This window comes from Ctenopharyngodon idella, chromosome 24 (assembly GCF_019924925.1).
Source record: "Ctenopharyngodon idella isolate HZGC_01 chromosome 24, HZGC01, whole genome shotgun sequence".
In the NCBI taxonomy this organism is placed as follows: domain Eukaryota; kingdom Metazoa; phylum Chordata; class Actinopteri; order Cypriniformes; family Xenocyprididae; genus Ctenopharyngodon; species Ctenopharyngodon idella.
This window is the reverse complement of record NC_067243.1, coordinates 18,186,416-18,724,871: the sequence shown is the minus strand read 5'-3', so window position 1 is coordinate 18,724,871 and position 538,456 is coordinate 18,186,416. Positions and strand designations below refer to the sequence as shown.

The following is a 538,456-nucleotide window of genomic DNA, read 5'->3' as shown; positions in this document are numbered from 1 at the left end:
TAAATCTCCACCCAGAGCTGTCCTTGGCCATATTAGTTCAGCTGATGATTTACCGGGTCAACCGCTTACTGTCCTCCTAACAGCGTCCAACATTGATTCAAACGCATTTTACTGTTTTTGCAAGGAGATTGTTTCAGATGTAAATGTATATGTTGTGCTTTTGTTTTTGGGGATGACAGGGTGCGTGTTTGATCCTGCTGATCTTGTCATTTCATTCGTTGCGTGATGTTAATCTTGTTGCACTGAGGAGTCATACTTGTGCAATGGATTTTGTGTGGTTGCTAGGTCAAAGTAAAAAAAAAAAAAAAAAAAGGTTAAAAAGAGCCCCACCCCATCATATATATTATATATAGATGATATAATTTATCTAGTCTCTAGATATGGTTTATATGGAAGCTCATTTCTGTCACATAAAGGGAAAAAAAATCATGCTTTCGTAAATTACAATAAATAAAGTCATTATGACATACTTCATTGTCAGATAAAAATAAAAAAAAAATTGTCGTAATTGATTTTTTGGTCATATTTACAATTTTTCTCAAATTTTGAGAATATTTTTTATCATAATTGTTTTTATCTCAAACTTTTTATCTAATAATTGTGACAATGACAATTGACTATCTCAGTTTTTGACATTTTATGTCAATTGTTTTTATGTCAATTTCGACTTTGTCATCATTGCCTTTTTATGTCATAATAGTAACTTGTCATAATTATGGCTAGCTCATGTTTTTATGTAATAATTTCACAATTATCCCATAATAATGACTTTATAATTCATAATTATGACTTGTCGCATTTGTCATAATTGATTATCTCAGCTGTTTTTGTCATACATTTGTCTTTTTATATCATCATGAAGTTTTAAAAGTCATAATTGTCTTTTTATCTCATCATTTTGACTTAGTCAATGAGGACAAAGTTTGTCATTATTATGACTTTATCTCATAATTATATTTCATAAATTTGACTTTTTATGGCATCATTATAACCCATTTTATCATCCACTAGAGGGAAATCATAAGTCTGAATATTTATAAAAGTTATAGATCATCTGTCCTCAACAAGCCACACAATTTTGAGGTATTATTCATATAGCACAGACAAAGTTTAATATGAGCACTCATATAAAAGGATCTTGCAGGTTTGAAAACACAAGAGTGCAGAAATTATTTTCATTTTTGGGTGAATTATCCCTTTATGATGGAACACAAAAGAAGATTGTTTGAAAAAATGTCTCAGTGTTGTTGTTTTTTGTCCATACAATGAAAGTCAGTGGGGTCCAATGTTTTGGACATTGACTTTCATTGAATGTACAACAATTGAAACAATGACATGAGGGTGAATAAATGACAAAATTTTCATTTTAGGGTGAACAATCACTTTAAATTCTAATAAAGCACCCATTATCTGAAATGGTTATAGTTTCTCACATTGTTTTTATCGTTAGACAAGTTCTGTGAGATACACATACCAGAAACAACTAAAACGGACTTTAAAATAAATAAAAATGCACTTGGGCCTTTGTTAATTGCCAAAAAATCCCATTTGCAGGGCTTACGTAACCATGAAAATGGTTCTCAGACATAAAACAAGGCATGCCTGGATGGATTGGTGAGGAACCGTTTTAGTGATATCACGGCGGTGTGCAGTCATTAGGGATAAGGACGCCTGCGCTAATATGCAGTTAATTCCTCATCCCGTTACCTTCAGCTCCCTTTATGAGGACTGTATTAAAAACTCCAGTGGGATGTAAGTGCTGATGATGCGCCTTCGTTAATTACGGCTCTCACCCTGAGCATCTGCTGATTTAGATGTGCTTCTGTTCCAGTCTGATACAGCCACTCAGGCTGCTGACAGTAATGTAGGCATTAGAGCATTGATTCTTCTGGACGCAGAGCATAAAACAGGACGTCAGCGACTCACACATGCGCAGAGGTTTGTGCGCACACTCGGTTTGCTGGCCTTGGCTGCCCTCTAATCTTATTAGCTCAGTGATGTTTGCCAACATGGCATCCCAAGAGTTTCAAAACAATCCATTTTTGTGTTTTTTAGAAGCCAGTTCGATAACAAGGGCAGAATATATCAGTATTACTGGATGTGTTCAAGTAATGGCTTTTTTTGTCAGGAACGCTAATCTCCTGATCAATAACTGTAAACGAGGAAACGCAATACGTTTGTTTGAGTCCGCAAGCACAACATCCTAGGTTTTACACAATGCCTTTACATCCCATTTTTCACTTTTCATTAATCCATTAGCATTCCAGAAGTCTCTTTTGCCACAGCAGCAATATGTTAACGTGATTTAGCATAGTAGCATGTGTTTCTGGATCAGCGGTTGTATCCGAAATCACCCCTTATACCCTCATTAACTATTCCATACATTAGTCCATTAATATTGAAGGTGTGATTGAAAACAAATTAAGAAACTTGCTTGTATAAACCTTAATTAAACAATTAATAATCAATTTAACAGGTACTCGCTGTACATCTGTATGTTTCCACTATACATGGCATCTACTGCCGAGACGCAGGAATTCATTCAGCACAACCCTCATGGTGCATTATGGGTATTCTCTAGCCATTCACTGCGTCCGAAATCGAATTCTTCCTTATTACAGTATGCGAAAAACAGTACGCCAAAAGAGTAGTATGTCTGAATACATATTCAAAAAACAGTAAAGTACTCGGATGACCTGCTACATCCGGAGACATTCTGAAGTGCGCATACGATGGACACTTTACTATCCCATGAGGCCACTGGAGAGGATTTATGAATGGCAGTGACGCTGGTAGGTCACATGACAATAACAACATGGCGGATGTAGTACATCCGAATTTCATTCATACTACCCATATTCATACTATATAGAGCGTACTTTTTTAACGGTCGCGAAGTAAATTCAAATTCATCTTAAAATGTAGTACCTACTCAGTACTTGATTTCGGACACAGTGATCGAGTTTAAATTGGAAGTTGTTGCCGTGCATTGTGGGATTGAATGAGCGCACTTGATAATGTCCGCTGTTTTCGAACACCACTATAAATGGTAGTCCCCACAAACAGTGCACTATATAATATAGGTGATGATTTAGGACACAGCTCGTTTACTCGTTTAGATTTTAGGATTACGTTAATAGATATTACAGTGTTTCGAAATCGCGTACTGCCTGAGTAGTTACTACATTTGATAAGGAATGAACTTTTAAAACTTTTAAAAAGTATGTTCTATATTGTATGAATGTGTATAACATTAAAGCAGTTCGGACGCACTACATCTGTAATGTTGTAATTGTCATGTGACCTACCAGCGACAGTTGTGTCGCTTCACCGCCATTCTCCTCCTCTCCCATGGCCTCATGTGATAGTAAATGTCCACTGGATGCACACTTCAGAATCTTGGCAGAATCAGTAGGCAATTTGAATACTCTTTTATGAATTCAGACATACTACTCATCTAACATACTGTTTTTGCCTACTATATAATAGGGAAGTTTGCATATTTGGATGCAAGGTTTAACTGGTTAGCTTAGCCGCATTAGCCCCTGTTGGTATGCCATTCATCATACACACAGTGTAGCCTATGTGTCATACAGAGAAGGGCACATTTTGTAGACTGTCTCTCTTCTTTTCTTAAATCTGCCTGAAGTTATGCTCTCTGTGCAATGACTCTCTTATTTATGATTCCTGCTCCCCACAAAAACCAGATCCGTCACTGCTGGCAGCTTTATTGTCCTCTTTTACATGAAGATCTTGTCCGACACCATTTGGTCCCTTGAGTTTGTGCGTAAGCGTGCAAATCACAGTCTTGCTTCTCCAGGGAGTCAGAAAGGCCACTATAAATTTCTTTCAGACATAAATCACATGTGAGGATATCACCTCTACTTTGTCTATGGAGTTAGCCATTTTTTTTTTTTTTTTTTGTGATGTGTTTAGGTTTCTAGGAAACAATGGTTAATGCTGTATTGTTGTGCAGTACTATGATCAATAGTCCTATTTTAAATCCATATAATTGATTTCACATTTTAACTTTTCTAATAAACACTCTGAGCCAATTGAAGCAGAACATTAAAAGTTCTTTGGTTGTCCTTTAGACCAGTCACGGTTGTTTTACGTTGCCCAAGCTTATTCTTCTACAGGACGTACAACAGCTAGCAATGTCGTCAAGACCAGATCATTTGAGTCTGAAAACACAGTTTAAGATGGTAGCTGTATTTTGGATCTTGATAACTGGTTTCTAGCTGGTGTTAGCTGATCATAGCTGGTTGCTAACAACTTAGCAAGCATCACTGATGAATAAATAGAAATGGTGCGTTCAAGTCATGTCAGAAAGATCGTATTTACGAGCTGAACGCACATGAATGCCACCACAATGTCGTAAACACGAGTGGAAAGTTCGGGATTTTCTTTAAGCCCCGATCTGTACGAGTTGGGGGCATTTCAATGAGAAACATGGCAGAATACCACAATATTATAGGCATTTAGCAGTGACATTGTCCAGCTTTTATATTTACAACGAAGTAAGCTAATTTCTGCACAAAATGGTAGCATTATAATATAACAATATAATATGTAACGATAAACTTTACAGTGGCTTTATAAATTCACTAAAAACATTTTTTAAAAAAAGCAAAACACACCTGATGCGCATTCTTTCTTCATTTTCTATAAGTGCTGTATTTTTGTGTAATTAATTAAGAGAAGGTACGCCTCCATCTTACTCCGATGAAAGTGACTTGAACATACCTGCCGTCGTAAACACGTCTTCCCACCTCGTAAATACAAACTTCCCAGGAGAACTTGAACGCACCAAAAGCTAAAGCAGTTTACAGATAACGTGACTCACCTCTGTCATGTTATGAGTATTAGCTGATGGCTAATAGCTTAATAGCAGCATTGATATGAAGTTTAAGCAGTTACCTGGTTGCTAATAGCTTGGCATTAATGAATAAATAGAAAGCTAAAACAGTTTACAGATAATGTGACTCACCTCTGTCAAGTTATGAGTATTAGCTGATGGCTAATAGCTTAATAGCTGCATTAATGTATATATAGCAAGCTAAATCAGTTAGCTGGTTGCTAATAGCTTGGCAAGAACCATTAATGAATAAATAGAAAGCTAAAACAGTTTACAGATAATGTGACTCACCTCTGTCATGTTATAAGTATTAGCTGATGGCTAATAGCTTAATAGCTGCATTAATATATAGTAAGCTAAATCAGTTAGTTGGTTGCTAATAGCTTGGCAAGAACCATTAATGAATAAATAGAAAGCTAAAACAGTTTACAGATAATGTGACTCACCTCTGTCATGTTATGAGTATTAGCTGATGGCTAATAGCTTAATAGCTGCATTAATATATAGTAAGCTAAATCAGTTAGCTGGTTGCTAATAGCGTAATAAGCACTGATGAATACAAGCTAAATCAGTTAGCTGGTTGCTAATAAGCAGCATTAATGAATAGATATGAAGTTAAAGCAGTTATCTGGTTGCTAATAGCTTGGCAAGCACTATTGATGAATAAATGGAAAGCTATGCAGTTCACAGATAATGTGTCTCAATGTCATGTAGAATATTAGCTGATAAGCAGCATTAATGAATATTTATAAAGATAAATCAGTTAGCTGGTTGCTAATAACTTTATAAGCAGCTTTAATTAATAGATATAAAGTTACTTAGTACTCAGACATATAAATATGTTTGTTAGCTGCTATACACCTGATAGCATACTTCATTATACTGTAAATATGAACTTTCCAGAATGACTTGAATACACCATTTGTACTTCATGTATCTGATATCTGGTGCCCTATAATTGCCCAAATAGCTGTTTACACAGGCATAAATGCATGTAGCCTACACAAAAATCACAATAACTCTAAAATTGCTTATAGATTTTAAATTAGCTTGATTTTAATGTTCAATTCCTTGATTTAAATAGTACTTATTTACAAGTGTTTAGTGTTTCTACTGGAAATCTGTTATTTCCAAGGCCATGAAAGAGGGACAATGACATCATGTCTTTCTATGGTTCCAGCAGTTGTACTGAGTCTCGTAAAGGCAGATGTGCACCTTCACAGATGGTCTCTGTTATTGGCAAGTAAGGTAATTTAGAAGATTGTAAACTTTAACTGCTTCCAGTTCCCACTCTGTGTATTGATAGTTATATTCATGGCCAATAAAGTTGGGATGAGACAAGAATTGTTGTGCAGGCCTACTATTAGTGGTGCCCAACCCCCCCCCAAAAAAACAACCTAAAAGTGTGGCATCAAAGCTGACTTTTTAAAATATTTTTAACTTATTATCATATCACATACGTCAATGAAATGTTTCTCTTCTTTTCAAAAGAGACGTGCTCCCACACCCCTAACTGAATTGCAATAATATCAAATATGATTCAGCATCAAAATGAATTAGGACAGCTAATATTTCGGGTGAGACATGTAGGTGTAATGACATTTGTCTAGGCTACCCCATCCACACAGCTCACATCTGATGTTTTTTTTGTTTTGTTTTTTTCCTACTTAATACTCAGATAATTTCTCGTACTGGCCTCCGTACCCATTGTGAAAAAAAAGAAGTAGACCTACACTTTATATACAGAAAAAAAAAAAAAAAAAAAAAAAAAAAACTTTAAAAGAATATTCTTAAGTGCGCACGGCCCGTTCACACCAAGAACGGTATAAAGATAACGATAAAGATATAGTTCTAAAAATCATTCTAAATATAAAATATTAAGACTGTCTACACCACAGCTGTAACGATAACGATATAGAGAAACGATATCTTTGGGATAAAACACTGACAGCCAATCAGAATCCATTCTAATGTAAGGGCTCGCGCATTTAAAATGGCAGTCGACATTGCGGAGAAAAAGCCACCACTGTTTGACAAGTCAAACCCCCTTTTCAAGGATACTTTAAAGAAAATGGATATATGGAAAACAATCGGTCATACCCTCTGAATAAATGGTGAGATCATTATGCCAGACTAGCAAACAGTGTAAAATAAAATTACCTCAGGTATCCAGCGCTAGTTTCGACAACATTGTTCCACTGAAGTTGCAGTGAAAAAGTCTAGGCGTTGTTTTTATTGACTTATTCAGCTAAATTCACTGTTGGATTAAATTAACGTTACACTAAGCCCTGTAAATGCAACAAGAACAGCAAAAACATGTTGTACACACTTTGAAACCGCAGCGCGAGATCTTAAAATAAACAGACCGTTATCGCCTGTTGGTATGCTGTGAATGCAAATGTAGTTATCTTTATATTTATCTTTCTTGGTGTGAACGGGCCTTTAATTGCATGTTATTTACAATTGAATGAAAATGTATTATAATTTAAGTTTATATTATGTGCAGTTAGTGCTTATTATGTAGGACAATTATGAAGTACATCTTTATATGTAATTTCATAATTACATTTACTGCCTTTGAAATATGGTTAAATATTGTATGACTTGTATGTCTTATATTTACATTTGTAATGATAAAGTTGCAATTTAGTACATTTAGTATGTTACTAAACACATCAAAATAAGGGCACTTCTTTTTTCTTTTCTTTTTTTTTTAAAGAAAGATATAAAAGAATGATTTAAAATGTACTTTAAAGTAAAACTTTTAATTTGACATCATCACAAAGTGCACTTTTTTAAAAGTGTGTTAAGAAACAGAATGAAAGTGTACTCTTTACTGTAAGTACACTTAAGTGGCCTTTTATTTCATTATAGTATTTTCTGCAAGTAGTTTTTTTTTTAATACTTTTAATATTTGAAGTACACTACAAGTGCACATTCAGTACAATTAAACAAGTGCAGTACAGTCACATGACTAACAAGAATGAAACATCAAGAAACGGCATCAAGAATAAGACACTCAGATACGTTTATTAAGTTAATAAATATTCTTTTAACATGAAAAATTAAAATATTTCACAAATACACATACAAAAATCCCATAAATATAGTGAAAAATAAAGCTGTACTATTCTAGTATTCAATGATCAGAAATAGCTTGAGTGGATGGAAGTAGTTTTTGTTAACAACTGTTCTCTATTAGTGTAATTTTATGATGTTTGTCTGTAGATGAAGAAGTTATTTTTTCCAGTATTCCGGGGACAGCCATTTCCATTTATCTGCCTATGAGAAACAACAGGTACAATTATTATGAGATAATCTTCCATAATCATCTCTAAATATTACATTCAACTAAGAATCTTTATTAAAAGATTAAAACATTTTATACAAAAAACACACACCAACACTCACCTTAATGGCCCGGGCAGAAATAATCTGCTTCGGTTTTAAGTCTGTTAGCGTCTCGTAGGTATTAGTGTGTGAGTTCTCCTGTGCTCTCGCTGTAGGTTGTGAGTCGGGAATCTGCTCGTATGTGTTGTCAACCAGGAAGTGATTTGGAACGGGTTCAAGAGGCACCTCTGCATACGTAACTTCGCTTTCCTGCATGCTGACGTTTGAGATTCTCATCCCCGCCGTGTTTTGGTTGCCAGGTGTTCCGGCTAATTGATACAGCGATGAATTACATAGTATATCCAGGCTGTTGCTAAGACCTGGCACCAAGTGGGTGGCGGGATTGTTGAGCTGTTCCCTCTGTACGTGGGAAGAGAGTTGCAGTTGGCTTCTTCTATTTAAGTGTCCTTCATCTTCACAGTCATCATCCAGGAACGGCAGGGATTGACTTCTGCAGTTCGGCACTATGAGCTCGGAGTAAATGGTTCCTTGGTTTTCGGCAGGGCTTTTCTGTTGTCTCGGGGCTCTGAGTTCTCCTCTAGCTGTAACTGAAATGTCTTTGCCCTCTGTTGGCGTTCTGGCTCTTTCCCTGGGCTTCTGCAGGTCTAACGCCGTATACAGCACGTTTTCTGTGCTTAACTTTACATCCAAGGAGGCGGCTTTCATAGGAGGGCCTTTTCTTGGCCATGAAGGTACTGCCTGTGGAGGGAAATCATAATTATCCAGATGTGAAGCCAAATTCAGATGTTTAAGCACTTCAATTTACGGTGACACTTTAAATTAGGTGTCTTACTTTACTTATTGTTCATGTTGTATTGCAAAACATAGTTATACTTTATTTTAAGGTGTAATTGTTACAGTGTAATTAGACATTTAAGTACTGAGTAACAATAATTAACAACATGTACTTATTATAGGATTAAGGTTTGGTTTAGGGCAGGGCTCTTCAAGTAGTTTCATTCGAGGGCCGGATTATCAAATAAAAAAGTTGAGGTGGGCCAGGGGCGGGTGGGGGTTGGGGTCTTAGTGAAATGAAAATATTATGAAAATATTCTCACAGTGAGACTTGGTAACCACAGGTGAAACCACACATGGCTACTCTCTACCACTGTCAAATGATATTATATTATGATATGTTATATAGGCCTATAAAAAATGCCTAAACACAGGTAGAAACTACACCTCAACAAAGACATGAATTATATATTCCCCTACCCACCTAATAAATATATTGCAATATAAATGGCTATAACATAGTTTTCAATATAAATATTCGACCTTTCCACAAACCATGGTAATTTACTACAGTTCATTCATGGTTAATGTTTGTAAGGGTGGTGATTTAAAAGTCTACTGTCTTCATTCATGTTTCTCCTGTTTTCCTCATCAGTCTTGTTGGGAATGTTGAGGCTGTTTCATCCGATTTAAAACTAGTTTAATCATCGAGTGATTTGTAGTTTGTAAACGAGAGGTGTGTGTCGAATTGAAACGCTTCTCACTAGATGTCGTAACGCTGTTTAATAATGGTGACCGGGAATAAACGCAGCTCCTTTAAGCTTTCGTTCCGTTATCCACTGGGCCGTGCTGCGTAGTTCAAAGTAAACTAGTGAAACACATGAAAACAGCGCTATTTGTTGTTACTAACCAAGAAACAACTACAGATGATTCAGTGACAGAGCGGTCCGAACGAATCCAAATCGTTTCAGATCGTTATGCAAGCGCGTTTGGCCAATTCATGGAAAAGAAAGAATCAAGACAAAAGAATGATTAATTCACGAATGTTAGATATCGCTGGTTCAGTCAACAGAAATACGGGACACACATAATAACTGCTGAAATATTCGCACAGAAAACGTTTCTCAGGTCAGTCGGAGGAGCGTGCATGGTACGAACAGTATAACCGTACAGCTGCAGGCGCCACTGCGGCCATGTTTCTAACCAAAATTTAGCCGCACCGCCAGGAAAAGAGGAGGAGGAAGATTGGGGTGCCTAGGGCCGGATGAAGATGATTGGCGGGCCGGATTTGGCCCGCGGGCCACCAGTTGACGAGTCCTGGTTTATGGGTTAGGTTTAGTTGTGTGTTGTTACTATAGTAAGTATATGTAAGATGTTTAACAAGCACACTGTAAAATAAAGTGTTACCCAAAACACTTGTGCGGCTATTGAGGTGGGATATGGGAAAGATTAGGGACAGGTTTGGTGGTATAGGTAGGTTTAATCAGTGTTGGGGGTAATGCATTACAAGTAACGCAAGTTACTTGTAATTAGATTACTTTTTTCCAAGTAACTAGTAAAGTAACACAAATTTACAGGAAAATATCTGAGTTACTTTTTCAAATAAGTAACGCGAGTTACTTTGTTTTCCCATTTATTAACTGACACCTCTCCTGTCCATGTTGAGAGAGATGCAAACTCAGAATATTATGCAAACCTGCACTACTTAAATGTTAAATAACACAAATATACTTTGTTTTTAATCTCACTTTAACCAATGTCTTTGCTGCTGACCTTCAATGATCTAATTCAACCATACTAATAAGCAAAAATGACTTTAGATAAACATCACATTTGTGTTTCTTTTTTTGTTTTTGTTGTTGAAGAGTGCTGAACTTTCTTGCCTGAGCTGCACCCTGCGTGAATTTGCATTTCCTTCAGCCTGAGGCTTATTCATACAATGTAAAAAGTATTTTTTGTATCAAATTATTAATTTATATGGTATTACATAGTAGTTGAAGGCACTTGATATAAAGTGGGACCACATTTACCCACAATTATAATCAGTAATGAAGTATGGAATTTATTAAATGCAACAAAGTGATCAATCAAATAATTAATAAAAGTAAATAATAGTTATTAAAACGAATGACAAAAGACACAATTATTTCAAATTGAATTTAAATAATTAAATAGCAAATGTGACATACCGGTGTGTTTCTGTTGCCCTTGGGCGGCAAGGCAGGCGGTTGCATTGTGTCATGTTTTTTACGCGGATCGTCCCAAATATCCTTCGCAGCTTTAACACTCACTCCTGGCTTTTCCCTCATGTCAAAGTGAATTACATCATAGAGCTCGCTTGTGGAAGACTGCAACACAAAATAAAAAAATGTTTAGAAAAACAATAAAAAATAAATAAGTGTTTTATTAGAATATATATTATTACAAATGTGTAGGCCATATATACACAGCACAAACTCACCTCAAAACATGAGAGTGTCAGATATTCTCCAAATGGCTCAATGGGACTGGACTTGTAATATTCAATGAGGCTAGTGAGAGTGTCATGCATCTCTGTGTCGCCCGTCACAATAAAACGTCCATCTTTATTCTGATTGATGACAAAGTGCCGACATCGATCGCGACCTCTGAAAAACAATTATTAAAAAAAAATCAAAAATGTAGATTTATTAAAAACATTCTTGACATCACAAGCTAAAAATTAACCCCAGGAAATGCTGGAAACACAACCAAAATTTGCATTTTAAACGTTTCAAGGAAATGCAAACATCTGGTTATTCGCTGAGTCATTTGGGAGGGGAAAAAAAAAAAATGCTAAATGGTACATTAGAAAATTACCAGCACTTCATTTGTTTCTAAGTACACTTACTTGTATGAAAGAATGTATCCAGTGGCTTTATCACTGAGCCGAATGAGGAAACAGCCCAGTTCCTTGTCTTTCAGATGCTCCTCTGCATCCCTGTGAAACACGACACCATGAGAAATTATGATAGAGTCCCAACTTTGAATACTGCTTGCATAACATTATGAGATTATGAAACCGAAAATTCCAAATGTAATGGTTCCAAAACCCTAGTCCACCCTTAAAAATAAAGGTTCTAAAAGGGTTTTTCGCTGCAGTGCCATAGAAGAACCATTTTTGGACCAACCATTTCAGTGAACAGTTCTTAAAGGGATAGTTCACCCAAAAATAAAAATTCTGTCATCATTTAGTTACCCTTATGTTGTTCCAAACCTGTATGTTGTTCCAAACCTGTATGAATCTTTCTTCTGTTGAACACAAAAGAAGGTATTTTGAAGAATGTTGGTAACCAGACAGTTGATGGTAGGCATTGACTTCCATAGTAGGGAAAAAAATACCTTGGAAGTCAATGGCTACTGTCAACTGTTTGTTTAATAACATTCTTTAAAATATCTTATTTTGTGTTCAACAGAAGAAAGAAACTCATACATGTTTGGAACGACATGAGAGTGAGTAAATGATGACAGAATTTTCATTTTTGGGTGAACTATCTCTTTAAGAGAACCATTTTTTTTTCACTATAAAGAACATTTTGAGGAATGGAAAGATCCCACGAATGTTAAAAGTTCTTCATGGAACCATCAATGACAATAAAGATCCTTTCTTTTTAAGAATGCTTAATTCAGTAGCACTTCACAATAAGGTTTCATTTGTCAACATTAGTTTAATACATTCGTTAACATGAACTAACAAAGAAACATACTTCTAAAGCATTTATTAATCTTAGTTAATGTTAATCTCAACATTTACTATTACATTTTTAAGATCAAAAGTTGTATTTGTTAACATTAGTTAATGAATTAAGTATTTTAAGGTGACATAGTTACACGTTGCTATAGTAATAACATCAAATTATGCATAATTACAAGTAACTAACTCTAAACCAAGCCTTAACCCTATATAACCTTAACCCTACACTGTAAAAAATATATATTTTCATGATTTATCACAATTTTTTCTTATGTCAAATCAACTTAGATAATTAATGTGGTTCAGATAACATAATATTTTAAGTTTCTGTTGATTAAACCAATCGCCTTCAAATTTTTAATTTCAATGAACTCAAAATTTTACGCAACTTACTTTTTTAAGTTAAACCGACAATCCTTTTTTACAGTGTATAGTACATGTAGTTAAATAGTGTAATTACACTGTAACAATGTCACCTTAAAATAAAGTGTAACCAACATTTTTATCAACTATGCTATAAAAATATATTTCTCATTGTTAGTTAATGCATTAACTAATGTTAACAAATGAGACCTTATTGTAAAGTGTTACAATTACCCCATATTTTTAAACTACAAGACACCTTCTGAAATGAACAAGCTTTTTTCTTGGAAGAATTCGTATTTTATGCTAGAATAAAGCTTTCGTAACATCATTCATCAGATAGTATCACTTTGCCTGTACTAAATGCTTGTTTCTCAGAAACATTTCTTACTTTCTGCTGATAAATCCTTGGAACCATTCCGGAAAGTTGCCGTTGTGGAGAATTAAAGGCGCCTGGGTCTCTGTAAACCACTTCAGGGCCAGTTCCCTTAGTCTGCTCTCAGTGTTTTCCTGGACGTCTCCTCCAGGCTGGCAGTGGTCCATCCTCACACGGTCCTGTGTCAATATAGAAGGGCAGATGAGACGACGCACACTATTTGTCCACTGCCACCAGCTCTAAACGCTGCAGGTCCACACCAACAGTCTCATTTGCCTATTTTCCCGGCGACGTCATAAAACACATGCGGCTGTTTCAACAGAGCCATTGTTCTTGTTTATCATGCCAGAGCCGAGTCAGTTCGGCATGGTTACATTTTACCACACAAGGCCCCTTTCTCAGAGTAAGTGAAACAGCCGGAGGTCATGTATATTTCCTATGAATTTTGTGTTAATTTTAGATGATCTCGGAAGCCAAAATTAGATCACATTACAAGCGATACAGCAGCGTAAAACAGATGACCTGCGTGAACTTGAGAGAAAATGACTTCATACATTCATTCCATCGCAATGACATTCGGTGTGAAGTGTGATTCAAGTGTCCCATGTGGTGTCATGTACCTTTAAGCGAAACACCAGGCAGGAGTGGAACCTGTGAGGTTTGGGCCTCCTCTGCTCCATCGGATGTGTTCTTGTGAGGTAGTTAAGCTGCGATTTAGAGCTGTACTGTCTTTTGCAGTGTCCGCTGGTCCATAGAGATCCTATAAATATATACAAGTGTAAAACCATCAGTTCACTTCACTGTACTTTGTCGAAGACTTCCATAGAAAAACGTTTGTTATACTGTAGGTTATTATTTTTTTCTTTTTATTGATTGATTTATTGATTTTTTTCCTTCTTAAAAGTTTGGTTAAATAATAAAATGTTTGTAAGTTGCTTTGTTAATGACATAGAAAGTGATTACAGCAGGTTTGTTTGTTTGTTTGTTTATTTATTTATGTTACACTGTTGGTTTAACTTAAAAAAGTAAGTTACCTGTTTGCCTTCACATTTTGAGTTCAGTGAAATGGAAAATTTGAGTTAATACTCATTGTATTAACTTGAATTTTTAATTTCAGTGAACTCAAAATTTTAATTTCAATGAACTCAAAAAAGGCGATTGGTTTAATCAACAGAAACTCAAAATATTATGTTATCTGAACCACATTAATTATCTAAGTTGATTTGACAAAAGAAAATTGCTGTGATAAATCATGAAAATATTTTTTTACAGTGTAGTACAACTTCTGTGGAAGACTTCCATACAAAATCAATTGTTATGTTTCTCATTTATTTATTTAATTTTTATTGATTGGTTCGTCAAGTTATTGATTTTTACTTTTTATTTTTTTTAAATCATTGAATTAAATGCAATATTTTTTTGTTAAAATACTGTATAAATACTGATTCAGTGAACAAAATTCATTAAATACTGACTCTTTTTCTTTTTCTTAATTATTTTTTATTTATTTATTGTTGTTATTTATGTTATTTATTCAGTTAAATAATTAAAGTAATGTTTATATTTATTTAATATTATATAAAATAATTTTACAATATATATATATATATATATATATATGTATGTGTGTGTATATATATATATATATTTGTATATATATATATATAACCTTTTTTTAATGCTTTTAATTAAATATTTTTTTTCATCAATTTTAATGAAACATTTTTCAGTAATTCCTTAGTGACTACCACACAATTTATTACCATATTCATAAGCAAAAGTTGAACAAATATTACACATACCATACCTAAATAATTAACAATAATAATAAGGTAACACTTTATTTTACAGTGTCCTCCATGCTACACCTTACATGTAGTTACTTTAGTAATAACAAAATTAAATTAAACCAAACTCTAATCCTAACCTTAAAATTACATGTAGTTAATTATTATTACAGTACTTCAATATGTAATAATTATGCTGTGACACGAACACCTTAAAATAAAGTGTAACCAAAATAAAAATGATAAAATTCCTAAAAACCATCGCGATATCTACAATATTGAATGCCAGAGACGTACCTGTTGGTGCGCGTAGATGCGTGCAGTGTGATTTGAGTGTCATGTTGCTGAAGATTAAAACTGTCCTCAGTCTCTCACACGCCTGATACACTTCTGAAGAACATTATGAAGGTGTGTTGGCTGTTATACCTCGCTGACATTCACCTCACACGTTGTTCCACACTGGGTTTGGAAAAACATGTTATACAGAGGGTAAGACTCTCATCTCACGGGTGACTGACAGCGCGAGGGAGGGAAGGAAAAACACAAACATTCTTATAGATCACAGCTTACAGTTTCCTGAATAGAAATGGAACGCATAGAGGAAAGAATTGTGGTCTCACTGCACACACACACACTTTCTGTTTGTATCGGTGGGTTATGTAAGCTACTTGCAGGAAGTCATGTAAACTTTAAGAAACTGCATAGTGCCAAATTTGAAAACAGTTGTGATACTTTTATAATACAGTGGCCATAAAACATATGACCATACTTAATGTCTGAATGTCATTGCATTAGATACAACATATTAAACCAAGTGGCATTAAAAATATATTTTCAAACAAATCATTTCACATTCGGACACTTAAACCACATTTAAAAAGCTCAATTTAGTATTAATATAGCATAATATTTTTATTTATTATTTTATACATTCCATATTTATTTATATTTATATAAATATAAACAAATAAAATATTTAAAATATTAAGAATTACTTCAGCCACACTTTAAAATGTACAAAATTAATATAATATAATATAATATAATATTGAATCAATTTTAATAAACTTCAAATGAAATATAATTTGTTTACTTATTTATCTGTTTTATTTATTTTATACCTTTTTTTATAATATTTTATAATTCTTAATGTCAAATATTTTATTTTTTAATATAATATAATAATATAATGTAATATAATATTAAATCAATTTAAATAAACTTCAAATGAAATATAATTTATTTACTTATCTATATTTTATTTATTTTATACATTTTATACAATATTTTATAAATCTTAATATGTCAAATATTTTATTTTTTAATATAATATAATATAATACTACATTAAATCTTGAAAACGGTTTTTGAAATCAGTTTCGTGAAAATCAGTGTCCCCAAACACATCATGTCGGTAAAGTGGTCGTCACCGTGGCAGCCCTGCACAGAATCAATAACTGACTCATCGGGGTTAAAGTGTGAGTACTGTATTTTCGTGGTTTTTGCCCAGGGCTGGTCTGATCTGATCTGTGTTCTGATCTGTTCTCCCCACCCCTCACACGTGGGACAGCAGCCTCTTCAGAAACAGTGTGTGTCACGCTAGTGGTCAGGGTTTTCCTGAGACCTTCCATCCACTGTCTCTGTGGTGGCTTTATCATTACTGTACTCTATATCAGCTGTATGATCCTTGACTTGAGGGATAGTGTAAGGACTGTATATGTTCCTTATATGGTGTTGGTGAATCACTTGCACGTTATGGTACAACATAAAAAAAACAACACGGTATGAGTTGACCAAAAAGTTTTAATTGTGTCCTTTACTCACCCTTGTATCATTTCAACCCCAGTTTTATTTCTTCCATGAGGCACAAAAAGAGAAGGCTTTTCGTTTTCAACTTTAAGAAAGTTCTGTAAGACGGTAGACACCTACATTTTTCCTAACTTCCTGTAATGTTGAAAATGGAATTGTTCTTGTGACTAATGGGCCCTTTTAATCAAATGTTAATCATTTCTACATATAATTTTACTTCAATTGAATCACTTTAGTGAATCATCACTTCAGATAAATAACGGTATTGTTTAACAGTTCAATTTCCTGTGCTCAAGATCATGAAACTACAAAAGTTTAATGATGATACATTACCTTTCAAAAGTTTGCGGTCGGTAAGTTTTTTCGAAACATTTTGAAAGTCTCTTATGCTCACAAAGGCTATTATGGGAGCTTGTTTCCTCCACGGAATAAAAACTACAAACGGTAAATGCAACTTTTTATCTCACAACTCTGGCTATTTCCCTTCACAACTGCTAGATATAAACTCATAATTGCGAGTTGTAAAGTCAGAATTGCGAAATATAATCTTGCAATTGCAAGAAAAAAGTCAGAAAGTTGGGGAAACAGTCAGAATTGTGAGATTATATCACAATTATGACTTTATTTCTCAGAATTGCAAGTTTACATCTCACAATTTGGACTTTATAACTTGCAGTTACGAGTTTATTGGTATGTTTACACAACAACAATGTACTAAAAACAAAAGTTTTTCCTTTGTGTTTTTCGCGCAGACGAACGTTCCCCGTGACACGGATCCACGAAAACGTCTAAAAACACTGTATTATTCATGCCAGGCCAGTAGATGGCGATGTCACTTTGTAAAGAAACACTACGAGCCTATATACTGAACCTATATACTGAACACGTAATACACATACGCATGACATCACCGTTTTCACAAATTAATGTTTTTTTATTTACACTGGGACAATAACAGTATCGTTTTCAAAAACTTGCACTTTGAAAACCGTTTTCAAAAGTTTGCGTTTTCATGCCCCTAAAACGCTGTTGTCATGTAAATGAATGGTTAAAACGCATGAAAAGTTTTCAGTTTTTTTTTTATTTCAGGATTCTTTGATGAATAGAAAGTTCAAAACAACAGTATTTATTTGAAATAGAAATCTTTTGTAACAATTTAAATGTGATTACTGTCACTTTTGATCAATTAAATTCATCCTTGCTGAATAATAGCATATTATCATTGAAAGGATGATGATGCCATTACAACAAAAGTTTTTTTTTTTTTTTTTTTTTAATTTATGGAATAGTTCATTATTTTAAAGGCACAATATGTAATTTTTCACCATTTTTATTCAAAACAGAGGCATAGCTTGATGACGCCTTGATTTCGCGGAATCATGGGAGGTGTTGTCTTCACGTCTACAGGAAAGAATCCGACGGGACTCGGCAGAAATCATATTCATGGATGAGCTAATGTATTAAAGATTTATTAATATTACTGTATTATGAAGCAGGGTGTGGCTGAAAGCCGCTGGAATGATTGCTAATGAGAGACGAGTGCGACACAGCTCGAGAGCAGCGGGACTTTTATTATGTAGCAGACGAGCACTTACGCTTCTTCCGGTCAAGCGTATGTGGGGTAACGCAGCGCTGTTTTATCATATTAACTACAATAGCGTGTTGAAAGTTGTTATAATGCTACTCTGTGCGTTCACTCGGCGGCTCCTATGAGACACTTGTTGCACACCACAGTAAACTACATCGATATTAGGCGTGGTAAAACATGGTACTCGCGGTAAATCAAGAACAATAAGAAACAATAAGACTTACTCTGTTTAGCAATATAACATGATTAGTTTTCTGTCGATGAATGTGTCCAAACAGTTGCTCGCCTGTCTAATAAAACATATATTAAAGAGTCTTTGGTGTTTCCATGGTTTCTACAAAATAAAACCGGAAATCGAGGATAACACGGACAATGTCATTGATAGGTGACGCACGGACACGGTCCGTGTCCTGGTTAAAGTTGCTTATTTCTCTGGATTTAAACATTCTTGGAAACATTTGGGATAATGTAAGTACACAAGTCAACAAAATATATAACACTGTTCTAGTGGTTTTTGGATATTTTAGTCCAAAAATCTTACATATTGTGCCTTTAAATGGGGGCACATGATAGTAACAGGGATTATACATTATGTCAAATAAAATCAATCAAAATAATAAATGACTGAGTGAATGAATACATAAATACAGACAAGATGCTATAGGTTATATGTCCATATATTTTGTGTTCATCAAAATTTGCTAATATACAGTAGTAAGATGTAAACAAAAGAGAGCAGGCTAAATACAGCATCCTCATGACTAAAAAAAGCCATGTATTGTACGAGGGACACAAATGGCACACGTTTTGTCGAATGACCCACTTGAACCTTAAAGATTTGAGGCCAAAAGTTTAAACAGAAGGTGTAAGGAAACAAGACACTTGTCAGTGAGACACTGTGGAGGAATATTGTGACATTTCAGAAAGGTCAGATGTCTGTTTATCGCGGAGAATGTCAAAGTGACGGTTACGTCTGTTTGCTGCAGATTTGTGTGCCATCTTTAAAAATTTGAATTTTTAAGATAACCGCTGTAAGAACTAGCTAAAAGATAATTTGGCATCAGACAGAATTTAAATAATGGATTTTAACAAAAAAGAAAAGAAATACAAATGGCATTGCAAGTAAGAAATTGTGGTAAAATTTTACGTTAAGGTAAGGTTTCATTTGTTAGCATTAGCATTAGTTAACATGAACTAACAATGAAAAATACTTCTAAAGCATGTATTAATCTTAGTTAATGTTAATTTCAGCATTTACTAATACATTATTAAAGTCTAAAGTTGATTCTGTTAATATTATTGGCAACACTTACAATAAGACCCCATTAGTTAACTAGATATTGGATAACTGACAACTAACAGGCTCAAGACCCGTTCACTGTAATGATAACAATAAAGATATAGCGCTAAAAATCGTTCTAAATAAAGAACAGAAGAGTCCACAACACAAATATAACGATAACATACAGAGAAACATATAGCTGGAAACACTTGCAGAGCAATTTTTTTTTTTCCAGATGATGAACGATAGAAACGTTAACAGCCAATCAGAATCCACCTTGCTTCAAAGAGCTCGAGCATTTAAAGCGGCAGAGGACAAAACTGCAGCGCGCTTTAGCCACTAAGTAAACAATGTTTACATTTGTTGCTCTTTTTTTAAAAATTTGGTTTTCTATTACCGTTTGTAATGTGACTTGTGTCAGTGGTTTCAACAGATGTCACCATCAGGAAAGCTCACAGAGCGGCTTGTGGTGCAGGAAACCAAAGTGTTTCCCTCTCACTTTTCATCTCAAACAAACTGTTAGAGCAGCAGCCATGGCAACCACAGATAATTTGGGGCATGGAAACACACAGTTTAACAAGCAAAAGTTAATGTTTCATCATTCTAACAGGAACGTCGGATTCAGAGATATGGAGACCCGTAAGTATGTCAGACATTTTGCCGAAGGTCAAAACCATTAAATGGTTTCTGTCACATGAGATGAGAGCAGAATGACATAGTCCTCTCGTCTCATTTGTATGACTCTTCTCTTCCTGATGTGAGGATCACTTTCATTCTCTGGGTAGGATCAGTCTCTTCTAATGTAATTCATCTGTATTATTCATGTTTCCAGTAATCCCAGTAGATGGAATGATGTAAGTCACCTTTTACTGGAATTTGAGATTTATTGTGATGTAAGAAATTACAAAAACACAATTAAAAAAGGATTCAAGTCCTTTAATAACACAAATGCTTAAAAAGAAAAGTAGGCCTATGTAAAACAAGCTTGTAATGCAAACAAACTGCAGCACCTAATATTTTTGTCATTTTTTTATATTTTATTTTAGCCCCAGAGAGAATAGTAAAAATGAAGCAATGCCCAAATATGTTAAATAAATAGTGTTTATGTCATATATGTATCAAATGTATATATTTTGTGGTAATACTTCTGAAAACATGCATACTAAGTGCTGTTGCATATCTGGTTATGAAATTATTAGCCTATACATTTTGTTTTAATATAATATAGGCCGATTACATAACATAGGCTAAATGTTACACAGAGTTTGGACTTGACATAAATTACATTCAGCTCAGTCTAAATTAAACAGACATATCTAATATAATCAGCATAAGTAGGTTATGTAAATCAGGCATATCAGGTAAAACAGCAAACACTGCAGCACAAGTTGAATTAAGACCATATGATGAAATGTCACTCTTTTGCGCCCCCTAACAGTCATCCTGAGAGAACTTTTTTCTAGTTTTGTCTATTTTTGTTATTTTATTTTATCACCAGAGAGGATATTAAATATGAAGCAATGCCCAAATTTGTTAAATTAATAGTATTAATGTCACATATGTATGCCATATGTAAATACGCAAGCATACACTGTAAAAAAATATTTGTTATCACAACATCTTTTGTCAAATCAACTTAATGTTGTTCAGATAACATATATTTTGAGTTTATGTTAATTGAACCAATCGCCTTCATTGTATTAACTCAAATTTTTAATTTCAGTGAACTCAAAAAAGGCAACTTACTTTTTTAAATTAAACCAACAATTCTTTTTTACAGAGTATTTTGGGGTAATACTTTTTTTTTATTTATTTTTTTTTTTAAATGCATGCTGATGTATATTTACATGTATATGTACATTCTGGGTTTTTATTAAATTATTATAATTTAAAAAATAATTGTAATTAATTTATTGCACATTTATTTTCTTTTTATAGACTATTTTATTTTGTTATAATTAATGTTATTATTATTATTGTAATGATGGGTCAACAGAATGGGAATCCATTTGCAGCTTTTATTAAGAATAGTATACACAGGTAAGGGCAGAGGCAGAGACGTAAACGGGGACAGGCAATGGTCGAGGCAGGCGGCAGACAAACGATATCAGGAAGCAGGCAGAGATCAGGGCAGGCGGCAAACAAACACAGTCCAGTAAGCAGGCAAGGATCAAGGCAGGCAGCAGAGAATCACAAGAGGTAAACAGTCCAAACGGCAACAGTATAACAATCCACAGAAAACGCTTAGAAATGATCACTGGGGCAAATCAAGACTTCGCGGTGTGTGTGTGTGTGTGTGTGCTGCTTAAATAGTGTGAGTGTGATGTGGTGCAGGTGTGTGTGCAATCAGTCCCAGGAATGAGGGCCTATGGGAAATGTAGTCTGAATGAAGGTTATCAATATTCCGGTGAAGGCTCCCTCCGGTGGTGCGGGGGAGGAAGTGCGGGAGCCTCACTTGTGACAGAGCCCCCCCCCTGCGAGCGGCTCCAGACGCGAGGAGGCGGACGACGCCGGGGTCTACCACGTGGTCGAGGGGCCGGTCTCTCCGGATGCGTCCTGTGAAACTCTTCTGTGAGTGAGGGGTCCAGGATATCATCCACATCGACCCAGGATCGCTCCTCCGGGCCGTACCCCTCCCAGTCGACTAGGTACTGAAGTCTCCCACCCCGGCGCCTGGAATCGAGTAGTTCTCAAACTTGGTAAGCCTCCTCGCCTTCGATCAGCATGGGTGGGGGGTTGCGGGCCTCGACTCCCTCCGACTCCCCCCTCGGACCACCAGAGGGTTTCAGCAACGACACATGGAAAGTGGGAGAAACACGGTAGTTAGCGGGTAGGTCTAATCGGAATGACACGGGTGTAATTTGTTTAATAATTTGAAAAGGCCCTACAAACCTGGGACTGAGCTTTCTGCATGGAAGTTGGAGGCGAAGATCTCGTGTGGACAGCCAGACCCATTGGCCCACGGTGTACTCTGGACTGGGACGCCGGTGACGATTGGCCTGTACCTCCTGCCTTCTCACAGCGCGCTGCAGATGGTGATGGGCGAGGTCCCAGGTCTCCTCACTGCGTTGCAGCCACTCGGTCACGGATGGTAGGTTGGTCGGTTCACCGGACCAAGGGAACAGTGGTGGCTGGTAGCCAAGTACACATTTGAAGGGAGTCACGCCGGTGGCGGTTTTCTGGAGAGAGTTTTGTGCGTATTCCGCCCACATCAGGTAACGACTCCAGTCATTTTGATTTTGTTGGCAGTAAGTGCGTAGGAATCTGGTGAGCTCTTGGTTCATGCGCTCTGTTTGGCCATTGGATTCGGGGTGGTATCCTGATGTGAGACTGACATTGACATTCAGGTGTTTAAAGAAAGCTGCCCATACCCGGGATGTGAACTGTGGCCCTCTGGCCGTAGAAAGGGAATACATAGTTGCAGAGGGTCTCTGCTGTTTCAGAAGCAGATGGTAGTTTGGGTAGTGGAATGAGTCGACAGGCTTTGTAGAATCGGTCCACAACCGTAAGAATGGTGGTGTGGCCACGGGACACAGGGAGGTCGGTGACGAAGTCAATTGCTATGTGGGACCAGGGGCGTTGAGGAATGGGCAGTGGCTGTAACAAACCGGAGGGTACCTGACGGGATGGTTTTGAGGTTTGACAGGCTGTGCAGTTTTTTACGAACTGAGTGGTCTCTGCTAGCATAGTGTCCCACCAGAACCGGTTCTGTAACAGATGGAGTGTGGCAGTAATACCCGGGTGACCAGAACTGGGAAGAGCATGCACTTGATACAGTAATTTGCTGCGGAGGGCTTCTGGTACAAACGTGCGACCTGGTGGGCATTCCGGGGGTGGTACAGTCTGTGCGTTGAGTTCGGTGATTTCTGTCATGATGTCCCATTGTACGGGAGCGACCAGAAGTTTGTCGGGGATGATGTTTTCCTCGATCTTTGTTCCCTCTACCTCCTCCACTTGGCGGGACAGCGCGTCGGCTTTGAGGTTCCTTGGGCCTGGTCGATATGTCACGGTGAACTGAAATCTGGTGAAGAACATGGCCCACCTGGCTTGTCTGGGGTTTAAGCGTTTGGCTGAACGGAGATATTCAAGGTTCTTGTGGTCAGTGAGTATGGTGAATGGGTGTCGTGCTCCCTCCAGCCAGTGCCGCCACTCCTCCAGTGCTGCCTTCATAGCTAGTAGCTCCCGGTTGCCTACATCGTAGTTTCGTTCTGCTGCTGATAACTTCCTCGAGTAGAATGCACATGGAAACATTTTGGCTGGATTTCCTTGACGTTGTGAGAGTACGGCCCCGATGCCTGTGCTGGATGCGTCAACCTCTACGATGAAGGGGAGCTCTGGATCTGGGTGACGGAGAATGGGAGCAGTGGTGAAGCGTTCCTTTAATTCCTGGAAAGCCTTTATAGCCTCATTGGACCAGGTGAGACGTGTGGATTGTCGTTTGGTCATGGAGGTTAGAGGTGCTGCAATGCCACTGAAGTTCCTTATAAACCGCCTGTAGAAATTAGCGAACCCCAGGAATCGTTGCAGTTCTTTCAGCGTTCGCGGTCGTGGCCATTCTAGAACTGCTCTCACCTTGCCGTCGTCCATAGCCACTCCCTCGTGACTGATGACATACCCCAAGAAAGACGTGGATGTGCGGTGAAACTCACATTTCTCGGCCTTGGCATAGAGTTGGTGTTGAATGAGCCGTTGTAGAACAGCCCGGACGTGTTGGATGTGTTCCTCAAACGTGCTGGAATAGATGAGGATGTCATCTATGTAAACTACGACCCAGCGGTTGAGCATGTCCCGAAAGACATCGTTGATGAAGGACTGGAACACGGAGGGACTGTTGGCCAGCCCGAACGGCATCACAAGGGTCTCGTAGTGGCCAGTGGCGGTGGAAAAGGCAGTTTTCCATTCGTCCCCCTCTCTGATGCGTATTAGATTATAGGCACAGCGAAGATCCAGCTTGGTAAAGTATTTAGCCTGCCGTAACTGCTCTAGAGCTGCTGGAACCAGGGGCAAAGGGTAACGAAATTTGACGGTGATATCATTAAGTCCGCGGTAGTCAATGCAGGGTCTGAGACTACCGTCCTTCTTCTTGACAAAGAAGAAGCCTGATGCCGCTGGTGACGTTGAGGGTCGAATGAATCCTTTGGCTAGCTCCTCTTCAATGAATTTTTCCATAGCAGCAGATTCAGGTTGGGATAAAGGGAATATTCTGCCCTTGGGGGGCGTGGTACCTGGTAGTAAGTCAATGGCGCAGTCACTGGGTCGATGTGGGGGTAACTCTGTGGCTTTGCTCTTGCTGAAAGCGATTGCCAGGTCAGCATACTCGACGGGGATGTAGGACTCGTCGGAATTAACTTTGTGGACAGATACAGCTTGAACTGGTAATGGGGTGACTTGTTTCAAACAAAGTTCATGACAGGATGGATCCCATTGAATAATCTGTCCCTCCTTCCAGGAAATGTGTGGGTTGTGGGTCCTGAGTCACGGGAGACCAAGGATGACTGGGTTGTTGGGGGAGTGGATGACGTAAAATCTGATGGGTTCATGGTGTAATACTCCTACTTGCAGAACAACTTCAGCAGTGATATGGGCGACTTTCCCCTCTCCGATGGGCCGACCATCTAGCGCCTCCACTGTCAATTGAGAATCACAAGCAGTTAGAGTGATGTTGTGTTCCTGAATGAAAGTGTTTGACATGAAATTGCCTGCCGCCCCAGAGTCTATGAGCGCCTGAGTGGATATGCGCTGGTTGTTAACAGTCACATGTACTGGTATCTTGAAACTGTTAGCTGAATAGCTGGTGGATTGCAGGGGACTCACCGCTTTCGGGTTAGAGGGACTTGGCCGGATGGGACAATTGATTTTGATGTGACCAGCTTGGCCGCAGTACAGACACAGGTGGAGTTGTCGTCTTTCTCTTTCTTCTGGGTGTAGCGGAGCATAGCCGAGCTGCATGGGTTCTGGAGTGGGGTTGGTTAAGGTTTGGGAAGTGGGCCGTTGAGAGCGAAGTAAGTTGTCAATTTGGATGGCCAGTTCTATGAATTCGCTAAGCGTTCTTCCCTCGTCGCGGCAGGCTAGTTCGGCTTGAAGTTCTAGAGACAGACCTTTGCGAAACAGCAACTTCAACGTATCATTGACCCAGTTTGTTTGAGCTGCTAGAGTTCGGAACGTGAGAGCATACTCAGCAGCGGTGGTTTTGCCCTGGCACAGCGACAGCAGTTGATCTCCAGCGCTTTTACCTCCCGCGGGATGTTCGAAAACCTCTTTGAACTGTCGAAGAAATGCAGAGAATGTGGGAAACACGGAGCCGTCCTCTCTCCACACTGCCGTGGCCCAATCCAGCGCTTTACCAGACAGCAGCGAGCAAACGAAGGATATCCGACTGGAATCGGTGGGATACAGAGCAGGCTGTTGGTTAACAAAGAGTGAGCATTGAAGCAGAAATCCCTTACATTTAGCTGGATTGCCATCAAACTTCTCCGGGAAGGCGAGTCGCGGGTTCACCGCAGGAGCGGGAGTGAAGGCCTGGTTGTCGGGAGCCGCGGGCGGCGAGGCGGCGACCTCGGGGGGCCTGAACCGAAGGCTCTGTAGAGTCTTTACCAGCTCCTCGGTAAGGGAAGTTAGTCGGTTCAACTAATGTTGATGAACCGCGAGCTGGTTGGCCTGGGCGGATAGCTCAGTGGTGAGCTGCATGATAGCTGCTGGATCGCTAGTCGGCGAAGTCTTCTGTAATGATGGGTCAACAGAATGGGAATCCATTTGCAGCTTTTATTAAGAATAGTATACACACAGGTAAGGGCAGAGGCAGAGACGTAAACGGGGACAGGCAATGGTCGAGGCAGGCGGCAGACAAACGGTATCAGGAAGCAGGCAGAGATCAGGGCAGGCGGCAAACAAACACAGTCCAGTAAGCAGGCAAGGATCAAGGCAGGCAGCAGAGAATCACAAGAGGTAAACAGTCCAAACGGCAACAGTATAACAATCCACAGAAAACGCTTAGAAATGATCACCGGGGCAAATCAAGACTTCACGGTGTGTGTGTGTGTGTGCGTGCTGCTTAAATAGTGTGAGTGTGATGTGGTGCAGGTGTGTGTGCAATCAGTCCCAGGAATGAGGGCCTATGGGAAATGTAGTCTGAATGAAGGTTATCAATATTCCGGTGAAGGCTCCCTCCGGTGGTGCGGGGGAGGAAGTGCGGGAGCCTCACTTGTGACAATTATTATTATTATATTATTGTATATTTTTATTTAACCCAGAGAGGATATTAGATGTTAAACAATGCCCAAATGTGTTAAATAAATGTATATGATAATGTAAATTATATAAGTAATAATAAATATTGTTAGTGCTTTTTGCACAACAATATTATCCAGTAGTTTAATTCTCTTAAGGTTAAAGCCTTGGCTGACAGAAAGCATTATATTATGTTATATTATATTATATTATTGTTTTTACACCTTTATTATTATTATTATTATGCTATATTAATTATGTATTGTATTGTACTATATAATTTTTAATCTGTTTATTCGCTATATAATGTATTTTATGAACCAACAACTAAAATTATTATTATTATTATTATTTTGACAAATTACAAATGTCAAATAGATACTCACATTATAAAATAATATAATATTATTATTGATTTTACACCTTTATTATTATTATTATTATTATTATGCTATATTAATTATGTATTGTATTATACTATATTATTTTGATTCTGTTTATTCGCTATATAATGTATCTTATGAACCAACAACTAAAATTATTTTGACATTATAACATAATATCATATCATATCATATAATATCATATAATATAATGTTTTCTGTCACAATATTTCCCAATACTAACACCTTGTGCAGTAAAACTACACGTCCCATAATCCTCCGCGGCAGCAGCACGAGAATGGAAGTCATGTGACGTCATGCGGATGGAAACTTGTGTCCGCTGGCGCTGATTAGAGACCAAAATCCAGAGAAAGATGCACGAAGAGGATGACAGCGCTGCCAATCCCAGCAGGAATTCGCGGATCCTGGCGACCAAGTCTTTTGATGTGGCCGACTGCGATGGCACGAAGGAGCAAAATCCCAAATTATGCGGCTACCTGAATAAACTGACAGGGAAAGGGCCCCTGAGAGGCTTCAAAACGCGCTGGTTTGTGTTCGACCCCAGGAAATGTTATTTGTATTACTTTAAGACTCCTCAAGACGCCCTTCCACTGGGGCACATTGAGATTGCCGATGCTTGTTTCAACTATGATATGGAGGTTGAAGAGGGGCTTTTTGAGATCCACACCGAGGGGAAGGAGTTCCTCCTGAAGGTATGTAGATCTAATACATCTGCATGTGCTAATAAAAATCATTGTTCCATTATATAAAGATCAATAGCACTGAATTTATTGACTTAATTATGAAAGACTATTTTTTTTTTAATGCACTTTAACGGTGTGAAGTAACTGTGAGAAAGTTCCTATTGCAACAAGTGGTTACTGACCATCCTTATGGTCCCTTTAAAAATAACCTAAACCAAAATCCTTTTCCTTTTATAATATATTAAAGGGAAAAGACTGCATATCATGCATAATTTTACCTATACCTATACACAATATGTATATAAAATTATACATTCATGATTTTGCCTATGTTTATGTAAGGATACGTGTACACTAAAAGGGAATATTTTACACAAAGCACACTGGCTCTGTTGTCGGGATACAATATAACATGCTGGACTCATCAGTGTTATAAACATCTTTCCTCATGACTGGAGAATGCAGGACTATAACACAAGATTGTTCTCGTAAATGTGCAGTCTTTGCAAGCTCTGCTGCAACAGTTTGGTCTTCTCACTGGACATGGAAAGCAGTTTATGATCTGAATCTATTCAGTATTGCATCAGGATGCTGATTTCTTAACTTCAAGTTCTAGAAATTGAATTGCGCATAACGCGGTCTTGGTTTCACTGCGGTGTAACTGTTTGTTATCAGGATCTAGGTTGAAGGAAATGTCTTTAAAGTAACAAATCTGAGATGGCACAGGTCCCAGCATGCCTGGATACTGACTGAAGATAAGAATATGAATAGATGATGCTAATATTTTGTTGTTTATTCAAAACTATATTAAAAATGCAATGCATGTACATTTATTGACTTGAATACCTGTTTTATGATGAGCATGTTTTTAGTTTCTGAATTCAAATGTATTTTAGTGCTGCTAAACGATTAATCGCATCCAAAATAAGTTTGTTTACATAATATACACACACATTTCTTTACGAAATAGTTAATGTATATTTATATAATATATAAATGTAATATATTTTTGTTAAATATACATGCATGTGTTTGTATTATATATACATAATAAATATACACAGTACACACACATATTATGTAACAAACTTATTTTGGATGCGATTAATTGCAATTAATCGTTTGACGGCACTAATTTTAATATGTGCATAAATATACAGTATGTGGTAATACAGCTGTCACGATATTATAATGAAAAAAAATTTTATTAAAAGAATGAATTCCTGAAAAGACAACCTTAAGTAGTTTGTAATAATCTTTTATTATTATTTCTTAGAAAAAAAAGAGAGAAACTGCAAATATTTTATTTACTAATAATATTTGAAAAACTTCTTTCAATCAAACCAAAGTCATGCGGTGCAACCAACATACAAAAACTAAATAAATAAAAAATGAAATTATATAACAGAGAGCACCCTCATGACTGTCTCAAGGTCAGATTTTGACAAGGTAACGTTAATTAGAAAATGTCATGTGGTGCGACCAAAAACGTAATGGTATTTATGAATTAATAGTTCATAATATTTGTAAAAAATTCTTTTGAGAACATTTTTGAAAATATTAGGATACACTTGCATGTATTCAAGATTTAAGGAAAATGTTACACCATATTACATTTTTAGAGGCATTAAATTGAAACTTTTCGTGAAAATGTTATCAAAGACTTTCAAAAAGAACTTAAAATTATTTTCTTTATTGTAGACAATCATTTGCCTTTGACCATTTATTAGTGTTTTTCTGTTTTTAAGTGTATGTTGATTCTCAGAGTTAAAGAGCAACTTCATCACCAAACTGTAAACTGGAACTGAGAACGAAACAAGCATGATTATTCTCAAAGGGGACAGTCACATTCACACCTGACCCTGTTCCTCCCAAGACTGCTGTTATACCACAAAACAACAAGCAAAAATAGAGGCTAGGTTTCACACTGCTTTTTTTTCCCTTTCTGCGGGCAGGCGCCCAACAGGCAGATGATGCATTACTGGCTGCAGCAGTTACAGCAGAAACGATGGGAGTTCTGCAACATGTCAGGCCACAGAGACAGCTGGTGTTCCCCCACCCCGTTTCATCCACATACAGGCCTGGTGGCTAAAGATGCAGGTGAGATATATGGAGAAGTGAGAAGGCTGTGACAAATACACAATGCATTGAAAGAAAGAAAGATAAAAATCTGTTTGTGATCATGTCCTCTATTCATATGTGTAGTTAGTTTGCTCATGTGAGGTGAGTCAAAAGTCATAAAGGCACATGATTCTTCAGTCAGTGTGACACTGTTTTACATATTTTCCAGAAAGCATGTGTGTAAATATAGACATAGAAAGTTATTGTGTATCTGTGAGTACATACAGTACTAGGACTGGTTATTGACACACATTTCATGGTTCGATGCAATTTCAGTTCACAAGCTTACAATTAAATATTGATTAAATTCAGGTTCAGTACATGTCAGTTTTTCTCAAGGAAAAAAATCTTTAAAGTAATTCTGTAAACTATAACCCTGTCAGTTGGTGTATTACTAATATTAAAGGTTACAAATCAATTGTTAATTTCGTAGACAAATGTTTAAATTGCACATAACAAAGTTATAACTTTTTAATTCGTTGTTGAATTATAAACAAATGGTGGCTGTTATAAAAACTTTTCATGAAGGATTTATTCAAACATACATTATGATGAAGATAAGTAAGTAAGTAAAAATATAATGAAAATGTTCTCAAGGGACAATACTATAGAAAAGAAAATTAGATATACTTTAGAGTAGACAATGTGCAGCTTGTATAGCAGTTGTATAGCAATAACTCAACATACAGCCATTATCGTTTAAATAACTGGCAACAAAAGTGAGTACACCCTAAGTGAACGTGTCAAAACTGTGTCCAAAGTGTCAATATTTTGTGTGAGCACCATTGTTATTTAGCACTGGAATTGACCAGAGCTGCACAGGTTGTTGCTGGGATCCTCTTCCACTCCTCCATAATAACATCACGGAGCTGCTGGATGTTAGACACATGGTGCTTCTCCACCTTCCGCTTGAGGATGCCCCACAGGTGCTCAATAGGGTACAGGTCTGGAGACATACTTGGCCACTCCATCACCTTCACCTTCAGCTTCCTTAGCAAGGCAGTTCTCATCTTGGCGGTGTGTTTGGGGTCATTATCATGCCTTTCAGCCCAGTTTCTGAAGGGAGGGCATCATGTTCTTCTTCAGTATGTCACAGTACATGTTTCCCTCAATGAAGCAGCGCTCCCCAGTACCAGCAGCAATCATGCAGCCCCAGACCATGATGCTACCACCACCATGCTTGACTGTAGCCAAGACACAACTTTCTTGGTACTCCTCACCAGGGCGTCGCCACACATGCTGGACACCATCTGAGCCAAACAAGTTTATCTTAGTCTCATCAGACCACAGGACATGGTTCCAGTAATTCATGCTCTTGGAGAGGTTGTCTTCAGCAAACTGTTTGTGGGCTTTCTTGTTAGCCAGCTTCAGAAGAGGCTTCTTTCTGGGACGACAGCCATGCAAACCGACTTGTTGCAGTGTGCGGCATATGGTCTGAGCATTGACAAGCTGACCTTCCGCTTCTGCAACCTCTAAAGCATTGCTGGCAGCACTCATGCATCTGTTTTTTGAAGCCAGCTTCTGCACCTGACACACAGCACAAGGTCTCAACTTCTTTGATTCAACTTCTCTGGCCTGTTCCGAGTGGAACCCGTCTTGGAAAACCTCTCTCTGTGACCCTGGCCACTGTGCTGTAACTCAGTTTCATCCATCTTTGTGGAGAGCAACAATTCTAATTCTCAAATCCTCAGAGAGTTCTTTGCCATGAGGTGCCATGTTGAACATCCAGTGATCAGTATGAGAGGATTGTACTCCAAGCACCAAATTTTAACTGCTCTAATACAAGATCCACACATTTGTATGGTCCTGTCAAGCAGACAAAAACATGAACATGATGAAGGGATGCACCGATACCAGTATCGGTATCGGGCCCGATACCAAGCTCATGTACTTGTACTTGTACTCGTACTCGTAAAAATACCCCCGATACCAAAGACCGATACCTCACGTGACGTAACTGACAGAATTTTCCGTGCACAGACACCGGCGGCAGCAGCAGAAACAATGTCAGACTCATAGGTATGGAAATACTTCAGAATTGATGATGACAACACACACATTGCGAACTGCATGCAAATCACGCTGAATGATACAGACCAGAAGCGCTCTCTTGCACGTGCGCTCTCTCTCTTTCTTGTGCGCGATCAATTCTCATTGCACCTGAATGGTCAAATGCACAAATAGTTGTTAAAATGTCTATCGTGTGGAGTATTTCACGTAAATATAGTCGGTTATGGCTTAAGTGGACGTAAACAGGTGGGTGAAAACAGGATATGTGTCAGTATTACATCCATGGATTTGGTCTTAAAATGACAGTAGCCTAATTAAATATTTGTCTGTCATTAATGTTAATAAAACAACAAAAGATGTTAAACGAATGTGTGTGTGTATGTGTGTATATATATATATATATATATATATATATATATATATATATATAAAAATAACTCATATCATGGTCATATTGCCCACTCGTCCTGTGAGAAATTTGGTCACTAGGTTGTGTTTACATTGGTTCACAGTGTTACGTTATAAACATTTGTTCTATGAAAAACTATTAGTTTTTGCCGTGTGGTTGATACCCAATGTCGCTAGCTGAGCAGAAATACATAATCTTGTTTCGCTTGGTCCCCTCAGAGAAAGTCACGCTGGATTTTCTCCTAGCATAAGGTTGAGAAGTCCATCTATCACTGTTTTCCATGTTTGTAGAGTTAGTTCGTGGACTAAATATATAGGCTGTGTACACAGCTTTTTAAAAATGGCGAGTGCTTTTTAAGACAACAAACTACAATAGAACAATGAAATAAACCTACCTGAAAAACTTCAAGCACTAGAAATAAGAAATCCTAGCCTACATAAATTGTAATCAAATATATATAAAAAAAAAAACACTGCATCTTCACAGTGTAAATTAAATGTACATTTATTCTTATTAAAGTGAGACAAAAGTGATTCAGTCAAGAATATTGAGAGATTTTCTCTCTTTTGATTTATTAACATTAATGACACAGATGACAGCAGGTTTATTAGGCTGCTGTCACTTTAAGACCGGATGCACGGATCCAATATACTGATACACATGTGATTTCTTTCTCAACAGTTTATGTTCACTTAAGACATAAATGACTGTGTTAACGAGGACACTTGCAAAGGCTGGCATTTTGACACATAAGTACATGTATTTCAGATAGCGTGTGAATATAGCAAAATGAGTTCTCTTTGGCAGTTTATTGCGTTTCAACAGTTTAAAATAACTTGTTTTTAACCCACAATGCTTAAAGGGTTAGTTCACCCAAAAAATTTTGTCATTAATTACTCACCCTCACATTCAAAACCCGCAAGACCTTCGTTAGCCCTTCGGAAAACAAATTAAGATGTTCGGATGTGTGTACGTCTGAACGCCAACTCATTATTGGCCGGCTCCTGTGTTAAAAATACAAACAAATAAATAATTATCTAAAGTCTTATGCTCAAATTGCACAAAATTAGTTTTGTATACACATATTAACTGTACTTAGAAATGAATGTTGGTTTAGAACTAAAATTTTAGTTAAAATTACAATAAATAAATAAATGAATGAATAAATAAAGTCAGACAGAATTTAGTAGTTAAAGCAGCCAACAAAGAGATTTTAGTAAAGAAATAAATGAAGTTTTCTCTCGATTTCTCTTTCCTTTTAATGAGGGACTATAAATGGTTCTTTAAATCCCCAGACAGTTTTGTGGTTTCTGGTCTGAGAATGGCTGTAGCATTTAGCATTATTTCAGAAGTCGAAAAGGCAGAACCAAAACAAAAAGTCAGTGTGCTTCCTTCTTATTAGTGTGACTTTGCAAGTCATTAGCAATTAGTTTTTAATGAACAGAAAAAATACACCTGTGAATTTCTCTCTGCCTTATTCATTGAATTCAGTTGATCAGCATAGATGTAACTGTGACACATTATACCCAACAATTCTTCATACAGTGGACTACCAGTAAAATTGATAAAAATGTGCGACCAAAAATTATTCAGACACTTTGACCTGACCATGTTTTGCTTAAGTGTTATCTGACATAATTAAGATTAAGATTAATGTTTTCTGACACAGTTTAACTCTGAGATCTTGTCATATTTTTTTACCATTTTTTTTAAACTATAGCAAATAAACTGTGATAATGTGTGAAATGTTGAAGGTGTCTGAATAAATTTTGGCTTGACTGTATTTACATTACATAAATATTTGCTTAAATGCACATTCTGGCAATATATAGCTATATACATAAATATGTCATAAATATATATTGGAATATACTTAACAAAGGTAACAGGGTTGATATTTTAGAGTTTTAGACATTACTAACCTTGTGCATGGCACTACAAGATGCTTATTAGAAAGATAATTTATTGCTGATATTTCTATAAATATCTGCTGTACAATAATCAATTATTTACTATACAAAATCATAGTAACAGGGTTGATAATTTAAGATTGTGGACGAAAATGCGAAACAGTTAATATAGTTAACAACTATATTAAAAAAGACATTTTTGTGCTTGCAGAGTTCACTTTCTATAATAATGATGATGTAATTTTGACAAATATATACAACCGTAGATTAACTGTAGAGAAGGGAGATTTAATGGTAACAGGGTTGCATAATCTGGGGAAATAAATTTTCATTTATTTTTAAAAATGCATTATGTAAATACAATGTAATGCACAGAAAAAAATATGCATATTTGTGCAATGTGCATACAACAAATTGTCAACCCTGTTACCATTGTTAGTGTTGATTAAAAAAAATTAGAAATAGTTCCATCGAATGATGTGACTTGAAAAATCCCTGTACTGGCACATATTAAAAGTTGTACCATTTATGATAAAATAATTGTTAATAAGGGATACTAAATTCATTGTAGAATGACATAAACTACTTATTTCTCTGTAGTGCAAACTGACTAATGTGTGAAAACAAGGACACATGAATGACACTAAGAAAGGCGCTAGACTGTGACGGCTGATAAACGCAAATGAACACTGATGACTCAAACCGTGACTGTGTTGTTTTTAGAAGCAATGTTCAACGAAAAGCCCAACGAGACCATGGAAAGTGTTCGGAGTGACTTTGCTTTGGAGATGGACAATGATGGGCTGGTCGGGCTCCAGTCGGCACGTAACCCGGTGGCACAACCTACCGCAGCTCTCAACTCCCTCCGACACTGGGGCTCTGAGCTCAGGTAGGAACCTGGGAGACTTGCACTAGAATGGATGTTTATTGTTATTGGATGTCAAATTTAGGTTAAAATTGAAGTGTATTTAATTGAAACCCTGCATGTAGAGTAAGTATTACAAAAAAATAAATATATTTATAAAAACAACAACAAATGTGATTTTGTGGATAATATAAAATTTAAATTTTCACGTTTTTCTATTTTTGTGTTATATTTTTCTTCATTTACAGTTTAGTTATAAAACTGTCCTATTCCTTTAAATCTGTGGATAGACAGTTTGTGGTTGAAATGGAAGAATTTTCCAATTTTAATAGTCTTCATTTATGCATTTATATTATAAATTGGCAAGTTACATGTACATCTGTATCTTAATTTAGAATTGTTTATATTTAACTACTTTACAGACTGTTGCCATGTGTGAACTCTTCATCAAACTTTCCAAAAGATTTTGGATCTGTTTAGATGACGTAATACTGAAGCTAGCCAAAGGACTTAATCTGGATTTCAGCACAGATAAACAAACTAGCTGGAAATGCTTCAGCAGTTCTGTGTTAGATTTTAAGAGTCTGGGAAAAGAATACTTTGACCCCTTATGCAAATAAAAGAAGAGTTATAAATGTCATGTGAGATTGGTTTAAAAAAACGATGATCCCAAAACATGCTGACAGCCAGACAAATGTACCACATATGCCTATGAATACATGTTTGAGTGGAATTTCTTCTCAAGGTTTGGACATAACCTTTGCTATGTAACTAAAATTAACATTTGATATCAGCCATAGCAAGTTCAACCTTTGGCAATATGCTGTGGTTGAGTCATTACTTTTACAGATGACATGAATTTTGCTCCTCCTTATTACATTATATTAAAACAATGTGTTTTTTCATTCCTTGTACCGTCTATCAGAAATAGCATGTCTCATCTGCGGCCCAGCCGAGGAGGAGAGAACAGACGCAGTGTGTTTTACACAGCCAGCAGTGAGGACTGGGAGATGGTGGATCCTCCAGGAAAAGACACACCAGAGCACAAACCCCCACCAGACAGCCAGCGCCGGGAGAGCCCATCTCACTTTCAAAGATGTAAGATCATAATTCAGAGATTTAACTTAATAAAAAAAACACGAATTATTAAATTGAATGGTCAACGCCTTTAAAACTCTGTCTTGTCACTCCCGACTGTCCACAGACTCCATTGGCTCAGCGTTCACGTTTGATTTCCGCAACCCATCGAGAATGAAACGGCCCTTTCACGTGGGCTCTGGCAAAGCCAACCGCAGCGCAGAGAGCTCGCCGGTTGAGTGTAATGGGACCAAGACCTCCGAACTGCAGCTCCGCATTCAGAGCCAGCAGGAAGAAATCAACCGGTTGCAGGAGCAAGAGAACAACCTCAGAGAGGAACTCGCCAGTCAGAAGGTACGATAGGAATAAATCTGGTAGAGTTTTTTTTTTTTAAAGCAGTTAGGACACATCTTTGAAAATCAAAGATAAAAAATAAACCATATTTTACTTTTATTGTGTGTCCTCGGTGGGCAGCGTTAGTATGAAATGCTTGTTTGCAATACCATTCTAAATCTCAAAATTTTCCATAAATGTGATAATATAGTATTTGTTTGTGGAATTGTAAAATTGTAAAAAACCTGTAAAATGTGTGTCTATGATTATCTATGGTTAATTTTTTTTCAATGTTGTAGTTCCTCGTTCCTTGTAATGCTTATACATGGGGATTTCCCTTGTGCAAGTCAATGTTGACACAGTATCTGATGATTTGTAATTCAAAGCATTTTCTAATACCCACCAGAAAGCTTTGGTGCAGTAAATGCTTGCTTCTCCAGTTATAAATTTCTGTGTGCTTTTCTATAAAGGTGTTAGCGGATCTAAAACAAAGGCATTGAGAACCACAAAATGGGTACTGTTATGTTTTTCCCTTTAGAGTTCCCCTTTGGCCCATAGATGTGCTTTTAACACATTAACAATTCTAAACAATGATTCTGTGTAACACATATAAACAACAATATGTGGTTATTCATTATTACTGATAACATTTTATTAACATGTTTAGGATGCTCATACTCCCCAAAAATGTGTATAATTACTCACTGAATTAGGGGTAATGATACTGCTCCCTTAATGACTGGAAAAGTGTAGACTCTATTTTTAATAGAGTGTTATATCAGTGTTTTGGTGATAAATCACCAGTCCATGAACATAAATGACCTTTATTTGCTGAAGGTTATCAATACCTTTCTCCAAAATGTTGATCTAATTACAATACCAGACTGTTCTAGGGTCAGGATGTAGCATAAAGGACTTTCGATTTATACCGGGCAAGCCCCCAACTTATTTTGACTCAAGTTAAGAGTCCTAAGCTGCGTTTCACCGCAGGAACTTTTCCTAGGAACTAGGGACTTTGGAGTGGTACTCGGTGTGTTTTGACTGCAGGGACCAGGGTCTAAATGAAATTCTGGGTAAAAATTTTCCCCTCAGAAAGTCCCTGCTTACGAGGAAGAACTTTTTCAAAGTTAAGAAACTTTCAGGGGTGGGACTTGGGTGCTGAACATGCTGATTGGTTGAGTTCACACAGCATTTTGATTTTTTGACTCCATGCAGCAGGATTCTGGATTTCGTCCGCATATAAGCTTAATAAAGCCTAAACATTGTCGTCTGTCCATCGGTCGTATTTTTAAACTCCAATGTTGATTCGAATAGCAAAAAACTCTTATTGCATGCACTGCAACAGACTTTTAAAAATGGTGGTTGAAATAAAATGCTGCGTGGAGTCAACCAATCAGCATGTTCAGCACCTAAGCCCCAACCCCGAAAGTTCCTGAACTTTGGAAAAGTACTACCTCACAAGCAGGGACGTTTTGAGGGGAGAATTTTTACCCGGAACGTTATTTAGACCCTCGTTCCTGTGATCGAAACACACTGAGTACCATTCCAGAGTCCCTAGTTCCTGGGGAAAGTTCCTGCGGTGAAAACGCGGCTATTAATGGAGTTTAAAAAATACGACTAATGGGCCGACAACGAGTTTCAGGCTTTATTAAAGGGTTAGTTCACCCAAAAATGAAAATTCTGTCATTTATTACTCACCCTTGTGCCGTTCCACACCCGTAAGACCTTCGTTAATCTTTGGAATGCAAATTGAGATATTTTTGTTTAAATCCGATGGCTCCGTGAGGCCTACATAGGGAGCAATGACATTTCCTCTCTCAAGATCCATAAATGTACTAAAAACATATTTAAATCAGTTCATGTGAGTACAGTGGTTCAATATTAATATTATAAAGCAACGAGAATATTTTTGGTGTGCCAAAAAAAAACAAAATAAGGAATTATTTAGTGATGGCCAATTTCAAAACACTGCTTCAGGAAGCTTCAGAGCATAATGAATGAGCGTGTCGAATCCGCAGTGCGGAGCGCCAAAGTCACGTGATTTCAGCAGTTTGGCGGTTTGACATGCGATCCGAATCATGATTCGACACGCTGATTCATTACGCTCCGAATCTTCCTGAAGCAGTGTTTTGAAATCGGCCATCACTAAATAAGTCATTATTTTGTTTTTTTGGCGCACCAAAAATATTCTCGTCGCTTTATAATATTAATATTGAACCACTGTACTCACATGAACTGATTTAAATATGTTTTTAGTACCTTTATGGATCTTGAGAGAGGAAATGCCATTGCTCCCTATGTAGGCCTCACAGAGCCATCGGATTTAAACAAAAATATCTTAATTTGTGTTCCGAAGATCAACGAAGGTCTTTCGGGTGTAAAACGGCACGAGGGTGAATAATTAATGACAGAATTTTCATTTTTTGGTGAACTAACCCTTTAAGCTTATATGCGGAGGACAAAATCCAGCGGGAACTAGAAAGTCACGCGCAGTCCTACGTCACCAGACTAATTTGCCTAATCTCCACAGTACTTTAGACTGCGATGAAAACGTGGACAGCAACAGGTCTGGGGGAAAAGAAGTTCCTGGAAAAAAAAAGTTCCTGGGACAAATTGTCTCGGGTAATTTCAGTGAAAACGCGGCTCTAGTAAAGCAAGTGTTCTGAATTCCCTTGATATTTTTTTGTCCCAGACAAAAGTAAGAAGCTATGAATGAGTATTTAAGTCTGATGCGAAGACAAGAGCCCAATGACTCAAACGGAGGTGTACATTTTTGTAACTGGTTCAAATGCAGGGGTAGCCAACCCTGCTCCTGGAGGGCTACCTTCTTGGAGACTTTAGATCCAATTCTGCTTCAACAAATCTGCCTGTTATTTTCTAGTTCAGGTGTGTTTGATTAGAGTTGGAGCTAAACATCTGTAGGATGGTTGCCTTCCAGCAGCATGGTAGGCTTCCCCTGTTCTAATGGATTACAGTAAACTTTGACCTCAGGACTTTAAAGAGTGATCAGTGACTATAAAGGGTCCCCTTTTTGAATGATCATATCAGTTGGTGTGTGTTTGAGTAGTTTATCCAAGTAATTGATGGGTCACTGTGCTCTGTTGAACTGTATCAGAGGCTTATTCACACAGTATTCCCTTCTACCAGGAGTTGGTTCGTCTTCTCCAACAAACACTACGTAGTTCCCAATGCAACTGGCGTTCCACAGTGCCTCCTGGGAACATGGGAACTCAAAATCATAACCAAGATGAGACCGAGGTGGACAAAGCCCTGGCAGAGAGGGACACCCAGATCAAAGATCTCTGTGGTCATATGGAGAGGCTAGCATTGGAGAAGGAGAGTCTTCAACAGGAGTTGAAAGGTTTGAAGATCAAAATTGGCGAGATAAATGAACAGCTGGGCATGCTCATGGAGACCATTCAGGCCAAGGACGAAGTCATCATGAAACTTTCCCAGCAAAGTGATGAAGGAGAAACCCAGTCACCTGAATGCCACTCACCTAGTGCAACTAGGGAACAACAAGAGTTGGTCACCCTGAAGGTAGTACAAGAACACTTACGTGTACTTCCCAATCAGTAGATTTGAATGTGTTTGTGAGATTATTAATAGCTTAGGGTGAAATATATCTGACATTGGCAGCAGTTACATGCAAGATTAAGGCATGTTCAGAAGTCCTTGACTTAGAGGTCAAGTCAAGTCTTGAGTGTTTGATCATAAGACCAATTCAAGTCTCAGATCCTTTTTGGTATTAGTTGTCCGTGTAATGTAGGTTAGTTTCATGATAATCATGATGTTTGATGTCATGGTTAAGTATATTAATATAGTAGGGGTTGGAATTGTTGGGTGTTGGGTAACAAACGTTAAGCATTTTCTCCATTTTGAATCTACTACAGAAATGATAAATAATGTTCAGATTTAGTCCTTCAATACTTTCAGTTGCTTGTCCAAGCACAGTATGAGTACATACCTGTAGTTCTGTTTTAGTCACATTATTTTTAGTGTCTTACATACAACTTGTTGGGTTTTTACGCTTTACCAGGACAGTCTTCAGGGCTACAAATCTCAAAATAACTTCTTGAACAAAGAAATTCTCGAGTTGACAGTCTTACGAAGAAATGCTGAATCTAGAGAGAAAGCGCTAGAGGCAAAGGTATGTGACTTCAGCTACTCAAAATGCACACAAACCACCCTAAATGTTTTGTTTGCAGATCCTTTCTTATGTGCCATGTTAGCATTTCCTTTTCCTTTTCCCTAACATTCCATTATCCTTTGCAAGGTTGTCTGTGCATGATTTTGTTTGCTGAGGAATCAATTTATTTCCTCCTTTGTTGTGTGTTCTACAGTACACCAGTTTGGAGGCCAAGCTGTGTCAGGTGGAAAGTAAGTACCTGGTTCTACTACAGGAAGTGAAGACTCCTGTGTGCTCCTCCTCAGAGCGGACCCATAGTGGAGAGGTCATCACCCGCTTACTAGAAGATGCACTACAGGTGGAGAGCGCAGACCAGCAGGAGCACCCTATCCTCAAACCCAACGCTGTCAGGTATCATGACCCAACCACCCCCCCCAAACGTGTCAGCTAAGAATTTAAAGGGTCATGTCTTGAAAAATAGCATTCTCCTTGTTGTTATATGTACACATACTCAATGTTTACAATGCAAAGCTACCAAAGCATCTAAATAATTTATGCAAATTCACCTGCAAAAATTAGTTATTCAGAATTTGGCATGATAATGAAATCACAACCATGAAAAGGTTGACTGTACTTGTTTTATATATCAACATAAATTCAAAATATTCAGTAACTTGGCAGGGAATTGTTATTCATTTCATATGCAAAGAGTCCAGTCATAGCATAGGTTTATTTACATATTGCAGTCTTAAAGGTACAGTAGTAACAAAATGTCAGTTTAATTGAAAGGGGCCAAGAGAAGGTAGAGATGATCATGTAAGAAGTACCTTTTTTGGTACAAGAAACCTTGACTAACATTACAAGTGGACTTATGGGGAAATGATGATACAAATGTATAGAATATGCCCCCTTTTAACCTTTGTTACTAAAACAAACTGTACAACTAGCTTTGTCACCATAAAAAACAATCTTTCTTTTGTTTACTTTAATTTTTGTGCTGCCACATTTCTAAAGATCCTATCTTCAAACATGTTTGGTCATGTTAGTGTTCTTGAGTGGATCATCCTTACACAAATTTAAAACTAGTTTTTAGAAGTTTTGACAACTCACCAACTGTTAGATTGTTGTTTTGCTAATCTCTGCTAGCTTACTTTTGAAATTGGGCTTTGTTACTTTGAATATTGTTGCCTCCTGTGTTACAAATTGTACATATAACTAGTGATAATGTTATCTTTCTCATATAGCGAGTATGACATTTTTGGCTTCAAAACTGTCCCTGAGGAGGAGGATGAGGAGGAAAAACTTGAAGCAAAAAAGAGAGCGCTGGACCTGAAGTCCCTCTCCCTGACAGACCAGGAGACTTCAGTCAGAGTGAAGTGGGACAACTACCTGGCCATCACCATGAACAGAGAGATGGTTCGATCTCCAGAGCTGAAGGCACTGATGAGAAACGGGGTGCCCCACATCCACCGATCCAAGGTGTGGAGCTGGTGCGTGAGCTTCCATGTGAAGAAGTTTCGTGACTGCCAGCCAAAAGACTATTACCAAAACCTTCTGTGCATGGCAAACGATAAACCCAACCCTGCCTGCAAGCAAATAGAGCTTGATCTCCTGAGGACGCTCCCTAACAACAAGCACTATGCCTCTCCTGACTCAGATGGCATCCAGAAACTCAGGAACGTGCTACTGGCTTTCTCTTGGAGGAATCCAGATATCGGCTACTGCCAAGGCCTCAACAGGTAGCAGATACAAAGGATTTTATCAGCTCTTGACTTCTTTGCTGGGGTGTTTGTGTTCCTTTATGTCTAAAGGCCAATTCACACTGCACAGACAAATGCCAGCAAACACGTTTGTTAGGTTTTGTCTGATCAGTGTGTTACCCCTGTCGGCATCTGTTTTTTGGCTTTTAGTATGAATATGTTATCCTTAAGGTTATCTAAGCTAGTGTTCTCCAAAACAATGACAAAATGTGAATTTAGAAGATATAAGCATTCAAAACTCACTTCACCTCTCATTTCCGCCAATATGGATCAGTGATTTTGATGACATCACTCTGCATCTCACACTTTTTAACAGATTTTCTGTCCAATCAAATGCTCTCTAGAATCTGAAGCGTCCCGCCCCTACATTAAAAATAGATGCTGAAACTGCGGCTAAAATTGGTCACCTGGTTTCAGGTTAGTGTCATGAGAACCGCAGCGCACACAGCCTGCTCCAGTCTAGAGACACAATAGAATATTGAATTCTGCATAGAACGTTATATTTTAAAGCGATATGGAGGAGATTAGGAGGAGAAACGGTTAGAGATTAGAAGGAAACTGAGGCTTTACCAAGTTCAACAGCTCTGGCCAAGCTGTGATATAAATGAAACGCTATTGGCTATTTTAAAAAAAGGGGAGGAGCTGCTTTATGTCATGCCTTGTCTTCCTGTTTCAGTGGAAATTACATTAACACATTGAATAATGCTGCACATTTTAAGGCCCTTCAGTGGGCCTTTAAATGTCTGCATCTGAAAGAGATTTCTGATTTTTTTATTTTTATTTATTTATTTTTTCTCTCAGGCTGGCAGCTATTGCTCTTCTGTATTTGGACCAAGAAGATGCTTTCTGGTGTCTCGTGGCCATTGTGGAGGTTTTCATGCCACGTGACTATTACACCAAAACACTGCTAGGCTCACAGGTACCTTTTCAAGATTGTTCACTTACTCATAGTCATGAAAAATTCCCCAAAAACTCTGGCAAGGTTGTAAAATTGGAGCAGAGATGGGGCTTTAAGCATGTCTTAGTTTGCTGGATATGACTCATGAGCAGCAGGCTAACAGCACGTCTCTTTTATTTTTTTGTCATCTGTCACAGTGACAGCGGTAAAATATTAACATACTTGCTGAGCAAACTTTACCGCATTTTGGCCTTATACAACATGAATACTGTCAAGTTTTCGATTACTAGCCACACGATCAGATACGGAGTGACTTGCAAATTGCTTTTCAGTTGAAACCATGTTATTGGCATGCTTCTATTTACTAAATATACTATTTTGTATTCTTTTTATTAAAAATCTATACTTTTGTTTTTGACTGTACCTTGTTTATGATGTAGGTAGATCAGCGTGTGTTTAAGGACCTGATGTGTGAGAAGTTACCCAGGCTTCATGCTCATTTTGAGCACTATAAGGTAGACTTCTCTCTCATCACCTTCAACTGGTTCCTGGTTGTGTTTGTGGACAGCGTGGTCAGTGACATCCTCTTCAAGATCTGGGATGCTTTTCTCTATGAGGGACCCAAGGTATGAAGAACTAATGCGACATGTTCCTTCAACACAGAATACCACTACACTTGGAAATCAAACTGCTGTGCACTGACTATATATTAGGCCCTGTTTACACCTGATATTAAGATGCATTTTGGTTGATCGGATCACAAGTGGAGGAGGGAAACACATTCCCATTTACACCTGGTGTTTTGATTATTTGTTTTCTCTTTTGTCCACTTTCGACCACTTCTGTCCTGATTTCTTCAAGGGGAGGGTCTATGGGTGGGTAAATGTATGGGCTTTTTTCAGGGCTTTCGATCTAATGGATGAAATAAGCTTGCGCAATTTACATAAAAACACATGGAGAGCAGCAGCTTTTGTTTCTGCTCTGACAGCCGCAAGACTACAGCGTTCAGAGTGTGTGTTTGAAATCAGAAATGGTGAGAGAACATTGTGCTTGGTTCATTTTTCATCTTCAAACCAAACTTGGGTCTTCAGTCGACAAAGTTTAAATCCCATCTGAATGGCGTGCTTCCCATAATGTTTACGTGTTGGGTCAGTTGGCGGAGAGTAGGCGGTCTTTAGTGGCTGTTTGAATGCATTTGAAAAGCTATGAAAGCAATCCGGTCGAATGCGTTTTTGACTACCTCTGGAACTGGTCGAAGTGGACAAGCTCAAAATGTTTTACACCCCGTTTACACCTGTACTTATTTAGCGTCGTCCACTTGTGATCCGATTGACCAAAACGCATCCTAATACCAGGTATAAACAGGGCCCTAGAGATACCTCGAAGCCTGGTGGTAATCATTGCACAGTTTATATAACCACAAAACCAGATGACATGAAACATGTACTGACAAAACTAAAATGAGCATTGTAAATCCTTAACTTAATGTATGATACTTAATACAGATAATAATACTAATATACTCACCTTTTTTATTAATTTCCATAATGAGTCTGATTGTTTCAGGGTGACAGTTGTACTCCATGATTGCTGACATTTTTTGACGTTTCTTTTTACCCTGCCAGATAATGTTCCGATTTGCTCTTGCACTCTTCAAGTACAAAGAAGAGGAATTTCTAAAGCTCCAGGATCCCATGACCATTTTCAAGTACCTTCGGTACTTTACACGTACCATCTTGGATGCAAGGTGTGTATGATCATGAAAATACAATAATTGTGTGACTTTGTTTTTATTATTTAGATTTTTTTGTCAAAATAGTGATTTTACACTGTGTTCCAAATTATTATGCAAGTGACATATCAGTAGGATTTCAGTACAATAAACATTCAGATTTTAGTTTTTCTAAGAAAGTGTTTGTTTGTTTATTTATCCATGTCTTTTTAGATAACTGGTATCAATCTCAGACAAAATAATTTGCCAGGTCTACTTGGGTAAATGGAAACCCTACTTAGAGGTTGTTCTACATTATTAAGCAAGTCACAGTTCTCATGCAATATGGGGAGGAAGAAAGATCTTTCTGAAGATGAAAAGCATGAAATGGTGCAATGTTGTGCAAAAGGCATGAAAACAACTAATATTGTGTGAAAACTGAATGGAGATTATCGAATTATCATAAGATTTGTGAGTGATTTAGAGCACAGCAGAACTCATCAGATAAAGGCTTATTAATGAAAGTTCCTGTCAAAAAAATTAATTGTATTAAAAGGGCAGCTATGAAAAAGCCAGTGTTGAGCAGCAAACAGGTATTTGAAGCTTCTGGTGTCTCTGGAGTCTCAAGAACCTCTCCATGCAGGCTGGCAGTTGTGCGTAAAGTTGCATTTCAGCCACCTCTAACCAAACCTCACAAAGAGAAACATTTACAGTGGGTTTAGAAATACATAAAGACTCATTTTTAAATAGTTTTATTCACTGACGAATGCCATACTACAATGGATGGTCTAAATGGATGGATTTCTGGATGGTTGGTGAATGGCCACCACGTTCCAACAAGACTGCGACGTCAGCAGGGAGCTGGTGGGTGATGATTTGGGCTAGAATATTGGGAAGTAAGATGGAAGGTCCCTTTGGGGTCTCTGAGGGTGTCAAAACGACTTCTGCAGGATATGTGGAGTTTATAACTGGCCATTTTCAGTTATGGTATAAAAAGGAGGATAGTGCCTTCTGAAATACAATGCACTATGCACTATCCCATGCTGCAAAAAAACACCACAGCAATAAAACTGTTTGAAAATGTATTTCTGAACCCACTATAAATGTTTCTCTTTGTGAGCTTTGGTTTGGAGTGGCTGAAATGCATCTTTACGCACAACTGCCAGCCTGCATGGAGAGCTTCTTGAGACTCTAGAGACACCAGCAGCTTCAAATACCTGTTTGCTGCTCAACACTGGCTTTTTCATAGCTGCCCTTTTAATACAATTAACTTGTTTGACAGAAACTTTCCTTAATAAGCCTTTATCTGACCGAGTTCTGCTGTGCTCTAAATCACTCACAAATCTTATGCTACTTCAATAATCTGCATTCAGTTTTCATGCCTTTTGCACAACATTGCACCATTTCATGCTTTTCATCTTCAGAAAGATCTTTCTTCCTCCCCATATTGCATGAGAACTGTGACTTGCTTAATAATGTGGAACAACCTCTAAGTAGGGTTTCCATAGACCTAAGTAGACCTGGCAAATTATTTTGTCTGAGATTGGTACCAGTTATCTAAAAAGACATGGATAAATAAACAAACAAACACTTTCTTAGAAAAACTAAAATCTGAATGTTTATTGTACTGAAATCCTACTGATATGTTACTTGCATAATAATTTGGAACAGAGTGTATAATGACTTTGTTTATACATTTATTATTATATTGTTTTTAATAATAAGTAGATAAATAATATTTTAATTTGTGTTATTATTTATTATTATTATTATTTTTTATAATATTATTTATTTTATTTTTTTTAAAGAATGTTTAGAAATGTTTTGGAAACATTACAGTTGTAGTTTTGTGATTTGTTTATGGTGACATTTTGGATCGCACCTTGTGGTTTAATTAGTTTGTTGATTAATTGTTTATTACTCATATATATCATCAACAAGGTGCGCAGAACTGCCGCTCACTGGATATTTTCTCTTATTCAAACCATTCTCTGTAAATCCTAGAGATGGTTGTGTGTGAAAATCCCAGTAGATCAGCAGCAGTTTCTAAAATACTCAGACCAGCCCGTCTCACACTAACAATCATGCCACATTCAAAGTCACTTAAATCACCTTTCTTCCTCATTCTGATGCTCGGCTTGAGCTTCAACAGATCGTCTTGACCATGTCTACATGCCTAAATACATGCCATGTTATTGGCTGATTTTTGCGTTAACAAGCAGCTAAACAGGTGTACCGATAAAGTGGCCAGTATCATAATTGGTATCATAATTATTTGTTTCTTTTAGGAAGTTGATGAGCATGGCCTTTGTGGATATGAACCCATTCCCACTGAGGCAGATCCAGAACCGCCGCACATTCCACCTGGAGAAGGTCCGTCTGGAGCTCACCGAGCTGGAAGCCATCCGCCAGACTTTCCTGCGGGAGCGAGACACCACCCTGGATGGCCGCACACTCATCAGTGACGACGAGGAAGACAGCTGAACCACAGCTAATAAGGGAACAGACCTGAAAAGCATTAGCCAATCACAATGTGTCTTATTTTCAATGTATTTTATTCAACAAACTGTGACTTCAAGAGACCAAAGAACAGTATTCCTTTTGATTAATCAAAATTGGATGCCTTTTTCATTGTCTTTTAATTGCTTGACCAACATTTCTTCCATTTGTACATATTGACCAAAATCAGTATTAAAGTAACTATTTAGGTAGTAATGATTGTGCTGGTGCAAGTGTCAGAATTCTGATTCGCTTGCATTATGCTGGACATATTACCAAACACAAACATTTGTTTTTGTTTTTTTTCTCTTTCAGTCGCACTTATTAAACCGTATCATTTGTTTACATACTATTGGTAATCATGTCAACACATATTATACTGTATGATAATTTGATATAAATCAAATTCAGGTTTATAAGACTTGCCCTCTTTCTAAACATTCGGTACTGTTCATTCACATTTGAGTCATTTAAAGGGTTAGTTCACCCAAAAATAAAAATTCTGCACCCTCATGTCATTCCACACCCGTAAGACCTTCTTTCATCTTCGAAACACAAATTAAGATATTTTTGATCAAATCCGATGGCTCAGTGAGGCCTGCATTGACAGCAACACAATTAACACTTTCAGATGCCCAGAAAGCTTCTAAAGACATATTTAAAACAGTTCATGTGACTACAGTCGTTCAACCTTAATGTTATGAAGCAACGAGAATACTTTTTGTGTGCCAAAAAAACTAAATAATGACTTTATTCAACAATATCTGGTGATGGGCGATTTCAAAACACTGCTTCATGAAGCTTCGAAGCTTTACGAATCTTTTGTTTTGAATCAGTGGTTCGGAGCGTGTATCAAACTGCCAAAGTCACGCCCCCCAGTGGTGAACCATTGACATTTCCAAAAACTTATGACATAACAAAGCCTCATTTACTGAAATCATGTGATTTTCATGCTCCGAACCACTGATTCGAAACAAAAGATTCGTAAAGCTTTGAATGAAGCAGTGTTTTGAAATCACCCATTACTAGATATTGTTGAATAAAGTCATTATTTATTTTTTTTGGCGCACAAAAAGTATTCTCGTTGCTTCATAACATTAAGGTTAAACTACTGTAGTCACATGAACTGTTTTAAATATGTCTTTAGTAGCTTTCTGGGCATCTGGAAGTGTTAATTATCTTGCTGGCAATGGAGGCCTCACTGAGCCATCTGATTATATCAAAAATATCTTAATTTGTGTTCTGAAGATGAACGAAGGTCTTACAGGTGTAGAACGACATGAGGGTGAGTAATTAATGACATAATTTTTATTTTTGGGTGATCTAACCCTTTAATAACCTCCACTTAATTCACTGTCCAATCGAGGCATTGAAAAGTGCACATACGAGGCGAGCACAATAATGAACATTTCACAAGATAGATCTTCCTGTCTGCTCATTGCCAAACCAAATATCTCAGAATTACATGTTAAAGTGTTTCACAAGTATCAGCTCTTGTGTGTTTAGGTTCTAGAAGCACAATGCACATTTCCTGCAGTCTCGTTGGTACTTTAATTGTTTAGATACATTTGTTACATGTATGTTTCCTTTGTTTCTGTCCTCTTCTCTTCATGTTTAAGTATTCCAACAATAATTTAATGTTGTTATAGTTATCATTTTAGTCTAAAGTCCACAAAAAAGCTGCTTAAAATGAAGATAATATGGAAAATGTGAACTAGTATTTTTGTTTTTGTCAAAAGTTTCAAATATACGTGCTGAAATTCACTTAAAATCGAAAATGTAATAATAAGAATCCATAAGGGCCTGTATAATGAGGGAATGTTATTAGTATCACTTTTCTTGACTTCAAAGCCAAAATGTACATGGAAAGTTATCTTTTTTCACACACGTATGCTTCGAAAAACTTTTAAATATCAGTGCATGTTCGTCTACTTCACATTTAGTGTGGTTAATCTCTTTTCTATGCCATTGCATTATGATATAATACGCATATTATACATTTTAACACCTGCTGGTTTGACTGCAAATGACGAACAAAGATGTAAAACTGGTGGTCTGGTTTGGTTTACTTTGAGAGCTGGTCTCTCATAATAAACAAGGTTTTACATGTAGGACGTAGATTTTGTCATCCACACTGCCCTTATAAAGAAAATTAGTTCTTCTTTATGTTATTTTAAGACAGTCTAATCCCTCATTTACATATTTCTTCTTTATATACATTGTTGGGAGATTCATTGTTTCTGAATTTTTTTCATATTACCCATGTTATTTAGCCATCAAGTATGTTATGTGAGCTGTACGTGTTCAGTGAGTAAGCTATGATTTCAAACCGTCTTTGTTGCTGTTGCACAGGCCTTTATGAGTATACAAAATTATTGAATTCTTAAGAAATGTTACTGAAACTTGCGTCACTATAATCATCCAGTTCTGTTTTTTTTTTTGTTTTTTTTTACTTATGCATGATTATACAATAAATTTCTATTGCATACAATTGTTGTGTAGTTTTTATCTTTATCGCCAGTAACAGCAGCTGCACTCTCCGTGAACAATACCAAGTCTTCCTACATGAAAACAAACCGTTTCACAGGAAATACTGCATTAGCACAACAATAGAGTTCCTGTTTTTGTGATGGTCATTTTTAAAACATTAAATATTGCAGCATCTGAAAATATACTCTTCATTTTTTGGGTAATGACGCGACGGGTCTTAATAATAAGGCCTTAATAATAATAAAAACAAAGATATGACATCCAAAGTATGTAAGGTAGTACAGCTAGATCTCTTTTATTGAATCCAAAAGGTTTTAATATTTTGCTACATATAAAGGTATTTTAAAGATTTTGAAGTGTCAAAAGGTCATTTGGTTTAACCGTCCAAAGGCCAATACAGCCATTTTATTTGTGATTAAAATATCTTAAAATGTAATAAATGTATATATTTTTTTATTCTGGCATGATTTTATAACATCATATATCAACATAGTGCAAAATGGTATTAAAATTATGTGTAGAAGTCGTTGCTTTGTTATGAGAAAGAATGTCCAGAAAAATGAATTTCATTGATGTCATTCGGAGTAACCAATATAAAGGGACCATTTTGGATCAAGTCATGCGGTCAGTATCATGTGACAGGATGTGACATTATTCAGACACCTGCAAAGGACCACATGGTTGTGAAGCAAAGTAACTAACTCTCTTTTAACTATTTCAAAAATTCATGTTTTCACTTGCTCATACGCATGTCCCGAAACATCAGGTCATTCGGTACAACCGCTATAAAACATGGAAAATGTTGTAATATTTTAAAAACCTTGTACTAAATATAAAATGTTTGATTGTCCTTTTGCTAGATATCAGCCTGTTAGCATTGTTTGGAAATACCGTCATTCGGTATAACCAAAAGTGTCATTCGGTAAAACTGAAATTTTGGTTAAACCAAATGACTTTTTTGGTGACAAATTTTGTCCATCTTGTAAAAAAAGACAAAAGCAGTTTTAATTGATTATAAAAACCACATAATCTCATTGTTAACACTAAATGAAACTTAAAAATTAATTATATCTCCATTATGTTTTTTTTTTTTTTTTTTTTTTTTTACACTTTTAAAAACCTTATTCGTCAATGACCCATACATTATTTATCGACTATATATTAGTGTCTCATACAGATGCACCTCTGTTGTTGCTTATTATGTCCAGCAGATGGCGACAACAGTGCATACATAATACACTAAACACAAGCAATAAAGACGGTAGGCTAAATTATTTATATAGTATCCCTGACTCCAAAATTCACAGCATGCCCTAATAAATCATTCATAGTTGATACAAACTGATTCGCGAACCGGGTTCACTGAAAAGGAACCGAACCAAATGAATTGGCCGACTCGAATCAGACATTATAGGGTTTTAATAAAAAGCAAGATATGTAAATTATTTCGAGTATATTCTACGCTTCAGCAGTAGAATATACGAAATAGGGTTTTAATAAATAGCAAGATATGTAAATTATTTCGAGTATATTTTACGCTTCAGCAGTCATGTCTGCTGAAGCGTAGAATATACTCGAAATAATTTACATATCTTGCTATTTATTAAAACCCTATTTCGTATATTTATTAAACTGTCATTTATTTCCAGTAAATATTATTTGTAAGGTTTCCACTCTAGTCAAGTCATTGATTTACTCCAAATGTTCTGTGTATTTGTCGAGCTACAGTCTTCATGTCTATCCAATACATGGCACAAAGCTTAAAAACTGAATATTTGAAGGAATAAATCGCATGTCACTGTCGTTTGGAACAAGAGCACAAACATGCTGTGGAGAAAGCCGAAATATATCGAGTAATCTAAGTTTGAATGATTAAAATATCCATTAGATTAAAAAAAACGACTGAAATCAAGTTTAAAATAGCATTTTGATTAGAAAACGAACTATTCAAATCAATTTCTAAATGACGATGTGTTTGAAACGGTTCATCTGATTCACTAGAAAGATTTGCCAATCTGACATCACCGCTGCGCTCAACAGGTGGCGCGTGAGCGAGCTCGAGATTGACAACATAAGCGCGTGCGTTCGCTCATGCAGTCTCCAGTTGAACAGCGCGACTCGCGCATAAGACGAGCTCAGACACGGGAATATGCTACAAATGTCAGCGGAATACAGTAATATAAGAGTCATTTCTTAAAAAAAAGGTAAGACATCCCATTTTATTATTATATAGCCTATTATATGTTTTTACTCATTTACAATATCGAATAAAGTAAACGCTTCTTGTAGTTCGTGTCTTCTTGTAAAACTTGTGAACAATCAAATAGGAGGAGGATATTATTGTGTGAATGTTTCTCATGGTCATTACCAAGCAAAAAGCGAACGTTCTCAGAACTTTTCTAACGTTCTGGCAAAGTTGTGAACAAGCGTTCTTTTTACATTAATAGAACGTTTGTTCAGAGTTATCTGTTCTTTAATAACTTTATGGAACGTTTTTAAATTCCGTTTTTTTAAATGTCGCTAACTTTCTAAAAATGTCTGCAAAATTAACAAATGGAAGGTTCCCTCAAAGTTTGCAGAGCCAAAAATGTTTTAAAACGTTTATAAAACTGGTCATTTTGAAAATTCAGAGCACATTATGTAGGTATATAATGTTTTCATAATTTAATGGGAAGGATAGAAAACGTTCTTAGTACATATGTTTGTTAGCTGGGTATGCAGCTTATAGTAATAGAGTATAACAAACAACAGGAACAGTATATGAGGTAAATATTTATCATAATATTATCAATATATTCTACTTTTGTAACAATAAAACTGTAAGTGCAGTCAGCCTGTCAGAACACTAATGCTGTGTGTTGGCATTTAAACACCTAGAGATCAGTCTCAATTTCACCTGATAATTCTCATGACATTGAACCCTCATTTTTCCCTAAAGAAAGCCATTTGATCACTTTAAATGACTTGATATGTACGTCTGCTTTGACATTTTATTCTTCAGTAAGCTAAACTTGAAGTGCCAAGGGTTTTTTTTTACATTATCACATTGAATTATACGTCCTAATAAGGAAAATCCAATCTATTTTCTTACACCTTATTGCAAGTGAAGGAATGCAGTGCAGCATGCTGGAACATGTGCTTATGTGAGTGTCTTTGACTTTCAGAGTTGCACCCAACAATTCAACAGAACTTCTCTGAGCTTGTGTGCTTCTCGAGGGACATTTTAAGACAGATTTGGCCTGCTGTCCCTTGTTTACCGAGACATCATCATCAATGAGGACATTAGGAATGGCTGTGTTCAAGCAACAAAAAGTGGAGGATTTCTATGATATTGGTGAAGAACTTGGAAGGTGAGTCATATGATTGGTTGTCTGAGGATGTCTTATAATTGCTTCCAGCTTTTGTTTGTTGTTGACTAGCCGGTGAGCTGTATGAAGGATATTTACAGGACAGGTTAAAATCTGGTGAGCTAGAATTTGGGAAAAGAAAGGTTTTCCCTTATAACTTGACAAGCCACTGGACAGTGATCACTGGACAGTAACAAAGTATTATATAATCATTTACGTACCTTTATGTTGTTTTAAATTGACTTTTTTCTTCTGTGGAACACAAAAGAAGATATTTTGAAGAATGTTCCAACTGTTTTTGTTCATACAATGAAAGTCAATGGCAGGGTTGCCAGGTATTCACAGCAAAACCTGCCAATTGCTACTCAAAATTAGCCCAATCGGGTCCCCCGGTAAAAATTGCGCTCTGGGGGGTAAAATCCGCGTTATTGGCGGGGTTCCCCTGGTAAAATCCGCATTCCAGGGGCTAAATATCATGTTATTTGGGGTCGCTTCAATTATTATATTGTTGTCAATAATCTTAAAGTCGCCATGAAACAGAAGTTGCGATAGTCTTTTCTTCCCTATTGTGATGTATATCCGAGTAAAACGCTTCTCGAAAAAAAAAAAGTAGGGTGGGACTTGATTTTGTCCACTGGGATTCGATTGGATCATTGTCAATTGCTATTGCTGTGATGTCATGTGATTGACAGGTGCCCTGCCCTTGTTCCAGTAAACATATCATCAGATAAGAGATGTGGTTGCAAGAGGGGGGGGGAAGTTATTTTGATTAAAGATTATGAGGGCACATGAATTTTAAAAAGGTTTATCCATCCTTTTTACTGTTTAACTTTAACTGTTTTCTGTTTGTGTTTTTTGGACTTTCATTTTATGCACAAACAAAACACAAAGACATTTATCATTTCTGGAAGAACTATCATATTACATTTATTGATCTTAAAAATGAGATATTCATTGAAAAAATATAGGAAGGATCTACAGTCCACTGAACAAAAACGTGAGCCCCCCCACCCTCCATTCCCTTGGCACCTGTTCTCATTCTTGAGTCATGTTTTGTTCTCTCATACAAAGCACACTCCCCTTAAAAGCTGCCCCAACAGGCAAGCGGCAAGCCTAACACTTATTAATGCAAAAAAACCTGTTATAATAACAGCATTTCTACTATTTCAGCAGAAGGAAGTTGCAAATCCATCCAGACAGGACAGGAAGTGCTAAACAACATGAACATTCAGGAAAGGTGTAGTCTCACACCCAGGTGACTGTCGTGTCTTGCCCCTGGCTATAGGTTGCAGAAAGTCACCCTTTGGCACTTATCTGTCAATGGTTTTCCTTATCAAAACTTGAAAATGTGCAAGAAAGGCCATAAAACTACGTAAAAGGCATCCTCCCGTAATTCGGAAAGGTTGTTCCCTTTTGTCACAGAGACTTCCCAGTTGAGGTACTATGGGTAGAAAGACAGATGTTGGTTATTGTTTGCAATATGTAACAGCTCAGCCATCTGCCTGGATGGCTTTGTGTCCCACTCAATGGCACAGTTTCTATGACACACCCTGGATTAGATGAGATACCTGACCTCCCTTGCAGGACTGTAACTGAGAACGGGACTGATAGTGCTGTACCTTTACAGGGAGGGAGTTACTTTATATTAATGAAGGGCCAGGGCTACATTTTCTGAAGAACTCACATTTGATATCAAAGGGTTAGTTCACACAAAAATCAAAATTCTGTCATCATTTAATCACCCTCATGCCGTTCCAAACCTGTAAGACTTTCGTTCATCTTCAGAACGCAAATGAAGATCTTTTTGATGAAATCTGAGAGCTTTCTGTCCCTCCATTGACAGATATTGACACTTTGATGCTTCAAAAAGTTCATAAAGAGATAAAACTAATCCATATGAATTGAGCGGTTTATGAATTGAGACTCGATCGCTTTATATATGATGAACAGATTGAATTTAGGCTTTTATTCACATATAAACATTGATCAGCGAACATAAACAGAAGCTCAACCGAACCTGCTTAACAAGAGAATGAACCTCATTGGTTCTCGCACTTGTCAATCAAACGTGCTTGAGCTTCCGTTTACCACAACTGATGTGTGAGTTGATGAATGTTTCTATGTAAATAAAAGCCTAAATTCAATCTGTTCATCATATAAAGTGATTGTGTCTCTTCAGAAAATTTGGACTAAACCACTTGATTCATATGTAATAGTTTTACGATCTCTTTATGAACTTTTTGAAGCGTCAAAGTGTCAGTTGCGTAGCTGTTAATGAAGCTACAGAAATCTCTCAGATTTCATCAAAAAGCTCTTCATTTGTGTTCTGAAGTTGAACAAAAGTCTTACAGGTTTGGAATGACATGAGGGTGAGTAATTAATGACAGAAATTTCATTTTTTGGGTGAACTAACCCTTTAACAGTTTGCATGTTGCTTAGCTAACAGCATAATAGCATAGGCCTACATATTGGTATGCTTTACTGGCCTAAAGGCACGTTCACTCTAAGAACGATAACTATAAAAATAACTAACTATATTTGCATCCACACCAACAGACAATAGTGTTTTGTTTATTATAAGCTTGCTGTGGTTTTGTCCTCTGCTCCTTTAAGCTCAAGCTTGTTAAAGCAGGATGGATTCTGTTTATGTTCTTATGGTTCATCAGCTGGAAGTGAAAGTGATTCCAACAAAATTGTTCTTCTGTGTCATTATTGATATAGTTGTGGTGTGGACTTCCCTATTCTCATAGAGTTAGAATTGTTCCTTGGTGTGAATGGACCTTAAATTGAAAGAGCCCATCTCCAATTCTCTATGATATTCTGGTCTCTAGAAATGGCTTGGTTTCCTCTTTCAGTGTGAGCCTATGGGATTTTTTTTTCGACCATTTTATCATCTCCCAGGCCAAATTCACATGTTCTTTATGTGAATGCATTGCAATGAGCTCAGTTAGGTGGAAAAAATGGTGAAAAGATGGTGGAGAAAGTGGGAGAAGTGTTAAAAATATATTTGTTACATTGAGTATTTTTAGTATTTTTGTTGTATTATACCCAATATTCGTGTATGCTATGCTATGTATTTTATGCTTATTAGAGTATCGAGGTATGCACGTGATGTCACCGTCGGCCGGAATGACTGTGGTTGGTTACGCCCACTGAGTTGCAAAAGACTAATGTGGCAGCATTAGTTTTCAGTGTGAATGCAGTGAAAAACACACAAAGCACTTCTAAAACAGGAAAGAGTTTTGCGATTGACTGTACAAATAGATTTGACAAGAAATATGAGATATTTTTACAGACTGCCGAGAGCTAAAGAAAAGAGAATGGATCGCTGCAATTCACAGAAATAACTGGATTCCAGGCAGCGAAATGTGGATTTGCAGTTACCATTTTGTGTCAAAATGTTGAATTTCGGGGTAAAATCATACTCTATATATTGAATTGTTATATATTGTGTTGACAACTCATCAATTAAATATTTACCATCTTATATTCTGCATAATTGGATGTTTTTCGATAAAGACTGACAAAAACAATACAAGTTTTAGGACTGGATGATATATATAACATTGATATAAGTGACCACCCGGATTTACACCTACCTTAATAATAATAAAAAACAAAGATATGACATCCAAAATATGTAAGGTAGTACAACTAGATCTCTTTTATTGAATCCAAAAGGTTTTAAATATATTTTGCTACATATAAAGGTATTTTAAAGATTTTGAAGTGTCAAAAGGTCATTCGGTTTAACCGTCCAAAGGTCAATACCATTTTATTTGTGATTAAAATATCTTAAAATGTAATAAATGTATATATTTTTTATTCTGGCATGATTGGCATCATATATCAACATAGTGCAAAATGGTATTAAAATTTTGTGTAGAAGTCGTTGCTTTGTTATGAGAAATAATGAAAAATGAATTTCATTGGTGTCATTCGGAGTAACCAATATAAAGGGACCATTTTCAATCAAGTCATGCGTTCAGTATCATGTGACAGGATGTGACATCATTCAGACACCTGCACAGGACCACATGGTCGTGAAGCAAAGTAACTAACTCTCTTTTAACTATTTCAAAAATTCATGTTTTCACTTGCTCATACGCATGTCCCGAAACATCAGGTCATTCGGTACAACCGCTATAAAACATGGAAAATGTTGTAATATTTTAAAAACTTGTACTAAATATAAAATGTTTGATTGTCCTTTTGCCAGCTAGCTAACAAGCTAACAAGATAGCTAGCTAGATATCAGCCTGTTAGCATTGATTGAAAATATCATCATTCGGTATAACCAAGCGTGTCATTCGGTAAAACCGAAATTATGGTTAAATCGAATGACTTTTTTGGTGACAAATTTTGTCCATCTTGTAAAAAAATGACAAAGTCAGTGTTAATTGATTATAAAAACAACATAATCTCATTGTTAACACTTAATGAAACATCAAAATTAATTATGTCTCCATTATGTTTTTTTACACTTTTAAAAACCTTATTCGCGTTTCCAGGCAAATTTGCTTTATGTATTTCCCCGGCGTCGAAATCAGGCACATCTAAATGTCAGGAAATACGATTCCTGGCTGCATGTCAATATCCATGGATCTTTGGTAAGTTGTAAAGAACACTATATCGTGTCCAACCTTTAGTTTAAACCGATAATCGTTTTTTTTACTCACGTTTTGTCACTCAGTTCGGCTGAGGGGGCTTGTTCCGACAGGAAAGTGACGTCAATGCATACCCTCTATTGTGTTGTTAGCTTAGCAACATGCTAACTCTACTGATATCAAATGCTAACTGAGATCGCCTGTATGGAGCACTTTTAGGGTGTTGAGTTGATGTTTGTGTAGAGTGTTTCAAATTAGTCACTTATCTGGTTCTGTGATCGTTAGGATGCTGTATTAGAAGGCCGTTTCCTTTGTAAGCCATAGACACATGACAGCTTAGTACAGAGCTTAAGTGTTAGGTTTAACACCTATACTTAGTATTCATTTAATAGCCTAAATATGAGCCAATAGTGATTTTTACAGCAGAGAAGATACAATAAACCTCATTTTGTAGTGATGACTATCTAGTATCTAGTGATGACAAAACATACAAAAGCTAAAGGTTGTTAGCTTGTTAGCAATGTGTGTTAATAGCAATCAGGTCCTCTAGATACTCAAGCTTAGAAATTTGAAATTGTTGGTTCTCTTTGCAATGTTTTGGTTTCTTGTTTCGGAATGATACCTCAATCCCCACAGACATGTCATGGAGGGTCAGCTGCGTTTGAGGTGGAAATACTACTCACGCACACAGACACGTATCTTGCGTGTGAAAGAGGAAATAGCTCATATGTGGTTTCACAGAGCTGTGTGTGATGATCTGTAACACACTAGCAGCTGCAAACATGTCTGTAAGAAGAGGACAGCGAGAGAGATACTGAAGGGAAACATAAAGACACTTAAACGCAAAGAGTTGTTCACACTCACAAACTCCCACCCACCGTCGTGTTCCGTGTGGGTTGGAGGAGACTGGCTGTCACAGCACCGCATGAATCACCTGCTTCAAAGGTTGGCGATGTGGGACAAATGAGACCCTTTTACACAACCATTTCGTTCCTTGCAGGTGGGGGCTTGGTGCTGATAGGGGCTTTACTCATAGATGATAGGAATCTCCGTTATGGACTGATGATAGTGTACAAGTTGTCTCAGTCATTGTACATGTTTGTTATAGCAAATTTAATTTAAAAAGAGAAGACATTTAAGAAAGATGGTGATGTAAATCCAACATTGCATTACTAACCACCTTTGCTTATAAGGTATAGCTGTATTGAGAATATATTAACAATATGACACGGCCTAAAAGGGTTGGTTCACTCACCCTCATGTCGTTCCAAACCCATAAGATTTTCATTCATCTTTCGAAACACAAATGACGATATTTTAAATGAAATCTGAGAGATTTCACCCAAAAACTATAACACGTCACAACATTCATAAAGGGATCGTAAAATAAATCCATATGAAACGAATGATTTATTCCAAGTCTTCTTGAGAGAGACACAATCACTTTATATGATGAACAGATTTAATTTAGCCTTTTTTTAAACATTGATTAGCACTCAAATATTCGAATACTTCCCTACTATATAGTATGCGAAAAAGAGTAGTATGTCCGAATACATAGTATTCGAAAAAAAGTAGGCGAAAAGTACCTGAATGACCTACTACTTCCGCTGAGATTCTGAAGTGTGCATTCAATGGACACTTTACTATCCCATGAGGCCACTGGAGAGGATTTATGAATGGCAGTGAAGCGACGCAACTGACAATGGTAGGTCACATGACAGTAACAACATGGCGGATGTAGTACATCCGAATTTCATTCATACTACCCATATTCATACTATATAGAACACAAAGTGAGTTCAAATTCAAATGTAGTACCTACTCAGTATTTTATGAATGAAGCCCATTAACAAGATTGTACTTCTATCACACACAGCCTCACTTTCATCTTTTGAATCAAATTAAATAGCGTCTAAGGCTACATTCAGACTGCAGGCAAACGTAGCTCAAATCGGATTTTTTTTTTTTTTTTGCTCATATTTTCGCGTGACAGTGTGAACAGCACAAACCACATGGGATCTGATCTTTTCAATTCCAATTTAGGCCACTTCCAGGTCAGATGTTTTGTAATACGAGCTCAGTCTGAACAGTCAAATTTGAATTAATGCGACTTTTAAGTCACTCTAGATCGACATTCGTCACAATTCTGCGCTCATGGGAGTCACTCCAAAGATTTTAAATACCCGAAGTTATCAAGACAGTTGCGAAAGGTAGTCAGGAAGGACAGTGGATGTGTCAGAGCTCATAAGAGACATCAGTGACAGCTCTACAAGCAAAATATGAGGACTCGTAAATTGTTTAAAATCTTTGCTTTCCTTTTTCACATCCTCATCTTTGTTTTTAATACTGCCTGTGCATAAATTCGCTGGCTTCCACGGCAGATCACACTATAAATAAATGCGTAATCGCTTACTTTAATGTCCTCCGTGTTTACTTCTGTATGACAGCGTGCTGCGTGACGTCTTTTTATTATTCTTTTGTGCATCCGGGTCAGTCCAGGACCATGATATGTTCACACTGGAATCTGATATTGGCCATATTTAACGTAACAATGTGAACAGCTATACAAAAAAATCAGATCTGAGCAGTAAATCGGAATTTAGCACTAAGGCCTGCAGTGTGAATGTAGCCTAAATGTCTATAAGTCCAAATCCGATTTTTGTGCATATCCGATTGAAATCAGATCAGATTTAACGAGTGTGAACGGCAATAAATCACATTAAATGTGATTTTTACAAATCTGTTTCGAGCTACATTCATATGTGGTTTGAAATCCTATTCAAATCGCATTTTTGGATATCAGTTTCAGTCTGACTGCTCTGATTGGATTTCATGTGGTTTATGAGGTTTAAGTCGCTGCAGAAACAAGGTTGCGTGGTTGCAAAGTGCCGGACAGCAAAAAAAGACAATATATCGGAGAGATATTTTGAGACCGGCGAAGACAACAGCAGTAGTCCAGCGCGGCGGCTACAAAATATCATGTTGTAAATAAGACACCATCTGTATTGCAAACCCCTACATGTTGCGGTTGTTGTTGTTGTTGTTTTTGGCGTGTACCTAGCAACACAACGTCATTGCCATAGAAACCAATGCAGACATTCCGGAAAAACGAAAGAGCGGCATGGGACACACAAATTGGATCTGAACAATTGCGTTACACAATCAGATTCCAATCGGATACACAAAGAATCAGATTTGGACTGACAGTGTGAACTAGCTTAAGGTTTGGATTCATGTAATCCAGTTAGTATATAGTAGGGGAGAGTGGGGTAAGATGAGCCAGTGGGTAAATTGACCCACCCCCTGTATCTTGGTTGATCTAGAGTGACCTAAAAATATTTGTGATGAATATTGGTGATTTAGCAACGTATAAAACCATGCAAGTCATTTAGCTAAATATTATTCTGAATTGGTAAGCTAGCTAGCTTTTCCTAAAATGGCAGCTATGGGGCAAAGTGAGCCAAATGCTGTGGGGTAAATTGAGCCAGCGTTTTAACTTACCCCACCATAAGGCATTGAATTTAAGTTAAATCTGAAGTATAAACTGGTGTCATTTCAATGTAATTTTACGCAACTGGTTTAGTTTATCTTTATTTTCGAGTTTATTTGATAGGAACAGTGTACAAGTATACCAAATCCTTCTCTGATATGAACCAGAGGATGTTTAATCATATCTTTCCACCTGTAGTCTCTAATGGCCTGACATGGTCGACATTGCAGAAAAACTACCATGTCAAGAACCTTTTGACTAAAATGTTTATTAGTTTCAGTGACATTTATTCATTCTTATTTAGTTTTTATTTAATTTTACTCAACAAACTCTCTGTTTAGTCTGTTTATGGGAAGGTTACATCTTTGGTGTTCAACATATTGTTTCAGAAATGCAAACAATTAAACATACTGAAATTTCAACTTCATTTGGTTGGTTTTATGTTGTTTAAGTTAGCTTTAATAAAAGAAATATTTGTAAAATAATTTAACAAAGAATATTTGTAAAAGGAAATGTGATTATTAAATTAGTTTTTAAAATAGGTACATTATCTTTTAAATTTCACATGGGTTTGATTCAGATTCAGTTAGATGGTCAGTTTACACCCACCTTCTGACTCGGATCAACTTACCCCTTACCTGGGGTAAACTGAGCCAGAGGAACACTTTTTTTTTTATAAGAAGCCATCTTTTTAGAACCCTTTGATGTATTCTGATCATTTAAAATAATAGGAAACATCCTGAAATTACTTGAAATACTTTCATTGTACTTCTGCCTCATATCTTGAGGACCACATAAGTAAAAAAATGGCTCATCTTTTCCCACTCTCTCCTATGTAGTAGTGGCGCAGATACCAGTTCCAGCTAGTTTGTTAGTAGACAGGTAAGATGGAGGAAGAGCTCTTATGTAACCCACATACATAGTGGTCCTGCTACATTGCTTAACTGTTCTTTTGAGTCAGCAGGCTTTGGCAAATCTGTCTCTTTCATAAGCAAACCTATATTTGGATAAAGCATTCAGTTTATACATCCGACATGTGCTGCTGAGCTCAGTATAGACGGATGATGCTGGATGGCCCTCCATGAACAGCATTTAACAATTTTAAATTTAGCCAGACTTGTTTCACCAGAAAAAAAAAAACACTCATGCCCTCTTTTTCATGCCACAAAAAGACAACTCATGCCATCTTCCCCTTTACTGTCTTGAGGTTAAGCAATAGGAGGAAGTGATGAAAGCCATTGAAGAAAGACGAATTGGTGCATTTTTTAGAGTTGATCTGTTTGGTAATGTCCTGTATATTTTGACAGGTCTCTGCTGCAGTATGATAGATGACATTTTATAAATATTTTAAGAGATCATGCAAATCATTCCCATATATAGCAACAGACTATACGCACAACTTTTAGTTTGTGAGGGTTTTTTCCCCATAACCAGGTATCATATGTTTCTGTATTTTTACTGGCTGCGTACTTTATCTGTGAGTCATCTATACAGGGCTGTCGTCATGAGGACAACCAGGTGACGAGGGACTCACTAATGTCAATAATGTCCCCACTCAGGAATCTGTTGTTATTTATTATATTAATGGAGAATATTCTCAAACTTTTCTGCCCTGTCAGAGTGAAAGTATCTTTATGAGTCATAGAGTGAACACTGCAATGACTAATACTATAAGTAATCATGCCGCACACTTGATAATACACTAGTCAAGACATTTTTGACTCATATTTCATCAAGTCATGTAAGGAGGCAGCTGCCTGTAGACTTTATTCAGAGTGGATGTTATATATAATTTGAGATGAACAGAAACAAGGCTGTAATGGACAGAAGTATAGTCCGTTTAATATGTCAGAGGGTTGATTGTTCAGGTGAACTTATACAGTATATTACAGTAAAAACTTTTCATTTGCATCAAATATTGTCTACTAGTCTATTTCCATTGTAAAGCTTTGATTTAAAATGTTGAAGAATCCAGTTTTTTCTACGCTCAAGGCTGGACATGTAGGTGTCTGACTACTGAAGTGACTGACAGGTGCTATGGATCCCTATATTGAGCTGACATACAGTCCTGATTGGGGGTATCTGGGTAAAGTTAGCTATTTTAAGCAAGCTAAAACACAGGCTGTCGCAGTCACCACAAAGCTCCCAGTGTATATCAACAAAAAATTAGTAAAGGAGTTGGAGGAAAGGGGATCTGTCGTAACATCAACGCACATTCCTTGCATTCTTCCCCCCACTGCTGTTTTGCTTCATGCAGCACAAACAAGATGCTGTGATGAAGAATCTGTTAATGTTTTCTCCGCAAAAAAATCATCTGTCCACAGTGCTGAAAAGGAAGTATTCGGCAGCTGTGAAGCGAAGGAGTTGAAAAGCTGTTATGATAGATTGTGTGGGAGGGTTGACAGTCTGTGTTCAGTTAGAGAGGAACTGGCTGGCAGGATTTAAAAGAAATGACATCCATAATGCAATAATATTTTATTGTTTTTACATGAAATGAGTTCTTCCGGTCCTGTATGCTGATTTTTCAGTGAAATATGCACTTGTTCCCTTGTGATGGGATAAAAACACACTCTCTGTTGTTTTAAAGATCGATAAAGAATGCATTAACATCTGTTCCATCCTTTTGTCAAAGCAGAGGACACAGCTTTTCATATATACACACATGGTTACAATGAAACACAGTGTTATAATGTCCCCTCAGGCCATCATACTGGACCTGCATTTGAATATTGCACTGGCGCCGTTCGGTCAAGCGCACAGCCAGTGAGGCCCTCCGGCTAATAACCAGCAGCTGTTGGGAGTGGAAAGTCCACTGAGACCTCCAGCCGTCAAAAACACAAGCAGGCTTAGAACAGAGACTAGTGGCACGCCTGCTATGGGATGCCTCTCTCCTCCCTCAGCTTTTCTGCAAATTGCACCTCCGACAAAGCATTTAACACCACTGTCAAACAAACCAAGTCAAATTTTTTCCTGCACAAGGATTTTTGAATGTCAGGATCAGTTTGTGAAGTGTTTGTTTGGTTTGAAAGAATGCCTTTACAGGCAAAATCCAATCATTTTTACAGAGCCCCGCACATGACATGCAGGAAAAAAAGTAACGCTTTACTAAGTCATTTGCTCGATTTACTAAATCGTGCGCACAATTTAAACTGTTTCACTGCTGAAACAATACGTATTGTGAAAAGCGCTATACAAATAAATGTGAATTTATAAATCGAGGGAACGAATAAGTAAATCGTGCACACGATTTATAAATCAGGGGAACGACTTAGTAAAGCATGCGCACGATTTAGTAAATCGAGGGAGCGAATAAGTAAATCGTGCGCACAATTTATAAATTGAGGGGACGACTTAGTAAAGTGTTCGCACGATTTAGCAAATCGAGGGAACAAATTAGTAAATTGTGCATACGATTTATAAATCGGAGGAACGACTTAGTAAAGCGTGCCCACTATTTAGCAAATCTAGGGAATGAATAAGTAAATCGTGTGCACGATTTAGCAAATCAAGTGAACGAATTCGTAAAGTGTGCGCATGATTTAGCAAATCGAGGGAACGAATTAGTAAAGTGTGCGCACGATTTATAAATTGGGGGAACGACTTAGTAAAGCGTGCACACGATTTAGTAAATCGAGGGAGCGAATAAGTAAATCGTGCGCACGATTTATAAATTGAGGGGACGACTTAGTAAAGTGTTCGCACGATTTAGCAAATCGAGGGAACGAATTAGTAAAGTGTTCGCACGATTTATAAATTGAGGGGACGACTTAGTAAAGTGGTCACACGATTTAGTAAATCGAGGGAACGAATAAGTAAATTGTGCGCACGATTTATAAATCGGGGGAACAACTTAGTAAAGCGTGCCCACTATTTAGCAAATCTAGGGAACAAATAAGTAAATCGTGCGCACGATTTAGCAAATCTAGGGAACGAATAAGTAAATCGTGCACACGATTTAGCAAATCTAGGGAACGAATAAGTAAATCGTGCACACGATTTAGCAAATCAAGTGAACGAATTAGTAAAGTGTGCGCATGATTTAGCAAATCGAGGGAACGAATTAGTAAAGTGTGCGCACAATTTATAAATCGGGGGAACGACTTAGTAAAGCGTGCGCACGATTTAGTAAATCGAGGGAGCGAATAAGTAAATCGTGCACACGATTTTTATAAATTGAGGTTAGATTAATCAGAATATGGCCATTTTCCAATTATATAAGCTTTTTGTAAATATATTTACAACCAAAACCAGATTAAGCCAATATTCCAGTTTCTAGAAATCGACATAAAATGGCTGGAATATTCCTGTATTAATCAGATTTTTGGGTCTTAAACACCTTATTCAGAATATCCACCATAACTTAATATTCATTTACAACCGCATTTGTCCAAACCAAGGTAATTTTGGGTCATATTACATATGAACCACTCAAAATTCAAGATGTACAGTAATACTTAACCAGGAAATTAACCAGAAAATGATGTGCTTTGAGTAAATTCCTCTAAGATTTGCTTCACACATACGTTGCCTGCATCTTCATGTGCTGTGACTTGAAAGCTTACTGGCTATAAATTACATTATTGTGTCTTGTAGAGGTGAAATATTCCTCTAATGTGATAAATGGAAAGAAAACTTGAGACGCTGAGTTGTTTTGGTCTAGGTTTGCTTTCTCCCATGGCTCTGGGAGAGACCGGCTATCCCTCGGGATACACGTTCCTGTTCAGACTGTTTTGGTTTTCCATGCCTGTGCTGTGTGTATGAGGCAAACCTCTTATCTTATAGGCCCCTCTGAGCTCTCCGTGGACAGCCCGACCCTTTTTCCAGGCGGAGGCCTCGCAGTGTTTGGCGTCCTTGTATCTCAGTGGGTTATAGGTTGTTAAACAAACATAGTTATTGATGTGGCCAATAGTCCCTACTGATTTAGCAATCAAACTTATTCGGTTCTGTTTGCCAAAGGCACTGAACTGTAATCCAATTCTTCTCTTGATTTTATTACATGAACAGAAAACCGCATTAGACTCAGTGAGAAAAATGTCCTCTGAGTGAAATAAAAGTTGTTGTTTTTTTAAAATCAGCGTTTCTTTTCTCAGCGTACACATCTCTCTGTCTTTATTATATTTGCGATTTTGCAATAAAACAAAAATTCCCCTTGGCCTTGAGGCTGTGTGCCATCTGGGAACAAACAAACAAAAAAAAAGTCTACCATTACTGCGGTGAATATATATATATTTAAAAACATTCAAATGTTTTACATTTTGGAATTTTCATGACAATTTTCATGGCACATTTTTCTCTCTAATTCTAACCTTAATGCAGATTTTGTGAACATTAAATCTGAACATTTTTGATTAGTTTTGAAATTCCTATATTCTCAGTAATGATTTTTCATTTAATTCTCAATTAGTACTCTATTTTTATGCTGTTTTAACTTTTCTTTATTAAATCAGCATAATTTAATGTAGTACACAAAAAAGTACTGTAATGTATAAATATTTTACAATTTAATATTTTTTCTCAGACTAATGAGAATGACATTTTATTTATGGTAATGAGAATTATGGGAAAATCATGTCGACAAAAAAGTCGACTTGTCTGAGTCTTATACTACATTTTTTGCTTATTTTTGGAGCTATGGTGTGCCGACTTTTTTCTGCTTTTTAATGAGAATGTGCTTAATTGTCAAAAATAACATCACTCTGGGGGAATAAAGGGGGCAACACTTTATTTTAATGGTCCAATTTAGACATTGTACTAACTGTAAGTAACATTGCACCTACATTTCAACTAACTGTCATCAGAGTATTAGTAGAGTATTAGTAGACTGTCTGCTTAATATCTGCTAACACTTTATTTTGAGGGTGCCCTATTAGACATTCTACTGACTATTACGCTGCATTCACTCGGGGCGTCAGTGTCAAAGCTTGACGTAGGGCGTGTCTGAAGCTTGAGCTGACGCGACCGTCATAGTACAACAGCCAATCACATTACTTTTTGGTGTTGCCCTACCAGTCTTCTAAGACTCTAAAGAGAGTTAGTTGACATGTAGGTGCAAAGTTGCAAAATGTCTAAAGGGGATCATCAAAACAAAGTGTAACCAAAAAGAGCTTCTTCAGTCTTCATTTTATTTCAAATATTTTTGGATGAAATGTGATTCGGACATGTACTTGAGAGGTTTTATGAGATTCACAAGAATGTATGACCCTCTATGGGGATGACAAAAAATCTGTAGCTCCCCTATGTGTACCAGCAGGTAGAAGAGATATAGGGTGGGATCTAACATTAGCCCAGTATTGATATGATAACAGAGACACACACATATACTATATACACAGCCTATCGCAGCCTTTATGGAACCTCTCAGTGGGGCTTCATGTGAAACACAGGAAATAACTGGCTGCAATCATGGTCTAATCATCTGCTCACTGAGCATAATCTACACGGCCTATTCTCACAGCACATTTGAACTTGATGCATGAACAAAAACAGCAGGTGACAAACAGAACTTTAGTCTGCAGCATCATGTTTTTATACACTTCCCATGTGAGATCAGAGAAAAGGGAACAGGAACACAGAAGTACTTAAAAGATACACAAAGTTGTTTGCATGGTCTTATCTATAACTGAACTAATAGTCAAAATGTATGTTGTGACATTTTAAAGTGAAACATATTAAAAGAAAGATATATATATCAGACTTTAACAACTAAGAATGCTAAGACTCACTATTTACATAGTCTGCTGTGGTCTTCTGGAAGACATTCCTACAGATGACATTGTTTAGAAACCTTGCAAAACATCCCGCACATTTCAAAGAGAAGACATCATCCCTTGTTGTTCCCCCTCATCCTGTTGTTAATTTTCCCGTAATCCCTCCTCTCTGCTCTGTCCCTCTGTGATGGTACGGGCCGTCTGGCACGAGGACCAGAGGAGTTGGACAGTATTTCCCAGTCACAGCTGATAATGAGCCAGGCCAAATGTACATACAGACATGAGGCATGATGTCAAGAACGGCCAGCTTAGTCAGTTTAGATGCAGTCCGTCTAGATCTGTGGTCTGATAGACACATGCTAGATATAGTCGTGACTCAGAGACACTTCCTAAATCTGCCCATGTCCATGTGCATCAGGAATGAGTTTCTGTATTATTGGAGTACGTCTGCAGATTGTGATAAATCACTTTTATATCAAAAGAGAAAGAAAGATCCTGTTTTCTATTATACAACCCCCTTTAATGGGGACCTATTATGTCCCTTTTACAAGATAATATAAGTCTCTGGTGTCCCCAGAATGTGTTTTTTGAAGTTTCAGCTCAAAATACCCCACAGATCATTTATTATAACAGCTTTAACAGCTCGCGCTTCGGTTGCTCAACAACAACAAAGCTGGACAATCTCACGCAGCCAAAATGACGATTATCAGTAACGGTGTTCAGCCTTACATTGTTCAAACCGGAGTCGGACACTGATGGAGAGACTCAGGAAGAAGTTACAACTTTTAGAATGAAACTGGACGATTTTGAATGGTTAGTGGATAAATTTATGTAGTTGTTGTGAAGTTGATTCAACTCATCGACTAGCATGTGCTGTCATGTTAATCTTTTGTGCAAATCCAGCGTTGAACTGACCGTAAAATGACGGCATGTGAACAACACTCTACTACAACAACTCTTCCTCTTCTCTAAAGCAGCCCAACATGGCCTCACCCCCTTTGTTGTGTGTTCTCAGGGGCGGGGTTTATGTAAATTTTAGGGTTAGTGATGTCAATAAACCAGGAAGAAACTCGTTGTAGTCCCTACCAGCCATTTGTTGTAGTCCTTAAACAGAATTCTTTAAAAGAAAATATCTCCCTTTGCATTGAACTTTGAGCGTCGTAACTTTGCAGATCTTGTTTAAGCTCTAACAGCAACATTACACACTAACTAAAGTTTAAAAAAAGTGAAATCATGATCAACCACCCCTTTAAAACCCTTTATACATTCTTCCTGAACGTTGCTGAATCTGGAATCATTAATCAGTATTGGTGCATCCCTAATTTCTACTTTAATCTTTAATGCCCACAGTCTATACAAACCAATAGATAACATGAGCAGCAGATATATTTCATCTGTCGGGATTGACTGGGGAGATATTGTTTGAAATGTTCAAAGCATGCGTGAGGAAGCAAAAGCGTCTTTGACATAGAAGCGGTGGGTGGGTGGCATTCCTCTTCTCTGTCTCTCTCTTCTCTGAGAGCGTTTTCCTCCCACACCATGACCCCAGTTGGTGCGTGCGTCCCTGCGGCAGGATTTCCTCTTAGGCTTTCGCTATGCAAGAAATGCTCTTTTCCGAGCTTCTATAGGGAGCTCAAGTACAAAATATCCTTGCAGACATATTGCAGCATTAAAGATCCAACGCATAACTGATTGTTCAGTTCAACAGCGCAAACCCAATGGGTTTCACAGGCTAAGAGCAAAGCTATGCCAAGTTACTAAATACTGAACGTGGGCGGTCATATGTTAATATACTTGTGATGTCAGTATCCCTTGCATAAGAGTCTCTGTAATTAAACTGGAAAATGTGGTGCTATATGTTGAATTTGATGCACCTAAATAGAGATTATAGAGACTATTATTAGACTGACACTAATTTGGCTCCAGTTAAGTATTTTCTCTTGTTTCTAATGTTTCTGCCAGTTGGCGTTAAAGGATTTCAAGCATTTCTGTTTACATTTAAGGAAATTAAGCTTTTATTGAAACTATTCCCAGTAATGTCTCAGTGGCATGTTGTCGTCTTTTGCAGTGGAGGTAAAGTCTCCTCTCTGGGTTTGGATGTTTTAGTCCAGTGTCAATTCATGTTCAAGCAAAGACTATAGAATAACACAAGACGCGTCACTCGTATTGTTTTGAATCGAAGAAAGTGCAATGCGCAATATGGCGGAATAAGTCCCACCTTCTAAATAAGAGCCAATCGCCGATTGGTAAAGTCATCGCGTCACTGCAGCGGCCATTAGAAGCTCCGGTTCCTATAGAAACAGTCAGACGCACGCTTCCTAAAGAGACGCGCACTTAGGACTGCGCATGGGCATTAGCTTGATCCAGCCTGAAAAATACAGTTTTGTTTTGTCATGATTCGAGCTTTTAGAAACAAAATTTATGAGGTAGCTGTTGTCAGATTTCATTGGTGATTTCAAATATGAAATTTAATCGAAAGCTTGGCAAACAGCTTTGGAGAATTTGACAAGAAGGTGCGCATTTTAGTTTAACCAAACTGTGATGCTTAAAAAACACCTTACTCACAGATCAGATACAGATTTGTATTTCAATTTGATATAGATTCAGATTCAAAAGTCTCACATTAGTGCCAAAATTAGTCTGTTGATTTGCATTCAGTGTTGTCAATTTATCAACTTTGTAGCTAGATTAGCAACTTTTCACACCCCTTTAACAACTTTTATTTTTTCAAAAAATGGGACAATCGACAAATCTAGGGACTTTTTGGACTACTGGTTAGCATTTAGTCAGTCACTATATCATACTTGCTCTGTTGTCTGACAGAAAATTATGAAGGCTTAAATGAGACAGCTTTATTGGACATTCAACTATATATTAAAGTACAGTATGTGAGCATGGATTAGGAACGAAAACATGTAAAGTGCCGACAGTTGGCACATTTTGTCATCTAGCGACATTTATCGACTTTTTGAGCTACTTCCCATTGAAAATAGTTGGCAACACTAATTTCATGTATTTTGTCATTACAACCTACACATTTGCATCACACTTAAAGATCTAAGTGAATGCAAAGGTGGGGAAAAAAGTGCTGTCTTTTACTGAAACTAAAGTGTCACTAGATAAATGAGTGGGGTATATACATTGTTCCGAATGTTCATTTTATTCTTGTGCTGTTGATTATTTTCTTAAAATAAAGTAATGTTTGAAGAAAATGTTTTAATCCCCTGGAATGTTTAAATCCTGACAGATACGATGTGGCAGCTTCTTGTGCTATTGCGTTATTAACCATATCCTGGGGAGATGAATGTTTGAAGTGATTACTCAGATCATTCATCATCTGGCTTATTATGCAGAAGAACTGAATGTTTTTTCTCTCTCTCACTCTTTCTTTTACTCAGTGGGCAGTTTGCTATTGTGAAACGCTGTAAGGAGAAGAGTACGGGTGTGGAATATGCTGCAAAGTTCATAAAAAAGCGGCAAAGTCGGGCGAGCCGGAGAGGTGTTCGGCGAGAGGAGATCGAGAGAGAGGTGGACATCCTTCAGGACCTCCAGCACCCCAACATCATCATGCTGCATGACGTTTACGAGAACCGCACTGACGTGGTGCTCATCCTGGAGCTGTGAGTGAGAATACGTCCTCCCACGCCATTTGTGAAGAGCTACAATTACCCACTCGCACAGCTGTCCTCACTGTATAGCTCTTAAAGGGGCCATATCCTAAACCCTTTTATCGTTTCATTTTTTCCCTGTCCCTAGGCCAAATTCAACGTTTCAAAGATTAGGAAGCTGACTTGTTGTCTCGTTACCTATGACTTTTCAGGCAGCGTTTGCATAAATTATCTCACGAAACTGATTTCAGACTGACTTCTGAGGCAGCAGTTTAATGATCTTCAATACTAGTGTTTTACTAGAAAAGACATCAAAAGTGTAAAAAAAAAAACGGTCTTAAAACGTACATTTACGCACATCCTGATTTTGCAAAGTTAGATGCGTTGCTGGGTCAACATATTTTGTAGATCTAGGAATGACATTCCTGTCCTAACCATATCCCTACCCCTAAACCTAACCATTCCCGTAAGTTATCCCTGAAATCAGAGGGAAATGATAGGCGAATAACACTGATGTAGAACAAATAACACAGCCTGATTTTGCAGAGTTAGATGCGTTCTTGGGTCAGTATATTTTGTTGATCCTGGAACAACATTCCAGTCGAAACTTTTGTCCTAACCCTATCCCAACCCTAAACCTAACCCAACCCATAACTTATCCCTAAAATCAGAGGGAAATCATAGGTGAATACCCCGGTTGTAAGCCTAACTTATAACCAGGGTATTTACCATAAGCTGTAAACTTGTCCCTTAAATCTGATTGGCTGATTGTAATGTTGCTCCAGGATCAACACAAATGTTGATCGAGGAACATGTTGCACTTCATGAAATCAGGTTCTGCAGCGCCTTTCCCTTGTTCTAAGCCTAAACTTGATATAAATTGTAAACTTGCCCCTCAGATCTGACTGGTTGATTGGAATGTTGCTCCAGGATGAACAAAGATGTTGATCCAGGAACATGTTGCACTTCGTGAAATCAGGTTCTGCAGCGCCTTACCCTGGTTTTAAGCCTAAACTTGACATAAACTGTAAACTTGTCCCTCAGATCTGACTGGTTGATTGGAATGTTGCTCCAGGATCAACAAAGATGTTGATCCAGGAACATGTTGCACTTCGTGAAATCAGGTTCTGCTACATTTACACATAAACTGACCACCAACCTCAACTTTCAGATGCCATATTTATATTTTAGTTCAACTGTTACAGAATGGAACGCACAGGATTGTGAGATATCAAAGGACACATCTGTGCTGTCTTCAAAAATCGATTAGATGAAAGTATTTCAATAGACAGGATGTGGTACAATCATTGGATTCGGATGTGTCTTGAGCTTTCAGACACAGCCTTAGTTTTACATGAACTCATCTTTTCTCTGACCCTTAGAATTCAGAAGGCTATTTTTGTTCTTTCACACCTAAGATTGCTGAATATAAATGAAAAATCCAGCAAAAAATTTGAAGGCCATTTGTGGAAATGTGATAGGAAACCCATTACAACTATAACAAACAGGGTTGTATCTTCAAATGAATGAGCTACTGCTTGATTTCAAGTGCCTGTCCTCAAATGACATTTCTCTTTAGTTAGTTGACTAATGCCTGCCGCCCTCATCCAAGAGCTCATAATTTATCTGACTCACTGCTGTTTGAAAAAGTAGTTCTCAACTATAGTCTCTTAAAGCTTTCTCAAAAGAACTCTTACCATCTAGTCCTGAGCTATAACAGCTGCTTCAAGTACCATTTCAATCAACAAACATCTGATTCATTGGGTCGGATGCATTAGTGGGCAAAAACATTGGCTGCATGATGTAGTTCGCATCTTATTTTGCATATTCTCCATCCTACACAGTATGTGACATTAGGATTGGTGCATCCCAAATCATTGTGCGTTGTAAATATTATGCCAAAGGTGCAAAGATGGCACAGTACTTCTATATAGTATGTATTCCTATTGAATTTTCATCAGTGCATCAGTTTGGCTCATTTTTTAATCTAATATTACCCATGACTAAACTACCATGCTACCCATTTTTAAATGTATGAACATTACTGGCATATTGTTGTTTACATACTCAAATATTTTAACATTTCCAGTATGCATTGTTGACTTTTCCCTTACGTCATTTTAAAGGGAACAATTTGCAATTTGTTGTTGTTGTATCTCGTGGTCTGGAGGCCTGTGTGTGTCATTCTCTGAATGTGTAAGGGAAGCTGTAGTAAATGTCAGAGCTCTAGAGTTGCTGGGAGGCCCGGCACAGGTTTTCCCTGCCTGAAATGTGTGCATGGGAGCGTGGAAGCTCAATTAGGACTAATTGTGGCCTGAATCCAATCAGAACAGTAGTTGAATGGACTGTCTGTGACTGTCAGCTGTTCTGATATATTAATGTATTAAAATGTCTGTGAGTGTATGGGAAAGAGATTTCTGCAGAGCTATGATAAAGTGGCTTGATGTTGGTGATAAAAAGGACTGTGCTAAGCTGTTTAAGCTCTGCTGTGGTTAACTGTCACAGAGGAAGTTTACTAGTCTCATTTTGTTGAGATGAACATCTATGTGTGAGATAAACTGTACTTTCTATGCTCAGTTTATACTCAGTTAGGCGGGCCTTTTTTTCATTTAGACTAATAAATAGTTTTTAACAATGATTGTAGGATTGATTTATAAGATATTATTATTAGAAATATTTACATAATGAAATTAAATATACAGTACAAATGATGTGCAATTTTAGAAATAGCAAAAATGCATAAGGAATGGATGAATGGATAGATAGATAGATAGATAGATAGATAGATAGATAGATAGATAGATAGATAGATAGATAGATGATAGACAGACGGATGGATGGACGGACGGACAGATAGATAGATAGATAGATAGATAGATAGATAGATAGATAGACGGACGGATAAATGGATGATAGACAGATAGACAGATAGATAGATAGATAGACGGACGGACGGATAAATGGATGATAGACAGACAGACAGACAGACAGACAGATAGATAGATAGATAGATAGATAGATAGATAGATGGATGGATAAATGGATGATAGACAGACAGACGGATGGATGGACGGACGGACAGATAGATAGATAGATAGATAGATAGATAGATAGATAGATAGATAGATAGATAGATAGATAGACAGACAGATAGACGGACGGACGGACGGATAAATGGATGATAGACAGATAGACAGACAGACAGATAGATAGACAGACGGACGGATAAATGGATGATAGATAGATAGACTGATAGATAGATAGATAGATAGACAGACAGACAGACAGACAGACAGATATATAGATAGATAGATAGATAGATAGACTGATAGATAGATAGACGGACGGACGGATAAATGGATGATAGACAGATAGACAGACAGATATATAGATAGATAGATAGACTGATAGATAGATAGATAGATAGATAGATAGATAGATAGATAGATAGATGGATAGATAGATAAATGGATGGATGGATGGATGGATGGATGGATGGATGGATGGATGGATGGATGGACGGACGGACGGATGGATAACCAACTGCTTTTTTTTTTTTCAGTGTTTCAGGAGGTGAGCTCTTCGACTTCCTGGCTCAGAAGGAGTCACTGAGTGAAGAGGAAGCCACAGAATTCATCAAACAGATTCTCAACGGAGTTCAGTACCTGCACTCCAAGAAAATTGCACATTTTGACCTGAAGGTACAAAACAAGTTTTGTCCAAAGGCTGTCTCAGAGATCTTAAGTCAGTCGTATAGTTTCCTATAAATGGCTTGGTTCTGGAGGCGAGAAACAGCTATAACGGTTGCCATGGCAACAGTATAGCTCTTCCTCAAGCAGAGGTGAATTGGCCTTTACTGAAGAACAATCGGGTCTGTTGCATGGCAACACCTGAAACTTTGCATGACAAAATAGCTATTCACTTTTCTAAGACCTGCTATTGTACTGTTTCTTGGGAATGCATACATGACCCCATTTCTGTCAACCGTCTGGAAATTCCTTCCTTTCAGTCTTTTCAGCTTATAAACAACTTCCTCTGCTAATGACAGCTCTAACTAATCATTGTGACGAACACCGTCCCATCATGGGCTGAGAGCGTACGTGTGTTTGTGCCCCATTCACATGTGTTCCTCGTCCAGCCTGGCCCGGATCCAGACATTCTAACACAGCAAGGTTATCAGCGGCACATGATGAGACATGTCACCCACGCTGTTCTCAGCGATAATCTCCATCCTGTTTTCCTAAGTGCTACGTCTCCACAGTCGCCAGCACACGCTTGAGCTCTACAAGGGCAGCCAGAGACACTCAAAAGATATTACTTTGGCTAACTTCCTCTCTTGTTCCAGTCAACACATGCTAACTGCTATGTAAACAATTCATGCCATTCCAGCAAAATTTAGAGATTTAAGAAGTCGCTAGTGATTACAGTAGATCACAGGATATCACTTAGCCTGTTCAGATCAATGCGTAAAAACCAGCAGATGGGCTGAATGAAAATGCAGATTCCCTCTGCTGAAATATCCTGGTTACACAAAGTGCTACGTAACTTTACGCTTCTGACACCCTCTTGTCACTGAAGTCAAACAATATTTGTAGGCTTTCAAACAGCCGTTCAGATTTCGTATTCGTTATGGTGTTTATCAAACAATTAGCTTAGCATAACTCAGTTTCTTGTTCAAAACAAAACATGCTAACTGCTAAACAAAAAGTGTAGTGCGATGCTCACGAAAGAATTGTTCATAAAAATAGATATTTTAGCTAAAAGCTAAATTCAAAGATTTAGGAAGTAGCCAGTTACTATTTAGGTCACTGGATATTAGCTTACCTCAGCTTAGCATAACTCCCAAAGTCTCTCACTGGAAAAGATACTAGCTTAGCAGATCTTCTTTTCTTTCTCAAAACAACATGCTTATTGCTTTTTTTGACAAACACACCATGCCATGCTCAAATAAAAGAGTACAAGGAAAGACTGCCAGGTCTGGATTCTTCCTCTGCTATTCACTCTTGCTTAGTGAAATAGTTTATTGAGTGACACCAAGTTGTAGTTTTATTGTAACAGTAATGGCTTTGGACAGTTTTTTTGCAGTATGATAGAAAATTAGACATTAAAATAGCATGTGAATCAGCATTCATTCAAATTAAAATGTTTATCACACTAAATTTGTCACTGAATATTCATCTTGGTATGAACAGTTCTTTACTCCCAAAAACTTTCACTCAAAGATATGAGCTTTGCATAACTCTCTTGCTTACACCAATAAACATATGCTAACCGCTGACAAAACGTGCCATGCTCACAAAAGAATTGGCCTTTAAACATGTTAATTTAGCTAACAGCTAAATTCAGATATTTAAGAAGTAGCCAGATACTAATTAGGTCACTGTATATTAGCTTAGCTTAGCATAACTCCCAAAGAATCCAGTCAAAAAGATATTAGCTTAGAATAACTTCCATTCTTTCTCAAAACAACACATGCTAACTGCTATGTAAACAAAGTCTTGTGCCATGCTCACGAAAGAATTGTTCATAAGAAAAGGTTAATTTAGCTAACAGCTAAATTCAGATATTTAGGAAGTAGACACTAATTAGGTCACTGTATATTAGCTTAGCTTAGCATAACTCCCAATTTCCCAAAGAATCCAATCAAAAAGATATTCGCTTAGCATAACTTCCGTTCTTGCTCAAAACATGCCATGCTCACTGAAGAATTGTTCATAAAAATAGCTATTTTAGCTAACAGCTCAATTCAAAGATTTAAGAAGTAGCCAGTGACTAATTGACTATCTTTTTACATTGACAAGGAGGTAAATGTCCGTACTTGTACATCCTAAACATGGCACAATTCCTAAGGGAACATAGTGTGCGTCCTCCTCCACTCTTGATGTCAGCTGGATGCCTCTTTTCACCTCTTGGGTGAGTAGAGGCATTAATACGGGAACATAACAGGTGTTGAGTCCCACGCAACGTCCCTCAGAATTACATGAACCTTCAGCCACTTCATCAGCATGCAAACTGCTGAGGTGGAGGTTAACGCTGATTAGCCGTACACACACATAACAACCGTACCTTTTACTGAGATGGACTTGAAAATGGAAAGCTTGTTGTTTTCATTGTCATGAATGATACAAAAACATGGAGCACTAAAATAGCTTGTATTTTCTGTCAGGCTAAGAAAGGTTAGCAAGACACATCTTCAATATTAGCTATCAGGCTACAATGTGCTTTGTAAACTCAAGGTGTTTCAGTTCCACTTTTTTCAGTTAAATTTTTAGATATTTCTCTATATTTAGAACTGAAGTCAAGTGTATCCCACTAGATTGTAGAATTGAGATGATTTTTTTCTTAACTGCTTTATTAAGTATAGATCATGTAAAATTATAATATAGTAGAACAAACAATATCCAACTATAAAAACAGCATGCATGGGGATAAATTAAATTATTATTAAGCAGGTAAATGCATAAATATGAATTAGATAAGTAAATGAATAATTATGGAATTCGTTTCTCACATGCTCATACAGTCATTTAAAATAATAAAGGTCAAGAAATATAGCGATAAACTAGAACTGTAAATAATAATGATTGACAGGTTCAGTCTTGAACGGTCAGACAGTGACACCCATAATGTCAATGGAAACAGCTGTCAATTGATTGAAGTACTTAATTTCTTGTTATTGACATAGTTTGGATGACTGTTTATGGATTTAATGGGTAATTTAATTGTCTTCCAGCCTGAGAACATCATGCTCCTGGATAACAACATCCAACTGCCACGGATCAAGCTTATCGACTTCGGTTTGGCGCATAGGATCAAAGACGGAGTAGAGTTCAAAAACATTTTTGGGACTCCAGAATTTGTTGGTAAGTTCAAAAGTTCATGATGTAAAACGCTAAGTGAGTGTTCATATTACAACAACGCTGCTGAAATTCTCTCCCATCTTTGGACATCCTACATTGTTGTTTTGAATCGAATGTAGCTGATGCCTCTAACCTGGTTTATTTTCAGCTCCAGAGATAGTCAACTATGAGCAGCTGGGATTAGAGGCCGACATGTGGTGAGAACTTTTAAGCACATCACGCTTTGTACTTTACATACAGTAAGCGTCAAAGCTCGGCAATGGCTTAACCATGTGCTCTCTTCTGCCCCTCTGTTTCCTCCAGGAGCATCGGAGTCATCACATACATCCTGTGAGTGTGAATGAAGGAATGTGGATTCCTTCTTCTCGGACTAAACATCCAGACATTCATAGACATTCTGTTGAGTTCCATACACATGTAATTAACTGGTCACATGCTGAACAAATGTATTGATGAACCACACTGGTGAATAATGAATAAGTGGTTCTCACATATCAAACAATAACACCCATTATAATGTTACACCCATTGCCAACAGGAACATGATTAGGATTAGGACTTTTTTTATTATTGTGATGAATATCTGATCGCACCCAGTATACTCAGTTTATACAAGGGCGTTTTTGTTTAGATGAATAAATCTGACAATAATTTTATAGTATTTAAATGATTTTCTTCTATATTAGTAATATAATTCATGTCAAATATAGGTAATATAGTAGAACAAACAATATCCAATAATAAAAATAGCAAAATGGCATGGGGATAGATAAATACACGATTCAAATGTTCAAATTCAAATGTTTGGGGTTAGTAAGATTTTTTGAAAACAGTCTCTTCTGCTCACCAAGACTGTATTTATTTGATAAAATACTGTAAAAACAGTAATATTGTGAATTATTATTACAATTTAAAATGTGTTTTCTATTTTAATATACTGTATTTTCAATATAATTTATTCTTGTGAGGCAAAGCTGAAGCTTTCAGAATTTTTTGAAAGGCATTGCAAATAAATAAATATAATATTATGATTAATAAATAAAAATTAAAAAATATTAGTAAATAAATAGTAAGCAGATAAACTAACAAAAACTAATTCAGATAAAATAAATTAAATTAAATAAATAAATAAATAAATATGGAATTAGCAGTTCACAAGCTCATATGTTCATTGAGAATGATAAAGCTAAACAAATATACTAGCAGAGTGAATAATGAATGACAGGTTGAGCCTTGGGCCATCAGACAGTTGCACCCAAACTGTTCCACCCATCACCATTTTAAACATAATTATGGCTCTTAACAGCTGTCTGATGCATAAACTCCTGCACGTGTTTGGATTCCACTGTCGGATCAGTTACAGGAATATTAATTAGCAGGAATTTCCAATGTGCTTGTACATAGGTCAAGCATTTGTCCTTCTTTTTCAGATTGAGCGGCGCTTCGCCGTTCCTGGGTGACTCCAAGCAGGAAACACTTGCAAACATATCAGCAGTTAACTTTGAATTTGATGAGGAGTTCTTCGGCAGCACCAGTGAACTGGCCAAAAGCTTCATCAAACAGCTGCTGGTGAAAGATACAAGGTGAGAGGTCAATTCAGGATTCGGCCATAAATGCTTCAGTGTGACTTTGGGGCTTTTTTTGGAGATTTGTTTTAATTTAATTTAATTTAATTGATTTAATTTAATTTAAAAAAAATTGTTTAAAAATTTAATTAAATTTTTAATTATGATTAAATCTTATATTTTTGTAGAACTTCTTTTTGAATATTTATTTATACAACAGTGTTTTTACTAGTCACAAGTAATTTTTACAGCTTAATGGAATTTGTCATTATTAGCAATTAAAAATAATAATTTACACTGTTAGACAGGTGAGCTTTTAACTTTAATATCAACATTAATGTGTTAAATGATGCCTCATGTATGGAAGCTTGTTTCCGCCATGAAATAAAAAATAAAAAAGGTAATTGAGACTTTTTTTATCTCAGAATTCAGACATTTTTTCTCGCAATTGCGAGTTTATATCTCATAATTCTGACTTTTTTTCATAGAATTGCGAGATATAAACTCACAACTGCAAGTTGTAAAGTCAGGATTGCGTGACATAAAGTCAGAATTGTAAGATATAAAGTCAGAATTGTGAGATATAAAGTCAGAATTGTGTGATATAAAGTCAGAATTGTGAGATATAAAGTCAGAGTTGCAAGTAATAAAGTCAGAATTGTGAGATATAAAGTCAGAGTTGCAAGTTATAAAGTCAGAGTTGTGAGATATAAAGTCAAAATTGTGTGATATAAAGTCAGAATTGTGAGATATAAAGTCAGAATTGTGTGATATAAAGTCAGAATTGTGAGATATAAAGTCAGAGTTGCAAGTTATAAAGTCAGAATTGTGAGATATAAAGTCAGAATCGTGAGATATAAAGTCAGAATTGCGAATTATAGTCAGAATTGCTAGATATAAAGTCAGAATTGTGAGATATAAAGTCAGAATTGTGAGATAAAGTCAGATTTGTGTGATATAAAGTCAGAATTGTGAGATATAAAGTCAGAATTGTGAGATATAAAGTCAGAGTTGCAAGTAATAAAGTCAGAATTGTGAGATATAAAGTCAGAATTGTGAGATATAAAGTCAGAGTTGTGAGATATAAAGTCAGAGTTGTGAGATATAAAGTCAGAATTGTGAGATAAAGTCAGAATTGTGAGATATAAAGTCAGAGTTGCAAGTTATAGTCAGAATTGCTAGATATAAAGTCAGAATTGTGAGATATAAAGTCAGAATTGCAAGTTATAAAGTCAGAATTATGAGATATAAAGTCAGAATTGCGAATTATAGTCAGAATTGCTAGATATAAAGTCAGAATTGTGAGATATAAAGTCAGAATTGTGAGATATAAAGTCAGAGTTGCAAGTTATAATGTCCAAATGTGAGGAAAAAAAGACTGACGTTTTTTCTCAGAATTGCGAGTTTAAATCTCACAATTCTGAATTTATAACTCCCATTTCTGACTATAACTCGCAACTGCATGTTATAAAGTCAGAATTGTGAGATATAAAGTCAGAGTTGCAAGTTATAAAGTCAGAATTGTGAGATATAAAGTCAGAATCGTGAGATATAAAGTCAGAATTGCGAATTATAGTCAGAATTGCTAGATATAAAGTCAGAATTGTGAGATATAAAGTCAGAATTGTGAGATATAAAGTCAGAGTTACAAGTAATAAAGTCAGAATTGTGAGATATAAAGTCAGAATTGTGAGATATAAAGTCAGAATTGTGAGATATAAAGTCAGAGTTGCAAGTAATAAAGTCAGAATTGTGAGATATAAAGTCAGAATTGTGAGATATAAAGTCAGAGTTGTGAGATATAAAGTCAGAATTGTGAGATATAAAGTCAGAGTTGCAAGTTATAGTCAGAATTGTGAGATATAAAGTCAGAATTGTGTGATATAAAGTCAGAATTGTGAGATATAAAGTCAGAATTGTGAGATATAAAGTCAGAGTTGCAAGTTATAGTCAGAATTGTGAGATATAAAGTCAGAATTGCGAATTATAGTCAGAATTGCTAGATATAAAGTCAGAATTGTGAGATATAAAGTCAGAATTGCGTGATATAAAGTCAGAATTGTGAGATATAAAGTCAGAATTGCGAATTATAGTCAGAATTGCTAGATATAAAGTCAGAATTGCGTGATATAAAGTCAGAATTGTGAGATATAAAGTCAGAATTGCGAATTATAGTCAGAATTGCTAGATATAAAGTCAGAATTGCGTGATATAAAGTCAGAATTGTGAGATATAAAGTCAGAATTGCGAATTATAGTCAGAATTGCTAGATATAAAGTCAGAATTGTGAGATATAAAGTCAGAATTGCGAATTATAGTCAGAATTGCTAGATATAAAGTCAGAGTTGCAAGTTATAGTCAGAATTGCGAGTTATAAAGTCAGAATTGTGAGATATAAAGTCAGAATTGCGAATTATAGTCAGAATTGCTAGATATAAATTCAGAATTGTGAGATATAAAGTCAGAATTGCGAATTATAGTCAGAATTGCTAGATATAAAGTCAGAGTTGCAAGTTATAGTCAGAATTGCGAGTTATAAAGTCAGAATTGTGAGATATAAAGTCAGAATTGCGAATTATAGTCAGAATCGCTAGATATAAAGTCAGAATTGTGAGATATAAAGTCAGAATTGCGAGTTATAAAGTCAGAATTGCAAGTTATAAAGTCAGAATTGCGAGATATAAAGTCAGAATTGCGAATTATAGTCAGAATTGCGAATTATAGTCAGATTTGCGTGATATAAAGTCAGAATTGTGAGTTATAAAGTCAGAATTACGTGATATAAAGTCAGAATTGCGAGTTATAATGTCCAAATGTGAGGAAAAAAAGACTGACGTTTTTTCTCAGAATTGCGAGTTTATATCTCACAATTCTGAATTTATAACTCGCAATTCTGACTATAACTCGCAACTGCATGTTATAAAGTCAGAATTGCGAATTATAGTCAGAATCGCTAGATATAAAGTCAGAATTGTGAGATATAAAGTCAGAATTGCGAGTTATAAAGTCAGAATTGCAAGTTATAAAGTCAGAATTGCGAGATATAAAGTCAGAATTGCGAATTATAGTCAGAATTGCGAATTATAGTCAGAATTGCGAATTATAGTCAGATTTGCGTGATATAAAGTCAGAATTGTGAGTTATAAAGTCAGAATTACGTGATATAAAGTCAGAATTGCGAGTTATAATGTCCAAATGTGAGGAAAAAAAGACTGACGTTTTTTCTCAGAATTGCGAGTTTATATCTCACAATTCTGAATTTATAACTCGCAATTCTGACTATAACTCGCAACTGCATGTTATAAAGTCAGAATTGTGAGATATAAACACAATTCTGAGAAAAAAAGTTTTCTTTGTGACTTTATAAGACACAATTGCGAATTTATATCACACAATTCTGATATTATAAGACGCAAATGACTTTATATCTCGCAATTCTGAGAAAAAAAAGTAAAAATTGTGAGATATAAAGTCAGAATTGCATGGCATAAACTCGCAATTGCGAGAAAAAAGTCAGAATTGTGAGATAAAATGTCGCAATTACCTTTTTATTTTTTTATTTAGTGGTGGAAACAAGCTTCCATACTCATACCAGTATTACCAGTATCCTGTATTATGTTCTACGGTAGCATTCCACAGATCTAGTATGCCTCATATTTTTCTAAGTTTCTTTAATTTTTTTCTTTTCTTGCATTTACCTTTAGATTGCTTTGTCTGTTTTCTTTGCAGAAAGAGGCTTAAGATACAAGACGCACTCAACCACCCCTGGATTAAGGTAATTTACTCTTGGATTATGCCTGAAACATGCACAATTGAAAGCATGTATATCTATGCTTGTTCGACTTATTTGAAATCAGTGATTCTTACTGGCATTATAACATATATGAGTGTTGAACTTTGCTCTGCTGTTCAGAGTGAACTGACCTGGGTTTTACACACATCATTAACAACGAAACTTGACAGGCAAACTTACTGTAAACATGCTTTATGACATATGACACACTCCATATGAAATGTGCAATTAAAGTGAAAGTTCAACCACAAATGAACATTCTGTCATCATTTACTCAACCTCATGTCGTTCCAAACCTGTTTGAATTTCTCTAGTATTTGAACTCAAAAGAAGATATTTTGAATCTTTGTTTTGGATTCTTGCACAAGCAAAAACAGTTTAAAAATCCTTAAAAATATCTGGAATGATATGAGGGTGAGTAAATGATGCCTGAATTTTCATTTTTGGGTGAACTATCCAGTTATCCTGGTATTACCTTGTTGGCCAACTACTAGATGCACGTATGCATGTGTTCATCATGGAAGCCTTCGCATGTCGATGAATTCTTCTAATCGATGAATGGACTGTAGAGACGACTCAATCCAGTGTTTACCATGCTGTTCTCCTCATCCTAACACCACCGTCCCTTTGATCCGAGACCAGCATTAACTCCACTTCCTCCTGCCTGGGTCCGCTGTTTACCCTTGCGTGAGTTGAGTGCTTTGACTCCTTGGTGAAAAAGTGAACTGGCTTCTTAATCATTCTTCCTCCTAATTTCTCTATGCGAAGACCCACGAACAGCCGGAGGACAGCAGCGCCACCCTAGAGGCGCAAACGAAAGTGGAATCAGAGCAACTGAAGACCAAACGCCTGAAAGAGTACACCATTCAATCCCACTCCAGCATGCCCCCCAACAACACCTATGTCAACTTTGAGCGTTTCGCCAACGTTCTGGAGGACATCTCGTTGGTGGAAATGGGTCTCGAAAATGTGGCTCAGAAGCGCGAATCCCTTCAGGATGACGTCGAGGCTCTTCTTTCCATCTACAGCGAGAAGGAAACTTGGTATAAAGAGGAAAGCGAGAGCATCCGGCAGGAGATCTCGCAGGTGCGCTATGAGTTCCGCAAAGCGAAGGCGTTGAGGAAAGGCCTCCAGGAGGACTTGAGGACAACCGACGCCAACTTAGCCAGCATTGACAGACGCTACCTGACTAGAGAAGCCCACCTGAGCTCTCTCAGACAGGAGCTGAACGCAGAACTCCACTGGCTGCAGGAGGTTATGGGATCACTAAACGGAGAGGCTGGGAATAGGGGCTTGGGTTCCATCTCAGCACTGAACAATGAGGTGAACGAGGCCCTGAAGGAGCTGTTGAGCAGGGCTTGTGGGAGCGAACTATGTCCTCGAGCACAACCCAACATCTCTGAGTCTAGCTAATGGAGATTAGACTGCAGTGGTTATACACTGAGATTAGGAGCATTGCAGGATGTGAAGTCAGTGGCGTAGATAGTGGAGTCGCAACCGCTGTGAAAGAAATGTATAAGTTTGCCCCCCCACATTTTGGACAATAGTAATATTTTAAAGATTTAAAGATCTAATTTTGTCTTGATTTACTTACCCTCATGTCATTCCAAACCTGTATGACTTTCTTTCTTGGGTGGAACATAAAAGAAGATATTTTGAGAAATGTCTCAGGTTTTGTTTTTTGTTTTTTGTCTATTCAATGGTTACCAAAAATGTTTGATTACCAACATTCTTTAAAATATCTTTTTATTCCACAGAAGAAAGAAAGTCATACAGGTTTGAAGGTTAAAGATCATTATCTCAATTAAACTTTAGACTGAGACACTTTTGAGACATTTTTAAAATTAATTTTACAGTAGTACCTCAAAAATGTAGTACTGTAGTACCTTCTTTTAAAGTTAGTTTTGCATAAAATGTTGCTGTTTATTTGTAACTTGCTTGTTTTGTATATACTCGAGACTATAAAATATTTAAGTTATGCACATGTTGGTACCCTACTGCATTCAAGAGCATACTTTTGCATTTAACATATTCATCAATATGGTTGTTCTTGTCAGTATTATTTAAGTTTTTTGTTATTTATGGTCAAATACTGACCAAACATCTATAAAACATTTCTTTCCTTTTTTAACGGCAAGATTGAACAGTTGAGATGATGCCAGCCTTTCTGATTTCATTCCTTTTGTCATCTTTATGCATGGGTTGTTTTTCTTTTGTTTACAGGGGCCATAAATTTGATTTTGCCCCAAAAAAATGTTTTTTCTCTCTTATAAGCAGTTTTAAGTTCTCTAATTTATTTTTAATGCATCTATTTGAAGTACTTTTAGAGACATTACATTTTAATTTTACATTTAAACTGACTTTTCTTTCTTGCACATGTAATTTAATGTATATTCCTGTTACTTTCTACTTTAATTTCATTCAAAAGTCATATTTGTGATATGTGATGTGCATTGATTTGTGAACGACAGCACTTGGACGAAGTTTTCTTCAGCATGTCATGATGTAAACAGTGATATAATTTCTTTCTACACTGAATAAAGCACTGGAATGATGATTATATACCTCACACTGATCATTAGTCCTGCAGCTGGCCATGGTGCGTTGTGGGATAGAGGGAGATGAAGTGTATTCAGTCCCTCAGGGGTGTGTATTTCTTGGAACTTGTGCAGTCATGTGCTATTGGCTAAGGCATCACTTTTACTATTGCTTATACTTTGGGCTAGTGATTTGAACAAAGCCTTAACCCTAAATAGTGAACATCTGTAGCATTCTTTGTGCTACAGACACGAGTGATACCGCATATTGTAGAGGAGAAGCAGTCAGACTTAAGATTTTTCAGCTGGTAGTTGATAAAATGGGGAAATCCTAAGACTTACAGTTTATTGAATGGTAACAACAATCTGATTGTGTTTTTCCTTTAGCCCATAAACCCCCGACAAGCCCTGGTGCGACGACAATCTGTGGTGAACATTGAGAACTTCAGGAGACAGTATGCCCGAAGGAGGTGGCAGGTAGGAGTTATACATCGCTTTAGATCTTGAAATGGTGCTGTATGTGTCTCCAGTACATTTTTATTGATACTTATAAAATATATGTGTGTCTCTGCACTTTCTGTTCAACCCTGTTGGGACATCTCAACACCTTTAAGTAAAATAGGGATTGGGGGGAGTGGCCTGTTTGAGGTTCCTTTTACAGTATAAAAATACAAAGTTCTGTCATGAAACTCTAGATGGCACAGGCTGATTGGTCCTTAACTCACCTGCTTGCAATCATTCCATTCTCTATAAAGCACAGCTGATTGGTTCCTGCTGTATCAGTAGCCAATGAGCTCGCTGTTCAACCTTCAAATACTTGGTCAGCATTTGCTGTAGCAGTTGTATCTATTCTGCCAAGACCAAACATATCAACATCGTCATATCCATTACCATGCCAAACGCTCCAAGAGTTGTCATGACAGAAATATAATTTTTTGACAAAAAGAACAAGAATACTGACTGTAAATGTGACCTGATTTAATAACATTTTTAAGGCTGTTTTTAGACATTTTACCATTGATTTTTAATATTGTAAAGTTCAATGTGGTAACACTTTAGTAACAATTCTCACTTTTAACTAGTTGCTTATTAGCTTGCATATTGGCTGTTAATTAGTACTTATAAAGCACATATTAATGCCTTATTATGCAGTAGCATATTTTACATCCCTAAATCCTACCCAATGCCTAAACTTAAACGCTACACCAACTGCCTTACTAACCAATAATAAGCAGTAAATTAAGAGTTTATTGAGGCAAAAGTCATAGTTAATAGTGAATATGTGTTACATGAAAATGAATATGCTTCAGTGCTAAAACTTTTTAAATGTTAACAGGGTTGAGAGAAATTTTGATTGTTATTTGTGATTTTTCATTGTGTCCAACTTAATGTGTTATTTTATTTGTAAGGCACATGGAAACTCTGATACTACTAGAATTTACTTAGTTATTTGTTAAAATTATAAGCATATGCATTTCAAAATTACTATGAGGGGGTTGAAATAATGTGTGCTATTTGCAGCTGAAAACTACTTGAAGGTCTGTAAGATGTTTTTGAAAAAAGTCTCTTTTTTATTTGATCAAAAATACAGTACAAACAGTAATATTGTGAAATATGATTACAATTTTAAATATGTTTCCTATTTTAATATATTTTCAAATGTAATTTATTCCAGTCATGGTAAAGCTGAATCTTTTTAGCATCATTACTCCAGTCTTCAGTGTCACATGATTCTTCAGAAATCATTCTAATATGTGACCCGTGCTGGCAAAATGAGTCGGAATGCGAGCTACAGGCAAAACAAGTGAAAATGTAAATTTTTTTCGAAATTGAGGTTTTCACAAAAATTAGTTAATTAAGCCCTTGTCTAGCGATCCCAATGCTCCAAATAGCAATTAAACTTCTAAAAGTATCTTTATTTGTACATTTTCTGAGAGGAGTACCTTTTCATTTGACCATGAAAAATGCAGTTTTTCTCTGTTCGCTTCTAGATGACTGGCGCTTCCCTCAGCACAAGTTTGATGTTGTAAAGCACAGCATTCCAACTTTGTGAATATCCATAGCGAATTCTCGAGTCTGAACCAATGAAATGTGATTTCAAACACATGTGGATGTAAACAAAACGATCTTACTCGCGCTGACTGACACATCCAATGCGCGCGCACAAAGACGCCTCAGACAGCGCGCAATCCCGATATACACAGAATTACAGTTTTTCAAAAAATCTGCCTTGGCGAGTATTCACGCAAACATTATATGTTATGTCTTAAATGAATGTTTGGTTAACTGATGGGGAAAAACATCTAATGTGTAACATTATATTAGATCCATGTGATACAGTATATATATTCTGTCTGTTTCATTAATGTTAATCAAACAATTGACCCTTGACCCGCCCCCCTTAGTTACTGTTGCTTTGTCCGCCAAGCCATGGCACTGCAAAGAATCAAAGAAGACACTGACAACACGTCGACAGACAAGACAGAGCAGGTTACTTATGATATTAAACAAAGTCCCAGCTTTCAAGTTGTGTAATTTTTTAAGAAATTCGAACAATAAAAACCGTTTTGTGGCTCTTTAATGTGTTGTGACAGATTGCTGTAGCGCCTCAGCTGAAGCGGCTCGTGAGCCAATCATCTCTTTCTACTAGTTAATTCATAGCATCAAATAAACATGAATGAACATGAGAAGGAATGTTGTTTCAAACGCGGAAAGATGTAAATGACAAAATGGCAGATTCGGCGTTATGATTGGTTAGATCGCTTGTCAATCAAACTCCCGGCGAAGGGTCAATTGGGGAATCATGGAAAAATAAAGTTGAATATAGATATTTTTCCTATAGATATGGGTTTTGATTTGGTTTGTGCCAAATTTGGTGGTATTACCAGGGATTTTAAGGTATTGCTAGATGATTTTGTTTTGGAACCCTCAGAAAACTTTAACTAGATTTTTCTCAAAATTGACTTTGCTGAATCTATCGACTTCAAATCAAACATCATTTTGAAGTTTTTTTAATAGAGAATAACGATAACTCATTTTTGAAAATTTGCTCATTGCGACTCATTTTGCCAGCACGAGTCACATATGGTGATTTGCTCAAGAAACATTTCTTATTATTATCAGTGTTAAAAACAGTTGCTGCTTAATATCTTTGAAAACCGTTTTCCAGGATTCTTTGAATTGAAAGTTTGAAAGAACAGCATTTATTTGGATAAGAAATCTTTTGTAACATCATAAATGTCTTTACTGCCACTTTTGATCAAGATGTTTCTTAAAAATAAACTTTTTTCTTAAAAAAAAAAAAAAAAAAAAAAAAATCTTACTGACCCCAAACTTTTGAATGATAGTGTTTAGTCTAAAATAAAAGTTAATTAAATTTTCTCCCTGCTCTCCAATAGCTTTCTTTCAGAATCGTGGCCCTCTGCAATCACTTGACACGCATGATGAAGAAAGGTCACCCCAAACCACAGGTACTGCATGAGCCCTGCTCAATTATACTCTGTTAAACTTAATTGTCTGGTAGGTCCAGCATTCTCCAGATAATAATATGACCTGTTAAATCACAAGAGCGACCCTCTAATATCTTAGATCTCAAGATCATGTTGGTATCTGTTGAATACCATTTTACGAATGCATCTCACTATCTTTGTCGGGGTTTACAGGATAAACCCAAGATGGGCTATGTAGGGCGCACAGTGGCCATGTTCGAAAGAGAGTGTGAGAGCGATCAAGAGGAGGAGGTGATGCTGAGGAAACCTCGAACCAGGAAGAGAAGTAGCACCTCCTGAAATTCCTTGATGCTCCTCCAACCGGCCACAAAACAAGCGTCCCAGCCGCACGCTGGTTTCGAGGTGAACCAGCAGCGCGTGTGCCTTTTCCAAATGCACACAGGCTGAATTGTTTTTAGAAAGGGTCATTGAGGTCTGTATGTGGTTCGTTTGACTTCATAGAGATGCAATTATTATTTGTCACCACGTCTGTAAACATGATACAACAAGTGCAGTTGTGGCAGATATAGAATGCTCATGTTTTAAAGCCGTGTATAAATGTATTAATGTACATAATGGGATAGGGAAGATTTTACTGGATGTATTACAAGTTTATATGTAAAGTTTACTTGTACAATGTTAAAATACTTATTAGAGATGTTTAACGTCACACGCCACTTTGCCTCGAGCCCTGTCTGTCTTAATATGTGCCACATTTTTGCATTCCTTTATTGAAAGTCTTCAAATTATATTTGCATTTAAATGGTGCATGACTGATATAGCCAACTTCATTTATTCTGTATGAAATTTGTTGATGTTATATGTCATTTTTATCATTTTACTGTGCTGATTGTCTTCTCAAGGTGTGCGAAATTGCGAATATTTAAATCCTGAAAATCAGGAATTGCGCATATTTGCGAAAAATCTCCCCACACAGATTTCGCAGTTGGTCACGTGAATGTCCCACAAAAAACTTCTTGAAAGTGACTTCTGTGTGAGCTATGCTTCATATATCGCTACACTATTGATAGTTTTGCATGCAAAATTTCTTCTGCACTTTTAAATTTGGCATTTGACAAAGCAAGTCAGTGTCAAATGGACTGGGTTTGAAATCCAGTTTAAAACCGTGTAATACTCAATGTATTGGCTATTAAATGTTTTAAATTTAGGTTATCAAGCCTGGGTCGACAATGACGTGTAAAGCTCTTAAGACAATTATGATTTATTCATTTTGATTTCAAAAAACTGTTTATTGAAATCAGGGCAGATTTTTTGGTGCATGGGAAACTCCATCCCTCTGTCGGGAAAGGACAAGTAGGAACTGGCAATGCTGTTGGATTGTGAAATGAAACTTTGTATGTACTGTATCATTAGCTATGTTTCCATCCACTTATTTTTATGCGCATTTTGTGATTATAAAAAAAAATGCTGGATGGAAACGCCAAGATGTGCATAAATTCTAAAAACGACTTATGCGCTCAATTCAAGTGGATACATCCGATAAGAAGACATGCGCATAAACTACAATGGAAACACATTTACCGAATAAATCCCTTGATGCGCAGCAAAAAACTCAAAAGACTTTGCCTCAACAGTGGATGTGATTGGATAACTGGACTAACCAGCAAACTAATGTTGGTTTGATCATCAAAATGCCTGAGCCAAAGTCTGTCCTCCCAGAAACATCTCACATGACTGCGTTCCCAAACACCAGCATCCGAGCGCAAGACAACATGACAGCTTTATTGCGTTTCAGCTGCGCGGTCTAAGGTGCAAGTCTTTTAAGAAGGAGGAATTGCTTCCTCGATTGCAGCATTTTCAATTTTTATTACAGATATTTTGCGCCAATTTCCTAGGAAGTGACGATTTTGTTATCTTGAACACGTGATGGAAACTGTGCTTTATTCGCAAATGTTTTATGCGATATTCCAATTTTGCGCATAAGTAAAATTCGCAACTTTGGATGGAAACATAGCTACATGGTGCTTAAAGGGATAGTTCACCCAAAAATGAAAATTTTGTTATCATTTACTCACCCTCAAGTTGTTTCAAACCTGTATGCGTGTCAAGATATTTGGAAGAATGTTTGTAACCAAACAGATCTCGTCTCCATAGTAGCAAAAACGGTAGTCAATGGGGGGGCGAGAGCTGATTGGTTATAAACATTCTTCCAAATATCTTCCTTTGTGTTCAGCAGAAATTTATACAGGTTATACAGGTTTAAGAAATTTATATAGGTTTGGAACAACTTGAGGGTGAGTAAATGATGACAGAATTTTCATTTTTGGGTGAATTAACCCTTTAAGGCATTTCAGGACTGCGCCACTTATTGATCAGATGTTATCAAAATTATAAAAATGAGACATGTATTCATATCTTTTGAAACTAAAATTGCAGTTATGCCATTGTCTGGCTCTTTGGCTCCAGTATCCCCTTGACCCTAAATAGGACAAGGATTTTGGAAAATGTATGGATTTACTTTTTAATAGTACAGCACCTGGATTACAGTTACGCATATGTAAATGATTGTATTACAGTGCCTTGAGGCTGAATGTGATTGTAGGAGTGAAAGTGTGTCATAGGCTGCACACAGTGCCCTGTGCTCTACATACGTCACCAGCAGGAAGAGGTTGTAGAATCTTATTGTTCCCAGGAATGTGTTCTATACAATGGGCTTATAAATCTCAATGTAAGTGGGCTCAAAAGTTTTCATTCCATTTTATTTCTTTAATAAATTGTGAGAAATGTTCATTCTGTTAGAGTATTAAACCTTAATCGATTTTAAACCATTTTGCCGTGTGTATTTATACATTACATACTGTACATGTTTAAAAACCTTTTTGTTTGTGTATAAACATGGTCAATGCATGTTAATGTACACCTGTATTGCATCACTTCCTGTGCATCAGTCACATAATTGGTGGTGTTAGGGGACTAAACTATGGAAGCCCGTTTCCGCCACTAAATAAAAAAAATAAAAACAGTAATTGCAACTTTTTATCTTTTTTTCTCGCAATTCTGACTTTATAACTCGTAATTGTGAGAAAAAAGTAAGAATTCTGAGATATAAACTCGCAATTGCGTTATATATAAAGTCAATTCTTTTTTCTTGCAATTCTGACTTTTTTTCTCACAATTGCAAGTTTATATCTCAGAATTGTGACTTTATATCACACAATTGCGAGAAAAAAAGTCAGAAATGTGAGATATAAACTCGCAATTGCGAGATAAAGTCAGAATTGCGATATAAAAAGTCGCAATTACTGTTTTTACAAATACAAATTAAAATACTTGTTTTTTATTTAGTGGCGGAAAACGGGCTTCCATACTAAACAGTATTGTTTACAAGTATAAATGCCAGATTTTCCTCTAAGTGGAAAATATTCGTAAAATGTGCCTCAAGAAAAAAAAGATCTCCCTTATATCCATTTATTTTTACTCTTGATATGACTCTGTACTTGTGTTGTTCACAAACAATGTGAAATGAAAAAAGTTTACTAAGAATTGAAAAAATGCCCCTTTTGTACAAATAGTAGAAGTAATAAATGATTAATATATTTATTGAAGTGCTTGTTTGATTATTTTTGATTAGTAAGGTCAGGTCAGGTATTGAAAGAGTCTACACACAGTTTCAAACATTTCAGCATTTATATCAAAAGATTTTTAAGATCATGTAACACGTAAATTCAAAGTCAGGACACTGTGTTGGGCTTGTGTTATTCTGTAATCAAAACTTTTGTGTCACAGTCAGTCTGTTAGTGAGCAAATGTTGCCCTCGTGTCCAGTCAGTCAGGCAGTTTCACAACAGCAGTGTTGTTTGGGCTCAATTGAGCTGAACGCAGTTGAGGTGAAAACTTGACCTGAACAAAATAAACTGCCATTAGTGAAGTAGGCCAGTGGCAATGTGAAAGGTATCCGGCGGAGGAAGTGAACCAGTTTTTTTCTTTCTTTTTTTTCCCCTCACCTCTAAATCAGTCTGGCCAGAGCAAAATGTAAAGAGACTCAGAAAGTTTAACGTAGAAACTGAAAAGCTTTTCCTTATTCTTTGATGAATGTTTCTAAATGTTTCTTCACTCATTTCTTAATAACAATGAGCTGAATTTTATCAAGTGTGCCAATGTTTGTTCCATTCCAGACCATTGCCCTACATATTTCAGTAATCCTTCCTTATCCCATCCAATTTGTTCTGGTAATGTATTAATATGTACAGCCAATGTGTTATTCCATGAGATTAGAGGAGTTGTACATGTCATAATGTCATTAACTTCAACAATGTCTCACATTATTGGGTTGGTGTCTTTTGTTTCATTCAATCGAATGGTTGGGTTCTTGATTTAAGAATGGCCTGTAATTCAGTGCCTTTAGAAATGTTTCTGGCATGTTATCAATGAAAGAATTTACTATCCTATTTATGTGATAAGACCTTTGGGGTGGAGCATTTCTGCACTGTAAGTGTGTACTTTCATTTTTGGTTTATTCAACAGTGATTCTTGAGGCTAGTTTTAAGAACACCCGTACACACATACATTTTCCACATAAGTCTTTCTTCAACAAATATCCGCATAACTGGTGAAATCTGTTACTTTCCAACTAACTACAAGCTGCTTTTTGGCCTTCAACTTATCAGATTCCTGTTTATTTATGGGTGAACCGGATAGCTTAATGCTTCACATATCATCTGGCTTATCTTATCTGCTTCCAATGTATTTTAAACCATCATAGTATCATTGATGCAACGATTAACTGGCCAGTATAACTGATATCGGTCTGTTACTGCCTAAAAAACAAAAGATGAATTCCAGTTGCTGGAAATTAGCCGTAAGCTCAAACACAATTGATCACAATGAAGATATAATTGCTTCTGTGGAACTGTGAACATATGATCTTTTTTGCCCCAGGCCATTGTGTATCTTTAGCAAAATTATCGTCCTAAACCTACGTAGGAGTTATTGTTTACAGAAGAACTTGTAGGCCTACATATTTTCACCAATCATTTAGACTACATGTGACAGTAGATAGGCCTAACGTAAACACAGTTACCTAAAGGAGGCTTTTAATTTCGTCAAAACACCTTATTTTAAATCTAGCTATGAATACGATTAATTAACTAGGCTACAAATGGTTCTACAAATATTTTATGTAGATTTGGATGAACGTGTCAGTTATAGGAAATTCATGACATGACGTAAGTCACGATCATAGGCTACCCAAACATCAGCACACACCAGAAATTATGATAATTGTAATGACAGTGCCACCTACTGGTTAGACATTGTATCTCCCATATATATCTGAGCTGATGCCTGAGTAAGCCTACTAGGAACAAACTGAATAAGTTTATATATATATATATATATATATATATATATATATATATATATATATAATTATTATTATTATTATTATAATCATGTATCCATGTTGATACAGAAATGTATCTATGTTTATTATAACTATGGCAAATCTACCATTCATTAGCATGAATCTATGAATTTTGACAATTGATTTTAAGCTCCATCCCACAGTCAAACAGAAAATCTTATGGGTTTGACAAAATGTTTCTTTTCAAAATGTTTGTTTTATTTGTTTTCTTTTTATTATATGCTATTTAATTTATATAATGTTAGTTATGATCTGAAGACAGCCAGTAGTGTGGTAATGTAGGCTGTCATAATTTTGATCAAATAAGAAATCAAATTAAATGCTAGGCTACATTTGTGCTAAAAACATTAGTCACAGCTAAGCTGAAGATCACACAAGACGATCACACAGGCTATATTTCCTCATTTTGGAAAATTAAATTTCGTTCTTGGAAAAAAAAATCACTGTGCCAGAAGATCACTGAAACCGTTACAAATGTCTCCCTCTGTTGGCCAAAAGTGAACGCGCATGATTAAAGTCCTGAGGGGTTTCCCGCCGTTATCAAAATTCAGCGCGTGCCGGTCACGACTCAACGAGATAAGCGGTTTTCTACAGGGACATTCACGATGAGAGACGAGTTCAGCTTTTAAAATGTCATATCGTCGTGTGTACCAGCAGAATTAATACACAGGTAATTTAAAATTGGCAAATGATTTAACATCTCAAAAACAGCCATATCAATTTAGCTTTTTTTTCTTCAGCCTAAATGTGTTGCCGACGGAAAACAAATGCTAGGTGTTCAAAAAAAGATTTCACAGATGCCTTTACACTTTCTCCTTAACCAAAACCAATGTATTCAACCCAGACAATACTATTATTTTGATTATTTGATGTAGAAAAGGATGTAGAGTGCCTGACAAGTGTTCATTTCAAACCAGAAAGCAGCTAAAATGGAATAGAGGGTTATAAGAATGTGGAGAGCAGCTCATATGTACACGGGATCTCTGGGAAACACTTGTGTTATCCAGATCTTACTGGGCCGCACTGCAAACTCTTACCATCTGGACGTGGGCAGCATGCTAGTAAGCAAATGTTACATTTGGATAGCATGGAAAATCCCACTGATGTACTGAACAGACAGTTCCGACAAATGCTAAACAAATGACCCAGTTTCACGTTTGTTTGTAATTAGCGGTTTCATTAACATAGACCACATAGGCTTATGTATTGTGTGATATGTCATATAAGGTAACCAGATTTCTAAAAACAAGGCATATTTTTAATCTAGATGTGAATGCGATTTCCCCCTCAAATTCTTGTCGATTTATGACAAATAAATGATGGGAAAATCAGGTGTAAAGTGTGGCGGTAATTGTCTTGAAGTGTATCGTTAAAGGCAAATAATTTTCAATTTTAAAGCTTCACCAAAAATTAAAAATAGCCTAATAAAAAAATAAAAATACGACAAACTAGTCTACCTCAATAAGCAACTAATTGGCAGTTGAACGAGTACTTGACTGGCCCATTTCTATTACATATGAAATAATGGCTTTAACATCTTCATCTAGATATGACTCAGTAGATTGAAATTGATATCAGAATTGGATTTGTAGATGGTTGAGTGCTGCTGAATTATATGACGATAAGGAGCTGCTCATTATTAATCATGCATGACATCCTTTGGCTCTGTGTGTGTGATCATTAGGTCGGTTTCTGGTCAGATGATGACATTGAGGAGATGAGTTCCTAGAGGGCCCTCTCCATTATTCATTCAGGACTCGTATGTGTACCCTATTTTTAGAATAGATGCTTAATAGACATGTCCGCTCAGGTCGCTCTGTTCCCTACCTGTTAATGCGTCACATATTGGTGGGGGTAAATGTTCCTCTTTGTGACAAGTCTGGGATCAGTTTTGTTTGCCTTGTACGTGCCATGGAGGGATTTAGATTAGCCAAAAATAAATAAATGAGCCCAAAAACATGTACTGTAGCTACAGCCTAAAACAGCAAAGCCGGGTTTCATTGATAAGCAATCTCTGGATACTTGTCCAGAAGGTCAGTCTCAGGACACTGCTGTCTTCCTTTCCTAATAGTATTAGATTAAAATATTGATCCAGCTGGAAAGGTGATTCATTGGTTTCTCAATAGAATTGATTCAGGGTTCTTGGTCTGGCAGAAATGGGGCAGAAAGCATATCTAGGGCATTAGATCTCTGGGGGACCATTAGGCCTTTTGCCTGTATCTGGGTTAAAGGCATGACTGAAAATCTTGGGCCAGAGTGGGGAAGACACCAAAATACGACCTATAAAGTGGGTAATGTTTGCTTCCAATAGTGCACTCTCGTTCTGTAATGATACACACTGAGACAGAAGATAAAGATTAACCCAATTGTGGGAGTTTATTGCAGTGCAGAGGCAGAGTCTGGTATGTATAACAGGGTAAGTATACAGGTAAGGATGCTGGCTGATCACACAGTCTTTTAGAATAAACAGTATAATAGAATATGGAGCATTCACAGAATGTACTAGAGATACACGTGAGTAATACTGAAAATTACTTTTCCACTTCATAACAAAACTTCTTTCCTTCAACAGGACAAAATCACTGGCATGTGTTTGAGATCAACTTGCAGATCATAACAAAACTGAAGATTCAGGTAAGCAGCTCAATATATAACAAAACTGATAAACAAAGTCGTTTATCTTTCTTGGTAATAATGACAGGTAAATGCAGGATAAACAAAGCTTTCAGCTCAGAACAAACATGGAGAAACACAGGTAAGTCTTTCTTAAGCGAATATAATCTAAAGGTGAGTCCAGTCATCTTTTTCAACAACTGAAACATCCATATCAACATAAAGATCAGACAAAGACTGTAGCTGTTTTCGAAATCGCCCCCTATTCCCTCATTCACTATTCCCTACATTACTCCACTTGTCCACTTGAAGGAGTGAATGAAAACGAGTGTGCGAATTCACTCTAATTTTTAAAAATCATTTGAAACTTAGCAAACTGGCAGCTCCAGCAGTAATGAAAAGATTTATCTTGAACTCTGTCATAGAAACTAGCACGTATAAACCTTAATTAAACAATTTAATAATCAATGAAAAAGGAATTTATACCTCTATGATATTACACTATACCAACATTGGACCAGTGGTTTAGAAAATGGATGAATGGATTCAACTGCAGGCTCCATCTTCTGGCGAGACGCAGGAATTCATTCAGCACGGCCCTCACAGTGCATTATGGGTATTCTCTAGCTGTTGAGTGTACATCGGTTGTACACTCGTTATTGCGGTGCATTATGGAATTGAATGAGTGCACTTGATAATGTCCAGTATGGTTTTCAGACACTAGTACAACTGGCTGTCCACTCAAATCAGCCAGAAATTTAATATTTATGTATCCCGAAATATAATTATATTATTTAATGGCAGCTATATGATTTGTGACTTGTTTATCAGTGATGGCATAACTATAGGTAACCCCTTTATAATCAAATCTGTTGGGAAACAATAGCACAAACACACACAGTTGTTTTCCTCCAACCAGACTTAACCAGACTTTCAGACACACAACTTCAGTCCAATCAGGATATTCCCACGAGGGAGGAAGAGCTAAATTGTTATAAATAACTATGAGTCAGCCTTCTCGACCCAGTCCTGTCCTCGCTGAGGCTTCTTTGGGAGATGACTTTGTATCTTTGTGCTCTCTCTGAAGACCTGAGATGACCGACATGATGTAATTGGGCAGGATTTGTTAGTTGTTGGTTGTGTGCTCTGTTAATTGGTCTCTGGTGATGTTCGGTACTCTGAACACATTTAGCTTGCTTAAAATGCACCTTGACTTTACAATTAAAAAATCTAAATCTTAAAAGTCATACAAAGTACCTCAACTTCTTAATTTATCTACCTAGTGCCATGTTCTGTTCAGTTTAATTTCAGTTTTCATGGATCTTCTATTTGTTTTTGTCAGTCACATGTGTTACCTGTTCTCATTTGCCGCCACCATGGACACTAACTCATTCATCACAGCTGTGCATTGTTTGTCAATCATCACTGTGTATTTATGTTCCTGCCTGCGTTCTGTTCGGTGTCCAGTCATGTTAATGTGTTGTGTGCATTACATTAACACATAAGTGCATTACATTAATCCAACAGGTAGCGATTAAAATAGGCAAATTTGGATTGCTACCTGTTGGATTATACTTTGTAAAGCTTGTGTTGGAATCTTATTCTTCTGTGTCTTCGTCTTCCTGCCTGCACGCATCCGTGACAGATGACCGGACCTTCAATAATGGATGAACGTGCGCAATTTATTGCAGTGGCTCAGGAGAGCCTCAATTTTTTTCTTCTTCATTTCTGGGATTTTCCGTCTTGCCATCACCAGCCCGCTCGACGATGAGACCCTAAAGACCCTGTTCTGGATCGGGGCTAACTATCACAACCCCATAAACCTCCCAGACACCACCGGACTGAATTGGAGGGAAGCCATGCTGAAGTGTCTGTAGAGCTTGCGGCCCGGATCCAGGGCACAGCCAGACCCAGAGCCGAAGTTACCACCTTCGACCGCGGAAAATGCGCAAGAGCCACCCGCAGACGTTAAGGGACCATCCACCGTGACGAGTGAGCCAGAGCCTGAGGACCAAAGGACAGGGTTCACCATCACACCGGAAGTTGAGCCCCCGAGCGAGTCTGACCAGGGGTGTGTGCCCATGACATCAGCGGATGAGGGAACGGGAACCGAGGAATGGCTGCTGGACACCAGTGAGAAGGAATCGATCCCCACCCAAGCCTACCCTGTATCATCTCCTTCATCGCCGTTTAAAGATAGCATTATGAACGATATGGATTTATTCTTCTCTTTGATTTGTTTGGACTGTGCCCTACTCACCATCATCCTGCCCAGGCTGATATCACCTTCTTCACAGAGCTCTGCCAGTCCTCCAGCTCCGCCGCTGCTAGAAGCTTGCAGCCCTGCGCCATCTCTAGAGATGCCCTGCCGGGACGTCGAGCCACAGGCTGCGCAGCCATCTGCAGCGCCTGAGCCAGAGGATCCTGCAGCTCCACCTCCGGTCTCAGTTTCCCTCGTTCCATCTTGGCCCGTCGACCTGTCGGCTCCGTCCTGGCTTCTTCCCACTTTGGCTCCTCCAGGGACCCTCAGCCTAGTGACTCCACCAGGTTCCCTCGTTCCCCCAGCTCCCCCTTGGTCAGTCGACGCTCAGCTTAAGCCACAGACATATGGGCCATCCGCTATGCTCCGTCCCTCCTCCCCTTCGGCTGCAGCGGGCTCCTTCCTTCCTTCAGGATCGCCCCTGTCCTCGGTCTCATCGCCCCAGTCCTCGGGTACGCTGTCTCCACCTATGACACTTGTCGTCACAACATCGCCTGGGTCTCCAGCACCAGCGATGTTGCTCAGCATCATCGACCCTCCGTCTGCGCCATCGGATCCTGGGCTCTCGTCTCCGTTGGTCCTCCCCCAGATGTCAGCAGCCACACCTACTGCATCTTGGCTCTTCACGCCTTCGTGGGCTGTCGGCTCTGGGAAGCTCTGGGTCTGCGCTATTGGGACTCCTCCACCATCTACATCGGGGTCTCGTCGTCCCACCATCACCATCCCTTTATCTCATCGTCCTTCCATTACCATCACTTCGCCACACTCTATTCCCAGCCCTTCACCACATTCTCGTCCTCCTCCTAAACCTCCTCCATCTGCCATCACTCTGCTACGCCGTGAGGACGCCCCTTGCCAGGAGGGGGCGTTACGTCACGTTCTATTCAGTTTAATTTCAGTTTTCATGGACCTTCTGTTTGTTTTCGCCTGTTCTCATTTGCCACCACTCATCAGTCACCATGGACACACTAACTCATTCATCACAGCTGTGCATTGTTTGTCAATCATCACTGTGTATTTATGTTCCTGCCTGCGTTCTGTTCGGTGTCCGGACACATTAATGTGTTGTGTGCATTACCCTTGCCTATTTGGATTGCTACCTGTTGTATTATAATTAGTAAAGTTCATGTTGAAATCTTATTCTTCTGTCTTCTCTTGTGCCGATATTTTAATTCTCTTTCATTTTCTTTGCACTTCAATAGATCTTCTTTGGATCCGAGCCCATTATAAACACACTGACATACTGAAACTAAGGTCAGACTTTAAAAAGGTGTCATTTTTTTTTTAAAATTTTTATTACTGTTAAACTACTTTACAGAATCCCTGTTAAATATACAAAAACAACGAAGCCATTAGTAGGTTGATTTCCCCCAAAAGTGTAAATACTATGAATCTGTGTCTATATGGAAATATATATATGGAATCTATATGGAAAATTCCTTTATATTAACAAGCCCTTTTTTAACAGTCAGCCATGTAACTCGCTAATCCAGTAAAATAAATAATGTAATTGATTCTTTTCTTTTAAGGTTTAAAAGAACATCAGGTACTACTGTGCCGAGAACAGCAGCAGCAATCATATGAAAAGAAATAGGGAGCAGTTAAAGTGATTTTTATGGTGAGGTGTGATCATTACAATGGCAGTGGTTATTTTTGTAATCTGATGGTTCAGTTATTTAGGGCCCCTCTGTGACAAATGAGATCATTATCTCTGGTGGGGATGAATTACCTGTTGAATTACTTAACAAGTTAATGAGCAATTTTCTAAGTGCGTGGGCATGATGCATCTCGCCCTACAGATATGAGGACAAATAGACATTACGTGAAGAAAGGCTGACGTTCAGAAAGGACAAACTGGTTCACTGGGTTTTTTCTTTTATAAAATGACATTTGAAGCATGTTTTAATATAATTGGAACTGAAATTCGAAATTCATTTTTTTTTTTTTTTTATTGCTTTCAATTACCGGGTCACTTATACTGTTCAATACTCATTAAAGTTGGGCAAGATGACGAAAATCTATCCATCACAGATGGTATAAGTAATTTCATATCACGGTAATGGAATATGTTATGATTTTGCTGGAGATTAAATGAAAAAAATGTAAAAGCAGTGAGTTTCACAGTCCTTCCAACTAATAGTCGCCGAAATGCATCTACTGCAGCATAAGCAACACTATAGCAGTAAATCTTTACCAGCTTACATATGGTATAAACCATCATACTGCTTCTTTTTCATCATCTTTCTTTGATGTGGATTGATATACGAGCTTTGGGCTTGTCCTCCTGTGGCATGAAACCCAAAAGAGTCTTGACTTTAGGTCCTGTGGTCTTTCTGTAGTCAGAGTATCAATTTTAATGTTACTTTTGGCTCAGACTCAATGTTAAATGATGACTTCCACATATTCTTATGAATGAGTAGAGCTTTTCCCGTCTCCCCTGCTGAAATATAAATGCAACTGTAGTTACTTAAATGGATGAGTGGAAAAAGCCAATGAGCCGCGCTGTTGTTAAAAAGCTAAAGGAATCTATTTTAAGACCCTTAACAAATAAGGCACAAAAGACAAGTGAATTTGCCTCGTTTTGCTTTTGTATTTCTGTGGAGTTTTGAGAATGTGCATATCTTGATTTGTATCTTAAGGCCTGTTTGCACCAAGAATGATAACTATAAAGATAAGTATATCTATAGTAGCATTCACACCAACGCAAAATAATGTCGTCTGCTGCGTTAAATGTTTGAGCACTTTAAAGTTGGGTGGATTCTGATTGGCTGTCAATGTTTTTATCGTTCATCAGCTGGAGAAATTTGTTGTGGAAGTGATTCTGAGGATATTGTTCCTCTGTGTCGTTTTCATTAAAGTTGTGGTGTGGACTCTGCTGTTCTCATAGAATTAAGATGATTATTAAAACTTTATAGTTATGGTTTTGGTTATCCTTGGTGTGAAACTTTACTGAAGTTTCATCTATTTATTGTTGTTCCTATGGCAACATGAATATCAAATTAGCAACTACACTGACAGTCCTTCTGAGAATTCTGCCATCTCTTAGAATTGTGTTTTTCTTTCCGCCAACCATCAAGTCAACAATTAATTTACTGTTCTCAGTTTGTGCGAACCTCTGAACTGAATATCATTTGAGCATGTCATTCTTCCTCCTATTTAAAAAAAAAAAACTTCCTCTTTTTTGCTTAGTTTGGATAAAATGTAGATGAAAATCACATAAGATCCCTCATATGACAGAAACTGAATCCATTTGGGCTGGACCAAACCTCCCCACCTCCAACTGTTAATCTGGTCTTGACAGCTTGTGACCTCTGTGTGATACCACTGTGCCCAACAGTCAAACAGTAGTGGCCTTTTACAGTTTTGATCCATTTTAATTGCCAAGACCTTAGCTCTGTCAGTTATCATTTGATACAAGTCTACCAAAATCTCCTAGGAGTACAAATTGTAAATCCTTAAGAACAGGGCGAGTGTGCCAGTTTAATTAATTTCAGTGTTTCATTAAAATCCTTGAAATTAATCTTACCCTTGTGGAGTATCGTCTTTTCGTACTCAGCATGCACAAAACACCCCATAAAGATTACGAGCCAATATTTTTCCTCAGACGCACCATGCCTGTTCACACTGAGGCACCTGAGGCACATTGTACCGCTAGATTAACACAGTTTGCAATTATATGAAGAAGAACCACAAAGTAAAATCACATTTTTCCCTTCTTTGTTCATATATCATCTAAAGAACCATGTGACTCAGAACTTGCTACTTCCTTAAAAAAATACCCATTAGGGATTCACTGGTATTAAAATTCTGGTCCATGCTGATAAGCCATCAATTATTTTATCAGATATTACATTACGTTAAAATGTTATACTGTTTTATGTATTAAAAAATTAAAAATATAAATACTTTTAAGAGTGGATGTAGGTGTGACTACAATAGCAGTGAAAGTATGACTTTCACATATCATTAATTGCAGTGTTATTAAATTATTTGTGATATTAAACATTAACTTTATTAACAGATTAACAAATCTAAATCATGTAAAATGTAAAATTATGCAAAAGTAAGCATACCCTATTAAATATTGTAGATTATATATACAATATTGATGTCAGTAATGCCAGCTGGAATATTGTGCATTCCTATTACTCATGTTTATATTGACGACTAAGGTTTTTAAAAGTGTAAAAAAAAAACATAATGGAGATATAATTAATTTTGATGTTTTATTAAGTTTAGTAAAATTATGTGGTTTTTATAATCAATTAACACTGCTTTGTCATGTTTTACAAGATGGACAAAATTTGTCACCAAAAAAGTCAGTCGGTTTAACCAAAATTTCGGTTTTACAGAATGACACTTTTGGTTTTACCGAATGACGATATTTTCAAGCAATGTTAACAGGCTGATATCTAGCTAGCTAGCAGACAAAAGGACAATTAAACATTTTGTATTTAGTACAAGTTTTTAAATTATTACATTTTCTTTGCTTTATATGGAATATAACATAGAATATAAAATTCATGTTTGCGTATGAACAAGTGAAAACATGAAGAGTTAGTTACTTTGCTTCATGACCATGTGGTCCTTTGCAGGTGTCTGAATGATGTCAAATCCTGTTACATGATACTGACCGCATGACTTGATCCAAAATGGTCCCTTTATATTGGTTACACCGAATGACATCAATGAAATAAATTTTTCCGGACATTTTTTCTCATGACAAAGCAATGACTTCTACATATCGTTTCAATACCATTTTGCACTATGTTGATATATGATGTTATAAAATCATGCTAGAATAAAAAATATATACATTTGTTACATTTTAAGATATTTTAATTACAAATGAAGTGGCTGTATTGGCCTTTGGACGGTTAAACCGAATGACTTGACACTTCAAAATCTTTAAAATACCTTTATATGCAGCAAAATATAATTAAAACCTTTTGGATTCAATAAAAGTGATCTAGTTATATTACCTTACATACTTTGGATGTCATATCTTTGTTTTTTATTATAATGTAGGCCTTTGGACAAAAAAATGACCCGTCCCGCCATTGACCCACATACATTTGACTTCTTCTGTGAAGATGCTACGGTATAAACAGCTTATTCTAAAACTGAACAAGCAACACACTAATTTAGTCTCTAGAAGAAGTAATATTAGTTGTAATAGTATTAGTAATAAACAGTAGTAAAGAATATTAGAGATAAAGCAGCACACAGTTTCAGTCCATGCCAAGAGGAAGTGACTTTTTTTTGTGGTTGTACAGATGTATCCTCAAAAGATGTTATCCACATACACTATTGCAGGATAAGACCAGTTAATAAGACCATACACTTTTCTGAGAAGTACATCTGTGCTGATATTAGTGGAACTATTTGCTCTACGGACATAAATAATACCTCATCTTGCAGATTTTTGAGGAGTTACTGGCACTACGATCACAGCTTTGCAGTTAGAATGGTTATGGTAATGCTAGTTGGGTAATTTCCACTCAGTCTTCTTAGTAAAAGGGAAGTCTAATTTGCTAATCTGCTCAGAAAATATTTGTACTTCTCTTTATAAATGTTTAGTGGACTTGATACCAAATAGACCTCTTCCCAATACCTACAGTATAATGAGAAATGAGAGTGCCATTGCTCAGTGCAGCTGGTTGATTGGTTTGCGACTTTAATTTTCTGCACAGCAGGGAAATGGAAAGAAGGGGGATCAAGGAGGACATCTGAATTACTCACCGTCCAGAAAAACATTTGCTTTTCTGTTCTCCAGAGGATGTGGGTTTTATTCTGCATTTCTACATTCCCCGTTCAACCTTCTCTTTCCCAGAAACTGTAGAGCGGTTAATCACCAGAGACCAATCCTGTAATATTCAGGATTCTCTGACAGATAATAGATTCAGTTTTTAAGGTCAAGTTGTGACTTAGCAAAAGCTAGATTTCAGTTCTGCCTCGTAGGATGGCTTTGTTTGGGAGGGTTGTTTTAAAAATGACTTTGGTGGCTTTGATATTAGAATAGATGTGTTTATATGAGAATGTCGATGAGTATCGCAAACAACGTCTGTGATCAGCTGTCTCCTAGTGCAATATCAAAGCCATACTGAAAACAATGCACACATGGGCTGCCAAATTAGATGTGGTGTAATGTTGTTTTGACTGAACTAAAGAGAATTCTTGTGAAATATTTAGACGTGTTAGACTCGCATAGCATTGCGTTTTTTCATTTTTCCATTGATGGATTAATGAAATATAAATATCTACCACTGTACATTTCAATACAACCATTCAAGTATAGCAAATATTATTTTGTTAGGCTTATATAAAATCAATTAATTTATCTTTAAGCCACTCTGCTGTCAAGATATCAGCATTGTCCATTGAAAAACCTTTAACAGCCAACAATTTGTGTATGTGATCAGTTGAAACAAAATGCTTTAAGACAAATGGAATACAGCAAACAAATATAACCACATTTATTTCTGAAAGTATAAAATATTACACTATAAAGGCCACTTTGCAAGGGTAAATTAACAACTTTTCCAAATATGTACACAGTTAATACCTTTCCCTCTTAGATATTGTCCAGCTCTGTGGCAAACCGAAATGTCATTTTCTCACATGACCACAGGAAGTAGTTGGCAAGAGTTTCAAATAATTTACTTGATAGCAGAAAATGAATGGCAGGAGTTTTGAAGGTTCCTGATTTTCTTTTTGTACATCCTTCAGAGGCGTCAGGTATTCTGGATGATTCACGCTCTCCCTTCAAAACCAGTGAAGAGGCACAGTTTGACATCGAATTGACAGGCACTATATGCCCTTGAACTGGGAGGCTTAAAAAAAAAACAAACGAACAAAAAAAGCGAAATTTTGCAGTTCACATTCTTTACAATGGCACCAGTCAAGCCTCCGGAGCTTTCTCTCGTGAAGCGAGCCTCCTGTGTTAGTTCGGCATGACAGGCAAGTTTCACTCACTGTGTTTATGCGCTTTATGAACTTTCCTCGCTCTGAGTCTACTTGCGTGTATGTACGTTCTTACTGTATCCATACACTACCGGAGATGCGGTGTCAGATTGAGGTAGAACCGTTGTACCAAAAACATAGCTAGAAGTTTAAACCTATGAAGTAACAGTCACATCAAATCAACTCTATAGAGTGGATTTAAAGAGCAAACTAAAGCAATAAATTCACATTCAACCACACCTACAATAGAGATCACTAACACACTGGAATATCTGAAGTGTTCCCAGAATAAATTCCTCCCTCTTTTCCCTTCCCTTTCTGGAAAAAAGGCTGCTTTGTTTTGTCTAGAGATTCGCTTTTTCACAGATACCAATATGCTGCCGCCACAGGAGAATTTTCCTCTTTCTTTGTTTCAAGAGGAAACCATCTCAAAAGGTAAAGTACGAAGGTGAGCCAAGATCACAAAACCTTACTAAACCACCCCCCCCTCTCTCACACACACACACACACACACACACTGCTACAACGCACTCTGCAGTCCAACAGAAAGGGAATAGACACAGACGTACACATCAGACACGCACAAAGATCACACTCCGACACTTTTCAGTTTGTAACTGAATGTGTCATTCTTTTGCTGGGCTACGCTGAACTCCCTCTGCTGCATTCTGTGCCTCTTCCCAAGGCTAGAATGGAGGCAGGGATTGTGCTGGAGTCAGGTGACTCCAGACCAGCTGGGGGCAGTCATGCTCTAGCTAGGCTCTGATCTCCCAGAGCCCTTTCACAGGACTAGCACCATCCACCAGCTGCCATGCCACCCAAGCCCACTGGGCCTTTCTGGGTGATGATACTCTCTGTGGATTTAAGAAGTCTCTCAAGGCATGGCGCGTTAATCTTGGCCGGAGGTGGTCGACTGGGAGCAGACTCTGTCTTACACAGACGGTCCGTGCTGGAGGACACAGAGTTGTCCTGTGTCGCGTCCCTGTCCCTGTGAGCCGTTAGAAAGTTCCGAACTGTCCCCTGAGCCTGTTCAGCTGTTGGGGAGCAGATGGGTGATGTGTGGAGCCATTTTAGGTTGGTTGCAGAGTAGGGCCCTGGGGGTGTGAGGTCGCTGACTCTCATTGCCTTGTTACCCATGGAAAGGGCACTTGTGGTTGCAGGGTTTGCAATGCCAGTGAGCAGGGGAGATGTAGCTGGAGACAACTGTGAAGTATTGAAAGAGGGAGAATTACTTAAGATTTCAATGAAAACCGTGGCAAACATTTCTCAAAGGATCTCTTTGCAATTGGTATCCGAGAGATATTTTTATCTCCCATAGAAAGAAACGAAATTACCACATTCAAGGTCCAGAGAAATAGTAAAGACATCGTTAAAATAGTCAACGTGGCTACAGTGGCTCAACCTTAATGTTATGAAGCAACAAGAATACTCTTTGTGAGCAAAAACAAAACAAAAATAACGGACCTTGAATGTGATAATTTCGTTGCTTTCTATGGGAGATAAAAAAAAAACCTCTCGGATTTCATCAAAAATGTCTTAATTTGTGTTCTGAAGATGAACGAAGGTCTTGCGGGTTTGGAGCGACATGCGGGTGAGTAATTAATGACAGAAATTTCATTTCTGGGTGAACTAACCCTTTAAAGAAAATAGTTTTAAACAAGGTTAAAAGCTTTTATCCCATTTTTAGAAGTTTAAATTTATTGACTAAAAATGTCATGTGGTGTAACCATCAGGAACTAATAATACTAATTTCCTTACAAACTGAATTCATGTAAATGTATACATCTTAATTTTTTTTTTTTTTTTTTAAGTTTTTAAAATATACTTTAAAAGTGAAATGTTTTTTTTTTTTAAATATCATGAATTAATCATTTATAAATATCATGGTTTTGTGTGAGTTGCACCACATGGCATTTTCCAATTATTCATGAATGAATAATTAAGCAACTCATTGTTTGTATGAACTGCATTTGTAAATGTCTATTTGCATAAATTAACAGATCTAGGGAAAAAAAAAAAAACAGCATCAGGTCATTGACCCAGAAACTATTATAATAATAACTCGTGTAGGGGGTATGAAATCAACATGATAATATCCCTTTACTTTCCCAACTTTAATCTGTCCTGTGAAAGCTTTCCAAAATTACCTGTTCTTTTCCGTCATTGTTCTTAGTGAACATGAGATGTGTATTTTATACCTCTGTACTGTAAAAAATAGATTTTAATCCCTTCTTGTCTGTCCTGTTCCTCTCTGGTCCAGTGATTACAGTATAATAATAGGTATTTCGGTCTCTTCTTTTCAATCAGCCTGTCGTCTTAACTTACACATGTTCATGACAGCTCTCAGAGAGTCTTACCTTGGGTTTCTTAGATGGGGTCGTCTCCTCCATCAGCGCTGCAGTGTTGGCCTGGTCGCTTCGTTGAGGTTTTATGTGAGGGAACCAGTTCTTCAACATTTCCTCCATTTTCAAAATGATGTTGACATATCTTTCTCTGCATGGCACAGGAAGGACAATATTTAAGTCTAGTAACCCACAGATGCACTAAAAAACAGTTTGAGACTTAATCTGACTGACGTGACTGAAAATGAAAGTCTGCTGTTCTGTAACCTTGTTTGGTGTCAGGCGATTTGAAAGAACACTTAACCACAAGTACACTGCATCATGCGTACATGTACACACACAGACACACAAACGTGTTTCTCAAAATGAGAACAGATCCTGTGTTGATTCACACATGTTTGTACACACACGTGGCATGGAGTGCAACCGTTTCCCTCGCCTCTAAATATAGACATAAGCCTGCAGCGGGGCACTGACGTCCACGTCACGAGGAAAAGAAAAAAATTGTGCTAAGGAGCAGTGATGCAGACACATGCACATGGTGCCCATTGACTCGCACCAGCCCCCAACAGATGGTTAATGGGGATTAGTGCAAATCACATGACCAAAGTCTCTGCTATGGCCCCATTCTCAGCATTTCAAATGGCTACAGTCATAAAAGTTACTACATTCCTTATTCTGATGTGCCTTTGCATTGGGGGGCTCGCCAGCTGGCATGATGAAATGGGTGAATGATAACGGGGGTCAGGTGCTGAGGAGTCAGCCACGCCCCCACTTGTGTCGGCTTGGATATGTCTTGGCTCAGCGCCTCGTTCAGATGGCCTGAATTAGTACCACACCCAAAACCCTATCATCTATGTTTTTAGTGGCTGAATATTTTCTACCAGGCGTGTTTTCATGCCGCACAGGTTGCAACACTCCTGGACGTGGCCCAAAGTGCACCAACGATCTAGATGTTCTAGACTCTGCAATCACTCGTGAATACTGGACTTCGTGAAGTAGCACGATGCAATACAATGAGTGCAGATCTGGGCTGTGTGCCAGGTACTGTTGAGAGGAAAAGTAAATGACGCACCTAAGCCCAGCCTGACCCATCATGAGCTCATTCGATACAACAGACTCCCCCCAAAGACGACATCACAGACTTTACACAGTCTAGCCAGAGGAGGGCTAATCAATCGGATGACAGGCTACTCCCTCAAGGAGCTGGGACATTTTTAACGACCCGTGTTTGAGTTCTATTCTTGTCCAGCCATTTTTAGATTTGTGGTGGCAGGTCCGCACTGGCCCAGCGGCCCCCCCTTGCTGCTCTGGACCAAGCATCATGCTGCAAAGCCATGTGTTTTCACATTTCCTTGTCTCATTCACTTATACCCTCAGAGCCAAGACATTCACAAGACTTCCAGACAGAGCAGAGGGCATAGAAGTCATTCGCAAGTGACGTGGGATAATTTAACCTTGGCTGCGTAAACGCACAAGCACCGAAACAAGATTTCCTCACAACGTTGCAAGTAGTGGATTGAGGTAGATTAAGTAAATGGACACAACATCTATCAGATCGATCGGCGATGGAGTGCTGTGCGGACTAAAGCCCTCCCACCCTCAATCTTCCTATGAGCGAGGTGAAAGAAACAGTAGGAAACTCACCCCATGCAGGGATTCTGCAGGACCCCCATTATCCTCTGGATGCGATCCATGGCCACACTCTCTTGGAAACTGCTGAGGCCTGTGAAAGGAGAAGATACAGTTTAAACCTTTTCTTTTACGAGCAATGCCAGCTTATTGTCTCTGACAGGCTGCGCTACGTCTGTGAGGCAGATGGGTTCTTGTGAAGCACGTGGGAGGACAGACTTGCTGTCTCTGTGGCCAGGAAGTCCAGTGTCACCCAGAGCCCTTGAATTGACAGCAGTCCCAGACCGAGCACTCATGAGCATGTCCGCAACCTGTTTTCTAGTACATGTGGGGCTCTAGCCATTAAAACTTTTCTTTAAGTACCCAAAACACTAATACCATCTGTTGGTGTTTTACGGTAAGCTTAAACTTGAGAGTTTTCTGTGTTCCAACCAGCCGCGACGCAACATGATTCCAGTAACAAGTAATTTTCCTGTCTGCACTAAAAGCGAAAATGCTTTGCGACATAACAGTTAGTCAACCAGAATATTGTGTGGGCAGTTCTGTTTGTATGTGTAAAACAAAGAACGATAATACCACGCTTATCCAGATGGCATCAATTTAATGGTTCTAGATTTTATGATCCTTGAGATGTTTCTTACCTTTCACTGTTAGTATCTCCTTTTCCAATGTTTGATGTTTAATATATATGAGGAATGAGATTTTAATCCGGTGTGGGTGGAACTACATGAGAACCAAGCGACCTAATCTCACACTTTGCCACCTTGTTAGGACACAGTGTGACGGTGCAGATTTTCCTGTCATTACTTGTATCAACAGTTACAATAGCTACATTAAAAAAACTGAGTCAAATATTTACAATATTTCATCCCACAACCAAGGACACAAAGGAAACAGCTAACCCAAACCCTTGAGCTTATCTACATAGTGTCTTCGGTATTTCAATGGAGGCTGTAGGGTATTTTTGGAGCCGTGCGGTTTGCACTGCTTTAGACATGCGTCTTACCCATACATGTTTTATTATGACTAAGCTAGGCAGAATGTGCCACCAGGAAATGACTGTGGTTGATTTGGGTGCCTCATTTCATGTATTTCATGACACATCTCAGTTCCAAATCTCATGACACGCTTCTTGTACCATCGCCTGTTGTCTATAGTTAGGCTGTTCTCTCAAGTTTTTGGATCAAGGCAAACTATAAGACTAAAAAGAACGAATAAAGCATTACTCACGTTCTCTGTATCTGCCCGAGCGGAGGCCATTAAGGATTGAGGACAGTGGGTGAATGTAACACTGCAGCTCCAAGCACTGCAAAACAAAGAGCATCATTCAGTATTTCATTCATTTTTCGGTTATTATTTATTGTTTAGCATTCCTCTAACAATTTCTAGAATTTTGATGTTTTCATTTCAGGATGTTGACTGTACAATTTCCCAATTAACATAAACAAACAACATTAAGTTAGGACATTCCTTAGTTTGTACAGCTCATAATTTGCCAAGAACAATGACACCGATACAAAAAGTGACTCATCTACTCTCTCACATGTATGCAAATGTAATGGAACGAGTTATCACAGCATTTCTGCTAGGCAGAGGAAAACAGTTTTTTCACTCAGTGGCCTCGTGTGACTCATTCACTTTTCACCTAGAAGAACACATAGAGGAGGGGTCTTCCTGGAAGTGGTTCTGCTTCGAGTATTTTTTTGATTTATTCTGCTCGGGTGGAGATAGATCATGTAGAAGATAAGGGTGCTTTTCAGAACACCATGTCCCTTCCCTGGCATGCTGGCAAGTCAAAAGTGGCACGTCTCACCTTGCATGCGAACAGCCTGTCTTTCTCCATTTGTTCAGGTGTGAGCTGCCTCTCCCTTTGCTCCGGCACCATGGAGCTCCGTGTTCTCTTCAGCGCCTGCCTCTTTTTGCCTACAGGGCTCTCGGGGCACCGGCTGTAATTGTTCCGATCCCCTTGTCCCAGGTGAGAATGGCTGCCGTCTTCGCTGTAATCGGAACTATTGCAGCTAGAAGGAGAACTTCCCCGAGAGCTCACATTCTCTTTGTCCATTACCTCCCCTTTATCTCCATTCCTCTTTGGGAGCGACTGGCAAGTTTGGACCCCCGAGGTGGGGGATTTTGGCAAGGTGGTTTGTCCCTGCACTTTGGTACAGTCTGATTCTAACTCGCTATCGTTGTCCTCATCATCACTGGCCAGCCAGTCAATGGAATAGTCCGAATCTGAAGCTGACATCTTAGGAAGCAGGGTCTAACCAGCATGGACCATCACTGACCTGCGGCAGAAACAGGGAGTACTTTAATCTCCAGTTTCAACAAACATTAATAATGAACATCATTACACAATACAACATGAGTTGGCATAAAATAGAGAAGGAATGTTCTCTCTTTCATTGTATTGCTTTGGCAGGAATATAAAAGCAAAAATTCCACCTTCTTTTTCAGACCTATTTGTGAGATTAATAGTCTAGCAGATACCAGTGGTCCAAAATGACAACTTAAGCATGCTTCTACAAAAAAAATCTAGTGGGATACTGAATTTATGCCAGCTCAGACCAGCGTGTTTTCCAGACACACCACCTGAGTCTCACACACAGACTAAAGATAAACAGCAGCCATAAAAAAAAAGACTTACTGCTGTTTCACGAACAGTGCCGAGAACTCATGAAACTGACATTTACGGTTAATTCTTATGTTGTCGATAACAAAACTGATTCTTCTCTACATTTTCAGTACCAAAACAAACCCTAAAAGAGTAGTGCGCTTTTACGCATATACACGTTTTTGTAAATAATTAGTCTTATTCATGCATAATATTGTAACAACAAGAGGAGACAGTCTTTATTTGTTCAAAACTAAGATGTTTGAAATAAGATTTTATGCTGCAGCCTGTTAAGAACAAATTTGCACCCTGTGTAGCACATGCATTTGTTTGTTCTAATTGCACCTAATTGAAAAACACTTGAAAATGAAGCAATACAGAACTAGCAGACTGTGTTGAAGCAGGTGACACAAAAAAAACGCACACATTCAAAGCCCTGTTTGTTTATTCAATGAGACCAGAACGCTGCAGCCATGGTGACCACCATTTAATACAGAACAAAGGCCCTAGAAATAAGCCGTTCTTTCTGCACCCTTTTATTAATAAATTGCATTGAACGTGCGAGTAATGTATGCTGGTTACATTTAAAAGTTAATTTGTTTGTGGGCTTGCTTTTAAAAGGAGGGCGATTTGAAAATAGTCCAGGAACACACAGATGGGACCAGATCTGCGGCCTTGAGCATTAGCAGTAATTTTTCTGCTTGTATTATCAATTCCATCAGTTCTTGGTAATTTATAATAGACATGCCTTGAGGAATACACATAAAAGGAGTGTTTACAACGTTATGTTTAATGAGCCAGGCCAAGAATCTTTGCTAAAAGCATATGCTGCACAGAAGCAACTGCTTTGTGCTTTCTCTAAGGGTGCCGAGCACTCATCTTTTTATTGAGGCCGAGGGCTTCTTATGAATTAAAATGCATGTACGTGACACAAAAATAATTATGCCTAAATGAATAGTAATTAAAAAAAAAAAAAAAAAAAAAAAAAAAAAAACAGGAAACTGCCCACTCTGCATTGTCAGATGACCTAAAACGTGCTTCATTCTAAATGATTTAATTTATTTATTACCGAAAATAGGTTATTTAATACAAAAACGGTTACATTTTAAGCTACATCTGTCATTTTTAAGGGATTAAGTAAATATATTGTGCCTTAAGCACTGCACATTTTCACTTTTTACAGTATAACATTCACTTTCAGTTATTACAAAAGTATTTTTTTTTTCAAAAAAAAAAAAAACGCATTCTAAATGTAACTTTTACATAAATGAAAATGACTTATACAATAGAAGTACTTAAACTTTATTAAGTAAGTTCTCGTCATTGTTCTCGTGCAGCACGAGATGTTTTGTATAAGCTTGTTGCGTTTAACTTATATAGCCTAGTTATTGAGAAATGTACAATATAACTTATATAGTATGTAACACTATATACATCAACGTGTTTTCAGATTGCCTAAGCACATTCACATCTCTTGGGCATTTAATCCGTCCATCAGCTGGTCGTTTTCATTTCAAACAAATGGACTGCTGAGCCAGAGTTCTGCCCTGCCAATAAAGCCACATTATGTAATAGCTCTACCTCAAGCACGCGACTAATTGGCTTTATAAGTCACAAAAGCTCAGCCTTTCCAAATGGATGTAATTGCTGACCAGCTTTTTCCTGTCAATACTGGTTTCACCAAAAGTTGAATCAAACAAATCGCAGCGTTTAACGGTTAGCACGACTGCAGTCAGCGAACAAACTGCTCATTCATTTCGAAAAACTGCCTACATCGGATACTTTACAAGTTTTGTCGACAGCTGGGGACGGGGATGAAAAGGCCCTTTATTAGTTTGTGGTAACAGGTAATTTGACAAAACAAAGAAAATCATTGAAAGGTTTATTTTCACAGTGTTTACGTTTGGTTGCCAGTTTAAAGACAAAGCGGGCACGTGACAATTATTTAATAGCGACATTTAGCGCAACGGCAAATGTAGGAAGTCATGTAACCGAGACCTATTTCTTGTACTCCTGTCAGTAATATCGGTTGTTATTGGCAACACGTATATTAATATTAAAACGACTATGGAATAAAACCCGTACAGAATTAATGTACCTGGCTGATAACTGAGGGTGGGGCCCTGAAGATGACTAACACCTTAATACACCCTTCCAAGACAAGACCACCGCAATTTTTGGCCTTTTTTAAACATATTACAGAATGTTTTTTTTTTTTTTTTTTTTTTTTTTTTTTTAATATATATATATATATATATATATATATATATATATATATGTTTATATTAAAACGCATACTGTCGCATCAAACGGATACGAACAAAGCCAAAAACTAATTTAAAAGACCAAATCTATAATATAGGCTACATTTAATACGATAAATACACAGTGCGTGTAAAATATACATTAAGTACACATAGGCTATGTATAATTTTCTTCATTTTATAATAGGCGGATGCCTCTGTTCACGCAGCGGCATCTTCTAACATATCTTACATACATACATAAAGCCCTATATCTCACTGTTATTCCTATGTGTATGCAATTTTACCGCATAAAAACGTTTTCGGACGCGGTCGCTGTTATTTAAATCGCGAATCCTACCTTTAAGCCGGATGGGACGAATGGTCGCACTGTCCTTTGTTTCAGCGGTATATCCAAAGACAACTGGAGCGCCCTATCGAGCCTCTGTTGAGAAGCGTACGTGGTTTCAGTGATGTAGACCTGCAGTTGTGTGGCCCCGTGTTACTTCTCCCAAGGCAACGTGTCTGAGAGGGCGGGTACTAAAACGCAGAGCGTTCCGATTTGAGCGTCCAGACCCGAATCTGACAAATAGAGTTTGCGTTGGAAGCGAGCTTCGGCTGATAGGGGAGACGAGCTTACATATTAAGATGATATGCAAATTAACAAAACACGTGGACACGCGGATCGGTTTCATTCCAACAGGCGGACAGAATGTCAACTGCAAACGTTTTTTTTTTTTTTTTTTTTTTGTTGTTGTTGCTCACAGTTACTAACTTTTTTTTATATCTCATTAGCTCGGATGCGATGACGCAGGATATGGACCTCCCTCTCATATGTTAGGGTTAGGTTGCTTTTAAAGTCACCATGAAACCAAACGGGACCATTCTTATTATTTTGTAAGGAATATTGCAGTATTTATCATAAATGATTTATCCGTGTACATCATTATTTCTTTAATTCTGTCCCTCCCTAATCTTTAATCAAATACGTCCCCTCCCTCTTACAACTCTGATGATGTGTTTACTAGCATGAGGGCGGGGCAACCTGTCACTCACATGAGATCAACCAATAGCAAACCAGCAGTCATCTAATCAATTCCTGATGAACAAAATCAGGTCCCACCCTATATTTTTTCTTGTTTCACACAGATATATGTCACAGTAGGGAGGAAAAATCTTTAAAATGTAAGATGTTTGATAAAAGTACATATATTTTTTTACATGTTTAATTGTTTTAACAAGTTAGATTACAAGTTAAAGTGCATATTTTTCACCTGTCTACAAATAGACTCGCTTTCACAAAAAACAGATGTTGCATCTGTTTCAAGAGGTATGTATAGTTATGTCGTTATGTATCACTTTATTGTAAATTTGCATATCACAAGTACATCATAAAAACTTTAGTGTTTTGTTTAAAAAGCTTTGGATGATTGATGTTGAGCTCTGAAAGGTTTGTGCTAAAACTGGCGGCAAATTTAAATTTGCATACGTACAGTAATAAAAACAGCTTTACATAAAGATTTACGACCTTAAATGTTTTATATGTTCAGGAAACCTGTCAAGAAAATGTCTAGTTTATATTTTAGGCATCTTCTTATATATATATATATATATATATATATGTGTGTGTGTTTGTAGATGTTATATAAATTTTATGTTATATAAAATGTTATATAATTTGTAAATTTTAAAAATGGGAATTACAAAAAATCTAGTAATATATCATGACACATAACAGTAATGAGTATTTGGGGATGAAGATGAACAATAACTGTCACAAAAAAAATTTTGGTCCCTAAATAGGCTTCATTTTCATAGACATTGATATATTTATTAATTGGGTTTTTCTGTTTTTTCATGATATTGACCTATGGACTGGGCATTTACGACTCGTAGCACACTTTTAGATCTATCGATCATTTCGCAACTGTAAACAGACCATTGTGGAAACATTTGCATGCACCACGAGCCAGTGACACATGTGTCAAAGAAGCGATTCTGTTTGCACATTGCTACTGGATGCAGGAGCCCCGTTGCTGGGTTTATCCTTACTTGCCCTCACCTGACTGCAATGTGCACAGCTGGTTGTATGTGGAACAAGCCGAATGAATGAATGAGGCTGAACGTGATAGGCCACCACGTTCTGTTTCGTGTCAGGTTGCACACGTGATGCCTTTACGCTCGCACTGTTTTTACACAGCCTGTGGAGTTTCCATGGTGAGGGGGGCAGGGTGGAAAACATTCCAAAGTAATTCACTTGCTGTGTTAAGAATGTTGCACCTTCTCTAAAAGCCTCACAGCAGGTGAGGTTGTGTAGCTATATTCCGTCACATGTTATTCAGCACAGTTTTTTAAACAGCCCGAATGGGAGGAAAATGGCATGCCAGGTGGTCTGTGTCCACTGGTATTTTCACGCTCATGCTGTGGTCGTTGTTCAAGTTAGTGGCTGTGACGGTGAGAGAGCAAATAAGGACTCGCAGTTGCTGCGTCTCTCTTTGGGGGGTGGGATCTCTGGTTGGAGTCCAGACAAAGATACAACGGCTGGAGCCAATGAGTCATAGTCCTCCTCCCCGGAAAACGTGAGCACATGTGAAAAAAAACCCACCCATCTTCTGTCTCTCCTTTCGGCTTTGCACAATTGAAAATCATAATTGATGTGAACAGAATGTTTCTTCCATCTTTCTCCTCTCAGTTCCTGTCGGTATTTGACAACCACGAGAACATTAACAAAACATTGTGGGTTCTCAACTGAGCCAAAGACGCCACCCAGATGGATTAGCAAATGGGTACAAACCGGTCTGGTTTTAAATGCAGACTGTCTTCTGGGAACGGGCCCTACTGCAGCCAGTAATGGCATGTTTGGGACAATTTATAAGGTCTTGCTGTGACTTTTTCTCGATAAAGGCCCATTCGCAACAAAGACTATAACGATAACTATAATTATAAAGTTTGAATATTATTCTAATTCTATGAGAATTGAAAAATCCACACCACAACTATAACGATAATGGCACAGAACAATGATGGTTGGAAATGAAAAATGAAATATCTGTCATTAATTACTCACCCTTATTTCGTTCCAAACCCGTAAGACCTTCGTTCATCTTCGAAACACAAATAAAGAAATTTTAATGAAATCTGAGAGCTTTCTGCTCCTCCATAGACAGCAACGCAACTACCACTTTCAAGGCCCAGAAAGGTAGTAAAGACATCATTAAAATAGTTCACGTGACTCAAGTGGTTCAACCTTAATGTTATGAAGCAACGAAAATACTTTTTGTGCACAAAAAAGCAAAAATATCAACAATTTCTTCCCTTCCGTGTCAGTCTCCTACGCTGTGGTGAAAATCAAGTTTTTAATGTTGTTCATATGTCTATGTAGTGTTTTTAATATGCTTTAAGACAAACCATGTGTAAATTCATAGGTCAGCAGCATTGCTGAGTATTTTCTCCTTAAAACTGCAGTGATCTAAAGACAGTTGTAAAAACGCGGTTTGAAATCGCTGGTGTTTGTGATGTCACAAACTACCTTGTAACCAATCACGTCAATGTGCCGGCGGGCTTTAGCATATCATTAACTTTTACCGCTCTGAAGCAGGAGAGTCTCAAGAAGCCAGGTTATCCTGGTATATTTTTCTGATGATATAAAAAAGCGGGTAGATTTATCAAATTATTGGGTAGGTTTAACAATAATTATGTAAATTACAATGTTATGATGAACTATAGGCCTTTCTCCACCGACGTTGTTCAAAGCGTTTCTAAGACTGTGTCCTAACCAAATGCGATGTGATAAGATTCTAGCGACAAGTTTGTCTGTCCACACCAGACGTGACGCGACTACGAGACGTGACGAAATTAATCAAAAACCACAGCCAATCAGAAAAGCGTGAGGGCGGGCTCTTTTGGGAAGTGCACGGAAGTCACAATGAAATGGAGAAGTACATAATCAAATTAATAAATATTACACAATTTAAACATTATTTAAAGTACATCCTAGGTTTCTGAAACAATCTTTTTCATAATACAGTTTGAACGTTCTTGTGCCCATTTATTTATTTTCACGATCTGAGGTGAATTATCCATGGTTACTTTCCGTACGGCTACAAAGCTGAGAACACAAAATAATATGCAAATGGGAATTAGATGCTTTTAGCAATAAATAAAGCACATAAACATTACCTGAGATTATCATCGCCATATATTGTGTTGTTGTTTCAGCCGCGACGTCGCAGAAAAATAGAATCTAAAATAGAATCGTCGCATGTCGCCGTTGCGGCTAGTTAGAACAAAAACTCTGATTAACATGGAAAAGATACCTTTTATCGCGTGTTGCGGCATCGCATCGTGACTGGTTAGGACACGGTGTAAGGATACTGATTTTTAGAAGGAAGACTCAGATGGCAAACTGGAACATGGTTTGTGTAACATTAGCAAAGAGTGTAGAAGTTCTTCGACATTAGCAACACATTATTAGCAGCTGTTTGATAATGTAGTCAAGCAAAAGGCTAATCATATTAATTACTGTCATGTGTCCCATGATAACATTGTGCAGCGTTTACCTCAGTAAGTTGACCGAGTGGATCTCTGAGCTTGTGCGAGTGAGGCGGGGCTAATTAGCATATTCATAGATCCGCGTATAATAAATGAAGCAAGGGTGTAGAGTTACATTCAAGCTATTTTAAGGCATGAAGAATTTTTTTTTTCACAGGAAAAATGTTTAAATATATGATTTGGTGATCAAAGATGAGTTTTAAAGGGTAAAATTATTGACTAAAGGGGGACTTTAAGGCTCGGACATATTTACCATTGCTTGGTGAAATTTTGCAGAGAAAATAGTCATTTCAATAGGAATCTGTGTGCTCTGGAGTTTTGCTTGAGGACCAAAATTTCCAAAAGATTTCAAGTTTTTCAAGATTTCAAGGTGTTCAAGTATGGCAAATTTGCCATACTGTCCAACAGAAAGTTGCTTGGTTTTGAAAGTGTAAGCAGTGCTTCATACATACGCTATTGACAACAGATAATTAACCTTTTTTTGCCTGCAGTATTTTGTTGAAATATCACTTATGCGACTGTACTCTTAGAGTCTCTCATTTATTACTCGCCCTCATGTCGTTCCACACCCGTAAGACCTTTGTTCATCTTCGGAACACAAATTAAGATCTTTTTGATAAAATCCGATGGCTCAGTGAGGCCTGCATTGCCAGCTAGATAATTTCCTTTTTCAATGGCCAAAAAGGTACTAAAATCATATTTAAAACAGTTCATGTGACTACAGTGGTTCAACCTTAATGTTATGAAGCGACAAGAATACTTTTTGTGCACCAAAAAAGCAAAATAACGACTTTATTCAACAATATCTAGTGATGGGCGATTTCAAAACACTGCTTCATGAAGCTTCGAAGCTTTACAAATCTTTTTGTTTCGAATCAGTGGTTCGGCGCACTGCCAAAGTCACGTGAACCATTGAAATTTCGAAACACTTATGACGCAACAAAGCCTCGTTTACTGAAATCACATGACGTTGGCACTCCGAACCACTGATTTGAAACAAAAGATTCGTAAAGCTTCTTTAAAGCATTTAAAGTGGCAGGCAAACACACGCTTATAATAGACAGAATGTCTTTGTCCGTTGAGGCTAATAAGGTTATCATTATAGTTATCTTTATAATTCTTTAGAGGTTTTCTAAAAGGACATTATGGTGCACAGATCACAGGTGGTGACTTTTGTTTTATGTCTCACCATCATTGCGAGAGGGGAAGTGCAAGCGAGGCCATAGGTGTGGCTCAGCTGTGTTGATCCTATTTGAGCTTACAGCGAGAGGAAAGAAATGATAACTATATTTCTCAACATCATCCCCTTCAGTTGAGAAGACGGTGTGTTGCAAACACTAGACATGCTGCTAAAAACAGCAGCAGTGGCCCTCCCTTTTGGGCGGGAGGCAGCAACCCTGATAACCTGCACAATATGCTATTGGCCGGCGCAATCTTTACTCTCTTATTCTTCCCTTTGTTGGTACACAGTGCAGTCGCACATTCTCTACCCGTTTATGTGTCCAAAACACCCCACAGAACATCACTTGAAAGGATGGAGAGCAAACAACTGGATGCTATTTGCAAAGAGGGTTTTCTCAGAGTGCTCAGCTTGGACACTTTACAATGTGCAATACAATGAGAACATTGAGTACTACACTGAACCATCATCACAGGCTAAGCAAATGACACAGCACTTAAGTTTGCAACTTGTGGGAATAAAGTCCAAAAAAGGGAAGCCTTAACATCAGTGATGATGATTCCTATTCTCTCAGTCATTTCTCTACCACAGTTAGGTAATCAGCGATGATGAGTTTCTCTCAAATATTTATTGAAAACATGTTCTAGTTTCTATTTGACCTTATCAAAATATACATAGTCTGTAGAAACAAACTTGTGGTGAATACGAGATTACAGTGTAAATGGGAGATAATTATTGGTTTATTGCATTTAATCATAGACCATGAAGATCTGCAGTCACCTCAAGATAATAAAAGCTTCTATGAGAAACATATTACAGATGTTACATATTGAAGTAATTACAGAAAAATTGATCAGGCGAAACTTGTGAAGAACAGAAAAATTACTGCATTAAAGTATGAAAATATGGTGAGGAAAAAAAGAAGTCAATACCCTGATGTATTGTGGTAATGAGAGAAAATGTGCTTAATTATAATAAAAATAATATCACAATGAACAAAATGAATGAATGATCCTAAAGATAGTCTTCAGTTTCTTTATGCAATGTAAATATATTATTATTATTTAAATATAGGCTATTTTTTATTTTATTTCCTAATTCATATATTTTATTTCTTCTGTAATTTAGTTTCTCTTTTGATTTTAGGGTGAAATTCAATTTCAGTTTGATTTTTTGTGCAATTCACCTTTCTCACATTCTATATTCGTAAGCGTGAACAGCTATCCTTCACTTCCTTAATCATAATTTCTGTCATGAAGTGACTGCTTTCACACTCGGCAATTACAAGGACTTTTGCACATTTCAGCATGTTCTAGCACTTTTGTATCGTTCTCTCTGCCACACATATTCATACAAGGCATTGATGCTCAGCCCATCGTCCTTGTGTCTGGCCTGCGATGAGTCACAGGTGAAAATTGGCTTGGTGATTTAGAAGCGCTGTCTGACGGACCCTGATGATTCACTGGGATGGAGGGTTGCGGGGGAATGCTGGATTTCTCACTGGCTTTCTTTATCTCATTCATAAAAAAAAGAGAGAAAAAACACTTGGGTGCCCACATCGCCTCCGCCCTGAATGTCACCTCCACAGGAGGCTAGAAATGAATCTCTATGTTCACTCTGGAGGAAAAAAGTGATTTTGTGGATAAATACATGAGGTAGTCTCACAAAAACATGAATCTCCCATCAAAAACAGGTCTAGGTTACATTTCACCAAAGCATCTGGAAATATTACAGTACTGTGCAATAGTCTTAAGCACGTCAGTATTTTTACTCCCCCAAAAATGGTTTTAAGCCAGTTATTTATATCTTTTGCTGTAGTGTGTCAGTAGGAGATATCAGTTTACATTTCCAAACATTCATTTTGCCATTAATTGTAATAAGCCAGTGAGATTTTTGAATATGTCCAATTTGCCCCTATTTGGATGAGCAAAAATACACTGTTTTCGTGTGTGTCACTTTAAATGCAAATTAGGTGCTGCTCCCCACCCCCTTTCAAGAAGAGGGTGGAGACTTTACAGCTTGTGCTTTAGATACTCCAGCAACAAAAAAACTGGACAATCTCACGCAGCCAAAATGTCAGAAATTGTCAGTAGCGATGTTCAGCTTTAAGCCTAGAACACACGTCGGCAGCGTCTGGGTCCAAAGTTGGCCTGACACACCAAACCGACTCTCGACACCCGACGGCCAAGTAGCACGTCCGTTCTGCGCCTGCGTAAGATGAAATGCCTTTCTGTACCAGCAGGTGGCAGTAGCTGAACAGCCAATCAGAATGATCAGATGGCCCAACGGACCGACAAGCTCTGACGCCAAATCAACATGTCGAATCGTCCGAAAAAAAGCCGTCGAGGACCAACTTCAGCCAACGGTGCGGAACACACTGAGAAAACTTATTTGGCCGACAAACAAAAACTGCCCGACGGCCGACCGTCAGCTTGGTGTGTTCCTGCCTTAATATGTTCGAACCGGAGTCGGACACTGATGGAGAAACTCAGGAAGAAGTTACAACTTTTAGAATGCAACATGATGTTTCTGAATGGTTAATTGATGAATTTATGTAGTTGTTGTGGAGTTAAATTTATTAAGTGCGATACTTACTTGTTCTAGATATGAAGTTTGAGCATGAACAGTTGGTATCAACCCATCAACTTTTGTGCAAATCCAGCATTTTGCGAAGCTGTCCAGCGGGGCTTGTCCCTACTGTGACATCACATTAAGGCAGGAACACACTAAGCCGACGGTCGGCTGTCAGGCAGTTTTTGTTCATCGGCCAACCAAGTTTTCTCAATGTGTTCCGCACCGTCGGCTGAAGTTGGTCCTCGTCTGCTTTTTTCCGGCCGATTCGACACGTTGAATTGGCGTCGGAGCTCGTCAGTCCGTCGGACCATCTGATCATTCTGATTGGCTGTTCAGCTACTGCCACCTGCTGGTACATTTCTTCTTACGCAGGCGCAGAACGGACATGCTACTTAGCTGTCAGCTGTCAAGCGTCGGTTTGGTGTGTCGGGCCAACTTTGGACTCAGACGCTGCCGACATGAGCCAAACCCACGTCTGCTTTCGTCGCCACTAGTTCGTCGGCATCGACTTGGTGTTTTCCTGCCTTCAGGGGGAAATCTGGAATGGCATATTTTCAGACACTGCTTCTGATTTATAATAAGGAGTGGGTGGATTTTTACCATTATAAGCTGGTTGTTTACACACACTGTGGACACACATCAGTGTTCAAACGTCATGTAAAAGTGAATTTTGCATAATAGGTCCTCTTTAACTCTTTCCTCACCATTGGTGGAATTTTCTGTCATTTATGACACAATGTTTCCTCGCCATTGACGGAATTTTCCAGCAATCCATGTTTTCACTGATATACAGTACTAGGGGGCACTATTATGCATCTTCTGAAAGAGTACAGAATCACTGGATCAAAACACAGGCGAAGAAGAAGCAGAAGCAAGCGATAGAAGCATTGAAAAACGCAGCAAAAAAACGCTGGCGAGGAAGGAGTTAAAGTACAGTTAAAGGTATTTTTCATGTTTAAAAAAGAAAACCTAAGTAGGAACATAGTATACTTAAAGTGCAAAACTAATATATAAATAGTAAACTATAAGTATGATGTTAAGTTCTATTAAAGAAATCTTACAAGTATTCATGCAGTATACAAACTAGTAGTTTACTGGGAGTATGCTTCAAAGTGTACTTTCATGAACTAAAAAATGTGCTACAATTATTTGACTAGTAAACTATCAGTATAGCTATAAGTTCACTTGTAGTATAGTTGTAGTACAAACTGAAAACACAGTTGTAAAGTAGTTGTGTACTCAAAGTTTACTACTGTTACACGTAAAGTATACTTTTGATCAGTAAAAAGTAGTATTGAAGTAATACACTTACAAGTATACTACTAGTACATTGGTATTAGTGTACTTACTAAGTATACTTAAAAATATACTTGAACTTTACTTCAGGATACTTATTTTTGTAAGGGTAAATTATGCGTGACTCGGTAAAGCTCCTTTGAGTGTGGCCATCAGAGATGACTAATCTTTAATGGCCATATCTGCTTTGTGTTACACACTGAACCAGAGTTCTGTGTAAACGTGAGTGATAGCAGATGAGTACACAGCCTGTGCCCCACATTATAAGCAATCATAAAACACATTCAGCCCACACCTTCATAGAAATAATGCGTGAGAAAGTGAAATCATGTTGATGGTTGAAAGAACATGACACTCTGAACAGAGTTTTGTGGTCAGCAACAGGCCGATTCTAAATCTAACAGGATTATTCCAGACAGAGACATTGTTCGGGGTGGAAATCCATGTGCGGTGTTTATTGATTATGTAACTAAGTCAGCTGTACATAACAGGCTTTGAGATGTTCTGCTCTTCTGCTTTTACTCCTCCTATATGTTATATGTTCTTCAACTTTGGGCACTTTTCTGTTCCAGGAATTTATTTTTTTTATTTTTTATGTGAAGGTCACATTACAACTTGAAACTTCGAAATGCCTCCATCATTTATTTTTGATACTTTTCGAATGCCTTTTATATATAGATTTTATTGTTTTATCCTTGACTTTATTTACATCAATAAATGTAAATAAAGCAGGATGGATTCTGATTAGCTGCCAATGTTTTTATCGTTTATCAGCTGGAAAAAATAGTTCTGAAAGTGACTTTATTGTATCATTATTGTTACAGTTGTGGTGTAAACACTTAAGGCCCTTTCACACCAAAAACGATAACTATAAAGATAACGATAAAGATATAGTTTTAAAAATCGTTCTAAATATAAAAGAATAGCACTGTCCACACCACAGCTATAATGATATAGAGAAACTATATCATTGGGATCGCTTTCAGAACGATTTTTTTCCAGCTGTTGAACGATAATAATACTGACAGCCAATCAGAATCCAATCTAATTTAAAATGGCAGACGATATTGCGGAGAAGTCAACAGCCAAGGTCCAGAAAAAGCCACCACTGTTTGACAAGTCAAGCCCTCTTTTCAAGGATACTTTAAAGAAAATGGATATATGGAAAACATACCCTCGGAATAAATGGTGAGAAGTATTAACGATGAGATCATTATGCCAGGCTAGCAAACAATGTAACATAAAATTACCTCAGCTATCCAGCGCTAGTTTCGACAACATTGTCTTGCTTCCTTTGATGTTACAGAGTAAAAGACTAGCCGTTGTTTTTATTCCACTATATTGACTTCGTCAGCTAAATTCACTGTTGAAGTTGCAGTGAAAAAGACGAGGTGTTGTTTTTTTTCCACCATATTGACTTCATCAGCTAATGTCACTGTTAGATTAGATCGATTACACTAGCTATTCACTCAAAACATAGCATGCTGAAGACATCTGCTGGTTAAAACTGTGTAAATGCAACAAGAACAGCAAAAACATGTTGTACACACTTGTACACACAAAACCGCAGCGTGTGAGCTTAGAATAAACAGACTGATTATCGTTCGTTGGTGTGGACGCAAATATAGTTATCCTTATAGTTATTTTTATAGTTATCGTTCTTGGTGTGAACAGGCCTTTAGAATGATTTTTAATGCTATATCTTTATCGTTATCATTACAGTTATCGACCTTGGTGTGAACAAGCCTTTACAGTTAATCAATTAACAAGTTTTTACTGTTGCATTTTGCTTTTATTTTCTGCTCGCAAAACGTAAAATAGTTACGTGTTTGTTTTGCCTGTAATAAAGTTTTATATTTAAGATACATAGATGCTAGCTATGAAATTAGCTTTAGCAAAACAAAAGTCTTTCCACCACAGAATACTATTAAACGCAATAAATTGTGGAAAGGAAATGATTGTGGAAAAAGTGTTGTGGAAATGATCACGACCTTCAGTTTTCTTCTGTGATGCATTCATCACTTTTACACAGAAATTCCAATAAATTACCGTAAAATTAGCAGAACGACTTTTCCGGTAAATACTTAAATGTGCTGATCACACAAGCAGCGTTCCGGTAAAATACCGTTCACACATCAGTACCAAAATGCCAGTAAACTCTGTGATATCAGTCATCAGAAATGACCTTTAAACGATGAGCCGTTTTCTTATCCACCTGGATGGGAAGCACTTAAGTTTTATTTTAGTTAGACCTAATTTTTTTTTTTTTTTTTTACTTCTGAGTGACAAGCATAAGGAGATGATCACACAAAATGCGGTTTTGCTCTTAAAAACACGAGACGCATAATAGTTCCCAGTGTTGGGGGTAACTCGTTACAAGTAACTTGAGTTACGTAATCAGATTACTTTTTCTAGTAACTAGTAAAGTAACACATTACTTTTTCAATTTACAACAAAATATCGAAGTTACTTTTTCAAATAAGTATTTTGCATTACTTATTTGAAAAAGTAACCAATATTTTGTTGTAAATTGAAAAAGTAATGCGCAATTAGTTACTTTTTTAGGGAGTAATGCAATAATGTAATGCATTACTTTTAAAAAGTAACTTTCCCCAACACTGATAGTTTCTATAGTAGCCTACTGCAGTTACTATAGTACGCAATAGTACATGCAGAGCCGTAGCGCTGTTAAATAATAAAGAAGGCAGGGTCTTGAGCGCGAGACATGGCTGAAAGGACCAACAGGACCCATAAACGACCCTTATTTATTCAATGGTTATTAATATTAAAGACACTTGCATAACTAATAGATCTGACCATAGAATGACCAGGTGGTAATGCTGCTGAATTGGTGATCAGGCTCATATTGTGCGATGGTTTGTGTGCCGCCCCAGATGGTGAGATTGCATCTTTTCAGACAGCGCTGGCCAGATGTACCCGAGTGATTATGTGGTTTTTCACGTCAGCTCGGCTCAGTCAAGAGATCAATCATAGTTGACTTTTTCCGATCTGTTAAAGTTATGTTGAAATTGTGTATGACATGCCCGTCACCCATTAGCCAAACACTCACAGCCGAAATAAAAAAGCGGTGTTTTAGAGTTGCATGTGATCAGCAAGAAGTGAAACCCAGCATGCTTTCAGGAAGCCTGCACTGTGACTTTAAAGGGCTGGACGTCCTGCCCATTTTGTTCTGTCTTTAAGTGTGTGTGTGTTTGTGTGTGTGTGTTTTCTCGTAAGACTCCACACAGTCACATGTGCTCGGAGAGAGAGCTCTTGGCTCATTTTTCCACAGACAGTTCACATGCAGGCAGGGCACTGAAACTCTGGCAACGAATCACAGTTGAATCTTTAATGGCTTTGTGTGTGTGCGCATGTGTGTGTGTGTGTGTGTGTGTGAATGTCTGAACAGCTGCCAGCACAGCCCTAGCGGCAGTAGGCTCTCTCTCCACAGGGCTGAATGCTACATGTGACTGGGGGTGTATTTTAACTGGATTATGTAAGCGCTCTGGCCGAGTCTATGCACAGTGCACGGATAAAGATGGCTGTACATGATTCAGAGGCGTGCATGCTCTCTTACCGGTGTTCATTTCCAAACAGATTAAGTGATTCCTGCACAGAGCCGTCGGTTACGACAGACTTCGGCCCTTGTGTTTGTACACCTGTCCCTGTGCATGTGCACGGTATATTTATGGCTCTGTATTTTGAGACTTCTTGAGGAAATCAACTTAGAAATGGCTTACCTATAGTTGACTCACTTCTGGTTAGACATTAAATAGGGATAGAGGGAAAGAAAATTAATATCCAAAAAAGTCCACTTCACCTTTATTGTCAGGTTATTGTTATATCTATACTGATAAATGAATAATTGTAAATGTAAATGTTTGGTTTTATCTTTTATCTGGGATCTAGAATATTGAAACCCATAAGCTAAATAAATTAATAAAACTGAGGCCTGACCTTTAGCGATTGATTATAATATGGTAGCTTGATCTCAAAGACAAAAACTAGCATTTCATAACTGTACATAAACATTCATTTAAAAATTATAAAAATGTAATGTATTACTGATAGTTGCAAACTAATAATACTTACATTTAAAAGATGTATTATGTAATATTAATGTATTATTAAAAAATATATTAGTTCATTTTTTATTAGTGCTAACAAATCGATTAATCGCATAAAAGTTTGTAAATGTATAATGTATAATATATAGAGAGAGAGAGAGAGAAAGTTTTATGTTAGATGTGATTAATCGCGATTAATCGATTTGACAGCACAAATTTTTACGTATGCACAAATTATGGCTTTTTTATACCTAAATTTTTGTTTGTTTTAGTTTTTAATTTTTTTTTTAAAGTTTTGTAATATATAAAAAATATATTACTATTGGGCTTTAATTTATTATTATTTCAGTTTTAGTTTTAGTAATTTTATTATTTCATTCAAACTTATTTGTTTCAGTTAGATGCCAAGCCAACATTTCACTTAAGTTTACACACACACACACACACACACACACACACACACAAACACACAGTGCTGTCAAACGATTAATCGCGATTAATCGCATCCAAAATAAAAGTTTGTTTTCATAATATATTTTTTGTTAAATATATACATGCATGTGTGTGTGTATATTTATATATACATAATAAATATACACAGTACACACATATATTATGTAAACACAAACTTTTATTTTGGATGCAATTAATCGCGATTAATTGTTTAACAGCACAAATATATATGTATTTATAAAACGGTTAGTTCCTGTCCTTGATTCTGATTGGTCAATAGCTGTGTTTTATTCACAAATTTAAAACACGGCTTCACCCAACGGTTCTGTGAATCACTACACACCCTTATCAACCACTCTTAGCAACGTAAACCGTATGTTCTCAGTTGATATTGTTCATTGAAGCTTACTGTATTATGTAGAAGAGTATTATGAGAAAGAGATCGAGTGACCGAGAGTATTACCTGCATTCAGATTTAGCATTTTCCTTCAGGTCACTCCTATGTTCATAATAAAAAATGCTGTTTAAATGTATTATCTTGTCCTTTTAACAGTGAAGGGGCTTTCCCGTGACTGGCAGCGCTAGTCAAAGCATTTGTCCGGTGTGTCTTGTTCCGTGTTCACAACAATTCAGTCTTTTTAATGTAAAAGTCTTCGCTACTGACTGACACACTAATAAAGACAGTCTTTGCCTCTATCTAATGGTGTAAAAATGTAACTTCTGTTGCTGTTCACGATCAGGGACAATTTTTTTCCGGCGGAAGGAAGGCTTTTAGAAAAAGTTTACTTCATGAAAGTTGCATTGATACATATTTCTGGCTTTAATATTTGTATTGTGTGGTAACCGTTTATAAAAGCAATAAGGTACTTGAGGCTAGTGCTGTATCGTGAATAAGTCACGGCTGAAGATACAGCACAGCCTCTCGTACCTTATTTCTTACATTTATTAATGCTGTCAAACGATTAATCACATCCAAAATAAAAGTATGGGTATGACATTTTTAAACATAACTTCTACAACAGGTTATCTTTTAATTTAATAAGCGTTTTGCCCACATAATTATAATGCAGTGCAGGGCCTGTCCTGTGGTGAAATGGTCAACTCTTGTGTGAAAACTGCAGAGTCAAGTGAAATGAGCCCAGATCAATTAGACGTGTTTATGGTTGACTGCACCCTGATTCGCTCTGTCTCGCCATGCAGAATGAATGACTTAATGCTATCAGTGCACAGCACCAAGCTGATCACCCACAATCCTTCTGCCCCCTGTAATTCAATCACAATGACACCAGCCTGGACCGAAGGCTTCATTCAAAGGTCTGGTGGAGTGATATTAGGGGCTATTGTGGAGACCAACATAGGAATGACTAGACAAGCATTAAGAACTGTAATAATACTAGCATAATTTATTCTGCGAAAAGGACAGAATCTTTTTTTCCCACTTAAATTCTGACATTTAATGATAGATTATGATTGGCAGAGGGAAATTATTCATTATTTGTATAAAATAGAATATATCACTGTCAAACATCCAGTTATTCTGTATTACTCATATTGACAGCAAGTCTTCTGGTTCCATCTAAGGATGAAAAAACAAACGTTTGTGTTCAGAATGGGATACTAGTTTACTAAATACTAAACTAGTATACACTGAATAGAAATACTACTTAACTGCTGTCACATCACATTATTATTTTGCATGACAGTTTAGTGTTAGTGTTAAAATGGCATCCAAACATAAATTTAAACTAAATTAAATTTAAAAAAGTTATTTTGCATTAAATTTGTGTAAATTAAATTAAAATAAATTAGATTAAATAATTAAAAAAAAAATGTATTTTGTATTTTATTTGCATAACGTCTTGCCAGTCCAAGATATATATGTTAAAAATTGTGGATGAAATCAAACTGGAAATGAAAGTTGAGCACATTGCATTGTGGGATATATTATTTTATACAGCGTGCTTTGATGCATACTGCAGATTTTGGCAAATGTAGTCGGTCATGTTCCATGTGTACTAAAAATTCACAGCATATACACTGCATACTGCAGAAATACAGTAAATACAGTATGCTATTCTGAACATATGCATTAGCATTTAGCATTATCTTCACTGTCAAATAGGGCTGTCCCCTAATAGTCGACTAATCGCTAGTCAACTAAAAGAGGCTTAGTCGACCAAAAATGTTATAAGTCGGTTAGCCTCAGAAAGAAAGAAAAAAACCTTAAAATATTCTGTCATTTTTGGTCATACAGATAAGAGTAATGCATCATTCGAAACTGTACAATTTTATTTGTGTAAACTCACAATAACAAGAAAACGTGCTTTTGTAAAATAACGAAAACACATATAGGATGCGCATTCTGCTGTCTCCATGAACTGAAGCGTGACAAAAAAATGAACCAAAACTCAGCGTATAGGCTACTTGCCTCACAGACATGAGAAATCTATCTATAGAAAGCTTGAAATGTGTTTTTAAACGAACTGATTTAAATACTATCTGCTTATGTAATCCATATGAAATTTTTCTCTATAGAAATGTTGACTATTCTCAGGGGGCAGCCCTACTGTCAACACAGACTGCCATTACTATATCAGTATTCTCACATGACATCCATTCATGCAAAAATGTTTCATATTATATAACAGTTTCATTCCATCCATATCTTTCTCAGTTCCCATAGTTATTCTGTTCTCAATCAGGTCATCTGATCTGAACATCACAGAGTTGTTTATAATGCCATTATGAAACTAGATCTGTCAGCAGCAGAGTGAAGAAGTACACAGAGAGACGATATCACACTGGTTCTTCCTCTACTCAGATCATAGCCAAGCTGCATCGGTTTATCTGACATGACCAGCAGGCAGACGTGACCATGTGGATTGGCATAAGGTGGCACCCTGCGTTCCCACAACCCTGAGCTTCCAGCAGTCTCCACAGGATGCAGAGTAGGCATTAAAGGCTCATGCTCACGATGCTTACTTGGGTTTACAGGCGGAGAGAAAGAGAGAGCGCCTGCAGTCTTTGCAAAACTTTCCATATTGCTCCTTAATAAGCATGTTCTCAAAAGAAATATGGCTTCAGCCATAATGTGCCATCCTGTTTTAACTTGTGCGTAACTTGTCCTTTTCCATTTTAGAAAGATAATTTTTAAAGAAAATTTCTGTTAGAATTTAAAAAAGCCATTTCAACATTTCAAGTCTGCTCTCCCTATAATGAAGCGTATAGCCCTCAATCATTACCTTTCAAGAGTCACCAATTAACAGTTGACTTCTCTATACATCTTTTTTTTTTTAAAAATGAAATGAACCCCGTCCCTTTCTTAGATCTGCCTCCATCCAATCAACACTTGGGTGTATTTCATAATACAGAAGACCTGTTACTACACTGTAAAAAATTATTTTCCTGATTTGTTATCACAACATTTTTTCTTTTGTCAAATCAACTTAGATAATTAATGTGGTTTAGTTGTGTTGGATCTCTATGGAGGGACAGAAAGCTCTCAGATTTCAATTGAAATTAAAAATAATATAATGTGGTTCAGATAATATAATATTTTGAGTTTCTGTTGATCAATTGCCTTCATTGTATTAACTCAAATTTTTAATTTCAATGAACTCAAAATTTTAAGGCAACCAGGTAACTTACTTTTTAAAGTTAAACCAATAATTCTTTTTTTTTTTTTTTTTTTTTTTTTTTTACTGTGTACTGATATTACATTGTGACTTTAAAGGGTTAGTTCAGCCAAAAATGAAAATTCAGTCATTAATTACTCACTCTCGTGACGTAACAAACCCGTAAGACCTTCATTCATCTTCGGAACACAAATGAAGATAATTTTAATGAAATCTGAGAGCTTTCTGTCCCTCCATAGAGATCCAACACAACTACCACTGTCAAGGTCCAGAAAGGTAGTAAAGACATCATTAAAGTATTTCATGTGACTCCAGTGGTTTAACCTCAATTTTATAAAGGTACAAGAGTGCTTTGTTTGCGCAAAAAAACCCCATAATTTACCACTTTATTTATGAAAATATTGATCTGCAGCGTGCGTTCACAAGAGCATCACGACACGTGCGTTGTGTTCAGACTCGCGTCAACAACGCACATGTTCACGAGAGAATCATGACGCATGCTTTTTGTGTTCACGCGAGAGCTGATAATAGCTTTGGATAATATTATTTTGTAAATAAAGTGGTAAATTATGGGGTTTTTTTTGTTTTTTTTTGCGCAAACAAAGCACTAGCGTTAAACCTTTCTGGACCTTGAAAGTGGTAGTTGCGTACACTGTAAAAAAATATCCTGATTTTTAACGGTAAAACACTGTAAAATGCTACGGTGAAAAACTGTTAATTGGTTAACAAAGTTTTCACACTATATACGAAGAATAATAAAAAGAACAAGTCATTGTATAATTTACAGTAAAAAAATGTAAATTGACATTCCCAAAATTCCCTGCGTGACACTTCACATTTGATGTATTTTTGTTGAAATAACTCTGTTTCTTCTTAGTTTTTTCTAATCAGTTATGTACCTCAGGGTTTTATGTTACATCTAATGCTGTTAAATGAATGTTTATTGCATTTTTTATTGTCATGTGTGTTACCATGATGGTGTTTAGTGTTTGTGTGAATGACACTGTGCACCTTCTATATATTAGTATTGTCTCTTTCAGCAGGTGGAAAAGCTGCTTGTGATGAACTTTGATTCATCATGTGACTCTCATCACCACTGTGTTTGGTGGTTGTCAGTGTATTACAAAGGTCCAAATCAGATATCCAGTTATTCTTCAATAGGATGGTAAATTAACATTATATCAGTTAATGAAATATGGTATTTTACTGTAAATTTAAGTTAAATCCGTATAAATCAAAATGTTTCTATCGTATTTTTAACAGTAAATTTCTGGCAACCACAGCTGCCGTTTTTTTACCGTAAATTTAACAACAAATTTTACAGTGTAGGATCTCTATGGAGGGACAGAAAGCTCTTAGATTTCATTAAAAATATCTTAATTTGTGTTCCGAAGATGAACGAAAGTCTTATGGGTTTGGAAAGACACAAGGGTGAGTAATTAATGACAGAATTTTCATTTTTGGATGAACTAACCCTTAAATCTGGTAAAATACGTGCATATTTTTGTGTTTTGTGCAATGTTGTGGACACAAATGGCACTCATTTCATGGAATGCCTCACAGCCCTAGTTGAACAGCTCCACGTCCCCTCCTCACTGGGCACGGCAACAGTAATGAGAGCTTTACATAAGTTTCTACTGTTTTTTTTTTTTTTTTTTTTATTGGACTGTTACTCTCATAGACTTGCATAACTTTAAGAGGCCTATACCAGGGCTGTATTTCTTTTGTTTGGATTCCATCCCAAATTTCAAACATTAAAAATCGCCTGGCTCATTTCCAGTCCTGAGTTCTGTGGGATAGCCTTGAGACTTGGTGGCGGATAAACCAAACCGGAGTTTTCTTTCAAACGTGCGTCCTGCTGAGTGAGAAAAAAACACATTTCTTTAAGGGATGTGAACCAGCTTTGTTTACGAAACCCTCAAGACTGTCTCAACCTTTGCTATCCCTGCTTCACACACAGTGTTTTAGATCTTCAGATCCTGTTTTACACATTTCTGAATAGCTAGTTGTATTTAAATAGTTGTGAAGTTTCCTGCAGGAAAAAAGATCTCTTTGATTTCACATAGACAGCAATGAGAACAAATGCGCAAATGGAGACTCCTGCTTACTCTAGGTCTCCTGAGATGTTTCCCATATAAGAAAAAAACCCAAGTAGTCTTGCAGTGTCTCAAACTGTGTCTGCCACAGCATTCAAATTTCATTCATGTCATGTGAATATGTGCTTATGTGCTTATTTATTGGCGTGAATGAAGTCAGTAATGGTCTGACACATTTTGACTTAAAGTCGGCATGAAATAGAAGTTGCGATAGTCTTTTCTTCCCTATTGTGATGTATATCTGAGTGAAACGGCTTTTCGAGCAAGAAAAAATATAGGGCGGAACTTGATTTTGTCCATGGGGAATTGATTGGATGTTGTGGTTTGCTATTGGTTGATCTCATGTAATTGACAGATTGTCCCACCCTTGTGCCAGTAGAGAAGAGCTGTAGCTGCAAGAGGGAGTTATTTTAATTGAGCTGGGTTTTGACTATGTGTATGCTAGTATACGTGTAAAAAACAGTATACTTTGGGCTTTATGTATTTGAATATGCGCAGATGTGAGATGTTTATTAGTGAATAATGATTTAAATTTTGGTCTGCTCCTCATTCAAACTTGTTGTACGGCTTCAGCAGACTTGAAATTATTCACACAAGTCAAATCAACTACAGTTATAGAGCTTTTTGTCCTTTTTGGAGCCCCTAGTCACCATTCACAGTTCAGTTTCATTTGGAAAAGAGCATAATTTTAGGAGAAACATTTGAGACAAAGTCTTATTCCACAGTTATTTTCTTCAAGGAAGTGAGCTAAATAAGACGAAACGAGACAGAGGGAGGTGTTAGGGCAGCATGAGACTGAAACGCACGCGGAGAGACGTGACAGACGTGTCTGCGAGGTTCTGGCTCCGCTCATGCGATTGCTGTGTCTAGGGACTGCCCTGTGAGGGGTTATGCACTTTCTCCAGCATACACGTGACGTGTTGTCCCTGTCTCAGTCATTCCCCCTGTCTTCCTCCCCCTGCTCTCTCCTTCTTCGTACCCTGGCTTTCTCTCACAGTGTCTTATCTGTTCTCACTGTCTTTCTCTAGACAAATATGAGTGCACACATTCATACAAAAATATACACGCTACGCTAGCACCAAAACACTAGCGTCACTGGTGTAACTACACAAGAGGCTTGAGTTAAGCCAGGGAATGTTAAACTTTTACAGCATGGAAGAAATTAGTTCACTTAATGTATACCACATGTGCTTTACCTACCTGAGATGCTAGGCTTTGTTTCACCAGTCTTGTACATAGTGTAGATTATTATTATATTTGTGAGTGTGTGTGTGTGTGTATATATATATATATATATATATATAATATACATATATATATATATGTATATACATTAGGGGTGTGACGAGACAGGTAGCTCACGAGACGAGACAAGATTGAGGTCACAAGAACGAGACAAGATTTTTACACAGTATTTTTAAGAAATCCTCAGTGACGAAATACATGACTAGAAAAATAGTCTGCAGGTGCATTTGAAATGTTTCAACTAATCATTTTGTAATAAATGTCATTTCCGTTTTACTTTCTGAGTATGAATTATCATATGCAGTAAAAGACAACAATACTCCAGCACTGTAAAAGGTTTTGCCACAAACTCAACTGACTGGCTTCTCTCCTGTAAGATTTCATGTGAGTCTCTTTAGACCTTAGAACAGTACATGATTTATGAGCTTTTACAACTTTTGACCTCCTAACTGAACTCCTTTCCTCAAATTGATCATGGAAATAAAAACAGTATAAATAAATGAATAACACATTTTTCTCTTAGTCTTACTAAGTGCAAACAATAAGTGCAACCAAAATCAAAGTACTCTCTCAATATTCAAAGTGCATGAAGAGACCAAATTTTTCTTCAAGCATGATACAGAGCTAAGGTAAGATTACAACAACACAGCCCAGCTTAAGATAGCTTTCATATTGGGAAATATTTGCATGCATCAGGGAGCCGCTTTCAAAATGTGGGGTATTGAAATTGCGTTTGAATGTGCGCTTGCGTTTTACTTTCGCTTTCTATTTCGCCATCACGCGTACTCTGTGAAAAGGGAGCGGTGGTGTTGAGCGCACATTCTGTAAGATCAGTCATTTGTGAGACACTTTTAGGCTCTATTACACAATGAATCCTCCACCATGGTCTCCTCAGTCACTTACTCTCATCACATGATCAGTGAACTCTGATTCCTGCTGAACTACGTACGACTCTGCTGCTCATGTTGGATGAGCTGGATGGATTTGAAGCGACCGTTATCCAACTGAATTAAATGGTTTTTATTTCTATAAAAATCAAAACGACAGTGGAGGCGTAATGTAAAAACATAATATATAGAACATATACCAAGTTCTATCATGAAACTCTAAATGGCACAGGCTGATGGGTCCTTAATGCAAACCTGCTGACAATCACACTGTTAACTACACGGCTCAAGCTGATTGGTTCCTGTTGCATCTTTAGCCAATGAGCTTGCTGATCAACATTTAAATATTTGGGCAATATTTGCGTAGCAGTTTGCAGTACGCTTTAAAAACCTCCACCTTCCCCAACTCCACTTGTATAGATCTGCTACGGGTAATTTCATATATGCTATTTGTGCAGCAGCAGCAGCAGCATGTCTTACATGCTCACAGCAGAGTGTCTATGTATTGGCTGTAGCAAGTCTCTGTATTTGCTGTGCAGCAGCAATAATCAACAGCAGCAGCATATTCGCAACAAAATCTTTTTGTTTAGTTAACGTTTTGCTTTGAATTACTCACTCGCATCAGCAAAAGTTAGACTACCATTCTTACAATTGATGTAAAGCTGTTCCTAATACAGTTGCTTGTCAACTGGAGTGTTTATTTTGAACCCAGCTCTTCCCAAAACACTACCCAACTAGGTCAAGCTGACCTAGGAATTGCAGACAGAGCATAAAAGAAAACCGAAGGTCATGGGGGAAGGGATGCCTCTGCTGATGGGGTCTGGTCTTGCTGCCCAAGGTGAGGACAAGCTCCCTTTTCCGTCCCTAATTTTATCCACACCCTGCACCCTCCGGCACATTAACCCTTCCATTAAGTCAGCATTCCTGAGCCGTCTGCCGAAACTTGCCATGCACATGGTTTTACGCTACCAATTAGGCATCCGCAAACCAAGCAAGAATGCTTGAGCCAACAGTTAATCATAGAGGACTTGAGCCGTTAACGAAGCTTTGGTTTTCCATCCATATAAAGTTCAATATCTGCTTAAGTTTGTTGTGCATGAGTTTGTGTATCCTATTGAGGTTTGGTGTAGGGAGGATGATGACTGGGTTGGTTTTTGATGGACTGTGGTTCAGTTTGGCCCTAGTCATTTCTGCATAAGCCTCATTTCTGGAGAAGTGTTGCATAAGGAGAATTCAAGAATCAGTCATTTGGGATTAGGAAGCATCTGTCTTCAGATTGAGAAAGACTTATTTGAGCCAGTTAAAGCTCTGGTGGGATTAATCAAGACTGCACCACAAAAATGTAAAAGAGTTTTGAAAATAAATTTTAAAAAATGATACTCTTACATAATGTTTGAACATTTGGAAGCCATTGTGACTATATCTCACAATGTGACTTTAAATCTGGCAAATTATGACTGTTTCTTGTAAATTTTGTCTTTATATCTTGCATTGTGTCTTCTTATAATGGCAAATTTTTCAGGAATGGTGAGAGAACATTGTGCTTGGTATGTTTTTCATCTTCAACCCAAACTTGGGTCTTCAGCAAACAAAGTTTAAATCCCGTCTGGCTAGCGTGCTTCCCATAATTTTTATGCATTAGGTCAGTAGGCAGAGAGTATGCGGTCTTTGGTGGCCGTTCGAACCCATTCGACCCCGTGAGCGTCTACACTACAAAAGCAATCATGTCAAATGCGTTTTCGACTACCTCTGGAAGTGGTCGAAAGTGGACAAGCTCAAAACGCTTTAGACCCCTGTATTTAGTGTCATCCGCTTTTAATCCAATTGACGAAAACACTTCTTAATACCAGGTGTAAATGTTACAAGTGACTTCAAATTTCACAACAAGAGTTTCTCGTAAATTGCCACTGTATATCTTTAAATGTGTCTCTTTATATTTCATAATGGCAACTTTTTCTCTTGTAAATTGTGACTATTTATTTATTTCTGTGTCTTTAAATCTCATAGTTGCAACTTTCTCTCATAAATTGTGTGTGTCTTTATGTCTCATTATGGCAACTTTATTCTCGTAATTGCAGTTTTATGTCTCACAGTGTGACTTCAAATTTCACATTTGGAAGTTTCTCATAAATTGCAACTGTATATCTTACAATGTGTCTTTATATCTCACTGTAGCAACTTTTTTTCTTGTAATTGTGACTTTATATCTCACAATGTGACGTTATATGTCACAATTAACTTCACATCTCCCATCTGTGACTTACGCCAGTGCAAATTTATTTCTTATATTAAGCAATATCTTACACTGACCTTTTTATTTCGGAGAAAGAAAAACACTTCCATAGAATCATTTATATTTACAAAGTAAATCATTTGTATTAATAAAGTGGACTGATATGATTCCAGTTTATAAAGGTGCGGTGTGTAATGTCAGCACAAGAAGCGTCACCAAACAGAATTTTCAAAATTGTTTCAGGGATGAAAGAGAGTCATACGGGTTCATACAAAGACATGAGGTGAGTAAATGATGTTAGATTATCAGTTCGGCCACTTTTATGATTGAAAGACGTTAGGGTGAATTAGGGCTGAGTACTTTGTATCTTGTCTCTTCCACTTATCTTGAAGTGGCAGAGGGCTGAGCTGAAATCATAAATCGCGTGCAGTAAAATTCCACGCTTCAGTTCACTAAATGTAAGAAATGAAGTGTGAGAGAGAGGCTGAACTTTAACTTTGTAATCTGATACTTTTAGCCTAATTATGGGGGGCAGTTCAGCTGGGTCAGGGTCACTATTCAAACCAGCACCCAAAGCTGTAGATGACCCAAATAGCCAGCATTGCTTTGTAAAGAATGGCAAATACTGGAGGAGTGATGGGGGATGGGGTTTCTTGACGTCAATGAGCCCGTGCCAGAAATGTGCTTGTGCATGTGTGTGTACGTGGGTGTGTGTAGGCATAAAAGTGAGTGTGTGTACTGTTTCCATGTGAGTGTCTGGGAGAGATAACACACAAATGAACCATTCTGTGTATGTGTGTGAGAGAGGGAGTGTGTGAGTGTGTGTTTGCTCTAGAAGCTGCAGTCTCAGCAGGGAACATGGTCAAATTTTAAGTACACCCTACTGGAATTTGAGCAGACAAAGCCCATTTTTCCTGTTCTAAACAAAACCTGCGTGACGCAGGATTATACGAGACACCATTGGAAAATTCAGTTGTTCAGAGGGATTGTTGTTACACTAGATGTGCTAACACTTCATCATAAGCTTAACTGTAACTGTACACCACTGTACACTAACCTGTATAACTGTGTGATACAATCCATCTGATAACAAAAACACACAACATTTCTTCTGTAAACATCCCTTCAAAAATGAAACATTTAAAAACATTTTTAATATTTTTCATTTATATAAAATTAAAATATTATATTTAAAATATACTGTATGTGGAGTAATATTATATATTTTAATTATAAATTATATATAAATATATATGTAAAAAAATGTATATATGTAAAAAAAAATAAAAGTAAAAATATTGTATATAATCATTATATTATACAATTTTTAAGGGAGAATTTTTGCCTTATTTTTTCAAATATTGTTAAACATTTGTTTTCAATTGTATGACATTGAAACATTTAAATATACAAATATGTGATATAATATTATAAATATTCATGTTTATATAATATTTTAAATAAATTATATAAATGATGTAAAATCTTTGTTGTTATTTACAGAACCACAGATTAGTGTGGGAAAAAGCACAGGAAGCGACGACGGCTAATTACACGGAGATAAGGAGTATCTCATTTCCAGAGGAAATGTGTGGAGGCTGTTTGTGAAGGGATCTGTGCATTCACACAAAGACAAAAGAAAAAAGTATTAAACCAATATGACTGCTGTGTCTTTCATGCATTGTAACAGTGCTTTTTGTTTGTTAACTCTGCCATATACATAAATATACAAAAGCATAGTAAACTAAGTCTCCACTAAAACCGAGTTAATGATGAGAAAGATGACTATTTGCCCTCTTAAATGGTAGTTCATGGGAGTTAGGATCTGGAGGTCAAAGGTTGAGGGCCTGCAAATCTTGACACCATCAAGACAAATGATGCCTCCATTCAGCCATCCAACTACATGAAAGAGGCACTTGTATGAGAGGAAAGCAGTTGTGGATCAGGACTCACCTACGGCTTCCGCGTCATAATACTTGGAATACAGGATTGTTAAATCACAATAGAAGGAAAAGTTACCTTTTTTTTTTTTTTACCATGATTTTTTTTTTAATCATTTAGAAAACTAAAACAGTTTCTGGGATCAAATGCCTTGTTTAAGTGACTTTGACTCTGTTTCAGATCTTAGCGTGCTGCCTGTATAGGAAGCATTGCAGACACACTATCAAATTATGCCTTCTAAGATGCCTTATTTTGTCTAAATTATACGGCAGCATTACATATATCTTTCCTAGACACGGTAATCCCAGAATGCATAATAAATATTCCATATATTTCATTTAGTGCTAAAAAAGTATCAACAAAAATGGTTCAGTCTTTTTAAAACTTTAGATGCTATTATTTTGATGTTAATTAGACTATTGTGTTGTTAGCATAGCAACATGCTAATGTCAAACTCTGTTGGAATAAGTGGTAATTCGAGTCTCCTGTGCGAGTCAGAGATGCTCCCTATGAAGTGTTACTAACAAGGTTTAATGATAATTAGGATGCTTTATAAAGGCACGTTCACAACAAGAACGATAAATATAATGCTGACTATATGCTATACTAACTAATGTATGATAAATGTTTATAATAAGCACACTGCAGTTTTTTCATCTGCCTTTTACAAAATGTAATATAAGTCTCTGGTGTCCCCAGAATGTGTCTGTGAAGTTTCAGCTCAAAATACCCCACAGATCATTTATTATAGCTTGTCAAATTTGCCCCTATTTGGGTGTGAGCAAAAACACACCGTTTTTGTGTGTGTCCCTTTAAATGCAAATGAGCTGCTGCTCCTGGCCTGCTTTCCAGAAGAGGGCGGAGCTTCAACAGCTTGCACTTCGGCTGCTCAACAACAACAAAGCCGGAGAATCTCATGCAGCCAAAATAACGATTGTCAGTAACGGTGTTCATCCTTGCACTGTTCAAACCGGAGTCGGACACTGATGGAGAGACTCAGGAAGTAGTTACAACTTTTAGAATGCATCTGGACGTTTCTGAATGGTTAGAGGATAAATTTATGTAGCTGCTGTGTAGTTGATTCAACTCATTGACTAGCATGTGCTGTCATGTTAATCTTTTGTGCAAATCCAGCATTGAGTTGACTCGTTTGTAAAGCAGTCCGGCGTAAAATGAAGCAGCTCTTCTCTAAAGCAGCCCAACATGGCCTCACTCCCTTTGTTGCATGTTCTCGGGGGCGGGGTTTATGTAAATTTTAGGGTTATTGATGTCACTAACCTGGGAAGAAGCTTGTTGTAGTCCCTACCAGCCCTTTGTTGTAGTCCTTAAACAGCGAATTCTTTAAAAGAAAATATCTCCCTTTGCATTGAACTTTGAGCGTTGTAACTTTGTAGATGCTGTTTATGCTCAAACAGCAACATTACACACTAACTAAAGTTAAAAAAGTGAAATCATAATCAACCACCCCTTTAAAATTGTGTGGATTTTGAATGGCTGTAAATGTTTTATCATTCATCAGCTGGAAAAAAAATCATTCTGAAAGTGATTAAAATGATATTGTTCCTCTGTGTCATTATCGTTATGGTGTGGACTTCCCTATTCTCATAGAATCAGAACGATTATTAAAACTTGATGTGAATGTACCTTAATAAGTGTATATCCTATGTAGACAGTCACATTTTAGAGCAGAGTTAACAATAGGACACCTTTTATAGACTGATACTTAAACTGTGAAACAGGAACTTCTTAATGTCATTAGCTTAGCAGCACGCTAACATCAAACTCTATTGTAATCAATGGAAAGTAAGATCTGTGTAGGACATATGAAGAGTAATATTTGCATGGTGCATGTTTTTTTGCCACATATAAGGTTCCATGATGGTTGGGATGCTGCCTCATAAGTGCTAGCAGTAGGGTTAAAGTTAAAGACTTTAAACAGCCTTAAAGCAACACCAAACCTGACAGTTTGCATGTCCAAGCAATATCTATTTTAGTGTTCCCTGACCTTTGACACAATCCCTGACATGTTTGACAGTAACTGGATACAGTTTGAACTCACTTGAACTGTAGCAGCTTTTTGAGGTTACTTCTGTGCAGAACATGTTCAGTACATATAAAGAATCAGGGTAATGTTTCACTGAACATCTAAATCTGTTTCCCGTAAAACAACTTAACCACCGTAGTATGCATCATTGAAGAAATTGTTTTCCAAAACCATAGTGACATGGCACATGCGCACTCTTCAAAAACGGTGCTGTTTTTTAACACGCTAAAATATATGTATTTAAATGGGAAAAAGTTATAGAATGTACTGCATGTTACCTTGCTTATTTTGCCCAAGAGCAAGTCCACACCATTTTAACACAAAACTATGCTTCTGTTGCTCCAACCACACAAGTTTGCGATGCTGTTTGCGAATGTTCGTTGTAACTATGGTTTCAGGAAATCGTTGAACTATGTTGGTAATGACGAAACTTGCATATTTGGTTAACAATGCCCCTTTACCCCAGAACGGTTCCAATGGATTGCACCAGTTTAGTTTGCATGGCCTCGCTAAAATGACATTGACTTAGCTGGTGCCCCACTTCCTCTGCCCGGCCACTTCCTTTCCTGTCAGCCACAAGCTTACGGGAACAGCGTGACGTAAGACCAAACAGAGCAGTGCTAAATGTTTTAGCAACTCATTGCTTGAATATCAGTCAGTCAGCTGTATATCACATACAGATTCCTACCTCTGCTGTCTCACTCCTAACAGAAACAATCATCCATCATGTTCAGCCTCAGGCTGCTCAGAGACAAATGCAGAATCCACCCCTGCAAACCACATTAGCACATAGCAGCTTTACATTGGAATACGTTCACGATCGTGTCTGAAGAGCGGCACTTGATTTTAGTAATTGGGGATTGATTGGGTCATGAGTCATTTGCTTGGGTTCAAGGGGTTGTTGACATGAAAGGAAAATAATTTAAGAGGCAGAACAAGTTATTAGATTTTAATGAATAATAAGGCCAGGAACATGTATTTAAAAAAAAAAAAAAAAAAAGTCAATTGGCCAAAATGATTTCATTTTGACTTTTTACTACACCGGTATTCTAAAAGAGATTGTTCACACATGTACTCACCCTCACGTCACTCCAAACCTGTATGACTTTCTTTCTTCTGCGTAATACAAAGAAGATATTTTGACAAACTGTTTTTTGTCCACACAATGAAAGTCAATGGGGTCCAAAACAAAACATTGGACCCCATTCACTTTGACTGTATGGAGAGAAAAACAAAACAAAACATAAGCTGCGTCTGAAATTGAATACTTCCTTACTACATAGTATGCCAAAAACAGTACGCAAACAGCATAGTATGTCCGAACGCATAGCATTCGAAAAACAGTAGGCGAAAAGTACCTGAATGACATACTAGTTCCGCCGATATTCCCCATTAGGCCACTGGAGAGGATTTATGAATGGAAGTGAAGCAACGCAACTGACGCTGGTTGGTCACGTGACAGTAACAACATGGCGGATGTAGTACTTCCGAATTTCATTCATACTACACAAATTCATACTATATAGAACATACTTTTTTAATGGTCATGAAGTAAGTTCAAATTCAAATGTAGTACCTACTCAGTATGCGATTTCAGATGCAGCGATAAGACATTTTTTCAAAAGTTTACCACACAAGTTTGCGATGCTGTTTACGAATGGTTATTGGAACTATGATTTTGGGAAACAGAATCGGTGAACTATGTTGGTAACAACAGAACTTGCGACCATAGTTTCTGCAAGGAAAAAATTACATTTATTTATTTATTTTATTTATTTTTTGTTTGTTTGTTTTTTTTGTATTTGGCACATGTAAGTATTGTCACATTCTAAACTTGCATAATGAATAAAAAAAATGTAATGAAAAGATATTTTGACTAACTGTTTTTGTCCACACAATCATTGAACCCCATTGACTTTCACTATATGGACAAAATAAAACAAAGATTTTTTTTAAATATCTTCTTTGTTTTTAGAAGAAAGAAAGTCATACACATTTCAAACAACATGAGGGTGAGTAAATGACAACAATTTTCAATTTAGGTCTATTTTTCTAAAACTGTTTTTCATTCATGAAAATGTGCAATAATATATAATGGGTTAAATGGATAGTACACCAAAAAGAAAAAAAAAAAGAAAATTATGTGATTTACTTACCCTCATGTTATTTCGGACCTGTATGATTTTCTTTCTTCAGTGGAACATAGAAGAAGATATTTTGAAGAATGTTGGTAACCAAACAGTTTAGACAAAAAAAAAAAAAAAAAAAAAGAAAAAGAAAGAAAGAAAGAAAGAAAGAAAGAAAAAGAAACATTTGTCAAAATATATGCAAAGTTCTCTCATGAAACTCTAGATGGCACAGGCTAATAGTAATCTCGTAATCTGCTCGTAATCACATTATTATAGGACCCAGCTGATTGGTTCCTGCTGTATCAGTAACCAATGAGCTTGTGTGCTCAAACTTCAAATACTTTGGCAGCATTTGCCTTAGCAGTGCAGCGCGCTTTCAGAAACCCTCCTCCTTCCCCAGCTCCACCTGTATAGATCTGCTATGGGTAACTCATGTATTGGCAGTAGCAAGTCGTGTACTTCCTCTGCAGCAGCATCAGCAATACAAGCAGCAGCAGCGTAGCAGATCTATTCCGCCAAGACCAAACATATCTACATTGTCATATCCATTATGCCAAACACTCAAAGAGTTGTCATGACAGAACTTCTTTTATGTTCAACAAAAGAAAGAAAGTCATACAGGTTTGGAAAATGATATGAAGGTGAGTAAATAATGACAAAATTTTCATTTTGGATGACTATTTTTCAACATAAAATTGTGCTATAATATATTTTACTCAGTAAACGTTTTTTTTTTAATGAAAAATAATTTCCTGTAAAAGGTTAAGTCTGAAGAATAATTGTGTTCAATCTCAGCATGGCTACCCTGACCCCATTGACGGTCACAGCCCACCCTACCCCCTCGCCTCTCACCCCGTGTCCCTCAGTAACGCAGTGTTTGTTGACGAAGCCCTTATCATCGCTTCTCATTACGTTCAGGATCCCGTGTGCTTGTGGCGTCTTGGCCATGTGCACTTTGTACTTATCCTCCCACTCTCTTTTTCACATGGCATCTGCTCTGTCCTCCTCCTGCACCGAACGCGTCAGCAGCGCTCAGTCATCCGACCGGCATGAAGCACTGGAGGCGGTCGCAGAGTACACTAAAACCCCCTTTCACCCTCCTCTTTCCTCCACAGCTCCTACAACAACCCGTTCCTGTGCTAAACGGCTCTCGGCACCTGTGTAAAATCTAATGATGAATAATGTTATTCATTCTTTCTATTGAAAATATGTCTTTTATTATGCTATTCTTGCCGTAGTTTTATAAAATCACTGTAACGCATGGCCTTGAGTGGGTTATTTTTTACTTCAAACCCCTCTTGTATATGTTTGAACTGCATCTGGGCAGAAATTATGTTAGATGCAATGACAGACGCTTTGAGAAACAGGTCCACAAATAGACCCGTTTTCTGGATCCACAGGAGAATTAGAGCCCCACTTTACCACAAGCGCCTCTCATTTTGCTTGTGCCCCAAGCCAAAAGAACCACTGGGAAATTAAAACAGGAATTATTAGATCACCTACTAACACACACAATGTAGAAAGACACATGAATAAACACATATTGTTTAAAAAAGTTACAAAAATAGGTTAATTTTAGGTAAGACGTTTGGGAACTTGTCCATAAACTTGAATAGCAAAACAGAGACAATAAAAGTTGTAAGACTTTCTTCTGTGAAACACAAAAGAAGATGTTTAACAGATTGTCCTGGCTGCTCTTTTCCATACAGTGAAAGTGAATGGGACAGATGTTATTGAGATCGAAAAATGCAATAATAATAATAATAATTAGTCTACACAACTTCTGCATCTTTAAGCCATACGATAGTTATTACCTGAAAATTTTCTCCTTTGCACTGTAAACCCGAATAAGTTGGCAAAACTCAAAAAAATTGAGGTAATCAGTTAAATTCAAAGTTTAAGTAAGCAGAACTGGCCCATACATTATTTTTGTACTCCTACATTTTAATTGCTCTTAACTTGAAATATATTAGTAAGCTAATTCATACATTTAACTTAAAATATCATGTATTCTCAACTTAAATATTTTTAGTAATAGAAACTTGGTTAGCTTAAACTAGCTAATTCAGTAAATGCTAACTTGCTAATTGGTAACAATTGGTAACAATTAACAATTGCTAATGAGTACAGCAATGTAAAAAAACGCTTAAAGGGTTAGTTCACCCAAAAATGAAAATTCTGTCATTAATTACTTACCCTCATGTCGTTCCACACCCGTAAGACCTTCATTCATCTTCGGAACACAAATTAATATATTTTTGATAAAATCCGATGGCTCAGCGAGGAACTTCATTGCCAGCAAGATAATTAACACTTTCAGATGCCCAGAAAGCTACTAAAGACGTATTTAAAACAGTTCATGTGACTACAGTGGTTCAACCTTAATATTATAAAGCTTCAAGAATACTTTTTGTGCGCCAAAAAACAAAATAATGACTTTATTCAACAATTTCTAGTGATGGGCAATTTCAAAACACTGCTTCATGAAGCTTCGAAGCTTTACAAGTCTTTTGTTTCGAATCAGTGGTTAAGAGCGCCAAAGTCACATGATTTCAGTAAACGAGGCTTCGTTACGTCACTGGGGGGCATGACTTTGCCAGTTTGATTCACGCTCCGAACCACTGATTCGAAACAAAAGATTCGTATCAAACTGCCAAAGTTACATGAACTATTGAAATTTTGAAACCCAATCACCCATCACTAGATATTGTTGAATAAAGTCGTTATTTTGGGGGGTTTTTTGCCGCACAAAAAGTATTCTCGTCGCTTCATTACATTAAGGTTGAACCACTGTAGTCACATGAACTGTTTTAAATACGTCTTCAGCTTTCTGGGCATTGAAAGTGTTAATTATCTTGCTGTCAATGGAGACCTCACTGAGCCATCGGATTTTATGACAAATATCTTAATTTGTGTTCCAAAGATGAACGAAGGTCTTACGGGTGTGGAACGACATGAGGGTGAGTAATTAATGACAGAATTTAAATTTTTTGGTGAACTAACCCTTTAAGTTCAAATTAAAAGAAACAAGTTCATAAAACAGTGAAACAATTCAGATTACTTAAAATGTGTCAGTTTTGTGAACTCAAAAGAAAAGGAAAGTTCTAAATACTCATAAAAGTTCATTTGATTGAACTAATTTGTTTAATTTAAGTTTACCCTACTCAAACCAATTCATTATTTTGAGCATTAGGGTTTACAGTGTGCCACGAAATATAGTGTACAAGATGTATGAATGTGTTTTTTGTTGTTGTTGTCAATTTTGGAGCTCAATAGCTCTAGTCCCCATTTACTTTTATTGAAAAGAGCAGCCAGGACACTCAAAATTTCTTCAAATTTTACCGTATTAATGACATAAGAGTGAGTCAATTTTAATTCTGAATAATCTACTTTTTAACCAGTTTTAATTTTTTTAGGTGCACTATCCCTTTAAATTTTGTCTTTGTATAACAAAAATACTACAGGTGAAAACATACAATTTAGTAATCCGTCTTTCGCTCTGGAATCAAAATTTAGTTTGGTACAGTATATCAGGTGCACAGTACAATATAAGTGCAACTTACAGCAAGAACAAAGTCATCATGTGTTTCAAAAGAGCAGAGATTGAGCTACAAACAAAGATGTGGCCCCTCACTCATCAGGCTTCAGATAACAGACAGCACTGAGATTACATTACCACCCTCAGTTTCTCACAGGAAGCATCATGCGTCACACCGATCTAGGCTAAACTTTTCCTAACCTACTGTATATCTGCAATCTCACAGAAAACGCGGCTCAGATCACCACAAGGAGGGATTAGTGCAGGTATATAGTTTCCAAGTTCTAAGTGTCCAACTGAAGCTTTCTTCATATGGATGTAGAAGCAGCTCAGACTGGTTGTGAATGATAGACCAAAAGAGATTGGATTTCAGTGTTGTGTACTGCTTTGAGCTCGAATCAAATTTGAGTTTGTGGCTTTGTACAAGAGAATAAAAACCTGAAATACCTTCACTTCCCCAGGGATAATATTTGCTGTGGGTAGACCTATTTCTTATTGCACAAGTATATAAGCATTTTTATTTTTTATTTAAAGGAATAGTGCACCCAAAGCCCAGTCTGTTGTGATTGGTCTACTCTACTCTGAACGGTCAGATGGCACAGTCTGGTGTGATTGGTCTACCGCTTACTGTGCATCTCAGATGATATTAACCATACACAGAACATAGACACAAAACAACTGAATTTGTACAAAATTATGCAAATCAATTGTGAACTTGAAGCTGGTCAGATATACATGCTTTCTGCAACAACACGCAATATAAACAATGAATAACTAAAGCACAAATAACATTATTTTAATAACAATAACAAATTTTCATTTTTTGAATGAACTGTCCCTTTAAGGTCCTCTGACGTTGCTCTGTTTGTGAGTTTTATGATAAATTATATTTGGTCTTGAAATGTAATGCTGGTTTTCAGAAAAATAATACGTGTGCGTTGTCTGTCGCTGTTATGTGCATATGTGGGTGTTTGTGAGTATGAATCACCGGGCCGTCTGTGTGTTTCTCCACTTGTTTTGTTTGGCAGGCGGATCACGTTTTGTGGCAGACGGGCTTTTCTGCCTAGACGACACAGCTGGCCTGTCCTTGAGACGACCTTGTCCTCACACACATACCTGTGTGTACTCTTTGTCCACTCCTCGCCCACCGTGTGACTGCGCTTGCTTAAGTGAGCAGGCTTTGTGTGAATGCGGCACCTAGTTAGTGTCTGACTTCCATAAAGCAGAATCTGTTGTACAGGGGAGGACAAAGCCTGTTGAGGGTCGCGTCTCAGATTACCACGAGTAGATTAAAAAATAAACACTGGATGAACTTGAGACAAGCCTCTCTTTCAGCGGATACACACTTTGGCAAAGCTAACAATGCATCCTTAAGAAACTCTGCAATGATACTGCGAAACAGTGGCTGACTTAATCCAGCACTAATACTTTTAGATATTATTATTTTAAGGCTGTGACTCTGCCTAGGTTTTTTTTTTTTTCTTTTTAAATACACAAAAAGCTATAATGACATCTTATTAAAAACATAGTTCACCTGAAAATGTGAATTTTGTTTTCATTTACTCATCCTGATGTCATTCCACCATATACGTTTTTTCTTTCGTGAAACACAAAAGGAGATGTTTAGCAAAATGTCCTGGCTGCTCTTTCCATACAGTGAAAGACAATGGGAACAGACGTTGTCAAAAATGACAAAAACTATATATATTAGGGCTGTCAAACTATTACAATTTTTTATCTAATTAATTACACAATGTGCCGATTAATTAATCGAATTAATCACAAATTAATCGCACATTAAATTTGGCTGAGAAATTACACTCAAACGATAATTTAAAGTAATTATTGTGTTAAATGAGAAAAGCATCAAATATACATTACAAAAAGTAGCTTTAGAATTTTTTTTTTTTTTGATTCAACATAGAGTTTATTACAAACAACTTTTAGGCTTCAGTGGCCATTAGGGTGAGTAAATGATGACAGAATTTTCATTTTTGGGTGAACTATACCTTCAATGTTTTTTTTGTTTTGTTTTTGTTATTATTATGGAAATTATACTCTAAATAAGAAACTAAAACTGCCATTAGGTGGCGGTAAATGTCTTAAAGGGATAGTTCACCCAAAAATGAAATTTCTGTCATTAATTACGTTGTTGTAATTATGTCGTCCCAAACCCGTAAGACCTTCGTTCATCTTCGGAACACAAATTAAGATATATTTTTGATGAAATCCGAGAAGTTTCTGAACCACACATAGGCAGCAATGTCATTGCACCTTTCAAGGTCCAGAAAAGTAGTAAAAACATAATTAAAATAGTCCATGTGACTACAGTAGTTCAACCTTAATTTTATGAAGTGACAAGAATACTTTTTGTGCGCAAAAACAAAACAAAAATAATGACTTTATTCAACAATTTCTTCTCTTCATTGTCAGTCTCCTACGCAGTTGACGTAGTGAACGCAGTGCAGAGCTTCCGTGTTTACATCTGAACGCCAGTTCAGTATTGGCTGACGCTGTTCACGTGAGCAGCACGATGCATGCGTGTGATGCTGGCGCAGTAGCCGACCAATAATGAGCCAGCGTTCTGACATAGAACCTGGAAGCACTGCACTGTGTTTACTACGTCAAATGCATAGGAGAATGACAGGGAAGAGAAGAAATTGTTGAATTTCATTTTTGGGTGAACTAACCTTTTAATGAGTAAGTCATTGAGTCATTCATTCGATTTGTTCAAACAGCCGATTCATTTAGGAATGAAGTAAATGGCTCTCTTTATGAATAGGCCATTGAATCACTGGTTCACCCGACTGATTCACTCAAAACATGGATTCATTCAGAAATGAAACACTGTGTTGCTTGGAGACATACAACAGTTCTGCTCTGGCATTACAGGTAATATTTTTGTTGGCAGAATTGAGCAAAAACAGACAATATTGTTTCTAAAATATAACATAATATTAACATATTTATTGAACTGTTGTATAAAATCAATATCACATTTGCACTCGTGCTATTAGGGACAAAAACAGCACTCTTGTGATATTGCTTAACTATATCACATGATGTAAATATGAGACAAAAACTAATCGCGATTAATCGCATCTAACATAAAAGTTTGGTAAGAGACTAGAGACTGCGGACTTTAGCCTCCTTGTTAGAACGCCCGACTCCCATGCCAGCGGACCCGGGTTTGCGTCCCACTGAGAGTGGGCGGTTTGAGCAGGAGGGGTTACATTGGTGCCGTGACCCGGATGGGAGTGAGGTTTAGGGGGGTGAGTGTAATGGACGTAGGCCGGTAAGAGCTGTCCATGTAAACCTCACTCCCCTGATCTCAAGAGTTGCTCTAGCGACAGATGCTAGAGATTGTGGTCTTTAGCCTCCTTTTTAGAGTGCCCGACTCCCATGCCGGCGGACCCGGGTTCGAGTCCCGCTGAGAGTGGGTGGTTTGAACAGGAGGGGTTACATATAAATATATATATCTATTACCAAAATAGATTTTTTTTAAATATTATTCATTGATAATCTCTCTCTTTCTGCGTAGCTGAGTACATGTTTTCTTATTATTTGAAAAGTTTTTTCATTTAGTTTATTTTTAAGTGGTACCTTTAGTTTGGAAGAACACAAGGGTGAACTACCAATTAGCATCAAAACACTTAAGTTGCAGAATATCTATTGCAAATAAAAGTTTTATAAACCAAATCTCATGCGTGGCCATGCAGGTTTTGTGCACCTATGTATACTGAATGCCCTGCTCCTTAATTCACACCCTGTGGTGTCTGCGTATTGCTTCATCAGGAGAGTGATTGACAGGAGAGCTGATGGCTGAGGCAACACGGCCCCAGGCAGAGAAACTGGCAGGGAGATCCACGGGGAATGAAGGAATATTGTGCACAGGAGCAGTCAGCTTCAAAGCAGGCTTACTGTGCATTATTAAAAGCCTCCTCGACACCTGCACAGTCGGCAGGAGACACAACAGATGCGCAGCGAGGGCAGAAACACACTCTGGGGGCGAATGCATGAATGTATACGTCTACAGCAGGCCGAGCACACACACTGTGCAGGTGCAAGATAAAGATCAAGCCAAGATAGAGGCACAGATGGAGCTGCAGATAGACAGAGATGGTTATTTATATGCACCTATGACACTGGCCAGTTTATAATGACTATATCATATAATTACTATATTTTTCAGTAGTCTTCTAACGGAAGCACATGTTTATACTGCAATGAATTATGGGGAATTATGTTACGTTGGGATTTTGTAGTCTAGACATGAAGGTTTCCTCACTCAGCCTGATGTAGTCTACTGAAAATAAAGAACAGAGGTAAATTTAAGTTCACTCTTGTGTTCAGTGTCCAGCTACATTTTTTGTATGTTTGTACATGAAAAACTCACTACTACTGTATGTTGATAGGGTGGTTTCTAAAGTGTTGTTATATGGTTGCTAGGGTGTTCTGGTTGGTTGCCAGAGTGTTGCTATGTGGTTGCTAGGGTATTCTGATTGGTTTCCAAAGTGTTGCTATATGGTTGCTATGGTGTTCTGTTTTTTTGTTTTTTGCCAGAATGTTGCTATGTCGTTGCTAGGGTGCTCTGATTGGTTTCCAAAGTGTTGCTATATGGCTGCTGGGATGTTCTGTTTTTTTGCCAGACTGTTGCTGTGTGGTTGCTAAGGTGTTGTAGTTAGTTGCCAGAGTGTTGCTATGCAGTTGCTATGGTGTTCTGTGTGTTTTTTTTTTTTTTTTTGTTTGTTTTTTTGCCAGAATGTTGCTATGTGGTTGCTAGGGTGTCCTGATTGGTTTCCAAAGTGTTGTTATATGGTTGCTAGGGTGTTCTGTGTTTTTTGCCAGAATGTTTCTATGTGGTTGCTAGGGTGTTGTGTTTGGTTGCCAGACTTTTGCTATGCGGTTTCTAGGGTGTTCTGATTGGTTTCCACAATGTTGCTATGTGGTTGCTAGGGTGTTCTGTGTTTTTGTCAGAATGTTGTTATGTGGTTGCTAGGGTATTGTGGTTGTTTGGCAGAACACTACTTTGTATTTCCTAGGGTGTTCTGGTTATGGTTGGTTGCCAGAGTGTTGCTATATTGTTGCTAGGGTGTTCTGATTGGTTTCCAAAGTGTTGCTTTATGGTTGCTAAGTTGTTGTTTTTTTTTTCATGCCAGAATGTTGCTATGTGGTTGCTAGGGTGTTGTGGTTGGTTGCCAGACTGTTGCTATGTGGTTGCTATGGTACTCTGGTTGGTAGCCAGACTGATGCTGTGTGGTTGCTAGGGTGTTTTGGTTGCTTACCAGACTGATGCTGTGTAGTTGCTAGGGTGTTCTGGTTGCTTGCCAGACTGATGCTGTGTGGTTGCTAGGGTGTTCTGGTTGGTTTCCAAAGTGTTGCTTTATGGTTGCTATGTTGTTCTGTTTTTTTCTGCCAGAATGTTGCTGTGTGGTTGCTAGGGTGTTGTGGTTGGTTGCCAGACTGTTGCTATGTGGTTGCTATGGTATTCTGGTTGGTAGCCAGACTGTTGCTATGTGGTTGCTATGGTATTCTGGTTGGTAGCCAGACTGATGCTGTGTGGTTGCTAGGGTGGTTTGGTTGTTTGCCAGACTGATGTTGTGTGGTTGCTAGGGTGTTCTGGTTGCTTGCCAGACTGATGCTGTGTGGTTGCTAGGGTGTTCTGGTTGGTTTCCAAAGTGTTGCTTAATGGTTGCTATGTTGTTCTGTTTTTTTCTGCCAGAATGTTGCTGTGTGGTTGCTAGGGTGTTGTGGTTGGTTGCCAGACTGTTGCTATGTGGTTGCTATGGTATTCTGGTTGGTAGCCAGACTGTTGCTATGTGGTTGCTATGGTATTCTGGTTGGTAGCCAGACTGATGCTGTGTGGTTGCTAGGGTGGTTTGGTTGTTTGCCAGACTGATGTTGTGTGGTTGCTAGGGTGTTTTGGTTGTTTGCCAGACTGATGTTGTGTGGTTGCTAGGGTGTTCTGGTTGGTTTCCAGACTGATGCTGTGTGGTTGCTAGGGTGTTCTGGTTGGTTGGTAGCCAGACTGGTGCTGTGTGGTTGCTAGGGTGTTCTGGTTGGTTGGTTTCCAGACTGATGCTGTGTGGTTGCTAGGGTGTTCTGGTTGGTTGGTTGCCAGACTGGTGCTGTGTGGTTGCTAGGGTGTTTTGGTTGCTTACCAGACTGATGCTTTGTGGTTGCTAGGGTGTTTTGGTTGCTTACCAGACTGATGCTGTGTGGTTGCTAGGGTGTTTTGGATGTTTGCCAGACTGATGCTGTGTGGTTGCTAGGGTGTTCTGGTTGGTAGCATAATTTTAAAATTCACATTCTGTATTCAGAATCTGTAACCTTCAGCTAAATAAAAATACTAAAAAAGAATATCCATTATAATTATTGATCTGAACAAGACCAAGTATTTTATACAACTCCCAGATCTGGCCATTGAGAAAATACAGAGGGCCTGAGGTCTAGACAACATTACATTATGCATTCCAGTGAGCTCTCAGATGATATGTGGACCATCCTATTCAGACACAGAAAAAAAGTATTCAAAACACCAGGCTTGGTATTGATGCTCCCCCTCTGTGGACATATGAGATTACAGAAAGGATCAGATAACTCACCCTCGGTCCGTCCTCGATTCTGGGCCGAGGATATAAAAAGACTGTCCGACCTCCACCCATCTCCATCCACTCACTCTGTATTTTTCTCATATTGCTACACAAATGTGCACAATGAAACCCAGCACTTCAGGAACTGTAGCAGACCAAAAAAAAAAAAAAAAAAGAGGGTAGCTCACATTCGAACCCACTCCCCCATTAAGAAAATCTATAGCGGATGCTTGTGTACTTTGACGATGAGACCTTATAAATAAAGCAGGAGGTGGCTCATCTTAATGGCTTACTTTCTCAGACACTGTCACACAAACACACAACTACACATATACACACTTAATCTCTCTATTACCATCAAGTTCCTGCTCTTTATCATTATCCACTGAAGGAAAGAATCTGTTATCGCACAGCCATCATAAAACACACACATATTCACTACTGTAGGCTCATTATGGGCTGGTCGTAATGTATGGAAATGCATTTAAACCTGCACAATGCTCTCAGACAGTCATATTGAAACATATCTATCTAAAAGACACTAAACCATTCAAAGCAAAAGAAAAAAAAAAGCTCTCTCATATTGTGGCAGGCAAGTGAGATAATTGGAAACCAGATATTGTAAGACTGGCAGCTCTTTGTGTTGTGAACGTATAGAATTAACCACTATAGAGGAAAGCACAACTGCGGACCTAGATACCTGACCTAGCTCAACAATGTCTAATTGAAGTGGTGTTTTTAAATATTTAGTACTAATTTTAACTGAATTAATTGCATAATATGCAGATTCATTAATCAATCAAATTTTTTAAAAACATTTTTAAACCCAGTTGTTGGGTTTGTCCATATTTGACCCAAACATGGGATGAAACAACCCAGCATTTTTTAGAGTGTAGCAAATATATCTATTTTCCAAGAAAACCCCCAAATTAAAAAAGATAATTACAAACAGTTTTGGTCCTGAACAGTCATTAAATAATTGATATTTAGCAAACTGCGCTAGTTGTACCAAATTTGTATCGCACAATACAAACCTTAATTCATTTTTGAAATATAATCATTTACACAGTTACTTTCATGACAAATTTATTTAAACATATATTATAAGACATTACTAACAGGTAAAGTAAATATAATGAATATATATAAGCTAATATATTGCATATATTTAGTGAAATGCTCCCCTCTAGAGTTCATTTCTCTAGTGAACTAACATGTGGACACTAAATGACTTGCCTAAGGTAAATGTAATGCTATGTGAGATATTATTCTCAACCTGTTTTATTGATGTCTTTCCGCGGTTGAAACACTGGTTGAGAGATTACACATAAACATCTATGCATCAGGCTATGAATAGATCTTTTCAAAGCAGTTAGCAAACAGAATTGCATTACTGCACACGCCCCCTTCTGGTTTGGAGTGTGAATCGCCTGTGGCTGACTGTTTTCTTCGTATGACTGCATGCGCCGTGATATACATATATATATGTGTATATATATATATATATATATATATACTGATCAGGCATAACATGACCACCTTCCTAATATTGTGTACTGGCAAAACAGCCCTGAACCGTCGAGGCATGGACTCCTCTAGACCCCTGAAGGTGTGCTGTGGTATCTGGCACCAAGATGTTAGCAGCAGATTTTTTAAGTCCTGTAAGTTGCGAGGTGGGGCCTCCATGGATCGGACTTGTTTGTTCAGCACATCCCACAGATGCTTGATTGAATTGAGATCTGGAGAATTTGGAGGCCAAGTCAGCACCTCAAACTCGTTGTTGTGCTCCTCAAACCATTCCTGAACCATTTTTGCTTTGTGGCAGGGCGCATTATCCTGCTGAAAGAGGCCACAGCCACCAGGGAATACCGTTTCCATGAAAGGGAGTACATGGTCTGCAACAATGCTTAGGCAGGTGGTACGTGTCAAGGTAACATCCACATGGATGGCAGGACCCAAAGTTTCCCAGCAGAACATTGCCCAAAGCATCACACTGCCTCCGCCAGCTTGCCTTCTTCCCATAGTGCATCCTGGTGCCATGTGTTCCCCAGGTAAGCGCACCCAGCCATCCACGTGATGTAAAAGAAAACGTGATTCATCAGACCAGGCTACTTTCTTCCATTGCTCCATGGTCTAGTTCAGATGCTCACATGCCCACTATATTGTTACACTATATTCACAAGCTCGTCTGTTGGATCGGACCACACGGGCCAGTCTTCGCTCCCCACATGCATTAGTGAGCCTTGGTCACCCATGACCCTGTCGCCGGTTCACCACTGTTCCTTCCTTGGACAGCTTTTGATAGATACTGACCACTGCAGACCGGGAACACCCCACAAGAGCTGCAGTTTTGGAGATGCTCTGACCCAGTCGTCTAGCCATCACAGTTTGGCCCTTGTCAAACTCGCTCAAATCCTTACACTTGCCCATTTTTCCTGCTTCCAACACATCAACTTTGAGATTAATCGCATCTGACGTTAAAGTGTGTAAACAGTATATACATACAGTATGTGTGTGTATATGTTTGACAGCACTAATGAAAACATATATATATACACAACATATATATTTTAGCAGCAGACCAATGTTTCTAGACCAACTTACTTGCCTTGAAACCCAGCCAAAGCCTCAGCAACCAACGTTTAAACTCAAATGCACCAGAGTCATAATCATTATGCAGTCTTTTTTGCATACTGTATAACAACCGATTTAGAGTGATTAGCCTGTTCATAATTTCCTAGTGCCTGGAGGCTTGTTCCCGCTCAATTTGATTTTCAAATGAAGAGCCCGTTGCTGGAAATAAGTTCTGTAAAATGAGCAGCCATGAACACGGCCAGGAGGCTTGAACTGCCATTTCGCACAGAGGAAATCCAAGGGGGAAATGTTCTTTGTGAAAAATGTGGCTGCCGTGGTAAAATGACCTCCAAGTAAATCTGAGTAAATTGGATAACGACTGGCTGTTGTCAAAACTTGTTTGCTTCAATTCATTTGCGAATAACAAGAGGTAACCGTTTCAGCCGTCTGTTGAAGTGCATTAGTTTTGTTTGTCTTCTTACAGCTCGCTGCCCTTATAACTGACAAGTCGATATACATGTATAAACTCCAATAAGGTAAAATCATTTACCTCGTTTTACAATGCTGTGGATATGACTACTGTTCCTTTATTGAGTTTTACTGATCTGTGCCTGATCTTAAAGTCAACATGACAGCGAAATTGACTTTACTTTGATTTATTTTCTTAATACACATTCCTGGTATTATTGTGAACGATTCATCATTGCATGCAATTTGAAAGAAAAGTATGTTTGTCTTCGTACCTTTCGTCAAAATTTATTAACTTGCTCCGTCTCTGAAACGACTTCAATTGACATCACCAATCTGTCATATTTTTCAACCCCTCCTCACTAACCACCTGGCTCTATGCTGGTCAAAGAGTCAGAGTTTGGCTGGTTAGCATAGCACCATTAGCGCCTGCTGGCACATGGCGTAATTATACAATCTGGGACCAAAAAAAGCATTAAATCATTTTTTCTTGCAAGCAACATATAAATCCCAATTATTTCATTATATTACGTACTTATTTCATTATATTCTCATGTTGTGGAACTGCCTTTGAAATGAATGGGAATTAGAGATGCACGGATCAGCTCTAACATCACCTGAACCCACCCGAACCTATGATTTTCTCTGATTTAGATATCTGCACCCGACCCACACCCGATTGTCAAATTACAATTATTTAAATTCTCAGTGTTAAAGTCCCTATAAAAATCAAAATTGAAGTTTTTTGGCTTTTAGTATGAAAATGTTAGCCTTACTGTTATCGATAAGCTAGTGTGCTCCAAAACAATGACAAAATTCACATTTAGAAGATATAAGCGTTCAAAACTTAGTCACTCACTTCCGCCAATATGATGACATCACTCTGCACTTCAGCTTCTCATCAGATTTTCTGTCCAATCAAATGCTATCTAGAATCTAAAGTGTCCCGCCCCCTACATTAAATATAGATGCTGAAGCTGCGGCTAAAATCGATCACTTGTTCACACATTTACTATTATCTACATGGTGAATGGCACATAGTGCACTATATAGGGGACAGGGAATGCCATTGGGGCGAATGAAGTCTGGTTTCACGTTAGTGTCACGCGAAATGCCGCATTGCGCACTCAGTCTTCTCCAGTCTAGAGACACGATAGCACAGAGCGGATCATATGCGCGAGTCGGTGCAGACTAGAAAACGTATCGAACCCATTTGAATTCTGAATAGAATGCTATTTTAAAGAGATATGGAGGAGATTAGGAGGAGAAACTGTTCGAGATTAGGAAGAAACTGAGGCTTTACCAAGCTCAATGGCTCTGGCCGAGCTGTGATATATAAACGAAACGCTATTGGCTATTTTAAAAAAGGGAGGAGCTGTTCGATATGTCCCGCATTGTCTTCCTGTTTCAGTGGAAATTACGTCAACACATTGAAAATGCTGCGCGTTTCAAGGCACTTCAGTGACCCTTTAAGCGTGTTGATATGGTAACATATTACACTGAAGTAGGCTGCTTTTAAATAAACATTAAGTTCTTCTTTGGCAAAATTACATTTCCTCAAAGGGTTAGTTCACCCAAAAATGACAATTCTGTCATTAAGTACTCACCTTCATGTCGTTCCAAACCCATAAGACCTTCGTTTATCTTCGGAACACAAATTAAGATATTTTTGATGAAATCCGAGAGCTCTCTGACCCCTCCATAGATGGCAATTTAATTACCACTTTCAATGCCCAGAAAGGTAGTAAAGACATCGTTAAAATAGTCCATGTGACTACAGTGGTTCAACCTTAATTTTATGAAGCGACAAGAATATTTTTTGTGTGCAAAAACAAAACAAAATCATACAGTTTTGGAACTACTTGAGGGTAAGTAAATGATGACAAGTTTTTATTTTTGGGTGAACTATCCCTTTAAGAGAAGTGCCTGAGTAGGAAAACTAAGTAAAGTCTCAGTGTCTGAAGTGGCAGTAAAAAGTGTTTATGGAAGTATATTGGGTTGCGCATGCTGTTTCATGTAGACTTTTATTGGTAAGAACTGATCCCTCATTAGTTTTGTAAAGTTGCTTTATCAAAATGTGCACAGAGAGAGAAAAATATCTATGTAAATATCTTAATCCATATAGATTACTCTGTAGCATATAAATTTCCTCAGAAGTTCCAACGGACAAAGGAGAAGTGTCTGTGGAGCTCTTGTTATGTTTATATTGGCCAATGAAAAAACCTGCATAGAGCTATCGTGGAATACGTCTTTAAGGACGGATAGACGCCTGTTTGATTTACATCAGTTTTCCTCAACTAAAATGGAAAAGAAGCTAGGCACTACTGGAGAAAAAAACAGGCACTCTGATCCTCCTTGATGTTTTCAAATAAATGAGATTCCTTGAAACCTGAATGTTGCACATTAAACACCTTCTTCAACTCTGTAGCTTTCCGAGAAGGCCATCTCAGTTCATGTGGTACTAAAACGCTCAACACCAACCCACAGCCTCCAGACTGCAGACATAACGCGTGAAATAAGCCACAGTCTGCCACTTAAGAGTCACACTTACCAACAAAAAAAAGTCCTAACTAAACAACTAAAAGACATTTGAAGGCTAACACTACATAGCAAAGCTGCTGAGTACTGTGTTGGGCAGTGTATAATATTGTGGAGTAAACTTAAGCAAGCATTTGCTCCACTTGAATATTATGTGAAATTATAAAGCTCTGTTTGTTATACGGGTATCTCCGCACATATTTCACAAGCATCCTTATGTAATACCCTCTCACTAGGTCTACTGCCCGATCTCAACCTATCACAAAGACAAACCATGTTGCGAACACGTGCACTGAAAGAGAGCACTGCATACATTCTCACTATATATGCTCAATTCATGTACGAATGAATGACAGGAATCAAAATTGGTTTGATCTTTTGAGATAAAAAGAGTTGATTATACTATAAAAACATAATGTAAGTTTTAAGTAAAAACTTTGAAAAAAAAAAATTTAAACCAAGCTGCAAAAACAGCTCATTCTAAAATCCTTGGGGGAAAACAATAAGTTAAAAGTATTAAAGGCAGGGTAGGTGTTTTGTTCCAGAAACATTTTTGTTGTTATGCTGGTTGAAAGTCTCTTCACATCCTGATAGCAGTTAAGTTAAGTGGTCTAAATGTATTTATATGTATATACAGTAGTCAACATTTGAAGTGGATCAAAAAAGTTCATCAAAGTTGTCCCAAGAAGAAGGTTTTAGGACAACTTTGATGAAAGGTTTTGATCCACTTCAAATGTTGACTAGTGCAAATACAGTATATCATCTGTGGAAGACGTAGGACCATAAAATAAGCATTCGGTCCAAATGCAATGATACGGTATCCTACCTGCCTGTCACCGTATGTATTTTCATACCTCCGCACACCCTGCTCACAGACATCACAGGTCATCAGTACGTTTCATGCTTTGCAGAGTTAGACAGATGTCAGTCGCCGAGCAGCACAAACAAACAGTAGCTACCTTTACAGTTCCTCCTGAACCAAAACAATGAGCTTATGCTGCTTTCATGACATAACTACCGTAATTTGGAAGAGATGGAAACTCGTGACTCGAATTTATGCATTTCAATGGTAACGCCATCAGCACCGAAATGAATCTACAGCAGTCAGGTGGTACAGGTCAGAGCTCTTTAAGTTGTTCACATTCATTATTTTTGTAATGTTATGTGCTTTGAGACATGAGGTAGTTTAACGCCATCTCTCGTGACATTTTTGTTTGCTCCCTTCTCTGCGCGTTCATGTGTTTTGGAGGAGGCGTGGCTTTGGAGACGCTCCGAAGGGATGGTGGGATCTCATGCTTTCAAAGCTAGCTTGCTATTGCTAGCCTCTGAAAATTGCCTACCCTACCTTTAACATATAACCACACAAACTGTTGAGTCCATCGAGGTAAGATCTCCGCGGGTGAAAACATGAACACAGTGGATAGCCACTTTATAGTAGGAAATGAAGTTGTGCTCCTGATAAAATGAGGCCCTGACACTGTTTTACGTGTAATACTGTAAAGCTGCTTGCTTTTAAGCATCTATTGAATAAAATGCACAAGTGAACCACAGAGAATTAATAAATAAAATAAAATAAAATACAAATGTACAATATGACCCCTTTAATGAAGATCCTTCAGGCACAGCAGCTTAAAATGCATCTCACATTTTACAAATCCCAACAGACCTGCTAAATCCCTAGTAATGTGCATTGCAGGACATGAGAGATGCCGTAGGAGTGGCTATGGATGAGTGCTGGGGTCTAAAAGAGAAGCCAGCGCACCAGCAACCATTCCTGGATGACATAAATCAACTCCCCCTCCCCTTCTTTTCCACTCAGCCTGTGAATTTCACTACAACGTGACTTCCCTCCCACAGTTTTTACGAAACAGCTCGTGGCCTGAGCTGCCTTTGCATTCCTCCACCCAGAGGGAGAGAAAGAGAAGGAAAGAGGCTGTATGTTGTACATGTATGTGCATATCTTATGTCACAACTGGCCCATGTGTTTCAGACTATCCAATAAACATCCTTAGTAGAATTTATCACCCTCCGCAGCTTGTTTTATTGCTTTCCTCATAACCTTACGTTCAGTTTATATGGCATATGAGGACTAGCAAGCGAGGACAGGCATATGTACAACATGTGATGTTCTCCTCCAGAAATGCGGAGATGTCTGGGTGGTGCTGTGGGTCTAAACGCAAACATACATTACAGGCCAAAAACGTGAGGGAATGGAATTCACCCGAGACATTTCATACTGTATATACTTCAATGTCACTACTTAAAGCGACCAGTCTTTCTGGTTTCCTGTCAAATGCATACATTTCTGGCTTACATATACACAGCTGTTGGTCAAGAACCAGATTAGACATTAAGAACTGACACGTGGAGACACTTACAGATTGATGCAGGCTAATAATTCATTTCTATAGGCAGCCTGGAGGACACTAGCTCTTATATGGTTTTATAAGGATCTGGCCCAACCTCATAATCCCACATGAACGACTGCACCTGGAAAAAATGGTTGTGGTGCATTTTAAGCAATTTGCTTTGAAGTTTATCTAAATTGCTGTAAGGAATTGAAGTTCTTGATCTAGGAACAAATTGCGGTTTGGGCTTTTGTTTGACTAAAGTCCTTGATCTTTTGACAAAAAAAGGTGCATCTGATGCCACAACAGAAAACAAAGTCAATTCTTTAACTTTTAAAGTAACTTCTAAGCTCATAATTGTACAGAGAAACAAGAAAAAGTCCTGCATACTGCTGTAGCTTGCAAAAATTCATTTCCTAAGAGTTTGTTAGAGATGGCAGCGTATTGAGATGGCAACATTTCGGTCTTGCATTCGTAAAAAGGTTGTAAAAGGCGACAATGGATTGAGACAACCTCCTTATGAATGCTTGACAAAGACTGAAACGTTAATGTCTCAATATCTTATTTTCTCTTACAACCTTACAGCTGCCCGACGAAGGCCATAAAATAAAGAAATGTACTGAGACAATGTTAAGGTCTTTTTAACTTCATCACACATTTTAAACTCATTAAAAATGGCAACTTATTGAAACATCAGTCTTTCAGCCTTGCGAACTTTGTCAGGCATTCAAACAAAGGAATTGGAAGCATCGTTGTCAGGTATTTACTAGAAGGTCGTTAAAAGTAAACGTATAAGGGCAATGCAAACTTGGGAACTTCAGGTATTTGTTAGAATGTTGTTAAAGTTGGCAGCGTATTAAAGGATTTGTTCACTTCAGAATTAAAATTTCCTGATAATTTACTCACCCCCATGTCATCCAAGATGTTCATGTCTTTCTTTCTTTAGTCGAAATGTCGAATGGTTTTTGAGGAAAACATTCCAGGATTTTTCTCCATATAGTGGACTTCAAAGGCTACCAACGGGTTGAAGGTCCAAATTGCAGTTTCAGTGCAGCTTCAAAGGGCTCTACAAGATCCCAGCCGAGGAATAAGGGTCTTGTCTAGCGAAACAATTGGTCATTTTATTAAAAAAATAAAAATGTATATACCTTTTAATTATAAATGCTCGTCTTGCAGTGCTCTGCGATCCACCATGCATTATGTAATCACGTTGGAAAGGTCAAGCATGACGTAGGTGGAATTACCGAGCAAGTGTTTAAAAAGCGAACGTGCAAAGACTAAGTCAAACGGCTTGTAAAAAAAAAAAAACAATTTCGGACGATTTTGAAGTTGGAGGAGAAAATGAGATTTTTTTCGCCCTACCGTGGTACGTCACACGTGACCTTTCCAACGTGATTACGTAATGCGTGGCACATCGCAGAGTAGAGCATTTGTGGTTAAAAAGTATATAAGCTTTACATTTTTTTTTTTTTTTAGAAAATGGCTGATCGTTTTGCAACATTAGATATTTTTTCCTCGGCTGGGATTGTGTAGAGCCCTTTGAAGCTGCACTGATTTGGACCTTCAACTTGTTGGTAACCATTGAAGTCCACTATATGGAGAAAAATCTTGGAATGTTTTCCTCAAAAACCATAATTTCTTTTCGTCTGAAGAAAGAAAGACATAAACATCTTGGATGACATGGGGGTGAGTAAATTATCAGGAAATTTTAATTCTGAAGTGAACTAATCCTTTAAGACAAACTATTTGGTCTTATACAAACTTGATCAGGCAACATATTGAGGAAATAAGATTTCATTTTTTTGAACTTCAGGCATTTGTACAGTAAGCATGGTGTAAGAAACCGCTACATATTGAGACAGCAACTTTCAAACTCGCAATCTTCATCAGGCATTTGTAAGAATGTCGCAAAAGACAGCAACATATTGAGACCGCAAAATGTTGAAGGTCCTAAAACGTTACCCTAATGTCTCAATAAATACACAAATATTTTTCAAGAATTGTCTGTGTGTAACTTTTTGTCTGCCATTACCAATGTCTAACTACAACATTTCAGGTGTGTGAATACCTTTCCATACTGAAACAATAAAACTGGAGCATGTGGAGCATGCTTTATGACCTCCTCAGAGATTGTATTTGCCTATAGTAGACTTCACAGATCATATGCTTCACAACTGTAACCTCAGCAACACAAACCCGTGTAGCTTCAGGCAAATCACACACATTAGAGGCCCATTCTTGTCTACAGCCATTCAACACCAACCTTAAAGTTGCCCCTGGGTGTTAACTAGTTCTCAGTTTTGAGAAAAAGAAGGTCTACTCTCTTTTTTCTCTGAAAGGCTACTACAGTTTCTTGGCTTCACTTGCTAACTGCTTACACGTGATTGTGCACATAAATAGTGCCTAATGTTTTCAGCCTTTCAAAATCTGTTTGCTGGACCCTTGATGTTATCAAACGCTAACTGGATTGCATAACCACTTGGAGTGGATTGGCATCCACATCAAAGAAATACCTGATTTAGGCAATCACAGCATGCAGATCGTGTTTTGCGGCTCATTTGACCTCTCAAAGTCTTACGAAATATCACAGCCAGTACCAATGCTTGATTTCACGAGGCCAGGGACAAGAGATTTATGGGTGGACCATGAGTCACAGGCCCTCCTCATCGACCTCCGCCGATGATGGTCCTGGGAATTATTTCAAAGTATTGATTAGATGTTATCTAACCATGTCCATTACTAATTACACAATAACAGACATTTTTTACAACGATAACTGATTTTTTTCCAGACATTTACTTATGTAACTGGACAAGTACAAAACCTAGAGCAAAAGAAGGAGAGCAAGAGTTGGAAAGAGATACAAGAAAAATTATCCCAATATTATTTCACCCTCCAGCCTTCAATCCATTGCGGGGAACATCCTGTGGAGAACATTGGCTGTAAAACAAGGGCCTTTCTGTTAAGACTCATTACATATTATTTTGTTTTTCTAAATATATCTCCAACAATATTACGGACTATTTAGGGACAGAATGTGCGATTGTTCTTCAAACAGTCTTGATGATGCCCTGAGGGTTTGTGGAACTTGCTGGATTACATGCACTTGAAAAAGGTCAAACAGGCACAAGAGAGGAAGAACAAATTCTGTAACCCCAAGCAGCAAGAACGACTATTTTTGCTGCAATTACGATGCAAAATAGCATGGTCACGTGGACAACACAGACACTGGCCAACCTACTTCCACACTCCACAGCTCTTACATAATACGTTTCTAATCACAACGCTGGAAGACGTCCAACGTGGCCTCAAATGACTCCGTGCAGGCTTTAGGTCATAACTCACTGTTGAGGCAGACAAGATAGCAACAGCTTTTCTCCTTGCTTCCTCTAAAAAATATATATAAATAAAATAAAAAAACATATATATCAGCTCCTTAAACTATATTCAATCCTGTGCCCTAACATTGCAAATATAAAACAGATAGTTCCGGGTCTTGGTACAGTGTTCAAGCTGCAATAAAATATAACTATAATAGTTTATTGCTGTTATATGATAAAAGGCACCAATGTTCAATAAATGTATTAATTAACCTGTAAGCAATTACCAAATCAATTTAGCAACTTGGTAAAGAAAAATTCCTTGTGTCCAAATATACATACATATTTCCTTGCAACCCAGTAAGTATTTCAAATGAGTAAGATGTGTAAAAAACTCATGATAGGAAAACAATACCCAAACTGCCTTCTGCATCCACTGAGTTGAATATACGGGTCAAAGAAATGCTCCAGAAATGAATTTATGACACACCTGCATACCTAAAGAACATATTTCTTCAACAGTCAATGTGTAAGTTTGTAAATAGTCTAAATGTACAGAAATGATACAGTACATAATAAAAAAATTCAAAAAGAAATAATAAATTCAAACATATTATTAAGCAAATTCATTGTTACATCATTCTGCTAGAAAATATAATAAATTGAAGTTTGGTCTCTGTAGCTCTGTATACTTTTTTTACGCATATGCTAGTGTACGACTGTGAATCGACGCCACCTAATTACTGCCAAAAAAATTATATGCGCATGTGTGACCTGCGTGTACAAGTACGCACATTTACAAAAATTTACTCTTCTGATGACGAAATTTGCGTCACGCGCACTGTACTCTGACCCTCGCGTATGCGTAAAAAGTGAACTATACTTTGGGCTTATGGGTGGCTAGGTTTTGTTTATACTGTGTGCTTTAAGCCCTGAGTGTACTTCGTTTTTTTACACTTACGCTAGTGTACAGTCACAGTCGAACGCACAACCTTGCAAAGTATAGTTCATTTGACTCGTACGCGTACACAGGCATTTGACACATGCGCAGTTTTGAGCAATCTCTCGCCACGAGTTACAACCCATGTAAAAAATTTTGTATTCTTTCATGCTAGAGTTGTACAAATGAGGGTACTTTCTAACCTCTTCGCACAATCTCTCGTCTATGTAGACCTCCATTGTCGCTGTAGCTTGCATGCGTTCTGGTCTGTTCAGTTTATGCTGTTTTTCTTCGACTACAGGGTTGCCAGGTTTTTACAACAAAACCCAGCCAATTGCTACTCAAAACTAGCCCAAAACACAAAACTAGCCCAAAACGCATTGGTCCCACAGTAAAAATCCGCATTCGGGGGGTAAAATCCGCGTTTTTGGCGGGGTCCCCCTGGTAAAATTCGTATTCCACGGGCTAAATATCATGTTACTTGGGGTCGCCTCAACCCGCGGACATGAAAAACAACCCGTGGCAACTGTGTAAAAGTAGCCCAATTCCGCGGGAAAACCGCAGACTTGGCAACACTGTTTGACTACCTTGTAAATTGACGCCCCCCCGGGCACGGTTGCCACCGTGTGGATAAACTAATTACTGCAAAAAAATTAAATGTTCATGTGTGACCTCCACGTACAAAGTACGCGTGGTTACAAAAATCTGGCGGTGCGAGTACAGTACGTGCATACTCTTCTGATGACGAAATTCTGACCCTCGCATACGCGTAAAAAGTGAAGTATACTTTGGGATTTAGTATGGCTGAAACGCTGTTGACTAATCAGCAACCAGGTCTGGAACTGTTTTTTAATACAAGATTAATGAATGAATTTGCTTAACATTAAGGTTTTTTAGGAGAAATAAGCCACTCAAGGCCATGCTGTATTGTGAAAATAGTCCCTCAGGCATGTTGTGACTAACATGACATGATTCACAATATGACTATATTCACAAGTACAGCCTCTCACACCTTATTGCTTAATAAAAGTCATGCAGCAAGGCTGTAAACCTGTGCTTGGTCAAATATTGTTCTTGCATAACTAGGAGGAAGTCCAAAACCCACAATGAGAATAACCAACTATGACTTGTTCCAGAAAAAACCTTGATTATGCAACCAAAACAAGCTGTGTTTTTAAAAAATACTGCCCTTCACAGAGTTCACAATTGTTTTATAATCAAAACCTAAGATTTGGTTGAAATGTGTGGATTGGGCCACTGCCCTGCATATTGAATACTTAGTCTTTGTACTGTTTACTTGACCGGTGAGTCATTTCATGGAGCCAAATAGACAAACAAACAAAAGAAAAACAACCCATGACAGCAAAGGTACAAAAAATGAGTTTGAAATGAGAATGCTGAACAAATAAAATATTAGAAAGGTTGTAAGACTGAATGTAAACACAACAAATTTAAATGAAATAGGAATGAAAACTTCATAGATGAAGACTGACTGTCACGGTAACTTGTGAAATGACAAAATAAGGAATTACAGAATTACAAAGAAGTGTAATATCAATAGTGAAATAAAAAATAAAACATCTGTAATAGTACTGGACAGTTTTGTGAACCTCAACTTGACATGAAGTCTCTAGGTAGCTTCTAGCTGTCAGGAGAAGATCAAGAACTTCTGCAGAGCTCTCCTGATCTGTGTTTTCTCCTCAGGCTTGCTGTCTGGAATCATATCTGCACTGTGTAATGCGCTCAGGTGCACTTCTGGTCTCTTGTCTCTGACCTCCTGCAGCCCTGCCTGGGTCACGTTGCGGCAGAAGTCCACCCTCACCTCTGTGAGACTGTTTCCGTGGTTCACCACAGCCTGGAGGACGGAGTCAGTCATCCGAGCGCAGTTTTCTAGACTAAGGCTACGTAGCCTCCTGCAACTTTGTAGTACGTTGATGACGTTGTGATCCATAATGTGTCCGCATCCAGACAGAGTCAGCGAGACTAGATTTGGACACCTAAAAAAAAACAAGAAGCAGAATTTTTCATGCTATATGTCAGAAATAAGCAATATTTATAATTTGATAACATGCAGTGCATACATAGGGGCTTTCGCACCGAATAGTTCTAGGAATTCAGCTATAGGAACTAACCACTAGGATAGTTCCCCTGAGAACTAATTTCTCCCCCGGGCCATGTTCCTGGTTGCATTCGCACCGGGAATAGGAACTCTGAAGCGGCCGACAGCGGTGTCTTTAAGCGCGGCATTTACAAACGCTAAAAAGCGGTGGATGGAGGATGCCGTGATCGGAGCTGTGTTTGTTGTGTGTCGTGGGTTTCATGATAACAGAGATGGAATGTAAACGCATAATTTACGTGACTAAAAGAGCAAAAAGTGGGGCTAAGAGACTAAATCTCCTATGACAACTTTTAGTATTACATATCATCGAGGCGGACAAAAAAACACAACACTGCAGACAACAGGTAAATGCCGTTACCACTGTTTTTCATGTTCGTGAAGTAAATATGTTTACACGGCTTTTTTAAAATGCCAGGTGCCGGTGTTTGACATGCGTTTAACAAATCAATGTACACTCACGTCACTGATAGTTCCTATAGTGTTGGTTTAGACCCTACTCTGAAGTAGGAGCTAATTTAGTTCCCCCAAAAGGAGTTCCTAGAACTAAAATCGCTCCTAGTTCCTGCGGTGCGAACACTGCAAAATCTGGGTACTTCAGCCAATAGTTCTAGAAACTATGAAAAGGTTCCTCTGGTGCGAAAGCCCCACGTTTGGAAAAAAACAGATTGGATAGTGAATTATAACAAAGAGGTGTCTGTTAAAGCTGAAGTGTGTCATTTCTGTGCTGCTGTTTTTCAAACAGGTTTCCCTGAACACTCCACCTGTATGTGGCTGGCCAATTAAACTAATAGCCCCACCCCCAGACTCATGTTATTGGTTGGTCCTGTGTTGCTATGCAGGCTGGTCGGGATTTTCAAACAATGAGCAATGCTTTGAAAGCACAACAAAGACTATGGGATTGAACATACAACTGACTAAATTTCAGTGATCTCTGCATATTATACTTGGATAGAAGAAAGTAATTAAAGAAAAAATGTACACTTACAAAACGCTGCATTGTGTGACATAGAACTTAAGTAAATTAATAATTTGCTAAACTCATATTAGAAGTGCTAATAAAATCAAAACAATTCAAACAGGTTTCTGAATGCTCCCCTGTCATGCCATTGGTAAAACAAACACTTAGCTCCGCCCCAAAATCACCCCATTGGTTGAATCAGTGTTGCCACACTGTAAAAAGTAATTTGCTATATCTACTCCAAAAATTTTTAGCAACAGATTACAAGCAATATTATTAATTAAATTCAACAAATAGAACTGAGTTAGAATTAATCAAATTAATTCCTTAAATGTCAACCATTTAAAACGAGTAAAACTTAAGTAAAATTTAAACACAAATATCTGAATAACAGACAGACATCAAAGATGAATTAAGAACTCTTTATTTTTTATTGCCAACATTGAAGACACCTGATGATAACAAGTAGAATCACTGAAGGAAAGAGAAACACAAGAATTAACAGATGTTTAGATGTTGATGTTGATTTTATTGAAAATGTTTGGTCATCATTATGGTGATCAGTGTTTCATTTAGTTGGGCAGTTTGACTCTTTGCTTTTTATGTCAGTTTGTGGTTTTGGTAATGGTGTTTGCTAATTTTACACATTTTAAATGGTTGCCTTTTAAGGAATTAATTTGATTAATTCTAACTCAATTCATATATGTTGAATTAAATTAATAATATTGCTTGTAATCTGTTGACACAATTTTATGGAGTAGATAGAGCGTATTACTTTTTACAGTGCATGTCACGCTCAAAAGCAATGATTTAAAAATGACAGAGATCTTTCGGGGATTCAACAACTTCATCAACTTACACTGTACAATACATATACTTGTATAGAAGAAAGTAATTTAACAAAAAATAAATAAATAAATAAATAAAAATAAACACGAAAAGCTGCATTTTGTGGCATAGAATTTAAGAAAATGTTTAATATAATTTGTTATGATCTTATTAAATGCACCAATAAAATCAACAGCATTCAAACAGGTTTCCTGAATGCTCCCCCATCTGCCATTGGTCCAACAAACAGATAGCTCCACCCCAAAACTCACCTATCTATTGGTTGAGCCAGTGTTGCCATGTCAGGCTGGTCGGAATTCTCAAACAACAAAGAGATGTTTTGAAAGTGACAGAAAACTTTTTTTGGAACTTTTTTTTGTTAGTTAACAAAACAGCTTAGCTAGTATTGGCATATTAAAGGGTTAGTTCACCCAAAAATGAAAATTATGTCATTTATTACTCACTCTCATGTCATTCTACACCCGTAAGACCTTCGTTCATCTTCGGAACACAAATTAAGATATTTTTGATGAAATCCGATGGCTCTCAAGATCCAGAAAGGTACTCTAAACATATTTAAAACAGTTCATGTGAGTACAGTGGTTCTACCTTAATGTTATGAATCAACGAGAATACTTTTTGTGCGCCAAAAAAACAAAATAATGACTTTTCAACAATATCTAGTGATGACCGATTTCAAAACACTGCTTCATGAAGCTTCGAAGCTTTACGAATCTTTTGTTTCGAATCAGTGGTTCGGAGCGCCAAAGTCACGTGATTTCAGCAGTTTGGCAGTTTGATACGCGTTCGGAAAAGTATTCTCGTCGATTTATAATATTAAGGTAGAACCACTGTTCTCACAAGAACTGTTTTAAATACGTTTTGAGTACCTTTCTGGATCTTGAGAGGTTCAGTGACATTGCTGGCAATGCAGGCCTCACTGAGCCATCGGATTTCATCAAAAAATATCTTAACTTGTGTTCTGAAAATGAACGAAGGTCTTACGGGTGTGGAACGACATGAAGGTGAGTAATAAATTACATAATTTTCATTTTTGGGTGAACTAACCCTTTAATCTGGAATAAAAAAGAAAGTATTATCATCAAAAAAAGACAGCTTTAAGTGACTAGACAGTGAGACATAGGATATGAATTGCACAAATGTAATCATTGCTTGTAAGAAAAGCAGCCGCCAGTGATTAACTGGCTAGAAAACACACTAGTTTACTGCATTACGAATGCTTTTTATTCCTCAGGGGACACATGAAGTGGTAAACTGTATAATAAATGTGCCATGCTGTCAAAAACCATAACCCAAGACTGTTTAGGCAGTAATTTATGTGGCCCCACCAGGCATTTGCATGGTATTATACTAAGCATACCTGTAGCATAACAAAAACCATTCCCTAAGTCAGTGTTTGCTGTATCAGCTGTTTTTGCCACATAAACACAGCTGGTGCTCTTGCTAAATCACACCAGCTGAAAGCCGAGCCGTTTCCCATGCCCACACCAGTGAGCTCGGGCAACAGGAACCTTCTGTACTGGCTTCTGGAGAGTCGCCCTTCTGTGTGTCCATGTTTCTCCTCTGCTGCAGCCTGCTGGTGGACTCACACTGGGTCAACACTCACACACGCTCACATGGAGCGAGCTAATGGCTGTAGCTTTGAGATGTCATTCACGTTTACTGATGCAGATTATATAAACTCTTACATAATCTTACCACTTAACCACATGTGAGACCGGCACATTCCAGCCGCCTGTAAGTGTTATGAGCCCTGTCCCAATAACCCTGGCCATGGGGCAGATCTCACGCTACACGTGCCATTGCTTTCATTATCACAGACGGCCATCTGTGACACAGACAGTCTGATAAAGGGATCAACAGGAGAGGAAGGATGAGAGAGGCTCACAAGAATTCAAAGCCTCGGGGATCGGTTGGTTAGATAGTTTCTGCTGGAGCAGCTTTCAGCCATTGTGTTTGAGCGGGAGGAGCTTTCAGAGCTGGCCAGATGAAGTAAACACGCCAGATATATGCGTCGCATCATCTCCGGTTACATAAGCAAGCCTTCCTCTCGTAGCTCCGCCTTTCTCTTGTGCAGATGTTTTGTTTGGTTTGGCACAAGCAATTCCACCAAACAGGCTATTTTTTAAAGACTTAGTTAAGTCTTATTTTACTTTGGCTTACATTGAGGCTGGGTGTGAGGGTGCAAGCCCTAATAATATAATCCGTAACACAAACCGTGAAGGTTTCCCCATGTGGATGTGGCCTCTATAGACATCCCACACGTGGCAGGACGTACGTCATACGGTAATTTAACAGAAATTCAATTTAATGCTTTTTCTTTGAACTCAAAGGGTCATCGCAGTGACGGTAGTCTTTATAGTCTCTTAGGACACTGTGGAGGGTGTGTCTAGGGCCGTAGGATTGAGTCTAGAGACTTATTTTCCCTGAAGCGGCCATAATGATCTGTCTGCGCCAAGAACGTCAACAGAAAAGTCTCACACAGCAGATGGATGTGGTCAGATGTAGTTGCGTTCTTTATTTTCTTTCTCTTTTCATTTCTAATAGCCTGTTTGGAGAAATGGTGATATTCATCATGTGCAATATCCGTAACAAACTCATACAATTCTTTGTAGTGGAGCCAAAAGTCTACAGAAGATTAAAGCTGTCAAATCGTTGACCATTTTAAAGTGATGGAATATTGTAATCGTCAGGATATCTTAATCTATAATTCATGATTTTAATGTAAATATTAGTTACATTTGTTAAAGGATTAGTTCACTTCAGAATTAAAATTTCCTGATAATTTACTCACCCCCATGTCATGTAAGATGTTTATGTCTTTCTTTCTTCAGTCGAAAAGAAATGAGGAAAATTTTTGAGGAAAACATTCCGAGATTTTTCTCCATATAGTGGACTTCACCAGGGTTCAACGGGTTGAAGGTCCAAATTGCAGTTTCAGGGCAGCTTCAAAGGGCTCTACATGATCCCAGACGAGGAATAAGGGTCTTGTCTAGCGAAACGATCGGTCATTTTCTAAAAAAAATAAAAAATTACTTACTTTTTAACCACAAATGCTCGTCTTGCACTGCCCTGCGATGCGCCACGCATTACGTAATCACGTTAACAAGGTCACGCGTGACGTAGGCGGAAGTACCGAGCAAGTGTTTACAAAGCGAATGTGCAAAGATTAAGTCAAACGGCCAAAATGGCCCAGCGGTAAAACAACGATGTCGGACGATTTTGAAGTTGGAAGAGAAAATGAGATGGAGTTTTTCGCCCTGCCGTGGTACTTGCCTACGTGTGACCTTTCCAACGTGATTACGTAATGCGTGGCACATCGCAGAGCTAGTGCAAGACGAGAAATTGTGGTTAAAAAGTATATAATTTTTTTATTGTTTTTTTAGAAAATGACAGATCGTTTCGCTAGACAAGACCCTTATTCCTCGTCTGTGACCATGTAGAGCTCTTTGAAGCTGCACTGAAACTGCAATTTGGACCTTCAACCCGTTGGTAACTGTTGAAGTCCATTATATGGAGAAAAATCCTGGAATGTTTTCCTCAAAAACCTTAATTTCTTTTCGACTGACGAAAGAAAGACATGAACATCTCGGATGACATGGGAGTGAGTAAATTATCAGGAAATTTTTTTATTAACCCTTCGCAAAGACCCGCCCCCCTTAGTTACTGTTGCTTTGTCCGAGAAGCCATGGCTCTGTCACGCCACACGTGAAAAATACATCGCGGAGCAAAGAGGACACTGACAACACGTCGACAGACAAGACAGAGCAGGTTACTTATGATATTAAACAAAGTCCCAGCTTTCAAATTGTGTAATTTTTTAAGAAATTCTAACAATAAAAACCATTTTGTGGCTCTTTAATGTGTCGTGACAGATTGCTGTAGCGCCTCAGCTCAAACGGCTCGTGAAACGATCATCTCTTCTTACTAGTTAATTTATAGCATAAAATAAACATGAATGAACGAAAAGGAATGTTGTTTCAAATGCGGAAAGACGTCAGTACACACCATTTTTCAAGTTAAAGTCCACCGAGGTTAATCTTCTAACTCCTGACTGCTTGTTGGACAAAATGGCGGATTCGGCGTTATGACTGGTTAGATCGCTTGTCAATCAAACTCCCGGCGAAGGGTCAATTCTGAAGTGAACTAATCCTTTAAGCTATATGATGGTTTAAGCATCAATACTATTCCATTAAAAATATCAGAATATATAAAAATATCTAAACATCCTTAAACATTTTGTTCTATTCTTCCTTTTTCTGTCTTAATATCTTTTACTATCGTAACATAATTCTTGAGTAAATTTATCTTGTTTTAAGTATTTTTCATTAGAAAACCTGACAACCTGGACGGCAACAGTAAGTTGCACTAGGTGTTCAAGAAAGAGAAAGAAAACAATGTTTTATTTGAAGAATAAAACTAGATCCCTATACTTGAACTTAATGACACCATCTGAGACCATCTCTTCCCTATATACTCAGTGTTTTGTAAAATTTCCTGAAGCTGAAATATATTGCCACAATGGCATCAGTCAGTGTGTGTGCCTTTGTAGGAAAGTCAGCGACACACACACACACACACACACACACACACAGTGCGCAGTGACTGTGACGCACATGTGCAGTCCGCCCTCATCAACAAAGAACCGATTGTAGGCTCCACCTGCCAATGCAAATCATGAGAGGGAGCTCATAAGGGAGGGACTTCTTTCTGCTTCTCTCCAGTTTCATCATGTGTTGCTCCAATTTTCTCTGGTCAAGGAACAACCATCATTATGCTGATGGACCTATAATATAACATCTTTTTTACCCCTAAAGAATCCTCTCAAGAACCCTCAACAACCATCTTGAGTTGACAATGGATCTTTGGAGAATTTTGCACCCTGATGCCATAAGAGGACCTTAGAATGATCCAATTCTTATGTTCTGATTCCTTAGACAGACCAGAAACTAACAGGCTGATGTGAAGAACCTATAATGAACATCAAGAACTTAATCATCAAAAAGTAACCATACAGAAGAACCCTACTGATTTCATTGTCATTCCAGATATCTCTATGCCTTTTATTCTTAAAAATAAAGGTTTCAATTGGTACCATAAATGCTACAAACATTTTATATTTTAGTTATTGATGAAACCATCTATACTGGTACCTTAAATAACCTAGAAACCAATACACTGACCTGAGAAACCTATAATCTAACACCTCCAAAAAAAAAACCTTCTACAACCACCTTGAGTTCTTGATGTTTCATAACACATTCTTCAGATCAGTAAATATAAAGTTCGGCTCTTATGAAAGTGATGTAGAGAATTACTCAAGAACCTTTTTTAAAGAGTGTTCTGCCCAATCACAGTGTTTCTTTTTTTTTCTCGTAAGTGAGTTTACAGTGCAAAACAGCAGCGGGAGAAACCGCAGAGCTCCATCATGTCTCCCGTTATTATTGGCTGCCTGGAAGAGGCTGTACAGATCTTCTCTTAAAACCCCAGAGGGTAATTCAGCTGTGCACTGCATGCTACACCGCAGACCTTGTGTCATTCAAAACTTGAGGCAAACTATGTTCCCAGCCTCAGCACGCTTCGAACGCAAGCCGCATCTATCGATGGAAGACTGTGATGACGTGCATGCTTGAAGCTAAAATGTGTTTCTGATGAACTTTTTAAAGAATAAAGGTCATTAAGGAGCATAATTGCCATTAGTCAGACACTGGTGGAGTTAAATGGCTATGTGAGGAACATTCATGCTGAAGTACTTTTAAGCTTTCTACCATTGACGTCTGTTCTTTAAAATAATATCACGCTACGTCCTAATGTATCTGTGTTACTCAAAAACGAGTTACTGAATGTTCTGTACTCATGTAAATCTTTTCAACCCATAACAGAACCTGGTAAATGAGTAATTTGCTGCAACACACAAGAAAGTGGGTGAATGGCCAGTGCGTTCTATTCTTCCATACATTAGGTGACAGTCCCACAGCTCTCTGTTGATTCAGAGGGTCTGCGGTGTGCCTGTAGTTGTGGAGTGATGGGCTAGTTGTTGCAGGCAATGCGTGAAATTTACCAGTTGGTGTCTTTGCTTCTATTTATTTCTATTTCAAAAATGTATTTGCACTTTCCTAAACCAGAGCAATTCATAAACATTGAGTTGTGATTTGTTTCAGTTTAAAATATTTTCATGATTTTGTGACTTGACAGAATTTTCATTTTTGTGAGAACTAACTCTTCATTATTTACTTCCTTATTTTGTTCCAAACCTGTATGACTTGCGAAACACAAAAGTTGATATTTTAAGGAATGTTTAAAATATCTCTTTCCTATCTAACAAAAGCAGTTACCAGAGGTTGTCAAATTACAATACATATATAAGCAATAAGGTACTCGAGGCTGTGCTGTATCGTGAATAAGTCACGGCTGAAGGGCGTTGTTACCCCCGCAACCCCTTCCGCTGTGACTTACTCACGATACAGCCCTAGCCTCGAGTACCTTATTGCTTTTATAAAATAGTTACCACACAGTACAAATATTAAAGCCAAAAATATGTATCAATGCAACTTTCATGAAGTAAACTTTCACCCAAAGCCTTCCTTCCACCATAAAAAATAGTCCCTGACCGTAAACAGCAACAGAAGTTACATTATTACGCCATTAGATGGCAGCAAAGACTGTCTTTATGAGTGTGTCAGTCAGTAGCAAAGACTTTTACATTGAAAAGTCTGAATTGTTGTGAACACGGAACAAGGCACAACTGACAAATGCTTTGACTAGTGCTGTCAGTCACGGAAAACCCCTTAACTGTTAAAAGGACAAGATAATACATCGGACATTTAAACAGATGTTTTATTATGAACATAGGAATGACCTGAAGGAAAATGCTAAATCTAAATGCAGGTAATAAACTCGCTCACCCGATCTCTTTCTCACAATACTCTTCTACATAATACAGTAAGCTTCAATGAGAACTAACATATGTTTACGTTGCTAAGAGTGGTTGCTAAGGATGTTGTGTAGTGATACACAGAACCGTTGGGTGAAGCGGTCATAGCCGTGTTTTATCGTGAATAAAACCCAGCTATTGACCAATCAGAATCAAGGACAGGAACTAACCGTTTATATTTATATATAAACATCATAGAAGTAGTCAGTATTAAGTCTGTAGGAACAGAACAAAATGAAACTGAAATTGCGATTGTCTTTTCTTTTCAATTGTGACATCCTGAGCGAAACGGCTTTTCAAATGAGAAAGAAAATGTAGGGCATGACTTGATTTTTTTCATCTGGAAATGATTGGATCGTTGGATTTTTGTAATTTTGCTAATTTCCGCAATCTCATGTGATATGACAGAAGAAATGTTGCTGTGAGAGGGAGAGAATGATTTTGTATTTAAAATACTGTTGCAATTAGTTACCACAACTTAAAATTCAACATTAGAATAACTAATAATATGTTCTTTCAACTTAAAACAGTTTGTGTTCGTGTTGCCTTACAATTTTGAGTTTAATCAACTTGGATTTTTGAGTTATCGCATCAAAAAAAACTTGTTGTGATAACTAATTGCAACAGTAATTTTTTACAGTGTATTAAAAAAATAATGATTTGCACAGATAAATCATTTATAATAAACACTGCAACATTCCATTAAATAATAAGAATTGTCAGTTTTGATTTTATGGTGACTAAGTCATTGCTCACCAACAATTTTCCCTCCACCATAGCTTTCATATCTCAAATCTTGACACGTCATGAAAGGTTATGAAACAGAAATCAAATGTGATTTATTGTCATTGATGTAAAACCTAGGTCAACACATCTTCATGCACCAAGTTTGAATATATGCAAGCGCAAATGAGATTCAAGCACTATGGCAAAATTACTAAAATGCTTGTCTGTTCAATACACAAATCTATCATATTGCTTTTGTATGGACAACATTAATGTTAATAATATTGTGGTTTTTGTACTATTTGGAGCTTGACAGCCACGGGATGCTGTTGTTTGCAATGGCACAGAGCTGTGTAAACATTCTTCTTCCAAGGTTTGAACAACACGAGGGTGAGTAAACAATCACGGAAACTTAATTTTGGAGTCATTACTTTTCTTTTACCAATGAAAGTGGATGTGGGATTCATTAAGGTTACTTCATCTGTCTAAATATATCAGAACATCTGCCAGTCCAAGATCAAACCAGTGACAAAACGAATGTTGATGCCAAGACAAACAGAAACACTCACATGTGGCAAACACGCTCCAGGAAGTCACTGACGAGGCTCTCGTGCTTTCTGCAGAGGTCCCTCTGGAATGTAGTCTTCATCCAGTCCTCAATGTTGCACACTTTGACCCTGCTCGAGTGCCAGCATACAGCCAGGTACCTCAGCGAAGAGCCCAGAACAAAGTTGTCCCTCCTTAGCTCGCATGGAGAACTGAAGTGAAGTAGCGTCCACAGTTGCGGGTCCAGGAAGACTTGTCTTAGTCGTACGCAAGTCAGGGACAAGTTGCGGCGACTGTCCTTGTCTAGATATGAAAATAGGTGTAGCAAACACTCCTGATCTAGTTCTGTGAGATGCATAGCAAGACTGGAGATGCTAACAGGCCTGCTAACAACCACAAAGCAACGAGACAACGGCGAGTCTCGTGTGGCCTGGATTCGTGATTCTCCCCCAGACTGTAATCTCACTGAGGCCTTGCACATATAAGGTCGTAAGGAATGGGGGTTATTTTGGGAGGACCGCTGCAGGCACGGTCAAAAATGGAAATGTGTGAGGCACATGGACTCTCCCGGTCCATCTGTCTCCGACGCTTGGACAGGAGGCAGTGTGAGGGACGTTTAGAGTGTGGCAGCTTCTGTTTATCACTTGCAAGTGTCTTCACTCAATGCCTTGCGTCTTGGGGGATGGGGAATGGCGAGACACTCTTCCACACAGAGACCCTGTTTACACCTGGGTCTGCTTGTGTTTTGGTTGATCCAATCACGTGGTCAAAGGCGACACATTCGCCATTCACACCTGGTAGTAACTGCATCTCAAATGCGTCTCCTCTGACCACTTATGATTGGATTTTGAGGGGAGGGTCTCTGATTACATGAATTTACGTCACTGTTACTGTGTGTTGAATAAGCACACAAATAAACTAAAATGTAGGGAAAAATCCAGTTCCATGAAATGGACACTTATTTAAACTGCACATAATGGGCAAAGGCTTGTTTTAGTGCCGTGGTTGATCGCTGTTCGAATGTATTCCACCACATGAGCGTTTATACTACAAATGCAATGTGGTCACATGCTTTTTCCAAATGTGTTTGAAAGTGGACGAGCGCAAGCCAATTTGGACCGTGTTTACAGCTGTATTTTATGAAATAATAAATAAAAAAATAAAAAGGTAATTGCGACTTTTTATCCCACAATTCTGACTTTTTTCTTGCAGTTGCGAGTTTGCATATCACAATCCTGACTTTTTTTCTCAGAATTGCGCGATTTAAACTCGCAATTGTGAGTTATAAAGTAAGAATTGTGTGATATAAAGTCAGAAATGCATGTTATAAAGTTTTGCGACGCAATTCTAACTTTTTTTCTCAGAATTGCGAGATATAAACTCACATTTGCAAGTTACAAAGTCAGAAGTTACAAAGTCAGAATATAAACTTGCAATTCTGACTTTTTTCACAGAATTGCAAGTTTATATCTCGCAATCCTGACTATAACATGCAATTGCAAGTAATAAAGTCAGAATTTTGAGATAGAGATATAAACTCGCAATTCTGAGAAAAAACTTCAGTCTGTTTTCCCTCACAACTGGACATTATAAACACACAATTCCGACACAATTCAGACTTTATAACTCGCAATTCTGACTTTATATCATGCAATTCTGACTTTATATCATGCAATTTTGACTTTACAACTCACAATTCTGACTTTATAACTCACAATTGTGAGTTTATATCTCGCAATTCTGAGAAAAAAAGTCAGAATTGTGAGATAAAAAGTCGCAATTACCTTTATTTTTTATTTCATGGCGTAAACAAGCTTCTATAGTATTTAGCAAGTTACTCACTTCAACCAAAATCCTAATATCAGGTATAAACGGGCCAGAGATTTTGAAAAAGTTTGGTTGCACTTTATTTTACAGTATGTGCACTTACTTACAGTGTACTTACCCACAAAAGTACAGAGTAGTGTAAGTTAACTACATGGGTTAAGGTTTAGGGGAAGGTTTATTAGTGTCATTACTACAATAAGTACATAGTATTTTCATGTGAAACAGGACTGTAAAATAATATGCTACCAATTTTTTGGCAACTAAAACTCTGATATTGTGGGATTTTGTTCATTCGCATTGCCATATCTTTCCTGTATTCCCAGACACAAACGTGACAAGGTCATAACTAGTAAAAAGAAGAAAGTTTGTATACAGACAAAGATGCAAAAGAAAAAAAATATATATTTATGACTGCTAACTGGAGTGATATCAAGACTAAGGTGCTACTCGCTGACATTATCTGTCAGTTTAGTGGTATCATGCAAATGATTATAAGAAGATAAAAATGAAAGAGCAGGGCTTCTCGAGAGGAACTTGTTTTGCTACAACATCAGATCTTCTAGTATCGATCCTGGTAATGTTACTAGGGTCTGATGCTAGGATCATTTTTTTAACATATTTTTGGGCAATTTTTGCCTTTATTGTAAGGATAGTTAATTAGAGACAGGAAGTGATATGAGAGAAGTGAGGGGAATAAGATCAGGAAGGACTTCGAATAGGGACTCCTCTCTAGGAACTTGAAGTTGCCACAAGGCTCCGATCGGAATGCATTCCGTTTTTATCTTGCATTTACATAAAAGGCTCTCCGGCAATTTGCCCAAAAATTTCTGGAATTTGAGTATGAAAATAAGTTGCCTTGCTTAAAATTCTTCCAGTTGAAAGTTTGAACATATGTAACCTCTCATGTCCTACCCACAAGCCTCGAACCTGGGTCTCCAGCGTGAGGGGCGGGCGCGCTAACAAGGAGGCAGAGACTGCAACCTCTAGCGTTGTCGCTAGTGCGCCTCTTGAGACAAAGGGAGAGAGGTTTATCTGCGCAGCTGTTACTAGCTGGCCTCTTACACTCACTCCCCTAAACCTCATTCCCATCCGGGCCACGACACCAATGTAACCCCTCAGGTCCTACTCGCCCCACTCTGTGCGGGTCTCAAACCCAGGTCTCCGGCATGGGAGACGGGCACGCTAACAAGGAGGCAAAATACTTGCAGCCTCTAGCGTCAGCCGTTAGTGCACCTCTTGAGTCAAGGGGAGTGAAGTTTATCCACACAGCTTTTACAAGCTGGCCTCCATTACACATACCTGACTGAATTTGAATATATTTCTTACAATACTGCAGGTGAAGTAATTTTGCGGCACCAAATGAAATTACAAAAATTATGACACACCTTGTCATCTGCCATTGGTCAGCCAAATAGATAGCCATGCCCCAAACTCACACCACTGGTTGAGCCAGTGCTGTGTCAGGCTAGTCAGAACCCTCAAACCAACAGAGCAGTGTTTTGGGAAAAAAACTAAGGCATTAGTTTTTGGCAACAGATCAAAGTGAAGAGAAAGTCCAGAGTGAGCTGCAGTTCTGCACGTTTTGTGCGCACCGAACAAAGTGTACTTCTAAATTAGCAAGGCTAGCATTCCTGCCCCCTTACTGGAATTATTCTAAACAGTATCTACTCTTGATATGTCATTTGCCAATACCACCTGATATCATTAGGTGACTCACAGTGGACCTAGCAAATCTGTTCCGGAGTAAAGTGCGATTTCAGCCTATAACATTTGAGTCACTCTCAATGAGTCATGACATGCTGCGACTGACGCAGTGGCACTTGATAACACAAGCAACGTGATCTTATTGGCAGCTGTGACCTAACAGGAGAGAGAGAGAGAGAGAGAGAGAGAGAGAGAGAGAGAGAGAGAGAGAGAGAGAGAGAGAGAGAGAGAGAGAGAGAGAGAATTAACTTGGTTGCCCTTTCTAATGTATGACAGCTTCAGACAGACACCTGTGAGCAGCTGTTCCTCCGCGCCTGTTCTTCCTGCCTGTCAGGAGCGCTCCCTCACTGACACGTGGCGTGTGGGGAGTCCCAGTGTTTGCTCTGCCCCCCGGGACCTCGTGCGAGAGTGTGCGTGTGGGTGGCAGTAATTGATAGAAGGAGTGAAGGGGAAGGAAAAGAAATACTCACAATGGGAACAATGCACACCCTCATACGCTGTTTTGGAGCGCTTTACGTCATTAAAAACCATTCAGCATTTACATTTCACAGTGGGTGACACTGTAAGCAGTCTTTTGAAAGATTAGAGAACTAGTGTACTTGCCACTATATTTCAAGTGAGATTGAAGAGAAAGCTACTCCACCTGAAGCAATTACATGGGCAGAACAGAGGAAATACAAGCAATCGTGTATGTTGTGACACACACTGCCTGAACCCACACCCGTATTTGAGAACAGTGCGTACCAGAATCATTCAACCCAATGCGAGCACATTGAGTAAGAGCATGTCCTTTTGTATACAAAATACACCCAAGTTAACTAAACTAGAAAAGTCTCAAATGTTTTTCATTCCTAGTCACATCCTGGTCTACATTCCAGGTTAACATTGAGATCACTGGATAGTGTATATATAATATATAAAAATATCATTCAATCATTCAAGTGCTATTAAACCATTCAAGTGCAATAATGCAAAAAAAAAAAAAAAAAAAAGAACTTAAATCTGTACTGGTGCGCTGTCTGTGAATCCAGTAGCGCATTTACTCACCACACAAAGCACGCAATTGCGTGGGGCCCACACCAATTCCACCAGACCGCCTTCCGTATTCAACTTACGAAAAAAGTTTGTTTTGTAAGTTGAATACAGAAGGCGTAGGACGTAGTGTAAGTGTTTTGAACCGCGAGAGGCGTTACACTTTCTTCGTAAGTTGAATACGGAAGGCGGTCTGGCAGAAGCTAGTTATTTTACTTTATAACTTGTTATAATGGATATTTTTCTTACACAAATGCATCGCTTCGCTTCAGAAGGCCTTTATTAACCCCCCCGGAGCTGTGTGGAGTATGTTTATGATGGATGGATGCACTTTCTTGAGCTTCAAACTCATTGACCCCGTTCACTGCCATTATAAAGCTTGGACGCGTCAGGATATTTATTAATATAACTCTGATTGTGTTCATCAGAAAGAAGAAAGTCATATACACCTAGGATGGCTTGAGGGTGAGTAAATCATAGGGTAATTTTCATTTTAAAGTGAACTAATCCTTTAAATGATTTAAATAAAGTCTTAAATGACTGTAAAGAGTCAGATCTTAAAGTGACAGCAGCCTAATAAACCTGCTGCTGTGATGTCTGTCATTATTAACCAAAGAACAAAAAACAAAGAGAAAATCACTCATTGATACAGCAGGAATCAATCAGCTGTGCCCTATAGATAATGATGTGATTACGAGCAGACTGAGATAACGGACCTATTAGCCTGCGCCATCTAGAGTTTCATGACAGAACTTTGTGTGTATATATATATATATATATAATCTTTTATTATATATTTAAATATTAAATATTGATATAATTTTATACACACAATGTTGTAGAATTGATTACACTGGAAAGGCATAACATTGGCAATGTGTTTTGACAACATATATTTAAATATGGCACATTTTTAGTTTTACTTCCTCTAGGATTTTTTTTTTTTTTTTTTTTTTTTTTTTTGGATTAACAGATACAATTATTAATTTTTACCCTATTTGCAATGACTTATATGGAAGTGGGGCATAGCTAGTCCCAGCATAAGTCGGCACACCCACGGGCCATCTGATGCGTATTTGCAAAAAATGGCAAGCACTTCCTCTATTTGGCAAGCTATTCTGATTGGCTCATTTTGCACAACTTGTGGAAACAAAATCATGTTAACAAGGTACAAGGTTGCGAGGAAGAACGAATCACTGGATTTCAGCTTTACCCAGCCCTAAATATGACCTAAAAACGTTGGTCCCTTCAAAATGGACCATTAAATACAACAATTCCTTGTATGCGTTTTAATTATGAGAATATAATGAAAGCACAAATCAACTTTTGCACAATCTGCATCCCTTTAATTCTTAAAAGGACAGAAACTGTACACTGGTCAGACATTTTCAAGCGTAAAAGGAAACGAAACACGTGAGCTACTGGACCCTTCAAAAGTCATTTTCACATTAGTGAGGTGATAGCTGTGTTTGAGTCAACTGCTGCTTTGTGATACAAATGACATCTCGTTTTGTTACGTAAAATCATACATTTCAAGTTTTGGTTCGGAAATACCTCCAGCGCCAACCTAGATCAATGAACAGCAGGCTCAGAGGACAAGAATGAATTTCCGAGCTGAACAGAAAGAATTTTTCCTGGAGCAGCGAGCAGAACGTTGGTGTGAGTAGGAGACGTCAGTGTCTGACACAGAAATGTGACAGCTGTCATCATTTCAGCCGACGGAAAAACAAATCAATTGTAAAGCATTTCGATTCTAAAGTCAATTTTTTCGGCAGACAAAAATCCCCCCTGAAGAATTGCCTTTGGAATCTCATTTCACACTGGTGGCGTATGAAACAAAAAAAACTGGGACAGTCTATTAAACGCAAGTCATCAAGTCAAAACGTAAGCAGCAATTCGGTTTATACTGAGGTTCTGTGACGGAGAAAACATAACTGGATAGCATAAGACATGAGACGGATGACGGCACACATATGAAGGTCCAATATCTGATCTGGAGGAAGTCTTAAAGCTTGGGTTGGCTCTCTTGATCGCTGTGCTCTGTGTAGAACAGAATGTAGGCCTTGGCTTTCAGCACAGCCTCCTCACTGACCAGAGTGACGGTGCTGTCGTTGAAGTGGTACCATCGGCCCTCGTGACGCCCGTATGCCGTGTAATGTCCTGAGCCGATGCTGTGGGAGAGGATGGAGATGGAATATCTTATCTGTGATCTGATTATCTGTACAGAGTGTGAATTGATATAACAGGAAATAATAGGAAACAGCTACTGATATAATATCCCCCCCTAGTGGATGACAACGAAACAGAAGTTCAAGCCAGTAAATGAGTTGTACTGTATACTACAAGCCTTTACTTACCCAGATCCATGATGCACCACCACTGCAGCAAGATCATACAGGCATGTCTCAGGCAAGCTGTTTTCAGGCTGGGCATAATTACATAATTGTTATAACATTAATATTTTATATAACAACATAGTCATATAATAAAAAGTATATTTAATTATATAATATTATTGTAATAATTGTAATCATATCCATTAAAGTTATAATTACTTATTTACATTAAAATTATGATTTATTATAAAATGTTTTAATTAATAATTTATATATATATATATATATATATATATATATATATATATATATATATATATAGAGTAATATGAATATTACTTTATTATATATAAATAAATAATAGCAATTGTATTTATTATTATCTACTTATGTTTGTTTAAACATTAAATATAACAAAACAGTCTAATTATTATAATTAATATTTAACAGTAATATAATATGAATATTTTATTATTTTACTACTTTATATACAAATAAATATGAATAATAATAACTGTATTTATTATTATATACTTAATGTTTATTTAAATATGAAATACATAAAATAACAAAGCCTAATTATTATAATTTATATTTAACAGTAATATGACTATATTATTTTACTACTTTATATACAAATAAATAATAGTAATTGTGTTTATTATTATATACTTGTTTATTTACATATTAAATATAAGAAATAAAGTCTAATTATTATAATTTATATTTAACAGTAATATGATTATTTTACTACTTTATATACAAATAAATAATAGTAATTGTGTTTATTATTATATACTTGTTTATTTAAATATTAAATATAAGAAATAAAGTCTAATTATTATAATTAATAGTAATATTTGATGTCGTTCATTGTTAATATTTTGTATTATACATGACTGCAATTATATTTCATTTAAAATTACATATATAAATATTATTTATAGTAATTATTTATTGTTATCTAATTATAAATATTTACATATTATATAAATATTATATTAATAATACAATTGTAATTTATATAATTATTTGATTATATGATATGATAATGAGAAATATATTAAAATGTTAATTTATTTTAAGAGTTTAAGAGTACTATTACACACACATTCATTATATATATATATATATATATATATATATATATATATATATATATATATATATATATATATATATATATATATTACACTTTATACTATTAGAATTATAAATAATAATTTTAATTTAATTAAATATAATGACATATATTAAAAAAGTGCATAAATTGCAAACACCTTCAGTTACAAGTAAAATTATTACAGAATTAACAGAATTAAATGGTTTGCTCTCACCTCTAACAAGTAGCTTTTCATGTCAAGGCCACGCATGGGAAACTCTACATAGGTGTCAATCTTATTCCTCAGAAACGCTGTCCAGTGGAACCTCTTCAGATGCAAACAAAGCACCTGCACAGGGACAAGACATCATATAACCATTACAAACTACATGAAATATGGTATTTAAAAATCATATATTTCTACACTTCCGTCACCTTGGGCAGTTTCTGGATCCAGAATTTCTTGGTGGACTTTTGTCGCTTTTTGCACTTGTGACACATGTAGAGCTCAGTTTCATCGAGTTCCTCAAGGTCTGTGAAACTATAAAGGCAATCTGTAGCCGGCAGAGAGACGCCACACATCCTCTTAGTATCGCCGTTGAACAAAATGAACTGAATTTAATAGTTTCTAATAACATCTCTTACCTCTCAAAGTGCACGTTGGCCCTGGCTCTTGGTCTTTTGTGGTCTTGATTCTAAACTGACTGGGAATGTCCAATGAGAGATCTGGAGGAGAGCGAGATTTAGCGTAACCATGGCAACAAAGGCCGACGAAGCTTTTAGAGCTGATGGACCAGATTGACGACTCACCTAGGAATGGATCAAATTTTCGAGACTCCGTGCCACATATCAAGCAGTACACCTCATTCTGTAGGACGCCACCAAAGACAGATGTAACGATAGTGGAGGTCCCATTTCTAGAAGAAAAGCAAAACAGTTTTGCGTTACTAAAGGGGTCCTATTTTCGCTCCAAAGGGAGTTATTCTCTATATCAGTGCGCACTGTTTTTGAACTCCCTGAAACGCCTCGATTGTAGTCTTGAGTTTTCTTCAGGGAATGAAAACGTCACAATATTCCTCATTTAAATAAGGCATATGCAAAAAACAGGGTTAGGCCTGGTTGAGTTGCCTTAGTAGTGTGTTGAAACTCGCAGTTATGGTAAGGGACGTGACATTTTCCAAACACACTCGAAGCGGTTGACCGATCACAACACACTGGTCCAGCCGACCAATCAGAGCACATTTGGAAGGAGGAGCTTCATAGAGACAGGAACTAAACAGAGCGTTACTGACAGACTGAAAAGAGAGGTGCTGCAACAATGTAAGATGTGTTAAAAATAATGTGTTTTTTGAACATGAAAACCAATTCTAGTAGACCCAAAAAACAAAATCATACTAGGTCCCGTTTAAATAAACCCACATGAGTAGCGTTTGAAGAGTGTTCAACAGAATCAGGCCCTTATGAAAGCACATCTAGTCCGTCTATTCGCAGCAGGATTAACCTGCCATTTTGTTCGGCACAAATCAGTGAGCACGACACAACACTGCACTTCCTTTTCAATAAACCCGGCAAATCCACTCAGGTCACCCTCACAGCCCGTGGCTGGGGGCTTCCTCACTCGTCAGCAGCTATTAATACAAACACAACAGGGTGGCTCTGCCTCTAGCAGCAGGCAAGTGTGGGAACAGCCGTCTCTGTATACGAAAGAGACTTCCCTCTGCGTGCCGTAAAGAGTTATCTTTATCACTGCTGCCCACAAACTCACTAAACTAGCAGGGGAGATAGGGAACGAGGGGCGGCCTGCTGAGATAGACCAACCTCGAATTAGAAATTTGCCCCGAACCATCTGTGTACCGGTTTGACTAGGAAAAAATGTAGTTTACTGAAGACAAGTTGAGCAATTTTTTTGTATATTAAGACTTTCTGCTACTGTGGCGCTTTCAAAAAACGCTGTTTGTTTGTTTGTTTGAGTGGTCCTAAATATCTACTTCATGCTCAACCTATCACGTAAAGCTGCCTTTCCACAATTTCCGACAAGCGACTGACTGGAAGTCATTCATTTTTGATGTCAAGTAGTATGGAAGCATTGTGGCATTCTAACCATATGTATGTGACTGTATTGTAACCATCACTATGAGTGCGAGGGAAGATTTACCTGTATTACTATTTTACCAGTATTAAAATGCCGGTTATGAGTAATTCTGCAACAAATAATTATTTAATCATTATTTATGTTGATTAGCCCTAGAAACCTACTTTGTTTTTCTTTCAGACATATTGGGCGTCATTTATTTTGTGTGGATATATTCATACATTCATTCAAATCCTTCATTCACATCATTCATTTTAACCCTCTGGTCGTCTTCATTTAGGGGTCACACTTGGCTCCTTCAAGGTCAAAAGTGACCGAAGCCTTAAAATGTAACTAGCTTAAAACATATTGGCCGTCATTTATTTTGTGTGGATATTTTGTGTGTTTTTTTGTTTTTCAGGAAAATCAATGTAATATATTTTTGTTCAATAATATTTTTTGATTGTTATTTAAAATTTGAGGGTATTTTATGATACTATGCAATATTATTACAATTTTTATTAGCCATTTTTCCCTATTGAAAATAATACACAATTTATTTCTAATATATTTTTAATTTTTCAATTAAAGCAGTATTCCATGTTAAAGTAGAGACAAGGCATTTAAAATCCAATTTTTTGAAGGTAGATTACTGCCATCTGGTGGGAGTAAAAAAAGAAAAACTTATGCAATGCCATGGTGTAACCACTAGATTCCTATAGAGCTCTATATAAAGTGGCTTATAAATTATCTAGTGGTTTTTAGACATAAATACTTATTTTTATCAAGTTGTGGATTTGGATTTATACTTAGACATTCTCAAAGACTACTTTTTGTCAAGGTTTAAATTTTTTTTGTTTGAAATGTTGATTTGAAGTGTCAGTTTTTACATTAATACTACTACAGTCAAACCTGAACACAGAGGAGGACATTTTGTTACACAAAAATCAAAATTCAATAAAAATGAACAGGTATGTTTTATTACAGCTTAATAAATCTGGTCTGATCTGATCTCAGCCTCTTTTTTGAGTCTTTTGGGTCAATTTGACCATTTGCGTTCGCTTGCAAAATGTTTAGTACATCATTTTTACTAGTGTGTTCGAGTTAATGTCTGTTTTGTACTCTCAAAGTTTAAGAGTGTAACCTCTTCCTTGCTGTTCAATTTTTTTACTGCTTTGTGGCTGAATTATTGATTTTGTTTCGCACATTTGCAAAAACTTGCTAGTTCATATCTATGTGTGTGGGGGGAGGAGATGGGGGGGTGGATGTGTCTATTTTGCACTCTTGAAATTTTAGAGTGTAACCCCTTCATTGCTGGTTTTCTGCACAGTGGCTGATTTATAGTTTGTACCACCAAAAGTTTGTTTTGAGTTTTGGTATTTTTCTGTATTTCCCATTCATTTCCTATGTCTGTCATTTTTGACCGCGAAGAAGCCACGTGTGAAAATTTTTTTTTTTCCCAACCCTTTAACATATCCGAATCATGTCCGTCGAGTCATCCCATTCTGCTGAAGCAAAAAAATGTAAATTTCCAAACAAAATTTCCATTTTTGACCAAAGAGGACCAGAGGGTTAAATAAGCAGTGGGTAACAGTTACTTTATGACGAGTTTAAAAGTTCCGTGCAACTGCCACTAGGAGACAAAATGTGACAATCATATGTAAATGTTGGAGATAGTGGAAAGGCGGCTTAAGTTTTGGGCAGGACTACCTGTTTGTCCAAACAAAGGCGGACATGGGAGTAGAAATTACAAATATATGTGTTCAAAGGGGTATCGTACATGCAGCATTTGCTCTCGGAAGCATGTTTGGGTCGGTCCGGGGTCAGGGCGGGACTGGGCGACCCGTTCTTGCTTCCCTGCATCTCTCGGTGGAGATGATCCAGCAGGTAACGCAGGAACTCATGAGCGTCCTGTTGCTGGTAACCCCTGCAAAAACATCAAATTAAAGTCAAAATGAATCCCATTTACTTAAAGATGTTCTTGGCATTTTTTTGAAGATTCATTAGCGCATGTTACTTCAAAGAAAAAAATGGTTTGACTTTGTCCTTTTTTCAAAATGTTATATATTTAAATATTTAGCGAAGTTAAATTTAAACATCTGACATTTAAAATGTAATATTTAATACATGTCATACATAAAATAGAAAGTAAAAATCAGTGACTGACATATTTTGGCCAATATTTGGCATTTTTTAATTTTTGGCACTGCTCGTTAAATTTTTCTCTTTTTTTGCAAAACGTGATTCCCAGTGTGCAAAAAATAACTGAGTGCACTCTCGGTTAGAGTGTTTACTTCCTTTTTGTTTGTGTTTTTGAAAATTACTATATGATTACAAAATCAAGAAGTTCCTATCTAAAGAATAAATCTGTTTACTTAATTTTTGTTATCAAGATCAAATTATTTAATATTAAATTATATAACTTCACATTAGTAAATATTATGTAAAAGAAATTTCATTGAAGAAACTATCTTTAAATTAAATAGTGTGAAATCATATATATTGGCTTTATAACAGCCATCGGCCATCCAGTTTTCTGAGATTTCGGCCATCAAAAAGTCCGTAAGGGTAGCAAAAATGGACAAAACTGACTAATAATTTTTCCAGGTTCTTGAATAATGAAAAATGTAATTGCATTATGGTGAAACTTGTAGTATATCTTATAAAAACTAAGGATGACAAATACAAGGAAAAACTGCAATAAACTGTATGATTTTATGATACCTGAAACTTGGCATTATTTTCCAGATGACATAAAAGAGGGCATCTGGGCTGAAGGCAGTCTGACTCCCCTGCCAAAGTGAACAGAGTGTTTTCCTGAACTCCTCGACCAGAGATCTGCACAACAGAGCAGAGAAACACAGGCATTTTAATGGACATTACAGGGACTGATACATCAGGCCTGTTCTGGGGTGGCAGATAGCAAAGAAAAACAATGATTAATGCAAATAATACAATGTAACTCATAATTGTGTGTTTAGGATGACAAAATAAATGGGCTGCTCTCATCCTAAAAAACCATAAACAAAATACACTAAGTAACAACAACAACAAAAATTACCCAGACTATATTAAATACTGGTTGTATTGAAGATAAACATGGATTGCATCAACCACATTGTGTTTTGTGAGCTGAATTAACTGAATAACTGAGCTGAATAACATATAATTAAAAAAAAAAATTAAATATCAGAATTTCACATTTTATATTTTATATAGTTTGATATATAAATATATATATTTAGTTAATTTATATTGTTAATTTATATATACATTCCCCTATAAGCCTTTATCATGTAAATAATATTCCATATTCTTGGGCAAAACCATTTGAGAAGCACTGTATTTGTACTTATTTTACACATAACTAAAATGAAAAATTAAAATAGCACACTTATCGTGAAATTAAGCAGACACCATTTATCTTGTTTAACAAGATTACATTTATGTACATCAAAGCACCCATAAAAAAATCATAGCAAAAAAAAAAGTTTCAGAATTCACAGAGTACATTATGTGCAACAGCAAAGAGCTTGTTTACATTTTAGACAAGTCAAGTTGTGATACTGAACTGGACCACATGAAGATTTACTTTGATTGCAATCCTCATCCATTAAAACTTTACTAGCGAGACGCTGGTTTGCTTTATCCAGCCGAGAAACATAGTTTTCATATCATCTGGCCATACAGCGGTGGGATGTTTCGACGTTCCATTCAGACAGGAACAGCGCGATGCGGGAGGGCTCGCGCTCTTCAGATACAATGACACAATATGACAGAGTTTGTGTTTTAAAGCGAAACAGACACTGGAATGAATAAGTCTATTCTCTCTGCAATCTCTGATGTAGCCTAATCAGCATGGACTTTAAGATCATCTAACTGTGTGACGTAAATTACATTAATGACGCAATTTCACATGCTTCAGTAATTTATTTGCGTTAAATTATTTGAACATGTTAAGGATTTTGAATTAATCACGTGTTAACGTGTTAACGTTGACTGCCCTAATTCAAATAAATGTAATGTTACACGCTACTTTATCTCTGTGTCTGATTCAAAGTGGGCAGAATGCTAACGAGCCACAACTGATGAAAATAACCGTCATTTTTACCCTTCTGGTCAAATATTGCACTGCAAACATTACTAACAGCTTTACGTTGCCGTTGCTGGCAAATGACCATGGTATAAGCGTGATAATCCACAGCTAGCTGTGCATTAAACTATTTGAATGCACTTCTTTTCATGTTGGGCGGTTCTTTGCCTCCATGTTGTGCATTCAAAATGTTTAATGCACAGCTAGCCATGGATTAACCCTTACGTATACGATATAAGAGCTTTCACTAGGAAAAGTGTGTTTTGACAATTTTCTTTAAAATAAACGACACCATTCGAACCCCCCCCCCTTTTGCCATGCAGTGGAGAGGACCTTACACACTGCTGTCCCCCTGACTTCTGGTGTGGTACATTCTCCTTCCTGCTGTTTTCCCGCTTCGTAAGGCCACCGAGGGCAACTCCTTGAAATAACAGCTGAACACCTGGATGTTACTGGAGACAGGAAACAAAAACCAGCGTTTAACTAAACAGATCTGTCTCTGACATGACTCAAAATCCTTACGACTGTTAGTATATCTTTCCAAAGACAAACTAAACAACAATATGCCAAAATACTATGGAAACCTTGCCAAAGCTTCCTTTTCCATGGATTATGACCAGCAAGAGTGCGCAAATGGAAAGGTTTTTTTTTTTTTTTTTTTTGGGAGATTTAGACATCATTCAAGCCTTAAAACCAATGACAGCTCGGCAATAAAAAGACCCATCGGTAAGGTCGGTAAGATTTTTTTGTTTTGTTTTGTTTTTATTCCTGTAAATAAAAGCTGTAAGTAAAGCTGATTTTTCAGCATCATTACTCCAGTCTTCAGTGTCACATGATCCTTCAGAAATCATTCTAAGGGTGTTTTCACACCTATGGATCGTTTGTTTTGTTCCAAAACAGGGACTAAATTTGTTACAATGTTGCATTTTCTTCTTGGTTTGGTTCGCTTTCACATGGCAACATTTCAAAGCGTACCAAAATGTGTTTATGCAAGTCACATGCGAGTACAACTGTCCTCTTATTGGTCAGAGTTTTCTCTGCGTCATCCATCAAAATAATGATTGACAAGTTCGCTCTCTGAGTTTATTGTGGCTTTATTTGTAACTGTCAAGATGCACGCAAACATTCCTGCTGTTAAATTATATACTACATTCATATTAATGCTGCGGCAAATTCAAACGCGCTCTCTCTCTCTCTGAATCGGATTGCTTTCACATCTCAAGTGAACCGCTCCAGAGTTTGTTTGAAAGCATACCGAAACCACCTCTTCAAGGAGGTCTTGGTACTCTTGTTTGGTCCGCTTTTGGTGCGCACCCAAGTGCGATTACAGCTTTCACACCTGCCCAAACAAACTGCACCAAAGGGGATAACGAACTCTAGTGCGATTCAACCGAACTAAACAAGGCAGGTGTGAAAGCACCCTAATATGCTGATTTGCTGCTCAGGAAACATTTATTATTATTATTATTATCAATGTTAAAATAATGTGTTGCTTGATAATTTTGTGGAAACATTTTTTTCCAAGATTATTTGATGAATAGAAAGTTCAAAAGAACAGCATTTATTTGAAATACTATTTTTTTTAATATAAATGTAAAATCTTAACTGTCACTTTTGATCAATTTAATGTGTCCTTTTAAAAAAAAGAAAAAATTCAAACTTTTGAACGGTATTGTAACTGCAGTGAAATGAATGCTTTCCCTCACTAGCTCATAATAACACAGGCCTAATGGTTTATATATTTGGCATGAGCTACTCGCTGCGGTTTAGCCATCGTAGCCAGTGTAAGGTTGGCTGCGGTGAGCAGGCAGACAGCCTAATCCATCACCTGGCTCCCCATCAAACTCTACTCCAGCCAGCTCACTGGCCACAGAGGCAGCGTTATCCGCCAGCAGAGAGCAGGAAGCCATTCAACCTCCTCCAGCCGGCCCACCCACACCCTGCCAGGATACACATCGCCGGCTGCCCTTGGCTGGGGGTCGTGAGGGTTGCTCTCACCTCAGGGACTGGAGAATGGCGTTCATGAAGCAGGTGTTGCCCAGGTTGCGGAGGCCCGTGGCACAATGTGCTAGAGTGCCATCCTGTGTGGGGACATTTCAGAAAAATTATGGAACCAGCACAATGATGACAAATGATGCATACATAAGTTTAATTAAAAGTGAATGTATACACGTCACTAATTAAATTTACGAAGCAAAAAGCCAAGTACTTTTTAACAGTGGCATCACCAGAGATTTCTATGAAGTGGACATTATTTATGTATTTTTATTTAATATTTTTAAGTTACATTAAATGTGTGTCAATGTTTTATACTTGGGGAACAAAATATGTATGATTATATATATATATATATATATATATATATATATATTTAAAATTGTTTTTACTATTTGTTGTATTTGTTGTATTTTTCACACATTTAATACATTTTTTAAATAAATATTTTTTCTCCAAAGCATTTTTAATATTTTAAATCTCTACGCTAGACCAACATGTAAAATAGTTGCTTCTTTTGGGCTTAAAATGTTTATAATAAAAAGAATGATTAATTAATAAAAATATATAAATAATACATTATATGTGTAATATAAAATAGAAATATATAAACATATAATATATAATATATGTAATATAAAAAAGTATTTTATATTTTATATATATATGTATTACTTATTTTTTTATTAATTATTAAAATATAATACATAATATATGTATTTATATATATATGTATATATTTTTTTTCTATTACATATATTATATATTATGTTTATATATTTCTATTTTATATTACACATATAAGGTATTATTTTTTTTATTAATTAATCATTATTTTTATATATATATTTTATATATATATATAAAATATTAATTTCATATTACATATATTATGTATTATTTATTTTTATTAATTAAAATATAATACATAATACATGTAATATATATATATATATATATATATATATATATATATATATATATATATATATATATATACACACAAACATATAATACCCAATATATGTAAATTTAAAAAATAATTTATATATACAATTTTATTTTCTATTACATATATTATGTATTACTTATTTTTTTATAAATTAATAAAATATAATATGTAATGTGTGTGTGTATACATATATAATATATATTTTGTATCATATTTTAATGAATTAATAACAAATAAGTAATACATAATATATGTAATAGAAAATAGAAATATATATATATAAAAAATTAAAATAAAATATATATAAAATTTTAAATAATTATTTTTGAAGCATTTCATGTTTATTATAAGTTAAGCCTAAAAGTATTGGTGTGGGGAATCATAAGAATTATGAAACCTGAGTCACATAAAGTACTCCTGCACTGCATGGGAAATCGCTCTGTGAGCAGAAATTTTCCCTTCCAGTAATTAACAATTAAATATTTGCTGAGATATGTAGATGGTCGTATGGTGTTTTTCCGAACCATATCTCAGCACACTGGGCCCTTTTACACACATATCTAGAATCCAATTCAACTTACGCTGTCTTTCTTCAGCTTGCTGTCAGGAGAAGAGCTGTCTGACAGCTTTCTCTTCCTCTGTCTGTCGGTATTAGACACAGAGCTGAACAAAGAGAATAAATCATTTCAAAAACAATATCAACAATGTATTCATGTGATGACAGTTGTTGAACAGATGTACTTTGACAAACATCAGTCTTACTTTTCCAAACTCTGAAGATGTTCTCTGACCCTCTGCACATGCCCTAGTTTTGTGTCATTCACCACAAATTCATCACATCTGTAACTACAGAAGAAAAAAACAAAAACAATGTGAAGGTCAAAAAGAATAACATGAACCACTGCTCACTGGATAATATTGTATGTACTGTCCCTTTAAGAACAATTGCTTGTTTTAAAGTATTTGTGGAAAGAAACCAACCAGAACGTGCTAAAACTGTTACAGTCCATACACACAGAGTGCTGCTGAGTCTTCTCGCTCAGCCTTTCTCGCTCTGGCTTCCTTTGACTGCCACCTGGAGCTTGAATATCCTCAAAATGCTTTTTGGCATGGCCATTAACATACCTGCCACAGCAAACAGATGCAAAGAAATTTCAATATGTGTGAAATTTAAAATGTCAATAATTCAAATTTGATTGATTTTATTCAAATTTACTTACTAAAATAATTGTAATGTTTTAATACAGCTTAAATATAATTCTTCACAATACTAAATCAAGGAACTATGGATTTACACCTGAATGTAAATCATATATAATGAAACCACACAGACTAAAAATATCAACTTAAGCACTCACCTTCCACAATGCACGTTCAAGCACGTCAGGCAAACCCACGGGCTTTTGTTTGACCGGCAAACTACAAAAAATAAGAAATAAATAAATACAAATGTGTTTTATTTTACAATATGTATAAAACCAGACAATGTTTTCTTATATATATATATATATATATATATTTTTTTTTTTTTTTTTTCCTCTAAATATTTTTTCTATTTGTATAATATTTTTATATTATATTTTATTTTCAATATTTATATTATTTTTTTTCCTCCCAAAATAATTTTCAAGCGTTATACTAGTCCTTTGGGCTAAAAATTACCAATAAATAAATAAATAAATAAATAAAAATTCTAAATCAAAATATATAGGAGTAACATCCATGATATAATATGGCATTTTATAAATGTATAAAATGATACATTTCTTCTTCTTTTTTTTTCTTTTTTTTTAATATTTGTAATATTTTTCAAGCTCTATACTAGACATACACATTCTTCTCTTAGGCTTAATATTACAAAATAAAAAATAAATACATAAATACACACACACACATACAACATTTTTGTATAATTTTTTTACTTAAAAAAAAGATATTAAAAAAAATTTATATATATATATATATATAAATTAAATATAAATATATATATATTTATATTTTAAAAAATTATTACATTTAAAAAAAAGGTATTAGACATACACATTCTTCTCTTTTACTTATTATTTGTCTGCAAAACATAATTTTACATATATAACTTGCCATTTAACAATTCATCACCTTGGATTTATAAGGTTCTCTCTGCATTCTGAGCCGTTTTTTAAATATTGATCTTAATTCCATACACCTTTCTAGGTATAACCATTTGGTTTTCTAAATAAAAAGTCCCAAAATGCACACAACTTAAAAAACATCACATAACGTAAATAAGTTGTCACAGAATAAGAATATTTTTGACAAAAATGTCAGATAGAACCTTATAATTGCAAGGTGACAAAATGTATGAATCCACATACAAAAACATGAACCCAGTGTATAAAGACTTTTGCGCTGTGAAGAGCTAAGGTGGCATGTTAACCTCCTGTGAAAGTAATCTCTAGCTGTGTCCTGCTGGGAGAGAGAGCTTTGTTCTAATTGCCTTGATCACCTTCCCTTCTGAGTGCACAACAAGCATCTGAATTAGCCGTTGCTAAGGAACGGTCGATTCTCGTGAATGCTGGTCTGTGCACGACCCAACAAATGTGGAAAAAGTCAATAGACCCCGTGCGTCTCCTTGTACCTGCTGTGCGCTGATTAAGAAAGAAATAATGCTGTGCTATTGTAACATGCTTTATATAATGCGCTTCACACAAAAGAAGAGATGTTCTAACAAAATCAGTTTTAATTTAGGAACAAAGTATGATTTTTCCAAAGAATCTGCCACAAAGTGGCAGATTCTGAAGCCATCTTCAATTATATGGGAAGCCATCTTCAATTATATGGGATTTAATGTAGTTCATAGCTCTGTCTCGATCATTTTAAATGAATATGAAAGTATTTTTAGTAGCATTAATGAGGGGGTCTCTGAAAAGACATGTTTCATAAGCGTGAAATGTGTTAAACATGAGATATGGGGCATTTCTCATGTCCCGTGGGTGTGCTGAAGGGCCACTGGGCGTCACGCCCAAAATGTTCATGTGTTTTCAGTGTAATCTAACATGACAATTCATCTCGACTCTGGTCTTGCCACCAAAAATACATCATACGCTGTAAAAACAGATTTTTCAAAGTTGTAAATAAAACAAAGATACTATTTCAGTCTTTCTACTTCAAAATTTCACGTTCAATTCAATAAGGGATGCATGATATATCGGTGATATATCGGTCATTTGAAATAAAGAAAATATATAAAAAAGCAGGCACAACAATAAATGTTTTTTTTTTTTTTAAATCAGTCACTTGATGCTTTTTTTTTTTAGTCTATGCCGACATCTACAAAGCAAGATGGCCGAAATGTATCTATGTATATAAATATTAAAATATATGTAAACAATATGGCTACATTTAAATTAACACATTTTACACAGCCTTTACTAGTTGTTTACATTCACTACAAAACATGTTAAACAAGGAAATGTTTCTGCATTGATATTTATCAGATTTATCCATGTTGAAAATCTGAAAATAGTCAAATTTTAGCCAAATACATTACCTTTTAAAAGTTTGGGGTTAAAAAGAAAGAAATTAACACTTTTATTCAATAAGGACACATTAAACTGATCAAAAGTGACAGTAAAGACATTCATAATGTTGCAAACGTTTTCTACTAATAAAAATAATAAGATTTTTTTTTTTCTTGAGCATTAAAACAGCCTATTAGAATGATTTCTGAAGGATCATGTGACACTGATGACTGGAGAAATGCTGAAAATTCAGCTTTTCCATCACAGGAATAAATTATATTTAAAATAATAATATTTTACACTGTTTTACTGCACTTTTTGATCAAATAAATGCAGCCTTGGTGAGCATAAGAGACTTCTTTCAAAAATATTTATAAAATCTGATATCATGAACCCCAGTAATCTCTCTAATAAACCTATTTTGTTTTAATTTGGTCTATATGAAATCTATGTGTTTCAAGGAGATTATGTTGAAAAACACAGATGATTGGACACTAGATCCTGCACTTATTTTCTTGCCACAAGTTCACTGCCATAAGACTTAATGGTTTACTTTAAAAGGTTTCTCCAAGGCCTTCTCGAATGTCCTCTGGAACATTTTTCCGCAAACTGGCCCTTATAAGACAAAAATAACCATTTACAATAACTTGCTTTATGGCCACTTTTAATACTTTCCTATCTACAGCAACTGACCAAATCCAAAACTAAGGTGAGAAGATAGTGTTTTGATCCTTTTACACATTTAAGCACTCGTTTAAGGCATTAACATTACACTAATGTTGTAAAAACGTTTGCAGACGTTATTTCCGGTTTATTTTGATATCAAGGTCTGCATATCTAGACTGCTTTATATTTTCTTCACAATACTGCATATGAAGATGAATATTAATAATTTACTGTAAATCAGCAGGTCTGTATATTAAATAATCAGCTCGATATAAAGCAAATAACAAACAAAGAGCCAATCGCAGATTAAAAAGCCAAAGCTGTCTCACTCAACTTTCTGAAACAAACAGGCGAAAGCGAAAGGAAAGGAAATGTGACGACTGTTTAATATTATTTTAAAACAAAACATTTCCCTGAAATGTGTTCATAGAACAATAAGCTTTGCGCTATCACACTCAAAATAGCAAGTTTGAGTGTTGTGTGAAACTAAACGACTTGGTTTGGGGTGTAATATGAGTAAAATTACTAAATATTATAACTTCACATCATATTATTATATTTTACGACTATGGTTTCTTCAGTTGTCAGTTACATTAGTTCAAAAAAACACAAAAGTCTCCTAGCGCGAGCTGCTGTGAGAGCAATGAAGCACTAGCCGGCTCGGCTAGCTCGAGCTATTTCACAGGAAACTGACTTAATTGTTACTGATTATTATTAGTGAATAGTCGTTCGTTTCAGCATTTAACTCACCAGAACAGCACCATGAGGAAGGGGAACCGTTGGGGAATCGGCTCGGATCCACCGTCATACAGACACTGGAGTTGAGGTGAGGGCACTCCATGAGCCTGTGTGCTAGTAGCTGCAGCACTAGCTAACCCAGTCTGTCCTCTTCTGGACGATTTCTGTGTTTTAACTCTGAAAGTGTATGTTTAAAATCCACAGAGTGTGTTTACGCTTAACAAGAGGTAGATTCCTTAACGTGTAACTGTGTTAGCAGTGATGATGCTCTGCTAAGTGTGTTATGGTTTAAAGAGCAGACATGCATGCACAGACTCGGGCTGTCTCAAAACCCACTGAGCTCCCTACCCAGAACGCAACAATACAGTCTAAATAGGGAGCGTACTTGACAATCTTCACTCAGCTCATTCTCTACCTTGAGTTTGCTTAAATTTTACTTTGATGGGAGGTACAAACAAGCATGTGTTAATCGAGAAAAGGCATGATTCAGTTCAGAACCAGGGTCATGTGACCTTCATAGGGAGGGAGAGCAGTGATACATACTGAGAGCGAGAGAGAATGAAGAGTTTACACTAATGTTATTGTACTTTACATTGCTCACATTTTGTACGCAGCCTAGCTGCCATTACTTTGGCAATACAAATGTACAGTTTTTGTCTCAAATTGAAAGTTGAGTGAGAGGGAGGAAGGAAGTGGATATATGAACAAGTGCTGATGTCTGTGGCTGATAAATGAGAGTGCACTATTTTACAAATCAATATTTTATTGCAAACTTTTTGATATATCATTATCCCGATTTGAACCCCCTCCTTGAAATAAAAAGGCACAAGCTGTAATTAATGTGAAGATCCATTTATACAGTGAAATATGTGTAAAAAAAAAAAAAAAAAAAAATCTGAAAGATATTTACTATGAAGTATGGCTTTTCTACCCACCATGAGAATAATGTTTTATTTTTATATATTTTATATTTATAGGCTATATATATAATCCTGAAGTGAAATGTAAAACTAGTATAATAAAACCTATTTTGTTTATTTTTATTTTTTGAAACAATGGCTAATGTGTAATAATATAAATACTGTAAATGTTAACTTATTCATTTATTTTATTGTTTCATTTTATTTATTTATTTATTTTTACATTTTTTTGAAAGTATGGCTAACAGTATAATAAAATAAATTCTGTAAATATTAATTTCATTTATTTTTTTATTTTACTTTATTTTTTATTAAATTTATTTATTTAATTTATTTAATTTTTATTAAAATAATATTATTTCTGAGGAGAAATGTATAAATATGGCTAACAATATAACAAATTCTGTCAAGTGTTTTTTTTTTATTCATTTATTTTCATTTTACATTCATTTTATTTTATTATTATATTTTTCCCCTTTTGTTTCTGATGAGAAACATAAAACTATGGCTTACAATATAATAAAATTAATTCTGTAAATGTTTATTTTTAATTTTATTTTATTGTTATTATCTCAATGTATTGATTTATTTCATATTTATTTTTATTTTATTTCTAAAGAGAAACAAAACTATATAATAATTTATTCTGTAAATATTCACTTATTTATTCATTTATTTATTTTTTGTTGTTGTTTTTTTTATTATCTCAATATATTTATTCATTTCATATTTATTTTATTTTATTTCTGAGGATAAACATGGCTAACTATATAATACAATTTATTCTGTAAATATTAACTTTATTTATTTTATTTATTTTATTTTCATTTTATTATTATTGCAATTTATTTATTTATTTATTTATTTTTTTTGTACATTTTATTTGATTTCTGCAGAGAAACAAACTATGGTTAACAGTATAATAAAATTAATTCTGTAAATGTTAACTTTTCAAATTTTTCAAACTTTTCAGCCCCCTGTACCCCAATATGAAAACCCCTTGCTTTATCACCATGCACTGATGTTCTCTCACAGACAGACAATGCCACAGTTTCAAGCCATTTAAGACCATAAAGACATTTCTACTTAAAATTTTTATTTTATTTAGCGATATGAGCAGTTTGACTGGCATATAAAACAATGTAAATTCAAAAGGAGCTTCCAAATATACTAGACACAAGTATAAAGTACAAGTAAATAAGCAACAGAAATATTATTTACCTTTTTCTTTTTTTTTACAGTCAAGCATATTTACCTGTCCTTCTTTTAAAAAAAAAAAAAAAAAAAAAATCACTTTATCCCAATTACTTTAAAAAGTAATTGGCCAAAAGTTTCAATGTACATTTGTGGTTTAAGTTCATATATTTCAATTTTGGGCTGTGGAGATTTCAAGAGTGGCTGGCTGTGCTTCCCCTCCTCCCATCTCAATGGCTTGCTCTTTCAGCGGCTGCTCTGCTGACTTCCCATCTTTTTTCTGACGTTTCTTCGAGCTAGGCCTAGAAAATGAAAATTGAATGATAGATATTCCAGTGTAATTACAGAAAAAGTGAAAGTAAAAAAGTATATAGCTTAACACAAACAAAAATGTACTGTAATGACATACTTCTTCTTGACAGCAAAGACAATCACCACAACGAGAATAATGGCACCAATAAGACCAAACACAACACCCAAGATAATTCCTGATGGGAAAATAATGAATTAATATCAGTGGACAAATGAGTTGAATGAGTTGAAAACATCATATTCGAGTTTCACTTACCGACTGGTACATCTGATTCACCTGAATAGTCCTCGAGCCCTAGATCTATTCAAATAAATGTACATTAATATATGTTTTTGCAAGTATATCTGTGGGTAAAATCACTATTAGCTATAAGTTTAATCTCATACCACACATACCTGCTGCATTGAAACACGTGGCATTGCACAGGTCAAATGAGAAAAATCGGTTTCCGTTTCCAACACATCCGGTCCAGTAGAAAGACTTGCATGTGTGATGTTCAGGACTGTAGTAATACCGGAGATAGAAACCAGTACATTGCCCTATTTCTTTTGGAAGCATGCAAGCTAGTTTTTCTGTAAATAAATAAAAAAAAATGCTGTTTTTACCACAGGGTGGCAGTATTTTCTTAAGCCAAAGATGTTTACGTATAAAGTATGGTTGGTACACAAATGAGTGAATCAATCACAATGCATTTCATACAAAAAGATTCATGTTGCATTATATTAGACAAATGTGCGTAAAAAGATTACCATCTGTAGGGTACATCTCTTCAGCTCTGTCTGAACAGTTTCTCATGCACTGCTTCTCGGTTATGAAACGGTTTGCATTTCCACCCTGCCCGCTGTACCGAAATGGAAGACAAGTGTCTTTTTCTTCATCATAGTGCATATAAATCACAACATTCTCTCCCGTCCCTACATCTGGTTTCAGACTGCAGGCCTCTAGATTTTGGAGAAAAAAAAAAAATAAATAAATAATAATAATATAGAAAGGAAGAGTGATTTGTACTACTATTAATAGTGAATTGTACATACTATTATAAGCAAATTAAAAAAAAAACAAAAAAAAAACCCCTCATTACACATGCTACATTCCAACCTGATCTCACAGGAAAATGTAACTGTTATGAGGTGGCGATTACGTATAAATTTGTACGATGTGAATTGTACAAAAATGTACGATTATTAAATAAAAAAGTAAGCATGAAGGTCCACCCCTAACCCCAACACTTATGGCCCGTTCACACCAAAAACGAAAACTATAAAGGTAACGATACCGATAATTATATTCGCGTCCACACTGACGGATGATACCGTTTTGTTTATTATAAGCGCACACTGCAGTTGTGTTGTCTGCCGCTTTAAATGCTTGAGCTCTGTAAAGCGGGATGGATTCTGATGTCAGGAGCTATTTTCCCATCCAAAGTTGCGACTTTAACTTATGCGCAAAACTGGAATATCACACAAAACATTTGCGAACAAAGCGCTGTTTACATCCCATGTGTTCAAGAGAACAAAATGGTCACTTCCTGGGAAATTGGCGCAGAATATCTGTGATAAAATTGGAAGTTGGCTCTTTTTTTTCTACATCATAAATTACTTGCACCTCAGAGCGTGCAGTTGAAACACTTTTTTTTTTTTTTTTTTTTTTTTTTTTGCGATCTTCCAAAATTAGCATAAATATAAGTCGATGGAAACATAGCTAGTGTTTTATTCGTTCATCAGCTGGAATAATTCCTTCTGAAAGTAGCTATGTTTTCGTCAACTTATTTTTAAGCACATTTTGGGAAATCACATAAAAAAATGAAACTGAAACGCATTTGGATATTCCAGTGTTGTGCGCAAGTTAAATTCGTAACTTTCGATGGAAACATAAGCCGCGTTTCCATTAACCTTTAAATTGCGCGAATTGAAATTGCGAATTGAAAATACGCTCAATGGAAATACGTAAATTTCGCAAAAAAGTTTTTACGCTTACATGTTTTCAAGCAATTCGAAAAAGGAATAATTCGCAAAACTGCAATGGAAATTTCGCATTTAGGTCACCTTCTGTATATGTAAAAGTCAATCATTCTTTAAAGAGGGCGTGGTATGTTTGGGCAGAAGTCTTCATTAAACTCATAAAAGACAAAAGTATTTCGGGACTACTGGATTCTAAACAACAAAGAAATGCCACAATTTGAATTTATCAAGACCTCGAAGCAGATAGGAGGGAGAAACACCCACAAACACCTCATACGTGGCCGCTCCCAAGTATAAGGGGCTTTCCTTACCATAAATGCTTGAGTAACATGCCTATATCTCCTTCGATTAAAAATGGCTAGTGCAGTGGCTGAGATATACGTAAACCTACCAACATCCGTTGTCGTGACTTTTAGAATGACTTATTGCGAGAGGAAAAAAACGTTTTAGTTTTTTTTTAGCCGTCATTTCGCAATAGTTTTTTTTTTATCGATATTTAGAAAATATCGCAAAAGTTTTGCGCAAATCTGTAATGGAAACGCAGATATAGCCAGTGATTCTAACAATAAATTCGCAAATAAATTCAATTCGCAAATTACGCCCAAAGAAAACACGTCAATTTTTCAAAAACTCCCATATATTGCAAAAAAGCTTTTACGCTCGCATGAGGTGGTTTTTCAGGCAATTCGAAAAAGGAATATTTCACGAAACTGCAATGTAAACAGTTTTTTCGCATTTACAGATCACCGTAAGTAAAAGTCACATGATCATTCTTTAAAAATGGCGCGGTATGTTTGAACAGAAGACGAGACAGTTCTTTAATAAACTCATAAAAAAGAAATGAATTACTGGAAAACTGAATTCTAAACAACAAAGAAATGCCACAATCCTCTGTGAAATCGCATACTATAACCAACCAAAAACAACTTATAAGCAGCCGCTCCCATGTATAAGGGGCTTTCTTTGCCCTTAATGCTTTGATAACACGCCTACGTCTCCTTCGATTAAAAAATAATAGCTAGTGTGGTGGTTGCGATATATGTAAACCTACCAACATCCGTCACCAGAATTTATGGAATTACTTATTACGAGAGGAAAAAATTACGTTTTTGTCGCATAACATTGGTTAATGGAAACGCCGTCATTTCGCAATAGTTTTTTTTTATTTTTTTTTTATCGTCATTTAGGAAATATCGCAAATGTTTTGTGCAAATCTGTAATTGAAACCAGGGCTGCGTTTCCCAAAAGCATCGTAAGCCTAAGTTGATCGTAAAACAATTGCCACCAATGGAGCTACGATCAACTTAGGCTTACGATGCTTTTGGGAAACGCTACCCAGGTTAGTATCACAGTTTCTCTGTGCCATTATGTCGTTTTTATATTTAGACCTATTTTTAGAACTATATCTTTATCATTATAGTTATCTTCCTTAGTCTTTAAACTGAACTGCAACTGAAAACATACGAATGAGATTGTAATCATATGAATTAGCCACCAATTCACCAAACGTAAAATAGCTATGAATTGCCATGAGATTGTGTTGTGCATTCTGCTAAATTGTTCGAAACAACCATGGAAATGGGAGTGATCTTTGTATCTTGAATGAGTAATGTGTAACTATCCTGGACACAGTCCACACCTAGTTTTTATGACAGTTGTAAATGTTGTAATTTCTTACAGATTACTTACATTTTAAACCTGGACAACCAGTGACTGACTGTGGCCTACAAAAACCTGAGGCGATGGTTTTATTTGTACAGTTAAATATATATTATCTTGAAACGATAATCGTTTCAGTCGTAAGTCTAAGTAAATTTGCAATAGTAAACAAACACAAACATCAATTGTCCTTCTTTTATTAATAAAATCAATTACAATGCCCAGTGTTGTAGTTTACACAGGTCTTTTATGAGTAAAGTCTTTTAAAACTTGTCCGTTCTAATCTGTTTGTTCATTTTCTGGTTGTCTTATGCTGTTGTAGCTCCATTAACCATTCATTCCCAATCTTCTTGTAAATATTATGCAAATTCAGTTTCATTAAAAAAAAAACTGTCTTAGGATCGGTTCACACAGACCACCTTTTTCTGTTCACTGCACTACTTTTCCATTGTTTTTCAGTTCATGAGTGTGAATTTGAATTGAATTGGCCATGCCCCCGGCCCCTACGGGAAGTTAAATTGTAATTACAGGAAGTGGGATTCAAACAATTCAAATGAAGTGTTCTTATCCATAAAATAAAAGTTAATTTATCAAATATGTAGATATTTAAAAATCATTTGAACTGTACTTCCTTAAATTTAAATTGCTCAGTTTGCTACCTTAAAATCTGAAACTGAATTGGACTTTAAAATGTTTTCTTAATTTAATTTAATTCTGAAAGGAACACAACCCTATTCGCCACCAATGGAACTGACATTCTAAGGTGTGACAGGGGTTCCATACACGGAACCTTTGATCATGCTTATATATCTCCACTTTCCCTCATTTTATCACACAGAATACAATATGACTGTGTTTTGCATAATTTACTCTTCTTTTTTTTTTAACCTTGAGAATTGTATTTTCAACATTTGCTTTTTAAGTAATGATTTAAAAACAAAGACCAACCCCATAAACCTTATTATAACTCACAACACAAATATCTTTACCTTTCTGTGTTTAAAAAAAAACAAAAAAACAAAAAACACTCTTACCTGGTTTCTGAGTTTGGGCCTGAATGTTGTGGTTCAGAGCAAAAATGAACAAAATGATTCCAAGTTCCCTCATAGTGAACCACATAGTCATGTGAACGTTGGTGAAGATGAACGTTTGCAAATAATAATCAGTGAGGGGAGGATGCTTTTGCTCTTTGTACTTTCTCGAGATAAGAACAATAAACTTTGAGGAGGGGACAACAGACTTGTTACTGTATTTTCTTTCAAATAACTTGATTACAGAGACTGTTACAACGCAAAGTCAAATGAAACTTTATTATTTTGCAGAATTTGAAATAAGTTTACTTACAGATAAAGCAGAAGATATAATTGATTGGACATTAATGGGTATTTTACATGCGTATATAATATAAATTATTCGTTTTGCACTTCTCATATGGCACCTGGCTGTAAGAAGACTTCTTCTTGACAGCAAAGACAATCACCACAGTGAAAATAATGACACCAATAAGACCAAACACAACGCCCAAGATAATTCCTGATGGGAAAATGATGAATTAATATCATTGTATAAATGAGTTGAATGAGTTGAAAACATCATATTCAAGTTTCACTTACCGACTTGTACATCTGATTCACCTGAATAGTCCTCCAGCCCTAGATCTATTCAAACAAATGTACAAATGTATATGTTTTTGCATATATATCTCTGGGTAAAATCACTATTAACTATAAGTTTAATCTCATACCACACATACCTGCTGCATTGAAACACGTGGCATTGCACAGGTCAAATGAGAAAAATCGGTTTCCGTTTCCCACACATCCGGTCCAGTAGAAAGACTTACATGTGTGATGTTCAGGACTGTAGTAATACCGGAGATAGAAACCAGTACATTGCCCTATTTCTTTTGGAAGCATGCAAGCTAGTTTTTCTGTAAATAAATAAAAATAAAAGAAATAACCACAGGGTGGCAGTATTTTCTTAAGTCAAATATGTTTCACTTGAGAATGAATCAGTCAATAAAAATGCGTTTCATACAAAAACTTTTCACGTTGTATTATTGCAGACAAATGAGTGTATGATTACCATCTTTAGGGTACAGCTGTTCAGCTCTGTCTGAACACTTTCTCATGCACTGCTTCTCAGTTATGAAACGGTTTGCATTTCCACCCTGCCCGCTGTACCGAAATGGAAAGACAAGTGTCTTTTTCTTCATCATAGTGCATATAAATCACAACATCCTCTCCCGTCCCTACATCTGGTTTCAGACTGCAGGCCTCTAGATTTGGAGAAAAAAATAAGTGAGAGTGATTTGTACTGTATTGCTTCTCTCCAAGGTGTTCAAATAAAATGTAAATAAAACCTTCTTAGGACAACTTTGAATTTTTTTTTTTGATCCACTTCAAATGTTGACTACTGTATATAAACCGATCAGGCATAATATGACCACTGACAGGTGAAGTGAATAACACTGACACTGTATTTCTTTATCGCGGCACCTGTTAGTGGGTGGGATATATTAGGCAGCAGGTGAACATTTTGTCCTCAAAGTTGATGTGTTAGAAGCAGGAAAAATGGGCAAGCGTAGGGATTTGAGCAAGTTTGACAAGGGCCAAATTGTGATGGGTAAACAACTGGGTCAGAGCATCTCCAAAACTGCAGCTCTTGTTGGGTGTTCCTGGTCTGCAGTGGTCAGTATCTATCAAAAGTGGTCCAACAAAGGCTGGCCCATGTGGTCCGATCCAACAGACGAGCTACTGTAGCTCATATTGCTCAAGAAGTTAATGCTGGTTCTGATAGAAAGGTGTCAGAATACACAGTGCATCACAGTTTGTTGCGTATGGGGCTGCATAGCCGCAGACCAGTCAGGGTGCCCATGCTGACCCCTGTCCACCACCAAAAGCACCAACAGTGGGCACGTGAGCATCAGAACTGGACCACGGAGCAATGGAAGAAGGTGGCCTGGTCTGATGAATCACGTTTTCATTTACATCACGTGGATGGTCGGGTGCGTCGCTTACCTGGGGAACACATGGCACCAGGATGCACTATGGGAAGAAGGCAAGCTGGCGGAGGCAGTGTGATGCTTTGGGCAATGTTCTGCTGGGAAACCTTGGGTCCTGCCATCCATGCGGATGCTACTTTGACACGTACCACCTACCTAAGCATTGTTGCAGACCATGTACACTCTTTCATGGAAACGGTATTCCCTGGTGGCTGTGGCCTCTTTCAGCAGGATAATGCACCCTGCCACAAAGCAAAAATGGTTCAGGAATGGTTTGAGAAGCACAACAGTGAGTTTGAGGTGTTGACTTGGCCTTCAAATTCCCCAGATCTCAATCCAATCGAGCATCTGTGGGATGTGCTGAACAAACAAGTCCGATCCATGGAGGCCCCACCTCGCAACTTACAGGACTTAAAGGATCTTCTGCTAACATCTTGGTGCCAGATACCACAGCACACCTTCAGGGGTCTAGAGGAGTCCATGTCGCGATGGGTCAGGGCTGTTTTGGCAGCAAAAGGAGGACCAACACAATATTAGGAAGATGGTCATAATGTTATGCCTGATCGGTGTATATCCTACATTATGCCAAAGTTATGATGTCAAGGGAATGAGTATTGTAACTTGAATGAGCTATTTGTAACTGTCTGGAAATTACACTGCAATCATCCCATATGGTTTTTTTTTTTTTGTTTGTTTTTTACATTTTGTCAATTTCTATTGGAAATTATTATTATTATTTTTTTTTTATTGTCTAAAATGTTTTTCAGGATGAAGCATAACACATTTGTACAGATTTGAACCATCAACAACTTCCAAAAGGGTTGGAATTTTTGCCATTTCTTAGCTTTGGTCTAATTGTTATTTTATATTTTCAAATGCTGCCATTTTGCTCAATTATGCAATTCACACTGTAAAAAATATTGTCATTTTAAATGTAAAAACTGTAAAAATGCTACCTGGTAATTGGTTAAACTTAACAGTATGTTCGCTTGCTATATAGTAAAAAATAGATCTGTCAGGGCATTTCATATAATTTTACAGTAAAATACTGTTAATAAATGTGCCATTATTATAAGTAAAAAGACAAATAATCTTACAGTGAAAAATGTAAATTGACATTCCCAGAATTCCCTGTTTCTTATTTTGTGAGAGTTACATACATTAGGGTTTTATGTTACATCTCATTGCTAAATAATATAGTGTCACCAGTGTTGCCATGATGGTGTTTTGTATTTGTGTATGTATGACACTGCTTGCACCTTCTATAGATTAGTATTTGCCTCAGCTTGTGGTGAACTTCATTGTGTGGCTTTCTCTTTACCACCTATGTTATTATGGTGGTTGTCATTATGTGTTAAATGATTTTAGTAGCAGCATGGCTATGCTAAGACCTGTTATATAGGACTTGATGTTGGTATCCCTTAATGCATGCTTGAGGCACCGATGAGACTCCGTGGGATGGTCCATTGAGTGATGGCACTGTCGTCAGGAATGCATCCCTTAATGCATACTTAAGGCTCCGATGAGACTCCGTGGGATGATCAGTTGAGTGAAGGCACCCTTTGGGTTGTCAAGTGGGCGCCCTCCTTCCTTGGTGTTTCGCTGATAGGCCCACGACACCTCCAGAGGGTTCAGCAGTGAATCCCAGCGTCCCAGGTTCACTCCCTAGGTGCCATCAACTCATTTGAAGACCCAAGCAGAGTCTTTTCTCTTCACCCATAGCCACTGGCTTCCCTTTTCCGCAGCCGCGGAGAGGTCTTTGACTGCCTGCCGATGGGCCTTTCCTCGCACTCCCATCTCCCTGAGTAGCCTGGACGTTGAGGTGGCTACAAACCCTCTGCATCCTACTTCCACTGGGCGTACCTTCACGTTCCAGCCTTGTTGTTGCGCATCGGTTGCAAGTTCAGCGTACCTCAACCTTTTCCGTTCCCAGGCCTCCTCCACTGCACCCTCCGAGGGCACAGGTGAGCTCGATGTAGACAAGCTTGAGCGAGGCTGACCACAGAACAAGGTCTGGTCGCAGGTTAGTGGCTGCGATTTCAGCTGGGAAGCAGAGTTTCTTGTTCAAGTCTGCCAGCAGCTTCCAGTCCCGTGCTCTGCCCAGCTGACCAGAATCTAATCTTATGGTGGTGAGGTTTAAACTGTAAAATGTACAGGTTGTTCTGTAAAGTTCTTTACATTTTAGTGTATTTTTACATCACAGCTAGTTGTATATCTGGAATGTTGTTGTTTTTTTGTTTTTTTTACACAGTTTTAAAATTTAATCATCTAATATCATGTTTGCAACTTGAACTTGATAAGTGTTTAAAGCTTTTATCAAGACAAATAGGAATTTGAAATAAAATATTTCCACTTTACCTTATTTCAACACAGAAAAGATCAAACCAGACATAAACCCCTTTATCACTCACAAAACAAATTTTTCTCTTAACCTTTGTTTTATCATCTACGTTTGAAAATAACAACACTTACCTGGTTTCTGAGTTTGGGCCTGAATGTCATGATTCAGAGCAAAAATGAACAAAATGATGCCAAGTTCCCTCATAGTGAACCACATAGTCCTGTGAATGTTGGTATACATGAATGTTTGATCAAGTTATTATCAGAGATCTTTGTAATGTCTCAAAAGCAATAAACTTAAGGCCAATTCACATCGCACCGACAAACGCCAACAAACACCAACTAACAAGTTGGCCGTTGGATTTAGAATTCTATGAGAAAAAACTCTGCCCAACAAACACCGACAAACGAGTAAAGTCTGACTGGGAAAATTCCACATCTACATAGCCTACGTGTAACCGTGTTAACAATATTGTCAGGCAAGTTTATTATAATAATAATATAGTATCATATATATTTTCATTGTATTGAAGTATTGAGGCAAAACAAAAATACTAACCTGAAATCCGAAGCGCTGTAGATATCGATCTGATCGCAACCCATTGCGTTGCGGTTGGTATACACCGGTTTTTAAACTTTTTTTAGCGCAGACCCTTTTATTTATGTGAACCATAGGCCTATACAACCATGTAGCTAAACAAGCCAAAACGAATTAATTTAAAACGAAACTGAAGGTAAACCTGCGTTGCTCTCATGGTGGTTATACCTCTCTCTTTCGGTGAAGTGGAGCAGTGCTATTGCTGAATGGCACGGATTGCACTACGGACTATTGTACCTTTTTATATGTTTTTTTTTTAAACGGTATTTTATTTTTTATAATGAACAAGCTGCGATGTCACGTTTAAAGTGCTTTGTTGTGTGTGCGTGAGGCGCGGGCGCGATCAAATAGCAGTCTTTGCAGGGGATTTGCCTCATCGTCATGGCAACGGCTCGTGGCCAGGTCAGTTTACGTTAGAGTTTGTTGCCGTTTGTTGGAAAACTGTTCACACTGCTCAGACATTCCACGACCCAACAAACGCCGATTAAACATGTTCAGTCGGGTGAAAACAGACTCCTACCAACGCCAACAGGGGTATTACACCGATCCAACAAACTCTAACAGACGAGTTTGTTGTTGGCGTTTGTCGGTGCGGTGTGAATTGGCCTTTAGAGGAGGAGATGATTTCCAGGAATTCGATTATACAGTGCAAAGGAAAATTAAACTATTGTGGCATTTATTTAAAAGTAGTAATCAATAAAATGACATTTAAAAACAATTAGCATTGGTCCAGCACAGAATTTAAAATAAATTAATTTCAAAATGTGTAGAAGACAATATAATATTTATTAAGTAAACAATAAGGTACGAGAGGCTGTGCTGTCCACTTCGCGTCGTGCCTAACAACGCCCTTCGGCCGTGACTTATTCACGATACAGCACTAGCCTCAAGTAATTTATTGCTTTTATAAAACAGTTACCACACAATACAAATATTAAAGCCAAAAATATGTATCAATGCAACTTTCATGAAGTAAACTTTCACTAAAAGACTTCCCTCTGCCGGAAAAAATAGTCCCTGACCCGTGAACAGAAACAGAACTTACATTTTTACACCATTAGATGGCGGCAAAGACTGTCTTTATGAGTGTGTCAGTCAGTAGTGAAGACTTTTATATTGAAAAGACTGAATTGTTGTGAACACGGAACAAGACGCAATTGACAAATGCTTTGACTAGCTCTGTCAGTCACGGGAAAACCCCTTAACTGTTAAAAGGACAAGATAATACATCTGACCTTTAAACAGATTTTTTATTATGAACATAGGACTGACCTGAAGGAAAATGCTAAATCTGAATGCAGGTAATAAACTAGCTCAATCGATCTTTCTCATAATACTCTTCTACATAATACAGTAAGCTTCATTGAACAGTATTAACTGAGAACTAAGTTACTAAGAGTGGTTGCTAAGGGTGTTGTGTAGTGATACACAGAACCGTTGGGAGAAACAGTCATAGCCGTGTTTTATCGTGAATAAAACACAGCTATTGACCAATCAGAATCAAGGACAGGAACTAACCTTTTTATAATATAATATAATATAATGTAATGACCATTATTTCACCTCGCCATGGGACAATTCTTCAGAGGTTACAAGTGAAAATAGTATCTAGCATGATGCCAGTAAGAGGCTCCACAAATGATGTGGCAGATTCAGGTTTCAGCATTGGCTGTTCCTTTTAGTGAAACATAAACACACAATTCAGCAAAATATATTTGTTGTGGAGTGGAGCTGGTATATCACGTCTCCCTCATTTGACCTTTGATTCACTAAAAGATCATCCATGTGTCTCCAGTGGGTGATTCATATAGTATGTGACATATGTATGTGACAGATTTAGCTTGTAGTAGCTGGAAGCTTTCCACTATGGAAAAAAAAATAAAAAGAGTAATTGCAAGTTGATAACTTACAAATTGTAGTCGGTTACTGATTCCAAATTACATTTACTACTAACTACAATAAAAAATTGTAAATTGTAGTTAGTAATGTAATCCATTACATTACACATTTAAGGTAATAAAATCAGACTACTATTTTATTACTTTTAGATTACTTTTGACCTAACTCGTTTATCAAGTTGATTTGAATATAATCTTGTACCATATTGATATAAAAATACAGAGAAAGAAAATATATTCATTTCCTTGTTATCATCAACATGAAGTGCATTAAATATTACATTACGACAGCATTTCCCATGGGGTTTGTGAAGGATCTGTAGGGGGTTTGTGAGTTTAATGAAAAGCTAATAATGAAATCATAAAAATGTTAAATTAAAATGAATACTTTTAAAATAAAAACAATCAAAATCAAAACACTTACTAAAAAATTAAACATTTTATTAGTTTACCTGCATGTGAACATTAACCGACATCAGAGAACTGTGAACTTAATTTTATTATTATTATTATTATTATTATTATTATTATTATTATTATCATAGACTTAATTGTATCATTGAACTTATTAACTTAAAATCTCAGGGGGTGCTTCAAGTAGATATATTAGGGCAAAGAGTTTAAGCTGACAAAAAAGTTGGGGAATCTCTTCATTGCATGTAAATATGATGTGAATTTGTACATTTTAATGTGTTTGAAAAAGAAAAGTAATACGGTTAAATGACTGAGTGATAATTCAAATAATAATTCATGTGTTCGTCAGGAGCTGATTAGATATGCAATGTTGAGAAAACACTTGTTAAAAGTGAATTGATTTCTGTAAATCCAGTGACCAACTGCTGTGTGGGTCTCAGTTTTCAGTGATAATACTGAGCCGGGGTTCAGATGTAAACACGGAAGTGCTGCACCGAAAATAGCGTATGAGAATGACGGGAGAGACAAATTTGCTGAATAAAGTCATTATTTTGTTTTGTTTTTGCATACAAAAAGTATTCTCGTCGCTTCATGACATTAAGGTTGAACCACTATAGTCATGTTGACTACTTTACTACTTTTCTGGACCTCGAGTGTGGTAATTTCGTTGCTTTTTATTGAGGATAAAAAAAAAAAATCTCTTGGATTTCATCAATAATATCTTAATTTGTGTTCCGAAGATGGAACAACATGAGGGTGAGTACTTAATTACAGAAATTTCTTCTTTTTTTTTTCTTTTTTTTTTCTTTTACTCAAGTGAATACTTCTTATTAAATAAATATACATTAACCCTTTGTGTCAACATGCCTATATAGGCATATAGTCAAACTATATATAGGGTAAGATATTGCATTAGGAACCTGCTGTTTATTGACAGTGATTTATATGTTATAATTTCTAAAGCAAAACACCATCATTCACAACATGTGTTTTTAAAATGCATTTAGGCTATAATGACTTTTTGTAACACTTTGGTATGGGGAACACATATTCACTATTAACTACAACTTTTGCCTTGATAAACTCTTAATTTACTGCTTATTAATAGTTAGTAAGGTAGTTGTTGTAGCATTAAAGTTTATGTATTGGGTAGGATTCAGGGACGTCATGCAGAATAAGGCATTAATGTTCTTTATAAGCACTAATAAACAGCCAATATGCAAGCTAATAAGCAACTAGTTAAAAGTTTGAATTGTTCCCCATACTAAAGTGTTAACTGACTTTTTAACAAAGTTAAAAACAACAAGAAAACAGGTTTTAAACGCAAACTGAGCCTGTGTCCGAATATGCCTACTTCCATAAATAGTAGATGAAAAACAGTATGTGAGCCGAGTCCGAATTCATAGTATTCATAAAACTGTAGGCGAAAAGTACATGGATTCTGAAGTGCACATTCGATGGACACTTTACTATCCCATGAGGCCATGAGACCAGGAAGAGTATTTATGGATGGAGGTGAAGCGACGCAACTGACACCATAGGTCACATTAAATGACATTCATCCTATATAGAACATAATTTTTTAATGCCCCCAAAGTAAGTTTCAAGCCAAATGTAGTGCCTACTATACAGTATGCGATTTCGGATCGCAGCATAATTGTTTAATTTTAGCTGTTTCTATTTCTATTTCCTTTACCCCCTATATTTCTATCATTTCATTTTTATTTTCTAGAATGTGGTAATAACTAACCAAAATCCAATGTCGAGCCAATGGATGACATTTTCGACCAAAATGCAACGTCTGTCCAACATTGGAGGTTGACGTTGGGTTCTGACGTCAACCCGATTTTCATTTCCAACCAAAATTCAACGTCTGTCCAACGTTGGAAGTTGACGTTGTGTTCTGACGTCAACCCGATTTTCATTTCCAACCAAAATTCAACGTCTGTCCAACGTTGGAGGTTGACGTTGGGTTCTGACGTCAACCTGATTTTCATTTCCAACCAAAATGCAACGTTTGTCCGACGTTGAAGGTTGACGTTGGGTTCTGACGTCAACCTGATTTTCATTTCCAACCAAAATGCAACGTTTGTCCGATGTTGGAGGTTGACGTTGGGTTCTGATGTCAACCCAATTTTTATTTCCAACCAAAATGCAACGTTTGTCCGATGTTGGAAGTTGACGTTGTGTTCTGACGTCAACTCGATTTTCATTTCCAACCAAATTTCAACGTCTGTCCAACGTTGGAGGTTGACATCAATCTGACGTTGTGTTCTGACGTCAACCTGATTTTCATTTCCAACCAAAATGCAACGTCTGTCCAACGTTGGAGGTTGATGTTGTGTTCTGACGTCAACCCAATTTTCATTTCCAACCAAAATGCAACGTCTGTCCAACGTTGGAGGTTGACGTTGTGTTCTGACGTCAACCCAATTTTCATTTCCAACCAAAATGCAACGTTTGTCCGACGTTGGAGGTTGACGTTGGGTTCTGACGTCAACCTGATTTTCATTTCCAACCAAAATTCAACGTTTGTCCAACGTTGGAGGTTGACATCCATCTGACGTTGTGTTCTGACGTCAACCCGATTTTCATTTCCAACCAAAATGCAACGTCTGTCCAACGTTGGAGGTTGACGTTGGGTTCTGACGTCAACCCGATTTTTTTATTTCCAACCAAAATGCAACGTTTGTCCGACGTTGAAGGTTGACGTTGGGTTCTGACGTCAACCCGATTTTCATTTTCAACCAAAATGCAACGTCTGTCCAAGGTTGGAGGTTGACGTTGGGTTTTGACGTCAACCCAATTTTTATTTCCAACCAAAATGCAACGTCTGTCCAACGTTGGAGGTTGATGTAATTCTAACGTTGGGTTCTGACGTTAACCCAATCTTTATTTCCAACCAAAATGCAATGTTTGTCCGACGTTGGGGTCCAACGTCAATCTGACATTATATTGAGGTCCGGTGCCTGCTGAGTTCTTAAAGCTACAATAGAGAGAGAAAAATGGAAAACCGAAACAAGGCCTTTTTGAAATTGTTTCATCAACAAAGGTCACCAAAAGGGGGAAAAGAGTGTTTTCCTATTGGGAAAATTCAACAGCACAGATTCATGTATTACATCGTTAGAGGGATAAAGCATTAGAAAATTAACCAAAACAAAGTTTTGATATTATGTTATTGTAAAGTTTGATAGTATTTCATAATTTACATTTTTGTTGTTTTTATGAATTTTTTTGCATTTTATAATAATGAAAAGTTATAATAGGATGTGTTTGTATGCTGTTTAACTATAGGCTTGTCATAAAAATAATAACCCAGATGACAGGGAATATTCCAAGACCGTTCCTGACTAACGTTCTGGAAAGGTTCTCTCAAGCTATGAAGAAATTCCAGTAATGTTAAAAGAACGTTTGTTCAAAGTTATCTGGTCTTTAATGATGTTCTTAAAACATTAACACAAAAACATTAGCCTACCTAAACATCGTTTATGAAATGTTTTTTTTCTTTTTCTGTGAAGTAGAATGGATGTTTGTCCAACATTTTTAAATGTTAAATGTTATTACTCGTTTCAGAAGAACATAAAAACATAAAAAATAAAAAACCTGGACATTTTTTGAATGTTCAGAGAACTTAATGGTAACGTTAGCAAAACGTTCTTAAAACATAGGCCTATTTTTGTTAACTGGGAATAATGGAATAATTCCGGTCCTCGAATTTGATTGGCTAGGCGGTGTTCCGTTAGTACAGACAATAAATTAGATATTAAATTACGCAGCAAAACCAGTCAAAGATAATGTATAGCCTATAGGCTACATTTACAAACAATACCTGCAATATACATAGACACCTATAATAACGCAGTGTGTCATTTGCGGGCACAGTAAACACCGAGCAAATGTTACAATATGGAGATATAATCACTGTCATAAGCTGTAATTTTTTTCTCATATCATATGACGCTCCATAGTACCTTGTTTGCGGAGTTTTAAAATTACCGGTCTGAGAACGTGTGGCTAATAGCTATTTAGAAAAAGTTGTGCGGTTCTGATGCCTAAAAAGCTGTCTGGGTAGCAGCACACTCGAGGCACAGCCACAGATTTGTATGAAGTCATTGCAAACAAGCGACAGATATTCTGAGGCGCTGTCATCGCCGTGACGTCGGTTTGTTTAACTCGCGAGCGCACCATGCTTGATATAAGAGACGGTTCCGACAGCTATGTCAAAATTTCTCTCTTCTGAGTCGACTTCTGAGGGTACATGAGAAGCCGGCACTTCTCTGCAATGACAATTACACTTCTATTCATCATCTTCATCGCGTGTCCCCTCGCGTCCACAGGTAAGTTAGTCTTGCGCACTATAGCCTACTAAGTCTTGCACAGCTCACTTTATAACAAGCCTAAACTTCCATTGATAGGTCAGAAACATGGTAAACTATTACTTAACAGACTAGTACTACATGTGTACTCATAACTGTTGCTTACATTTTGAGGAATAAAAATTAATGATCTATTAAGCATTATGCTACTTATATGATGTGGAAATGTGCTAATATGATTAATGAAAGTTATTAGTGCTACCTTATTTTATAGTTTCTGTTGACAAATAATGGATTAGCCTATATCTAGATATGATATATGGATAAAAATGCTGCAGAAATGTAACATTTACACTTATTTCTATTATGTTATTTTAAAACACTTATCCTACATTTCTGAAAATGTCTTTATTTGCATTGGCCTATAAAGAGTAAAATACTCATTAAAAACTAGTCAGTAAAAATATGACATCACAACATTTTGCATCACTTTAAGTGGACAATACGGTCTCATATTGGTGTAGAAGCAGTAATTTGGGAGAAAATTGAACATCAAATATAGATTCCTGGAAGTTCATTTGAGTTGTTAACATAATGAGTGGGTGAATGCTGTTTCCATAAATGAACAACCTTGGGAGTAAAGTAAGAACTTGTAAAATCATAATGTGTAATTATAAGCTTGCGGAACCCCTAAAATGCTCTGAATTAGCATGAAGATTTGTAAGTCTGTGTCTGCAGATCTGACAAATGACCCTCAATGACCTTAGTCATGGTGAAACATTTGTCACGCCAAATTAGCGTCCAGGTGCTGACTTGATATCTTGTCTGTAGATCTTCCCCAAAAGGGTCAGTTCAGGAAAAATCTGTGGTCCCACAATAGCAAGGAAGATTAACTTTTGTGAAAGAAAGTGATGACCAAATTGCTGAGGACATTTTTGCGCCTTCCTGTTTGGACTCTCAGTCTCATATTCGGAAAATATAATAATTTCCTGTGCCATTTAGAAAAATTTCCATCACTGTACAGTTAATGCATGGTGGATTTGCTGTAAAAAAAAAAAAATAGCTGCGCCATACAAAGAATGCTTTTGAGTTTCATCATAGACGGTATGTCTTTTAAATCTGTTATTGAGTTTAAATTAAGCTTATGAACTTTTAGTATTAGAGAAATGCCTTGATTTCCATTAAGTTGCTCTTCAGCATTTTAAGCAGTGACAGATTATACACGCTCCCGGGGTATCTTATTGTCAAGCAGAAATCTCTGGGAAAGACCAGCAAGAGTCTGGCTCAGTCTGTCCGTCAGATTGTCTGAGAATAGCCAGCAATGACCAGAGCAGCAGGTTGCAACCAGAATGGAGTCCAGCTGCAGTGGAATGCATTATCTGACTGATTTATGACTTCTAATAGAACTGCATGAAAACGGGTCAGGGACAATGAAGCTCATCGACATCCAGTTTAAAAGCATTTAATAATTGTGTCCATCTCTTTTTCAGGGGCAAAATGGACATATAATGGTAAGTAGGTTTTGTTTTGCCATTTCAATCATTGTTGCAATGTAGATTCAAATGTTTAATGTAAGATAGTCAGGTTTTCCACACTAAATGAACACCAGAAAGAATGATATTTATATCCACCAATATAACAATACATAGTCATAAACAGTAATATTTACCTGCATACCTATTAGTTTGGATCCGATTTTTTTTTTTTCTTTAAATGTTTTTGAGAGTCTCGTATTCTCACCAAGGCTGCATTTATTTGACCAAAAATTGAAAAATTTAAATATTATGAAATAACTGTTTTAATATATTTCAAAATGTAATTTATTCCTGTGATGCAAAGCTGAATGTTCAGCATCATTACTCCAGTCTTCAGTGTCACATGATCCTTCAGAAATCATTCTAATATGCTGATTTGATGCCCAGGTAACTTTCTTCTTCTTATCATCAATGTTGAAAACAGTTGTTCTGCTTAATATATTTATGTAAACTGTAATACATTTTGTTCAGGATTGATGAATAGAAGGTTCAAATGAACAGCATTTTTTCAACAATGCAAGAGTATTTACTGTCACAATTGATCAATTTATTGCATCCTTACTAAATAAAAGTATTCATTTCTATCAAAAAATGATTTTTTTCTTTTCTTTTAATTAAACATTTTAACATATGACAAATGCCATTCAGAGAGATCTACGCACAGTAATGAGGTGATGACACAAACTGTTTGGAAATTTGAATCAAACTTTAACACCATTTTCATTGCTGAAAGAGTCTAGTAGAAACTGCTTGAAATCAAAAAGTTGACAAAATGAAACCAAAATCATCCTGCTCTTGATTTTGTCCAGTCAACAGCAAGAAAGAGGGATAATAACTTAATGGTCAAATAAAAAGCACATACATTTTTTCTGATGTTGCTCATGATTTTTATATCGGCAGCAAAATCATTGAAAGTATTATGTGAACATTTACAACCCGAATTCCGGAAATGTTGGGACGTTTTTTAAATCTGAATAAAATGAAAACTAAAAGACTTTCAAATCACCTGAGCCAATATTTTATTCACAATAGAACATAGATGACATTACAAATGTTTAAACGGAGAAATTTTACACTTTTATCCACTAAATGAGCTCATTTCAAATTTGATGCCTGTTACAGGTCTCGAACAAAGTTGGCATGCGGGCAACAAATGGCTGAAAAAGCAAGACATTTTGAAAAGATTCAGCTGGGAGAACATCTAGCAACTAATTAAGTTAATTGATATCAGGTCTGTAACATGATTAGTTATAAAAGGGATGTCTTAGAGAGGCTCAGAAGTAAAGATGGGCAGAGCTGTGAAAGAGTGTGTAAAAAGATTGTGGAATACTTTAAAAACAATGTTCCTCAACATCAAATTGCAAAGGCTTTTTCATCTACAGTGCATTACATCATCAAAAGTTTCAGAGAAATTGGAGAAATCTCTGTGCGTAAGGGACTTTATTGGATGCCCGTGTTCTTCGGGCCCTCAGATGACATTGCATCACTCATCGGCATGATTGCATCAATGACATTGCTACATAGGCCCAGGAATACTTCCAGAAACCACTGTCGGTAAACACAATCCACCGTGCCATCTGCAGATGCCAACTAAAGCTCTATCATGCAAAAAGGAAGCCATATGTGAACATGGTCCAGAAGTGCTGTCGTGTCCTGTGGGCCAAGGCTCATTTAAAATAGACTGTTTCAAAGTGGAAAAGTGTTCTGTGGTCAGACGAGTCCAAATTTGACATTCTTGTTGGAAATCATGGACGTCGTGTCTTCCGGGCTAAAGAGGAGGGAGACCTTCCAGCATGTTATCAGTGTTCAGATCAAAAGCATCTCTGATGGTATAGGGGTGCATAAGTGCATACGGTATGGGCAGCTTGCATGTTTTAGAAGGCACTATGAATGCTGAAAGGTATATAAAGGTTTTAGAGCAACATATGTTCCCCTCCAGCAGTTATTACAACAGCATGGCTTCGTTGTAGAAGAGTCCGGGTGTTGAATTGGCCTGCCTGCAGTCCAGATCTTTCACCTATAGAGAAAAATACGTCAAAGACGACCATGAACTCTTCAGCAGCTGGAAACCTATATCATTCAACACCAAAACTCCAGAAACCCATAACCTCGATGCCCAGATGTCTTCACACTGTTTTGAAAAGAAGAGGAGATGCTACACCATGGTAAACATGCCCCCGTGCCAACTTTTTTGAGACCTGTAGCAGGCATCAAATTTGAAATGAGCTCAATTTGTGCATAAAATTGTAAAATTTCTCAGTTTAAACATTTGTTATGTTATCTATGTTTTATTATGAATAAAATATTGGCTCATGTGATTTGAAAGTCTTTTAGTTTTCATTTTATTCAAATTTAAAAAACGTCCCAACATTTCCGGAATTTGGGCTGTAATATATCTCCTAACTGTAAGTAATTGAGTTGTAATGCATTTCCTTCTAATGACCAGATGCAGTCGTTTTCACCTCAGTAGAAAAGGTCATTCGACCAGCAGAACGTGCTGTTTACACGTTGAAGAGCTTTAAAATAAACATGCTTAATCACGACTGCTGTCGCAGAGTTCTGCTCTATTGCTTGCACCTAGGGAACCAAGCAGGCTTCTGGTTACCATCCTCATGAGTCAAGCCTATTCCTGGACAGACTTTTTAACTGTTATCTTTAACAATCCCAGTATGCCATACCAGTGTGGATATGGAGACTCTCTGGCAGCCATGATGGAGGTATCAAAGAACATGTTGCTGCTGGAAAAAGGGAACTCGTGGTGCAAAGTTGACCTTGTTTGACCCCTTTTGGCTCTCATGGCTCTGAAATGATTCCCACCATGTCTCTCGTGTCATGACCCCCCCGGCTCTCTCCTCGTCCCGCTGTCACTCACGTCTTTGCTTTTCGAGGAGACCATGTAGGTTCATGATTGAATTACACATATTTACGTCATTACATTACGTATAGTTTTGATTCATTTTAAAGCTGGCCTGAACTAAGATATAAGGCCACTCAAGGGACCTCAACTGCAAAACAGAGCTGTTTTAATGGCTTTATTTTGGGAAGAGATTGTTCGTCTAATTGCTTAGCTGTGAAATTTCATAGCTCCCTATACTTAGGAAAGAACAATGCATAATATTATTCTGTCTTTGTGTGTGGCACATTGCAATTTACAAGCTGAATCTCTTCTGTCCCTTCAGTTATACTTGTAAAATAATTTTCACTTCTGTGAGCAAATTTACAGTGCCTGCAAAGTCAGACTACCTTGTAATGTGCTGTATTTTAGACTTGTAGACTAAGAATTTTAGACAATGTGATTATCAAACCAACCACCCTCATTAAGTAAACTGCTAAGTTTAGCTGCTACTAAAACTAGATTTTTGCGTTTTCTGAAGAAAATATGAGTGGTACTCATGCAGAAGTCCCCCAAGTGTCTTTAATTGTTACATCGTTGCTAGGGTGTTGCTATGTGGTTGTTTACTGGTCCAAGTCAGAAGACCCAAGAAATGTCTTTAATTGTTACATCGATGCTAGGGTGTTGCTATGTGATTGCTGGGTCGTTGCTATTTGGTTGTTTACTGGTCCAAGTCAGAAGAGCCACCAAATGTCTTTAATTGTTACATCATTGCTAGGGTGTTGCTATGTGGTTGCTGGGTCGTTGCTATGTGGTTGTTTTCTGGTCCAAGTCAGAAGAGCTCCCAAGTGTCTTTAATTGTTACATGGTTGCTAGGGTGTTGCTATATAGTTGCTGGGTCATTGCTATGTGGTTGTTTACTGGACCAAGTCAAACCCCACCCTCATGTCTCTACAATTCTTATGTGGTTGCTAAGGTGTTTCTAAGTGGATGCTTGGCCGTTTTTATGTGGTTGTTTACTGGCCCAAGGTAAAGACCCCTACCATCATGTCTCTATAATTGTTACGCGATTGCTGTGGTGTTGCTATTTGATTGCTAAGGTGTTCTAAGTGTTTTCTAGGCCAAGTTACTAGAGCCCACCCTCATGTCTTTATAATTGTTATCCTGTTGCTAGAGTGTTTCTATGTGGTTATTCTAAGTAGTTGCTAGGCCATTGCTAAATGGTTGTGTACAGGCTCAAGACAAGTGGCCCAAGATATAAGTCTATATGGGATTTTATTGCCCATTAAAATGTTAATACATAAAAATAACATCATAAAAATATATATTGAGATTCGGACAATGTGATAATGGAGTGAAGTGTCCAAAGCAACTGACCACTGTTTGAAATACCATGACGAATAGCTAAATGAGAAACACTGCAGTGCTTGTGCTGCCGTGTAGATGTTACCAAGCATATCAAACAGAGCTCAGATGAGTGTTATCCTTTGTGTCGGCTAACACTGAGAGCTCTTGACATTCTGAGTCTGAATTAATTCCGCTGAGTCAAAGCCTTTTAGAATCACTTAGAGGGACGTAATTACGTCAAACATCTCACTGCCTTAAGTCTAAGTTGAAAACACATATGCAACTGCTCAAAAAAGTTAGCTGAGATTATTATCTTAGCATAATTTATCCTGGTCAGACACAGACATGAACGATACCACAAATCATGCGTTTTGAGTAGAGAATACTGGTACTGGGCTCTTTCGATTTGGATAGTAAGCAAGAACCATGCATTTTCTTCATAAAATGTGAAATAATGTACAGTAGTCAACATTTGAAGTGGATCAAAAGCTTTCATCAAAGTTGTCCTAAAACCTTTTTCTTAGGACAACTTAGTTCTTAGGACAACTTTTATTAACTTTTTTTGATTCACTTCAAATGTTGACTACTATATTTTATATTATATGTATTTTATATTATATGCTAGTTGCAACAAACCCCATGTTAACTTTATTTTGTATGTATGCTATGTATATAATTTAATTATTTATATATATATATAATATTATTATTATTATTATTATTTAGAATTTATTTTAATTATTTTAACTTTTAGAGCTTCATGATTCTGGATAAATTGAGAATCACGATTTTTTTATTTAAAATAGAGATTCTACCACTATTCTGAACAGACAACTAAACAAAATAACATGCAATTTACTACAGATTCTGACAAAATGTTAATTGCTGAAGTTTAATTTAATTACTTTGAATTGAAAAAATCAGTTTGAATATATAATTCAATGACTCACTCATAAAGACTTCACTTGTTTCATTACTAGATGAATCAGCATTTTTGAACAAATCTCTTGAATGAATGAATTATTGACAAATACATTTTTTAACAGTAACTTGTCGCCACCTACTGGTTTAACTATGTAATTGATCAAATCGTTGAAGTTACGTGCAAAAGGTGATTTACTCTATTTTGATCGCTACTGTAGACATCAGTGTTTATATCCGAACTATAATCTTTTATCCCAGTACTTCTGTGATATTTTGAACTATTATAACACAAAAATAATGATACTGTGTAGTTGAAAAGAGTTTGTGAAGCTGTTTCATACCTATTCATGACAACTGCTCTCTCTGGCTCATCGGTAGCGTCATCGCAGATCTGAATTTTCGCAGTGATCGTACTTGCCAAAGGTTTAATAGACATAGCCGAATCGTTGTCATTTAGGAATAAGATCTTGTGGGTGTTTGAATCGAGATTGCGATCTTTTAACAATTAATCATGCAGCTTTATTTAAAGTGTATTTAATTTAATTATTTAAAATGAATTTCATTTAATTAATACTTTATTTTGATTTAAAGTTATTACCATTAACTTAAGGGATTTGTTGCAAACAGCTGCATGACCTCAGCTTCCAGCAGTTCAGTGTGTTAATGTCAAGCGCATCCAGACCAGAGAGCTTTAGATGTTTTACTGTAGAGGCATGCTCGTTACGACTACATAACAGGGTGACAGTTATGATTTAGGGTTATGATCCTCTACGGGCCGGCCACAGGCATCTGATGTGATTATGATGGAGAAGCTAGTCTAGATTAAAAATGAACTGGACGGTAAGTAATTACGACCACAAGGGAAAGTTAAGAGTGTTACGCTACTAAAAGAGACGATGTGTAGTTTCACAGTTACAGCTGTTCAGAAAACAAAAGCTGCCCACAAAACCATGATCATCATTGACGAAGAATACACAAGACCTTAATGTGATGTTTTAAGCCCACAGCAACAACAAACCACTTTTACTGCCTCTGTTTTCAGAAACAGAAACCATGACGATTGCATTTAAAAGGCTAGCAATTATTGTGTTAATAAGAAACTTATTAGCTATGTTATTTAAAAATGACCTTTTTCTATACCCTCTTCTCTAAAAGATCCACATTGCAGCAGAAATGTCTCTTAGACAAGCACACACTCTGTTGGAATGACTTCGAAGCCTCCCCCAAAGCAACAAAACATTATCTTTTATTGTTGGGTGTGGTATTCATGTAAGGCCATTCATTTTGTAAGGCAATGTTCTGTGATCGCTGACCTTAGCCTGTGTCTTAGCAAAACTTAAGGCTAATGCAGTCCAATTCTGGCCACATCAAATGTTTAAACACACCACCAGATAAGAATCAGTCAGGGAAAGATGCTTCGGTGACCTCAACTTTCTTTGACTTCTGGTTTCAGGACCTGATGGAGAACACGACTGGTCCAGCAACTACCCGTTCTGTGGAGGAGCATTCCAGTCGCCCATCGACTTCCAGACACGGCTGCTGAGATACGATCCAAACCTGCCGCCCATCCAGGTCCAGAACTACAACCTGTCAACCAATGAGCAGCTCACTCTCGGAAACAATGGACACTCTGGTTGGTGCAGTATGATTATAGAGCACGATTTTGTTTTTAAACACGACTAATAACTATTGTCACAATACTTGCATTTTAAACATACATTTTTAGATATTGCATTTTATATTGTAATGTCTGAGGGAAACCGCAGACTGTTCATTTGAAATAATAGATTAAAGGATTTGTGGTTGTTAAACTAATGAGACCATGCGTCACACATAAAGGTAAAATAGTCTTTCTTCTCTAACTTAATTTCTAGGTCAACGTGGAGAAAATGATAGAAGGATCTATTTTGCATCCCTGCCTTAGCAATTTTCCATAATCACCCACTTATTACGATAAAACAAAGCTGTTTGTATCTTAGTCTGGAAAATATAGCAAAGTTTTGATTCGAGGTAACGTCTTAAACAACATAACAAGTGATACTTTTCTGGGTAATGAGTATTTTCGACCATATTTTTGGTCTAAGGTGCTTTAAACAGACTGAAGTTGTTCCACCTACCATCTGTGATTGTTTACTTTCGAGACTTTTTTATTTCATGCTCTCACTCTCACTCCAAAGAGCCATGTCTGGTCAGAAAGAGAGGGAAATGTATAGTTAACGTAAGTGTGCATTGTTGCCACAGAGCTCCTGCCACGAGGATGAATACTGATGAAGTTTTCTGAGAGTGTGCCACTGTGTTTGGGGTTTTGGAGCCATTTCAGACTCGGTTTGGAAAAAGTTAGCCAGGATTATTATTCGAAAAGCTTGCAGATTTGTTAAATGTAAATGCAAGGCCTCAGCCATAATTATTAGTAGTGTATTTGTTCTTCAAGGAGTTGACATGGTGTGGTCACATTTACCTCTGCATGACAAAATTTAGTGAGTAAAATTCAGCAATTTCAATAGTAATTTGCATGTTTGAGAATTTTGTGTGGGGGGCGAAACATTTCACCATGCAGATTTTGGATCAAGTTATTGTTTTTCACACACATTTTGCGACACTGACTAACAAAATGCTGCTTGTTTGAAAGTGACTTCTGTGTGAGTGATTCTTTAAGCATCGACAATGGGCCGTTCTTGCCAGCGAAATTTTGCTGAAATCTTGCCTTAAAGGTGTTTTTTTTTTTTTTTGTACCCACAGTGCAGTTGTCTTTGCCGTCTCACATGCACATCTCCAGCCTCCCGCACAGATATTCAGCAGCTCAGCTCCATTTCCACTGGGGCTCCTCCAGTCTGCTGACAGGATCAGAACACACTGTTAATGGCAAGCGGTTTGCCGGAGAGGTAAAGTAAACATGTATACGCACACCCCAAAACGAGACCTTACCGTTACTGTGAACACCTTTATTGCATGATCAAAGTATTTTTGATTGCACAAGAATAAGATTTAAAAAGAAGTCTGGACTCAACAGTGCATGATGCAATGTTCTGTAATGTGTATTGAGGTGTCAGAAAGATCTCCATCTCTGTGTATGACTTCAGGACAAGGAAAATGTCTGCAGTTTGTGTTCCCAGAACACACCCAAACGTGTTCCCAAAGACAGGATTTATAGTCATTGTGGCTCTGTAGTACAGTCCTCTGCCCTTTAAATTGGTCTATTGCCTCTCCTTCCAGGGGCCAGAGGTTACATCCTGAAAAGACACATTGAGAATTTGCGGCTTTCTTGTAAAATTCTTTAGACAACCAAACAGCATGTCCAAACGAGTAAACAAATTCCTTTGCAATGTATAGATAGTCCACTGCAAAGGTCTGCTGTGTCAGATGCAGCTCTATGGCTATGTTCAGACTGCAGACAAATCAAATTTTTTCTTAAATCAGATCAGACTGTCCACACTATTGATGCAAGTGATCAAATAAGATTTGTGTGTTCAGACATAACCAACCTATCTGCATAGGTTGCTTTGGTAGCAATGTAGGCGTACCCATGTATGTGATGATGAGGCTTTCAGAACGGATGCAAGAAAAATGGAGGTGCATCATCTCACTCTGTCGAGTCATGGTGCAGGAGACTGGTATATGTTGTGATGTTTCGTGCTGTAGTCATGGCTGGCTTCATTGTCCAGCAAATACTTCTGGCATTTAAAGAGTTCACATCTACAAATAATCGGATAGAGTAAAAGAGTATTCGTATTTGGCATGCTGTCCAAGGGGAGGGCTCCAAGCTTGGAATTTGGCTCGGACCCAGAGTACTCCCACCGTATCCCTGGCTGGGATAGGAACCAGCCAAGAGTGAGGAGTCAGGGTGGTGAAGGGATGCAGAAAAATGTTGAGGAATCGGCTATGTATATATATATAGGAATCCTCTTGTGCCGATTTGAGCAGCCAGATCATCCAGAATGAGACACATCTGTAAAAACATAAACATAGCCTGAGTCATGAGCTAGAGTTTTGGTGATAGATAGATAGATAGATAGGTAGGTAGGTAGGTAGGTAGGTTGGTTGGGAGATTGATAGGTTGATAGATAGATAGATAGATAGATAGATAGATAGATAGATAGATAGATAGATAGTTAGGTTGATTGATAGGTTGATAGATTGATAGGTTGATTGATTGATTTGGTTGGTTGATAGATAGATAGATAGATAGTTAGGTTGATTGATAGGTTGATAGATTGATAGGTTGATTGATTGATTTGGTTGGTTGATAGATTGATAGGTTGATTGATTGATTGATTGATTGATTGATTGATTTACTTATGATTCCTCATTAAAGGCAGCCTATATTCTGTTTTATACAGATGCATGTAGTACACTTCAATTCTGACAAATACCCCAACATCTCAATGGCAGTGGACAAGAATGATGGACTGGCTGTGCTGGGAGTTTTCATTGAGGTGAGTCCAGACCTTAAAGCAACCACCGAGACTGATGTGGTGTAGTGGTTAAGACTCGGTCTGATGACCGGAAGGTTGCTGGTTTGATTCCCGCAACTGAGCAATGAGCCATCACCACAAGGCATTTAACTCCAGATGCTTTAGGGTGATTGTCCCTATAATAAGCTCATTGCTAGAAAGTCGCATAAACAATTCCCTCAGCATGAGTCTATTTTCTAATCAGTCAGTGTTTTATATTGTTTAGATTGGAGAGTTCAACCCTGCTTTTGACAAATTCTTCAAATACATAAATGGGATAAAGTACAGAGGTACGTTACTTTCATGTAGTTTCAAATATCTGTGATTATAATGTGCAGAACACAAGTATGCTAACCTGTCACTATCACTAACCTGTGATCTGACAGATCAGAAAATACAAGTCCCAGCGTTTAACATCCGTACGCTGCTACCAGTCCGTCTGGATGAGTATTACCGCTATGATGGTTCTCTTACCACACCGCCCTGCTATCCCAGCGTGCTATGGACCGTGTTCAGGAAACCGGTCACCATTTCACGAAAACAGGTATATTAACCATGCTTATTGTTCAAACCTGGTTCTTTCTCATTGTCAGATACTACTTAACTATGCTATACTTTCAAGAAAAGATGGTCTAGTAGAAATCAAATCAGACAATTATTATTAAATATGCATCAAGTCTGCAAAGAGGTCTATAATACCTGGAGCTAAGCTATTCATTAGCATTAAATATAAGTTGAAATCTGCTATGTTTGCAATTAATAACTAGCAAATATTGTGAGCTGTGATATGTTGTCATATGTTGCTTGGAAAAGTTTATTTACTCAGAATACAAAACTACTTTTGAATGATCATCAACAGATGTAGTACATCTATCTACCAGCAGGTGCCAACTAGCCAAACCTCATCACTTTGAGTATGGCATGCACCTCTGAAGCAATAGTTACAGCCGTCCATATTGTAGTAATGCTACAGTTGTGCCTTTACAGTTTTTGGCATTGGCCACAGCTCTGTATGCCTCTTATGCCCATGATTCTGCTACCGTGCCACTTCATGGAAATTACCGGAAGCCACAACACACAGACAACAGAGTGATACTGGTTTCTTTCAAGGACGGTAAGTACAGTTTAGATTGCAATTTCAATGTCTATGATATGACCAGGAAGGCTAATGAAGGGCTAAATCTGAAATGCTAAAATATCTGCTGCAGTGCTTTATGTGAGCATCATGGTTTCCTATCAAAGAATTGATAGGAATATGAGCTTCAAGATGGCTTTGTCTCTCTCTCAACATCTGCGTAAAGCCTCAGTTTATGCACTGTTACCTTGTTTCCTCAATGAAAGACCTTCGCTTCGCTGGGTTTTAAATTAGATGCTTCAACTGACATAAATCTTTCCCTCTAAACCTGGTTTTAGAGTTGGTGCGCAACAGAGTTTGCTTCTAAATGTCAGGCTTTTGTTGCTATGAGAGAAGTTTGGGATTGCTGTCATCACTGGAGCCTTGTGATCTTCTTTAGTCTTGCTGTTTTCTAACATCTTTGCATGAAGGCTCAATCCATCAATATCCCAGGCTACTGCTTGCTACGTTCTTTACTGCATGGCAATATTTCCTAAAAAGAGGAATTACCAAGAAGAAAGGTTGGTCTTTTGCTTTTTCCTTCCAGCCCCCATGCTAGTAAGGCTTTGCCCTGGCAGTCCTTCGTTGCAATGCTATACTTGAACACCTCTCTACATTGTGTCTGGTGCAGGACTGCACGGTATTCTTTCAGTGGCATCCCCCTTTAAGAGGAAGCAAGTCATCCATAAGCTTCTGGTGGGTGACCTTGCAGACTTGGCCGACGAGGGACTCTACCAGCTTCTGCCAAAATTGAGTCCCCAACCGGGAGTGGATAATGAGTGGAAGAAGTCCAAGAAGCAGGAACAGTTGAGCGAGGCAGCTCAGAAACAGCAGTGGTCGAAGAACAATGTGCCAAGCTCCTCTTCCTTTGGGAAGAAAACACCAACGCCGTGGTATATGGGAGCATTGGATACAGATAAAGGGATTTGCTTTGTATCCCTGGAGGAGAATGTCGTTCACCAGCTCGAGAGATACCATGCAAAGGGTCTGATGGTCGAAGCTCTGAGAGAGGTCGTCTTTCCTGAGTTGAACCTCAGGAGCTACTTGCACTGCCGCTCTAATCTGGACCTTCAGACCATAAAACACCTCATAAAAGGAAGATCTCAGGACGAGGCCACTGAGCTCGAGCAATCACTGACTAAAGCCATGCTGAGGCAGATAAGGAGGCAAATCAAACAACATAGAAACCCAAACATGAAAACCACCATAGGGCACCCTCAAGCTACATTCCCGAAGGACTACAACACAGCTTTGACTTACCACAGTCCTCAACATGTTGAATGGGAAGATTAGACCCAGTAAAGACCGCAAACCTCCCAGAGGGCCTAAATTTCCGCAGTACGCTGTCACGCACAATATTTAGTCAACTCTGCTCCTAAGGCTAGCACATCATTTCATTAATATTTATTTAGTTTGATAGTACCCCTCTAACACTGTCTCAGAGACTCTCAAACTAGTTGCTTTTGCAGTAGAAGAAATGAATTGGTGAACAAATAATGTTCATGATATGTTATGCCGCTGATTACGAAGAAGTTTGTAGTTACTTTCCAAAGAAATGGACAGTATGCTAGACAAAGATGGCTGATGACAGGACCAAGAAATGGACCTTTTTCCAACCTTCAGATTCCAGATTAACTATCTAATGATTAGTCTAGACTAAAAGCTGGTCTGTTTTAAGCATTAGTGAGATTTTTGTGGGAGAGTATGGCTCAAACCATCTTAATCATGATATGAAATGCACAAAAAGACAGAAGACCATAATGTTGAGGGCATATTTTTACATTTTATTGGGAAAAGTTGAGCTGTATATTGCCGAAATTGGATTCTGTGGTTGAAAAGAGTCAGGCGCAAATTAAAAGGGACCAAAGGACAAAATCAGCACTTTAAGTATTTTAACATTCTCACATTCTCGAACTCTTTCTTTAACTTTTTTGGGTGTGATCTGAGACCAGAGAGAAATCAGACAGTGTAAACGTTTTTTTTTGTACACTGACTCAGATTTTGGTCTGTATACTTTTTGTGAAATGTCTAGATCATAGATTGTAAACTAAAGCATAATGTCAATTAAAAATGTATCACTTCTTCCATTTGTAAAGGATAACCCTGTTTTTATTCTAAATGGTGTTCAGAAGAGATATGTGAATAAGATATTACTGTGGCCATATTTGCTTGTTTGTATTTGTATTGAGTTAAAAGTTCTACATTTATCAGAATGTAATCCAGAAGTCCAGTGTTGTTTTGGACCCTATTGACTTTCATTGTATGTACAATCGGGGTCTGAATAGCTCATTTGTACTTGCAATATGTTCACAAAACTTTCCTCCCAGTTCATAGTTTCTTTTCTTTCCTCTAAGGAGACTTTACTTGGATGAGCTGGGGTATGTTATAGTAACACAAACTGTTTGTGCATGTGTGTGTGTGTGTGTGTGTGTTTGTGATGTCAGACACTTCCTCACTTCTGGCTAACAGACGTGACGTCTTAAGTTATGACACTCGTATGCAAGGCGATGAGCTGGTGGCCATGCAGTGACGTGTAACTGCAGTGTTACGTCACCCGTCTTTGACCACAACATAATTGCTGTTGACATAAGATTGAACATATGGAGAGGGCATGTTTGTGCATTTAGCATGACTTTAGGGCCTTATCATTGACGTATCTTTGGTTTAGTTGTAATTGTAGTGCTGCAGTGCCTGACAGATATCTTTACTTTAAACCACTGCTCCCGTGTGCATGTTGTGTGTCTCATTTGACACTACTGGGTTTTGTCACCACATGTGTAATCATAGCCACATTTGTGTATTTTTGTGTATTATGTCAGTTGTGTAACATTAGTGTGTGATGACTGCTAATCATACTGAGAACAGCTAACCAAGAAGCTAATCTGGGTATATTTAAGGAGTTATGAGTTATTTTTAACTTCTGTCATGAAAATGAAGTCAACATGTAACCAAAATTTACTTTTTTAATACACATTCACATGCATGATTCAAAGGTGAACATTATTCTAAAGAAATTTTTTCACAATCCAATCAATTCCCTATGGATAAAATCAAATCCTGCCCTCTTTTTTTCTTGTTTAATATCTTGTTTCACTCAGAAATCCATTATTTTATGGATATAAAATGGGTTGCAAATGCCATTTCATGTTGAATTTAATGTCACTGGCTTTCATTTGATGCACAAAATGAATTTTAAACCAGGTTATGATCATATTCTTTGAATGTTCACAGTTAAAATGGCACTTTGTAAACTTATAATACAAAATAAATACAAGGCATGCTGCATTAAACCAACAGTTGAGGATAATCAAACATACTGTTAATTATGAGGTTAATTCTCCTTTCAGGTATACTAGCAACAATAATAGTGGCCTCCATGCTAGGACTGCTACTGATCATTACGCTAGTTTGGTGTCTTTTGAGAAAAAGGTGAGTGTTAAATTCATACCAAAATGAAATAAATGACATGAAGATGCAGTCACATTTACCTTCTGTGAATTTTCAGATGAAATTGTGTCGTTTCAATAATAATCTATGGGATCGGGAATTGATTCAAACCATTTCCCCACACAGATATACAGATATTGCAACTGGTTCAAATGGGTCACTCGAATTCACAGCTTTGACCAACAGAAAGCTGCTTGGTTTGAAAGTGACTTCTGTGTGAGCTGTCCCAAAGACAAAGAACTAAGTTTCCTTGTAAATTTTAACCCTTAAAGGGTTAGTTCCCCCTAAAATGAAAATTCTGTCATTAATTATTCACCCTCATGTCATTCCACACCCGTAAGACCTTTGTTCATCTTCAGAACACAAATTAAGATATTTTTGATGAAATCCGATGGCTCAGTGAGGCCTCCATTGGCAGCAAGATAATTAACGCTTTCAGATGCCCAGAAAGGTACTAAAGACGTATTTAAAACAGTTCATGTGACTACAGTGGTTCAACCTTAATGTTATGAAATGACGAAAATACTTTTTGTGCGCCAAAAAAACAAAATAACGACTTTATTCAACAATATCTAGTGATGGACGATTTCAAAACACTGCTTCATGAAGCGTTAAAGCTTTACGAATCTTTTGTTTCGAATTAGTGGTTCGGATCGCCAAAGTCACATGATTTCAGTAAACAACAAGGCTTCGTTATGTCGTAAATGTTTTGAAATTTCAATAGTTCACATGACTTTGGCAGTTTGATACACGCTCCGAACCACTGATTCGAAACAAAAGATTCATCGTTAAGGTCTTTTTTTTTGTTTGTTTTTTGGAGCACAAAAAGTATTCTCGTCGCTTCATAATATTACGGTTGAACCACTGTAGTCACATGAACTGTTTTAAATATGTCTTTAGTAGCTTTCTGGGCATTGAAAGTGTTAATTATCTTGCTGGCAATGCAGGCCTCACTGAGCCATCGGATTTTATGAAAAATATCTTAATTTGTGTTCTAAAGATGAACAAAGGTCTTATGGGTGTGGAACGACATGAGGGTGAGTAATAAATGACAGAATTTTTGGGTGGACTAACCCTTTAATCTTGTTAGATGTTTTGACATAAAATATACATCAAACTACAAAAGTATAAAGAGGTTTTTGAAAAAAAGGGAGGGAAACATTTTGGGAAAACAGTATCATATTGCAATTCTGGCACTAGAAAATGGTCAAAAAAATAGTTCTAATTTAATTCACGTTTCTAATATGAATTTATATTTACATATTTTGAAGTCATACAAATTGAGTGAATTATTATAATGTATTCACAATGTGTGCAAATCACATGCCACGTGGCATAAAAGAAACAATTCATTGTTTCCAAGTGAAGGGAAACATTCTGTGTACCACAGAGGCTTAAAGTTAAATGTAGTAATAATAAAGCATTTTTACAGTACAATGTAATGTGATGGCACTATAAAGATTAATTAATTTAGGGAGCCTCAGAGGCACAGACCACCAAATGGATAAGCTGCCTTCAATAGGAATGAGTTGATTAAGATCCATTGTTTTTCCAGCTTTTATCCAACTTACAAGGGCATTGTGTTTGTTTTAACGTAGTAAATGATCTGACATCACATGTATGTGCACATATATTGTACGTATGTATTCCCACATTCATTTATTAGTAGTTTCATAAGATTTAATATACCATTGCTCTGCGAAAGTGTGCATTGTGTGGGCAAAATCCAGTCATTTTAATAGGAATTTGCCGCACTGATGTGACTGCATCTTAAAGGATTAGTTCACTGTCAAATGAAAGTTAGCCCAAGCTTTACTTACCCTCAAGCCATCCTAGGTGTATATGACTTTCTTCTTTCTGATGAACACAATCTGAGTTATATTAATAAATATTCTGACGCATACAAGCTTTATAATGGCAGTGAACGGGACTTGTGATTATGAAGCTCAAGAAAGTGCATCCATCCATCATAAATGGATGGATGTGGATGGAGGCACTTTCTTCAGCTCATACTCATGACCCCTGTTCACTGCTATTATAAAGCTTGGATGCGTCAGGATATTTATTAATATAACTCCGATTGTGTTCATCAGAAAGAAGAAAGTCATATACACCTAGGATGGCTTGAGGGTGAGTAAATCATGGGGCAATTTTCATTTGAAAGTGAACTAATCCTTTAATGCAAGTTTACCAGTTTTATTGTTCCACAGATTTCCACAATAAACTGCCCATCTTATGTTCTTTTCACTAGATCTAACACTGAAGAGCAAAAAGACAAAACCAATGGGTACAAACTGGCTGAGAAAGAAGAAAACATCTCCAAAGTATAACCTCTCAACATCTAATGAAACCTGAGCAAATTACACTTTAAAAATCCACATGCAGTCAATCCGTTTTTCCATCATTTACGTTTCTGTCCTCGGCTCATGGACCTGGCTGCAAAGAAACCATCTGGTTGCATGCAATATTTAGATCATAAATGTTCAAGGAACATACCGAGTTCTTCTTCAACCACATTCTAATCCAACAGGACGCGAAAACCTAAGATGACACGAGAGGAGAGTAAAAATATGTCGTTTTCGTACAGTATGTAATTCACCACATGCGTAAAACCCACCAGTCAACATCAAACCCGGTGCTTCTAACAATAATCTGCCAGGGTGGCCATCCTTTGCTGTCCACCGGCATGTGACATCTCTCTATGCAGTGCCAAGCAGACGTGGTGGGAAAACACAGCTCTTGCCCGAGGCAATGAGGACTTTCTGGTTCAGCATGGATATGTGGCGGCCTGAGATGGGTAGTTATGATGTCCCCACCCTATATTTACTATTGTGCTGTTCGACCGATTAGAGTAATGAAAGGGTACGGGCAGAGCCGCGCTCTCGGTTCCCACTGAGCTTGCCACAGAACTGGCCTATTGTTCCCCAGCTTGCGTGTAGGTTGACCTTAGACCTCTTGTTGCCTGAGCAATCATGAGACTAAACGCCCATGCACACCCAGTAACCCGTACAAATATAATGTACCGGAATGCTCAGACTTTTGCAACTGTGAAGTTACTGCATAATGACTGGAGTGATTAGCTTGATGAACGCTACATCAGGGAGGCTCGTTTCTGATTTTGAACATTCACCTTCACCTGCTTGTCATTTTCAAGTAAACAAACATCTTGATTAGCTGCTTGATTTGACGCTTCATCTACATTTAATCCATGTACAGTACATTTGAATATGACGTTTGCGTTTCAAAATGCTCTCCATCCACTCTAGCATTTTCAAGTGTTTTACAAAAGTTACTCATCCACACTGAAACGTCGGAAAATGCTAAAATCATCTTACTGTACATGTGTAAAACGTAATAAAAGCTTACTGAGATGAGAGAGACCAGACATAATAAAGTTCTCTCAGTATTCTTCTGGCACGGTCACTTTATTAGCAAAATATCCCACCACTCAATGGTGCGTCTCGCACTCAATCGCCATTCCATGTCTGGTCTAAATCTCAGCTGCCTTCATGGTTTGCCGCAGGACAGTAATTGTGAGTAAATTTTCAGTCACCTTTGCAGGAATGGTAAATGAAGATTGTACAAAGTAACATTTATTGACATTTTTGCAGCACTGTGAAAGTGAATAATTCTTTGTAAAGAAACACTATGCACCTATAGACTGAACAAGCACTACATGACGTCAACATTTTCACAAATTCGCATTTTCGTGGTGTACATGGAGACAATAACTGTATCATTTTCAAAAAACTGAAACATACAGGTTTTTGAAAACCATTTTCAAAAGTTTTCAGGCCCCCAAAATGGCGTTGTTGTGTAAATGAACAGGCAAAATTGAATAAAAAGTTTTTCGTTTTTAGTTGAAAATCACAATTTATAAATTAAGGGAACAAAGTAGTAAATCATGCGCACGATTTAGCCTACTATTTTTTTTTTTTCTTGCATGTCGTGCAGGGCTCCGTAGAAAATGGTGTTGTGTAAACGGGCCCTTCGTTTTTTGGCCTTCCGTCCAAACTGAGATGGCATTTTTGTACTGTGAAAATTGAGCTTTTTGAAAACGCTCTCCCAAGTGGATACATTGTAGTGTGGACTGTAAAAACTGAGGTTTTTGAAAACGATGATGCATGTTTAGTTGCAAACTATACTGATTATATATATTGGTTTGTGCCTATTATGTGCCATTCACTTTCACAGTGTTGCTAAAAGTTTTAGTAGATGTTACTTTGTACAATCTTCATATTACATTCCTGCATAGGTGACCAAAATGTACTTGTCTTCCGATGTTTTAGTATGGACAAGAAAAAAGTACTAGAAATGAAAATGCTATTTTCAAATTGTATACGGATTAATGTAGCCTAAATATGCGTCATTGTTTTCAAATATCTCCGTTTTCACAGTCCACACTACAAGCACTGTCTCAATGTGGATGGAAGGCCGAAACGTAGGCTATGTTTACATAACAATAATTTTGAGAAGTTGAAAACGATCCCCGTTCACATCTGCGAAACTAAAAATGCTGTATTATTCATGCCAGGCCAGTAGTTGGCGATGTCACTTTGTAAAGAAACACTATACGCCTATTGAACATGTAATACACATGCGCATGGCGTCACCGTTTTCACAAATTTTCATTTTGTAGTTTACACGGAGACAGTAACGACATTGTTTTCAAAAACTTGCACCCTGAAACCCGTTTTCAAAAATTTGCTTTTTCAGCCCCCCAAAACACCATTTTCGTGTAAATGAATGGCCAAAACGCATAAAAGTTTTCTGTTTTTAGTTGAAAACAGTGTTGTGTAAATGCCCCCATAGAGAAAAATATGCATTTTCAACTGTATCTGGATTTGTGTAGAAGAGTCGACTGTGCCGGGAAGCTGATTTCCAGGGTTTTGAGTTCTAGCATTAGAGCTAATGACAAAATAATGAGAAAAAAAGTAAGTGTGCCAGAATCATATTGATTATGATTTGACTTTGGAGATCTTTAAAGCTGTGAATTCTGTATGACACTAAGCAAATAAAGTCCATATTTCCATAATCTAATGGGAGACCCTGCGTAAAAGCCCAGTTTCCATGCTGCTCCAGGCTGGTTATTCTGGTTATTCTGGTTAACCAGTAGTATGGTCTGTCTGGTGAAGTTGACTGACCAAAGAATCTTGGTGATTGAGCTAATTAAGAGAATCTTGAAATAGACTCTCCTCTGATGGAAAATGTAAAAAAGAGAGGCAAACAGAATGTGATTTTGATTTATTTCATGTGTGTTAGTTATGTGCACATATTTGTGATAAGCAATGTGAATTTTGAGGTGTTATTTTTCATTGTATTTTTCCTCATTTGGTGTTTTAAAGTGTTTTGGTATTGTGAACTACTTTGTTGTGATGTTTTGTGCTGGCAATAAATTGAAAAAGAAAAAGTTATAGTATTTTAGCATTTTTTTTATTATTATTTTATATAATATAATATAATATTTAGTATAGTATTTTTATTATGCAATCGTCGTGTGTAAATCTTTATATTACTACTATTATGTGAAATATAAAGTACTTAATTTTGAAATTCTAAATCTACTCCTCGGAAAACATAATCTTAGTTTTTAAAAGTTGTTACAGCTTACGTTCAACTCCAAAGCATTTAATGATCTTTTGTCAGAAATAAACTGACTGTAGCACAAAAAACTAAATCATTTTAATTATTTAGACTTATCTAAAGTCTAAAACAATAAGTCTGCACAAGCTGCTTGTTTGTCTAAAGTAGAAATCTAAGTAGTTTATTGTCATTTAAAGTAGCAAAAAAAAAAAAAAAAAAAACCTCCTATTAAATTTATAGTTATAGTAGATAAATACAGTATCTCTGGCATCCATCCGGTAGAACACATTTCTCTTTTTGCACAGGCCAAATGATACAAAAATATAAAAAAATAACAAAAAATGTAGACGGGCTATTAATTATAAATGAGCTTTATTGGTTTATAGTTGGTGTTGGACCCTCGCCTCCCTTTTAGATTTGTTGTTTATCTCTAATAACACCAGCTATAAACCTCAATCACAGAAGAGAATAAATATTATTAGTTAGCCTAATATATTATTATATATGTTTACTAATATATTAGTTAATATAGTTAACCGATATTACACTAGATAGATAGATGGATAGATGGATAGACAGACGGATACATTAACAGATAGATAGATAGATAGATAGATAGATAGACAGACGGATACAGTAACAGACAGACAGACAGACAGATAGATAGATAGATAGATGGACAGATGGATAGATGGATCTATCGGATAGATAGATGGATGGATAGATGGACAGACAGCAGACAGACGGATAGATAGATAGACAGACGGATAGATAGATAGATAGATAGATAGACGGACAGACAGATGGATAGATGGATCTATCAGATAGATAGATGGACAGACAGACGGATAGATGGATAGACGGACAGACAGATGGATAGATGGATACAGTAACAGACAGACGGATAGATGGATCTATCGGATAGACAGATGGATAGATAGATGGATAGGGTAACAGATAGATAGACGGACAGACAGATGGATAGATGGATACAGTAACAGACAGACAGACGGATAGACAGATGGATAGATGGACAGACAGACGGATAGACAGACAAACAGACAGACAGATAGATAGATAGATAGATAGATAGATAGATAGATAGATAGATAGATAGATAGATAGATAGATAGATAGATGGACAGATGGATAGACAGACAGACAGATGGATAGATGGATACAGTAACAGATAGATAGATAGATAGATAGACAGATGGATAGACAGACAGACAGATGGATAGATGGATACATTAACAGACAGATAGATAGATAGATAGACAGACAGACAGACAGACAGATAGATAGATAGACAGACAGACAGACAGACAGACAGACAGATAGATAGATGGATACAGTGACAGATGGATAGATGGATACAGTGACAGACAGATAGATAGATAGATAGATAGATAGATAGATAGATAGATAGATAGATAGATAGATAGATAGATAGATAGATAGATAGATGGATGGATAGATAGATAGATAGATGGATGGATAGATAGATAGATAGATAGATAGATAGATAGATGGATAGACAGACAGACAGATGGATAGATGGATACAGTAACAGACGGACAGATGGATAGATGGATACAGTGACAGATAGATAGATAGATAGATAGATAGATAGATAGATAGATAGATAGACAGACAGATGGATAGATGGATACAGTAACAGACAGATAGATAGATGGATACAGTAACAGACAGATAGATAGATGGATACAGTAACAGACAGATAGATAGATAGATAGATAGATAGATAGATAGATAGATAGATGGACAGATGGATAGACAGACAGATGGATAGATGGATACAGTAACAGATAGATAGATAGATAGATAGATAGACAGACAGACAGATGGATAGATGGATACAGTAACAGACAGACAGACAGACAGACAGATAGATAGATAGATAGATAGATAGATAGATAGATAGATAGATAGATAGATGGATACAGTGACAGATGGATAGATGGATACAGTGACAGATGGATAGATGGATACAGTGACAGACAGATAGATAGATAGATAGATAGATAGATAGATAGATAGATAGATAGATAGATAGACAGACAGACAGACAGACAGATGGATAGATGGATACAGTAACAGACGGACAGATGGATAGATGGATACAGTGACAGACAGATAGATAGATAGATAGATAGATAGATAGATAGATAGATAGATAGATAGATAGATGGATAGACAGACAGATGGATAGATGGATACAGTAACAGACAGATAGATAGATGGATACAGTAACAGACAGATAGATAGATAGATAGATAGATAGATAGATAGATAGATAGATAGACAGACAGATGGATAGATGGATACAGTAACAGACAGATAGATAGATGGATACAGTAATAGATAGATAGATAGATAGATAGATAGATAGATAGATAGATAGATAGATAGATAGATAGATAGATAGATAGATAGTGTCTTGTATTTTTGAGCATAAAAACTGAATAAAAACATAAAAGAAACAAGTGACGGAAGAGCATTGTGTTTTTTTGGAAACACATGGTGCAATGGCGTCCTCTAGTGTTCATTACGAAGCGCTCGGCATTTACAGCTGATTGTTATTGTCAAAGTACTTCCGGGTGGTAATGCAGAGACGCGTCTGCAGCTCAACTGTTCATTCATAACTACATTAGTTTATAATCATGTATCACCAACCCGTACTGAAAAACAGACGGACTCTTCTGGAGCGAGCGGAGAAGTTTATCTCCGATATATATTTCACAGACTGCAATCTCAGAGGAAGGTAAGCCAGTGCACTTGTGTACACTGTTTCTCTAATGTTTGGTATTTAATTATTTATGTTTATGCAAATTCACTTATAGGTTTTCATGTTAAACGAAGTATTTGTACTCAATATGTCTTTAAATAATTTATATTTGTATTTATTTCGGGTAAACAAGTGAAGGGTAGCCTAATAAAAGACCTTTGAGCTTGTTTACCCTAGTTGATGGATTGTTTTGAGCAGTGATTTAAGCACTCTCTTTCACTGCAGACTGTTTGGAGACACTCATCCACTTGAGTCCATCACTGTGTTCCTGTCGGAGAAGCGTATTCCTTATTCAGAGGCCGTCCAGCAAAACTTTCAGCTTTGTAAAGTTGGTGATGCATTTGGACCCACGTAAGTTGCGTATATTGTTTACTGTCCACAAACTGTACGTAGCGCTATAGCGTCATGACTGTAAATGTTTCACAGATGGTGGACGTGCTGGTTCAAAGTGGTCTTGAAGATCCCAGACGCCTGGAAAGGGAAGGAGGTCCATTTGCGATGGGAGAGCGATGGAGAGGGAATGGTGTGGCGGAATGACAAACCAGTTCAGGTGTGGAGACCCAGGACCGGATCATAATCTCATGAATGACTTGGCGAACATTTAAGCGTTCATGCATTGTGATTTATTTTTCAGGGTTTGACCAAAGAAGGTGAGAAGACCAGTTACATTCTGAGCGAGTGCTTGAAGGACAGCGATCCTCATGGGTTAGTGGAAATCTAATAGCATAGTCTGAACTGATATACATTTGCTTCCATTTTCATGTTTTAATCTCATATTTCAGCATTACCCTATATGTGGAACTTGCATGTAATGGACTTTTTGGAGCCGGACAAGGTTCCATGATTGCCGCCCCCGACCCAAACAGGAAGTTCACTCTTCAGAAGGCCGAGCTTGTTGTTTTCAATCGAGATGTGAGGGAGCTTCTCACCGACTTTGAGATGCTTGTGGACATTGTCAAGGTATTTTCACACTGAACTGTGATGTTAAAGTGAGCAATAAAACAAAAACAATTACACCCTTAAATGGATAGTTCACCCAAAAATGAAAAATTTGTCATCACTTACTCACCCTCATGTTGTTCCAAAGCAGTTTGAGTTTCTTTCTTCTGCTGAACATAAAAGAAGATATTTTGAACAATGTTGGTAACCAGACAGTTGACGGCACCCATTGACTTATATGGTATTTTTCCTACTATAGAAGTCAATGGGTGCTGTCAACTGTCTGGTTACCAACATTGTTCTTCTTTTGTGTTCAACAGAAGAAAGAAACTCATACAGGTTTGGAACAACTTCAGGGTGAGTAAATCATGACAACATTTTTGGGTGAACTCTCTCTTAAATACACATTCCTGGTCTTATTTATTGCATTTTTGCACAGTTACTAGGAGAAGGAGAGCAACGCGGATTTCAGGCGTTGTTTACTGCCAATGAGATGGTGAATTTGTGCGATCCAGCCAATCCCAGTTCCTTTGCTGCTGCTCGAAATCTAGCCCAGAAGTTTTTTGCCCAGAAAAATGGGGAAAGCCAACATGTGGTTCATGCCATGGGCCACTGCCATATTGACTCGGGTAATTTAATTATTATTATTATTTTTTTAATTATGCAGCTTTTGGCATGTGGAAATATACACTAACGTCCAAAAGTTTGGGGTCATATTTTTTTATTTTTTTAAAAAGGGTTAGTTCACCCTCATGTTGTTCCACACCCATAAGACCTTCGTTCATCTTCAGAACACAAATTAAGATATTTTTGATGAAATCTGATGGCTCAGTGATGCCTCCATTGCCAGCAATGTTACTGAACCTCTCAAGATCCAGAAAGGTACTAAAGAAATATTTAAATCAGTTCATGTGACTACAGTGGTTCAACCTTAATATTATAAAGCGACGAGAATACTTTTTGTGCGCCTTTTCAACAATATCTAGTAATGGGCGATTTCAAAATACTGCTTCATGAAGCTTCGAAGCTTTACGAATCTGTTGTTTCAAATCAGTGGTTCGGAGTGTCAAAGTCACATGATTTCAGTAAACGAGGCTTCGTTTACGCAATCCGAACCACTGATTCGAAACAAAAGATTCGTAAAGCTTCGAAGCTTCATGAAGCAGTGTTTTGATATCGCGCATCACTAGATATTGTTGAAAAGTCGTTATTTTGTTTTTTTGCCGCACAAAAAGTATTTTCGTCGCTTCATAACATTAAGGTTGAACCACTGTAGTCACATGAACTGTTTTAAATATGTCTTTAGTAGCTTTCTGGATCTTGAGAGGTTCGGTGACATTGCTGGCAATGGAGGCATCACTGAGCCATCGGATTTCATCAAAAATATATTAATTTGTGTTCTGAAGATGATCGAAGGTCTTACGGGTGTAGAACGACATTAGGGTGAGTAATAAATGACATAATTTTCATTTTTGGGTGAACTAACCCTTTAAAGAAATGAACACTTTATTCAACAGGTACACATTACATTGATCAAACTTAGATTAAAGACTTTATTTTAAATAAATGTTGTTGTTTTTTTCTATTTATCAAAGAATTCTGAAAAAAATGTATCACTGCATCCATAAAAATATTAACTGTTTTCAACATTGATGATAATAAGAAATGTTTTTTGAGCAGCAAATCAGCATATTAGAATTATTTCTGAAGGATCATGTGACACTAAAGACTGCAGTAATGATGCTGAAAATTCAGATTTACCATCACATTGCATTTTACTGTTTTTTGGTCAAATAAATGCAGACTTGGTGAGCATAAGAGATTTTTTTTCACAAACATTAAAAATCATACCGACCCCAAACTTTTGAACAGTATTGTACACACAGTAGGAAATGTTAGATCTTGTTGAATGTTTTCAATACCCTCCTCAGCTTGGTTGTGGCCATATGAAGAGACCATCAGGAAGTGCGCTCGCAGCTGGGTTACTGTCATCAGACTTATGGAGAAAAACCCAGAGTTTTTTTTTACATGCTCCCAAGTAAGTTATTGTTAGAGATTTTCTTCCTTTTTAGGCACTGTGAGAAGGAATTTCCTTCACTGTGACCATCAGCCAATGGCAAATGCTAAATAAACATAGTAAACGTTGGGATAATTAAGTTGTAATCATGCAAAAAAAAGTTAATTTTTTTATATAATTATATTAATTATACATAATTATATAATTAATATAATTAGCTCAATACAAAGCAATAGATGTCAATGAAATTCAGAAAAACAGATGTGTTTGTGCAGGCACAACAGTTCCAGTGGGTGAAGAGCTGGTACCCGGGCCTGTTCTCAGAGATCAAGCACTTTGTGCAGAAAGGACAATTTATTCCAGTCGGCGGCACGTGGGTAGAGATGGTAGGACACTCATTTCTGTGCATGTTTCTTCACTGCATTCTGCTTCGAACTAGTTAAAATGTTTAACAAGCTTATTTGGTCTGTTTCCTTATAACAGGATGGCAACTTGCCGTCTGGGGAGTCCATGGTCAGACAGTTTCTATATGGCCAGAACTTCTTCAAGGATGAATTTGGACATTACTGTAAAGAGGTACTTCTGTTTGTCTAAAAAAAAAAGAAAAAGAAAAAGTACATTCACTCCCCATGACACAATATAGTTCATTTAAAAAAAAAAAGAAAAACAGTGCATATCTTCTCTCCACCAAGGCTGAGGAGGCCATGAGAACACATGAAAGGAGGACACATGAGGCTGTACATCTGTCAGACACAATCCTGAGATGAGATAAAGAAACAGAGAAGTTTCATAGCTTAAAGGGTTAGTTCACCCAAAAATGAAAATTCTGTCATTTATTACTCACGCTCATGCCGTTCCAGACCCATAAGACCTTTGTTAATCTTCGGAACACAAATTGAGATATTTTTGATTAAATCCGATGGCTCCGTGAGGCCTGCATAGGGAGCAATGACATTTCCTCTCTCAAGATCCATTAATGTACTAAAAACATATTTAAATCAGTTCATGTGAATACAGTGGTTCAACATTAATATTATAAAGCGACGAGAATATTTTTGGTGCGCCAAAAAAAACAAAATAACGAATTATTTAGTGATGGCCGATTTCAAAACACTGCTTCAGGAAGCTTCGGAGCATAATGAATCAGCGTGTCGAGTTAAACAGTTGAGTTTTACCGTTTTCGAATCCATTCAGCCGCTCCCTGTGCAAGCAGGGGGTCACAGGCGCTGCGTAATATCATTGCGCCTGCTGCACCCATGGTACGGCAGCAAAGTTCCTTGATTATTACGCCGGAATGAGAGTATAGTTCCTAGTCATATCGGCCTAGAAAATCACAACTTTTAATTTTCTGTCGGTCTTAGTACACGATGTAGCTACAGAAGAGTTGAGTTTTAAATAGGAAAAATATTGAAACTCTTTGGTCATTTTTTTAACGAGATGCTAACGGTCTAATCAGATTCAATGAACTATGCTAAGCTATGCTAAAAGTGGTACCGCCAGACCCGGAGATCGGCTGAATGGATTCGAAAACGGTAAAACTCAACTGTTTAACTCTAGGGAAGTTGGAAAATGAGCCTATTTTTTAAAAAAAGTGGAGTGTTCCTTTAACACTTAGTATTTTAATGTGACATGTTATAACAAGAATATCTATGGCTAAAGCTCTTTTCAGTCGCTGCTTTCCTTTCCTCTCGATTATGTTCTCTCTCTCTCTCTTTTTTCTTTGCACTCCACTGTAACAGTATGAAAAAAGACAACAAAAAAAGCTTATTTATTCAGCTGTGGTCCAGGGTCACATGTATCACATTAATAATTCACTGGAATGCACCGAGAATCTCTTGTTTTCCTCCCCAAATCCCTGCTTCTCTTTCCAGGTTTGTTTTCACATGAATGCTTTAAACTAGGGCTGGGCGATTTTTTCGATTAATTCGAATTTAATATTTTGCCTCGATTTTATTTTTTTTTTTTTTTAAATCGAGAAATCGCGATTTTGAATAAAAATGTTAGCAAGCGTTACAATTAACGTTAGACATGTTGACAATACAGCAGGAGAAGAAAATGATCCGACCACATGATGGCGCTCTCATGTGACGCTCTTCAGAAATGCGTTATTGCGTTGTAAAAATGAGTCGCAGGCAGTGGAATGAGGAAAAAAGGCAAAGTTATTAAACGCGAGTTGAGGTTTTTTTTTTTTTTTTTTAACTTTCTTTGTTTTTAGAGTGCCGTTTCATGGGTGAGACGCTGCAAAAGACTCGAGACACCTAAGTGTAACACCTAAACATGTCCGCCAAACATAAAAACAATAGGACAAATATCGCAATGGAATGCAAAAACCTGTAAACCTGTTTGATATTTCATGTTTGCATGATGGTGACAGGCTGAAAGCTGCTGGTGTTTTCTGTTTTTACAAAGCATTTGCTGTTAATAATAGCCTATTAGTGGTGTTATTTATTGCTATTACTTTTTGGCTAAGAAATATTTAGCATTTTCTTATTTTATATTATTTCTGAGTATATAGGATGTTTAAGAAGTTTGTACAACATTTGCCTTCATATTTCAGGCATATTTTCTTCAAAGATATTTAACAAATTGTTTTACATTACACCGTTTTGATCACTTAATGTGTGGTGCGCTTTTTTTTTTTAACCAGATTGTTAATAAAGAGAATGTTACTTAAATCATATTGTAGTCACGTTTTTAAGTTGACTAGTTAAACAGTAAAAAAACAAAACAAACAAAAACCAAATCGAAATCGTGAATCGGTCAATCGTTCTGAAAAAATCGAGATTTTATTTTTTTGCCATATCGCCCAGCCCTACTTTAAAATGTAATTGTCTCCCCTTTTCACTTCTATTCCCTATTAGCAGTGTTTATTGGAATGTTTGTAAAGCTGTTAAAAACAATATTTATTGTCAAAATGATGGAATTCAATTTGAAATATTATCACTTTATGTACCAGTTAGTGACCATTTTTAATTAAGACAGCGTATGTTTCTTATATAGTAATATTTAACACATCTGTAATGTGCACAGACAATATAATAATTTACTGCCATCGTGTAAATTGGTAATCATGTAATCGGACTATTTTAAAACATAATATAATTACAAATTTTATTTTTAGAATCTGATTATGTATTATGTCTCCCATACACTTCATGTACTAATTCACTGTTTACTGTATCTCACGCAGTTCTGGCTGCCAGACACTTTTGGTTACTCTGCACAGCTGCCTCAGATCATGAAAGGATGTGAAATATCTCGTTTTCTTACTCAAAAGCTGAGCTGGAACCTTGTTAACAGATTTCCGGTATGTGTCTACCACATCTGTACATATGAAAACCCTTATTTATGGTTGTTTGTGATGTTCAAAATCACATGCTTCCTCTTTCCACCAGCATAACACGTTCTTTTGGGAAGGTATTGATGGGACACCGGTTCTCACTCATTTTCCTCCGGGTAACTCCTATGGGATGAAGGGTAAAGTGGAAGATGTAAGTTTTTCATCATGTGACGTTTCACTTGCGCTCTTTCTACTGAACAGTCTGCTCATTTCTCCTTCCTTTGACTCAACACAGCTGATTAATACGGTGAAGAACAACAAGGACAAGGGACGAGCCAATCACAGCGCGGTCCTGTTTGGTTTCGGAGATGGGGGTGGTGGCCCAACACAGCTAATGCTGGACCGCCTACAGCGTGTCTGGGACACAGATTGTCTGCCCAAGTCAGTTTCCTTTTAATCTGTCTGAGGGTGTAACATGAAAACACCCATTTCCTCTTATTTATACTGGAGTATATGAAAATATAGACATTGTAATGCATTTACTCTGTAATGTTCATGACGTTAATTAAAAATACTTACCAGAATGGGTTGGCTTTCAGTTATGATGCAAGATTTAATCATTGTGAATGTCATCCAGGGTTCATATGTCGAATCCTGATGTCCTGTTCTCTCAGCTGGAATCGGACTCATCCCTTCTGTGCACATGGGTTGGTGAGCTCTTCCTTGAGCTACATAATGGCACTTACACCACACAAGCAAAGGTATGTGTCCAAAACCCCAAAATAGTGCACTTTCTAACTGCATTCATTTTTATTGTGCAGTGTATGATTTGATAAAGAGGTATATAATATATATATTTTTTTTTGATAGTCAGAATTTTGCATTAAAACTCGTTTTCTGTACTCTCTGTCATAAGAAGAAAACTGGCTGTTTTTGGTTACTGTACCTTTAAGACTTTGAATTATTTCAGTTATGATTGGTGATTGGCTAACCTCCACTTACAGGCGTAGTTCACAACATTATTCATCAGGGCAGGTCTGCTAAATACGTCATTTAGTTAAAGGTTTGGTTCACCCAAAAAATGAAAATTATGTCATTAATTACTCACCCTCATGACCTTCGTTCATCTTCAGAACACGAATTAAGATATTTTTGATAAAATCTGATGGCTTAGTGAGGCTTCCATTGCCAGCAAGATAATTAACACTTTCAATGCCCAGAAAGCTACTAAAGACGTATTTAAACCAGTTCATGTGACTACAGTGGTTCAACCTTAATGTTACGAAGCGTCAAGAATACTTTTTGTCCGCAAAAAAAAAAAAAAACGACTTTAATCAACAGTATCTATTGATGGCCGATTTCAAAACACTGCTTCATGACGCTTCAAATCTTAACGAATCATTTGTTTCGAATCGGTGGTTCGGAGCATGTATCAAACTGCCAAAGTCACGTGATTTCAGTAAACGAGGCTTCGTTATGTCATAAGTGTTTCGAAATTTCAATGGTTCACCACTGGGGGGCGTGACTTTGGCAGTTTGATACACGATCCAAACCACTGATTCAAAACAAATGATTTGTTTAGATTCGAAGCTTCATGAAGCAGTGTTCGTCCATCACTAGATATTGTTGAATAAAGTCGTTATTTGTTTTTTTGGCGCACAAAAAGTATTCTCTTCGCTTCATAACATTAAGGTTGAACCACTGTAGTAACATGAACTGTTTTAAATATGTCTTTCTGGGCATTGAAAATGTTAATTATCTTGCTGGCAATAGAGGTCTCACTGAGCCATCGAATTTTATCAGAAATATCTTAATTTGTGTTATGGGTGTGGAATGACATGATGGTGAGTTTTGGGTGAACTAACCCTTTAATACTCCAATTGTACCTTCATCAATACTGTCAATTTCTGATTGACTAGCTTGGTTTTTATTTTTGTTCTGAGTCAACTTGGATGGTAAGCTTTTTGTTAGATTGTGTAAATTGAACTATTTTAATTTAGCGACAAGACCATGATTTGCCCCCTTTAATTTGTCTTTTTTTTCTGTAGATAAAATCGGGAAACCGCCAATGTGAAGTTCTGCTTCATGACGTTGAGGTGGCTAGCTGTCTAGCCTTGTGTAAAAAAGATAGATTTACATATCCAGCATGCAAACTTCAAGAACTGTGGAGGCGAGTACTCCGGCAATAAAGATCCTGATGATAAGAGCATATCTGAAATCTTAAGAGGCTCTCTACATGTCTTTGTTTTAGATTGCTTCTACTCAATCAATTCCATGATGTGATTCCTGGCAGCTGTATTGAAATGGTTGTTGAGGATGCTTTACAGTACTATGACGGTAAACCATCTGGCTTTATATCGTATATTTTGTTCTAAAGTGCAGTTTTAATATTAGAATTAGTAATGTTAAAGGAATACTTGATAATTCTTCCGTCATCAACACAACCTTGTGTTGTTCCAACTTCGTATTATTATCTTTCTTCAGTGGAACACAAAATAAGTTATTTTCCATACAATGAAAGTGAATTGGGCTTGTCTGTGTCTAGCTTTAACAAAGAAAACCTCATAAAAGTACCAAAAAAGTAGTCTTTACAATTCCTGCTCTGTGTTCCAAGTCTTCTCATGTTGAAATTTAGGTAATTATCTGAAATTTGTGACTTTCGGCATAGCTCTCATATCTTATTCAAAATTCCGCATGTTCAAACTTGAGGCAGCATGTGTGGTTACAAGACCTGTGAGAACCAGTGGCACTTGGCATCACTGACATCAAAACTAGTGCATGTCCTCACACAGCATATTTGAGGTGGAGGTGGAGGTAGAACTGAATTTACGAAAAAAATACGTATTCGCTCATTTGAGATAGATCATTTTTTTATCTGATAGGAAGATAATAAGAACACATTTACCTCGCAAAAAACAAACGAACAAAAAACCCTTGACTTTGCCTTAACAGATTTTGTGAATGGATAATTGGAATTGGACAATCCCATTGCACATCATCTCAAGTATTGTTTTATTCATCCTGAAATGCCTGAGCCAAAGCCTGTCATCAAAATGAGTTGCTATAATTACCTCCCAGGACGGTCTCACACGACTCGATTCCCATTTCCCAGACATGAGTTATCTGCCTCCAATCCAAACGAGAACAAGATGGCAAGACAACGTTTGTAATTGCGTTTCATCTTATAATTTATGATGTAGAAAAAAAGAAGTATTGGAATGTCATTATTCACTTTTATTGTATGGAAAACAGATGTGTAAACATTCTGCCTAACATCCAATCCTCTCATAGGTTTGGAACAACATGAGGATGAGTAAACAATGACAAAAACTTCCTGTGTCCGTGGTTTGCCTTATGGACTGCAGCATCTGATAACCCAATGAATTTCATGTTTTCAGAGATACGCACCACAGGGTCTAGACTACTACTTGCTGCTTGTGAATCACTGGGAACCTCTCCTTATAAGGGTGCAGGATCAAGCATGGCTGTGCTGAACACTTTACCTTGGGAGAGAACTGAAGTCGTATCACTGTCGGGGGAGGGCACTCAAACAAGATTAGGTACTTCCCACAAATAAAACATAACATTGTTCAGATGACCTTCTTTTGGGTAAACCGCAAAGATAACGCCTACTCATATCTAATAACAAGGTAAGATTTTATTACAGTACAATAAGGCTCATTAAACCACATTCCACCTGTTTCCACAGCCTTGGTGAGAGTACCTAGTGTGGGCGTAGCTCAAGTCACCGAGATGGCTGAGCATACGGATTCTGTCTCTGTCACAATGATGGTACTTGATTCCCTTGGAAATTTTCCATTATTCCATGATTTTCTTCATCCCACACATTTTCGTCATTCAGTGGGTGCTCTTTGTGATACAGGTCGATGGGACCTTTATTATGGAGAATGGCCTTTTGAAGGCCACAATTGATCAAACGGGTCGACTAATGTCCCTGCTTCTAGTCCAAACAAACAGGTGAGTCATAATGAAGGCCTTCAAGCAGAGTGCACAATTTTATAGGGTTGTTTATAGAACTTAATGCAAGCAACTATGTTATGACTTCAGGGAAACCATTTCTGAGGGTTGCTTTGGGAATCAGTTTGCTTTGTTTGACGATGTGCCTCTGTATTGGGACGCTTGGGATGTGATGGACTATCACCTTCAGACAAGGTGAGCAACATTCTTGTCATGTCAGTGGGTGGGATTGGATTCTGACCCAAGTATTATCCCATCTTTGAACTCAATGTGAACCCAAGTTAATGTCATACCTTGATGGCAATAAGTCTACTTTCCTAGGAAGCCTGTAATTGAGCTTGTCGAGCCTGCCAAGATAGTGAGATCTGGGGGGCTTCAGGCCAGCGTCTCCTTTTCGCTAAGGATCAGCGGAAACAGCACTATAAAACAGGAGATTATTCTGGATGCTTGCTGCCCCTATATCAAATTCAACACTCAGGTGAGGGAAGATGAATTACTACTAAGTTTGTCATCTTGTGCTTGATATTTAATCACCCAACTGCTCAAGAAACTCTGTGAAGTGTAATGGATATCTTGTTTCCAGGTGGACTGGGAAGAGGCACATAAGTTTCTGAAGGTGGAGTTCCCTGTGCAGGTGCGCAGCCCAAATGCTACCTACGAGATCCAATTTGGACACTTGCAGAGGCCCACTCATAGAAACACCTCCTGGGACTGGGCTCGCTTTGAGGTACTGCAAACTTGGTTTAATTTCAGGTCACAGAAGTATAGCTCCTATGTTTCTGAATGGATTAATACCTCAAAACCTGGTCCTATCTCAAATGCCGCCTTCAATCCTCCTCAAGAGTCCACATTCTGGTGACATTGCAGTAGTAGATTGTTGAGTAGTAATCTGCCGTGAAGTCCTTGGTTGGGGGCTTGGCGAAGGGGCACAACGAGGGAGCATTGTGGCTAATAAGAGGTGCTTGTGAGCACCCTTTAGAAACATAAAATTATAAATGGGACACGTTACAGTCTTGTTGGCCTCATGAACCTGTGTGAGCATAGGCTACAAGATACCTAAGTTCACACTGGCCCTGTTTACACCTGGTATTAAGATGCGTTTTGGTCGATCGGATCACAAGTGGATGAGGGAGACACATACCCGTTTACACCTGGTGTTTTAATCTGTCTCTTTTGTCCACTTTCAACTACTTCTATCCGGATTTCTTCGAGGGGAGGGTCTATGGACAGGTAAATGTATGGGCTTTTCAGATGTTTCGATGTAAGCTCATGAAATTGACATACGAATGCGATCAGAGACGACAAAAAAAACATACAGAAAGCATCAGCTTTCGTTTCTGCTCTGGCAGCCGCAAGACCACACCAAAGTAGACAAGCTCAAAATGTTTTAGACCCCTTTTACGTCCTGTATTTAGTAGGGCTGGGTATTGACACAATTTTCACGATTCGATTCAATTTCTATTTGCATGCTTGCGTTTCGATTAGATTATTTTGGATGTAGTATATCAGTATATCTCTCAACTAATGCTGTAAACTACACATGGGAGTCAGTTGGTACTACTTTACTATAATATTGAAGGTTAAAATGAACTTACTAGGTAAAAATATGCCTAAAGATACACTGTATATACGGCATCTAAACAGAAACACTTTGGTTTCCAGAACAAGGAAGCCAAATCTGAGAACTAATCCTTCCTGGTGTCTGTGAGCTCCACTCAGATAAATATACAAACACTTAAATTACACTCAATTATGTTTTTTTTAATAATAAATAAAGTTTAGAATTACATAATCATATTTCTACTCCAATTTGTTTTGTTTTTTTAAATATAAACATTTAAATCGTGGCTGTCAAAACTGATTTATTAAAACATGCATTAAATATTGAAAAACATTATAATGAATATGTAACGATGCATAGCTATATCAGAATGCTGCTTTCTAGAGTTCATTTGTCTAGCTGACTAATGAGTTTATGGTCACTGAATATGTTTTTCTGAGGTAAATGTGACGTTACGTGACATTGTTTACAAGCTGTTTTATTGACGTCTTTCCGCAGTTGAAACACTGATTGAGCTATCACACGAGACATAATACGGATTTCAGTAAGTTGTACTGTATATTTTAACATACCTTCAGATGTTTATTCATGTTTATTTCGCGCTGTAACTGGTATCAAAGCGGAGGAGAGGATGTTCACACGCGCTCCGTGCTGCCGCTTCTCTTTAACTGAGGCGCTACAGCGATCTGTCACGTCACATTAAACAGCGCCAAAACAGTATTTATTTTTTGAATCTCATAATAAGATGGACGTCATTTGAAATCTTAGACTTTGCTTCATATCAAAAATAACAAAGCACAAAGATTATTGCGATTTATTGGACGGGAGGCGCGCTACATATTCTGCTCATTCATCAACTGAAAACAGACTAGACTAATCGATTCTTGGGATTTAAGAATCGATATCGGTTCGTAAAAAAGAGAATCGATTAAAATCGAGAAATCGATATTTTGTACCCAGCCCTAGTATTTAGCGTCGTCCATTTGTAATCCGATCGACGAAAATGTTACTTAATACCAGATGTAAACAGAGCCGAAGTACTTTGGGACTCTATTTGTCAAGTGTACATTTCAGTAACCTGTTCAAGCACCAGTAAAATTGACCAAAAATGATGTTGTAAACCTTGAATCTTTAGCTCAAATCAGGCTAAAAATGGCCTTTTTCTAGTTGGTCCAATGAATGCACATGCATGTTCAAAAACAAAAGGACCATGTCTTTGCAAATGGGATGACTGGCTCTTTTAATTTGAAGATAGGACTTTGCTTCCTACAAACCCCCATGTTGAATGCTGCAGTTTCTCCCATGGGGTTCTCAGCAGCTGCCATGTCTGCCTCTTTATAATGTCTGTGGTTTCATGTTCTTTACAGGAACTTTACATAATGTATGAACTTATGGTTTATTTAATAGGTGTGGGGACACAAATGGGCTGATCTGTCTGAGCATGGCTTTGGCGTGGCTCTTCTTAATGACTCTAAATATGGCTACTCAATCCATGAAAACATCATGACCTTGTCCCTGTAAGCTACCCTTGCAAAATGAACACGGCAGTGTCTGTCCCACACAAGTACAGACAGGTCATTAAGATGTTTTGCTAACACCACAGATTTTTTTCACAGGTTGCGGGCTCCAAAAGCGCCAGATGCCAATGCAGATATGGGGTGTCATAATTTTACCTACGCATTGATGCCACATACAGGTTGGTACACATCAAATCTAAACTATTAAAAATAATTTCCAAACCACCATGAATAAAATCAGTGTGTCTGAAAAGGCCCCTTCCAGGAAGCTTCAGTTATCCAGTATGCCTACAACCTGAACTTCCCGCTCCGTGTCTATCATGGTGTCATTTCTGAACCGTGGAGTGCGTTCTCTGTAAATTCGCCTGCTGTCATCCTGGAGACCATAAAACAGGTGCCCATTCATGAAATATCCTTTCCTAACCGATTGTGCCCACTGTGTCAGCACAAACTCACTTTCCTTTTTTCTCACAGGCGGAAAGAAGAGAGAATGCCCTTCTTATTCGCCTTTATGAGTCTCACGGAAGCAGCGTGACTGCGACTTTGTCAGCTTCCCTTCCATTGAAAGAAGCCTGGCAGTGAGTACACAATGAATACTATTGTTCTGTTGTTGTATTGTCAAGAATTTTAACTCATAACTCTCTTTCTTTACAGTTGTGATCTCCTGGAGCGTCCTGATTCCAGTATTCCTCTGTCAAAGACCACCTCTGGAATATCCTTAACGTTCAAACCCTTTCAGATCAGATCTCTCCTATTAATTATACAGTGAATTAGAACCATTTAAATCTGTATCAGTTATGACGCAGGTACATAAATCTCTTTTTTAAGTCTCTGAGTAGTTAAAATTTGTGTTTGATACACATAAACATTTTCACCTTTTTAAATACTGGAATGAAGTTTTTTCACATGAGCTTAATTTTTTTGTAAAAATAAACTTCAGTGTAAGATTTATAATAAATTGCTTGTTACTGTTTTTATTTTGTAAGGCCCACCCATAGGGGGAAGGTTTCTTGCGCGTTCGGTCTTTTCAGCATGGCAAAGTAATTTAATTCCAATAAACTGTTATCTTACTCCATTTTATCAAGACCTCAATATAGGTTTTGTAAATTGGTTTAGAATGCCAATTTATTATTGGTCATTTGTATAATAGCTTAGCTACACATTGATTATTCTACTGAAATTACACCCGTTCATCTGGATTCCTATAACACTTTGAGTCTCGCACCGGCCGGGTATACGATCTCTTACTCACAAACTTCAGTATTGGCCATTAGACTGAGGCGATGACTAATATTCTAGAGGCTATACCCACTTTGCTCATTTTAGAATACATTATTTAGTCCCCATTGATCTGAACACATTGAATTAAGGTAAGACTATATCTAACTAGAGGTCATGACCATTACCATAGAAATAAGCTGACCAACTTAACTTTCTCTAAAGAGTAACTTTATATAACCATGCCGTGGTTTCCCACATACACTTAGTTAGGATAATATTACAATAATCAGAGGTTGAGGCTCACCCTATTCTAGCAACGCTCTGTTGCTTTAAATGAAAAACCCATTATTAGCCTACACAGTATAAGCATACATAAATAATGCCAATGTGTTAGTTGGAGCTCTAAAATATCAGTTGGTATGCCGCAATGCTCCACCTAATCTGAGTGTTAGTCCGTTACTAACCTGAGCGTAGATTTGTGGGGTATTGGACTTAACGTAATCTACTAGAGTCAATAATTTCAAGGTAAGTCAGAATAAAATCAAATGTAACAATTTATTAGTCAGGTAATTGTACCATGCCAATTACATAATCAATTCAAAGATGATCAATACAAAACATCAAATGCTCAGAAATAAAGAGTAAAAAAATGTATACCTGACATCAGAAAGATACATAATGTCTGAAGGACACACAGCATTATGGGCCATTCTGCCTACAGAATCGCGCCCTGAGCCCTTTGCAGTATCTCTAGCAGATACCAGACCAATACAGAAACCTCCTCCAAGGAAGACATGAGTTAACAATAGGAATTTTGCATTAATCAAGGTCCCAGACTTCATCTCCTTATAAAAAAGTATTCAGTATTCAGATTTGAATCACATCATCTGGAACGGCCTCGCCTTGTCCCACTACTTCTCTGCTGTGGCTTTGCTACAAAAGAATCCAGAGAAAAACCGAATCAGCTACACAAGAAACAACAACTCACTCAGCACAGTTAGCTTCTCTTTTTTTTTAAAGGTCAAGACTAAATTTATACCTTTTGTTGCACTTTTCCTGCAGGTAACGGAATTCCTTTTAGTTTTATTCACTTCCTTCACACGCTGCCCTTTGATTTTGTTAGTTCCAGTCCTTGGAGGAACTTTAAAAAGGACAACATTGCCGGAAAATCATGATCTGAATACTAATAATACTGAAAATAGACATACAAATGGTGAATGTAAGATTCTAACCTTTTGAGCTTCTCTTTCCTTGATTTTTTGATGTTTTGTTCTCATCTGCAGGTTCTGAACTGACCTTTTTTGTGACTTTTTTCTGCCTTTTTGAACCACTTTGTGCTTTGGAGGTTGCACTTTCTTTCTTTACCTTTATGTTGTCCTTTTTCTTGGCAGGCTTTTTTATTTCAATGCTGTCGGCGCATGTCTTTTTGGCTTTCTAGAGTGAAGCAGATGTTGTTTAAAGTTCTTGTATCTGTTCATGAACCCAATTGTCATAAAAAATAACTGCTTTTCACCTTTGAATCAGTATAATCGTGATCTTTCTGTGTTTTCCACTTCATTTTGCGAGATTTGGCATCTAACGGAAGAGAATTTTTAGTTATAAGTGACTAACATTCTTAGGAGTCAATCATTTGTTTACATTGCAGAGAAGTTTTACCTTTGGGCACCATAGGTCCAGGATCCCCCTGAAACAAAGCAAATATTGAAACAAAATTAAATTTAACTCTAAATATGTTACCTAATGGTTTCCAGGTTTAGAATTATAATTTTACAAAGATGTACATACTTTGAACCAAATTGTCCGTTTATTGTGGTCAATTATTGACTTCATTCCATCCTTACAGTAACACTGCATCCAGGCTTGTATCACAGAATATTCCCCTTTTGATGTTCCATAGCCAGTTTCACCTAAATATAAAAAAAACAAAGTAAAAAATCAGACGCAAGAATACCGATCTGAAGCTAAAAAGACAATTTGAGGTAACATGTTATTCAGCATGTGATGGGTATGCATGTACCATCATACACAGCTGTGTAAAATAGTAGTTGATAAATGAATATATCACAATTAGTTGCACTGTAAACCAACCCAATTTCACCACCTCGAAGGGAACCGTGTGACACAAAGAAAGGAGGTCTGGGGTCTCAACCTTCACCCCCTTCTTACCAGCTGTATCTATTGTCTGAATGAAACAGAACAAAACCATTATTTATGCCAAACAAAGTGCCTATTAATACACTAACAGTAGGGTCAGATTCACCTTTTTGATATTCTTTTTATCCTCGTCTTTCAGCTCAATTCCCTCTAGAATCGTCCGTGCCTTCGTAAATGGGGGGATTTGTAATCTGAAAAGGATGTGTGGGGAAAACAATTAGTTCCTTTTTCTCATAATCAGATTTAGATTGGCATTATAGTAGGCTGTCAAGGAGAGGAAGTTTTCAACTAGACAATGTGGTTTTATTCTCAAAGTTGAGATACACAGTTTATTTCGAACATATGAAACACTGGAAAGTGAGTTACCTGAACAAAATCTCTGCTCGAAGATAGTTCCCAATCCCGTTGAAATACTTCTGATTTAAGAGCGCCTCACAGATGGGTTTGTCAAATGCCTTGTCAGACAGATTTGAAAGAACATTCTCCCTGAAATATTTAAACACACATACTAAGTTACCAGAGCGTCATTAACTGGCACTTTCGTAGTAATCCCATCTCCACTGACAATAGCATCAAACTACTGAACCAGTGACACGTTGTTCCCAACATCAACCTTATACCTGCCAGTTTCCATGATGTAACTACATGAGTGCCCATTAACAGAGATTAACTGAGTTGTACACCATAATGTCAAAGACACATAATGAACTATGCTTGGCAGAAAATGTTATGTCTAGGGCTGGGCTGAAAATAACGATTTCTCGATTTTAATTGTTTCTTATCTTCATGGACCGATATCGATTCTTAAATCCCAATAATCGATCTTTTATGAACAAAACTTAACTAAACATTATTTGTAACGCACCTCCCATCCAAATCACAATAAGCTTTGTGCTTTGTTACTTTTGATATAAAACAACATCTCAGCTTTCAAATTCTATCAGTTTTATTATGAAAATCAAACAATAAATACCGCTCTTTAATGCGGTGCAACAGATTGCTGTAAGGAAGCAGTAGCACAGAGCAAGCGCATGTCCATTCCTCTTTACTACTAGTTTATAGCACAAAATAAAAATGAATGAACATCAGAAGGTATGTTGAAAGATACAGTACAACTTACTGAAATATATCATATCTCATGTAATCACTCAACCTGTGTTTCAATTACGGAAAGACAGCTTGTAAACAATGTCACATAACGTGACTCTAGAGAGGAGCATTTTGTTAATATATGCACTATATTACATATTATTTATATCTTTTCTTAAGCTGTTCTTCAGTATTTAATGTTTGAATAAATCCATCATGAAAACAATTTTTATGACAGCAACTGTTTAAATGTTAAATTGGAGTAGAAACAGAATTACGTCATTAAAAAGTTATTATTATAAAAAACTCCCTTATGTGCAATTTAAAAGTTTGTATACAGATCAGTTGTTCATTGTTGTTCATAGGACCTCGTCTGAGCCGTACCACGCCGCAGACGCGTGCAGTGTAAATAAGGCTTAACGGGTAATCAGCTTCAGCGACAGCGCCCCTGCTGTTTAAAATGTATATCGCGATTCATTTAACATAACTTGAATCGTCACATATTTTCATCGATTTTTAACGGACTCGCAGTGCATCGTTACATCCCACAGTCCTGTACCCAATATATATCCAAATAAATCAAATCAGTAATCAAAATTGAAATCAAATCTAAATTGAATTGCAAGCTTGTGAAACAAAATCTAATCATGCAGTTTGTGTCAATGCCCAGCCATGCCTTTCAATTGCTTTTGCTGTGTACACTTCTTGCTGTCTTACTAGCAACCTAGCTAAATATTTTATAGTCTACTAATTTCTGTTAAATATTTAATGTGTACAATAAGATTAATAGAGTTCAGTGCAATGGGAAACATTTTCCTCCCTCACCTGAAGCTCTCGTACTCAAACATGACGCAAGGCCCTCTCTTTTTTTGCCATGTCCCATTTGGGTGCCAGCCGCCGAATCTGAGTGTGTCCACAAAACTCAGAACCCTGCGTGGGTTCTTTTTAGTGTAGAACCGCAGGTGGCCATGTTTTGGAAGATCGTCTACTGAGGTGAAGTGGAACATCCCTGACATCCCAAATCGGAAAACCACATCCATCGGCTGCTGGGACTGATGTTTACCAACCTTGCGTTTACCACCGTCATCATTTTTAATGGGCGTGAGTGAGAGTATGAGCTCTTTTCCTCTGGACTGGGCTTTGATGCAGTAGGCATCACAGCAGAATGGGACCTCAGGATTTTTATTCACTTCAGACTTCTCTACGGCTCCAGAAAACACAAGCCCTTCATAGGTCCTGTTGACAAACAGGCTGGCCAAATGAATCTCAGGACCCTCCGGCATTCTTGAACATGAAAGGAAGATAGGCTTTGAAAAACCTAAACATAAGACAACAAGGGTTCAAATGTTGTTAGACTTTCCACAAATCAGGTACAAAATATGGCCTAAAACTCTGAATGGTCAAATGAAAATTGACCATTCTTATTTTTTATGGATATTGCAGTGCACATCTATTTTTTCCCATTCATGTGCCCTAATCTTCAGTCAAAATAACTTCAATTTCCTCTTGCAGCGACATCTCTTCTCTGATGATGACATTTTTAGTGGTGCGAGGGCGGGACAACCTGTCACTCACAATAGAGATCGACCAATAGCAAAGCACAACCATTCAATCAGTTCCCCATAGCCAAAATCAAGTCCCGCCCTACATTTTTCTTGTTCGAGAAGCCATTTCACTCAGATATACAACACAACAGGGAAGAAATGACTATTGCAACTTCCGTTTCATGCCAGATTTAAAAAACTAGGCTGAAATCACATACTCTCCTGACTAGGTACTTATTTTGAAGAAGTAAAAAAAAAAAAAAAAAGTATATTCTATACAGTGCGAGTGTGTGTAGTAGCCTAAGATTGTAATCCGGACATACTACATTCACCATGTTGTTATTGTCATGTGACCTACCAGCGCCAGTTGTGTCACTTCACTGCCATTCACAAATCCTCTCCCGTGGCCTCACGGGATAGTACCCACACTTGCGATCTTGGCCACTTGAGAGCTCGTGCACACGACAGGAAGTAAGTGCGCAAGACTGTCTCATGTCTTGAAAATGCCAAAGTGCAGTGCCCTTAATGCACACTAAACCCACGCTTCGAGGCTAAGCGTATCCCATCATGCATTATGTTTGGGAGCTCACATGCCGAAATCGCGAGATGTCGAGGAAAACATTCCACTGTAAGTTAAATTAATATTACATAGAATTTGGTAGTAAAACATAAAGTGTTGCACATTTTATTGGTGCAAATATGGGTAGAGTATGTGTATTTTGTACAACATTTGCAACTGCTTTTTATCACTTAAAGGTGCAATATGTAAGAATTTTGCAGTAAAATATCCAAAAACCACTAGTGTTATATATTTTGTTCACTTGAGTACTAACAATATCCCAAATGTTTCCAACTATTTGTAAATCGTGAGAAAATTGCAGTTTTAACCAAGGCTCCGGGACGTGTGAGGAGGCGCCGGTCAAAACCGGTTTTATTTTGTAGAAACCATGGAAACACCAAAGGCACTTTAATATTTACATGTTTTAATAGACAAGGGAACAACTGTTTTGAGATATTTATAGACAGAAAAATAATTATTGTTATATAGCTCAACACGTTTAGTCTTACTGTTTAAATCTAATTTTCTTGATTTTTTGCGAGTACCATGCTTTACCATGCCTCAGAGAAAAAACACTTTACTATTTTGCTAACATAATCAGATGCAGCTTTATTTTTAGTAACAGTAATACAGCATTTTCTCCATCATACAATACGTTTTAAAATTAATTCCATGGCATTTATCAACACACCCCATTCAGAATTTAATATGATATTCTAAAATCGATCTAGTTTACTGCAGTGTGCAACAAGTGTCTCACAGCAGCCACCGAGCGAACGCACAGAGTAACGTTATAACATCATTTTCAACACACTCAAATGTATCTAATATGATAAACAGAGCTGCGTTACCTCATACTCATGACTGGAAAAGCGGAAGCGGCGCCGGCGACTGTGGCATAATAAAAGTTCTGCTGCTCGTGGCGTGTTGCGTAATCGCTCCAGCGGCCTCGTTCAGCTCACACAACACTCGGTCCTGCTCTGCTTCATACTACAGTAACGTTAATAATCGCATCCATGAACATGATTTCTGCCGGAGTCCTATCCCGATTATTTTCCACCGGCTGTGAGGTGAAGACGACATGTCCCAAGATTCCGCGCTCAAACTTGGCGTCATCAAGCTACGCCTTTGTTTTGAATAGGCCTCTAGCGGACAGAAAATCTTACATATTGCACCTTTAATTAGAAGCACCACAATTTTAAAATTGTCTTTTGTCAGTTACATAGCGACCACTGAACAGACATTTAGAAGTGTATTTTAAAATGCAAAGTATTGAAAATAAAAAAAGCTCTCTAAACTTGCATTTTTTGCAAGACTATAAGTGTGTCCCATCGGGTAATCAAAAGTTTTATACACACTTGCAATCTTCACGCCTACTTAAACACTTGGGCCACATACAGGAAATACGTCATGCAAGTAGACAAGTGCTCAAGTGCAAAGACTGCAAGTGTGGGTATTTGTACAGGGCACAAAGTGCCCATCATATGCACACTTAAGAATCTAATTTTTGCCTACTCTTTTATAAGTACTGTAAATTCGGACATTCTTTTTTGTCACATAGTAGGGAAGTATGCGATTTCGGATGCATCTTTTCTCTCTCTCTCTCTCAACACGATCAGTGAAAGGAAGTGCTTAAACTTCAGAAAATGAAGATTCAGATTTTAAATCTCATAGTCAATCTGAATTGTTTTCAAAGTCAAAATAATCGTAGGTGGTTAGCTAGTTTGGGACTAAAATGTACTAATAAACTTATATTTCCCATAAATTAATGAATAAAAAATTATATTCTGTTTTTTAGAACTTGAGTAACAGGCCTGAACGTTGAGCTCGACAAATTCAGTTACCACTACAATCTATGTAAAATGTATAAAAAATTTAACGATTTACATCCTGCCATTTGGCACAGCTTTAAGAAATGTTTTTGCTAGTAGGTTCACGGCTCTGATGAATGGTTGATCCCGAAAACGTTTTGCACTCTCTGCGCTTTACTTGTGGCCTCTGGATAATAAATACTTTTGAGTTTTTTGGCCTATTTTTCGTGTTTTTCGCTTTTTTTTATTTATTTATTTATTTTTCTTTGTGCTAATAGGAGGAGAAATAATTTAGTAACAGGTATTTGTGCGTGTAATTCTTAAAATGTATTGTACACTAATGGAAAGCATCTGACAAGCGTTCTGTGCTAGTTTACAATTCTTTCCTGATGTTGAACGATGCTGTTGTTATGAAAGTCTGCTGTACATGCATATGTTTAGATGCTACATGCAAAGTTCATGAATTGACGCTTAGCAACGTGTCATCCAAAAAAGCAAGCAAGATCATGTTCAGTAAATCGTTTATTAAATTAAATAAATCATGCACCAACTCACCTTTGCTTCTGATATAAGTTTCTGATATAATTTCATGTTATGAAACGGGCACGGGAGGATCATGGGAGTTGTAGTTTATTTCCTGTTTTTTTTTTTTTTTTTTTTTTTTCCAACTATGAGAGCCTATGGACAGTCTGAGTACTTACCTTAAACGCCAACCTCTCAAATGAAATAGTTCATAAGTGTAATTTGCGGGTGGGACATTTTTGTCAGGGTCGCGATATTGTCCCCACCACTTTTTGAAACATCTCGCGGCACAGGGATGCATCTTATACAAAAGAAACATCTCTAGTTGATTATCAATTCGTTCGTTTGTGTTAAATAATAGGCGATCTGGAGCTGGGATGTGTTGTTTTTGAAATCAGGTTGAGTGCTCGTTGCCGCTGTTATCAGTGGCTCAACAGTATTCTCTTAATGGCGCTCGTGCACACTGCGAAGTCTTCACATGGACGAGCGTTTCAATCTATCGCTTCGTCTCGGTGAAATCACAAAACAAAATGCACGTGTCCCTAAGTCCCTGCAGCAGCTAGAGTTCTTACTAGAACTAGGAAGTATGACCATATTAGCCCAGTTCTGTCAACACTGCATTGGCTTCCTCTTAAACATCGTATAGATTTTAAAATCTTGCTAATTACTTTCAAAGTACTAAATGGTTTAGCTCCCCAGTACCTGAGCGAGCTCTTAATACATTTAGAGTACGATACGATCTCAGAATTCAGGCCAGCTGATAATACCTAGAATATCAAAATCAACCGCAGGCAGTAGATCATTCTCCTATTTGGCACCTAAACTCTGGAACAATCTTCCTAGCATTGTTCAGGAAGCAGACACGCATCTCTTTAACCTGGCATACACATAACACATTATCAATTTATATTTTCAAATCCATTAAAGGATTATTAGGTTGCATAAATTAGGTCAGCCGGAACTGGGAACACTTCCTATAACACCAGATGTACTCTTTACATCAGAAGAAGAATGGCATCTACGCTAATATTAGTCTTTCTGTCAATCCCGAGGTTTACCGTAGTCAACCGGATCCGGGCCGTATCCAGGTGAGATCGAGGACCTGCGCCTTGACACGACCACAACGCAGCCCTGAAGTGTCAGCAGAGATTGAATCAACTAGATCATCCATTGTAAAGGCCTCATCGACACGACAACCAGTGGCACAGCTCCTCAACAAACCGTCCATACCGGCGTGATGAATATGATCCTCAACTGGATGGAACTGGAATAAATACTTTGAATGTTGCGATCCCATCGGACTTATGATAGCTACCTGAATCGTAACAAAGCACTGTTCGCCAGAGGGGAACTGGCCCCCCGACTAAGCCTGGTTTCTCCCAAGGTTTTTTTCTCCATTTTAATACCTATTTGCCACATGATGTCACCTGTTGGAGTTTGGGTTCCTTGCCGCTGTCGCCTCTGGCTTGCTTAGTTGGGGACACTTGACATTTGATATTCAACAGTGCTTTGCATCTGCCTGCATTGACACCATTTTCTTTAAGAGCTGCTGTGCAGCCAAAATTATATACCAGTTATCACTGTAAAGCTGCTTTGATACAATCTGCATTGTAAAAAGCACTATATAAATAAAGGTGACTTGACTTGACTCAAGGCCAAGGGGTAATAAATAAAATATCTAAATAAACTCTAAATAGCATGTATTTGCATTTTAAAGATATAATTTCATTCCCCTTTAACAGCATTAGACTATTTATTACATTAGTAACAAAACATTCGACAAAAACGAATTTGTAAGTAACTTTATTGGTCCTGAAATATGCAGCGATATGATAGACACTTTCATTAATTTTTTAAAGAAAAAGAAACAATGCATTTAACAAAAATATATGATATTTAAGACAAATACATGAGGTGAGATAAGCTTTTGGTTCTCTGGATGACATTGGTCAACAAGTGACCAAATTAGCTTTCTAGTGGCATCTGATCCAAAAAGAAATCAATAAAAAAATATATAAATTTGATTGAGGAACATTGTTAAAAAAGTTGTCCAGTGTATCACCACCTTAACTCATAACTCACTTTCTTTACAGTTGTGATCTCCTGGAGCGTCCTGATTCCAGTATTCCTGTGTCAAAGACCACCTCTGGAATATCCTTAATGTTCAAACCCTTTCAAATCAGATCTCTCCTCTTAATTATACAGTGAACCATTTAAATCCATATCAGTTATGATGCAGGTACTTAAATCTCTTGTTTAAGTCCCTGAGTAGCTTCTATCATTTTCGGAAAATTTGTGTTTGATAAACATATTCACCTTCTTAAATGATTGAATACATTTTTTTTTTTTTCACATGAGCTTATATATATATTTTTTGTAAATAAATTGCAATGTAAGATTTGCAATATAATACTCTCAACTTCCTTTCTTTGTAAGTGACATTTTAGGAAAAGAAATTAGCAAGATGGTCATATAAACAACCAGCAATAAAGGAAATATATTTTTATATATATATTTTAAGTATTTATTTTTTTGTATACATACTTTATATATGTTAAAAATAGATTATGAAGTTTTTACTGAATATAAAAAGTCTGCGTGGTCCATTACAGTAGTTTGCTGATTCATCTCCTTTTGAAAAGTATTCAGATTTGAATCACATCATCTGGAACGGCCTCGCCTTGTCCCACTACTTCTCTGCTGTGGCTTTGCTACAAAAGAATCCAGAGAAAAACCGAATCAGCTACACAAGAAACAACAACTCACTCAGCACAGTTAGCTTCTGTTTTAAAAGGTCAAGACTGAATTCTTACCTTTTGTTGCACTTTTCCTGCAGGTAACGGAATTCCTTTTAGTTTTATTCACTTCCTTCACACGCTGCCCTTTGATTTTGTTAGTTCCAGTCCTTGGAGGAACTTTAAAAAGGACAACATTGCAGTGAAATCAAGATCTGAATGCCAATAATACTGAAAGTAGACATACAAATGGTGAATGTAAGATTCTAACCTTTTGAGCTTCTCTTTCCTTGATTTTTCGACTTTTTGTTCTCATCTGCAGGTTCTGTACTGACCCTTTTTGTGACTTTTTTCTGCCTTTTTGAACCACTTTGTGCTTTGGAGGTTGCACTTTCTTTCTTTACCTTTATGTTGTCCTTTTTCTTGGCAGGCTTTTTTATTTCAATGCTGTCGGTGCGTGTCTTTTTGGCTTTCTAGAGTGAAGCAGATGTTGTTTAAAGTTCTTGTATCTGTTTATGAACCCAACTGTCATAAAAAAAAAAACTGCATTTCACCTTTGAATCAGTATAATCATCATCTTTCTGTATTTTCCACTTCATTTTGCGAGATTTGGCATCTAATGAAAGAGAATTTTTAGTTATAAGTGACTAACATTCTTAGGAGTCAATCATTTGTTTACATTGCAGAGAGGTTTTACTTTTGGGCACCATAGGTCCAGGATCCCCCTGAAACAAAGCAAATATTGAAACAAAAATAAATTGAACTCTTAATATGTTACCTCATGGTTTCCAGGTTTAGAATTATAATTTTACAAAGATTTATTTACTTTGAACCAAATTGTCCGTCCATTGTGGTCACTTATTGAGTTCATTCCATCCACAGAGTAACACTGCATCCAGGCTTGTAGCACAGAATATTCCCCTTTTGCTGGTGCATAGCCATTTTCACCTTAATATATAACGAAGTAAAAAATCAGACACATGAATACCAATGTGATGGGTATGCACTACCATCATACACAGCTGTGCAAAATAGTAGTTGATAAATGAATATATCACAATTAGTTGCACTGTAAACCAACCCAGTTTCACAACCTCGAAGGGAACATCGTGACACAAAGAAAGGAGGTCTGGAGTCTCAACCTTCACCCCCTTCTTACCAGCTGTATCTGTTGTCTGAATGAAACAGAACAAAGCCATTATTTATGCCAAACAAAGTGCCTATTAATACACTAACAGTAGGGTCAGACTTTTCACTTCTAAAACTGTAATTTCCTTTTTGATCTCTTTTTTATCCTCGTCTTTCAGCTCAATACCCTCTAGAACCGTCCGTGCCTTCGTAAATGGGGGGATTTGTAATCTGAAAAGGATGTGTGGAGAAAACAATTGGTTCCTTTTTCTCATAATCAGATTTAGATTGGCATGACAGTAGGCCAAATTTCAATGGTTTTACGTACAATTAAGTAAAGTAATGGGGGATTGTTCAACTAGACAACATGGTTTTATTCTCAAAGTTGAGATACAGATTATTTCGAACATATGAAACACTGGAAAGTGAGTTACCTGAACAAAATCTCTGCTCGAAGATAGTTCCCAATCCCGTTGAAATACTTCTGATTTAAGAGCGCCTCACAGATGGGTTTGTCAAATGCCTTGTCAGACAGATTTGAAAGAACATTCTCCCTGAAATATTTAAACACACATACCAAGTTATCAACCTATAGCATCGTAAACTTATTAATCGCATCTCCACTGACAGTAGCATCAAACTACTGAACCAGTGACACGTTGTTCCCAACATCAACCTTATACCTGGCAGTTTCCAACTATGTGAATGCCCATTAACAGAGATTAATCATGAAAAATCACGAACTATGCTTGGCAGAAAATAATGTTACGTCTAGGGCTGGGTTGAAAATAATGATTTCTTGACACGTTTCTTATCTTGATAAACCAATATCGATTCTAACATCCCAATAATCTATTTTTTATGAACAAAACTTAACTAAACATTATTTGTAGCGCACCTCCCATCCAAATCACAATAAGCTTTGTGCGTTGTTACTTCTGATGTGAAACCAAGTCTCAGCTTTCAGATTTTATCAGTTTTATTATGAAATTCAAACAATAAACACCGCTCTTTAATGTGGCGCGACAGCACGGATCAAGCGCATGTCCATTTCTCTTTACTACTAGTTATAGCACAAAATAAAAATGAATGAACATCAGAAGGTATGTTGAAAGATACAGTACAACTTTCCGAAATATCTCATGTAATCACTTAATCTGTTTCAGTCACTGAAAGGGGCCAAAAACCAGCCTGCAAACAATGTCATGTAACGTTACTTTTAGGCTGGCATACCTCAGAAAAGCAGCTCAGTAACCATAACTCAATAGTTATCTAGAAAAAATGAATCATGTAATTTAAAAGACTTTATTGGTCATTATAATGTATTTTAAACAATATAAATCATAACGTTATTTTGCAGGAATTGTAATCAGGCGCTAAAAATACTACCCATTAAAAGTCAGTTGGGATCACTCAGTGTCCTAAAGGAGACCCGATTCCTGGGGGGATTCGATTTCTCACCACACCGGTCTGTTCTGTTTATGCAGTTTTTCTTCGACAACCTTGTGAATCGACACTCCCTAGGCATGGTTGTCACCTTGTAGATAAACTAATTACTGCAGAAAAATTAAATATGCATGTGCGACCTGCGCGTACAAAGTATGTGCAGTTATAAAAATTTGGCGGTGCGTGTTCGGTACACGCGTACTATTTTGATGACGAAATTCGTGTCACTCTCGCATACACATAAAAAGTGAAGTTTACATTGGTCTTTACTAGCAACCTAGCTAAATGTTGTTTTAGTCTACTAATTTCTGTTAAATATTTAATGTGTACAATAAGATTAATAGAGTTCAGTGCAATGGGAAACATTTTCCTCCCTCACCGGAAGCTCTTGTACTCAAACATGACGCAAGGCCCTCTGTCTTTTTGCCATGTCCCATTTGGGTGCCAGCTGCCAAATCTGCGTGTGTCCACAAAACTCAGAACCCTGCGTGGGTTCTCTTTAGTGTAGAACCGCAGGTGGGCGTGTTTTGGAAGGTCGTCTACTAAGGTGAAGTGGAAAAACCCTGACATCCCAAATCGGAAAACCACATCCATCGGCTGCTGGGACTGATGTTTACTGACTTTGCGTTTACCGTTGTCATCATTTTTAATGGGCGTGAGTGTGAGTCTGACCTCTTTTCCTCTGGACTGGGCTTTGATGCAATAGGCATCGCAGCAGAATGGGACCTCAGGATTTTTATTCACTTCAGACTTCTCTACGGCTCCAGAAAACACAAGCCCTTCACACATCCTGTTGACAAACAGGCTGGCCAAATGGAGCTCAGGACCCTCCGGCATTCTCAAACATGAAAGGAAAATAGGCTTTGAAAAACCTAAACATAAGACAACAAGGGTTCAGATGTTGTTACAATAGAGGCTTTCCACACATCAGGTTGAAAATAGGACCTAAAACTCTTAAAGTCGCAATGAAATCAAAATCGACAACTCTCCTTTTCATTAATTTTAACTGGAATATTGCAGTATTTATTATAAATGATTTATCCGTGCACATTATTATTTTTTTTATTCATGTGCCCTTGTAATCTTTAATCAACGACATATCTTTTCTGATTACGTGTATTCTGGCGGAAGGGCGGAATCAACCTGTCACTCACATGAGATCGACCAATAGCAAACCACAACATCCCTACATTTTTCTTGATTGAGAAGCTGTTTCACTCTGATATATGACAACAGGGAAGAAATGACTACTACAACAAGCCGACTTTAAAAACAAATCTTTTTTTTCTCTCAACAAATTATCAGTGAAATGAGGTGCTTAACCTTCAGAAAATAAAAACCTCAGGAAGTCAAACGTAATTGTCTTTAAAGTTGCTTTATTTATTAGTTGTTTTCTTTTCTTTTTTTTTTTTTTTTTTTTGCAGCCATAACCAGAATTTGTCTAAAAATGTCTAAATAATCTGATTTGTGTGCGGTTTTTTTTTTTTTTTTTTTTTGCAGTTTTCTAGGAATAAACTTTATATAAAAAGGAAAATAGCAATAAGTTTCGGACCAAATGGGTAACGGAGTTGAAGATTTAGCCTAAATTAAGCTGTCAATCATTAGTGGTTGGCTAGTTTGGGACGAAAATGTACTACTTAACTCATATTTCCCATAAATTACTGAATAAAAAATTATATTTATTTCTTTATAACTTTAAGAGACCTTCAGGTCTCTTAAATTCAGTTACAACTACCCTGATAGCACACGTACATCTCAGAGAAGTCTATTTGATCTGCGTGTTTACATCTGAAAGACTTTTTTAGTGTTTGCAACGTAGGACGTTTCCTGTCAGATGTCAAATATACGTTTAGAAGATGTTTATGATTTAGAATGTATGTAAAACTAACATCTTACAGACATCTATCAGATGTTTGTAAACGGCAGATGCTTTCCTGTTTCTAACGTGTGCTATCTGGGTACAATCTGTGTAAAAATGTAACGATTTTCTTCCTGCTATTTGTCACTTTTAACCCTTTCAAGCGTGAGTTTAAAATATTCTAACTGACCCCCCAGAGTGAGTTTTTTTTTTTTAAGGCGACCGTTATTTTAGAACGTTTGCCCTTACTGTTTCCATGGCGACGCGTCTTGCGTGTCACGAGCGCTGAACTCAGCCACAATAACACTGTATGACAGATGGATCGCCATTATTTTGTTTTTCCTTTTTTATTTAAAATATTCGCAAACTTGCTTACCATGTCATCAACCATATGATATTCCGATTCTCAAGTATGTGTAAGTGAGTGTGTTCTGTTGTTTAAAAACCTTTATAAACGATCTTTATCTATAATGCGAGATGGGCGCCGCCATCTTAGTTTGCGCTGCAGTTCAGAGTCCTGTCAGTCGGATTTACAGCATGTGAATTCATCAGTTTCTCCCGAAATATATGCAAGTAAGTGGCTGGTGAACTGGAAGAATAATAGAGTAAACTTTATAGTTACTTAGGCCCATTATTGTGTCTGATATGAATAAATGTCGGCAAATTATATTTGAATGGATTGTTATTACTGCTTCCACTGATGTCTGACATCAGTGTGTATTTTATAAACTATGTTTTAATGGTGCTTATGCGTATTTAAATGTCTGAAACCTTAAAAGAGGCATTATGTGGCTGAAAACACTTCATAGATTTGGTATATGACAAGAGCTGCGCGCGTCCGTTTCACAGCCAAAGCGCGAAAACACAGTTTGAATCTCGCAGTTATGTGACGTCGCTGAACGTTCGAAATCCCGTATGTGGGACTGTACCGCTCAAAGGGTTAAAAAATGTTTTGGTAATAGGTGGAGAAATAATTTAGTAACGGGTATTTGTGCCTTAAAAAAGCAAGGGACACCAAAGTGTAAATAATAGATACGCTGTTAGTTAAACTTTGCTGCTAGATAGAATATTATTGAACACTAATGGAGAGCATAACCGTTCTGTGGTAACGTTAGTTTACAATTCTTGCCAGATGTTGAACGATGCCTTTATGAAAGTCTGCTCTAAGTGCTAAGCAACTAGCATATGTTTAGATGCTACATGCAAAGTTCATGAATTGTAGCTTAGCAACGTGTGCTCCAAAATAGCAATAAGATCATGTTCAGTAAATCGCTGAATTCAATGAAGCGTGCACCAACTCACCTTTGCTCCTGATGTATGTTATATAATCATGGAAACTCGCGCGGTATATGCTATTGTTTATGAAACTGGCACGGGAGGATCATGGGAGTTGAAGTATTTCCATTTTTTTTTTTTTCAGTCTGAATACTTACCTTAACGCCAAACTCTCAAATAAAATAGTGTATACACCTTTTTTTATTATTTTTTTTTATTTTATTTTACCCTTTTTGCTGTACACAAAACTACTTTCTGACGAGGAATTCAACATATCAGATCTGAGGATTTCCAACTCAAGGCCAAAGGGTAAAAAATAAAATATCTGAATAAACTCTAAACAGTTGTAAAATTGCAGTTTTAAAGATATGCCATTCCCCTTTAACAACAGATGTTTATTATTTTTTACATTAGTGAAAAAAACAAAACAAATGAAATTGTAAGTAACTTTAAGGGTCCTGAAATATAGACAATTAACTGTTATTACATTTAATTTTTTTAAAGAAAAAAAAAACATTTAACAAAATATATTCGATATTAAGACAAATACATGAGTTGAGATGAATCACTAAGAGCATTTTGTTCTTCAACACGTGACAAAATTAAGTATCTAGTGGCATCTGGTCCAAAAAGAAATGAATAAATCTGATTGATGTGCTTTAAGGTCTGTGCTCAATTTGAGCAACGACATTTGACTAATAACGGTTTGAAGACCTATTCAAAATAGATAATGTTAGAAAAACATTCTTCTTTTCTTTCTGAGAAGCACATTTTATATACACGGACAGATTCTTTCATCAGTACTATTCAAGAAAGGATGACTGGTTCACTGTAGTGCATTCATCATAGTCTGCGCTTGTTTGAGTTCTGGAAAACAAAAACAAGGAAATTTACAATATGCGTAATACAATATCTAATTACTGATCCCAGAAGGAAAATTTCTCAGCCACCTGTTAGCAGGACTCTGAACTTGTCAGCAGTGATGGAGACAACGGTGGTCTCTGTGGAGTCGGTCTCGGGGTCCTGAGCCTGAAGTCTGAGCTGGACTGTGGGTTCATTCACTTGCTTTATTTCACTGGAGCTCAGGGTGTAATCCACACGCCAGTTCACCGCTTCCAGACGACCCACTGACACGTGACATAGATCAGGATATTATGTTTAAATGAATGATTTGGGCTGAATTTCCTTCTTTTTCATTTATTGGTAATACTCACAGCGTAGGCTGCTCTCCCTCAGCTTTTCCTGTAGAGCACTGTGCTTATCCTCATACGATTTACACAGTCCTGTGGTGTGCTCTGAAACAAACACATAAATGCATAAAGGGTTAGTTTACCCAATATTATCCCATGATTTACTCACCCTCAAGCCGTCATAAGTGTATGTAGCTATGTTTCCATCCACCTACTTTTATGCGCATTTTGGGATATCGCATAAAAAAAAAAAAATAAAACGCTGGATGGAAATGCCATAAATGCGCATAAATTCTAAAAATGCGCATAAAAAACATGCACATAATCTATGATGGAATAAATTCCTTGATGCGCATCAAAAAAGACATGTGACTTTGCAATGTGACAGCATAACTGGACCAACCAGCGGAGCGATCTCGTTGCACAGCATCTGAAATGCTGTTTTTGGTCATTCTAAAATGCCTGAGCAAAGTCTATCATTAAAGTGGTTTGGTATAATTCCCTCCCAGAAGCGCCTCACACGATTGCGTTCACAAACACCAGGCATCTGAATGCAAGATTACATGACAGCGTTTACTGCGTACTCGTCTGCGCGCTCTGAGGCGCAAATAATTTATAATATATGAAAATTATTATATACATTGGCTTCTACTGCAGAAACTTCCATTTTTTCTTAGTGATATTTAGCGCCAGTGTATCAGGAAGTGACGTTTTTGTTCTCTTTGACTCCCTGGATGGAAACGCTGCTTTGTTCGCAAATGTTTTATGTGATATTCAAAATTTGTGCATAAGTTAAATATGCAACTTTGGATGAAAACATAGCTTGTGACTGTCTTCTTTCAGACGAACACAATCTGAGATATTTTTAAGTATATCCTGGCTCTTCCAAGCTTTATAATGGTAGTGAATGGGGGGCGTGTTTTGAAGCCCCCCAAAAATGCATCCATCCAACATAAATATAATCCATATAATAAATATAATCCGGCTCCAGGGCGTTAATAAAGGCCTTCTCAAGTGAAGCGACGCGTTTTCAAGCTCTTCTTCTCTTATATCGAAATCCTCCAACATTTCGCTTTAAAATTTCTCATTTTAGACTTTTAATTCGTGACCGGTGTTTTGTTTTGCTCTATCCTCTGCACTTTAGCGTTCATCATGTCATGCATTGTTGCAAAATTTCAAAGATCAAAGTGCAGATAAATGGAGTTATTGTCTCCTAAATGAAAGAACCAATTCTGAACTGCCTGAAACGAATTCCAGTCTTCCTGCTCAAACCTACGTAGGTTTGAAACAAACTTGCATAATGCCAGTCTATGATCTTCATTGGCTGCTCACTAACAATGTCTACTTTGACCCTCAAATATTGTAGTTGTAGAGACTGGAAGAATTTTATTTGTGTTGTCGAAAGGTTGAGAAGATTGTTTTCTGCGCTGCACAAGCAAATCCACTTTGATGCGCTTCCAAAAGATGAGGACTCACATTTAAAGTTATACATTAAAACCGACTCCATTGTTACTGTTTGTATCACTGTGTATCAAGTGCTGAGGAAACCTCTGGAGCTGAAATTCAGATACAGTAATGGCCGTTTCGTTTCTGACATGCACTGTAAGCAGTAGACCAATCACAACAGACTGGGCCATCTGACCAATCAGAGCAGAGTAGGCTCTCGGAAAGGAGGGGTTTAGAGAGACTGAATCCTTTATAGAACTGTTTCAGACACTGTGAGAAAAGAGGTGATGGAAATCCTTACCTTTAGGCAACCCAAGCTGCTGTAGTTCACTGGAGAGAGATTCACTGTCTACATCATGTTTAGCAGCACTGGTTAGAATAAAACTCAGCACAGCTATACTGGCTTTGACGTCTCCAATTTCTGAAAAATAAATAAATAAATAAAATAAGACAAATTAGCAAGAGATAAAATACACACAGACAACAGACAAGACATATATGTAGAGTATACATTATATGTAGGGTATACATTATATTAGTTACATATCAGTTATCAGTCAATATTAAAGATTTTTAAATAATCATTGGTCAATTATTCATTCTTTTTATTTAAATTTAAAGCACTTTTTGAAAGGTGTAATGGATACTTAACTGTTGCTCATTTCTTTTTTCTTTTCTTTTGTTTATTTTTACAATTAGACCGTCATCTCATGCTCAATCTTTAAAAGCACTAATAATTTAAAAACAATGATAAATGTTATCTTTAGGAAATCTCAAAATCAATATCCATTTTTTTCCAAACTGTACATTATAATGTTGTGATGCCTAAATTCACTTGTAGCATTTAAAACTACTAATTTTAGTTTTTGTATTTGATTTAATATTAATATGAAACATTGTTTAATATATAAAACTGAATTTTAATATCAGCCATTTTTTGTTATCAGCCATAAAATGAAGAATAAACATGGAAAATTTGATTTATAATCATTTTAATATTTCACAAATCACTATTACTGAGAATTCATGACACAAAAACTGGGTTTTACTCACCAAATTTTGCATCTGCGGTTAGCTTTGAAACTTTGTCATACTGAAAACAGATAATTATATACTAGTTAGAGGAATGTTCATTTAAAATACATTATTAGCATGACTGCTGTAGCCAGAGCTCTCTTACATCGATGCCTTCATCAAGCAGATCTTTAATGACTTGCACACACAGAAGTTTCACCTTGACGCTCGACTGTGAAGAACAGCAATAAATAAAATTATTTATAATTGAGTTTTAAACAGAATGTGTCAAAAGGACACCAAAACACCTATTAAATTTAGACAAACTGCACTTACTATTCTAGCTAAGGTGCTTATTTCTGCAAGGACCCAGTCAGGACAGTCCAAATCTCCACAAAATCTGAACCTCTGAAATAAAAGATAGAAGCAAAATGAGTTGTTGACTGCTGTTGCTCAGCTTGTAAGACTACAATATATGATAGCGTGCGGTATCCACAAAAGTAAAATAAATTAATTATCCCCAAAATAAAGCGTTCACACATTATAACTTTAATGGTTTCAACTGTGAAACCAAAATAAACCCAACTATCGTTCAATAAGAAATAAGATAAATACCATTATGACAGTCAGTCAGCTGCTGCTCTTGTTCTTCTTCTGGTATGTAACGGCGAATGGCAAACCAGCTATACGGTGCCTCCTACTGGGCCGGAGTACGAGTCAAATAGACCCTACACTGTGATATCGCGTTTTAACGGTCATCAATATCGTAAATCCTGCAAAGTTTTTTATATTTTCATTTTTTTTATATAATTGTATGTACATTTATAACACTTAGCATTATATTACTGTTGCATCAAATTACAAAAAAACTATTTAACGCTGCTGTGAGGGTGTTTCTAACACAGCGGCTATGGAAGTGACGGTAAAAATTACATCTTTCTCTCTTCTGACTGCCGTTATCAATCGCTTTCTATTTTTTTCCTCTTTTTGAAAGTTATGAAAACACTATTGTTGAGTTTTTCTTTTGCTATTTGTACAAAGGAAAACACAAAAAAATATATTTAATGAAGTCTCTCATTCACCGCTATAAAAGTTTACCCAACTATGACGACTTCCGCTTCTGAGAAACCCGGAAATGTGAAAAGGGTCTATTGGTTAAAAAAACAAACAAACAAACAAACAAACAAAAAACACCACCAACAACAGATTTTATATTCTATTAGTCAGTCTAGTTCTTTTTAAAAAGGTAATAAGTTCGTGATACAGTCTTTGACTGATTTGGCCCCTTAGCTAAAAGAGGAGAATGCGCACAACACCAAGGTGACACATTTATAATAAGACAAAAACTGTTTTATTCAGACTGAAATTGAAAGAGTAATGATGGGAAGTTCGGTTCTTTACCGCAAACCGGTTCTTTTGGATAGTTCGTTTTAAAAAAAACGGTTCACCGGTTCTTTTACGCTCCAACGATAAGCCACGTTAAGCGTTTTTCACGTTAAGCGTTTTAGAATGTCCCATCCATATCATTCATCCCAGTATCAAGGTCAGTAGGCTACACTTCTTGTATTTTGGGCACACCAAAAGGTGTCACTGTGGCTTCAACGCTTCGCTCTCACCTACTCTGGGCTTAATTGCTATGTCTGAGGTAAACCACGCCCTCCTCATTACCCTACAGACAAAGAAATGTAAAAATAAAGAAATATAGAAATGAATAAATGTGGAAATGAACAAATGTATAAATAAATAAAAGAAAAAAAAAATATATATATACACATAAATAAGGAAATAAATGTATAAATAATTATTTATTTTAGTGTTTTTTGCTTTTCTATGTATATATATATATATATATATATATATATTTATTTGCTTTTTTACAATTCTTTGTATATTTTTTTTATGTATTTAATCATTTTTAATTTTGGCAGACTTGGGATTCCATACAGAGGAAGTATCAGGCACGTCAAAAAGTAAGTAACTTTAGTCATTTGTGGATTAGTTCTTACCTACTGGAGGTGCGAACGATTTCGAAAGTTTCAGTACGATTTGGTGAACTGGTTCGACCGATTCACTAAAAAGAACCGGTTCAAAAGAATGATTCGTTCTTAATGTGATCGTTCCGTGCCTAACAGAGTACGCACTCTTGACTGGACGGTGCAGACGAAATGTGTTCGTGTTATTCTGAGCGAATAGACCCTACAGGAAAATGTTCCTAAAACGGCGATATTTCTCTGTCGACATCAAAGCAATTGTGGCGTATCCTTGGTTTATTTATGGAGCGTTCTTTCAGTGCGTCTTTTGCTCTTTTAATCCTAGATTAACACTGAGACAAGGTAAGATAAAATACAAATTTGCCCTGTAATCAGACTAATTAAGTTACTATTTTTAAAGTAGCCAATATTTTATTCTGTTATAGCTAGAAATGCATGTATTGAATAGACTTTGTATTTAATACAATTGTTTTTTTAGTAGGCTATCAAATGATAATATCTAAATTGTGTTTGTGGGAGACATATTATATCTTACTACAGCATAACCTTACCTAGTTTTATTTGTTTCCTCAGATGATTGTCGACTGTTATACAACACGAACTATAGTCATACAGTTTTATTTCATCAAGAAGGATCAAAGAGTCTTTTGGTGGGAGGATTAAATAATGTTCTACATTTTGATGTGGACAGTGGTCAGATTCTGGAGGTAATTGCTGGTCATTAATATGTAAATGATATGTGAAATATATATGCGTTATGATGTGTTTAGCCTATATGATTTTGCCATTTTCTATTGATAATATTTATTTTAATTCTATTCAAAGTCATTTCAGAGTTGGATAAAAATCATAGTTGCATATCAATGAGAAATTCTTATTTTTAACCCTTCAGTTAAGACTGAAGTTAACTGAGACTTTTGGCAGATGTAATCAGTAACATTGAATTACATATTGTGGGTAGACAGTCAGAAATTAAAGCCTATGACGCACACTCTGAACCAGGCGCTCTGAATCGCGCTCGGGCTCAGTTCAAGGCAACCTTAGTGTGAGCACACCCTTAATCAAACAAAAGCAGTGAATGGGAATATATGTTCATGAAAGACTTATTTACATCAACAAGTCCAATATGTTGCTATGGTTACAATAAATTATTTAAATGTTGTGTTAGTGAGAAAACATTCATGTGATTGGTTGCTTTGTATGTGTTTTGTTAATTGTGTTGTCAGTCTTTTCTCTTGAATTGTCTCCAGTTATAGTTTGGCTAAAATAATTTTTACATACATTTTGAGAAGTTATCAGAATATTTTGTGACTGAGACAATAAAATAAAATACTATTTATTGAGATGCAAACTATATGATTTATACAGCTGAATTTTTATTTTTATTTTATTTATTTTTTTGTAGAACTTCACTCTGAATCCAAACTTACCAAGGTGTAGTGAGGTGAGTTTTAAATTTATTTTGAAGAAGAGAAAAAAAGAACAAGTGGATTTTTTCTTACTAATATTTCTCCATCTATAATACAGAGCTCATGTGAAAATGTAGTCACAGTAATTGAAAGATTTCAAGACTGTACATTTGTATGTGGGACGAATGGAGAAGAGCCAAAGTGTTGGAAACTGGTAAGAAATAATAATATTAGTAAAATAATATTAAGAACCGCATAATTTCTGTCCAATGTTGCCGTGTAGTTTTTCCAAAAGATGCCTCTCTCTCTCCTGCTTGCTTGCTCTCTCTCTCGCGCAAAATTTTCACCTCAGAGAACATGCGCAGCAAATCTTCGTCCAATCAAAGTGTGCCATTCTCAAAACAAATTAAAACACAGCAAACTGTTTTTATATAAGCGTGGACTCTCTGCAATTGTATGTCGGCTTTATTATAAAATTAAAATCCCTCGATTTATAAATTAGTAAATCGTGCGCACGATTTACAAATTGAGGGAACAAATTAGTAAATCGTCCGCATGATTCAGTAAATCATGCGCACAATTTAGTAAATCGAAGAAACGAAATAGTTAATCGTGCGCGCAATTTAGTAAATCGAGAGAACGAATCAGTAAGTCATGCGCACAATTTAGTAAATCGAAGGAACGAAATAGTAAATCGTGCACGCAATTTAGTAAATTGAGGGAACGAAATAGTAAATCGTGCGCATGATGTAGTAAATCGAAAGCGAATCAGTAAATCATGCGCATGATTTAGTAAATCGAAAGAATGAATCAGTAAATCATGCGCACGATTTAGTAAATCGAGGGAACGAATCAGTAAATCATGCGCACAATTTAGTAAATCGAAGGAACGAAATAGTAAATCATGCTCATGATGTAGTAAATCGAAAGAACGAATCAGTGAATCATGTGCACAATTTAGTAATTTGAAGGAACGAATCAGTAAATCGTGCGCACGATTTAGTAAATTGAAGGAATGAAATAGTAAATTGTGCGCACGATTTAGTAAATCGAGGGAATGAATGAGTAAATCTTGCGCACAATTTATAAATCGAGGGAACGAAATAGTAAATCGTGTGCACGATTTATTAAATCGAAGGAATGAAAGTAAATAGAATTAACAGAAAATTAATTTTTGATATAAACAATTCAATTTTCACTAGTTAAAATGATAATTCCTGATATCAGTTATTACTTGTTGATATAAAAAATTATATAAGCATTTGCAGAAATTCTTGACATCAAAACTTTAATTTTAACTAGTAAAAAAAATCAAAATTCTTAATATCTGAAATTGTATTTTCAATTTTAGATATCTTTAATTCATATCCCGCAAATAAATGTTAAAATGGCTTGCCATATCTCTGCTCTCTAATATTGTCTCCTTTTCAAAGTTTCCCAAAGAAAGCAATCGTTCCACTGAGGTTGTAGACGGGACAGGGATCTCGCCTCACACATGCACACAAAACTCGCTGTCCCTAATGGCAGGTACGTGGGGAGCACAAGCCGCTTAATGTTTTGATCTGCTTAGGCTTTGTGAATGAGCTGGAGGATTGCAGTTGCTTATCTAGCATAAAACCTAGGCTTTCACTGACTATTTTTTTAAGTGCTTGGACAGAGAGTGCTCCTTTTTTGCATAGTACATTATACCTCTGGTTTGTAATGCATATGGACAGATCCGAGAAAGGGTGTGTGAACTCTTTCATAATGAATGTTGGCACTTTATATGTTCAGATGGAGACCTCTATGCAGCAGCTCCTCTGTACAGTGATGGAACTCTGCTGCAGTTTCGAAGAAAAGCTGGAAATCGAATCAGCGTATGGATGCATGATCAGTGGGTCTCAGGTTGGTAGAATCACATTTTCACTAAAATTATTAGAAGCTTTTATCATTTTTAGACAAACACTTATTTTATGCATAATATAACTGTTTTTCTAATTGAGAACATCTCCAAATGTCCCCAAAGGAAGGTTATTTAAAATTTAATGAACTAATGAGACAAATGAGTCTAAGTAAACTCATAAACTCATTACATGCTATATAAAGAATGCACTTTAGTTAGACAGACTGGGCTGAAGCCTCAAAACTGCTGACTGAGTCCGCTGACAAGGCAGCACTCCCAAGCTATCAAATTACACTCTAGTCACTGTTTTTCACAAGAAACTAAAGTTGAGGTTCATTGAAATGAATAAAAATGTGAAATAGGTAGAGAAATAATTCATGAAATAATTCTGACTCCCTCACAGAACCCACATTTATCTCCATTTTTTTGGCCAAGCGCAAAAACGACTCCTTGAATGAGAAGATATACATCTTACTTCGTGAAAAAAACTCGGACACAAGCCCAGAAGCTGATCCTTGGATATCTAGAGTTGCCAGAGTGTGTAAGGTATGTTTCTCACTTAGATATGAAAGATGTGATGGTTCTTTGTGAGGCTTCCTACATGTACGCACCACGTCTGAGAGAACCATTATTGTGGAAAAGTGACCTTCAAAAGCAATTTTATCATCCTACACATTGAGGAAAGATGAATAGCCTTATCTTATAAAGGGATTTGCTTGTCAGGGATTGGTTACCATGAATTATTCCAGGGGTGGTGAAGAGAAGTCTTACATAGTCAGAAACTCACGCAGAGATTCACATTTAGATTGCAGCACTGAAAGCATCCCTGACATCCAACTCGACAATGCTCGCAATGCAGTCATCGCACTTCTTTCACACTTTTGTCAAGGACAACACCACTGCTATCAGCAGAGTTAGATGTAAGCATCTTCAGCAGAAAACAAGACTGCTGGATAGAGAAAATAGCCAGCAAGTTAAAGGGTTAGTTCACCCAAACGTTTATTTCTGTCATTAATTACTCACCCTCATGTTGTCCCAAACCAGTAAGTTCATCAAATTAAGATACTTTTGATGAAATCCGAGTGGTTTCTGATCCATAGAAAGCAATGTAATTACCACATTCAAGGTCCAGAAAAGTAGTAAAGACCGCGTTAAAATAGTCCGTGTGACTACAGTGGTTCAACCTTAATGTTATGAAGCAACGATAATACTTTTTGTGCGCAAAAACAAAACAAAAATAACATTATCCAACAATTTCTTCTCTTCCCTGTCATCCTCCTACGCTGTTTACATTGTAGACACAGTGCAGAGCTTCCACGTCAGAACGTCGAATCAGTATACGGTAATTACGTTGCTTTCTATGGGGTATCAGAAACATAGTCAGAAAGGTTCAAAGGTTCAAATTTAGATCGCAGCACTAAAAGCATCCCTGCCCTCCAGTGCAGTGCAGTCATCGTACTTCTTTCATGCTTTTGGCGAGGACAACACCACTGCTATCAGCAAAGTTAGGTGTAAGCATCTTCAGCAGAAAACAAGAAAATAGTCAGCAAGTTAAACCTGGATGATGCGACGGCAGCCATATTGCGCCAAAACGCCCACCACACACCAGCTTAATGGCGGAGAGGAGACAGAGTGATGAAGCCAATCAGTATATGGGGATGATTAGGAGGCCATGATTGACAGAGGCCAATGGGCAAATTTGATTTGATTTTTAACGACCACAGAGAGTCAGGACCTCGGTTTAACATCTCATCCGAAGGACGGTGCTTTTTGACAGCATAGTGTCCCCATCACTATACTGGGGCATTAGGACCCACACAGACCACATCGTGAGCGCCCCCTGCTGGCCTCACTAACACCTAGGAAGGAATTACTATGACTTCAATGAAAGAGTTTATTCTTCTGAAAGATTTGAGTCATTACTAGTGATGACTACTTTAGAATTAATTACACATTATGCATTATTCATGTTAATTATAAACCTGTATGTAATAGTTTTTAGTAGTTCCTCTGGGAGGTATAAATATAGTAGTTATGGATTCGCTAATAGTGAGCTACCACATTCGACTGTGAATTACTTACTAATTCGTTAATCAGAGTTTCTTCTTAGTTAATAGTAGTTACTAGAGTGTTTATATTGTGTTACTCATTGTAGTTATTTATTAAAGGATTAGTTCACTTTTAAATAAAAATTTCCTGATAATTTACTCTCCCCCATGTCATCCAAGATGTCCATGTCCTTCTTTCTTCAGTCGAAAAGAAATTAAGGTTTTTGATGAAAACATTCCAGGATTATTCTCCTTATAGTGAACTTCAATTGGCCCCAAACGGTTGAAGGTCAAAATTACAGTTTCAGTGCAGGGCCTTAAACGATACCAGACAAGGAATAAGGTTCTTATCTAGCGAAACGGTCATTTTCTAAAAAAAATCAACTAATCAACTAGCGCCACGTTCGTTCCATAAGTTGAATAGGGAAGGTGTAGGACATACAGCGTAAGCTTTTTGAAGAATACGGAAGGCGGTCTGGTGGAAGCACTTGCGAGGCGATAATTTGTGTTTATAAAGCATATACATTTTTTTTTTTTTTTAAGAAAATGACCAAGCGTTTCGCTAGATAAGACCCTTAATTCCTCATCTGGTATCATTTAAAGCCCTTTGAAGCTGCACTGAAACTGTATTTTTTACCTTCAACCGTTTGAGGTCTATTTAAGTCCACAATAAGGAGAATAATCCTGGAATGTTTTCATCAAAAACCTTTATTTCTTTTCAACTGAAGAAAGAAGGACATGGACATCTTGGATGACATGGGGGTGAGTAAATTATCATTTGAAAGTGGACTATTCCTTTAATGATGGAACAGTATTCTAAAGTGTTACCGAGAACATTATTAAAGACTGAACTTTGAATGAACATTCTATTAATGGTACTGGAAGAACATTTGTTCATAACTTTGAAAGAACCTTGCCAGAACATTAGGCAAGAATCTGAGAATATTCCCTGTTAGCTGGGTGTGTTATGTGTAAAAACTTTTAAGAAATGAAGAAACCTTCCAGGGCATGTGTATTATTATCTGGGTTATAGTTATCTGGGCTTGGAATCAGCTGAATATTTTCCACCTATGAAAACATGAATCACTCATAGGTTGATGAGGGCGGTCCCAAGCAGTTACTCCAGAACATATGGACCTCCTTCCTGAAGGCACGACTTGTGTGTGGGATTCCTAGCGAGTCATTGTACTTCAACCGTCTTCAGGATGTTTTCGTCCAGCATGCTGAGGACTGGACGGACTCACGAGTGTATGCGCTCTTCTCCAGCAGCTGGTAAACACTGCATTATCTTCTGATATTTCCATGTTACTTCTTGTTCAGAATGTTCCTCTTTGGAAACAAAGGTTTCGGTTTTGAGGTGACCATATCAATATTATCTTTATCAATGGAGAGTTTATTTTTCTGAATACTTCTCACAATGAAGATGAAAAAATGTAGTTGTACTTTTTCCATCCTTACCCATAGTCAAAAAACTGAGTCAGCACACAATCTGTAAAGTGATCACTACAAACACAATAAGTAATCTGACCCATGTTTATTCATTTTATCAGTCATTGTTCCAAGCAGAAGGCTGACCTTAGAGGGAAAAAATGAGATTCCTGGAAATTGTTTTTTAAATAACGGCCTTGAGGCCCATTCACACCAAGAACGATAATTTAAAGTCCATGTAAAGTCATTTTAAAGTATGTGTTCTGAGTTTGTCACACCGCAGTAATCTAGAAAAAATGAGCAGTATGCTTTGCTCTCAAACGCTGGGGGCGTGTCGGATGTCGGCGCTGAAACCACACCCACTTGCGAGAGCTGCCGTCTCTCAACTGACTTGTCTAATGAGTCAAACATACTGATGCATATAAACAAAAGAATCACGTTTGAGGGTTGCAAAGTTACTGTGGACTACCTACTAATTATAACATAAGCACACACGGCAACTTAAACTCATTGGTGGGAAGGTACTGCCGACTGTTGGAGGATGAAGGCCCTGTCCGGCCCCATATCATCTGATGAACTCCGTGGGACAGGAGGATGAAGGCCGAGGCAGGAGATAGTATGTTCAGCCCCATTCACCAATAACAGCGGATTATCAGTGAATCCCAGCTGTCTGATGAAAGTTTGTAAAACTATCCAGTGTAGAACGATCACTTTAGAGACAAAATTAATCCACACCTTCTTCATATCATCGTTTTAGGATATTTAAATAAGGAGACCGGGCTGTATTGTATATTATAACAAACCAGGTAATATGCATTTGCGTGACGAAGGCATTACTAGCTAAATGTGCAAAGGGCTGTATAACTAACTGTGCGTTCACACCGCCGCCGGCGAGAGCGTCAAAGTTACCCTAACCCTAACGGTAATGACACTCGAGATTGAGCGGGTGAACTGCTGTAGCGTTAGGGGCGGCGCCATGCTCGGGGACTCCAGTGTGTCATCCAACCCCCGTTTTAGCTCCACCCAAAAAATCCTGAACAGAGAATTGGTGAAAAACTGTTTAACGCTCTAACTTCACAATTCAGCACTACATAATTCACAGTCTTTGTAATGTGTTTCAGCAATACATTTGTAACATTTATAACGTTTAGAAACAATTCTCAGAATTGACTTTACAGGGACTTTACAGATTATTTAATTATTTAACCATTAGGATATACACCGATCAGGCATAACATTATGACCACCTTCCTAATATTGTGTTGGTCTCCATTTTGCTGCCAAAACAGCCCTGACCCATCGAGGCATGGACTCCACAAGACCCCTGAAGATGTGCTGTTGTATCTGGCACCAAGATGTTAGCAGCAGATCCTTTAAGTCCTGTAAGTAGCGAGGTGGGGCCTCCATGGATCGGACTTGTTTGTTCAGCACATCCCACAGATGCTCGATTGGATTGAGATCTGAAGAATTTGGAGGCCAAGTCAACACATCAAACTCATTGTTGTGCTCCTCAAACCATTCCTGAACATTTTTTTCTTTGTGGCAGGGTGCATTATCCTGCTGAAAGAGGTCACAGCCACCAGGGAATACCGTTTCCATGAAAGGGTGTACATGGTCTGCACCACTGTTCCTTCCTTGGACCACTTTTGATAGATACTGACCACTGCAGACCGGGAACACCCCACAAGAGCTGCAGTTCTGGAGATGCTCTGACCCAGTCGTCTAGCCATCACAATTTGGCCCTTGTCAAACTCGCTCAAATCCTTACGCTTTCCCATTTTTCCTGCTTCTAAAACATCAACTTTGAGGACAAAATGTTCACTTGGTGAACACGCACTAACAGGTGTTGTGATGAAGAGATAATCAATGTTATTAACATCACCTGCCATTCGTCATAATGTTATGCCTGATCGGTGTATATTAGCATCCACACTAACGGACGATAAAGCTTTGTTTATTCTACAGGCTCACCTGCAGTTTTGTCATCTGCCACTTTAAATGCTCAAGCTCTTTAAAACAGGATGGATTCTGATTGGCTGTCAGTGCTTTTATTGTTTATCAGCTGGAAATAAACATTCTGAAAGTGATTCCAACGACATCGTCTCTCTGCGCCTTTATCATTATAGTTGTGATGTGGACTCTGGTATTCTTTTACATTTCTGAATGATTCTTAGAACTATATCCTTATCGTTTTAGTTATTGTCCTTGGTGTGAACAGCCAAAACAAGGCAAAATAGCTCGGCCTACTCCCATGAAGCACTGACGACTGTACTAAACCTAAAAATACCATAATATATTTGTGGAAATTTAGAAAACAAGCTACGTTTACATATTTTTTTCTCTGAAAAACAATACTACAGCCAGTTATTCTACTTTGAAATGTGGTTGCCAGTTGGTGGAAAACACAGCGTATTGCTGCCATTAAACGAACGAACTGGGTCAGAGATTGCAGATTCTACCAGAACTTAAAAGTCACCTACTTTAATTTATTTGCATATATATGTGCGTTAACACTCTGTTCTTTTAATGTTCCCATAGGAACTCTACTGCTGTCTGCATATATTCCTTGAAGGATCTTGATGATGTTTTTGAGAGTTCTTCCTACAAAGGTTATACTGGGGCCATTCCCAACCCAAGACCAGGAACGGTGAGCAATTCCAGAGTAATCTGAATAAACATCCTGTTTTTTTTATTATATATTTAGTTTGTTTGGGTAGAAAAACTCAATGTTCTGTTTGTTTGACCTCGTTTGGTTTTGCATTACGCTGCATTACAACACATACCGCTTAATCACTGTGGTAAAATATTGTGTAGGGAAAGTTTTCTGGTATCCACAAACCCTACCACAAGACTATGTCATGAATGTTCATGCAATATTCCACATATTGTTTACAGATTTGCTAGTCTTGAATAGCTCCATTGGTATTGTGGTACCATTTCTAAGATGACAATGTGAAGTCTGGAAAATTCCAGGTGGCAGCAGGGAGGTGCTAGGGGGTTTGTGGAGAAATAATCATTCAAATAAATAATTAAATGATAATACAAATTTAAATCACTCTTTTTTAGTAATAATAAAATAATAGTAATAATAAATAAAATTAATTAATAAATGTGTAAATATATTAGCATTTACCAAATATTTTTTTATAATATTGTGCTTAGAGGGTCCATCGCAGTGAGATCATCATATGTTTTAATTAAAAACTGTACTGAGTAGCCTTTTGATTCACTGCAAAATTTGATTCAATACACATTTTCCTAAGTTGTTTTTTTATTTATTTACGTATATTTTTATGACCAACAACTTCCTTTATCATTTTACTCTTGACCGAAAGGTGAATTGTTCAGGGTTATAATCATTCTACCCATTGTTGGTGAATCAAGGCTATTGTTTCCTCACAATAGCTATTTTAAATTTCCACTTATAGTTCAGGAAATACACAGCCATTTTTGCCTTGGCCTTTGTCTTGGTTACAATGGGATGGTTTTAACCTCAGACCTCAAACAATGCGAACTGAAATGACATTATGAAATGACATCTTTTCCAGTGTGTGGAAAACAGCAACTCCATTCCACATTCTACCCTGCAAATTATTAAAGACTATCCAGAGATGAAGGACTGGATTCATCCCATTCAACGAGAAACGCCTTTCTTCACAAGTAATAAGAACTTTACCAAGATAGCTGTTGACCGAGTCCAAGCTTCAAATGAAAACATGCACAATGTGCTGCTGCTTGCAACAGGTACATGTGGTATATTTGTCAAAGAACTCTGTATATTAATGTTTGCTTTTTGACTTCCTTCATACCAGAGAAAGTAACAATACACTTGGTATGAAAAGTGCTTCCCTCATTACCGGCTTTTGTCTTGTTCTTACCCTCATGTTTTTAAAAGCCTTTTCTTCCTGCTTAATGGGTTCATATTATGCAATTTTATCTTTTTTGTTTTTTTTATCCCTGAAATCTGCTTATGACACAGTCATAGTCAAAGTCTTTGCACGAAATGTTTGATATCCTCTGTCTGGATGGAATCATAGTCTTAAAGCTTAAAAATCAGGGTTTGTGCAAATCATACACTACGTGATTTTCTTCAAAATCCGTCAACTGTTGACTGCCCAAAACCTGCAGACTTGACTCTGATTTTCAGCAACTAGCGCAGACTTCTCCAAACTGCAAATCTGGGAAATAACCCATGCAAAAATCATGCAGTGTATTCCAGCCTTAATAAGTTTCCATTATATGCACTTAGTACTTTCAATTTTAAATTACTATTGAACATGCTTACAACAAATGTTCTCACTAGTTCTTTCAGTTCTGTCTTGTCTTTGTTCTTCTTAGATGATGGAGTGATCCTCAAGATCCTGGAGGACGGGTCCAAAGCTTTTATCATCTCTGAAACGCACCTGTGCAATGGCTCCGCACCCATACATTCAATGAAACTTGACTCTGAGAAGGTAATCAAGCAGCCTTGTGAATAACTGAACACTTTGTAAGCAAAAATAACACCCATTTTGACTCTTCAGAATGTGTCTGCAGTTTGTTTCACGTTCACTGCTGTTGTTTTTGTGTGCAGAGGAAGCTGTTCGTAGGATATCCTGGTCAGTTGTCTGTGTTAGACCTGCAGAGATGTCGAGACTACAATGCTTCCTGTGAGGAATGTGTTCTTTCCCGTGATCCCTACTGCGCTTGGACTGAACGAGGCTGCACGTCTCAAACTAAGTATGCTTTTATTAAGAATGCAAAAGTCAAAGGGTTAGTTCACCCAAAAATGAAAATAATGTCATTTATTACTCACCCTCATGCCGTTCCACACCCGTAAGACCTTCATTCATCTTCGGAACACAAATCAAGATATTTTTGTTGAAATCCGATGGCTCAGTGAGGCCTCGATAGCCAGCAATGACATTTCCTCTCTCAAGATCCATTAATGTACTAAAAACATATTTAAGTAAGTTCATGTGAGTACAGTGGTTCAATATTAATATTATAAAGCAACAAGAATATTTTTGGTGCGCCAAAAAAAACGAAATAACGACTTATATAGTGATGGCCGATTTCAAAACACTGCTTCATGAAGCTTCGGACCGTTATGAATCTTTTGCAGGCCTCACCGAGCCATTGGATTTCAACAAAAATATCTTACTTTGCGTTCCGAAGGCGAACAAAGGTCTTACGGGTGTGGAACGGCATGAGGGTGAGTAATAAATTACATTATTTTCATTTTTGGGTGAACTAACCCTTTAAGGAAATATTCCATTTTATCATTTTTATCAAAAGAGCAAATGTTTCGGTCACATGTGAGCTTTGTCAATGCCAAACTTGGTCACGTGACCAAAACGTTTGCTATTTTTTTCAGTAGTTTTGTTTTTATCTCGTATTTGATGACTTGTTCTTTGGTAGAGTGCGAACTCTCTTGAAGTGTTTCACTATTTGGATTTTTTTGTCTACGCACCTCAATTGGACTTGTTTGAAGGCGCTGTGAGTTCCTGACACTCTTCAATTAACTATCATGAATGGCATCTCAACTATCACTGCGGTAGAATGTGTCAGCGTGGACGCGTTTCGTCCATTTTTTTTTAAGTCCAGCTGGTGTAATGGCCCAGAAAACTCTGAACATTCTATTAACGTTGGTTCATAACTTTGGAAGAACCTTGCTACAATGATAGCTAAATTTCTGAGAAGGTTTTCTGTTAGCTGGGTTAGAAACTCCATAGCAACACCCTGGCAACCTGCTACAACACCCTACCCAATAATTTTCTGTTCGAATTTTGTTTCAGAGGAGGAATACAAAACATTGCTAATGGACTGACTAACGTATGTAACCAAAAATCAGGTATGTTATAAGAATAATCTCATAATTGTTTTATGTACAATTTTTACACAATATTTTAAGACAGCAGGCAAAACCATCTTCCTAACTCGTGTATCTTTAACAAATTCTTTTAGTGGGAAGATTCAGACGTGATGTACAACAATCATCGACAGCTCCATTAAAGAATCGTCACGATGTGCCCACTGATGTTCCCTTTTATCTCTCTTGTCCTGTCGATTCCCATCATGCCACTTATAGATGGGAACATGGGGACAAGAGAAGCCCATGCCAGCAGACTCAATCAGAATGCCTCCTCCTCATCCCATCAATGATGGATGACATGTATGGCAATTACAAATGTATTTCCCATGAACGTGATTACACCAAAACTGTGAATGAATACAACCTTTTTCGTAAGCGTGCTTTTAATGATGCTGTCAAGCTCAGAGCACTGGACTGGTTAATGGCCGCATTTGTCACTAGTGCCTTCTATCTGTGCTCGCTTTAAGGTCAAGGTAGTTATATAAATGTCATTACTTCCATCCTCTAGCATTTCTGATGACCTGCAAGCTGATTAAAACCATCAGCAACACGTTAGCCAGGTGCCAGTGGTTGTAGGATGTAGACTATGGCCTTATCAAGTGAGGTTTATAGGGAAGTAAACACTGAAGTAGAAGTAAGTGTCCGGCCTAGCAGACAATTACACACTTGCCATCTGTTGAGTGCCTGTTCAGTGTATACGGTGGGGTCCAAAGTCTGACACCGCAATGAAAATTTTGGCTTTTGTATTCGGAACCTGGATATACTCCGACAGTTTTAGGATTTAGAAAAAGTAAAATGAAGAAATATTTCAGCCTTTCAGATGCAAAATTTATGGGAGGAGAGTATTTAAATGAATCATGCAAGGTGATTTAGTAAGATTTGCGCCCGTCAGTTTACTGGTGTATGCGCCATTATTTACCGCAAAAAAAAGCCTGTCTTAAACCAGACGATAACCGGCAGATTGCGTTGGTCTTTATTGAAATGATCCGGCTGCGGAAATGTTAGTATTTGAAAAACAGTAGACCTGGATGACCTACTACTTCCGGCGAGATTCGATGGACATCTCATGAGGCCACGGAAGAGGATTTATGAATGGGAATAAATGACACAACTGCTGCTGGTAGGTCACGTGACAGTAACAACACGGCAAATGCATTACATCTAAATTTCATTAATTCTAGCCATATTCATACTATATACAACATACTTTTTAACAATTGCAAAGTAAATTCAAATGTAGTACCTACTAAGTAAGCGATTTTGGACACTGTGAGTGAATCATTGAATTATTCACTCAACTGTTTATTCAAAAACGCTGATTAATTCAGGAATGAAACAGCTACTGTATGTTGCTCTGAACTATTTTCGTTGGTGGAGGAAAAAACTTTTTTATCGGACTGTTGTATAAAAGCAATTTTGCACTCGCAGTTGTGCTGTTTTTCCAAATATCAGCAGGGCTGCGATTCAACAACAGCACTTTTGGATCCCACTGTATGAAACAAAAGCACTTTAAATTGCTCTTAATTGTGCACTAAGCATCTTAATGTAATGTAACTGGTTCAACACTACTTTCAAGGACCGTAGCGTGTCTGTCACTTACAGTATGTTATGTAATGAGAGCCACACCAGAGATACTATTCTAGACGTCACATCAGAGAAAGGCAGTCATATTTTTCACAGTTGTTTAGGGTGTGTCTGTTTACTGAGAAACTACAACTTCCTCTCATTAGTGGATTCGTTTATAAGATTGTGGCTCCTTATTTATTACATCTGGCGATCGTGTTTCCACTTACCAACTTTCATAATACATGCTTCTTTGTCATTTGTATTGTTTCAAGCACTTGGGTTTCAAAATGTGTAGAGCTAGTTATCCGTAAGTTTGATTTATAATGATAAGCAGGACGTTTGGGTGTAATTGTATCAATACAATTGTTCAGGAAGTCTGAGAAATGAACTGTAATAGGGTTAAAGAATGTTGGGTGTGGTGGGCAACCCAAGGTTACTACTGGACAGTGCTTTTGGCTGCTGCTTGTTGCGCTGCTTCAAGCAGTGCTGTTGTTGTTTAATGAAATCAGTTGGAGAAGTTTCTAGATGTGGGATAAAATAAATATGCAATGGATCACTTACAGTCAGCTTCAGGGCCATGAAATATGTAGTAAATATATTTTCTAGAATAATTCTCTAGAACAAGATTATTCACTTTATATTTTTACCTAGAAAAAAATTTAACTAATATATATATATATATATATATATATATATATATATAATATACACCTTATATTTTTAACTAAAAGCATTAACTAAAAACAGATTTGTGAATGTAGAACCATGACTGTCGTAAAAATGAAGGGAAATTTATGTATATTCTTTAACATGTTTTAACATACTCAAATGTGAGTTTGACATTTAATGATTGGCTTTATTGTTTTCGATGTCATTAACGATCATGAAGATAGTGCTTGCATGCAATGATTTACAAAAAAAGGAAACAGTGTTCTCTTTAATTTTTAATGGCTTAACACATTAATTATTGAGAGGGACTTCAATGTGAGTCACAGATGTGAACCGGCTTCTCTAATTCTAGAGTATTTCAATGTTCAGGCTAATTACAATTTATCATATTATACTAGGGACACTGTGTTTCTTTATTATTGTAAGTTGATAGCAAGCTTATAAATTTGTTGCATATTGTTTTATTTTATGATTAATATTTTAATTATTGCACTTTCTGAAACATTCCCACCTAGAGATCCCTTCCTGTATGTGAATTTTAAGCCTTTAGATAACCTTTAGATGCTCTGTTTTGTTGTACTTTGTATTTATTTTATGCATTATTTATACATTTCCTTTAAGTATGTCCATTATATTTAATTATAAATATATTTTTTAGCACTTGAAATCTCTGTGGTCTATATGAACAAACTCACATAAGCACATTTGGTACACACCTAACCTTCATGGTTAAGTCAGGATCTCTAATGTGCTTTGAATAAACACTGGTAACAATACAAACAGTGATAGAAAAAAAAAATATTACCAATTTTTTTTTTTTTTTTTTTTTTTTTTACCTTTTTACCAATAATTCCCTCAGTAAATGTTCTGAAACAGAGTTTAGGAACAGAAAGGCACTGGGAGTTTTAGTTTTAAAATAAAAACAAATACTAGGAAGAGGACTATTTCATAATTTCAAACTAATTATAATGTAAACCATCTGGTCTCTCACTGGCTTTGGAACACCTGTGCCAGCTGGAGCAAGACTCATACAAAGCAGGTCTTTGAAGTCGTGCAGACCACGATATTCAAAAAACATCTTAAGGCTAAGCAGATCCTAGTCTCATATAGCCAGACCTTCAGACTGACAACAGAAGGTCTGGACTTTATCACAGCTTTCATTGGCAAAGGACCACCCAAGAGGACATTTGACTGACATGTAACGCAACCAATCACAGTTCGTTTTGTTCCGCATCATGTTTAGGGGCGTGAAAATGTAAAGTCGATGTCCCTATAAAACTGGCGTACATCTAATAAATTATTCAAGAACATTGTGCAATGGCTTTCTTCTTCCACAAAGGGGTTTGGTGTCACGGCATTTGTTTCCAGGTTGACGACTTCGAAACTCCTGAAGTGTTTCTAGATAATTGTGCCAATTGTGCATCAACGTTCAGCCAACGGTCCTTGGGCATGACGTCTGAGGCTGAGACTAAGTAGCACCTAACTTGCCCATTTAGGAGAAACTCTTAGTCCTAAAATTAGGACTCCTAAATTTTAGGTCTAAGAGTATTTCACAAAGCATTTTAGAGCTAAAACTAGCTACTAAATCTATGAATAGTTAGGAGTAGTCAAGAGGACTCCTACATCACTAAGACCAAATCACAATCGATCCAAAAATAGTTGTTGCCGGCAATCCGCCTCAGCAATCCGCCCATGCAAAGACACTGTGTACACCATTGAGGCAATAGGTGATAGAGCCTTGGGTGCTGAGCCTTTTCTTCATAAATGCAATAAATATTTTGATTCATAGATTTTAATCTGCAATGACATAACATAAAGGCTCATTTATGTACAGGCAAAGTGTACTGAATGATGGAGAATAAAAAATTGTGGTCAAGCTGAAAAAAAAAAAGAGGTATGACGTGCGTTCCGAGGTCTCCCAGAGTACTCCCCCATATCCTGGAAATAAAAAGAGTGATTCAGCCAAGAGTGAGGAGTCAGGGTGGCCGAGGAGACATGCATGCCTCCTCCTGAGTAGATTAGATAGACCATTCCTCCCGAACTTTGTTATTAAACATAATTTGACGCTTGAATTCTGCAATCTCTCGAGATGAAGACGTGTAAGAGGCTGACAATTAGCTCAACTTATACTAGTTTTATTAGTGACACTTAGTCTACATTTTAAAATCTTTATTTGAATATGGCGACATACCTCGTTCTAAAATATATCTATGATTAAATCGCTGACAGAGACCTATCCCCCATCAGCCAATCACTGTGTGCATAGTTAGTAAGCGTGTTGACATCATCCATACCAACGAGGACAACCTTTCTCTTAGCTTAAGACTTCTCTCTCCTTAGCAGTGTTGCCAAGTCTGCGGTTTTCCCGCGGAATTGGGCTACTTTTACACTGTTGCCGAGGGTTGTTTTTCATGTCCGTGGGTTGAATCGACCCAAAATAACGTGATATTTAGCCCCTGGAATGCGAATTTTACCAGGGGAGCCCTGCCAAAAACGCAAATTTTGCCCCCCGGAAAGTGTTTTTTACTGTGGAACCCACCTGAAATGCGATTGGGCTAGTTCTGAGTAGCAATTGGGCGGGTTTTGTTGTGAAAACCTGGCAACCCTGCTCGTAAAAGGCAGCTTTGTGGATAGGTTTTAAGAGAAAACTTTTAGCTAAGAACTTTTACTGCTATTTAGGAGAACTCTTAGTGGTAAGATAAAATGTTTTGTGAATACGGACCCTGGTCTCCATAGATGAAAATATGAATCAGTAATTAAATCAAATCTGTAGCGAGGTTAGTAGTTCATACACTTAAGATTTTAAAGGGCAAACAGCTTTAATAAAACAGGGTGGACTGGAGTTTTAAAGTAATTGAATGGTTTTACACACACAAAAATGTATCACATTTATAAGCACCCTTATGCTGTGTTGAAAACCCTGTAACCTTTGTTGTCCCCGGTGAAAAATGACTGGCTTTTTAAAAAATAGCTTGAAAATCGCTCGTTATGCTATATTTTATGCTATATTATCACCAAATACTGGATTCAATCTTTTATTTAACTTGTTTTCTTTCAGTTAGGACAGGTTTTGTATTTATTTCTGAAACTGACTGATCGTAGGCCTCAGTGATCCGAGCCTCATTGATCTGAGCCTCATTAATCTGAGGATAAATTTCATCTCTGTGAAGAAGAAAGCCTGTGTAATACTCAAAATAGTTTGTTTGTGTACATGAACGTGTTTGTGTGCGAGTATGTGTGTCTGTGTGTGGTAGCGCAAGTGTCCAAGATCTTTGCAAGCACACATGTACAGTACATATGTGAACATGAACATGATGAACATTCTCCTGAACACTATATGTTTCTCTTATTTTCAAACTCCCCCATTTATTTTCAATGGATGGTTATTTTAAAGTATTATAATCCAATATTTGGTGATAAAATAGCATAAAGAAAGATAGGCTATTTTTTTGTAGGCTGGTCGTTTTTGACCGGGAACACCACAAGTGTGCCATTTTGTACAAGATAAAAGCATTTCAGTCAGGACCAGGTTTGATTAAGATTATTGTAGAGGCTCTGAATGTTATATGGTGGCAGTCTTAATGACGAATGCGGAAGTGCAGAGGATAGAGCAAAACAAAACACTGGTCACGAATTAGAAGTCTAAAACGAGAATTTTTGAAGAGAAGATTTCGATGTCAGAAGATTTCAGTATTAGAGAAGAGGAGCTTCAGTTTGTTGCCCAGCCCTGTTTGTTTGAACCGCGAGAGGCATAAAAGCTTACGCTACTCCTGCATTATCAACCAGTGCCAAAAAAAAAACAAAAAACAAAACCTGTACTAATTAAAAGAAAACAACTTGACAAGAAGATTGAATGCATTTTTTGGTGATAATATAGCATAACAAGAGATTTATAAGCTATTTTTTGTAATCCTGTCATTTTTGGGAACACCACAAGTGTAACAAGGTGAGGAAAAAAATATAAAAAGTATCTCAAAAAATGTTGGGAAGTAGTTGCTTTGTGTGAGCGAAGTCAGTAAGTTTTAGTCCGCTGCGATAACATTATCTAACGTTTTTGGGAAAAAGAAAATCCTCTCTGGGTCAAAATGACCCGAACACAACATAAAGGATAAACTGTGTTGTATGTCAAAGAGAATAAGTAAATGTATATACTGTACTAATATTTAAAATTGCTAATTCAGAATATATATGTAACATTTATTTCGAAGTGAAGTTGAGAAAAGATTATTGGGGACATGGGAATTTGCACGTCAAGTGTTTCAAAACGTTTTTTTTTTTGTTTTTTTTTACTAATTCATTATGAATTTGTGTTAAATGGGGTACATCTATGCATGGAAACCCATGTAGATTTAAAGTTGATTAGCATTTTATGTAAAATACGTAGTATTGTTTCATGGTGACATAAAATCCACCAAACTGTAGAAATGACTAGGGCTGGGTAAAAAATATTGATTTCTCGATTCTCATTTTTACGAACCGATATCGATTCTTACATCCCTGTTTTCAGTTGATGAATGAGCAGAATATGTAGCGCGCCTCCCATCCAATAAATCGCAATAATCTTTGTGCTTTGTTAATTTTGATATGAAGCAAAGTCTCAGATTTCAAATGACGTCCATCTTATTGTGAGATTAAAAAAAATAAATACCGTTTTGGCGCTGTTTAATGTGACGTGACAGATCGCTTTAGCGCCTCAGTTAAAGAGAAGCGGCAGCACGGAGCGCATGTGAACATCCTCTCCTCCGCTTTAATACCAGTTACGGCCAAAGTCCCTTTAAGACAAGTCATTTCACTCGGCGGCCATCTTTGAAATGCCTCTCGGGCATGCAAGTGCAACTCCTATCTCTTTGAATGGGGAAACATCAAATTCTTCAAAGCTGTTTGCCAAGCTTTCGATTAAATTTCACATTTGAAATCACCAATGAAATCTGACAACAACTGTCTCATAATTTTTTTTCCCAAACGCTCGAAAAATCTGTATTTTTTTTAGGCTGGATCAAGCTAATGCGCATGCGCAGACCTAAATGCGCGTCTCTTGTGCCTCGTTTCGGAGGCGTTTCTATAGAAACCGGTGCTTCTAACGGCCGCTGCAGTGACGCGATGACTTTACCAGTCGGCGATTGGCTCTTATTTTGAAGGCGGGACTTATTCCGCCATATTGCGCGTTACACTTTCTCTCATTCAAAACAATACGAGTGACACGTCTTGTGTTATTCTATAGTCTTTGTTACAGCGCGAAATAAACACGACTAAACATCTGAAGGTATGTTAAAATATACAGTACAACTTACCGAAATCCGTATCATGTTTCATGTGATAGCTCAATCAGTGTTTCAACCTCGGAAAGACGTCAATAATTCACATTTACCTCAGAAAAACATATTCAGTGACCATAAACTCATTAGTCAGCTAGAAAAATGTACTCTAAAGCAACATTCTGATAAATATACAGCTATGCACCGTTACATATTCATTATAATTTGTAATGTTCTTCAATATTTAATGCATGTTTGAATAAATATGACAGCCGTGATTTAAATGTTTATATTTCAAAAATTTGCCATGTACTGAAATACTACATCCAAAATCGAAAACGAAATCGTAATCGAATCGAAAGCATGTGAATAGTAATCGAATCGAATCGTGAAAATTGTGTCAATACCCAGCCCTAGAAATGACCCATCTGTGCACTATGAAGATTCCGCTAATTTGTTTTGAGCAATCCGACCAATGGCGTGAGTTGTGAGCAGTATGATAGACGTTTTCGTAACATTTTTGTAGTTCCATTCAGTAGTGGCGCAGAAATTGTGTACTTCAGCAGGCAGGTGAGATATTACTTATGTTACACTTATATTTATTGGTGATTATTTTATATTTAATTAAGTTTAGACACAAGTTCCTGAAAAGATGACCCTACCAAATCTTTGTATTGTAATGGTGCCTTGTGTTTACCTGATGCCTTTCCCTCAGAAAACATAAAATCCCACAAAATACTCTTGAGGTTATTTTAAACCACAACAAATGTCATTAACCCTTTAAAACCGAGCTGTATTCATGTTACAGTAACTCTTGAACCGTTTGCGCCATCGTAATAATTCAAATTGCTACAGATAGTAGACAATATGGGCTTTATATGGCAATATCGGCAATATAAGGGTTATTACGGTAATTTCGTGCCTTCTGTCAGCAAATGGCAGCCGCTTTCGGGGAGAGCGGGTGGAAGGAGGATTTGAACGTAGAGATATGGAGCGCGGCAGTTTAGGGAGTTTTGGATCACATAAATAATAGAAGAAACAAACAAAAACATGGCGAAGGAGTACACAGTCAATTGGAATGATTTTTTATAAGACTTCGGAGGAGGCTAAGTGAGACTCGCATTTCGCATTTGGTGTGTGCATCTGTATAATGTGTCCGTGCGGTAAATGTATGCGTGCTGATGCGTGCATATGTAGTATATGTATGCGTGTATGAAAAAAAATTCTCCTTAATGAAAACTGTGCAACCAAGTGTCACAAAATGACTTGTATATATGTAATATAGTTGAATTTTCAAGTTTGAAGTGTTAGATTCTTTCGATCATCATTTTTCTTTTTCTTTTCTAAATAAAAATAAGAAAATCTATTATTATTATTTTTTATTTTCGTCTATTTAAATTCTATTTACAAACTCACCATATACATTAATGGTCAATAACTGTAATTTATTGAAAGCCAGTTGTTTTCTGAAAAAAAATGACACCTTGCACTTGAAGATAGCACATTGTTAGAGAATTTTATAATAAAAAAACATAATATGTGAAAACGGGCTATTTTAGCTTTAGGTTCTAAAGGGTCAAATGCCACATGTAGTGACTTTTATTGCTAGTCTTCCATCACATGAAAGCAGTTTTTTTTTTGTTTTTCAAACAAAATGAGGTAGTCTGGGTCATTGCTTGTGGCCGTGACTCATTTTATGTGACTGGAAAATAACAAAGGGGTGTTCATATGACTTTTTTTTTATTTAGTATGTCTAGACAGGGTGTCACTATATAGTTTTTTGGGGTCATATCTATTGTATAATTAGTGTGTGTCAGTATAAGCATTTTGTTTCAGATTGTATTCATTCCCACAGTGTTTTGGTATTACATCCTACTTTAGGATTTCTACACATTTAGCAGTTATATTCAAAAACCTGAACATTTTAGATATTTACAGACAGTTATAAATGGTCATACATGAAAAACATTCCATTTTGTGTGACTGGAAAATCATTGCTCATGATAGATCCTTCACGTCTGAACCAGTCTAATGTAATTTAAGGAACTGAAATTAGTTCAGACTGAATCAAAAACCAAAATAGAGTTGCTAAAACTGGCTAAATTATTTCTAACACTAACTTTATACTTAAACCGGAGGTGACGCATTTCTCTGACTCTATTTTCGCCATCAATCACCTGTAGCTAATTGGCTTGAGTTTCTTTAAAATGGTGTGTAATCTCTTGGGGTTAAAACTTTCCCATCATCTGTAAGCACAGTGTGTGAACTTAAAAGCACTCTGGTTTGATCATATAGCCATCATACAGACTAAAGTACATAATGCTTCACTTTACACTGCTGGTTTGCCCTCTGTGGTAAAGAAAACAAATCACAGATCAGCATATTACAGACCATCAATAGGCGTATCACTTCCTGAAAGCTTTTTATATTTAGATTCATTCAAGGAAGCTTAAAATGCAATATCACTATCATGTTGCATTAGTGGAATGAAAAAACTGATATGGATGCATTTATCATGGTTTCTGTGCAATTCAGTGTCTGTGGCATCATATTTGCTCTTGCAGGAGACAGTTATATTCCTCAGCAATCATTTAACTACAGAATTTTTCAAAAAAATAAAATAAATAAATAAATAAATTCAAATATAAACACAGAAAGGACTCTGCTGGGGTTCGAACCGGGGACCTACTTGCTGTGAGGCAACAGTGCTTTTCATATAAAAATATGAAAGACAAATAATAAATAATCTTATTTTTTAATATAATATTATAACTGCTGGAGCAATTGCTAATGAGAGACGAGCGTGACACACGGCTCGAGAGCAGTGGAGCTTCTATCATGCCACAGTAAAGTGTATGTGGGGTAACGCAGCTCTGTTTATCATATTAGATACATTTGAGTGTGTTGAAAATGTTATAACGTTACTCTGTGCGTTCGCTCGACTTCTGCTATGAGACACTTGTTGCACACTGCAGTAAGCTAGATCGATATTAGAATATATTAATAAATGCTGGATGGCTTGTGTTGATAAATGATATTCAGTTAATTTGAAAACATATTGTATGATGAAGAAAATGGTGTATGACTGTTATTAAAATAAAGCTGCTTCTGATTATGCTATGTTAGCCACTTGACAAAATAGTTTTTTTCTGAGGCACGGTGAAAACTTGGTACTCACGGGAAATCAAGATTCAAACAATAAGACTTTTCTGTGTGTAAATGTATCCAAACAGTTGTTCCCTTGTGTAATAAAACTTATAATATAATAAAGCATCTTTGGTGTTTCCATGGTTTCTACAAAATAAAACCGGAAATCGAAGGTGTAAGGCCCGCCCAATCGGCCCAACGGTGGTTTCCCACTGGACGGGGAAGGTTTCTTGCACGTTCGTGCTTTTCAGTGTGGCAAAGTAGTTTAATTCCAATTAAACTTTTATCTGACTCCATTTTATTATGACCTCAAATTTAGGGTAGAATGCCAATTTATTATTGACCATTTATATGATAATTTATCTAGACATTTGATTATTCTATTTAACTCTTTACTCTTATTGTACTCGTTCATTCGGATTCCTATAACGCTTTGAGTCTCGCACCAGCCGGGTATACGATCTCATACTCACAATCTCGTCAGTCTTGGTCATTGGATGGTTAAAATTGCTTATTTCTCTGGATTGAAACATTCTTGGAAACATCTGGGATAACGTAAGTACACACGTCAACAACATATATAACACTGTTCTAGTGGTTTTTTGGATATTTTAATCCAAAAATCTTACATATTGTGCCTTTGATTTGATAATCGCACTAAGCTATGTCACGATCATCATGCAGGCCTATTTATTTTCATTTTCTATTCAATATAATTACCTACTTTTTAAAAAGCTTTTCATCAGACCACGAACTGTTTTGGAAACCCTTATCTAAACTGAGAGCTGAGTTATGAGCTCATGGTATAAAAGGAAGGGTGGGCACTGAAATGTGTGTAATGGAGTGTTAACAGGTTTCATCACAATCAATGATGTTACAGCAATGATAAGCATCTCCCAACTGATATAGCCTTATTTATATACTGACATCTGCTGAGGCTTGAGGAATAAAAAAAGAATCAGGCTGCTGAGTGTCTGTCGTCAGCTATAAAAGTGAGAAGAATGAAATCTGAAATACTTGCATACTTGTCTGTACTGTCAACTGTTAAGTCGCAATGAAACAGAAGTCGCCTTTTCTTGTGTTAAATGGCTTCCCGAACAAGAAAAAAATGTAGGGCGGGACATGATTTTGTCCCTCTGGAATTGATTGTATGGTTGTGGTTTGCTATTGGTCCATCTCGTGTGAGTGACACATTCTCCTGTCCTCACGCCAGTAAACTCAGTCTGCTGCTTTAACACTGTTGCCGTGGGTTGTTTTTCATGTTCTCCGGTTAAAGCGACCCCTAATAACAAGATATTTAGTCACTCGAATGTGAATTTTACCAAGGGAATCCCGCCAAAACCGGATTGTACCCCCCAGAACGAGATTTTTACCGGGGGAACCCCCTTAAAACGCGATTGGGCTAGTTTTGAGTAGCAATTGGGAGGGTTTTGTTGTGAAAACCTGGCAACCCTGAGTAAACACGTCTTCAGAGATGAGATGTCGCAGCAAGAAGGAGGGGAAAGTTACAATGACACAGAAATAAAAATAATGTTGTGCACGGATAAATCATTTATTTAGCTAATTTCATGGTGGCTTTCAGTTAATTTTTGTTTTATCTCCTGCAATAATATTAAAGGGTTCACCCAAAAATGAAAATAATGTAATTTTTTACTCACCCTCATGCCGTTCCACACCCGTAAGACCTTCGTTAATCTTCGGAACGCAAATTAAGATATTTTTGTTGAAATCCGATGGCTCAGTGAGGCCTGCATAGCCAGCAATGACATTTCAAAACACTGCTTCAGGAAGCTTCAGAGTGTTATGAATCAGCATGTCGAATCAGCGGTTCGGAGCGCCAAAGTCATGTGATTTCAGCAGTTTGACATGCGATCCGAATCATGATTCGGCACGCTGATTCATAACGCTCCGAAGCTTCATGAAGCAGTGTTTTGAAATCGGCCATCACTATATAAGTCGTTATTTTGTTTTTTTGGTGCACCAAAAATATTCTCGTCGCTTTATAATATTAATATTGAACCACTGTACTCACATGAACTGATTTAAATATGTTTTTAGTACATTAATGGATCTTGAGAGAGGAAATGTCATTGCTGGTTATGCAGGCCTCACTGAGCCATCGGATTTCAACAAAAATATCCTGATTTGCGTTCTGAAGATTTACGAAGGTCTTACGGGTGTGGAACAACATGAGGGTGAGTAATTAATGACAGAATTTTCATTTTTGGGTGAACTAACCCTTTAAGCATAACCTCAGTTCTACCTCAAACTTTTTACACCACAAAGGAAGAGCCTGTCTTTAGGAACAGTAACACAAAAGCCTCCCATCCTTCCTGCTTTTGGTCACACCATCCTAGCTCCCACTGTGCAAGACAGGGTCTCAGCTGGCATGATTTCGGTAAGTTCATCCAAAATGATTGAAGCCATTAGTGATCACTTTTTGGGGCCTTTCTTCATCAATTTATTATGAGGTATCTGAAGTAGGCACATACACATTGATTGTGTCTGAAAACCTAAAACACATTTAAAATTGCATTAAATAGCCTAGGCAAAAAAAAAAAAAAAAAAGAGGAATTGTTGCATAAGCACAATTTAATCAAAACATTTCAGAAAAAAAGGTAAGTTTACAAGAATGAACTTCAAAATTAAGACAAAAGTATCATTCTGGGCTCTTTCTGGTTGTCAGACTGAGGAACATGTCGAGATAAACCATTGCGATATGCAGGAGACAATGACCTCTAATGGTCTGAAGGAGGAACTGCAGGTAAACTCATGAATTCATGCAACGCTAAAAGATCATATTGTTCATATATAGCATATTGTTCTTTCAAATCATGTCTTATCCTTTGCTATTATTCATTAATATTAATTATAAGTAATTTATATTTGCTGACACTGGCCAATGCAAACAAGGGAAGGGAAATCTTTATGGGAACACTGCAAAACAGAAATAAATGCAGGATTACTATAAACTCTAATAAAATCCATTCATAGATGTTTACTTCCCGACTTCTGCGCTGCAGTTAATGGTCTTCAGTTCTTCACACATTCTGTACTTGTAAGTTTAAATAGTTATAAACAGTCCTCATATTATAGGAATATTAAGCAGTGGAAAGTCAGTTAAAAACTTGGTTAAAACTTAAAATTAATTCACAGTTCCAATTTTAGTAAGTCTGCAAAAGTAGTGCTTGACTAATAACACTAAAAATACAGATATACCAAACTGTTATCCTTCAAGTTTTACTATCTATCGGTCTATCAAACCCAGAACATTCCTTCAACTACCCTCCAAAAACTGCATTAAATTATCTTTTGAAAACCTCGTAACTCCTCAACTGTAATGCACAGCATGTCTCCCTTAACGAAAGCAAGATTTAACACTGCATAATTATGTTTCTTTTTATTTCACCTCCCATGTGTATCAATACAGTCAATTTTTCCAACCGTCAAAATTATTGCTTTGGTGTTCAGGAGACTGATCATGAAATTGAACAACACTGATTTATAAAATCCACACAATATTTTTCCTCATTCAGGCAAAGTTCAACATAAGACCCAAACTTCTTTATTAGGACATTTAAATAACAGACTAAGTGTTTTACAGGATTATTCTGGATGTATGCATGAAGGGTACATCTGAAGGCCCAGAGATTGAAGATCTACAAATTGTGTGAACTGTTTTGGAAAAAATGCAGCAGATAGTGTATTTATATACAAGTGTATGTGAAGAAAATCTAGAAGTTTATAGCTTTTCCAAATGAAGCAGCAAGGTTGGCTTCTCTGAAGGCCTCTGATACAGTCTGGGAAAAGAGGAAAATGTTTTAAAAAACAAATGTTACAATTATTTAAAAAAATACATTAAACAAATGTGTATTATTAATAATAATAATAGTAATAATAATAGAATTTTTAAATGTAAAAAAATTAATATTAAACTTACAATTAAAAAAAAAAAAAGACAAAAAAAAAAAAAAAAAAAAAAAAAACAATGGCCAAGATTAGTGTGCTCATTCTTCAGAAGTAACTATTAAAAATAGTAACTTAATAGAGAAAAATAAATAAGTAGACTATATTCAGAGACACTTGTGAGGTGGGCAAAAGAGAAAAAAAGTTGATTAACATTTTAATTTTTTTTTTACTATTATTATTATTAATTAATATTTTTAATTATAATATTTTTATATGAATTAATTTACAAAAAAAGTGAAAGTTAGATAACATGTTTGAAAAATAGACACAATGTTGCAATTTATTATTACTATTTTATTCTTTTAAATGAAGATTTTTATTAATTATTTTACTATTAAAATGGTAAAAAATAAATAAATAAAAGGCCAAAATTTGTGTGCTTATTCTTCAGAATTACTTAATAATAGTAACTTAATAGAGAAAATAATTAAAAAAAATCAGCAGACTATATAGAGACACTTGTGAGATGGGCGAGAGGAAAAAGTTGATGAACACATTTGAAAAAATATAAACAATGTTGCAATTTATTATTATTAGTAATATTTTACTTTAAAGCTGCATTCCGTAAGTTTTGCGTCTTTGTCGGCATCTCTGTTTGAAACCTGCAATTGCAGTTGTTTGCGGAATTATCATTTTTACGCGAGTTGTGCCTCCTCTAACGTTAATTTGTCATACCATACAATCCTCCATCAAAATGATGTTTAATTATTGCAGCTGCTGTGAGAAAAGGCTATAAATGATCCACCTCACAAGAGATATAGCCTTCTAGCTGGGACTCGTTCTTTCTGTTTACAGACGTGACATAATGACGCAAAGACATGCTTGAATTTCCAGCGGAAACCTACCAGTACCACCAGAATTATAAAACATTACTACATGTCTGCCGTTGTGAATCGGGCTAAGGTAAGGAGATAGTTTTGAACACTGGCTGGTTATGTACTTGCTCAAAAATTGATTGACCTCCATTATTTTGGATCATTTTTAACCAAAAAAAAGTTACGGACAGCAGATTTAAATTAAAATTTTTATATTCATTATTTTACAATTAAATTTAAAATAATTAAAAAAAAAAGATTAGAGTGCTCATTTCTCAGAATGTCCATTAAGCTCAAAGTACAGTTAATTTTTTTATGTGTACGCTAGCATATGCGTACAGTCAAAAGAATTCTTCATTTGATAGCGTGCGCGAACACAGGCAGTCGACACATGCGCTCTAGAAAGTTTCATCTTTGTCTAGAGTGTCTGAGCTATTTTCTCCAGAAGTTATAACTGATAAACATGTCTTTGTATTGTTTTAAACTACAGTTGCAGCTCTCATAACACTCTCACACAAACGCTTGTCAATGCGGGCGTCTGTTGTTGTTACAGTCTGTGGTATTTTGTTGTTGTTGTGTCGCTCTTTAGTTTCGTTTTCTACTGTGAAACAAGTGTTGCCACCTTGTGGAACAACTGATTAGTGCAAAACAAATTCAATGCGCATGTGCGACCTGTGCGCACAAAGTAATCAGGTGGAGTGCATACAGTGTACACGTACTATTCTGGTGACAAAATCTGCATTGCACGCACTGTACGCGGACGCTTTAATAACTGGAACTTAAGAATAGAGAAAATAATCCATATTCAGAGACACTTACAGGGTGGGCGTGACACACTCTTGCAATATCCTCACATGATGCTCCATATTCCATAGCTAATGCAGCCTCATTAATCATCTCCCCTGCCCCCTGTAAAATGAAAAATTAATATATGAATTATCATATCATTAAAAATGACTTCCTACACAAGAAAAGCAAAAGCAGATATATCATTACCGATCCCAGAATGTGTGCTCCCAACATCCTATCTGTGTCCTTGTGGCTGAGGATCTTTACCAGTCCATCTGTATCAGCATTCGTCTTGGCTCTGCTGTTGGCCGCGAAGGGAAATTTGCCCACTTTATATGGCACACCCTGGAAAATGGGCAATTATATGCCATTTTAGGAGGAAATGTTTGATGTGACATACAATTTAAGATGGAGAGGTGTGTTAAAATAACAACGAGTCTACTCACTTCCTCTTTGAGCTGTTCCTCGGTCTTGCCGACCCAGGCGACCTCAGGGTGTGTGTATATAACGGAGGGAACACAGTTGTAATCGATATGGACGGCTCCTCCTGCCATTCCCTCGACACAAATAATACCCTCATCCTCGGCTTTATGGGCCAACATGGGTCCAGCTACAACATCTCCAATGGCATAGATACTAAAAAGAGTTTAGAAACACAAATTAAGACTTGTTTGTCACAAAAAACGCAAGACAACTCATTTGAAATCTCCATACCTGGGCACTTTGGTCTGGAAACGGCCGTTGACAGGGATTCTCCCGCGGTTATCCAGTTCAATACCGACAGTCTCAAGACCGAGGTTACCGGTGAAGGGACGACGGCCAATGCACACCAGCAGAACATCACAGGTGAGCGTCTCGTTTTTGCCACCAGCTGCAGCTTCCACACTAACCAACGGAAACAACATAATGGGCAAAAGCACTAGAAGAATTTAGATCCTAATCAGCATTTGGAGAAACGCCGCACTCACGCCACATCAATCTTGCCGTCAGGTCTCTTGGTGGCGCCCATGACCTTTGTGCTCAGTTTGAACTTCAACCCCTGCTTCTGGAGAATTCTCTGGAAGTTCTTGGAGATCTCCATGTCGATGCCCATTCCACCGACGTGGCCGAGGAACTCCACTGCTGTAACCTTGGCACCAAGCCTCTGCCAAACGGACCCCTGGGAACAAACAGAATGGATCTCCATAATCAAACCCAATTCAGAAGCATCATCAGTCCTCAAATGTTACAAACATGCACTTTTATGAACAAAATGAACAATTTAGATCAGTCTTATGATGATTACGGAATGTAATTCTGTAATATTCACACTATAACCTTCCAATCGTCCACTCACCAACTCCACGCCAATGACTCCTGCTCCAATCACAATGAGCTCCTCTGGAACTTTTTTGAGGGACAAAGCGCCAGTGGACGAGACAACACTGTCTTCATCAATCTATCACAAGGGAATAATATTTCAGATTTAATATTCATGATCTGAATGCAACATACGACACATCGGCTGTGTAATTATACGAGATGGCGGACAAATCAAGAAAAATGTTGATCACAAGGCATTTACAAAATTTAATACACAATCAAAATAAAAACCAAAATTAAATTATGGCTTAGTGCGATTATCAGATTTCAAAGGCTGTGATTTAATTAAATATATGCACTGAGTGAAATTGTTATTGTAAAGAAGTGCTTATAAACTGGCCGTTGTCAACAAGAGACAAAAAAGCTTGAAAATTTAAGAAAAGGTTTTGAAAATGAACAAATTAAGAAAATATTAGTATTGCCATTTAGCAGCTGTAATGTAAATATATATTAATTAATAATATAATTATAATTATAATTATTAGTTTTTTCTTAAATATCTGATTTTTTTTATTTTACAGTTAAATACTATAATTGTAATAATTCTAAATATGTTTAATAATTTTATTAGTATTAATTATTTTATAGTCAGAATGATATATAAATCATTTTTTTTGTGAAATTGTGCAGCCCAACAAAGCAGAGCAAACAATGGAGCATTAAAAAAAAATATATAAATTGCAATTTCTATCAGAAAAAAACCCCCAGAAATTAAAGCTGCAAGCAGCGATGAAAGGGCCCTCGCACCCGTGCCAGCGCCACCTGGTGGCTTTAGAAAAACAGAGCATGGTGTGCAATATGCATTTAAGTATATAAATATAGGAGGACTACGTCAGTCATTTGTATTTGCCACACTTCCTGCTACCAGCTAAATTTTGGCGTGTAGATGTCATCATGTGAAGCTCGGTCAAATGTGAAGTTTGGGGCAGATCGGACATTGTATGCCTGAGTTACAACTTCCTATTTTGTGGCGAAACATCGATTTTTGTCAGGCCGCCACGGACACGTCCTTCAACAAAAACTCAAGATCTTCGCAATTTAACATCTCAAAGGCCTTTAGATTAGACTGACCAAATATGATGTTGATCTGATTAAAGCTCTAGGAGGAGTTTGATAAAGTACAACATCTGGAAATGGCAAAAACTGCACAAATTTTGCAGACAAAATTCAAAATATCTAACTTCCTGTTGGGTTTCCAGGGACTTTTTTGTAGGTATTGGGCTGTTACATCTGTCTACCGAATTTCATACCTGTACGTGAAACGTAGCGCAAAGGGTGCTTAATTGAATTTTGTAGATGGCGCTATCAAGCCATTTTGCCACACCTAATTCTGAAACCCATATCAGACGTGAATTTTCACCACTTCTGACACGTGTGCAAAGTTTCATGAGTTTGAGCATGTTTAGGCCCTCAAAAATGCGATTCATTTCGGAGAAGAATTGACCGAGCAATTACAATAGAGTCCTCACACCATCGGTGCTCGGGCCCAAAAAAAGAGATTTTTTTTCAACAAATAGTGCAGCCCTAACTTAAAAGTAGAGAAAATTCATATTAAATATTTTAATAATAATAATAATAATAAGAATGTACTATTTTACCCAATATGACAACAATGCGTATTAAAGTTTTGTGCAGTTAGCTTAGCAACATGCTAACATCAAACACTTCTGAAATCAATTATGAGTTGAGGTTTCCATGGGTGGTGCTTGAAGATATTAGGGCTGGGTAAAAACTATCGATTTTACGATTTTAATCGATTCTCATTTTTACGAACCGATATCGATTCTTAAATCCCAAGAATTGATTAGTCTAGTCTGTTTTCAGTTGATGAATGAACAGAACATGTAGCGCGCCTCCCATCCAATAAATCTTTGTGCTTTTTTACTTTTGATATGAAGCAAAGTCTCAGATTTTAAATGACGTCCATCTTATTATGAGATTCAAAAAATAAATACCGTTTTGGCGCTGTTTAATGTGACGTGACAGATCGCTGTAGCGCCTCAGTTAAAGAGAAGCGGCAGCACGGAGCGCATGTGAACATCCTCTCCTCCGCTTTAATACCAGTTACAGCGCGAAATAAACATGACTAAACATCTGAAGGTATGTTAAAATATACAGTACAACTTGCCGAAATCCATATCGTGTCTCTTGTAATAGCTCAATCAGTGTTTCAACCTCGGAAAGACTTCAATAAAACAGCTTGTAAACAATGTCACGTAACTTCACATTTACCTCAGAAAAACATATTCAGTGACCATAAACTCATTAGTCAGCTAGAAAAATGAACTCTAGAAAGTCAGCTTTCTGAAAAATATAGCTACGCACCGTTACATATTCATTGTAATTTTTAATGTTCTTCAATATTTAATGCATGTTTGAATAAATCAGTTATGACAGCGACAATTTAAATGTTTATATTTAAAAAAAAAAATGAATTGGAGTAGAAATATGATTATGTAACTCTAAACTTTAGTTATTATAAAAAACATCATTGAGTGTAATTTAAGTGTTTGTATATAAATCAGTTAATTATAAATAAGTTAACAAATTTTAACAATATTATAGTAAAGTAGTACCAACTGACTCCCATGTGTAGTTTACAGCATTAGTTGAGAGATATACTGATATACTACATCTAAAATAATAGATATCGAATCGAAATCGTCTGTAGGCAGTAGACAGCAAGGCTTAGGTTTTGGAACAGTCTCTTCTTGTCTATTGGTCATGTACCTCAATGCCTGGGAAGGGGGTGACCTCTGATCCAGTAGCGATGAGGATGTTCTTGGTGTTTATGACTTGTTCTCCATCAGCAGTCTTTGCGGTCACTTGATTCTTGCCAGTTATCATTCCGAAACCGTTGACGTGAGTTACCTATGGATCACAAAAAAATCATTATGTATGGCTTTAAAAGGTTTATTGCTATACTGTCACATGTGAACAGAGAATAAACAAATAAAACAAATGAAAAAAAAAAAATCTCACTTTGTTCTGTTTGAATAAGTGTGCGATTCCTCCTGTCAGAGCTTTGACAGCCCCGCTCTTCTGCGCCATCATCTTTTCCAGGTTCAATGTGAGCCCCTGAACTAATGCAGAATAAAAAAAATTATGAAATGACTAAAAAATGATTCATGTATGATGGAATGATGCATGTAAAACTATTGTAGGAGACCTCCAAAACAACATTAGGAATGATAGGGGCACTTTAAAATACCCACAATCCTCTATAATTTATTACAGTTCAAATGTCCTCTGCCAGAAGAAAAACATTCAAATCTATTGGCTTCTGCAAGTCCTTGATGTTTATGTGGACACATATCGCATGTTTACACTTGAACTTACTTTCAATGCCTCTGCTTTCGAAATCGTTCCCATGTGCCAAGTGATACAGGTACGAGTTGTTCAGCAGAGCCTTAATAAGGCAAAAAAAATAATCAAGTTAACCATAGTTAAAAGCATTTTGGAAAAGCATTTGTAAAATCACAAACCTTTGACGGAATGCAGCCCACATTCAAGCACGTCCCTCCGAGGGTCGCGTTCTTTTCCACACATACTGTCTGTGAGAGAAAGGTGCTTGTTACCAGTGCAGTCAAAACAAAAGCCGAGGGCATCTGTGAACAAACTGATACCTTAAATCCAAGCTGAGCTGCTTTGATGGCGGCGACGTATCCTCCAGGCCCAGAGCCCACAACTGTGACATCAGCATCAACTTTGACAGAACAAATTATTATTTAAATATCACTTCATATCATTTAAGTTTAACATAAAGGTCATGGCTGAGGATTTGTAAATACAGCACTATCAATAAATACATTCAAATATGATTTTAAATCATCTTACTTGCTGCTTTGTCAGCATATGTTCTCGCAGACAAGACTGTGGCTCCATGCAGCTTGCAGGGAAGGTGCTGACCTCGCTGTATTGTTCAAAGGAAAGACACAAAATTATTTTATTTTATAATACAGATATGGTATACGCTCTCCATACTCTTTTTTGATGCTTACAAATGGCAAAGAAAATATCTGAATACATTTATAGTAAAATAAACAATCCAAAGGAATAAACAGACAAAAAAAAGAGGAAAATAAACATTAAATTTAAAGTAATAAAAGGTCAAAAGAAAGTTAATCATGAGTATTAAACAGTTGCGTAATTATGTTGCAATAAAGGCAAAATCCAAAATTCTGTGCCAGGCCTCAGATGTCTCCATATAAAGTATTAGATAAATTTAAACTTAAATGAAAAATGTTGCCTGAAATATAATAAGTTGAAGTTTTAAGTTTTAAAATGACTAAAACTAAATATATTAGATAAATAGCTTAAATATTTATAACAAAAACTAATAAAATGACAAAAGCACATTACAAAACGATTAAAAATTAAATATTAAAATAAAAAAATTTTTTTTTTAGAATAGCTCACTGCCAGTGAACAGGCACTAGCAATATTTATTTTATCCAATTTATGGTTGATTTTTTGCTCTGTCTAGTACTGATAACCCCCAAATAGCCATAATTAGTTATATAAACATAAAAACTTCCACATTCTTGAACAGTAAGACAGCACATGTATGAGCAAGAATGTTATTTTAAAATATGTTATCAGTTTTTTCCCCAAACTTTCCCCTAAATATCTCAAAACCTACCTACCTAGACAGCACTTTTGGGCTTCACTAGCACATTCTAGGTAGGGCAGCACACTAAGTGTTGTATTTAAACACGCCTATGATGCTAAAAAGGTATAATATTTGGAGTGTATGTGGATCAAAATGATGTGACGTATATGGCAATTGATCAAAAAGCTCCACGGACTCAGTAAATGCAATTACACGCCCCTGCAAGTTCAGCCAATGATGATAGATCTAGTTCTTAGTTGTGTAAATTTGCATTAGCACTTCGATAAATAAGATATAGATACAACTCCCTCTGCTTCGTTTGTGTTCATGGGCTGACAACTGTGCACGCAGACAAGCTATGATGTTGGGCCTACACAGTAATAACATTGCATGTTTTGTCTAAAACGCTTTCTTTTTATTCTAATGGACTATGGGTATATTCAAAGTACAGTGTACTGGGGCAAATAAACAGTCATTACCGTGGCGAGTGTGCGGTATAGATGGTTCCAGGTCTGCATTTTGACAGTACGTCCCTTCCGAGACCGCTTCACCTACAGTGATCGGTGTGTCCAAGGACTTGTCAATTTACGCATGCGCAGTACGGAAAGTGGACAGAGTCGCTGCCTGATGATGTCACTCAAACAGCTTGTTACTCAACGTGGAGAAACTTCTTCATATATTTCAGATTCATCGTAGAAAATGTAGTCAATAAAAAGCCCATTTTCACTGTCTCGAGCAAAAATACAAATTATTTAATCTTCAAACAACTCTAAGAGGGTAAACCTGTGATGCCTTTTTTAAATTTATCTTGTTAAAAGTACAACTTTATTTTTGTCGAGATGTAATGTTAAATATTATTTATTTATTATTTTATTGTTTGTTTATCTTAAAATTGGTGTTTTTTATTTCTAGTTATATATACTTTCTAGTTATATATATATATATATATATATATATATATATATATATATATATTGTGTGGGTGTGATACCTCGGCAACAAACGTAAAGCAAATGTTTTAATATAATATAATATAATATAAACACCTTTGAATAAAGTGGGGATGAAGTCAGTTTCTCGTGTACTTTCCCTCACATCCCATACAGTACGTACTGCAAGAAACAGTTCCCTCTAGTGGTTAGATAAGGCAACTGATACAAAAATTAAAATTCTGTCATCATTTACTCACCCTCAAGTTGTTCCAAATCTGTATAAATTTCTTTGGTCTGTTGAACACAAATGAAGATATTTTGAAGAAAGTTTGTAACTAGGCTGCTTTGGGGCACCATTGACTTCCATAGTAGAAAAAAAAAATACTATGGAAGTCAATGGTGCCCCAAAACAGTTCAGTTTCCCACATTCTTCAAAATATCTTCCTTTGTGTTCAGCAGAACAAACAAATTTGTACAGGTTTGGAACGACCTGAGGGTCAGTAAATGATGACAGAATTTTTATTTTTGGGTGAACTATCCCTTTAAGTGGGATTTTGTAACTTTTTATTATTATTATTATTATTATTAAACAACATACAGGGGATACATGAAATAGATTTTGAAACAAAATACAAAAAAGAATGTATAAACAAGCAAGCAAAAAATTAACAAATATCTAAGACAATAAATAATTATATATATATATAATAAAGGGATTTTGTAACTAATTGTGCTCATTTTCGTGTGCGTGGAAGTTAAAAGTAACAGACAAAAAAAAATAAAATACAAAAGAATAAAAGGGTATAAATGACGTGTTCACAGATTTCTCTCAAACATTCATTCAATAATATTCTAGATTTGTCATATTTCATTTTTTTTCTCGATATAGTAACGAATTTTATTAATTACGTTTTTTTTGTTTTTTTTTTACTGTATTATATTAAACAAAGTAATAATACAAAATTAACGTATTAATATTATACAAAAATCGAAAGTTATGTAAATGTAAATTTCTAAAAACGACCATATAGCATGGCTGACTAGTTTCCCTCACTTTCGAGTAACATAACAGATTGAAGAGGATTACACCGGAAGTAGGGTTAATAGTTCACTCAAATTGAGCAAAATGGAGCACGTGAGGGATTTAGAGCTTCAGTAATCATTAATTCACTCTCATTAAATCTTTTTTTCTCCATATACGAGAGAGAATGGTGGCTGAAGCTGCCATTCTGCCTAACATCTCATTTTCAGCTACACAAAAGAAAGAAATTCATGTTTGGAAGCGAACAGCATGAGGGTGTGTATATTTTCGGGTGAATTATTCCTTTAAAGGCAACTTCGTAAGTGTTCGTCAAAAATTGAGGTGAAATGCAATAATAATGTCTTCACTTCACTCACTTCAGTTTTATGAAGACATCATAAATCATTAATAGTAATGAATAAAACTGCTCTGTAACTCTACTGAGCTACTGACTTTTGCCACCTCCGCTGCGCATGCGCGGTATCACAGCAACAGCGATAAACTTGCAGACAGACAGTGAGCCCAAGATGTCATCGCAGCGGGAGTACGAGGCGGCAGAATACCTCGAGAAACACAAAATTATTGAGCTGATGGATAATTTAACTAGTATGCTCTTCTTCTACAGACCAGGTGAGACTTTTGATAGATATGGTAGATCACCGCCTACCTAGTTAAAACCTCTGTGGCATTTATCTTGCACAGCTTAAAAATTAAATTGAGAGTTGATGACATGAATAAATTAGTTGAGAGTGTTCAGATACAGTTTATTGTAGTGTGTAGAAATCTAAGGTTGTTGTTTACTTACGGTTAAATTTGTGGTAAAACAGTAAAGAAAGACCAACTATACCCAGTCTCATGAATCCTGCCATTGCAGATCGCCTAAAGGATTTTCTGATCGACCAACTTGAAAAGCTCAAGCTTTCCAAAGCTCGTCTAGGAATCACTCCGTGCCTCTTTAACGACTCCAACTTAGATGCGCTGTTTGGAGTCTTGGATCCTTCCAATCAAGGCTTTATCACTTGTGGTCAATACAAAGAAGGTAAATCTCTTATAATGTTGCAGAGGTTGTGAAAGCCTTTGTCCTTTTGGGAAAAGCAGTGCTGTAACTACACCTAATAACAAAACAATAATAGTAAAATGTGAATGAATGCACTTTGGATAAAAGTGTCTGCCATATGTATGAAAATAAATTTAAAATGTACCAACAGACATGTTTCTGAATGGAGAATATCACATTATTATATTATATTATATTGCATATAAGTTGGCTTCATAGCTGTTGATTCACCAAAAATACCAGAGTTTAAATACCAGTAAATAATGGTTAATGTTAATCAAAGTAAACATAAATTGTGCCATTTGTTCGTGAAAATGTAAGGATTTAATTTTATTAACACATTTTTATATTTTTTCATTAAATGTTTACAGGGTTGAGCAGAGTGACAGACAAAAAAATTCAGTAACACTTTACAATAAGGTTTCATTAGTTAAAGGGATAGTTCACCCAAAAATGAAAATTATCCCATAATTTACTCACCCTCAAGCAATCATATGTGTATATATGTCTATTTTCTTTCAGACGAACACAATCGAAGATATATTTATAAATATCCTGGCTCTTCCAAGCTTTATAATGGTACTGTATAGGGGACGTGATTTTGAAGCCCCCCAAAAATGCATCTTAAAAATAATTCATACGGCTCCAGGGGGTTAATAAAGGCCTTCTGAAGCAAAGCGATGGGTTTTTGTAAGAAAAATATCCATATTAAAAATGTTATTAACTGTAATAACTAGCTTCCGACAGGCGGCCGTACACGATTTTGCGGCAGAAGAGTCACCTCTGACCTAACACATGATGCAATGACAAACGCGGAAGCGCAGAGGAGAGAGCAAAACAAGACACCGGTCACGAATTAGAGGTCTATTTTAAAGAGAAATGTCAGAGGATTTTGATATAAGAGAAAAGGAGCTTGAGTTTGTTGCACAGCCCTAATTGTTTGAACCGCAAGAGGCGTCTAAGCTTATGATACTCCTACATCCTGCGCCATACATCGCGTCAGAGGATTACTCATTTGGCGCAAGTCGACTTGCGCAGTATGCGTACGGTCATCTTCCGGAAGCTAGTTATTTTAGTTTATAAAGTTTTAAATATGTATATTTTTCTTACAAAAGCCCATCGCTTCACTTCAGAAGGCCTTTATTAACCCCCTGGAGCCCTGTGGATTACTTTTATGATGGATAGATGCAGTTTTTTGTCCCCCATTCAGTATCAATATAAAGCTTGGAAGAGTCAGGATATTTTTGAATGTATCTCGGATTGTGTTCGTCTGAAAGAAGAAGAACCTAGGATGGCTTGAGGGTGAGTAAATCATGGGATCATTTTCATTTTTGGGTGAACTATCCCTTTAACATTAACTAACAATTAACAATACTTCTACAGCATTTATTAATTAATCTTAGTTAATGTTATTTTCAACATTAGTGCATTATTATAATCAAATGTTGTATTTGTTACCATTAGTTAATGCACTGTGAACTAAGATGAACAAACAATGAACAGCTGGATTTTTATTAACTAACATTAACAAAGATTAATAAATACTGTAACAAATGTATTGCTCATTGTTAGTTCATGATAGTTAAAAAATGAGACCTTATTGTAAAGTGTTACCAATAATTCTTTATTTTCTCAACAAATGCATAAATAATCTGAAAAAACACAGACAGTGAGTGAAAATGTGATATTTCCATTTTTAAAAAATAGCAAAATTTTGATTCTACATATAGGCCTGTGTAATGGCGACAAACAGGGATGTGCGATTTATCAAATAATGTGACTTCGTCCTGTATCTTGTTGATTATATTATATGTAGTAAGTCATAGGGAAACACTGACTCTAATTTCTCTGAAGATTTCTCTGAATACTTCCCTTAAGTTGTTTTGTTTATAATTCATGAGGATAAGAGTTATACTTGTGGTCTGACTCAGTATGATACGCTCAACATTGCTTCCCTGCAGCACTGAAGACACTTGGCATCAAGAATTTCAATGAGTTCCCGGATGGAGCCAGTGATGACAGGATATCACAAGAGACGTTCATAAGAGAGGCGTAAGTAATACTGCTTGAAAAAGTCATGTGATCGTTTGAAGATTCAAAGGCTCTGAATTCAGACCTAATATCTAATGCATACACTATACGCCCATGTATTTTTGTAGATATTTGATTATATGAGAAGTATGTTATACCTTTGAATAGGGCAGATTATTGTCTATTTTGTTCATAGTTAATCCAGATTTCTCTATTTCTCTGTTTAGGACAGAAGGGCTTGTCAGAAGTGCAGCAACATTCCAGCTATAGGTGAATCAACAACTCTGTAAAATAACTTTTGTAATGATTTCCAGATCAACTAAACAGCTCTCATATGACAAAAAAATAAATAAATACCACAAATAAAATTAAAATGTGAACAAATATACAACAGAGCAGAATCATATTTTGTTTCTCCATATTTATTCAGTGATACTGAATAATTTATGGCAGCCTCAATATTACAGTTTGAGTGAGTTGTAACCACAACCTCACATTAAAAGTGTTTTTTATTTATTTATTTTATTTTAATTTGTAGCAGCTAAAGCCAACTTACAGACCTTGTGCCTTATTTCATACATTATGAACATGGGTTTTATTTTTACATGAGTTATTATACAAGTGTTTTAACCCTCTACTATATGCAACCCCCTCTCTCTCTCTCTATATATAATCGCGATTAATCACATCTAACATAAACGTTTGGAAATATATGTGTGTGTGTTTATATATATATATATATATATATATATATATATATATATATATATATATATATATACACACATCAGTGGTGTTTTAAAATGAGGCATCTCATCTCATCAAGTTAGTGTTTTTATGCATTTATACATTTATTCCAAAATAATAATTAAAGGCAGTAACAATTTAAACAATATATATTATTTCTGAACTAATGTTCAGCTTTTCTTTTTAATAGTCAACTTATTTTAAACAGTCATCAAGCTTTTATGCACTGATCACAGACACAAAGATGTACCTTTAATTTCACCAAGCTGATTGTTCACTAAAAAAAACCCCATATTCATCATGTTTTCAGGCCATTTCAAGTTTGACTTTGACGTGACATAAAGCGGTGATATCTAAGTGGCTGAGCGGTTTACTTACTTTTTAATTAGTCTTCCCATTAATGCCATCATTCGCCGCGTTTCCATTACCCTTTAAATTGTGCAAATTGAAATTGCGAATTGAAAATACGCTCATGGAAACAAGTCAATTTTGCAAAAACTCCCATATATCGCAAAAACATTTCTACGCTCCCATGAGGTGGTTTTCAGGCAATTCGAAAAAGGAATATTTTGCAAAACTGCAATGAAAACAGTTTTTTTTCACATTTACAAGTCACCTGCCGTATGTAAAAGTTGATCATTCTTTAAAGATGGCACGGTATGTTTAGACAGAAGATGAGAGTTCTTCATTAAACTCATAAAAGACAAAAGTATTACGGGACTACTGGATTTTAAACAACAAAGAAATGCCACAATTTATCAAGACCTCGAAGCAGATAGGAGGGAGAAACACCCAGAAACACCTCATACGTAATCTCAAGTATAAGGGGCTTTCCTTGCCATAAATGCTTGGATAACATGCCTACGTCTCCTTTGATTACAAACAATGGCTAGTGCAGTGGCTAGGATATACATAAACCTACCAATATCCGTTGCCATGATTTATGTAATGACTTATTGCGAGAGGAAAAAAAGACGTTTTAGTCCCATAACATTGATTAATGGAAACAGCGTCATTTCGCAATAGATTTTTATCGATATTTAGAAAATATCGCAAAAGTTTCACACAAATCTGTAACGAAAACGCGGCTATTGTCTTCATTCAGGCCGATTAGCAAACACAGAATGCGCACAAAAACAAAAGGAGGGATCTATCGCGCAAACCAATCATAACCGTTCATATCCAATCATAGCGCGATGGAGGCACTGCCTCCTCTCACGTGACTTTCCCCCATTCATTCTCAATTACCCCCCACTAAACCCACCACACGCTTTGGGGTGTCTGTTATAAGTCAATGGGGACAGAGGAGGCAAGCCTCCTGCTGTAACTTTACCTGAGGGTGTTGCTGTTGGACAGTGTTACTTCATAAAAACGAGTGACCTTAACACTCTTTATGTCACATTTTGTAATATTTGCATTGTTATATTTTAGTAATGTCGATTATTTTCTCATCCAGTTCTTTTGAGGAGACACTGCCTCCCTTGCCTCCTCGGAGGAAACGCCCCTGATACACATACATACATACACACACACATATATATTTACAAATATATATATATATATATATATACACACACTATATTGCCAAAAGTATTGGGACACCCCTCCAATCATTGAATTCAGGTGTTCCAATCACTTCCATGGCCACAGGTGTATAAAATCAAGCACCTAGGCATACAGACTGCTTCTACAATCATATGTGAAAGAATGGGTCGCTCTCAGGAGCTCAGTGAATTCAAGTGTGGTACCGTGATAGGTTGCCACCTGTGCAATAAGTCCATTTGTGAAATTTCCTCACTACTAAATATTCTACAGTCAACTGTTAGTGGTATCATAACAAAGTGGAAGCAGTTGGGAACAACAGCAACTCAGCCATGAAGTGGTAGGCCACGTAAAATCACAGAGCGGGGTCAGCGCATGCTGAGGCACACAGTGCGCAGAAGTCGCCAACTTTCTGCAGAGTCAATAGCTACAGACCTCCAAACTTCATGTGGCCTTCAGATTAGCTCAAGAACAGTGCGTAGAGAGCTTCATGGAATGGGTTTCCATGGCCGAACAGCTGCATCCAAGCCTTACATCACCAAGTGCAATGCAAAGCGTCAGATGCAGTGGTGTAAAGCACGCCGCCACTGGACTCTAGAGCAGTGGAGACGTGTTCTCTGGAGTGATGAATCACGCTTCTCTGTTTGCCAATCTGATGGACAAGTCTGAGTTTGGCAGTTGCCAGGAAAAAGGTACTTGCCTGACTGCATTGTGCCAAGTGTATAGTTTGGTGGAGGGGGGATTATGGTGTGGGGTTGTTTTTCAGGGGTTGGGCTTGGCCCCTTAGTTCCAGTGAAAGGAACTCTTAATGCTTCAGCATACCAAGACATTTTGGACAATTTCAAGCTCCCAACTTTGTGGGAACAGTTTGGGGATGGCCCCTTCCTGTTCCAACATGACTGCGCACCAGTGCACAAAGCAAGGTCCATAAAGACATGGATGAGCGAGTTTGGTGTGGAGGAACTTGACTGGCCTGCAGTCCTGACCTCAACCAGATAGAACACCTTTGGGATGAATTAGAGCGGAGACTGTGAGCCAGGCCTTCTCGTCCAACATCAGTGCCTGACCTCACAAATGTTCTTCTAGAAGAATGCTCAAAAATTCCAATAAACACACTCCTAAACCTTGTGGAAAGCCTTCCCAGAAGAGTTGAAGCTGTAATAGCTGCAAAGGGTGGGCCAACTCCATATTAAACCCTACGGATTAAGAATGGGATGTCATTAAAGTTCATGTGCACGTAAAGGCAGGTGTCCCAAAACATTTGACAATATAGTGTATATATATATATATATATATATATGTGTGTGTGTATTACTTCTGTCACCATTAACTGTTTTTGTTCATACTATGGGTGCATCTCAATCAGCTCCCTTGCTTCCAAGGTTGTGAATCAGTATATAGTGCACATGAATTTGGGCACTTGTAAGGACAGTAAGAACTCTGGCTCACTACACATGGGACACCAATGACTCTATTTCCGGGGACATGACAATATCCTCATTGTACAACATCACTACTGGTATTTATGATCAACAGTAGAACTGATATCTTTCTGATGTTATGTTTTAATGTTATTTAAAGTACAGTCTGACAAATACTTTGCTTGCTCGATAAATGATAAATGTTAGCTAGATTATGTTCACTACCTGTCTAGCGATGTGTGTTTATGCTGAAATATAATTAAATAATGGCTTGTATTTTAAAAAACATCTATCGCGTGCCATTATGTGTAGGTGTTGCCTCGTGATTTATGTTTCGCACTTTAGAACGTTCGTTAAGGGAACGTAGTGAGAATACCTGGTTTTCACAGTGCATTGTGGGACTTTTTAGGGAAGGAACGTGTCAGTGCACTGGAAGGATTTTGCGATTGATACAGCCCTCAAAATGGCCAACTCCCTGATCAGTGCCCTGACTACTGAACTAGAGAGCTGATTGAGACACACCCAATGAAAGTCAATGGGGTCCAGTATTGCTTTGGATTCCATTGACTTTTTCAGCTGTTAATTATCGTAATGTTCGTAATGTCATTCAGCTTTTATTGTTTTTTAAAAAGTAGAACTTGTATTCAGTATACACAATCTTGATGTGTCGTAAAAGGTGTTTTAAAGTATATTATAGCTCACAACCATTGGGTTCATCTCAATGCTTTTTTACATTGACCGAGATGTTTTTTCAAAATATCTTCTTTTGTGTTCCACTGAAAGTAAATGGCGACAGAATTTTTATTTTTGAGTTAACTATCCTTTTAACACAGAAACACAGGGAAATTACTATTAGTTGTGTCATAGACAAGAAAAAACCCTGAAGAATAACTTTTCTTTAACTTTTTCTATACTTTGTGTCTATACAACTATAGAAAATATATAAATGTGTGCATGTCACATTACATTCCTACCTATTATTATTTATTATTATTATATTATTTAAAAAAGTAGTTCTAATTTAATATTTTAAAATAATGTTATTTATTATTTTTAATTGTTTATTAAAAACTATATTATTTTTTTTAAAAGCACAAATAAAACTTTTCAAACCAAGCATTTCACAAAAAAGTGTAGATTTAAAATTATAAACAAGTAAATATACTGTGCAAAGTAAAGATAAAAAGAATTGCAACACTTTGGGGCCATTTACACAACACCGTTTTCAACTAAAAATGTGAAACTTTTTAATGCGTTTTGGCCGTTAATTTACACGACAACGGCATTTTAGGGGCCTGAAAATGCAAGCTTTTGAAAACGGTGAAGTCATTCACACACGCTTATTACGTGTTCATCTATAGGCGAGTAGTTTTCTTTCTTTCGCCAACTGTTGGCCTGGTATGAATAATACAGCGTTTTCAGTTGTTTTCACTGATCATTGTGAAAGGGGATTATTTTGAAAATGTTGTTGTCTGTACCCAAAAACACAATGGAAAACCTTTTCCGTTTTTAGTACATTGTTGTCGTGTAAACGTACCCTTAGTGGTTGTCAGACGTCAGTGGATCATGTTGATAGTTAATGTAATGAACCACACCTGTGGTTACTCTTCTAGGACACCTGTGTGGATTTGAAGGGAACTGACTTCTTACACCCACTAAAAATCACCAAACACCATGGTTAAATTGCAAAATGATTAGTAAAAGTGGAGTTAGTTTTAGCAGCATTTATTTGCAGATGCCTCTTGTTTTGATATTTTGTATTTAATGCAAACCACGCATGAGAAAGTCTTACTAATGTGGAAAAATATAAATTACACAAGTAGCACATTTATCACTGGCCACCAGTTTACCTTTGAGAACATTTAATCAAAACCGTAACCAATGACACTGACAAAATGCAAAAGCCCATTGGAGAGAGTGACAGAGAACTGCTTACATTAACAGTTCAATGGGAAGAACAATGTTATGCTAATTATGATGGCTACAGTTCAAAGTTGTGAATGCTTGTGAGGTGTTCGCTCTGTTACAAGTAGTTGTAATGTCCACTTTTTGCAGTGAGTATTAGGGTTAGTTCACCCGAAAATGAAAATTCTGTCATTAATTGCTCACCCTCATGTTGTTCCACACCCGTAAGACCTTTGTTCATCTTCAGAACACAAATTAAGATATTTTTGATAAAATCCGATGGCTCAGTGAGGCCTGCATTGACAGCAAGATAATTAACACTTTCAGATGCCCAGAAAACTACTAAAGATGTATTTAAAACAGTTCATGTGACTACAGTGGTTCAACCTTAATGTTATGAAGTGATGAGAATACTTTTTGTGCACCAAAAAAACAAAATAATGAATTCATCAACGATATCTAGTCATGGGCGATTTCAAAACACTGCTTAATGAAGCTTTGCAGCTTTACGAATCTTTTCGGTTCGGAGCGCGTATCAAACTTCCGCGTCACGTGATTTTAGTAAACGAAGCTTCAATACGTCATAAGTGTTTCGAAATTTCAATGGTTCACTACTGGGGTGTGACTTTGGCAGTTTGATACACGCTCCGAACCACTGATTCGAAACAAAAGATTTGTAAAGCTTCATGAAGCAGTGTTTTGAAATCGCCCATCACTAGATAGTTGAATAAAGTCATTATTTTGTTTTTTTGCCGCACAAAAAGTATTCTCGTCACTTCATAACATTAAGGTTGAACCACTGTCGTCACATGAACTGTTTTAAATACGTCTTTAGTTGCTTTCTGGGCATCTGAAGGTGTTAATTATCTTGCTGGCAATAAAGGCCTCACTGAGCAAAAATATCTTATTTTTGTGTTCTGAAGATGAACGGGTAATTAATGACATAATTTTCATTTTTGGGTGAACTAACCCTTTAAACAGACTTAAAATAGACACTAAAATTGCAAACCTTCATGGCCTAAAATAAATAATAATAAAAATATAAAGGTGATTCTTCAGTTAGGAGAAATATTCCATCCAATATTCTATCCACTGGATGATTTTAAAGAAGAAGAAAAACTATAATAAAAAATAGAATGAAATTGATTTATACCCACTTTAAAGAAAAGTATATGCTCTATTGTGCTTCTTTAATTACTATTACCACATGTTTAAGAGTGTTCAAATGTTACATCTGCCACAGTTTCTCTTTATTTTGGGCATGTCTCTTACCCAGACTTCCTAATTTTCCTTTTAAATGTACACTTTTTCTTAAAATCTTTTGAAAACATCTTTTGGCATTTATATTCACAATTTAATTAACACAACAGCAAAAACAACAGCAAAGATTTACTGTCCCCATAACTTTTGTCATTACCAACACACCAAGAAGTTAATTGGGTTATGATGTAAACAATAACTGACAGGAAAGCACATCTCTTGAGAGTTCGAAGAACATAAATGTCATTAATTTTATTTATTTCTTTAAAAATGATCTGAGTAGGTGTAGTTGTCATTACCAAAACTGCTTGTTACTTCAGTATTTTAATTCAGAAACGATTTATTTATTTATTTAGCCTATTTGTCAAAAAAACAACAAAGGTAATTAGCCGCTAACTCACTTATTGTGTTAGCAAAGCCACGTCATTCCCTCGACGTCATTACCATCACACAACAATATCAGAAATCAACCACAGCACACATTAAAAGGTTGACCAAGGCCTGGTGTTATTCCAGGACAAATAAATGTTTAACAAACAAACTTCGAATAAGTTTTCCTAGATTTCTAGAAGTAGTTAAAAGTTCCCCTAATTGTAGAATCACTCATAAATAAATTCAATTAAAGATTAAATATCACTATATAATTTGGGAAGGATATTTGTATAAAAACTTTTTTTTGTAAATTCACATAAATTCGCTGTCTTATTCGCCAAATTCAAGACTCCTTAAATTTGGGTTTGGAATCGCTGCATTTGCAACGGTTTTATCTGGGTGTGTGAAATTAAAACGGGTCGTTAATTTCCTCAGTTAGTGTCACGGGTTGTGGGGGGTCATATGTAAAGCACCAACCCGGCGACAACATCGGGTGCCACATTTTGGTGGTCTTGAACATCCATTGCACCTTTGCGCAACAGCCGCTTCTCCGCCGAGAGGTCCTCGCGGTGCACAAAGGCAGCTTCCGAGAGGGCAGCGTCAGCGCGAGAGGCGAGAGAAACAACCTCCGGACCGCGTCCGACCATCCTAACTCGAAAGCCAGCGTTGTATTTCCAAAAGGTAAGAACTCTGCGAACACATCTCGGCTGATTTCAGCCGCGGGAGTTGCCCACTCGGGCCCGGAATCGAGCAGCGGACCAGTGTCGTTTCCTATCCTGCGCGAGCGTGGTTGTTCTTAACAGAAAATGGCGTCACCGTTCGTGCTGGCTGTGCAACCGGGGAAAACGCACTTGTTCTGAGCGCTTAAATTAGAGCGAGAGTTGATTCGGACTCGCCACGACTGCCCGCGGAGATAGAGCAAGTCCACGGGCCTACTTGGGAGTGAAAATGGCACTTCATAACAAAACACCGAAGAGGAGAGGACGCGTAAAGGCGGAAGGGTCACCAGACCTGTGCGCCAAAGCGGCTTCGGGAAGATGGCACAGCGCCGCAAAGCGCAGCACTTTATCATTCGGACGTGCCCTGTAATCGTGCAAATCCTCTCGAATGTGTTCGGTTTGTCACTGTTTGAGGACGCGATTACATATTGTGTTGGGTTTATGTTCGGAAAGCACTGCAAGTTAGTGGCAACGTCGTCTTTTGTATCAGCCTCTCGCGTCAGCCCGCCTTTACGCCGCACTCACTCCCTGGTAAGCATCGGTCCTTCTTATGCCGCTTTAAAGCTCCATTCTGCACATGGGCTCTCCTTCTCCATCAAGTTAATCTGGCCCATTGTGGTCCGCAATAGAGGAGATTTGGCCTGACAATGTAACCGTGTAAAAGAGATTTACAGAATAATGGAGCGATGCAAATTGCTTCACGAAAACGCTAAATAGCCTGAATATCCGAAAAAACACGGCGATATAACCTGCGTTTACATTTTTAAACAGTTTGGCTAAATGAAGTGTGTATGCGCCACGACGTGTCTAAATTGCGCATAGGGGAGAACCCAAACCCAGGCTATTCCAACAGGTTTTAGCACGACATTAACAGCCACGAATAACGCAAACACACCGTTTTCGATGTTATCTGAGGGAAAGTCTCGGGTACATTCTCTTTTTAGTGGTCAGACGCCTCTTTTTAGCAACTGTGGACTTGGTGATGCTCGTGCAGCCAATGGCTTCGCGCGTTCCCGCACACATGCACCCACAATCTCCCATCATAAGTCAGTCAAACGTGTGAACTGATGTTAATATGTCTGTCCTTGTCATTCTGACGTTCCAGTGGGATATGTTTGCTTCGTTTTGGAGAGTGTCACTGCTAAATTTGGGTATCAACTTTTTACGTTGTTCACATTTGGCCCCTTGTGGACCCAGTGTGTTTTAATGGGTGCTCGTGAATGTGAGTTTGTTTTTAAAGATGGTAGGTGCATTTTTGTAGTCTAAAAGTGCGAACTTATTCTTTATCTGTATGTTAATGCATCGAAATGTAAAATCGTGATGTAAAATGATTTTGTTTTTGTCTGGTGAGTCTGCTCGCGAGCCTATATGACCCCGTATAGTTCCAAACAAGCAAGATGTTTCGATTTTTAGAGTTTTATTATTTAAATAACCATTTAATAGTGATTTTAAAGACTTTAATGCGTTTTATCTCAATGCTTCAGGGGGGACTGGGAAAAATCGTGTGTCTATTATTTTAAATTATTATTTTTTCCGGTCACGTGGCCAAATGCCTCTGATGCTTTTGGGTGCTGATGGTCATTTCAACACGTTCTCGGTTGTTATGATTGTAATCGCACGCGGATATCACGCTTTAGTGTTTATTGGTAATTCTTCAATTGTTATGAAGTTTGCAAAGTACTTATTCAGGCACGAGCACACCCTGATGCTAAGATGTGCACGCGTCTTATTGATTTGCTACCCACAACACGACTCGTACCGAACACATTTGCCTTCCATCAGTCGAATTGTGCTATACTGAAGCATAATGGTGGTATTATGAAGCATAATTATGTTCATTTGTGCAGTTGGCCACGGACACGTGTTCTTTCGTGCACCGCTCGCGACTTCCTGCCTCGCGAATGTTTGGGCAGGACACTAGCAGCGCGGTCAGGTGTATGTCCTTCAGAATCACAACACAACATGTTAGAGATTTCATTTGCGCTGGTATGAGCACTTTTCAAACGAGTTACATAAAAACAACGGTACATACCGAAGCACATCAATAAACATTTTACAATAGTACCATTGTTTACCATAGTTTGCGCCCAAATACCCCAGTTACTACAGTTACAGCTGCTACTTACAGTTACGACTATAAAGAGATAGTTTACATGAATAGTCAAGCACTTGTCACGCCACAAGACTATTTAAGTGAACTGCAAAAGGATAAAAATGAAGAACTTTTGGAATGAAATATAAATATGAAATGTATAGTCTTCATATGTTAAGCTAAAATCTTTTGAATAGTAAGTAGTACAATAAGTTAATGTTGTTTGTCATTACCTAAAATCATAATAGCTACATTTTATGACCTTTTTAATCAGTTTTACTGTAGTAACATAATGTAGTAAGTTACTATAATGCTATTTTGGCACAAGTTATATTGAACATTAAACATTTTTGTAAGCGCAGTGGTTGCTAAAATTGAGATTATTTGGTTATTTCCACTCTGATATGTGTATAGTTGTCGGTTTCCACTTTTAGGAATCCAAAATATTGGTGTTTTGTAAAAGTTACAGTAATCTACATTTCATATTAGTTTAAATTTAGACTAATTTGACTAACGTACAAGTTTATGTGGTCAATATATCAATATTTAAAAGCTCCGTGATCAAGAATGCAATCTCTTTTCAGTTTGTCCTGTTGTCACACATTATTCTTTCCGTTACATCTGGGCAATTATGATGTTTTTTGATGCATGACAGACATTTCCATAATTCATATTGTTTTGTCCTTTTTAGCACATAGCCGTTATGCCTCATCTTGACATTTATTTCCTTGGTAAATGTGCAGTGAAAGGTCTTCATCATCACACAATCATCACAGCGACAGTAATGTCTGTTTGCCTTTGTAAATACCTGCATAACTTATTGCAAGCAAATATTTCGGATTCTGTGTACATATAATTTATATCCAATTTTTGAATTTTAACATGTGCTACTACTTCATGGAGAACTTGTTGCCATTTTGGGAGGCATGTAGGAATAAAAAGCATTCAAAAGAAATAGCTCCACTTATTAACTTTTTAATTTCTTTTAACTTGATAAAAGGGCTTCTGAGATGGAGGCTACTAACAGCGAAGAGCAGGGAAGCCTGACCAGTGACAAATGCTGCCAGACTGAGACACTTCAGGCCTGCTGTTGCCAAACAACAGAAGCCCCTCAAGAGCCTTGTGGCAAAAATCCAGGTAAGAACTCCGCACCTTAAAGTCAACATGAAATCAAAACTGACCCTGTTTCCTTTTTTAAATACACATTCCTGCTCTGATTGTGCACAATTTGTCAGCGCAAGTTAATCCAAAGGGAAAAAAAAATTTTTTCCTTTCAGGCTAATGTTGCAAATCGCTCTTGTTTTTGGCTGCATTCTGGTATGCAACGCCCACTTTTCGATATCCAATCAATTCCAAATGGATAAAATCAACTCCTCAAATTTTTTCTTGTTGAATCAGAAATACATCACATTACAGGAGTAAAATTAGCTGAGACAGCTGGTCTATGTAGACTTTCGGGGTTTAAATATATTTTACACTAATTTTATTGATAATTCAAGGTTGTGTTATTCCCTCTTGGTGATATTTGTGCATAATCAAAGTTCGTTTCCAACCCACATGCATTGTGAAATCAAGATTTATGCCTTCTCTACACATTTATTGCAAAGATCTATCAATGTAGTTCGATTTACACGCAATGTCTTGTGGCGACTTGGTTGTTAATGTAGAACAATCACATTCCAATGTGTTTACCACATATTTCCATAATTATCAATGCTGGAATAGGATTTCTAGCTCATCGGGTTGTTGTTGTTGTTTGTGTTCTACAGTGCTGCTAATTTCAGTGACCTGGAGTTGTTGTCTTTAAAGTAATTTATGACCATAAATAAAGACAAGCTGTTCTGAAGCAGAGAGAGTCACGTATACTGGCTGATAGTGAGATACACAGTCGAATCTTTCCCATTAAAAAGAATCAGGATGGGCTTTTAAAGCAAAAAGAGTTGTTTTAGCAACACTGGATTGTTATAGCTTATAAAAAATTAAAAAAAAAAACATTTAATACACAATTACCCCTCTCATTATTCGTGCTGGATAAATAGAGCTGTTGATTTGAGGTGTACAAGTGAAAGAATAAATGTTTAAAAATGTCAAATATTCTAGAAGCAAATGTCTACAAGTTTAACATTTTTCTTTATTTAAAGGTACACTAAGTAACTTTTGTCCATTTTGCGGAAGAATATTGTTTTGGTTGTGCTTCGGCTCTTTGTGACTCTGCGGATGAATATTCACTACTAGACTTAAGAGATATAACCAGTTTAGATGGAAAGGGTCTTCAGCTGACTAGCTGAAGACGTTACTGTAGCTATTCCCATTTATAGACACATTTACTTCCTAAATAAATTTCAGCACTGTGCTACAACAACCATAATGAAACGACCCTTCACAGTAGATAATGCTTTACAATAAACTCCGTTTGAGAGCTACATATGGCAATTGATCTGTTCAATAAAATACCTTAAGGCCCCGATATACTTCAAATGAAATCGAAGAACGAACTGATTTGACGTCATTTCGAACAAAATCAGGCCAAAACGAAGTTTATTTTGTGAGTTTGAAACAGCTTGCCAAAGCGAACTCTCAGGAAAAGTTTGCTCCAGCTGCAAAACACGTTCGTACTACCATTGGTCCATGACGATAACACCATGTCTACACCAGATGTGAGCAACGCGACGCGTCAAAAGACAATAGAACCCATTATAATCAGTGATATTGTCTACAGTACACTAGATGCGGCACGACACAACAAATTTCGACAGTAAACGGATTCCCTGTTCCATTTCTGACGTAGTCCAAGTGCTTTGCAATGGTCAGTTTGTTGCATTCGGTGTAGACAGGCTTTAGCTGTTGCGGTGCAGTGCGATACGACAAAAGACGTGGTGTAGACACGGTGTAACGTAATAGGAGGTGTGCGCTGAGGCTTTGCTTTCTTTCACGCGAAACTCTTCTAACTTATTTCATCTGTTGAGTCTGTCGAGGTAAGATTTCTGTGGGTGATAACATGAACTGCTTTATAGTAGAAAATGAAGTTGTGCTTCTGATGAAATGAGGCACTGACACTGTTTTCCATGTTTGATACTGTAAAGCTGCTTGCTTTTAAGCAATCTATTGAATAAAATGCCATATAAATAAACGTGACATGACTTTACTGGAGGTTGTGCTAACATGCCCACGTTGTTTTGATCAGATGCTTTTCTATAAAAAAATGCTTGCTGTTTTCTCATTTTTGTGTTTATTTTGTTACTGAGAGGAAAGCGTGCATCACATATTTACATATTCATCTAAACGTCGCTCTCAGCAGTGTGGGCGGCGTCAGATGTTCGATAACGGTGTATTGCTGCTCAGCATATTTCGAATTTCGTTTTACCTCTAAAGGAAAAAAAACTTTGCCATGAGTATATCTGGGCCTTTACTCGCCTGTTGAATAATAAAAACACCATCCCCGCACTGCTTTTATAACATTTAAAATCCCTCAGTTCTCACCATCTCTGGAAAGCCAATGTTGATTCTCGTTTTATTATGAGCTCTGTCACGCTTTTGCCAGCAGACTCTTCTCTGTTTGATGTTTCTTTAAAACTGGTGATTCCTGAGTGGTTCTAGATTTAGCGTGCTCTAAGTCAACCTTTCTCGCTCGTTGTGACAACTAACCTTTGCCGCTCTCACACCAGACATGAGTCAAACTTTTCTCTATTTTTGGATATGATGAGATATGTATGCTTTTTCCCACAAAAACAATCCCGGCCGGTCTAAAACAGAAACACTTACAATAGCCTTACCATAGTGAATCAGCATTAGACAAAAACACGTTTTGGAGGAAGGATTGATGATGTATTGACTTTGTAAAGAAAGTTACATAGTGTACCTTTAAACCTGCATTCACTAACTTTTTTTAGTTTCCACTTTGAGAAAACTAATGTATTATAGTCAAATTTCCCTGCTAATGCACTGTGAAATGTGGAACGTATTTTAATATATTTAAATGGAAAAAGTACAAGTTAGCAAACTGTAGACAGATGGTTTTAAATAGCCTGTTTAATTAATGTAATGTTCTCATGTGTTCCAGTTGTTAATGCATTGTGCTCCATAACTTTCAGACACCTGGTATCAGATGAGAATGTGTAACTTACACATCCTCAAAAGTCCCTGCAGATTAAACTGTTTTACCAGGTGACTCTCAGTTGGTAGACATCCATGGAAAGAAAATAACAGAAAGTCGAAATCACTGCTATCAATGTACTGAAGAGTTGCCTTAAGGAACAATGATAGAGTATTGCAGGTGTCCAAAAGAATGATGGAGTGTTACAAACCAAAAGATGCTTGTGTCCGTGGGGAAATAGATCTACTATTTTATTTGTCCTGGCCTCGGTTCTGGCTTCACTTCCCTTCCTTTCCTTCCCGTCCTTTGTTGGAAATATCTCTGATAACTAAACATTGAGTAGTTTCATCTAGATAAAGTTTTTTTTTTTTTTAAAAAGGTTTTGTATATTTGCATTAATCATAGTCAGAATACAATTAAACAAGCAGTGAGTTAATTCATATAATTATTATCCATGGTCTGTATGTATGTAATCCATCCTCCTGTTATGCACTAAAGTTGGCATCATGTGTAGGTGAGCAAAGACACATGTGGGATTAGTTACATGTGGCTTTTATTCAAATTAAAATGCAAATGAAAGGCAGAAATACATCCAGGTTGGAATTAGAAATGCATCCAGGTAGGAATTGTGAAGTTTATGGGTTGTGAAACCAAAATGAGATGTGGTGTCCTCTTTGTGTTGGTGAATTGGAGTTCAGGCTATGCAGGAAGGTCAGTAGTTCCAGTCACTGCCTTTTTGTCTGAATGGGGGGTGTCTTGTCCCTTACCCCTACAACAGATTTACACCCTCTGCCATCCCCATACCTGAATGGTGGAACTTGAACAGAAGACTTTTGTGAAAACATGTTTTACATAAATTATAATCTAAAATGTTTTCTGTTTTAGTGCATTCGATTGAACCCGGTGATCCACCCCTGCTTCAACAGCAGCTCCAGACCTCCAAGTCAGGAATCCTTCAAATCATTGAGTGTTTTCGCTCAGGTACTTCAATCACAGACACTGATTTGATCATTCAGTAAATACGTCATGAAGACTCTTTTATTCACCTGGCACAACACATTTTGCCAGCACCAAGACTTTTTCTGAAAGCGAAATGCTATACAGAGAAACAAAGTTGAAACCTATGTTGAGTGAGATTTTGAACAATGAAATTTCCCTCCAATATACTGACATGAATGTGTTTTCTCATTGCCTAATGATAATAGCTTGCTTTCAATATGTGCTGTTATTGCAGGTACAACTCAACTCAAACACATGCTGTTGAAGGAGGTTGACACCATATTTGAGTGCAAAATCTGTCGAAGTCTGTTCCGTGGCCTACCAAATCTGGTCACTCACAAGGAGCTCTACTGCTGTTCCCGACAACCTCAGTCAGATGGTTTGTACATCCATTTAAGTGCTCTGACTTTTAAAGTGTTTCAAAGCCTGCATGACTTTATTTTTTTCTGCAGAACAGGAATATATATTTTGAAGAATGTTTCAACTGTTCAGAGTCAATTGGGGTCCAAACACATTGCACCCCATTAGCTACGTTGACATGGACACGTTATGTTTCAATTGGAATTTATTCATGCCGATTGATGAATCCGAATGTAGTTTTTACATGAACACTAAATAAAGTGATCGGATTATATGTCACAAGCTTCAAATCGGAATTGATTTTTTTGACATGCGCACACTGCACAAATATACAGAGTTTCCCACTGTTTGCACATACTATTTTAAAGTGCAGACGTGATATTTATCTATTTCGGGTCTTAATTAGGAGACGATGAGCACATAAAGCTTTGTGCCATGCTGCTTATATTAATCAAGCAGTAAAAACGCCCATTCCTGTGCCCAAAACAAGGTGTCTGTGGATGAAAGTTCGAAAAAAGGACTAGTGGGGCATTGTGTGGAAGGAAAATTTTAGAATCACTCAACAGTCATTAATGACACGTCATTTAACAACAACAGCTCATTCCATAAGTCATTATGCCATCTCTACGTCATTGCACATGCGCTGTACTTTCCATTAGAAAAGGTTTAAACCACCCGTTACAATCCGAATGAAATTTCAGTCAGATTTGGCCTATTCATTCCAAATGACGTGACTACGTGTGACTTTTTTTTTTTTATTATGACTGTGGTAGTAGTCCGATTACAGTCAGATCATTACGGTCCGTGTAAATGCAGCTGTTGACTTTCTTTGTATGGCAAAAACACTGAGAAAAACACATTTTTCAAAATATCTTCTTTTTGTGTTCCAAAATTGTAGAACACAAGCAAATACCCAGCAATGCCCTAGTAACTCAATCAATAATCTGATTGAGTTCTGCATGGGCAAGCACCATTCATGATTTCTTCAAAAGAAGTTAAAATGTAGTTCAAATTGTTGCAATTGGGCCCCTGAATATAACAGTATTTATTAATAAGGTTAATATTTTGTGACTTTCTGCAGAGCCTTCACAAGGTGGGCAGAGCCAAGCCATCAAAGAACTTCTTCAAGCCATCTATCCACAGAAAGAACAAGAAAAACATGTCATTCAGCTGGAGGCCATTGAGACCAACCCCAATGCAGTGTTTCAACAAGTGGCACTAGTGGAAATTCAAGACACACCAGAAACCCCAGCCCCTACCCCCGAGACTGCGATCCCATTACCTGAGAAGAAAAATCGCCGCAAATCTCTTTTGGCACCTAAAAAGGTCCAACAGTCAGATTTTGAGGACGAGATGGAAACTGAACCTGAAGAACCACCTGCTAAAGAAGGTAAGAGCTGCGAAGAGCAAATAAAGATTGAGCCAGTAGAAGGGGAGGAAGAAGAAGAGGAGAGTGCCGCCTCTGAGATAAAGGAGATGAGGATCTCTTGCTGTCTCTGTGGAAAAGACTTCAGCTCCAGACGCAGCGTGCGACGCCACTGCCGAAAAATGCATTGGCAGCGGATGGAGGAGTTGCGCAAATTTACTGAGACGCGCACCGTTCCCACCAGCTTGCTGTCTATGGTGAAGGACAAGCATCCTGTTGAACCACCACCTTCTCCAGGAAAGAGCTGCCCAGTGTGCAAAAAGTCCTTTGCCACCAAAGCCAATGTTCGTCGCCACTTTGACGAGGTCCACCGTGGCTTAAAGCGGGATTTGATCACACCGGACATTGCCACAAGACCAGGCCAACCTCTTTTACTTGACACTCATCCTCCTTCTCCAGCGAAAGCTCCAAGCTCTCCTCTGAAGCAAGATAAGGCACAGTACAACCTGACAAATTGTCGCTGCAAGCTGTGCAAACGCAAGTACAGCTCTCAAATAATGCTTAGGCGGCACATGCGAATCGTTCATAAGATGCCTGTTCTAGAAAACAGCTCTCAGAAGGCCAAATCGAAGCACGAGAAAAAAGATAAGGTTTACGCAAAGAAAGAGTCTCTCTCAAAAGCTTCAGAGGAAGAGGGAAACCACGGTGTGAGTTTTGACTTCAAGAGGATCTACTGCTGGCTGTGTAAACGTCAGTTCAGTACCAGTCAGAACCTGGGCAAGCACATTGCCGAGCTGCACACCGATGGAAATGACAGCATCTACATCAAGTTTTACCGCTGCCCCATCTGCAGATACGAGTCACGCCGGAAGCGTGACGTCATCCGCCATATCACAGTGGTGCACAAGAAGTCGTCACGCTATCTGGCTAAGGTTATGCCTGCCTTGGAGAACCAGGCTGTGAAGAAACCAGCCGATGCAATCTTGAACAACTCAAACAAGAAAACAAATTCAAAAGAAGAGGGTAGCGGGAAGCATAAAACGCAAGACCCACCGGCTTCCCCTAACAGTCATCAACAAGATCCTCTCATATCTCCCAAAACAAAGAAACAAGAATCTCCAACATCCCCCAACACTCGAAAGCATTCTGCTCTAACGTCGCTTAACACAGGCAAACTCGAGTCTCCACTCACACCAAATAGGCAAGACAAGAACCTTCAAGCAGCCAAGAACCCGCATGTCACTCGCAGTCATAATGTTATCAAGGGGCCACCCATCACCAGAAGCCAGGAGACCTGCACTGAGGTTAGGGTAACAAAAAACTTTTCCCTCCACGCATGCGATATGTGTGGCCGGGCATTTGCCAAAAAGGTCTACCTTGAGACACACAGGCGGAGACACAGAACTGCCATCGCAAGTGGGGACAAATTACAAGGAAGAAGCACTCGATCAAAGGCCCTCATTTGGTAGGTTGCTGCTCTGTTATGCCATTCAACAAGCACTTTAAGATGCTTGCTTTAAAGCCCTAAGCATTAGACTTCAGGCTGTGACTCATCCATCTCCGTTTGCGTTATGGACAAAATAGTATCTCAAATTGTGCTGTATTTTGAGGTGTGATGTGCTATTACTTTTCTAAGCAATTAGACTTAAATTCTTCAGACAATAAAAAAGGTGGGGAAAAATTCCCATAGACTTGACTACAATAGGAAAAGGGTATTACAGAACTATCCTAACTCGACAAAAAAATCCTAAAAACTGTCCTAACTTTAGGACAACCCCACTGATGTCCTAACTTCAAAATTATTTAAAAGCCAACTGTAAAAATCACATAATAGCCCTGTCTGAGAATGGCATCACATTTATTAATGAAACAAGATGAAGAACAGTGATGTCTGATGGTGGAAATACTTTCTGAACACCCAAATGATGTGCTGCAATTTGACGATAAAACACTGATAAATAATTACAGACTCCCATGAAATATAGTGATAGGCTTTGCCTTTTTCTACAAAGCTTATCAAAACTTCTCTTTCTGCAGCACTTAATTAAAAGCACACCTGTTTTGTTTCTCCATTTTAATCTCTAGTGTTTACATCGTTGGTTGCTTGGAAACAGACCTGACAGTTGATTAACGAATTCGATGGAGTGGTTTAAGATTTCCTAACTACAGCTAAGATGAGATTTCCTAAGATAGGATAAGGAATCCTAAATCAAGTTAAGATTTTCTTCTGTAATATGAATTTGTGAAAAATCCTAAAGTAACTTATATCTTAAATTAAGACCTAAAATAGAAAGTCACTAATACGCCCCCAGAGTATCATATAGAATTGGGGGTTGAGTCTTTTGTCTTTTATGACCAGTAAGTAACCGCCTAGCAAATCCCGAGTAACTACCTAGAACACCCTAGCACAGGGGTGTCCAATCCTGCTCCTGGAGGACCAATATCCTGCAGAGTTGCTCCAGCCAGCCCCAAAATACTTGCGTGGAAGTTTCTAGTAATCCCTAAAGGTGATGATACATAGGGCAACTTTTTGAGCAATGTTGCCAGGCAAATTTCTATCTGGATACTTCGGATCAAAATTTGTTGCCCATTCAAAATGAGAAAAGTGCCCAAGCAACATCACTCAACAACATTGCCTGGCAACATTGCTCAAAAAGTTGCCCCATGTATCATCACCTTAAATTCTTGATTAGCTGGTTCAGATGTGTTTTTATGACTGGAGCTAAACTCTGCAGGATAGTATTAGTGACCCTCCAGGAGCAGGATTGGACACCTCTGTCTTAGTGTAATGGTGGTGAGTTTTGTACTGAGAAGCATCACTCAAGAATCTAATTAAAAATGCTGTCAGTAACAAGTTACAGAGTACCATAGCTTGTAAATAACACTGTATAATATTTTATCTAGACATCTTAGGCACTCCTAAGAAAGCACTACTTAGTGTTCCAAAAATAGTGATCTTAGACTGTTGAATAAGATGAAAGACTTTCCTAGGCTATGTCTATGAAGGCACAATCCCTTATAATTGGATGCAAGGTTTCAAACTGATGTGAGCTTCCATGCCTTAATATGCTTGCAGCATTCCTCCAGCCTATTATGGATGAGATGCTGAACAGAATAAAACATTCGGCCATTTCACAAGATTTTGTGTTTCCAAAACTGCATAGGATGTCAGTTCTTGTCTTAATTAGAGGTGATTTCTAAGGCAAGTTCCTCATATTTAGGATTGAGGGTTTGCTTTAAAACAGGGTTCTTCAAATCTGCCCGGCAGAGTTTAGCTCAAACCCTGATAAAATTCTCCTACCTTTAAATTTCTAGTAATTCTGAAGACCTTGATTAGCTTGCCCTAATCTTTGATTATGGTTTGAGCTAAACTCTGCAGTACAGGTACCCCCTACAGGGCTGTCTTTGAGGAAGTCTGCTTTAAACCAAAATATCAAGACTAAGTTGGGCCAGTAAGCAACCACCCGGAACCACCGTAGCATTGTGACAGCAAGTTTTGTTTGGCACATTTGGTTTCGATTTTTGTTGTTATCTAAGCCACAGTGCTTATTTTTCCCTCATCATGTGCTCAGACAAATCCTCTAAGGTCACTGTAATAGGAATTACTCTCTAATTTGAATGCATGGGTGCAGATAGTATCTAAGAGGGATTCCCCATTGTCTGCTCTCTGTAATAGATATGTAGATGTGTTGAACTTTTACACATTTTGACCTGACCTTTTAAACTTCCGGGGGCCTCCAGTGGTTTTGCCAACAGAATAGTGATGCTCGAAGTTGTTGCAAATGTCCATTCCCTTAAAGCGATAGTTCACCTACAAATGGAAATTAATATCATTTGATCAAACTCTTATTGTTCCAAACCTATAATCTTTATAAAGGACAGAATGTAGAAGCAAAGTGAGAACCTCCATTCTTAAAGATAGAAAGTTCACACATTTATCCCTTTTAAATCATTCCTATTATTCACTTTTAATAGGTATGTTGGTACATATTTATTTGAGGATTGACATTTGATTCTCTCTCACTTTTCCTTTCTTTCCATTTAGATTTTTTTTTTCTCAGAATACGTAGCACATTTGCACTGGATTCCATGGATGGGTTTATCTCCATGCGAAAGAAGAGGAAGGAATATGGACAGACTTATGGGTAGAAAAAAAAAAAAAGGATAACCTTTGCATAAAGGGGGTGAATGAGTCAAGAAAGAAGTGCACCAAAAATATTGTTCCAGCTTTTTACCCTGGAGGGCGCTGTAGTAAAAGAAACGGTGTCCGATCTTCATTTGATTTTGAATGAGTTTTGACTGATTACTAGTTTTGGCAAAATGTTTAAAGTAAACAACTCTCAAAATGAATTTCGATTAATTTGTTAATGGATTATACCACTATATTTTGTATTCTCTCCGACAGTTTAAAAATACACAGAATGTTTCATAAACGGACAATGGGCTCAGTGTAAAATACATAGGAGGTTGATCTGTATATGAACAGCATGTCTAACTAATGTTAAATATTCATAAGTAGATAAGTTAATGTAACCGCTTCATATTTTCCTGCCATGTGTTCACCTCTCTAATCAACTATGGATTGAAATGCTGCTAATTTGTTAGAAATGTTAGAAATGTACTTATATTTCTTCTACCCTTTAAAGTCGAAGCCTACATATTAAGCTGCTCAGGATGTCTTAATTGAGAGCCCAGATATTTTTAACCGCTTAAACTTTGTGTTTGTCTTTAACAAAAAGTTGCAACTGTGACTAAAACGAAATAGAATACTACTGTATTTTAGTTTGGTAGCCTACTAATAACTGAAGCTAAGGAGAAAATAATTTTCAAGTTTTAGTAGATGGCTCTCATCGTTGCTTTCAAGTATAAATAGGTATAATGAAGCTTTTGAGCAAGTAAATTGCAAGTACAATTCCTTTTAGTTGGGGTGCATGCAGAATGCTTTGAACCGTTTGTTTGTGTATAATAGGGCTTTTTCCAAATGCCATAGTTCCTTTCTGATGCACACTTCTTTTTTTTTTTTTTTTTTTTTGCAAAATCCTGGTATATCCTTGCTTGCAGTAGGATTTTTTTGTTCAAATAAAGAAAATAAACACATTGTTTGTCAAGTTTACTTCTATATATTATACTAAGACATGAAGGTTAGGTGAATAGTAAAACATTTCCTGTGTGTGAGAGAGAGCCCTGTGATGGACTGGCCATCTGTCCAGGGTGCTTTCCCCTGCCTCTGGCCTAAGAAACTGGGATAGGCTCCAGCCCTATGACTTAGAAGGTTGTATAAGGAATATATAGAGAGAGATATAACGTTATACACACACACACACCAAGCCACTAACTGAATATGTCATTCAAAAAACAGAATAAGTGACTTAAATTAATAATTAATCACCTTACGCTCAATTACTCATTAAAAGTTTAAGCAAATTGGAGAAATTACCTCAGGTGGTGTGACACTCAAAATAAGATGTCACTCGTCGTCCACGTACGTACACGTTACTCCTCCCAAATGGAATTACGTCAGCATGTTTGTGAGCCCCTATCCGCACGTGAGTGAGTATAAGCATGGATGGGACCTCGAAATTCAAGCACTCAACCATTTCTACGCCCGACATTAGCATAATCACGGAAGCGAACTTAGTATTTGCAAGGTAGGTATTTTGCCGAAACACAATATGGCCATGTGTAAATAGCCCATATGAGACCAGGAAAACAAAACAAATAAATAAAATTAAACTTTGAACAGGCCAGTAGGCTATACACTACAACTGGAAAGGAATTATTGCCCTTTATTGTTGTCAAAACCCACTGTCTGTTTAGGTGTGATTAATTCCTATGCAGTGCATTTTTCATGCCACCATCATAGGGGACCGAGGTCACATTTTTCACTCCAGCGAATATTTTTCATGGGTAGGTTCATTTATTATGTTTTTGTATAGACATATTTTAAAGAACACAACTGTCACTCTATAATGTCCCTATAGGACTAACATGGCTATTTTGGATTGTGAAACTTTGATATAGAAATTATATATTATTTTTTAAATTAAAGTAGAAGTTAAAGGTTGACGATGCAGTATTGTCTATATTTTATTATATCATGTATTAATATTGTGAATTAGCCTTTAATTTTAAGTTTGCTTTTGTTTTTTATTAGTTTTTTTAATAGCTTATACCTAAAGCTTAAATTTATATTTATTTCAGTTAGTTGCCAGGCAACATCTGTAAAAGGGTTTTTTTTTTTTAAGTTTAAGTTTTTCAACTAATATTTTTATTTTATTTCAAAACAAGTTTAATACTTTTAGTTTTAACAATAACAACACTGCAGATGTACTGCTGCATAACAGGAATTCTCCGTGTAAGTCCACAGCGTTCACACTAGATGGAGCAATAAGATAATTCACAGCAGTGACTGTTGAACAGCTTGATATCTTCAAACCAGCTGTCAAGCCTCACTGAACTGCTATTTCTACAGTTTTGCCTTGATCAGTCTTGAACAGCAAAAAAATATATTTTTACCACTGACACTATCTAGCATCACGCGCATCTTCCCGACTCATTAAAAAGAACAAATGCGCGTTACTTAAATGTCATAATGTTTTTCTAAATCTTTCCCCTCCTTTTCTTACTTTATTTATATTTTAAACTTCTAATGCATCATTCGCAATTAATTGACTCCAGTTTGTCTTGATGTAGCTTGGGGCGAAGATAGCGTCCAAATTGTCAGACCAATCATAACGGAGTGGGAGTATTTGCGCGAGAAATGATGCGCTCGTGCCTCTCGCGCGCTGTCCCTCCCAGCAGCATCAAAGCAGCAGCGATCAGCGCGCGACCACAGCTCAGGCACCTACAGGTATGAATGTATTCAAAATGTTATTTCTTTTTATCTGCGAAAGCAACAGAGTGAGTTGTGCTGTTCTGTAATATGGTATTTTCAATGTGTTTAATTGTTGCGATGCTATTTTGGTGCAACTATGATGTGATGAAATGTTTCGTGGTGACGCTGATGCTGATTACATTTATTCTATAGCAATTATTACAGATGAGAAAAACAGACTGTATATTTTTCTGCCAGTTAAAATGTTTAAAAGTTTCATGCAATACCAACAGTATGTGCAAAGCTTTCTTCATTCCTAAAGAGGGACACTGACCGTCATCTCTACCATAATGCCTTTTTAATGAGTTCTAATGCAACAGTGTTGACCATTTGCTCTATTCGTTCACATTTATTAACTAATAATAATAATTAAATTATACTTGATAGAGTTGAATGTATTAATCCATACATTGTACAGTAGATGTAGGCTACTTAAAGGGACAGTTCACAAAAAGAAAAAGAAAAAAAATCAGCCTCATGTTATTTCAAACCTGTATGACTATTTTCCTTCTTCTATGGAGCACAAAAAGAGTCACATTCACATTCATGATATGGAAAAAAGATGCATTGAAAGTCAGGCTGTCAGTCTCTAGCCATCTCAATTTGTGGTCTATAAAAGAAATAAATGGGTTTGTAATGACATGAGGGTCAGTAGATGATGTTTTGTTGGTGAACTGTCCCTTTAAGAGTTTTATTTGACTGAAGGAATTATAAACTTATTCTGCGATGCCTTATTGTGTCTTCTACTGCTCTATTGGGATCGATTCCAGCCAGCATTTGTAAAGCACATTGGCTCACTTGTTGTATAAAGATATTCAAAACTAAAGTGTAAGACAGGCTAATTATGTCTGCATATTTATGCATAAACATATCTATGTTTTAAAAGTCGACTGTCAGATCAGATGTGTTTAGCAAATACACAAATGCACTGATCGGTCTCCATTTTTCACACTTAGAGGCTCCTTGCTGTGCAGTGCATATGTGTGTTCTGATAAATAATGTGCCCAGTCTTTGCTGATGAAGGCATATTCCTCTGCTGTTCCCTCTCACACAGGGTTCTAATGGTCTGTGACCTCTGTAATTGAGGAGCTAGCAACTATGTGATTGCCTCATATTCCATCATCTAATTCGTGAGGCACCCTTCTTCGTTTGCCCCTCAAAACTTCCAGGCGAATCCAATGGTCTACTTGTCGTCGGATTCCATTATCTGGTACGCAGTTGCTCCGGTGAGGGGCACTGATGACCCCCATCGGTTATTGCGCTCCGTCCCTGCTGGCTTCCCACCTTTGTAACTGCATCCCCACTGCTGCTTGTGCATCTGGATCCACTTTATGTCGCCATGTTGAGTGCCTTTGAATGGTATGGCTGTCTTCTTCTTCTGACGGGGATGACAAGATCCGTCAGCCAGCGTATGGATTCACTAACGCCCCCTGCCCCCGAATATGCCCACTCTATACGACTGGATGGTGACATCATCTTGGGGGGTCTCTTCCCGGTGCACGCTAGGGGCGAACGTGGCGCCCCTTGCGGGGAACTGAAGAAAGAGAAGGGTATTCATCGGTTAGAGGCCATGCTCTTCGCTATCGACCTCATCAACAAAGACCCTGACCTGCTGCCCAACGTGACCCTGGGGGCGCGCATATTGGACACCTGCTCGCGTGACACCTACGCCCTGGAACAGTCGCTTACCTTTGTGCAGGCGCTCATCGAGCGAGATTCTACCGATGTGAGATGCGCTAGTGGCGAGCAGCCAATCTTTGCCAAGCCGGACAAGATCATTGGCGTGATAGGCGCCGCAGCTAGTTCTGTCTCCATCATGGTGGCCAACATCCTACGCCTGTTTAAGGTAATTTCTGTTTTTGCTACGCTATTGGTTGGTGGCTTTGCTTCTGGACCCACAGAACCAGACGCAAACCGTGTTTAATGAGGTTTAGGGTGTATTTTCTTTAACTTTGCAAAGCTTTGGTCATGGTTTTCAAGGATGAGGGCATCTCATGCAACCTGTCCATGTTAGTTTTTGCGTAATACGGTATAGTTGCAAAGATTTGAGGGAAGAATTTGCGCCAAAATGCCACAAAGTTGGATTGGATGCACAACTTTTGACGTCAACAACAAAAGACATGGGAAGTGTTTAGAGATACACGAATACATTTGACAAGAAATGTCATTTCTTCATAATTAATTGAAATTTACTAGCAAGTTCTGAGTGAAAATTGTTTCATAATATAAAACCTGCACCATTTTTTTCAGTTTACTACACTGTAAGCCTGAATAAGTTGGCAAAACTCAAAAAATATGAGGCAATCAGTCAGAAATTCAAAGTTTAAGTAAGCAGAACTGGCAGATTTTTATTTTGTAACTATTCTTAATTTGAAATGTTTGAGTACACTAATTCATACATTTAACTTAAAAATTTCAAGTAACCTCAATATGAAAATTTTTATTAGTGTGAACTTAGTTAGCTATAACAAGCTAATTCAGAAAATGCTAATTTGCTAACATGTTAACAATAGCATGGTAACAATAGCAATTGCTAAATGAGTACAGAAATATATAGCATTTAACATTCTTGCTCTCAAACCAAGCCGCATGGCCCACTTGTCACCGATGGTAACTTCCCAAATACCCATATTAACAGAAACTCTTCTAAATTAGCATAATAAAACATTAATCACTACTAAACCCCCCCACTTAACATTAATTTTGCACACACACACACACACACACACACACACACACAAAAACACTTAATTTTAGCATTTACTCTCCCTTTTGAGTGCCATGGACAAAGCATGCTGGGAAATAGAAATGCTAGCCCAGTTTCAGTTAAACTTAAATTCTTCTAAATTAAAAGAAATAAGTTCATAAAACTTGACTGAAACAGTTCAGTTTACTTGAAATATATCAGTTCTGTGAACTTAAAAGAAAAAGAAAGTGCTAAATATCAGCTGATATTGCATATTTAATTGATATTAATACCTCTAACACTCCTTTAAAGTTAATCTTTAATAATGATACTGTCAAATCTAATCTTTAGCAAATCTCAAAACAAATATGTAGCATTTTTAGTGTTTTTTATTTTTAATTAAATTGGACAAAATAGCATAGAATTTTAAAATCAGCCTTTTATGGGTTATCGAAAATAATTAGAAGCTTATCGGTATTGTCCAGAATTTTAATATCAGTGCATCCAAGCTTTTTCACATCCTTTTTTAAAAGAACATAAGTGTATTTACATTTCCCACTATATGGCTAGTTGCGTTCAGCATTGTTTTTGCCCTGCTGTTCACGAGCCACTGCTATAAACATGAAATGAGGAAATATTAATTTTTTCAATCTCATAGAGTGATTCAAATGCGTGCTCAGAGGGATTCACTGCACAGACTTTTTGACAGCACTGTCCTGATTTTTAGTGGATGTAGTAGCCTGTAATAGAATCTGTTTTGAGGGCTAATCAATAATCACTTGAGTCTCTTGAGCAGTAAACAGGGACCACTAATGATTATGAATGAACAGAAATTTGTCAGACTTTTCAGAAGCATCTCCAAAAGCATTGAATCTGTAGATTAAATATTTTTCCGGATTGTCCTAAACAGATTAATTTGCTGCTATCTGGTGTTTATGCTGTGCAAAATTTTTCTCCCTTCGAGTCTCAAAAATACTGCCACTGGGTTATCTTATGTTTCATGTCTCATTAATAATTGAGTGTCTGTTACAGATACTAAATATAGCTGGCTTGTAATTGGATCAAATAATGGGTGTCATGTTTATCTGAAGAAAGCATTCACCTTTTCAACTGCAGAAAAGATTAGACACACCATGACTTCATCTGCAGTAGAGATTATGAAAAAAGAACCACAGAAATGGTTGGAGAGGGAAGATGTGATTTGGGATGCGGTTGAAAGCCTTGTTTTCACTATTTATGGAGTTTATTGTTAATCTGATTGGCGGTTTGTGTCTATCAGATGCATCAGTTTAATCATCAGAGTTGAAGCTCGGCATGGACTTCAGAAGAAGTGAGATGTCTGGCTTCACCAGTTTATCCGTATTGATCTTGTTGATTGACTACTGCATTGCTCTTCACCTTGTGCATCAATCATTTAAGTCAGATATTGATTGTGGATTTTTCTTTCATTTGTTTCTTTGTACAGTCACAAACATTCATGGATCAATTTAAGCTGAGGCAGTAGATGCTTGTTTTTCTTTTTGCTGTTTTTGAAATTTTAGAGCGTCCCCGACAACGTAGAAAATATGTTATTGGATTACTTACCCTATAATTCTGTCGTAGAGTCTTTTCTCTTTCCTCTGCTCCTTCCTCTCATTGATCTGCAGAGACTGGACATTTGAAAGTGATATGTGTCTGGTCTCAAAACAGGAAGTCATTGAGTTTGTTTCTGCCTTGGATTCACTGTAGCTTAAAGCTAGCAATTAGCTTAGTAAGAGAAAGTTAAGTAGATGTATCATGTAGATTATGCATTGACTTTTTAAGGAAATTTCTGTCAGGATGCGGTTCGTTTTGCGCAACCCAATCATCATTACGCAGCCAGCACTATTAGTTAATGTCTTTTTAGTTAGCTAATGTATTAAATGTCTAATGTCTTAAAGACATTAAAAAAAAAAAAATGTTAAAGATTTTTTAGGTATATTTGTGAAGTGTAGCTACATGTTTATGATGAGGTGATAATGCTATTGCTAATGTCTTTACCGATGTAGCCTTATGTTGCTATGCTAACCTCCTCTGGTGAGAGTGACTTCTTTTTGCATCTATTTAGCGCATTTTGGCTAACTTTTTGGTCACTTAAAGTTTGAAACCACTGTTTATACATTAGAATAATTTGTTATTTGTTTCAAAAGTGAAGAGTTTAGCCAAACATAATAAAGTTCTTTTGCATAGTCTTAAAGGTACAGTAGCACAAACAACTTGTTCAGTTCAGAAGATGTGGTCACTTAATGTTGTTTGTCATTTCAATAGGAATCGATGTGATCAGGATTTTCGCGTGAAGGCGAAAGATTTACCCAAACAGATTTTGCATCAGTTTAGCATTGGTCACACAGAAAGCTGCTTAGTCTGAAAGTGACTTTTGTGCGAACTGTGCTTTATACGTCACAACACTACTGAAAATAAACCTTTTTTGCTCATGAAATTTTGCCAAAATTTTGCTAATATCTCAGAGGGAGAGTGGAAGATTGTCATTTAACTCTAAATTGGGACTGTTTTTGGTGAAAGAAATTCTGACTAACATTTTAAATGGACTTAAACTGCTACAAAAGTGTAGAATATGGCCTCTTTAAAGGGTTATTTCACCCAAAAATTAATATTCTATCATTAATTACTGACCCTCATGTCTTTTTAAACGACCGTAAGTTTGATTAATCTATATGAATTGAGTGGTTTAGTCCAAATCTTCTGAAGAAACTCGATTGCTTTATATGACGAACATATTTAATTTAGTCTTTTATTAACATAAAAACTTCGATCATTGAACATAAACAGAAGCTCAACTGAACCTGCTTGACGCGTGAGAACAAACCTCTTACAGAAGCTCAAACGTGAATGTTTATATGTGAATAAAATCCTAAATTAAATCTGTTCATCATATAAAGGGATTGTGTCGCTTTAGAACATTTGGACTAAACCACTCAATTCATATGGTTTTTACAATCTCTTAATGAACTTTTTGAAGCATCAAAGTGCCAGTTGCGTAGACTGTCAATGGAGGGACAGAAATCTCTCAGATTTCATCAAAAAGTTCTTAATTTGTGTTCTGAAGATGAACGAAGGTCTTACGGGTGTGGAACGACATGAGGGTGAGTATTTCATGACAGAATTTTCATTTTTGGGTGAACTAACCCTTTAAGCTTCTGCAGTTTTTCATATCACATGAAGTCTAAAATTAGTCCTACATCACAAATAAAAAAATAGCTGAGGTTAAGATGGATTCCATATCACTTAAACAGTTGTCCAAACAGCAATTGAGCTCAGCAAAGGAGCAATTTATCACAGTCAGGTAAATGGGGAGTTAAGAATAATTCAAACAGTCACACGGTCTACATGTATATTTTAGTAGCTCATCCACTCAGAAGTGTGAAATATATTCATGTATATTTCATGAAGGGTAAGAATAAAGGAGACATCACAATCCAGTTCACATAATGACTTTATTGGTCACCATTGTGGCAGAGGTAATGCCTGCCTCATTCATCTAACTTGTAATGCAGACGTAAGACTTAAAACACTCTGACCTCTACGCACCTGAGATCATAGTATTGCAGACAGAGGTGATGTTGAAAGGATTGCGTTCAATAGAAAGAAAACAAATTGCTTTAAGTGAAGACATTTGATGTATTTATAGGATTTGGAAATGTGGGACACTGTTTGTTTTTCTTTGTATACCACTGTGATTTAAATATTTAGAAGCTACCTACTTTGTAGTGTCTTATCGTTTTTTTTTTGTTTTGTTTTTTTCAATTGCATAGATTCATTTTATTAGATTTTTCCAATTCAAGAAGTAATGGCTTTACTAATAAGGTGCCTTGAAGCAATTGCTTCAGACTTGAATGATCTGAATAAATAAATAATGCAATAAAATAACTGATTTCTCACAGAATAAATTAGCTGAAAATTGCAATTTCACTCAGGAAATAAATTTACGAATTGCCTCAAGAAAAAATAAAACCGGTAAATACATGTTGCTTTAAAGACAAAGCAATCAGTTTGTAGAATGAACCATGAATGCGGATGTGCATGTGTTTAAATGTATATATTTTTCAATTCAAGAAATAATGGTTTTACTAATAAGGTGCCCTGAATGCAATTGCTTCATACTTGAATGATCTGAATCAATAAATAATGCAATAAAATATATGCCTTCTCACAGTGTAAATAACTTGAAAAAAAGCAATTTCAGTCAGAAATAAATTTGATTTGTCTCAAAAGAAAATCAAACCCTATAAATATATGTTTTAAAAACAGCAATCTGTGAACCAATGAAGTATGCGGATGTGCATGTGTGTTTGAATTGGCCTGATTCGTTTGGCATTCAGGGTATGATTGCCACCTCCAGGTCCCCATTATGACATTAGATTAGGTGAAGCGTCACATCAGTCTTAATCAATACACAGTCTTGGCACAATCTGAGAAACAGAGGAGGGAAGATATTCTTTCCTGTAGCCGAGACTGTGAAAAAAACATCTGTGTTTTCATGCCAGCCTCCTACGCCAACTCTCTTATGCTGAGATGAAAAGTGGTCAGTGCACTGGTGTGACTGTCACCCTGTATTGACTCAGTGAAGAGATATGAGTGAGGTCAGTTCACCTGAGGGCATGTTTTAGCACAAGACAGGAAATGAGGTCATAGAGCGTGAAGCTTGAAAGGTGGGCTGCGTGTTTCTTGAATGTGCAGCATTTGGATGGAAATTGTCTTACTCTATGCGAGCAATGGCAGCGGATGAGATTTTTTTTTTGTATGTAATGTCCATTCAAAAGTTGTCACATATTCTGTTTTTTAATTTTTTTTGCAAGCAACACATAAATCAGAAACATTTTATTTCATTACAGTAGATGTTTTACCAGTGACTGTTTTTTGAGGTGTCTTAAAAATCATGACATTTTCCCTGTGTGTTGATGTGGTGAATGGTTAGGGACTGTGCTTGTTCTTGTGGGGACATCAACAAGTCACATGATTAGTATGGGTAGTAGAAAGCAAAAATCTTGTTCAGAACCTTTTTTTAAAAGTACCATATCCGAAGGACGTTTTGTTATGTAATGGTGCATTTTTCCTCTAAAGTGGACAGAACATTGTACACAAATACGTTAACATCACAACTGAATCTAAAGTGCAAAACAAATTATATGAAAATATACTCAGAATTTACGATAACATTGCAACTGAATCTAAAGTGCAAAACATTGTACAAAAATACTCAGAATTTACGATAATATTGCAACTGAATCTACAGCGCAAAACGTATGAAAATACTCAATGTACGATAACATCGAAACTGAATCTGAAAAGCAAAACATTTTGTACGAAAATACTCAGAATTCACGATAACCTCACAACTGAATCTAAAGTGCAAAACATTGTACGAAAATACTCTGAATTCATGATAACATCGCAACTTATTCTAAAGTGCAAAATGTACGAAAATACTCTGAATTCATGATAACATCGCAACTTATTCTAAAGTGCAAAACATTGTAAGAAATCAGTGCAAAACATGTACGAAAATACTCTGAATTCATGATAACATCGCAACTTATTCTAAAGTGCAAAATGTACGAAAATACTCTGAATTCATGATAACATCGCAACTTATTCTAAAGTGCAAAACATTGTAAGAAAATACTCTGAATTCATGATAACATTGCAACTTATTCTAAAGTGCAAAACATTGTACAAAAATACTCTGAATTCATGATAACATCGCAACTTATTCTAAAGTGCAAAATGTACGAAAATACTCTGAATTCATGATAACATTGCAACTTATTCTAAAGTGCAAAACATGTTGTACGAAAATACTCAGAATTCATGATAACATTGCAACTTATTCTAAAGTGCAAAACGTACGAAAATACTCTGAATTCATGATAACATCGCAACTGAATCTAAAGTGCAAAACGTACGAAAATACTCTGAATTCATGATAACATCGCAGCTGAATCTACAGCTCAAAACATACAACATCCATTGTAGTCTGATTCCAAAACAAATCATTCTTAAGAGTCGGTTCTTTTGATTCCTCTGTGTGTTTTTGATGCACTATTGTTATTTGATTTGTAATCAAAAAACATTTATGAGCCAGTTCAGAAACATACGGAGTGACCAGTTTAGTCTGATTCCGGAACTAATTATTCTACGACCCATTGATTTTTAGTGAATCAGAAACATACAGTGCAAAATGCAAAAAGTTGAATCAGGGCTTTTGAGCCAATTCTTGTTTGTGCATCAAAAACAACCATGCAATCAGTGTTGTTTGATTCTTACATGAAAAACTTTTTTGAACCAGTTCTTCTTTTTATTTCATCAAAAACAAACCAGTGTCAACCCATACAGAAAGGAACTGATAGGAAATCATTATGAAGAACTGGAATCATTAAACTGGCTTAAACTGGCTTAAAGTGCTGCATAAACACATCCATGAATACTGTGCACCTGGACGTGAGTGAAACACATGTTTAGATACTATTTATATGCCTGTTTTGTGTGCTATTCTGTGGTCTGTGCAGTTCTATCTTCAGCTTGTAGATTTCCTAAACTGCAGACTATCAATGTTTTAGCTCCGCTCTGCTCTCAGCCCCAAACTGCACTTTATGCAAGAATCTGCAGTGTACTGGAAACATCCACATCATCAAATTGCTGATTACACCACAGTAATTGGGCTAATCAACAGCAGTTATGAACCTCCACGGAGAAATAAGCTAGGAAAAAAGCCACTTTGAAAGTAATATCTTAGCAAATTTGGCGTTTGCAAACTGTTGCAAACCTCTAGGAAAGTATCCCTTAGAGTTTTCACACTGGTTGCATCAAGTTCTCGTGAATTTAAGGGTAGGACAGGAAGAACGCTGAAGGGCGAATTCACTAAATGCTGCGGTATTTCATCTCAACAACCTGCATCTTATTAGGCTCATTATAGATTGCGCTGTATTCAAAACTCATTGCTATTTGGTGCAATTAATGTTGTACTGTTACCGTGCGCCAAAACCAGATTGCAAACAGAATTTCATTTAGATTTAGGTGATCACAACATCAGTTATTCATCAAATAATGATCAAATGATAGAGACGAACATTATAAATGATCATAAATCCAGACTTGTAGTGCATACGAGCATATTTTGGCATTTTAAAGAGCCTGGATCGCAGTGGTAAAGCGATACTGTAAAGTCCAAGTAAAGTATGCCAGATTTCGTAGTCTGCTGGATCTTTCACAACCAAGAGTTCAGTACAAGCCTGAAAGAGCTTTGTCAGTTTGTATGAACACTTAATACCACTCGTTTAGTGATTTTTCTCTTTTTTCGAATATATTTTTTGGAGTTAGAACCAGAGTCAATGTTATTTATTATAAAATGGATACATTTGTAATTTAAGTAAACCTTCAGTAAAACTTACTTAGTTAGTTCTCTCTGCACATTAAAGTAGGATCAATTGTTTTAACATAATAAATTGCACACCTTTAAGTGGAACTTTTGTGTATTTTCAGTATATATCCTTGTAGCCTCATGAATGATACATGACTGAATTAACTGCCTTTGAATTAGTGCTACATAATGTAATGCTGCAAACTGAGGAACATTAAATATTTAGGAAACAGCAATAAGAGTGTCAATAAAACCGCAAAGGGTTCTGCTAATTAGTCTTTTTTTAGATTGTTTACCTGCATATTATCAAGCCTAATATGCACTAAATGTCAAGACTCTTTCATAATATGAGTATGTAGATTTGATCAAAGTATATCTAGCTTTTGTTGTCATATCCATACTAAATCATTCACTAAATCGTCTGTTAGAAGTGACTTGTAAATCCCACAGCTCAGCCAATATTGTTTCCTCCAGCAGACCTTGTTATTTCGGGTCAGTATTAAAAAGACTTCAACATGAGGTCTAAACAACCAAACCATTCATTAGAGAAACAACACATTATCTAAGAATGAATCACCCTATGAATCATGCCTTATTGTCCCAAAGTGATCCCCAAAAGTTGTTCTGGCCTCAGTGATTTTACCAAAAACCCTTTCAATGTATTATTTGTGTATATATGTAATCTAATATGGGATTTAGGTGAAGGATACATATGATTCCAGTGCTGTCCGTCGATCTGTCTTTTTAGAATATCATTATTTATCAACATTTATACATTGCCCAGCCAAAAATGAAGTCGCTGTTTGGATTTAAATAGGCAAATGCTTCAGTTCTGCAACAGTTCTTCTAACCCTAATTGATAAAGTGTGTAGCTTTTCATTTTATTAAACAACCATGTAGGAAGACGTATTATGGTCATATTCCAGAATGACAAAGCCAAGATTCATCAGGCTCAAATTGTGAAAGAATAGTTGGGAGGGAGCATGAAGAATCATGTTCACACATGAATTGGCACCTCTGAGTCCAGACCTTACGGAAATAAATGTTGTGATGTTATTTTCCATCATGTAACCGATTACCTCATTTTTTTGTTTAGTTCTAACTTATTTTTGTTTTTACAACTTACTCTCATTAGAGTTTTAGTAAACTGTTAGGTTAGAATTAGCAGAATAATAAGTTGACTTGTACTTGCAAAGTTACTTATAGTCAGTAGATTATCTGTTGTGGGAGCATCAAAATAAAGTGTTAGCAGATATTAAAGGTGACCTATTATGCCCCTTTTTACAAGGTAATATAAGTCTCAGGTGTCCCCAGAATATGTCTGTGAAGTTTCAGCTCAAAATACTCCATGGATTTTTTTATTATACCATGTTTTAACTGCCTATTTTTGGGTGGGAGAAAAGATCTGCTGATTTAGTGTGCGTATCTTTAAATGCAAATGAGCTTGTGCTCCCTGCCCCCAAGCTCGTGATTCCATACACTGAGGCATAAATAATACAGGAGAAGCTCACACAGCAAATATAACTCTCAAAATGGATCATCACAAACTGTTTGTGATGCAGCATATCAGATCACGTAGGTATGACATGTATTTTGTGGATGTTTGCTAACATTCGATTCTGAATGAGTTTGATAGCGTGCTGCACGGCTAGCGTGGCTAAAGCTACACACTGTTGGAGAGACTCAATAAGAATGAAGATGCGCTAATGAATTATACAGACTGTAAGCGTTTTCGGGTTAAAAATGAAAATAACGACATGGCTCTGGTCTCAGTGAATACAGCAAGAAACATTGGTAGCTTTAGCCACATTTAACAGTACATTAGCAACGTGCTACCGAAACACATTCAGAAAGACAATTTGCAAACATCACGAAATACAGTAGTCAACATTTGAAGTGGTTTAAAAAAGTTCATCAAAGTTGTCCTAAGAGGAAGGTTTAAGGACAACTTTGATGAAAGGTTTTGATCCACTTCAAATGTTGACTACTGTGTATATGAAATTGGATCATGAACAGTTGGTATCGATCCATCTTTGAGAACCAACTTCTGCGCAAATCCTGTGTTTTACTGACCCTTGTGTGCAAAGCAGTCTGGTGTAAAATGACTAAAGTGGACAATCAAAATAAAGTGTTGCCCCTTTTGGTTTTTTGCAAATCATATATTATGGCTTGTGTTGTGTTTGTCATGGCGTGCATGAAATACTAGCAAGCATGAGATTATATTTGCAGAACCACACATGGATGCATACAAAATTTTCCTTAAAGACTAAATTTTAAGGTGTTGTCGCAGTTTTACATTTTTTTTCATTTATTTTATCGCACTTACGACCATTTTAATCATATTCTGGAGAACTGCGGGGGGAAACCTGTTTTAATATAGCCATTATTTCTGCAGTATTGGCTCTTTAGGGGTGCTTCCTTCTTTATTACTGCTGTCGATTATTTAACAAGTGCACTTGTGATTTAGCACTAATTATTATGGATCATTTATTCTTTTGAGAGTAATTGGTCATTTTGGTGGGACTGCAGTTTTTCGAATAGAAACCAGCAGATATGAATGAAATGAAAAGCAGATCCAGCATTGGGAGATTGTCTACAGGGACACTGCCCTTTCAAGAACTGTGATGGATTTTAAATTAATCCATTCTGGCTGCATTTCAGCTTTCATTTCGGCCGTTGGCAGGATAGGTATGAACTAGTATGTTCAAATAGCCTGTTTAGTCAATAATTCATTATACTTATACCTGGTTATGATGCAATTTCTTCATGTGAATGCTGCAGTTAAGGAGGACCTATTATGCTCTTTTTTACATTTTCAACTTTCTTTAGTGTAATGTTGCTGTTTGAGCATGAAAAAGGTTATAAAGCACAAAGTCACTCCAAAGGGAGTTATTCTTTATATCAGTGCGCACTCTTTCTGAACTCCCTGAAACGTCTCGATTGTAGTCTTGAGTTTTCTTCAGGGAACGAACACGTTACCATATTCCTCATTTAAATAATTCCTGCTCAAGGCATACGAGGTGAAAAAAGGGGCAAAGCCTGGTTGAGTTAGTAGTGTGTTGAAACTCGCGGCTATGGTAAGGGGCGTGACATTCCCAAAATACGCTCAAAGAGGTTGACCAGTCACAACACACACTTGTCCAGCTGACCAATCAGAGCATACTGTGCTTTTTGGAAGGAGGGGGCTTCATAGAGACAGGAACTAAACAGCGTTACTGACAGACTGGAAAGAGAGGTGCTGCAACAATGTAAGATATGTGAAAAATAATGTTTTTTTTAACATTCAAGCATGAAAACCAATTCTAGTAGACTTCAAAAATAAGATCAAGACTTTGTAAAAGGGCATAATATGGCCTTTTTAATGTGTATCTCTCGTCTATTATCTTGTGTAAGTAGTCTTAAACACCTTTGAAAAGCATATCATGGTATGGATCTGATAGTGCTGTTAAGTAGCTCTGAAACGTGTCAAACTCCTTCAGTGTAATGGATTAGGATGCCAAATTAATTACAGTCCCACAGCGTTCTCACTCTTCATACGTCCCCCGAGGCCCCATTAATGAGAGCTCTCGCCTCTAATCGGTCAAGCACACCCAAACATATGACAGCAGTTGAATAAAACTCACCCTCGATGACGAGGGCATGTGAGTCTTCACCCCCTCTACCTCTTCACATACACTCACTCGCTCCGATCGATCACTCCGCTTGTGAAAGCCTGTGGTTGAGCATCCATATGTATGAAAAGGATCCCACAAGTGGACGCAGTCGATTGAACTCGTGCATTCTTGCAAGTACTGCCGTTTTCAGATAAGCTGCTGCAGCTAGAACCAATATTCCTAATTTTTTTGCCACAGTTGTCAATGAAGGTGCCAATCAGATCAGAAACACAATAAAAATGTATAAAGGTAAGGAAGCTTATGAAAAAAAATCATTGCCTGAAAGCTCCATTAAGTCTCCTGAGATATGATGGAGCAACCACTGGTGACAGAATAGGGTGCAATTTTTCCCCTATCCGCTTTATCCATCACAGGACATAGTTAGCTTATTTAAAAAAAATATTCTGAAAAAAAGAAAGTAGTTAAAATGCTCCCCAACACAGCTACTAACAATACAGCAGCACTACAGCAGATCCTCAATCCTATAATATACAGCAATATTCTCTCCTCTCCTGCTGTGTCTGGTTTGATTTGAAGAGATCTTACTGCCTCTCAGTCCATAATACGTCCTGATGGGAAGTGAATTATCTCAAGTGTTTGCTTATGGAGAACCGGGTGTGAATGAGGGATTAGCCGAGCACAAATGAGGTCTGAAATTCAATTTTAAAGAACATAGTCCATTTCATGCTTCTCATCACTCCTGATGCTTTTTGTCATTGCAGCTAAGGCGTGCAGTGAGTTTATCAAACATCCTTTTTTACTTAAGAGGAAATGAACAGTCATGCATTCTTCATATTCGAGTAATATGCACTAGGAGGAACTAATATGATACCAGTGGAGGAGATATTTGTCACATTAAACTATGTTAGCAAGCATGCTCAGGGCCAGAGTCTACTCATTCACAAACCTACAGAGTTCACTCTGGCTGGTAAACACCTTCGAACTAACATTGGTCCGTGGCGATGATGTAATAAGTAGGTGTGGCTCTCAGGCTCCACCTTCTTTGATGTGGAAATCTTCTCTGGTTCATTTCTTCTGTTCAGTCCATCGAGGTCAGACATGAGTAAAACATGAACACACTGGAGAGCTGCTTTATAGTAGAAACTTAAAGGGTTAGTTCACCCAAAAATGAAAATTCTGTCATTAATTACTCACCCTCATGTCGTTCCACACATGTAAGACCTTCTTCAGAACACAAATTAAGATATTTTTGATAAAAGCTACTAAAAACATATTTAAAACAGTTCATGTGACTACAGTGGTTCAACCTTAATATTATAAATTGACAAGAATACTTTTTGTGCGCCAAAAATAACAAAATAGCGACTTTATTGAACCACTGATTCGAAACAAAAGATTCGTAAAGCTTCGAAGCTTCATGAAGCAGTGTTTTGATATCGCGCATCACTAGATATCGTTGAATAAAGTCGCTATTTTGTTATTTTTGGCGCACAAACGGTATTCTCATCGCTTTATAATATTAAAGTTGAACCACTGTAGTCAAATTAACTGTTAAATATGTTTTTAGTAGCTTTCTGGGCTTTGAAAAAGGGAGTGTTATTGCTGGTGATGCAGGCCTCACTGAGCCATCGGATTTTATCAAAAATATCTTAATTTGTGTTCTGAAGATGAACGAAGGTCTTATGAATGTGGAACGACATGAGGGTGAGTAATTAATGACATAATTTTCTACATTTTTGGGTGAACTAACCCTTTAAGTTGTAATTGTAATTGAAAGTGACACTGACACTGTTGTTTCATGTTTAATACTGTAATATTATTGTATAAAGTGCTATATAAATAAACGTGACTTAAGTGCCAAATTGCAGAGCTGTTAGCATAGCAACATGCTAACGTCAAATGCTATTGAGTGCAAAAGTCATGTTCCAGAAGTAAAATTCCCTTTATTTTTCTCCATAGAGGAATTGGTTTTTAACGATAACTTATAAACCTTTAAAAGACAGGCCTACTGTTACAGTTTCTGCCAATCTCATGTTAGTCTTGAGTACCTAAAGAGTAGTAGTGCATCCTTCATATCTCCGAAAAGTCTCTAGTTTTATCAGATTTATAAAAGCTCCTGTGGACATGCCGTGGGTGGAGCTAAAGAGTCCCGAGCATGGTTTTAGAATAAACAAATGGACACTTATGGTGGTCAGCTAAACAAATGTATTTAAAAACACACAATACATCATCACATTATCCCTGGATAATTTTTGATTCACTATACGTTCGTGTTTTTTACATTATATGCACTTACGCGCAGATTGCCAACAAAACACAGACATTTAATGTAGTTTTACTTACCACCTGCGGTTCCGACTCATGACTGGGATCTTTACCGCTGGGACTGCTCCACCTTTCAGTTTCAAATGATCTGCAAATCCATACAAGGAATTCTGCCCTTTATGACGTCGTACAGGGCCATACTCGAAAAAAAAACTTTCCGAAACTTATACGAACCCTGAAGGAGTATATTTGGCACAGAAATACTCCGTCATACGAGCAACTCGTTTTTTTAAACTTTGGCCATGTTAAGCATGAGAATCCAACTCTTTAACAGTGTAAATAAGTCAGAATGCATGAAATAGCATTAGACATCCGCTTTAAATAATCATGTTTAACAGTGAAATTTCCATTGAAAAACTACATTACCCATGATTCTGCGAAAAAATCTCCACCAATCAGAGAATCGAAATAAATTGCGTCCGATGAAGCACTGAGAATGACGTGATAGTCTCCTAAACACTTAAATATGAGTATATGTATGCGTATGTTAAACATAAAATATATTACATCTATAGTTTTATATTTATTCATCATTTTTATTTTGTGTCATTCGCAATGCTTCGTAATTGTCCTTCTTTCCCTCTCTAAAGCCAAACAGTCATGTATGTTTTGTATTTTTGTCAGATTTTTCAAATGCTTTTTGCTTCAAATAAAAGTTTGTATGTTGTGATTAACCTTGTAGCTGTTTAGTTTGGTTCATGGCTTATAACTCTTTACCAAAAAAAAAAATGCCTATGGGAAAAATACTTATAGTACCAAGAGTGCTGAAAAAGTAGAAAAAGTAGCACTGTTGCATTCAATTGGAATCAATTGTAAGTGGAGTCCACCATGTGGTTTACATGTGATGTGTGGAGTTGCTGCCTAGGTAGTGTTCCAAAACAGTTATTTATGAGGATCCATTGCAGTTAGGATGCTGTCTTAGTAGGCAGTAGACTGCAAATCAGCTCACTAGGTTTTGAAACAGAGCTGTTTTATCAGTTATTCTGTCATATTTTTGAAGTCATTAATGGTGTTTTGCTACATGCTGTACTTAAGCACTGCAACTTCACTATCAATTGACATTTAATGCATTTAACAATTTGTCATTGTCCTTTTAAAATAGAGAGTCAGAATTTTGTCTGCTTTAGCAAAATCGTGACACTATGAGGGATAAGTCAGTTGTTTATTTTTTTAGCGTTTATGCAAATGGGAAGTTGCCCTTGCAGTCTGCTTAGTGTCAGGTGAATAGATCTGCATAATAAGTGTAATGAGGTAATAGGTCAGCATCTGTCTCAGGCCTGCAGACTTACACATGACTACACATCTTAATTTTGTGAGGGTTGTTTGTCATCCAAGCAGTCCTGCAAAATTAAGAAGTTATATAATATAATATAACAAAAAAAAATATATTTTTGTGGTTTAATGTAATTATATAATAATTAATAGTATGTTTTTAAAAGTATTATATTATATTATATTATATTATATTATATTATAGTATTAGCCTAGTATTTGGACACTTAAGCTAGACTTGAAAATGTCATTGCATTATATAACAAAATATTAAACCAAGTGGCATTTTTTTAATAGCACAAGCACTTCCACTAAAATCAACTTAAAAGTAATTGACAAAATGACCAAAAGTGTTTGCAGAAGCCACTCACTTTGATGTTTTGTTGTTTAATGCCATTGCATACATTTCTAGATGTGATTTACGTCTCCAAAAGGGCCCAAATAAATTCTTTATGGATCCCTGTTTGTGCTTTACAGAATTGGTATGCTTGTGGGTGCTTGAACATTGTGTGTATGTGTGTAGTGAGGTCTCCTTTAGTTCTTGACATTGAATTCCAAGGTGTTTGATCCCGACTTGCCCCCAAGACATATCAAACTCAGCATGCAGCCTGCCATGTCCACAACTTATCAGATCTAGAGTTATCAGATCTATAGCGTTCGTTTGTATCTGTGTTTCACACTGACCCTTTGAAAAAAAAACATGGGACACCATTAGAAATTCATACATACCTCAGTGAGTGTTGTGGTTTATCTGGCTCTCTTTCTCTCATGCCTTAATTTCTTCTCTGAAATGTTTAGTCTGTTACTCTCAATGTAATTTCCTGTGTAAAAGTCACTGCCATGATGTTAGTGTTGCCAGGACATTGCTAAGGTGTTCTGGATGGTTGGTTGCTGACCTTAGATCAAAAATGTTGGACATTTGTTGGACATTTGTCTAACATTTTATAAAAGTTACTGCTTGTTTTAGAATGTTTTAGAACATTCAAAAGTAATGTTCCCATAACCAAGAAAAAAAGTTTTTAAAAAATGGACATTTGGAATGTTCATAGAAAATTCAGAAATTAGGTTTTCTTAAAGGTGGGGTAAGCTATATTTCAAAAACCTTTAGCCAATCAACATTAGGGGGCATATGACGGTCGAGGAGACCGAACAAGCAAGAGGGAGATTTGATGAAAGACTGCAGAAAGAGAGATGAGACACAATACAAAAGAGTTTAAAAGAATATCACTGGAATGAAGGTTTATGACTGGGCAAGCACTTTAGGACCCGCGTTAATATTAGAAAAGCTTTCCAGCGCTGGAGAGAGCTAAGCGGAAGGCCTAAAAACAGACATGGAGGCTGCTTTGATTCCGCTTCACATGTGAGTAACACTGGGTTTGAGTGTCATTGATGGTCTGGAGCTGCTGTACTGTTGGCGACTAACAACAAACTCTTGTTTGTATTTACTCTTGTGTACTGTACGTTAATTTTTTGTGCTTCCTTGTCGTTCGTTCATCAACTGTGCTTTATTTTTCATGACGCATTATTTTGTTGCACGTCAGCTGTGATAAACAGACATCCACTTCAGACATCCAGAGTTGTGCAGGTAAACCACTGTGCACTGACGACCGCTAGAGAATGCGGTGTTTGGCGTCATTGTTAGTGCACTCGCCTCGGGGTTCGAGCAGCGATCGGGGTTTGAGACCGACGTGGAGCAGGGTGGTTAGGATTGGAGGGAGAGTTTTGGAGGCGGAGCAATGAAGAGAGGGGTGGGTTTCTTTGGGTTGATTTCAAATATTAACAGTGTCCAACAGTGTTTTTGAAAAAAAGCTTACCCCACCTTTAACCTAATTGAAACATTAGCAAAAAATTCTTAAAACATATTTTTATTAGCTGGGAATATATCACACATGAAAACACAAGTATAGCTTACATATAGCAACCTTTATCCATGTAGCATATAGTGTAACTAACAGCTTTCTCTGAAGGTTAGCTTTCAGCTTAGCTTAGCTGATTCTATAGAGTAGTTTGTAGCTTAGCTAGCTAATTTTTAGCGAGTAGCTTGCGCAGCATAGGACTTTATACTGTGGCGATGGTATAAAATGTCTATGGTTATAGAATTTGCTATATCGTGTATATCACGGTATGTAAATATATACATGTAGCACAGGACTGTTGACACTGTAGAGTGATAAAACACATGTTAAAAATAGCTTTTAAGCACAATCAGTCCTGAAAATGCGGTGTTTGGGCTGACTGGCACACTTCCAAAGTGCGTGCACTGAAAGCTGCCTCTCTCAGAAGGCGACTGAGAATTCAGTCCTCTTTCACATCTCATTGCACTTGAATGGTCGAATACATGCATAATTATGTCAAAATGCCCATTGTGTGAAGTATTCATGTTCACAGTTGGTTATATTTCAAGTGAAAGTAACAGCTGGATGTAAACCGGATGTGTATCCGTATATTCAGGGCTCCAGACAAAAAAATTCATTAAGGAGCCATTGGCTCCTATAGGGGGAAAAAACAGGCACCAAGATTTTTTTTTAAGAGCCACACAATTAATGAACCTAAATTTTAAAATCACTTACTTTTAGTCATCCTGTTGTGTTTATATACATATATATATATATTTCCCCTTTACAGTTTCAGCATTTTCATCTTTTGATTTTTCTGGGAAATGAATGTCACTATTTTCACTATTATAGTTTCAATTAATATTTTGAATCTGATTAGATTTTTTTTATTTTCTGCTTTCATTTTTCGTTAAGTTTTAATTTTTTTTTGTTTTGTTTTGTTTTTAGTTTTATTTTTTTTGGCTGTTTAGTTTTTATAAATTTTTATTTCAGTATTAACATTTATTTCAAGCAATGAAAAAAATGTTTTTTAATGGTTTTAGTTAACTATAATCTTTATATTGAATAATATGCGACAAATAATGTTGTTAGTCTTTCCTTCCTGAAGCTACAACAGTTTACTTTGAATCAAATGAAAATAAATATAAATATATGGAAATAAATATATAAATATATTAAATTTGGTTTGTGTAACCAAATAACAAACAAGGGAAACTGATATACATACGACTTTGATGAATGAACAGGCCAAAATGCAGCGGGACTCTTATTTTGAAATGCATGTGCTTTCCTTTTGCTGCTTATTCAAGTTCAGATGAGAAAGATAAAAAAAACTACGTTGTTACAAGCGTTACAACACATTACAATATGAATAATATAAAGTAAACTTTGTCATAATTGATCAGCATTAGTTCTTAAGCAATCGGTTGACTAATGTGCGCTAATCATTGATTGCGAGCTGCTCTGAAGCACTGCTGCCAGAGCCTGAAGAACGCACAACAGCGCCATCTTTTGACTTTAAAATATACAGCACTCACATTTAATGAAATTAATGTTAATAATCACATTAGGTAGTATCGCGATTTGTTTTTCCATCCACAAAATATAAGACGCCTTAAAATGATCATTAATACTCATTATACCATTTAAGGTACTGAAGACTTTTTATGACCTTAAATTTATCTGATGAGCATGAGTGGAATAATGAAAGTGATCAGCATAATTGATATTCAAAACGGTAAGCACGCGCTGCATTGTGTGTGTATCTGCAGTCTGCAGAGCCGGTTTTCCCTTTTGAATGACGAATATAGACAAATTTATATAAAGAAATAGGCAGTTGTCTCCTTTATGCAGGAGCAGAACTGTGTTCAAATGCAGATTTTTTGCACCGACGCGAGGCGACAACACAGTCGGCTTTTATCAATGCTAGTTCTTTGGCATCTGTTTGGTATGTGATATTTTCCCTACCCGTTCATATTTTGAAACTTTCACACGCAGCATCTCATTTAATTACCTCAACACAACAAATGATGTGATAGGCTACTGGTCACAGAACATGCAAATAAGATGCAAATTTCATAATGTGAATTTGTTTGGTCGCCAATGGCGACCTCAGCAAAAATATCACTCGCAAATTTATATTTTTAGTCGCAAATGCGACCGTTTTAGGCGCAGTCTGGAGCCTTGATATTGGATCCGTGCATTCGCTCCTAAAGTGACAGCAACCTAATGAACCTGATTTGACCTGTCTGTGTCAAATTAAACAAAAGAGAAAATAACTGCTCTTGAATGAACTTTTTTAGCTTTAATAAGAATAAATTTATATTTAATTCATACAGTGAAGAATATACAATATTTGATTTCTGTTGTATTTCTAACTATGTTAAATAAACATCTTGTATCTGAACAACTTCATATTTTTGTTATATTGAATTAGTCCTATTGTTTGTAATTTGCTTCTTTATTCTTGTTTTTATTAACAAATATAAAATAAAATAAAATAAAATAAAACTGTGATATATATTGTTATCGTGAAATAAAATTTCTCATATCCTGAAATAAGATTTTGGTCATATCGCCCACCCTAGCGTAGCACATAAAAAAATCAATTCACTCCCTTTAAAGTGTCACAGGCTTTGCAGTAGTAAAAGGGATTTTTAAAACTGACATCTAAATTCAAATGTGACTGAACAGTGCTTTTCATGAACAGGGAAATGAAAAGCCTTTTATGTAACCTATATCTCAAGACAGCCTTCTTTAGACAAGTTTTTCCACAAATTTCTAAAACTTTAGTTTTAAGGCGATAAGTAAGCCTAAGAATTCAAACTGATCTCTCCCATTTTACAGTGTAAGGTCTGCTAAAAGAGAAATGGCCTGGAAACGCAAGGTCGTCAACCAAGTGACTCGTGCACGCACAGGGTTCATGGTTTCTTGCCTGTTGGCCGGTTTTTCAGCATTACTCTACATTAGCGACCTAAGGTCACATGGCCACAAATCTCTTCGGACTATCCCAGCAAACACGTTATTAAAAATGTGACAGCCAGAGCAAGTTTAATTAATCAATCTCTGATACAGAGTTTTAGTAACTCGTTTACGGAACAGATGCAGGTCATTGCTTGCAGCTCCATGAAACTGGCATATATATTAGGCTCGGCTTATGAGGTGGGATTGAGGTCTTCAGGGAAAGAAAAACTCAGAGCCCCATTCCTCATCATTAAGTTTTAAACAGTTCTGTCGAGTTCACCCAGGCTGACCGCTACAGTTAATCACTAGCTGGGGGTTTAACGAGGAACAGAGGAAAGACTTTCGGAGGAAACCAGAAGCCTTTAACTAGTGAAAGAATCTGTTGCGATTGAATATCCAACCACAATGTGATCAGATTTTTTTTTTTTTTTTTTATCAAGTACATTACGTTACTTTTAAGTTTGTAGCTAAGGAATAAAACAAATTTTCTTTAAAATGCCCCATTATGCTATTTTAAAGGTTCCTAATTTTGTTTTGGAGGTCTCTTATTATAGATTTACATGTGTCAAAGGTCAAAAACAAATTAATTTTCTCATAATATACATTGCAGCATCACCTCTTTTCTCAAAGACTCTTAAAGGGTTAGTTCACCCGAAAATGAAACAATATCTAGTGATGGGCGATTTCAAAACACTGCTTCATGAAGCTTCGAAGCTTTACGAATCTTTTGTTTCGAATCAGTGGTTCGGAGCGTGTATCAAACTGCCAAAGTCACGTGATTTCAGTAAACGAGGCTTTGTTATGTCATAAGGGATTTGAAATTTCAATGGTTCACCACTGGGGGGCGTGACTTTGGCATTTTTATACATTCTCCGAACCACTGATTCGAAACAAAAGATTCGTAGAGCTTCGATAGCAGTGTTTTGAAATCACCCATCACTAGATATTGTTGAATAAAGTCATTATTTTGTTATTTTTGGCGCGCAAAAAATATTCTCGTCGCTTCATAACATTAAGGTTGAACCACTGTAGTCACATGAACTGTTTTAAATATGTCTTTAGTAGCTTTTTGGGCATCTGAAAGTGTTAATTATCTTGCTGGCAATGGAAACCTCCATAGCAAGGACGACTTGAGCAGGACATTTCTCAGTGATAAGATTTTACTCAGTTTGTCCATCCTTTATTATTACTCAAATTAGTAACAACGACAGACAATCTGCATTAATTTAACATAAAAAAATAATGTAATTGCTTTTTATAACATTATAAGCTTTACATTTATACATCTAAATCCTTCAAAAATGTACTTTACATTTACTTTCATTGTAAGTACCTCACTGTAACCTTGATTTTTTTGTTTAATTAAAAAAAAAAAAAAAAAAAATATATATATATATATATATATATATATTGTGGTAATCAACACTGTCACAACCATTTTAAAAAGCAATAAAACACTTGAGGTAAGGTCGGTCTACATTGTGGGGTTGTTCGCAGCAGTGTTCATGGCCAACTACCATCAAAGCACGTTACATGAAGTCTAGGAGAAAAATTTGGCTGAAGCATCATATAAAAATCCAGCCTTTATCTCCCTCCAGTGCTTTCCCATCTTAAATGTATCACTGTGCTCTGACACCTCAGTGCAACTTTGCATTTGTGAAGACACAGTTATTAATAAGTACTTCACTAACACCTTTATCAGACTTTTGCTTTCTCATGCTGATAAGCGGATGAAACGTGTTTAAAATGAACCACAGGTTTTGATTAAAGTGCAATGCCTTTCCACGGCAGAGCTTTTTGAAGTTAAAAATAACTGGTGCGAAACAGAGGTGCAATATGCTGCCGCACATTTTTTGCTGCGTGTGAAGGGGAGCTGTTATTGCAAAGTGATAATTAATTGGATCTTCAAACTGCCTGATTTAGAAGGCCTAAGGCAAGACTTCCCATAAAGTTCGCACTGCCATTGATGAAACATGTTCGTGTGCATGATTTAATGGGTCACTTTTTTATCACGAATGCAGGAGGTATGTGTAACCCTCTGGTTTAAAACTTTTATGCGACCAACCTTTTTAATTCAGTGTAATGTAATAAGAATAAGTTTGTTAGATGAATAAATGCTAATAAGATTCATCCCTAGCATAATAAAAAATGCTTTATTTTACATGGAGCAGATCACCTCATGGGGGCAGCCATTTTGTGATCACATGACCAGATGTGTATGCCGCAATCGAGACAAGGTTGAAAGTAGGAATATCTGAATTGAAATGTCCCATTTCCGACCTAAGTGAATTCTAGTCACATGTTGACCACATGATGTCGCCATGACACAACGAGAGCATTTCATGTTTTTTTTTTTTTTTATGTCAGTTATATAATAAAATAACAGGTAAAAAATAACAATGCTGGTGTTCGCTTTGAAAAAAAAAACTGACAAAAATCAAAAATTAAAATATCATTATAAAAACTTAATGCCCAATGTTAAAGTTTGTTTTAACATAAGGTAGCTCCACGCTATGCTCGTTGGAAGCAGGACTTGTCGCCATTTTGGAAGTGACATCAAAATGACAGAGTAGAAGTAGAAGATGACAAAAATCATAATTCCGAGTTGTCTGAAATGCATTATGCTAATTCTTGGTAATTGCCATGTTATTGGACACTTGACTCCTGCAATAAATTAATGGCTATTTAATTTCTACAAGGGCATCAATATCTAAAAATATCTTTTTGCATAAAGCTGCATCCACACCACTAGGTGTCAGTATGAGTCTACGATGACTGCATATCAGTACAAAATAAGCAAAAAATTACAACTTTTTTGTTTTGTTTTTAAAACTAACTTTTTGAAATATGTGGACGTACTTTAAAGTGTAACTTCGCTGATTTTCAACCCGCTTTGTATTGTTACAATGTTGATAGTATATGTAAATGAACAATGTTTACTCATTCTCCATGTTACCTGGACTGAGAAATTCACGTTTATTTGTCAGTAAAAGTCTGCCGGATGACGCGTCTTTTGACAGCTCCAGGCCTTTCGTGAAAACTACAGATTATACTTCCGTATTTTTGTATCCCTGCCCACGGACAGTCTGATCAACAGAGGGTTATTAACAGAACGATTGTTGTAAAGGTAGGTTTATCACTGAAAATTGTATTGAATTTTGTCTACTCTTTAAAAAGCATTATGATAAAAATGGAATGCTATGGCAACAGCTTTCTTATCTGTTTTGGTTCAGGAGTTTGGGTGGAACTGACGGTTTCAGTTTTTCCTTTCCATTTGGCCTAAAACAGTTTGAAATGTTGACTACAAACACAGAGGTTTTTCAGATTTTTTGTCACAGCGTTCTCAACATATTTACGATTCTTTGCAGCTTTTAGCCACCGCCAGCAACTTGCTGGATCCTTCACTGGAAACCGGAAATAACTTGCTAAATGTTTACTCTTTGAATTCTTGCACCCGGGAACAATACAAGTCGAAACCATTATAACTAAAAGTTTGTGAAGAAGTATTTCCTACTAAAACAAGGCAGTATTTGACTCTGGTCAAGCGTATGACGTAGCTGGATTATTGCATGCTAAAGAAAAAACTGAGAGTTACAAAATTTGCATATACTATATGCTATTGCTAAAGGTAAACTCAAGAATAAACGGACAGAATTGTTTTATTAGCATATATAAACTAATATGCTAATGCTAAAGCTGAGCAAATTAATATCTTGAGAAAACTAAACATAATTGGCAAAAAGGTAAACTCTATTGCTAACGGTAAACTCAAGAATAAACGGACAGAATTTTATTATTAGTATATATAAACTAATATGCTAATGCTAAAGCTGAGCAAATTAATATCTTGAGAAAACTGAACATAATTGGCATATATAAGCTAATATGCTAATGCTAAAGCTAAACTAGAATAAACTAAGATAATGGACTCTATACACAATCGCATCACGCGTATCCATAGCAAACCGGTGGGAGTGGCCTTGGATGGCAACATGCAGCTTGTTTAACTAATTTAATTGTAAGAAAGAGGGTGGAAATTATCATGTAAAACTAACAAAATCTTATAAAAATGTAAAATATGGCCACTTTTAAGACAGAAGCTGTAGTAAATAAGACACCAAATTCAATAGCCGTTAAATCTTCACAGTGCAGTTGGGTAAATTCCAGCTCAGAGGCTGAATGAAGTAGAAGTGGATCTCTGGCATTGTGCCTGTACCAGGGAAACCCTGAGTGGGGCACCTTGGCAGACCAGCTGTTGGCCGACTGGGCACGGGAAGTATTTTGGCTTCCCCTTTAAAAAAAATGATAGGTGGTTTCTGAAATGGAACGAAGTAACTGGGAATTTACCACATATGACGTCAGATTTTCTTGCCTTACACGCAGCCATGTGGGCAATACCCTTATGCTCACATGCTCCAGTGCACTGTGGGTAGGGAACACTTATGCTTTCCCGAACCAGTGGTCACTTCTCTTCCTTATCTCATTACTCTGTCATTGCCTTTTACAATGAGACAGACCTTTGCAAAAGTTTATTTCGCTTAGAATAACACTATTTTTTGCATTTAATGGGGCAAGTGCTTAATACAGCTCGCTAAATTTGACATTTTTGATGAAAGCTCAGTAAATATCAGTGATTTTATCAGCTTGATGAAACCACAGGTTCTTCCGTGTGCTGATGACACACTGTCCACCACTAGCACTATTGTCAGAGCACCATAATAGCAACAACAACGTCAGTCAAAATAATTGCAGATGCTGAGGGCCAGAAGTTTGCCGAGCAAGAAATTATTTGTTTGACCGGGTGGAACAGTCACTTAGACAGAGTGGCCTACCTTACGTTGAGTCATACAGCCTTCAGGTTGTCTCCTTCTCTGTTCTCTTCAGGCAAGTGAAGTGTTACAAAGTATTTTTGATGGCTGTGCTAAATGAGCTCCCATTGCCCCCGGACGCTTTACGAGACCGATGAGTGTTATTGTGAATGTGTCTTAGGATCCATAAAAATAATGCTAATCAGTGACATTAAGCCCTATAAGCGTTGAGATGTCACAGTGTTTTTAGTAGGCAACGTGCATGAAAGACGCACAAATGCGTCATTCAACTATGGCTTGTAAATAAGGTTACATTTCTAGCTCAGATATGAATAATAAAAAAGAGGACTATTCTGGTTTTGTTTATTTTTACCATGGTAAATGTAGTACTGTGATAAAACTATGGTATATAGTATAAAGTATACTCTAAATTACAATTAATCATCATTGAACTATATTCCTTGCTTCCTCTAACTGAATGTTTGTTGATTGCCGATTATGTTAGCATGCATCAAAAACAAGGCAAGAGTGTTTAGCATTGCTAAACGGAAGTGATTTTTTATTAAACTGAAAAAAAAAAAGTGCTTTATCTTTATTATTATTGCAAGGTTATGCTCATGCTAAAGAAAAAACTGAGAGACCAAATTTGCATATAGCTACTACTATATGCTACTGCTAAAGGTAAACTCAAGAACAAACTGACATGTTTGTATTATTAGCATATATAAACTAATGTGCTACTGCTAAAGGTAAACTCAAGAACAAACTGACATGTTTGTATTATTAGCATATATAAACTAATATGCTACTGCTAAAGGTAAACTCAAGAATAATTTGAGAAAATTGTACATAATTAGCATATATAAGCTAATATGCTAATGCTAAAACTAAACTAGACTAAACCAAGATAATGGACTCTATGCACGATCGCTTCTGCATTTAGTGTCAGTGTGCACCGCAACTTCTGGTGCAACACAGTGTATGGAAATAGTTATAAAATTAAGCACAAGATTTTTACTCGACAGGACAACGTAATATTGATATGATCCACCTTCACACTAAAGATATTTAAAGCATCTGGAACTCATTACTAAAACGTTATGTTTTGATATAATATACTAAAATGTTGTGTTTACTATAGTTAAAAGTCTTAATGTATATAATATACTATATTATAATAATAATTTAATCATATGTGATCAACAGAAAGAGTTTGCTAGTAGTTTGATATGGGAGTCAACTATACCGCAAGCTCACATAACACTCATTTTAGTGAAAATAGTGAAAGTCCATTGTATATTAGCATATGTAAAACTTATATGCTAATGTTAAAATTGAACTTAAGCCTAAACCTTGAGAATTTTACATAACTGGCATCAGCTAATATGCTAATGCTAAAGTTAAACTAAGGAATAAACCGGCCCTGTATCCAAATATACCTGCTTACATACTATATAGTAGGCGGAAAACGGTATTAGCATATTAGTTTATATTTGATAAAGTACAATGTTAAACTTAAACTAAAGACTGAACCAGGGGAATTGAATATTAGTTAAAACTAGCATGTGTGAGTAATTATCAAAGGAAGATGAACCATAACACGACTTGAAGCTGTTAAAGTGCGCAGTGCCCTCTTCTGGTCAAAACAAACACCACACAATTTGGCGGTAAACTGTAGACTTTGCTTCTCAGTTAAGGGTTATTTTTCTTTTTGAATACACAGTAAAATCAGGGACACTTCCAATGACAGCTCCAGTGAACTGTCCCGGAAAACAGGGACAACTGGTCGTTGTGCTAGAAAAGTACATCCTGTAATAAACTGTTCATTATGTATGATTGAATATGGACAGCAAAGCGACTGAAGTAAAAAGTCTTAGCATGCCATTTTAAGCTTCCAGCTCTTCTCTGCTGTCTGGAGGTGGACTGAAAGCACTGTTATCTTAAAGCACGGTTTGATAGTCTCAGCTGGACACTAGGTAGTTGTGGCAGCTGCAGCGAAGCGTGGGAGCATATGACTCGGAAAGTTGCGGCTGGAGTCCAGCAATTACCACACCAGGGGGCTCTGTTACACCAGCACCAGCCATGGCCAAATATAATGAGGCACATCTACAACAAACAGTACTTCTGCTTTAGGACATCCAAGCATTCGTGCAACTCTTCCAGCTGGGCCCACAGAAACATATCTGATTAACTACGATAGAGCCAGAAAATCTGTAAACGCTGCACAGGGGAGAACCGTTAAAGTGATAAACTTTGTTAGCTGCTTGTTGGATAAAGCAAAGCTTTATTTTTGGACCCGCACCAGAAAAGATCTTTTGCGCAGTCAGGATTTTAGGTTCAAGAGGGCGCCTGTGCGCCGTCTGGGGAGGTGAGCGAAGATGAGCGGTTCCTGAATGTTATGGCGGTGTTTTATTTTGCAGTCAGCACTTTTCCTGAAAAGACACTCCTGCTGAGTATTTGAGGTGAATTCTCCGGAAGTCATGTCTAGCAAATGGACTTTTCTTTTCTGAGGTACTCTAGGGTCATGTGGTTTCTATATACATGTGTTGACAGCACCTTAGTGAGTTAAGATGACGCTTTTAAGTAATGTGGGGATGTACTGCTCTTTACTTGCATTACCTCGATTTCCTTCCACTGCTTCTTACTGCCTTATAGTATTTATTAAAACTTTCAAAAGATCATGTTCCATGAAGATATTTTGTAAATTTCCTACTGTAAATATATATATATATAAAAAAAAATATTTTTGTGAGTGAATATGCATTGCTAAGGACTTCATTTGGACAACTTTAAAGGTGACTTTCCTCAATATTTTGATTTTTTTGTACCCCCAGATTCCAGATTTTCAAATAGTTGTATCTCGAACAAATATTGTCCTATCTTAACAAACCAGACATCAATGGAAAGCTTATTTATTCAGCTTTCAGTTGTATAAATGATGACATATAAATTCAGATTTCAAAAAAATATCCCTTATGACTGGTTTTGTGGTCCAGAGTCACATATGTATATAAATAAAAATAAATATATATTAGTGCCGTCAATGGATTAAAAAATTAACAAATTAATCACACATTTTTCTGTAATTAATCACGATTAATCGCACCTAACATTAAAGTTAATATATTTTTATATAGTAATAATTTCGCATTTAATCTCCAAATTAATGTAGAAACAACATAAAGACAGTATATTTTAAATATCTGAATAAAGTTATCGAACATTTCACAGATTAATCCTTATTAAAGCTACAAAAGTTATTCAGTCAAGAGCAGTGAGTGATTTTCTCTTTGTCTTTTTTTCTTTGATTAACAATGATTAATAATGACAGACATCACAACAGCAGGTTTATTAGGCTGCTGTCACTTTAAGATCTGAAGCACATGATGCAGATCTGATACACATCCGATGTCCTCACAACTCTTTACAGTCATGATTTAAGACTTTATTTAACTAATCTAAGACTATGCTTATACGAGGATACTTGACAAAGCGGGCATTTTGGCATCCTTTTGTGTGTTTTTGTCCGTTTATGCACGAAAGAGAAGTCAATGCGGCCGGTGCGCTGTCTGAAGTGGCTTTCTGTGCGCATGAGTCATGTGTGTCTGTCACACAGACAGGAGATTCACAGACAACGCACCAGTACAGATTTAAGTTCTTTTTTGCGTTTTATCACGCTTGAATGGTTTAATAGCAGTTGAATGAATGATAGCGTTAGCTAAAGGATGATGGGAAAAAACGAATGCTGCATTAAATATTTTTACACATTAAATATTTTAGTGACATCACTAACCCTAAAATTTACATAAACCCTGCCCCTGAGAACACACAACAAAGGGGGTGAGGCCATGTTGGGCTGCTTTAGAGAAGAGGAAGAGTTGTTGTAGTAGAGAGTTGTTACCATGCTGTCATTTTACGCCAAACTGCTTCACAAACGAGGGTCAATTCAACGCTGGATTTGCACAAAAGATTAACATGACAGCACATGCTAGTCGATGAGTTGAATCATCTCCACAACAACTACATAAATTTATCCACTAACCGTTCAGAAACGTCCAGTTTCATTCTAAAAGTTTAACTTCTTCCTGAGTCTCTCCATCAGTGTCCGACTCCGGTTTGAACAATGTAAGGCTGAACACCGTTACTGACAATCGTCATTTTGGCTGCATGAGATTCTCCAGCTTTGTTGGTGGTGAGCAACCGAAGCATGAGCTGGTAAATCTCCACCCTCTTCTGGAAAGCAGCAGCAGCTCATTTGCATTTAAAGGGACATGGCGTGTTTTTGCCAATTTGACAAGCTATAATACATTTTCTGTGGGGTATTTTGAGCTTAAACTTCACAGACACATTCTGGGGACAGCAGAGACTTATATTGCATCTTGTAAAAGATCAATTATATGATCTTATATGATGGCATTATATGACCCCTTTAAGGTCTTTATAATTATATGTTTGTTTTAATGTGAAGAAATGTTTTTTTCCCCTTTTCATTGAATAGTTCATCAAAGATTTTTTCCCACTAGACTGAAGTGTAATGCTTATTAATGAATGCCTTTTTCATTGCTTATGAAGTAGCATTATTAGCAGGCTACACAACAAACCAGACAACAAGACTTTACGGCCTGGTTGTCGTGTGACATCTCAGCCCATCCCTCGAGGCGAGCGCATTTCACTCACACTTTGAAAACACTGATTAGCCGTGGCAGTTTTCATCTTGTTCCTTTACTCCGTCGATTTCATTACGGCGAAGCGTTCAGAGCAACGTTCACATCCCTTGACAACTGAGGTTCTGATTGGCCCCAGATAAAATCTTCATTCCCTCCCAGGATTTTTAAGCTGGACTCTTTCTGAGTGTGTGTTTGTGTGTGTGTTTGCGAATCTGTGTGTTGCATTTGCAAGGGTGACGGATGCTCCCAAAACCCGGAGGTGATTCATCTAAGGCCAACTGCTCATGGAGGAAGATTGACAGGCTTCCTCTTGCCCATGACAGATGGGGCTGGTTTTAGCCATAGGAAATAGGGAGGCAGTGGATTCATATAGTTGAGAGAGCTAATATATTTTTTATTTGCCAGTTTCTATGAAAGGGGTATAAATAGTTTTTTGAGCATTAGAGGTATCTTTTTGTTGTTTTGAGAACTATTCGATATGCAAAGTATTACCTAACATAAAATAGCATGTAAATTAGCTAGTTTAAATGCATGTTTTATCTATTTTTGGTGAATTTGGTCTTCCATATTAGAGCTCTTGACTTCTCGACTGTATACATTATCCAGCAATAAAATTCGCTCAACAAATGCAGTATATTTTGATAAACCTTTTCTTAAAAATGATCATTAAAGTCACCATGAAATCAAAGTTTCAATTTTTTTTTTTTTTTACAAAATGTTAAATTATATATATATATTTTAAAAATCATAATCATAATCTTTAATCAAAAACGTTAACACTGGAAATGATGTCTGCTGTCTTCATGATGTGTGTCTTGGTGGAGGGTGGAGCTAAATATCCTTCACAAATGACTGCAAACTGACATTCAGATATACCTCTGTTTAGTTAGCCACGCCCAACTTCCTACGATCCAATCAACTCCCGAAGGATGAAATCAAATCCCGCCCTACATTTTTTTTCTCATTCCAGATGCCATTTCACTTGGATTATGTCACAATATGGAAGAAAAGACTATCACAGCCCTACACACACACACACACACACACACAAATTCTTAATTTTAGCTAAATTCTCTAAACGCCCATTCTGGTGTAGTTTTTTTTTTTTTTTTTTTTTCTTTCTTTTTTTCTTTGTAACTTCAGTAATTTTCAAATGTTAACATGTAACATGGAAATTTAATTCAGAGAAAAGACCATACTTTTGCTTACTACAAAAGTACTGCTTTACTCAAAAATAAAATACAATAAAATAAAATATTTAATAATAAATATAGTATTATATATTAGTAATATATTATATTAATAGATATATTAATAAAAAAGTTATTTTTGTAAATACAATAATTCAATCATTAATATTAATATTTACATACAATATCAATATTTATTGAAAATAAAACAGAAAACCTTATCCTGAAGGTGATGTTTAGCATTTTATGAACAATTTGTCACAAAAAAAAAAAAAAAACTCTATCAAATTTTTTTATTTTTTTTTATTCGAATAGTATTTCACCATAATTGTGAAAAATCATATATTACTTAATTTAAAGATTCTCACTGATTTTTGTACCAGTGTAACATGTTTGTGTTTTGGTTTTGTTTTCATTCTGTTCCCTGTTCTGCTTTGCCTGAGTTCTGTTCACTAGTTAGTCTCCATGGTTAGATAGCACACATACGTCTGCAAGATGTCTGTTAAAGATCACTTTCTTCTGGAAAGCATCTGCTGTTTACATACATCTGATGGACGTCTTTAAGATGTCAGTTTTACATTCATTCTAAATAATAAACATCTTAAAGACATCTTCTAAACGTCTATTTGACATCTGACAGGAAACGTCCTATAGATGTATTCCAGATGAGCAAACACTATAAAAAATATGTCTTCCAGACGTAAACACGGACATCAAATAGATGTCTCCAAGATGTGTATGTGTGTATGTGTGCTATCAGATTCCACACACCTGTTCCTGTTAACTTTGATTACTCTCCCCTTGTATTTAAGCCCTGAGTTTCCTTAGGCTGTGTTTACTGCGAGCCTTAATGCTCAGTTCCGATTTTTGCTCAGATCTGATTTTTTTTGTATAGCTGTTCACATTGTTGTTTTAAATGTGGCCAATGTCAGATTTCCAGTGTGAACAGATCATGGTTCTGAACTGGCCTGCATGCGCAATGATACAAATGGGGTTGCCAGGTTTTTACCACAAAATCCACTCAATTGCTTCTTAAAATTAGCCCAATCGCGTTCCGTGGGGTATCCTGGAAAAAAATTACATTCCAAGGGTTAAATATTGCATTAGTGCGGTCGCTTCAACCCACGGAGTTGTAAAACAACCCGCGGCAACAGTGAAAAAGTAATCCAATTCTGCGGGAAAATTACGGACTTGGCAACACACACAGCGTGCTTCATACAGAAGTAAATACGGAGAGCATTAAAGTAAGCGATTGCGCATTTATTTATAGTGTGATCTGTCGCGGAAGCCAGTGAAATCAAGCGCAGGCAATATGAAAAATGAAGACAATGATGTGACAAAAGAGAGCAGAGTTTTGAAACTTTTATGATACGAGCCCTCATGTTTACTTGTATTATATAGCTGTCTCTGTAATACTGTAACACATCACTGCCTTCTACTGACTGATTGATAATGTTGGGTATGTGAAATCTTTGAATAGACTCCCATGAGCACAGAATCGTGATGAATGTTGATCTCGAGTGACGTAAAAATCGCATGAATTCCGATGATTGTTCACACTGTGGTCGTGCAACCCATGTTCGAACCACCCGCTCTAAGCGGGGCTCGAACCCGGGTCCGCCGGCATAGAAGTCGGGCTCTCTAACAAGGAGGCTAAAGACCGCAGTCTCTAGCATCAGTTGCTAGAGCGCCTCTTGAGATCAGGGGAGTGAGGTTTACACGCACAGTTCTTACCGGCCTATGTCTGTTACACTCACCCCCCTAAACTTCACGGCACCAATGTAACCCCTCACGCTCGAACTGGGACTTGAACCCTGGTCTGCCGGCATGGAAGTTGGGCGCTCTAACAAGGAGTCTAAAGACCGCAGTCTCTAGTGTCAGTCGCTAAAGCATCTCTTGAGATCAGGGGAGTGAGGTTTACACGCACAGTTCTTACTGGCCTTCGTCCGTTACAGTCGCATTACAAAACATCTGACCTGTATCGGATTTAGTACCACATATGGAAGTGGCACAAATCAGAATTGAAAAGATCAGATTCCATGTGGTTTGTACTGTTCACACTGTCATGGGGAAAACAGATATGAGTCACATGTGGGCAAAAAAAACTGGTTTGGGACGCATTTACCTGCAGTGTGAACGTAGCCTCTGTTCTGTGTAAATCCTGCCATCTCCTGTGTATTCTTTTGTTCCCTATTCCTTTCATCGTGTGCCTTCATTACAGCCACAATGTGACAACCAGATAAATATATATTTATTTGCTTGAATGAATGAAGGAATTAATGAATTAAATGGCTAATTTTTATTAGTGTCTTTTAGTGTAGTTAGCTACTTTGTTTATACCTGCATGTTTCTAAGGTTGTTGTCCCCACATCGAACCTCAAAGTGATTTTTAATGAAATGTACCAAGATCTAGTTTACATTTCTTCTCGGGCATTGTTCAAGCATTTCAATTGGTAATTTGCAGGTTTGTGATGGATGGGTCCATCTCCTATCCTGCACGTCTTACATAACCCGGTCTGTTTGGGATGGAGGCGGCTTTCTTTAATTGCCACGTATTTCCTGCTTGCATTCCCCCTAGTTTCAGCTTTTGTTTTTTTTTTACCTCAACCAGAGGCTACATTTGTAAATGCCAGCCAAATACCACAGGTAGCTGTCTGACGGAGCTCGAAGAATGTTCTGGCACATTCTGTGCGCTTGGCTGGCGATAATGCGACCAGTTCATTTCCATCCCAGGCTTGAGTCTGCATTTCATAGACTCACCATCAGCTGTTTTCTCTGCACATTTTCCAAAGGCCCGTGATCAAAAAGATCCAGGATGTGCACTGGGTTCTACACTGCTAATCACATCGAGCGCTTACCTCTTCCTGAGACTGGGGGATGTGACTTCATCTCATTTCCTCTAAGAAAGAGATTCATAAGACTTCCAAACCTGAGTCAGGGCTTCATATAAGAGGGTCATCGTATCCTTTTTTCCACCTCTCTCATTGCAAGTGCTCTTTCATTTATGCAGTGCTTACTAGGGGCGGTTTGGGACTATATAATATGGAATGATGAAAACGTGACAACTGATAGAGAAACTATACTGTTATGCTGCATTAGATATATGGCTTCAAACATAATGCATCTGAATTTGAACTCATAACTGTTTGTTTTGTTGTGTTGTTTTTACTGTTTTGAGTCAGGTGTTAACATCTCGAAAACTGTAATTTTTGGTTCTGATGACCTTTTAATTAAGTGGCTTTTCTTAAAAAAAAAAAAAAAAAAGGCATTACTTATATTAATATATTTCATAGATTTTAATATTTAATATTTATTTTACATCAAATAATATTAATAAATTATGTTTTCACATTTTATGACCTTTTAATTCACCAGCTTATCTAAAATAGGCATTACTTTTCATTTTTTAAAATATATTATTTATTTATTTATTTATTTATTTTAAATTGAATATTAATACATTGTTTTTATAGTTTTATGACCCTTTAATCAACTTGCTTCTTTAAAAATAAGCATTAATTAAGCATTATTATTATTATTATTATTTTTAAATTTTACATTTTAATATTTAATTTCTTTTTTTTTTATTAATTGAAATAATTATTTTTAATAAATTTTGTTATACAGTACACTGAATGGAATTATTTTGTGTTTTCAGGTATTATGATCCTTTAATTCACTGGCTTATCTAAAAATAGGCATTGCTTATTAATATATATATATATATATTTAGATTTTAATATTTAAAAGTTAATTTTATTTTACATTAATTATTAATACATTTTTATTTCATGTTTTATGACCCTTTAATTCACTGGCTTATCTAAAAAATAGGCATTTTCATTTGTTTTTTAATATATTATTATTAATTAATTTATTTATTTTTATTTTAAATTGAATATTAATACATTGTTTTTATAGTTTTATGACCCTTTAATCAACTTGCTTTTTTTAAATTTTATATTTTAATATTTAAAATTGTTAATTATTTTTTATTAAATGAAATCATTATTTTTAATATTAATTGTTATTATACACTGAATGGTAATAATTTGTCTTTTCAGGTGTTATGGCCCTTTAATTCACTGGCTTATCTAAAAATATATATTTTAAAATTAATTAATTTTATTTGATTTTACATTGAATAATAATAAATTATGGTTTCTGGTTTTATGAATCTTTAATCCACTCGCTCATTTAAAAATAAGCAGTACTTGTATTATTATTATTTTTTTAATAATTAAAATTGTTCATTTTTTTATTAATTTAAATAATTATTGTTAATATTTTATAATTTTATTATACATTGAATGTTAGTAATTTGTGTTTTTTCAGGTGTTATGGCCCTTTAATTCACTGACTTATTTAAAAATAGGCATTATATATTTTAATATTTGTTTTTTATTTTAGATTTTATTTTATTTTATTATTATTAATCATTTTTTATTTTTTGTTTTAATTGTTTTTAATATTATTAAATTAAAAATCTGCTTTATTTTATTATGGAAACCATTTTTCATTTGAATTTTCAGCAAAAAAATATCTATATTCTAAACCGTTGCCATTATAGCCATATGTTTTTGTTCATACTGTCCACCTCTAGTGCTCACACTCTTTTTTTAGCGTAGCTACCTCAAGTCTGTAGTCTCTGTGGATCTGTCTTACCGGTTCATGTGCTGTGTGATGTGCAGGTAGCTCGTCTTTGGATAATTAGACAGCGAGGGAAGGCAGGAGAGGGACATAATTTTTTTAGCGCGTGCCGCTAGATACATTTTCCGACTTAATAAGTGTCGTAGTTTAGGGCACCATTGAGTAGCATGGGAAAATATTAGCAGAGGACAAGAAGTTGACAATAAATCCTCCTCCATTAGGTTTGTATGGTCAGCACGGGGCATTCAATCACATTGAATGGGCCTCTTAGGTGACAAACAGCATTTTTTAAGGCTAAAAAAGTGGTGGGCAGACCTAATCTATCTAGTGACTGCTAGAAGCACACAAGAAATTGCTGTAGACATGAGGACAGCAGCGTCTATAATCAAGTATTCATGCATTTAAGTGTGCTTTCTTTTGTCTTCTTTTGTTGCGCTTTGATTGTAGGAATTATTCTGCCGCCGCTGTAGGGAATAGAGCTTTTCAGAAGCACAAGACGCCTCAAATGCTCTGAGGAGAGAGCTAATGTAATGTAAATCCCATAGGTCATTACTAAAGATGCAATTAACACCTGAACCAAATAAGTGAGTCATCGCAGGTAGCATATGGTGCTATGATACTACGACAAAGTTGAAAAATACAATTGCCTGTGATGCCTGTTGACTTTTTTGTAATAGCCTTTAATATTTTCAAATATACACTACCGTTCAAATGTTTGTAGTTGGTTTTTGAAAGAAGTCTCACCAAGGCAGAACTTATTTGATAAAAAATACAGTAAAACAGTAATATTATGAAATTTTATTACACTTTAAAATAACTGTTTCTATTTTAGTATATTTCGAAAGAGTCATTTATTACTGTGATTCAAAGCTGAATTTTCAGCATCATTACGCCAGTCTTCAGTGTCACATGATCCTTCAGAAATCATTCAAATGTGCTGATTTGCTGCTTATTTCTTCTTATTATATCTTATTATTTCCTATGAATGCATCCTTGCTGAATAAAAGCAAAGACTATAGAATAACACAAGATGCTCATATCGTTATTGAATGGGAGAAAGTGCAACATGCAATATGGCGGAATAAGTCCCGCCTTCTAAATAAGAGCCAATCGCCGATTGGTAAAGTCATTGCGTCACTGCAGCGGCCGTTAGAAGCTCCGGTTCCTATAGAAACAGTCAGACGTGCGCTTCCTAAAGAGACACACACTTAGGACTGAGCATGCGCATTAGCTTGATCCAGCCTGAAAAATACTGTTTTTTTGTCATGATTCCAGCGTTTAGAAACAAAATTTATGAGACAGTTGTTATCAGATTTCATTGGTGATTTCAAATATGAAATTTAATCGAAAGCTTGGCAAACAGCTTTGGAGAATTTGAAGTTTCCCCATTCAAAGAGATAAAAGAGGCGTTTCAAAGATGGCCGCTGAGTGAAATGACTTGTCTTAAAGGGATTTTGGTAAAAGTATTTTCTTTCAAAACAAAAAATTCTTACTAACCTCAAACTTTTGAACTGTAGTGTATAATAAATAAATTACCAGATGAGAACAATTTATTTCTGAAATCAGAGCAATATATGACACAAAAACAAACAGTTACAGATTGTCATGCTACTGAAAAATGGAGTTAAGCTCCAGTCCCTATTCACTTTCATGGAATAGAAAATTGACAGAATTTGCCAGCATTAAATGTGCAGGGTTTTGCTTACGCTTACAGGGATTTTCTTGCCTTTGTTCTTCTCTAACGCTCTAGAAAGAGATGTTCATGTCAATTCAACAAATGAGTACTAATTGCTTTTTTAATATGGTTTTTTACATTTTCAGCTTTCTTTAGTGTGTACTGTTGCTGTTTGAGCATGAAAAAGGTCTGCAAAGCAGAGGTGGGGACAAGTCACACATGCAGACAAATCAAGCAAGTCAAGTCAAGTCAGTGGTTCACCCCAAGCAAGTCAAGTCAAGTACTGACAAGTTCAAGTCAAGTCTCAGTACCAAAATAAGTAGAGGTTAATTTGAAAAATGAACTTATATACATATCTTATGTGTCAGCAATAAGGTACGAGAGACTGCGCTGTATCGTGAATAAGTCACAGCTGAAGGGCGTTGTTAGGCACGACGCGAAGCGGAGTGAACCCCTTCAGTCGTGACTTATTCACGGTACAGCACTAGCCTCGAGTACCTTATTGCTTTTATAAAACGGTTACCACACAATACAAATATTAAAGCCAAAAATATGTATCAATGCAACTTTCATGAATTAAACTTTCACCAAAAGCCTTCCTTCCGCCCGAAAAATAGTCCCTGATCGTGAACAGCAACAGAAGTTACATTATTACGCCATTAAATGGCGGCAAAGACTGTCTTTATGAATGTGTCAGTCAGTAGAGAAGACTTTTACATTGAAAAGACTGAATTGTTGTGAACACGGAACAAGACGCAACTGACAAATGCTTTGCTAGTGCTGTCAGTTATGGGAAAACCCCTTAACTGTTAAAAGGACAAGATAATACATTGGACATTTAAACAGATTTTTTATTATGAACATAGGACTGACCTGAAGGAAAATGCTAATTCTGAATGCAGGTAATAAACTCGCTCAATCGATCTCTTTCTCACAGTACTCTTCTACATAATACATTAAGCTTCAATGAACAATATCAACTGAGAACAAACAGTTTACTTTGCAAAGAGTGGTTGCTAAGGGTGTTGTGTAGTGATACACAGAACCGTTGGGTGAAGCATAAAACACAGCTATTGACAGAATCAGAATCAAGGACAGGAACTAACCGTTTTATATATACACATATATTATTTATTTTATACACATTTCTATATGTGAATTATATATGTATATGTGCTACATTAATATCTGAAAATAAAATTACATTGTGATTGCTAATAAAACTGTGTTGCTTACACAGATTGGATTAGACAGATTAGATTGGATTTCTGAATTTTGAACATTTTGTCTAATCTAATTTAATCAAATCTGTCTAAAATGTGTTGCATAGGCATGGGATGCTATAGATATAGGCCTAATAGTATTTTGAATTGAATTATTGTCCTACAATTAGATTTGAAATGTATGGACCTAAAATTAGTTTGAATGTAGGCCTAGCTATTTTTTTAACGTATTTCATATCGTTTAGAAGTGCTTAGATTAATGCTGCCTTCACGTGCTATTGGAAATTTGATAATACCCACTTCTGAAATTGTGATTACGAGCTTATCGCATTCGAAATGGGAGGGCGTTCATGTGCAATTTTTACCTAGAAAACTTCGTTTCATTGAATCATCGTTATAGGTTTTAGTGAAATTTAACTATAAATAAATGACTTTCTTACCTTTCCTTGTGGTTCTTGTAATGTCGGATGAAATTTGAGGTTGTGGTTGTAGTGTCAGATATCTTTGCATTGCATATTCTGCATATGGCAAATCTTTTTTTATTGACACGGTCCAATCCAAAGTCCTTATAGCCAAACGAGATTATTTTTGGAGCTCGACTATCGGCGTGACATCATGTTTGGCACGGTTTCATACAGTGATTTTTCATATGCTGATTTTTTTTTTCAGTTCCGTTCTGCCGTCATGTTAATTGACGTCACAATAAATATTTTTTTGTCTTTACTACCTTTCTGGACCTTGAAAGTGGTGGTTAAATTGCTGTCTGTTGAGGAGTCAGAGAGCTCTCGGATTTCATCAAAAATATCTTCATTTGTGCTCAGAAGATGAACGAAGGTCTTACAGGTATGGAATGACATGAGGTTGAGTAATTAATGACAGAATTTTCATTTTTGTGTGAACTAACCCTTGAACTATTATTAAATCGTCTATAGTTCTCTTTCTGCCGCAGTTTCTGACTGGCGTGCAAGTAATAATTCAGGCTCACTCAACTGTTCTAGGTTTCCAAATGAGAAGAAAACTATTCAAATGACTGAAATGGCAAATTATAATGCTGTTCAGAGCCTGTAGCCAACCTGGCTGCAAACAATCTTGCCATCGTTCCCATTACTGTCTCAGACCCTCAGGATGTTACCATCCTGTGTATCTGCATCTTTTACCGAACACTAATTACAAATATCCTATTTCAGTCAACCCAAAAAATAAAGTTTGACTATTGTAGCTCCACTCCAAATTTCTGTGCTTGCCCAGGGGGTGACTTATGCTAATGTCATCACTAAATCGACAGCATTGCCTTTGAGAGCGCAAATCCTGTTTGCTTCTTCATGCTGACAGAATCTGAGTGAGATGTGCTTGTCCTCGAGGCCTTTGGCTCATTATAATCCACTTAAACAAATTCACTCATTTGGGGTATCAGAATTAGTATGAGCGTTGCTATCTTCAGTAATTAAAGCATTGTATCATCTGTTTTGGGGATGGGGTTATCTGCAGTGGTCCCATTTGATGTCAAAATCACATTTCAGGTGAACAAACATCTCGTCCTGTGGCAGCGCTTTGATACCAGCTGTAATAATGTAAGAGATTTAATTTACCAAATAATTGAAACCTCATGCATCGGCATCACAAAGCATTTAACTCATGTAATGTGACATACAGTTATGCCAAAGAGATCACTTGATCACTTTAGCATACTTAAATATGTCTTTGCATTATAACAAATTGATATTTTATGACACATTTTTTAATCAAAAAATTTAGAAAAAGATGCCTGTCAGGACTTAAATTATAAAACAATTGATAAGTTGTTCCAAAGTTATACATTTTCTAAATTAAATATAAACAACACAATTGGAGTTATATTAAAATATATTTTGGCTCTTTATAATGGTACTGAATGGGGGCCGAGATTTTGAAGCCCAAAAAAGTGCATCCATCCATCCATCCATCCATCATAAAAGTAATCCATACGGCTCCAGGGGGTTAAAGGCCTACTGAAGCAAAGCGATGGGATTTTGTAATCCATATCCATATTTAAAACTTTATTAACTATAATAACTAGCTTCCGGCAGACGGACATACGCATTGATTTACTGCAAAAGAGTGACCTCTGATGCAGATTTTCTTTTGCTCTCTCCTCTGCACTTCCGTGTTCGTCAATACCTCATGTGTCGGGTGAGAGGTCCCTCTTTATTATAGTAAAAACTAGTTATTATAGTTTATAAAGTTTTACATATGGATATTTTTCTTACAAAAACCCATCGCTTCACTTCAGAAGGCATTTCTTAACCCCCTGGAACCGTATGGATTACTTTTATGATAGATGGATGCACTTTTTTGGGCTTCAAAATCTGGCCCCCCCTTCACTACCATTATAAAGCTGGGAAGAGCCAGGATATATTTTAATATAACTCAGATTGTGTTCGTCTGAAAGAAGATAGTCATATACACCTGGCTTGAGGGTGAATAAATCATGGGATAGTTTTCATTTTTGGGTGAACTTTCCCTTTAAGTCTTACTTAAAGGGGTAAAAAAACAGTTAAATTGCACAACATAAATTTAAATTTTAATAAACTTCAACTACAATTAACTTGCAGTATACTCTGTTTAAAAGTATGTTAAAGTGTACTTTTTTTTCACAAGGGACAACTATATGTACCAAAACATTTAACGACATTCAATATTGACTGAGAGAAGGCAAGAGAAACAATGTGCTTATGAATGTATATAGATTATGTGTATGAAAATGAGCTCATTGATGGACAATTACAACATAGGTGACTGGGGATTGTCAGTAATTGCATCCAGTAAGTGATCTAGTCATTTACAACATCTATTGCTTTTAGGAATGGCATAAAGTTAAAATAAGATTTGTTGGATAATTTAATAGAGATGCGCATTGAAAGATAAGTGATGCTGCTGATGTAGAGATATCAAATCTTCCGCTTAGTAGCTAAATTGTGAAAAATGGATCACAAACCTTGTGGAGTGTATTGGGGTTTTGGAGGAAAACATCGTCAGAATAGAAGCAGGTTTTGTGATTGATTTTGTTGTAGATGTTGTTGGCAGGGATCCCTGTAATATTATAATTTTCTTCTCGTAGCAACAGTGGATTTAATGAGAAGTAGACCTCATTGTCTGATTCCTTGCTGTAATTTGAATTTTGGTGGTGTTCTTGATGCCCTAGGGGGAATGTACAGATTGTTTTATTCATTTACTGTAAAACATTCTCTTCAAGTGCTTTTTCTGCATCTAGAGATGTTATTTTTCTATTGGTGGTGGTGTTCTTGCTGATATCTAGAATATTGAATAAGCAGTGTGTGTTATTGAATGAGCGTCGTCCCTTGATAACCTGTTTGGTCTGGATCAATAAGATATGAAATGGCTGATTCTCATCGTCTAGCTTGTGCTTTGCTGATAATTTCAGGTTTATGTTATAATAAGGGATATTGGGCTGTAGTTTTTTGTACAAGGTGGGGTCTTCTCCCCAAAAAAATCAATTGGAACATTTGTTCTAAGTTTTTAAAAGAACCATTTATTTCTTTAGTGTGAGGAACATTTTCTGAAGAACCTTTTCCCACTATAAAGAACCTTTTGTGAAATGGAAAGGTTCCACACACTTAAAAATAAAGATTCCAAAAGTTTGGATTTCGCAGTGATGCCATAGAAGAACTTTTTTGGTTCATCAAAGGACCTTTCAGTGAACAGTTCTTAAAAGAACCATTTATTTCTTCATGTGAAGAACGTTTTATTAATCTAAAGAACCTTTTTCTACTATAAAGAACTTTTTGTGGAATGGAAAGGTTCCATGCATGGATGTTAAAGGTTCTGAACCATCAATGTCAATGAAGAACCTTTATTTTTTTTTTAAGAGTGTAGAAGAACCATTTTTGGTTCTTTCAGTGAACAGTTCCTAAAAGAATATTTTTTCTTCTTGGTGTGAATAACATTTCAATAATCTAGAGAACATTTTTCCACTATAAAGAACCTTTGTGCAATGAAAAGGTTCCATGGATGGAGTTATGTAATCCGATTACTTTTTTGAAGTTACTAGTAAAGTAACACATTACTTTTCAATTTACAGCAAAATATTTGAGTTACTTTTTCAAATAACTTACAAAGAAAGTGTAATGACACTCGCAGTTCAAAACGCTTACGCTACGTCCTACGCCTTCCGTATTGAACTTCCGAAACAAGCGTAACTTACACGACGTCAGTTACGCTTTTTTCGTAAGTTGAATATGGAAGGAAGTCTGGCGGAAGTATATATATATATAAAGTAAAATAATGTGTTAAATATGGATATTTTTCTTACACAAACGCATCGCATTGCTTCAGAAGGCCTTTATTAACCCTCTGGAGCCATGTGGAGTACATTTATGATGGATGGATGCACTTTTTTGAGTTTCAAACAGGTGGTTTCCGTGCACTGCCATTATAAAGCTTGGGAGCATCAGGGTGATTATTAATATAACCCTGATTGTGTTTATCAGAAAGAAGAAAGTCATATACATCTAGGATGGCTTGAGGGTGAATACATTTTCATTTTAAAATGAACTAATCCTTTAAAGGTTCTTCCTGGAACCATCAACGTCAATAAAGAACCTTTATTTTTTAAAAGTGCATCGACAAAAAAGCATTTTTCGACATATCTTCTTTTGTGTTCCACAGAAGAACAGCACATATTTTGCCTCTTGTCTCCTATAAAACACCATCCGCCACTGACTTGAATAGCCGTACACCCGTCTTGTAACAGAAAAGAGATCTTCAGATTGAGAAGACATTAAATCTCTGAGGAAAACAGAGCGTGAACAAATGTACCACAACTCTGGTGTTATAACATTATCAACGGCGGAAGCAAACAGGCTTATTCACCCGGACTGAACATTCAGTTCTCTGCCATCTCTTTGTTTCATCTTATCCTGCCCAAAGCGGGCTTTCACTTCCATTTACTTCAGATGCGTTCTGCCTAAGCAAACAGCGTTTATCAGCTTGAAGGGCCACAATATCTCTTCGTGCATAACATTAGCAGATATATTTGTCCCATCTCCAGACACCACCGCTCTGTCACTTTCGGTCTCGCTGGTCTCAACACAGGCGATTAAAAGATGGCTGCAATACGTCAACGGTACCTCAAGTTATTCAATGTTCGTCCGCTGTACCAGGCTGGAGTCCTTTGAAAGACTCAGCCTTGTGTACAGCAGGAGCACACTCGCTTTTATGCGCTTGGGGTGTGAGATGCAGGCAGTTGCAAAAGCATGATTCCACTCTTCAGCGAAGACAGCGGCCTCTGGAGAGTGGCGTGCTTTCAGGCAGAGGTGTGAGGCTGAAAATGGCACACAAATGGCAGTTCTCACATGCCGCGTGTTTGAGCGCTGCACAAGCAGGTTACCCGAGCCAGAGTGAGAATTGCATCGCAAACTCCCGAGAATCGGCAGGAATAGCTTGGGGTTTCTTGTGGATTCAGTCACAGTGGGAGTGTAATTTTAGAATGAAAGGCAGACAGATGACAATGCGTGCGAGAATGATCTACCTCGCCCGCGCGATATCTGCGGCTTCGCTCGGTTGAGGCTTATCTAAATCCACTGCTTGGTCTTCTTTACAATGGCCTTCAGATAAGGTGTCATCATATCAATTTTAGACTCAGTATTAAGGAGCTAAAGTGAGTCGAATGTCACTGCATCCGTACACTTGAAATATAGAACATCTCCTGATAGTGAAACTTTTTTGTGGTCTGTCCTCCATAAAAGTATGGGATGTTTTCCTCATTTTACGTAATCAAACTTAATAAAAATGTACTCTATGCATATAAGTGTATTTTAGTACACATAAAGTATGCATTTACCCATATATGGTACTATGTTTTGTCTATCTTTAACAAACTTATGTCAATTAATTTTAAACATTTGCTTGTTTCAAGTGGCATTATGGCAGAATGGGAGTGGCCACTGGCTTTTGATCATGAATATTTAATTAGTTTCCCCAGGCAAGGAATAAGAGCTTAAAAGGACTATAAATAGTTGTTGTTGGTAATTAATAGGGGCCATAATTGTGTTTACAGTGACATTTATGCTGTTTAATATTAAATTATGGTGTTTGATTTCCTTCTTTATGGTGTTCCTTTTAACTTTCTCAAATGTACAGTATATTAAAGGGGTCATGAATTAAGAAATCAGTTATTCCTTGAGCTTTTGATATATAAGAGGTATCATACTGTAAGAATATCCTGTAAGTTTCAGAACTGAAAACTTCCTTGTCAGTCCAATAAAAGCTTTTATTGACACCAGGCTCAGCGAACGACTGATCCAGGAATATCCCTATCTCATAGATAGGTGAAACGCTGCCTCCGCAGAGGAAAAAAACGGCTACTTCATCATTGCAATGTTAGCCCCGCCCACTGGCATGTTAGTGAGATGACGAGGAGAGAAGAGCGACTAAAATAGGACTAAAAAGTCTACCTTCCAAAGGATCCTAATGCTAGGAATATGGTTATTTATTTTCAAGAATGTGAATGTCTCAGTTGAGCATTATTTATTTGTATTCGGTACATTTCACTGTGAATTCTTTGGTAAATCAATCGCATTTCATCGCAGGCTTTGCAAATAGACTTTTACGATATGGACTCGACAGTAATGCAACAACATGTAAGTAACTGTGTTAATTCTAATGCCTGATCTGATATGTAATGATTCATGTACAGTCAGATATTCTTTGTCTATGTGTCAGTAAATCAAACCAGTGACTAAACAGTCAACTTCATCAACTTCAACACTGTTATTTAAACAGTGATTAAGTTATATATTAAAAGCAATCAAAGAACGCTCCCTTCACAATCACTAGAGCTGTCAATCAAACAGCGCAAGTTTATCAGTGACTGAGTTCTAGACTAGCGCCAAAACTCACGTTTTATTCAACAAATCTCTTAGTTACATTGAGTTTGCTCTGCTAGTTATAAAGAAAGCATTGGTTAGTGTGCAGAAGTTGAGTTACAATGACGAGATCACTGCTTTCACGCACTCAACAACATGTCTGTGATCGGCTACAGTGTTCATCACTGCAACTTTTCACGATTAGTTAACCTTGAAAGCTGTAATACTAAAAACCTGCTAAAAGTTTTCGAGAGAGTAATATTTAGCTATTTCATATGTAAAGATGTCAGCCAATCACAGCAGTGGGCGTTTACACTGAAGTCTCACAGCAGACACGCCCCTTAAAACAGAGCGTTCAAATCAGAGGGCTAAAATCAGGGTAGGAAAAATGCCTTTTATTTCTAAATTGTGACAATTTTTGATATAATAAGCATACTAACATTATAAGTGCACCCCAGGAAACATTATAAAACAATGAAACAACTCAGTTCTTGACCCCTTTAAAGCACCTTTAAAGCTCTACCAGCATCTGATTGAAGGAAATTCAAGGCTAATTGTTAATTATGTCATTTTGCTGTAAAATTAAAGTTAATAAAATTAAACATGAAAAAAAAATCAGAGACAGTTTTTAGGTGAAAAATGTCTCTTATATGCTTTTTGTTCTAGTTCCACTAAAATTGAAACTGAAATAAAAATAAAGCTAAATAGAAGTATTGAATAAATAAATAAATAAATAAATAAATAAATAAATAAATAGCTCGTAACAAAATGACTAAAACTTAAACTAAAAATATAAAAATAAAAGCTAATTCTAAATATTAATAAATACTATAATAGTATATAAAAATATTAAAATAACACAGAACATAATGCACATCCTCTTTATCCATCAACTGCACTTTATTTTGTTGTTTAGCACTAGCACTAAAAAGTGTCTTGTATTTTTTTGGCAAGTGAAAAATAGTTTAAAAGTAGTCAAATTTGAAATTGTGAACTTTTATACATGGATAAAATAAGAACCTGGAAATAGGAGCATCTCAGGAAGACTTGAAGGCAGCGATGGCGTATGCCCTAACAGCGACTCTATAGCTGTGACCTGTTATTAATGCTTTTGAATGTCACATTGTGACAACTTATTTAGGCAAACATAAAGAATGTATATTCAGTCATCATGATGTTGTCTTCCTGTGGCTAGACCGGAGGAGGAAAATGATGACATCTGTCTGTCAAACAAATAACTCTGACATTTGCACACCTTCCTCTAGGTACCCCAGATCAAACAGCAGTAGCCGTCCATGAAGCCAGAATGAGAAAACATCAGGATTACTAAATAAATATCACCTCAGTAGACAAAACCTGCTCCCATTGTGGCATGGCATTAAGACCATGAACCTGGTGCATATTTACACACAGCTTAGCAGCCAGATCTGGTGTCATTAATTAAATGGAGCACCTTCCGCAGATCTAAAGGAAGTGTGCTAATAAGATGCTACATGCTAGCACTATTACGTTTTTAAAGCAAACAATGGTTTTGAAATGCATGTTTGAGGTATGACAGTGTAAATTTATGTTTTAGAACAAAATGAGAAAGTCTCTTCAAGTAATGTTAAGCACAGACTTTTTTTTACCCTCAGGAACTTCCTGAGGGAACTCATGCTAATGCTAATGTGAGCTAAAGTACTCTGTTAGCAACTTGTAGTTCTGCAGCGTTATGTGAAACTTCCTTCGAGGATGGCGAATACATAATTATGGCATGTGTGTACTTTTGTATGCCTCAAAAAAGGCCAAGGTGGGAAAATGAATGAGTGAATGATTAAGCGCTAACATCTCTCACTCCGCAGTAATTTGCGTCCACTTCTCTTGCAGCGAGTGTTTTAAATAAAGGTCTTCAGAGAGGTTAATTAGTATTGTCTGAATGTAATCTATCAGCAGTGAGGGCTTTTCTAGATTTGACAGCTCCATTATGGAAGCAAACACAGATGACTGTGTGCTTTGTTTCATAGAGATTAAAAAGATAACAACAGTTAAACAAAACGCTTTAAAATTCGGGTATGAGTCTTTAAAATTCCACATCATTCACTTTTGTTGGTGTGTCTGTTGCTAAAAATTCAAAGCACTATGAACTTATGTAGATCTTTGTGTGTTTATGAACCTTTGAAAAGGTAGCGTCCCACTCTACAAGCTACTCATAATTCATAATAATAAGTAGGAATTAAGCTACAGTCAAGCTGCCTTATTGAATAAGTAATACAATGCAATATATATATATATATATATATATATATATATATGTATATTGCAAATTGTATTCTAAGAGATTCTGTGTGCAGGTTTTTGGTCCAATATGTACTACCTCAGTCTTATCCAAATTTAATCTGGTCATCCAATATTTTATATCTTTAACACACCCTGTCAACTTGGATAATTTAGAGATTTCATCTGGTCGTGATGAAATATATAACTTAGTATCATCGGAATAACAGTGGAAACTAATTCAATGTCTTCTAATAATATTACAGAGAGCATGTATATTGAAAATAGCAGAGGACCTAATACAGAACCTTGCAGCACTCCATAATTTACATTAACTTGGATAATTCCCCATTTAAATAAACAAAATAGTAACTGTCTGATGGGTACGATCTAAACCACTTTAATGCCTGTCCCTGAATACAAGTGTAATTTTATAGTCGATCTATCATTTCATTTTTAAAAGTTCATGAATTAAAAATCTAATGGAAAATTAGTGGAAATTTTACTGTTATTTTAGAATTATGTATATTATTGAAAGTATTTATTCATGTTTTGAATTAGCTTTTATATTGTACCATTGTTTCTAATTGCTTTAAATCATTGGTTCTTCATTGGATTGCCTCATAAAAGACATCAAGTACAAAGTCTTGTATCTTGTATTAACTTTGAAGCACAACTCTGAACATGGTGGTTTGGTTTAAGGCTCAGAGCTCTTTAATGGAGAATTTTTTAAATGAATGGTGAAAATACTTTAACCAAGGCCACTGAGAAAGTGGGCGATCACTGTTGAGGTGTACAACTAATAACTCTGTTCCCATTGTATCTGTACGACTGAGTGTAATGTCTGTATGTAGTAGTCTATTCAACTGGAGTACCAGAGCACTTTATAGCTAATATAAAGTACAAAACACATGGCAAATCCTCTGAGAAATCTTTAAAATCCAAAAGACTTTCTTCCGCTTCCTCACGCTCATTCCACATTTCTCAGACAAAAGACGCCCGAGACGTCTGAGGATGACAGTAGCTCTCAGAAGTAATGTCTGATATGTCCCTCATACTCTTTGCAAAACCACAGACAGTGAAATGATCCTGCCATCTGCACAGCCGTCAGTTGTAGCTGATGCTGCAATCATGTGTTGCAATTGCTTCAAGTCATCTTTGCGTTCTTGAACTTTTGAAAATTTCTCATAAATGTAGTACACAGATAAGTCTGATATTGTAGAGCCTTTAAGTTTTTTCTTCCCCTCATCGCATTGAAAAATGTATATATGGAGACACTTTATTTTAAGGTGTCCTTGTTACGTTGTAATTATACATTCAAGTACTGAGTAATATTAATCAACTACATGTACTTACTATAGGGTTAAGGTTAGGATTAGGGTTTGTTTTAGTGTTAGTTGCATGTAATTATGCGTAATTTATAGTTATTACAATAGTTAACTACATTTGTTAACATGAACTAACAATGACAAATACTTCTGAAACATTTATTAATCTTAATTTTGATTAACAATGAACAGTTGTATTTTTATTAACTAATGTTAAAGATTATTAAATACTGAATCGAATATATTGCTCATTGTTATGCGTTAATGCAATAATTAATTATGCATTAACTAGCGTTAACTAATGGGACCTTATTGTAAAGTGTTATATATATATATATATATATATATATTATTTATACAACAGTTCTTTCTGGTTCTTGAATCTGATTGGCCGAGAGTCATTCCCCCAGTACCAGCAATTGAACCATTTCACCATTTGTATCCGCTTGCAGCGACTGTCATGGCAGTCGAGCAAATCCACCATATTTTTATACCATATATCCACAAATACTACTATTGTTGTGTCACAGAATTTAGTTTTTATTGTTTTTTATGTGAGAATGTAGTTATTTAGACCTCAAATATGTGACTCATATATAAACATAGTGCCTATTTTACAATTTGTTTAGACTCTTTCAGAGATTAGAGCTCCAGGCTGTCAGCGGCCATTCAGCACTCATGTATCCGCCGAGAACAGCTTAATCTTGGCCAGTCCTTCGGGAATTTGCCATTGTTTCTTATGTAGATAGCGGTTAAACATGAGATATAATTCATTAGGGGTGGCAAACAGGCAATCTTAGGTCTTATTAATCTATTATTTGTTCCAGAGCAAATTGATTTTGGTTAAGGGGAAAATTAAGTTTCATAACTTTATATTTAGGCTATATTTAACTTAAATCCTGTACTAGAGCACTGCTTTTGTATGTTTGACTGAATTTTTTGCTTGTTTATTTCCTATTTCCTATTGTCTAATGGCTATTGTTTATTTAAATATTATTGTTCAATAAATATTATTTTTTATTTATAAAACGGTTAGTTCCTGTCCTTGATTCTGATTGGTCAATAGCTGGGTTTTATTCATGATAAAACACGGCTATGACCGCTTCACCCAACGGTTCTCTGTATCACTACACAACACCCTTAGCAACCACTCTTAGCAACGTAAACTGTTTGTTCTCAGTTGATATTGTTCATTGAAGCTTACTGTATTATGTAGAAGAGTACTGTGAGAAAGAGATCGATTGAGCGAGTTTATTACCTGCATTCAGATTTAACATTTTCCTTCAGGTCAGTCCTATGTTCATAATAAAAAATCTGTTTAAATGTCCGATGTATTATCTTGTCCTTTTAACAGTTAAGGGGTTTTCCCATGACTGACAGCGCTAGTCAAAGCATTTGTCAGTTGCGTCTTGTTCCACAACAATTCAGTCCTTTCAGTGTAAAAGTCTTCGCTACTGACTGACACACTCATAAAGACAGTCTTTGCTGCCATCTAATGATGTAAAAATGTAACTTCTGCTGCTGTTCACGGTCAGGGATTATTTTTTCCGGTGGAAGGAAGGCTTTTAGTGAAACTTTACTTCATGAAAGTTGCATTGATACATATTTTTGGCTTTAATATTTGTATTGTGTGGTAACCGTTTTATAAAAGCAATAAGGTACTCGAGGCTAGGGCTGTATCGTGAATAAGCCATAGCTGAAGGGCATTGTTAGGCACGATGCGAAGCCGTATTTGGTATTGAGAAAGGGTCCGTTAGTGATTGTGATTTTGACTTCAGTGAAAGTTACATTATTACACCATAAGATGGCAGCAAAGACTGTCTTTATGTGTGAGTCAGTAGCAAATTGAAAGGGACTGCTTGGAAACAAGGAAGTCTTAGCGCTGGAAATCTTTTAAAAGGACAAAGACAAAGATATTGCTTTCTTCAGTGGACATTCAAACTGATTCTTTATAATGGATATAATATTATGGATGTCGACTTGAAGAATGAATGCTATATCAGATGCAGGTAATACACTCGTTTAGTCTACCATAATGCTCTACTCTACATAATACAATAAGCTTCAGTGAAGCTTTCTTTGTTACTAGTTCTAAAGTGACGTTTTAAAATTAGTAATGGAGGCTTGGTCACAACTGCTAAACTGGCAACTTAAGATTTGAATCCGTGGCAGAAGAAGTACTTCTGCACAAAAAAAGGGTTTTCTTATTTATTTGCTCACTTGTGATTAATAATTCATATGAATTAATTTTTTTTAATTATATTTCATTTAAAAAATGTACTGTTAAATCCTGGCAAAAAATCACAGTTGCATCAAATTTTCTTGAAGCAAAAGTAATTCAAAGAGTTACGGGTTCTTAACTTGATATAGTTTACAATGGAAATTGCACACTATTATTATTATGCATTTCTGATTTGCATTGTATGAGGAAATATTATTGCAGTGCTGATGAAGGTTAATTTGTTTCTCCCCATCAGCGATATTATATTATTTTATGGAAAGAATCACATTTGATTTCCCTCATGGATGCTTTAAAAAGTCTTAGGTTTTTAGTCTTCTGTGCATCTCTTTTGTGGGTCTGTAATATTTTATTAAACTGGAAACATGAGCGTGAAATTAAGTTCTACAGGCATCATTTCTGAGTCTAACCTTTACCGTGCAGCAAAATTCCAAACACTGTAGGCTGAAGTCTGAAAGGAGGCATTTGAACAAGCAGAGAGAGACTCTGTCTCTCTTGAGCTACTTAAAGTTTCTGTCATTCACTTGAGCTGCTGAATGAAATGTTCCAGAGTGAACCTTCAGGGTAGAGTTTAAACTGTTTTAAAGAGTCTACCTCTTTTAAAAGTTACTCCATGCACCATCCAAAATGCCTTTCTCTGATGAACGGAAACATATGAATTTTATGTGTGCACGGTGAGAGGAAGATGGCATTTAAGCTTGAAATTTGCATGCGAAACCATGTTATTAACCACACAAAATTCACATGCGAACTAATCTGACATCTTTTGACAGCATCTGTAACCTCATTCCGTCCCTCAGTTTGTAAAAGTGAAAAATGTTTACAGCAATGCACTTACAATGGATCTCTATGGGGGTTTAAAGCAGAAATGCGTAGCTTTTGTTATAAATAGTATCACTTTTTGATGAGGGGCATTTATAAGTGAATAAACTTCTGATTATAAGTTACCAACATTAGTCTTGTTCACTGTAAAAAAGAATTGTTGGTTTAACTTAAAAAAGTAAGTTGCCTGGTTGCCTTACAATTTTGAGTTCATTAAAATTAAACATTTGAGTTGATACAATTAAGGCGATTGATTTAATCAACAGAAACTCAAAATATTATGTTATCTGAACCACATTAATTATTGAAGTTGATTTGACCAAAGAAAAAAAATGTTGTGATAACAAATCATGAAAATATTTTTTTTTACAGTGTGAGTATTTCTATCTGCGATAGAATTATTTTAACATATATTATGATGCATATTAACTGCATATTAACCCTATAAATCCTACTGTATCAAATTTGATTATCTACATGATCAAAACTTGCCTGAAAACCCTGTTGTACACAAGATATTTTGAAAATGGCCATTTTTTGTCCATATAATGAAAAGTCAATGGGGACCAAAGTAGTTTTTCATTATAAAATTATCATCTTTTATCATCTTTTGTGTTTCGTAGAGTAAATTGTATTTTTGTATCCTTTTAAATTGTATTTAGCCTGAAAAGTTCCTTTAATCTAGTAGGAAATCTGACACTCTCTTGTCATTTATCACCAGATAATCATGAGACAAAAGGTTTATTTTTAAGGTGTGAATAAAGTCTAGTGTTGGCATTCAGTCCATACGTGCTGCACCTTTGATATAACACTCCCCAAAATAACACATAACCCCCCCCACACGCATCTGTTTCACAGGCATGTCAACACATCCGTGACATTTGTATTTACAAGCGTGCGATTCGGGGTTGTGGGAGAAAAAGCGCCGGTACCCGATTCGCCAGCCGGTGAATGGCATTTGTATTGCGGGCCGGTTCTCTCCCGTGCCGTTGTTGCAATGAATGCTGATGAGAGCAGCCTCTGGGGCTCCGGCTGACAGCCTGGCCTTTTGGCTGAGGAGAAATCAATCACACCGTCAATCGCCACAAGAAGCCATTACCCAGCTTGCCTGCTGGCAGGCTTCACCTCGATTCTTTCTACCACAACACGTACTGATTTGTCTTCGTTACCTGGTCTTGTTTCGCCTTTTGCATCACCTCACGGGTTGGTAGTCATTTGCATCAATAGCCTTGGGCTAAAGCGGTTTTGCATCGCTCCACCTTTGCTTGCTTTAAATGGTTGTGCATTTTCTATTTTACTGCAGGCAGAATTTAATGATTAACTCTTGTAAAAGAGTCAATATTTGCTTCTTTTTGGGCTGAAACTTTTTTTGTTTTCTCCCTTGCTCTTAAAGGGGTACTATTATGCTTTTTTACATTTTCAACTTTCTTTAGGGTAGAGCCCCTTAAAGGACATGGTGATGGAAAAAAATATGAGATGGGAGGAAAAATTATATGTCAATGCTTTTGTGTTTTCTCCCAAATGTATTGCGTTCCCCTGAGAAACTTTGGGTTCACTTGCAAATTGTTTGCGTTGCAAGCAAACGCAGTTTCTTGAGGGAACACAAAAGTTTTGAAATACATTTTTTCTTCCCATATCATATTTTTTTCCACCACCATGTCCCTTTAGGTGGTGGGAAAAAAAAGTCACTTACTAGTCACTTGGGTGTTTTTCTCTAGTGTGACAATACACTTAGCTCACGAGACGATACATGATATAGGGTTCATGAGAACGAGACAAGACGATATTTTAACACTATTTTTAAGAAATCTTCAATGACAACATATATGACTGGAAAAATGGTCTTTTAATCGACTGAAAATCACAAAATGCAAAACAATGCAGGTGCATTTTGAAATGTCTTAAGTAATCTAGGGCTGTCACTAATGATTATTTTGGTAATCGAGTAATTAGTCGATTATTTTCATGATTAATTGAGTACTCAGAATAATCAGATTTTTTTTGGGGTGTTACAGCTTTTAAAGGGGACCTATAATTCCCCTTTCACAAGATGTAATATAAGTCTCTGGCGTCCCCAGAATGTGTCTGTGAAGTTTCAGCTCAAAATACCCCACAGATCATTTATTATAGCTCAAGTCTAATCAAATTTGCCCCTATTTGGGTGTGAGCAAAAACACACAGTTTTTGTGTGTGTCCCTTTAAATGCAAATGAGCTGCTGCTCCCGGCCCGCTTTCCAGAAGAGGGCGGAGCTTCAACAGCTTGCACTTCGGTTGCTCAACAGCAACAAAGCAGGAGAATCTCACGCAGACAAAATGATGATTGTCAGTAACGGTGTTCAGCCTTACATTGTTCAAACCGGAGTCGGACACTGATGGAGAGACTAAGGAAGAAGTTACAACTTATAGAATGCATCTGGACGTTTCTGAATGGTTAGTGGATAAATTTATGTAGTTGCTGTGGAGTTGATTCAACTTATCGACTAGCATGTGCCGTCATGTTAATCTTTTGTGCAAATCCAGCGTTCGAATTGACCCTCGTTTGTGAAACAGTCCGGCGTAAAATGACGGCATGTCAAAGACACTCTACTACAACAACTCTTCCTCTTCTCTAAAGCAGCCCAACATGGCCTCACCCCATTTGTTGCGTGTTCCCGGGGGCGGGGTTTATGTAAATTTGGGGGTTTGTGATGTCACCAACCCGGGAAGAAGCTCGTTGTAGTCTCTACCAGCCGTTTGTTCGATTTCTGTAAAAGAAAATATCTCCCTTTGATGAGGCCTGGTTGAGTTAGTATTGTGTTGAAACTCAAGGTTATGGTAAGGGCCATGACATTTCTGAAACATGCTAGAAAATTACAACACACTGGTCTAGCCGACCAATCAGAGCAAATTGCGCTTTTTGGAAGGAGGGGCTTCATAGAGACAGGAACTAAACATAGCGTTACTGACAGACTGGGAAGAGAGGTGCTGCAACAATGTAAAATATGTGAAAAATGTTGCGTTTTTTGAACTTTTAAGTATGAAACATAGACCCCAAAAACAAAACCAAGACTTTGAAAAAGGGCATAATAGGTCCTCTCTAAGAACTTTTCTATTTTTGGCTCAGTTCTTGAAAATGTGATCTTTAAAATCTCTCCTGCATAACAGTTTGTTCTTTCTCCCCTATTACAGATCCCTCAGATCAGCTACGCATCCACAGCGCCGGAGCTGAGTGATAACACCCGGTACGACTTCTTCTCCCGGGTTGTGCCGCCTGACTCCTACCAGGCCCAAGCCATGCTGGACATTGTGACCGCCATGGGCTGGAACTACGTCTCCACACTGGCATCTGAGGGGAATTATGGAGAGAGCGGCGTGGAGGCTTTCGTTCAGATCTCACGAGAAACTGGTAAGCTTCCAGAGAACATTTTGAAATGTGTTTCTGTACGAGCGCTTCTGATCTTCTGATGTACGTCTCGCTTCACTGCTTTCAACTGATTGACTGTCTGAATTGAATTTCTTTCAAGAGGTGCGACGTAGCATTGGGATATAGTCTACACTTTTGAAGCACATTTTATTCTATTTTTTATTTCTATTTCTATTTTATTTTAAGTTTGTGTGGTTTTCCCTTAAGTCCCCTTATAGTATTAGATGTGTGTGTTTTGCTTAGCTTTCTTTGAGTTTATGGACTGAAAATGGTGATGTAAAACTAAAACACAGGCAAAAATGATAATTCTGTTATTATTTACTCACCCTCATGTCTTACAGGTCTGGAATTACATGAAGGTGAGTAAATAATGAACTGCTTCTTGTGCTGCTGTACCTTTAAGACTTAAATTTATATAAATGATCTCTGTTTTGAGATGGTTGAACTGATTGTGTTGGATATAGTAGATGATGCTTTCATAGTACAAAATCAAAATCTTTCATTGCAAATAAGCAAGAGAGCAACCTTTTTCTGTGATATGTCTACTTTAATGTACTTCAAAAAGAATATCTTAGACAAAACATTGAAACATTTGTGGTACAAAGCTTTTTCTGAGTTTGCTGACCAGCATTACTTTACACAAAGCATCACGGAGACTGAATTACATGCCTTGACAGACATGGAAGGGAAATCGCCGTCTCAACAGAAGAAAGGTCAAGCAGTGTGAAAAAAACAGGCTATATTGTAAGAACACGTCTGAAAACCTCAACCCATCTTTCATTCCGTCAAGTCTAAGCCATCAAAGTCGAGCTGAGCTTATGTTTTGTTGTCCACTATTCAGCGATTTTGCACAGAAATGAATAGTCAAGGAGGTAAGAAGGTCAGAAGGTAGAAGAAGATACAAAAAGCGTTCAATTGTGACCTTGTTTGGCTCAAAGAACTCGCCACTCCAGAACTAAAAATCTGTATTCACGCTCACACTGCTTTGGATTTCTCTGCTTATTGCCGTTAACCCATAATTCATTTCATTTTGCATCACATAGGTCGCACAGTAATGGCTCACATTCCCCATTTTCCCTCCCACACAAGCCTGCAATAATATAGAGCATTACTGTTAGCACACGTCCATGGGAAACCACAATTACAGAGAAGCTTATCAATAAAGAAAGTGAGTGGAAGGAAAAGAATGGGCCTTGATATAGAGACATAATTACAGACACAGGTCCAGTAATGGACTCTCCGCGGCGTCCCAGAAGAGCATTGTAACCAACCACATCATGGTCACCTCGTGCTGCGTGATTGATTTATTATTGCAGCGCGTCTTGCTCATGTAGACATGGACATGCCACGTTAATTATGTTGTAATTATGGAAATACAATTAAAGGAAGAGACACATGTGAGCGATTAAGATCATTCCTCCAGGCTCATCAACTGTGTTTATCCCTGTGTGTGTGTGTGTGTGCATATTCAGCTGTCTGGATGTAGTCTAGGTGCTTTAATACGATTTTGACAGGATTATGTATTTCTCTTAAAAGTGCTGAGGTGGATCATGGTACAGTGGTTTTGTCAGATGGTAATACCATGGTAATTTGATACGGTTAAGTTTACATTCTTTGCAGAATGTGAATGTTTTTTTTATGTGAAGTCAACATTTATTTATTTATTTAAAAAAATATTTATATTTTAAATGGTTATTTTTTATATTTTTATGTAATTTTTTAAATATTTTATACTGATGATTTTACACAAATTTAGACATGCAAAATGAGGAAATACGGTGTAATTTTTTGTCTTGTGGATTATGTAAAATCTATTATGCAGCTTCTTCAATATTAAATAAGCAGTTTTTATGTTTTTTTCTCTATTTTTAAAAAGAATATTTTATGTATAGATTCCAGATGGGTTTGTTATGGAAGCTTTTTTCTGCCATGAAATAAAAAATAAAAAAGGTAATTGCGAGTTTTTATCTCATAATTCTGACTTTTTTTTCTCTCAAATGCGAGTTTATATCTTACAATTCTGACTTTTTTTCTCAGAATTTCTCAGAACAATTGCGAGTTATAAAGTCAGAATTGCGAGATATAAAGTCAGAATTGTGAGATATAAAGTCAGAATTGGGTGATATAAATTCAGAATTAGGTGATATAAAGTCAGAATTGCGAGTTATAAAGTCAGAATTGGGTAATATAAAGTCAGAATTGCGAGTTATAAAGTCAGAATCGGGTGATATAAAGTCAGAATTGTGTGATATAAAGTCAGAATTGGGTAATATAAAGTCAGAATTGCGAGTTATAAAGTCAGAATTGGGTAATATAAAGTCAGAATTGTGAGTTATAAAGTCAGAATCGGGTGATATAAAGTCAGAATTGTGTGATATAAAGTCAGAATTGCGTGATATAAAGTCAGAATTGCTAGTTATAAAGTCAGAATTGCGCGATAAAAAATCACAATTCGGCAATTCGAAAGTCAGAATTGCGACTTTATATCACGCAATTCTGACTTTATAACTCGCAATTCTGACTTTCTCGCAATTGCGAGTTTTTATTGTGCAATTCTGACTTTATATCACCCACTTTATAACTCGCAGTTCTGACGTGATATGCAAATCTGACTCTATAACACGCAATTCTGACTTTATAACTCGCAATTGTGAGAAAAAAAGTCGGAATTACCTTTTTCATTTTTTTATTTAGTGGTGGAAACAAGCTTCCAAAAGGGGTATATAAAATTATGAGCACAAATTTATAAACATAAATGAGTACCAGATTCATTACTTTAATATCCATGGAATGGTATAAAAATGTAAAATAAATAAATAAAAATAAAAAATATCATGTAAATGTTACAATTTACAAAATTTCAAATAATTATTAAAGTTTCATTCTGCTTTTAAAGTCTAGTCGTAAATCATGAGATTAACCAGAATTATTTTATTCTATTGGCCCAATTAAATTCTTAATAGGAATGAAATATATTTTCCAGAAAATATTTTATATGTATTTATAATCCTTTTCACAGTATAAATATGTCTTTATACATGTAAATATATAGCTGCCTTTCATTTTAGGAAGGAGGTTCCTTGCAAGACGACAATCATATTTAGGGATTTGTCAAAAAATTTAAAGGGGGGATATCATGACAATCTGACTTTTTCCTTGTTTAAGTGCTATAATCGGGTCCCCGGTGCATCTACAAACCCAGAAAACGTAAAAAGGGACAACCTTTGTTTTGGTAAGCATTTCTCTGCTAGCATGTGAAAAAACGAGCCGCTCAGATTTCGCTCCCCTTGTGACGTAGGAAAGGGATCTTATTTTAATGTTACCACCCCTTAATCTGTATGTTTTCATCCACGGTGCCGCCATTTTGTCTTTCTGAATGTGTTTCGTTAGCATGTTGCTATAATGTACTGTTAAATGTGGCTAAAGTTACCTTTGTTTCTTACCGTATTTATGGAGACCAGAGCCCTGTCGTTATTTTCATTTTTAACCCGAAAACACTTATAATTCATAAACGCATCTTCATTCTTATTGAGTCTCTCCAACAGTGTGTAGCTTTAGCCACTTTAGCCGTGCAGCACGCTATCAAACTCATTCAGAATCGAGCGTTAGCAAACATCCACAAAATACATGCCATACCTACGTGATCTGAAATGCTGCATCACGAACAGTTTGTAATGATCCATTTTGAGAGTTATATTTGCTGTGTGAGCATCTCCTGTTTTATTTATGCCTCAGTGTTTTGGAATCACAAGCTTGGGGGCGGGGAGCACAAGCTCATTTGCATTTAAAGGTACACACACCATATCAGTGCATTTTTTCTCCCACCCGAAAATAGGCAGTTAAAACATAAAAATCAATGGGGTATTTTGAACTTAAACTTCACAGACACATTCTGAGGACACCTGAGATTTATATTACATCTTGTAAAAAGGGGCATAATAGGTCACCTTTAAAACCCCCTGCTTTATAGAATTGTACATATCAAAATATATTTAAAAATGGTATTGTATTTATATCAGAACACATTGTTCAAAAAGCATGTACCACCCGGTTGTTGGTCTTGCTGTAGAAAGTATGTGAAATAATGAAACTGCTGGATTCTTTATTTTCATAACTAGCTACATTGTAAGGCGGTATGTGGTGTTCAGTCTTTGTACTTCATATAAAAAAATCAAGTCAAATACGGCAGTGATAACTAATGAAGTATTGTGTAGACGCAATTTGACACTACTTTATCCTTCATAACAGCCAATTACAGAAAAGAAATTTGTACTTGCGTTAAAAATTATGTATTTTTCCCCCTCAAAGGCCAAACATAAAAGTCGATTCAACATCATTATGGAAAATTCATAATGTACTCTATGCAAATCAGCCTTGGACACAATCTTCACTTTCTTGCGATTGAAATGTGCCCCTTATCACGAGTTAAAAACGAAACTGTCTCCAGAACACTAATAACTGGCAGTTAATTATACTCTTGAATAAACAAGCAGTAACCAGATGCTATTAATTTTCATTTTTGTGCCTGATTGGCATGCAGTGGAGCCTTGCAGCGTGGCAAAGTGACCCTCTCCATCATTTGAAACCCCACTACATCATTACTGTAGTGTTTAGGAGGCCGTTCTCACTAGCACGGCAATGCAATCTCTATGTAAATGGTGCATAAGCAACAATAATCATGAAAAATGACGGCAATATATAATTTGCTGCTCCAGATAAAATAGCAGTTTTATGGAAGGGGAAAACAAACACTCGTTTTTCCTTTGGGAACAACCACGCGCCCATTCATGTTTGGTTTGCCGTTATGAGTTATTTAAAACGGTACAATCTGTCTTTCTGAGATGTCTCATCAGTCTGAGTGATCTTGTTACATGATTGGAGAAACTGAAACTGCGTGTGTGACTTTCTCCTGCTGTTCATCTGTTGTACAGTATACAGACAGACTAGTATAGTGCATGTTTATTAGGAAACAGTAGATCAGTGTTGTGCTGTTTACTTTAATATTTCCTGTTTGGAAAACCTTCAAATATTTGTGACTATCCATTTAGCAGGCATGGCTTGTCCAAATCAGCAGAGTATTCATGTTCATCTTTGGGATAATTTGTCCATCATAAAAAAAAAAAACTGGATCGGGTTAAATTTTCTGGGTTTTTCGCATCCGTAGCAAGCATTTTGAGAGGTGTTTTGACAATTCAGAGCCACCATATGCCAAAATCCAAAATGGCGTGTGACAAGTTTATCCACTTCGTCTCACAGCACAAAGCACTGTGTGACAAAGTGCGGAATACATATATATTAGTGGTCTTCTTTTTAATATGTGGCTCCAGTATCGCTAGTTAAAGCATCAAACTGAGCCACTGACATCCTGAAGTAAACTTTGAATCGCTCGGGATAATCCCACAGCTCCTTGATAAGAAGGTGGAACTCTCCTTCCTCTCTACCCAATCTCAGGATTGGATAGAGCCAATATTTGCTCTTTCTTTTTCTCTTTTTAAGAAGAGAGGACAACAAAATAATCCTCACTGCTTGAAGACGCCATTTTGTATTGTTTTGCAAATTTTTCCGCAACGGATTAATTAATACGCATCGGACTCAGTGTGTAAGGTTTCTGTGCGTGACGAATTTTTTAGGATGATGAATACAAAAAAACACATACAAAAATTTCGGTAACACTTTACAATAAGGTTCATTAGTTAACATTAGTTAACTACATTTGTTAACATGAACTAATAATGAACTGCACTTATTAAAGGGATAGTTCACCCAAAAATGAAAATTTGATGTTTATCTGCTTACCCCCAGGGCATCCAAGATGTAGGTGACTTTGTTTCTTCAGTAGAACACAAATGATGATTTTTAACTCCAACCGTTGCGGTCTGTCAGTCGTATAATGCTTGTCAATGGGAACTCCATCTATAAGAGTCAAAAAAACATGCACAGACAAATCCAAATTAAACCCTGCGGCTCGTGACGACACATTGATGTCCTAAGACACGAAACGATCGGTTTGTGCGAGAAACCGAACAGTATTTATATCATTTTTCACCTCTAAAACACCACTATGTCCAACTGCCTTGCGCATCCGGTTGGTGAGGTCAGAAAACGCGTTCTGATGACGGAAGTGATGTCTCGCACTTATACTTGAATGAGTGCGAGACATCACTTTCGTTGTCAGAGCGCGTTTAGACCTCACCAACCGGATGCGCAAGGTTAGTGGTGTTTTAGAGGTAAAAAATGATATAAATACTGTTCGGTTTCTCACACAAACCGATCGTTTAGTGTCTTAGGACATCAATGTGTCGTCACGAGCCTGCAAGGTTTAATTTGGATTTGTCTGTGCATGTTTTGACTCTTATAGATGGAGTTACCATTGACAAGCATTATACGACTGACAGACCGCAACAGTTGGAGTTAAAAATCATCATTTGTGTTCTACTGAAGAAACAAAGTCACCTACATCTTGGATGCTCTGGGGGTAAGCAGATAAACATCAAATTTTCATTTTTGGATGAACTATCTCTTTAATTTCAACATTTACTAATACATTATTCAAATCTTGTTAACATTAGTTAATGCACTGTGAACTAACATGAACAAACAATGAACAACTGTATTTTCATTAACTAACGTTAACGAAGATTAGTAAATACAGTAACAAATTTATTGCTCATGGTTAGTTCATGCTAGTTAATACATTAATTAATGTTTAACTAATGAACCTTATTGTAAAGTGTTACCAAAATTTCATAAGCAGTGTGCAAAAACCTTTACTCTTGTTGTATAGTTTGGAACTACAAGAATGTTAGCATGAACATGATGTAAATCATGACAGGTGAAGTGTGTCAATTCTGTGCTCCCAGCAGGATCAAACAAAATTTGAATTAACACTGTCCATCTGCCATTGGTTACAGCAACAAATAGCTCCGCCCCCTGACTCACACCATTGGTTGAACTACTGTTGCTATGTCAGGCAAGTCGGGAAGTATAAACAAACAGCACTGTTTTGAAAACATCACCAGGGCTTGGCAGGTTTTCACAACAAAACCCGTCCAATTGCTACTCAAAACTAGCCCAATCATGTTTCAGGGGAGATCCCATGGAAAAATCGCATTCTGGGGGGTAAAATCTGCGTTTTTGGCGGGGTAAAATTCGCATTCCAGGGGCTAAACATCATGTTATTTGGGGTCGCTTCAACCCGCGGCAACAGTGTAAAAGTAGCCCAATTCCGCGAGAAAACCACGGACTTGGCAACACTGAACATCACACTTTTTTGGATTTTTTTAGTTGTCCCAGCATATTAAGCTTGGATAGGAGACAGAATTTAACCACCATTAAACTATAGACCTATTTTGTGTTTGCAAACAGCAATGAGATTTTTTTGTAGGCGGAGCCTATTGGTGGTTAATAAAGTTAATTTAGAGTTTATATCTCACAATTTTGACTTTTTTCTCTCAGATCTGAGTTTAAATCTCACAATTCGTAGAAGGAAAAACAGAATTGTGAGATATACTCTTTTTTTCCTCAAAATTGTGAGTTTATATCCCTCAATTCTGACTTTTTTCCCTCAGAGTTGTGATATAAACTCACAATTGCAAGTTATAAAGTCTAAACTGGGAGATATAAACATGCAAATGCAAGAAAAAAGTCAGAATTGTGAAATAAAAATGTTATAGTCTTTGTTTAAAAGTTATCTATGTAAAATGTTATAGGTTTAAATATTATTTCATGCTGTAACTGCTATGTATGTATGAACTGCATATATGAATATTATGTAGACTTACTGTTTACATCAAATTCATGTTTTAATAGTAGACTAATCATTGCAGGTTTCATCAGTCCAAACGTCTGCGTTTAGCTTCAAAGCGCGTCTTCAACGATGGTATTCTATAAAAGACTATATTTTTTGCATTTCGATTCTGACATCCAAAGGTACAACAAAACATTTTTCTCTTATTCTGTGAATTTTTGCCCATTTTCCTCCACTTGTTACCGCTATTTTTCTGCCACCACTATGCACGCAACTGCAAGTGACGTAACTGTGACGTCTGCTCCAAATTGATCTATACACATCACTTTTTACATAGTATTGTTTCACCTTTGAATTCTAGCTCAAAGTTTAAAACTAGTTATGCCAACATTGTACAACCCAAGTCACCTCAGATGAACAGAAGAATTTCAGTAAGAGACAGTCTTAAGTATAAAAAGTAGCATTTCAAACATACAAGCGCACTCCGGGTTCTGGTTTTCTTCATATCCCGTCTCTCCCACTGCGTTACTGCGCCTGAAGCAATGCGCTAGTGTTCCCATTATGCTCACTAGGCTGTCCCAAGATGATCAAAAGTACATAGCTGGATGTCGCTCTCCTCTTTGCTGAGCTTGCTATTGTGAAATACCTGTCTTATAATCAGTTATCCACACCTGCCGTATCACCACAGGTAACAGAGGCTGGAGTCTGTTATTCAAAATCCCCCCTACAGATTCTGAGCAGACGTCTTTTCCCTCACGTTAAAGATGCTTAATGAGCCCGTAACAGCAGTAGAAACCCGAGATATAATGTAGATTCTCTCTGTGTGTCGGCTTTTATAGTGGAAATCTTCACCCGGGATGCAAAGTCACTGACCTCATTGGCTGGGATAAGCCGTCATGGATTAAGAAGGAATTTACATAATGTTAAAGAGAGATGAAATTCAGCCCTACCCAGAACCACCTCAGCTGAACCTTTCATTCTCTCTGAAATTACTAAGAGCCATTTAGGGAGGATGTCATTGCATTAGTCTGGTGATCTCATTAGTTTAGATTAATCTCTTCAACTTCTCTCATTCTTTTTCACCTTTGAAGATTCAGAGAAGTTTTATTCGTTCAACTGCACCTGTTCATCCTATCGCTCTCCTATAAAACAGATTGATGAGCCAACTGGCGCCATCTGCCTAACCTAATGGACTCTTCTTAAAGGGATAGTTCTCACAAAAATTTTAATTCTGTCATCATTTACTCCCCCCATGTTGTTCCAAGTCTTCTGAAACACAGCGATAGCTTTGTGTGAGGAATGGATCAAAACTTTGAAATTATTCACTGAAAATTCATAAACATAATCATTACTTTGATTTGAATCTTTTCAGTTAATCAGTTGAATCAGTTACAAAACCGGTCGTTATTGTTATAGTTGTGGTGTGGACTTCCATGTTCTCATAGAATTAGAATGATTATTAAAGCTAAAGTTATCATCCTTGGTGTGAACAAGCTATAAATGATTTATTCACTCTTCCAGTCCTCAGTCATTGACTCAATTTGACTCGCTGACTCAAATTCGACTCACTGAGTCAATGATCTAATCACAGTTGTTAACATGATACTCAAGGGAAGCTGAGATGTATTGACTGCTTTTATAATAATGATTTTATGATTCATTTTGTCCTCAAAATTTCTTCCTTTGTGTTCCACTGAAGAAATAAAGGTTTGGAACGACATGAGTGTGAGTAAATGATGGCAAAATTTTCATTTCTGCTTTTCATTCCATCCACAGAGGGCAGCAGAATGCCAAAATGAGATCGTCTAGCAATGATCAGATTTCAGACAATTGGTTTGTAAACCATTATGCTTGGATGTTCTTCCAAATCTGAAATCTGCTGTTTCTTCTTGACAGTTTATTCCATTACTGTGGAAATACACTGCCAGAAAGAAGTGCCAGAACTATGCAGGCTTCAAAAGATGAGGCAAAGTCTCAAATCTGTGTCTTCACAGGAATAAAACGTTGCCCAGCTTGAATTATGATCACAAACCTTCATCTCATGCGCTCGTTTCCAGTGTTGGGGAAGTTACTTTTAAAAGTAATGCATTACAATATTGCGTTATTCCCGAAAAAAGTAACTAATTGCGTTACTTAGTTACTTTTTATAAAAAGTAATCCGTTACATTACTTTTGCGCTACTTTTTCATACCTGGGCTGGGCTTGCTTGTTTGTTTTTTAATAACAACAAAAAAAAAGTTATATTTTTGGCATATGTAAAGGCCCTTTCACACCAAAAGTGAAATGAATAAGCCTCAGGCTGAAGGAAATGCATATTTACGCCTGTACAGTAGAGGGCACAGCTTAAACAAACCTTTCAGCTGTGCTGCCATTCTGGATTAAAGAAGAATAGGATAGCTGTCAGTCAATAAATGTGAAAAAGTAACTTGCGTTACTTACTGTATTTGAAAAAGTAACTTTTTGTTGTAAATTTACAAGTAATGCGCTACTTTACTATTTACTTGAAAAAGTAATCTGATTAAAAGTAAACTCGTTACTTGTAATGAGTTACCCCCAAAACCACTCATTTCTTATCTAACATTATTTTTTTTTCTTTTTGAACTTCTGCTGCTTTTTGTTGACAAAATAATTGTGGAGAATAGAATCATAATATAATGCAGGCTAGATTCAATCCTTAATTTCCAAGATGAGCACCAGAGTACTACCACTAAGCCACAGCTCCAACCTTGGGTTTAAATTCTAAAAGCACTGTGCATTTGAAGGTATCCAAATAGATGAAACTGGTACACTTTTATACTGTTACTGGCTCTAGAGTCCCTTGATCTTAAACAAAAAATTAGTTGGAAAATGCATCAAGCTCTGGAACATTTTAACTGTCAAGAATTCTGACCTTGTCTGTTGGATTAATTCAAATCGATAGTATTGACTGACTGACACATTGTGCACTTCGGTGTAACAAATTTAAGATTTCAAAATTGCTATCCATATCTGGGGAGCTTAAAGTAAAAGAATTTCATGTTATGTTCTTTTGAATGATTTATTGGTATTGATCAGTAAACTCAGGGGCCGACATAATGAGATTATGTGTCGATACAGGTGTTTTTTGTCATTTATCTTGCTGTGTACTCGCAGTACATAGAGCCTTGTAGGAAACACTGTGGATCTGAGGTACTGTAGCATACCGGGGTCATTGAATATTAATTGAGCGGTTAATATGCAATGACCTCAGCACTGCATAAATTCATGCAGTTCATTTAATCTACATCTAAGGGGCCTGAGTCTACTTAAAAATGTGTCCCAAATGACAAATTTAAGAAACTGCAGAGGTTTGAGCTTTGAGCAATGCATGATTTCTTATCTGTGAAACCTTGAAATTAAACACAAACAAAAACCTGCGATTAGCATATTTCCACAAACTGCTCATCGGCCCGTCTGGTTCACTTTTCACATTTAAGAAATGGATGAAAACCTACTAAAGAGGCATTTTTCAGCACACACACTTAAAGCAGGTCCCCTGAGCTGCTGTTCCATTTCAGTGGCTTTAGTTGTGGCAGACTGTAGGGGCCAAGAAGCCTAAGAATGGGGTCAAAATGTCACGGCTGAGGTAAATTGCAAAAACAAATGCAGGTTTTACTGTGAGATAAGGGACTGTGCTGGGTTTCACACTTCTAGACTTCACTGGCTTACAGTTGAGGGAAATCAACTGTTCATTCTCAAAACTGAGAATCCATGAGAGTTAAGCCCTGGGTATACTTCGTTTTTTTATGCGTGCCTTAGTGTACGCGCACAGTTGAACGCACAGCCTTGCAAAGTATACTTCACTTGACTCGTACGCGTACACAGGCGTTCGACGCATGCGCAGTTTTGAGCAATCTCTCGCCACAAGTTACAACCCATGTAAATATCTTTGTATTTTTTCAAGTTAGAGTTGTACAAATGAGGGTACTTTCTAACCTCTTCACACAATCTCTCGTATGCGCGGTTACAAAAATCCAGTGGTGCGCCTACAATACTCTTCTGGTGACGAAATTTGCATCACTGTACGCTGACCCTCACGTACGAGTAAAAAGTGAACTATACTTTGGACTTTACTGTATAAGGACAATGTAGGTTTCAAAGAACATATTCAGTGATCCTGTTTCCAAAAACGCTACAAATTTTGACTGAGAAGCAGTGAACCCCTGAATACACATTAAAAATAGGTTCCAAAAGGTGGATTTTGCAGTGATGCCACAGAAGAACCATTTTTGGTTCCCCATAGAACCTTTCAGTGAACAGTTCTTTAAAGGGATAGTTCACCCAAAAATGAAAATTCTGTCATGATTTACTCACCCTCAAGTTGTTCCAAACCTGTATAAATTTCTTTGTTCTGCTATACTCAAAGGAAGATATTTGGAAGAATATTTGTATCTCACCCCCCATTGACTACCATAGTATTCATTTTTGGGTGAACTATCCATTTAAAAGAACTTTTTAAACATCTGAAGAACCTTTTTAAACTATAAAGAACCTTTTGTGCAGTTATAAAGGTTCTTCATGGAACCATACTGTTCTAAAAGATGCATTCGAGACAATCCGACCACCTCAAGATGTGGTTTAAGATGCTTTCAAGACAAGACTTGGCCAAGAACCTTGGCGAAAACGGGTATGTTTTAGCCCACTTTGAACTCTAAAGGTTGTTAGTTTGTGCGGAAGGCGGTCTGGCGGAAGCTAGAGATTTTACTTTATAACTTGTTAAATATGGATATTTTTCTTACACAAACGCATTGCTTCGCTTCAGAAGGCCTTTATTAACCCCCCAGAGCCGTGTGGAGTACGTTTATGATGGACGGATGCACTTTCTTGAGCTTCAAACTCATTGTTTCCTGTTCACTGTCATTATAAAGCTTGGATGCATCAGGATATTTATTAATATAACTCCGATTGTGTTCATCAGAAAGAAGAAAGTCATATACACCTATGATGGCTTGAGGGTGAATAAATCTTGGGGTGATTTTCATTTTAAAGTGAACTAAGCAAATATGTACAGCCACCCTTTGCTTCATATGAGCCGAAGTTCACTTCAATCAAGTGAGCAGAATATCTAAAGCCTCCACAGACAGTATCTATGATCTAGCATTCATGATTCTATGCCATTCCCATAGTCACAATCTGATGATATACCTCTCGCTTTGGGATTGGGATTGAAGTGTTATAGTCTAGCTGCATATACGACTTGAGGTGACTCCTGTGAGATAGAAATTGAATTCCATACTCCCCCCCCACACACACCCACCCTGTATTGAATCCCATTGTCTGAGTGAGATAAAGTAACCAGATTTTCAGCCCTGCAGTCTTGCGTTTTTGTTTTTTTGTTTTTCTAGAAGATTGCAGGCTTTGGATGAGGCTAAATCTGCAGTGCTTGTTACTGTGGGTCTTCAGGGCATTTGTGGTTTTGCATCAGAATCTCAATGACTCTGTGAGGGTCTTGAGTTTGTGGTAATTAACGGCAGCTGCTCGTTATAGTTTTCAGTAATTAGACTTTTATATATGATCTGTAGTTGTCTCTGTCGAACACTGTGGATACGTAATGCTTGAAAACAAGAAATGCGCAGAAAGTACAAAAAAAAAAAAAAAAATGTAGGGAATTCCAGAGCGAACATGAAGGGAGGGGCAGAGTGAGAGACCAAAAAGGAAGAAAGGTGTAAGAAAGGCTTTGAAAGGAATAGTGATCCCAAAATGAAAATTCAGACATTATTTATTCACTTTAGTGCTGGCTCTATGAAACCTGATGAAACCTTCCTTTCGCCTGCAGGAACTATGTATATGAGCTTTGTATAAATAAGGTACAAGGCAGAGTAAATGATACACTTATAATACCTGCAGCGTCGTAATGGCCTCAACAGAGGTTGATTGAGCTTGTGAGTCTCTCCTCGCTGCTCTTGGTACAGTGCCGTGGCACCGAGGGATCTTTTAATAAGCCATTCATAGGTTCTGGAGCCTCACGGTGCTGCTACAGCACTTGCCTCACAAAAAGACCATTCGTCTCCCACGTTACATGAGCTGGGAGAGATTGTGTATGTCCATTTGCAATATTGGAGGTTATTTATAGGTTTCAAAAGGGCCTCCTTTGGGGCTGACATTCTCACTTCAGGGCTGCAATCATGAGGAAAACTTTTTAACCTTTTTACAAAACTTGTGCAAGTAAAGCAAAGGCCCAGGAATCGTGACAACTTATATTGATCATCTGAAACCTGGGATTTTTATTTGCCTGAAATGAGCAAGAAAAGGGCTGCAAGGCTGGAACTGTGACATGTTCGGTTACATTGGGCCATGGTGCTCATTCAGGAGAATTTTGCTTGAATTTTTAGTCTGTTATTTTATTTTATTTTATTTTATTTTGATACATTGCACCACGGTGCTCATTTGGGAGGAATTGCCTTGAATTTTTTTATTTTATTTAATTAATTAATTAATTTATTTATTTTTTAAGATTTTTAAGGAGGGGGGGATGGGATGGGATAGAGAAAGGTCCGGGACTCGAATTTGGGATGCCTGAAGCACAACGGCGCTAAATGTCGGCGCACTGCCCACAAGGCTATTGGTGCTGACTATTTTTATTTTATTTTATTTTATTTTATTTTATTTTATTTTATTTTATTTTATTTTATTTTATTTTATTTTATTTTATTTTTGTATTATTTTATTTTAATACATTGCACCGTGGTGCTCATTTGGGAGAAATTGTTTTGAATTTTATGTTTTGTTTTGTTTTGTTTTTTTTTTGCATGCTATTTATTTTTATTTAATTTTTTTCTTTTTAATAGGTTTTTTCTTTTTTTTTTTAGGTTTTTTTCTTTTTCTTAATCTGGGAGAAATGGGTTTGAATTTTTGGTCTACATATTTACGTATGTATGTGTGTATATGTGTACGTACTTATGTATGTATATATGTATTTTTTTTTTTTTTTTAAGTGTTTACTATCACTAAAATGGAAACAACTAGAAAAAAGAGAGATGGAACAGTGGGAAAAGTGTAGATGAGACTAACTGCTATATAAAAACTCATTATACTGGCTATTATACTCACTCCAAATCATTATTGCATTCTAAGAGCTTCCAAAACCATTGCAGAGTCTCTGAATCTGAAAGACATTATCCTGATGGGCAAGGCATGTGTGTTCAACACAGAAACAATTACTTTAATCTGTGTTGGTGTTTCTAAGCTAAAGCTCAATATGCTTGTCAAATGAGTTGTCTATAGCATTGAAGGATCTTTCATTATTGACATCAATCTTCCACCGCAACTCTAATACACATTCTCCTGACTTTTAATTAAGACTTTAATTTCAGCAATAAACCCAATCATAAAACTCAAAATTGGTTTTATAGCCCTGGAGATGAATTGGAAAGCAGTGGAAGAATGAGCTCTTGGAGGCTTTTTATCATGACGAGAGTGTAGACAATCTTATTTATGATTTGACAGGTTAGTTGTGATGAGCATTCAAAATACTTATGGCCGTCCTGTAATACCAATAAAGCTGCAATAATTAGATACTGTATGCCATGCAGGGTTTTGAATATTTTAGCGTTTGAAGTTGCTGCAAGTTTTGGAAATATGTTAATAGGGTTCATATTCCACAGAGGACTACAGTATAAGCATTCCATTTGCATTTGCGAGGGAAAATAAAAATGAAAAATGATTTGTGCACTGTAGCAATTGACACCTGAACTATTCTATGAGACCATTACAAAATAAACCACAACATACAAATGCACCTTGCAAATGTGCAAAATTTGCAAAATTGCTCACTGGTCATGAATATTAATTAAAGTCATTAATATGAATGGCCGATTACTATACTTATTTATTAACTTAAATTGAGAGTCTAGACACTTTGAGACTTGCTAGGATGTTATTATGTGGTTGCTAGGGTGTTCGGAATGGTTGCCAAGTTGATGGTTGCTAGGGTGTTCTGGCTGGTTGCTAGGTGGTTGCTTATTAGCCCAAGTCTTATTGAAATAGCTCAGGTCCTTCCTTGAATGCAAGTCAGTCCACCAGACAAAAATCGAAAGTTTGATCACTTAGAAACTAAATAGCTCACCTTTTATCGATCTATACATCGAAATATACATAAGTTTGGAATAAATAAGATTTTTGTAAGAGTTTTTGATAGAAGTTTCTTATGCTCACTAAGGCTGCATTATTTGATGAAAAATACAGTGAAAACATTAAAGGGGTCATGACATCGCACCATAGGCCCCGCCCACTGACTCATTAGTTGTTTAAAAGTAACATTTAAAATGTTACAAATTTCTATTTCAAACAAATGAACTTTTGAACTTTCTATTAAACAATGAATCCTGAAAAAAGCACGTTTCCACAAAAATATTAAACAGCAAAATCATTTTTCAACTATAATAAGTAGAAAGTACATTTCCTGAAGAAAATTTGAGTAGTGCTTGCTGTGCGCAACTACACTGCTAGCATGTTTTAGCATGATGCTAACATGATTTGCATGTTGCTAACAAGATTAACATGTTGCTAGCATGTTTTTAACAAGATGCTAACACGATTCACATGTTGCTAGCATGTTTTAACAAGATCCTTACACAATTAGCATATTGTTGACATGATGCTAACACATTTTGACTTGTTTTTATCATGATTTAACCCTAAGATAATTGCTATTAGCATGTAGCTATTCACTGCTAGCAAGTGTAGCATGTTGGGAGTGCAGTTTGTTAGAATAATAAGAACCTTTAATAATAAATGAGGACACAAATCAGCATATTAAAATTATGATTACTATTTTTACTGTATTTTTGATCAAATAAATGAAGCATTTGTGAGCATGAGAGACTTCTTTTAAAAACATTTAAAAAAATGATTCCAAAGTTTTGACAGGTAGTGATTTATCCTTCAAAATGTGTTGAAAATGTATCTAAGTACTAAGAAAGGTACTCTGCAGTGAATGTAAACGGCTGGTTTCCATCCATATTGAATGTAATTCATCAAGCACAGTATGAGTCATATAGCTCCATGTCTACCAGACACTAATAAGCCCATATCAAGAGGTAAATGGAGCATTTGGCCAATTGCCCTCAGTCCAAATGTGTAATTTTGCTTCAGATTACAACTCATCAGCGAGTGAGAATTACTCTCCCAACAAGTTTTACTGTGAACCCGGACCCTTAATTCCTATTTTAAAGTAACTACCTCAAGGCAGGAGATGAGAGGAGTGCTCAACATTGCCTCACAAAATGTTCTGTGATGTGATGCTGTATGGTCCAGGGAGCATGTTGCATAAAACGAGTTCAAAGCAGCTTGAACGCTGTAGCCAGCAGCATGCTTTCGTTTCCTCTCGCCGACACGCATCAGATTTTCTGCCCTAACAATTTCTTGTTAACAAAAGCTTATCGTACATCCTATACATGCCGAATTTCAAAAGACCCTGCGGAGGGTGACAGGCAGCCACTGAAATTACTTACAGACATTTTCTGTGCCAGGCAAGCAGCATCTTATTTTCCTCCCCTGAGGGGAAGCACGAATACTTGTGCAAACCCCTGAATCTAAATCATAGATGCCCAGAAATGTATTAATTATTAATCACACAAAGGTGGTCAGAGGACAGAGTGAATAGGGGTAAATATTAGATGAAGATGGATTACTTCATCTCTCCCTTATAGAGGAAGGATTTTATTTTAGAAAAAAAAAGTATTAGTTTGGTTAGTACTGTCAAATAAATTGTAAACACAAATTTATAGACACATTCAAAAGAAACGAAAGAAAACAAAAACTATGCAAGTCTCATTCATAATAAAATGAAAAATGATACAATTTTAAATATAAAAATAACAAATAAAATATTACAATTGAATTACAAATTAAATATAACAATTTTGTGTAGCACATGTGTAGCAACATGGTCTAATTCATTTCTTGTTTAAAAAAAAAGTGATAAAAATTAGAATTTTAAATAAATAAATAAATAAACGTATGTGTGTGTATATATATATATATTAAATATAGGTTATATTTTTAAAATATATAATATATAATATAATAAATACTTTTTGTAAAAAAATAAATAAATAAAAATAAAAATAAATAAATAATATAATTTTCCTGCACTTTATGGACTTAATCTTACATGTGTAACATGCTCTGATGCCCTTCAATCATGTTTTTAGTTGACAATGTATATTGCTCATGGGTGATATTTTGTACCCTTTGAGCTTTGATGGTAATCGCAGGTGCTTCAAGTGATGAATTCTTGGAAAAGCACAAAATGTTCCTACCTGACAGATACTAAAAGGTGTCCAGAGAAATCATACTTGTCACAGAGTTCTGAGTTCTGGGAGTCCAACAATCCGAGACCACTAGTGAAAGTGCTTTTATGTTGCATTTTTCTGAAATTTCCTTTCCTTTTTTTTTTTTGGACCCCACTCTTCTCAAATATTTTCATTAAAACCATCCGGTCTCAGAGTGTTCCCATATGTTTGTGATTTCCTTTCATCTTCTGTTTCCATTTGTTTAGTCAACTTCAGAGAGTGGGAGACAGATAAGGAGAAGGCGGGGAAAAGAGAACATAGAAGAGGGGAAGAAAAATCTCCCATTAATTTCTCAGCAGATTCATTGACAATGTGCCTGATGTGATGAAAAAGCAAGATGTTTCTCATAGTTTGATAATGTGTGCGGAGCTGGGCTGAAATTGACACGCTCAGCAATTGGCACCTCCCACGCCTGCGTGACGGATTAACTAGACTTGAGGCAGCGGTGGGATTCCTGCTCCGATGTCGGCACACTGCAGCTATCAGATGCAATGCCGCACTGGCGCCAACACTGAGAGGACTCAGGAGCTTTTGTTTAAAATTCTTTCTTCATGGGATTTTTAACCTTTCTATTTATAGGACAGTGGAAAGAGACAAAAAATTGAGGGAGAAGAGGAGGAACTGGATGGATACATGTTGAGCCGATCGTTTTTTTCACTTATGATGTCGGATATCAAGTGATATCAAAGACTAATGTCAATCTTTAAGGTTAAGCGAGTGTGTAATTGTAACTAGAGTGACCAAAAGGAATTGTAAATAAATTATGGTTACAAGTGATATTCACATTTGTCGCAGGAATAGAGAAGGGGCTTGACATAGGATATTCATTAATTAAATAATGGTTCAAACCCCATATGGAAGCAGTTATATGAATGCAGATTGGGAGTCACACCTGTTATTAAATGGGTCATTTTTTTGTACAAAGACCTTAATAATAATAAAAAACAAAGATATGACATCCAAAGTATATAAGGTAGTACAATTTAATCTCTTTTATTGAATCCAAAAGGTTTTAATTATATTTTGCTACATATAAAGGTATTTTAAAGATTTTGAAGTGTCAAAAGGTAATTCGGTTTAACCGTCCAAAGGCCAATACAGCCATTTAATTTGTGATTAAAATATCTTAAAATGTAATAAATGTATATATTTTTTATTCTGGCATGATGTTATAACATCATATATCAACATAGTGCAAAATGGTATTAAAATTATGTGTAGAAGTTGTCGCTTTGTTATGAGAAAGAATGTCCGAAAAAATTAATTTCATTGATGTCATTCGGAATAACTAATATAAAGGGACCATTTTGGATCAAGTCATGCGGTCAGTATCATGTGACAGGATGTGACATTATTCAGACACCTGCAAAGGACCACATGGTCATGAAGCAAAGTAACTGACTCTCTCTTAACTATTTGAAAAATTCATGTGTCATTCGGTACAACCGCTACAAAACATGGAAAATGTTGTAATATTTTAAAAACTTGTACTAAATATAAAATGTTTGATTGTCTTTTTCTAGCTAGATATCAGCCAAAATGTCATCATTCAGTATAACCAAAAGTGTCATTCGGTAAAACCGAAATTTTAGTTAAACCAAATGACTTTTCTGGTGACAAATGTTGTCCATCTTGTAATAAATGACAAAAGCAGCGTTAATTGATTATAAAAAACACATAATCCCATTGTTAACACAGTAAAACTTCAAAATTAATTATATCTCCATTATATTTTTTGACACTTTTAAAAACCTTATTCGTCAATGACCCAAATACAGTTGTCAATCCTAAACACTGACTGTGTGAGTTGTCTCTGCATGTAGGTTAGATAGGAAAAAGTTTTTTAGTCAAGTCATGAAAGCTTGACTGTGTGAATGCCAGAACACTGACCTTGCTTCAATAAAGTGCTTTAAAATGTTCCAGTTGTTATGAACAGCATTAAATTCTCACAATACTTTGAGAAAATATGCATTAATATGAACAATTACAGGATTTTGCACCCTCTTAAACTTTTTTGCACAGTAGATATTATAGAGCCTTTTGGGGAATAGCCCACTATAAATGCTCTTCTCTTCTTCTATCAGACTCCAGAGGTTTAATTGGGGACTGTTGCAATTTAATCCTCTTCTCCATGCTCTTCACTCTAAACCCCTGCATCCTGCTGCGCCTTTTCATCCACCAGCTTCTGTCAATGCTGTAAAGTTATCAGAAAGAACTTATATAGATTATTATATTAAAAGAAAATATATATTAGTGCTATCAATTAATTAAAAAAATAACCTATTAATCATAAATTTTTTCTGTAATTAACCTAACATTAAAGTTTTTAATATATTTTAATATTGTAATAATTTCACATTTAATCTCCAAATTAATGTACATTAGAAACAACATAAAGACAGTATAGTTTAAATATATGATATCCAGAATCAAAGCAATTATCAAACACTTCACAGTCTTCACTGCAAAATTTAGATTAAAATATAGATACATTTTTATTATTTTTTATGAAAGTTACAAAAGTTATTAAATTAAGAGCAGTGAGTGATTTTCTTTTTCTTTTGTTCTTTGATTAACATTAATGGCAGACTGTAGCAGGTTTATTAGGCTGCTGTCACTTTAAGAGCTGTCGCACTTGATGTGGATCTGCGTCCTATTTTCTCACAACTCTTTGTGTTCATTTAAGACTTTATTTAACTCATTTAAGACTGTACTTACAAGGATACTTGACAAAATGGGCATTTTGGAATAATTTTGTGAGTTTTTGTCCATTTTCCATTCAAGTGTGAAATATATACAAAAATTACCGTTCAAAAGTTTGGGGTCAATATTTTTTTAATGTTTTTTAAAAGTCTTTTATGCTCAGCACCAAGGCTGCATTTAATTTGATTAAAAAAAGCAGTAATATTGAGAATTATTATTACAATTTAAAATGACTGTTTTCAATTTAAAATAATTGTTTTCAATTTAAAAATCGTTTTTAATCCTAAAAGTGAATTTAGGCATCACAACACAATGTACCTACAGTATGAAAAATAGATGTTCATTTTGAGATTTGCTTAAGATTAGAATTAACAGTGTTATTAAATGATTGTTTTTAAAGATTCAATTTAAAGGGGCATTTCATTGCTGATAAAATGGGCGATCAATAAAAATTCGCTGCCAGTCCAGTAGAAAGGCAAAAAAATGTTTGAAAGCGGTGCTACCTGACAAGAGAAAACAAAAAAGGTGGCTAAAGGCTGCAAAGAATCATAAATATGAGACGAACGCTGCAATGAAAAATTTGAAAAACCTCCATGTTTTCAGTCAACATTTCAATCTGGATGACTACGAGTACAATGTTTTATGCCAGAGGGGGGACAAAAACTGAAAGAAACTACTGTACTGTCAGTTCCGCCTTAAGCAAAACACTATTTTAAGTGATAAACCTAGCCCTTCCATAACTGTTCTGTTAATAACCCTCTGTCGATCCAACGGCCCATGGGCGGAGATAAAAATATGCATATCTGTAGTTTTCTTGAAAGCCCTGGAGCTGCTGCACTGTAAAAAATTATTTTCATAATTTGTTATCACAACATTTCTTCTTTTGTCAAATCAACTTCAATAATTGATTTGGTTCAGATTACATAATATTTTGAGTTTCTGTTGATTAAACCATTCGCCTTCATTGTATTAACTCAACTTTTCAATTTCAGTGAATTCAAAATTCAAAGGCAATCAGGTAACTTACTTTTTTAAGTTAAACCAACATTTCTTTTTTACAGTGTGACAAATAAACATGAATTTTTCGGTTCAGGTAACACAGAGAATGAGTAAACACTGCTCGTTTGCAGTGGGCCGATTCTAGACATTTGGAGGCCCTGTTAGACAGGTAGGAAATGTATAGTAATTAAATAAATTTATCAAACACTTTATGCAGTCTTCACTGCATAAATTATAAATTAAACATAAGCCTTATCAAAGCAATTGTCTCTGTTGCCTTTGTTCTTTGATGAACATTAATGACAGACATCACAGCAACTGGTTTATTAGGCTGCTGTCACTTTAAGAGCTGCCGCTGCCGATGACGCGGATCTGACGCGCATCTCATTTTCTCACAACTCTTTAAGTTCATTTAAGACATTATTTAACTCTTTTGAGACTACTCTTATGAAGATACTCCAGAAAACAGGCATAATTCTGTGTGTTATTTTTTGTTCAAGAGTGAAAGGGAACTTGATATTGGTGCGCATCTTTGTCTTTTCTTTTCTTTTCTTTTCTGTGAGTCGTGTGTCAAATGCAGTGCACGTTATTAAAAAAGTAATTAGTTATAGTTACTAGTTACTTCTCACAAATAGTAACTGAGTTACATTATTATAAAAGTAACTAATTACCAGGCAAAGTAACTATTGTTTTACTTTAAAAAAACAAACAAACAAACAAAAAAAAGTCAAATAACTTGGATGCCCCCAGTATAAAATATGTTAAATAAATGAAATGGACATGAAATTTCTCTGTACACTATACGTGTTGGTAGTCATTAAAGAAAACTTACTTAGTTTAATACTTATTTTTAAATAGACCTATTATAATGTCATTTTTAAATTTAATCCATTTGATTATGAAAAGTGAACAGCATGATAGAAAACATCATAAGATGCGCAATATATCGGGAGACATGGAGTGGGTCAGACATGATTTTGACCACTTCATTAAGTTTTGTTTTGTAGAAAGCCTTTCTTTAAAGTGTATTTCGTTTTGTATAAATTGTATCTTAATTTTAATCAATGTTTAATCAACCAATTGCCTGGATTTATTAAATAAGAAGCAAATATAGCAGACAATATAATCATGGCATGGAGGCGCGGGCGCGATCACTTGCACGTGAACTGGAGCGCGTCTTATAGGCTAAATGAACCGAAACTCAACGTATAGGCTGCTTGCCTCACAGACATGAGAAAATCTATAGAAACTTGAAATGTCTACTTTTAAACGAAATAATTCAAAACGAAAAGAAATATTCTACTCTCTGATGATCATCCGAATGAAATGTGCATTCTCTCTCTAGGCGCGTCCACGGAGATGATGAGAGTCAGTAATGTCAACTTCATCTTCGCAGCCGACACTGATTCAGAAAACACTAGTTTATTAATAAACAATTAAAATGTCTCCTTGCTGTTTTTGTCACATTCCTAATCATTACTTTTGCAGGCTTTTTATGGCAAGCTTAGCATTTTGCTTCGCATCACCCACAGGATGTGTTCGTTTTGGCGAGTACATCGGACCCACTCTGACAAGGCGACATATTGGTTCGACATTAAGTGACAATTCAGCTATATCCAATGAACAAAGAAGCTAGTATTTTGCTCCCCTCTTGACTGGTGGACTAGCGTCCAGGGGATGTTGCGGTTATGGAGGCCCCTCCTCAAAACCTGAGGCCCTAGGCAATTGCCTGCTTTGCCTATAGGTAGCGCCGGCCCTGCGTTTACATATACTATTGACATTGTAACAATACAAAGCAGGCTGAAAATTGGTGAAGTTACACTTGAAGTGAGTGTTAATGTTAGTGGCAATCTAAATGTAAAAATAGGGGAAATAAGCCTAAACAATTATATATCCAATATCAACCGATACCAATACAATTTAATAAAAATTTATAATAGCGGCCAGTATGGTCCTGATATATCATGCGTCTTTATTTATTTATTTAGTTGGTAGGAATGTTGTTCCAGGGCCAATAAAATACAATTGTATCCAAGAACACATCCTGATTGATTCAGGGACACTTTGCACATCGTAATTGGCTAAATCACACTGTGCTTCTGTAAACATTTCATGTTATGTTTGTCATCATAACCAGCATTTCTCTGATATGGTAGCTTACAGCCATGACAGTTGAAGACAACTAATGGCCTATTTGATCTCATTAAGCTTGGATTGTGGATCGTCCAGAGGCACAAAGCATGTCAGATGAACGCTACTTTCATTCTATTGATTTTGAGAGAAAGTCCAATAAAAATGAGTGTTGTTCCACTTACCAACCGCAGTCGTACAGTTTACCTCAGCAGAATGAAAAAGGGTTCAATATTTTTCCTTGCCATAACAATTTTCCCTTTCACGAACCTGTTCTTTAAAGACTGATAAATTTTGCATTTGCCACTAATGAGGGTGGAAAGTGCTGATATGGCTGAAATACAGTGACATTTCTTTGTTCCGGAATAGTTTAAGACATCAGTTCTCTGAAAAGAGATCAAATATTCATTTATATGTAATATATGCGGTAATGTCCTCTTAAGTGAGTGGGCTGAACTTGGTCCATAATAAGGGTGAAAAGAGGAAGTCAGTATGATATAACAGACTTATCTAAAGGGCTATCCTGCCCCAGGGCCTTTTATAATTAATAATCCATTTCAATAGAAAGAGATCAGTAGATGTGTACAGTGTTCTTAAAAACACAATTGGTTAACAGTGTGGATACAATATGGTTGTCTGCTTCATATGTAAAATGGTCATTATAGTATTAAATTAAATGCTGTAGCTATAATATATATATATATATATATATATATATATATAATAAAATATTCATTTTAATACACTGCAGCTTTATTTTTGGGCATTTAGTGACTGGTTAAACTGAGTGAATAATACACAGGTTTTGGGGCTGAAATACCACATGTAAAACTTTAAATAGACCACACTTTTTTTGTCGTGACCTCTATGAAACCAGTTTCTCACATTGTGATACCCTGATGTAGGAGGAATGCTCTTCTTCTGTGAGTGTTTGCTGATTACATTGAATATTTCATGGTTGTAAGTGTTGTGTGCCAGCCAGTAGAATAAATGTGTCCATAGACACATGCTCTAAAGTATCGCTCTGCCCTAATTGATCGCATTCGCATGCCTGCCTGGATGCCGTTCAAAAGGAATGCGACAAGCGATGGCAAATCTGGGGCATATTAACAGGCAAATACATCTTCACTCAAGACACCCCCTCAGTGTTCTCCCACTGTCTGTAACCAATCCTTTTTTATTCCAAAGATCTCTGATTCACAAAGGATTTGCAATGTTACTTTTGGTTTGATAATGTCTTTAATGTAGCATCCAAGGACGTTACGGTGATAAAAATAAAACAGCAAACTCAGTGTGGGGAAAACATAATAGACAATCAGGGCATTCAGTGTTCCAGTTGTTGATTTAATCTCATGTTGTTTTCACACTGGAGTCTGAATCTGAATTTGATTGTCGTACGTCCCACCACCTCCACTGGTCTGCTTTCACACTGTTATATTGTTTGCAAAATGCCGCAAGGACCACAGGAAGATGTTTAGCACCGTTGTCAGGCCACAAAACTTTAAAAATAATAGTTTTTGATTGAAGCGCACACACACACACATACTTCACTTAGAGATCGGAAATAGCACTGCGCACACACAGAAACATTCAGGAGCACAGAAACTTCGTCAAAGCTCCCCATGACTTTTATTAGTAAATTAACTTCACTGTTACTGAATCGCTACATTATATTACTCAGCAAGGATGTGGTAACATCGCTGTTTTTGAAGTAATTCAACTCACAGCTTCATTGCTATAGAGACACTGAACAGATGCAGGTTATTCACACTCACATCTCTCTCTCGATAGCTAATTAATTCAAATAAATGTTATAATTCAATCAAATAAAGGTAGCTTTACCACAATACTTTATCTGTGTGTCTGATTTAAAGCGGTCAGAATGCTAGATCTAACGAGTCGTACCTGACAAAAATTAACCGCCATTTTAACCTATCCAGTCAAATTTAGCACTGCAAACACCAGTGACAGCTTTAAATTGTCAATAGCCGCTTTTCCACTGTCTGGCTACTGTGAGCCAGGGTTTTCAACAGGCCGGGCTAGGCTAATAGCCTTGGACTTTTAGCACCGAGCCCAAAACCACGCTGCATTTCCACCTTCGGGCCAGAAGCTCTGCAGCGCTTCACTAAAACGCCTGTAACATGCCTCTCTGGAACAACATCACACAAACCCATCATTTCACCAACAAATGGATGTTTTATCAGAAAACTATTCAGAAAGAAATCACTGGAAACTGTAAACGTAAAGTGAATATGATAAAAGTGGCAGTTTTTTGGCATTTTTGTTGTTTACTTAAAGATTTAAAACATAAGCATATTTTTATCACAGGTTTACAACAGTAAGTGATACATTGATCATAATTAATTCATTTGTGTCAAGATTGCACATTAGTCAAACAGAAATAAGTGAAATAAAGTTTCACATTTAGAAAGAATGTCCATTTATACAAATTTTCCACCAAAAATACGATGTGAGGAGCTTAGAACTCTCTCCAGTGACAGTCCTAATACAACTATATTTTAATATAATGGCCCGCTTTAGACCAAGGTATTTGGCGGGCCAAAAAACCCTGGCCGTTGGCCCCGAGGAAGCCCTGATGAGGCCTGATCAAGCCCCGGAAGTGACAGTGGAAACGTGACTGGTCCTGGCACGCACTAGCACGCCTTCTAATGCTGGCAAATGACCATGGTATAAGTGGGATAATCCACGGCTAGCTGTGCATTAAACCATTTATGTCGGGTGGTTCTTTGCCTCCACGTTGTACACTGAAATCGTTAGCTAGCTGTGGATAATCCCTTACTTGACCAATATGATTAGCTCAAACAAGAGAATGAACCTCATTGGTTACGCAGCATGTTTGAGCTTTGTAAACAGGTTTGTTCTTGTGCGTCATTCATGTTCGGTTGAGCTTCTGCTTATGTTTGCTGATCAATGTTTACATGTAAGTAAAAGCCTAAACCGGATTAAACCGCTTGATTCATATGGATTCGTTTTCCGATCTCTTTATGATCTTTCTGAAACGTCAAAGTGTTAGTTGCAAAGGCAGTCAACGGAGAGACAGACATCGCTCAGATTTCATCAAAAATATCTTAATTTGTGTTCCGAAGATGAACGAAAGTCTTACGAGTTTGGAACGATATGAGGGTGAGTAAATAATGACAGAAATTTCATTTTGGGGTGAACTAACCCTTTAAGTGAAAGATGAATTATCATTAGCCTATTCTCTTTGCTTCAGTCGGCAGCTTTTAAGTTTACAAGGATTGTTTGACTGGGCTTTATTATCTCCATTACCGGAGGCATGAAAGGTTGTCAATGTTCTCTTAAGGATGAAGTTGGAAATTAGCAGCTAATTTTCACAGTTTGACTTGTGTGTCTTTAATAAGACAGGCTTAAAAACGCATCTGTTGTTCTGTTAAAGTCAGTGAATTCAAAGGGCCTTTTGAAGCGAGAAAGCTTAGTAATTTCATTTATGTTCCCTGTTATTAACTATTTACTTCCTTGTGTTTAAATTGTGTATAACAGCATCATTCAGACTTCCCTCAGACATGAAATCTTTGTTCATTTTGGAGGAGCTGGAAGCGTCAAATCAACTCTCAGAGCTGTTAAGCTTCACTTAAGAACGTTTGAGATTTTTCTGACACCTCTCATCCTCACGTTCAGCCCTGGATCTTTCGGGATTGGTGTCCTGCTGAACTCAGAGGGGCTCTGATGACATTTGGCTGTCTGTAGTCCTTCAAGCATGCAAGGGTAACAGCAAGACATTTTAAGTAAAATAATCTGCACTGATTCAAGATCAGTGCTTAATACAGGCATTAATCTAATGCCGAAAGCATCCCACTTGAGACCCAATGGATGTATAATCTTATTTGTGTTCATGAAATCTGGGCGGATTTCCATATTGTTTTCATCTCGCTTTATTTGTTTTCATGCCCAGCTCTGGGCATAAGAAAAGAGGAGATATTGAGCAAAAGAAGTGATTGAAAGGCCAGTGAATTAAAATGAATCCAGTCATGTCAAATGTGCGAAGTACTCTTGACTCACAGCAGGTGGTTTCCTGAGAAAGAGTTGAGATGTCTTTGATTAAGGGATCTTGGTGACAGAGTGAAGAAACTCATAGGCATGGCGACCCAATCTATCATATGAGATCTTGAAGTCACATAATATCAAAGTGAAGTATACTACCATTCAAAAGTTTGGGTTCAGTACGATTTTTATCCTGAAATAAATGCATCACGGTTTCCACAAACAACATTTTTCAACTGTTTTCAACATTGATAATAAGAAATGTTTCTTGAGCAGCAAATCAGCATAGAATGATTTCTGAAGGATCATGTGACACTGAAGACTGGAGTAATGATGCTGAAAATTCAGCTTTGCATCACAGGAATGAATTACATTTTAAATATATTTACAAATAGTAAACGTGACGGCTCATCTGTTCCCTTTTGGTTATGAGACTCCTATGAAGTTTTGAAGTTCTAGTTTCCAGTGTTTATTTCCTGTTTTCTTTGGTTTCTAAGTGTGTTCTAATTTGTTTCTATAGTTTCTGATTTAGTCCACCTGTGTCTTGTTTAGTTCCTCATTTACCCTGTATATATCCAAGTTCGCTTCAGTTGTCGGTTTTTGCCTTTGTTGAACAGAGCTGTTACGTTTGAATTTGCCTTGTTCTATTGGATTGTCTTCTTTGTTTGTAAACAAACACAGGAAACTAGAACTCAGATCTAACCAGGGTTGCCAGGTCTGTACAACAAAAGTAGCCCAATGGCCAGTCAAAAATAGCCCAATGCGATTTTCTCCATCGGGCGGCTGAATTCTCCACTGAATTTGTACGTCTGGCGGATGTTTTGGGGGCGTAGAAGTGCCGAAATCGTACGTACGGGGGTGGAAAACAATGCGCGGAAAACAATTTGACTGACACAAACCCACCAACAGAAACAGAGAGAGGAAGACAGACTGTTATATCTCCACAGCGGGATGTGAATTACTATTCATTTCCTTTAAAAGTAATATTGAAACTTTTCCTCTAAATAATTAATGTCAGAAAGCCACAAAAGAAAATACAAGTTTCGGAAATTCTAAATTACTTTTTCACTGGAAGAGAGCGTAAGAATAGATATCTGCCCTTCAGTGGAAATGAGTAAAAGTGATATTCATTCTTTTGAAATATACTGCTATTGAGATATTACTAAGGATGTAAGTTATTTAGCAGATCTAAATGCTCTTAATGATTCCACTTCCTTAGTAAAGATTCTTTCAGTACTTCTGAGGAAGAAATATTTTAGGGGAAAAAAGTAAATCCACTAAAAAATGATGAGATAATTTAGATGACTTATTTGTTTTATCTGCTGAACACAAAAGAAGATATGTAGATATGTTGGTTACCATTGACTTCCACTAAAAAAGACATTCCTCAAAATATCTTCTTTTATGTTTCACCGAAAAACATAAGTCAAACAGGTTTGGAACAACACGAGGGTGAGTAAATGATGACAGAATTTTCATTTTTGAACTGACTTATGGGAGTCATTTGTTCAGGAATCAAGTAAACTACACTGGCAGCATTGAATGGTTTTATTTCACTAAAAAGAACAAGCTCATAAGAGTCATTTGTTCAGGAATCAGTTTTACTACAGCAGTTACGCCATATCGTTTGGATTCACTAAGAGTCATATGAATCATTCATTCAGGAACTTGACTGGTCACGCTTATGGTTTTTTTAGTAATATTTTGGTAACATTACTTTAAAAATGAAGACATACACTTTGTTGGGTAAACATAATTTTTAAAGTTAAAGGGATAGTTCAACCAAAAATGAAAATTATTCCATGCTTACTCACCCTCAAGCCATCCTAGGTGTATATCCTAGGTGTCATCTAAATGATCTCATCATTTATTAGGATTTACTTTTTTCCCCTAAAATATTTCTTCCTCAGAAGTACTGAAAGAATCTTTACTAAGGAAGTGGAATCATTAAGAGCATTCAGATCTGCTAAAGAACTTACATCCTTAGTGACCTGATATCTCAATAGCAGTACATTTCAAAAGAATGAATATCACTTTTATTCATTTCCACTGAAGGGCAGATATCCATTCTTACGTTCACTTCCAGTGAAAAAGTAATTTAGAATTTCCGAAACTTGTATTTTCTTTTGTGGCTTTCTGACATTAATTATTTAGAGGAAAAGTTTCAATATTACTTTTAAAGGAAATGAATAGTAATTCACATCCCGCTGTGGAGATATGACAGTCTGTCTTCCTCTCTCTCTTTCTGTTGGTGGGTTTGTGTCAGTTTGACTGTGTACACAAGCATATGAGATTGTGCCGGATGTATCCATGTAATATTTAAAACCGTTTCCACAATATCCAACCATAGATACATTATCACTCTGCTCTGGAAACAAACAGCTTCATCTCTCTCTGCCACAAACACATCTCATGAAATTTTGCACTATCCCTAGCTTGTCTCACTGTCATAAAGCCCTTTGCTGAGACCTTCCATGAATACTGCATTCCTATCATCTCTCAAGCATCCAAAATGAGATTGAGTCAATGATGAGACTCATCATTAGCATTTTCATAAGGGGTAAAAGGCTACGCTTCCCCCAGGGCCCTGTTGCACATGGAAAAGTACAACGCTGCCAACCTGACAGTGACAACAGCACCTATCACGCGTTCACTCTGATCAGAACATGCAAATAAACCTGTTCTTTCATAATTAACTACTCCAGATAAGCATTTCCAGATGTCTTATGAAATATTTAGTGGCTTGAGAAGTTATAAGAGAATTCAGTAAATCCAACCTGAGTGGAGTAGTTTTCCATTACCTGGATCGGTGTACAAGGTTAAATGGTGAATTGAGTGAGTCTGTCTAATAATATTTGAATAAAGGCTGAAGATGTCAATGTTTAAAGGTCCAGTGTGCAATATTTAGGAGGATGTATTGACAGAAATGCAATAAAATATAAATAACTATGTTTTCAGTGGTGTAAAAAAAGACCTTTCATAATGAACCGTAATGTTTTTATTACCTTAGAATGAGCCATTTCTATCTACATGCACTGCGGGTCCCCTTACATGTTAAGTCGCCATTTTGTGCCGGCATGTTTCTACAGTAGCCCTAAATGGACAAACTACTCTACAGAGTGCGTTTTGTCACTATGTTCTTCTTCTTCTTCTTCTTCATCTTCGTTGGTGTTTTTAGAGGCAGCTTGCATCGTCACTACATTGAATACACCCGAAGAAGAAGAAGTAGTAGTAGTAGTTGTCTGCTTTATTAGAAGCAGAGAGCGTTCTTTGTTAGAAGTAAAAAGAAACCTCATTGCTTGACTGGCTACTCTCTTCTGTCTCAGACTATGGCATCTTTGTCCTGTGTCGGCCACCGTAGCTTCTCTATGTGCTACGAAAGGGAGGGGTGAGCAGTGGACTGAGCCGTTGGTTGCAATTCGCAACCTCACTGCTAGATGCAGCTAAAATGTACACACTGTATCTTTAATATATATATATATTTTATTTTATTTTACATAAATATTACAATATAATACTCTAGCTACAATGCTAGAACTACGCTATGTTATTTCTTATTTGTATAACTGTTATATGAATATATATATATATATATATATATATATATATATTCACTTGCTCTGCTGTTTCCACCTGCCTTATTCACTCTCCCAGTGTTTTAATAGTGTTTGTGCCAAAGAGTGGTCTAGATATCCGAGATCATCGAAGGGACGTAACATTAATGGGGGCTCGTCCGGGATCGTAATTAGAATATTTCTGGATTCTGTGTTTTATGATTTAAAGGCACAATATGTAAGACTTCTGGATTAAAATATCCAAAAAAACACTTGAACCATGTTATATATTTTGTATATATTTTTACTATTTATTATTGTTTTTGTTTTGGTTTGGTTTGTTTGCTGGTTTTTTTCTTATTTAAGCTAAACTTTACAAATACATGCAAAAAATGTGAGCTTGTTGGACATTTCATTTCAGAACCATGGGAATTACATTTCTATATTTGGCAGATGCTTTTATCACAATTTATCAGTATCCAAAACTATGATCTTGGCATTGCTAGCGCCAAATTCTGCTGATTGAGATACAGGAATGGTGGAATTGGTCCTCTGTTTGCTGCTACAACAGCTTACACTTTTCTGGCAAGGTTTTCCACTAGATGTTGGAATATGGCTGTGAGTATTTGCCTCCATTCAGACTCAAGAACATCAGTGAGGTCTGACACTGACATTGGATGATGAGGTCTGGCTTGTTGTTCTAATTCATCACAAAAAAAATAAATAGTTTTTTGCTTACAATTCAAGCAAAATAACATATGTTTCAGGAGTGTCGTTTATCTGTCAATAAACATGTTGGTGGTTGAGAAAGTAATATTACAGGTGAAATACTTTTGCCCTTGAAATTCTTAGTACCACTATCATATCATTTGTCATTAGTATTTTCTCGATTCTTAATCTATATCTAATAGCGGCTCTTTGTATATTATATATCACTGCCTTGTGCATAATTGCAGGTATGACTGATGATCTGTCTTATTAAACTGTTTTAGCAGTCACGGTTTGTTCACTATGATGGGTGGAGAATCATTTCCTTGTAGTAAATGGTTGTTGCTTCCAATTTTTAGTTGAACTAAAGCCAGATTAGAGAATGAGATACAATAAAACAAACACTGAGAACAGCAAAGCATAATGACATGCTAGATATCAGTTTAATAGCAGTGCACTACTTAATCAATATTTGTTGTTTCTTCAGTTGTGCAGCCTCAAATGTTTTCACAGCTAATTGATTCTGGCAAAGGGTTGTCGCACAATGGATGACCTTTTTTTAAGTCTGTAGATTGTATTGCAAAAGTTGCACTGCACTAAGTACAGCTGCACAGGTCACATAGTTGGGATGTATATATAAGGATAAAAATTTCCATTAATAACCCAAACTGTGGGGTCAATGACATGACACACTTGGTTTTATGTCCTATCTATTAACTCTTTCCCCACCACTGATGGTTGGTTATTGCTGAATCTGCTGCAGAGCAAATACGGGACTTGCTACTGCCAATACATACACAACATGCTGCTGTGAGCAAGTAAGACATGCTTCTGCTGTACAATATAGAGTACATGAATTACCTGTAGCAGATCTATACAGGTGGAGCTGGGGAAGGAGGAGGGTTTCTGAAAGCCTGCTGCAACTGCTACAGCAAATGCTGACCAAGTATTTGAAGGTTGAGCAGCGAGCTCATTGGCTACTAATACAGCAGGAACCAATCTGCCCTATACAGAATTTTGTGATTGCAAGCAGATTGAGTTAAGGACCTATCAGCCTGTGCCATCTAGAGTTTCATGACAGAACTTTGTATTTGATGTATTGTATGTTCACATATTCATACATCAAAATATTCTGGTGACCATAAAAGTTTTGTGAAAATGAGAAAAAATGCTGGCACTTGCTGGCAACTGTAAAAAAAAAAAAAAACAACAACAACAAAAACTGGCAAAGAAAGTAATTTATTAGAAAATTCATTCATACAATAATGCAAAAAGACGTCTTGTATGATGAGCATTTTTTTAATTTCTGAATTAAAATATATTATTGTATTTTTTTAGGGAAATAAGGTTACTTCAGTTTGTAATATGTCATGTGGTGCATCTCCCTAAAAATGTAATGATATTTATGAATTACCAATTCATTGTTTTTTACATTGAAACATTTATTTAAATACTTTTTTGAAAATAATAAAGAAGTGTACACTTTATGGTACTTTACAGCATCACATGACGTTTTAGAGATATTAAATTGAACACTTTCTTGAAAATATTATTAATGTTTTTAAAACCATATGAAACCAACATGAATACAAAGAGTACATATCTAACAACTTCACACAGGAAATTTAAACTATATTTTTAAATTATTTTTTTCTTTTTTTTATAGTGGACACTCTTATTTGTAATTGACCCTTGAGCAAGTAAGCAACAGTGTTATTTTAGTATTATTTATATACTATTATAGTCAGTGTTGTGGGTAATGCATTACAAGTAGTGTGCATTACGTAATCAGATTACTTTTTTATGTAACAAGTAATGCATTACTTTAGAAATTTACACGTTGATATTTTATTATTATTTTTTTTTTTTAAAGTAATGCACATTACTTTTCAGTTTTATTCATTTGCATACATTTTTTAAAACATAGTCACTTTGACATGTACACTCATATGTATGCGGTAACAGACAAAAAGTACAAAAGAAACAAAACGCATTACTTTCAACTTTCAATAAAAGAGTTATAATGTTATGAGTTCTTTTGCATACGTAGCTCTCGGGCTCAGGAAATATTATAAGTGCTCAGAATATAACATCATTGTAAATGTGTAGGGTTTTTTAATGAAGGTGTACATTATAGGTTATGTTGTTAAATGCATTACTGAGTTAAACACTTGCAAGAAAGTAAAGTAAAAAAAAAAAAAAAAAACACCTTCAAGGCCTGGAAGAGGGCATGTCTCAGCCAAGTAAGAAAAAGTAACATAACGCATTACTTTCCATAAAAAGCAACTAAGTAATGTAATTATTAATTTTTAGGGAGTAACGCAATATTGTAATACATTACGTTTAAAAGGAACTTTCCCCAACACTATTTATAGTATTTATTAATATTTTTATAACCTTTATTTCCAGTTTTAATTTTAGTTTAAGTTTTAGTAATTTTGTTATGTGCTTTTGTCATTTTTATTTGTTTGTGTTTTTCTAAACATTTCTATTTAGCTTTAATTAACTTTTATTTCAGTTAAAAGTTCTATTTTAATCTTTTTAGTTAACAAAACAACACTGATTAGCAACCACCCACGAAACCCTAGCAACTGCACAGCAACACGAAAAATCGCTCTGAACTCTGTATAATTATACATAGCGATATATAATGATTGATTGTTCAATACAGAATTGAACAGGTCTCTGAAGGAAACACTGTTTCATGTTTTCAACCCATGCTAACGATCAATCCTTCATGTTTATGTGTTACCTGAATGTGTAATTAGAGAACTTGAAAGACGTGCGCAAGTTTTATCGTCAGGTTCAGAGCCGACAAACAAGAGAAGCATTTCTGTCAAGCAACACATAAAATGCAGCCTCAGGTGACTGACATCTAGAGCTAATGTTCCTTGCCTGTATGAAATGTGCCTCCATTCAGCTACACAAACCCCCTTCAGCGGCATATAAGGCTCCAGTATGCATCATTGTTCTTAGATGACAGTTTTAATCAAGGTGACAAGTCTTTGTGTGGTTTCATTAATGGCTGACAGCCGCAGTGCTGTGGCAGATGAGGGAAAACACAATGTGCTTCACGGACTATTTCCTTTGCCCCAAAAGCAGAGCGCCATCTGAGGATTACAACCTGTCACACAAAGACAATTACACTTCAAAAACACTTTATGAGCTCAACTGCTAAAGACAAACGGAGGAGCGGCACTTAAGGTACCCGAAACCCACTGATACCGCCTGCGCGGTACACCAGAGTGTTTAAGTTTTAGTGTTAGAAGCGTCTATAAGGGGTTTAAGTTTCAAAAATAGTATACTTTGTCACGACAGGGAGTGAAGAAGCCATGCAATCCCTCTGGGACATATTTATTGAAACAAAACCAAATGGTGTGAAACAAAAGCATATATATATATATATATATATATATATATTCACTTGATCTGCCGTTTCTGCCTGCCTTATTCCCTATCCCAGTCTTTTAATAGTGCGTTCAGCCAAAGAGTAGTCTATAGACCGCCGAGTTTAGGGAAGGGACATAACATTAATGGGGGCTCGTCCGGGATTGTAATTAGAATTTTTCTGGATTCTGTGTTTTATGATTTAAAGGCACAATATGTACGATTTTTTTGGATTAAAATATCCAAAAAACCACTAGAACAATGTTATATATTTTGTTGGCTTGAGTACTTACATTATCCAAAATGTTTAACAACGTTTAAATCCAGAGAAATCAGCTATTTTAACCAGTGTAAAGGCCCGTGTATTTGCCAAGCAGCAACCTTCCGTTCTCTCTCTTGAACCCAACACGAAAGCGACTTAAACTGCAATTCATCGACTGGCCGCTAGAGACAGGCTCCAAAAGCGAATCAGTCCCATAGACCCCCATGTTAAAATGCCAAACTTTACAGCAGAAAAAAAAAGTTTACAGCCTGGTACAAAAAGTGGTTTTGGTCTATATAGCTAATTTTTCCCTTCATGACAACTGTGAGAGGGGTGAATTTTAACTCATCCGCTTAAAGTATATTAAGCCTTAAAGTTCTGCATAATTAAGGGCGTGGCCACTTGAGGGACAGGTGGATTGAGGCTGCTGTCACTACTAGCTGTTTGTCTGCTGTCTGTTAGCCGTCACATCACCTCAGCAAATTAAAGCCACTGAATTTGGCTTTTCTGCCATGTTTGTGCTTTTTAGGGATTATTTCATACAGTTATCAAATAATAAGGCTTGCTGTGCAGTTAATTGTACTAACAGATTGAAAAAAACTTTAAATCTGTGCACACGATTTTAGTGTTTTCATTGCTGAATTTACACAAAACCTAGCTGTATACAAAAGAAACAAAGAAAAATGAGACCTTTTTACAGGTTATAAACAGTTTTTGTCTCCATACGCAGAAAGTATGTTGATTGCCAGTTGTTCACAGAACAATCATATACCCATGCATATAAACAGATGCTACATCGCTAGGCTATCATAAACAATACCGATATTGATGATGGATTCAGGCAGCAATCAGCCTCCAAAAGCAATCGTTTGGAGGCTATACATATACTATTATTGTTGCGATGGCCAATCGTTCAGGCAAAAGACAGAATTTAGTCTCCAAAAACAATCGATTGTCTCAACTGCTGCACTATTTTGAAAAATATACTTTCGACGCAGACTTGTTTGTGATAGTCTAACGTATATGATTGTATACGGTTTTACATAAACTGTGCTCAGATGCATAATTTCTTGAAGAACGATGATTGAGAGCAGAAATATGATGCAAACAATGGTCAATATATCAGTATTTCATGGATTTAACACTTTTGTGGACAAAAAGTGCTGTTGGAAGTTTTTCAGTGGACGCAAGTGCGATGGACTGGATTCATCTCGCGATCGCTATTTCATTACAAAGGTATGAAGTCCCGTTTTGATTTTGCGTGTTGCCTGTCAGTGACACCATATCTGCCTTACCCTCAGTTTCCTGTTTCTACTTCCGTAGAAACCATAGAAACACCAAAGACGCATTAATATAGTATGCATTTTGTTACACAGGTGAGCAACTGTTTTGGTACCTCTATCTACAAAAACTAATCAGTTATATAGCTCAACATGGTCAGTCCTATTGTTTGAATCTCTTGTTTTCTTAATTTACAATTATTAACATGTTTGTACCCAAGAAGTAAATTAGACATTCTACTGTATAATAATAATATTTCTGTTAAGCTACTAAACCAAACTTTTATTATAATATGACTGTAGTTTTTTATCAAATGAAATGGTGAATTGCTCATAAGTGATTCTTAGAGCAGTTCTAGATATGAAGTTCATGTGTTTATGCCTTCATATAGTGAGATGAGCGGCACACGTAGTAGTATTGTGTACTGATTAAACAGCGTCATATATTCACACAGAACATACAGACTTCATATTTCGGTATCAGTCTTTTTGCGGTTTAATATTCACAGACACTAGTCCACTGTGGAAATCATAAGGCCCTAATTGTGTATTAAATGTTAGGTTTTGCTGAGAGGATGGTTGGTACTACAGAATCACAGATGCTAGTGGTCATCATTTTAGTGGAGTCCTAGCTGTGCTATGCAACACCTGGACCTCAAGGACAAATGGTGCACAGGTTGCATCAAGGTACGAGCTCAGCAAAGTTGCTAGATTTATGGCCGGATAATGAATATTATAAAAACGTTAATATAATAATGAATTGTGCACAATAAGGCCGGAACATAAAATGTAAATAGGTCAATTTTGATTTCATGTTAACTGATTTTTGAGTACTGGGACAAGATACTCTATAGAACTGGGAAAAAAGTAAATATAAAGGGTTATTTTAAATAAACCTGTGTTTTTTTCCCCTTTTTTTCCCCTATGTTTTAGTACAATTTCCTGCTTCTTTCATTTTCCTCACCAAATCGATGTTTTTCCTTGCCTATCACTCAATACGAATCAACACCATTAAATCAATACCAAAGAAAAAACACTGTCATGTCAAATATTTATGTCATGGTTTCCACTTCATTTACTGAAGAAAATCAGTTGGTCAGCTTACAAAATAATCATTTTTGTACATGTGTATTAAATGGACAATCAAATATTTTGGCGTCTTTTTCTAAGTATATATATATATATAGAATTACCATTGATATAGTAATTGTGATCATGTTCTTAATTTTATTTTATTTTAATTGATTGACAGCCCTCAAAACATGAGTATTTGTGTATTAAGCATGAGCATCACCGTTCACTGCTCCTCTCTTTAGTTCCTTTGAAATTAGAAATGACTTGATTATTAGGTGATGTGTCCTTGCCTTGGTTGAAATGACATTCTTGATTCTGGCTGAAATATTTGCCACCACGTATTTTCATTGAGAACAGAACCTTTTAATTTTTAGCTTAACAGCCCAATGCAATTATAACACAAATACCGCTCACATGGTTGCTTTGGTCCATCTTTTCTGCGTACAGAGAAATATTTTCAATTCAGCTCAAGGCAGCCATTTCTGACCTTGTAGAAACTGATTTTCTTTTCAACACATGTTTCTTGATGTTTCTGTTCCTGTACTGTCATATAAATGCTCTAGCAATAGGTTCAGCAGCAGAGCTTCTTTCAAATCACTATCTACAGCTCTTTTTCCATTTTTTTCCCTTCAAGTTAGGTAATCTAATTTGAATGCAAATGTGCGAGCAGTAGGCGAGAGGGAACGCGCCTTTAAAATATCAATATTTATTGCATCTATTTAAACCGCTGGGTTGGTATAACGTAGGATATTTTAAAATGCGTCCATGGCATCTGTTTGAATTGTAACCATGGATTATATTAAATGCACTAGTTACGTATTCAAACTCTCAAAGCCTTCAAAAAAGACATTAACACCAGTCAAGAGCAGATCGCTGTGTATTAACCACATGAAAGCCTTTTCTGTCGTTCTAATGCTATGCAAACACCCTGTCCTGGGTGAAAATTGTCTCTGCACCCACTCGTGTCCTCCGGGATGTGTAATGGGAACGAATTGTGTCCTCTTATTTTTTCCCTAATGTAAAGAAAGCCGTGTGCGGCTCTCAAAGGAGAATGCCAAACGTGGTTCTCTGATCCTTAAGGCAGTTCTGAACCTCAACCTCAGTGTTTGGCATCTGTAAGTAGATGCTGGCTTATGATTCAGTAATACTTGTTTCTCAGAGGAAGCATGTACAGTAATAGCAGAATGACAACCATTAATGAATTATTCTCTGTGTTCAGTGAATGCGTTTCTGTAATGGGCTATAAATATTAAACATATACCAATCCACATTTTAATATGCAGTATGCAATGTTAGATAGTTTTTTTTTTTTCCATTTTGATCGGGCAGAGTTGACATTATAGATTATAGAGAGATTATATTCACTTTGAATAGCAGTTCAAAATAATGTGCTATATAAATATTGATTGATTAACTTTTTACAATTTAGTATGTAAGTTTTGTTTGAAATCTCAATCAGTTGTTGCTAAAATGACAGAAATATTACTCTTGAACAACAATTCATCATAAAGTGTCATGAATTTCAAGCATCCACTATGAATAGCAATTTGACATAATTATGATATATAAATATTGAAAAATCAACATTTTTACTATTTACTAAGTAGAGACTTTTATTCTAAAATCTCAATCTGTCGTTGCTCAAATGACTATTCTTGAAAAACAATTTAGTGTCGTGAATTTTGAATATTGACCAACACTTTACTATTTACATAGTGTACATAGTGTCAGTTAATTTCAAATATTTTTTACTGAAATTAAAAGTATAGAAATACTAAGTTTATTTTGTAGTACAAGTGTGTTGTATGAATATTGATAAACAAGCATGTTACTGTAAATTCACTTGTAAATAACTTTTGATATGACAAACATTTTACTATTTCATGTTAATGGTTATTTAAAATTCCAAGCATCCATTTTGAATAGCAGTTTGATGTAATGTGCCATACAAATATTGAAAAAGCAACTTTTTGGTATGCTGTATGAGACTATTTTATTTGAAATCTTGATCAGTTGTTGCTCAAATGACAAAAATACTATTCTTGAACAACATTTACATTTTTATTAACTGTCGCTGAAATAAAGTATGTTGATTTACTCTTTATTATGTAAGTAGAGAGCTCATTTACATTCCCATTCATTTGTTGCTGAAATCTTGAATGGTTATATTTAGGGCTTGACATTAACTTTTTTGCTCACTAGCCACTGTGGCTAGTGGTTTTCCGAAGTTATTAGCCACTCAGCATTTTCACTGGCCACAATTTTGACATCGATACCATGGGGGAAAACTGCCATATAGATATTTTTTAATATTATCTCATAATTTGGCAGCAGGTTTATTAGGCTGCTGTCACTTTAAGACCATTATACTGTTACACATGCATTTTCTTTCTCAACTGTTTACGTTCACTTAAAACATAACTGACTGTGTTTACGTGAATACTCGCCAAGACCGGCATTTTGACATTGTTTTGTGTGTATATGACTGTTTACATGCAATAAGCAGAGAAAAACAACTCAATTTAGCGCTGAGAGACGGCTTTATATGCGCGCACTTAGCGTGTTCCAATGATTTGGTGGTTGTGTTGAAGAAATCCGGGGGAGGAGAAATGGGAACGCGGGGGCACCGCGATGCGACCGCAAAGGGCACTTTTACTTTCGCGATGAAAGGGGCAGGGGCGCAATCCCACAAAATGAAAGCCCTGTAACACCAACAATATTCATCCAGAGCAAATGAAACTAGTGAGTGAGGGGAGGCGGGTATCTGTGTCAAATCGCTGTCGGAGGGATGAGAGATGAGAAAGCGTGAAAGCGCAGCTGGTATCATGTATCTATTCTGTGGAAAATGAGTATTGGAAGCTTTTCAGATATTTCAGTATTGAGTATTGACAACACTACATTGCACTTAGTTTATTATTTCAGATGCATTTTTAAAAAACGACAATTAAAAAATTTATATATTATATATAAAATTCAACCCGCCAAAATGGCTAGTAGGAGTGACTGTGTTACACGCCACTGCTGAAATCCACCCGCTTTTGCTGGGTGTTAATGTCAAGCCCTGTATATATTTTAATACCAATGCAATATAAATATTTTTTTTTAGCCACCAACATTTTACTTTGTAATATTTAAGTGGTGACAGAAGATTAAATTTAAAATTCAAGTAAAATCTCTATGCATTGTTGCTGAAATTAAACATGCAGAGATCCTTGAACCGGTATTTCACACGTCTTTGAACTGATCGCTGTGGCATTTTCAGTCTTGGTACAAATTAATACTGTCAGCATCCTCTGCTTAATGCAGTGTGATGTGGCAGAGATTCATTTATAGCAAGGAAGCCCCTCTCCTCCGGTCCAAACGTGTCTTTCTACAGCAATTAACTGCGGAAAGGTTGATCTTAGACATGAGCTGGCAGAGATATGTCTTTGTCTACGGTACAAACCCACTGCTCTTTCTCTTCAAAAGAAGGAGGCAGCCTCCCCCAGGCAACATTGCAAGTTATATGCTGATAAACTTTGTAACTTCCTACCTGCAAGTTTTAAATGGAGTTTTCCTGTAATTACTGATCCAGTGATTTTGGTGGTTAGAAATGAGCTGTAGTAGATTCATTGCCAGGCTCTGATTCCTATTAAAGAGGAAACTTTAACCTTTCATCGTTCATTTCCATAATTCATATTGACCTTTTATGTTACAAGAAGGGATTCTGCATAGCCAGTTATTTTCTAAGGAAGTGTCATAAATGTAAAATGATTGGATGCACTCTACAATTGATTCATAAGTAATATGAGAAGAAAAGGCAATATTTTATTATAAAATGGATAGTTATGGTCCTTGCTTGGTTGAGCTGTGTTCAAAGTCATTGTAAATTACATACAGCTGTGTAAATATTAAAATAAATATTTTTATGGACTAAGCATTTTATAAAAGCAAAAAGCCCCATGAAGCCATGGGGTTTCTTGGGGGAACAAAAAACATTTGTGAGAGAACGCAAAAGCATTGAATTTTTTTTTTTTCCTCACATCTCTTATTTTTTCCATCATCATGTCTCTTTTGGGGCTCCGTACATTTATAAGATCTTAACACTTTTTAAAATAGATATTTAAAAATTTATTTTATCTTTGATATATTTATTTGTCATTGACACATACATTACCATTGATCTACATTAAAAAACTATGACAAAGCGGAAAACCTTGTTAACTGACTTTTCTGTGCTAATTATCTCAACTCTGACTGTAGTCGATTTGTATAACATACACATACAGTGTTTTGTACAGATGTGAGTGTATCTCTTCCCACAGATGCTTTTGTTCTGATTTGAAACATTTCATCGTATACACAGTGTGGTATGCATTTGTGTCGGCTCATGCCTGTCGCACCGCTAATGGCTGCCATGGTTTGCGTGTGAAACACAAAAGCCCTCGCTCCCACGCTCAGCACACTTTTTGTGCGACGCTGGCTGTGCTCGTGTCTGAGGAAAAAAGGTGAGATTGTTCTGCCGTGTGATAGCAAAACGAGGCTTACTTCTGCCAAAATATTGAAAGGCTGTATGAAATGAACAGTAAACAGTGGAGAAGAAAATTTGGCTTCAATGTGGGACTTATTTTCAAATCACACTTGGCACTGATTGCATTAATATTTTAAAGGCTGCCTAATGTCTCTTAACTGGATTATGTGTGACATGAAGGGAAACTTTTGCTCATTAAAAAGTTCTTTAGCAGATTTCTCAGTCTGAAAGATGAGCTGAATTAAACTTTGCGTTTAGGGTTTAATTATGCAAAACACCAAAAATACAACATTTTCTGTATGGGATGCACAATATATCAATACCATATCGTTATAGGCCGATATTATAGTTTTTTTTTTGTTATTGTTTGATATTTGACATTTAATTGTAAACCAACTAAAAAATATAGCTGCAAGCAGCGATGATGGGCCCAACCTCGATGGCACTGCCACCTCGGTGGCTTCAGTGCACGACGGGCAATATGTATTTAAACTGGGTAAATGTAAAAAGACTATTTTAAAATCATTTGAATATGCCACATTTACAGCAGCAGCTGGTTCCACTATGACCACAAGCCACAATAGCCACGCCCATGATGTCATTTAAATTTAGATGAATTTCATGTCCAGTATTTATCTCTAGGTCTTTTTTATATGTTTATTAACATAATTATTAAGCTACCTATTTGACCTAATTATAAAACTATGTTGTCAGTGCCCTACAGATGAATTGGTTCTTTGCCTTTATTTTGTTATTCAAACTTATAGAAAAGGACAAGGCCTAAGAGATTTCTTATCCATTAATTCTTTAATGTAGGCAGTAGCACACAGCAATAAAAGGGTTAAACTCACACACACACACACACACACACACACACACACACACACACACACACACACACACACACACACACACACACACACACACAAAGCGAGAGAGTGAAGGACCAAGCGAGACCAAGGTACTGCAAAACCCTTTTAAGAATTCCTTTAAGGAATCTGTTTAAAAGCTGCCATCTAGTGGTTATACTGTGTATGAATTTTTTTTTCATTCATTTATTTTAAACAGATAGCAGTAATCTGCCTATTTTTAACTTACACATATGCCTACTTCTTGAATTGAAAACATAGAATAAAATGTGTTTATTTCTAATATTTGTATTATTTTATATTGAAATAAGTGGAGTATAATGTATTGTTTAGAAGATATGAGACTCTTCCTGTATCCCTTTTTTGACAGTACTTTAATCCCTCGCCATGACAACACCGTTCAATATATCAAATATCTGTTCACAATTTAGCATCTTCAATGTATTTTCATCATGTTGAAAAAGTATGGTGTGAATTGTATAAACCCTCTAGGAGGGGTAGTTAAAAATTCAGAGCCTGATTTTTTTAAAAAAAAAAAAAATCCACATTCAAACCAATATAGCTGACTTCTTGTTGGTCTGAGCTAATGACTGTAAATTAGAAAGTTGTCTGGCTCGATGAGCCCAATATATCTACCAAGTTTGGTGACTGTAGGCAAAATTACCCCCCCACCCCCCTTTGTCAAATTGTGGTGCCATAGAGCCCCTCCTCCCCGCCAATTTCTAAAGCTTTGCCCATGTCTGCTGGCTGAAAGCTCTGATGTATGTGTCGAGTTTCATGCAATTTGAAGCATGCTAAGAGTTTCAAAAGCATCCAAAAAGAATATTAAAGTTTGATGCGTTGCCATGGCAACAGTATTTAAGATGTCAAGAATCCTTTCGCAGGCCTGGGAGAAGTATGTCAAATTCCAGAGCATGCATTTTTCAAACAACCCATAATAGCTGACTTCCTGTTGGGCTGGTGTATGACTTAGAACACAAAAGTTGTTATATTACAGTCAATTTTTTATTTTTTTTTAATTATTATTTGATATTTGACATTTAATTGTAAATCAACTAAAAATAAACTGACACAATAAATCAATACCATATCAGTTATCGTATGATGTTAGAGATTTTTTTTAATTTCACATTTAATTGTAAACCAACTAAACAAAATTTTAAAAAGTCAAAAAGATATGAGACATTTTTGTAGTATGCCAACTACAGCTGCTGAATTAAATGTCAACACTGAGCTCACAGCTGGCACAATCTGCTAATTTATGTTGCCTTTTAAGCTTGATGGGAAAATGATCAAAAATTGTATTATTAATCATCCAGAATGCTTCTCAGCTCCTGCCATTAAATGAAGCACAACCATTTTCCTTTTAATTACTATGAACCATGAAACACAAAATCTGTCATTTAGATACTTTAGTCTTATTTTGAATTCGAACACAGGCTTAAAGAAACACAGACATCTTAAACTTGATTTCATAAGCTGCTCCACTGTTGAGTAATATGAGATATGAATCGTGTTGTTGTCTGATTATTTTATCGAACAAGTCACATTCCTGCTGACAATAGACAAGACGCCACAGGCGCTGATAAATTGTTTAAGATTGTGATTCTGGTACCTCTGTCACACACAACGGTGTGACTAATGCAACCACAAACTCTTAATGCCTTGGGCGGATTTGACCCAGGGAGCTTTAAATGAGCTTCCTTGCCAGACATGGCCGCCGACCTATACAGAGTTCTCTGATTCTGGTGTCACGGCCTGTCTGAATATTTTATGAGAGGCGAAAGCCTGGAGTGTAGCAGATTCAGAGGTGAATGACATGGCAACGATAACGCAGTGTTTGTTTATGAACCTCAGATGAACTATACTCAAATGACTCATCAATGTAAGTGCTGTTACAAAACTTTCAGGGAGTTGCCTTCTAACCTTACACCAAGAATGATAACTGTAGCTATATTAGCATCCACACAAAAAGATGATAATATTCTGTTTATTATAAGTGTGCACTACAGTCTGCCACTTTAAATGCTTGAGCTCTTTAATGGTGGATTCTGATTGGCTGTTTTTCATCAGCTTGATAAAAAAATGATTCTAACAATATCATTCTTCTGTGCCATTATCGTTATAGCTGTGATGTGGACTTCGCTATTCTCATAGAATTAGAATGATTATTAAAACTTTATAGTTATCGTTCTTGGTATGAACAGGCTTTAAGTCAGTATCCTAAAGCCTGAGGGATTTTATAAGCGATTAGTGTAGAAAGTTTTAACCAGCAAAACATACAGCTGAATCTTGTAAAGTTTAGTGTTAGCATATTGCTAAGCTAATGATGCAATATCTATGCAAGCACAAAAATACATAGTACACACACATATTTAATGGATTATTAAGAACTATTTTTATATGTACCTTTAAGAGCATTTTTTAAAGATTTTTTGAATGTTAAAAGCATTATACTCTAAGTAAACCATTTGTTGGTTGATTTTCATTGAAAAGTATAAACACTGTGTCTCTGTGGTGTTTTCAAAACATCACTCTGTTTGTTTGAGTAATCTGACCAGGCCAGCATAGCAACATTAGCTCAACCAATGGCGTGAGACTGGGGTGGAGCTATTTGCTGTTTGCTGACCAATGACAGTTGAGGGGAGTGTTTTAGGAAGTCTTGGGGGACTCAAAGAGTTGCTATAGTGCCTATCGAAGAGTTTGAAGAAAATACTATAATAAAATAACTATAAAAATTGCAAATTATTATTATTAATCATAGTAATTATGATGATAATGATAAATATTGCAGAAAGCAGCGATTATCGGGGTTGAAGCACTTTAAGAATTTTAAGTACATGTGTAAAAAGATATTATTATTTAGCGAACCTGTGAACACCCAAGTCATCGTCAGATAATTTATTATAGAAATATAGTCTTTTTAACTGTTATAGCGCCACATATCGCCTGACCTCCAAAAAAGTTTGTATGCTTTTTAGATTCAGTCGCGTGTGCTTGCCTAATTTTGTGAATTTCTGAGGTTTTGTTTAGGAATTATAGACTCTTGGGTACACTTGTTCACACCCATATTTTTTTTTAAAAATAATGATAAATTGGCATTGTTGTCTTTATAAAATCCTGCCTACTTTTCCCACACAGTATAGATAGGCTTTCTATATATCGCTGCCTTTATATTTTAGGAAGGGCACCATCATATTTGGGGCTTAGTGACTGATAGTGTTCTTGTAAACCCCTTTGCCAGTGTTTGGGGAAATAAAAATTGGCTGCATGGAAAACTGTTTGCAGCGACTCAGTGGTTAGCATTGTCACCTCAAAGCCAGAATGTCCCTGGTTCGAGTCTCAGCTGAATTGTGTGGAGTTTCTGTGTGGAGTTTGTATGTTCTCCCACATATTGATGTTGGTTTCCTCTGGGTGCTCCGGTTTCTCCTACAATCCCAAAACATGCAGCATAGGTGAACTGGACCATCTGAGAGAGCCTACACTCTCAGAAAAAAAAGGTACGAAAGCTGTCTCTGGGGCGGTATTCTTTCGAAAGGTACACATTTGTACTTTATTTACCCTTTAAAAGGTGCATATTAGTACCTAAATGGTACATATTAGTACCTTTTTTCTTACACCCTAAGATATTGGGTTAAGCTCCTTCATCCTCACGATCCTACAGAGCACAAGGTTTGGAAAATGGATGGATGTTTTTCCAAGGGCAGCAATTATATTTTGAGGTTGCATCTTATTTCCCCTAATAAGCCTCACTCTCAAGTCAGACATGACATCTTGAAGTGTGTCCCATGAAGACGCCCCACCAGCAGACATTATCACCGCACAGCATCTCAATTACATGATGATGACTGAATTGATAACAAAGGAGAGCAGCCACCATTAAGGAAAGCGTGACGATGGCGCTTATCCTTGAAAGGACACCCATTCGGCATAATCACTGGGTGTCTTCGAGTGAATTGAGCATCATGATGGCTTCCACAGCTGCTCTCCGGATGGGGCCACCATAGCTGTTCATTAAATGGACTGTAGTGGCGAGAGCACGTATTTGGAGGGGTACTGGAGTGTTTAACTCAGGCCGTGAAGTGCTAATGCTGTAATGGAGGGCTTAGAGACAAGATGGAGGGCTATTATAGCCACACTTTACGCCAAGCAGTGGCCTGTTTCCATATCAAATGCTCCTTGCTGGAAATTCCCTGACAACATGATATTGCCGGTGAGGATTTAAATTGACCTGGAGAGCAGATTGTTTGTTTTGTGGTGAGAGACAGCGAGCACGAATCCTCCATTAGTGTGACTGTTAGAGTGTCTGGGATGTATTAAGGACCTGATCAGTTCTTGACGACATGACTTGTCACAATTTTCTTGCAGCATCTCTGAATACGGAAACTGAATTGCTATTGTGTACGTTTTGGTGGATATGACACTATGGCCACAGGTTTTCAAGTGCAGAGTCGTGCGCTGTGTGAATTGCATTAGACCGAGTAAATAAGCCGGGACGTGTTTGACATCACCTCGTGTTCCCGCAGGCACCTTGGGCAAGGTGACACTATCAGATATCATTTGAATCTAAACACGCTTTCCTCACTCCGCTGAGAGAAACACTGAATCTGTTTGTTGTTCTCTGGTCCCTCTGTATCTAATCTATGTGCGTCCCTGTCCATCTTATAATGGAATAAGTTTCTGTTGCCGCCCTGGTGTTTTCATTCTCCTTTCCGTGCTTTCTGACCTTCTCACGTCCTGTCTTTCTCTCTCTTTCTGCTCTCTTCTGCTTTCAATTTCATTTGCAATATCCTATTATCTTTTCTGTCCTCCTCCTTTTCTCTATTTATCTTTCTTTTGTCTCCATTATCATGTTTTATTTCATCCCATCCCTTCCTTTCATTTCTTTTTCTCTTATTCAATTCCTCTTATCATTTCCTTTTCATTTCTTTTTCCCGTTTCCTTTCCTTTCATTCCTTTGTTTAACTCATTTCCTCTTATCCAATTTCCTTTTTCCAATTGTTATCCAATTATACTTTCCTTTCCTATTCCTTTTATTTCCTTTACACTTCCCCTTCCTTTCATTTTCTTTTCCTCTTATCCCTTCCCTACTTCCATTTTTTTTTTATTTCCTCTTATCCAATTTTTGTTTTAATTCTTATCCGATTATCTTTTTCTCCTTTCTTTTCCTTTCATTTCCAATTCTCCTTCCTTTTACGTTACCTTTCCTTTCATTCTATCCATTCCTTTTATATCCTTTTCTCTTATCCAATTCCTTTCCTTTAATTACTTTCCTTTTCATTTAATTTTATCCCACCCCCTTCCTTCTATTTCATTTCCTTTTATCTTTTGTCTTTTACTTTTTTCCTTTTGTCCAATTTCTTTCTTTTTCATCCCATCCCTTCCTTCCATTCCATTTCCTCTTATACATTTATTTCCTTTCCTTTCCTTTCCTTAATTAATTTCATTCTCTTTCCTCTTTCCTCTTATCCAATTCCTTTCCACAATCTCCTTATCTCCATCATTCATTCTTCATCCTCTTATTCTGTCTCTTTCTCCTGTCACTTCCTCATCTTCTTTCTCTCAGGTGGTGTATGTATTGCTCAGTCTCTGAAGATCCCCAGAGAGCCCAGACCGGGAGAGTTCGACAAGATCATCCTGCGGCTACTGGAGACACCCAATGCTCGTGCCATTGTCATGTTTGCGAATGAAGATGATATCAGGTGTCTTTATCAATAGCAATTTTCCTTCCCCATATATTTATTGATGTATAGGTAATAAATAATAATGGTAATCTGTCCTGGTAATTTGCTGAAAAAATAAAATGCCTAAGAAGGCTTTTACAAGAAGTTTACACTGAAATTTGTTTTGCTCTGATTTTATTATTATTATATGTATGGATTATTTTAACTGAGAAAAAGGAATAATGGCTTTCTTGAGTCAATGTTTTTCATATTAATGCCCCCCTTTTATAAATAGTCATATGTTTTTAGTTACCTCACAGTTATTATCCATGATTTGCTACTTGCCTTGCTAGTCAGTGGCAGGAGGTGGAACATTTGGATGGGCAAAAATTCGTTCAAAATTTGGGGTTAGGAAGTTATTTTAAATTGTAATAATATTTCACAATATGACAATATGTTTTTACTGCATTTTTCGAATATATGCAGCCCTGGTAAAAGACTTCTTCAAAAACATTTAAAAAAAAAAAAAAAAAAAAAAGAAAAGAATCTTACCCACCCAAACTTTTGAAGGCTTGTGTATTTGGTCCTTTTACCCTGGAATATTTTGAAGGTGTGGTAACTTTTAGAAGTCTGGTAACTTTTAGAGGTAGGCTTGCATTTAGGTGTCATAAAAGTTAATAAATGCATTAAAAGCCATAAGAAGTCCAGTTTTGAGTTCATAGGTTCTTTAAAGGATTAGTTCACTTCAGAATTAAAATTTCCTGATAATTTACTCACCCCCGTGTCATCCAAGATGTTTATGTCTTAATTTCTTTTCGACTGAAGAAAGAAAGGTTTTTGAGGAAAACATTCCAGGATTTGTGGATTAGTGGACTTCACTGGGGTACAATGGGTTGAAGGTCCAAATTGCAGTTTTAGTGCAGTTTCAAAGGGCTTTACACGATCCCAGCCGAGGAATAATGGACTTATCTAGTGAAACGATCGGTCATTTTCTACAAAAAACATTTTTTTTAATACTTTTTAGCCACAAATGCTCATCTTGCACTAGCTCTGCGATCCAACTCACATTACGTAATCATGTTGGAAAGGTCACGTGTGACGTAGGCAGAAGTACCGCCATAGGGTGACAAACTCTATCTCATTTTCTCCTCCAACTTCAATATCGTCCGACATCGTTGTTTTACCTTTTTTTGTAAAAGCGTTTGGCTCAGTCTTTACACATTCACTTTGTAGACACTGGATTGATACTTTTGCCTACATCACACGTGACCTTTCCAACGTGATTATGTAATGAGTGGCACATCGCAGAGCAGTGCAAGATGAGCATTTGTGGTTAAAAAGTATATAAACTTTTTTTTTTTTAGAAAATGACTGTTTCGCTAGAGAAGACCCTTATTCCTTGTCTGGGATCTTGTAGAGCCCTTTGAAGCTGCATTGAAAATGCAATTTGGACCGTCAACCCATTGTACTCCAGTAAAGTCCACTATATGGAAAAAAACCCTGGAATGTTTTCCTCAAAAATCTTATTTTCTTTACGACTGAAGAAGGAAAGACATGAACATCTTGGATGACATGAGGGTGAGTAAATTATCAGGAAATTTTAATTCTGAAGTGAACTAATCCTTTAAGTCAAATCAGCTGAAAAGCTACCAATTTTGGACAAATTACAGATGTTTAACTGGAACTTTCATAGAGTTAAGTTGAAGATGATGCAGTCGAGCTGTAAGTATTGCTCTTAGGTGAAAACCTCAAGAACAGGTGAAGTCAGCTATTTCCTATAATGTGCTGCCTAAGGCCTGGATAACTCATTTTAACATAATCCACTTTTCAGTAATTTTTGCTGTAAAATTTTATGTACTTGTGGCACAGGACCAAATCATGTCCCCATATTCCCGAGATCCACTGCCTTTCTAAGCCTATTACATAATGTCCTTTGGAATCTGGCCCGGTACGCTGATGACTTTAGACCAATTTCTAATTCTAAGTGTTCTAACAGAACACTGTTGACCTCAGAAAATCAGAATGAACAGGTCTGTTTGAAGGACACATTCAGGTTTCTAGGTTTAGGGTACTTCACTGGCTCACATGTGAATGTGTATTTTGTTTGCCTATCTTTCAGACGTGTATTGGATGCTGCAAAGCGCAACAACCAAACAGGTCACTTCCTGTGGGTGGGATCAGACAGCTGGGGCTCAAAGATATCTCCTGTCGTCCAGCAGGAAAGCGTGGCAGAAGGTGCTATTACCATCCTTCCAAAAAGAGCATCTATAGAAGGTAAAATTCCCTCTAGTGGACAAATTCTGATTAAACATTTCTCTTGCAATTCCAGTTCAATTCCAGTGCTTTCATACTTATTTTCAGCCTTTGACAGATACTTCAAAAGCCGCTCCTTGTCCAACAACCGACGGAACGTTTGGTTTGCAGAGTTCTGGGAGGAGAATTTTGGATGCAAGTTAGGGATGCACGGCAAGCGTCCCGGCAGCCCCAAGAAATGCACTGGTATGAGAAGGTTTTATATTACTGTCTTTCAACCTGGTTTAGAAATTGTTACTGTTAGAGTTCTCTTCTGCCTGGGAGGCAAAACAGTCCATCACGCTGACATTGGATTGGACCTCTTTGAGGATTCAGTGTTTTTTTTTTTTTTTTTTGTGGTTGAGAAGATCAGTGGGGACATCAGGAACAAGATATTCTGTTTACACAGGAACTGGTAAAGCCTTAAAGGATTAGTTCACTTTAAAATGAAAATTACCCCAAGATTTATTCACTCTCAAGCCATCCTAGGTGTATATGAATTTCTTCTTTTTGATGAACACAATCTGAGTTATATTAATAAAGCTTTATAATGGCAGTGAATGGGGGCAACAAGTTTGAAGCTCAAAAAAAGTGCGTCCATCCATCATAAACGTACTCCACGCGGCTTCGGGGGGTTAATAAAGACCTTCTGAAGCGATGCGTTGCTTTTGTCTAAGAAAAATATCCATATTTAACAAGTTATGAAGTAAAATATTTAGCTTCGTCAGACCGCCTTTTGTATTCAATAACGCGGCATCATTTGCGTTTTTTTCATAAGTTGAATACGGAAGGCGTAGGACGTAGCGTAAGTGTTTTGAACTGCGAGAGGCGTTACATTTTCTTTGTAAGTTGAATACGGATGGCGGTCTGGCGAAGCTTGATATTTTACTTTATAACTTGTTAAATATGGATATTTTTCTTACACAAACGCATCGCTTCGCTTCAGAAGGCCTTTATTAACCCCCCGGAGCCGTGTGCAGTATGTTTATGATGGATGGATGCACTTTCTTGAGCTTCAAACTCGTTGTCCCCGTTCACTGCCATTATAAAGTTTGGACGCGTCAGGATATTTATTAATATAACTCTGATTGTGTTCATCAGAAAGATGAAAGTCATATACACCTATGATGGCTTGAGGGTGAGTAAATTTTGGGGTCATTTTCATTTTAAAGTGAACTAATCCTTTAAAAAAACAGTAGAGTCTTACTGACGTCCATTTGCACACATGCTAACGCGCACACACATAGGAGGTCAAAATCGTTCTGTCTTTACAATCTGACATTAAGCCGTGATTGATTTACTCAAAGGCTAGCTGGGTTGTATATGTCACCTTGTTTATCTAAATGTGAGTTTTCCTTGCAGAACCATAGCTTTTATTTAATCAGCTCTACGTTTATGGCTGCTTTATGTATTTTTTCACACACACACACACACACACACACACACACACACACACACACACACACACACACACACTCACACAAATAAATCTTTAGCTTGGTGACCTGGCGGTTAGCACTTGTACTCCAAAATAAGTCAAAGTGAAAGCATTCGTAACCCATTTTGCTTCTGTACTGTGATCTATTTGGAATAGAACAGAATTTGGAACTTGATTTGGAACAGGAAACAGCTTGTTAATGTCATTTCTTTGGAACGTGCACTGATAAATTGGGTAACACTTTGTTTTGATGGTCCCCTTTAGACATTCTGTTGACTATATGGAACGTTGCACCTCAACAAACTCTCATTAGAGTATTTGTAGAGTATACAAGGAACATGTATTAAGTAAGTAAATATGTTGACTGTAAGCTGTGGCAGTTTACATCTTGTGGCTAATACTTTTGAAACAGTATTTTAATGTTTTAATGTTTACAGATTGGCTCCATTCACATCCATTGTAATTGACAGTAATAGAAACCTACAGAAGATGTTTTCATTTAAAAAAAAAAAAAAAAAAAGTGAGCCTGAAATATTCATTTAAAGTAGTAAGAATGGCTAAAATAAAATGTACATGCTTTAGTTTTTCTTAATTTAAGCAATTGACTGCCCCAGGTTCACCATGGCCACAGTTCTGCTCTTGCCTCCTCTTGTCACTTAATTCTCCTTCTCTCCTGTATGAAACTCTTGTGTACAGCTACATAGAGCAGATGGACATTTGGTGTCCTTTTATGAAAGCACAGTTATTGTTCTGGCACGGTGATTTGACATAATGAGAATAATTACATAGCTGTGGATGCAGCACATCGCTCTCTCTCTTGCTCTCTCGCTCTCTCTTTCTGAATGATCTGTAAGGAGATGCTCAGACTACGCTTCACTGCAAATGGATGCCTCTGTCAACAGCACGCTGGCAGAAATGCTGATTACGATCATCTATTCCTTAAAGAAGTACGAAGAGGGAGAGCTATTAAGCCATGACAAAAAGATGCTGTTTTTGTCAAATAATAAAAACAGACGCTGAGAGATCCCAGCTGTCAGGGGCCGTGCAGCGCTGGGGCCGAGAAAATGTAGATTTGAATTGTAGCACCGAAGATGCCTGAAGACATTAGGACGCAAATACACCATTATATCAAGTATTCAAATACTGCAAAACAACATGAAGTGGCATTAGCAATGCATTTAGCTTCTCAAATGTAACATTTGTGAGTGGAACAAAATATTTAGTCTTTAATATCCAGAGACTCGGGATGGGCTAGTACACAACAACCCAGAACACTATAGTAACCGCCTAGCAACTCCCTAGAAATCACCCAGAGCATCCTAGCAACTCCCTAGCAACCACACAGAACAGCCTAGCAACCATGTAGAAATTTTATTTGAGGCTCTTGACTTGGACTAGTAAGCAACAGCACAGAACACTATAGTAACCATATAGCAACTCCCTAGAAACCACCCATAGCATCCTAGCAACTCCTTAACATCCACTTAAGACACCCTAGCAACCACATAGCAACTCCCTTGCAACCACCCAGAACACCCTAACAACCACATAGAAATTTTATTTGAGGCTCTTGACTTGGACTAGTAAGCAACAACACAGAACACTATAGTAACCATATAGCAGCTCCCTAGAAACCACCCATAGCATCCTAGCAACTCCTTAACATCCACTTAGGACACCCTAGCAACCACATAGCAACTCACTTGCAACCACACAGAACACCCTAGCAACCACATATAAATTTTGTTTGAGGCTCTTGACTAGTAAGCAACAACACTGAACACTTTAGTAACCATATAGCAACTCCCTAGAAACCACCCAGAGCATCCTAGCAACTCCCTAGCAACCACCTAACAACTCCCTAGCAACACCTGGGTCTGTTTTAATTGTAGGCTGTCTTAGAGATATACATCTGTGTATTCCAGTAGCTCTGGCTTTTGTGTGTGTGCATCTACAGGGGTGTCAAATAGGCCAATTCAAGTCACATGATCGGTGATGCACTGCTGATTTTGTTTCAGCACATCTCCAGGCAGCCTCATAGACAAGCAATTGTGAATCAGAGCACTCAACGCCACAGTGTTATATTTAGTAGTAGAGCAGTGATGCTTTCCTGTCTGGGCTGTTAGCGGAGGTAGCAAGCCGTGAGAATGCATCAGTTCACTTTAGGGGATCTCTGTCACGGCATTCACTTAAGCTATAGCCCGATTTAGGCTTCATAAACTCTCCATGCACTCTGTTCAGAAAGAAAATAGGCTGTACTGGAATAAGAAATCAAAGTGGACATACTAGCATCTCTTTTCTAGAAGTGCAAGCATTTGATGCTCGACCAGAGTTGCAAATGAAGTACATAGATTAAACATATTCAGCGTAGCAGTTAAATATGGTGTTTGAAGGGAAGATGGCTGTTTGGTGTTGTCTGATTGCATTTGTGCTGGTTGTATAAATAATTGCCTAGTGGTTAGTAAAAGTGGGGATCAGAATATCATAGGCTACATTCACAGTGTCAGTTACTAACAGGTGTTAGTCTCAAAAAGTCCTGTTCACACAGCACATTCGTCTCGCAACCACCCACAACCTACCATTACAGCAGTGACTTTGCATGGGCAAGCACTACTTACACTTCAGAAACAAGAAAATGTAAAAATCTTATTTCAGATCACATTTATAGTCACTAAATCCTGTTTCAGTTGAATCGGACGCTTCAATTAGCATTACACATCCAGAATTTTTTGTCCTGAGATGTACATTGTGCTGACTACAACATCTCTCCAGACAAGTCAAGAAGAGAGCGATCTTTCGTTTATTCTGTCTGTTCTTAAGACAAACTCTTTGGGCTAAATCCCATGGAAAGATGTCAGGCAAATAAAACTGAATTTACAAAATGTGCGGCGATGGGTTTGCTGGAGGAAAGCGAATAAGGGAAATCTCTGGACTCAGCTTGCCTGCTGAAGAAGGCGTATTTTGACTAGTAAGGAATTGAGTTTGAAAGCGGCCTATGTGTGTAAGACTTATCTGTGGGATTGAGGCAGGCAGCGGTCTGAATTGATTTTATGATCACCCAGAGATTGAGGTTTGGTGAAGCTTTTATCAGAGTGGCTCTGTGGAGTAATCATACACTATGACAAACAGCTGACTCAGCAACACGTGTGGTCAGCATTCACCTGTGTGTGTGAAGAGCAAAGAGAGGCCCATGAATATAAGATTAACCCTCTGGCACAGTCTGCAAAAGTGCTGATATCTCAGGGTTTGCTTTCACATGTTGCAGCATGTCTGTAAGGCAGGCGCATCTCCATGTATTGATGTCCGTGGTTGTGGGATACATCTAATGTGTCCTACATGTTGCATCAGACCTGGCAGTGAAGCTAATGGAGTTTGATTTTGTATTCCGTTACATTTGCTTCTGACGTGATGTGTGTGCAGTAAATTGTGTGTGAATATTTCTGACTGGGATTCCTGCGTAAGGATCGATCGTATAGGATTTGTCTTTTTAAAGAAATATTCTAAGGTTTTTTATTGGGTTTTTTTTTACTTAAAATCAACCCCATTTACCTTCTTAAAGGTATAGTTGACCCAAAAATAAAAATTCCTTACTCACCCTCATGTCATGAGCACAAAAGCAGCAGCAGCAGCGTAGCAGATCTATTCCGCCAAGACCCAACACATCAACAATGTTATTGTCACGGTCTGAGTTCTGTTCATGTCTGTTTCTAGGTTGGTTTTCTTGTTCTGCTAATTAGTTCTGTCCCCTGCCTGTTTGTTTCCATGGTCAGTGATTGCTTTAGTATTCTGTTCAGGTGTGTCTTGTCAATTATCTTGTTAGTTCCTCAGTTTACTGTGTAATTAAGCCATGTGTTTAGTTCAGTTCAGTTGTCTGTTACTGTCACATTTACCCAGTTGTTCTGTTTGTGTTTACTTAGTCAAGAGTGTTTTGTTTCTAGTTATTTTGTTCAATAAACTGTTTACTGCTGCAATTGGATCCTTTCTCTTCTTACCTTGCAACCAGCGTGTGACAGAATAACAGACTGTTCAAATGAATCCAGCAGCAGTAGATCTGGACTTGGCTGGCCGTGACCTGACTGACTACCTCATGAAGATCCTGACTGAGAGAGGCTACTGCGAGAGATTCACTGTCATAGCATCGGTTCCGGTGAGAGAAAGTCACCATTCTCGTCCCATCTTGGCCGCTATTTTAGCTCCTGAGTCTGCTCCGGTGTCGGCTCCAGCCCCATGTGTCTGCTCCAGTGTCGGCTCCAGCCCCTGATTCCGCTCCAGTGTCAGCTCCAGCCCCTGTGTCTGCTCCAGTGTCGGCTCCGGCCCCTGAGTCCACTCCAGTGTCGGCTCCAGCCCCTGAGTCCGCTCCAATGTCGGCTCCAGCCCCTGAGTCCACTCCAGTGTTGGCTCCAGCCCCAGTCCAGAGTTCAGAGAGGACTTCTGTCCCCATCCAGAGTCCAGAGAAGACTTCTGTCCCCATCCAGAGTCCAGAGAAGACTTCTGCCCCTGTCTTGAGTCCAGAGAGGACTCCAGCTCTGATCAGAGTCCAAAGAGGACTCCAGCCCAAAAGGGGTGCCATATGTCCCTGGCCATAGTGGACAGGCCAACGGTCAAGACCACGGAGGCCGATCCACCATGGTCCCCTGAACTGCCAGCTACACCCTGGCCCCCTGAACTGCCAGCTACACCCTGGCCCCCTGAACTGCCAGCTACGCCCTGGCCCCCTGAACTGCCGGCTATGCCCTGGCCCCCTGAACTGCCAGCCAAACCCTGGCCCCCTGAACTGCCGGCTACGCCCTGACCCCCTGAACTGCCGGCTATGCCCTGGCCCCCTGAACTGCCAGCTAAACCCTGGCCCCCTGAACTGCCGGCTATGCCCTGGCCCCCTGAACTGCCAGCTAAACCCTGGCCCCCTGAACTGCCAGCTACGCCCTGGCCCCCTGAACTGCCAGCTACGCCCTGGCCCCCTGAACTGCCGGCACCGCCTTGGGCCCCTGAACTGCCGGCGGCGCCCTGGTGGTTGCCCATTTGCCTGAAGCTGCCCCTTGTCAGCCTCCAGGTCTTACCTTGCAACCATTGTGTGACAGTTATATCCATTGCCATGCCAAACACTACAAGAGTTGTCATGACAGAACTTTTCTTTTCAGCTGACATCACAAAAGCTGCTCAAGTTTCAACCAATGGTAGTGGTATTATGATCATGAAAGAATCAGAATTTGTTTTTGAAACAAAGAATTTTTTTTAAACCAATCTTTTAAGTAAAGGAATCTTTAAAGTGAATGGATCATTCTTAATTTATTCATAGTACAAGTTGTTTAGTCAGTTCTGAAGTGAGTCAGTCTTCTTAACTTTTTGTGTCTTTTTGTGTTATCTGGATTCAGTAGCTTGATTGAAGTAATTTCCCAGCAGAAAAAGTTATATATCTACTTTGTTGTCATTTCTGTCAAGAACATTTTTATGATGCTTTCTAAAGTCTCTTAATAGATTTGTAGGGGAACAAACTTTAAGGGATACTACTTGATTTGGTTTTGAACAACTAGATTAATGAATTGTTTGAGTAAATGACTACACAAAATCATACTCAGAGTTATCCACTGGCATAAGATGCATCCTGCAGAAAGAGTCACTAAATATATCTTTTTAGTTAATTGATTCAAAAGAATCACTGGGATGAATCAAAACCAAAAGTGCTTAAAGACTGTAGTAGTCTTTTGCAATTAACATTACATTTTGGTATAGAAACACAATCCAGTCAATTAAAGATTAATAAAGTTAAATTTTGTCCTACATTTGTTTTCCAAATTTACCTGGACATACGTACATCACATTACAGAAGTGAAATGAGTTGTGAAAGTCATTTCATGTTGACTCTACCTGGAATTAATATTTCTGACCAAGATTACCGCACAAGGACAAGACATATAAGATAGGTTCTAGGTTATTACCACTTATTGTCTAAAGGTGCAGTCACATTAGTTAAATTTCAGTGAAATTTCGAAAAAGATACATATCTAGTCCCAGAAAATAAATAACCCAGAATATTCCTTTAATGGATGCTAAGCCACAGTGGAATTTCACTAGCGCTCACATCCTGAGTTCAGTAAAGTCTGATGAACTTCATAAACTCTCTTTTGTAGATCACTGCTCTCTCCGCAGACTTGGTGCAGCTGTTGATTTATTGTAAATGGCAGGTGAGACTCCAGAGGCCATGTAGGTGCAAAGAGTTTGGATTGTAGGAGCAGGTACACCCACATCCTTTCTTTTTCAGGTGCTCTGATGCTAATAACACAACAGTGGTACAAGTAGCCTGAGGCGATTAGCTGGATGGACCCTCACTGGGCTCTGAGTAGGCGCATGCTTACATATGCAGGGCTGGAACTCAAAGTTAATAGCACTCACATCCCCTCACTGATACCCCTGCCACGAAACAGCCGACTTTTTACAACTAACTTATGCGCTAAGGTAGGAGTGATTATACAGGAGTGTCAACAAAACATTCACAGTATGTTCCTTTTCAGATGAAGTGGGAAACCTGCACGGATTAAAGTTGTGAAAATGGATTCAGAGGTCAATCAAAGTCACAAACTTTTGGGCCGAATGCTAATGTAAGAACTCCACGGGCGAAAAATACAGCGTCTGATCTTTGAATGTGTCTGATGGCTGGGCACGAGGTGGGCAGAGGGTGGATGTCCTTGATACTAACATTGTTCTTCTGTTCGGAATACCATGTAATTTGCTCGCACTGTCATTTAGGTTCATTCGCAAGCGTTTTTGTGCATGTGTGTTCGTGCGTCGCGAACGCTTCACTAAGTTAAGAACCTCTGTGTGATAATTAGTGTTTAGTGCAAACTTCCACTCAAGCGAGGATAAGAGGACACCATGATCATTGTCAGACAATTTATTGGAGAGAACACTTTTGATAATGACTTTGAATTACCTGTGTGCTCTCGTCATGAGTGGACGCCGTGACTTTTGGAAAACGAGGCCACGTGGAGATCCAAGGTAAAATATTTTTCTGTATCTCAGTGGCCTTGCTTTGACACATCCAGATCAACTGTTTTTCATTTTATGTCCTGTGAAAGAAATAAGAAAAAATGGATTATCCCTATCCCTATTTTATTATTCATAAATTATTTGAAACATTTATACTGTATGTATATATATATATATATATATACATATATATATATATATATACAGTGCCCTCCACAATTATTGACACCCTTAGTAAATATGAGCAAAGGTGGCTGTGAAAATAAATCTGCATTTTTTATCCTTTTGATCTTTCATTCACAAAATTCTAACCTTTCATCGAAGTAAAACAATTGAATGTGGGGGGGAAACTCACATTATGAAATAAATGTTTTTCTCCAATACATGTTGGCCACAATTATTGGCACCCCTTGAAATTCTTATGAGTAAAATATCTCTGAAGTATATTCCCATTTATATTTACATTTTTTAGCACACCAGGGTGACTAGGAGCATGAAATTGTCCAGCCAGGAGTATAAACATGAGGAAACACAAAGGCCAAATTCCCGTAATCATTCATCACAATGAGTAAAACCACAGAATATAGTTCTTATGTGCAGCAAAAGACTGTTGAGCTTCACAAAATAGAAAGTGGCTGTAAGAAAATAGCTAAAGCATTGAAAATCCCCATTTCCACTATCAGGGTAATAATTAAGAAGTTCCAATCAACTACAGATGTTACAAATCTGCCTGGAAGAGGATGTGTGTCTAAATCGTCCTAATGTGAAGTGAGGAGGAAAGTTTGAGTGGCCAAAGACTCTCCAAGGATCACAGCTGGAGAATTGCAGAGATTAGTTGAGTCTTGAGTCTCAGAAAGCCTAAAAAAATGATCAAACAGCACCTACATCCCCACAAGTTGTTTGAGAGGGTTTCAAGAAACAATCTCCAGCCTATTCAGTTGTCAGACATGACTGGAACTTCAAACGGTATCGGCTTCTATGGTCGGATGAAACTAAAAAAAAGAGCTTTTTGGCAGCAAATCCACCAGATGGGTTTGGTGCACACATGGATAAAAAGTACCCCATGCCCTCAGTTAAATATACTGCTGGATCTTTAATGTTGTGGGCCTGTTTTTCTGCTGGAGGTCCTGGACATCTTGTTCAGATACATGGTATCATGGATTCTAGCATGGATTCATGGCCGTGGTTGGATCTTCCATCAGGACAATGATCCAAAACAAACATCAAAACCAACATAAAAATGTGTCACTGAGCAGAAAATGAAGCTTCTGCCATGGTCGTCCCAGTCCCCTGACCTGAACCCTAAAGAAAATGAGTGGAGTGAACTGAAGAGAAGAAACACCAACATGGAGCTGGAATCTGAAGGATCTGGAGAGATTCTGTATGAAGGAATGGTCTCTGATCTCTTGTCAGGTGTTCTCCAAACTCATCAGGCATTGTAGAAGACGACTCAGAGCTGTTATCTTGGCAAAAGGAGGTTGCAAAAAGTTTTAAATAAAAGGGTGCCAATAATTGTGGCCAACGTGTTTTGGAGAAAACATTTATTCCATAATGTGATTTCCCCTCCACTTTCAATTCTTTTCCTTCAATGAAAGGTTATAATTTTGTGAATTTTTTTAATGAAAGATCAAAAGGATAAACAATGCAGATTTATTTTCATAGCCGCCTTTGCTCATAATTACTAAGGGTGCCAATAATTGTGGAGGGCACTGTATATGTATGTGTATATATATATATATATATATATATATACATATACAACCCGAATTCCGGAAAAGTTGGGACGTTTTTTAAATTTAAATAAAATGAAAACTAAAAGACTTTCAAATCACATGAGCCAATATTTTATTCACAATATAACATAGATAACATAACAAATGTTTAAACTGAGAAATTTTACAATTTTATGCACAAAATGAGCTCATTTCAAATTTGATGCCTGCCACAGGTCTCAAAATAGTTGGGACGAGTGCATGTTTACCATGGTGTAGCATCTCCTCTTCTTTTCAAAACAGTTTGAAGATGTCTGGGCATCGAGGTTATAGGTTTCTGGAGTTTTGGTGTTGGAATTTGGTCCCATTCTTGCCTGATATAAGTTTCCAGCTGCTGAAGAGTTTGTGGTTGTCTTTGATGTATTTTTCATTTAATGTTGCTCTAAAACCTCTATATACCTTTCAGCATTCATAGTGCCTTCCAAAACATGCAAGCGGCCCATACCGTATGCACTTATACACCCCCATACCATCAGAGATGCTGGCTTTTGAACTGAACGCTGATGACACGCTGGAAGTCCTCCATCCTCTTTAGCCCGGAGGACACAGCGTCCGTGATTTCCAACAAGAATGTCAAATTTGGACTCGTCTGACCACAGAACACTTTTCCACTTTGAAACAGTCCATTTGATGAGCATTGGCCCACAGGATATGACGGCGCTTCTGGACCATGTTCACATATGGCTTCCTTTTTGCATGATAGAGCTTTAGTTGGCATCTGCAGATGGCACGGCGGATTGTGTTTACCGACAGTGGTTTCTGAAAGTATTCCTGGGCCCATTTAGTAATGTAATTTACACAATCATGCCGATGAGTGATGCAATGTCGTCTGAGGGCCCGAAGACCACGGGCATCCAATAAAGGTCTTCAGCCTTGTCCCTTACGCACAGAGATTTCTCCAGTTTCTCTGAATCTTTTGATGATGTTATGCACTGTAGATGATGAGATTTGCAAAGCCTTTGCAATTTGATGTTGAGGAACATTGTTTTTAAAATATTCCACAATCTTTTTACGCACTCTTTCACAGCTCTGCTCATCTTTACTTCTGAGAGACTCTGCCTCTCTAAGACATCCCTTTTATAGCTAATCATATTACAGACCTGATATCAATTAACTTAATTAGGTGCTAGATGTTCTCCCAGCTGAATCTTTTCAAAATTTCTTGCTTTTTCAGCCATTTGTTGTCCCCGTGCCAACTTTTTTGAGACCTGTAGCAGGCATCAAATTTGAAATGAGCTCATTTTGTGCATAAAATTGTAACATTTCTCAGTTTAAACATTTGTTATGTTATCTATGTTCTATTGTGAATAAAATATTGGCTCATGTGATTTGAAAGTCTTAGTTTTCATTTTATTCAAATTTAAAAAACGTCCCAGCATTTCTGGAATTTGGGTTTTAGGATAATGGCAAAGAATAAAATGCAAAGATTCACTGCTAACTTCAAATGTGCTTTGGCGCTGAGCCAGACACGCTCAGCGCTTGTCATGTATCACAACTAGCTATTCAGTGTTTTCAACCCCACATCAGGTTTATTTTAGGTTTCAGACGTTTAAATACACATTTGAATGAAGTACTAGGCTATATAAAAAAAGACATTTATTTGTCAAAATCAAATTCCATACACTGATGTCTATGGAAGCTGCAATAATAACCTTTTCAATTATATAATTTGACGAAGTGTTTTATTCATATCAGATACACATGTGTATGAAATAATAAAGTTTACTCTTTTCTTCTCCCAGTTCACACATACTTTTATGTGTTTTGGGGAACATTTCGTAAATCCGACAGCTCTGAATTGCGGTGCAAACTCATTGTGCAACAAAACACATTCACTTCCACATATTTTATAATCGGAATATATCATAAAATTCATGATTCTTTACTCCAGTCTTCAGTGTCACATGATCCTTCAGAAATCATTCTAATACACTGATTTTCTGCTCAAGAAACATTATCTTATATTGATAGAAAGTTCAAGTTCAACAGCATTTATTTGAAATATAACATTTTATAAATGTCTATACTGTCACTTTTGATCAATTTAATGCATCTTTGCTGAGCAATTCATTAGTTGAAAAAAATCTTTTAGTGGCAAAAGATTACCACTAAAACTTTTAGTGGTAAGTATATATGTGGGGACTTGAAAATGTACTGCATAATAGGAATGACCCATTAACATTCTCTTGTCTCATGCTGAGAAAAAGCCTCTAAAATAAATTCCCTGAAATGTTTGGAATTCTCATGAGAGTGTCTGGTGTAGGCAGCCTGTTTAATAGCGCATTTTTCAGCCCTCTCGTGCACCTGCATCCCAACCTTTCATATGAAAAGGAACGTAAACGCAAAGTGTCTGTGTTGGTCTGAGCTCCACTCATGGTGCTCGTCACTTGCTTCGGCTCTAATAGCTCTGAGCCCTTTATGCTGGAGTAAATGGGTGTCCACGGGAAGAATGAAAGCAAGCCAAAGATGCCTGTTAAGTGGAGGGCACTTGAAGACATTTCATAAAGTACACCTTTGTCCATGTTTTCTTGGAAGTATCAAAATTGCATGCTTTTTGCCAAATGTCTCCTGTGAGTCACGGCAGAATTGAACAGCTAACTCATTCTGTTCTTTTTTGCACACTGTACGATGAGACGAATGTGAATCGTATTGTTGAAGTGTGCTGTCAAATCAAGTACTTTTGATTCTGAGCGATGTAACCTGTGGAAGACATCCATATATGGAGAGAATCTTTTGAACCACTCTTGAGAGCTTGTTACCTTGGCTATATAGCATTTATGCTAATCCCGGCACTACTTACTTCTGTACCACATGAACGCTTACATTATTTTGGCAGATAGTATGTGAGTGCAAAAACTATCCGTCCTTTACTATGTTTTTTTAGTGTTTTTCTTTGTAGCTATATTAAAAATATAATTATTATAATCTGCTTTAGGCATCCAAATATGTATATTTATGTAGACTTGTAAAAACTTTATATATAAATGTTGCAAGAATAGAATGCTATATATGTGACAAAGCCTATATTTTATTGCTCAAAGGTTGCTCTTTCATCAAATTCATTTGGAGAACACAATGAGACAAAAATGAGACTACGGTTGCATACAGGGTGTACAGCATAGCTCAAGGGACCTATCAGCCTGTGCCATCTAGAGTTTCATGACAGAACTTTGTATTTCTGTCATGACAACTCTTGGAGAGAGTAACGGTAATGAATATGGCAATGTAATGGCATGGTAATGAATATGACAATGTAATGTATTTTGGTCTTGGCGGAATAGGTCTGCTACGCTGCTGCTGCTGTTGGTTGTTGCTGTTGCTGATGCAGAGCAAGCACCGAGACTTGCCTGGGCTACCTTGCCAAATGGCTTAACACTAATGGCCTATGACTATGTGTGCCTAGGCTACTTTGCCAAATAGCTTAACTTTAGAAACATGTACTATGTGTGCTCGATAGTTGCACGCCATTTGAGTTTCTCCTTTGCCTCAGATGTTTCTCCTAAAATTCCTAAGGAGAAAGAAAGTAGACACGAATGAGACAAGAATACAGGCTATAAAATTAATATTTACAGCTTAGCTCAAGTATTTTGGTCTTTAATGAATATAAGGAGAAATGTTTGAGATCATATTGAGGTCCATGACTTTTGATTTTAAACTTCGTCAAAAAAGAGGATCCTCCGGCCCTTCACTTCACCTCAGTCCTCAGTCCCACCAGCTCCACCTCAGTCCTCTGGATCCACCTTGGATGCTCGTCACGGTCGCTCCACCTCAGCCTCCAGGACCATCAGTGTCGCCTGGTCCCATCTGCTCTTCGTCTGCGCATAGGGCTCCACTTCAACCTGCCTCGTCTCCATCAGTCATCCCCCTGGCGTTGTCATCCAAGTCTCCACCATGGCTCCTCCCTTCCTCAAGTCTGCCATAGGCCTTCGTCCTGGCTGTGCTCTGGGTCCCTGCATGGCTTCTCCTGCCCCTAGCTCCTCCCGCCGTCATCGCCACCCTGAATCCCCTGCCACCATCTTCTCTTATTTCCTGCCCTTCACCAGCCCCGCGTCCTCCTCCAGAGCCCTCACCTTCCTTCCTCAGTTGGACTGTTTACAGCGCGAGAAAGCGCCTTCCCGGGGGGCGTACTGAAAATTGCTTCATTTACATGTGTAGTGTGGTATATTCTCCTGTGTTATGCTCTGTGTTTATTAAAGACTTAATTAAAGACCTGCGTTCTGGATTAATACTACACAACGTGACAGAATAACGGACCAAGAACAGATTTATTTATTTTTTTTTACTGCAAAGTGACAGCAGGAGGCTTTATTCTCCTGAAGAGTTTGATTTACTTGAAGGTTGTTTAGTAAGTCTAAATAATTGAGTTGGGGTGGTAATGCCAAAGATTTTGGGTTTAAATCAGGACCTCCATATCCCATCATGCCCTTGAGCAAGGCACAAGCAAGCACGGTTGCTCCAGAGGGCTGCATTTGCAGTTAAGGAACTGTGGATAGGAAGCTGTCGCTTAACGACAGGTAAATACATTAAGCTCTCATTATGCAGCATAATCTTTTCACAAAAGACTCTCATTTTAATGATTAATGTTTAAGATTATCACAATTTTTTGTGCCTGCGCAGAACTTCATGTCACTAGCTATTTCATGAAAAACGCCAAAGGCTTTTCAGATGCAATTGCTGGCAATATTGCAGCTTGAGATGTCGACATCCCTCACGCTAAAGCTTCAAATGAATAGATGATCATTAAAACGTAGCTGCTGCAAAGTGTCATTTGTATAAAGTGAGGTCTGATGATTTAATCTAGTCAGGTAGCCATCACAACTGTCTTCAAAATATGTCTTAATGCTAGATTTTCATTAAAACTCCAAGATTTAGCGTACTACTTTTCTACCTTGCCTCATACCTTCTCGATCCTGTCAAAAAACGGGGCAATATTACCATCCTATGCAAATGCGTGGCCTGATTTACATTCCTTTTTAATTGGAGAAGAAAAAAAGGTACATATGTGGAGAAAGGAATGGTGGTGCATCTGACTCCACTGCGGTAAAAACTGCAGCTATTCTGTCACTGAGACAACAACATTAGCACCAGCTCATATAATACATGTCGATTTGTTGATGTTCACTTCAAATCGTCATTTTTTATTAAGGAGTGCATAATGAATGAAAGTGCTCTGGCTATATAAAGCTTTAGTTCCACTTCCTCATTACTGTGAAATGTTCTATAGATTGACATTGACAGTATTCCCAAAAACCCAAAAAGTAAATTGGATTGTAAATTAGGTGATATTTGTCACGCTTTGGCTGCAGTGCAGTTACGAGTCACTTCTTCATAATGTCTTTGTCAGTTGTACTGGAGCTGTGTTGTCTAATGACATTTTTTTTCTCCTTCCCATCATTCCTGCGGCTTAGGATTGATTGATAGAAATGAGCAAAAAGGACACTGTGGAATTTCATAAAGTTTCCTTGTTTGGTTTAAATATGATTTATTCCTGTGTAATTTTCAGAATCATTATTCCAGTCTTCAGTGTCACAAGATCCTTCAGAAGTCATTCTAATATGCTGATTTGCTGCTCAAGAAACATTTCTTATTATTATCAATGTTGAATACAGCTGTGCCACTTAATATTTTTGTGGAAAACAAAACTTTTTTTTCAGGATTCTTTGATAAATGTAAAGTTGAAATGAACAGCATCTGAAATAGAAATATTTTGTAACATTATAAATATCTTTACTGTCACTTTTGATCAATTTAATTTGTCCTTGCTGAATAATATTAATTACAAAATAATACTAGTTTTGTATTTTTAATCAGATTTTGTGTAAAAATGTTTTAACTTTTGGCAGTCTGACCAAATAATGAATCAAGTAAACTGGTTCTTTATTGACACTTTTGCATTGCATTGTGGGATATCTCACAGAGTCACAACATTAGCCCAGCAGATGTCAGTCAAATTCTGACATTTTATCATGAAGCTTTAGAGCATGATGAACAACCGCAGCTGTAATGTCACTCTATTAATGGAAATGTAGTTGAGGCTGTCAGAAGCAAATATGGCCTCTGATGCTGTTCCTGTTTTTTTTTTTTTTTTTTTTTTATTAATCTCATGATGAAAGAAAATTTCCGTAATTAATTTGCCATTTATCTAATTTTCTCATCTAACCACAGCAGAGGGGTGTTCATCTGCCGCGAAACTGCGATATGTGTTGGTCTTGTTCGGGGCAAATTGAATTAGCCCCCATAAATGAAGTTTAATTAAGATGCTGGTTATAATGATTGGGCTCTGTGTCCTCTGCATTGCCACTCATCACTCATTTAGACAAAAGATCCTTTCCTCTCATGCCTCCAGACTTTCTCAGCTTTCAGATCTAGGACTGATTAGGAGACTAATGTGTGTTTGGACTGTGTTTTCTGCACAGAATGGCTTGGCTTAACTGGATGCATCAATATTTGCCGCTCTGCCTTCCAAAAGCCCACTTTTAAAATTGTATGAATGTTTAACTTGAGTTTCACGGTGGATTTTAATGGTGTTGTTTGCCTATACAAAAATAGAAGATGCTAGGATGCTGTTGTTATATTATATTATATTATACTCCTCTGTGTCAGTCTGTAAATTAGTGGTGAGGATTTTCAGTTACATTGTTACACCAGTAGATATCGTGTCTTTATGAGTGAATGATTAACTCATTCTTTCAACCAATTTGTTCAAATACATTGTTTCATTCTGAAACAAAACAAGCCTCACTGAATCATTCACTCAACAGATTTGTTCAAAAACACTGATTCATTCAGGAGCTAAACAAGTGACTGTCATGAGTAGATCATTGAATTATTTACTTAACTGATTAGTTCAAAAACAGATTCATTCGAGAAAGTAAACAAGTCTGTAATTATGAATGAGTCACTGAATTATTCACTCAACCAATATGTTCAAAAAGGGAATTATTTCACGAACGCCAGTACTGTGTGTTGTTCAGGTGGTTCTGCTGTGGCTTTGTGAATGTTTTCACTGACGGAGCAAAAATATACAAAGTAACTGCAATATTGTATCTAAAAGGTAAGTTGCTTAATATTAACATTTTTTGGACCGTAGAATAAAAGCAGTCACGCTCTCAATCATGCGACTGACTGACTGACTGACTGACTGACTGATTGATTGATTGATTGATTGATTGATTTGAATTTAACAAAGTAAGATATTTTAAGTATCCCCTGGGGTCACATAGCCTGTCTGGAAGCCAAAGTTGGCTTCATTTCTGCAGTGTAGAGCTTCATTTCAAGTTCATCGTCCAGTCTTTGCTTGAGATTAAGTGGTTTACTTTGCGGCATTCTCCGAAGATACTGTGTCCAAGATCTCCTTAATGTGGTTGAACCTGAGTGATTCATTAAACCAACAAGACGAGTAAGTGCTCCCTCTGGTGAGGTAAACGCTTCCCATTCAGTTGAGTTGTAGACCTCGGTCCACTACAGAGGCGCATTGTATTTCATTCTCTGTAAACGAGTCCATATAAATTCTAGCCTGACAAGTTCACTGATTGAGTGCTCCGCTTGGACCTGTTAATTTGCTCTTTGCTACTGACCATTTTTAAAGCTCTCCTTTGTTGCTCTCCTCAGGATTTAACATAAATAGGGAAATGGAAGTATCAACACTCCACAATTAACCTCAGATATAATAGAGAGTCATGGCAGATTATAGATGTGGGTGATACGGATAACATTGAAAGCTAAAGAGGACATATTATGCCCTTTTACAAAGTCTTCATGTTGTTTTGTGTCTACAAGAATTGGTTTTCATACTTGAAAGTTAAAAAAAACAACTTATTTTTAACATATTTGACATTGTTCCTGTCTCTATAAAGCCCCTCCTTCTGAAAAGCACAGTGTGCTCTGAATGGTCGGCTGGACCAATGTGTTGTGATTGGTCAACTGCTTTAAATGTGTTTGGGAAATACCACGCCCCTTACCATAACCGCGAGTTTCAACATACTACTAACGCAACTTAACCAGGCCCCGCCCCTTTATTGCGTATGACTTGGGCGGGACTTGAGATATATTGTGACGTGTTTGTCCCCGGAAGAAAATTCAAAACTACATTCGAGGCGTTTCAGGGATTCAGAAACAATGCTTACTACAGGTCGAACGATAGTGGATTTTACCAATAACGTTAATAATATGAATATGATATGAATATAATGATATGAAAACATGTATGGTAATGTACTGTATACATACCGTTTCATTGTCTATGTTTTAAATCTGCATCTGAAGTGTCCCTCTCAGTGCTCACGTGTCAAAACAAACACCACGAGGCGTCAGTGATAGTTTTTATTTCGCCTCTAGAGGCCGCTCTCGTACTATATAATGACAGCGCACCCTTCTTAGCTGCTCTAGCAAAGGACACTCAAATTGTTGCTGATAACTGATTACTGATCGGTTATCGGTGCTGATTAATCAGCAAAAAACGATCAATTGGTCAACCTCAAGTGCTTACTGATATAGAGAGGGATTTCCTTTTTGAGTGGACTTTGTGCTTTGTAACTTTGCAGACCTTTTTATGCTCAAACAGCAATATTGCACACTAAAAAAAGTTGGTAATATAAAAAAGCAAAATAGGTCCTATTTAAAGCTTTAAAAAAAGATGAAAAATTACCATGTTTAAACTTAGGTTTTAACTAGTGGAGTCTATGCAGTGGATTTGAACTCATACTGTTGTTGGTGTTGTTTGTTTTTTGTTATTTTCTCCTGCTAACCTCATTGGAAAGGTCACTCCCATCGGCGCTAATAAACTAATTATTGCAGAGCACGGCATGAATTCATCATCAGGCATTGAGGCATTGTGTGAATTAGTTTGGCATGCTTTGGAAAGAAGAAATTACATTGGAAATCCTTTGAAAAGAAATTAAACTTGCATATAAATGAATGCCTTTCCCCATAGCTGTCCAGGAACTCAAGAGTTGCACCAAGCCTGTCATTTTTCCATGTTTATAAAAAAAAAAAAAAAAAAAAAAAGGATAAATAAAAAATTTGAAATGGGCCAGATTTTAACATTTGAAAGTTTTGCATTGGACTCATGTCTTCTTTTATTGCAGGCTTGGAGAAGGTTGGCAGGGACTCCACTTACGAGCAAGAGGGGAAGGTGCAGTTTGTGATGGACGCGGTGTACGCCATGGCCCACGCACTGCATCGCATGCATAGGGACCTCTGCTTGGGATATCCAGGCCTTTGTCCCCGCATGAGCAACATAGATGGCAAGGAGCTGCTGGGATACATCAGAAACGTCAGCTTTAATGGTGAGAAACATCTGTTATTCTAACAAATTATTCTGCTCCTTGGTTTAATTGGATTGTTAGTAAGCACAGTTGAACTTCAACCCGTTTGAATTAATTTGAATAATTTTTTAAAAAGCCACCTTTATTCATTATTAGAAATGTTTGTACTTTGAAATTGCACAGCTTTTGTTGTTTGTTAATGTATTTATATTTATGTAATTTGAATGTCTGCACATATATACATATGGAATGCCTGCATTTTATCTGCCAGTGCATAAAAAATATATATATATTTTTTTCAATAATGCAGTTTATTTCTGATTTGTTGTTTCTGTTCTGTTGATATCTGAAATGAAGTCAAATTTGACAATGGCTTCTGGGGATAGCAAGTGCAATTGGAGCTCTTGTGCAAGTAGTGTTCATTCTTTCCTTCTCAAAATGACTAAGAAAATTCACAAGATCTTTAAGGAACCAGAATCATTCTTTTCCTTACAATTCCCTTCCCTACTGTCTGTCCACGCTCCTCTTCTTCAGTTCTAAATTCTCCAACTTCCTGTCACACATGAACTCCTCACCTCATCTACATGCTCGCCTCTCTTTATAGAAAGCGTTTTTGCTGATACATGTTGTTGCTTCATGCAGTGCATCGAAAATTACTTACAGGGTTCCCTTTTCTTGCTACATCATTTGAGTGATCTCCAGAAACCACATCTCACACGATTGTTTTATCTGTTTAACATATATTTTTCTTTTAAGTAGATCACAGGGATTTATGCAGTAATGCAGATGGTCACATGCTCACTTCCTCTGCTTTCTCATACAATCTTGCTCCTCTAACTTTTCAAAGCATTTGAGTCAATGCTATAATCTGAATAACATAAACTTTAACAACATGTAACGGCATTCACAATGTGATAAAGCATATATGAGGGAAAAATGTTGGACGGACTATTATCATTTGATTGTGAAAAGAGGTCTCTAACTGAACTCATTCCAGGCATGAAAGAATTAATGATTCCCACCATAGATTTCTTTTGTTGTGGTTGAGTCATTTGGTCAAACATTTATGGATGCTACTCCATTCTGCTTCATGTACATTTCAGTGGCTATAAATGAATAGCTTGGTCTGGCCAGTTTCATATTTGCTTTTGGTATTGGATTCATTTGTATGTTTGATTACGCCCATAAGATCTTTAAAATAAGACCCACAGATATTCGACAAACTGTTTAGCTATAATTTCAACAAAACAAATACATTTTACATCCTACTAGCCTGAGATTCACTCGCACATAACACAAGAAAAATAAAACTAACCAATTACTTCAATCAAATCTTTCAAATTACCAGTGTTATTTTTGTATCATTGATATGCAGTGCTATTATAATTTTTGTTAAAGGGGTCATGGCATGTGATCTTTTGACATATGGGAGGTCTTTGTTTTTCGACATATAAGAGGTCATTAAAACATCCTGCAAGTTTCATAGCTTAAAACGCCCTTCTCGTTTATTATGATATTATGATTATGACAAATACATTTGCATATGACTGCCTCCAGACCAAGACATCGACGAATAGTTATACATCATTGCACCATAGGCCCTGCCCACTGGCTTTCAATCGCTTAACGGCTGAAATTTGCCCACACTGGATGTGAGCTTTGCATCGCGTCAGAAGCAGCTATAACCCATTATAATCGCTGATGCTGTCTACACTGGATACAGTATACAGATGCGCGTTCAGATTCTGATATACTCCACGCACTTGAGTCAACAACCGGACAAATGGAAGAGTGAAAGACTGTTTGCTTTCTTCCAGTTTAAACAGCTCGTTTGCATCTCTGTACAGACTTCAGAAAGATCCCAGTGTCGGAAACAAGTGATTGGTTTATTCTGATGGCATTACGAATCGCGTCAGGGGATTATATGTTTGTTCTGAGCATTTTGTTTTGTAAACGAGGCACGAGGTAATGGAGAGTTTGTAAAGAAACTTTTGTTGACAGATGATGCAGTGATCTGTCTTGGATCTGACAGCAGCTGCAGCACAAACCGTAAGTAAATGATTTCATAATGCTTTGTCTGTAAATGACGGTTTTATATGGATAATGTTTTCAAAATACTTACTCGCGTGCAATAGCAAGTGGGCATTAATACTGTTTCCTATGCAGTGACGTTAGCCAATCACAACAGTGGCTGTTTACTGACACTCCTTAAAGGAGCCGCCCCTTAAAAATAGATCATTTTAAACAGATGGTCAGAATGAGGGTTGAAAATAGTTGTTTTTCTGCATATATACATATATATGGGTCAATGACGTGATGGGTCATTTTTTTTTTGTCCAAAGGCCTTAATAATAAAAAACAAAACAAAGATATGACATTCAAAGTATGTAAGGTAGTACAACTAGATCACTTTTATTGAATCCAAAAGGTTTTAATGATATTTTGCTACATATAAAAATATATTAAAGATTTTGAAGTGTCAAAAGGTCATTTGGTTTAACCGTCCAAAGACCAATACAGCCATTTCAATTGTGATTAAAATATCTTAAAATGTAATAAATTTATATATTTTTTATTCTGGCATGATTTTATAACATCATATATCAACATATTGCAAAATGGTATTAAAATTATGTGTAGAAATCATTGCTTTGTTATAAGAAAGAATGTCCAGAAAAATGAATTTCATTGATGTCATTCGGAGTAACCAATATAAAGGGACCATTTTGGATCAAGTCATGCGTTCAGTATCATGTGACAGGATGTGACATCATTCAGACACCTGCAAAGGACCACATGGTCATGAAGCAAATTAACTAACTCTCTTTTAACTATTTGAAAAATTCATGTTTTCACTTGCTCTATATGCATGTCCCGAAACATCAGGTCATTTGGTACAACCGCTATAAAACATGGAAAATGTTGAAATATTTTAAATTTGTAAATATTTTAATAACTTGTACTAAATATAAAATGTTTGATTGTCCTTTTTCAAGCTAGCTATAATATCTATAATATCGTCATTTGGTATAACCAATAGTGTCATCCGGTAAAACCGAATTTTTGGTTAAACAGAATGACTTTTTTGGTGATAAATTTTGTCCATCTTGTAAAACATGACAAAAGTTGTGTTAATTGATTATAAAAACCACATAATCTTATTGTTAACACTTAAAACTTCAAAATTAATTATATCTTCATTATATATATATATATATATATTTTTTTTTACATTTTTAAGAACCTTATACATCAATGACCCATATATATATATATATATATATATATATATATATATTGTGTGTGTGCAAAAAAAAAAAAGTTTATTAACATTATAAGTGAACCTCAAGGAACATATTAAAATAATAATAAAAATCCAAGTCATGACCCCTTTAATATTTTAAATTAGATTTTATTTTTATATTTATTTTTTTTAGTTTTAGTATTTTTTTTTGTTGTCATTTTTATTAGTTTTTTTAAATGTCTATAGTTTTTATTAAATTTTTATTTTTAGTTTATTTATTTATTTTATTTTAATATTTCAACTTAAACTAAAGGAAAATGAAAAATGTTGCCTTTGCAACTAGCTGAAATAAAATACATTTCTATTTTTTTTAAATTTCAGTTAATGTTTTAATTTTAGTCTTATTTAACGATAATAACCCTGCAAATTGCTTGATTTAATTAAGTCACATGCTGATTAATTAATCAAAATAATCATACTTAATCTCAAATGAACATTTGCTAAGAAATTATGAGATTATATAGAGGTTCAGGAGGCATGTTTAAATGAGTTGTTTTTGAAACATTTTAAAGATTTGGAGGATATGAAAAATTGCAGGAAGGATTTCATGACTTTTAGGGTGAAACATGGTCAGTTCGGTCCTCAGCGTAATGAATGCAAAAGTGTGGCTTGAAGGGTTTATGCTTTTGCACAAACAACAGCGTTAGAGATGGACGTGACCATAAGCGCATGCTAGTTTGGCTGTGCTCGATCATGTGATGATAAATTGTTGATGTTTACGTTCAGTCGGATTCATGAGTCAAATGTAATGTAATGTGTAATGTTTAATTTGCTTGACAAAATGCATTTCAATTGCTGTTTTTGTGCTTTGCATTCATTAAAATTCAAAACGCTGTGTGTGTGTGTGTGTGTGTGTGTGTGTGTGTGTGTGTGTTCATCTTCCATGCATGAGTGTGTGTATTTGTGCATATATGAGCCATCATGTGTGTTTAAGATCACATGATTCATAACTGACATTTCTATTCTGTTTTCTTGCATTGAATGCTTGATTGAGTCAGTAAGAGATTTGTGTGTGTGTGTGTGTGTGTGTGGCAAACAGCAAAAGGACAATTTCTAATGATAAAAGCAGCAGATCTGAGGAGTCGAGCATCAAACCCACAACCTTTATCCCAGAGCTATGACAGCTACTATCGCCAGCAGGCAATTGCCAAGTCAACTGCAATCAGATGCACTTCAGTGGCTTCATACATATGCTTATTTTTAGATGTGTGTTAGACCTATGAAGGGAGAGCAGAGCAAAAAAAAAAAAAAAGAACATGTCTGTCATGATCACACCAAATGTCTTGTAGTTATTCTGCTGTACACGTGCTTGCACACTTGTAGTGTAGTGGCCAACATATATCCATATACCTCGATACTATTTTATACAATGCAATGCCAGGCATACTAAAGGGAACTCAAGTCACGCTTTTGTAATATATTCCATATTTGTACTTTAATCAGTTTTTATTTTATTTTATTATTTTATGTTATTTATGCATACTAGGCATGTGAAGTTATCAAATTTTCATGTTGCGATAATTGCTGAAGCTTTTATCACGGTATACGGTATTATCGTGATATTGAAATAATTTGCAAAAAAAGTGTTGTCATACTATAAAAGGTTTAATAACTGTTTGTTCATATTAGCTCAGCTCCATTAAATAATACAGTTACAACTTTTGATTTTAATCATGTGTTATTAAATGTTGAAATTAACATTAACTAAGATTAATAAATGCTTTAGAAGTATTTTTCATTGTCAGTTTATGTTAACTAATGAATTAACTAATGTTAACTAATGAAGCCTTAATGTAAAGTATGAATAAACAGAATCAGAACATATGCAAACAAAACCTAGGGCATGTTGTAGTCCAGATTAATGTTTAAATTTGAAAATGAATAGCATTAAGTCTTTAAGTATTTGATGCTGTGATGAACAACATTGCGAATACAAAAATACTAAAAAGTGCTTTGCTTATGGGTGTTACCGGGGTAACCGCTGCGTTTCTGCTGTTCCATCAGCGGCATCTGCTGTCAGAGAGTGAATATGCATTTTCATTCAGCGCGTCTCACTCGTTCTTCCATGCGCTGCTCATGCGTGTTGGGCTTGTTTACATCAGTGCGTGCCTCTTTGACGCAGCATACAACAGTTTTGTGCATTTTAAACGTTGATGGGTAAAGTATTCTTAAAATGCATTCTAAAAATCGGAATAATTCGTAATAAATAATTATTGACGGTATTTTGAAGTGCTCACGATAACAATATCGTGCATGTTCATTATCGTGATATATCGTATTACTGTACGATACAGTCGCACATGTCTAATGCATACTAAAGGAAATTCATGTCTATTTTATTTTATTTTATTTTTTATGCATACTAAAGGGAACTCAAGTCCTATTTTCCATATTTTTCCATGTCTTTATTTTATTTTATTTTATTTTATTCTATTTTGTTTTATAGGGAACTCAAATCCTGCCTTTGTGATATTTTCCGTATTTTTCCATGTTTATTTTATTTTATTATATATTAAAGAGAACTCCTCTTTAGTCCTGCCTTTGTGATTTTTTTTTTTTTTTTTTTTTTTTTTTTAATGCGTACTAAAGGGAACTCAAGTCTTGCCTTTGAGACATATTTCTTATTTGTCCATGTCGTTTCTTTTGTTTTGGGAACTCAAGTCCCACCCTACAATACAGAAGTTTTGTGAATGCATGCTGTTTTTAAGGTATATATAGTTAATGGATGTACAGTAACAAGAAGAATAACTCCCACAAGCCAATCAGAGTGTTTTAATAGTGAATGATTTAATACAGTGCTGACCTGGAAAGCTTTCATTGTGTTTTCATCTTGATTATTGATTTTCTCTTAGTTTCTAAGTGGAAACAGATTATTAAGTAGCTGGATAATGGCTGAATAAATGGAGGACAGGGAAAGGACGTTGAATGCTTCTGCTGTGAGCATGTTGGCAGCTAATTGTCTTTATAAACAGCGGAACAATCAATACAGAGAGATGGGTTCAATAAATGGGGGATTTTAGGCATCTTACGTTTCTTTAATACGTGATGCCTTATCTCAGTCTTGGAAAAGGGCATCACCACTTCACATCAGACAGCTGAATTAATTGACGAATTAACCTTCTGACACGTTCATTTGTTTCTGACATGAAGGTGCTTTGCCATCAAACTCTGGCATAAGATCAAGAATATAATCTTTGGCCTGATTCATGAGGCCAAACAGCGATCATGTGTTGTGAAGTTATAATGATTAACCTGAATGTAAGGTCGCATGGATATAGTTTAAGACTTGAGAATTCATATGTCTTTTAGCCTCGTTGCTTGTCTTCCATCATAAGCAGCAGCTGTATAAATCTAGATTTGATGTGTTCTATAGGGATAGATGTGATTCCACTATATCAGGTCACTGTAAGGGCAATGGTATGGAAATTAGTTTCTACATTTGGTTTGATTTATTGGTTCAAGCCCAAGTTCGATAAAAACCTCCTTCTTCTGCTCCTGCAGGTCTTGCATTGTACTTTTGGGACTAAACCACTGTTATATTTTTAATTTCGATTTGTTTAATTTTATTTTCTGTTGTTAACTTTTTAGTTTTAGATTTGTTAACTTTTGTTTTATTTTATATTATCCTATTTTCCACATTATTTTTATTCTTATTTTTTATTCTTATTTATTCTTATTATTTTATTTCCCATTTTTTATCTTCTAATAACTTTTGTTTAATTTTATTTTATATAATTTATTGTTTATTTTTTCTTTTCTCTTATTTTTTTATTTAATTTTTGATATTTTATTTCATATTATTTTTCGCATTGTTTAATTTTGTTTTCTGTTGCTTACTTTTATTTAGTTTTCCATTGTTGTTTTATTTTTATTTATATATATAATTATCCTGTTTTATTTTATATTCTGTTAATTTTATTCATTCATTCATTCCTGGCCCTAATAATCAAGGCTGAGGCCATGGCTTATTTTATTTTATTTTATTATATTTTATTTTATTTTATTTTGCATTATTAACATTTAATTTTCATGTTCATTTTTTTTTAAATTTTCTAATAACTTTTATTTTATTTTATACATTTTATCTGTTTTATTTTCATTGTTTTATTTTTTTCTTTATTTTGTTTTATTTTACATTATTACAGTATTTTGTTGTATTTTATTTGTAAATATATATAAATTATATTTATTAATTTATTTATTTGCACTTGGGTATAAAAGATTTTTGAAAAAGTGCCCCAAGTCTCCTTAAAGTCTCTTCTTTGCTTTCTAACTTCATCAATTAAATGCCCATGATTTGATTTCCTCAAGACTTGGTAAAATTGGACTACAGGATGACTTGATGCCTAAAACTTCTTAAAAAACTTGACCCCAGAGAAGCAAGCCTTCCTCAACTCCTTTTCGTCCCCCAGACTTCAGACAATTTACAGTGGTGGACAGAATTATTGGCACCCTTGATAAATATGATCAAAGATGACTATAAAAATAAATCTGCATTGTTTCTCCTTTTGAACTTTAATTCATAAAATTAGCAAAAATCTAACCTTTCATTGAAGGAAAAGAATTGAAAGTGGGGGGAAAATCACATTATGAAATAAATGTTTTTCTCCAAAACACGTTGGCCACAATTATTGGCACCCTTTTATTCAATACTTTTTGCAACCTCTTTTTGCCAAGAGAACAACTCTGAGTCGTCTTCTATAATGCCTGATGAGTTACACCTGACAAGAGATCAGAGACCATTCCTTCATGCAGAATCTCTACAGATCCTTCAGATTCCAGCTCCATGTTGGTGTTTCTTCTCTTCAGTTCACTCCACTCATTTTCTATAGGGTTCAGGTCAGGGGACTGGGACGGCCATGGCAGAAGCTTCATTTTGTGCTCAGTGACACATTTCTGTGTTGATTTTGATGTTTGTTTTGGATCATTGTCCTGATGGAAGATCCAACCACGGCCCATTATTGGATTTCTAGCAGAAGCGGTCAGGTTTTGATTTTTTATCTGTTGGTATTTGCTAGAATCCATGATACCATGTATCTGAATAAGATGTCCAGGACCTCCAGCAGAAAAATAATCCCACAACATTAAAGATCCAGCAGTATATTTAACCGAGGGCATGGGGTACTTTTTATCCATGTGTGCACCAAACCCATCTGGTGGGTTTGCTGCCAAAAAGCTCTTTTTTTAGTTTCATCTGACTATAGAAGCCGGTCCCATTTGAAGTTTCAGTCATGTCTGACAACTGAATATGCTGGAGATTGTTTCTGGATGAGAGCAGAGGATTTTTCTTTAAACCCTCCCGAACAACTTGTCGGGATGTAGGTGCTGTTTGATAATTTTTTTTAGGCTTTCTGAGACTCAAGACTCAACTAATCTCTGCAATTCTCCAGCTGTGATCCTTGGAGAGTCTTTGGCCACTCAAACTTTCCTCCTCACCGCGCATTAGGACGATTTAGACATACATCCTCTTCCAGGCAGATTTGTAACATCTTTAGATGATTAGAACTTCTTAATTATTGCCCTGATAGTGGAAATGGGGATTTTCAATGCTTTAGCTATTTTCTTACATCCACTTTCTATTTTGTGAAGCTCAACAATCTTTTTCTGCACATCAGAACTATATTCTTTGGTTTTACTCATGTGATGAATGATTAAGGGAATTTGGCCTTTGTTTTTCCTCATGTCTGTACTCCTGTGGAACAGGAAGTCATGGCTGGACAATTTCATGTTCATGATCACCCTGGTGTGCTAAAAAATGTAAATATGAATGGGAATCTACTTCAGAGATATTTTACTCATAAAAAATTCTAGGGGTGCCAATAATTGTGGCCAACGTGTTTTGGAGAAAAACATTTATTTCATAATGTGATTTTCCCCCCACTTTCAATTCTTTTTCTTTCAATGAAAGGTTAGATTTTTGCTAATTTTATGAATTAAAGATCAAAAGGATAAACAATGCAGATTTATTTTTATAGTCATCTTTGATCATATTTACCAAGGGTGCCAATAATTCTGACCACCACTGTATGTGTCCAAAGGTCAAGCCTAAGGTAGTCCTTCTGCATTTCACTTTGGCATAACTCTCTCAGAAGACACATAAAACACTCTAATCCAATAGAACGAACCAGCGTAGGAATCGCAACTCTTCACTTTTGCCAAAAACACAATGCTAGCAGCGACGGTTCTCAGTGATGTGGTTACACAGTTGGCTGTGGTCCATGCCTGGTGGATGATATTGTAGAGAAGCACCCTACAGAGATGATCTTTCATGCTCTCTACATGACTGAACGCCTTCCTTAGAGCAAAAACTGTCTTATTTACCATTTACTCGGGCTGTGTTTCAACGGCGTGAGAGTCTCAAGCATTCAACTTCTGTTGATTAGGTTAGCACTTCCCATAAGAGAGCTGGCAAACACACCACTTGAGCATGAGCTCCATCAAATAGCTATTAGTATGAATCTCCCTCGAGTCCATGAGGTGTTTCACTCATAGGAAATTAACTAAGATGTAGCGGTTCAAAAGTAGCCCATTTCTCACATATGGGAACTGTGTATTTGACCCTAATAATCGAGACTGATTCTCCAGGAGTTTTTGGAGCTGTCGATTCATCACATCTCATCTCATATGCCATCATGATTCACATTTTTGATCTTCTGCCCCGAATGCTCATTCGTTCGCCTTTGTTCTCTTTAAATACAGCACACTTGAGCTGATTCATTGTTGATGCTGAATATTAGCCGTGGAGTGTTATAATGAGATACATCTTCAGGCAGTGTACAAGAGTGATTCACTCCACTGCGGATGATATCTGCAATGCATATACTGTGAAAAGTAATGCCGAGATCAAGTCAAAACTTGTGCCTACACGCCACGCATAAATTACAGTAGGATGGCTCATTTGTTTTAGGCACGTTCCCTCTCCATGTTGTGCTTTCCATGGACCACTTTGAATTACTTCTGTCTAATTGCAAGTCTTGAAAATGAGGTCTAACCTGTGATTAAACCAAGACTTGGCTTAATCAAAACATCTTCTCCACCCTCTAATCATTCCTTCTGTATTGTCACAGTCTTTGTATGAGGCGTTTGGATTGCACTAGAGAAAGGCCGCAATCAAGTCGTTGATTGGAGAACGGTCAGTGTCCTGCATCAAGATGAAGACGCTTACACCAAATTTGTTCTGGACTTTTTTACAGCAAAAACAGAAGCATTGCACAGACAGTTTATGTGAGGGACAGTGTGTGATTCGCCTCCTGTCTGTGACTCATTATAACTGTTATTGACCCCATGGGCATCGGAACCATTGTACGTGGGTGGGACAAGACCCACCCTTTTTTTAAGACCAATGAAATTGGACCCACTCACTTTTACCAACTCTAAAGGTGATAATACACTTGTTAGGCCCTTTATTTCAACTTTTCAAATATTTTCTTAGTTTTTGTTAAATATAAATGCCTTTCCGATCTGATTTGTGATAGCAAAAGGGGAGAACAGCGAGTTTGGCAAAAGGCTGATTCGAACCTGCGTCGATCGCATCAAAAGCTACATTCATGTGCCATACTCCTTACAGCCTACGCCACTACAGATGTTAAACAGGGTGCGTCTTTTTAGTATTTAACTGAAAACATTTGATGGCTAAATTACAGCCAACACACATTAAATTTGACACCTGTTGGTATTTTAAGCATTTTAAGCGTTTTGGGTTGACACGTGACAACTTAACCAGCGTAAAAAGATATAAGTTCACTCTCGTTTTCTTCGCTCCACTGCTGCTGAGAGGCCGCCATTTTGTTTGAATTTTTTCTGAAATCTCCAAGCCGGTCACGTGATCGGCTGCTAGCATTCTGATTGGATAATCTTAAAAAATTGCCCACGACCAAACTAAAGTATTCAGATATAAATTTGTTGCTCATTCTCAATGGGAAAGTGCCCAAGCAACATTGCTCGGCAGCATTGCTCAAAAAGTTGCCCCATGTATCATCACGTTAATTTAGCGCATATATCTGTTCACTATTTAGAGCGCCGTCAGTCAAATCCATTTCACTTCACTTTCACATTTCACTAATACATTAAACTCCATTCCGCATTTTAGCTACAGCCTTGACTTCCATGCTACTGCTTCCTTAAATCCATTCCACTTGGCTCATTCAGAGCCACTATTTGCACCTCAGTGTGGTTGTCTATGCTATAATAACATAGTGTAAATTATTGTATTTATTAAAATTATTAAATGGATGCCGCCTTATTGGGCAATAAAGCCCTCCCTTTTATTTCCACTTTTCAAATATTTTCTTCATTTGTATTGAAAATAAATGCCTTTGTGATCTGATATGTGATGGGAAAAGGGAGTGAAGCGAGCTCAACAAAAGGTGAATTCAAACCTCGGGTCGATTTGCGTCACAACTTTCTGCTATGCGCCTTACCCCTACACTTTTTTTTTTCTTCCAATGCCCATGATTGACCAATTTAGTCTTATTTTTTTATCATTACCTTAAATAATTCTTAATGTTACATTCATAATATATTCCTTGCTTTGAAATTTCATTTCATATCATAAATTTTTATTTTATTTTCAATTTTTTTTTTTTTTTTAATTATACATAGTTCTGTCCTGAAACTCTAGATGGCGCAGGCTGATGGGTCTTATTATTATTTTTTTAATTATACATAGTTCTGTCCTGAAACTCTAGATGGTGCAGGCTGATGGGTCTTATTATTTTTTTAATTATACATAGTTCTGTCATGAAACTCTAGATGGCACAGGCTGATGGGTCTTAATGCAAGCTGATAATTACAGTGTTAACTACATGGCACAATCTGATTGGTCCATGTCACATCTGCAGTTTGCAGCGTGCTTCAGAGTTCCTCTAAAACCCTCCACCTTCCCCAGCTCCACCTGTATAGATCTGCTATGGGTTATTGATATATGCTATTTGTGCAGCAGCACTATGTCTTACTCGCAGAGTAAGAAAGCGGAAACGTTTTTTTCTTTGTACAGATGACAGCGTTGTCAAAACGATCCCCATTCACAAGGATCCTCGAAAATAACTAAAAATGCTGTATTACGCATGCCAGGCCAGTAGTTGGCGATGTCACTTTGTAAAGAAAGACACCTGTGCACATACGCATTATTTTACAGATCACTCACGCCAAATGCGTCTGCCTATAGACTAAACACGTAATACACATGTACATGACATCACCTTTTTCACAGATTGGCATTTTTGTAGTTTACACAGAGACAATAATGGTATCGTTTTCAAAAACTTGCACTTTGAAACCCATTTGAAGCCCCCAAAATGGCGTTGTCATGTAAATGAACGGAACGAAAAAAGTTTTCCATTTTTAGTTGGTGTCGTGTACACGGCCCCTTAATTTTCCTTTATTTTATTTTATTTTTTACATTACATAAGTTTTATTTTATATTGCTTTATAAAATTGTGTTGTTGTTTTGTGTTGTGTTTTGATGCGTTTTCTTTTGTTGGTTCCCTTTCGAGTGAACTCAACGCTTTGTCAGACTTTATCATCACCACCTGTTTTTGGTGGTTTTCAGTGTATTACAAAGGTACAAAAAAAAGATAGTAGTATAGGTTGGTATAATAACTCTTTCCCCACCATTGACAGAATTTTCCGGCTTTCCAAGTTTTCACTGTTATGTGGTAGGGGGCGCTATAATGCATCTTCTGAAAGAGTAGAGAATCTCAGGATCACAAGAAACAAGCAGTAAAAGCATTGCTTATGGATGTTGTAGTCTTTGAAAAAAAGGCAACTTTAAAAAAAAAAAAAAAAACGCTGGTGGGTAAAGAGTTATATTTTTTACGGTAAATTTCTGGCAACCATATATGACAGCTTTTTACTGTAAATTTCACTGAAATTTTTTTACAGTGTTTTTGTTTAGCTTACTTTTGTTGTGTTTAGTAAACAGGATGCAGGTTTTTGTGTTGAAAAACAAAACGACACATTACCATATTTGTTTATTCAATTTGCACAATTTTTCTTTTTGGCAATACAAATGTAAGTTTTTTTTTGTCATATCAGTACAGTGCACTAGATTGTGAAAATTATGCTACAGTCCCCAGAAGGGTCACCTACAGTATTTAAGGAGAACTTTCTTTTATCAGTCAGTTCACTTTATTAGTAATCTCTAAACTTGTCAATTAAAGGTGCAGTAAGGAATTTCTGAGAAACAATGTTGATATTTGAAATCACCAAAACAAAAACGCCCCTGCCCTAAAGGGTATCACGCTTCTATCTTGATAGCTCCACCCCCAAATTCACAAACACGCTATGCAACACAGGCACCTCCCCCTTATGAGTGAACACGCCCCTTACTGCTGATTGGCTACAGGTGTGTTTTGGTGCTCAGTCCAATCCACTTTCCAATAGTGTTTCTCCGAAATTGGTTACTGTACCTTTAATTGGCTCGTGCTGCATCTTAAATGATAATGTGTGTGCAGTGCGTGAGACTCTGAGCAATCTGATTATTTTGTTGCTCGAGGTGTGTCATAGCAGTGAACAGCATTTTCTGGTGAATCCTCCAGGCCCACTCCACGGCTGACTGTATGCAGGTGTTTTAATAATGCATGATTCCCCATCTCGGGAGACGCTCATTTGATACAAACTCTCCCTCCTCACGATCTGCTCTGTATACTGCTGAAATTGCTCATCTGAGACGACTCCTGTAGGCCCAAGAAACCTCACCAGGGCTTTATAATGATGGAATGATTTTGTATAATAACAGATAACAAATGATGAAGATCCTCTCATGCTTTGTTAGCAGTTTAGTAAATTGTTTTGTTCAGAATATGACCCTGATTTCATTTTTAGCTTATCATCGATTGTAATTTATTCATCTTGTTGGTTGAATGAATCCGGAGGATTATGCATACTTTGTTTATGCAGAAACCCTGATGTTTTTATGTCTCAAGTAATGTCTAATGTGTTTACTGATTCATCTTGGCCACGGGAGATTATGTAGCTGAGGGCGTCTGATTCAGCATTGCACACGATAGAGAAGTGTTATGACAATCATAATGTTGTTTCATCTCTTCGGACAGGAAGTGCCAAGACCCTTGTTGTGTTTAATGAAAATGGAGATGCCCCTGGACGCTATGACATCTATCAGTATCAGATAACAAACAAGTCGGCTGAGTACAGAATCATCGGCCACTGGACGGATCAGCTGCATTTAAATGTAAGGAGTTCATCTACATTACTTTTAAAGTGTGCTTAAATTTTAGAGACCGCCTATAAAATAGTTATTTACTTTGATAATGATGATTATGGTGTAGATGACTGTCATTATGATTATGGCAATTAGACTGTACAATTAGTGGTGTTGAATTAACACCCGTAATTCAGAAGTAATTTTTGCTGCATAGATATAAAATTAACTATGTATGTGGCATAGATGCTGATTGGCTGATTCTTTTTTCTTTTTTAAATTCCTATACAAGTTCTTAACCCTTAAACAGCAAACGTGCACCACTAGATACATACTCTTTAGTCTCTTGTAGGAGGCATGAGAAATAATTTTCCACCCAATACTGTTATCATTATCATAGTTGAATTTGTTTTGAGTATGTTGAGTCATATGACTTGGTTCAAATTGTCTTTGGTCTGACTTTGCGGAAACTAGTTATATATTAATCTTACTTTTCTTCAGGTAAAAGCAATACAACTGCTAATATTAATTGTGAACATCTTCAAAAGATGCTGAAAAGGAAAATAAAGTCATATGTTGGTTATTAAACCAAAGTCTTAAGGATTACTTGAAAATTAAATGTTGTGTCATAAATTACATGATATGCTTGATTAGGGATGGAGATAAACTCTGCATGACAGCGGAGCTCAAGAGTTAGAGCTGCCAATCCCTGAGGTTGAAGATGAGTCTCAAGATGCACATCAGTAATGTTTTTTTTCTAGGGCATGTTTATTAAAGCTACTTAAGGCCTGCTTTCACAGACAGGGCTTAGATTAAGCCAGGATTAGACCTTAGTTCAATTAGGACATTTAAGTAATGCCTTAAAAAAACATTACTGGTGTGCATCTTGAGACAAAAAAATGCTGACATATTTTAAGATAATTTCAGTTTGAACAGCTCAATAATGTGTTTTAGTCTGGGACTAGGCTTAAAGGATTAGTTCACTTTCAAATGAAAATTACCCCAAGATTTACTCACCCCAAGCCATCCTAAGTGTATATGACTTTCTTCTTTCTGATGAACACAATCGGAGATATATTAATAAATATCCTGACGCATCCAAGCTTTATAATGGCAGTGAGCAATACCAGCGAGTGTGAAGATGCATCCATCCATCATAAACGTACTCCACATGGCTCCGGGGGGTTAAAGTGCCCCATTATGGATTTTTGAAAATTACCTTTCATGTAGTGTGTAACGTAGCTCTAAGTGAATGAAAACATCCTGCAAAGTTTTAAATCTGAAAGTGCACCGTATATAAAGTTATTGTCTCTCAAAAGTAAGAGTCAACTCTGAGTTAATTAAACGAGTCGTTTGTAAAACAAATCTCAAGCCGTTTCGTTGTGACGTCACAACGAAACATTAGCATATTGCCTGCCCACATATTGCGCGTGCAGATGCCAGGGAAAATTCTTTTTTTTTTCAACAATACCACAGCAGTACAATCGTTTGTTGTGTTCCTTTCATTATACTGACGACTGCTTCTCAAACCTCTGGGAGTTTAACGCAGGATTCACAAAACGCTTGGTCTTAAAATATGGATCAGTGCCCAGTTTATTTGGACCAGCTTGCTCCTCTGAATCTCATCCTGTAAGTATGATTAATAATTGATGTTTATATTTTTTAGCGATCGTTCAAAATTCGTAGTTTTGTATGTTATGTTGTGTAACGTACACCCTATCTGTATGTCTCCTGCTTACCAGCTAACTCACGTTTCTGTAGTTCTGCTATTCAGATGTGGGTCCAATATTGTCTAAAAATGCGTTGATTAATGCAGCAAGAGTTTTGTTTACAACGTGTAATGCATTATCATTTGTTTGTGCTTGGCTAACATGGGAGTTTACAACATAGCTGTAGGCCGGTTCGCTTACACAACTGTTTTTTTTCCTCTGTGTTTTTATTATTACAGTAGAGTGGAGCTCTATCTGTATTGTAATAGGATGTTAAGATGCTAGTCTGTGCTAACTAGTAGAAGTTCTCTCTCTGTAAACAGTAAACACCCATTGTAATGTCAAACAATGATATAGCCATTTTTTACTTTGTTAATAGTTATGACGAGTCTGTGTACACATCTGGCCTAAATGTTTATCTTATGTTAGAGGTTTTCAGCTTCGCTTGGCATTCTGATACAGTTCCCACAGGTGCACCTACATAAAGTATAACAGTGACGCTGCTATCACATCTTATAAATAACACAAACTTACCATAGAGAAACGTCCTACTCCAGTCGTGATTGCGAATCAGTTTCTGGTTGATCGACTACTTCAGATGTGTCATCATCGGACTCGGGCTCGAATTGATATGGTAAAATCGGTGCTATCTTTTCTGTCCATACATTGTATACAATGTCTTGCGAATTGATAGTTGTCATTCAGTTATGGCAATGGGCACGTGTGCGCGCAGTAGACCAATCACAAAGGATTGGGCCATCTGACCAATCAGAGCAGTGTAGGCTCACGGAAAGGAGGGGTTAAGAGAGACTAATTCTATGAACTGCTTCTAACGAATCATTTACAAAACATTCAGAACTGAGGTGAACTTAAATGTATACTATGAGAAAACAAAAGTGTTTTTTGACCTTGCATGCATGTAAACCTGTTGTAGGAGACTCCCAAAACAATATTAGGAACATTTAAAAAGGCATAATAGGGGCACTTTAATAAAGGCCTTCTGAAGCGAAGCGATGCATTTTTGTAAAAAAAATATCCATATTTAACACGTTATGAAGTAAAATATCTAGCTTCCGCCAGAAGCGCCAAAAATCTCGCATTTCAAAAAGCTTAGGCTACGTCCTACGCCTTCCCTATTCAACTTACGGAAAAAGCTTAACTGACACGACGCCAGTTCCGTTTTTTCGTAAGTTGAATATGGAAGGTGTAGGATGTAATGTAAGCATTTTGAACTGCGAGAGTTTTACACTTTCTCCATAAGTTGAATACGGAAGGCGGTCTGCCAGAAGCTAGACGTTTTACTTCATAACTTGTTAAATATGGATATTTTTTTTACACAAATGTATCATTTCACTTTAGAAGGCCTTTATTAACCACCCGGAGACGTGTGAAGTATGTTTATGATGGATGGATGTGGATGGATGCAGTTTCTTCAGCTCATACTCGTTGGTGTTGCTCACTGCCATTGTAAAGCTTAATATATCTCTGATTGTGTTCATGAGAAAGAAGAAAGCCATATACACCTAGGATGGCTGGAGGATGAGTAATGCTTGGGGTAATTTTCATTTGAAAGTGAACTAATCCTTTAAGCCTTGTCTGTGAAACTGGGGGTAAATGTCCTAAATGAACTAAGCCAGGGATGGGCAAACTTGGTCCTGGAGGGCCACTGCTATAGACAGGTGAGTTTTATCAGGGTTGGACCTAAACTCTGCAGGGCAGTGGCCCTCCAGGACCGAGTCTGCCCATCCCTGAACTAAGCCCTAGTCCTAGCTTAATCTAAGCCCTATCTGTGAAACCAGGCCTAAATGTTTCATTTGCTGATCATTTTCCACTCTTGCCTGTTTAATTCTATAAAATGTGATAATAAAGAGGACATATTTTGCTTTTTTACATTTTCAACTTACTTTAGTGTGTAATGTTGCTGTTTGAGCATGAAAAAGGTCTGCAAATATACAATGCACAAAGTCACTCCAAAGAGAGTTATTCTCTATATCAATGCGTACTGTTTCTGAATTCCCCAAAACTCCCAAAATCAAGACTTTGTAAAAGGGCATAATAGTTCCTCTTTAAATGCTTTTTACCAATTACAAGAATAATTGTAATGTTTCTCTACAGATGAATGCCATGCAGTGGGCAAGCGGGGATGCAGTCGTGCCAGCGTCTGTTTGCAGCCTGCCCTGTCAGACCGGCGAGCGGAAGAAGGTTGTGAAGGGGGTTCCCTGCTGCTGGCACTGTGAGCGCTGCGAGGGCTACCATTACCAGGCCAGCGAGTTCACGTGCCAGCTTTGCCCGTACGAGCAACGGCCAGATCAAAACCGCACCGGCTGCCAGCCGATCCCCATCATTAAGCTGGAGTGGCACTCGCCATGGGCCGTGGTGCCCGTCTTCATTGCCATCCTGGGAATCCTCGCCACCACCTTCGTTGTGGTGACCTTCGTACGTTACAACGACACGCCAATCGTACGTGCCTCTGGCAGGGAAATGAGTTACGTGCTGCTAACGGGAATTTTCCTTTGCTATGTCATCACGTTCCCCATGATTGCGGCGCCCGGAGTGGCCGTCTGCTCCTTCCGCAGGATCTTCCTGGGTCTCGGCATGTGTTTCAGCTACGCCGCCTTGCTCACCAAGACCAACCGCATCCATCGGATCTTTGAGCAGGGCAAGTGCTCGGTTGCGGCGCCGCGGTTCATTAGCCCCGCTTCCCAGCTAGTCATCACCTTCAGCCTCATCTCGGTTCAGTTAATGGGGGTGTTTGTGTGGTTTGTGGCGGACCCGCCGCACACCGTTGTGGATTACGGCGAGCAGCGCACGCAGGACCCTGAAAACGCCCGCGGAGTGCTCAAGTGCGACATCTCAGACCTGTCACTCATCTGTTCGCTGGGCTATAGCATCCTTTTGATGGTCACGTGCACTGTTTACGCAATCAAGACCAGGGGAGTGCCGGAGACCTTCAATGAGGCCAAGCCCATTGGATTTACCATGTACACCACCTGCATCATCTGGCTGGCCTTCATACCCATCTTCTTTGGGACTGCACAATCTGCAGAGCGGGTGAGTCTATGATAAAGTGCTAATTAAGTGCAGAATATATATAAATATATTCTAAATTATGTACAATCATGAGGCGAAGACTCAAAAAAGCAGAGTCCTCCCCTCAATGGCTGCCATGTTGAGATCATCTGCATCCTTTCATGTGATGAAGTTCAAGTCCACATATCATGCACCTTTACAGCCAAAGTGTTTCTAATTTCCCTATTGCATCGCTGCTAACCTGCATTTGTTGAGTTTTGGTTAATGGTTACCAGAATGCTGTATTACACTTTTATTCAAAAGTTTGGGCTCAGTAAGGGTTTTTTTTTTTTTTAATGTTTTTTTGATAGAAGAAGAATAAGTAACACTTTATTTTGATGGTCCCTTTTGAACATTCTGTTGACTATAAGTAACTTTACAACTACATGTCAACTAACTCTCATTAGAGTATTAGTAGACTGTCTGCTTAATATCTGCTAATTCTCGGGTAGACGATATTATCGGATATCGCGATATTTTTTAAGGCGATTATCGATAAAATATTTTTTATATATTGCCCAGCCCTAGTTCTCTCTAATAAATCAGTTTTTTATTATTATTTTATAGATTAAAAAGGCGATTCACTGATTTGAGTCTCTGTATGGCCTTTTAAGTCATCTTTTTTGATATGATCACCCTAATTGTGATCAGTTATGTTCACCTAATGCCTGTATGTATTTATGTTATGTATGTAGCTTCAGTGTCAGGTAATGCAGTATTTTGTTGTTTTCATATTTTCAGTTCTGTTCATTAGGTTATATTAAAACCTAATATGAATCATCCCTCAATCAGTGCATATACATCTATATACAGTATGTTATTGTTATTACTGTCATTATCTGTCTTTACATACCTCTCTTGTTTTTGTGGCAACGTGATGAATTAAACAGTTGAGGATCATCTATATCATCTCTTCATTGGCAGCTTCATCAGTATACAGTCCTTGTTAGTCTTTTAAGTCTTTGCATCGAAAACAAGCACTCATCTAAGAGATGCTCATTATCAGATATATAGAGATGATCAAACATGACCCGGAGGAATAGTGTTGCTGTTAATGGGCCATAAATAGAGCGTGCAGCCTCTGTCGGTCCGGGCCAATGTGGGTCTCATAATGTTGATGACTTCAGTGGTGGTCTGCGGACTGTAGGCTGTACCCTCTGTTCTTTCATGCACTGGGATGTATTTCTGTCCAGTGCTCATTAGTGCTGCCGAGAGAAGCCAGGATTAAAAACACAGCATCTTCTCTGCATGTCTAACGTCCGTGGCATGTGTTGCAATGATTTGCTGTCAGATATTGATGTCAAGTGTTATGTTAAAGAACAATTTGTGCAAAAACTGAAGATTGAAAGAAATGCTCATTAAGAATTCATCTCCAAGAGCTTGACAACACGATTTTCTCAAGATATAACAGTTATAGATGGAGTTGAACTTGCTGACCTAACTGCTTTCTGTTAGCATGGATGGTTTCTCTAAGTAGTTATATTTTGGCACTCTGGAATACTTGATACTGGCTAGTCAATTACTGCATTCTGCAGTCAAATGTTATTGTATGGTTATTATCACTAAACTGTATAACTGACTGAGCATTTAGTTTTTTCATTTACATTTAATCATTTAGCATACGCTTTTATCCAAAGCAATTTACAAATGAGGAGAACAATAGAAGTAATCAAACCAACAATAGGACAACAATATGCAGGTGCTGTGACTAGTCCCAGTTAGTCTAGCACAGTACACATAACAAGGTTTTTTTTTTTTTTTTATAGATATATAGAATAGTAAGTGTTAGTATTAAGTAATAGTATTAATGTGACCTTGGCCTCTCTGACCACACCACTCTTATGCTAATGCCAGCATACAGACCAAGGGTGAAAGTCACCAAACCAGTTCAAAGACAGGTATGTGTGTGGCACTTCAGGACTGCTTTGCCACCACAGATTGGGACTTGTTTAAGCAGGCAGCCACTTATAACCATCACACTGACATTCAGGAATACACTGAGACAGTCACTGCCTACATCACCAAATACATTGATGATGTAACTGTAACCAGGACTATCTCCACACGAGCTAATCAGAAGCCATGGTTGACAGGAGAGGTCCACAATCTACCGAAGGCATGGAATGCTGCCTTCAGAGCCAGACCCTCAAAACAACAAACTCAGCCGTTATTCCTCTTGTGCCTTTGTCAAGGCAACCAGACGATTGAGGAATATATTGACTTTGCCCTTTGGTTGAGCGGCTCATCATTTACTGTGGGTTTTGCGAAGGAGGAGCCCCGCAATCCCTGAGACTGTTCACCTCATGCCTGCCAAACCTGAGCTTCTTCACGTCATGCCTGCCAAACCTGAGCTTCTTCACATCATGGCCGCCAAGCCTGAGACTATTCACATCATGGCCGCCAAGCCTGAGACTGTTCACGTCATGCCTGCCAAGCCTGAGTCTCTTCACATCAGTCCTGCCAATTTCATGGCCGCCAAGCCTGAGCTTCTTCACATTGTGGCCACCAAGCCTGAGCTTTTTCATGTCTTGGCCGCCATGCCAGTCTCCAGTCATCATGGCCACCACGCCAGAGTCTTCAGAGTGTGCAGCACTGACCATTGTGGCCACGGCTATCCAGTGATGGCTCTAGCCCCTGACCAGAGTCCAGTGATGGCTCTAGCCCCTGACCAGAGTCTAGAGAGGGCTCCAGCCCCTGACCAGAGTCCAGTGACTGCCCCAGCCTGTGAACCTCGCTCCAGTTCACAACCCCATAGCTTCTCCCAAGAATTTTTTTGGACACTTGAACTACCTGCACCGCCATAGCTCCCTGAACTGCCTGCATCGCCCTGGAGGTGTCCTAGCCTGCCAGCATTGCCCATGCTCCACGGCCCAGGTCCGCCTGTGCTCCACGGCTCGGATCCGCCTATGCTTCACAGGCCCAGATCCGGCCATGCTCCACGGCCCAGGTCTGCCCATGCTCCACGGCCCAGTTCTGCCCATGCTCCACGACCCAGGCCTGCCATTGCCATGCCATGGTCCAGGTCCTGTCCCACCTTCACGGGCCTGGCCCTCCATCTCTCCCCCAAGGCCACATCCGCTCCACCACCCTCCTGGACTTTTTGTCTAGTTTTGTTTTATGTTGGGCGTCGGGAGCTGCGCATAGAGGGGGGGGGGGATCGGTCATGTCTAGTTTTGGTTTTGTTTCATGTTCATGTGCTCCCCTTGTCATGTGATTTTCCCTTGCCCTCATGTTTCATGCCATGTGGTCCTTTAGTCATTGTGTCCGTGTAACTGCTGGTTAGTGAGTCTGCCATGTTATGTCAAGCCATGTTTGATCAAGTCAAGTTCCTGTTTATTTAGTATTTGTTATTTGTTCATGTCTGGGATTAAACTGCACCTGGGTTATTCAAGCTTGCCTCCAGTGGATCTTATTACAGCAATAGTGTCATTATTCAGGTCCATTTAGTACAGTGTTGTTTTATTTCAGTTCAAGAACAGTGTCATTGTTGCAAAGTTAATGTTTTTTCAAATTTAAATATATAAATTCTAATATATTGACTTTATATTAAGGGTTTTTTCAAATGAATTGTTTTTCTACAATTATTGTTAGATTATTTAATAGGTGTGTATGTGTGTGTGTGTATATATATATATCAACTACTGAACTTTCTCATAAAAGTGAATTAATCTCAAGAGATGATGCCCTAAGCAGTTGTCTATGTCACCTGATGGGTTGACAGCCCTGCTTTCAGTTTTATTTTTGCGATAATGACCGGCTAACTGTTTGTCATCCATCAAATATTTTGTTTAATCATATTTTCCCTGCCAAAACGAAATTTCCTTCCTTCATTTTGTGATTGTGTGTGTACAACATTTAGCAATATTACACTTTCAGTAACCTGTATTTTTGACACCAATGGTGTGCTACACTGTTCTACTGCTGAGCAGTGACATTTTTGAAGGCAACACACCTGTGAAAAGCCTGACATGGTATCGAATCCAGTTGTGCATGCAACACAGAATTAGCTCATGGAGCGATTCAATGTAGTAATTAGAAAAGGGGATTTTAAGCACATTGACGTTGATCGAGTTTTTCCACTTACAATGTTCCCGGCATGTGACGTGCCTGAGGCTCATTACAATACATTATCCCTTGGATAGTTTCCCTTGCAGACAAAATACCTGCCAATCAACTAAATGGTCTGTAATCCATTGTGCCAACCTATTGAAAATGATGGAGTGGAAGCAGCTTCAAATTTACCTCAGCATGTGTTTTAGAAAATTCTGCACCTCGTGATAAAAGCTTCAGCAAATATCGTTATATGAAACATTAATGCCATCACATGCCTATACCACACCCCATCGCCAACATTTAGATGGGTTCTTTAAGAGACTTAAAATTTAAATTAAGCCCAAAATATTAAGGTGTTGTCACGTTTACCTTTGTTTGGTGCATTTTCATTGGCAAAATTTGTCCATTTCAATAGAAATCCATGCAATTAAGAAAGATTTCTCCATGCAGATTTCACAACAAGTTCAAGTTGGTCACTTTGATTTGCCACTTTGACCAACATAAAACTACTTGGTTTAAAAGTTACTTTATTAGTGATGGCAAACAAGGTTTAAGCATCAAACTAAATAAATCAGCAAATTTTTACAGGCGAAATTCAGTAATTTCCTTAGGAATCCATGCATTTAGCAAAAATTTACCCATGCAAATTTCGCAACAGATTCAAGTTGGTCACAGATTTGCCATGCTGACCAACAGAAAGCTGCTTGGTTTGGAAGTGAATTCTGTGTGAGCAATGCTTCATAAATAAATGGACTCAGCCTGCACAATTTTGCTGAAAATTCACTAATGTGACCAAACATTAATGCCAAAAATCTCACATTACATCTGCTAGCAAAACAAGCTCAACTTCAGAAGTTTGGAAATGTGTCAGAACGCAATTCATTATCAAACAAAAATAAGCACTGCATTTTCATCTTAGCCACAAGGGGTGCTATAGCCCAACTTGTCTTCTTCTACAGTCAGGTTTCTCTCAGGTCTGTTAGCGTCACAGCTACACAGTGCAATGCGTTGGTCAAGCATTTGTGTCCCTGATTGCACAGTATGTTTCTGGCTTGCAAATGTAAGGCATTTGTAGTCATACTTATGTAATTATACAGGTTTTTCACTGAGCTCAAGTATCATTTAGCTTGATTTTACATAATATTTTAGATAAGCAAATTAGCCAGCTTTTTAGTCTATATATAGTACAAAATGTCAAAATCTTCCTCTCAGCTTTTCCGACATTTAATTATCATCTGCTAGATAGCATATCTCACTTAGATTAGCATAAGTGAGTTATGATAGGCTATTTTTACTCAGTGATGTGGCTTTACATACACAAGGGATTAGCGGAACCGCAGAATTTAACATAAAGCACTCTAGCATTCATTTTGAGAAACAAACACTATGAAAACAAACGTTGTGGTAAACAGCTGGCCCTCAGGGTGGAATTAAATTAAAAGTTACGTAAAAGAGGAAATTGTTTCCCTCAAATCAGACCGTTTTTTCATTCCTCCACATGACAAAAGACTGAGTCCAAATGGAAAGAAATCCGTTGAGCGTATTTCCCGTTTCCCTTATCTCTCACGGGCTTATTTCTTTCGCCCTCACTGATGTTAAAAAGATTATTGCAATAAGCCACTGCAATATGAGGACACAGATATGAGTATTTTATTGAGGCATGTCTCTCTTATTCACATCTCCTCACTCTGTGCTCATTAAAACTTCCAAGTTTCTTTACAGCTATGCATGGCGTGTAATTTGAACCTTGTGCGCATCTCCTCATTTCTGCTTATTTTCTGCATTACTGCTTGTGCATTTCCTCATTGAGAGGGACCAATTGTACGTTTAGTATTGGGATTGCTTGTGTGGGAAGGAACTATATCCATTGGTTTTCTGTCAGTTCCCTCACTTTGCAGTACAGTTGAATAGAGGGGAACAGATGAAAAGATGAGGAAAGGATGCCTGCCGGGGGTAATCAGAGTTAGATGAGTCATCTGCAGTTTTACAGACATTTTGAATGAGTTCCAGCTTATATATAGTTGGTTGTGTTTATTCGTTCACCGGTCGCATGCTGTGGCATTGATTTTTAAACCACTTAAGCTCCCCAAAGATCTTTAGTTAAATGGAGTTTACTTCTTCGTATGGCTTTTTAAGAGTGTTTTCTTTTTTTTACCCCTGCTGTTTTGGTGCTACTGACTGACGCTGTGAATTACAATAGGCACATAAAAATATACAAACACATACACAAGTGCTTTTCAGGATACACTATAGGAATATGCAATGTATTCTTGACGTATTTGAGCTAATTTTGCTGCAGATATAAAATTAAGCGACATTCATTTGATTTTAATGTTTGTTAGTGGAGATTGCATGGCTCTGTGCTTGATTTTATGCACCTGTTAGTAATGGGTATAGCTGAGATGCATTTACATTTATTCACTTAGCTGACGCTTTTATCCACAGCAACATACAAATGAGGAATGCTACGAAAAATCGTTTCATCCTATTATTACAGGACACTGGGTAATAATGGAAAGTAAACGTTCAGATTTCACATTCCACATTGACGAGTGCTTATGTGAGAGGGTTAAGAGTTACCTCGCTCATAACTTCTGGAGAGAAACTGTGTTTGCGCATGCTATCAAATTGAGTATACTTTTTTGGACTAGCATATACTAAGTAAGTAAAGAGTAAACTGATCTGTGCTATGCTAAGGTAGTAAGCCAAGTTAGCCTGGCCAAGTTGGTCTAGCTGGTGTTCGGGCCAATTCAGCCAAGTCTGACCAGCTGAAAACCCCTTTAAAACCAGCAATCAGACTAGCTAAGCTAAGCTAGTAGGCTAAGTTGTTAGCTTCCTAAACTTGAGGGTGATAGAGGTGCATGGATGAGAAGCGCCACGTTTTAAATAAGAAAACATTCCAGAATCCTCCATTATAATGCATTATAATTGCCCCGAATCCTTGTTAATGTAGGCTACATAAAGACTTAATCCTAGTCTGTAAGACTGTACATTTTAATATTAGTGCTAATAGTAGCCTATAAGTTGGATGGCAGATATATTTTCTTTTAAGCTTAATTTTTGGATATAAAATATTTTTTTTAATTTAAATGAATTTATGTAAAAAAAATTTTTTGAAATTAATGAATGAAGACTTGTTTACTTCATAGTTTTTGAACGAATTTCATCAAATACATTTTGACACTCACTGGTCGCCACCTACAGGCTAAACAGTGTAATAGATACAATCTTTATCAAGCGTAACATTAGTTTCAAAGGTCATTTACTCATTTTGATAGTGATTGCCGCAACATCAGTGTTTATATCCAGACTATAAACTTTTAGCCCAATATTTTCGTATGTTTGCAACAAAGTAATAATAGACAGCGGAATCGTTGTCATTTAGGAATAAGATTGCGTGTGTGTTTTAATCGAGATTGCAATATTTTAATGATTAATCGTGCATACATATGGACCTGTAGTCTATGTATTTTTGTATATCATATTTGAACCAGACCTCAAAAGTTACCCAGTTGGCTGGGGGAGAGTAACTCAAAAGTTAACGCACCCCAGGCTGGGTGACCAGCAAACCAGTTTAGGCCAGTTTCTTTTTTTCTTTTTTCTTTTTTTTCAGCTAAAATACATTACCAATCTATTAGAAATGCTGACGGCCAGACAGCACCTTTTCCAAAAAAGCAATCGCTTCTTTTATTTAAAATGCAGTATTTCCATTGCCACAGTCACTACAGTATGTTGGCAGTTTCTCCCATTTATTTTTCAGCGAGTGGCCTTGCTTATACTGTCTGGGAGTATGGAGACTTGCACAAAAGAGTGGTACTGAGGTCACAAGGTTAGACTTGAATTAAATTACAATTCAAAAGGAGATTCAGTGAGTACTGTGCACAATCACATTTCCTTGACAAGATGGCAGCGCTCTGTTGTCTCAGAGAGGTAATACATGAAATCCTCTGCTGATGTGTTTACCTCTTTTCCCACGTCAGTACTAAGCAATACAGTTAATTTAATTTCAGTATCTTCTAAGCAGTAGTATGGAGTGACAACTTCCTGCGGTGCTCTAGATTCTCCACCCCTGACCTAAAAACCTCGGCTCATTCATTCTCAGCACCCCATTTCTCTTAATATAAACGTGAGGAGCTTTATCATCTGCTTCACCCACACCAGGCATATGTTATCATTTACTGCTCGTTAGCTTACTGATCATTCGCACCCAAGGTAAGGAAAGCAGTAATATATTTGTTAGCGAGATTAGCCATTTATCAAACTCTCAGACATGGGCAAGGATGAATCAACATTTTAAATTGTCTTGCTCAGGGTGTATGGTTACATCTTATTTTCAAGGTTTGTGAATTGGTAAACATTAGCATTTTTGAAATTGCTAAGATATTTGACAAAATGTTGGATGGGATTTGACTGGACTGTGAAAAGTGTGCCAAAATGGAGTCAAATTTGATCCTAAAGTCCTTTCACACTGAGCGTGATACGAAAAACGGAGGCAAATCGGCGGAGAACGGACCTTTCACGCTGAACGCGAAACGACTGGCCACCTTCTGCTAATTCACGCCTGCATGCTAGGTGGCGCGACCAAGATGCACTTTTCCTCATGTATGTATCTCGTATATGGCTTTAACATCGGCCACTGCATTATACAGCATTAAATTAAGATAAATAATGTTTGGTACTACATCAGAAACACAAACTATCTATAATGCTTGCAAGAATACATCTTAAAATGTAATTAGAGCTAGAATTAGCATCAAGCTACACTTGTATGTGATTATTAATGTCTTTGCTCAAAACCCACTGTAGACCATCATCAAGTGCTTGTAATAACTTAAGATGTGATCTAAAGTGGTCAGATAACAAAATCTCAGCATCCACTCTCTTCTGTCTTCTCTCCTCTGGGATTCTCTTCTTTGGTGTTTGTTTATACTGGTTTTCGAAACAGTGCAACCACTCTCGCCCTTATGTGCAACAGCAGCTGCTCCGGGCACATGATCTAAAGCTCAAATCTAATTGGACGGCCCATTTAATCGCGGAGCGACGGGGGAAAAAAACGACACACAGGTCGGGAAAAAAAAATCCTCGCTTTTTCGCACCGCGAATGTTCGCGCCCAGTGTGAATAGCTCCATAGAGAACAATTGTTTCGATCTAAGAATGTCATCGCGCCGAACATTCACGCCGAATTTTCGCGTTCAGTGTGAAAGGGCCTTAAGGTTATATTCTAACTAAATAATCCACTAATTAGAGCTGCATGATTAATCGTTAAAAGATCGCGATCTCGATTCAAACACCCATTTTCATTCCTAAATGATAATGATTTGCGTGTGTCTATTAAACCTTTGACAAAATCACACCGGTACATTCAAATCTGTGTTCATGCTGACGCTGAGCCAGAGAGAGCAGTTGTCATAGGTATGAAACAACTTCACAAACAGTCTTTTCAACCACACAGTATTGTTATTTCTGTTATAGCAATTCAGATTATCACAGAACTGGGATAAAAGTTTATAGTTCAGATATAAACACTGATGTCTACGGTAGCAATCAAAATAGAGCAAATTATCGTTTGAATATAACTCTGCGCTTCAAATGATGATTGTATCAATTACATTATGCCACTAGGTGGTGACAAGTGACTGTTAAAAAATGTATTTCTCATGGAATCATTCAGTCAAGAGATTCGTTCAAAAAGGTTGATTTATCCAGCAAAGAAACAATGAAACATCATTTATTCAAACCGATTTTTTAAAAAAAATTCATTTAAATTAATTAAACATTTAAAAAAAACTGCAGCAATTAACATTTTGTCAGAGCATCTAGTAAATTACATGTTATTTTGTTTAGTTGTCTGTTCAGAATCGTGGGAGAATCGTGATCTCTGTTTGAAAAAAAAAAAATCGTGATTCTCAATTCATCCAGAATTGTGCAGCTCTACCACTAATATAACAATATTAGCAGTAATTCATCACTGCGTTAACCACCTAGCTACTTTAGCATCTGAACAAATCCCTAACCCAAATTTGGTGCACAGCTCATCCCGCACAAGTGCTACAGACATGAATGATACATCAAATTGTGTGGCTTGTTGAGGAGAGGTGCGCTAAAATGGTGGACAATAAAACAAAAAGCAAAAATTCCCATAGACTTATATTAAAGGAGGATCCTGATTCAGTCCTAGAAACCAGGGGCTAAATTAACGAAAATCTTTTCATGAAAGAAATGTCTTAAGATCAGTTCCAAGAAGTGTGTGTGTGTGTGTGTGTGTGTGTGTGTGTGTGTGTTACATTAAAATAATAAAATATGTTTTTGTGTTTCATTAGAAATTTTGTCGCCTATAGGGCGGCGCACTTTTGTTGCCGTACTGCAACTGTTGATCTCACCCTCTTCTTTACTCACTGTAGATGTACATTCAGACGGCCACACTGACCGTCTCTCTGAGCCTGAGTGCGTCCGTGTCTCTGGGGATGCTCTACATGCCCAAAGTCTACATCATTATCCTGCACCCAGAGCAGAACGTGCCCAAACGCAAGCGCAGCTTCAAGGCTATCGTCACCGCTGCCACCATGACAAACAAGCTCAGCCAGCTGGCCAGTGAACGGCCCAACGGAGAGGTGAAAACCGAACTCTGTGAGAGTGTGGACAATAGTAGTGAGTACAGTCTTCTCTATCATGCACACTTTGTTAAAATGTTAATGTGGCACATGGGTCAATGACGTGATGCTAATCTATTAATTTATTTAAAAATACATTAAAAATGTAAATCATGTCTTTAGTTTCTGTATTGAAGTTTATTTTGAAAATTTTGGGGGGGCATAAAGTGAAAAAAAACATTGAGGTGGAGAATTAAAATAAAGAAAATTATTTTAAGACCCGCTTGGTTGAGAACCACTGTCTTAGATAAATATAAATGGAATTAAACATAAAATCATAGAAATGCCACCGGCAGATCCCAATGACAGTGTGTTAACGTCAATAAGTCTCTTAAAATATAAGATTATTTGACCTTTTTATGTTAAAGCAAGTTCGGATTGTAAAACGTCATGTGGTGCACATAAATGTAAAAACTTTTATATTTTGAAAAATGTATTTTAAAAACATTTTTGAAAATAACGTGTACACAAATGTATTCGAGGTGTAGGAAAAATATTTCATTACTTTTAACTTTGTGGTTGCACCACATGACATTTGACAACTTGACACATTTTTAAACTAGTTTTTTTTTTTTTAAATCCTTTTCTTTATCATGCATACTCTTATATGTCATTGACCCACATTCATTACATTCATATATTTAACAAAGTAAACATACAGTGTATTACCAAAATGCCATTTTTTGGGTGAACTATTCCTTTAATGGTGGCTAAACTGTGCATGATCTTTGTGTTAATGAACTGATAACGTCAATGCTTCTAAAATGTTTGCATTGGTTACTCTATTTGGTATTATCTTGTCATCTGAAGCTTTTTATTATGAGGAAATGGAGCAGATAAGCATGCATTCACTAGAGTATCATTGCTAATTCATTAGCTATGCTGCCTGCATTGTCTGACGCTAACACTAGATCTCTTATAAAATTACATCTGAGGTAATCTGAATTACTGACTGCAAGCTCATGGCAACAGACTGTACTTCAGCAGCCAGTGTGGTGTTACCTTTTACATGAGGGATCCGATCATTAACCAGGGCAAGGGCAGCATACACGGGCCCACAGCACTGTGTAAAAGTTAATGTGCAAATGTACAGACCCTCACTAATGTGCCGTGACCCTCGGCTAAAGGGTTCTAACACTGGGCCAGGTCATAATGAGAGTCAAATGTGCCATGTAATGAATGTAGAGAATGCCATTTAGAGGACAAACACGTTTTGGTGTTTCTCAGTATGTTTAGTTTGTGTTCTGTAGGTGCAATATTAAAATATGCTAATCAGTTTTGTTGTGAGCCAGTTCTGTACAGGTATTAGTCATTAGTAGCAATATGGGCCCAATAATAGGACAACATTTGAAGTGTAAATGTGCGGTCACACTAGCGAATTTTCGGCACAATTTTGCTGATTCAATTAAAAGTGGAGTGATGTATGAAGCACCATTCACAAAGAAGCCACTTTCAAACCAAGCCCAGGACCAACTTGAAATCTACGTGGGGAAATCTTTCACCCCTACGTGAAATTGACCAATTCCTGTTGAAATGACTGGATTTCACCCACGAAAGTTCATGAACAACAGTAAAAAAAAAAAAAAATTTGGGGGGGGGGGGAGGAGGATTACTTTTTACAACCCGAATTCTGGAAATGTTGGGACGTTTTTTAAATTTGAATAAAATGAAAACTAAAAGACTTTCAAATCACATGAGCTAATATTTTATTCACAATAGAACATAGATAACATAACAAATGTTTAAACTAAGAAATTTTACACTTTTATCCACTAAATGCACTCATTTTAAATTTGATGCCTACTACAGGTCTCAAAAAAGTTGGCACGGTGGCAACAATGGCTGAAAAAGCAAGAAATTTTGAAAAGATTCAGCTGGGAGAACATCTAGCAACTAATTAAGTTCATTGATATCAGGTCTGTAACATGATTAGCTATAAAGGGATGTCTTAGAGAGGCAGAGTCTCTCAGAAGTAAAGATGGGAAGAGCTGTGAAAGAGTGTGTAAAAAGATTGTGGAATACTTTAAAAACAATGTTCCTCAACATCAAATTGCAAAGGCTTTGCAAACCTTATCATCTACAGTGCATAACATCATCAAAAGATTCAGAGAAACTGGAGAAATCTCTGTGCGTAAGGGACAAGGCTGAAGACCTTTAGTGGATGCTCGTGGTCTTCGGGCCCTCAGACGACACTGCATCACTCATCAGCATGATTGTGTCAATAACATTACTAAATGGGCGCAGGAATACTTTCAGAAACCACTGTTGGTAATCACAATCCACCGTACCATCTGCAGATGCCAACTAAAGTGCTATCATGCAAAAAGGAAGCCATATGTGAACATGGTCCAGAAGTGCCGTCGTGTCCTGTGGGCCAAGGCTCATTTAAAATGGACTGTTTCAAAGTGGAAAAGTGTTCTGTGGTCAGACGAGTCCAAATTTGACATTCTTGTTGGAAATCACGGACGCCGTGTCCTCCGGGCTAAAGAGGACGGAGACCTTCCAGCGTGTTATCAGCGTTCAGTTCAAAAGCCAGCATCTCAGATGGTATGGGGGTGCATAAGTGCATACAGTATGGGCAACTTGCATGTTTTGGAAGGCACAATGAATGCTGAAAGGTATATAAAGGTTTTAGAGCAACATATGCTCCCCTCCAGACGACGTCTATTACAGGGAAGGCCTTGTGTATTTCAGCAGGACAATGCAAAACCACATACTGCAGCTATTACAACAGCATGGCTTTGTTGTAGAAGAGTCCGGGTGCTGAATTGGCCTGCCTGCAGTCCAGATCTTTCACCTATAGAGAACATTTGGTGCATCATTAAACGAAAAATACATCAAAGACGACCATGAACTCTTCAGCAGCTGGAAACCTATATCAGGCAAGAATGGGACCAAATTCCAACACCAAAACTCCAGAAACTCATAATCTCGATGCCCAGACGTCTTCAAACTGTTTTGAAAAGAGGAGATGCTACACCATGGTAAACATGCCCCCGTCCCAAATATTTTGAGACCTGTAGCAGGCATCAAATTTGAAATTAGCTCATTTTGTGCATAAAATTGTAAAATTTCTCAGTTTAAACATTTGTTATGTTATCTATGTTCTATTGTGAATAAAATGTTGGCTCATGTGATTTGAAAGTCTTTTAGTTTTCATTTTATTCAAATTAAAAAAACATCCCAACATTTCTGGAATTCGGGTTGTATTTAAAATAATTTAAAAAATGAAAGGATTAAAAGGAATTTGAATAATGGTCATTTAGCATTTCTATCATAAAACTAATATTAAATGTTTAGCTACTTACATTTTACCATGAACTCTTTTACCATTAAAGCTGAAGCATTACACTGGAATTCACCTTTCTGTGAACAGTAAGGCCCGCCTTCTTTGATTTGATTGGCCATCTCAATCATTTTGACATTAATGAGCGCTGTTAGACCACTGATTCAAAAAATGTAACATTGAAAATGTAACTAATGTAAAACTTTTTGTCATCCTAACAGCAAACAAAGTGGTGCGTATTGGAGTGCAGCAGAGTAGCATCAAGAATATAAAATATTAGGGGGGACAATTTGGCCGTTTCTAATTATTAGTGGGGACTTGTCCTCCCCCTCAATGTCTGTGGTGGTTATGGTCCTGAATGTGACTGAACCTTAAGAGATTACTGGCTGAGGAATAGTTCATCCAAAAATGAAAATTCTTACATCATTTACTGACCCTGATGTCATTCAAAAACCATGAACTTCCTTTCTTTTGTTAAACACAAAAGATACATTTTGAATAATATGCTTTTGTATGCAGTTTCAATGAATTGGGACTAGAGATGTCAAGCTTAAAAATTATACAAAAGCACCATAAAAGTGGACCATATGACTAGTATAGTACATTTTAAATCCTCTATAGACATTCAGCAAGACTGATGACTGAAATTTAAGTCATTTTTCACTAAAAATCTCCTTTAGTAAACACTTAACTGCTGTGACCGGATCAATATAAACGAATCATTCCAACCAAAAGAATGATTTGTCTACGAAATTTCAGTCTGTTTGTCATAAAGCTATCAGAAGACTTTGAATATATTGCATATGGGCCATTTTTACATTTTTTTGTGCTTTTTTTATCATTTTAGAACCTGACAGTCCCAGTTCTCATTCACTTTCATGATATTGTCAAAATTCACCTTTTGAAGAGAGAATCTCATATGGGTTTGTACGACATGAAGGATGAGTGATGCCTGAAATTTAGGTGCATATTTTCTGTTTGCAAAAATGAGTGAATAATGTCTAAAATAAGGGTTCATTTTGATTTAATTTAATTTTGAAGCATGCCATGAATTCTTTTTTAGAATGACTTGTCACAACTCAAGCCTTTTCTGCAAAAAGGGCACAAGATAAAGGCATTACAAAAGAGTGTTATTACTTTCTCAAATTTTCCTTCCTACTTTTAAATCAAAGCAAGAAGCAAAATCATTTTCAATCTATGAAACAAAGTGAGAATTTCATCCCGATGGTCACAGAGCTACGCTCAGAATCTATAAGTTCCCCAGTCCTCAAACCGAACTAACTCAATATACTGCAATTCTCTCATCTCTTGCAGTCTTCCGATATACTGTCTTCTTTAACTGGCTATTTTCATTTTCAGCACCGTCCACAAAAACAACCTACGTCAGCTACACCAATCATGCCATATGACTGCACATCCTGAAAATGGGTTGGCATGGATCTGGCAAGCTCCGACAGAACAGGATCCAATGACTGAAACCCAAGCATGAGACATCAGTGTTGTTTGTGGACAAGAGGATGGACTCTTGGACTTTTTTTCCTGGATATTTTATAAGAAAGCCTAGGCGGCCATCCAAAAAATGGAGACAAAAGCTGCCATTTATGTGGGCAGCCAATAAAACAGGACACTGGCAAAGGGGTAAGAGAAAAAAATACAAAAGTTTAAAGAAACAGAACAAATATTGGAGTCGACCATGTTACATGTTATTCTAATTGTAAGTATTTTGTGGTTGTGAAAATTTTTTTCATTCTTGTCCCACAGTGTCAGACTTGCATTGGAAAATGCGTTTGTCTCTTGTATTGGCTACTCTGGTCTATAACCTCGGGTTGTGAGTGTGCAAATGCCATGTTGGAAGCATGCCAATTAAATTTTTTATACAAATAATTTATTTATAATAAAGGAATGTTTTTGAAATGTGGAGGGCTCTTGGGTGTTTGGACATTTATGTTTTTGGGGATGAAACGTAATATGTAATTCACAGTAGGGGTGCAACTAACAATTATTTTCGATTAATCTGTTGATTATCTGTCTATTATTATTATAATAATTTAAAAGCTAAATGTAATGTCCAACAACTAATGTTTTATCAAAATGAATATTTTAGTCAACGTTATTGTGCCTCATTTCTTTGTTGCACTCTGTCAGTAACCAATAATAGAATTTGTAGGGGTGTGAAGAGACACGAGATTGAGTTCACGAGAATGAGACGAGATGAGATTTTTACACAGTATTTTTAAGAAATCCACATGACGAAATACATGACTAGAAAAATAGTCTGCAGGTGCATTTGAAATGTTATAACTAATCATCTTGTAATTAGTCATTTCAGTTCAACTTTCTAGTATGAATGCGGGGTATTTGAATGCGTGTTTGCGTTTTACTTTCGCTTTCGATTTTGCAATCGAGCGTACTCTATGAATAGGGAGCGGCGGTGCTGAGCGCACATTCTACAAGATCAGATATTTGTCAGACGCTTTTAAGCTCTGTTGTGCAATAAATCCTCTTCCATGGTCTTGTCAGTCATCTCGTCACTTACTCTCTTCACATGATCAGTAAACTCTGATTCCTGCTGCACTACGTACAACTCTGCAGCTCGTGTTTGATGAGCTGGATGGAATTGAAGCGACCGTTATCCAACTGCATTAAATGTTTTTTTTATTCCTATAAAAAGCAAAATGACAGTGATGGCGTAATGTAAATGTAACGGTGGCATATTCTATCCTAATTTCACCCTCACTCTCGGTCATGGCAATATCGCGAGACAGTTTTTCACCTTGACGAGAAATGTCGTCACATTTTAATCTTGTGATTTTCTATTATAATAGTTTTAATAGGCATTAGAGACATCAAACAAGTACCTCTAAAATCTTGTTTGCATTTGCGCATGTTCAAATTTGGCTTGTCCTGGCTTAATTTAAAAGACACAGCATTGGTTCTCATGTCTAAGGGGCCGTTAACACAGAACACGCTTTTCCATTCCAATTCCATTTTCCATTGTTTTTCTATGTAAACGTGCTAGACGTAAGTGCAAAACCGATGCGCTCGCGTCTTGCGTCTTTTGCAGCATCTCGCGCATGACATGGAGTTCTAAAAACGCCGTGCTCAAGTTAAAATCAGTTCAACTTTCAAAAAACGCGTCTCGAGACCTCACGCTTTTTTCCCCATTCCACTGCCCGCATCTCGCGTTTTTCAAAGCAAAAACGCGTTCTGTGTGAACGAGCCCTAACAGTGCTTTTTTTGGTCAGATTCTCCCATAAAGCATATAGCGTATAACTTCAGTAGACTTGGATTACTGTGTTTCACAGCATTTTTTAATTATTAATATTTAGCTAAATGGTCCCTGGTCACTTTATGCATTTTTTTGTATGGAAAGAAGCAGCATGGACATTCTGTAAAATATTTTCTTTTTATGTTCTATGGTAAAAAGAAAGTCATATGGGTTTATTTGGAATAAAAAGAGGGTGAGTAAATGATTACAGATTTTTTTTTTTTTTTTTTTATTAATCCTACTGTTTGTAAAACTAAGCATGTAATAGTGCTGAAGAATGAGTGTCATACATGTATCTTCTGTTCAGGTGAGTCTAGACATTTCCAGGTGAGTCTAGCATATAAAAATGCCAAGCTGGCAAGTTGGTATAATTTATGAGCTGAATCTGAGCAGGTGTACCATGTTCCAAATATAGCAAGCCTCCATTTTTTTCCAGGGCGATACAAAATGTGTTATTTATTACCGTGCATATAGCCTTCCTTGAATCTTAAAGGAGCTTCAAGACTGTCCAACTTTCCTTATCCTCAGAGAAGTGGAGAACGTCTTGTGCAACGTAAGTGTTGCACACAGCATTTTAAAAAGCCTGTCCACATTATTAAACTTCTGTCAAAATGACCTTTCACATCCACTACGCCTTCCTTTACCTAACCTCAATATATTTCTAAGCATAAACGCAACTCATTTACACACTTACCTCGCAGCAGTTTTTACAAAGGATGTTTTGGATCCAGTCGGATGCCGTTAATTGGCTCTCTGACAGACAGAAGATTCCTGCAACTAAACTACTTCCTTGTAACTATGTCTACCAAACCCAATTATCTCTCCTTAGAGCTTTTTCTCACTAATTACTGCCTCTCAGTTGCTATTTAAGACTCATGAGATATGGAGAAAAAAAGCATTAATAACAAAAATAAACAGGCCGTTAAATTTTTTTGGCACTTCAGATGTTTCCGCAGTGCACAGCTTGGCGGATGGCATCCTTCCCTTTGACAAACAGTGCGAATGGCTGGAGTACAAGAATATAATGGAGAAAATTGACCACGTGTTGTTGGTGATCAATATTTGTACTGTGGAGGGAAACGGCGACAGACAACTTACACCTGTGGGAGGAACATCAATACAGTACTAAAAATGGCAACTAAAATTGTTTATGGAGAATTCAAACAGAGCTAGTAATGGAGGCTTGCACCACTGATATGCAAGCCCCGTTCACACCGCCAGCGACAAAGCGACACGGTCCTATTCATTTTCAATGGAGGGTTGGCGATTCCTGGCAACAGTGACCGTTGGCGGCAGAAAGTAGGCCTGTCATGTGACGAGAGAGATTGATTAATTGCTTAAGCATATGTGAGTTACCTAAGTCTGTATGTCTCTCAACAGTGTTCGGCAGCAGTGTCTCTACTAATAGCTAAGCTGTAAGTTTAACTGCTTCAAAAACAGTGGCGTTACTATCTCAATACTGAGAAATGCCATGTAGTTTTGCAGATGCAAAACTATTTTGTTGATAAAGTCGCAGGGTAGCGCTGACAACAAGTTTCTGTGTGTGTGAATGTTTCCATCTCTGTATTTGTGTGCGTTGAGAGAGTGGGAGAAAGAGAGTGTAGTTTGTCATGTTTATCATATTGTGTGTTGTATCTATTTGCTTGGTCTTTGTGGGTTTTGGTTAATTTGCTGTTGTGGGCTATAATGACCTTTAAAATAACTGAAATCATTTGGCGAAGTGATATGGAGCAGTAATGCGGAAAATACCTGCCTGGAACTACTTAGGCTGTGCGTTTACTGGAAAATAATTGCACACTGTAGAACGTTCGTCAACCAATTACCACCTCGGGCGTCCATTATTTTTCTAATAATTCAACAGCCCCTTGTCAATTATTCTTATAAAACGGTTAGTTCCAGTCCTTGATTCTGATTGGTCATAAGCTGTGTTTTATTCATGATAAAACATGGCTATGACCGCTTCACCCAACGGTTTTATGTATCACTGCACAACACCCATAGCAACCACCCATAGCAACGTAAACATATGTTTGTTCTCATTGATACTGTTCGCTGAAGCTTGTATCTATATAGCATTTTCCTTCAGGTCAGTCCTAAGTTCATATTAAAAAAAAAAAAAATCTGTTTGAATGTCAGCTGCGATATCTTGTCCTTTTAACAGTTAAGGGGTTTTACCATGCTCACAACAGTATCAGTCCTTTTAAAATAAAAGTCTTTGCTACTGACCAACTCACTCAAACAGTCTTTGCCACCATCTAACTTTTCCTAGTCTGTTTTTAGTTGATCTCCATGAGATGACACATTCAAGGTCCGGGATTATTTTTTCCAGCGGAAGAAAGCTTTTAGTGATTTTACTTCATGAAAGTTGCATCGATAAATACATATATTTGCTTTAATATTTGTATATAATGGAATAACCATTTTATAAAAGCAATGACTTCTTGGCTTCTTGGGGATTACTGCTTTATTAACTTATACTACAGGGCTGTTGAATGCTCGAATCTGAAATGTTCTAAGGTGTGCAATTATTTTCAGGGAAACGCACGGCTAAAGTAGTTCTAGGCAGGTCTTGACCGCATTACAGTTCCATATCACTTCGCCACATGATTTCAGTTATTTCAAAAGGTCCTTACAGCCTACAACCACAAAAGAAACAAAACCGACACAACGACACCGACCAAGCACAAATATTCCTTACAGATACAACTTTTGATTTTAATAATGTAGTAAATGAACATTAACTGAGTTTAAGAAATGCTTTAGAACTAGAAGTATTGTTCATTGCTGATTCATGTTAACTAATGTAGTTAACTAATGTTAACAAATAGAACCTTATTGTAAAGTTTTAGCAATCCAAGCAGAAGTGAGATATTGGAAGCATTTTCTGTCTATTTTAAAAGTTTCTAAGCATATTTCTTTTGCTATCCTGACTACTAAATTATTATACTATTATTATATTATTAGTTGCATTTAATTATAAGCCTATTTAATTATTTTGCTGCATCTGACCCTATAAGAACAGACCTGCAATCCATATTTCTTTCTTTCTTTCTTTTTTCCTTCCTTCCTTCCTTCCTTCCTTCCTTCCTCCTTCCTTCCTTCCTTCCTCCTTCCTCCTTCCTTCCTTCCCTCCTTCCTTCCTTCCTTCCTTCCCTCCCTCCCTCCTTCCTTCCCTCCCTCCCTCCTTCCTTCCTTCCTTCCCTTTGTCACGACCCACCATGTTGAGAACAACTGCAATAAGATGTCACTATAATTTTTCAAGATAAGACTCGTTCACAACAAAGATAACTATAATTGTTTTAATAATCGTTCTAAGTTCACACTACAACTGTAATGATAATGACAAAGAGGAACAATATCATTGAAATCACATTCAGAATAATTTTTCCAGCCGATAAAAACATTGACAGCTAATCAGAATCCACCCAAATTTAAAGAGCTTGAGCATTTAAAGCAGCAATTGTTCATGCTTATAATAAACAGAACATTATCGTTCATTGGTGTGGGCGCTAATATAGTTATCATTATAGTTATCTTTTTAGTCATTCTTGGTGTGAAGTTGAACGGGCCTGTAATCATATGTAGGGAAGAATGATGAATCTTATTATGTCTTAGGACACTTACACACTAGACGTAGCACTGCATCAGAGAACACTGTGAATCTATTGATTTCACTGGGGAATGTGTCTTATGAGACATAGAGGAAAAATTAAAAAGTTATAAGGAGCAGAAAAGCAGAAGCCCTGCCCTCATCTCATCATTAGAAATGTAATCTGCTGTTATTAAGTCAGCTTTTTTTAACTATGCCAGCCCTAATTGATTCACATACGATGCGGGAGGCTAATTGATCACAGGATCGGATTCTTTCAAGCCTGAGAGCCAGCGTGAGGGAGAATCTGGGTAAAGCTGTTTTTTTTTTAATCTGCAGACTTTCTATGGGATCAATTTGCCCGGCATTGACCTAGACACAGATGTCCCAGAAGGCCTTTACTTTCTGCAGCAACTGTAAGGGCTTTGCTCTGGTAAGGATATCTCATTTGTACAACTTTCCTTCCTTCCTAAGCAACCTTTCCTTTTTAATTTATTCAGATCCATACTCTAAACAGGAATGAAGTAATGTGCTTTATTCAGCATTAATGAGCTGCTGTGCTGCTTTTTTCAGGCTCGTAATTACAGTAAGTATAGCTGTAAGTATAGTAAGTTTCAATTTGCCACTTATAGAGCATTCTGGCACCATTTTGTGACATAGTGGAGACAACAAACAAACAAAACATAGGTATGCGTCATTAATATGTTTTCACTATTTGGATTACTGTAAGTGGCCATCAGCTCAGAAAAAATGATTTATGATTTATTTGTCACTATGGTGATTAAGACACTATGGCGTCTTGACAAGTGTCTGTGGAAACAAAGTAACAAAACTAATGATCTCAGAAAAGACTTGAAGTCACAGTCAAATCTATCAACAATTGCTACCACAAGAGGCGAAATATGTAAGATAATGGATGCTTTTGAACGTAATGGTTGCAAACAGAACAAAGTGTACTCAGTATGGTTCAAAGGAAGGAGCACTGCAGTAGGGCTCTAAATTTAAAAATCACACTAATTTTCTAACATTTTTGAACATTTTTTTTTTTGTCCTGAGACTTCCACATAAGAAATGTACATTTTATTTAGACAACTTCTACTATTGCTATCAGTTTCAACCAATATAACAAAAAGTGTTTATAAAACAAATTGCCTACCCTACCTTTAAGCAGACAGTCTACTAATACTCTAATTACTGGTAGTTGACATGTACACTGTAAAAAAGAAATGTTGGTTTAACTTAAAAAATTAAGTTACCTGGTTGCCTTCAAATTTTGAGTTTATTGAAATTAAAAATTTGAGTTAATACAATGAAGGTGATTGGTTTAATCAATAGAAACTCAAAATATTATGTTATCTGAACCACATTAATTACAGAAGTTAATTTGAAAAAAGAAAAAATGTTGTGATAACAAATCATGAAAATATTTTTTTACAATGTAGTAGAATGTCTAAAGTGGATCATCGAAATAAAGTGTTACAAAAGATTGTTTAAAAGAAGTTGCTGTTGGAAATAACATGGAATTTCCAACATAGAAACAGAAATTGCAAATTAAGTTTTCCGCAGCGTCTGCCCACTCCCATGAGGCATTACAAATGACTTAATTGAGTGTCCCTAAACTGTAAAAAAATATCCTGTTAAATTTACAGTAAATACTGGCAGCTGTGCTTGCCAGAAATTCACCGTAAAGAATATGCTGACAATGTTTCAGATATTATGGCATATTGGTACCTGTATACAACTGCATATTTCATTAAGTGATCTATCAAAATTAACTATCAAAATGTGCTTTTTACCTTACAATGTACTGATAACCACCTTCACAATACAGGTGGTGAAATAAACATAATGAAACAGAGTTCATAGTAAGTGACCTGTTCATAAAACAGTGCACAGGGTCATACACACAAAGACAAAACACTATCAGGATAACACAAGTAACAGGAAATATAAGTTGTTCAAAACCTGTATGAATTTCTTTCTTCTGTTGAACAAAAGATAATATTTTGAAGAATGTCGGTATCCAAACAGTTGATGGACCCCATTGACTTCCATAGTTTTTTTTTTTTTTTCCCATACTGTGGAAGTCAATGTGGCCCATTAACTATTTGATTAACCATATTCTTCAAAATACCTTCTTTTGTGTTCAGCAGAAGAAAGAAACTCATACAGGTTTGGAACAACTTGAGGGTGAGTACATGATGACTGAATTTTCATTTTTGGGTGAACTATTCCCTTTAAGTGTTATTTTTTCATTTCTCAAACTCATTAGTAATGCTTCATACATAGTTAATTCAGTCATAAAAGACCACTATTTTGCTTCAAATGCTTTAAAAAAAAAAAAAAAAAAAAAAAAAAAAGCTTTTAATGTTGGTTGGTTTGGTTCAAAGCTTTAAAAAGTTTCATTTTAAAAAGTTTAAAAAAAAAAAAAAGAAAAAAAATGACATTGGAGAAAAAGAATGGGAAAAATACTTCCGGAGCCAAGGCCACCGTTGAGCTCTGTTGTTAATCTTTCAATGCAGTACTGCTCAACCTTTACTGTACAGGCTCCCATCAAAACAAACCTGAGAGGGTGCATTTGTCTTTATATCAAAATAACCTTTCCTGTTGTGGTTACACGACCCTGAATGTCTTTCCTAAGTTTTCCGAACCAAATCTCTTTATATCACATCACCTTCGCTGACTCCATTAGTGGATTTTTCATTGAATTTTAAATACGTCAGCATGTCTCTTTAGGGTCAGATTTACCGATTTCATGGTCAGATTTCACCAAAGTTTACAGATATTTCTGTAATTGCAGTTTAGCAAAACTAAACCTTTTGAAAACAAAAACAAGAGAATAAGGAAGTTTGAACAGCTCTGCAGAATGTGATACATAAATATTTCATTTTAACCTTGAAAAATATTCTTCATTCAGGAATAGCTTTGGGTCATTTTATGCAGCACCACTTGAACTCTGTAATTTAAAAAATATGAATAGCTATTATTTTAAAAAGTGTTTTTTTTTTTTTTTTTTTTTTTATAAACGGTTATTCGAGACTTACAGAAACAGCCTCTTGTTGTTATAATCGGGCACTTAAAGTTTATCGATTATGACTTGATTATTTAGACAATGGCAAGATGGAAATAAATATCTAAAAACTCACATTGCTCTGTGAGGGATAAGCTTACACGACAGGGTGAGTTTGAATTTCAGTTTGATATGTGTAACAAACTTTAATATGTGTGCCCAACTTCAGAAATTTTAAATGTTTTCACAATGATTTCTGTGATTTTTTTTATTTTTTATTTTTTTTTATCACTCAGGGTGGGATTTTTTTAGATTGGAAAAAAAAACCATACCACAATACATGACAGATCATTTACCAAATCCACTGCTAATTCTCACTGATGTTTGTGCTGTTGTTAAAGGGATAGTTCACCCAAAAATGGGTTTCTTTATTTATTATAAATTATATCCCATAATTTACTCACCCTCAAGCACTTTCTTCTTTCAGCCAAACACAATCGGTGTTATATTAAAAAATATCCTGGCTCTTCTAAGCTTTATAATGGGAGTGAATGGTACCCAAGGTTTTGAAGCCCAAAAAAGTGCATCCATCCATCATAAATGTATTCCACACGGCACTAGGGGGTTAATAAATGCCTTCTGAAGTGAAGCAATGGGTTTTTGTAAGAAAAAATCCATATTTAAAAGTTTATAAACTATAATCACTGGCTTCTGGTGACGGCTGTATGCAAGTCGAGTTCCGGCAGAAAAGTGACCCCTGACCCTGACGCATTATGTAGTAGCATAAGCTTAGGTGAGAAAAAAAGGGCTGGGCAACAAACTCAAGCTCCTTTTCTCTTATATCGAAATCCTCTGACATTTCTTTTTAAAAATTCTTGTTTTAGACTTCTAATTCGTAACCGGTGTTTTGTTCGTCCATGCATCGGGTCAGTGGTCACTCTTCTGCCGGAAGCCAGTGATTATAGTTTATAAACTTTTAAATATGGATATTTAAATTACAAAAACCCATTGCTTTGCTTCAGAAGGCATTTATTAACCACCTAAAGCGGTATGGATTACTTTTATGATGGATGGATGCACTTTTTTGGGCTTCAAAATCTCGGGTACCATTCACCCCCATTATGAAGCTTGGAAGAGCCAGGATATTATTTAATATAACTCAGATTGTGTTTGTCTGAAAGAAGAAAGTCATATACACCTAGGATGGCTTGAGTGTGATTAAATTATGGGATAATTTTCATTTTGGGTGAACTAATCCTTGAACAGTGTCACTTTCATGGATGATATAACTGAGGAACTTTTTTTAAGTTAATGGAATATTACTAAAGACTAACAGATGACTCAGTACTCTTTTCATGAGCTCAAATCTAAAATAAACATTTCTGCCCTGGATGGACAGAAAGTTAGTTAGTTTTGTAATAACGCTGAGAGTTCACTGACTTCTGTCACATTGGTTAGAACATTGTGTTTGACGTTTAAAGTACCAAACATGGCCTAAAGGTGTGTGTACTCATAAATATATTCTTGCGAAAATGATTAATTTTACGCTCCCTAGGGAAAACACTTTTTAGTCTTCTAAAGGTTGCTAACAGTTTTGAGGTCGTCGTAATTAATTGAGGTTTGTTTAGTTCTACAGACATGCCTTCAGTACGTAATTCGTAATGAGCTAAAGGTTACAGGGTGAACTGCCATCGGTATAATGGGGGAGATGGTGCGTGCTTAGTGAAGTTTATGTAGAAAAGACACAATGTTAGTACACACGTCAGCAAGCTTCCACTTTACAATATAAATTAAACTCTTGAGCACACGCATCCTATTAGCGTAAGTGCACACAATGAATTCTACAATTGAATAACATTCATTGTGATTGACTTTAAATGCTTCCTAGGAGAAAAAAGTATTTTTTCAGTCTATTCATGAATGCATTATGCTTTGCTTGTGGTGGAGAATGTGGGCACTAATATGTATAAGCATGCAGGTTTTTGTCATATTGCAAGTTTATGTAGGATGCAAGTTTAACAATATACTGGAGACTTGATGGTGTTTAAAAAAAGTGAAATGTCAGCAACATCTTTTCCCCCCAATGACTGTCTCACAACAGCCTTGTGTCTACTGCAGGCAACGGTTTCTTGTCACCATCCAGCCATGTGATACAATACTCAGAGACAGATAGCTCCTTTGAGGTTTTTGTGGCCATAGAGGATAGTGCCAGACATATGGCTGCCCAGTCCTGCTTGTCTGTTCTGGATACTTAGTACACTAGAGGTCCTGCCATCTATTAAGAATCCGCTTGGCTTTGATATATAATGGATTGTGTGCTGTGCAAGCTAATGTGTGTGTGTGTTTGTCTTCACAATCTCTGTTATCTGACATTGACTAAATAGGATTCATGTCCTGTGGTTGTAACTGCCTGAGAGAGCTCTTTTCTGTATCTCTGCTTCAAAACCTAGTGTGCTGCCTACCTAGATGGTATTTTAAGGCATCCTAGGTGCAAAAATGTTTAGACACTTCATTTTGGGCAGCATCACATAAATCCTTTGCAGACAAGGCAATTACAAAAATGCATCGCAATGAGCTGAGTGAAAAATCCAAGATGATTGGCAGAATCAGGAAAAATGTTGATTATAAATATACTTACATTTAATTTCATTCTAAAAAGTATCAATAAAAAGTTACATATGAATAAAATGGACTGTGTTTACCCCATTTTGTGTGTGCAATGTGTTGTTTGCGATTTTTGTTGTGTCATTGGCTGCATCCAAACGCTTAAAAATGCTGCCTTTGGAGGATGCATTCCAAGGAAGCTTCACTTCCTGTCTCCTGACATACCTTCAACTGATCAATTTTTGAAGGCAGAATAGGTGTATCCTTCGCTGCCTTTGATGCTGGCTTTTGAACTGAATGTTGATAACATGCTGGAAGGTCTCCCTCCTCTTTAGCCCAGCGGACACGCCGTCCATGATTTCCAACAAGAATGTCAAATTTGGACTCGTTTTCCACTTTGAAACAGTCCATTTTAAATGACCCTTGGCCCACAGGACACGACGGTGCTTCTGGACCATGTTCACATATGGCTTCCTTTTTGCATGATATAGCTTTAGTTGGCATCTGCAGATGGCACGGCGGATTGTGTTTACTGACAGTGGTTTCTGGAAGTATTCCTGGGCCCATTTAGTAATGTCATTGACACAATCATGCTGACGAGTGATGCAGTGTCATCTGAGGACCCGAAGACCATGGGGATCCATTAAAGGTCTTCAGCCTTGTCCCTTACGCACAGAGATTTCTCCAGTTTCTCTGAATCTTTTGATGATGTTATGCACTGTAGATGATGAGGTTTGCAAAGCCTTTGCAATTTGATGTTGAGGAACATTGTTTTTAAAGTATTCCACAATCTTTTTACGCACTCTTTCACAGCTCTGCCCATCTTTACTTCTGAGAGACTCTGCCTCTCTAAGACATCCCTTTTATAGCTAATCATGTTACAGACCTGATATCAATTAACTTAATTAGTTGCTAGATGTTCTCCCAGCTGAATCTTTTCAAAATGTCTTGCTTTTTCAGCCATTTGTTGCCCCATGCCAACTTTTTTTGAGACCTGTAGCAGGCATCAAATTTGAAACGAGCTCATTTAGTGGATAAAAGTGTAAAATTTCTCCCTTTAAACATTTGTTATGTTATCTATGTTCTATTGTGAATAAAATATTGGTTTATGTGATTTGAAAGTCTTTTAGTTTTCATTTTATTTAAATTTAAAAAACGTCCCAACATTTCCGGAATTCGGGTTATAGTTGTGATGCCTTAGAAAGCAGCTGACTATGTAGACAGTGCTAAAGTCAGCCAGTGAGTCCAGTTGTTTTTCCGAAGGGGTTCTTTGAATGAAAGTGACCCAATGATGGGCTGTCATCTTTTTTTCTTGTCGTAGGGCAGTATATCATCATTATGCTCGGGAGACGTGGTCTACACTTTCACCTTTTTTTTACAGGCCCAAGAATCCATCCATCAAGGCCTGAAGATACTAATTGGACCATAAGTCACTGATATAGGGCACAGAGTGGCATGTACCTCATATGGGCCAACAGTGCCATTGTAAATGGAGCTGTAGAAGCTGTAAATGTAATTTCTGTTGTTCCAGTGACCTCAAATGCTGAATGATTGCTGTATTGTTTGTTTTTTTTTGTTTTTTTCAGAATTAGATGGATTAATAAATCTTTGAAGGAATAATTGACCTAAAATGACATTTATGCCATCATTTATTCACCCTGTTGTTCCAAACATGTATAATCCATTTGAAACACAAGATAAGTTTAGCACAATGCTAAATAATAGCACAAAAGATGAAAGATGATCTTTTCTTCTGTACTGTGATGTCCATTCGAGTGTAATAGATTATCAAAAAAGATTTTTTTATTTAATTATTTTAAGATGTGGACGTCAAAAATGGAGGCGGAAGGTCCTGTTATGACATTTTGATTAAACATTATGAGGTCAAATTGGCTGGATTTTTTTATTTCATGTCGACTTTACATTTCAATCTGTTACACAAAGCTATTGTACGGTGTCAGAAGACTTAGACGAGCGCACAAGTTGTATGTGCGCAAGTGGTTTTGAGGTGTTTTATGGTGCTATATTTGAAACCTAACAGCTCCTGGTCACTATTCACTTTTACTTTATGAAAAAGAGCAGTGTGAACATGCCACTAAACATCTGATTTTGTCTCCCACAAAAAGAAAGTCATTGAAAGTTTGGAATTACCTGAGGGTGAGTAAATCATAACATCATTTTCATTTTGAGCAAAATTACTGACAACCTATACACTTTTTCTCTAACTGATTTATGTGCAAATCAATACAAACATGAGATGTATATGCACACACATCTACAAGATGCAAACAATTAATGGAGAAACACATGCAGGCTATTGTATTTTCCCAGTTTGAATAAGGACTGCAATTATCCCTGTGTAGTCCCTATAGACTGACAGTAACGGCGGCCTGGAGTGAACTGTCTATGCTTGAATTAATGATTCTCCATGCGGTGTCATGACTAGATATCAGTTTTCAGCTTTATCTTAGAGTCCTAAAGAAATGTCCTTTGAAATTCTGACTCACTTTGGAATGCTGATGTGTTATGACTTTTAAAACTTTTAAACTTTAGTTTTGGAGTTCTAAAGGGTGCCAAATAATGCAGGGTTTATCAGTTTCCCAACATGCCCGTGCACTTATCTCAAATAGCCATGACAAAATGATCCTTGCAGTTTTTAGAATCTAAATTGCCACACGGCGCACATTCAATGCCAGAGGAATTTTGTTTCCACAAATTTCTCGACATCACCATAGAGCAGGCACTGTGTTGTCCTCCTGGAGCAACCTAGGGTTAAGTGGCTTGCTCAAGCACACAATGGTGATAGGTTATGGAAAAAAAAAAACCTTATGGGACTGAAACGTTCCACCTTTTGCTTACCAACCTAGATTTTCAACCACTAGGCTACACCATTTGTTCCTTGAAAATAGTTGATTTTCATACTTACAGCTCCACACAAAGGTAGTTTTTAAGACTATAATTATACACTTCCTGCTGTTTTCTTTCTTTGCTATTTACACAGGTGGTAAGCGTGGCTTTGGATATTTTCATACAAATTATGGATAAATACAGTATATAAAAGTATACATTTATTCTTATAAGTTCAAGAATGATTGCTCCCTCAAATCACTGTGCAACAAAGATAAAATAATAAATAAAAATAGCCACCTGGTGTGCTATTGAAATTGTAATTTAAATGATTTCTGATTATGTTAATGTTTACATTTATGTTTTGAAAAAGCATAAGCATTATTGTATAACCGGAAAAAAAACTGGAGTACAGCTGAAATGGATTGGCAACCAAACTATTCAGTAGTTTTTCAGTCCTTCTCAGTCCCAGAGGAAGCCATCTTTTATGTGTATCTGACCAGCATGACACCTCAGAGCTGAAGGGTTATTTATACTTTAAGTGACACTGGAAGGATTTTTTCTCTTAATAATGCATCATTGAATATTTCTTTTTCGATACCATGTTGTGTTGCTATTTTGTCTCCTGTGTTTAACCCCAAGGATATCCACAGACTGAGAGGCACAAATGGCCTGAGCACTGTCGGAATAACAGGAGACATTCAGTTTTCACCCATGGGTTTCTTTTACATGTCCAAATGATGCAAAACAACACTCGGCTTCCCTGTGACAGCATTGTACCTTATGCTATTCAGTTTTTGTCACTATTTGAAATTTCCGATTCATTACTCCTAGCCTAATGTATTGAATGTTTGTGACTTGAAATACCAGGTTGTCGGGTTTCTTGGTGATCTGTCAGTTTCAATGATGAAAAATGTCCATCAAATGGGAATTGCTATTGATGTAAATCCTTCAGCCTGTGCTACAGCATAAGCATCTGTTTCTAATTTTCAATTCTCGAAATGTAAAAACCAATTTTCCAATCTGACAGTTTTGAGGTTTTATCAATTTTGTCCGTATAAAGAAAATCCCCTGATGTCCTACACATGCTAATTTACAATCAAAATAAATCAAACATAGAGCGCCGAACAGGTGGCGTGGTTGTACTTCATTGGGATTTGCAGTACGTTAAACTTAAGAAACTTTGTGGAGCAAACATTCAAATAAGGCCTAACTCTTGAGAAACATAGTAACCAAATGTGGCTCCATCATTATGAAACAAATTCTGCGATTTATGCAATGAATGACAAAAAACTCTCTGCTTTCTAATTATATAATTATGTTGTTGTCTAAATAGAAGCATTTAAATAGAAGCTGTTATTTTAAAAATAAATGGCTTCTAAACATTCCAAACCTTTTTTAGACTATTTAACTCTTTCCCCACCAGAATATTTATAAGTTGCCAGAGCTATTGTTGATCATATTCACAAAACTTTCATGGCCCCCAGAATATTTTGTTGTATGAATATGTAAACAGTGAATATATCAAAAGAAAGAACAGACCCTTGAATGAGGGGTCAACACTTAAATGTAAGTTTCATTTTAAAACAATTTGAACAAAAATCTGAGGAAATCTTGTTTTTGTCAAAGAATTCATCCACATCAGATTCAAAGTGATCAAAACATAGATTGCATCAATAAACATGCACCCAAATGCTTGCACAGTCATATACCTCTTCATTGGTTCGACATTTTTCTCGGTAATGTTAGGCAGTTTTGATTTATATGCTGCTGAATGATCACGGTTGCTTACTTGTGCGTAAACAAGTCTATCCACTACTCCTAGTTATGCAGATCTTCTTCTTTATTTGTTTTTGTATCCAGAGATGCGTGATAGCGCCCCCTACCGTATATCCGAATTGCTGGAAAATCTCACCAATGTTGAGTCATAAATGACGGAAAATCTTAACAGTGAGAAAAGAGGTAATATAGTGCATATATTTAGCAAGTTTAAGTTAAGCAAGTTTAGCAAATGTTTTTTATTAAAGTTAATTTTTTTTCTACACTATAAACCAGAATAAGTTGGCAAAACTCAAAAAATCTGAGGCAATCAGTTGCCTAATAAATTATAAATCTAAATGAATATAAAGCATTTAACATGCTCTCAAACCAAGCCACATGCACCACTTGTCACCATGATGGTATCTCTCCAAAAACCCACATTAACAGAAACTCTTCTAAATTAGCACAACAAAAAATGAATCACTAAATCTCCTACTTAACATTAATCTTGCACAAAAGAAATCCCAGGCCAATTTCAGTTAAATTTAAGTTTGTTTAAATTAAAAGAAATAAGTTCATAAAACTCAAAACAATGAAACAGTTCAGTTTACTTAAAATATATCAGTTCTGTGAACTTGAAAGAAAAAGAAAGTGCTAAATACTTATAAAAGTTAATCTGACTACTCAAACCAATTAATTATTTTGAGCGTTAGGGTTTACAGTGTAACTGACGGTATGGACACTGAATGTCTTTCCTGAGGTAAATGTAGCTAAGTTACGTGATTTCATTCATAGTTTGATTGACATCTTTTCATGACTGAAACATTTGTTTGGGCGATCTTTCAAACCTTATGAGGTTCATCCATTTTTTTGACCAAGCTATAACTTGTAGAAAGTAAAAGATGATCAATTCATGTGTGCTTCCAACTGTTTGAACTGAAGCAGCTAGCAATCAAATCAAAGAGTGTCAAAATGGCATTTATTGTTTGAATTTTGTGATACTGTTGACACAATTTGGAAGCTGAGATTCTTAGAGCGCATTACAAATGTAGTGGCTGATGCAATCTTAGTGAGCTGAGACCGTGACATCCACAAGCTGCTGACCAGGCCTTCATCGATTCTGACAGGTCTGTGAAGAAAATGCTATCTCAAGATCACGCCAGGGGGATGGCTAGATAATTTATTGATTAAAATGACCTTGGTCACAACCTCTTGAAAGTGCATGTGTTTTTACAAAACAAGCCACAGCTATATTGATCCGATTGGAGCTGGGGAGTTTCCTTCAAGAGATTTGCAAAAGATAGCTAGTCCATGAAAAGAAAGTGCAAAGAACTGGCTTGAAGTTAATTACTTTCTGCAAGGTGATAATTGAGACAAGGCCTGAAATAACCAAAGCATGTGCTGAATGAAGATAACGGTATGCATTCACAGCAGCCTGTTTGTGCCCTGGAACTAATTTTTTTTAATTGGAAAAATGGACTAATGCAAAAGTGATGATCAGTTGACCACTAATAGTCTGATACTAAAGGTCAAAAGCTATTCACTTGAATCACTGTATGTCTGTGATGAGTAATGTATATATTTGTATGTAAAGTATGTATTCAAACCTATGAGAATGTATGAATGCATACATTTTTGTACATTTGCACAGACACTGAAGCATACATACTGACACCATCAATTTAAAGTCGGCATGAAACAGAAGTTGCGATAGTCTTTTCTTCTCAATTGTGGCATATATCTGAATGAAACAGGTTCACAAACATGACAAAATGTAGGACAGGACTTGATTGTATCCATGGAGAATTGATTGGATGGTTGTGGTTTGCTATTGGTCGATCTCATGTGAGTGCCCCCCCCCATGTCCTGCCCTCCCGCTCGTCACTGTAAGAGGGTGTAACGGCTAGACCAATCAGACAGACAAATTATTAATTATATTTAATAAACCCACTCTACCCAAAAACTATGTGTTAGAATTCTATGTGTTAGACACTATGATTAACAGGCAGGAGAGGAATGCAGAGCCATGCTCTAAACTCTGAATCATGCCATAGGAAAGACACATAGCCCATAAAACAGACTTTCCTGCATCATTTTATAGACAAACTGTTCTATAAATGAACATGCATCCTAGGACATTGTGTGGATGATTATTACTGTTTTGTATATTGTCTCTTGTATTGTATTTTGTTCTGTGCATGCCTTATGATAGAATTTTTGTACCCTTTTCCTACTCATTCGAACAATCACTCAAGACATGTACAATCATGCATACGATTTCACTATGTGATCATTCTTTTATAGTGTTTTGCCTATGTATTAATCCTTGAATGCATGTTTTGTGCAGGATGTCAGGAGTCTTTCAGAGGCCTAAAGAGACAGCTGAGAGCCAAAACCACAGAAGCTATCATTTAGACACTCACCTGGAACTGGATCACCTGAAGAGGCTCCTGCTGTTGAGCAAAATTGTTGAGCAAAATTGTTGTCAAGGACAAGATGTATAAACAAACCACTTCAGAGAGCTGAGTGTCCCATGTGAAAGAGTCCCATAGTGTTCTTTACAAAGTGTTGTGTGAGCCTGCAATCTGTATCACTTTATAATCACGATTTGAGAGGAACTTAAATCTGACTTTATACACCAGTTAAATCAACAAAAACATAATATTGATTAACTTACATTTTAGTCAGTTACAATACTGTCCACCAGGAACACGATTTCATCCGAGGGGGACACCCCCCCCCCCCCAAAAAAAATCCTATATGATTTTACACAAAAAAAGTTTTATGTCTTTATTTGTGCACAGTAACTGTTATTCAGAAATATCTTCAAGCATTCCCTCAAGAGTCACACTCACATTGTATGCATTTTGGTTTCAAGCTCTACCTATTGCCCTGAGAAATGCAGAAAAGCACAGTCTCTTCCTTTAGCTATATGCAGCCTAATGCACAAAGACATTTTTGGGAAGAACAGAATGGTTGTCCCTTGTGTCTAACTGGAAACATAGTGAGGTGATATGAATAACAAAGCAGCACAGCTATCTTTTTATCTCCCGCTGTGCGACGTACAGACCTGGGAGATCAGGATTATATCATAGCTGTGGGCCATCGTTGCTGAGTTTGCACAATCCTCTAGAAGTTTGTTTTAGTCTACTATTACCAGCCACTTCCTTTAAGTCGAGAGCTCTGTTCGAGAACCTAATGAGCTGCCTCTATAAGCAGCGTTTTAAGGCATCACAGTTGTGCTTCTGACACAAAGGCTGTTACAAAAGGTGGGAAACTTAATTATGCTCCCTCCTAAGATACCTTATTTAAACTCACGTTTTTTTTTTTGAACAGATAAATGCAACAGAAAAATGCTGACTTTTGGATTCATTAATCAATAATGCAGTCTACTCTGTTTTTTACTTGTTAGTGAATCCACTTTTCCTGTTCAGTCACACTGAGAGCAAACGTCTTGATTGCTTTACCTCTATTTTCAGTCGGTAGGATTCTTTTAATCAAAGCACAAGTCTTACTACGTTTGGGGAGGTTTTGAACTGAAGGAGGTTGGACATAAAAGCACCCTGCAAGAGGATGAAATGAAGATTCAGGCTTTGAAGACCTTATATATATACTGTCCAATACTAACTCCCTGCTAGGATAAGATCAGCAGAGGTAAAAACATTTGCATGTTAAATTTTTTAAACTCAGTTTCATTTCAGTGACATATTCACTTCAGCTACACACCTAAGGTGTTTGCAACTCGCTTTGATGTGTATAAACATGCTACTGATCCATAAATGGAAAAGCAGGAGACTTTGGATATGCAATCTAGGTTTTGCATAAGAAGCTGATGCAGCAAGTGGACCTGGTTCATGGTATAACTAGGTCATTATTCACCTTCCTCTGCTTTCGAACTCAGCTTTTTCATAGCTTCAGTTTAGCTTTCTATTTAATTATCGGAGATCAGGATCTCTTTTGCTGGAGAATGAAACATTTTCACTTGGAATTATTTTCATGGCAGATGCTGGGTTTGTACATGGTTATTTCAAGAGGTTGCGTAAGAAGTGCCAATGAGAACTGAATGCCAATGACCATGTACAGCTTGGAAAAGACAAGTAAATTTGGTGGTCGGTTGGATTTTGTCAGTAAGTGTGGTAATAAGTGAGCCTTTGTACTTTTTTCCAACAATTTAATCAAGGTGGATTTAAAAAAAGATGGTTGGCTGATAGTTAATGGAGAAAGATGCTCTTTGAACCCAGATAGTTATGAACAGGGCCTAAAACTAACTTTTTGCCACACCTGTCAATGACTTAAAGGAATAAATCAAATAAAAATTTCCTGATAATTTACTCACCCCCATGTCATCCAAGATGTCCATGTCCTTCTTTCTTCAGTCCAAAAGAAAATAAGGTTTTTGATGAAAACATTCCAGGATTATTTTCCTTATAGTGGACTTCAATGGTCTCCAAACAGTTGAAGGTAAAAATTACATTTTCAGTGCAGTTCCAAAGGGCTTTACGCTGTATGTCCTACGCTTTCCTTATTCAACTTACGTAACGAACGTAGCGCCAGTTCTGTTTTTTCCGTAAGTTGAATAGGGAAGGCATAGGACATTTAGCGTGAGCTTTTTGAAGAATACGGAATGGCGTTCTGGTGGAAGCACTTGTGATGCGATCATTTGTGCCTATAAAGCATATACATTTTGATTTTTTTTTTAGAAAATGACCGATCGTTTCACTAGATAAGACCCTTATTCCTTGTCTGGTATCGTTTAAAGCCCTTTGGAGCTGCACTGAAACTGTAATTTTTACCTTCAACCGTTTGGAGACCACTGAAGTCCACTATAAGGAGAATAATCCTGGAATGTTTTCATCAAAAACCTTAATTTCTTTTGACTGAAGAAAGAAGGACATGGACATCTTGGATGACATGGGGGTGAGTAAATTATCAGGAAATTTTTATTTGAAAGTGGACTAATCCTTTAAGAAAATTTTACCAGCCATAAAAAAAAAATTCTGTCTTCATTTACCGTTCCAAACCTACTTCTGTGTAACACTGTGTCCTAACCAGACATGATGCAATGACACACGATAAAAAGTACACCAATATGCGACAAGCAATGGGATTCTATTTTAGAAATGGTTTCTATTTCTGTGGCAGGTACTGATTATGTGTTTTATTCAGTGGTGTAAGATATTTGAGTATATGTAATTAGTTACTGTAGCCTACTTGTATCTTTTTGGCTACGTTGTAGTTTTACTGAGCATATTATCAACTTTTACTCTCTACTTGACTACATTTTTGAATAAGTATATGTACTCTTTAATCCATTGCATTTATGAGAAGTAGCACAATAACTCGTTACATTTTGCATGGCACCTAACTTTTTCTGCAGCAGTTTATTTCTGCTACAAAAGAAGTGATATCGCCATCTACAGGGCATTGATGGTACTATATCTTGTGCATTTTGCTCTTACTCACCCAAACTTTTCAACAAGGCTACTTTACATGAATGTGAGTGCATTAGCAGGTAGTTGTGAATAGCAGGTGTGAGATGAGGATATGCCAAAACCAGCATATCCTATGAATGCTGATGGACACGTCATGCATAAATACATAAAATGAAAAGATCATGTCATAAGAACGTAGTATGAAGACCATCTTGTCCTTATGTTCCAAATTAACTGATAAAATAATAAAACACTAAATGCATCTGTCACCATCTAATCACTAGTGTTTACACAATGACAAGTTCAGATAAGCACGAAGCAACAATTCAAAACATTTCCCTTGAGGTGTTCTTATCAGCGGAGAACTGATTGCTGATCTATACTGCTGTATGGTGCATTAGTGTATACTGACATTGATGCAACTGAACAGCACATGTGGATGTTAGGCGTTATTTGCCAAAAGCTGTGCATGAGATAAACAACAGATGGCCACGTTTGTCTACAGTCGCGCCTCGCTTGTTTTATTTACCATTGAACACACCCCTGATCATCAGGCTTTGCTTCCATGAAGTATTTATTCTCTCTTGAATGTTAGAGATGCATAACAAATTGTCCTCTGAAGACAGTGAGTTGGCATGTGGCGGCTCGAATGACACCTTGTTTATCTGTCTGCGTTTGCGAGTGTGAAGCTCAGTGCTTGGTGGAGGGACAGAACTGCTCTGATATGCCGCTGAGGATAAAAGCGATCGGATGGTGCAGGTGTGGGATAGCTATCAAAGATTGTATTAAATGGCTTGACAAGCCATCAACATTTTCTATTGAATTCTGGAGTGAAATATTGATGCCTGTAAGATTTAAAGGTGTTTGTCTGATCCAAAATCACTAAATAAATTCACTAAAATATTTGAACATGAAAAAGATATAGGCAAATGGATAAAAATACATCCATTGACTTACAATAATGGATGGATTCAATCAATAAGCCTGTCACGATAACTACTTTTTGTTGGTGCCCCAGAAATAATTGTGATATGCGATATTATTGTCATTTTAAGACCATTTTATGCCACTGAATATATAATCATATAACAGCATAATAATGCAAGTAGGCCTACACACTTTAAAATGACAATGAACTTAACTCTTAAGAATATTTAGATACTGGAATTGAAGTGTCAAAAAAATAATAATGTTGAATAAATAATAAATAAACCTTTGCTAACAAGTAGAAAAAAACACTTGCAAATGCACAAAAGGCACTTATATGGAGATTTTCAAACATATTAGCAACCTCATAGCAACATGCTAAAAACTAATCTCAACACATTAGCAACCAAATAATAACATGCTAAAATCTACACTGAACACATTAACAAAGACATAGCAACATGTTAATATCTACTTCAAACATATTAGCAACCTCATAGCAACATGCTAAAAAGTACTCTGAACACATTAGCAACCTCATAACAACACGTTAAAATCTACTCCAAACACATTATCAAACTCAGCAACATGTTAAAAACTAATCTCAACACATTAGCAACCTAAGAGTAACATGCTAAAATCTACACTGAACACATTAACAACCAATAGCAACATGCTAATATCTACTTCAAACATATTAGCAACCTCATAGCAACATGCTAAAAAGTACTCTGAACACATTAGCAACCTCATAACAACACGTTAAAATCTACTCCAAACACCATACCAAATTTAGAAACATGTTAAAATCTACACTGAATCCGTTAGCAACCCTCGCAGCAATGTGCTTAACTCTACTCTGAACACATTATCAAACTCAGCAACATGCTAAAAACTAATCTCAACACATTAGCAACCTAATAGTAACATGCTAAAATATACAATGAACACATTAACAACCACATAACTACATGTTAATATCTACTCCAAACACATTAGCAACCATAGCAACGTGCTAATATCTATTCTTAGCAACCTAGCAACATGCCAAAATATACTCCGAACACATTAGCAAACTCATAACAACATGCTAAAATCTACTCCAAACACATTAGCAACCTCATGGTAATGTTAAATTCTACTCCAAACAGACTAGCAAAATAGCAGCATGCTAAAATCCACACACAGGACCTGTAAGTAACCATATAGGCTAGTAAAATGCTAAAAACTAATCTCAACACGCAACCTCATAGCAACATGCTAAAATCTATATTGAACACATTTAGCAAAAGTTAACCTACTATTTTGTTCTACTCTTAAACTAGGTTTTTTCAATGGTAATTGGAGCTGGTCAAAAACTGCAGTTACATTTTTCATTCTTGTCATGTCTATGATCGCAGGAGGGTCTCAGGAACAGCATCAGGCTGGATAATCTTTCAAAACCGTGCTCACTTCCTGCCAGACGAGAGGGTAACGAGGCCCAAAACAGTGGCAGAGAGACAAATTGGACAAACAGCTGGGCTTCAAGAGAGCAGGATGTTTGTGTCGAGGAGAGGACAGCTGGGGAAGCACACATGAAATTGGCAGCAGGAATGTCATGAGTGGTAATTTCTTCTTTTATGCCATAACCTCCTGAATTCACACAGGAAACAAATATAAACCCCAATATTTCTTTATAAATAGCAATTTATATACACATATAAACCCAACAAGTATGATTTGTGCAAATTTCTATACCTTCAAATTGTGTCTGAATGGACTCAGAAAGAAACTTTATTGCTTATTTATACCTCAGTAGACATACTGGAGTTCTCGATTGTTTAATTTAACCATGTTGCAGATATTTCTCCTAATTGCTCAAGAGAAAAGACAAAAATGAGACAATTGTTGACATACAGTAAAAGTATAGTGCTATACAATTAATGTTGATTAGATAATTTGCTTTTGGTAGAATTTAATGAGAAATATTTGAGTTTATATTCAAACTCCTGAGTTTTGATTGCAGACTTTAGTATCTTAAAAATCTGAGCACATTTTGAGAAATTAAGATCTCTTCAGAAACTCTAGAGGTGATCTAGAAGAGATCTTTTTTTCAGTAGAAAAATCAGGAGACATGAAATTCTCCATTTGCTTTCCCTTTAATCTCATTGCTGTCTAAGAGAAACCATCAAGATATTAAAGATTTTTCTTTCTTTATGGGAAAAAGCAACCCAGGCTCATTGGGAAAAGTGCCTGTGGCACCATTTCTGCAAAATGATATCACATTGCTTCTTGCATGCATTGCAGCTCCTTCAAAGTGAACTGTAGCGCTAAAAGTGTGTTTAGTTTTATACAAAAAGTGGAAGGAACAGTGTGAAAATAAGTCTTTATTAATGAATAATCTTTCCCTTTAATCATAATTTGTGTGAAAAGAAATGAAAGTTATTTGTGTTTTTCTGCCTCTAGTGGTAATTCCAGCTGGAAACTTCAGTGAATTGTATGTATAAGTACAAGAGTCTTGCAAAAATGTAGGTAAAGACTTTTTTTTTCAATGAGCATAAGCCGGAAATAACATTTTGTTCTTTTAGGTGCTGTTCAGAAACATCTAATTTGAACAACAGCTCAGCTAGGGCAGGAAGTCCTCACTCAGCAACTACTCCAACCAATCACAAGGTTTAATCAATATATGACCAATCAGATTTTTGAGTATTAATTCCTGCTTAAGGCAAGACAAATGAAAGTTGCTTTAAAGTTTGATATGTTCTCATATTAATTTGCTCTTTAATGTTGCTCTTTTTTTCAGAGCATTGTGTCAGTATAAATGTGATGTTCAACCTAGGAAAATTGGCTTTTTCACACTTTATTCAAACTATGCATGTTTTGAAGTTGTGCCTGGAGTGTAAAATGCACACATTCCACGTTTCAATTGCATCATTTGTCATGACGCAATGAATCACTATGTGGCAAGTATTAGCTATATTGTTGGGTATTATTTTCTGGGTTTTAGTGAAAATAAATGGAAGGAGCTCCAAATTCATCTTGAACTGTAAGCCAGTGGCTCTAAGAAGATGGATTGAGAGGTTGTGTACCAGTAAAGAAACCATTATCAGCTGCAAAAAAAAAAAAAAAAAAAAAACCCACCTTGCATTTGCCAAAGAACATAAAGTTTGGCGTATGAAAGATTAGCCATGTTCTGCAGTCTGACAAGTAAAAATGTAACAACCCAGCACTGGGTGGTGTCAGGTATGTTCATAGGAAATGACTGGAGTGTTTTAATGCCAAATACATGCATGGCGCCATTAAGCACGGCAGGGAAAACAATGGTATTGGGGATGCAGCAGGTGTTGGACAGATCTACAAAGTTGCTGGCACTTTGAAAATGGACCAATACTTGGGAATCCTGCTGAACACAATGTAGCCAGGTAAGGAGGATCTGTTTGGAGATCAAATGTGTATTTTCCAACATGATAACGATCCCAAACACAAATTGCAAATGCAACAAAGATGTGCACAATAATGCTCAGCGTTTTGAAGTCTTCAAGTAGCCTCCTCAGTCCCCTGACCTTAAACCCATTGAAGATCTTTGGGAAATTATAAACCTGAATTGTGATAAGTCATGCAGGTCTTCCAATGAAGCTCAACTTTGGGAAAAACTAAAGGAGGATTGGAAAACTGTAAGACGTTAAGCACGACACATGCGCAAAGTTTAGTGAGTCAATACCCAGGAGAATGGCAGCTGTAATCAAAAACAAGGGAAAACCAACAAAATATTAATAACTGATTACATTGTAGTCAATATAGGCTATGCTTTATTTCCTGTGAGCTTTTCTATGCATGTTTTGCAGAATACTAGGCTATAACTAGATTGACTATACTAGACTGACTTTCTTGCCAAATAATTTTGTCTTTTTTTTTTTTTTAAACCAAGTTTAGTATATTTTTCATTCCTACTATAACACGCTCCTCATATTTTGATTGTATATGGAACCTGAAGGGTCATTAAAAGCAAATATTGTACAAATATCCCTCCGGACATCACATCTGGCCACTACTGTACTTCACCCTAAAATGACAAATGTTTACTCTCTCATGTTATTTCAAACCCTCATACAGTTAATAAGGAGAAATTCTGAAGCAGAAACTGTAACAGTGTTCCCATAAAGCACTAAACTAAAATATGGAATTCTGAAACCGTGAATCTGTTGTGCCATATTTAGGATGTCTCAGAGCACGAGGGCTCATTAACCAGACTGTGAAGAATTCTTGATGTGCAAGCTGCATCCGTCTCATATTGGCCAGAGAGAGTCCTACGAACCAGTAAGTATGATGTTAAAAGTAGTTTATAGAGGAGAGAGGAAAATTGTTTGTGTGAAGAGCACTTTACCTCTGAGGAGCAAGAGAACTACTCATGTGAGAAGCATGAGAATGTGTCTTTCCCTTCTTTTCCCTTCTAAAACCGATCTTTCTAACCTTCATGGAATTTGAAAAATAGACAGCATAATTTAATCAATTTGCATCTATAATGGTTGAAAGCAGCTTTGATCTTAAAGTGAGCAAGTTATGAGACACTTATTGCTTGACTGAAGAAGTGTGGTCTAGAAACCTATATTAAAGAGGCCATATTATACCCTTTGACAAAGTCTTTGTTTTTGGGGTCTACTAGAATGGGTTTTCATGCTTAAATGTTAAAGAAGCACTTTTCCCCAAACATATTTAACATTGTTGCAGCACCTCTCTTCCCAGTCTATCAGTAATGCCCTGTCTCTATGAAGCCCCTCCTTCTGAAAAGCACAATGTGCTCTGATTGGTCGGCTGGATTAGTGTGTTGTGATTGGTCAACCGTTTATGGCCTGTTTTAGAAATGACATGGCCTTACCATAACTTTCTTTATATTCTTGTCACAATGGCCTGACCAATTCCCTTTCAATTCAGTAACAGCACCACCTAATGGTTAAAGGTTACAAGCAATTATACTGTGTTGTATTTGTGTCTTTTTTAAACCATTTTTCCTTAACTCATATAGGCTTAGCATTGTCTTCAAAATGAAAACCTTTTTAACCCTTTGGGGTCTGAGGATTTTCGGGGCCCTGGAGAAGTTTTGACATGCCCTAACATTTGTGCTTTTTTCAGTTGTTCATAAACACATTAATTGAAAAAGTGTCATTACACTGTATTCAGCACAAACTAGGCTACAATAGTATGTGAGGAACATGTATGTACATGTTTGTGTTTTTGAAGGAATAACGTTTATGCGTGGTTATTGAAAAAACAAAAAAGTTAAGTCACTGAAATAAAGGCAAAAAAAAAAAAAATTAAATCTGTGTTCACAAGACTTCTGGGTATTGGAGGTTGTAGACTAGAGTTTTTGCTTCAAAATGATGTCAAAATTATCCTGCCTACTCGTTCATATAAAACAATATATTGATTTAGTTTTTCTAAGACACTTTTTGTCAAGAAACACAGTATGCGTGGAGGCATGAATCATCATGAATAATGAGGTAATTCACACCTGAGAAGACAAAAGAATCGCATAAAGACCTCTAATGACCTGCATAATAATGAGGCCTTTCAGTCAGGTAGGCTGTGGAAAAAACCCTCTGTGATCATGTCTCAAGCTCATCATGGTGTATATCAAACATACAGAAAAAACAGCAATACTGTGAAATATTATTACAATTTAAAATAATTGTATTCTATTATATACTTTAAAATATAATGTATTTCTGTGATGCAAAGCGTCTGAACATTCATGTTACCTCTATGGCATTTCATATAGCCTTTTAGCTTAACCCTGCAATTATTTTATTTTTATTTTTTTGTCATATGACCACTTAAGTTACTTACCATGACAAGTTCAGCATGTGATGGAAAAAAAACTACTGGGAGGCAGCACCACACTGCTCTTTAATACAGATTGAATATACACTGATCAGGCATAACATTATGACCACCTTCCTAATATATTCCTAATAGTGTTGGTCCCCCTTTTGCTGCCAATACAGCCCTGACCCTTCGAGGCATGGACTCCTCTAGACCCCTGAAGGTGGATCAGACACCACATCGGTTCAGCACATCCCACAGATGCTTGATTGGATTGAGATCTGGGGAATTTGGAGGCCAAGTCAACACCTCAAACTCATTGTTGTGTTCCTCAAACCATTCCTGAACCATTTTTGCTTTATCATTATGCTGCTGAAAGAGGCCACAGCCACCAGGGAATACTGTTTCCATGAAAGGGTGTACAATGCTACAATGCTTAGGTAGGTGGTACGTGTCAAAGTAACATCCACATGGATGGCAGGACCCAAGGTTTCCCAGCAGAACATTGCCCAAATCATCACACTGCCTCCGCCGGCTTGTCTTCTTCCCATAGTGCATCCTGGTGCCATGTGTTTCCCAGGTAAGCGACGCACACGCACCCGGCCATCCACGTGATGTAAAAGAAAACGTGATTCATCAGACCAGGCCACCTTCCTCCATTGCTCCGTGGTCCAGTTCTGATGCTCACTGTTGGTGCTTTCGGCGGTGGACAGGGGTCAGCATGAGCACCCTGACTGGTCTGCGGCTATGCAGCCCCATACGCTACAAACTATGATGCACTGTGTATTCTGACACCTTTCTATCAGAACCAGCATTAACTTCTTGAGCAATATGAGCTACAGTAGCTCATCTGTTGGATCGGACCACACGGGCCAGCCTTTGCTCCCCACATGCATCAGTGACCCATGACCCTGTCACCAGTTCACCACTGTTCCTTCCATGGACCACTTTTGATAGACACTGACCACTGCAGACCGGGAACACCCCACAAGAGCTGCAGTTTTGGAGATGCTCTGACCCAGTCGTCTAGCCATCACAATTTGGCCCTTGTCAAACTCGCTCAAATCCTTACGCTTGCCCATTTTTCCTGCTTCTAACACATCAACTTTGAGGACAAAATGTTCACTTGCTGCCTAATATATCCCACCCACTAACAGGTGCCGTGATGAAGAGATAATCATTGTTATTCACATCACCTGTCAGTGGTCATAATGTTATGCCTGATCGGTGTAGTAACCTGTTATATGGGCCTAAAATAACATAGAAAATGTGTGAAACAGACAACAGATATGGAATCAACAGATGTGTCTGTTCATTTAAACACTTGAATTTACTTTATCATCATCAATGTAACAGTATTATATAACTTACTCATGCAGAACTTATTCACTTAAATGTATTGCAGAGTATATTCCATACACAACTCTCCACCCATGTTGTTTCTCAATGATAATAAATCCTAAAGTTTGTCTGAAACATTTGCTGACTTTTGATTCGGTGAACATGATGAACATCATCCTAATATGACACATCATTCATCTTTATACCATTTATCTTTTGCTGATATATCAGGCTTCCAAACATAATTATGTTAAGAATTCAGTTCAGCTTCATTCCATATTTTCCATTTTTCTTGTACAGCTGATGCTTTCAGTTCTAGGACTGGTCAGCATTAATTTTGTCTTCTTCTTGTTCTTCCTCTTCTTTTTTTTTCACAAGACCTTGATGTAACTTTTTTTTTTTTGCTTCTCTATCCGTCATTCAAACCTCTGTAACCTTTTACCACAAAGCATTCAGAATTTTTCGAGAAATGAAGACCCATGGACCTTTCAAGCCCTTGAGTGCTATAGACAACAGATGATCTTTACATTAAAAAAAGAGGCTTGAAAGAACTCATGTATTTCAATACCATAGAGAAGAAGAGAGACAGAATGGCAGAAAGGATAAAGAGGTCAATTCTCGCCTAAGGTAAGACAAATGGGAGCTCTTTTAA

The 538,456-nt window shown here is 36.9% G+C and overlaps 17 protein-coding genes and 1 long non-coding RNA gene across 44 annotated transcripts; 10 read left to right on the top strand and 8 right to left on the bottom strand.

Annotated features, from left to right (window-relative positions):
* Positions 1 to 7,864: 7,864 nt before the first annotated feature.
* LOC127507753 (hematopoietic SH2 domain-containing protein homolog) lies at positions 7,865 to 15,719 on the bottom strand. 3 transcript variants are annotated; one of them, XM_051885047.1, is made up of 8 exons: positions 15,519 to 15,719; positions 14,055 to 14,194; positions 13,450 to 13,613; positions 11,853 to 11,942; positions 11,445 to 11,610; positions 11,173 to 11,331; positions 8,270 to 8,947; positions 7,865 to 8,140 (listed from the first exon to the last, which is right to left on the bottom strand). In XM_051885047.1, the coding sequence occupies exons 1-8, from the start codon at positions 15,559 to 15,561 to the stop codon at positions 8,096 to 8,098; spliced, it is 1,485 nt and encodes a 494-aa protein (XP_051741007.1). In that variant the 5' UTR covers positions 15,562 to 15,719; the 3' UTR covers positions 7,865 to 8,095. The 3 variants fall into 3 exon arrangements, with proteins under 3 accessions (XP_051741007.1, XP_051741008.1, XP_051741009.1); XM_051885048.1 differs by lacking the exons at positions 14,055 to 14,194; positions 15,519 to 15,719 and having other exon boundaries at positions 13,450 to 13,672; XM_051885049.1 differs by lacking the exons at positions 13,450 to 13,613; positions 14,055 to 14,194; positions 15,519 to 15,719 and adding an exon at positions 12,237 to 12,321.
* Positions 15,720 to 27,806: 12,087 nt separating this feature from the next.
* tbc1d2b (TBC1 domain family, member 2B) lies at positions 27,807 to 50,427 on the top strand. 2 transcript variants are annotated; one of them, XM_051884174.1, is made up of 13 exons: positions 27,807 to 28,223; positions 30,170 to 30,314; positions 35,391 to 35,553; positions 36,455 to 36,627; positions 36,734 to 36,960; positions 40,087 to 40,479; positions 40,979 to 41,089; positions 41,283 to 41,479; positions 42,313 to 42,807; positions 43,630 to 43,747; positions 44,167 to 44,352; positions 45,352 to 45,473; positions 47,726 to 50,427. In XM_051884174.1, exons 1-13 carry the CDS (start codon positions 27,885 to 27,887, stop codon positions 47,919 to 47,921), a joined length of 2,865 nt encoding a protein of 954 aa, XP_051740134.1. In that variant the 5' UTR covers positions 27,807 to 27,884; the 3' UTR covers positions 47,922 to 50,427. The 2 variants fall into 2 exon arrangements, with proteins under 2 accessions (XP_051740134.1, XP_051740133.1); XM_051884173.1 differs by having other exon boundaries at positions 27,809 to 28,223; positions 35,388 to 35,553.
* A 2,036-nt stretch (positions 50,428 to 52,463) lies between these two features.
* Positions 52,464 to 93,992, top strand: dapk2b (death-associated protein kinase 2b). 2 transcript variants are annotated; one of them, XM_051883865.1, is made up of 12 exons: positions 52,464 to 52,630; positions 53,591 to 53,776; positions 71,979 to 72,200; positions 75,751 to 75,889; positions 78,922 to 79,051; positions 79,197 to 79,245; positions 79,352 to 79,378; positions 80,479 to 80,631; positions 84,343 to 84,388; positions 87,331 to 87,420; positions 90,342 to 90,413; positions 90,606 to 93,992. In XM_051883865.1, exons 2-12 carry the CDS (start codon positions 53,700 to 53,702, stop codon positions 90,729 to 90,731), a joined length of 1,131 nt encoding a protein of 376 aa, XP_051739825.1. In that variant the 5' UTR covers positions 52,464 to 52,630; positions 53,591 to 53,699; the 3' UTR covers positions 90,732 to 93,992. The 2 variants fall into 2 exon arrangements, with proteins under 2 accessions (XP_051739825.1, XP_051739826.1); XM_051883866.1 differs by lacking the exons at positions 87,331 to 87,420; positions 90,342 to 90,413; positions 90,606 to 93,992 and adding an exon at positions 84,867 to 85,381.
* A 2,375-nt stretch (positions 93,993 to 96,367) lies between these two features.
* Positions 96,368 to 104,283, top strand: LOC127507759 (uncharacterized). Its single transcript, XM_051885053.1, has 2 exons — positions 96,368 to 96,483; positions 98,386 to 104,283. Exon 2 carries the CDS (start codon positions 100,508 to 100,510, stop codon positions 101,798 to 101,800), a length of 1,293 nt encoding a protein of 430 aa, XP_051741013.1. The 5' UTR covers positions 96,368 to 96,483; positions 98,386 to 100,507; the 3' UTR covers positions 101,801 to 104,283.
* Positions 104,284 to 107,138: 2,855 nt separating this feature from the next.
* On the bottom strand, positions 107,139 to 117,071 carry LOC127507008 (circadian-associated transcriptional repressor). The gene is made up of 6 exons (XM_051883841.1): positions 116,839 to 117,071; positions 113,437 to 113,908; positions 112,854 to 112,929; positions 111,639 to 111,717; positions 110,007 to 110,142; positions 107,139 to 108,852 (listed from the first exon to the last, which is right to left on the bottom strand). Exons 2-6 carry the CDS (start codon positions 113,866 to 113,868, stop codon positions 108,439 to 108,441), a joined length of 1,137 nt encoding a protein of 378 aa, XP_051739801.1. The 5' UTR covers positions 113,869 to 113,908; positions 116,839 to 117,071; the 3' UTR covers positions 107,139 to 108,438.
* A 148-nt stretch (positions 117,072 to 117,219) lies between these two features.
* On the top strand, positions 117,220 to 146,952 carry LOC127507009 (uncharacterized). 2 transcript variants are annotated; one of them, XR_007928215.1, is made up of 2 exons: positions 117,220 to 117,807; positions 142,198 to 146,952. It is a non-coding gene; the product is annotated as an uncharacterized LOC127507009 (long non-coding RNA). The 2 variants fall into 2 exon arrangements; XR_007928214.1 differs by lacking the exon at positions 142,198 to 146,952 and adding an exon at positions 133,420 to 135,995.
* A 21,439-nt stretch (positions 146,953 to 168,391) lies between these two features.
* fbxl22 (F-box and leucine-rich repeat protein 22) lies at positions 168,392 to 182,479 on the bottom strand. Its single transcript, XM_051884976.1, has 2 exons — positions 181,283 to 182,479; positions 168,392 to 171,124 (listed from the first exon to the last, which is right to left on the bottom strand). Exons 1-2 carry the CDS (start codon positions 181,738 to 181,740, stop codon positions 170,776 to 170,778), a joined length of 807 nt encoding a protein of 268 aa, XP_051740936.1. The 5' UTR covers positions 181,741 to 182,479; the 3' UTR covers positions 168,392 to 170,775.
* Positions 182,480 to 187,141: 4,662 nt separating this feature from the next.
* Positions 187,142 to 203,765, bottom strand: usp3 (ubiquitin specific peptidase 3). Of its 2 annotated transcripts, XM_051884534.1 has the most exons (15): positions 203,288 to 203,763; positions 199,730 to 199,790; positions 199,353 to 199,496; positions 199,134 to 199,217; positions 198,953 to 199,034; positions 197,423 to 197,505; positions 195,763 to 195,876; positions 194,056 to 194,169; positions 193,112 to 193,258; positions 190,071 to 190,177; positions 189,906 to 189,986; positions 189,696 to 189,814; positions 189,496 to 189,609; positions 188,180 to 188,247; positions 187,142 to 187,993 (listed from the first exon to the last, which is right to left on the bottom strand). In XM_051884534.1, the coding sequence occupies exons 1-15, from the start codon at positions 203,376 to 203,378 to the stop codon at positions 187,828 to 187,830; spliced, it is 1,575 nt and encodes a 524-aa protein (XP_051740494.1). In that variant the 5' UTR covers positions 203,379 to 203,763; the 3' UTR covers positions 187,142 to 187,827. The 2 variants fall into 2 exon arrangements, with proteins under 2 accessions (XP_051740494.1, XP_051740495.1); XM_051884535.1 differs by lacking the exon at positions 195,763 to 195,876 and having other exon boundaries at positions 203,288 to 203,765.
* A 1,700-nt stretch (positions 203,766 to 205,465) lies between these two features.
* Positions 205,466 to 210,504, bottom strand: si:dkeyp-73b11.8 (BPTI/Kunitz domain-containing protein). The gene is made up of 6 exons (XM_051885026.1): positions 210,357 to 210,504; positions 206,452 to 206,643; positions 206,098 to 206,274; positions 205,958 to 206,002; positions 205,799 to 205,877; positions 205,466 to 205,691 (listed from the first exon to the last, which is right to left on the bottom strand). The coding sequence occupies exons 1-6, from the start codon at positions 210,445 to 210,447 to the stop codon at positions 205,562 to 205,564; spliced, it is 714 nt and encodes a 237-aa protein (XP_051740986.1). The 5' UTR covers positions 210,448 to 210,504; the 3' UTR covers positions 205,466 to 205,561.
* Positions 210,505 to 221,667: 11,163 nt separating this feature from the next.
* ca12 (carbonic anhydrase XII) lies at positions 221,668 to 242,959 on the top strand. 4 transcript variants are annotated; one of them, XM_051883422.1, is made up of 11 exons: positions 221,682 to 221,913; positions 223,383 to 223,403; positions 229,985 to 230,164; positions 231,271 to 231,413; positions 232,869 to 232,964; positions 233,209 to 233,272; positions 233,369 to 233,526; positions 233,970 to 234,096; positions 236,454 to 236,474; positions 237,444 to 237,525; positions 239,795 to 242,959. In XM_051883422.1, exons 1-11 carry the CDS (start codon positions 221,835 to 221,837, stop codon positions 239,871 to 239,873), a joined length of 1,050 nt encoding a protein of 349 aa, XP_051739382.1. In that variant the 5' UTR covers positions 221,682 to 221,834; the 3' UTR covers positions 239,874 to 242,959. The 4 variants fall into 4 exon arrangements, with proteins under 4 accessions (XP_051739380.1, XP_051739382.1, XP_051739381.1 ...); XM_051883421.1 differs by having other exon boundaries at positions 221,684 to 221,913; positions 236,451 to 236,474; XM_051883423.1 differs by lacking the exon at positions 236,454 to 236,474 and having other exon boundaries at positions 221,684 to 221,913.
* Positions 242,960 to 245,673: 2,714 nt separating this feature from the next.
* Positions 245,674 to 270,335, top strand: man2c1 (mannosidase, alpha, class 2C, member 1). 2 transcript variants are annotated; one of them, XM_051883418.1, is made up of 26 exons: positions 245,674 to 245,911; positions 246,161 to 246,286; positions 246,362 to 246,485; positions 246,570 to 246,640; positions 246,718 to 246,895; positions 247,314 to 247,503; positions 248,806 to 248,912; positions 249,167 to 249,277; positions 249,375 to 249,467; positions 252,082 to 252,198; positions 252,287 to 252,382; positions 252,467 to 252,612; positions 252,809 to 252,932; positions 254,220 to 254,341; positions 254,423 to 254,508; positions 255,570 to 255,731; positions 255,881 to 255,963; positions 256,055 to 256,149; positions 256,240 to 256,344; positions 256,471 to 256,627; positions 256,733 to 256,876; positions 259,118 to 259,227; positions 259,327 to 259,406; positions 259,482 to 259,621; positions 259,702 to 259,805; positions 270,221 to 270,335. In XM_051883418.1, the coding sequence occupies exons 1-26, from the start codon at positions 245,811 to 245,813 to the stop codon at positions 270,333 to 270,335; spliced, it is 3,087 nt and encodes a 1,028-aa protein (XP_051739378.1). In that variant the 5' UTR covers positions 245,674 to 245,810. The 2 variants fall into 2 exon arrangements, with proteins under 2 accessions (XP_051739378.1, XP_051739377.1); XM_051883417.1 differs by lacking the exon at positions 270,221 to 270,335 and adding an exon at positions 259,882 to 260,185.
* On the bottom strand, positions 260,985 to 276,712 carry neil1 (nei-like DNA glycosylase 1). Of its 11 annotated transcripts, none has more exons than XM_051883430.1 (11): positions 276,597 to 276,712; positions 273,816 to 274,308; positions 272,425 to 272,544; positions 262,709 to 262,793; positions 262,537 to 262,630; positions 262,234 to 262,355; positions 262,105 to 262,132; positions 261,962 to 262,023; positions 261,681 to 261,882; positions 261,488 to 261,589; positions 260,985 to 261,381 (listed from the first exon to the last, which is right to left on the bottom strand). In XM_051883430.1, the coding sequence occupies exons 2-11, from the start codon at positions 274,271 to 274,273 to the stop codon at positions 261,332 to 261,334; spliced, it is 1,323 nt and encodes a 440-aa protein (XP_051739390.1). In that variant the 5' UTR covers positions 274,274 to 274,308; positions 276,597 to 276,712; the 3' UTR covers positions 260,985 to 261,331. The 11 variants fall into 11 exon arrangements, with proteins under 11 accessions (XP_051739390.1, XP_051739391.1, XP_051739395.1 ...); XM_051883431.1 differs by lacking the exon at positions 272,425 to 272,544 and adding an exon at positions 262,969 to 263,088; XM_051883435.1 differs by having other exon boundaries at positions 274,109 to 274,308.
* A 231-nt stretch (positions 276,713 to 276,943) lies between these two features.
* Positions 276,944 to 280,929, bottom strand: commd4 (COMM domain containing 4). Its single transcript, XM_051883436.1, has 8 exons — positions 280,835 to 280,929; positions 280,556 to 280,627; positions 280,386 to 280,451; positions 280,259 to 280,298; positions 279,507 to 279,626; positions 277,784 to 277,864; positions 277,520 to 277,696; positions 276,944 to 277,436 (listed from the first exon to the last, which is right to left on the bottom strand). The coding sequence occupies exons 1-8, from the start codon at positions 280,835 to 280,837 to the stop codon at positions 277,396 to 277,398; spliced, it is 600 nt and encodes a 199-aa protein (XP_051739396.1). The 5' UTR covers positions 280,838 to 280,929; the 3' UTR covers positions 276,944 to 277,395.
* Positions 280,930 to 282,265: 1,336 nt separating this feature from the next.
* Positions 282,266 to 298,379, top strand: sema7a (semaphorin 7A). The gene is made up of 14 exons (XM_051883416.1): positions 282,266 to 282,552; positions 282,784 to 282,917; positions 283,616 to 283,654; positions 283,738 to 283,833; positions 285,053 to 285,146; positions 285,393 to 285,503; positions 285,905 to 286,047; positions 288,643 to 288,821; positions 291,516 to 291,624; positions 292,526 to 292,721; positions 293,316 to 293,431; positions 293,551 to 293,696; positions 294,755 to 294,810; positions 294,924 to 298,379. Exons 1-14 carry the CDS (start codon positions 282,426 to 282,428, stop codon positions 295,295 to 295,297), a joined length of 1,920 nt encoding a protein of 639 aa, XP_051739376.1. The 5' UTR covers positions 282,266 to 282,425; the 3' UTR covers positions 295,298 to 298,379.
* Positions 298,380 to 309,010: 10,631 nt separating this feature from the next.
* On the bottom strand, positions 309,011 to 317,646 carry dldh (dihydrolipoamide dehydrogenase). The gene is made up of 14 exons (XM_051884525.1): positions 317,495 to 317,646; positions 316,241 to 316,316; positions 316,030 to 316,109; positions 315,889 to 315,957; positions 315,743 to 315,812; positions 315,386 to 315,486; positions 315,134 to 315,274; positions 312,378 to 312,479; positions 312,010 to 312,200; positions 311,756 to 311,926; positions 311,488 to 311,677; positions 311,249 to 311,386; positions 311,072 to 311,161; positions 309,011 to 309,268 (listed from the first exon to the last, which is right to left on the bottom strand). Exons 1-14 carry the CDS (start codon positions 317,531 to 317,533, stop codon positions 309,203 to 309,205), a joined length of 1,524 nt encoding a protein of 507 aa, XP_051740485.1. The 5' UTR covers positions 317,534 to 317,646; the 3' UTR covers positions 309,011 to 309,202.
* A 1,455-nt stretch (positions 317,647 to 319,101) lies between these two features.
* si:dkey-42p14.3 (EF-hand calcium-binding domain-containing protein 10) lies at positions 319,102 to 322,447 on the top strand. 2 transcript variants are annotated; one of them, XM_051884302.1, is made up of 5 exons: positions 319,102 to 319,244; positions 319,458 to 319,598; positions 319,843 to 320,007; positions 321,987 to 322,077; positions 322,284 to 322,447. In XM_051884302.1, exons 1-5 carry the CDS (start codon positions 319,220 to 319,222, stop codon positions 322,324 to 322,326), a joined length of 465 nt encoding a protein of 154 aa, XP_051740262.1. In that variant the 5' UTR covers positions 319,102 to 319,219; the 3' UTR covers positions 322,327 to 322,447. The 2 variants fall into 2 exon arrangements, with proteins under 2 accessions (XP_051740262.1, XP_051740263.1); XM_051884303.1 differs by having other exon boundaries at positions 319,161 to 319,598.
* Positions 322,448 to 329,398: 6,951 nt separating this feature from the next.
* Positions 329,399 to 344,074, top strand: znf800a (zinc finger protein 800a). Of its 5 annotated transcripts, XM_051884714.1 has the most exons (6): positions 329,405 to 329,984; positions 333,115 to 333,251; positions 337,093 to 337,188; positions 337,442 to 337,585; positions 338,648 to 340,397; positions 342,978 to 344,074. In XM_051884714.1, coding segments are annotated over exons 2-6 (2,118 nt in total). In that variant the 5' UTR covers positions 329,405 to 329,984; positions 333,115 to 333,124; the 3' UTR covers positions 342,979 to 344,074. The 5 variants fall into 5 exon arrangements, with proteins under 5 accessions (XP_051740669.1, XP_051740674.1, XP_051740671.1 ...); XM_051884709.1 differs by lacking the exon at positions 342,978 to 344,074 and having other exon boundaries at positions 329,399 to 329,984; positions 338,648 to 340,401; XM_051884711.1 differs by lacking the exons at positions 329,405 to 329,984; positions 342,978 to 344,074 and adding an exon at positions 330,046 to 330,553 and having other exon boundaries at positions 338,648 to 340,401.
* Positions 344,075 to 345,632: 1,558 nt separating this feature from the next.
* On the top strand, positions 345,633 to 509,144 carry grm8b (glutamate receptor, metabotropic 8b). Of its 2 annotated transcripts, XM_051884855.1 has the most exons (12): positions 345,633 to 345,782; positions 346,861 to 347,652; positions 402,785 to 403,001; positions 452,145 to 452,280; positions 454,361 to 454,515; positions 454,603 to 454,740; positions 473,814 to 474,014; positions 475,995 to 476,042; positions 488,352 to 488,488; positions 492,283 to 493,218; positions 503,692 to 503,938; positions 508,586 to 509,144. In XM_051884855.1, exons 2-12 carry the CDS (start codon positions 347,146 to 347,148, stop codon positions 508,633 to 508,635), a joined length of 2,772 nt encoding a protein of 923 aa, XP_051740815.1. In that variant the 5' UTR covers positions 345,633 to 345,782; positions 346,861 to 347,145; the 3' UTR covers positions 508,636 to 509,144. The 2 variants fall into 2 exon arrangements, with proteins under 2 accessions (XP_051740815.1, XP_051740818.1); XM_051884858.1 differs by lacking the exon at positions 475,995 to 476,042.
* The last annotated feature ends 29,312 nt before the right edge of the window (positions 509,145 to 538,456 follow it).

What these genes read in the sequence shown, in the direction of transcription:
- LOC127507753 (XM_051885047.1), bottom strand. Translation starts at nt 15,561, where the DNA reads ATGACACTCAAATCACACTGCACGCATCTACGCGCACCAACAG. An exon ending in TGACACTCTCATGTTTTGAG is followed by an intron (nt 11,332 to 11,444) that starts GTGAGTTTGTGC and finishes TTTGTGTTGCAG; the next exon opens with TCTTCCACAAGCGAGCTCTA. An exon ending in TTTCTGCCCGGGCCATTAAG is followed by an intron (nt 8,141 to 8,269) that starts GTGAGTGTTGGT and finishes TGTTTCTCATAG; the next exon opens with GCAGATAAATGGAAATGGCT.
- tbc1d2b (XM_051884173.1), top strand. Translation starts at nt 27,885, where the DNA reads ATGCACGAAGAGGATGACAGCGCTGCCAATCCCAGCAGGAATTCGCGG. An exon ending in CCCATCTCACTTTCAAAGAT is followed by an intron (nt 36,628 to 36,733) that starts GTAAGATCATAA and finishes GACTGTCCACAG; the next exon opens with ACTCCATTGGCTCAGCGTTC. An exon ending in TACTGCCAAGGCCTCAACAG is followed by an intron (nt 42,808 to 43,629) that starts GTAGCAGATACA and finishes TTTTTCTCTCAG; the next exon opens with GCTGGCAGCTATTGCTCTTC.
- dapk2b (XM_051883865.1), top strand. Translation starts at nt 53,700, where the DNA reads ATGAGGACATTAGGAATGGCTGTGTTCAAGCAACAAAAAGTGGAGGAT. An exon ending in CTGCTGGTGAAAGATACAAG is followed by an intron (nt 80,632 to 84,342) that starts GTGAGAGGTCAA and finishes TTTTCTTTGCAG; the next exon opens with AAAGAGGCTTAAGATACAAG. An exon ending in TCAACCACCCCTGGATTAAG is followed by an intron (nt 84,389 to 87,330) that starts GTAATTTACTCT and finishes TTTTTCCTTTAG; the next exon opens with CCCATAAACCCCCGACAAGC.
- LOC127507759 (XM_051885053.1), top strand. Translation starts at nt 100,508, where the DNA reads ATGACATCAGCGGATGAGGGAACGGGAACCGAGGAATGGCTGCTGGAC.
- LOC127507008 (XM_051883841.1), bottom strand. Translation starts at nt 113,868, where the DNA reads ATGTCAGCTTCAGATTCGGACTATTCCATTGACTGGCTGGCCAGTGAT. An exon ending in ACAGGCTGTTCGCATGCAAG is followed by an intron (nt 112,930 to 113,436) that starts GTGAGACGTGCC and finishes TTTGTTTTGCAG; the next exon opens with TGCTTGGAGCTGCAGTGTTA. An exon ending in CTCGGGCAGATACAGAGAAC is followed by an intron (nt 111,718 to 112,853) that starts GTGAGTAATGCT and finishes CTCCTTTCACAG; the next exon opens with GCCTCAGCAGTTTCCAAGAG.
- fbxl22 (XM_051884976.1), bottom strand. Translation starts at nt 181,740, where the DNA reads ATGTGCAAGGCCTCAGTGAGATTACAGTCTGGGGGAGAATCACGAATC. An exon ending in CTGGAGCGTGTTTGCCACAT is followed by an intron (nt 171,125 to 181,282) that starts GTGAGTGTTTCT and finishes GTTTTTTTTTAG; the next exon opens with GTGTCCAAATCTAGTCTCGC.
- usp3 (XM_051884534.1), bottom strand. Translation starts at nt 203,378, where the DNA reads ATGGAGTGCCCTCACCTCAACTCCAGTGTCTGTATGACGGTGGATCCG. An exon ending in CATCTTCAGAGTTTGGAAAA is followed by an intron (nt 199,035 to 199,133) that starts GTAAGACTGATG and finishes CTCTTTGTTCAG; the next exon opens with CTCTGTGTCTAATACCGACA. An exon ending in AGTCAGGGGGACAGCAGTGT is followed by an intron (nt 194,170 to 195,762) that starts GTAAGGTCCTCT and finishes TCTGTTGTGCAG; the next exon opens with ATCTCTGGTCGAGGAGTTCA.
- si:dkeyp-73b11.8 (XM_051885026.1), bottom strand. Translation starts at nt 210,447, where the DNA reads ATGACTATGTGGTTCACTATGAGGGAACTTGGAATCATTTTGTTCATT. An exon ending in GGCCCAAACTCAGAAACCAG is followed by an intron (nt 206,644 to 210,356) that starts GTAAGAGTGTTT and finishes TCCAAAATCTAG; the next exon opens with AGGCCTGCAGTCTGAAACCA. An exon ending in GTCTTTGCTGTCAAGAAGAA is followed by an intron (nt 205,692 to 205,798) that starts GTATGTCATTAC and finishes TTCATTTTCTAG; the next exon opens with GCCTAGCTCGAAGAAACGTC.
- ca12 (XM_051883420.1), top strand. Translation starts at nt 221,835, where the DNA reads ATGAGAAGCCGGCACTTCTCTGCAATGACAATTACACTTCTATTCATC. An exon ending in GGCAAAATGGACATATAATG is followed by an intron (nt 223,404 to 229,984) that starts GTAAGTAGGTTT and finishes TTCTGGTTTCAG; the next exon opens with GACCTGATGGAGAACACGAC. An exon ending in AAATGGGATAAAGTACAGAG is followed by an intron (nt 233,273 to 233,368) that starts GTACGTTACTTT and finishes GTGATCTGACAG; the next exon opens with ATCAGAAAATACAAGTCCCA.
- man2c1 (XM_051883418.1), top strand. Translation starts at nt 245,811, where the DNA reads ATGTATCACCAACCCGTACTGAAAAACAGACGGACTCTTCTGGAGCGA. An exon ending in GGTGATGCATTTGGACCCAC is followed by an intron (nt 246,287 to 246,361) that starts GTAAGTTGCGTA and finishes AATGTTTCACAG; the next exon opens with ATGGTGGACGTGCTGGTTCA. An exon ending in TGCTTTACAGTACTATGACG is followed by an intron (nt 254,509 to 255,569) that starts GTAAACCATCTG and finishes TCATGTTTTCAG; the next exon opens with AGATACGCACCACAGGGTCT.
- neil1 (XM_051883430.1), bottom strand. Translation starts at nt 274,273, where the DNA reads ATGCCGGAGGGTCCTGAGCTCCATTTGGCCAGCCTGTTTGTCAACAGG. An exon ending in ACGATTATACTGATTCAAAG is followed by an intron (nt 261,883 to 261,961) that starts GTGAAAAGCAGT and finishes GCTTCACTCTAG; the next exon opens with AAAGCCAAAAAGACATGCGC. An exon ending in CAGGAAAAGTGCAACAAAAG is followed by an intron (nt 261,382 to 261,487) that starts GTATAAATTTAG and finishes ATTCTTTTGTAG; the next exon opens with CAAAGCCACAGCAGAGAAGT.
- commd4 (XM_051883436.1), bottom strand. An exon ending in GAGGGAGAGCAGCCTACGCT is followed by an intron (nt 277,697 to 277,783) that starts GTGAGTATTACC and finishes GTCACGTGTCAG; the next exon opens with TGGGTCGTCTGGAAGCGGTG. An exon ending in GTTCAGAGTCCTGCTAACAG is followed by an intron (nt 277,437 to 277,519) that starts GTGGCTGAGAAA and finishes TTTGTTTTCCAG; the next exon opens with AACTCAAACAAGCGCAGACT.
- sema7a (XM_051883416.1), top strand. Translation starts at nt 282,426, where the DNA reads ATGTTCCTAAAACGGCGATATTTCTCTGTCGACATCAAAGCAATTGTG. An exon ending in TAGATTAACACTGAGACAAG is followed by an intron (nt 282,553 to 282,783) that starts GTAAGATAAAAT and finishes TTGTTTCCTCAG; the next exon opens with ATGATTGTCGACTGTTATAC. An exon ending in ACAGTGGTCAGATTCTGGAG is followed by an intron (nt 282,918 to 283,615) that starts GTAATTGCTGGT and finishes ATTTTTTTGTAG; the next exon opens with AACTTCACTCTGAATCCAAA.
- dldh (XM_051884525.1), bottom strand. Translation starts at nt 317,533, where the DNA reads ATGCAGACCTGGAACCATCTATACCGCACACTCGCCACG. An exon ending in ATATGCTGACAAAGCAGCAA is followed by an intron (nt 316,110 to 316,240) that starts GTAAGATGATTT and finishes GTTCTGTCAAAG; the next exon opens with TTGATGCTGATGTCACAGTT. An exon ending in GAGCACACATTCTGGGATCG is followed by an intron (nt 311,162 to 311,248) that starts GTAATGATATAT and finishes TTCATTTTACAG; the next exon opens with GGGGCAGGGGAGATGATTAA.
- si:dkey-42p14.3 (XM_051884302.1), top strand. Translation starts at nt 319,220, where the DNA reads ATGTTTGGAAGCGAACAGCATGAGG. An exon ending in GCTCTTCTTCTACAGACCAG is followed by an intron (nt 319,599 to 319,842) that starts GTGAGACTTTTG and finishes CTGCCATTGCAG; the next exon opens with ATCGCCTAAAGGATTTTCTG. An exon ending in GAGACGTTCATAAGAGAGGC is followed by an intron (nt 322,078 to 322,283) that starts GTAAGTAATACT and finishes TTCTCTGTTTAG; the next exon opens with GACAGAAGGGCTTGTCAGAA.
- znf800a (XM_051884709.1), top strand. Translation starts at nt 333,125, where the DNA reads ATGGAGGCTACTAACAGCGAAGAGCAGGGAAGCCTGACCAGTGACAAA. An exon ending in GCCTTGTGGCAAAAATCCAG is followed by an intron (nt 333,252 to 337,092) that starts GTAAGAACTCCG and finishes TTTCTGTTTTAG; the next exon opens with TGCATTCGATTGAACCCGGT. An exon ending in CCGACAACCTCAGTCAGATG is followed by an intron (nt 337,586 to 338,647) that starts GTTTGTACATCC and finishes GACTTTCTGCAG; the next exon opens with AGCCTTCACAAGGTGGGCAG.
- grm8b (XM_051884855.1), top strand. Translation starts at nt 347,146, where the DNA reads ATGTTGAGTGCCTTTGAATGGTATGGCTGTCTTCTTCTTCTGACGGGG. An exon ending in ACATCCTACGCCTGTTTAAG is followed by an intron (nt 347,653 to 402,784) that starts GTAATTTCTGTT and finishes CCCCTATTACAG; the next exon opens with ATCCCTCAGATCAGCTACGC. An exon ending in TCAGATCTCACGAGAAACTG is followed by an intron (nt 403,002 to 452,144) that starts GTAAGCTTCCAG and finishes TCTTTCTCTCAG; the next exon opens with GTGGTGTATGTATTGCTCAG.